Raw genomic sequence first — 576,716 nt, 5'->3', positions numbered from 1 at the left:
GGAGCCTGCAGCCCTTGCCTAAGGGGTGAAAGAAAGGCGTGTGAAAGAAAGTGCCATTTCTGTCTTTGCTTTCCCAAATGTTATCTCCTTGAGTCCTGTAACTCAGCTCTGCCTCATTCCAAAGCCTGTGTCCTTTCTTTAGTGCCACGCCATGTGCATCATTCACTCATTTGGTTCGTTTAACCGTAATGTACAAGACGGTCTACTTTTCACATGGCGTTCAACATACACACACACAGACACACTCATCCACACATCTTTCGACTTCAGCCGTCTATAGTATCATAGTGACACTGACACTGGAGCGAGTCTTTCTCAGTAGCTCGTTTGGGACAAGAGCTGAAGTTTACTGGCCAAGGGAGGGCTTCCGGGCTCCCAGCTGCACACTCCCAAAGAAGATGATTAGTTCTTTGCATATGGTGTGGCCACGAATTTCCCTGTAAGATGTTAACCTCGCTTAACCTAAGTGGCATTCGAGGTCGATGCCATCCAGCACTGTCAGGTGCTAATTTATGGTGCAACGTGTGATCATACATTATCTTGGCTCTAATGAGAAAACTGAATTTGGATAAGAATACTACATTTTATCAGCAGGTGCCATCATAGTGGTAGAAGACAGGGGGCGATCTATTTCTTCCCCCCCCCCCCGCCCCCACCTCCCAAGGACAGTAACGGGAAATAGCTTTTATCTTACCTGTTTTATGAGTTTGCTAGGGCTGCTGTGACAAATTACCGTAAAGCGGGTGGCTTAAACAATAGCAATTTATTGTCTCGGAGTTCTGGAGGCTAAAAGTCCAAGATCCGGGTGTTAGTCAAATTGCTTCCTTCTGAGAGCTGTGAGGGAGAAGCTTCCACCCTTCCCTTCTAGCTTCAGGTGGTTTGTATCTTTTATATTCCTTCACTTTCCTGCCTTTCTCTTCACATGCCATTCTGTGTTCATGACTGTCTCCAAATTTCCCCTTTTGATAAAGAAACCAGTCATATTGGATCAGAACCAACACTAATGACCTCATGTTTCATGATTACTTCTAGCTCCAAGTAGGTTACATTCTCACGTGGGGGGGCGGGTGGTTAGGACTTCTACATATGAATTGAGGAGGGGGGGACACAATACAACTCATAACACTTGCCAAGCTGGACTGATTTGAAAGATCCACAGCCTGGAGTGCTGTGTGGAGAAAGAAGGGTTCCCTGATGATGCCTGGGAGACTCAGAATAGAGGAGAGTGCTTGGTTAGAGACGACCACCACAAGACAGAGTTGTTTTGATGTATGTGACAATGATAACCATCACACCTGAAAGGGGGGAGTGGGGATTTTCACATGGTAAGTTAATCAAACCTTCATAACTTGTTCATCTGTAATTGGAGGTGACCATTATTCTGGCTACACAACAAATATAAGCTTATTTCATTGACTCCTGGACGATACCACAGAGGTATAAAACCAGGTTCACGAAGAAGAAAGAAAGAATGTCTCTTGGTGTGGGGGTATAAAATGGGCTTTGGAAAGGCACATGTACCCATGAATCTTGCCTTTGCTATTTACGAGTTCTACAACTTTTGGGAAATGATTTTACCTCTTGGAGCCTCACCCATGAAGGAAGACTGGCACGAGAGAGCCAATTCAATGACAACTGAAAGCTCTTAGCGTGCTGGCTGCTGACTCAAAAGTCCACGGGTGGTTAAACCGCTCATTTCACCCCACTTAATACCACCGGCTCCACACAGTAGGTGTGACAAACTTCTCTGATTGCATTTCTTTGTCTGTCTCTCTGTCCCCTGCATTAGAAAACACATACATATAACCCGATACCTAACCAATAACAGAGGCTCAAAAATTACAGGTGCAAAATAAATGAACTTGGGAGATATTTGCAATAGCAATGTCCCTACCCCTTAAGCCACGCAATTGTAACAGAGCAATTAAAAAAGGCACAGCTCACAGAAGAAGTTAACGTATAACTTCTTTTTTTTTTCTTTTTTTTTTTTTTTTTTCAGTCTTGTAATGGCCACGATGTACAAGCCTAGGAGGGCAACAGGAAGTAAAGGAAAAGTCAGCAGGATAAATGACGCACAAGGGAAGAAACTGTCACTGAATAAATGGAAGTTGGCTTGACGGAGAGCAGATCTGACCGAGAGCTATGGCTCTGCCTGAAGGAATGATCCAGGACCCGCTGCACGTGAGTCCAGTGCAACTGAAAAGGCATGAGGGCAGGTCGGGAAAAAGCAAGCTCGTTCCAGAACTGAACACACTGATTAGTATTTCCCCGGCACGTTTTCCAGCGACCGGGTGGACACGAGCTGGGCACCTGCTTACAACGGTGCACAGGAAACTTTCAAATGTATTCAGTCTGGGAATGTGTCTTCCTTGTCCGGCATCAGAAGGAGAAGGGCTTTGACAGCAAAGGTGAGAGAGCGGGGAAGATTCAGCACAGCCTCACCAGCCGGGAGGATCTGGGACTGGCAGAGCCCCAACTCTTCAATCACATAAGCCCTGGTAGACTCTTCCTTTACTCAAATGCGCGGATAATGCCCCTGATTTATGACACATCCCCTCTCCTGAATGTGGAGAGGAAAGGGGCGCTTGGACGTCGGATGGGGGAATCCAGCCAAAACATCTCTTCACCGCCCCTTGATTTCCCTTGTGTTTTTCTCCGGGTCACGGCGAGTGACACCCTGGATGTTTAGGGCAGAGGCTGCTGCAGAAGGTCAGGTTTTTAATTTCGCAGTGTTCAGCCTGAGCGCTTGGCTGTGTAAACTCTGACTAAATACACTGTACGTTGTTACCGTTGAAAATCTATTGCTCACGGACGCACGACAGCGGACAATTCCCGTGTAAATTTCCTCTAGCTTGAAGTGCTGAAACCCTGGCCCCGTTTATCAAAAACACAGCTGCCTTCCTTGGGGTTTCGGGAGGCTCATAACAGTTTTTTTCTTTATGAACTTGTGAGAACACCCTGAGGAAAACAGCTGCGTTATTGCAGAGATGAAGAATCTCAGATGAGTGTGAAGTATTGTAATTTAAATAAGAGCGCTCTTTTCAGGCCTTTTCACTTTAAGATCATTTCATTATTTGATTTCCCCCTAAATAAGTTATCCAGGAAAATAAGAGAGCAATTACTCTAGGGACGGCAGGCACTGTAGCAGGCAAATTAAGGGTTTTAATTGAGAATATCTAATGTTGTACTACATGATTAATAGCGATGTGATACCAGTATTTACATATGTGAAATATTTACCATAGTCACTGTGTTCTATTGAAATAGGAAGCCAAAAGCAAGCGAAAAATAACAGATTTTGTTGATTTGTTTTTTGTTTTTTTTGTTTTTTTTTTTCTTGAACTGCACTGTCTATTGCAAGCTGCTCACTCATCGTAAACGGTAGTGATTTTTCTCAGGCTACTGTTTGTAAACCATACACATTTTACACATGAATATAAACATACCACTGTTCGCAGAATAAACCATAGAAAAAGAAAGGAGACTTGACGTTTGAAAAGTTTTAAAGAAGAAATTTCACCTGAAATTGAGTTGTCTGCTGAACGTGCCTTCCCCCGACCCAAAAAACTTAGTGGATCTGCCTATCCGTGTCTAAAAAGGGTGCTCTGAAAATGGTATATCTATTTTTTATGTTGCATGTCTTTTTTCTAATTAGAGATTTAAGTGCTGGTCCTTATACCTGGGATCTTAATGAGCTGATTCATACCCTCAATTTTTTATCCAGTAAATATTGGGGCATAAATGTGAGAAACCCAGCTTCAAGGGGTCCAATTTTAGTTGTGTGTTTTTTCATATAACTAAAAAATCAGGCAGGGATATGGCTTGAGAAATTTTGAATCCAGTTCTCAGAACTTGATATTTAATCACTCCCTAATTGTCTTTCCCAGCCTTTCTCTGTCTCTGTCTCTCTCCCTCTTGCTTTTAATCCTTCCATTTTTTTTTTTTGCCTTGGAGTCTTGTCTCCTCTGCAAACAAATTCTTCCAAGCGACTGTACGAAAAAAGCCACAAGTAACCTCGGCAGACACTGTTTTGTTTTGTTTTGGTTTTTAATCATAAAGGAAGAGAACCAGCCTCTTTCGTAGCTTTTATATGTCAAACATCTGACGAGTCTGATTGGGGGAGATGCCAGCTCCACAGCGATCACCGTGTCCAGGAAGCAGGGTTATTCTGCTTGGCCGGGTCCCTGCATGAGTCTTCACCAGGGGCTGGGGGAGGAGTGGCGAGGAAGAATCGCGGCTTCTTAAACTATATACAATGGGGGAAAGAAGGATCCAGAAATAAAGGAAGAAGTGGTACTGGAGAGAAAAAAGGCTGTTTGCTTTTGTTTTGATGATGTGATTATAAAGAAGGGGAGAGGGAAAAATAGAATGAAAAGAAGAAGAAGGAGGAAGACAAGAAGGAGGAGGAAGAAGGGGAGAAAAAGGAGGAGGAAGACATAAAAAGGAGGAAGAGGAATGGTTGACATATTACCAGTCTATCTAATCGACAGAAACACATCTCAAAAGCAGGTTTTTAAAAGAAAAAGAAATTGAATATTGAACAATCTGTTGTGAGTTACTAAAGCCTGGCATGCGTTTGCCTGATGGGGCATTTTTAGCTCCTGGTGCAATCATGGAATGAGCGCTATACTTCAGAGGGACTGAAAGTTTTTATTCTGATTTATTTGCACTTATACAAATACAACTCTATGTAATCCTATATTGTAAATAGTGTCATTCTCCACTTACAGAGAAGAAAACTGAAGTCCAGAAAGATCAAGTAAGCAATTTCATAGTCTAATGTGCCACATGTACATTGTTAACAATCAGCTCCCCCAAGAAGAACAAGATAACAAATAAATCAAAAGACCAAACAAAGAAACAGAACACTTCCCAGGGACCTTCTTAGTATCTTTTGGATCCAACACATATTAAAGAAATCACCTATATCTTTAATCACAGTGCTTTGATATTGCAGTAACCTCATTCAGCTTTTGAACTCCTTTATCCGAATTGTTTTCCATGAGGCTCCATTCTCTATTTTCTGTTCCATAAAGTACAAAAGTTCTTCTCTTAAACTACAAAGAGAACCCTGATGCTCCGCCACCCCAAACATTAGCCCCATGTTCAGGAAATCTTATGACTTCTGCAACAACAAGGCCCCAAAACATGCATATATAAAAATTTAATTTAAAAATGTTAGCATTTAAATCTGAGTAAGAATCAATTATTGCAGATCAGGAAGCTAAAACTCAGAGATAAACTGACTTGCCAAAGATTGCCCATGTACTTAGTTGAACTGTCTGACCAAGAGCCTAGGTCTCCTGACTCCCTGTCTGAGGCTATTTTCACTGTGACGTATTCATGCCTAGAAAATAGTGTATGAGGGGCGCCTGGATGGCTCAGTCACTTGAGCGTCCAACCTCGGCTCAGGTCAAGATCTCACGGTTCGTGAGTTCAAGCCCTGCGTCGGGCTGTGCGCTGACAGCTCGGAGCCTGGAGCCTGCTTCGGATTCTTCTGTGTCTCCCTGTCTCTCTGCCCCTCCCTTACTCGTGCTCTGTCTCTCTCTCAAAAATAAATAAACATTAAAAAAAATTAAGACAGTAGTGTCTGAAGCATTTTTGCATAGTTCAAACACTAATAATAAAATGAGCAATCATGTATCTACCACCTATGTTAACAAACAGCCCCCTTGATTACATTTTCCACACTATACCCCAAAGGTAACCATTTTGGTTACCTGAACTTTGATTATTCGCTAGCATCATAGTTTTACCATCTATATGACTCTCCCAACAATGTATTATTAACCTTGTTTTTGGAGAATAGGTATGTATGTCTACACATAGACATAGCCTGTATATTTCATTTAATGTTCTCCCTAGTCAGTGAGTGTCCTTGTAAGTGAAATTCCATGTTGCCAGTGCTGTTTGGGAAGACATGATACCAACATCTTTGTAAGATCTGTCCAGCTTTCCTCACCTTCCTTCCAGTCTTTCCCACCATTTCTCAGCATTAGCCTATGTCCTAGCCAGAGTGAAACTTCCACACATTTGTTTGTTCCTTTGAGAACAGTCACTTCTTCACTGGCATCTTTGATGGTCATTTGAAGCTCAGTGCTAATGTCCCTAGGCAGTAAGAACGGCTCCGGAGTGGCAAATGGGTGAATCAGGAGAAAGGTGGCATTTGTACAGATTCTAATACTTGGTTAGAATTAGGCATGTATAAGTTTTTATGTGTATTATCATTAACCCACCTCTTATCTCTTCTGCTAGACAGAATAAAATGGTCCAAGATATGGACACTCTCTGAAACACCGACAGCTGAGTCATGAACTTCTGGGTACAGACGGGGTAGCTAGTTCTGGTAGGTGGATGAAGATGTTGAGAGCCAGTTTGACTTGTGAACCTCTCCTAGACCCTATGGTATACCCGAGTCAAAGGCTTCAGGCCCTATGAACGTAAAATATACTCGAGCTGTCAACTGATCTTTTCCCTCACCTCTGTGACTATTCGATTTTTAGGTAAGAACATGGATGCCCAGAACAAGAACTACATATCCCAGCTTCCCTTGCAAAACACGTGCCATGTGACCATGTTGAGACAATTACAAGTGAGTACAAATAAGATGTAAGACTTCTGCAACACGTCCTTAAAAACAAGGTGCGTGTCCTCCGTTTATCTTTTCCTTCTTCCAATGGCTAAAATCCAGATGTGCTCTGGCCAAGGATGAGGGGCATTTTAAAGGAGCTTGGAATTCTGTGGACTGCTTCAGCAGAGCTTCCCGACTAGCCTGGATTTTAAGGAGAATAGTAAATTAATTTTTATCCTACTTAACTCATTGCTAATGTGGTCTTTCTCACAGTGCCAAATCTTTTATCCTAGCTAATGCAGGCCCTCCGAGACTGAGCCACAGATCACTTTTCCTGAAACAAAAGCCTGTGATTACATGCATGTAAGTGTAGGGCTACTCTTGGGGCCTCCATTTACTGCAGTGTCTGTAATGTGACATTGTCACCCTGGAGTTTTGAGGAAAGGGGCCTCTTTATCCCCCAGCCAGTTCCAGAAGGACTAATTTTCACATCATGGATATTGGGTGTTACATTACAAAAAGCCATTTAAAAAATAAACAGTGACCTTTGTGCTGTAATTCCTTTGGTTTGAAGTTATTAAGAACTCATTTATGATTAGAACAAATCCAACTAACTAGGGGAAAGCCACTAATGAATAGGATGCTAAATTCACTGACTGTGAAGATTGTATTTGGGTGGATAACCACAGCCGTGATATGGAGGTTTTATTTTATAATTACATCTAACTTCTTTTTTTTTTTTCTCAACGTTTTTATTTATTTTTGGGACAGAGAGAGACAGAGCATGAATGGGGGAGGGGCAGAGAGAGAGGGAGACACAGAATCGGAAACAGGCTCCAGGCTCTGAGCCATCAGCCCAGAGCCCGACGCGGGGCTCGAACTCACGGACCGCGAGATCGTGACCTGGCTGAAGTCGGACGCTTAACCGACTGCACCACCCAGGCGCCCCACATCTAACTTCTTTAAGACTAAAGTAATTTCAGACCGTCCCTCCTCACCCTTCCTCACGTCTTTTCCCTCAATTTGCGTACCTAGTTTAGGGGTTAGCACACACCTGATTTCTATCCATTCCGTCCTATTACCCGCATCTGGGAGGGGGGCTTGGGATATGCATCTGGGGTATAAGGAGAGAAAAAAGGAAAAAAAAAAAAAAAACCACATATTTCCTTGTCACCTGTGGTGACTTGGGATGGAAAGAAGGCTCTCTCCTCTTCAAGGCAAGATTGCAAGAAGGCCTGATCTTTAAAGGAGACAAGCAGCCGTTGGCCCTAAGCCAGGAAAGCCTCAGATTATGCCCCAAACCCATATCGCCACCCAGCCACACCCAACTTGGATGTGATTAGTCACGTCTACAGTAAGTTGGGTATAATGTAGTATGAAGGAATTTTCCCAAAGCCCTTTAAGCCAGCTTTTGCTCCTTATATCTATTAAATATAAAACTCCTGCTACATTAGGTGGGTTTTCACCCTCATCCTTGACCTGAATATCATCTCAAATATAACAAGGCCCAGAGCAAATGACCCTGTGCTGAGAGTGTGGTGAGAATAACAGCTTATATTTGTTGAGGGTTCCAGTGTGCCAGGCAGTTGACATACATCATTTCCGCTAATCCTCAGAATGACCCGCTAAGATAGACATTATTTTCCAGTTAGTAAGGGAGAACCTGAGGCTGAGAGAAGGTAAGTAATTTTAAGTAACTTTCCTAAAGGCATGCACCTGACTACCGGAAGAGCCTATGGTTGATACTGAGAGTCAGATGTCAACAAATAAGCCATTAAACACTATTCTGTCTACTGTCGTTCATTCGTTTTCATATAGCCAAGGCTTATAGAGGGCCCATATATACTCATATGGGCCCATATATACTCATATATACATATGTGTATTCTACTAAGCTCTTTTACATATTCATTCATTTAATTATGTTAGCAACCCTAACTATGACTTGCCCTCTTTACAGATGAGGAAACTGAGCAGAGAGAAGTTGTATAGTGTTATTAGAGTTAGCTTTATGATAAATAACTAACATCTTCCCAAGGTATCTGGGCAACTGTCATAGACCCTGGCCATCCCAACATCCTGCTCACTCTTGCTTAAATCTTAGCTGGTCATCCTCTCTATAGTGTGTCTGACATCTTAGTTCTGACCCTTCTTGGGTGGACAATGAATTAAACATTAGTCCTGCACAGCTAGCAGCAAGTTCTTACTTCTACTGTCCATCCAGTCTTCGTCAAACTCCCTAAGGCTTTTCAGGACCAACCACAACCACTTCCCCTATATCATGTCACCCTCTGATCTAACATCACCATCTTTCCTGAGATAGCCTTTTATCTTTAAAAAAAAAAAAAAAAAAAAAGCATACAATGAATTTTTCAAGTGTGTTACTGCCAACACGGGACTTAAAACAGGAGGTAGTTTAAATATTAGAAAAAAGCATGAATTGAAACTTGTCAGGATGTCCCAAAACTTGAGAAGGAAAAGATAAAGCCAGGCCAAGACAAGACAATTTTAAAGAATAAAGAAAGTAAACACAGGGACTATAAGATATCAAAAGTCACAAGATTATCAACAATGAAATAAACAGAGAAACCACTGGCAGAAGACAGAGACCGGGCCCATGCCCACATGTTTATGGGGACTTGATACATGACAAAATTATGTTCTCTACATACTGAGAGGAACAGCTGGTCAAAACTCATAGTAGCCACCTTGGATACCTATATTACATCAGACACAAAATTAAATCCAAATTGGCCAAGTCCTGCATATAAAAAGTAAATCTTTAACACTTTTATAAGAAAAAGAAGAGACTATTTTTATGAAGCTGAAAAATGAAAAAAAAAAAAAAAATCCTAAGGAAGATACTAAGTGCAAACCCTGAAAAAGAAAATTATAGATCTGGCTGCATTGAAGTTGAAAACTTCTATCAACAAAGCAAAAAGACAAGGACAACCTGATTAGTTATTTGCAACCCACATAAATAAAGGACTAGTAATAAGAACATTCAAAGAGCTCCCACAAATCAAAATGAAAAATCAATAGTCAAATGGAAATTTGGGAAATATTTATGATTCAACAGGTCACAGAGGAGAAAATAAGAATGGGACTCAATATAAGAAAATAGCTCAGTTCCACTATGACCAAGGAAATAAAAATTAAACAAAAATGAATTCTATCTCATACTCATTAACATGGCAAAAACTTAAAAGTGCATGTTCTTTTTTTTTTTTAAATTTTTTTTTCAACGTTTATTTATTTTGGGGACAGAGAGAGACAGAGCATGAACGGGGGAGGGGCAGAGAGAGAGGGAGACACAGAATCGGAAACAGGCTCCAGGCTCTGAGCCATCAGCCCAGAGCCCGACGCGGGGCTCGAACTCACGGACCGCGAGATCGTGACCTGGCTGAAGTCGGCCGCTTAACCGACTGCGCCACCCAGGCGCCCCTAAAAGTGCATGTTCTAAGTGCAGCAGGAATTTGTGAAAATGGGAAGCATTGTCAGTGGAGATATGAATTGAAATTACTATTTTGAGAACTATTTACCAATATTTAGTAACACGTGGATCTGTAACCAAGCATCTTGTGATTCCCTCCTAAGATATATATTCTGGAGAAATATTTGTCATACACTTGAGGAAATACATGCAGATTTTTTCTATAGCATTAAGTAGAATAATAGAGAACAAATAACAACAACATAAATGTCTGTCAATAGGAGAATGGAGAAATAGACTATTACATTCACACAATGGAATAATACAGAACAGTAGAGATAAATGAATGAAAGCCACAGGCATCCACTGGAACTAATCTTGAAACAAAATACTTAGTGAAGATGTAAATTGCAGAATACTACATTCCTTTTTTAAAAAAATTCAAGGTATCAAAAATAATACTGTATACTATTTTTAGGAACATGTATACATATAAGCATACTAATACCTGCATGGAAAGGTACATGCTAACTTCAGGATAGTAGTTATTCTTGCAGAGGGAAGAGAGAAGAATGTCTTGGAAGGATAAAATGTGGTGTTAAGTCTGTTGGTCTTTACAGAAAGAAGCAAAGACATACCACCACCCCCCCGCCCCGGGGGGCTCAGGCGGTTAAGCGACCGACTTCGGCTCAGGTCATGATCTCGCGGTCCGTGAGTTCGAGCCCTGCATCGGGCTCTGTGCTGACAGCTCAGACCCTGGAGCCTGTTTCAGATTCTGTGTCTCCCTCTCTCTGACCCTCCCCTGTTCATGCTCTGTCTCTCCCTGTCTCAAAAATAAATAAAACGTTAAAAAAAAAAAAAAAAAAAGAAGCAAAGACAGTAAATGACATTTCTTAAAATTAGGGTTGCTGATAATGACGTCATATATATGCATACATATGATGTATATAATATATATGTGCATATATATGAAATATTCTATGGGTAGGCTTTCGGGTCAGCAACTCCTGTTGCATCTCAAGCAAATCTCAAGAATGACCTCAGCTCTTTCTTCTTTCATAATATATATTTCAAAGGGTTGTTCTAAAGATTAAATTTAAAATACACATATATAGCATAAAATATATACAGTGTATTAGTCTAATACCTGGCAGAGAGTAGACATCAATAAAACACTACTAGTTTTATTTCTTCAATAAATATCTACATCTTGTGTATTGCCAAGGTTGTAAAAATAAATTATCTGAAGTCAAGCATAACGTTTTATCAATATCTTTAACATCATGTGGAATGGAATTGAATGGTGTTCTTTTGACAATTTATAGATATGATTCCAAAGTGGCCTGAAGCAGTTCTCATCTGGAAATTCCTTTAAAAAGTTTTCTGGGGCAGTGATAGCCGATAAAACTTTACGCGATGATGGAAATGTTTTCTGCGCCGCTCAATAAATAGCCACTAGCCACCAACGGGCTATTCAGCCCTTGAAATGTGACTACCGTGACTGAGAAACGGAATTTTTCATCTTATTTGATTTTGATTAATTTAATTTTAAATAGCCACGTTTGACTAGTGCCTACCATATAGGACAGCTCAGGTCTAAAATAATGAAATGTATTTTTCAACTAGAACTTACTGGACATCTACTGTATATGTGTTGGACCATGTCGGAGACACACAAGGCAGCTCGTGCCTTCAAATTTATGACCCGTGAAAGGAAAATCGTGGGACATGAGACATTTCAATGACAAGAGGCAGCAGTGATTGAACTTCTAGGTATGGCGAATATTTGTGAGATCACCCTGGGCACCTGCCATAAGGGAAGGCTGCCCGGCTAGGGCAGGCTGCAGTCAGGACAGAAGGGATAGACACAGTAGTAGAGGACAGTGAGGGACAGACACTCTTGACACAGTTACAGTTGCGACAGAACAGAGGCTAGAATCGACTGAGCTGCTGGAGAGGTTTTTAGCAAGAAACAGACAATGGTGAATGAAGTTGGATTTAATATGACTTCCCTTGGTCTGTCCACATCTCCGGCTTCGTTTCCTTCTACCAATTGCCCCAAACCTCCCTTCCAGCAGCTCTGAGCTATATTTAGTTCACCTGCATGTTCCCACTGGCGCTACCCTGTCTGCTCAGGGCTACTGCTTAAGTGACTTCTGCTTATCCTTTAAGACTCAACTCGAGCATTGCTGTGTTCTCTGAGAAGCCTCTCCTGATCTCCCGCTCCCACCGGAGGCATATTAGATGCCTCATCTGTGTTCCCAAAAGACCCCATGCATCTTTTTAGCATCGCTCTTATGACCTGCTCTTATAATTAAGTCCATCCTCTTACTGATCAAGAGCTCCTTGGAAGCAGAAATTACATCACATTTATTTTTTTTTTTACCTCCAGTTCTTATTATATTCCTCATGAATAAATGAATGACTTTCTCATAGAAGAAATGAAGCTACCCTAAAGATTTTTGAACATGGGCAAATGTGGCATGAATGTGGTATGATCTTTGTAGTACTTTAGGCAGCATGATTTGATCATCAGATTCAGTCTGGATATATCTGCCCAAGACAAAGCATCGTCTTTTGGAACCAACAATGACCAGGTCACAGAGATATTTTGAAAAATATTAACATGCATTTCCATTTCTAATTCTTAGATGGCCTTCTCTAGCATGACCTTCTCCTAGACGATCCATATGGCTTGGTCTTCAGCTGCCCTCAGGGGTCGTTCAAGTGTCACATTTAAAGTGAATCCCAGAATTCCATCTCCCGCACTTGCTGTCCCCTCTGACTTCATTTTTCCTTCACACCACATAGCGTCACTTCATGTGCTTCTTTTTCTTATTCATTCATTTTATTACCTTCCACTAGAACAACAGCTCTTGGGAAGCAGGAGTTTTATCTGTTTCTTTTGCAATGGCATCTCTAGCACCTAGAAGAGTATCTGTCTGATACTGTGTGTGTGTGTGTGTGTGTGTGTGTGTGTGTGTGTCAAGGGGAGTGTATTTGAATTGTTACAATTGCAAGAGAAAGAAACAGCTAATTCTCTGTGTCTGGTATTCAGAATAAGATTTTACAGCATGACGGTAGTCTCTGAATCCAGGCTTTGTTGAGAAATATTTATCTAAAGGTTAAAGCATTTTTGCATATCGAGAACCAAACCTAGGGTGCCTGGATGGCTCTGTCTATTCAGTGTTCGACTTCAGTTCAGGTCATGATCTCACAGTTTGTGGGTTTGAGCCCCACATCGGGCTCTGTGCTCACAGCTCAGAGCCAGGAGCCTGCTTTGGGTTCTGTGTCTCCCTCTATCTCTGCCCCTCCCCTGCTCACACTCTGTGTGTGTGTCTCTCTCTCAAAAATAAATAAACATTAAAAAATATATAAAAAAAGAACCAAACCTGAAGGACTCAGATCTTGAAGTGTCTTTTATGGTTTATCAAAGATGCCTCTTTCATCCTTGACAACCAGGACATAGGCTTGTCCGTCAAGAATAGAAGAATGTGCTATGAAGCAAAGATATATCAGCTAGTCTTTTACAGTTCCTGGGACTAAGGCAGTAGTGAGGCAAGAGGGTCTTCTCTCTCCAGATTTGGACTCAGAGATGAGTAGGTATTTTAGGTAAGCAGATGACAAGTTCAAGAGTAAAGCATTCCAGAAAAGATGCTATGGCAGATTACCACTGCATCAGCTCAGTGAGTAAGTGACAGAGGCTGTGCCATCACAAATAATTAACAATCCCAGCATGGTAACCAGAGGAATGGCTGGTATGACACTTTCTTGGACCTCTCTTGGTTCTGGTATGGGGCAGGCAGGACGTAGAATTTCTTGTTGGTTTGTGAAAGATACAAGGCAGTTGAGTTAAGAAAAAATAGCCCCCTCTGATGGTGAGGAGAGAGGGGACTCCATATCACAACTGGGCCAGGGGTAGAAGAGGACCACAAAGAACCAGAAGAGGTCAATTTGCAGAGAAGGGCTCCCAAACCCAACAGGGCAAGAGCAAACACATCACAACTTCTGGAAGACACCAGGTAAAGAAGGATGTCACTCAAAGAGCAGAGGAGCCATGGGTTTCTGCTTGGACCTTAGAACCCCACCATTCTTCCATTTCATGGTCATGTAAGCCACTTTGGGGGGGTCTTAGGGAGTAAATTGTGTAAATAGGGAGACTTAGCATTTTTACCGATTGGCTGAGAAACCTAAAGAGATAGTTTTGATTATTGCATCAGACTCAGATAACCAAACTGTCATTTCCCCACAACTCAGCAGGAGAGTAAGAAAAGCAGATCAGTTACAGATGCAATGGAGAAACTGCATCTTCCTTGCACATCTGAGCAGACTGTGAGTATGGACCCAACAAAAACAGCCGGTGCACACAGCCAGAGCTCCATGATTTCACTAGTAGGCCAAATCCAGAAAATGTTCACAAAGTTGGGTTCTTATTGGCCACTGGCGCACCCCCTAGGCATACCACCACATTGTGACACAACTGTTCTGCTTCATTCTAATAATGCATAAGCAAAGCTCTTGAGACAGTTTCCTTGGGCATTTTAGAATAGCACACTATGATTCACATTTACATTCCATTATCTGATTCACCAGCAGCTTCTCCAAATATGATCTTATTTCATTTTTACAGAACATCCTGTGGTTGTCATCAACCCCATTTGACAGATAAAGAAGCTGATCCACAGGCTTCTACATTGCAGGGCTATGTGTCTGGAATTCAGACTGTATAGATTCCCCAGACTCTCCCATGCTGTGTTAGTTAACAGCTGTTCCCATTTCAGAAACTGGGGGGTTTCTCCCAATTCCTCACAAAGAATTTTTCTCCAGCTACTGATCTGGGAATCTCTCATTCAGTCCTACTGAGCCCCCAGTCAAGTGGGCAGGTACCAGCATGCCCCGCCCCTAGCAGGTGCAGTCAAATGAATGGCAGCATTGACTGCCACTTAATGAGTCGCCCCATGCTGGCATAGTTACACATTCTGGTTTGAATTTTTAATTCTATCTCATAAAATAGTGCCATAAATCATCCTGCACTCCATTTAGAGTTGCATTTTCCAAAACCATCTCTGAAGTAATTAAGGAGAAACTACACAGGACTTTAAATCAGTTCTCCAAGATATGGAAGAGCAATGAAAATTCTACAGCTCACTTTCCCTTTCTTCTATGTCTCACATCAATCCATTCTGGCTGTGACAAACTATCATCCCCAAACCTTCATTCACAAAATATTTATGAGCCATTTGTGAACCTTTAGCCACTGAGAAGTATAATGCTGCATGACAAAAATGAGTTATAGGAAAGTGTGCAGTCTTACTTTAATATAATCCATCCGGCCCCAGGTCCACAGATTAATATCCCAAACCTGATTCCAATATGAGATCCAGACCAAATGTGACATTCTAAAATCTCATGGCTGTGCCCAGAGACCCCACAACCTAACCTAATTCACCTATTGCCTACATTTTCAAAATCAAATAAATACATAAATAACAAGTAAGTCCAAAAGAGATTTCTCCAGCTCCGGGGAGTATTTTTATGGCATATACAAAGCAAAGCAATTTGAATGTTTCCCAAACATGCAGGTGCTAAATACTCGTGCTTGGCAGGAATAATTATTTGCTGTATTCCCTGGATCTTCTATTTTGCTGAATTTAACTTGTTTTCAATACTTAGATGGAGTAAAAATATAAAAGTACACCAAAACATTAGAAAAAACTGTGACAGTAAATGAGAGATTTACCACAGCGCTTGTTATGGGTATTGTTTAGGCAGCATAAAATTGAAAACTCGAAAGAGAGTATCTATCCTGATTCTCTCCTTCCCACTCTGCAGCTGGTAGAAATATGTGAAGCTGAAAGAATGGATTTTTCAATGAGGGTGGGAGCAGAGTCTCCATGAACTGCACTGGAGACAAGTCAATGCCATTCTTGAGAAAGGAAGTTATTTGTGACTTCTTCATAGTCTCTGGTCACCAACAAAGGCTCTGGAATGATGACAAAAGTAGGTGTTTCTGGAAAAAGATCACACACAGCCCTGGGGGTGCCAAGGAAGTCAAAGGAGTGATGTGGGATGGTGCCATCCAGGGTGGAGATGGAAATATCTCCTTGAGACTGAAATTCGCAAGCCTAGCTGCCCAATAGAATCACCTGTGGCGTTTTAAAAACCACCAACACCAGAGCCCAACTCATGATGGATTGTATCAGAACCTCTGCAAATGGGGCCCTGGCCCAGCTAGTTGCAACATACTCTCCAGATGAGCCTAATGCTTTGGCTGGGCTGAGAACCACTGAGTTGTAGTTGACCCTGTTGGTCAATTGCCATTGACGATTGACTGCTCGTGGGCCCCTGGTATAGATGAGAAGTTTCAAACCTGAAGCTTGAAGGCTTTATTTAGAATACATATGTGCCAATTGGGGCATATATTATATTTCAAATCCAAAAACGTATTTTTAATACAGGATATTTCACATAAAGTCACTCCTTTGAAAAAGGAGTACTAGCATTCTATCTGGCACATTCAGCTGGATCTGAGTGGTACCTGCCCTCTTACACAAAGCAGGTTCTTTCCAATAGCCCCCATCACCTCCTTTCACATATCATAACAGACCACCTCTTTCACTAATATTACCTGCATGGCTTTTATAGCTTTTTTTATTCCTTATGGCCACCAGCACAGATATATAAAACTGTTATGGATCATAGTCCCAAGATTCATTTTTTTTTAAATAAGGAAGTGGAGGCCCAGATAATTCAAACTGCTTCTTAGTTCTATTATTTCTTAAGCTCTGTCATACTTTCACAAATTCCCATTTACCTAAGCCAAACTTCCAGTGAAATTTGTTTTTGCAGATTGGTCTATTAATATTTAATGATGTTTCTCTTTGAATTTTAAAGTAGTAATTAAATGGAACTGTTCAGAAAGAGCATATTAATTCCAATTTTTTAAATATGAAAGAGAATAAATCTTGCTCAAAACAAAAGCACAGTAAAAAGTGAACATTAATTCTGTAGGGTGAGCCTGAGTATCTTTTATTAAATATTCATTTCAGCAATGAGAAACATACTGGGAAAACAGCTACTATAGAAACACAAAATATACACTAATAAGAAATATTTCCATTTTCTAAATGTCTTAACACCTTGACTGGCACGTTTTAATGTCCGACTTAATTTATATGTGCTTATATTCTAATATATTATAGATTCATCCCAGATAAAGTGTTTGGGTTTTTTTTAATCTTCCTAGTCTCCAATAGTATCTAGCACAGAGCTTAATGTATAATTAGTATCCAGTAACTATTGGGAAATATATAATAAAATATCTAAAAGAGATCCCAGAAGTATAAGAAAGCAATGTTCACAGCAAAGAAACTATTGCTAGATAGGGAAACCATATGGTACTGGCCATGTTCTCTGCATATAATTCAATAGTTAAACAATAGTGAGCTTAAAAGCCCCAGAACATCAGTACTGTAGTGAGGACAATACTGTGAAAGCATCTAGAGAAGAAAACACAATGGTCTGTTCTACCCACTGTCATTCATCCATGGCTTCCATAATAAACTATCACACTCCAGGCACTGCAACCAGAAAGAAAGATCTCATTTAACTGTTACAACATCAAGTTTCACTGTTCCTGCTTTACAGATGAGGAAAATTTTGGTCTAGGAGTTAAACAATTTCCTCACATTCATACAACCAGTAAGCAGTATAGCACAGAACTTTTCAAACTTCTCACATCACCTGGGGATCGCATTAAAATGCAGATTCTGATTCAGTAGTCTTGAGATGGGTCCTGAGATGCTGAATTTCTGACACAGCCCCCATTATGCTGAAACTGCTAGGCCATTTTCACCATTTAACACGAAGAGGAAAGCCAGAACTGAAGGATGAGAGCCTGGGTTCTTTGAAGTTTTCCTAACACAATGAAATTATATAATGGTTGCTCAAAGCTGCTACATAATTCAAACACTCTCTCCCATTTTGCCTTAGAGTTTACAAGATCCTATCACACTATACAGCTTCACATCTCCTTCCCTTCACTCAGCAACCGTTGCTCATTTTCCCAGCTGAAAGGGATTTGGGATTCCAGGCCCAACATCTTAGAATAGATTTCCTTGTATAGAGAAAGGGAAGTCTATATATATATATTTGTATTTACACACACACACACACACACACACACACACACACACACACTATTTCCCTAGAGAAACCTGACTAATACACTGAGTAAAGGGCCAGTAGTCATGGAGAGCCTAGTATATTGGAAGAAATTCAGGTGGAGTCCAGTCCTGCTGGGGTCTAGAACGATATGTGGGTAAAGGGAAGTTGTAAGGCTGGAAAGCTAAGTAGGACAGACCAGGTAGAATGAGATATAGCTTACCTAAAGGCTCTGTGGCTCAACTCCGCCATTTGCTCCTACTTCCCATGGAACGGAAAGAAGAAAGAAAAAAGCTTATCCAAGATAATGAGCCAAATGTCGGAAATATAAGACAATAAGGGAATGGTTTTTATTGATTTTATTAATCACTCATCCTGGTCAGGAACAGAAGCATACATCTTGTTTTCATTCATTCATTTAATAAATATATATCAAGTGCCTATCATGGGCATCATTCTGACTGCAAAGGAAAAACCAGAGAATCAAGTCCCTGTCTTCAAGGATGGTGGTGAGGAAAGAAACGCAGATAATAAACAAGTAGACAATACTATATAATCTTATTTCTAAGGAGGAAAATAAAGCAGAACATTTGGACAAGGAGTGCTCAGGTGTGTGTATGACTTCATGGAGGGTGTCACGGAAGGTCTCAGTGATGTGGAGAGAGTTGAGCAAGGTCCTTTAGGAGGGGGCACACTGGGTATGTTCAAGGAGCAGAAAGAAAGTCAGAGAGTCCAGGGTAGAGTGAGAAGGGAGAATGGAAAAATGTAAGACCTGGAGATGACAGAGGTCCAACCATGGAGAGCCTTGTGGGCCGGTGGGAGGATCTGGACTTTTACACTAAAAGAGAGGAGAAGCTCCTGGAGGGTATTAAGCAGAAGAAGGACATAATCTGGATTATCTGGATGCTAACAAAATTACTCTGGCTGTTGTGTGGAGAATGAATTATAAGGGAGCAGAGTGTGCAAACAAGAACAGTCTTAAGGAGGTTACTACAATAATCCCCACGAGACATGATGGTGGATGGGACAGATGTGGTAATGGTAGAAATGATGAGAATGGGTTAAATCCTGGATATATGTATTTCAAATTGTTTTCACTGTGGTAAAATATACATACCATTCTGTTTCTCATTTTAATCATTTGTAAGCATACAATTGAGTTGCATTAAATACAATCACAATGTTGTATAACCATCACCACTATCTATACCCAAAACTTTTCCATCATTCCCAAAGATCTGGACCCATTAAGAAAGAACTCTCTCATTTCGGTTCCCCCCCAACCATGCCCTGTTAACCACCATTGTACTTTCTGTCTCCATGAATTTTCCTTTTCTGGGAATCTCACATAAGTGGAATCATACTTGCCCTTCTGGTTTATTTCACTAATCATAATGTTTTCAAGGTCTGTCCATGTTGTAGCATGTATCAAAACTGCATTACTTGTATGGTTAGATAATATACCATCTTATGTATATTCCACACTTGTAATCTATTTCTTTTTTGTTGATAAACACTAGGATTGTTTCACCTTTTGACTATTTTCAATAGTGATGCTATAAACATTATAAACTGGCATCCAAATATCTGTTCAAGTCCCTGATGTCAATTACTTTGAATGTATACCTAGGAGTGGAATAGTTGCATCTTAAGGTAGTTCTATTTTTAACCCGTTGAGAAACTGCCAAACTGTTTTCCACAGCAGTTCCACCATTTTACATGCCCACCAGCATACACAAAGGTTGTAGCTTCTCCACACTGGAGACAGAGATAGATAGATAGATAGAGATATCGAGATACAGATACAGATATAGATGATGATATAGATATAGATATAGATATAGATATAGATATAGATATAGATATAGATATGGATAGATATGGATATAGATAATATAGATATAAATACAGATAGATGATATAGATATAGATATTTATATACTGACTCAATAGGATGTTTTTATCTATTGAATGTGGGATGTTAGAGACATAGTCTTAAAATAACAAAAATCTACATCACTCCAAGATTTTTAACAGGAGCTTCCAGGGGCCAAGTTTGGGGTGGGGGGATATCAAGCATTTGACTTTGAATAGGTAAGGGTTTAGAAAGCCTATTAAACAACTAAGGGGAATAACAAGTGAACAAGTAGAGAAAGTCTGGAATTCAATGGCAATACTATCTCTAATCTAGGCATAGTATTTACAGTCATGCACTGGGAGGAGATGATCAAAGAAGAGAGTGAGCATGTGGGAAGGAGAGAAGGTCTGTATGAGTCAGCATACCAACGCAAAACAGATGGCGTGTTCAACTTTAGGATACATTGAAAAAGGGTTATTTACACAGGAATAGATTTAAAAAGAGTGGGAAGGTGGAGGGCAATCACCAAGTACACTGTGTCCCTCAGGGCCAGCAGCAGCACAGCCACTACACCCGTGAAAAGGTCTGCATGGCAACCAATGCAGTTCTTGGCCTAACCTCATGAGAAGAGCACCGGGAGACAGGGAATCCGGTGTAAACTCACAAAGAGGGAGCCAGGGGCCTCTAGGGCCAGACCCACTTTCCTTTCTTCCTCCAGTCTCCTACAAAATCCCCATAGACCCAATCCAACCGGAAACAAGAGGCACCGCATTAATTTGCTAGGGCTACTGGGACAGTGTAACACAGACTGGCTTTAAGAAAACAACTATTTATTGTCTAACAGTTCTGGAAGCTAGAAGTCCGAGATCAAGAGCTTCTAAGCCTGGTTCTTTCTAAGAGCTGAGAGAGAGAATCCACTCTTTGCCTCTTGCTTAGCTTCTGGTGGTTGCTGGCAATTTGGGTATGCTTTGGCCTGTAGATGCATTACCCTGATCTCTGCCTTCGTGTTCAGGTGGTTTTCTCCCTCTGGGCATGTCTATGTCTAAATTTCCCCTTTCTCTAAGGACCTTAGTCACACTGGATTAGGAGTCCACCCCACCCTAGAGTGACTTCATTTTCACTACTTACATCTGCAGTAACCCTATTTCTAAGTAAGCTAATATTCTGAGATACTGCGGGTTAAGACATTAATGTATGGATTTGATGGGGACACAATTCAACTCATAACTGGTACTGTAGACTATGTAATCTAGAAAGGTCAGCCTCCCAGAGCACAGAGCTGGTTGGAGAGGGGGGTAGTGGAGACAGTATCTGAAGAAGCAAATGGAAGATTTCTCCCAGCACAAAGCTAAGGGGTATTTCAGTATTTGGTGATCTACGATGTGAGAAGGATCTGAAAGGAGACAGAAAACAAGGAACCTGGGAGACAGAAGAAAAGTCAGAACGAGATGCCCCAGCAAGTGAAGAAAGTGGTTTAAAGAGTGATCATGGTGTCATACATGGCCGGTGAGTGAAGTAAGATGATTTTAACATTATCACTTCTTCGAGGGACTCCAAGGTGGAGACGACTCTAAGACTCCTGCCAACGTCAGGTTGCACAGACCATGCTCTAGGGACTTTTTATCTGCCGGAAAAGCCTGTGCTTGGAATAATTTTCCAGTATCCCAAGACCCACGTTTTGAAGAACACTGTTTGCTTCGACTGGACCATAAGCACCCATTGATGAGTTAGAGCAGCTAATACTACTCTAGTGCTATATTAAACACAGTCTAAGCAGGGGTAGATTAACTATTAATCTTTCCACTGCAATTTGGCTCACTGCCACAATACCTCTGAAATGAAAAATAAATGATGTGGTATTAAGGATTGTCAACTAATATATAATCCCAAAGGGTTAATTCTGCACTAAGCCTACTTGAATTTTTTTTTAAAGAATATAACTAAACCATAAAGAACAAAGAGGCATGTTCATGAAGAACTCTTGCTGACCCCAAAGGAAAGAATGCCCCAACCATTCTGCCTTCTCACAGGCAGGGGAAGGGAGCAGGACTCATGAGACGGAGAACAGCCCTCTTCAGGGTCCTTGACTAAAGGTCACTGACTGACATTGTTGGCAGTTAAACTGAATGAATCAAGGCAGGTGGAGAAGTTTCTACCAGACACTGTTCTGTGCCCTCATGAGACCACTGATAGAGCAGGGCCAGTCTGGGGGGTTGGTGAATGGGCCACATTTTCCCAACGTGCTGCGGGGCTTTGGTGGACAGGCCCCAGGCAGCTTAGGGTCACTGTTCTGGGCAAACGGCCAAAACTAGAACATATTCAACTGATGGAGAGGGCCACAAACAGAGTCAGCAGGCAGCCTGAGGGCAAATACAGACGTCATGGCATCGGGTCAGAGAGAGTGTAGAGACAAGAAGGCCACAGGGCACACACGCTATGAGGTCTGGCCCTCTGAGGGTCACCAAGGGGGTGGATGTGCAGGCCAGAGGGCAGGCAGCAACAGCAGGAAGTCAACTCAACAGACCCAGGTGTGGAGGTCAAGCACAAGGCCCTCAGGAAATTTCAGAGCGCAGTAAGGGACTAGGATTCTGCAGTCAAGACTCTAGTAAATGGAAACACATGCTCTTGTCAAGGAGGTGACCGCTGCAGCAGTTTCCTGACCTCGCTTTCTGGTCTTTTCTATGCTGAGAGTGGTGTCAAATGCCAGTTCCAGATGGCCTCTTCTGAGGCCTGCAGGTGGGAACCGGCAACTGGCAGCCAGCTGAGGTGGGGTGTGCAACAGCTGAGGAGAGGCAGAGGTTCTCCTGCAGGGAAAGCAGTGGTGAGGGATGCTTCAGTGCTGCCAACCCAAACCCCGATTCCTGCCTCTCCCTTCTTGCTTGTACTATTATAATCAACGTCATTTAACTATCATTAATTCATTGAATGTTTTCTGCACAATGCAACGTACTTGCATTCATTGTCTCATTTAATACTCTAAGAATGAGGTAGATGCTTTGATTGCTGTTTGACAGATAAAGGAACTTGAGTTAAAGAATGTGAGATCCTCACCCCAAATGACACAACTGGTAAAAGGATTAGAGTTCATTTTGTGTTACTCCAGACCAGGGTTAGCTTCACGAAGGCATACGTGAAGGCTTAATATCTCCGCTGTCACCATCTCAAACATTTTAATAATTTTTGACAAAAGCCCCCATTTTCATTTCGCATCCAGGGGCCTGGCAATCTCTGTAGCTGGTGCTACACAGACCCTGTGTTGTTTACTTCACCTCACTGCCCTCCCACTACGACCTACTCCCATCTATTCATAAAATTGTGGACAGTTGATTTTCCCAGGCAATTTAAAACCATTTCATCCATTGTTGACTTTTTCCTGAAGGAAAATGGGAGAAGATATTGGCTGGAGCCAGGGGTTGACTTCAGTTTTGCATAAGCAGTTTGGAAAGCTAAAGGCATTGCATAGGTGGAAGAAATTATGAATGTGATCTTCACCAAAGGTTCTTGCACTTCAGGATGTGTTTACCTGACATCTCTACAAATGTTTAAAAATTAACGGCATTCAGCCAACCCTGGATGCTTTGCCTGCATGACTAGGAAAGAATTTTAGCTTAAACAGGGAAGCAAATGCATCCAATAACCCTATCAAAATGGGTATCGTTTCCTCTCTTTTTTTTCCTCCATGTTGGACCACCTCCTCAGCACCCCCAGCGTAAAACCCTCAAGGTCAGAGCTAATCCTTCTCCCAGCCAGCACTGGCCCCAAGAAAGAACATTAATTTGCTGACCCGGGCCACCCTGTCATGCAGACATCCTCTGCCTTTCTCCCACACTGCTGTTTATCAGGACTCAGATGAAGCTCTCTCTGAGCAAGGACACAGAGCCGTGTATATGAAATTAAGTATGACTCCAGGAGCAGGGTCACTTGAGAGCTGCAAACTAACTTTTCATCTTCTTTATCAAGTTGGTTAAGAGTGCCAACTTCAGCAATTCCTGCTTGAACCAAAAACACTTATTGTCTAGGAAATAAGTCACTGGCTGCAGACATGGTAACAGCAGAAGATAGCTTCTTACATGGATTGCAATGGCTTCTTAGCACTGGCATCTACGTCTGTCCGTTGTTGATGCGAGTCCAACGAAACTCCTCTCTCTGCCTAAAGTCACGGAAAGTAGATTGGTGCTCAGCCTTCTCTCACCTACCTGTTTCCCAAAATATTAAAAAAAGGCCGTTCTAATTCATTCAGCATATCAGACTAAGAGTATTTGTTGAGTGCTGAGTCAGCTCTTACAGAAAATTGGGGTATTCATCTCTCATGACCAGTATGGACTAAGCAAGGATGAGAGGAAATGTGTATTGAGTCATGAAGCTACCGATTCAAAACAAAACAAAAACTCTTACTGTTGTTGTAACGTATTATTCTTATTGTAGGAAGGATCCACGCAAAATATCTTCATTTGGCTCCTGTCCACGTACACCTAATGAAGCAGAAGACAGAGGCAATTATTGAGCTTATTTGTGACATAAATTCATTCACCTGAGCTACCCCGTGGCAGGGAAAGGGACATCTGTGTAAAGAAAGAAGTAGTGTCTCTTCTAAATTAATCAGCTGATCCTGAGTTTATTCTTCTCATTTGCTTTGTTCCTTTTTTGTAGCCATTTTCTTTTTTTTTTTTTTAATTTTTTTTAAACGTTTTATTTATTTTTGAGACAGAGACAGAGCATGAACGGGGGAGGGGCAGAGAGAGAAGGAGACACAGAATCGGAAGCAGGCTCCAGGCTCTGAACCATCAGCCCAGAGCCCGACGCGGGGCTGAAACTCACGGACCGCGAGATCGTGACCTGAGCTGAAGTCGGACGCTTAGCCGCCTGAGCCACCCAGGCGCCTCTTTTGTAGCCATTTTCAATGGAGCTAATTTATTTAGAGCAGTTTTAGATTTATTGAAAAATTAAGATTGTTCAGAAAGTTCTTATCTATTCTCACACATAGTTGCTTCTATTACCAACATCTTACATTGGTACGATGCATCTGTTACAGTCAATGAACCAATACTGACACATTATCATTGGCTAAAGTCCACACCTTAGTTTTTACCAATGGACTGAAGTCCATTGCCTTAGTTTTTTTACGTAACATCCTTGTCGATTCCAGGATCTCATCCAGGAGACCACATTACATTTAATCCTAGGCTCCTCTTGTCTATGACAGTTTCTCACACTTCCCTTGCTTTTGATGACCTTAACAGTTTGGGGGAGTACTGGTCAGATATTTTGTAGGATGTCCTGCTATTGGAATTTGTCTGTTTTTTTTTCATGATTAGACTTGAGTTATGAATTTCAGGGAGGAAGATTGCAGAAGTAAAGTGCCGTCTTCACCATATCACATTAGAGGGGCACACTGTCAGTATGGTTTATCACTGTTAATGTTGACCTTGGTCACTTGGCTAAAGTAGTATTCGTCAGGTTTCTCTACTGTAAAGTTATTCTGTTGTTCCCCTCCCTTTCCATATTCTGTGGAACTAAGTTTCTATGAAGAGCCCACCCTTAAAGAGTGGTGAGTTATGCCCCCTACTCCTTTACAGTGGAGTGTTTACCTAAATTCTTACACTCAGAAGAGCTGTCTCTTTTACTCCATTAGTTAATTAATTAATTAACTGATATCAATATAAACTTGCATATTTCTCTTACACTTTGAGTTGTAATCTGTTACCACTTTAATGATTTTGGGGGTCAAATTTTTCCAGCTTCTGGCCACTGGGAGCTCTTTCAGTTGGCTCTTGTGCCCCTCTGACATACTCCAATTGAGTGTGTGTGTGTGTGTGTGTGTGTGTGCACGTGTGTCTTAGCACTTACTTATTTTCACGCACTGCAAGATGCTTCAGACTCATCTTGTATATGTCCTGCCCCTGTCTTAGAATCAGTCATTCTTCCAAGGAGCCCTGACTCCCTTTTGAAAGACCATTTCCATCTTTCATAATATTAGAAATCAACATCTGGGTGTGCTCATTGATACTGGGCTATTTTTTCTTTCTGCCTCCTTAGTTGATCAAGCAAATATATGTGTACATATTAATCTGTGTATACACACATATCTATAGATATTTCTGTTTAGAACCTTCTGTAACTATATTAGCCATTTGTTTTTCTTGTGTTCAGACAAATGAAGAAAATGATTTGCAAAACTCCTCCCATCCCAACACAAGGCTTAAAACACCTGAAAATCATATTTGGAGCTAGCACCTCCTTCTGTCAGGCAGTGGTATGACAATCCCTTTGAAGAGCTTCCAGTCTCGTGCAGAAAAGAGATTTATATGCACATAATTTCAATAAAATGCAGCAACTTAATAATCTCATGTGAAAAGCACAGATTGCTTTAAAAAAAAGTACACAGGAAGCCACGTGGAAGAGGATGCTACCTATGAATACATGTAACATGAGGTTAAGGAGACTGGACTTCATTCTGTAGGTGAATGGAGAAAATTATAACATGTAATGCAAGACTAAGTCCGCAGAAACCCAAGGCAAGAAGACCATTTCCAGTTTCCTGGGCACTAAAGCATCAAGACCTAATGGAAAAGAGAAATAGAGGCTAAAAATCGTGAAGTCTTTTTCCCAGTATAGTGTTGGTGTGCACGCTGTAGGAATAAAGAGGATGACTCTGGTATGTGATGGTAGTTATTTCTTTAGCACTTACTATGTGCAAGTGCTATCTCACTTAACACTAGGAGATAAGAATTTTGATTAATACCACTGAGCAGATAAATAAGTCACATGGATGAAAGGTACAGCATAGAAAATATAGTCAAAGATACTGTAATAGCATTATATGGTGACAGCTGGTAGGTACACTTGTGGTGAGCATAACATAACATATAGAGCTGTGAAATCACTACGTTGTACACCCAAAATTAGTATAGCATTGTGTGTCAACCCTACTTCCAAAAAAAAAAAAAAAAAGTAGCACAAAAAAAGAAAGAAAGGCTTAGAAAACGTTGGTTGTTTTTCTTTTGTTTTTTGTTTGTTTTTCTTTCTCTTTTTTTTACTTTTCATTTCTAAGAAAAAAATAATAATATACTGATGCAGGCCTGGTGGTTACATCTAGATTAAAGAACAATAGCTTTTGGAGAGCAATAAACAGAACAAAGACAGGAGTCTCTTCCCCTTGAAATCAGTTCCAAAAAAATGCCTCCATAAAATGTTTGAGCTAAACCATTTCCATCTTTCATAATGAGGGGAAATGGGCAAATAAATCAGTTGGGAGTCTGCAGCCCAGTCCTCAGAGGTGATATCTCAGCCTGGTCTCTCCCTCCTCTGCTTGCTGGGATTTATGATCCCATCATTCATCATGTGTCCCTTCAGTGGAATTCTGGGTAAGATTCAGTAAAGCCACTGGGGGTTCAGAACTACAGTCCCACTACTTTGTGCCCACAATATTAGGATGAAACAAGGAAACGTCACGCAGAGGCATAAAAAATCCAATCAACTTCATCAGCGCTTCGTGGTGTAAGAGGATCGAATGTTCAGAAAATATCTGCTGTTTGGGATTTTGCTTTTACCTGGAACTGTGTGGCATCTTACAAACCTCTTCAGAAAGACTAGCATTACTCTCTTCTTCAACTAATTGTGTTACTTGGTGAATTCACAAGGACTGGGTTTGAGCTCAGTCAGTCTGAACAGCCATAAGTAGAAGGAAGAATATAAAACACTTTTAGAATGCAGACTATAAACCTAGGTGCAAGGAATGTATATTCACTAATAAAACCAGTTTCGGCTGGCTAAGCATGTGCCTCCTTTGTGATTAATAAAAGCAGAAATGCAATCTCTCCGCCTGCATAGTATAGAGCTCCCTATGTAGAAGGACGGCTTGCGGGTTTCAAACTTGCCTCACATTTATTTATATGTATTTTAAGCCTCACCACATTCCCCACCCCCTAGAAAAGAATTTAAGATGGATATAACTCCTATAATTCCTGTCTGAGGCCACCATGATAAAGCAGGCCTGCTTCCCTTGACAAGTGAATTCTTACCGCACAGGGTGGCTGTAAGAAATGTGTGCAGGGCTTTGTGCGCTAATCATATACAAATGTTGAGTAATTTAAATCACCACTTATTTTAAATTAGCATGTTCTTAACCTCAGTATAAGGAAAGGGTGCTAAGGACTGTGGGAAAGAGATGTTCTCTTGATAAGAGAGCAATAGGGTGACCGGAGAAAGTGAACAAATTAAATGCTTCACCATTTGAACACAAACCAAACCAGGGATATCCAGTAAAATTCCCAAACACTACTTTGGGTCAAATATTTTAAGATGATTTCTTTCTTCCTTTCTTCCTTTCTTCCTTTCTTTCTTCTTTCTTTCTTTCTTCTTTCTTTCTTTCTTCCTTTCTTCCTTTCTTTCTTCCTTTCTTTCTTTCTTCTTTCTTTCTTTCTTCCTTTCTTCCTTTCTTTCTTCTTTCTTTCTTTCTTTCTTTCTTTCTTTCTTTCTTTCTTCTTTTCTTCCTTTCTTCCTTTCCTCCCTTTCTCTCTGTCTTTAATTTTCATGCAGTCATAATTAATGCAACGGGGCCATAAAGCAAGGTCAGGGTCAGAAATCTAGCTAAGCAAGTTCAAGGTCAGAAACGTAGATATAGGTTCTGCCACACCTTCTAACCTGACTGGCCCTGATTTAATAAGGCCCAAAGTCACATCCTCCCCTGCACCCAACTTGCAATTGGCTGCTTTAAGAGACAAGGCAATTAGTGGTAGAGAATGGTGAGAGAAATACTGCATTCCAGACACATCTGGGGAAGAGGAAAGGTCTTCCATTCCAGGATGTAGCCAGACAGAGGGGTGCCCACCAAAGTGAAAAATGAAAAACAGTCGTGATTTATAGGCTTGCAGTAAACTCATTTGAAAAGTTAAGGCATGCCATCCGAAAAAGCTTTGTATTGCCTCATCTCTTAAGGTAAGATGGGAATTTTAGAAGAAAAGTTTCTGGCAGCTTCCACTGAACTCAATCATAAGGTGTTTCATAATTCCGTGTCAGTCAATTGCGCAACTGAGCAGCTTTTATTTTCCTCAAACACATAAGGCACCTAACTCTGCCCTCTGATACGTTTCTCTGCTCTGCAGCTAGCATGAAAAATTAAGTGTAGAGCTGGATCCTAGAACCTTACAATTGCTGGTAAGAGGACTTCTCAGAGAAGAACTTGGGCCACGCGTCTACTTCAGATGATGGATTTCAATATTCTAGTCTGTGATGTTTTTATCTATATTCTCTCTCTCTCATGTCAACATATTCTGAAATATCAGCGCTCTAAGGGAATGCCAATTGCATCACTAAAATGGCATAGGGCTTTACTTGGCTCTCTTACAGTTACATATTTGTTAACAATGTTCAGGGCCATATGGATCGACTGACAGTGGATGCTGTTGGTTCATTTCCCAGGTATGAGAAAAAGAAGGAAGGACCTGTTGCTGTCTTCTACTGTATTGTTTCCCAAATCATAACCTACTTTTCGTTTCTCACCGCCACCGCCGCCCTCACTTTTGTGCACTGCTGTAAGGAAGGCTGTACATTGGATCAGTCCTTAAGCATCAGAACTGGCTCAAGATCTCCGTGTTTCCTTCCCACCTCTGGATGAAGCCATAATCATTGAGAATAGACCCTGCCTTGCCACACAGGAAATTCCTTCCTAGTGTCTGCTTTTTTGATTAGCCAAATCTGACGGCCATTCTAGACCCATTGCCACAGGTCAGGTAATTTGTTTTCGGTCTGCCTCTTCCAAGCTTAAGCACTGCCACCAGCTGTCATTTGCCTCACATTCTGAGGCTTCAAGCCAGCCTTTTTCCACTCAGATGTCTAGCACCAGCTTTCTGACTCCCAGGATGAGTCAGAGATTTTATGGAAATATGGTCACAAATGACAGATATCCCTGCAACATGGTCAAGCAGAGTGGGAAATATATTGACTAGTATAATCCACAATTAGAATGCCAACCAGTGGAAAAACAAAGTGTAGCTGGACCCAGGATCAAATGTGACCTAAATTTTAACTCCACCTCTTTCCATCTCTTGTTTCTGATTGCTCTGGCTGTCAAGTTCAGTCTCTTTCACACTATTTCTCATTTTAATTTTTTTCATGTTGACTTATTTTGAGAGAGAGAGAGAACAGGGGAGGGGCAGAGAGAGAGGGAGAGAGAAAATCCTAAGCAGGTTCCATGCTATTATTCCAGATCCCAATGCAGGGCTTGATCTCATGAACTGTGAGATCATGACCTGAGCCAAAATCAGGAGTTGGATGCTTAACCAACCGTGCCACTCAGGCGCCCCTTCCTTCTCTATTTTATAGGGAGCATGACAGCACACGGCATCTGAGTTTTGTATCTTATGGCTTCTGCCACTTAATGGGATTTGTTCCAACACTACAGACCCCAAGTTCAGAAATCTTTGTGAAACGATTCATTGGTGTAACCAGATTTTATACTACTCATATAATTTATTGTAGAGGAGAAAAAAGTGCCCAAGGTAGAAGAGAAATTCATATTGACAGCCATAATGTAGACACATTTTTTCTCCACAGTAGAGCTCAGATATTAAAGACTAGTGCTTTGTTCCTAGGGAAAAAAATTCCAGAGGTACCTGATGAAATCAGCGAAACTTGGAAGAGTATAACCATTTAAGAAACCCTCTTATTCTCTAGGAAAAAAAAAAAAATCTTTACCTCCTGATACTTGGTTTATAAAATAACAATCTTCACCCTATAGCTAGGACATATAGAGTTTTGGAAGCTTGCCGCAGTTGGAAATTATTACTTAGAGGTAAAATTTCAATTTGGATTCTTAAAACGGTATATAAAATAACCTTTAGTCTCAGGATAACCATATATAAGGAAGAGAGTTATGATGAATTGTACTTGTTCCAATGGTTTGGGTAGAAAAAGACCAAAGTACAACTGAAAGAAGGTTAAATAAAAAGGAAGGAATTTATTGTATTTGTTTTGTTTTAAATAATGGAGTGCTTTATGGAACTCAAGATCAGGAATGTGTGGGTCTCTTTGAAATATGGTGACTTTCATTGTAGCCATGTAGATGGGTCTAAGGGGAAATGCCGTGTAGACAATGTCACGGGTAGCAACTAAACCAGTTCAATTTAGCCAATCTTTTTATTAAGTAGCTTTTTTTTTAATGTGCACAGCATTTCACCCCTCAACTTTTCATGCTTGTCAATCTACATGTTCTATCATAACACTTAAATGAATTAAGTCTTTTAAAATTAAATTTGGTGTATCACTAAAAAAATACACGGATACATATTAAGTTTGATTTGCAGCTCACTCTGCTATCATGCAACAAAATGGTGAGTAATAAAAATGTTGAATGAGCACATCTCTTCCCACAATTTTTAGTAACTATCAATTACATTCACTAAAAAGAGAGGTCTAGAGTTCACAAAAATATGTAGTATTCAATAATGGAGCTGTCCCCACATAATATGGATAAAATGGTTGTATCATTTTAAGTCAACTTAGGCTATGTTGAGGAAAAACTCTGAGTCTCCCCAGTCAAAAGATTTAAGTAAGTTCATACACGACACATCCAATGAGACCAGTCTGGATACCATTTCCTGAGCATATCCCTGCTCTCACTGCCTCAAGGTCTTGGCTCAAATTGTTGGCTCAGGGTAAAATGTCTTCCTTTCCCTCAAATAGATAGACCTATCTGTTTAGGTCTTCTATATTGCCTTCAAAATTCAACTAAAATTCTGTCTCCTCTGGAAACCCCACAACCTTCAAATCCCCCAGAGTAAAGTATTCTTTTCCTTGCACTTGCTTAACAAGATGTGTGTACATGTTTTGGTTTTGGTTTGGTTTTGTCTTGTTTTTTTGTCTTTTCAGAGTCAGCCTTGCATCATATTGTGTGTGTGTGTGTGTGTGTGTGTGTGTGTGTGTGTGTACACACATGTGTGGATAGATGGATGGATAGATAGATGATAGATGATAAATAGATAGATAGATAGATAGACACATGATAGTCTCCACTAGATTTTGAGCTTCTAGAATAGAACTGCCATAACTTTTTTCCCCCTATCTATTTCTTTAATCATTAAGTATTTCTGAGTGTCCATATTCAAAGTTAGGCATTGTGGAGCTATTAAGACAAAGCAGACTGTATTTGATTCTCTAAGAATATACAATGTAAGAAATAAAAGACAGGCAGAAAATCAATCTAGTACAAGGTAAACATAAGTGACTTAGAGACATAAAGATGAAATGTAAGAGAGTTCTGTGAACATGGAGATCATTTCAACATTGACAGAGAGAAGGGGCTGAGAAGGAGCCTCTAGAAAACGAGAAAAGACTTTGTGGAACAAGACAGGTTTTGGAAGTGTCCACTGAGGATGGGTAGGATGTGGATGTGGGGGTGTGTACATTCCCCAATGAAGGGAAGCAGCATGAGTAAAAGCAGAAGCAGGGAGTGCAGAAAGGTGGATTCAAGGGGACCATGAGATGCCACAAAGAAACAGAGAGAAACTGTTGGAATGGAAACCCATGTCATCTTGAGCAATATGGACAGCATCTTCTCATTAATCTGGACCCACCAAAGAAGTGGACAAAAGCAGAAGAGTCTGCGTGTGTGTTGGGGGACGTCCATCAGGCTGCATCAAGAATATAAGCAAAAACTGATGAGGTCCAAGCTTGAAGTAGATACGATGGGACTGGAGTTCTTCCACGGAGACTTGACAAGGCTTGGCTTTTGGTTGCACCCAGAGGGCCAGGGAGGAGAATAAGGGGGTCCTCAAGAGAGAGGGGGATGGTGCTGCCATTGACTAACGCAAGGAACATATGAGGGTTGAACAGATTGGATGGTGGCAAAACATGATTCCAGTAGAAATGTCAAGGAAATGTTTTTCTCTTTACATCTGCTTCCCAATTCAGCATCTGACAAAGTCATATAAAAATGAGTTAATAAATGTTTACTGAATTGATATGAATTTATAATAAACATTAAAACTCTATGGTAACAGTGGTGGAAATAAAATATTGTAGAGACATCATAAAACTTACGCTTGTCATCAAGGTAGACAATCATGCCATTTTATAGACTATTCCCTGGCCATGTCCAGCTACCATCATGGAAAATTCTCATCAGCTGGAAAGCAAATGATTCTCTAGGTGGCTACCATAGGTAAAGCACTTAGGTATTTTTTAAATTATATCTTATAACATCGCCCAACTCTATTTCACTAAAGAGGTAATGGAGTTTGGTTATCCAAGAACTTTCAGATAGCAGGTAACAGCAAATCCCGCCCCAGGCACTGTTCCAAGCCCTTCACAAATATTACACCTTTTACTCCCTGTAACTCCTGTGGCTGGTATTATTATCTTCTCCATTTGAGGTATGAGGAAACCCCGGCATAGGAAGTTCAGTAGTTAGAGCAAGGTCACACAGCAAGCAAAAGTCAGATCCAGGACTTGAACCCAAGTGGGCTGGTGCTAGAATTCATGAGCTCAACGGTCACCTTACATACATACGTGCAGCCTCTGCATACTTGAGTGGCGTAGTGTGGTTGGGAATCAAGTCTAGCCGGTGCCAGAGCTCATGTTTTCCCTTCCACTTTTTCTCAGAGAAAAGTTCGCTGAAGCTTCCCTCCAAGAAGGAAAGAAAAAAGTGTTATTGAATGATTGGCCCAGGATCAGATGGAAATGAATAGTGACACCCATTACTCATGATTCCTAACACCAATTTAGGTTCATGTTGCCTTGCTACCAAAGAGTTAACCCTGTACAGGCTATAATTACGCATTTTAGGAATATCTTTCAAAAAATATAGGTGTGTACTTTAGTTATTTATGTTATAGGAAACATTGTACTTAAAAATCTTTGGGGGCAGAGGTGAATACTTGATAAATATAATTAGTGACTTTCTGTGGTTTTTACAAATCAAACTCCTATGATAAATTTCTCAAAAAAAGGTAATTTTGCTTATCCACATTCAGATTTCTAGGTGCAGCATATTATCATGAATCCCCCAATCATCCTTTAGAAACACTACAATATAGGGTTTTATTGTAGCTGTCTTTTGAGGTTGCAAATTGTTAACATCTGTCTCTTAGTATTTTTTTCCCACAATACTCTAAATACTCTAATCTCTGGTTATCCTACTAATAACTATAATTTTCTAGTCAGCTGCTATCTCTCAAGGTAGTTTAAAGGTCATTTTTTGCAATACATAAAGAAGCTTGTGAAGAAAGTGGACGTGATTTATTTTTTAGCAAGTTGAACTCCTGTTTGGATTTGGTTTTGTATCCAAGAAGAAAGAGTCTCTGTCTAGCGATTTTGCTTCAATCTCTTATTTAGTCCCAGCATGATTAATCTGGTCTCTTTCATTACATTTTACTTCTGCTACCTGATGTTATTCCTAATAGGGAAACAGATATTATTTTCAGAAACATAATTAAAAGATACATTTATATTGTACTTTTTATATTCAAAGTGCTGGTTAATCCATATGTTATCCCTACAAGATAAAAGCATGCTGCACTTTCCCCTAGAGAGACATGTTCCTGAAAACTCTCTTAATCAAGATTTGGAGAATTACATCCACTTCATTTTCTGCAGCACCACGGATGCTGCAGAAATTACAAAACTTGAATATATTTGTGTAAAATGCACACATTTTCATTTATTGAAGGTGCCGATCAAAATATATAAGAGCTGCATACACGTAAGCTATAGTGAACAGATGGTGAGTTATTTGGTTTTTGTTTGTTTGTTTTGCCTTGTCTGCATGCATTTCTTTCTCGTGATGGGGAAAAAAGCCTGGATTTCCTTTGGGTAAAATTAATATTTACTCAGCACGTTACCTACAGCTCCAGAGCATGACCATTAGATAGCTATAGTGACCCATTCAGGGACAAACATGTGACCCACCCTTAGCCAATGAGACGCCAAATGAGGAGTCTGCAAGAGCTCTTTTGGAAAGAAATATTCATCTTATTCCCAGTTGTGTTGCTCACCTGGTAGGATACCAGTATGGACTTGGCCATGTTAAAATGGCTACCATGGGGAAAAAGTCAGTCTGAAAGAATAGTCAAAGCAGGCAGAAATTAGATGTAAGAAACAAGGAGACACAGTATCCTGATGCCATGCCTGAATCTAGCCCCACCCTATGATTACATGAAATGGGTTCTTTCCACTTAAAAATGAGTGGCACCCAATTAGTACAGAAGCACAATCGAGGTCTCTAGATATTAATAAAACTCCAATTTTATTGTAGCAGATAGTAAGTATGAAGGGAATTTTAATGGAACATTCTAAATGAAAATAACTGAGCAGGATTAAGTAAGAAAGGCTTCAGGCAAAGCATTATGAATGATGCTTTGACTAGAGCAAATAGTTATGAGGTGGTAGCTAATATCTCAGCATATGTTTGTATAAGGGTTTGTTACAGATTGACTTGTGTACCCTCAGAATTTATATATATTATATGTATATTTATATATATTATTTTTTATATTATAATATAAATAGATACACCATATGTGTAATTATATTATAGATTATGATATATATTATATGTTTATAATATATATAATACATTAAGTACCTAAGAAGGTAACCTTGCTTGGAAATAGAGTTGTTGCAGATTTAATCACTTAAATGGGTTCATACTGGAGTAGGGTGGGCCCCCTAGTCTAAGATGACTATTGTCCTCATAAGAAAAAGATATTTGGACAGAGACACATCCAGGAAGAACAGCACGTGGAGATAAATGCAGAGATGAGACAATGCTTCTACAAGCCAGGGGATGTCCAGGATTACCAGCAAAGCACCACAGCGTGAAACAGATTGTCCCTCAGAACCCTCAGAGAGAAACAGCCCTACTGACCCTTTGATCTTGGAGGTATAGCCCCTTGAACTATGGGACAACAAATTTATGTCTGTTAAGCCACCCAGTTGGTAAAGTACTTTGTTACAGCTGCCCTAGCAAACTAATACAAAGACTAAGAATAATTACAGATGAAGACAAAAACACATTCCATGGGATAGAAAAGAGTCAAATGAAATAGGCATTGACCAAAGTAAACTGACATTTGCTTTGAAGGTTCATAGTTTAAGGACTAAATTAGGATGACGATTTCATAATGGAGGTAAAAAATATATATATGAGAAATAATATAAGAGGAAAACTTGAAAATTTATAGAGAATGGATTATCGGCATGTAGGTTTGGATGAAAACTATTTTGTTTTTTGTTCCTTGTTTTTTTGAGGACTTCAAAACTATGTGATTGGAAAATTAGAGACTGATAAGGACATTTCCCATGAGAGAGTTGGGAAAGAATTGTGATATGGAGTGAGAAATTCTAATATAGCCTGAGTCATACCACACTTTTAGCTTGTCATCATCTGGTAGACTTTTCAACCAAGGGAAACAATGTCATACCAATAGTGGGACAGGTGACATTTTGTGTGTCCTGATGTGATGCTCTTAGTAAAACAAAATTCACCTATTGGTATTTTTCCAAAATTATTTAACCTGCATCAAGTTGTGAGGAAACAATCCAACAAATACAAACTCTTGAATGTTTTACCAAACCTGGTCTTCTCAAAACATATTAATTTCATAAAAGTCAAAGAGAGTTGGTGGAACTGATCTAGATTAGACGAGTACACAGAGATATGACAGCTAGAGGAGTATGTGATCCTTGAGTAGATCCTGAATCAGAAACAAACAAGCAGGAAAATAATAACAAAAACAAACAAACAAAAAAACCACAGGGCTAAACAACTTATTGGGATCATTTGAATATGGACCCTATATTAGATTAACATTAGATCAGAGTTACATTTTTTTTTAATTTTTTTAACGTGTATTTATTTTTTAGACAGAGAGAGACAGAGCATGAATGGGGGAAGGGCAGAGAGAGAGGGAGACACAGAATCTTAAGCAGGCTCCAGGATCTGAGCCATCAGCCCAGAGCCCGATGCGGGGCTCAAACTCACGGACCGTGAGATCGTGACCTGAGCTGAAGTCGGATGCTTAACCGACTGAGCCACCTAGGCGCCCCTTACATTTTTTGAATGTGGTCACACCATCATGGTGAGTTTATTTTACTCTTTCAACTTTTCTGTAGGTTTGGTATTGGGGAGGAGGCACTTAAAGCAGCTGGCCTGTGATCCATTTTTCTTTCCATTAATAAGGGATGTGATCCCAAGAAAAGAGAAAAGATGGGTGACCTGGTTTTATCTCCACATATACATTCTGATGACTGGAAATCTTGATAAATATGATACTCATATTTTCAAAAGAGAGAGTCCAAATCTACGGAACCTTCTTAGCTTTGGTTTGGGGTCGCTTAAGGTAAACACATCTCGGATCTATGGATTTATGGGGCTTGGATCCCTAGAAAATGTCATGTCACGTAGGTGACCATCTGGGGTACAAAACTGAGATGTTTCATAACCAAAGTGCTGTCTGCTGTGTGAGCGAACCTGTGTACCTTAGTTAGAGACCTCATCTCATCAGGGTCAAAGTGCATGTGTGTGAGGGAATAAAGGAGTCAGGGAATCACCCTCAGCCTTCCACATCTGTCCCACACTTCATCTGTGACTTTCAGTTGTTAGTCTCTGAAATTATTAGGATAGGTTGGTTCTGGAGAGGATCCTTAGTTGTGAAACTCTGTTTTGACAATCTGATCCTTTGTATGAGCTCAGCTATTTTTCAAGTTAAAAAGTTCTTCAGAGAGCACAGGATGTCAGTTTTAAAATTTTTCACATATAAGATTTAGATTAGATCTGCAAATGATGGCAGAGGTTGGCCTCTTAAAAAAGTAGACTATGATTTTTGGGGTGCCTGGGTGGCGCAGTCGGTTGGGTGTCCGACTTCAGCCAGGTCACGATCTCGCGGTCCGTGAGTTCGAGCCCCGCGTCAGGCTCTGGGCTGATGGCTCAGAGCCTGGAGCCTGTTTCCGATTCTGTGTCTCCCTCTCTCTCTGCCCCTCCCCCGTTCATGCTCTGTCTCTCCCTGTCCCAAAAATGAATAAACGTTGAAAAAAAAAAAGTTAAAAAAAAATTAAAAAAAAAGTAGACTATGATTTTTTAATATAATTTATTATCAAATTGGTTTACATACAGTACCCAGTGCTCATCCCAACAAGTGCCCTCCTCAATGCCCATCACCCACTTTCCCCTCTCCCCCAACCCCCATCAACCCTCAGTTTGTTCTCAGTATTTAAGAGTTTCTTATGGTTTGCCTCCCTGCCTGTCTGTAACTTTTTTCCCCTTCCCCTCCCCCATGATCTTCTGTTAGGTTTCTCAAGATCCACCATGTTTAGAGTAGTATTAGGTTCACAGCAAAATTAAGCAGAATATACAGAGATTCCCTGTATCTCCCTGCCCCCACACATGCATAGCTTCCCTCATTCTCAGTATCACTCACTGGAATGGCCCACTTGTTACAACTGATGAACCTACATTGACCTATCATTATCACCCAAATTCCATACTTTACATTACCGTTCACTCTTGGTGTTGTGTGTTCTACGGGTTTGGATAAATGTATAATGATAGGTATCCACCATTATGGTATCATACAGAGTAGTTTCACTGCCCTAAAATCCTCTGTGCTCCTCCTGTTCACCCCACCCTTTCCCTTCTAACTCTTGACAATCACTTATTTTTTAACTGTCTCCATAATTACGCCTTTTCCAAAATGTCATAGAGTTGGAATCATATGGTATGTAGGCTTTTCAGATTGGCGTCTTTCACTTAGTAATGTGCACTTAACTTTCTTCCATGTCTTTTTCGGAGCTTGATAGCTCATTTCTTTTTAGCACTGAAAATATTTCATTGTCTAGATAGATCACAGTTTATCTATCCATCCACCTACTGAAGGACATCTTGGTTAGGCTGGGCTTTTAACGTGTGTATCACTGATACTATGGCCAACTCTCACCAGTGTTGCTGTTTGTCCTGGTAACAGAAGCCATGAAGATACGAGCAACAAGGCCCAGGGTTTAGTCACCAGCTTCTGAGGGTCAGGAATCCGTGATGCAGCTGCAAAAGCCTCTTGGTCCCTGACAGGCCTCCTCTGGAGTCTCAGTGGAGTCTCCTCCAGCTTTCCTAACCGTCTTCTGGCCCTCAATTGCCTGCATCAAATCCCTTTCTGTTCAAAATATCTAAAGTGATTTCTGTTTCCTGCACTGAACTCTGAGTGATGTAATTACTAAACCAAATACAGTGAAAATTTGTTCCTCCATGTTCTGCAAAACAGCAAATATTTCTGATAAATTTTAACTTGATAAATGAGTAGTATGCAATAGACTAGTATGTGATGCTGAATGTCACATGATCACAACTGAGCCAATGGTTCTCTCTCTCTCTCTCTCTCTCTCTCTCTCTGTCTGTCTCCGCAGGATTGTGGGTGATCATCTCTTATGCTCAGATGCTCAGTTTCAGGCTTCAGTGTTTGGCAGAAATTGGTGATTTTTCAAAACGTTGGAAGATGCCCACAACTGGCACTCGTGTATTTTTTGTCACTACAAACCACCTCTGGACAGTCTTTTGCTTTTCCATACAAGAGTGAGCTCAGGAATGCTTTGCTTCATTCTAGTCAGGCTGCCTGCAGATATAGAAACTTTTCTCTGCTGCCTTATTGTCAGTTACATTAAAGACAGTATATGACAAGAGTTCATTAATACTGGACTGTGGTCAACATTGCACACATGTATACAATGGCCCCCATGCAGAAAAAGATCGCATTGAGCCAATAGATCGCAGTGATTCTGTTAGTGATAGTGAAAGTCGTCCTACCCAATAACCCTCCTCTCTCTTGTCTCCCTCATAACAGCCATGAAGGTTTGCAAAGGTAAGTGCAGGTTTATTTTTCTTTATATTTTGTATTTTCTCTATTATCTTGTATTATATTTTGTAATATGTTACATTCTATTTTGTACATGAATATTTGGGGATTGTGGAGCAAATCATCCGAGCTTCCATTATTTCTTATGGGGAAATTCACTTTGATACACAAGTGCTTTGGATTGCAAGCATGTTTCCAGAACGAATTATGCTCACAAACCAAAGTTTTACTGGAATTTTTCATTTGGAGATGTTTTTTTCTCAGCTTCTGGGTTTGTATACATCAACATTTTGTCTATCTCTAAGATCTTTAAAAATTTAAAATAAAAACAATAGACATATCATTTGACCAGGCAAAAAAGTAAAAAATAAAACAATAAAAAAACCACAGGGACAACCTGTCATGTTTTAGAATGTATAGGCTTTATTTAATGTATATATCTTTTAAGATAACTGTCCATGCAATTGCCAGGTTTTTTTTTCCCCTCTGCATGCACGTTCAAGTATCTGAATTCTTATTAAGAAATATAACAAATGCACTGAATTTTTTTTCTGGATGCAAAAATGGTTTGAAGATTATTTGAATCTATTTTTTTTTTTTTTGATCAGCAGATATCATGGCAAACTAATCCAGAATCTAAAATTGTTAATGCCATATGTGTCATTGATTTCCATCTTGCCAATTAAATAAAGGTTACCGCCTGGGCGCTTCAAAGATTGCCTCTCTCCCTGGGCACTATCACAGTGATTCAGCTCAGCCAGGACACTCTCTCTGGCAGTCCCCAAGTTCCCTCCGCAGGAATGAAAGGCAGAACGGCTTCTGGGAAAGTCTTCACTTAGGGAATGGCAGGATTGCTGCTAACCAGAACTCCAATTTGCTGACCTTTCCTTGCTCATTAAAAAGGCTCATCTTTTCTGTTTTCCCCAAGAGACAAGAATTAATTCAACAAGCATTTATGAAGCACCCACGAGGGGCCAGGCGTTGAGCCAGACTCTAGGGATGCTAAGAAAAATAAAAGATGCGAAGCTACGTTCCTGTCCCCCATAAGGTCTGACTTTGATTAGATGGTTACGTATCTAGCTTTAATGTCATGTGATTGGTTCTTTGAATTAAGTGCTCTTGGGTAGCAAGGAGGCAGGAAGAGTCCAATCTCACTGAAAGGAGGGAAAGAACTGATTAGCCAAGTAGAGAAGGAGGTGACATTCGAACTCAGTTGTGAAGAATAAACAGGGCTTATCCAGGCCAGAGAGATGGAAGGATGAAAGAATTCCAAGGAAAATAAATCCAGCATAAGCCAAGGCAAGAAGGCAAAAGAGGGCCAGCCTTGGTTAGGAAACCACCAAGAGGGCAGCTCAGAACATGTGAGGGTGAATTTTCTTCACCCACTTTACTCTGGGTGTTTCTGTGAGAGGCTTTTTGGATGCGATTAACGCTTAATTTAGTAGACTGAGTAAAGCAGATTCCTTTCCTAATGTGGGCGGGCCTCATCCAATCAGTTGAAGACCTGAGTAGAACAAAAAGGCGAAGCTGCCCCTAAATAAGAGAAAACCCCTGCCTGACTGCCTTTGAGCGAGGACATCGTTTTAGGGTTTTTGGACTCAAAACTGAAACATTTGCTCTTCCTGGTTCTCAAAGCATCCAGACTAGAACTACACCATTGGGTCTTCAGGGCTTGCCAACGGCACATCTTGGGACTTGTCAGCCTCCATAGTCTCATGAGGCAGTTCTACACACACACACACACACACACACACACACACACAGTGTGTTGGTTCTGTTCTCTAGAGAATTCTGGCTAATACAGCAAGGGAGGTATAAGATGAGGTTGGAACAATAAACAGAACAATAACGTAAAGAATCTGGCAGCCTGTTCCATGTATGTTAGAAACAGCGGAAGTTTCTTTCCAGTATCGTAATCGTCATTGTTGACAATTTTGCCATCTATTTCTTGGGTGGACAAGACACCCTTCTGAGTGCTCTACAGGTATCAACTCATGTATTTCGGACAGCCCATTTCTGAGGGACACACTATCTGGATCCCCTGTCTCCAGAGGCAAACATGAGACACACAGAAGTAACCTGCCCTGAGCCTCCTGGCTGATGAGTGGCAAAGCCCGGGGTGGAACCCAGTCACATCTCTGGAGTCTGCACTCTGTTACTGCTTTGGTGATGCTCTGATCTCAAACTTAATTCCATAGGTAGCGTTGATCACAGGGATACAGATCAAGTTTGCCATCTTTCTAGATGATAGTGTTGGTAAAACAGAGAGCAGGTCAGAGAATGGGAAGGACAGAATACTGCAGAAATTTGAGCTGAGACATGGTGATGTGGTAAGGGTCTGGCCTAGACCAGAAGTGCTGGGAGCGGAGAAGCCTGTCTCAAAACAGCGTCGCCAGGATTTGGTAACTTATGGGATGTTGACAGTGAGAAAAAAGAGGTAAGAATCAGAGTGGTCAGGAATCGCTGCATGGTTACCTGAGCTGGCAAGCATGTCCAGGGAGGGGAGAAGACAGCCGAAGGTGATTTAGAATGGAAATTGAGACATCCACAGATAGAAATTTGGATTTCAGTTCAGAAGAGAGATCAGGAATAGAGAAATCTGGCAGTCGTATTAGTTTTCCTAGGCCTGTCCTGACAGAGTATCACCAACTTGGTGTCTTAAAGCAATAGAAATGTATTCTTTCACTGTTCTGCAGACCAGAAGTCCAAAATCAAGGCATGGACAGAGCCACACTCCTTGGGAGGCTCCTGTGTATATGGGTTGAACCCCCTCTATTTCTTTTTCCCCCCTCTATCTCTTTTTTAAAGAACATCAGTGATGGCATTTGGGGGGCATGTAAATAACCCAGGATTATCTCTTTCAGTATTCTTTGTTGTTTTTTTTTTGACATTTATTCATCTTTGAGAGACAGAGAGTGAGTGGGGGAGGAGCAGAGAGAGGGAGACACAGAATCTGAGGCAGGCTCTGGGCTCTGAGCTGTGTCAGCACAGAGCCCCATGCGGGACTCGAACTCACTGACTTCAAGATCGTGACCTGAGACGAAGTCAGACGCTTAACCAACTGAGCCACCCAGGCGCCCCCTCCTTATCTCAGTATTCTTAATCATATTTGCAAAGATCCGTTTTCCGGGTTAAGTAACATCTATAGGTCCCAGGGATTAGGACCTGGTAAATTGGGGTGGCTAGTTTCTAGCCTCCAGCAGGAGTCATCCGGATGTGGAAGGTTAGAGGGGAGGTGACTCCCAAGGGTGAGCGATAACAGGAAGCCACCCTGGGAGAGGGGAGGCAGCACCCCACCCCCACCCCCGCTTCAAGTCCCACTTTGCCCCAGCTCCCGAGCACCCCCACCAAGTGGCCTCAGAGCTTCAGACCTCGTGTTCTCCCCTGTCAAATGAGGCAGCTCGACTACTTGATTTTTCTCTCAAGAAGAAAATGTTAAGTGTGCATTTCATCTAAATAAGTGTGCGGAGTCATTTGGAGCCATGGCAGTTTCAAAATAATATTACTTTACCTCAATAACAGTATTAAAATGAGAGGATAAATCCAAAATTGTCCTTAATCCTTTCATTTGACCAAATCAATGTTTTTATTTGTATGACATTTTGGAGTCCTTGAGCACATATTCAATTTTTACACATTGGCCACACTTTTATAGGTAGAATTTTATCATCTGTTTTCGTTATTTAAAATGTCACCGTGATGATTTTTCCATTCTGCTAGCATCCCTTTTCTTCTAATCCCCCACGTTCCCTCCTTGCCCACGCTGCTACATTGTGCAGTTAAAAGAGATGCTTTCTGTATGAGTGGGGCCCCTGACGCTGTGCAGCGCCAGACCTAGGGACAACAATGGGAGGCCACCTCCTGGAATGACGCAGACTTGCACCCCAAGGGCCCACCTCTGCACCAATGCTAAACCCTTCCCGTTAAAGGTTCTTTTCTGTTCCAGGGCACCTGGGTGGCTCAGTCAGTTCAGCAGTCAACTCTTGATTTCAGCTCAGGTCATGATCTCACAGGTGGTGGGATCGAGACTCGTGTCCGATTCCCCATCTATTTGTCCTTCCCTCTCTCTCTCTCTTCTCTCTCTCTCTCAAAATAAAAAAATAAACGCTTCTTTTTAAAAGGTTTTTTTTTCTTTTCCAAAGTAGAAGTCTAATTCCTACCCAGGTGAAAATTCATCCGAATGCAAATACTTGAAGTAACATCTCAGAAAGCTTTCATTTTAGATGATGCTTGAGACGATACTTTAGAGAGTTAAGATATGTCCTATATTGAACTTGGTGAGATTTTCACTTAGGTGACACCTCCACTATCGCTGCTCAAAAAATTAAATCCCATTCAAGCATACCTGCTACAAGCTATATTGACACCATTTTCCAGGGCATAAAATAACCGCTACGACCAACTCCCAACGTCAGTCATATCTACCCTGCGTGGAAGTGTGGAGCATAATGTGAGACTGCCCCACTTTTCTGCAATAAATAGCAATCTGAATATAGCTGCAAAACTTCTGAGCCATTCTTGGAAATGTATTTATTCTATTTGGTCTTTGCTTTTTTCTTTTTTCTTTTTTTTTTTTTTTCAGGAGGACTCTTCCCTTAAATAACCTCACAGTCCACAGGCACATGCTTATATACACACATTCTCTCTCACACACACACACACACACATACACACACATACACATCCCATGGGGAAAAAAATTTGCTTGAACTACCAAAGTCTGTTATAATCAATTTTTTTTCAGTACGTATTAAATTTTGAAATTGCACCAAAGAGCACAAAACTAAAAGAATCAATCATCCTTTCCCATGTCCTTCCAGGACAAAATTAGCTCGAAATGGTCATTCTTGTTTCTTTCCTCTGGAAGAGAAAAATAGGTAGCATACAGGTGAGAGTTAAAGTCTAGGATATCAAACACCTGCTATGGGGGAGTAAGGTTCTGAGCGTGGGGATTTAGTGATATTAAAGGGGTTACAGTTCACACAGGTGTGCAGAGAGCGGTGAAGACTGTGTGTAGCTCAGCACCCCATCACACCAGACACACTTTGGCTCATGGCTGCAATTAGCTGCCATTATGCTTCTTTGTTCTCTCTGGAGGAAGCTGCTGGATGTGTGTGCTTGGGCAAGTTATTTCACCTGTCAGAGCCTCAGTTCCTGCATCTGTTGGTGAAGATGAACGAATAGTGCCTTCCTTAAACAGATGCTGACAGGTTCGAATCAAATGATGCATGTGAAATAGAGGCCAGTGCCTGGTGCATAGTAAGTGTTCAATAAATCTTAGCTGCATTATCCAGCCCCTCGTTTTGTGGAATGGTTTAGTCACCCATCCTAGTCATGCCATTTGGCCAGGGATTCCCTGGGGACAGTTTGTGTGAATCCCCATCAGTCTTTCCATCTCCCTGCTCTGACCTCCAGCCTCACCATGTTGTAGCCCCGTGAAAATTCCACAGCCACCCAGTGGGCCATGTTGTAATACACAAGCCTTTGGGACTGGAAGTCCAGTTACAGCCCAGCATCAGTTGGCGAATTTACTTATTCACTTGAGTGTTAAACATGAAATCCTGGAGGACACAGAGTACCAAACAGTGGTAGGTACTGGCCTCCCAGTGAGTTAAATGAAACCAACACACTTGAACCTCCAGATTGGCCTGTGATTGAAAAAAAGGTTGGCACCATGTGGTTTGCCAGCTTTCCAAATGACACCGTGACCTTTTGGTTTTCATTTTCTATTTATCTGTTATTGAATATCTTTGGAAACTGTGATGCCAACACAACAGAACTCCGTGGCAGATTTTCATTTCATCGCAAAAGGGATCAAATGATAGGAATCAAAGCTGTGAAAATGTCTTACTTGAAATTACTTAAACAATAAATTTAAAAAAAAATAATCTCTGTCATCTGAGAACTCGTTGCTGGAAAGGTCCTTAAATCCTCGAATGCAATGATTTATTTTCTCAAATGGAGGAATTGAGATCTAGAAAAGTCAAAGAGTTTCACCCAGGAAGCCTCTTAAAATTACCCATCTGTGGGTAATTCTTTTGGGGATTTGATTATATGACTCATTATCTACAATGATTCATTTAGCTACATAATTGATCAAGTTAACTATATAATCTATGCAACTGACCAATCTTTACCAAATGAGAATTAGGCTTTACACTACATAATTCTCTATGGTTTTGATATGTCATCTAAATCATTATTCATACCAATACTCTGATAAAGGTATTATAACACACCTCTATTAAGATAACTATGGGGCACCTGAGTGGCTCAGTTGGTTAAGCAGCTGACTCTTGATTTAGGCTCAGGTCATGATCTCACCGGTTCATGAGTTCAAGCCCCACATTGGGCTCTGCACTGACAGTGCAGAGCCTGCTTGGGATTTTCTCTCCCTCTCTGTCCTTCCCCACTCTTTCTACTCTCTCTCTCTCTCTCTCTCTCTGAAAATAAATAAACTTAAAAAGAAAGTTAAGTCTGCATAGTGACAGGTGTTAAATAGACTCATTGTGGTCATTTCACAACATATAAAATATTGAATCATTCCACTTACACTGGAAACTAATATAATGTTGTATGTCAACCGTGCCTCAATTAAAATAATAAACTTCTACCTTTTTTGAGAAAAAGATGAGAAATTCAGACATGGAAACTGTCGTTCGTTTACCACCGGCTCCATAGCTGGCAAGTGGCAGAGTTGAAACTTGAACCCAAGTGTTTTGGTACTCTGTTCCATGCTCCTCCTAAGGAAATTTCTCTAAGAATAAAGAATAACTTGTCACAGGGAATTATTTTATTGCCTAAGAACTAGACCAACTGGAAATGGAGCACGTTTTGGAAACATGTGGTGGAGGCAGGGCCACCGGGGATAAAGAAAGGATTTAGATGGATTTAATCATAAAATAAAGGCTTTAACTACTTACCAATATTGTTGCAACTTAGGCCTGAATATGCAAAAGTTTGGTAGGAGAAAGGTATTTGATTTGGTTTCCTGGGATTCAACCCTATGTTCCCAAACTAGCCCCTATGTATAAAGAAACATCTGAAGCTCAAACCAATCATAAAAGCTCCCTAAACCCCACCCCCCCCCGCAAAAATATTTTCAGTGGGCCCAAGAATTCCATCCTTACTTGTCCTGAAGTATCATTATCTTTTACAGGAGCCAAAAATACAAATATAAAGGAGGAAAACCTTTTTTAGGAGAATAGCTAAACACTGATAGTGTCATTTCCTCAAATGACACTTACTTTTATTTAAAAAAATTTTTTTTAACATTTATTTATTTTTGAGAGACAGAGAGAGACAGAACATGAGCAGGGGAGGGGGAGAGAGAGACAGGGAGACACAGAATCTGAAGCAGGCTCCAGGCTCTGAGCTGTTTGTTAGCACAGAGCCTGGCGTGGGGCTTGAACTCATGAACTGTGAGACCATGACCTGAGCCAAAGTTGGACGCTCAACCGACTGAGCCACCCAGGTGCCCCTCAAATGACACTTACTTTTAAGTAACAATGCCATAAGAAGTAGATTGAATGCACGCTTTTTGGGGGGAATATTAAGTTCCAGTACAGAATTAAATTCACTGTGTGTGCCTAGAAAACTGGCAGAGCTCCTCCCCCTTTCGTATTAACACATCATTTTAGACACAGCTTTAAAAAGATGCATAATTGTCCCTAGCTGCCACCCTACAATCTACATAATATTCTTGTCTATATGACAGCCCTTTTTTTTTAATCTAGAGAGATGTTCACTCTTTTATATTTTAATTAAGTTGGTTAGTTTAACCAACTGTATATACAAAAAGGTAATGACCAAGGATTTAGCCCTGACACCATCTCTATTCTATGGCTGGAGACTATAAACCAGTCAGTCTGACTGGGGTGTAACTAGCCACATGGGAACAGGTAAGAAAGCGAGGATAGCTGAGGGCCTTCTCCTCTCCCCTCCCCTCCCCCCTGGAACACCTGTATTAGAATAATTTCCAGTTCACATTCACAGGGCAATTCTTGGAGGAGGCTCGTTCTTCTCACTGGATTATGCACTCAATCCTAGGCAAATACTCTTGGAATGTCACCTTGAGTCCCAGGAGGCAAGGGAATGTGGCACTGGATGGAAAGAGGAGAAGATGAGGGCAAAACCTCCTTTATTATTCACTGTCTGGTGAATGGAGATTACAGAACACGATGGAAGCAGTTGGGTAGAAGTGTGCATGTCTGTGTGCGTGTGTGTGCATTTGTATATGGTTGTGAGTCCATGGTTGTGTCTGTGCATCTGCTAATCATCATAGCCTTAAAGAAAGAATCCAATACAATCTACCTCTGTATTTACAAATCCATTGATCTATAATATGCGTGCGTGTGTGTGTATGTGTGTGTGTGAAAGAGTGTATTCCTCTCAAAATACTCCGTAGTCCACTAGAGCAGATATAGACTATTTCCTTAACCTAGGGATGGAAATGCAGTATCCTAAACTACCTCTTTAACTGTTTCAGGACTGAGCTCCCTTTTTATCACACAGAGTCCCTTTCTCAAGGTGTTATTGTGTGACTAGCACCCATGACAATACCGATTTCCTAGTAAACAGGTTTCCAATCTGAGTGCATGGAGGTAGATCTTAAAAAGAAAGGCAAAAACTTCACATCTGCTTTCAGACTTAACAGGGATAGTCTCCCGATGACAGTAACAATAAATAACAATTTACCAAGGGTCTGTCACGTGCTAGGAGCATGTCGGACCTTGACATACGTTATCTCTCATCCTAAAAACAGTTCTGCAAGTCAGACGTTACCAACCCTATTTGGTAGATGAGGATAAGAACTCGTTGAGGTTAAGTGATTTATTCATGGTCACACAGAAAGGACCTGGGAATTGAACTGAGGTCTCTCGAGGTCCAAGCCCATGTGTTTCCTTTAGGCAGGGTCTCCACCTCTTACCAACATCCCCTGGAGGCTACTTTTTATCCATTTGTTATTATTTGTCTTCAATTTCACAAGAAACACATGGAAATCGTGGAGAAGCTAGAAGATATAGATTAACAAAAACCAAAAAAGAGAAAGAAATATAATTAATATATTATGTAATATATAATATATTTATATTATATATATTTATATAGCATATAATTAGTTGAATCCCCGATAAATTATCACCATTAACTTATTGGAGTATATTCCTTCAGTTTTTTCGTACCTCTATGTCTATCTATACAGATGTCTATGTCTTACTTCTATATCAATATATTCATACCTATAAAGATATCTAAAAATGTCCATATAATAGTATCTACAGAGCTATCTACATACTCTATATTTGGTGCCATCTAATCTAGTTTAATATTCCATATTGGGGTGGGGGGGCCGCTTGGGTGGTTCGGTCAGTTAAGTGTCCGGCCCTTGATTTCAGTTCAGGTCATGATCTCATGGTTCGTGAGATCGAGCATCACATCAGGCTCTGCACTAACAGCATGGGACCTGCTTGGGATTCTCTCCTTCTCTCTCTGATCCTCCCTTGCTTGTGTTCTCTCTCTCTCTCTCTCTCTCTCTCTCTTTCTCTCTCTCAAAATAAATAAACATTAAAAAATATTCTGTGTTATCTCTCTCTGTCTGTCAAAATTAAAAATATTCCATATTAGGAATACATTTTTAAACACATATTGGAAAGATATTATAAATATGCTTTGTGGATTTTTTATTGGTTTTTTTTTTGTACATAAACGCTAAACAAAGTGTATTCTTTTGGTAGCTGGATATCACCTGTGTTATACTAATTTGGTGTATAAATGTCAGTTTGAATCACCTGGTGTGTTGCAATATATAAGGTCCCATTTATCAGGGATCATAGGAATAATTACCAGGACTGCACAGAGTAACCTAGTATGGATGCAATATGATGTACTTTACCAATTTCTTGTTGTTGGATATTTAAATAGTTCCCAATTTTTTTTACTATCACTAACAATGTTGTGATGAATATCACATGATTATATATATATATATATATATATATATATATATACACACACACACAATCTTGTGCATTTCTAAAAGTCTTTAAAATATTTTTAGAATAAAATTTTACAGGAGTAGTTACTTGACCTAATACTCTTAAATATATATGAAAAATTTGCATATTATGTTATTGAATTGCAGTATAATTGCAATCCAATAATACTTTATCGCTTTACTCTTTTACAGGTCAACGTGAATGAAACATTTTCACACTAGCGATAGTGGCCAAGTAACTGGAGCTGCATACGCCCCATATCCATGCCAGCGCAAGGGACGTTATTCGTCTTAGTTTTTGAAGTCCAAAGAAACAACAACAAAAAGGTATGTCGTTGCAATTTGTATTTCTCTGATTATTAGGGAGGCTCACCGCTTTTCATATACATAGGGGTATACTCATCACATTTCACTGTGTGTGCATAAATTGCCCAAGAGCTATTTTTAGGTAAGATCTCAAAAATCAGCTCCAAACTATCTGCTAATCACTTGTGTGAGAACACTACCTCTCAGTGAGTCATTCAACCACCATTCATTGAGTGCTCTCCAGGACTGATATTCACATGAGCATGCTGATTACAGTCTTCTGACTGGTGGCTCTCCATGTTGAACGGTGACATATTGTAACTATCACCTGGTACTTACCAGATGCTAGGTTCCATTCTGACGCTGGGATACCTACAAACGTGTGCATAACCTGTATGGTATCTGTAGTCCATATACTAAGGGCAAAATAAGGCTTACTATCCTTCCAGCTCACTTAGAGACACAGCACTTAAACATGAGCAACAATTAAAAGCAAAGGTTATACTGAGTTTTATACTAATTAATTACTTAGATATTAATTTTATTATAAGAATATGGATACACCGATGGATCCAGGCAGAACGCCGCCCCCAGGTCTGCCACACTTTCCATTTTTCCTGTTCTTTACCTGCGGCCTGAAATGCCGCATTTTCTTTCCCTGGATATGAGTCTTCCCTAATGAGTTTTTGGGTGGCATATTATGCCACCCCCAGTCCTGCTGGCGGCGGCGGAGGACATGGCATCTCCAATCTGCTCACTTCTTCCAGGCGTCCTAATTGGAAGTCCTGCCTAGAACACATGGCCAGAGCAAGGAGCCAAGAGAAGAACAAAGGACACTGCTCACATGTGTTCCTTCCCAATCTGGTCCAGGCTTTCCGGCCGAGCAGAGAGTCGGCAGTGCAACCTGCTAAATGGCGAAGGGTCCGGGGCAACGAGTGGGCACATCCCCGGCGAGCCGTGGGCCAGCAAGAAGAATGATTCGTTAGGTTGATTTTAAAAAGGAACTGAAATGGAGATTGGGAGGTTAGATAAAATGGAAGAGGAAAAATTATAACACAGGAAAATCCACATTTCTGGACCTCTCTAGAATTAAAAATGCCAAAAGAAGTGAAGGCTTTCCTTTTCTTAACATTTAAAAAATAGGGGCGCCTGGGTGTCTCAGTTGGTTAAGCATCCGACTTCTGCTCAGATCATGAACTTGCAGTTCACCAGCTGGAGCCCCGTGTCAGGCTCTGTGCTGACAGCTCAGAGCCTGGAGTCTGCTTCAGTTTCTGTGTCTCCGTCTCTCTCTGCCCCTCCCCTGCTCGCACTTTGTCTCTGTGTCTGTCTCTGAAAAATAAATAAAGATAAAAACAATTAAAAATTAATCTATTGAGGACACATTATGCCAATATTATGGAGAGAACATTGAGGTAGAAATGGATAGACTTGGATTTTAAGCGAAGCTCTAACGCAAACTATGTGGTTTCAACTCACAAACTCAGTTCTGTAGTACAAATCCTACTCAGCACCTTAGATGTGTCACTGACTCTTCCGAGACCAGGACAACAGAAGTTGGTGAGACATAATGTAAGATTTGGGGTAGGAATCTTTTCACGTAATTACTGAAGAATAAATTGGTCAAACATCTTGCCAGCAGATGATCCACATGTAAAAGACTGGTAGGTTAGGAGTGCAATAGAAGTCTACTTGCGAATGCTTTGTGAAGAGGCAGGCTTTTTCCAAAGTGATCAATGCATACAAGTTTTGTTCCATATTGACTTCGAGTTTGGACTCCAAAATCTTCATGGTCCTCATGAAAGACCCGGCTTTGCACAACCTCTAGTCAAAGCACATGTGCATAGGCATGCAGACCCAAGTCACACGTAATTTTCAAAAAGCAAAAGAAAAGAAAACATTGAAAAGCCAGAGGAAATATCTGAAATTCTTGGAGCCAGATTTTTTGGGAATGCATGATTTTGTAGATTTTAGAAGGACAAGGTAATACAAGTTCCCTATATTATGTAACATCCTCACAAGAACCTCGCAATTAAACACGTTCTTATCTTTGCAGTAAAACATGCGAGTGTCCACTCTACTTGAGATAAACAAAAATCATACATATCCTCACATCAGTACAGGTCACCTTTTACCAAATAAGTTTCAGTGACTGAGTTACAAAAAAAAAAAATGGTTTCAACTGTTAGAGCTTTTTAGATTTCTGAATTGTGAATGAACTGGCTAATGAACTGTGTATCTCCAGACACTTTTCCTTTATTCAATTCTTCTAGTGATTAGGATCTTAACTACATTATGACATAATTATCTTCGCCTATAAATATTTATTGATTGCTAATTGAAGAAGATAGAGCACTTATTTAAGATGACAAAGCTTTTCTCGTTAGCTGCTTATACCCTATAGACAGTGCAGAAATTTGAAATGCTATATGACTAGACCATAATAAAAGTTCTAGTCCTAGATTATAAAGTTATAATGGTTTTGTTTTAATGTGAGTTCAGGTTTTGGGGGGTTTTTGTTTGTTTTAGGGGTGGATTTTTTGGAGGAAACATTAATTTGTTGCCTAATTTCTATTCTTTCATCTCAACACTGCTTCTCCTCCTCCCCTGCCTTCTCCTGCCTCAGCTCTGTCATCATTTCCTTAAGGCAGGCTTCCTTGCCTGTACAAAATAGGTACACTTGTCCTAGTAAAAGTTTTCATGCACCATATACATCTCCTCCGTTGAAAATATGCAATTGTTTTGTGGTTTTCAAAAATTAACATCTTGCTCCCCACTAGACCATAAGTTCCCTAAGGCAGAGACTATGTCTGAGTTTTTGCCCTGCCATTATTTCCTCAGCAATTAGAAAAGTGTTAAGCACAGAGTAGGTACCAAGTAATACATATTGGATGGATAGGTGAATGGATGGATGAATGGGTGCATGGATAAATGGTTGGATGGATGAATGGATGGGTGGGTGGGTGGGTGGATGGGTGAATGGGTGGATGGATGGATGGATGGATGGATGATTGATCTAATATAGGGGGATCCTTAGGGTCAAGTTCAGATTAAAGTGAAAATGAAGCTTTGTCTCCTTTTGTATAAAGTAGGAATAGGAGAATAAATACTTATTGGAGGGGAAATTCCAAGACAAAATTTACAGCAGTATTTACATCCAGCACCACAGTTGAGGTCTCCAGATGTGCTTATGTTATGTAGAATGATTTGGAAATCTTGACCTCTAGCTTGTGACAAAGGAGTTTAGAAACTCTGAAAAAGAAGAGGATCCACAAATTCAAACCTTAAAATAAAAATAGGATTAATGCAGAAATAGCCTCTTTACTCTCGGGTGCATTTTTATTTTGATGAAAACTGTAGGAAAACCGAGCTTGGGAAGAAATTCTTTGCAAGTGATGATAAGTGAAGATGTAGCCCAAATGAATTCATTCAACGGCTCTAAAAGGTGGCAATTTCCTAAAAGGACAAAAATCTTTTCTTCAGAAAGATTTTCTTTTCTTTCTCTCCTAGCCAATATCTTAAAAATAATTAAATGCATGCAAATAAGAAAAGGAAACCAATGAACTTCTAACTAATAGGAGTCATCCTGAGGGTACGAATAAAAAGAAACAGAGAAGAGGACGGGATGGAATCCATTAAACTCTCCAAATATCTAAAACCTGCCAGCAATAGCAAAAATGAAAATGAAACCTTACCTTTTTGAAGTCCTTCCATTACTAATGGGAAGGTAAGAAGACTGGTTCTCCCTGCCTTAGGAAATAAAGACTTAACAGATGTCTTTATTGTAGACTCTGCTGTTCTAAAGGAAAGGAAGATGGATAGCTCTTCCTTTGCCCTTTTGTCATGTCACATCCAAGTTCTGTCACCTAAACCTGATGCACAATTAAACAATTGGCTAGGGTGTTGTCTTGACAGATTATTTGCCATGCTGGAAACGAAGAGGTATTTGCTGCGCCATTCACCTCTCTTGCTGGAAATGTTCCTAATGAGCAACATTACCAGCAGGAATTAGTCTTGTGTTTGGGGACCTCTCTCTAAATGGGGAAAAAAAAGTCAAGTTTAAAGCCAAACTATACAAATTAAGGGAATAAAAAAAAAAGGATTCTGAAATGAAAGAATGGCACAGAAAGGAGGCTAAATGCCTTTGTCCTTTATCTGAAAATAATTTCAAATTCATCAGATCAGTCTAAAGCCCATTAGTGAACAATATGTTTCTTACTAATATTTGAACTCATTTGTTGATTTTGATATTTGAAGGCATTTTATTTTGTACCTATAGTTTGAAACTTCAATTCAAAGCAACCACCTCCAAAAGATGATACTCCTTTGATGTGATAAAGGACTTCATCAACACATATTAATGAGGGCTTAAAGCTTGGAAGAAATAACGTTTGCTTACCCTACGCCCAACTTCAGCAGAGGTGATAGTGTCATTTGATGATTCCTACTTCATTCTATGTCGAAACATGTGCATGGTATGGAGGCAGTTATTATTTCAAATGATCCTGTGGATTTTCATCACCATTGTAAAGAGCTGCCAAAGAAAATTTTGCACATGTACTGGTGCATAGGCATGCGATGGTGCAACCGTATCTATATACACATGGGGATGTTATGTGTACAAATCAGGATGCCCATGCATTTGTGCGCCTATGGATTTTATGAAAACGTGAATGTGTAGATATTATCCAAAGGTGTTTATGCATGTAGTTTTGGCTCATCCTTTAAAATCAAGAGAGTGTCTGCTGTTCAGCTTTTCTTTTCTCACAAAGACAAGGGGAGAAAGGACTACGTAAATTTTACAAATATAGTTTTAAAACTTTACGGTGCACACAACTGATCTGGATTACTAGTTAAATACTCTGATTTCTAAGGCCTAGGATTCTGCATTGCAACAATTCCTTCATGGTTCAAATGTCTTGTTATGTACTACAAAATACCTTGGCTTAGTGGCCAAGCCAATTTTGGGCAAAGTTACAATCAGGGTTCTTTGCCACTAGAAAAAAGGGGTGACAAACCCCCATCCACTGCCTGTTTTGGTTCCGTCTGAGAGCTAAGAATGGTTTTTACATTTTTAAATGATTGAAAAAAAATAATAGGAGAATAATATTTTATGGCACGTGAAAATGAAATGAAACTCAAGGTTCAGTGTCCATAATAACGTTTTATTGGAACGTAGTCATTTAGGTATCTTCTGTGGCTGTTTACATGTTACGACACCAGCGATGAGTAGTTGCAACAGAAACCATATGGCCCACAAAGCATAAAATATTTATTCTTTATTCTCTGACCCTTTGCCAAAAATGGTGCTGACCTCTGCCCAAGAGCCCCACCCCTATTCGGTGGCTTTTAAATCTATCCAGGACATACTTGTCCCTGAAGGAGGACCTGACATACACCTCTTCATCTTCACTAGTTTTACCATTGTAAGTCTTGGATCTTCTCATGAAATTCAAAAATTACCCACTATTTAAAAAGAAAAAAAACTAAAGCTCAATGAAGTCTTGGGAGAAAATAGGAAATCTCCACTGGTGTCCTTGAATTAATATGATGAGAATCCTATAATACTCCAGGCACAAAATAATACAATGTGAGTGGGTGCTCTATGGTATAGGCATCTCCTCATCCCCAGTGTTATTCAAGGAAAGTTAGGGATTTCCAGACTGTCAGGAAGGTTGCCGAGAAGAACTCATGATCCCTTGAAGTATTGATTTCCGAATTTGTTCAAAACTCAAAATCAGTGATTTGTTGATTCTAAATAATTCTCTAGTCTGCTAGATGAGTCTGTAGAGGTATCCTCCCCCATGGCTTCTACAGTGAGATACATCTGAAGAACTCTTCCAAGTGTGATCCTAAAACAACATTCATAGAAAACAGGAAGGAAATCTGAGGCTCGGGATCCTTCTTTCATAACAACCACAATGGCAATTACAGTGATCTTCGTGTGATCGTTTCCTTAATGTCTACTTCTTTCCAGGCTTTCTTAATTAGGATCCCTCATCTGAATCACAGAACCCAGAAAGTGTATTGCAAATTATTTTCTCAATTACCCCCAAGAAATTTGACCTTAGACAAGTGTGGGAGCTGGTTATTTAGTTAATGTCAGGCTGTTATTTGTACCTCTGAAGTCTGCAGGGCAAGTAATCAGCCAAGGGAGATGGATACGAACTGGGAAGAGCAAGGTCAAACTAGAACTTAATAAGACTGACCTGTAACTCACCTTGTCTGTCGCCATTCCCAAGTCTTAAACCTTGAGGAGGGGGTGTCATGAAGGCAGAACTGACTTCATGTGCATGAGGCCTATGTAATCACTCAGGGGCTCCTCCTTAGAAAGATCTCATGCTTGGTTTAATGTTCTGCTGGTACCATCTTGAAATTGTTAATATTTGAAGCAGGGGCCCCGTGTTTTCATTTTACACTGGACCTTAGAAATTATGTATCCCGTTGTGCCTGCTGGAGAGGCTGGTGCTCCTTATCGTGCACTGGATCAGGAGCTGAAGAAACAGAAGCAGAAGATCCAGCAGGAGACCCTGAGAGGCCAGCTGATGCCCCGTGACAACCAGACGAGCCAGCAGGTAATGGCAACATGTGTGAGCTGCTGTAGTGCCTCATGAATAGCACTGAGCTCCCCAGTGAACAGGAAGATGGCCACTCCTTCATTTACACCATCCAGGTCTCCCCCAAAATGCCTCCAGTGGACCAACACTAAGAACTATGCAGGGAAAGGAATTGTTGAAAATGTAGTATGAGCTTATTTAAGGCAGCACACACTAAACACTCACCATACAAGCCATCGTATGGAAAAACCATTTCGGGTAAATCCAGTAGGGTGTAAGCAAAGCAGAATGGAAAGATCCACAAGACTCGAGTTCAAAGCCCAGATCCATCGCTCACTGAACACAACCTTAGACAAGTTATTTCATCTTCGGGGTTCAATTTCCTCACGGATAAAATAAAGGTAACAATACGAACTTGAAAAATCACTGAGAGATTTTGATAAAACCTCCTTACTATGCTTCCACCATTATAAACAAACAAACAAATAAATAAATAAATAAGCAAACAAACACCTGCATGCATGCATACATACATACATACATATATCATCTGAAACTTTCTGCATTCCTGAGTAAAACACATAGACAAGCAAGCAATTTAAAAGAATGACCTCCGATACTTGGTTGAGGGGACTGGGGCTCTTTTTTTTTTTTCCCATTGTGTTGTCCAGTGGCAGGACCTCCCCAAACCTCCCCTGGAAAACCCCAAGTGACAGAAGAAAGTAAATTTACTCCTTCGGGGGCTTCTCGCTACAAGTACAACATTCTGTTGTCTCATTTTTTCTTGAAAAATCCATGGGATGTGTGTCTTCTCTTCTGTAATAGGGCTGTATTTGCTAGAGGCTCAACATCACTCATCATCAGGGAAATACAAATCAAAACCACGATGAGATATCACCTCGTACCTGTCAGGATGGCTACCATTAACAACTCAGCAGACTACAGATGTTGGTGAGGATGGGGAGAAAGGAGAACACTTTTGCACTATTGGTGGGAACGAAAACTGGTGCAGCCACTCTGGAGAACAGTATGGAGGTTCCTCAAAAAATTAAAGCTGGAGCTACCCTATGACCCAGCAATTGCACTACGAGGTATCTATCCAAAGGAGACAAAAATACCGATTTGAAGGGGCACGTGCACCCCAATGCTTCTAACAGCACTACCAACAATAGTCAAATTGTGGAAAGAGCTTAAATATCCATAAATATCCTAAATATCCTAAATACCAACTGATAAATGGATAAAGAAGATGTGGTATGTAGATATGCAATGGAATATTACATCGGCAGTCAAAAAGAACGAAATCTTGCCATTTGCAACAACATGGATGGAACTAAAGCATATTATGCTAAGCAAAATAAGTCAGTCAGAGAAAGATAAATATCATATGATCTCACTCATATGTGAACATATGGGGAAGGGAAGGAAAAATAAGATAAAAACAGAGAGGAGGCAAACCACGAGACTCTAAAATACAGAGAACAAACTGAGAGCTGCTGACAGGGTGTTGGCTGGGGGGATGGGCTAAATGGGTGATGAACATTAAGGAAGACACTTGTTGGAATGAGTACTGGGTGTTATATGTAAGTGATGAATCACTAAATTCTACTCCTGAAATCATTATTACACTATATGTTAACTACCTTGGATTTAAATAAAATAAAAAAAAATAATAATACTAAAAAAGAGATGATAGCCATCATCCTCCTGAAATGCTTACTTCTCTGTGCTTAGTACACTGTTAACTGCCCATAAATAATTATTATGAATTTCAAAAAAATGTAAACATAACACCTTGTGTTACTTATGAGTGAAATCACTTAATTCCTCCCCTTAAATCCCCAAGCACAGTTGATGTTACAAAATGATACAACCTTCCACTTGGCAATGATGATGATTATGATGAGGGTGAAGAACGGCCAACTCTACTGAATACTTGGTATGTATCAGATACTACACTAAACATTCTAAATGGATTATCTAATTTCATCTTCATAACATCTTCATTTTGTTAAGTGGAAATCAGGAAACTAAGGCTCAGAGAAGTTGGGTAGCTCTTCTAAGATCAAAAGACTGGGGTCACAAATGGTGCATGGGATCACAAGCCCGGGATCTCAAGTCTACATTTGTAATCACTATTCAATATCGTCTCCCCGAAAGGACTCAGCGCCAAGTTTAAGAAGCCCAGTAGAGTGATCTAACTAAAATGCAATCTGCAATATTTACGTGAAGGAAAGCTGCCCCGCAAATAATTACTTAAAATACACATGCAGCAAATTTGAGAATCTGAAGCTTAGTAAATTGGTACTCTTCAAAGCATTATGAAAATGGCGGGTAGGAAGGTGAGAAAGAAAAAGGAAGAGAGGGAAGATGAGATGAAGGAAAAGAGAAAAGGAGAGATGAGAGAAATTCACTATGAATTTACAATGAGCATGTTAATTAAATTCGATAGGTGTGCCTTTCCTCAGTTGCAGAGTACAGGTCAGGCTAACAAGTAATTGCATCAAAATCCAGTATATATTGGTGGAAAAAAAAAAAAAAAAAAGAGGTAACCACTCCCATATACCCAGGGAATGAGAAGTACAGAAATTCTGGAGGGCAGATTTCTGGAGCCTTGATTCTAGCTCCAGAAACCGACAAGGCTAAAGCGAGAATACGAAGAACCGCTTTGGGCCTAACACCCTCAACAAGTAAGTGTGCCTCCTCCTAGAAGTCCTAGAAGATCCCAGGAGCCAGAACCAATGAATTCTGACCTATTCTAGTAGCAGGAATTACAGCAACTTCCTTCAGCATAATTTAGGTACTGACTCGTCACTTTTCCAGTGCACAGATCCTGGAGCCCGGAAAGCTAGGATAGTATTTTTAAAAGTAAAATGATCTGCTTGTAATTCTCATAACACCCAACACAGTGCCTTGCTCATAGAAAGCATGTTCAGTAAGTATATGTTAATCAGCAGACGATTACACTTCTGACACAAACAATTGAGGGAGGCAAAAACTACTCCAAACCAAAACTATGCTTAAAAACATTTCAAATGTAATAAATAAAAAAGTGGTTAGAAGCTTTTGCATTATGAGAAAAGATGTTTTTAGTGTAAAAGATAGTTTGCCAAGCATTCCAGGTTTATTTTAATTCAAAAACAGGATTAGGCTTTAAAAACATGATTTTTTTTTTTTCCTGATTTTTTTTTCCTTGCTGTTCTGAACATCCCCAGGGGGGTAGGAACTGTTCGCTGTCATCTTCCTGTCTCTACTCAGTGTGTTTTATCAGTGTGACTCAGACAGAGAATGTCCTTTTAGAGATGGGATTACTTTGGTCTAAAAAGAGAAAATCTGCAAAAGTGTGACGTTTCTGACTGACTTGGAAGGATTTTTTTTTTCTTCTTTTCTTAAATTAACAATTAGTGACTCTGCATGTAGTTTTTATTTTTTATTTATTTATTTATTTTTATTTATTTATTTATTTTAGTGTACTTTTTCTCATTTGGTTATGCTGGGCCCAACAATTCTTCATGATTTTGTTGTTTGTACTGAACCCCTTTGGCCCACCATTTTCGTTTGTTTGTTTTTGTTTCTTTGTTTTGTTTCATTTATTTATGTTGAGAGAGAGACAGAGAGAGCGAGCGGGGGGAGGGGTGGAGAGAGAGAGGGAGAAAGACAATCCCAACCAGGCTCCTCATTCTCAATGCAGGGCTCCAACACACGAACTGTGAGATCATGACCTGAGCCTAAACCAAGAGTCGGTTGCTTAACCGACTGAGCCACCAGGCATGTAGGCACGCAGGCCCATCATTTTTAGTGTAACTGCCAACCATCTTTCTTGATTCTGTAACACTCAGCGACGATACTCCACGTAAGACTGAGCTCCACAGTGGAAAGTTAGCATGAATAAATATTACAGATATCCTGATATGCTCTGCTGTACTAATATTTTCCCTAGACGAAGGAACATCCTTGCCACATTGGTCAACGGTAGTCACGTAAAGTGGCTTTGGTTGGATTCTGCCCTGTGTAATTTGACTACCCCACAAAAGCACTTCTTTATGCACTGTTCACTTTATTTTGAATGTTCTTGTTCCATTTCCCAGGATCCTGATTTTGCTGTCCTTTACCTCACAGCTTAAATGCCGCCAGTCCCATGAATCTTAGATACCTCCTTTGCCAGATTGGCCCAGTATGTGGTAGCTGGCATCATTAAAACTATATTACCGATGCGGATGTCTGCTTTGATTGCCCTGGAACAGAATTCTGAAACATTAGCCTAGGTATGTGGGGCCTTCCCATGTCCTCCTTTGAGCGTCCCCCTCTTACCATCTCCTGCCACCCATGGATGAGACCCATTCTGACTTTGTCTTCGCGGGAAGGCGAACTGTCAGATGTCTGGGTGCCACTGGCCAGGCCTCTGAGAGCAGTGCTTTGCCACTTTTAACCTCCATGTGAATGTATCACCCACGCTAGAGGTTTGAGCAATGAATAATGCTGCTTTCATTTCATTTCTCTGTCGTTCAGAGTCCTCATATTCAGTCCCCGGCCAGTGACCAAAACTGACTCTTGCTAAGTGATCAAAGGTACCCTGAGGAGAAAATCCACAACTAAGATTTGAATGTCAGGTTAATAAACCTGCCGAGGATTATTTTTTAAATTCCATCGAGATGATGCAAGTTTGCCAACTAGAACCCACTTATAGTTATAGTCTTATCAAATATATTTTTCATAACGGAAATTACACGGTCGTTAGGCCACTACCTGAAATATTAATCCATTGTCATTTCATATGGGAAACATGAATGAAAATGTACGGAGACATTTCAGTTCTTTTCGTTAAAAAAAAGGAAAGTTATAGCGTGAACAGTTCTTAATGGCAAGGCTAACAATGATAAAATTCAATTTTATGGAACACCTTTTAATGAAATCAGATTGCTTTCTCCCCCCCCAAAAAAAAAAAAAAAAAACAAGTATTTGTTTGAATAACATCTTTCTGTAATAGAAAAAGTTTAAAAGAAAAAAAAGCCCAAATTAATTACAAAATACACCCAAGTTTGGGGGGAAGGACAGGTAGAAGTAGAGGAAAAAGGAAAAAATAACCACAAAGGAGCATTAGCTCTAAAATCCAAGCACACAGATCTCCAGCTATTTCATCTTGCCTTTATTCTCCATTTTCCACGTGGCCCTCAACATTACGCAACCACAGAAATCATTTTTTGGCACAAGTCATAACTAGTTGGCTCAAAAGTATTTCTAATCGATATAAATTTCACTGAACTTTTTAACATGTTTTTACTTAAACCCTTTTGAAAAATAGATCAGTATAATTTGTTAAGTTGTGCATAGAAATACAATCTATAAGACATATTAAAACGTTGATTTCAGGGATTCTATTTTGTGTGCTAGGTTTTAAGTTCTGTGTTAATGAAGAAATTTCGTGTATCCTTCCACCGCTAAGAAAGTTTATGGCAAGTATTCATGGTTAAAATCATTTATCTACTCCCTGGATTATTTTGAGAAGCCTTGGGTTGTACTCTTGAACTAGTTATTAAACAATGCAACATCTTTAAATACTTAGTCATGGATAAACTGAATAGTTCTATCAACATCACCACTATAAATGTAACTTCCAAAACTATAACTAAATTTTTTTCTTTTTTTTTAAATGTTCAGTTTTTATTTTTGACAGAGAGAGAGACAGAGTATGAGTGAGGGAGGGGCAGAGAGAAAGCAGGAGACACAGAATCTGAAACAGGCTCCAGGCTCCGAGCTGTCAGCACAGAGCCCGACGCGGGGCTCGAACTCATGAACTGCGAGATCATGACTTGGACCGAAGTTGGACAATTAACCAACTGAGCCACCCAGGTGCCCCTAAAATTTATTTTTAAATATGCCCTTAAGTGTAGGCTTCTTCTTATTTTCCCCTTTCTGTTAACATTGTCAAGAAAAATCTGTTTATTTGGATTCCGAGTGGGAGACCGTGAGCTTTCAGACTGACCACAACCACATTTGATGTCCTCAATCCCTAGCCTAGCCCACTCGTTCAGACTAGAGTAGGTGTCAATAAATGTTCTCAGTTAAAAATAAAGATTGACGGCATATTATATTGTGTGTCTGTTAGTTAAGATAAAATAACTGTACGGGATGATAAATTTATATTATTTCTGAAACAACTTGGTGCTCTCATTTTCAACTTCAGCAAAGACCGAGATGTATAACAGCAAACCGGTGTTTTTTTCGCTTGCAGGGCAATCAGAATTGATGCTCATTGGAAAGTGGCTAAAGAATGGAGGGACTATTTCTATTGGAAACCGATGCCCCTTAAGAAAATAACGCAGCAATGTATAAAGCTAGATATTCTGCCAGCCGACTCAAATTCCCTTAAACTTCACACTCATACGAGAAAGGCCTGATTGAACAGTCCAGAGGAGGCTGCAAATTCTGTCCCCCGGCACCAAGTTGTAAAGGCACTCACTTTACATGTTTTCAGATGGTTACCTTCAGTGAGAGGAGAGAATGATAACATAATGTCCTGCTTTGGCAAGAAAAATGCCTGGCTGCAAATGTTGGAGGTAGAAAATTCTCCCTGTGTAAGAGGCATGGTTACATAACATTCCTGAAACAGATGAGCCATGAATTCCAATGAAAGCTTCATTCTTTCAGAATGCCATAAGTACTAGAAGTTAATTTATGGACTCGCCTGAAATGCAGATGCTCAATCTGAGTCCTCTGACAGCCTTGCTATTTTAAAAGCGAGTTAGATCCCAGTGTTCTTGAAGACGGAGAGGCAGCAGAGAACCCCCTTCCCTGACTGATCAAGATTCCACGTGAGTGGAGACACCGCTTTACTGGTTATTGAGTCTAATGAGTAAATTTGCAAACCTCCCACTTTGAATGCATTGTATCCATTTATTTTCTACAAATGAAGCAATCTGGCAAAAGGCTTTCTAATTTAGCCTCATTTTTTACACATTCGTAGACAAAGCAAGGAAAAACAATCTTTGAAAACTGACTGATGGATTTTTTTTTTTTTTTCTTCTCTTTTTGGCAGGAAGGTAAGTAGTGTAGTGCAGGGGGTTCTTTGCGAGGTTTCTCTGCCCGTTGACAATTATTTAACAAAGACACTCCTAATCTGCATTTCATATCTTTATGCTATTGACATCCATAGGAGCTGTCTAGCAGTTTGAGACTGGCTTTTATCTTTTCTTAGTATTTGGAGTCTAAACTGGACAATGACAGCCGTCCCAGCCTCACTGAAGCTCATCAAACTGTCTCATTCACAGTGATGACTGAGTTGGATTAAACCCAAGGACTCGGCCGCTGGTATTAACCCATCAGACGGCGCAGCCCCTCAGCCACTTTAATCATTAGGGTGGGATTAATAGGCTTGCTCTGCCACAGGCTCCATGCCTAGGAAATCACGCCAGGAGAATGTGGACGCTTCAACGGGCCGAGCTTTAATCACACCAGGCAAAACATGACAGTTTGGAAATTAACTCAGGAGGATAAACTTGGAAAGGAGATTAAAATAGCCTGGGTGTTTATCAACAGATTGTACACTATTAGCCAAGCAGATTTCCCAAACTCCTAGCGAGAACCCCTGTGGCTGGTGCCCTCCATGTTCTTTCTTTGGAAATAAACAATGAAGAGTTTACACAGGCACATCAAAAGTAAGGCAGGTAAGTAGCTAATAGGGTTATAGGTAACAATCGTACACATTTCAGGGGGAACAAACACTCAGATAAAGACAGCACTGGCAGGTTCTCCAACAGAATTTAAAATACTTTCTGCTCCAAGTCTGCACATGTCCAAATAAATCACGATGCACTTGAGCTCCGCTGGACTACTTTTTTTTTTTCCTTCCCCCCTCTTCCTGGCTGTAATAAGCATGCTTGATTGTCAGGCCCTGCTGTTCTTAGGGCCAAACCAAAAATACGATATGAACTTCTTTCAAAGATGCAGCCACCAAAGCAATAGAAGAATGCAAATAAATCAATTCTGCATGCTTAAACCCATCCCCTTTTCATGCAAGCCTGGCGATAGAGAGGGCTTCTTTTCCCCGGCTCTGCCTTATCATTTTGAGGTATGAAAAATAGATTGTGTCACAGTAATGAAGCACAGGAAAAGGGAGCTTGTTATAAGCTGATTACAGTTCAGATTGAAGGGCTGGTTCTCATTAGCTATTTTAGATTGGACAGCATCCTTGAGCTCTAGTAATTACTGAAAGTAATTTTTGAAAGGGAGAGTGGGGCAGCCGGTGCCAAGAGAGGACTCAAACAGTTGCATGGGGATAGGGGCGAGGGGTGGGAGGAGAGACCCACAGCCTGCCAGGTTGTTATTTACCCCAACGCGAGGGCAAAACGAAGCAGCTGGGCCTGGCTACTTTCTTGTTAGGCTCTCCCGCAATGAGAGCGGGCTTTCCATGGAGGAATGAATACGGCATAAGCAGTAAGAGGCCCTATTGAAAGTTCAAGTGGGCAGGGTGACTCCCCAGAGCTATGCCATCAACACACAGAAGCTCAGTTTTCATCCCATAATACACGTGTTGAAGGCAGGTTTCATGGCCAGTCACAGAAGCAGACTTAAAAAGCAGACGTTAAATGATGGTCAAGGTAAAATGACCTATTTTCTTGCTTCATTAAGTGGATTTGAGAACTTGACCATTTCCCTGGTCCGAATAGGATAAAATATGCAACTTTCCCATCCCTGAAGGTATGCTGAGCAAATCTAGGCATGTGTTGTTCTAAATGCATATTTTCAATCCAGGATTGTCTTTGATACAAGATAGAATGTGGCGGTGGGGGCGGGGGGGGGGTGTAGGGAGGAAATATGCTGTGTGTGTGTGTGTGTGTGTGTGTGTGTGTGTGTGTGTGTTTCTTGACTTAGGGAGACCTGCAATTTGGAGGTTTGGCTTCTAGCTCTAGACCTGCCACTAAGTAGACCTCTTGAAACCCTAATAAATCATTTAACCCCTCAATGTGTCTGGGAAATAAAAGTAGCAACTTCAATGTTTCCTAACGTCCCTTAAAATGATTGACTTCTCTGATTCCAATTATTGTGTCTTTGACCTAATTTATTGGGACTGAGATAAAGAATACAGAAAGAAAAAAGTTCTTTTCTTTTAAACCAATGAACAAATTCTGCACCAGACTGAGATGAAACTTTCTTACTCCCCAGCACAGGAGATCTGAGTTGCACTTCGAAGGGAAAATAAGAAACGTTTACTGAGACTCTAATATGTGGAAGGCTTTTGATGCGCCGATCCCCCGATAACCCTATGGCAGGCAGGTAGAGACTTTGAGCTCTAAAAATGCCATGTTACATGCCCATGGTGACACAGCTCACAAGTCGAGAGACGCCAAGCATGTGCTGGCCACTCGCACGCACAAAATGGCCATGAAATAGGGGCACTGAGTCACGGTGAATGGCAGGAGGAATGGATAGCCACTTTCGTGGAGTTATTTGAGCAGTATCCGAAGGCTCCTTTTCTCTAAATGTCTTTTAAACTCTCAGAATGTTGCTACATTCCCTCCACTAAAGCCTTTCCTCTGGGTTAACAAATGCACCGTCACTAGAAAGCCCTGATTAAAATACAAATGTGTTACCTGGGAGGAATAAATTCATTAAGCCATTAGTAAAAATTAACAGCTTTATAAAATTAACAGCCTGGATGTATCTGATTAGCCAGCTGTCATTCAGTGGAAAGTAGATATTAAGGGGAGGATATGAAGTTGAAGTTTCTCCTTAGGCGAGGAGATCCAGGAAAGTCTGGGATTCGGAACACTGCCGCAAGGGACAGGTCCAAGCGCGTGTTCCTGTTAAGGTTCTTGAGCAGCTATACAGCAGCGGGGCACGAGGGACCTCGGACTGACTTGTCGGGCTGGCAAGGAACAGGTGGGGAATGGAAGATGAAAAACAGAGGGAGGGGGGCGCCTGGGTGACTTAGTCGGTTAAGGGTCCAACTTCGACTCAGGTCACCATCTGACAGTTCGTGAGTTCGAGCCCCACATCGGGCTCTGTGCTAACAGCTGGAAGCCTGGAGCCTGCTTCGAAATTTTGTGTCTCCCTCTCTCTCTGCTTCTCCTCTGCTCACATTCTGTCTCTCTCTCAAAAATAAATAAACAGCTAAAAACATTTTAAAAACAGAAGGAGAGATTTCAGTGGTGGGGGGGATGTGGTGGGGAGCGGACTGTGACGGGGGTGGGGGTACAGTGGGGGGGGCCACCATGTCACATTTTATCATTGGACTCTTGCCACAGATGAGAAAACAGCGCTCAAGATTCAACGTTTTTACATGCATCATTATTATTAGAGGATTTAAAAGATTATTTAGTGACTTTCAAATTGAAGTAACTGAAAACTACCCCCACATCCAAACCTTTGAAATAGGGAAGGCCCACTTTTACCCATGTTTGAAGAATGGATTCAGATGTTAAGGAAGAAAGAAAAAAGCGTAAGAGGGAAAGAAGGAAGGGAGCAAGGAAGGAAGGAAGGAAGGAAGCAAGGGGGAGGAGGGAGGAGGGAAGGAAGGACAAGGAAGAGATTGAAAAGAAAGTGAAAATCAATGATCTAATTCAGCAATTGGCAAACTTTCTCTCTGAAGAGCCAGATAGTAAATATTTTGGCATCTGCAGGCCACCAGTCTCTGTGGCCTGTGCCACTACATAATCCTGCATATACAAATGGATATGGCCGTGCCCCAATAAAACTTTATTTACAAACCCTGGCAATGGTTGGCCCCTGATTCCAGGCCAAGTTCTCTAGGGCCTTACAGCTGAAGAAAGCGAGGCCACAAATAGTCAAGAAATTGCCCAAAGCTACTCAGGCCTTCTTCTTCAAAGTCAGTATTTTTTCTATACAATCTCAATACAGACTTAGTTGTGTTTAAAGGATTAGTTACACACTGAAAGGTGTTCACAGACTTGCAACTGGAGGTCTGAGTTCAGGCTGTCACTCGAGAGGAAGGTCAATCTGAACGTAAACTTTGGAGTTGCCACCCAAAGGTGAGAGGTTGAGTGCTGGAGGAAGCCACTGAGGAAAAGCAAGGAGGGAGGCCTGAACTGAGATACACGTGGGGAACGCCTAGTTCGAGAGCTTTTCTCTCTCAGTGTGTCTTTTACTTTCATTCTGTCTTTCCCCTCACGTGTGTGGATGTGTGGTTGTCCTGGAAAACGAGCCTCACCTAGACAAATGCAGCAGCCCGCTGACTGGCCTCCCCAGACCCTCTCAGCCCCTTGTTTCCCCCACAAGCACGGTCATCTCCTGTCAATGCTTCGCTGGCTTCCCGTTACAGTTAGCATAGCTTCAGCATGGCCTCCAAGTGCTGCTACTGATGCCCCTCCTTGCGTCCCTGGCCTCCTCTACCCAATTGTCCTTTCTCTCTACCCTCCGGTGACACAGGCTTTCAGTAACCCAACTGAGGCCTGCTTCCGTTCTCCACAAGACTGTTAAACTGCGTCCCTGGAGATAAAGCTCTCCACACCTACTGGCTGGCCCACCTCCTCGGGTTCATCTCAGTCTGGTACATTCTTCAGAACTCAAGACAAAGGAGGGATCCCAGGGCCTCACTCCCCGGTTCCTCAGGCTAAGCCATTCCTCACTGGGATACATCACACAGCAACCAAGAACACCGCCAAGACTTGAAATCACATGTGCTTTAGCATGATTATTTCTTTTGGGGCCTCCCATGAGACTGAAAGTTCCAGAAAGGCAAAGACCATGTTTGTTTTTCCTAATCCCGAATTCAATACGGGGTCTGACCTAAAGGAGGCAAACGAAAAACCATTTGTTAATTAAATAAATAACCGCCCCTCCCCTCACCCCCATCAGCTTATCCTCTGAATGCTGTCGAAAACCGCTTCACCAAGCTCTGAGCTAATTATAAAATACATTTTAAAATGCATCCTCCCTTCTTAATATCAAGGTGGATAGTATATAAAAGTAAACAGAAATATGATGATATGCTTCAGGCAAAATCGCCTTAAAGGCTTCTCTGTCATTTTTCATACAGTAGCAACAAAAACAAGAAGACAAAATTTAGCTTCTTGACATATTCCCAAGCTACTACAAAAAATTATATTGCCTGAGAGAGTTCACCTTTTTTTTTTTCCTCTTCCTTACATGTCACTAGATGTTTCCTGGGAGAATTCAAATTCCTATGCACAAAAGCACTTTTTTACGGTGGAGTCTCTTGACGTGTACAAGAACACACAAAGCCAAAGTCCGAAATTGATCAGTGAACCTCAAACCAGACTCTTCTCCACCAACAGCCCCTGGAGCTATGGCCCAATCAGCCTTACTCCACCTTTTGCCCTGTCGGAAGTCAGGTCCTGAAGCTGTGTCTTAAATATCTGTGCCTGTTGGAACTTTCTACAGAGATCACTAGATGGAATTACTGTTCGGCATTGCCCAAGTGTACAGCTTGGCTTTATGAGTTTATGTAGCATGTCTTGATATGATTAATTTTAGTAACTGCCTTTTCTAAACACCTACACCTGAAATTAAAATACTAAAGATAGGACATACTGAAGTCACCCCCCAGTGAGCAGATGGGGCCCATCGTACACAACCACGGACAGTATGAAGCAACAGATTGTGTGCATCTTTTCACAAAGCCTCAAATTAGAAATTCCATAGCATCATGAATTTCAAGATGAAGTCTGTTTTCCTGAGGAGATTTCTGTGCTGACCCGATGCCAGCCTCCAAGCCTCCATTTCTAATGGGGCACTTTGCAAATAAAAAGTGTTTTACAATATATTTAATTAGTGATTGCTCACAACCATTCTAGCAATTTGGATGACTGTTATTTGTATTTTATGATTGTATTAACTTGCTCAAAACATGCCCTGGACAATTTCTTAGTGCCTGATTTCATCCCGGCTCCACGAGGCCAGAGACAGTGAGCAAGAGGAGGGACCGGTCTACAGCAATGCATCCCACTTCTTCCTCGGACCACACCGCCCCACCACAGTATTTGCAGTGGGCCAGGCATCTGGATGCCCTTTGGCATTTGCAAGGGAGGGATGCATGCGATCTCTGCTTTGGCCACCTGCTAATTGCATCGATTAGCAAGCAGATGGCAGTCTAAGGGCACCTGTCCAGGAGCCTCTGTTCTGGCAAAGGAGGAGACGCACCTAGGCCAGCAGAGAATGGGGAACTTGCTGAATGGGCTGGAAACCTCGGTTTCAGGGAGTAGCCTCTCTTAGTGCATGACTCAGCAGTCCTTGTGCAGGCGTCTCGAGTTGAGAGACAACCGGAGGATCTAGAACACTTGCCAAGACATAGGAACGTGGCATTTTTATTCACTGGAATGGTATTCAGAAGTTAAAAGCAATGAATTAAGTGTACATGAGACAACATGGAAAATCTTGGAAACAAACTGTTGACCACAAATACAACTTAGAGAATGACATAGATAGCTCGATACCATTTGTGTAAAAGATGCCATAGGCACACACATGACAACCATAATATTTTCCTTATAGGTGAATACGCATGTAAACTATGAAAAGTGATTTTCGTGCACAGCAGTTTGGATTCCTTCAGGAAACATTTAGAACTGTTCTAAGGGGAAAAGGGATAAATATCTTAGGAAACCTATTTTGTCCTGGTAGTTTGAGAAGGGGTCAGCTGGCCAAATCTACCTTTTGTTTGGGACATATATATCCAAATAGATATAAAAACATAACTATATATATATATATATATATATATATATATATACCGTATTTATTAGATGTAGTATATACTTCTATGGCACACTTATATAATTATTTTAAGAGCTAAAAGGGTATACACTAAACTCATCAGAGTGATTGCATCTGGGAAGGATTCAAATTGATGGTCAAAGAGGTCTATATAATTAATGACCGATGAAATCATGAAAACAAAAAGAATAAAATAAAATAAAATAAAATAAAATAAAATAATAATTGTAGCTGACACGTAATGACGCCTTATTACAAGCCAGGTACTCTCCTAAATGTTTCGCATGTTTTAAATTCATTTAACCATTCCACAACCCCGTCAGATAAACACTATCATTTTACCTATTTGTGGAAGAGGTGATCAAGGCCCAGGGGGTAAGTTTTCTGCCCCAGAGTAGACAAATAGCCAGTGGAAGAACCAAGATTAAGACCCAGGGAGACTGCTTCAAGCCCTGTGTTTAATTACTATGATCAGAATGGCCCCTAAAACTCTCATCTGACTTTTCAGAAACTCTGCCAGAAATCCCAGGAGAGAGATCCTTCCATCATCTGAGTGAGAGTTGCTGGAATATGTGCATCTTGACTCTACTTCTGGTGACAGACCAGAGGCCATTCACAGAAAGTTCCTCTCAACCTACGGCACCCATGTAGAAAGTCAGAATCCGAGCACAGCACCGCAAACAAGGCCGAGATAGACCAGCCTCCTAATATCAAGGAGGCACTAGCCTCTCCTTAAATAACTGATCAAGGTTCATGGACTATTGAATGTTTTCCAGATCAAAATAATAATAATAATAATAAAATTAAAATAGTACTTTCTTTCTTCTTTCAATGTATTTCAAAATTGACTCTAAGGCACCTGGGTGGCTCAGTCAGTTAAGTGTCCCAGCTTTTGATTTTGGCTTGGGACATGATGTCATAGTTCATAAGATTGGCCTCCCATATGGATCTGCACTAACAGCACAGAGCCTCCTTGGGACTCTCCCTCTACCTCTCTGTCCCACTCTCTCTCTCTCTCTCAAAGTAAATAAACATTTTTTTTTTTTTTAATGTGCTGGTAGCTGAGACTTTCTGTATCACTGGGTTCTCTACGTGAACCCAAGTCAGCCAGACATTCTTTAAAAAAAAAAACAAAACTTAACTCTAAAGATACTGACTTGACTTGTGTGTGTGTGTGTGCGTGTGTGTGTGTGTTTTCTTTCTCAAAGTGAAATTTGAAACTGGTAAGATTCAGAGGTATAAATTTGATTGGTAATTTAAACTGCAGTTATCTGACTCAAAGATGTAAATAACATAGGATTTCTTTTTTTCCTTCTTTCTTTCTGTGGACAGGTTGCAGATCAAAAATCACCTAGCTGCCAACCATGCCAGATACGGATCTATTTTTGCCCCTCCCCAAACTCCAAAACACTGACATAACTCAACTTTTTTTCTTTTTTTTTTTTCTTTAATTTTTTTTCTTCCAACGTTTATTTATTTTTGGGACAGAGAGAGACAGAGCATGAACGGGGGAGGGGCAGAGAGAGAGGGAGACACAGAATCGGAAACAGGCTCCAGGCTCTGAGCCATCAGCCCAGAGCCTGACGCGGGGCTTGAACTCACGGACCGCGAGATCGTGACCTGGCTGAAGTCGGACGCTTAACCGACTGCGCCACCCAGGCGCCCCAACTTTTTTTCTTTTTAATAATCAAATCCACAAAAAGAGAGAGAGAGAGAATAGGACAAATAACCACAGTAGGATGAGAGACTGTATTAAAGGTTTGGAGGAACAAAAGCAGATATAGGAGAAGAAACCATGGCTTGGAAAGGAAAATGCCAAGGAGTGTTCACCCTGCTAAGGATGCACGGTTTCAACCAGAGGCTTACAAAGTCTGGTTGTAAGTCTGCATGGGTTTGGAACCATGGGACCCCTCTCCTGAGGGGTTTGCAAAGCAAGGTCCCCACAGATCCCAGTGATCTAACTGTGGTAGAAATAGAACCTAAGAGGCTCAAGATCCAGCACTGTGAGAGTGGGGTGGGGTGGAGGGTAATATACACATCAAAACGGGAGACAAAAATGCTGGATGGTGCGAATTCTCAGGTTCAACATCCCCAGGCATGAATTTTCCTGTGGAAAAATGGAAGGGCCCCTGGACAAAGATCTCCAAGAAGTGGAGTGTAGGATGTGCTGGTGCATCGATGCCTGCAGCCTCCTGACACTCCAGCGGCCGACGAGCTCCACCCAGGCATAGAGATCTCTCTGTAAACTTTTAGCCTCATACTTTGATGTGAACAGAAACCAAGGGCGATCAGACATTTGTGAAAAGCCTCTGATCTGACATAGGGAGACTAAATCAAATAAACAAGTATATGCACAAAACACAAGGCACTACTGAAAGGAGCCAGAATGGTGCAGGAAGCCAAAGAAAACTGAAAATGTAAACAAACATGCCCAGAGAGATAAAAGAAAGCACCGCACCCGTAAAACACAAACTGCTAAGAAGAAGGGCCAATCTGCGAAGAAGCAACAGTACTTGGAAGTTAAAAATAAAATAGCCAAAAGAAAATGTTTGCTAGAAAAGTTAGAAGTGAAGGGGGCCTGGGTGGCTCAGTAGGTTAAGCGTCTAACTTCAGCTCAGGTCAAGATCTCTCCGTTCCTGAGTTCAAGCCCCGCCTCAGGCTCTGTGCTGACAGCGCAGAGCCTGGAATCTGGTTCAGATTCTGTGTCTCCTTCTCTCTCTCTGCCTCTCCCCTGCTCTCACTCTCTCTCTCAAAAATAAATAAACGTTAAACATTAAAATAAACAAATAAAAGTTAGAAGTTAAGATTTCCAGAGTAAATGGCGAACACTGGGAGGGAACTCTCATGGAAAATGGAAGTGAAGTGTTGACGTGTTTTAAACTCATTCTGATGCATAAATGACAGGGATGTTGAAGGATCTGAAGCTCTGTACCCAGTAGAGCCGCTCCTCACATCCCAAACCCTTCTGCCTCTCTGACCAGCCCCATTCAGACGTCCAACAAAAGGCAACCAGAAGGTATCGGCCAAACAGGGGCACTATTTGACCGTGCAAGGAAGCTGCGGAAAATTGTCTCATGACAACAGCATAAATTAAGACTGTTCTGGGCAACTAACATGCTGTTCCATCTTAAATTTGCTTGTTCTGAAATCTTACTCCCCTTTGTCAATAGAAAGCCCACAGCAGTGACCGCCCCCATTTCTAACGCACCCCACGTCCAGTCTGTCAGTTAATCCTACCAGCCTGACCTTCAAAATAGTTCCCAAGCCCCACCATTCCTCACCCTCAGTAAATGGCACCCTACTGCTTCCTCTCCATCCTGCCCTCCTCCTTCTAGTCTCATTCCAGCCACAGAGAGGTTCTTCCTCAATCTAGGTCTCATCCTGGACCTTGTCACTCCCCAGCTCAAAACCCTCCAAGGCTCCCACTTCCCAGGGTGAAAGCCAAAGTCTCTGTACCATCTGTGGTCATGCACAGCTGTGTCCCCTCCTCCCACATGGTCAACTGCTCCCCCCTGCTTGCTCTGCTTCCTTGTGTTCTTGTTTCTAGAACACATCCTTAGCGCTCCCATCCAAGGAGCTTTGCCTTTTGTGTTTTCTCAACCTGTGGGCTTCACCCTCAGATATCCTTAGGAGTCAGTCTGTGTATGTGTTCAGATTCAAACATCACATTCTTAATTTGAATGTTTTCCCTGGAACGCTATCGCGTCTTATATGATTCATCTATTTATTTTGCTCGTTGTGTTCCTCCCCCGACGAAATGTCAGCTCTACGGGGACAGCAAATTTTTGACTATTTTGTTCACTGCTGGGTACCTGCAACTAGAACTGAACCTCATTAAAAATTCATTGAATGAATAAAATAAGAATCTAAACAATATTATTTAAAATATGAAGTTAATAGTAGAGGACACAGCCGGAAGAGTTGAAGGTGGTTGCTAATGTTGGGGAGGATGAGGGGAGGGCAGGGGAGGGCTGTCTTTATCATAAGCATTCTAGTATTAGCTGACTTTAAAAAACCCTTTGTTAGTTTGCTTTTTTAAAAGTAAATTAACCTCATGGACAAAGGTGGAGTAAGTCCTGGCGGCCCAAACTTCTGGACTTTGTGTCAGCCATGCTAAGATGGCCTCTTCAATTTCTCACAATGCCCTGAATCCACTGAGGCACGCACCCCCCCCTCCCCCCCATCCCTCACACCTATAGCAGTAATATGATGTGAGTCTTCTTCCCTGACCTGCCTAACCTGCCTTAGTGTTTCCACCACAGACAAAGCTCTCTGGACCCAAACTACGAGTTTTCTGGAGCTGCCACAACAAAGCTCCACAGACAGGGTGGCTTAAACAACAGAAATTTATTTTCTTGCTGGTCCCAAAGGCTGGAAACCTGAGATCAAAGTTTCGGCAAGGTTGTTTTTCTCCTGAGGCCTCTCTCTTTGGCTTGTCGATGGCCACCTTGTTCCTACGTCTTCATGTGGTTTTTTTCCTCTGTAGCTGTGTTCTGATCTCCTCTTCTTATAGAGACACCAGTTATATTGGATTAGGTCCCACCCATTTGAGGAGCCTTCATTTTACCATAATTACCTCTTTGAAGTCCCTACCTCCAAATCCAGTCACATCCTGAGGTACTGGGGGTTGGGGCTTTACCATATGTATTTCATCCCCTGTAAACACTGAGCATTGAACTCCTCCAAGGTTCACAGTGCAGAGAGATAAAGAGAAGAAAGAGTGCAGCATAAGATTTCCTAGGGATTTCTTTTGTCTCAAAATGTGCTGAACCTACCAGAACCCCTAAAAGAGACAGAGAAAGAATACATTGTTGCTAATTAGGAAATGTTCCTCCAGCGACCTGGAAACACTCTTGCTGAGAACTTCTGATCTAGAGGAGAATAAAGGAAATATTATCCGTGCAGGATTTCTGACAAGATGAAAAATCCAATTTGCATGTTAAAATGATCACCCCTCTTGGGTGATAAGGCAGGCCCTGGGCCGCAGAGGAGGTAAATCTGTAATCAATTGAATGTAACCGCCTGGGTGCCACCTTATTGTGTGGCTTTTATTATTTGTAATTTTTGCAACTAACCCCTGGCCGAATAGCAGGTCTTCAAAATAAAAGTTCACGGAGGGCCTAGGCATTTAATTTCCTCCCCACCCTTTTGTTCACACCGAATCTTCCCCTCGGGCCATTTGGTTGGGTGCAGAACCAGGAAAGGCCAGTGAAATGGCATCCCCATACAGAACAGAGAACGAGGACAGACGTAGGGGTGGGAAATAATGAAAATCAAACTTGCCCCCCCCCCCAAAAATGGCTTTTCAGTATATTGAAAAGAGGATTGAATCCACCACGGACCTAGAAATCCCCTCATCAAATCCAATCTTGATTTTTACCTATGAACTGATTAGTCCCACCTGTCACTCAGCCGTTTTATCTTGCAGGTTCAGCGAAGGAGCAATTTCGCTGTGGTTTGTCAATTTGGTGTCAGTCCACTGAGACCAGAATAGCGTTCAAGGTGGTAAGAATGAAAAAGAGAGCCACTTAAACGCATTTGCTATCGCTCTTGGAAAATATTTAAATCACGTTTTTTAAACGCGGCAACATTTTCGAGAAATCCTAGGTTACCCTACAGCAACAATGCAAAGGTAATTATGAAGTCCCGGCACTGACACCTAATTACCCTTTTAGTGTTATAGACCCTCAAACAAGGGAAAACTGGATTTGAAAATATAGGTAACTTTAAGAGTCCAGAGCCAAAAGAGGAATATATCTTTGTTGTCCTTAAGTATCCTGAGAGCGAAGCAAATTTGGAAAGATTCTGCCTGAGCAAATAAATCACTTTGGAAAAAAAAAAGGAAAGAATGGTTTTATGTTTTTCATTAGTATTGTACCTTTGAAAATATTCTTTCACGTCTCACTTACATTTTATCATAATATTTTTCTCTTGTTTGTTCTGCTGATACTGATTATCTTGATTTATGAACACAGCCAGAGAAGTTGGACAAGCCAAATACCTTTCCATATTAAAGACACTAAGTATGTAAAACCACTGGGTGAGGAAAATAGATTTTCCCAACCAAAGCACTGATTATAGTTTTGGTTTCATAAAACAGTAAGGAATATATGACCTCCCAGTTATCCTCTGTTGATGAGAGATATAATCAACATTGTTTTTTTTTTTTCTTGTCTCCAGCGGAGCATTTATAAATGGTCCCCCTATTTAAAATAAGTTATTATAAAATGAGAAATATTTATAGAACATTCCATTAGGAGAGAAAGTTATACCCATAACATTAAAGTTTGTTTTTTCTTGTATCGCGTAGGGCTATCTCAAGTCCAATGTCTTCCTTATGTTTTTCAGATATGGTGTGCTCTTCACACATGGATCTCTACATAATGCTCCCGGCTAAATCCATTTGTCAATGAAATAGAAAGTAGTTGTTCAAAATGTTATCACTTGCCGTTCGCTGGTGTAACCGAATATTCAGCCTCAAATTTAGAAGAGTATATTCTATTGACATGAATTCTCCCCCTTGGAAAGGTCGTTTGGAGGAAGAGACGTATCCGATTTTTAATTTGAAGTCGTGCAAAACGATTCACTATTAATCACTCACCTTTTTAAGCCATGACTACGTGCCAAGCACCCAGCATTGGTTGTACTTTACTAGACTTCATCATCGCCCCATTTTACAGTTGAGAAGCTGAGTGTAAACATTAAGAATGCTTTGGCTAAAAAGAGGAGAAAACTTGACTAATCTGGCGGACCAAATATATTTTATTTTTCTTCACAAAACTAAGAGTGAGGCCATGATGTGGTCTAGAGCTGGTCCACTCGCTCAATAATGGCATACGGAACCTGGTATCTTTCCATCCCAGCGTCCTCGGCATGCTGGAAGGCTGCTCCAGAGTTGCTTACGTGATGGCAGGTGCGGGACTTGGCATCACATTTTCTGTTTGTATCAGTCAAGGCTTCTCAGGAAAACAGAAGACTGTAGGTATTTTAAACTGCAAAGGGATTTCCGTGAAGGGAATTTAGCGTTTACGGGGTTGTTGGGAGGACAGCCTGGAAGCATGGAGGTCTCCGTATTTCACTGCTGGTTCTGAGTCCGCAGCCAGCTTACGGGTTAGGAAGCTGTAGGAACACCGAGAGTAACAGATCGTGATTGCAATGCTCAGCATCAAAGCAGGTGATTCGAAAGAAAATAAGCGAAAGTCTGTGCCCTGCTGGAGTCCGTGTATCTAGTCACTGCTGTCAAAGGACCAATAAAATGGCTTCTGCTTCTCTTCTGTTTTCCAAATCTTCTGCGAGTACTGACTCCACACTGTAACTCTGATTGCAGGAATTCTGAGAGAGGTAAATCCCGGGTTTCCAGGCCTTGCAATGTAAGAAGGGCGCGAAAGGAAGAAAACGGTATTGAGTTGCCAATGGACGATCTAGCAGAAGGCCCCGAGGAGCAGGAAGGGCAAAGAGAATCCACCAAGACCTCCAATCCCTTTTACCAGGAAGGCAAAAGCTTCTGCTTATAGTTCATTGTCCAGGATGGGGTCACCTTCTGCCCTTTGGCTGCAAAGGAAGCAAGGAGAACATGCATTTAGCTGTTCTCACTCTGTGCTAGAGGTAAGAAAGGATCTCATGAACAACACTAAGAGATGGAAGATGGAGATGATACACATATGATTTTTCAATTAAAAAAGAAAGCAAAATCAGGCGTTGCAACAGAGAACCGGCAAATACCTAAATGTCCACTGCAGGAGAGGAAGTCCACAATGGACACGATAGCATTTGAAAGAAATCCTCAGTGTCATAAACAATCAGAATATTGTGAATTTAAATTCAGATATGTTGTAGTAAGCGTAGAAACTTGCATAGTTATTTTAGGTGGCAGTCTCACAGCACTTAGTTCAAGTAAGTATGGATTTCCCTTTCGACTCAGTAATTCTGCTCTCCGTGAAATTATCAAGCAGGTTCACAGGTGAACAGGTAGGAATATGGTCGTTAGAGGTCTATTAATGATAGAGGACGTTGGAGGCCATGGATAGGTAAAATGTGGTGGAGGAACACCACAGCAGGCTGGGAAGCAGTTAGAAGTAACACAAATTGGTCCATCACATACAGCACCAAGTAAAAAAATCAGTGAGAGGCAGAATGAAATCTATAATCCAATACCATTTGTAAACATTAAAATAACACGCAAGCAATAAACACAATATACATTTCATGATAATACATCAGAATGAATGCCCATGGTGAGGAAATAGGAAAGGAAGTGGAGACGATAAATAAATACATAAATAAATAAACAAACACACGCACACACACACACACATACATATAGGAAAAGGGTCTTGCTTGGACCCATCGTGATAATGCGCATTGAACTAAGGGCAATATGATTGATTTAACCCTAGGAAAATTAGACTAAAGAAAAAGACCAAAAAGTCAACTGATTTAGAAAAATAAATTGTGTATGTGAGCATGTGTGTCTTACAAACACAAACACCCACCAATGCCTTCATAGTAATGCATCACCAAAGGGGTTCTAATGCTGCATAGGTTCTGAAGGTTGTCTGTAAACAAATCTGTCTTGGGACTCCTTTAGAAGATGAGTCCCATTCCCAATAGTATGCCAGTAAACATGGGAGACTTGTTGTAATCCACCATGGAGTAGCTCCTAGGTCTGTGGGTGACAGATTAACACAATGAAAGACCAATGGACCAGGAGACAGAAGACACAAACACTCTGTGGGCCACATCCTCCTTTTAATTGGAAATAATTAAGTGGCTCTTGTCCTTCCCCTTCCCCTTCCCCTTCCCCTTCCCCTTCCCTTTCCCCTTCCCCTTCCCCTCCTCCTCCTCCTCCTCCTCCCCCTCCTCCTCTTCCTCCTCCCTCCCCTTCTTCTTCTTCTTCTTCTTCTTTTTCTTCTTCTTCCTCTTTTTAGTGTTCTTTTTATCAGGTTATGAGTGAAGTATTCAAAACTCCAAGGGGCGTCCATAAGTCACAAGGAGTTTTTTACAAAGTTCTTTTAATATTCTGAGAATGTGTTAAGAAATAATCAAATATTACCTACATAGCTTTCTCAGCTCTTTGCCTGTGAGGATTCCTTCTTTTTGTTTCAAAAGACTCAACAGTGAAGTTTCCCCCTTGTCCTCAGCAGGAGAAGAAAGGGAAAACTGTCAATTTCTGTGGACCAGCCACCTCACCACTTCCCCGGGGGTCAGCAGAAATGGACTCCTTCTTGTATTCCAGGGGTGATTGGCAGGGATGACATCCAAGAACAATTTTTTTTTCTCAGTTTGGATCCTGGAAGGTGGGTGTCCTATCTTCTCAAACAGAAATTTTCAATGAAGCCAGCATGCGTAATTTATCATGACACAAGACAAGATAGAAACGTTTTGCTGAACATGCCCTGCCTTTCTCTCCTCCCCTTCCTGATACATACAGGGCATCCCTGGAGAATCAGAGGCCAATCCTGGTGGCACACTCTTTCCTGGTGGCAATTTATCAAGCTCATCTTTTTCCCAGATGACAGAATGATTGCCACCTGACAAAGGGGCAGCCGCAGCAGGATTTTCCAAAGGTATCCTAGCAAATCCTCAAAACGCAGTGCCTGTACAATTTTGGACAAGCCACTTAATATCCTTAGATGTCCATTTACTCTAAAAAAGATTGAAATATTTCCAATCACAAAGAGCTGCTGTGAGACTTAACTCAGGCACCTGGGACAGAAAGTCTAGCAGACTATAGCATTTGTACGCCTGGAGCACTTGCTTCTGAGCCAATCCAGCCTTCACTTTCCCAGGCTGGACTAGTGTGGAAAATATATTTCCAAATCAAATTTAAAAAAAATAAAATAAAATGATAACACGGAAAAAAAAATAATAAAGCAAAAAAAAAAAAAAAAAGAAAGAAAGAAAGAAAGAAAGAAAATGTATTCCCTTGGAAAAAGAGGACATAAACCCACCCGAATAGAAGTTGTATACACACCCAGAAATTAAGATATGCTGTATTTTATGACAGTCTGATGGTACTTGAGGGTAATTTTGACTCTTCATGATGTTTGCCCATGTCCTGAATTCAGGACCTAACTCCTAGTTAACGGACGTTAACATCACTAGAGTATCAGTAGTCACGAGAATGGGCTCGGAGTCTGATGGCCTGGGCTAGAATCATAATTCCACACCATCCTGTGGACTCTCAGGCAAGTCATTTAACCTCTCTGAGCCTGAGGCCCATCATGCACAAAAGTGATTAACACAGTGCCTCATGACTTACACTCAATAACTATTAGCTGATGCTGCTACTACTGCTACAGTTACTATCGTGACTGCTCCTTTGTTATTGTTCACTGACTTGTAGCCATACTAAAATGACTCCCAACAGACTCTCGGGATCTCTGATCATGTCTCCCCGCAAGCACGTCGCTTTTCTGTTCCAGCTTGTCATCAGTAGCTAGTTTTCCCAAGTTCGGTAAGTACGAGAAATTTTACAATCAAAAGAATTGTTCTCTAAATACTCTGGCCTGTGCATTGAATTGGAAGACATCGCTGTCACTTCAGAAGGGAATAACAAAGAGTAAAACCCTCCCGTGTCCTCGTTTTCACTTTGATGCGCCGCAAATAAAAAATGAGCTGACACTCCTAAAATATGAAGACACCATATTGTTGTCACTCTGAATCCTGGCACATCTGATCCCCCTCATGCTGCTCGGGCTGTGGGAGCCTTTGAAGTTAGAAAATACCATTGCCTGATCTCCCAGCACTGATAATTAAGACATAGTGTGGCAAATCAAACCAGACATGCCACCTACTATCTACATTCCCTTCCCAAGGGGGAGAGGGAGGGGAAAAGAAGAAGGAGGAGGAGGGAAGCAGGCTTATAGTTGTGATTCATAAATCAATTGGTTCTGCCTTTCGGTAGGAAAAGACCAGCAACTTCTATATTACAACTCAATCCCATCTTGCATCCCCAAATCAATTTTTCTTTCTTTTTTTTTTTTATGGTTGACGATCTTTGAGTTTCTTTTCCTTAAGACTAATTTTTCTTCTAAGAAGGGAGAGGAATGCCATCTCTTAAAAAAAAAATCTTATCATTTGTCTTCCTGTGGGAGAAAATGGATGCATTTTTATGTCGTTCTTCTTTGTCATAAGCAATTGCTGTTGTGTCATAAATTTAAAACAGGTTGTGCTTCTGAAGCCCTGTTCAAATCTGAGCAGGGGGCATGTGGGATATAAAGGTTTATTAGTATAAATGGATAAATAATGAATGTTGAGTCCCGGGAATCTTGTGTTCCAGCTAGTTGGCTCCAATAACATGTCATAATATATTAAAAAAAAATTCAACCAGGCAATATCTTCACAAAGATAAATTGATGTAAACTCTAATTGGAAAGGCATAGAAAGCATATTGCCATGTTCATTTCTTGACAATAAATAATTTGGGTCTACAAATGCAACTGTGATTTATTTGTAAGTATATCATAATCATCAAAATGGGTGACAGACTTTTTTGAAAACTCACTGTTGAATACATTCAGAATTAAAACCTGTTAACTCCGTGGAAGATCTGCCTGAACATTATCTTAAGTGATATTTCCCTGTTGTTCTCCTTCTGGTCTCTGACCTTTCTCTTTCTACTGCAATGTCATTTAAATGGAAAGATTCACCACAAATTGCACAGTGCTACAAAAAAAGACTGCGAATGATCTTTAGAGTCAAAGGATATTCTAACTTGATAAATAAAATTAAATCCCACCTTCCAATTTCCATAGAAATTTTTCAAGAATGTCAAGATCACTGTTTTCAAATTTCAGATTACTCAGATTATGGAACGACTGACTGTCAAAATTGAAAAAGAAGTACATTTTAAAACTAGGTAGTAGGGGCACCTGGGTGGCTCAGTAGGTTGAGCATCTGACTTTCGGCTCGGGTCATGATCTCACGGTTTTTGAGTCTGAGCCCCACGTTAGGCTCTGTGTTGACAGCTCAGAGCCTGGAGCCTGCTTCGGATTCTGTGTCTCCCTCTTTCTCTCTCCCTTCCTTGCTCTCTGTCTCTGTCTCTGTCTGTCTCTCTCTCCAAAATAAATAAACGCTAAAAAATATTAAAAACAAAACTAGGTAGTAGGCATTCATTGGGCCAGATTAAGAAATGAGCTCATTGTTTTCTTAATTTGTTTGTGCAGGGCCTAGGATTGACAAAAGAGAAAAAAAAACAAAAAACAAAAAAACAACAACAACAACAACAACAACAAAAAACTCCTGCGACATAAAATGGGAAATCCTTCAGAGTCTTGAGATGCTGTTTTGAGCAAGGGAAAAGAAGAATGGGTAGGCGTGGGTGAGACAGGAGGGAGAAAGGGAAGCAATGTAGGAATTAATAAGCTCCCAGGAGTCGACATGTATGAAGACAAAAGCAGGAAGCTAACATGTGGCCTCACTGGTTTGTGGGTCATGAAATACTGGACTGTGTTTAACCATGAGAGGGAGATGGCTGAAGAACTCCAGACTTTAAATGGATTCCAGACCTTCATTTTTATTTAGTAAAGGAGGGCATGTCAGAGATGGCTCTAGGGACACCTTAACCCAGAAAAGTCAGACGGTGGTGGCGGGCATGGACCTCCTACCACATGGGGGCGGGGGGGGGGGGTTGCGAGAGTGACTTAAAGACCAAGCCAGGTATGGAAAGTACATTTATTGTCACCGCTGCCACTATTTTTCACTTTGTGTTGTTCTAGCCTCTTAAAGCGTATCATTTAGAAGCACACGCGCATATATATGTACTTATATATACATATATGTGTAATCTCTTTGGATCTTTCGAGAAGTCTCCAAAGATGGCGTCATTATTCCCAACCCCATTCGAAGTGACCTGGGGACCTGAGCGTTAAGTGATATGCCAGAGATGACACGGGCCCCAGTGGCCGACCTTGAAACAGATCCCAGTCCTCTGGGGTCCGTTCCCGTCCTTTCAGACAGACTGCACAGCCTTTGAAAAAACTGTCAGTCATTAGAGAAGAAGCACTTGGTTGGGTGGAAGGAATCTGGAGAAATTAGGGGAAATGAAACAACGTCTTCGACAGTCACTTAGATCGTGTGGTCTGTGCCAGGCCGTCTTGGGCTTCATATAAACACTGACTCATCAATGCTCATAACTGTGCAAGGTAGGTGCTGCTTATAATTGCATTTTGAAAAGGTAAAAACTGAGGCCCAAACAGGTTGAACAACCTGCCCCAGGACCTGACAACTTGGCTAGAGTCCATGGTTTTAACCAGAGAGGTTTGCTGCCTCTATGGGTAATGGGTTGGTTGTTGGAAGGGTTAAATGAAGTAAGTGCTTTTAGTAGAGCCCTTGGAAAATGGTGTTTAGAAGAACTGAAGAACACAGTCAACTGCACAGGATGGAAGTTGAACACGGTACGAGGGGGGATGTTAAAGAGCGTCCCTCACCCAGGAGTCTTCCTGGATGGGTTGGCCTCCATCCATGTCTTTTCTACATAGACTTTGAGCTTCGGTTGGGGTTGGCACAGTCCGGACCAAAATCAGATTGCCTCTGCGCTCTTTTCCCTCTTAATTCCCAGCCCATCCTTACTTTAGCCCAAATCTAGAGCTAGTTTTCCTGGTGCCTTGAACCAATGTCACAGCTTAAACTTTACCAAGTTGCCAGCCTCTGAAAATACAGAGATGAAGAGACTCCAGCCTCACCCCTCAAGCAACGGAACCCCCTCGAAAGTGACGACAGACATATAAACCAGTAATAGCCACACGTACACGAAGGCAAAAAATAAAAGTTCCCCCAAGGAGCAGAAGGAACACATCAGAGGAATGTTGCTTTTGTCTTGGGCAGACTTCCCAAGGAGGTGAACGGAAAACTTGGAAGGCAAAGAAGATAGGTGTGGAGCTGAGCATCTTGCAGAGTGTGGTGTGCTTTGGGAAACATGCATCACTTGTCATTGTTTGAAAATAAGTTTGAGTGGGAGGCATGAAGAAACAGGAAGCGTGAGGGGGTGTGAGGAGGCTGGGCAGGTGTCTGTCATGAAGGCTGTTTGCACCATGTGAAGCCTCAGAGGAAAGGGGGAGAAATCATTAAGGAGATCGGATCTGCATTTTAGAATATAATTCTCATGAAAGTATGGATGGAAAACTTGAGGAGGAATAAATGGGATGCAGGAGTGTGTTTCCAGGTGAGAAATGTTGACGTCCTGACCTAAGACAGTGTTGGTGGGGGGTGAGGAAAACAGAAGATGGGTTTGCAACTGATACTGGAAGACAGATTAAAAGGAATAAGGGAGTGACGTAGATCCCTGGCATGACTTTGTTAGTGGGGCCACTGAGGCAGGTGGCAAATGCAAGAGGGAGAGAAGGTTTGGAGACAAAGGAGAAGTGATGGTAAGACTTCTGGCCAGGCTGAATTTCCAGTGCCTGTGAGGCATCCAAGAAGAGATGTCTAATGGGCAGTGGAAAATATGAGTACATGATAGGCATTCAAAAAAAGTTTTTTCTTATGCATTTATTCCCCCTGAGATGACAGATGACCTTTGTTTTGGGTGTATTCACCCTACTGGAATACGCAGGATCCTGGAGATTCTTTTCTGCGTATATCACTGCTCACGCCATCGGGTCCATCCTGGATGAAGTTAGATTCTGAACGAATTTGGCCAATGGTAGGACATTGGAAGACGGAAGCAAAGAGAAGTTGGATGATCAGTTTTCTTGCTCACTCCCTGCAGTGTTGCTGTAGACTGGTATCTTTCAACCTGATGCCACAGTCCCTGTTAGATGACTCTTCCCTAAGCGCATTCTCTCCGTCTGTTCCCGTCTCTGTCTCTGTCTCTGACTCTCTGTGTCTGTATCTCTCTCCCTTCTTGTTCCCTTAGGCCTAGTTGTGGTAACCTCATTTTTAAACCCCTTGGATAACTCGACTCTTACCCTGGGCCTTCTCTACACCTTGATCACACTATTATTTAAAAAAAGAAAAAAGAAAAAAAAACCCTTTATTAAACTCTTTTCAAATACTCTACTTTGACTGCACCACCTTTGTCTTGCCAAACTGGCTGATAAACTTGGCTTTAAGGCATCACACTCTCCTAGTTTCCCTCTTACTTCACTGTCCATCTTACTATCTTTTGCTGGTTTCATCTCATCTTCACAACGTTTGAATTTTATTTTTTGATTTTTAAAATTTTTTTAACGTTTATTTATTTTTGGAGAGACAGACAGAGCATGAGCAAGGGAGGGGCAGAGAGAGAGGGAGGCACAGAATCCAAAGCAGGCTCCAGGCTCCAGGTTCTGAGCTGTCAGCACAGAGCCCGACGCGGGGCTCCAACTCATGAACCATGAGATCGTGACCTGAGCCGGAGTTAGAAGCTTAACCGACTGAGCCACCTAGGCACCCCTTCACAACATTTAAATTTTAGAGTGCCCTGGAACTCACTTCTCAGCTTGGTCTTTTTTCCGTGTACCCTCCGGGCCTGGAATGGTCTCGTTCAAATAATGTTAAATACCATCTATGTGGTAACCGCCAAATACGTTTCCAGCCCTAACCTTTCCCACTAAATTCCAGACTCAACAATCCACTTGAAAGGCTGATAGGCAAATCAAACTTAATTTGTCCAAATCATATCCTGCGCCCACCCCCGCCCCACCCCCAAATCCCTTCTCAATGACCCTGGTCATTCCCATCTCAACAGTGGTACCACCGTCTATGTAATTACTCAGGCCAAAACCTCCTTGGTCTCCTCTTTGCTGCCTGCCCTGCAAACAATCCAAGTAGCAAGTGCTGTCTATTCTGCCTGGGGTTATAGCCTGAAACCGCCAACTTCTCACCCCTGCAGCACCGGTGTCCTAGCCCACACCACCTTTGTCTGTCACCTAGCTACCTCACGACCTCGCGTCTGGCCTCTATGCCTCCACTTTCACTCCTTGGGAAGCCAGAGTGGATCTTCTTTAAGCACAAATCACAGCACCATCACTCACTCGTTCACATACCTTCAAAGACTTCGTTTCACAAGCCAAATGAAACCCACACATTTTCCTGTGATTCCAGAGCTCTCTGTCCTCTGGCCTTTGTCTTGCTCTCCAAGGACTTTGTCCTTTTTCAGCCCCTCTGACCGTCTTACTACCCAATACAGTACCTATTAGCTACATGTACCTGCTGAGCACTTGAAATTGGCTAGGGAGACTAAGGAAATGAATCTATTCTATTTAATTGTCCTGAATTTAAATTTAAATTTAAATTTAAAAATAGGCATGAATTTCATTATCAGAAAACAGTTGGGTATGTTTGGATAACATGGAGACATGAACCTACTTTATCAATTATAAACTTTATGAAATCAAAATGCAGATCAGTTATTTCCAATAAAACTCAGCTTCTGAGTTGAGACCTGCTTTAGGTCGAAAACAGCCACCAGACTTTGAAAACTTATGTGAGAAGGAGAATGAAAACTATTGCATGCAGAGTTTCTAAACTGATGACATGTTTAAATGTAAAATATTAAGATCAATTTCACTTTGTAGTTTTTATTTTTACTTTTTAATTTTATGTTTCTTTTTTTATTGTGGTTACTAAAAACTGTTGAATTATATATGTGGCGCTCATCATATTTCCACGGGCGGCACCGCTCTAAGACATCAAACTCAGTTCTGCCTCCAGGGTCTTTATATTTGTTATTCCCTCTGTCTAGAAATGCCTTTTCAGCCTCCCACTTCTGCACTGGCTCATCATCCCTCATCTGCAATTTTTGTTTGAGATCTCTGTTCAAATATCAACTACTCACACGGCCTTTTTCCGACGACACCGTCCAAAATAGCCTTCACCGTGTCTCTCTCACCCTGTTTTAATTTGTCTACATAGCACTCATCACCACATCTATTTGCTCATCCTCTGAGTCCTGTACTAGAAAGAGAGCCTCATAAGGGCAGGTATTTTTTTTTCTTGTTCAGTGTCGTATTCCCAGGGCCTAAAAAAGAGAGTACACATGGGCACTCAAAGCTCACTCAATGAATGAAATAAACCGCTGACACAGCTGTGGCAGAGCGTGAACAATTTCTTGGGTATGATCCTCTATGACGCTTACCCAAATTCAGCCTTGCAACATCTTCACCGCGTTGGAACTTAAGTGAGCATGAAATATTTATCTCATGAGAATCTAGGACCCTGAGATGCCGATGTAAACAGGACAGCTGCTCAGGGCCAGCATCAGGTAATGGCAGAGGACGTGTGCGCGACAGAGGCCACTCTCCACACATCCCTTTGACAGACACAGCCAAGAGCCACAATTCTGTACCTAACACCGATGAATCGTTCATTTTTAGGGATGCTATTCTTTTTCATTTATTCTCTTTCAAGGCAGGGATTCCAAAGGTGTCTGAAAGCTTTCAGAAGGGAAAATAATATGTGAAACTTAGAAACTTGAAGGCTTCCACAATGTCTTTCCTTGAGCTTGAACTGGTTTGTGACACAGCCACGATTCCAAGCACACATTATTCCTTCAACTTTCAAGAGTCAGTAGCAGATAATTCTAAGAAGGAAGGAAATTAGAGGAGCATAAACATATTCTAGGCAATCTCCAATGTAAAATATGTAGAAGGCTTATCGTCTGTAGGTTGCACTGTGAATTTTCTACTTAGATTTTCAACAGAAGTATCATTTCAGGTACTGAGACAATCCTCTTTTTCTAAATGTGAAATTGGATATATATACACATATATACATACATACACATAGAGCATGGAAGCCAGGGAATTTAAAATTTTCCTCTCAAATAGCATCATTTTGCACCTCCTAAACAATAAAGACTGAGCTAACAATAGCATCCCCATAAATGTCAAAAAACACGCTTTCACTCACAGTTTAGAAATTTCAAAGTTGAAGGTAAGGTGAATGCGTCAACATGGAAAAGTGGAAATAGGGTACATTTTTATCTCGCCTTCCAGAAGTTGCATCACTTTCTGTAATTGCAAGGTTATCATCATCAACAACTGCCACAGGTATGTTTTTTTAAGATTTTATTCTTGGGGCGCCTGGGTGACTCAGTCGGTTAAGACACTGACTTCGGCTCAGGTCATGAGCTCACGGTTTGTGGGTCTGAGCCCTGCATCAGGCTCTGTGCTGAAGGCTTCCTCTGAGCCAGGAGCCTTCTTTGGATTCTGTGCCTCCTTCTCCCTGCCCCTCCCCCCGGGTGCTCTGTCTCACTCGGTCTCTCAAAAATAAATACATGTAAAAAAATTTTTTTTAATAACAAATTAAAAAAAAAGATTTTATTTTAAGTAATCTCTACACCCAACATGGGGCTCAAACTCAACGCCAAAATCAAGAGTCACGTGCTCTACCGACTGAAGCAGCCAGGTTCAGTTAAATTGTTAAACGTTTTTGGTAGACCCAGGCAATCAATCTTCAGCGATAGGAGGAAAAGAGGGGAGGGTACAAGATATTCCTCTAGAAGGTCACAAAAGTGAGAGTGTGCGTGAGGACAGCTGCCAGCCTGACTGATGGCCAGAGTCTAAAACCATGTCTGAATGCCTATTGCCTTCCTCGTTGTGGACATGTGGGTAATGAGCCCACGATGGGGGGGGAGAGGGGAGGATCATGTCAACCATCTTTATTTGTCCCCATTCTGCCAGGCGTGGTGTTGCTGGCTTCTTTTCCTCATCCACTTCCTAATCAGCCAGGAGTTAACAAAGTGGATTAAACTTGTATGTGGCTAAGCAGAAAAATCTATTTTAAGTCAGGTTTTGGGCGGATATTTTGTCTGCAAATCTCTGAACATTAGAGCCTTATATTTGTGACCTTTGTCTGAAGACCTCAGTCACATGCAGGCTCCCTATTATATTAGAAGTGGGTTTGGTGAATTTCAGGTGGGAGAGGTCAGCATGTTACCATTTACCCCAGTTTTCAGGCCTGTGGGGTTAGCAGGATCACAGAAGATATACTCCTGGAAGTCAGCTCACCGAGACTTGTCATGGTGTTTAGCAGGGACAACACCAGTTTCGGGTTCAAGTTATGTTAGGCACAGGCCGCCAGTCTATGGAACATCCCTGAACTGTCTCATATCCTCTTGAAAACTGTACATTCTAGGGGTCTGCTCTCACTTGGTACAAACGTTCAGGAACATGAAGTACATTCAATCTCGAAACACTGGTAGATGCATCAATTTGCAGGATTCTGGCATGCTTCAGATTCCAGTCCCTTCTAGATAGTCTTTCCAACCAAAAGGCCATTTATTTGAAAAGGAGAAAGGAAAAAAAAAAAAAAAGAGGACAAAAATATTCAAAAGTGTGTTTTGATCCCTCAAGCCTCATTTTCATTTTTTTTCATTCTTTTCTCCCTGGAAATTGCTTTAACACTCATTTTCCATGATCACTCTGCTCCCATACTATGAGATCCTAAGCTGGGATGTGTACCTTATACAGGAACTGATATTACAGAGGTTAAATGTGACAACAGTTTCCACAAGAAAATACACATAACTGTTCCCTATGCCGGTGATTCATTTCAATTCTGATATCAAAAAAATTTTTACTTTACAGCTCCGGCTGTCAAATGCATGGGCGGGTCTTTCCCTAAATTTAAAATCCAGTCAGGGGAATGAAGGAGATAACACCTCTTTTATTACAATTTGGGAAAACAATAAAAAAAAATCATTTCGGATATGGAAAATATCCCATGAAGCACTAGGGCATATGTCATTCTGTGCTTGGAAAACGGCAGCCAATATATTCCGAGACACAGATGTCAGCCAAATACAGTTAAAGCTATGATGCCTTCACGGTCACCAGCAAGTTTACAGATACTCAGTTGAATCAGCAAACCACAAATAAAGAAGCACAGAGAAAACCTAATTGCCTGGAAGAGAATGTTCCACTTGCTTTGTCATTAGCTGCTTGAAACTCTCTACGAGTACAGCTTATCTGAAATCCAAATTCTAGAAGAGAGATCAGACACATACTGAAACCAGAGCCAAAGTTTGTGTCTGTCTTCTACGCACACACTTCAATCAGGGCAGCCAGGACTCCAAGAAAACGCACAGGTACAAAGCAAACGTATCGGTGCTTTGCAGTTCATTTCAGAGAGCTGTCCTTCAAAATAGAGAGGTCTGGTTCAAGGTTACTCAAACTTTAATGTGCATGTGAATCACCTGGGATCTTGACAAAAACGTAAAGTGCTGATTCAGTAGGTCTGGGCAGAGCCTGAGAAATTGCATTTCTAACCAGTTCCCAGATGATGCCCATGCTGCTGGTCCAGGAGTAGCGTATTTGTAAGTGGGAGCTCACCAGGGTAATAATTTCTCTTGGAAATCAGAATACCTGTTGCAATTTTCACTCCTCCAGTAATTCACTGTATGTTCTTAGGGAGTTATCTGACCTATCAGTGCCTCTGCTTCTCATCTGTGAAGAAGACGTACTAAGGTTAAAGAGATCATGTTAATACAAAATCCTTTTTTTTTTTTTTTTCTTTTTCCTTTCAGAGAGAGCACGCATGTGAGCGGGGGAGAGGAAGAGAATCTCCAGCAAGCTCCATGGCTAGCTCAGAGGCTCGATCCCTTGACCCTGGGATCATGACCTGAGCCAAAATCGACAGTTGGATGCTCAAATGACTAAGCCACCCAGGCACCCGTTAATGTGAAATCTTGAAGAGAGTTAAAGATGTTTTGTGAACAGGTTGGCTGAACAAACATGTTTGGATGAGATCCATCTGAAAAGATCCATCAGAGGAGGAAGGAAAGGAGCCTCAAAGGCTGAGAATCAGAAGTAAACAGGGGCACCATGGGTGCCTCAGTCGGTTGAGCCTCCCACTTTGGTTCAGGTCATGATCTCAGGGTCTGTGAGTTGGAGCCCCGCGTCGGGCTCTGTGCTGACAGCTCAGAGCCTGGAGCCTGTTTCAGATTCCGTGTCTCCCTCTCTCTCTCTGCCCCTCCCCTACTCATGCTCTCTCTCTCTCTCTCTCTGTCAAAAATAAATAGACATTAAAAAAAAAGAAGTAAACAAACTACAGGTCCTACCGAAAGGAAGAAGCTTCTAAAGAAAGTATAAATAGGGGCACCTGGTTGGCTCAGTCAGTTAAGTGTCCAATTTCATTCAGCTCAGGTCATGACCTTGCAGTTCATTGGTTCAGGCCCTGCGTCAGGCTCTTTCCTGACAGCTCAGAGCCTGGAGCCTGTTTGGGATTCTGTGTCTCCCTCTCTCTTTGCCCCTCCCTGTTCTCACTCTGTATCTCTCTCTCTCTCTCTCAAAAATAAATACACATCGGGGCGCCTGGGTGGCGCAGTCGGTTAAGCGTCCGACTTCAGCCAGGTCGCGATCTCGCGGTCCGTGAGTTCGAGCCCCGGGTCAGGCTCTGGGCTGATGGCTCAGAGCCTGGAGCCTGTTTCCGATTCTGTGTCTCCCTCTCTCTCTGCCCCTCCCCCGTTCATACTCTGTCTCTCTCTGTCCCAAAAATAAATAAAACGTTGAAAAAAAAATTAAAAAAAAAAAAAAAATAAATACACATCAAAAAAAGTAATTAAAAAAAAGAAAGTATAGGTAAAAGAAAAAAAAAAAAAAAAAAGCAAAGTGCCACAAAAAGAAGCCATGGGAGGAAAGTCAGACTTCAGGACAGAGGAATAGAGGAGATTGTGGGACTACTATATTCTTTAATATCTGAAGACCGATGACCATAGCCATTTACAAATGGCAGATCCTTGGAAAGAGGTGGGAGAAAAGATGATGCAGGGTATACAGAAAAAAGGAAAGATAGAGGTGCCTGGGTGGCTTAGTCAGTTGGGCCCCTGACCCTTGATATCCTCTGAGGTCATGACCTCAGCGTCATGAGTTCAAGCCCCGCGTGAAGCTCTGCGCTGACAGCGCGGAGCCTGCTTGGGATTCTCTCTCTTTCTCTGCCCCTTCCCCGCTCACGCACACATGCGCACACTCTCTCTATCTCTCTCAAAGTAAATAAATAAACATTAAAAAGAAATAAAAAGAAAAGAGAAGAGAGCCTTGGATAAAATACAACAACAGATTATTTATAGTCGATAATAAAAGAAACAAATGTAGTCACCTCTTTCCCCAAATGCTGGGTGAATTTTTAGTGCAATTTTTTTTCCCTTGGCCTTTTGATATTTTTTTTAAGCACCTGGGACACACATAAGTAGCACAATGACTGGAAAGTCATTGCTCAGCCGCAGACTTGAGATGGAGCCTGTTGCCAAGAATTTCCAAACGCACAAAAGGTTAACATCGAGGCTCTCTGCGTTGGGCCCTTCCAAGAAAGACCATTTTGTATTTTTATACTCAAACCCTCCCTGTGACGGGAGCCCCTAGCCGAAAACTGGGGGACAGAAAAGATGGAGAAAAAAAACCAACACTTTTTATTTATTCTCTTTATAAGTCACCAATGAATTGAGCTACTCTATCAGCAAAGCTGGAAAATCCTGCCTGTCCGGATTGTCACTTATATCAGTAGCATTCTTGACCTTCTCCAAGGCTAGAACTACTGATGATTAACTTCCGGGAATACGCATAGTAACTATTTCAGACCCGTGAACTCTCACGCCTTCTCAATGTCAGCAGACACCCACATCAAGCAAATATCTTCTCAGAAGGCTGTAAGATTACATTTCATTTTTGGAAGTGACCATTCCAGCTACCAAATGGTAAGACTCTCTCTGAGCCTGCCAAGGACCCTGGCTGACTTCCTTCCAGATAAAGGCACTATCTGCATAAGACTAGCATTGCCCGTGTATCAGCAGTTTCTGCACCAGAGACTGTATCTGAAATCTAACTGCCAATTTCCACACATCTGCAGAGGGAAACAAAGGGTCACATTTCAAAGGCTTCCAACCCAAGGAGACCCAGTTAGAGCATCTGCAACACAATCAGTTGTACGACAGGGCAGGGGAGGTGTGGTATGACTCACAAATACAGACAGCAGTCCGGGAAGAGTATCCTGGCCGTCTAAATTTACCAAGATCCACTCAAGATTCTACTGCAGGACTCACAGGGTTTTTTCTCTCTGACAACCAAACCCAAGAGGTTTGCCAAAATAGAATTCTAGTGTAGGGGGAAAGAAGCTAAAGAATTCTGCATTAATAACACCTTTACCCACAGGCGGAACATATTTTCATCTGCACACATCACGAACCGGAGATCTTAGGTTATTAAAGGTGAAAGAGGCTAATAGTCTTTGGGATGGCTCTCTTGGGATGCCTATTTGCATAATGAAGTTAATACAGGGCATCCCAACTCAGCATTTCTTTGGGATCAGGTACTTGTAGTCACTCACAATATTTTAAATTCGCTAACTAAATTACGTTGCAGAAGAACCGTTGGTAGCTAATCTCAAAACCATGTCTACAAATAATTCATGACCAGATCTACCAATGAAGAAGAAGCCTAATTGGTAAAGATGTATGGTGTAATTGATCTGTCTTTTGGAAAATATCAAATTAATGCCTGCCTAAAGGTCACCATTGATAAAGATTTAAGTACCGCCGAAGTCGTCTGCATAATCTAACCTCAGAATTGAGGCCCCTGCCCTGCTTTGGATTCCTAAAGCCCAGACACCTAGATCAGGGAGCTCTTTCTGCCTGGTGCTATTCTGTATCCAGGGAAAGAAAACCAAAACTTTCAGCCAGGGTCTCATTTTCACAGTGAGTCATTGCACAGCCATTATACTTAAAATTATGGAACTCAAACTGCAGGAAAAAGTTTAGCATGAAAGATTAGGTTGGAGTACATTGATAACTTTGTTTTAAAAGAGAGAGATGGGGTTCATCTACCACAAAGGAAGAATTTAATATGTGTGGTTCATTCATTGGATATCTTTCTCTGTTGTTTTGACTATAAATGGTCTTACTTTAAAGAGCAGCTCGTTGGGGCGCCTGGGTGGCGCAGTCGGTTAAGCATCTGACTTCAGCCAGGTCACGATCTCGCGGTCTGGGAGTTCAAGCCCCGCGTCAGGCTCTGGGCTGATGGCTCAGAGCCTGGAGCCTGTTTCCAATTCTGTGTCTCCCTCTCTCTCTGCCCCTCCCCCGTTCATGCTCTGTCTCTCTCTGTCCCAAAAATAAATAAACGTTGAAAAAAAAAATTTTTTTTTAAATAAATAAATAAATAAAGAGCAGCTCGTGTTGGGGGCTTGAACAGGTAGAGTGCAGAGGATTTTTAGGGCAGTGAAAATATTCTGTACGATAATGTAATGATATCCGTCATAACACATTTGTCCAAAACCATAGAATGTACAACACCAAAGGTGAACCCGAAGGTAAACTATAGATTTGGAGAGATAATGATGTGTCAGTATAGTTTCCTCAGTGGAAACAAATGTACCACTCTGGTGGGGGTTGCTGATAAAGGGGGAGACTGTGCATGTGGGGGGGGGGGGGCCAAGGAGTATTTGGGAAATCTCTGTGTCTGTCTCCCTCTCAATTTAGCTATGACCCTAAAACTGCCCTAAGAGTCTATAAATAAATAAACCCAAGCCTTCACAAATAGTAACAGTAATGAAAATTAATATTGACTGATTATTTCTTATGTGCCAGGGACTCAGCTAAGTGCTTTACATGGATTAATTCACTTCTTTCTCACAGCCTCTCTGTATCATGGGTGCTAATAATATACCCATTTTTATAGATCATCACAGAAATGGTAAATAATTTGCCAATGATCCCACAACCAGTAAGTGGCTGAGCTGGGATTCACGCCCAGTCACTGAATTCGTGCCTCTGTTGGGAGGTCAGGCTGCAAAAGCAGTGCTTTGATTCTCTTAGTGCTTTGCTTTTTCTATGTGTGCTTGCTATGTTGAAATTGGTATGTGCTTATATCCACATCTATGTATCTCCTCTCTGTAAATATACATGTATTGGGTATGTATGTAGTGCCATTTAATGTGTTAGGAGGTAAGCGTAAGATCAATAAAGAAGGCCTTCTTCCCCAGGGATTTCTGCGTCTCCTCGGATATTCCTTGAAATCCTTAGATCACAACATTTGCTGCTATCCCACCAGTTGTTAACTTGTGAAGAGAGTCATGTTAACTCTTTATCTGTTAAGGCTAAATTTAGCTTCTTTTTCCTTCACGAATAACCTTCTAATCCAAACCACCTCATCTTTTGACTCATAAATTAATGAATTTCCAGAACCAGGCAGAGATAAGCAGCTGCAGGATGCCATGCTAAGTTTTAGGTGAAGACAAGGAAAGCCAGATCGGTGCTGCAGAGAAGAGAAAAAGGGTGTATGAAAATGGGGAGGTTTTGGAGAGCTGGTCACCAGAGAAGGAAAGTGTTTAGAAAGGGGGAAGGAAACTTAGAATAAGTGTGGTCCACCTAGTGGTGGAGCTGCTTAGAATCTGAACTGAAGGAACTTGACGGGCCGAGATGTAATAGGTTAAAAGATTAGAGGTTGTCTCCTTCCCCTTGAGTGGGCTGCACTTTGTGCCTCACTTCCAATGAGTAGAGCATATGCGGAGGGAAAAATAGTAACTTTGCGGTGGAAAGACCTGGCAAACACCACCTTAGCAAAAGGATTAAGCTCAACATCACCTGTGATAAACCATGTTGATAGTGTGCAGCCTCGATATGATGTGATGAGAAGGGCACTTCACCTCTGTGATATTTTCCCTGAAAACCCACAACCTAGTCTCATCATGAGAAAAAATGTCAGGTAAACCCAAATTGGGTAACATACAACAAAACGCTTGACCAGCAGTCTTCCAAACTGTCAAGATCGTGAAAAATAAGAAGACTTTGATTTTCGTCACAGATCAAAGGAGACTAAGATGCCATGACTGAATGCAGTGTGGAACCACAGATAAGATCTTGATGTGGAAAAGGGACAAAGTTAGTGGCTAGACTGGTGAAATCCAAATAAAGTCTACATTGTGAATCGCAGTGTACCAATGTTAATTTCTTAGTTTTGTCAAAAAGCACTTTGGTTATGTAAGATGTTCATATTAAAGAATAATGGGATGAAGACGTCGGGAACTCTCCGTGCTTTCTTTGCAACACTTTTTTGTTTGTTTTCTATAGTTTATACTTATCCCCAAATAAAAAGTTAACTTAAAACTAATTGTGGGTTACGGCTTCATCTCATTAAAACAAGCTTCAGAACATAAGATTTTATTTCTTTTTTTTAATGTTCGTTTATTTATTTTGAGAGAGAGAGAGCACAGGCAGAGGAGGGGTAGAGACAGAGAGGGAGAAAGAGAATCCCAAGCAGACTCCACACTGTCAGTGCAGAGCCCAACACGGGGCTCGATCCCAGGAGCCATGAGATCATTACCTGAGCTGAAATCAAAAACCAGACACTCGACCGAGCCACCCATGCACCCCACAGAGCCTAAGTTTTTTTTCCAAAGGATTTAAAGCATTTAAGAAGATATGTAAGTTTTTAGGGTGTAAGGAAAATGGGGGAAAATGCAGACATCAAGGGGCTGTGCCTTAACCGCACACTGTGTTCAAAAAGCTTAGTGATTACTGGCTATGTAGAGGCTTTATGATAAACAGAAATAAGGCACATAATCAACAAAGTTAAAGGCCATGAATAAAAGTAGGCAGATAGGAAGAGACAAAGGGAAAATCATTTCAGGGTGAAGGCGCCATGTCAACCGTGTTACTTTTGTCGGCAAATTAGGCCAATGCTCTAGAGAGTCATGAAGTGTAAATGAGGCAAGAGTTACATAAGTTAAAAATGCATGTACATAAATTAAACCTGTACGGTCAGGAGAATGAAGATAGGAAGAGCAAGGCATGGATTAGGGGCCAACTCTGGGCACTAATGAGCAAGAATGAAAGTATGAAAGCCAGGGACCTCAATGTTGGTCATTGGTAAGCTCCTCAGATTTCAGGATGGCCAAAGAGGAACAAGGGAGGAGATACTTTACAAAGTTGTTTCAAGCCTGTTTCCTCCAGATGTGACATAAGGAGGCTGGATTATTAACAACTCTTGCCTTTATAACTTTGTCTCCTTCCCTCCTCTTTAACAGCCTAGAGTGGAGAATGAGGCTATAGATCCCAAGTGATGGGGATCCCGACTCTGCTACTAACTGGGGTTTTGAGATCAGCAAATTCTCTTTATCTCTATGTATCTCAATTGCTCCAAGTGAAAAATGAAGAGGTTATACCTGATCAAAAGTCTCTTCCAGGTTGTAAACATCATGTGATACGAATTGGTGAACTACTTTTGGCAAACAATCCCAGAATTTACAATCCTTGTTTATGATATCCAATGATGCATAGGTAAGAATGGTTGGAGTCCACACTGATATAACTGGGCCCTGTGTGAACTTTGCCTCTGTCAACCCAGTGAGGGTTCCATCATTTTGTTAGCGTTTGGGGATATAAGCATCAAGACCATGCCGCTACATCTAAGATTTGCCGTGCTGGTTACTTCAGGCCTTTAAAAGAATGTCATAAAACTTATCTTCCTCTCTCATTGCTTCAGTTTGGGTTCCAGAACACAAAGTATAGGCAATTGGTATAGATGTAACATGAATTCCCCAATGAAAAGAGAGATACAAATTAACTGGAGGTATTAATGATCATTTCATAGTCTCTAAATACTATGGAAACGTTAAAGGTAAACTCTTTGCATTAGATGTTCTCTCATGGGGGAAGAAAGCAAGAAAGAGGGGCTGGGGAGAGAAAAAAAAATAAGGGAGTGTGGTTTTAAGAAGGAAAGAAGAGTCTGTAGAATAGCCAGAAACAGCATCTGAAAGCTTGGAAAAATGAAATTTGCCAAAAAGAAAAACACACAACAACAACAAAAACAAACAAACAAAAAAAAACAAGAAAATAACCTGATTATATTAGAATTGAAAAGTTGTCAACCATCTTAGGTTTAAAATGGGCAGGAAAGGGCACCTGGGGAGAATTAAGAGAACGATAAAATGACCAACTCAGCCCAGTGGGCCCAGAACTTTCCCAGTTTGGGCATTGAAAGTTCTGCATTTTGGGAAATCCTCCCAGTCTTGGACAAATGGGGATGTTGGGTCACCCTAGAAAAAACTATATTCAAATATTGCGTTGTTTTATTTTAAGATGATTCTCACATAGAAATGGTTGGATTTTTCTCTTTATATTTAGTTAAAGGCCAATTAGTTTTATTCTAAATTTATTTTATGCTATGTAGAAACTGTGGAAACTCCCAGGAGTACAGAGTATGGATATATACACATATGCATATACATAAGGACATGCATACACATATAGATATACATATTTCTTATTCTTAAGAAAATGTATCTCTACCTTGTTCATCACCACCTGGCATTGCATAGGCCAGAAACTCACTTAGACTTGGGACCCATCTAATCTTATGACTGGGTCTAGTTTTTAACAAGAAAAGGTACAAAATGCTTTGAAAACTTAAAAGCAGCCCATGCTACTACTGATCTGTTCAAATATAAATACCGCCAGAGCTAAACTATTTTTTCAGTAATCTAAGTTGTTTGACAGGTACAATCAGATGTGATAAGGACGCTTCCTTTTATATATGAAGACAAGACCTACATTAAAACACAGATGTGGCAAAGTGTTAAGAACAATAAACTGGGTGATTTACACTATGTCCATAATATGAAGAGTGAGAAAGGCTTAAATCTACAAATTGAGATGAATAACATATTATTAACAAATAGTGCCAAAGCACATATCCTTGACTCCCACTTAAGATCATGCTCTATTCTTCCCCTTTTCTCTCTGTCTCTCTCTCTCTCTCTTTCTTTTTTAGTAGCACTTTCTTTGCAAAATATAATATGTATATAACCAAAAAAAAAAAAAAAGATCATCCTCTGCATCAAGAAAAATGACTTTCAAATTGGAAAATGTGGATAATGAGCACAGCTATCAGATAACCGGAGTTCAAGGTGCTAGAAGATATCTAAAAAAAACCTCTTTGCTCAAAATAAATTAGAAGTCGTAAGACTCAAATAAGTTATACACCAGGCCATTTGGAGAAAAAGCAAAACAAAACAAACAAAAACCACTTAATTTGCCATGAAAACAAGGTATCCCAGTAGATGATATATGGACACATACACCAATGTTTCAAAATAGACAAATTAAGTTATAAACTAGGAAGTACATCAATCTCAGCTTGCTATTGACCCAGCCCATATTCTGGAATACAGATGAAATCAAGGAACCAATATGAACAATCAACCAGTCGTGCCAAACTAATTTTCATTAAAAAAAAAAAAAAAAAAAAAAAAAAGGAAAAAACGAAATCTTATCAGGGAAGTCAAGGAAACACCATACAAAGAATCTATTTTGATTTCAGCCAGTTTAAAATTTCTTTGTGGTTTGTTTCACAGCGTTTTCCTCTATATCCTTAGAAACAGAAATTTTCTCTCTCTCTCTCTCTGTCTCTGTCTCTCTCTCTCTCTCTCTGTTGATCGATGGATGAATGACAGATCGTTAGGGTGTGGCAACTGATATCACCTACTTTTTTTTCTTAATTACTATAGGTCAAGAGATAGCCTTATCGAGTTGTAGAAGATAGACATCTGGTGATGAAATCACTTTTGAAAAAGAACTTGACAAACTAGAATTAATGATTGCATTGATTTCTATGAAAGTTGCACTCCGTGCCTCTGAAAACAACTTCATCCAGGGAAATGCAGATGATGCCTGATATGACCACAAGATTGTTTACAAAAATGATTGGGAACTTGGATTGATATCAATCTCTTTATGAACCAACGATGTGGCATGGTTTATGAACAACGTTTATGAACGACGATGTGGCAAAAATAGCTACTGCCTGCTAGGCTTGCACCAGTTAGAAGTATCCTGTTTGGAACAAAGAAGGCAGTGTTCTTGCCGTGACAGTCCTTGGTTTAATCTTTGCCACCACATTTTAAGAGAAGGGCTGATTAACTGAGGCTTATCTAGAACAGGGAGACCAGAACTGTGGAGAGTCCAGAAAGTGGGTTATAGCAGTAATTATTGAAGGAAAGAAAGATAACTGGGAACAGAGAACAGTGGAGGCATGATCATTATATTTTAAATATTTGAAGTTCCATCTTAAAGAAAAGGCATTGAATTGACTCAACAAAGATCCAGAAGACAAAAGTCAGATCAATAGGTTGAAAATTTGAATAGGCAAAATGAAGCTCACTGCAAGAAAAAAACTTTCTAGTAGTAATTATAGCTTTTTAATAATAAAAAAAATGAAATACCAGTATTGCCAAGGGTATAAAAACATGAATATTTTCATATAATTGAAATGGGGATGGAAATTGGATCATTGTTTCTGGAAAGGCAATTTGGCAACGTATTTCAAAAGATTTAAAAGCCTATATCATTTAATACAGAAATTCCACTTATAGACACTTACCTACATAATTAGAAATGCTGAAAAAAGTTTATAAAAAAATTAATGGCAGCATTTTTTATAATAATGAACACTTTGAAATGAACTATAGCCATAAGAAACATATATTGCATATGTATATACATACATATGCTATATATATTACATATATAAAATGGAATACTAAGTTGCTATTTTGAACTTTTTAATGTTTTATTCATTTTGAGACAGACAGAGACAGAGAACATGAGCAGGGGAGGGGCAGAGAGAGAGAGGGAGAGAGAATCCGAAGCAGGCCCTGGGCTCTCAGCACAGAGCGCAATGTGGGGCTTGAACCCACAAACCGTGAGATCATGACCTGAGCCGAAGTTGCCTTATCACAGCTTAGGCACCCCACCAAGCTGTTCATTTAAAAGACGTAATAGAAAAATATTTTGTAGAAGCAAATATTCATTATACATTTTAGTTGAGATAAGACAGTTCAATCTTTTCGACATAGAAAAATTAAAAAAAAATTAAATCCACTAAAATACTAATATTGCTACCTGTAAGATGAAGAACAATTTTCCTTCTGTGTGTTTTACTGTTTTTTTTCCAATGTCTAAAATGAAAATATAGACGTTTTGCGATCAGAAACAAACAAAAGACGACGAAGGCACAGAACATGTGTTCTCATATCCCCAATACCTGCTTCACAGTCGGAAAGCTACACATTTTTTTGAATAAATGAATAAATTAATTAAACGTTATAAATATTTTATGGAGTGAACTCTCTAAAAGAGTTAATAGCTTCCCATTACTGGAAATGTTCAAGCAGGGGCTGGATGACTCTCAGTATATTTAGAGGGCATTCTTACTTTGATTTAGAGCCGTGGTTCCTAAAAAGAGACACCTGGGAAACCTAAAATGTTTCCCCATTTCATGAAATACAAATCTCCAGTCCCCATCCCAGCTTCACTGGATCAGAATCTTCAGGGGTTGTTAGAATTTGCCTGGGTTTCAGCAGGTGGACTTTGGAGATTGTTTCCATGCCTCTGGACACCAAACTGTGCTCCTAAGCTGAGGACCAAGGCAGAATGCTATAGAGGTTACTCAGGGCCTTCTAGTCGGCTGTTCACTGGCCTGAAACAGTCTCCCCGCTGAGAGGCAGAGATCACTCCCTCACTTCTTCCACGACTTCATTCAGATGTCACCTCCTCAGACAAGCTCTCCATGACTCCCACAAGTTGTAGCCCTTTCCAAAGGCTCCCACCCATGTACACCTGCTCTGGTCTTTGCCTCAGCATCTAAACCAATTTCTACAATAGAATCCACTTGTCATATTTATTATTTACGGTCTGTCTCCCCCTACCAGAAAGGAAGCTCCATGAAAAAAGGAATTTTTCTTCTCTATTTTTGTCCCTTTAAGTATCCCAGAATAGTGCCTGGCACATAGTAAGTATTCAACGACTGTAAGTGAACAAAGAGAATGAATGGAAGACTATCTAAGGTTCTAGTCGAAGAGGCTTGGCTGCTGCTTTGTGAGAAGTGATGTCTTGGGTGAATCTATTCCGGAGGTCAGCAAACTTTTTCTAGAAAGGGCCAGATAGAAATATTTTCAGCTTTGTGGGTCATATCCTCTGTTGCACCTACTCACCTCAGCCATTGTAACACAAAGGGAGCCAGAGACAATACATAAATAAATGAGTATGGTTACGTCCCAGACCTGGCCCTCGGGCCATAGTTTGCTGACCCCTTGCTTTATTTACATTTCTGGAAACTTCATCAAGTCAGAATTCTACAAAGGAATTGCTTATCTGGCTTTGCCAACTCTTAAGTCCAAAGCCCCTTGATCTAAAGGATGGGGATCTTGGGGGAGACGTGTCTTTTTGCTGAGACCAGAAGGGGTTCTTCAGCTGGGTCTTTATAAAGACATCAAAAGATTTTGTTGATGATGGCAAATTCCACACACCATGGGAAACAGATGAAGCTTTGTGTAATTAAAGAGTACAGTGGATTTTGCTACGAACTTCCAATTTTTCCTCACTAGTTACAGAGGTAAACATCCTAGCTGACATTTTGTGGTGCTGCCTGCCCTCCACAGCCTATATTTTTTGCCTCATATCTTGGGCTTCTTCTTCTTCTATTACTTTGAGGTCACAACGTCTCAAACCAACCTTTGAAAAATGATTTTGCCTCAGTGAGTTTCTACAGAGACTTTTAATTCCCTTCAATATGCCCTACTCATTATAGGTACATAAGGCCGCAGCACTCTGTGGGGAATCATCTCAGGGATTCTATCATTCCCCATGGAGCTCTGCGGGTTCAGCATTTTCTACACAGAATAGAAAGATGAGGAGGGGACATGTGGCAGGGGACATAGTTTAAACTATAGCATGAAGAGCATCTCTCTGCTTTGCCTGATCTTGAAAACACTCCCCCCATGCAAAACAAAATTCAAAAATGAAAAAATAAAAACACCACCCCATTTGGAAGGAATGTTCTGGTGTACTGTAGGACACAGACTCCTTGCAGAGAGTAGCACAGAATGCTGCTGTTACATTGCCTTACACCCAATACCAACATGGCACCCATCTCTTTGGACCAACCAAACTGAAATATTTAGGTCAGTCTTCATTTCAAATATCACACTCCATTATCAGAACAAATCTACTGATTTTGTCACAGAAAATATTGTTCTTGTTATTGTGGAGCCAAAATGAAGAACAGCAGACCTCAGAAAAACACATTCCTATTTTCTGCAAAATGCCAACATTGTCCACTCAGAATGTCCTCCAATTTCTCTTAAAGACTTTGATTTAAAGCTTATACATGCCAAAGACATTTCTCTTAGATGTTGTTTTTTAGAACCTATGGGACTATTTTTTGTCTTCATTCTCTGCAAAAAAAAAAAAAAAATCAACATGTGGTGTCTTTTTTCATAGGCCATTTAACTTCTTCAACGCAGGATCATTTTGTGAGCATTTCTGTCTCTTCTGGAGCACTCAGCTCTGGGCCCTGGCTCAAGGAAAATTCTGCTGTCCTTCCGCATCCCCACAGTGGGCACTGGCCTGAACCTGGGCCCTGTCTCTGGCTCTGTACCCTTGCTCAATCCTCCCCAAGGGAGAAGTGGCTGATCTTGCTGGTGTTGGTCTGACCACCACTGAGCTCCTTCACTGGTATCCAAGGTCACTGCTCCACACAGCCCCTCTCCTCTGCTTCCTTTCCACCTATGATAAACCCAAAGGCACAGGACGAGTGTGATATCATGAAATATATAGTTGGTCTTTGTCCCTTATTCTGGCACAGGGCTCCTGAAATCCTAGGCATTTCCTAAGTGATGAAAGTAAACGTATATTTTGTTATGCTAATGAGGTGACTTTTGGACCCTATCTAAAGATGGAGGCTGGCTACCAGAGGTATCAGCTTTGTGACTAGAGGGTTAGAACCTTAAGTCCCACTCCCAGACCTCTAGGGTTTTGGGTGGGAGAAGGGTTGGAGATGGAGTTCAGTCAATGGCCAATGATTTAATCAGTCGGGCCTATGTAATGAAGCCTCCATAAAAACCTACAAGTATGGAGTTCATAGAGCTTCTAGGTTGGGGACCAGAACACTTTCACATGCCGCTGTGCTAGACCCAATCCATGGGGACAGAAGCACCTTTGTTTGGGACCCTCACCTCTTCATCCGGCTGTCAAAACATGTCTTTTTATATCCTTTGTAATAAGCCAGTAATCTGGTGAGTAGTTTCCCAAGGTCTGTGAGCCACTCTAGCAAATTCATTGAACCCAAGGAGGGAGTCATGGGAACTCTGATTTATAGCCAGTTGGTCAGAAGCATAGGTAACAACCTGGACTTCCTATTGGCATCTGAAACGGAGGGCATTTTTCTAAGACTGAGCCTTTAACTTGTGGAATTTAATGTTATCTCTGAATAAATGGTGTCTGACATTAGTTGAATTGTAGGACACTCGGCCGGTATCCAAGAATTGCTTGGTGGTGCAGGAAAAAAAACCCCACAAATCAGAATTGGGGTCCAAATTGTAGCCAGCCTCACAACGTCTCTGCTATTCCATGGTTTCTGCTGGTTATTGAGTGGGTAAGTGAAGAGAAGCCTTCAGTATAGAGCCAGGTCCCAAAGTATAGATCAGGCAGACATCAGTGGATTCTCCTTCACATCAGTTCTTTGTGTGAAGCCTTCTCTGTTCAGAACCCTAAAGGAGAGCTCCCTAACCTCCAACACCTTAAATAATAGTATTGAATGAATGAAAGTTTTAGTTGCCCGAATCCCTACCTCTTAGCTTGTTCCCCAACTGTTATTCATTAGAAAATACTGCACAGACTTTAAACTGACAGGGTACTCTTACTGACTATCGAGTCAACACAATCAAATATGTCTTCTGTCTTATGTGTGTTCTTTTACTTGCTCTTCTAAAGACTCATTAATTAATTAATGTCAGAGTAGGTATTAATTTGTCTAAGTACTATATCCATATGTTGACTTGTCTCCTAAGCATATGGAATCATTTATCTAGTTTTGAGAAATATTATACATATTTCTGTGGTGATAAATTGGAATATATTCAGCCAATTCATTTCCCTTCCTGTTTTCTTCAGGTAAGACTGATATAGGAAAGCAAATAGCCTTTTATCCCTATTAGATAGCAGCATTTTATACCTATTCATAGAGGACCTAAAAATACCCCCAAATAATACTTGTAATTGCAGGCAAAGGAACTCTATTAGTACATATTTCTTGTACACACACACACACACACACACACACTGTAGGCATTCATGATAGAATACACGTGAATACTACTGCTGACATCAAAAACTCCAATTACCCCAGGATTTGAGTGCTGACTGGGTCCTGATTTATTTTAAGCACATTAGGCAGTATAATGAGTAAAACAAATACTTTGAGGATCAGATTTAAATGGAGAAATGTAAAGGAATTCAGGTGTAAGTCTGATTTCCATGGTTATTTCTTCAATTGTGGTAAAGTCTTGGCTGCCACCAGCATCAATTAATGGTCTAGATTTCCAACAAAAACAAGGAGTCCTGCTCAGAATGGATTTACAGAAAATGTGGTCAATCTGATCCAAAGCTACCAAATTGGCACATTTACTAGACGTAAATGGAGCAGACCATACTTCACAAGACAATGATGACAAAAGAATCTGGTGCATAGAAAATTATTGTCTTGGGGGGGTGAGGAAAGAAAAATAACTTTATTGGCCATTACTTGTCCAACTGGCTATAATAACCCACATGCCCATTGTGCCTAACAGTTTAAAATATGTCTTCATAAGCATCATCTTATAAAGTCTCACAACAACCCTGTGAAGCTGATATGCTTGTTTTAGCAGATGAATAGATGGAGCTCTGAACAATTAAATAACTTCCTCTAATGTCACATAGAAACGGTTCAGACAAACGACCGTACAAAGGGCTGAAACTACTAAATAAATAAATAAATAAATAAATAAATAAATAAATAAATAAAAACAACCATTCATTGTAAACCTCCAGAGTGCAGCACTGTGTCTTTCTTTGTGACCCAAGTAGAAAACCTCATTCACCGGCAGCATTTTCCTTATTGGGGGTGAACCATTGGTGGCCTGTGGGATACGGCAGACCGTGAGGTGATGGAGGGGACTCTATGGACAGGACACTCTTGGATAACAAGTGTTAACACATACTTCCTTGAAGCCCACTGGTAATGAATTCATCTGCAGCCGGTTCTGAGACATATATAACACATTCCTCCTTGGGTTTCCAGGGACTCAAGGATGTGATTTCAACAAAGCAAAACAATCTTACTCATAAATCACTGATATTGTTCAATTCTGAATCTTGCCCCTTTCCTCACTTCTCTCCATTTCTAGACACATACGTCTAAGGCATGAGAACAAAGCAAATTCCAAAAAAATATCCAAGCCATATCTTACAATTAAAAAGTGCAGTTTTGAACTTGAATAGAAAGATCCACTGTACAAGTTATTCTTAGAACACCAAGCCGCTCAAAGACCTAGTAGCCAGTTTCCTTGGGATTACAGCACTTCAGAGGTGGACTTATGGAACCATATATGTTCAAGTTGGAAGGGGATACAGGCCCTCTAATCCACCCTCTGATTTCCCCAATGAAGAAGTCCCAGGGACAAGAAGTAGTGATTCATAGATGATGCAATGAATTAAAGTCTGGGCAAAACTTAAAAACAAAACCTTCCTGACCTCTGTCTAGGGTTTCTCTGCTATGATTTCATAGTAAGAAGGTAAGAAGTAAGATTTGTTGGCTCTAAGCTACATGGATGTTTTCCCCTTCCTGTGAACATGAGCCAAAAAATTTCTTTTCACCTCTTACTTCTGAACTTTCTCAGGAGAAAATAAACTAGTCAAAGTAAAGGCAAGGAGGGAAGTATATACATATTTTGCAAGCTCCGTCTTGGGCATTAAATTGTTTTATATTGAGGTCAAGCCTCTTTAAATGTGATCCTACCCAGCACTAGAATCTTGGCGTACTGGAGACATGAGGACATGAGTTGCCCAATTAGCCCCTATATGATATTGGGGATCAAATAAAAATGGTGAGTGGTAAGGGCATTGGTATAAGCAAGGAGTGACTTGGGGGGGGTGGTCTAATTTGAAAAGTTTGTTTGAAGGCACAAGACGAGTTATAATATGGTAATACCAGTATAATGTACTAAAGAAACAAAGCTAGGGATTTCATTAATTCTATCTCAAGAAGTTCGAGAAAGTGTGCCAGGGGGTGGCTAACTAACGTTTGTGATAGTCCTTGAAATATGAATATCCATGAAGAGAGAAACAATGGTAGAAGGAACACCACAAAAAGAAAAGAAAGCAGAAAACGATGTCTCAGTGGGAAACAGCGAATAGCCTCGTATGACTAAGAAATCAAGTTCTACTGCAGAAAGTGAAAGGAGAGAGTGAAAGTGCAGGGCTAGGCCAGACTAGGAAGTGTGTGAAACACCACGCTAAGAAATAATGAAGTTTGGAAGAATTATATGGGCAGATCTGTGTTTCTAAACTAATGAAGGCACAGTGTAATGAGTAGTTCAAAAGTTATGGAAACAAAGTACACTGAGATTATGGGCAAGAGAGTGGTTAATTCCAATTCAGTATCTAATTCTTGGCAGAAACTGAAATCCAAGATGCAATAAAAAACTGCTCTTACTGCTAGGCATAACATTCTAATTTGGTCAGCTTGCAATGCTGAAAGTAGAGGGCAGGTCACCAGATTGATGAAAAGTAAACATTGGCCTTTTCTGGGGTACTTCCCAGTAGTACTGGACTATACGTGCCCATGGCTGCCATCCAGTCACTGGAAGTCCCTTGGAAACTCACAAGGCGCATGTCTAGGATAAAATTGGAATTCTCTAAGCACCACAGAAGACCTTTGAATTTTTCAAGATGACCTGAAACTGAATGAACTGACTTGGTTTTCTCCACTTGAGTAGAAGCCCTGCCCCCTCTCTCAGGACCCACATAGACCCTCAATGGCAATGGCAACACTCCAAATAACTGGGGAACTGATTCATTTGGGCAGAATGAGTATTTGCTGCTCTAAAATTATTGACCTGTGATGATCTTACTTGTGATTCTCCATTTTGCGACAAAGAAGCATTTATCTGACTCACTGAAATCAAAGTCAAAGACTTAACTTGATGTAATTCTGTTCTTACCTTTTGTATCTGTACCCTTACACACAAAACGGAATTCTTCACCTTTACGGTTTGTGTGTCAGAATATAAGCCTACGAGATTGATACTACTGACTGGATTAGAATTCAGTTCAAACACTTACACTATGTTTTATTTGACAGTTTAATTAATAAACAAAACAGATGTTTTGATTGAACAGGATCAACTTTAACGTCTTTGATGTTTAATGTTTGATTAATTCAATTACCTCCTGTCGATATCCTTCAGTGACTCTGGAAAAGAACAGAGTGAATGTCGGTTGCAACTCATTTTTGTGATAGGATTGAAATTTCCTGTGTCAGTTTTTTTTTTTCCTTGAAAATATAGATGTCCCTGTTCTCATGGCTTCAGCTGTTAATACTTATTCCCCTACTAGGAAGTGTATTATGATACCCCTAAGGGATCTCTCACATTTAGCCTGAGATGACCTCATGAATCACTGGGAACTAATTTGTAACTATACAATACAAATACATCTACTGCAGACATAGAAACGCTTATTTTGCCTTACAAGGTCAAACGTGAACTGGATGTTCCATATAAATTACAAAATGGCTGCAGAAATGATATTGCCACTTTCAGTTCACATCACTAATGGCATTAATATTGTTTTGAGAAATATATTGTGTCTATATTTCTGTTGGCATCAATAGTACATTTTGGTTTGGATGAATCAATCACTACAGTACATATGCATGTGGATTTCTTTAAATCAATTTTGTTTCCATGAAACCTGTCAAGGATTCTGCACATTTTCTCATTTTGTATCTCGCAGGCACTATTTCTTTCGGGGTGAGCTTCAATTATGTATATCTTGAATTACATTTAATTGCAACTTGGCGTTCGATCATAGAGAACGACCCAGCACAAGTGACTTGAAGATTCCATAGGGACTTGCGTGTTTGCCGTTGGTCTGAAAATTTAGACAATTCAGCTATGAAGGTCTTTTGGACCCTTCTGGTGTCTGTCTTTGGACAACATTTAGCACATTTCCATGCATACTGGTTTGTGGGAAATACAGAAGTGTGTTCTCCCATCAGGCCACAGGGCAGTTCTCCAGCTGTCACAATGTGGCACGCCTGACGATCGTTGTCTGCCTGAAGTGCCAACGCATGTCTGCTTTATCTCCAATCCATCTCAGTATAAATGGACGCTTGCAAGGCCTTGAGACCATACGAGCCACCTTAGGTGGAATAATAATTATTCTTGTAGCAGCAGCTAGCCTATTTCATGGACATATTGGGTTGGCAGAAAAGTGACTCCATTTTAAGAGTGTGTAGCATTAGATAAAGCCCAAGTCCCTGTGGTCTTATCTGATGGTTTAGTTTGTTTTTTCAAAAGTGTGGTGCCCAGAAGTATTGGTGCTCTATTTTAAGCAGACCAAGAGTTTAACGGGAAGGTGGTGACAAGCAGCTGAAAGGTTATCACTAGACACTACAGAGCATCTAACTGAATTGAAAGTTTGCACCACACAACTGCACCTGGCGTAAATAAGGTTATTGTCTCAGAGGATTCCAGAACAGAACGCCAGCTCTGCTTTCCCGAGGTTATGCATCTATTGTAATCAGGAAGCTGATAGTGAAATCTCTCTTACCATATATTTTTTTTTTTCTTTTTTGAGCATAAACATAGCACTCACCCTTGGAATTTGGGCACTAAACTGAGAACACATAGCACAGACTGGAAGAAAGGAGAGATGGCGATTCTCTGAAGCAATATTCTGGTGGTGGTCAGCCGCTATGGGAGTGGAGGCTAATAAATAAAACATAAAATGTATGATCGAGTTTGTCTTTAAATACATTCCTGGGCATCAGGTGAAACCAATAGGCCTAGTAGATAGAGGAAGATTAAAAAGTCCCAGGGGAGCCTCATCAAGGATTATCAATGGAAGTTGCATGGAAAACTTACTTCTATTACATAAAAAGAAACTGAACCAGGGAAACTGAAACAAATAAAAAATGAGTGGTGGAACTTCATTTCCTAATTGGTCTTTCTGCTTTGATTGTCTCTGCTCCAATTCCTCCTCCTTACCATTCCCAAAGTTAGCTCCCTGAAACAGAGCTGAACGTATTACTATCTTCTATAAAATTCATTGACTCATAACTTGAGATTCAAAACTCTCCACTATTTGTCTCCAATCTACTGTGCCAACCTTATCTCCCTCTCTGCTCCAATAAAACCAGTCTTCACACTTCTCCCTTATACAGCTGTAACTTCCTGTTCAAATCTCTCCCCCTTCGAAAACCCCCATTGCTTCTGCTCCACATGGAGAGATTGAAGAAAGCAGAGAATGTGTATACATTCTGGACGATGTCTATGAGCCTTATTGGGTGCAAAACACTGGGCTAAAAGATTTACTTCCCTCATCTTATTTAATATTGACAGCAACCCTATGGGGAAGTCTATTTTATACACAGGAAAAGTACAGTACAGAGAGTGTAACTAACTGGTCCAAGGTCACACCGCTGGTAAATGATGGAGCTGAAGTCAGATTATCTTAATTCAAGAGCCTGTGTTCTGAATCTCTTTCGATGAACTGGATTACATCTATTCTTGTAAGCTTAGCTTTCCACCAACAGGCACAATTTTAGAAACAACAGATCAAATAATCATCCACAAAATGCGGTTAAACCAAAGCCTCAGTAGGTAATATAATGACTAGTATAAAATGGTTTAAAGAGGGAGAAAAAGGGGAGCACCTGGGTGGCTCAGTCGGTTAAGCGTCAGACTTCAGCTCAGATCATGATTCCACGGTTCGTGGGTTCGAGCCCCGTGTCGGGCTCTGTGTTGACAGCTCAGAGCCTGGAGCCTGCTTCAGATTCTGTGTCTCCCCCTCTCTCTGCCCCTCCCCTGCTCGTGCTCTGTCTCTGTCTCTCTCTCTCTCAAAAATAAATAAATGTAAGAATAAAAACATCTTTTAGAAAAAGAGGCAGAAAAAGATATTATCAAGAAACGGAACGAAATGCTGACTTCAGAGAAAATAAATGTAACTAAAAGGAAGTACACTCTCCTCAACAAATCCAAATTGGTGGAGAGCAGATACTGTCCTGTGGGAAAGACATTGGAAGGAAGGGACAATTTACCTCAACTGGACTCACGACTAGCAGCACCGGTTCTGGAAGAAGCGGGGGGAAGGTGGTAGGTGAGGCTTCACAGTTAGATGCAGGGAAAGCCAAGTTCCAATTTAAGATTTGAACTATTTACTAAACCTACATCCTATTAGGTCTTGAGCAAGCAAGGTAGATCCAAAGTGAAGGGTTGCCATGCTGCAGACTTATTATGTAAAATAAAATCAAAACAGACAAGTTGAGCACGAGCAGAAATCTCGAAAAACATGGCAATACCAACACAAAAAGTCCAGGTAACAAATGACACGAGGCAGGTGACATGCGGCCCCTGAATTGAGAGGGATGACCTGGGAAGCAAGCATTGGCTTCTGGAAAAAGGACTGGAGTCAAGCGGAGAAGAATGCATAGAACTTGAGTAAAGAGAGAAAAGTGAGAGGAATTTCTTTATGAGACGTTGAAGAGGAGCCAGGATCACATAGGGTTAGGGCTGTCACCGTATTTCCCAAACGCCACTACGCAGAGACTTTTTTCCATGGACCTCCTACATGCCATGTTCTTTAGGAGGCAGGTGTATTACTACTCCCATGTGACAGCTAAGAAAACTACGGCTTGGATGAGAAAGAAATCACCCAATGGCGTGTAGATACAAAATGGTAGGCCTTGTATTCTAAAGCAAGCACTCTGACCTCCAGGTTTATGCTCTAAATGCATCACCATTACTACATGGCATGAAGCATTCCTGTTTAACTTCTTTTTTTTTTTCAAAGCCTTTTGAACCATAACATGTCCGGCTTCTTTCTCATCATTTCCTGTCCTTTCTCTTTGATTTAATAAACCTTCTATTCAATCAGCTTTCTGCATGAAAACTGTGCAGCGAGAGGGCCCTAGCTCGCTGCTGTGTTGGCTTGGGACTTGGGTCTCAGGTCTCTTCTTAGCTGACAAGCCTTCCATCCTGATTTACTTACTAAGCAACATCCTACAAATTTGAGAAATATCATGCTGGAGAAGGACCTGATTTTCACTCACATGGCGGATCAGCAGAGACAAGATTTTTTCTTCTCCTGGCCCCTTCCCACTAACTTCCATGCCCTCTGACTAAAACAAAATGCAAAATATCCTTGGTTCCTATTTAGATTGTAATATTCCTACCCTAAGTACTATAATCCTATTTCATCTTCCTGCCAGAAAGCTTCTTGACTTAGCTAAAGAAAATACCTATGGTGTTGTCTTACCTATTTTGGGGGTAGGTATGTTATATTTCACCATTTACAAGCTGTATCTATAGTATAAAAATACCCCTTTGTGCTGACCAAGTGGGTACGCTTTTGAAAGTCCTTCCAGGAAAATGCTGACCCTTAGGCAATCTAACACCACGCTGATAATATTGGGGGCTTAAAGAACAAAGACCTTGTGAATCCCAAGGTTGATGAAAAATATGTGTAGAAACAAGATCAGTGCCATCCCATGGAGTATGCACTTGGCATTTGCATTACACATCTGAAATGAATAATAATTCAGAAAAGGTTTTGTTTTTGTTTTTGTTTTTGTTATTTTTTGTTTTTTGGTTTTTGGTTTTTTTTGTTTGTTTGTTTTGTTTTCCAGGAGAGGCTGGAAGTTTCAGGCAGCAATGGAAGAGAGTGAATTTCTGTAATAATTTTGCCTCTGACCCTGCCAGGTAACTCCTGAGGGTAAAACTCAGTGGCGGTCACCAAAAGACAGATGAATGTCTTCATGGAGGCAGGTCATGAGGGGAGACTGTTGAAACTGCAGTCTGAGAGGAGAGAACCCAGGGTTTCCCCAGCCCTACCTGCCTGCCCCAAACTTATCCCTACGCTGTATGCTCCTTCAGCAACCGCCTTAAGGTTTCTTTCCTTCCCTGAATCTTGACCTGGTTGGGTAATTTGGGGGAAAAAAAAAACACCCCAATCCGCTTCATAATTGATTCCCAATTGATGGAAGCTGCTGCCTTTCTGCATTTGCCCAACACGTTACTAAAAAATCAAGCAGTGAATTTCTCAAGGCCTGCCAAAAGAATGATTAAGTTGGTGAGCCTTCTGAGTTTCTCTTTCCTGTTGACAGCTGGTTTTCTTAAACAAGTTAGTACCTGCTGAGGTGGGTTGGGCTTTATCTGATCCACCCGAGCTGATGTCTTTAAAAACACACAAAACAGCCCCACGCTTTGATTATTTGTAAACCATCACCATGTAGTTAAATAGGTGCTCCGTGAGTAAATAAAGGAAGGAATTGCCGCTCTGTGCAAGGAGCATGAAATACAACTTGCTAAGTTGCGGTCTGTTTTTCCCCGGCAAGACACACGGTGTAATTTTTTTCCTTTTGATTACATGATGTCAGCGCATACTCCATCGCTCCTGTATAAACTGACACTTGACAGGCCTATTTCAATGTATTCCGAGCCTGCACCAGCACAGTTATTGTTTCGGAGCTTCTAAGAGCAGTCCCAGAATGGGAGTGAGTTGGTTTGATTACCAGGCTGGAAAGCTTTGAAGGAGCCAGAGCTGTTCGCTTTGCATAAGCCTCCACATCAAAAGCCTGCACTTAATTGCCTTTAGAAATGTCCCACCTTCAGGGGAAGTAACCAGGGTTCTTAATGGTTTCAAAAGAGAAATATGTATTCAATCACCGTGGATCCAGAGCATAACGGACACATGCTGGTTTCAACAGATCACATTTCCAAATATGAAATTGATAGAGATGAGTCTGTGACAAAGAGACCTCCGTTCCTGCCCAAGGGTTTGAGAGGGCTTTTAAGAAATGTAAGAGTCTTAATGCTGTTGGATCCCAGGTACCTTTTTTGTTACCGTCTATGAGGAATGTGTGTGTGTGTGTGTGTGTGTGTGAGAGAGAGAGAGAGAGAGAGAGAGAAGTAGTGGAAGGGGTTGGGAGAATGGCCGAGAAGAAAAGGCTTAGCCACTGTGAAAAAGCAGGATTTCTTTATTAAAGAGCTCTATTCTGAGTTCGGATCTTTTTGTCTCTCTGCTTAGCAATACGATCTCTTCTTCCCAGGCAATACCCATGCCTGGTGATCCCCAGGGCAGATAACTACTACTCTGAGAATCCAGTCTGTTTGGAAGTTCACGAAATGCGCCCTTCAGTGTCAGAATGAGAGCATGCTCTGGAACATATCCCTACAAGAAGTGAATGGAACCACTTTATGGTTATTTACTGCCCCAAAACTGCAAAATTGTTTCTTGTTAAGTTGACCTTTTTCCAGGACAGGACCTTACAGAGCAAATATTTACATTCCAGCGACCAGCTGTCAGACCAGAAGGGAGAGCACAGCCCTCCGTGGCCGAAGAGTGTCTGGGTCATCTTCCTAAGAGGAGGAGTGTGGTTTTGGCCGGCTGACAGCTTGTCCACGCAACCACTTGATGAGACCAAGCGAACTACAGAGACTCAAGTAAGGCCGCAGCTCCTAAGCACTCTTCACGTGGCGTGGGTGAGCCGAGTGCCAACTTCAGGGCTAGTCACATTCACACTTAACTCCATATTCCCTTGCCGACTCTGTGATGTTGATCAAGTCAACAGCTGCCAATTGAGATTGCAAATACTGGTAGGGCAGTTATGAGGATCCCATGATATCCCATGGCTGTCTGCACCACACAACTGTCCCCACCTAGGGAATTCACACCTGGGAGTAATCGTGTTTACATCACAGAGGTCGCCTTATCAGGGAGACTCCGTTGGGGACAACACCTTGAATTCCTGTTAACAACCTCCAGTCATCAGCAGACAGCAATCTCTTGCTTCTACCCACTCTAGGTTCTAGGGAAAACCTCACTACCTCCCTCGGAAAGTCAGCCCCGCCTGCACAAATGACACAGCCCCGCCTGCACAAATTTCTTCTAGAAATTATCAGGGCAACCCACGAGAACCCACATTCCTTTCCCCCGGAACATTAGCACACCCAGAAGGCGGTTTGCCATGAAGGGAGTAAAGCTTAAGTTTCAGGGCCCTTTCATTGCAATGGCCCGTTCCAATGCCTTATCCCCAACATGGAATTTATAATATTTATATTATTTTCCTGCAAGAGGGCCTCTCAAACGTGTAAGTCCTGGACCCTCAAAATATGTATCTGTCCCTGGGCTCACCGTAACAATAGCGTCTTCATTATTGTCCAGAAGTGGAAAACAGGAGATACAACAGGGATATGATCTGAGCTTCTGAGCTCCAGCCCCGAGCTTCTGCTGAAGACACATGTTGGGGCACCTGGGTGGCTCAGTCAGTTGTGTCCGATTCTTGATTTGGGCTCAGGTCATGATCTCAGGATTTGTGAGATCAAGCCCCGCATCGGGCTCTGCGCAGGCAGCACGGAGCCTCCTTGGGATCCTCTCTCTCTCCCTCTCTCTGCCCCTCCCCCTCTCATGTGCTCCTCCCCCTAAAAAACAAAAACAAAAACAAAAACAAAAGACGCATGCCTTCAGCAGGCACCATTTCCACGCTGGCCAATCTGTCTCCTCTGCCCAGCACTGTACTCCCTAGCCAAACTAAGAATAAGCAAGCTAGGGATTCTGAAACCCCACATCTTACCAATAACCACAACGAAGAGCCTCCTATTTTTGTCAGGATAAGTGGTAGATCATTTTCATTGAAGTATAAATATGAAATTTTGCCCCAGACTAAAGCAAACCCTGATAATTACACAGTTGCAAATTAGGGTGTTAACAAAAAAGGTCTAAATTATCCCCTTCCAGCATTTAATGAATTCAGCCACTTAATGAATTCCCAAAATGCACTGCCTTTCCAACCATTCCACTTTTCCCCTTGCAACAGTGAAATTGAGTAGCTGTTGGAAAAAAAAAAAAAAAAAAAAAAAAAGAGTGATTCCCATGCCATCCTTACAGAATACTGTTTACTTGCCAAAGAGAAAAATTGAAGAGAGAGAGGGGCTAAATTGTCTTTGATCAGTGGGAATTAGTTGCAAATGCTCGATAAAAATAAAAGCTGGATTTGACTCTTAGCATGTTTAGGACTTTAATGATGCAATCGCCCAAATTTAGAATTTATAAGGTTACTTTGTTCAAGCTCCTTCAGCTCCGTTCCCATGTAAATGTTTGCTCTCAGGGCAAAAGACATGAAGCATCTGGATGGAATCTATTCTGGCTTCAGGAAGACAAAATGCCAACCCTGTAGAAAAACTGTCCATCTTTAAATTAAATTCAAATCTGAGTGGCTTGCACCCTAACCAAAGTCTGTTTCTCTACATCTTTATAAGCTACATGATTTAAGTCATCTGTGTGCTGGGTTGTTTCCCCCTATTCTTCACAATCTTTTGGAGTAAATGTGGTGCTTGTTAACATGAGGAATTGATAGTTTGTTGCCATTTTCCATGGTCTTGACATTTGGGAACATTTGCAATCAATAAAGGCAGACACAAGGAAACAAATTTGATAACTGTTTTTAAGGAATAAAGATAGACTATTAAGACAGGATTCAAAAGAAGTTCACTTGCCCCAAATCTAATAAATCTATAGCTTGAAATTTTTGATTAACTATCTGTCACGTTCACCCAACCTCCTTCTGCGTATTTAGGAGAGTTTCTTCTCACTCTTGCTTGCCCACGTTACACACACAATATCATACTTTTCAGGGACCAGTAACAAATCTATTCACTAATTTTCATTAATCCCATTTGCCACTTAGAAATGACGGTCAGCCAGTCCTCAGCAAAATCATAACAGACTCAGAGCCTGGTTTATAAGCCACCATATTGCTTTTCTTTTTTTCTTTTCTTTTTTTTTTTTTTTATATATTTATTTTATTTTTGAAAGGGAGAGAGAGAGCGAGAGAGAGAGACAGAATCCGGAGCAGGCTCCAGGCTGTGAGCTGTCAGCACAGAGCCCCATGCAGAGCCACCTAGGTACCCCAACCATCTTTCTTTTCTTTATGCCAGTTGTCTTTCATTTCTTCACTAGTGGAAATGCTGGATTCTTCTTTTGCCATATGGTTACCCAGAGCTGCAGAGTCTGCTGCATTGACAATATCTCCTCTCTCAGCCATGTCCTCATGCCTCTCTACTCGACATCTCTGTCTCTGTCCAATGTCTGACCTCAAAAAGTCATAACCTAAAACGGGCTTTTCATCTACACTCAGCTTTGCTGGTGGAACTGGTTTATCCCAGCTCTGTATCCTTACGGAAAAATCCCCAGTCAGCATTTAATGATGGATTCCAGAGCACCATGGTGATCGTCTCAGAGAAAGTTTTTGTTTTGTGTTGTTTTGTTTCCTTTCGGGGCCTCAGGAATAATGCTGTAGCCCAAAGAAGTGATTCCAAGGTGGAAATGCCAAATAACAATAGGCAGAAGGGTACAAATGCAGGTTCTTGGAGCAACAAATTGTTGGCACTTCCCACATCATACTCCCCAGAGACTCCTTGTGTCCAAACTTCTCACAGTTATTAGGACCACAAACATATGATATTATTTCTTAGAATAGAATTTTCCAAATAATTCTTTACGGTACCCATCATTCTTCAGGGTCAAGAATCTTGAGGAGCAGTGCCAGAAGCCTAAAGAGGAAGAAGATAGAAAGTTGCAGGGTGGGGCTCTGAGCAGCCCACCCCGAGATTACTCTGGAAGGAATTACACTTCTACCTTACTTACAATTGGGGAGGTGGTCATATAATTCATTTGCCAAGAAGTATCCTCATAACGACCACCTAGATTATCCCACTAAGCTAAGCTAATGAAATTAACAAAAAAATAGAAGGAAAACTTGATTTCTCCCTCCCTCTCTCTCTAGTCAGTATAGCCCTTCTGATTTTACCCATTGTGCGTTGGTTCTAGAAGTGGACTTATACTAGAGAGCTAGTCTTCCTTCTCCAGGCTAAGAGGGGCAGGGCTATGAAAATTCTTTACATGCAAGGCATTCCTGTTCTCCAGAAAGCTGCAGGAACTGTGGTGTCAGCTGTAGATGTATTTAACCATACTCCTTAGCTTGGGATAGAAAAATCAGACACACAGACCAATTAGAACATCAAATGTTAAAATTTAACCAGGATAGACATGGAATGATTCTGATCATCATAGGGTGTATGCTGGCCTCAAAAAGGCAGAAGTATCATTTTAAAATCAATTTTTAAAACTAATCCTCGTAGGGTTGATGGGGGGTGGGAGGGAGGGGAGGGGAGTTGATGGGTATTGAAGAGGGCATCTTTTGGGATGAGCACTGGGTGTTGTATGGAAACCAATTTGACAATAAATTTCATATATTAAAAAAAAAAAAAACTAATCCTCGTAGAGGTCCTGTGAGGTTATTGTTGCCCCTATGGCATCCAGAGAAGTGAAAACAGCTTTCACGTGGTGTCTCTAGTGCTCACACAAAGTGGAGTCTACATGGCATAACCTAGATCATTGTTCGCTATATTTATCCTCAGCTTACTTTTGAATATAGAAACCAAAGAAAGAAGGAAGTCAACTGACAATATTGGTGTCTAAGTTCCCAGGGTTAGATGTCATCGTTAAATTTGAAAGTAACCTGGGGCGCCTGGGTGGCTCAGTCAATAAAGCGTCTGACTCTTGGTGTCGGCTCAGGTCGTGATCCCACGGTTTCATGAGTTCAAGCCCATAAGTTCGAGCCGCCTGTCGGGCTCTGTGCTGGCAGCACGGAGCCCTCTTGGGATTTTCTCTCCCCCTCTCTCTCTTCCCCTCCCCCGCTCACACTGTCTCTGTCTCTCTCAAAAATAAATAAAAACTTAAAAAAAAAAAAAAGTAAACATAGCCTGACTCTACGTGATCCATATTTAAAGAGCCGCAAACCCGATTTTCTCAGTTGTGAAACTTTGAAACACGGAGGCAGAGTAGATCAAGATAAAGCTGTGCTATAGCTGCTTCTGTGGTAGAGAACCTTCGTTCCATTCCCGTTTGTGTGGGTGAAACACACTCTGGAACATGTTTCTTAGCACATTCTGCCTACTCCCCATCCTTGCCTCCTTCTTTAGGAAATAGACTCTTTTAGTGGCCCCTAATGTGATGAGAAGGCAGGCTTGGGTATGTGCGTTACTTCCCAGTATTAGGCAACACACGAAGAAAATGTAGAAAATGTTTTAAAGAAGCTGTAGCATCTCTACACAGACAATCAAATACAGCGAATTACCATTTAGCCGGCTTGCAGACAATTACAGAAACAGAAACCAAAAGCATTTTGCACATTTTGCATTCTTTTTTGAGAGACAAATGACAAGTAAACAAGCTGTCATCAGGGATGTATTCAATGTCTGGAGAAAGCCTCAAGCTCTACGGCAATCCAGCCCCATCTTCTGAGTCGTCCGGCTTCTTTACTATTCTAGGATGAGTCTGTGTTCAGAGTCCTGGACCTCAGGTTCTTATAGACCTCACATTTATGCCTTCGGATGCAGAACAATTTTAGTGTTCATTTTTTTTTTAAGTGTTTCAAATCTGGAAGTCCACACAGGGAAGCGTAGGTGACTATAACCTTCCTTTATGTATATGTTGCTCTCTGTCATGGGTTAATGCCATCAACCGAGTATCTAAGTGCTAAGTTTTTCCCTTCCTACAGAAGGATCTGCTGGAAGCATTGGGAGGCATGTGATTGGGAACCTCTCTCCTTCCTAGAATCCCCAGTGGCAGAGGGTCATTACCCACAGAGAAATCCTGGCGTTTAGGGGGAGGGGACAAATGCTGGCCAAGCTCTGGGTATCCTGGGACCGACCACACCTTACCTATCAGAACTCTTTCAGTCTCCCTTCTCTAGACTTCTCTCCTGGTGGGTGGAGCTCTTTAATAGGCGTTCAACTCTCATTTTCAAGAGGGAGAGCTGGGTTTCCATTTCTAACAATCATATTCTTCTTTCTTTATGATAAAACGATGGTGTTTTCCTGAAATTAACGTATGACTTTAACTTTGTTTGGAATTACATTTTAAATGTCACAGTTTTTCCCTTACTTCATCCAGTTCTTCCTTTAACTGGAAGGGATTAGTCACTGACACCCATGTAGGATAGAAGCAAGTAACAGGGGTATACTTCCAAAGACCTCTTCCAAGCGCATCTAAAAGTTTCTTTTACTAGCCGTCACAGGCTGGGTTACCTGGGAAACAGACTGAGACTTGCATGCAGAAGGCTCATCAGGGAGGAAGGAATAGCACTGGTGAGGAGGGCCGTGGGATGCAAGACCAGCACTGGGAAAAGAACTATGATCTGGTTGCAGGACAGACCTCAGCCATCCCTATGAGGAGCTCTGGAGGTGGAGTGGCCCTTCAGAATTGTTCCATCTAAGGCAGAGGTCCTGGTGTTTGGACCCTTCCCATCAACCAATCTATGGATGTGAGCTGCCTCCACGGAGGGAGCGTAACCTTGGACAAAGCAACTTCCCTTAAATGAAGAACAATTTCTGAAGAGGGTCTCAGCTGTGCGCCATGAATGGCTAAACTTCCTGCCAGCTGGGGAAGGAGTCCTCTGTCCTGAAGGGGAATCCAGATGGCATAACACAGCACCCACTATATTTACTCTTTGCATGTCATCGGCCTCTTATAGAGAGCTCATCCCCTCTGAAAAGGACTTTCCCAGATTAGGTTGTTCTCTTTTCCTACACAAATTTACAAGTGAAAGGCTAATGAGACAAACTATACACCCCACGCTGAAGCTGTTTTTTAAATGCAACTGGTACTACTCCTTACTTGACCACCCATTCCAGATTTCTGTTATCCTTGAGTAGTACCTCTTTTGGTCTTGGTAACTGACCTGGTGCGGTAACCAAGACTCTCATCCTTGAGGAGCCTGAGCTCCTGTTAACATGCCCTTCTCATGCCTTTGTCCAAATACCATCAAAATGGGTAAAGGTGTGTCAAGTTCATGCCCCAGGGGGTTGTCCAGCACCAAAAAATTTTTCCCGGCCCTTACTGTATAACAGTAGTTCGACCTTTTCCAGATGATCACCAAGGCTGGTGACTCTGTTCCTTGCCTAATGGTCCTTGTGCCCAAGGACCTCAAAGTGATTCATAGGCAGCCATAGTGTAAAGTTTCATGGGATGCTCACTGTCCCTGGTGGAACTGCTCCCCTTTCATAACTCAAGAATTCCAAAACCTACAAAGCCTAGAGTTGTAAAGCAACAAATTCCCCAAGGGATCGCTTACTGAGTGTGGTGGTAGCAAGGCCACTCTGACTTCCACCCCTTGGGTCCTAGACCAAATATTCCTCATCTTTGGGACACAGCACTATATAACAGTCAATGATTCAGAGTGTATATTGCAGCCTAAAGGAGAGTTCCCTTTCCCTTGTAGAGAATCATCTCCAATCTGGTACCTATCTCGGCCATCAAAAGATCATTTAATCACTGTATAAGGTCATCAGTTTTGGAGGGCCATAGTTTATAATAGGATCAACGGATTTCATGGTCATGTGCTTACTGCCACATTTCTTTCACTACAGAGCAGGTGTCTTGGCCTGATGCAAGGTTATGCAAGATTCCATGCCACTGGATCTGTCTAACCCTTAATGGTGCTGTCTGAAACCCTCTGGGCAGAAAGGCAAACCCATACCCAAAATACCAATCTATTTCCAACAAAATAAATATCTGCCATTTCCAGAGCGGAAGAGGTTAATCTAATCAAATTCTTTCCAAGTAACTTGTTATTTTCCTCAAGGAATGATGCTTCTTCCCAAGATCCCTTGTCTCCAATCTCTCCCTTTCTGGCTCTGGACCAATTAGCCAAGAATGACAAATGCTCTTTCCCACGACATATATCTCTAATACCATAAAATCTGCATATACTTTGATCACAAGCTAGACCTGCTGCAGTTCCTTGTCCTGACTGCTCACAACTGGTAGCTTTTCGTTTTGTTTGGTCAATCAGAAAACATGGTAAGAAACCAAAGTGGAAGTTCTTCAAACTACCAATCACCCATTTAGAAGCCAAAGGTAAATGACTCCCCGATCATGGATCCAGAAGACCTGTGAGCCAGAAAACCTGAGTCAAAATTCCCTTTATTACTTGGTTTTCACATGTCCCTCCCCTATCCTGTCAACTCAGAATCTATGCCCGAAAGTCATCAAAATATCTTAGCATTTTTCTACTCTCATTATATGAGGTTTGAATAAGCGGTTATAGTTGTCTTTGGGAAGACTTAGAGTAACCATTACTAAACATACTTGCCATGGTGTTATAAGGTTCTTCTCTGTGAGGACCCAACATCTCCCTCTTTTTAATGGGTCCTGGATGTAGGAGCTGCCTCAGTTTGGAGAACTGGTCAACAGACCATGACTTCTGACTGGAGCAGTTGTCTGCTCTCTGCCGATGCTCCGTTCTTGTTTTCTTTTGTTCACAAATTGGGCAGTACCCTTGCTGGCTGACCATGTATCTTGCCCCAGAGAACACCAACTTATATTCACCATCTCCATAGCTCAAGTCAGGCCTCCTAGTTTCACTTGACTCTGGCCCCTCATTATAATAAATACACTCACTTTGCTTCTGACAGGTAAGCACCTTCAGCTGCATCTATTTTTATAGAACCATATCCATATTGTTATCAGGGAGCCCAGTTCTGTAACATTCCTAAATCAGTGTTGGTCTACAAAGGACAGCCCCCGAAGAATGCGATTGCCCTTCTCATTAGGACCTTGCTTATTGTTTTAGTAATTGAAGTGTCCTGAGGCTCTCCCATTGAATATGATCAATTAGTGGGGTTTTGGCTATATGTAGTAACTCCGTTAGAGTGGGTCCAATTACCTGAGGCTTTTGATCTCTTCCTCCACACAAAAGTTCTGGCACTTCTACTTTACTTACCGTGGGCCAACACGTTTCCACGCTTTTAAGGGCCAACCCAGTGTTAGATTAGCAGCATCTCTGGAGACCTTGCCAGTATTAAATCCTGGATCACAGGAGCATGTTCGCATGGCGATCAACTCGGTCTTCTTTAACTTTAAATTCTTTCATCCTTGATCCAACACCCTTGAGATCCAGTTCTATCTATGTTCTTTCGAGCAGTGTGTTCACGCTCTCTCTGGGTATCTTAGTTTGGGCTGCCATAACAAAATTCCACAGACTGTGCAGCTTAAATAGCAGAAATGTATTTTCTCACTCTTCTGGAGGCTAGAAAGTTCAAGACCAGGTGCCAGCAAGTTCAGTTTCAGGTGAGAGCTCTCTTCCTGGTTTGCAGATGGCTGCCTTCTCGCTGTATCCCCACATGGTGGAGATAAAGATCCCTGGCTTTGTTTCCTTCTGAGGGCACCACTCCCCCCATCAGAGCAGGGGCCACCCTCATGACCTCGTTTAACATTTTTTACCTCCTCAAGGCCCTATCTCCAAAAACATTCACATTAGCGGTTAAGGTTTCAACATACGGATTTTAGGGAGACTCATTCAGTGTGCAACACTGTGTTCTTGCCCAAGGATTAAATACAGCATTCGGGAAAGTGTTGCCCTATCAATGACTGTTATTCAAATTTATGTTCTAGTCCTGCTGTAACATAGTATAAAACATATTTGCTCTTTGTGTCTGGTTCCTAGCACAGAGCTCCTAAAGCCCTTGTAATTTCTGAGTGATAGGAATATCTTTGGTTATTAATGAACAACCCTTTTTGAAGACACCCGAATTTATGCTAATAAGGTGACTTAGGGTGGGACTCCCAGAGAGCCTCAACATGGGGCTGTTCCCCAGACTGACCAAATGACTAAAGGGATAGAACTCTCAGCCCCACCCACTGACCTCCGGGAAGAAGAGGGTGTGGGGGCTGATGATTAAGCTCTATAAAATCTCTTGAACATGAGATTTAATGAGCTTCTGGGTTGATGAACACTTTGGGTTGCTGGGAGGGTGACGTGCCCAGAGAAGGCATGAAAGCTTCACTCATTCCTTCCAGCCCCATACCTTGCCCCATGCATCTCTTTCGTTTGGCTGTTGCTGAGTTGTATCCTTTTACAGAAAACTGGTAAATGTAAGTTAATGTTTCCCCAAGGTCTGTGAACCATTTTAGCAAATTATCAAACCCAATAGGGGGTTTTGGGAACCTCCAGTTTATAGCTGGTCAGTTAGAAGTGCAGACAGCAACTAGAACTTACGATTGACATCTTAAAGGGGGAGCATCTGATGGAACTGAGCCATTAACCTGTGGGCTCTGTTAACTCTAGATTGTTAGTGTGAGAATTGAGTTAAATTCGTTAGGACACCCAATGTCTGCTGAGAAATGGAGAATTGCTTGGCATGAGAAAAACTCCACACGTCTGGTGCCAGAAATATTGAGAGTAGAGGAGAAACATAGAGTTTCCCTTCTACTAATTTTCTTCACCAATGCAGTGCTATGCATTCTTTCCTGGTCCTGCCAGTGTGTTTTAACTAGTTCCTACAGCTCCTTGGAGTATAGACCCTTTCCCCTTTGGCAGGCTCAGCATGTTTCCAGCTGGCTTATGTAGTTATTGGTCAGATAGCCAGAAGAGGAAGTAAAATAAGGGGTTGCTTATTATCTTGCAGACAGAACCCTCTGTATCATACTCAGGCAAGTGGGGAGAACTAGCCTTTACCAAAGAGGAATGGTCCACTTTTACAAGCCCACCGTATTAATAGGAAATCTGAGATTTTTTAAATATGTCAACTTAGATGTATTCATTCTGAGTCACACTCCTTCAAATCAGAGCACTGAGGCTGATGTAGGGCAGCCACAGCTTAGAAGCCAAACTTCTCTGGATCTCTGCTACTCTTAGAATAGCTGCTGAGCCTAATATTCAGGTTTTAATGCCCTTGGCTACAGGAGATGAGACTCTTTATGTGTAGCCAAGAAAGTGGTTATGGGTTGACTTGTGTCCCCTCAAAATTCATGTACTGAAGTCCTAAACCCCTGTTTCTCAGAATATGACTGAACTTGGAGATAGGATCTTTAAAGAGGTAATTAAGTTAAAGTGAGATCATTAGAGTGGGCCTTAATCCATTATGACTGCTGCTCTTACAAGAAGAGGAAATTTGGACACAGACTTGTGTAGAGAGAGAATGCCGTCTGAGTAGCCATTTACCTGTCAAGGAGAGAGGCCAGGAACAATCCTTACCTCACCGAAGGGATCCACTCTTCCTGCCAACACCTTGATTTTGGACATCTGGCCTTTAGAACTGTGAGAAAATAAAATTCTGTTGTTTAAGCTATCCAGTCTGTGGGACTTTGTTATAGTCCCCCTAGCAAACTAATACAGAGGTCCTATGGTTTTCTCATTTCACCTTCTATTTGCCATTAATCATTTTTAGCCTTTAATCATCCCTCTCCAATGCATCAGTGGCCCCCAGCAACAGTCATCCAATACCATAATCCCTATAATTACTATTTTCCCTAAACCTTACAAATGCAATTGCCCCTGTTGGTGAGTGACCAAGCTCCAAAATCCCATTTCACAGTCTTCCGAGGACTACTTCTGTTGTCAACTGCCATACATCAAGCTCAACAGGAAAAAAAAATTATAAAATTCTAAGATTTTTGCATGCGGGAAGTTGATCCCTTCGGTGAGGCAAGGATTGTTCCTGGTCTCTCTCCTTGACATGTAGATGGCTACTCAGATGGCATTCTCTCTCTAGACAAGTGGTCTTGGGATGCACACCTGTGAGACGTGAGGAAAGACAAGGGGGCAGAGAAAAAAAAAAGTTGAACTGTGATGCCGTTACAGAAGGAACTTCTAAATTGAAGAGTTGCCTTAATTAAGACAAAGAAACCAGACCTTTGTATGCCTGCATTGACCAGGCATCGGACACATGTTCCAAAGAGAAGTGTAACCTTGAAAGAAGCAGCTTCATTCAGTCAAGGGTACTTCCTGGGGAGTGAATCAACTGTGATCAATCAGTGGCTCTTGTCCTGGGGTGGGAGTGGGGGCTCTGGGTGCTTACTTAGTGGCGCATTACTGTATCCATCCAACTAACTCATGGGTCAATCCATTCTTCGTATCCCATCTCCAAACAAAAATTCTCCATTCCACTGTGCTTTCACATAATAGAGTTTTATGGATCTTAAAAAATGCTTGATGGTCCTGGGTATTAGGATCACAAAGGCCTGTGCTTTCTTCTAGGAAAAGGAAAGGAAATACCACTACCTAAGGAGTCTACTCCTACCTAAGAAGACACACTGCCAACTCCAAGCTTCTAAAGATGGTCATTGGGAATCTTGCTACAGGAGACAGAGGTGGGAGTGGGGTATGGGCAGGAAGGAAAGAAGGAGGAGGAGACTTAAATTTTCTTTGTGTCATACCACTATCTCTGTATAAATTATCATGGGGAGACACGGCACCACATTTCTGATTTTCTTTCAATAATATTGTAATGTGCCTAGAAGATTGGTATTTTGAACCGTTGTCTGGCTTACCCATCCTATCCTAGATCTGGATTCTCCCACATAGGGAGTGGTTGTTCTGTTGAGTTTGGCTTCTGATTTCTGACACTTCCTATACCTAGTGTTACTTACTTTTTTTCCTTTACCATAGACATCAAGAAAGCAACAAGGAGGGGTACCTGGGTGGCTCAGTCAGTTAAGCGTCCGACTTCGGCTCAGGTCACAATCTCGTGGCTAGTGAGTTCGAGCCCTGGATAGGGCTCTGTGCTGAAAGCTCAGAGCCTGGAGCCTGCTTCAGATTCTGTGTCTCCCTCTCTCTCTCTCTTTCTCTCTCTCTCTCTGACCCCCCCCCCCCCCCGCCGCTCATGCTCTGTCTCTCAAAAATAAATAAACATTAAAAAAATTTAAGAAAGCAACAAGTAGAAGTGAACAATATCAAAGCTTGTTTCTACTTTTAAGAATTTAGAGGGATCAGGGTTTTTTTAAGCACTCTACATTTTTACTTCATTCCCAAGACAGGACACAATTCTCTTAATACTTAATAGAATTAGCATACTCTCCCCAATTCTATTCCCCAAAGTTATTTCAAGATAAAGTCACTCATTTCTTCCAAGACTTGACAATACGCTAAATCTCTTCACATTGCATACCTTTCTTAGACGTAAAAGAATATAGAAAAATTAAAATCCAGTCATGGTGCTGGAATCCCAAAGTCTGCTAGCCCTTGACCCAGTTCCGTTATTTTTTAATTCATTTTTAACTCAGTTTACCTCTAGTAAACGCCATGTTAAGTCTGTCTCAATATTTCAATTCTTCTGAAGAATTAGAATTTATTATATATATTTCAATAGGAAAAAAATGTAACACAAATACTTGCAATAGATTCCTAGACCCTAGAATGAGGGTCCATTTTAATAATTTAAGTAGAAACACTAAGAAGTGCATAATTTTTAATAGGCTAAAGATAATTGACTCATATTATAAACATTATATTTTTATGTCTTTGTGTTCCTAATAGCATAGGCTTAGTGTAAAAATAGTTCATTCCAGCCCTTTTGGAGGCTGTGGCAAAGTACAAAATGTTTCTTACAGTTATTCATTTGATCCATAATTTGTCAGGCGAAATATTTTATCCTATCTATTAGTGTGGGAAGCAAAGATTATCTTTTTAAAGTCATGTTGAAAATGTGTTTCTTCTTCTGAAATGGTACACATATCACTATGAAATAAAACTGCACCAAGTACAATAGGATGCCCTGGATTATTTCATCCAACATTTAATACCAACACTGTGCCAGGCACTGAGGGGAAAGACATACAAAGGTGTCAATAACTCATTTGCTGACTTCCAGAAGTTCACCATCTAGTGCAGGGAAAAGGTACACTTGACTTTACAGGGGAGTGACTGATAGACATTAATAGTTTTAACCTTGAACCTCTGGACAAGGACCAAAAAAAGTAAATACTATTACTACATCTTAAAGATCTTCTCATTTAAGTTTCCAACCGGTCCTACAAGCCAACCCGAGAAATAGGCATCGTTCTTTTTATTAAGTTTACCCGAGATCATGTAGCTCGTAAGTGAATTAAATGCAATTCTGTCTCCAAAACATCTGTTCTTTCTATTATACCAGTGGTTGGCAAACTGAAACCCATGGCTCAAGCATGGTTTGCTGCCTGGTTTTATAAACAAAGTTTTATTGGAATTCAGCCATGCCTTTTTTTTTTTTTTTTACATATTGTTTGTGGCTGCTTTCCCTCCACAACAGCAGAGATTATATCACCTCAAAAGCTGAAAATATTTATTATCTGGCCCTTTACAGAACATGTTTGTCAGCCCCTATGGTACACCATACCTCTGGTTCTCAATCAGAGGCAATGTTGCTCCCAAGGATGCCTTTGGCAATGTCCGGGGACATTTCGGTTGTCTCAATTTGGTACTAATGACATCCTATTGGGCGGCTGCCACGGAAGCCACTAAACATTCTTCAATGCACACAACAATCTTCCACAACAAAGAATTAATTATTTGGCCCAAAATGTCAGTGGTACTGAGGTTGAGAAACACTGTCATCCCAATTCCTCTATTTAATGAAATTCCCATAGTCCCATTAAATAGCTTAATGAAATGTACAATTTTAATTCTGAGAGACTGTCTAAACATTTGCATTTTTTAAATGTTTGGACATTTGAACAAGTTTAATTACCTGCGACACCATCCATATGGAAATATGTGGTAAACAGATGGAAACAAGGTTCATAAACTTAGGAGACAGGCAGGCATTTTTAGGCCACTTCAGGTTTAGACATCGAGTATTTGCATTTTTAATATATGTTATTGTGTCAGAGAGTACAATCGACTAGAATTTCAAAATATGTTTTTCTTCCAAAAAGTAAATCTGTAGGCTATATGTTTGATGTTATTGTGTTATGCGAATATAATTCATAAAATAGGGGTGCCTGGGTGACTCAGTCGGTTAAGCCTCTGATTTTGGCTCGGGTCATGATTTCCCAATTCGCGAGTTTGAGCCCCGCGTCGGGCTCTGTGCTGACAGCTCAGAGCCTGAAACCTGCTTCAGATTCTGTGTCTTCCTCTCTCTCTTCCTCCCCTGCTCACTCTCTCTCTCTCACACACACACACACACTCTCTCTCTCTCTCAAAAAAAAACATTAAAATTATTAAAATTGAATTTCCTTATTAAAAAATCCATAAAATAGACCATCTAAAGACTTCTGTGTAAAGATGGCTGATTGAACATAATCATCTACTTTTACACACTCTCAAAAGCCAACTAAATGACAGCCATCTTTTTTGGAAGATATAATCCTACAAGAATGGGGATGATGGCAGGGGAGATTGTCGCAATTCTTTGGAAGCCGGGGGAGCAAATGGAACAGTGTGGTAAATGTTAGCAGACCAAAAAACAAAAGCAAAACTTAAAATAGCTGTGAGAAAAGCCGAGAACCAACCTGATTTTCACCAAAGAATTCTCTAAAGCCTCGGGAATGGGCAAGTTCCCCTGGAAAAAGGGCTGAACCTAATGCAGAAGGTAAGAGACTTGGTTGAAAGGTTGCTCAGGGAGCAATCACAGGCTGAGATCCCGTGCTTCGTTCCAGGTAAATGGGTCCCCGTGTCTCTCCCTCTGCAGACGGAGAAGCAGAGGTTCTTTGGAAGGGGCTACACCAAACTATCGCTAGCAAGACTTCCAATAACCACCCTTCCTTCTTCTTCAGAGGAGTGTTAGCCTTATCTTTTTTTTCTTAATATTTATTTCTTTATTTTTGAGAAAGAGAGCACAAGTGGGGGAGGAACAGAGAGAGAGGGAGGCACAGAATCGGAAGCAGTCTCCAGGTTGCGGGTCGTCAGTACAGGACCTGATGTGGGGCTCCCACCCACAAACTGTGAGGTCATGACCTGAGCCTAAGTCAGATGCTTAACCGACTGAGCCACCCAGGCACCCCTCACCTTATCTTTTAGAGGCACACAATTGGAAGGGCTCCAGAAGGCCTGGACGAGTTTGATCTCCAACTTCACACCTGTGCATATGGACCATAGAGTGACCACTTCTCCCTGAGAGTGTTAAAATTTCCACCAGTGAGGGGCACAGACTTCATTAGCATAACATACAATGTGTAGGCGGTTTGCTTAAGACACAAGCTTGGCCTTATGCGCACCTCCACATACTCTGACAAAACTCCCCTTTCTGAATATTTATCCTAACCCTAATAAAAGAAACCAACTCATCCATATTTGGGGAGTCCTGGCTTTGGAAATTATTCCCTGCAATCTCCTTATTGGCTGCAAATAAAGTTTCCTTTGTGTGACAACTCTAACTGTTGTAGTCTCTCCCTGTAATTCACCCAAGAGCAAACTCACATTAGTTCAGTTACAAGACCATGATCAGGAGGGAAATTCTGAACTGAGAACAAGGGTGTCAAAGGAACAGATGCATACAGGATGCTGACATCTCACCCACAACTCCATACGTCAATCCCACTCACCCTTCAGAATGCTGGTAAAGATAAGAAAAAAACATGACAAACAATAGATATGAACAGACATATTTTTTATTAATTCAAGGCAAAAGAGGTTTTGAGAAACTTTAAATTTGAAAAGAGAAACTAAAAAGTCACTGGAATGTTTGCAAGATAAAGTTGAAGAAATCTCCCAGCATATAGAGCAAAGGAAAAAAGACACACAAGTAATAAGCAAATTAAAAGACAAGTTTAGAAGATTCAGTATGTGAACATTAAGGCTTCCAGAGAGAGAAAACACAAAACTGGGGGGGGGGGGACAGGAATCAGCAATAAAATAACCCAAGGGTACTGAATTCTGAGCACAATGGATGATAGGACCACCAAAGCACAGAGCCCTACATTTCAGACTGGGATAAAGAGATGCTCCAGAAAGCCTCCAGGAAGGGTGCACACAACAATCAAGTTGCGTGAGGGTCAGAAATGTTTTTTAGATTTCTCATCAGCTAGAAATGAGTAGATAGAATCATGCCTTCAGGACTACAAAGGAAAACTGTTCCCAACCTTGAATTCCATACAAAAGCAAATTCTTATCAATTGTTATAATATTTTCAGACATCACAAGGTTCCAAAAAAAAACTCTATCCCCTCCAAAAAGCCCTCTCTTTGGAAGCACCTTTTCTTTAATGAAACAAGATAGAAACCCAAGAAAGTGGAAGGCAGGTTATCTTAGCCTGGTTCAGCTAGAAAGCAGAACTTGAGGCAAACAGTGTGCTATTAGGAAGTGTGGTCCTAGGAGCGGGAATGAGTGGTGTGGGAAACAAATTAGGGAAAGATCCAGAGGTATTTCTCAGGACATCTACCCAAGAGAAGAAATGGCAAAGTATTTGTTACTTTGTTCCTGCCCAATATGGGTCAAAGTTTCTGCTAGGGTGACAATTCTATTGCCCATGTAAGGGGCACATACATGAGAACCGAGTGGTTACTGAGGTGGCAGAGAAGCTCAAGACCAAAAGCCATTGGTCTCATAATGAATTAAAGACTCTTAAAGAAAAAAACAAGGGAGATTAATTAATTAATTAATTTACAATCAGGATAGTGAACAATCATTCAAAGAGCATACGTGGGTAGGTGCAGGGCAAAGTAACTGGGATTTTCTGTCACTACCTCCAAAGCGTGTCCTTATTCATCCCTAAAACCTTTTAAGTACCTATGAGGCACCAGACACTGAGGATCAAAGATACAGATGCCTGGTCTTCAGCCTTCCTGCTGCCTCATTCTCTGCAGCTCTTACCACAATTGCAATTTTATATTTATTGATATAGCTCTTTGTTTATTACCAGGGATGGCATCTGTCTTTACCCACGACTATATTTCCTGTATCCAGCAAGGTACTTGAAATACAGTAGTGGACAATTCATATTTAGTTAATGGATGAACAGATGAATGACTAAACTAGAAGATAAATGGTCAGCAGTGAACTTGGGTCAGATGGACAATGGGTAGGATTGGGAGAGTGCCAGTCAAACTACTTCCCATATTTCTCATCTCCAGCTCTTTCCTGAAATGGTTTTCTACTTATTCCAAAAGTCATTCTGTGTTCCCTATGGCTAAGTGATTAGCTCTGGGGAGTAGTGACCATGTATCAACCTACTGAATCCCTCAAAGTACCTATCCGAAGACTGGGCAGAGACCAGACACAAAACTCATCGCCTACTCCATGATGAGTGCAGCCAATGCTTCGACCATTGTAGGTAAGAGATAAGGGTGTTAATGACTTCCCTCTGACCCTCTACACCCTCTGACCTCAGAAGAAAACCTTAAAAAGAGGAAAGATCTAAAACTAATTCTGCCACACTTATTGAGAAAGGATGCGGGATATGAAGAACTCTCCTAAATTCATTAATTCACTCATCCATCTCTGTGAACCCAATAAATACCTATTGAGCACCTAGGACTGTAATGTCAAGCACTATCTATGAGGTAGTCAGGACTGGAGTTGTGTATTTTCACAATACTATAACAAAGCAGATGGGTAATATTGTACTTAGAAGAACATCTATTGAGAGGAGTTAAGATGGCAGAGCAACATGGAGCCTCTTAGCTTGTCTTGTCCCTGAAACGCAGCTAGGTAAGCACCAAACCATTTTGAACACCTAGGAAATTGATCTGAGGATTAATTCAACAATCTGCATAACTTGAGCCACAAAACTTGGCAGGTATGCAGTGCGGAGAGGTGAACTGGGGGAGAGAAAAGCCACGGAGGGTAGGGAGCTGTTTTTGCAGAGAGAGGACAAAGAGAGAGGGGGAGAGTGCAGCAAATTGAGATTGTGCAATAAACGCAATCCCTGGAAAGTAGCTGGAGAGAAAGAGAGAAAAAGCATGAAAACACTTGCAGGGGACGGAACAAGAAATCTGTTCCCCAAAACCATTAATGGGGAGAAAGGAGAAGGTTTCAATACAACCAGGATTCTATAAACAGTGGAGCGCAGTCTGACATTTCAGAGCTCAGTGCCTGGCGGTGTTCTGGTAAGGAAGGAGGGCAAATCCCCAAGAGCAGGCATCAGGGTCTGAGGGGGTCCGTGTGCCATATGGGGAGAAGTGATTCTCCTGCTCGGAGTGCATTTGGTAAAGGCCATAGGTCTGCCCACAGGCAGTGGTCCCAGTGGACCCAGGAGAGCAGCCACATTTGCTGGCATTGGGACAAAGTCGCCAGAGTGCAGCAAAACCTGGTGCCAGCTGTGTGTTGTGATTTGCCATGATCTCTGAACCTCTGCTGCTGCGCCACCACACAAACATTTTCTGGGTCAAGCCAGCACTGAGCCGTTGCTCACCAAGACTCTCCCCCCGCCCCCAGAGAGTCCACACTGGCCCAAGCCACAGGGGTATCTGAAGTGTGGGGTTTTGAAACACAACCCTATCTGAGATAAAACTCTAGGGGAAGGAGACCCCTGGAAGGTAGCCAGCCTGAACACAGAATGGAAGCAGGGAGTGGACAGAGGCCTGAGACAAAGGAAGGGTGCTTGATCCTGTATCTGTGAGAGCACAACTGTGTCAGAGACTAGGGAGATGGGTGAAGCCATTTCCATCTTTCCCACACATGAATGTGCAACCACACCTATCCACACCAGTAAGCTAAGCGGCACCACCTAGTGGAGAACGGAGCCCTGACACCAAGCCTTTCTCAACTGCACCCTCCAAGCACATCCCCTAGAAGGCCAGCACAAGTCACTCCACCTGCTTAGTGTTTAGACTATCAAAGAGCTTCAAAGTTTCAGTTCCAGGGGAAACCAGATATAACTTCATTCAGGTTTCATTCTGTTTGCTGATTCATTTATTTGTCCATTTTCTTTGTTTCTGTTTTTGCTTACATTGCTTTCTTTTTTCTTCATTTTTTTGATACAGAAAGAGAACATTTTGTGTTTTTTTACTTTGTTTTTTATTTTTTAAATTTTTTATTCTATTTCATTTTCTTCATTTTATTTTATTTTATCCTATTATATATGTGTTTTAAGTTTTAAATTTTTTCTTACCATTATTTTTCTTTTCTTTCCACTTTTTCTCTATTCTATCAAGCTTCTTTCAACAAGCAGACCAAAACACAATTAGGATCTAGCTGCCTTTATTTGTTTTGGGGTTTTTTTAAGCTTTTTAGTTTGTTTTTATTTTATTAATTTTTTCTTCCTCCCAAATGACAAAATGAAAGAATTCACCCCAAAAGAATGAACAGGAAGAAATTACAGCCAAGGGCTTAATCAACACAGATATAAGCAAATATAGACAGATGATAGATAGATAGATACAGATACAGATGGATACAGATGATATAGATATAGATATAGATGATATAGATATAGATACAGATATATACAGATATAAGTCTGAACTAGAATTTAGAAGCATGATAATAAGAATACTAGCTGGGGTTGAAAAAAAGCATAGAATCTCTTTCTGCATAAATACAAGAAATAAAGTCCAGTCAGGATGAAATTAAAAATTCTATAACCAAGATGCAATCTCGAATGGATGTCATGACAGCAAGGATGGACAAAGAGCAGTGAATCAGTGAAATAAAAGATAAAATTATGGAGAATAATGAAGCAGAAAAAAAGAGAAACAAAGGCAAAAGATCACAATACAAGACTTAAAGAACTCAGTGACTTATTAAAAAGGAATAACATCTGAATTATAGGAGTCCCAAAAGATGAAGAGAAAAAGGGACAGAAGGTTTATATGAGCAACTTATAATGGATTTCCTAATCTGGGGAAGGACACAGACACCAAAGTCCAAGAAGCACAGAGAATTCCCACTGAATTGAACAAAAACCAACAATCACCAACGCATATCATAGTCAAATTCACAAAATACACAGACAAGGAAAGAGTTGTGAAAGCAGCAAGGGAAAAAAAAGTCCTTAACCTATAAGGGAAGATAGATCAGGTCTGCGGCAGACCTAACCACAGAAACTTGGCAGGCCAGAAAGGAGTGGCAGGACATATTCAACGTGCTAAGTCAGAAAAATATGCAGCTAAGAATTCTTTATCCAGCAAGGCTATCATTGAAAATAGAAGGAGAGATAGAGTTTCCCAGAGAAATGAAAACTAAAGGAGTTCATGAGCACTAAACCAGCCCTGCAAGAAATTTTAAGGGGGACTCTTTGAGTGGAGAAAAGACAAAACAAAAAGACCCAAAGCAACAAAGACTAAAAAGGACCAGAGAACATCACCAGAAAGACCAACTCTGCAGGTAACACAATGGCACTAAATTCGTATCTTTCAGTGATCACTCTAAATGTCAATGGACTAAATCCTCCATTCAAAAGATGCAGGGTATCAGAATGGATAAGAAAACAAGATCCATCTATATGCTGCTTACAAGAGACTCATTTTAAACCTAAAGACACTTGTAGATTGAAAGTAAGGGGATGGAGAACCATCTATCACATTAATGGTCATCAAAAAACAAACTGGAGTAGCCATACTTATATCAGATAAACCAGATTTTAAAGACTGTAACAAAAGATGAAGAAGGGCATTATATCATAATTAAGCATTCTGTCCACCAAGAATATCTAACAATTGTAAATATTTATGCCCCCAACACAAAACTCCCAAATATATAAATCAAGTAACCACAAACATAAAGAGACTCATTGATAATAATACCATAATAGTAGGGGACTTCCACACCCCACTTATAGCAACGGACAATTCATCTAAGCAGAAAATCAACAAGTAAACAATGGCTCTGAATGACACACTGGACCGGATGGACTTAACAGATATATTCAGAACATTTTATCCTAAAGCAGCAGAAGACACTTTCTTCTCAAGTGTACATGGAACATTCTCCAGAATAGATCACATACTGGGTCACAAATCAGCCTTCAACAAGTACAAAAAGATCGAGATCATACCTAGCATATTTTCAGACCACAACGTTATGAAACTCAAAATCAACCACAAGAAAAGATTTGGAAATACCATGAATACTTGGAAATTAAAGAACATCCTACTAAAAAATGAATGGGTTAACCAAGAAATTAAAAAGGAAATTAAAAAGTACATGGAAGCCAACAAAAATGATAACACCACAAAACCCAAACCTCGGGGATGCAGCAAAGGCAGTCATAAGAGGGAAGTATATAGCAATCAGGCCTTCCTAAAGAAGGAAGAAAGGTCACAGGTACACAACCTAACCTTACACCTACAAGAGCTGGAAAAAGAACAGCAAAACCAGCAGAAGGGAAATATTAAAGATTAGAGCAAAAATCAATGATGTCACAATAAAAAACAAACAAACAAACAAACAGTAGAAGAGATCAATGAAATCAGGAGCTGGTTTTTTGAAAGAATTAACAAAATTGATAACACCCCCCCATCCAGACTGATAAAAAACTAAAAGGAAAAGGTCCCCCCAAATAAAATAATGAATAAAAGAGGAGACATCACAAATAATATGGCAGAAATACAAACAATAATAAAGAATATTATGAACAATTATATGCCAACAAATTGGGCAATCTGGAAGAAATGGACAAATTCCTAGAAACATATAAAATACTAAAACTGAAACAGGAAGAAATAGAAAATTTGAACAGATCCATAACCAGTAAAGAAATTGAATCAGTAGGGGCGCCTGGGTGGCGCAGTCGGTTAAGCGTCCGACTTCAGCCAGGTCACGATCTCGCGGTCCGGGAGTTCGAGCCCCGCGTCAGGCTCTGGGCTGATGGCTCAGAGCCTGGAGCCTGTTTCCGATTCTGTGTCTCCCTCTCTCTCTGCCCCTCCCCCGTTCATGCTCTGTCTCTCTCTGTCCCAAAAATAAATAAACGTTGAAAAAAAAAATTAAAAAAAAAAAAAAAAAAAGAAATTGAATCAGTAATCAAAAATCTCCCAACAAACAAGAGTCCAGGGCCAGATGGTTTTCCAGAATTCTACCAAATACTTAAAGAAGAGTTAACACCTATTCTTTTGAAGCTGTTCCAGAAAAATAGAAATGGAAGGGAAACTTCTACAAGACCGGCATTACCGTGATTCCAAAACCAGACAAAGACTCCACTAAAAAGAACTACAGACCAATTTCCCTGATGAACATGGATGCAAAAATTCTCAACAAGATACTAGCAAACCAGATCCAAGAATACATTAGAAGATCAAGTGGGATTTATTCCTGGGATTCAGAGCTGGATCAGTATCCATAAATTAATCAATGTGGCACATCACATGAATAAAGGGAAGGATAAGAACCACAAGATTCTTCCAGTAGATGCAGAAAAAGCATTTGACAAAATACAGCATCCTTTCTTTATAAAAAACCCTCAAGAAAGTAGGGATAGAAGAATCATACCTCAAGATAATAAAGGCCATTTGTGAAAGACCCACAGTTAATATCATCCTCAATGGGGAAAAACTGAGAGCTTTCCTCCTAAGGTCAGGAACACGACAAGGATGTCCACTCTCACCACTGTTATTCAACATAGTGTTGGAAGCCCTAACTTCAGCATTAGACAATACAAAGAAATAAAAGGTTATCTAAATTGGCCAGGAGTTAGTCAAACTTTCACTCTTCATAGACGAAATGATACTCCATGTGGAAAACCCAAAAGACTTCACAAAAAAAAAAAAAAAAAAAAAAAAAAAAACCTGCTAGAACTGATACACGAATTCAACAAAGTCGCGGTATATAAAATCAACGTGCAGAAATCAGTTGCACTTCTATACACCAAAATGAAGCAGCAGAAAGAGAAAACAAGGAATTTATCCCATTTACGATTGCACCTAAAACCATAAAATACCTAGGAATAAACTTAACCAAAGACATGAAAGATCTGTATGCTGAAACTATAGAAAATTTATGAAAGAAATTGAAGAAGACACAACAAATAGAAAAACATTCCCTGCTCATGGGTTGAAAGAACAAGTATTGTTAACATGTTGACACTACCAAAGCAATCTACATATTCGATGAAATCTCTATCAAAATAATGTTATCATTCTTCACAGAGCTAGAACAAACAATCCTAAAATTTGTACGGAACCAAATAAGACCCCAAATAGCCAAAACAATCCTGAAAAAGAAAACCAGAGCTGGAGACATCATAATTCTGGACTTCAAGCCGCATTACAAAGCTGTAATCATCTAGACAATATGGTACTGTCACAAAGACGCAAAGATCAACGGAACAGAATAGAGAACCCAGAAATGGACTGGCAAACATACGGCCAACTAATCTTTGACAAAGCAGGAAAGAATATACGATGCAAAAGAAGACAGTGTCTTCAGCAAATGGTGTTGGGGAAAACTCGATGGCAACATGCATAAGAATGAACCTGGACCACCTTCTTACACCATACACAAAAATAAACCCGAAATGGATGAAAGACATAAACGTAGACAGGAAGCCACCAAAATCCTAGAGTAGAAAATAGGCAACAACCTCTTTGACCTCGGCTATAGCAACTTCTTATTTGACATGTCTCCAGAGGCAAGGGAAACAAGCAAAAATGAACTATTGCTACTTCATCAAGGTACAAATCTTCTACACAGTGAAGGAAACAATCAGCAAAACTAAAAGGCAACTGATGGAATGGGAGAAGATATTTACAAATCACATATCGGATAAAGGGTTAAAGATAAAGGGTCAAAAGTTATCAAACTCAACCCCAAAAAAACAAATAATCCAAGGAAGAAATGGGCAAAAGACATGAATAGACACTTCTCCAAAGAAGACATCCAGATGGCTAACAGACACATAACTCATCATTACATTAACAACACATTATGCTTCACATAACTCATCATTAGGGAAATACAAATCAAAACCACAATGAGATACCACTTCACACCTGTCAGAATGGCTAAAATTAGCAACTCAGGGAACAACAGATGTTGGTGAGGATGTGGATAAAGAGGAAACTTTTGCACTGCTGGTGGGAATGCAAACTGGTCAGCCACCCTGGAAAGCAGTATGGAAGTTTCAAAAATTTAAAAATAGAACTATCCTATGACCCAGCAATTTCACTACTAGGTATTTATCCAAAGGATGCAGCTGAAGGGGTACATGCACTCCAATGTTTACAGCAATGCTATGGACAATAGAATAATAGAACATTGACAATAGAAAGAGTCCAAATGTCCATCAACTGATGAATGGATAAAGATGTGGTATATATATATATATATATATATATATATATATATATATATATATAGTGGAATATATATATATAGTGGAATATATATATATATATATATATATATATATATATATGATGGATTATTACTCAGGGATCAAAAAGAATGAAATCTTGCCATTTGCAACAACATGGATGGAACTAAAGTGTATTATGCTTTGCAAAATAAGTCAGTCAGAGTAAGACAAATATCACATGATTTCACTCATATGTGGAATTTAAGAAATAAAACAGATGAACATAAAGGAAGGGAAGAAAAAATAATATAGAAACGGAGGAGACAAACCACAAGCAACTTAAATACAGAGAACAAACTGAGGGTTGCTGGCAGGGTATTGGTGGGGGGATGGGCTAAATGGGTGAGGGGCATTAAGGAGGACATTTGTTGGGATGAGCAACAAATGTTGGGTGTTATATGTAAGTGATGAATCTATAAATTACATCACTTGTAATGTTAAAATTACATCACTTGTAATTGTTAAAATGTTGGGTGTTATATGTAAGTGATGAATCTATAAATTCTATTCCTGAAATCATTATTACACTATATGTTAACTAACTTGGATTTAAATTAAAAAAAAAATAAAAATAAAAAGAAAAAAAGATTCATAAATACAGAGTACAAACTGGTAGATGCTAGAAGGAATGAGTGGGGGGATAAATGAAATATGTACATTCAAGGGATTAAGAGGTACAATCTATCATTATAAAATAGTCATGGGGATGAAATGTAAAGCATAGGGAATATAATTAATAACATTGTAATAATGCTATATAGTGACAGATAGTAACTACACTTATGGTGAGCACTGTGTAATGTATAGAGTTGTCAAATTACTATGTTGTACACCTGAAACTAATATGCTATTGTATGTCAATTATACTTCAATTAAAAAAAATAAAATTAAAAAACTTTTTAAATATTAAAAAATTAAAAAATTAGGCCAAAAAATAATATCTATTAACAATAAAAGGATTCATCAAGAAGGAATTTTCTCCCATATTTATTTCCCCTCCAAAAAATTTTATTTATTTATTTAATCAGGTCACCAATACACATAGTCTCTACAGAAAGGTTTTCATTTGCAGTATTTATTTATTTATTTATTTAATCTATCTTTTAAGATTGCCCAACAAAAAAAAATCTGGCGTGTCTTGCATGTAACTTGGCATCCATGCACAACTGACTAGCATCTGTTGAACAACGGGCAGAATTGCTTTTTAAGTCTATCCTCTTTTCTCCAGTAATATAAAAATATAAAAAAGTAGGTAATCATTGGAAGGATTTTGTTTCTGCTGTGACTTGCTGTCATGAAGTTTCATGAGCTGAGAGCACATGACGTTTCTCTCACAACACGTAGGAATTGCCAGAGATATTTCTACTATCTGTAATTTTTCAACAAGCATTTATTGAGCAACTACTACGAATCAAATGTACTAGATTTTGGAAAGACAAAAAATGGAAAAAAAAACATCCCCCACCCCCCTCTTTAAGAGCTTCCTCTCCAAGACAAAAGATTGACAGGTAAACAATTACCATGGAAGGTTATCAGAGATATATAAGATGTAGGGGTAAGTTCTATACTGAAGTGTCTACTCTGGTCTGAAGTGGTCACTGAAATGGGTCTTAAAGGATAAGTAGGACTTCCCAGAAGAAGAAAAAGTCTGGATGGAAAGAGATTTCAAGCAGCAAAACTAGTATATGCAAAAGCCCAAAGTTTAACTGAAAACTTTGGCTATTACCAAATATGTGTAAGGAGAGTGGAAATGGAGTTAATAATGCTGGGAAGGAAAGTTACAGCCAAATATGGAAGAGTTTCTTTTACCTGAAAAGCAGTTTGGGACCGCATGCAGAACTTATAGCAATCTTCCTTTTGTCAAAAAAAAATACCTTGAAGTCCAACTCTCAAATAATTACTGTATTATAATGTTACCATTTCTTTATAATTGTTCTAAAAGAAAAGATACTAGAGTGAATTACTTAGTTCCTCTCTAATAATTACTTTAAAAGCCAAAGTGATTCAAATCTTGAGAACACAGATGACATTATCTATGGTCTTAACTCATGTGATCATATTACAGTTGAATTATTAGGAAAAAAAATTCACTTAAGAAGGGATAAGACAAAGTGTCGTTTATATATTCACCACTGGGGACTTACATAGTTGTCATACTGAGTTTCAATTGTAAGTTTTAACAAAAACTTCTGTTCTTCATGTACTTGAAAATGTAATGTAGGTTTCTGAAGCAGACGAACAGGAACAAGTGTGGGTGGTAACACATTGCCATTCTTTCCCAGACCCCTCAAAGTCAGGAGCTTCCTCCATTGAAAGGTCATCCCACTCCACTCATGATACTGAAAAACAATCACTTTTAATTAAAATTTTTTAATTACTGCTCTACAAAAGACACTCGTAAGACAATTAAAAGACAAGCCACACACTGTGACAAAATATTTTCAAAAGATACATCTGATAAAGGACAATTATTCAGAATATATGAACAACCTTTAAAACTCAACAGTAAGAAAATGAACAACTGGATTTAAATGTAGGCAAAAGATCTCAATAGACAGCTCATTGAAGAAGATAGATGACAAACATATGAAAAAATGTTCAACATTATGTGTCATTAAGGAACTGCAAATTAAAATAACAATGAGATATCACTACGTACCTATTAGAATGGCCCAAATCTGAAATACTGACAACACAAAATGCTGATGAGGGTGGGGAGCAACAGGAACTCTCACGTATTGCAGCTGGGAATGCAAAATGGTACGGCCACTTTGGAAGACAGTTTGGCAGTTTCTTCCAAAACTAAAATAGTCTTACCACAAAATCCAGAAATAAAATTCCTAGATATTTCCTTGATTGTGCTGAAAACATGGCCACACAGAAACATGCACATGCTTTCTTCATCACTACCCTGAACTGGAGGCAAAATGTCCCTCAGTAGGTGAACGGAAAAACAAGCTGTGCTACATTTTTACAATGGAATATTATTCAGCAATAAAAACCATGAGCTATCAAGCCATAAAAAGACCTGGTGGAACCACAATGCATATTGCCAAACAAATGAAGCCAGTCCGAAAAGGCTACGTGCTGTATAATTCTAACCACATGACATTCCGGAAAAGGCAAAACTTCAGAGGCAGTACAAAGATTAGTGGTTGTCACAGGTTTGGGAAAGGTGAGGGATGCATAGGTGGAACACAGGGAATTTTTAAGGTGCTGGAACTACTGTGCGTGATACCATGATGGTGGATACATGACATTGTACTTTGCTTAAGAAATAGCTAATAATAATAATAATCTATCAATGTTGACTTACCAATTGTAACATATGTGCCACATTAATGCAAGATGTTAATGATAGAGGAAACTATGGGGGGGGTGGTTATGGGAGTTCTCTGGGCTATTTGCTCAGTTCTTCTATAAAGCTGAATCTGTTATAAAAAATTAAGTCTATTGATTTTTCTAATGTTTATTTATTTATTTTGAGAGAGAGTGAGTGTGCCTGCATGAGAGGGAGGGGCAGAAAGAGAGGAAGAGAGAGAAAATCCAAAGCAGACCCATGCTATCAGCATGGAGCCTGATTCAGAGCTTGATCCCATAAACCATGAGATCATAACCTGAGCCAAAACTGAGTCAGATGCTCAAATGACTGCCACCCAGGCACCCCTCTATTGCTTTTTTTAAAGGCTATAGGAACTAAAAGAATGATCTAACAAAAAATTATTTTTAGCTCCAACACAACTCCAAGATAACTCTTTACTATGAAGTAGAATTTGGCCTAAAGATAGTTTGAATCAGGTCTTGAAAGCCCACCTTGAAGGTCCCCAATCCCTACAAGAAGACTGAGAGGACATAGCAAAGAAGGTTGTAGACTGCTGGACCCATTGCCAAATATGAGTCCCTCTTACATGCTGGTGATTATACTATATTAGTTTTCTATGATTATGTAACAAATTACCACAAAGGTAGTGACTGAAAACCACACACATTTACTGTGTTACAGTTTCTGTGGGTCAGAATTCAGGCTTGACATGAGTGGGTCCTCTGTTCAGGGTCTTATAGGCTACAGTCAAGATGCCAGTTGGGCTGCGTTTCATCTGAAGTCTTGACAGGGGAAGAATCTGCTTCCAAGATTGGTCAATTGTCACAGGACTGAAGGCCCTGGCTGGTTGCTGGCTACTGGCTGGAGGCCACTTCGGGTCCTAGAAGGAGTCCCATGCTTGTTGCATGGCTTTCTCAACATGACCATTTATTCCACCAAGCCAGCCAGGAGAATCTCCTTCCTTGCAGTCTGCCAAAATGGAGTCATGTAGCACCATTTAATAACAGGAGTGATATTCCATCACCTTTGTCATACTCTATTGAAGTATGGAGTACTTGAAGTATTGTATCATTGTATTGTACATTGAAGAATGTAGCACCATTTAATAACAGGAGTGATATTCCATCACCTTTGTCATACTCTATTGAAGTATGAAGTACAGAACAGGGTCTGTCTGCCACACGTACTAACTGGAAAACAAAACCAAAACACATTAGAACTCACAGCCTTGAGGAGGAACTTCAGATCTATGAAAAACAGTATTCGCCCCCTTGGCTACAGTTTTTACTGAGTGGATGGGATCTCTCAGTCTGCACCCTCAGGTTTTACTGAAGCATAATGAATATGCAAAGTATGCGAGTGTTTGCATTTGCAAGCAAAACCACAGGCTTACTATTTTTATTCTTTTCATTGAAGGATAATAAAAGCATCAAGCACGTGTGTATCCCTTATTATGTGTCAGACACTGTTCTATGGCTCAATTAATCATTATTTAAATAATATATTTATCGTCCTTATTTTATAAAATTTAATGGAAGCGCAGAGCAATTTGGGGGCCAGTAAGTGATAGCACCAGGATTTAAACCAGGGAGGCCACCGTGTCCTTTCGTTATTTATGGATGATGGGAAATAATAAAGTGAAAGATGGAAGAAACCCTCTGAAAGGTCACAGCATTTGAAAAGGTCACAAAATTTGAAAAGGAAAAAAAAAAAGTTATCAGAAAATTATTGTTCTATTGCATCTAAAGCCCACTCTCCCCAGTACAACTCTTTACCATCTGGTTCATTCACAGATTTTAATGAATGTTACCAGATCAAATTTTAGAGTGCTATAGTCCATCTGCTATAACTGGGGCTGTGGAAATATAACTTTTGCATTCTGCTAGTCAATAACCAAGACTTAATGACCAATTCCTGCCTCTAATATACGAGTCATAATCATTGCTGTCTCCGTGACAACACAACTAATTTTATAAAGACAGAGATTGGCAGCGTATATGCAGATCTGTATATAGTAAATTTCTGACATGTGAATTTACTAAGTATGTGATACTAGAAGGCCTGGTACTGGATGTAAATGTGATGGGAGGAATCAAAATGAATATGGATTCTTTCTGCCCCCACGGAGTTTATAATCCAGTTGGAGAGGCAGCCGTATAACAAATATAATGAAAGACAGAACAAAATAAGCACTACTAATAGACAAATAAACAATATGGCATGGGAGCCCAGAGGAAGCAGGGATGGGTATTTCAGAATGAGTCAGATGTCAAACCCGCTCCCAATCCTTACCTAACTGAGACCTTCTCTATGATCTAAAACTGCAAACTTTTAAGAGTTCTGTCGTCAACTTAGACACCAAAGAAAAAAAGCACCAGGGAGGCCACGAAAACCATTGGCAATCAGTTGCTGGAGCCACAGGAAGAAAGACCACAGAACACTCCTTTCACTGGATTTGTTTGTTTGGAATCCCGAACAAGGATTCCTGACACCAAGAGATTTCCTTCTTCATGTTGAAAACTGGGGAAAAAGGAGAGAAGACTAGCATTTCAAGGGGAAAGAAAATGAGTCAGAGTTCACAAAGTTTTCAGTTTAATATAACAACCATAATAGGTCCAGATTTCTGGGATAAATTTTACCCTGTGTTCCAACAGTAAGATTGCCACATTTATATAAATTAAAAGAACTAATTAATTTGCAAATACTCTTTGCCCCTCAAAAATGCAGCAGGCATTTAGAAAAATGCTTAATGTGTGTAAGAAACCCCTGGAAATCTTGTTATAATGCAGATTCTGAGTCAGTAGGTCTGAGGTGGGAGGTTCTGAATTTTTCATGGATTCCCAGGCAATGCTGATGTTAGTGATTCATGGACCACACTTTGAGTAGCAGGGATTTAAAGAAAACCTTAAGTATATCTATGGGCACCAACTGTTCACTATAAAGGTATGATTGTGGCCCAGCTTGCAGACCAAATGACTACAGGATGGATTAGGAAGATGGGAAGAATTTTAAAAGTAGGTTTCAATTGGTGACTTACATACAGAGGACTATGCTCTGATCCATTGCATGACATAAAATATCTTTATATGATTTAAAACATTCTTCAAGAAATATGTATACATTTGTGTTCACTTTTTCAGCATATTTCAAAAACTATTTAGTTTTAATTCTATCTGTGCTAATATGAACCTTCACCATCAGTGCTTTAATATTAAAATAAAAATCCTAGTTCTTGGTTTAATCAGAGCAGATCCAGATTCTGAGGAGTGCGGAATCTTAGAAAAAATTTGGAGAACTCTTCAAGAAAAGGAATATCCAATTGTGAACACAAACTTAGGTATGAAAGTGAATGTTTATTTAGAAAAAAAATAATGTTCAAGGCCTCCCCAAAGTCATTGGCCATGAGGAGACATGTCATGAAAGGAATGTCAGAGTGGATGGGGACAGTGGTCTATATTTTAACTGTAGTTAAAACATCCTTCACTCACTTTACACTCCTAGGGTCTTGGACAGGCCCTGAAGCTGAAGCATTAATAGCTTCACAGTAAATTTGTCCCTGGTTTGAACTTAATCCTTGATTGGCTAGATTATGTCTATTAATATGTTTTCAAGATAAGAAAATTGGCAACATAATCATGGATCTCAAATATTTAAGTAACGAAGAAAGAAAAATGCTATTTTTCCTAAGAAATATACAGAGAAAACATATTGAAAAATATAATAATTTATATTATCTTTTTAAAATGTATTATGTTGCCTATCACAGACAACCTCTGATTTAAAAGTGGTTCCTGGGGCGCCTGAGTGGCGCAGTCGGTTAAGCGTCCGACTTCAGCCAGGTCACGATCTCGCGGTCCGTGAGTTCGAGCCCCGCGTCAGGCTCTGGGCTGATGGCTCAGAGCCTGGAGCCTGTTTCCGATTCTGTGTCTCCCTCTCTCTCTGCCCCTCCCCCGTTCATGCTCTGTCTCTCTCTGTCCCAAAAATAAATAAACGTTGAAAAAAATAAATAAATAAAAGTGGTTCCTTTCTGGAAAGCCAGCTGTTTAGAACTCAGAACAGTGCATCTGTTACATAATTAGTTTCTCAGGGAAGCCCACGAAAAGTCTGCTTATTCTACAACATGTGTTCCATAATAATATTGGATGTAAATCTATATTAACAATTTTCTGATACCACAATCTATGAGAATTTCTCTGCTCTGGAATGTTCAGAATGCTTCCAATGGGATAGGGGGTTTCCAGGTGCCTGGAGACATCCCAACCCTCATGTTCCCTGCAAAGAAGGGATAGCAACCACTCTGGCCCAAGTCCGTAGCAGCAGCAATCCCAGACGAAGGCAAGGAAGAAAGTAAAGGATAGGTAGTGAGACCTTCCTGAATCTCCCTCAGATTATCCTCAGTTCAAGCTCAACTCCCCAAGTGTCCTTCTCTTTAAGAACGTCCCAGAATGCAGTCTGTCTCTTTCCCATCTCGTCATCAACGACTTCCAGCTCAGGCCCCCTTGCTTCTGTGGCCAATGGGAGGCAAGACATCTGTTGCCAGCATCTCTCTGTTTTGCTCATTTGCGGCATATTAGCAATCTTTGCAATTTTCAAATGTGGTAGTTCTGGAACTTGCAAAGGAAAAGGATTCGAAGGGGAAGTCTCTTTCCCATGCGCAGAGACCCTGGGTAGGGTATATAAGGACAGCAGTAAGGTTTTTCTCATTTTATAAGAAAAAGGCAGTCTTAGACCTAGCTTGCCAGGTATATAATCATCGATGTAAAGGCCAGGTGCTAGGATGGGCATGGATAGGGTTTCTCAAATATGAGCATAAGGGATGAACTGATAGGATAGGACCAGGAAAGCTACTGAGAATGCTAAGCATAGGGGTGGGGTAGTGATAGCAAAGGGGAAGAAGGGTCCTGCCCCACCCCCCCGCCCTTCCTTAGCTCCTCACCTCTAACCAGTTCTACCACCCTGGACACTTCCAGATCCTTGCGGATCAGCATGGGGAAGAGGTGGAGAATGAGGGTCAAGAGAAGGGTAACAGAAAGCCCTCCAGGGTATCAACAATAGAAATCAGAAACAGGGAACAGACAAAGCAGTAGCAACAGAAAAGAAGAGGAGTCTTTGCAACTACGTAATGAAGGAGGCTTTCACCAGCGGCTAGTCCAGCTTTGGGAACGTAGATGGCAATTGTGTAGAAAGCCACATCAGACAAGGCTGGAGCAAGAAAGTTGGAAGGATAAGCCCCTCCTCCTTAACATGAGGTTCAGAATGCCCTTGTAAATATTTCTTTTTCCCCATGAAGTATGATGCCTTTGACATCTTTATCTTCTCTCCTGACTCAATCCCCTTGTGCATAGAACGAGACGTTACTACCTTCCACAAACACAATTGCCCAGTTACATAAAGTTCTTGACTCCCGGTCAGATTCCAGTCTGAGGAAAACTTTTGCCAAGAAGACGAGTGTCCAAACAGCCTTGGTCTACCAAGCAAGATGTGTTTGTGTTTTTAGAGAACACCAAGTGAGAACCCCAGGGAAAGCGCAATCCTCACAGGCTCTAGAACTCACACCCTGACCCCGTGATCCAACACCTTGGTTTCATTTCCTGTGCACCCTCCTACTCACTTTAATTAAGGGAAAGCAATTTCTCAACTTTTATTAAAAGATAAACTTGATGTGTTTCCCAGAACTATAGTTGTGTCAATTAAATTCTCTTTCATTGCAGGCTACTTAGGTGTGTAGCCAGTAAGTCACATGACCTAAGTATCCCTTTCACTGCCTCCATGTTTCCATCATAGCACACATAGACACGAAACACAAACACATGTTTCCAAAACCCAAGGCTCTCTGGCTTCAGGGTGAGGAAATTATTATTATTTTTGTTTAATTTTGTGTCCTTGCCACCTCCAAACACACACCCTACCCTACACAACTCTGTAAATTCCTTTTCTTCCTCCGATTCCATCTTCCTGCCCAAATGCCCACCAACAAAGTCTCCAGGCCCAGAAAGTATAGTGAAAGTTCCTCCTCCATCCAGGAATCCTGGGAAGGACCACAATCCCAGAGCCATGCCTCGTTACCATGTCACCTGCACCAGTGAGGTCTTGACCCCATTTGTGCAGCAATACTGGGATTTCATTCAATAGTCTAGTAACAGTCCTGAGAGGATATGCTGTTGCCCTTGCTTCTGGTGTCAATATGCTGGTCTTGAGTCCCTCTGGTGTCAGCGTCAGCTGTCCCCAGAGGGACCATAATAACCACAGTATCCAAGAGGCTGCATGTACCTTTTGACTTCTTCTCCATCTTGGTATCACCCATAGTTACATCAAGAAGCTCTAAGTAGCAACGCCACCCCCACCCCCACCCCGGCTCCCCAAGTTACGGATTTCTTCTGCTTTTTTTTTTTCATATATCTCACTTTGCAGGGCCCAAGCACAGACGTGCAGCACAGAACCGCCTAAAGACAATTTCAACCAGAGAAACAATGCTTTCGTTATTGATCTGTTTGTTCATTTGGCACTTACTAAGAGCCCACGATCTGCCCACCCCAGTTCCTTGCACCGAATTTACAGAGGTGTACAGGACAAGACCCTGCCTGCAGACCTGTTAATCTGGTGGCAACACAGCTGAATAATGACGGCAGCGTGAAGAGTGTTAGGGTCAGGGAGAGCCAGAGGCAGGTGAAGGTCCAGCATGGGGCTATGAGCAGGGCTCTGAACTCTGGCCCTATCATTCACTAGCTCTGTGGTCCGGATAATTTACTTAATCTCCCTGTACCTCAGTTTTCTCATCTGAAAAATTCTACTGACATCTGGACTTTTGGAAGTAGTGACTAGGGTAAAAATGCATAAGAATCAATTCTGTTTTACTAACTTTGTGAAGTGACTTTAGCTAATCTACTTATAACAGTATACTTTTAACTGCTACTATAAATACATTAGCAAGTAATTATTATTAATGTGTTATTTTCAAAATATGTAGGATTACCTTTAGTTGCTGGAAATCATGAAAAACAAAGTATTATAAAATAAGCATTAAAACCATAACCCTATTTGAGAGGTGATTAGATATGCAGGAAAAAGAATATTATCTTTAAAAAAATGATACACGCCCCCCAGGAAAGCTTAGTGTAAAGAGAGTCTGTCTGACCTCAGCCCTCTGTTATTTCTACATGGTAACAAGGACTCTGATAGGTTTGAGACAGTGGCTGGAGAATATTCAACCTGATCTTTTTGTTTTGTGCATATCAACACAACTGTTTGCTAGCCTGCTTTTTTGGCTGTCCAGACAGCTGCGGTCCTATTGGGTAGACCTAGGAGGTCTGTGATGACAAAGTAATTACAACTCCTGTAACAGCAGAAATACATGTTTTATAGCAACTCATTTACTCCACACCAGTGATTTATTACATTTGTATGTGCACACATTTAAGTTTGCCATGACACGATGATGCTCAGTAATTAATTTGCCAACATAGTTTTGTGTAATGTAATCCAGCCATGCTAAACACACCACATTTAATAAAGGAAAGCGCTTAGACAGAACTCTGTTCTGCAAAGCCATTTGGTGTGATGGTGAAACGTCAGAAAACCAAAGCAGAAATGTGAAGCAGGAAGCTGAAATCTAAAACAGTGCTACAAATCCCAAAGAGCCCGCCTGTTGGAGCCGTGAAGACTTCCCACCCCAAATGTCAGTGTTCTTGCGTTACATAAAACTGAGTGGCCTCCTGGGAACCTGAAGAGAAATAAAGGAACGTGATTTCTTGTTCTTTCAGCTGACCTACAAATTCATACACGAACTATTAGAGGAGATCACTTGGAATGGAGACATTTGAAGTTCTGGGAGTGCTTCTATTTTGAGCTTCGCTTCTCAGAAGTGACATCATTGTTGGTAGAGCTTATCTCTCCGTGAGAGCTGACAGTTGCCATCTCAGTTCATGAGTGAAATTATTTTTGTTTAGTTTGTTTAGAAAGAAAAAGGGATTCCCATTTTTGTCTTTCTAAATAATACTAGTGATACGCTCTTTTGAGTGGAACATCTCAGAGCAGACCATTTTTCCTCCCTGTAATTAATTGCTGCTGAATTTTTTGTTACCTAGATAAGTTCTTTTTTTTTTTTAATGATATTTGAGATCAAAAAGAATCAGATCACTGTCTGCATATGAAACAAATAGTTGCAGGGATGATAATCTAAAATAGTGCTGCCTGGGGGCACTTGCGTGGCTCCGTCGGTTGAGTACCCGACTTCGGCTCAGGTATGATCGGCTTATGGGTTCGAGCCCCACTTTGAGGTCTGTGCTGACAGCTCGGAGCCTGGAGCCTGCTTCAGATCCCGTGTCTCCCTCTCTTTCTGCCCCTCCCCTGCTCACGCTCTGTCTCTCTCACTCTGGAAAATAAATACTTAAATAAATAAATAAATAAATAAATAAATAAATGAAATAGTGCTGCCTGAATATCCCCTCATGGTTAAAAGTGCTTCAGATAAAGATAGACAGATGCTCACCTCTTCTTCCACACCGTCCACCTACACACACAGTCCCTACACATTTCATCCCACCCTCTGTCCACACGTCCTCCCTCTGCATGTGCGGAAAATGACCTGCCATCCCTTCCAATATTTGGTACCTATTTCACCAGGGTTGTCCAGAGACTAGCTTCTGTAAATTAGTCTGGGAAAAGAGCAGCAAATTCCACCTCCTTACGAATGCCATTGCATATCTCCTAGAGAAGTCTTTCGTGATTTATGTCCCTCCCCTGCCCTTATTGACTTCTCTTGTCCTTTGCTAATTGGAATTCCTTCTTGTGTTGATCCAAAAATACTTGTTTTCTGTATTCATTGCCTCCAAATCACTCTGCACATTCTTCAAAAGGCCACATGTCCAGTGTCCCATCTATAATGCTGACCAAGATACTCCCACCCTTCATTACGCCATACCGTCACGGCAGAAATCTAAAATCTGGAAAGGTATGCAGATTCTGACATTCCACTGCTGCCAAAAACATGCTTTTGTAATCAGAAAAAATGTCAAATAGCAGGTAAATATGTTTACAGCCACAAATTTGAGACTTAAAGGTGTTGGGAGAGTGTCATTGTAAAGATATTGGTGTGTTTCCAGTCCTTATTTCTGAAGGAGGTGGATAAACACATCACGTTGTCAAGTTCCTACACCAACTAAATACAGCCCCATGCAATGAATAAGAATTGCAACCATTCTTCAATGACATTTAGAAGCATTTTGTATACTTAAAATACTCAATCTTTCCACCTAGAAATATGTCCCTATGTTTATTTGTTTGAGTTAAGTCCCTCAGAGAAATTCTATCATTTTCTGAATAAAATTGAAAAGTTCCCATACTCTTCAAAATCTTTTTTCTAAGCATTTTTATATCTTTGCTCTTGTGAATGGAATCCCGTCTTCCTATTTTCCACACAGGTTATGGCTGGTGTATTTGAGAGATATTATGCTTTGTCTATTAATTTTCTACTGAACTGTAATTAGTCCTAATGGTTCTACAGTCAAGCCCACATCTTTGCCAGGTGAGAATAAAGAGGGAGACATGAATGCAAAACAACTCAAAATGCAAGAGAAGACAGAAGCAAAGAAAAGATAACATTCAAGATGTTGGGAGGGCCTCCTTGGTCTATGTGTACGTATAGATAGAGACAAGGAGAAGTTGAATGATATTTTTGGCCTTCTGTTTTGGCACGTCTTTGGATGCCTAGCTTGCATTGCTAGTGTATGCCACGTAATAAGTTCCCAATTAATGTTTGTTAAAAGAATGAATATAAATTATAAAGCAGAATTTGAATAAATGAGAAGTCATATCCACCTTGTATTCACAAAAGCACTAGCTTCCTCTGTATACAAAAGAGCGATGATGGGGAATCTACCCCCATAAAAGGCAAAAGAATGCTGAATTGCTCAAACAGGGGCACTAATCCATGAATTCTGTTTGGTGCTGACAGATCTGGGATCTTAAATGGTGACATACATCAATCATGGACTCAAAGGTAAGTAAAATTCACATTTTGAATCAAGAATTTCAACAGAAACGAATCTGCCAAGGAGGTGTGTTCTGGGATGAGTGGTTACTAGGAAATGGGGTAAAGGTCTTTGACATGATCACAGCAGCAGCGGGACACAGAGTAGGCACCACTCAGGGCAGAGCCCACTCCCCTTATTTTAGGTGAAAGGCTAATCAAACTAGCCTTTTAAAGATCAGGGTGGCTGGGTGGCTCAGTCGGTTAAACGTCCAACTCTCAATCTTGGCTCAGGTCATGATCTCACCTTTTGTGAGTTTGAGCCCCGCATCAGCTTCTGCGCTGACAGGGAAGAGTCCACTTGGGATTCTCTCTCTCCCTCTCTCTCTGCCCCTCCCCCTCTCGTGTTTTCCTTCCCCCCCACCTCTCATAAATAAATAATAGGCATTTAAAAAATATATAGTGAAAACTACTAATTTGTTAACATAAAACTACATTCCTCTGGGTGAGGGTTACACCTTAAATGGCACTATGAGCATTTTCAGGTATTTTAAGATAATAAGTAAACATGGGTTGAAAAGATACAATTATTATGATCAGTCATTAATTTAATTAAGCCACTCTAGTCTGTTCATTCTACAGAAGTTTGTCGCCCAAGGAAGTAAAGTTTTTAATAAACTCTTGGCTGTTAATCCTTCTAAATACCATAAGAAAGTGAAAACCTCTCAAATTCAACCAAAATATTTTGTTTTCTTGGGAAAACTTCCCAATTCCTAGGTTCATTAAGCTTGTTCATTTCTGGGCAATCTGTGCCCGCATGCGCACACAGGTGTGCATGCGTGTGTGTGTGTGTGTGTGTGTGTGCGCGCACGTGTGTGTGTGTGTTTCGCAAGCTCAAAGAAAAGTCTCCATGAACCTGTTTCAAATTAATTTGTGCATCAATCTTTGCAGGAAGATTTCTTTATTTGATAAAAGAAGAGTGGGGGAAAGACATCATATTGACTTAAAAGTTTTGACTAATTTCTAACTGTGCCTGAGGAGTTTCCACTCTGTCATCCAATCAACAAAGGATTTGTGACTCTTTTCAGTGTGCCTGAGATTACACAGACAAATTACTTAAGAGCCCAAGGAGATTATCTCTAATTGGCATAAAAAGGATTTGGCATTAAAAACAAAACTCTCTGAAACTCTGACAGCATTTGGTGCCCAAAGGGTAAGGCAGTGCCCCATGTGGAAACACTGGAAATAAATACATCAGCTATGATAGGTGGCCTTTTGAGGTCTTATTTAGGGTTGAGATTTACTTTGCTTTCACTGCTACACAGCACCGTGTCATACTTGCTGAATGAGGGCAAATGATAGACACATCTTGGCAGTCCCCCATCGTAATGCTTGCCTTTGTTATAGCTAATTAATTCTCATTATTTATGAAATACAAATACCAATGCCCACTGCAAGACAATATGAAATACTTGTTGTTTGGATAATGAAGAGGCCACAGATTAAAGACATTTGGGGAGGCAGGGAGAGGGGCAGAGAGATGAGGTTCACACTAGCAGATAGGTAGGAATATGTAGCAGTGAATTTCACCAAGTATTTAGCTAATGCTTATAATCACAAGTCACTGGATTAGGTAATGGGCTGCTATCAGAATCACTGTTCTCAATGGGTTTAAAATCCCAAGAAGAAAATAGGATAGGCTTGTCATAAAACTGAATAAAATCACATGGAAAATGTAATAGAAAAATCCTACGACAAAATTAACAAAGTTGGGTAAGCCATTAGAAATCATTTAATGCAGGGGCGCCTGGGTGGCTCAGTCGGTTGAGCGTCCGACTTCAGCCAGGTCACGATCTCGCGGTCCGTGAGTTTGAGTCTCGCTTCGGGCTCTGGGCTGATGGCTCGGAGCTTGGAGCCTGCTTCCGATTCTGTGTCTCCCTCTCTCTCTGCCCCTCCCCCGTTCATGCTCTGTCTCTCTCTGTCCCAAAAATAAATAAATGTTAAAAAAAATTTTTTTTAAAAAGAAATCATTTAATGCAAATCATTTGTTTTGTGGTTGAGGAAACTGAGGCCCAGAAAGACAAAGTGTCTTACTTATGGCCACATGGACAGCCAGCTAGTCTGGGCAAGAACACGGATTTTAAATTTTTTTTTTTTATGTTTATTTATTTTTGACAGAGAGAGAGAGACAGAGCATGAGTGGGGGAGGGGCAGAGAGAGAGAGGGAGACACAGAATCTGAAACAGGCTCCAGGCTCTGAGCTGTCAGCATAGAGCCTGATGCGGGGCTCGAACTCACAGACCGCAAGATCATGACCTGAGCGAAGTCAGACGCTCAACCGACTGAGCCACCCAGGCTCCCCAAGAACACAGACTTTATATTCTTACCAGTATACCACACTGCCTTACAGGACATACGTACTAGCAAATAATAATATAAAAGATAAGTATATGAGTTTAGGAGAGAGAGTAATGTCTATAACAGTGTGCTCAGAAAGAATTACTGAAGGGATAACTTTAAATATATAAAAGGCAAGCAAGTAAACAACAAAAATCAGACCTTGAAGAAAAGGTCCACCTTCAAAGAGCAAAATGGAAGGAAAGGGAGTGGGCCAGGGGAAGAACATGAGAATGGGCTTAGATGTGAGGGACAGAGCCATGCTTAGGACACAGTGGAGACTCGAGAGAAAGGGGGAACAGGGTTAAAGGAGCCCCATGTAAGGGCAGTGGGAGTGAAAAGATGCAGCAAACATCTCCCCCTTCGAATCCTCCAGGGCAAACTTTGGTTTTGGAATTCTCTGTTGAGGCCAATGGTGCTCAATCAATCCAGTCCCCTCATTAGGCCCTACACACCCACGTTCCTTCCTAAACTTTTGCCTTTGCTCATGCAGATCTTTCCTTTAAGTTCAAGGGCAGATAGAAAGCCTTAAAGCCTTAAAGTGTCCCGGATCCTAGGACCCACATAAGGCTCTGTTTCCTGAACCATGTTGAGTACTGGCTGAACTACAATCATATAGACTGTAAGCTTTTAACAGATAGATGTCATATCTTGCACTTACTGTGTGTCGTTGTGCATGGTCACAGCAATAGTAGGCATGCTGTGGGCCCTTAATTGCTTCTTGGCCAAATAATGAAAAAAAGCAGCTTTTCCAACGGACCTGTTCTCAAGTCCTTGTCGCATACTCACAGGTTGTCACCTTAGCAGCAAAATGATGATGGTGATGATGATAATGGTCAGGATGAGGACGCCAGTGGTGGTAGTGGTGGTGGTGACAGTAATCACACTAATGACAATAGCAGCTAACATTTCTTGGGGACTTTCAATACGTCAGACACTCTTTAGAGCACTAACATGTATAACTCCATTTAACACTTGACAGAATCTTGAGATGCATACTGTTATAATCACCACGTTACAGTAGAAGAAAATTAGGCACCAAATTCTGATCACAAAAAAAGCCCCCCAAAACTTCTATGCAGAAAGTTCCCTTTCATGGCTGTGACATATAGACTGGTGTTTATTTTAAATTCTGATTTCCATAAGATAATTGGGGTTAAATATTCTTTTCTTTAAAGAGTACTCCAGGGGCACCTGGGTGGCTCAGTCGGTTAAGCATCTGACTGACTTCAGCTCAAGTCATGATCTCACGTTTTCCTGAGTTCGAGCCCTGCATCGGGCTCTGTGCTGACAGCTGGGAGCCTGAAGCCTGCTTCGGATTCTGTGTCTCCCTCTCTCTGTTCCTCCCCCGCTCGCACTCTGTCTCTCTCTCTCTCTCTCTCTCTCAAAATAAATAAAGATGAAAATAAAAAGAGTATTCCATGCATACATTGTTTCTCTCCTTCCACATGAAGCAGGTAGAATAGTTAAAAAACGTTAACCACCCATAAGGCAGGAATATGAGCCTTTAACTATAGATTTTTGACTCTCAGCTCTGTGCGGAAGGGCATCCTATTAGATTATGGCTCTGTCTTATCCCTCACCACCACTCTTGCCCCTAGAGTAGGAAGAGTAATGTATCTTACCGGAAGGTTTAGGAGAAGGATCTGAGCATGTGTGGTTCGGCGCCTTCCTCTTTCTTTTCATAACAGCGCATCTGGAAACTTGGATCACCTCTTCCAACCTCAGTTTAACAGAGTGGACCCAGCTGACGAGCTGGAGGAGAGCCACAGTTGGAGGTGTGTAATTCTAAAGTTCAGTATTAAGTAGTACAGTGTTGCCACATACCCAAACCAAGATTTCAACAGCTCCGCTGGATACGCAACTGACATTTTGGTCCCTATGTGCTAGACTCCTTGTATAGCTCTCATTGGTTCTGAAATTGCTCATGGCAGATGGGTGCTTCCTAAAAACTGAGCCATGAACCAAAAGATGTCTCTACATAGAAGAGAATTTGCAATAAGAATGCAAACTTAAACTTAAGTACAAAGCTTTAATTCTGTATTTAGCGCATAATTTTGCTAAGCGATATTTTATTTAATCCTTGAATTCCAGGAATGGGACTACCCTCGAATCTATTACATCAAATGCTTTCATACAAATTATATCGTTGAAGAAACAGTTTGGACTCTCTGGCAATGTATCCACACCTGTTGGTACAGTTCTTTCTTTCCCAGTAGGATGTGTGTACCACTAAGAAGATTATACCAGATAAATACTTTGGTTTGTTTGTTTGTTTTTAAAGCGTATTTATTTATTTTGAGAAAGAGAGAGCGCAAGCGAGCAGGGGAGGGACAGAAAGATGGGGAAAGAGAATCCCAAGCAGGCTCTGCACTGTCAGCGCATCAGCATGGGGGCGGGGGTGGGGGGGAGGGGGAGTGTGCTCAAAATCACAAACCCTGAAATCATGACCTGAGCCAAAAATGAAAAGTCAGAAGTTTAACCAACTGAGTCACCCATTCACCCCACAAATACTTATCAGCAACATGAAATGACAAACCTAACCTAAGAAAAGACTCTCTCTTAACGAGTAAATGTCATTCTCAAATGTTTCTGTATTAAGAGATCACACTAGAATTTACTATAATAGTACCTATTATAATGTTATGCTATGTCAACCATACCTATATCGCCACAGTTAAGGGGGCGATTTTTTTAATTTGTTTTTTTAATAAAAAAATGATAATTCCTAGTTCTTTCATTTAAGAGAGACATTAGCAAAATGTAACAATGTTATGTTTGGGGATTCTTTTAACATTTTTAAGCCCCAGACTGGCAAGAACAAAGAATCACTTTGCTAACTAATGTATTAAATATGTTGTCTATTTATATAGTAATTGTTTGATGGAAAATTCATCTCTTTTGTTCCTTCTTATCTTTTCTTTCCTCTTGTCCATGCAGTATATTTATGAATTATGCATGTGAACATAATTAAAAGTAACAATTGGTGAATTGTACTCCATGGACATTGTTCCATGTTTCAAGTCTTATTTAGACTGAATCAAATTTATGCAAAGAGAAGAGCTTATAATTAAATTCATAGCCATCTTTCCTGGGAAGGTTTCTTTTATGTAAAATGCATTGCTTGCTAGAGGCTGTTTTTCTGACCAAAGGCTTTGCTTGGCATCTTTAAAAAAAAAAAATCAGCGGATAATTGAACAGCGCCCCCCATCCCTTTCTCCAGATGAAAGTTTCATGTAACTGGTTATCCATCATCCTTGATCCTCTACAGTTTGGTTAGTCTGAAGACCATGTAGAACTTCTAAGAATCCACTCCCACTGTGGTTCTGCTATTTGCAAATGAGGAACAGATACAATATGGCAAATGGTCGAATGAGATCAATTCTTAAAATGTTCTCCTTTGATTACTCTCAGGAGCTCCCGCAGTCACTTTTCATCTTTTGTTTGCTTGTTTGTTTTCATGTTTTAGTACAAGAATCCTGGAAAAGGAAAGAGACAACCGAGACCCTTAGAAAGACCATCCACAGGAATATTTTATTCTATAAGGAAAGAAAAAAAAATAAAAAGGATTACTGCAAACATTAGCCCGACTCCACACTTCGTTCTTCCCCATTCACATTTCTCAAAGTATTCTTTCTTTAGGAAAATACTTTTTATTAAGTGATTCTGTTATTTTAAGCTACGATCCAAACCCCCAGTTTAGTGTCGCAAGCACACTTACCGAGAATCATCTACACTCCACCATCTATTAAAGCTGGGAATATTCCTCGCAGAGCCTGTCCCCATATTTTACTAGCACATACCTGGATAGTCTTTCTCTGTGTTGACCTAGGTCATCCTTAGCAATTTCCTTCTCTACCCTTATTATTTTCCTGAAACAGAAAATCCCTCTGTAAAGATACCACATGATGAATTTGTAGGAAGGAACTGACTATTCCCTTTCACTGTCAACAAACAATCATTTCTGATTCAAAGTCAATTTCTCTGCAGTGTGACAATGTCATGGGATGGATAGGACTGAAGAAACGTCAGATTTGCTCTTAGGCTCAGGGGAGAGTGTGAGGTGCAAGCACTATAGCTTGGCCTGCTGTTTTTAAACGTAGTTTGATATTCTCTTCCCTTCCTCCCTCTGCTCTTCTCTTCTCCCATGACTTGAAAAATGTCACATTTAAAAGCTTTGGCTGGCCCACGGTGTCACCCCCTGATCCATCATCATCTTCTCAGCTCATCTTTCTCTCTATTAAATAGAAGATATGTATATTGCTAGATGAAATGGGAGAAACCTAGGCCTGATGAACAGCTTCCTGTTGTCATTATTACCGGGTAGGATATGATTGGAGGGAGTTCAGCCATGATCTAGTGTTATTGCCTTCTGTTGTGCTGACTGGAAACAATCACTCCTAACCACATACTGTACAGTTTATTTTTAAGAATTAAACTGTTAATTAAAGAGACAGATAATGAAGACAGGAAGCATGCACCGAAAGGTGGTGACAGATGTCACAGGCTGCAGGTGCTAACGTCTGTTGAGAAGATACATGAATTTCTTAAATTATCTCATATCTCCAAATAGTTGAATGAAGTCAATTATTGTAGATCTTGGGGGACAGAATCAGTTGTTTGAAACAAGCACTGCCTCTATTTACAACAGAACCCCCTTGGAGATGGGAAAGGCAGCAATTTTCCACCAGATTCTGGAGCGTGGCCATATTGTGGCCCTCTGAAATGTCCCAACAAGTTCAGGAGATGACCTTAGGAGATACCCAAACATGGCATTAAATACTCTGAATCACATAGTGAGAAAAACGTTATTTTATTTTTAGTCTTTCTTCTTATATCCAAGAGTCAGCGACGGGTAGTTGGAGTATTTCTTTAACATCACCCATCATGGGCTAATTTTCCTTTTTCATAGAGAGAAAAGACTCTGAACCTTCTGATAGTACCTGGATACAATTTAGGAATATCAGTTTACATTTATTTGCTTTGTCATTATCTTCCATTTATTATAAGCAAAACTTATTTCATTTGTGGTAATCATATGAAGTTTCCTTTTCAAATAAACTAGTTTAAGAGAAGGGAGGAAAGAAAGCAGAAAGAGAAGGAGAGAAAGAAAGAAAGAGAGAGAAAGAGAGAAAGAAAGAAAGAAAGAAAGAAAGAAAGAAAGAAAGAAAAAGAAAGAGAGATGTCAATTTAAATAAATATATAGGTAGTAGTAGACATGATATGCACATATAACAAAATAACTGAAGAAGAAAAGACCTAATGTGAGCACGTGGAAAAAAATTGTTAAGGTTTTATACAAATGACTGACGTTTGGCAAAGGCTGGTCTAGCAGGGATTTGTGTCAAAAACCACACAAAGGACTCAAGTAAGTCCCAAGTGCAACGATAAAGATATCAGAGAAAAATATGGAAATGAAATCGGTATTAAGCCTACAAGGAAAAATCGCCTGATGTTTCAAGAGCTATTTGTAGAGTGTTTAAGACCTGTTGTTTATTAATGACATTGGTTTTCTTTATTCCAAAGAAAAAAGAAAGAACAAAAGGTGTTCAACAAAAGTAAAACAGGAGTTAACAAAATTTGATCCCTTGCCTCTCATACACTCTATTCAAAGTGTCTCATCCTGAAACTTACAAAAACAAGTGAATTTTGACTGGAAATAGAAGGTCTAAAGTCAGGGATTTATTTTCAGTTCATTGAACACTTGGTAGAGAGATGGATAAGGCCGTCTGATAGAAAGGACTAGAGCCTGCTTTGAAAGACCCTGATCTGGGGCGCCTGGGTGGCTCAGTCGGTTGAGCATCCGACTTCGCTCAGGTCACGATCTCACTGTCTGTGAGTTCGAGCCCCGCATCAGGCTCTGTGCTGACAGCTCAGAGCCTGGAGCCTGCTTCGGATTCTGTGTCTCCCTCTCTCTCTGGCCCTCCCCCGTTCATGCTCTGTCTCTCTCTGTCTCAAAAATAAATAAATGTTAAAAAAAAAAATTTAAAAAAAAAAAAAAAAGAAAAGAAAGACCCTGATCTGGGGAAGAGGATTTTCTCTTCTTTTTTGGAGCCATCACCACCCTAGGCTCTCCAGCCTCTAAGACCTCAGAGGTTGTGTTAACCGCTGTATCTCCAGGGTCTAATTCATGTCTTGCCTATAGCGGGCACTCAGAAGTCTTGAATGAGGGAACAAATGAATGAACAAAGGCACTGGGTCTCTATATAGGACCCATTCGAGTGAAATGTAATGAGAGGAAAGAAAAAAGCACTTCCTCCCTCAGAAAAGAGTAACCAAACTCCTGAAGTCGACAATTTGTTTTTTCTTCCCACTGTTAACCTTAAAAGTGAAGGTCATAATCAATGCAGTTCAGCCGTCCGCTTTACACTCAGTGCACGAGTTTTGTTCATCTCTCTGTGAAGCTGAAAAGATTATAATGAAAATGCCCAAAGAAAGAAGGGAGGGACAATTGTAAATAGTTTTCTCTGACAACTGGTATCAGCATTTTCTCATAGCCTTGCATTTATTCAGACGAACATGACAAATGTATTACAATGAATAGATAAGATCTTTCTGTCTGGATATGGCATAAAAATAAAACAATACTGTACTGATTTTTCTCTCTGAGTATTGTCTTCCTCGTACAATTGCTGAACATTGGCAGAGCTGTTAACACCATTGATAGGAAACAAAGCAAAACTTGGGAGAGACTCTGCAGCCCGGGGCTTGTGAATGTCTGGGATTTACAGCTCAGCTTGATAACGCTGTCAGACTCTTTTGGCTTCAATATCCTGCCAGCTACCATGGGGGCTTTTTTCTCTTCATGAAAGCGCACCTTTCCCTGAAGGTCACACATTTACAGTTTCTTAAAGAGATCCCTACTGGTCATGGGACTCCTTTAGGTTTGAGGAGCCTCCTGGGTGATTTGAAGTATGGCTTCTTGCATGCTGCCCTGCAGCCCCCAGGAATGGAGCTAAAAACCAGAGAAATGGACTGTTCCGAATTGAAAGGACCCCCGGCATTCCACCACGGAGTCCCTTCTACCTTCTTCCCAGAGCCCCCCGGTCTAGCTGCCACTGAAAACTTCTCACCAGCTTTCGGGAAGACATCAACCCACCTTCGTGAAAGTTTTATGCATGCTTAAATATATCCTAAGCAGGCATGAGGGCAATTAAATCAGGTCTGTATCATACAGCACTCTGGATAGATAACCAACTTAAAATATTCCCCAGCCTGTGCCCTACATTTGAGTTTTTAATATGAGCACGGTAACTTTTCCCATTCTGGAAGTGATCGGCAAGAGTCCAATCATCCCCCACTGCTCCCCAAACCACTGGCAGGAGGGAGCTTCATTTCCTGATGAATCATCCAAACCGACCCTGGAGAGCTTTCCAGGCCAAATGAGCCAAGGCCAAGTTCTCAGCGCTCGGTGCCTGCAATCATTCACATCATGAAAAAGGAAGTGAGAGCCTTGTTCTGTGGATGATTTGGGGATGTGCTTCCGTTACCTTTCTCCTGGTTTTCCTTGGTCTCTTGTTTTATCCTCTTTGGCCCATCGTGCAAGGAGACTGCAACTTTTAAGCCCTGCGATATCTTTTCAAAGGAGCCTGAGTAAGAGGACTCTTCAGGGATGGTGACCTGGCTGAGATACCCACGGAAAATCACCCAATATTGCAAGATTCCCATCAGAGGCAGCAGAGTCTCCTGAGAAGAACACAGGCATTGGAATCAAACAGATGCGGATGTGATTCCAAGCTTTCCTCACCTTAGCTACACAGCATACTTTGGAACTCTATTTTCTCATTCGTAAGTGGGAAGAAGGGACATGATGTACATAAAGTATCTCGTATATAGATGCCAACTGTGATCATGGTACTGTCTCAGTCCTTATCCGTGAGAAAGAATATATTTTGAAGTATATTTTGTCCTACTCTGTTTCCAAACTTTCTTCTGCTTGATTCTGCCTTGAACATACAAGGTTTTTCTAGCTTTTCAATTAATTCCCCTGGAATTAAAGTTTATGAGAACAAGTCATTCTTTTCCTAATTGCTGTGTTACCAGCTACTAGACCATTACTTCGCACACAGTTGTAGCTCAAACTAGCTGTTGGTAGGTCCACTTAATACTCAACGTTTTGAGCAATACTAAGAACACAAACACTGTTCCTTCAGATAGAATCAGAATTCCTTCCCAGAATCCCAGAGGTTCACATTTGAGACTGCTGATCTCTTTAAGGCTGTGTCCGCTATCTCCAACCAGATTGGAGTCTTTGGACAGCAAGAATGTCTCGCGTTTCTTTAGTTACCTCCTGGCCAGCACATCAGACACAGCCAGGATAGGTTAATATTGACCCTGACAAATTCTTCTTATAAGAAACTGCTGTGGCTTTGGGAGATATCTCCTCCAAGTCTTATTTCTGCCAAGGCACTTGGTTTTTCTTATTTGCAATTAATTACAGACTCTACATTGTCATTCTAACCTCTCCGCTTATTGGATACTATAAAAAATTTCCAATTCAGTCGATACACACACACACACACACACACACACCCATAAAACTAAAATGGACTTTTTAATTGGGATTCCTTTTAAAAAGGCAAATAGTAGTCTACTTTTTACTCCCTGTTTAGTTTTTTTGGAGTTACTATCAGTATTTTTATTTTTTGCAAGGTGTATCAATTATCCTCACGATAGAAGATGCATCCTGAAGAAACGTCAGAGCTTCTGAAAACTCCACTCCCATCCTTCTGACTTCATCGGGAGACTTCTGAGGAATCAGAATTGCTATTTAAAGTGTACATACTCCCATAATTCATCTTTCTCCTACTGCTGCAGAGTAAAGCTGTGATGATCAATCACTTAGAGATGAATCCACCTTTTCCCTCCTTGACTGAATATGAGGAAATAGCAATGAGCATGCATCAAATATCGACTACAGAGATAAGAACTGTGTTCTGTGGGGGGAAAAAATGCTTTTTCAGTATTATGCTCATGACATATTTAGGACATCTATTTTATCATTTTTTTGGCCATACAAATCCCCTTCTAAAACAAGCTTGGAATATCAAGGAATGATTTTATGTATCTATCACATAAGTGTATCTGGATAATCAATTCATACCCATTTCCCATGGCTTTTGAGACAGTCTCTCATGTGAAGGAGTCAGCATTTCCAACATCTTTCTTCCCATAGGGATGAATATGAAGCCAGAAGAATCTTGTCAGAATATCCGCAGGTTTCTTCCACACATTTCCTTTCCTACCCTAGCCCCTTTCAAACCTAATTCAAGGACAAACACACATTCCTCAGAAACATGTGGAGGACACACAGCAAGGATACTGCTTTGAATGGAAGTTTCCGTTGGATAGACCAAAGGGGCAATTGTTCTTACCACCCTTAAGAAGTGTTCTCATTCCTCTTCTATGGCTGGAAAAGAAAAAGCTTCTGCTGTATTTCACTTCGATAAAGGACAGTTTCAACTCACAAAAGGCAAGTGGGACCAGGACAGGATAAAGTAAGAGTGACCCACTAACATAGTGTCAGAAATTGGCAAACTCTTTTCAAAAATCAAAAACTCAAAGTTAATAGCGGTTATATTCAAATAAAAGTCTGTAGAGCACTTCTGCTTCTGGACAAAATTAAAAAGAAGGGATTGACTTTATCTCCCACCTGAAACTAGTAAGGAAACTGGACAAAATATATGAAATAATGTTCTTCAAGACCCTGAGTATTAGCCAACAAAGGATAGCAATTCCTGAGAAACAGGATACAAATAAAGTGAGCCCTAAGACTGCCTTAGCTCACTGCCTTAAAGAGTTTCCAGGCTGTGGTATAGAGAAGGAGAACCCAAGTGATCCCAGGAGACTCTCTAAGTTGAGAGAACGGAGCTGAGAGTTTCGGGACACCAATGTTGCCAGCATTCACATGCTAGAGAAGAGAGAGTTGCAGAGAGAGAACTCTGGAGATCTGCAAAGGATTCTCCTTGGCAATTCAGAAAAGTAATGATCAGTGCAGTACACATGAAAAGCTACCAAAAGTCAGGGAAAGAACCACTTAAAACAATCAGAAGTAATGGTACCCTGTGTTCATAAAAGCCTGGGAACAGTCCGTTTTCACCAGCCAGCCTGGAAACCCCATAGTTCACAGATCATTGCATAGAGTACCCAGGAGATTTTTTGGCTCTGTAGGGGGAATAATTAGTCCCAGACTAAATAATACACTTGCACTACCTAGCAAGTCTAAAATGCAAGAATCAAACTATTACCAAGTAACTTACCTGTGCCCCATAACAAAGTTGAAAAACAATTATAAGTAGGGGCACCTGGGTGGCTCAGTCGGCTGAGCGTCCCACTGCATCTCAGGTCATGATCTCACAGCTCATGAGTCTGAGCCCCGCGACGGGCTCTGTGCTGACAGCTCGGAGCCTGGAGCCTGAAGCCTGCTTCAGATTCTGTGTCTCCCTCTCTCTCTGCCCCTAACCCACTCATATTCTGTCTCTGTCTCTCTCAAAAATAAATAAACATTAAAAAAAATTATAAGTACACGAAAGTATCCAGCATGCAGCAAGGTAAAATTCGCAGTATCATCATCCAATAAAAAATAAATAAAATAAAAATAAAGAAAGTAAAACAGACCAGGCACACAAAGAAGCAGGAAAAACAAGGCCCACGATAGAAGAAAAATTAACCAAAACAAAGCCCAAATAATAAGGATGTTAAAGTAGCGGACAAGCCCTTCTGAGGAAGCCAAGGCTTGTGTTGGGGTGAGGCCCTCCTTTCATCCAGCGACTTGGAACCAGTGCCCGCTCAGCACACCCAACACCGCGCCAACACCGCAATCTCCATATCTGAGCTCGCCTGCATCTACTTGACCCTCATCCTGCATGACATGAGGTGATGGTCCTGGAGGATAAGATCAATGCCCTCATTAAAGCAGCGGGTGTAAATGTTGAAACTTTCTGGCAGGTCGGGCTTGTTTGCATAGGCCCTGGCCAATGTCAACATGGGGAGCCATATGCAGTATAGGGGTTGGTGGACCCACCCCAGCAGCTGGTTCTGCATCAGCAGAAGGTCCTTCCCCCTCCACCACTGCTGCCCCAACTGAGGAGAAGAAAGTGGAAACAAAGAAAGAAGAATCAGAGGAGTCTGATGATGGATGACATGAGCTTTGTTCTTTTTGACTAAATCTCTTCCATAACCTGTTCAATAGAAAACTGAACTCTTAAAAAAAAATTAGCAGACAAGGATGTTAAAATAGCTATTATAACAATATGTCTCATGTTCCAAAAAGTAAGCAGAAAAAGGGAGATTTTTTTTAAAGATCCAAATTGAACTTCCAGAGGTGAAAATTACAATGCCTGAGATGAAAAATATACTGGATGAGATTTATGGCAGACTGGATATTGAAGAAGAGATTAGTGACTTAGAAGACACATCAATAGGGAAAAAAAAAGTTTAATAAAACAAAGAAAAAAACAATTTTCATTTTTTAATGTTTATTTATTCTCTCTTTGAGAGAGAGAGTGAGACAGGGCATGAGCAGAGGAGGGTCAGATAGAGAGGGAGACACAGAATCCAAAACAGGATCCAGGCTCCAAGCTGTCAGCACAGAGCCTGATGCAGAGCTCAAACTCACAAATGGTGAGATCATGACCTGAGCTGAAGTCGGATACTTACCCAACTGATCCACCCAGGTGCCTCAAGAAAAAGACAATTTTTGAAATAAATAACCTTTCAATGAACTTGGGACAATTTTTAAGCAATCCATCTAATATATGTTTAACTGGATTCATTGAAGGAAAAGAGAGATACATGGGGATAGAATAAATACTTGAATGAGTAATAGCCAAAATTTCCTCAAATATGAAAATATAAACCCACAGATCCAAGAAGCTCAATAAACTCTAAGTACAAAAACATGAAGAAAACTGTGCTAAGATACATAATATTTAAGTTGCTCAAGCCAAATGATAAAGAAAAAAAATTTAAAACCAACTAGGGAAAAGAGACACATTACATGCAGGGAACAAATATGAGAATGAGAGCAGATTTCTTATTAAACATAATTGGGGAGATAATGGAGAAACATCCTTAAAACAATGAAAGGAAATGTCAGTCTAGAATCCTATATCCAGCAATATCATGTTTCAAAAATCAAAGTAAAATAAAAATATTTCCAGAGGTAGCTGGATGGCTCATTCAGTTGAGTGTCCAACTTTGGCTCAGGTCATGATCTCATGGTTCATGAGTTCGAGCCCCACATCGGGCTTGTTGCTGTGAGCACAGGGCCTGCTTTGGATCCTCAGTCTCCCTCTCTTCCATTCCCCTGACCCAGCTCTCTCTCTCTCTCTCAAAAATAAACAAACATTTAAAACAAAAAGTAAAGAAGCTTTGGGATGAAAATGGCTCCCTTAACCTAAATATATATATGTGTGTATATATATGTGTGTGTGTGTGTGTGTGTGTATATGTATATATACACATATATATATATATACATATATATGTGTGTATATATATATATATATATATATATATATTTCCAGACATACAGAAGCTGAAAGAATTCATCTGTAGCAGACCTTTGATATAGGAAATATTAAGTGAAGGGGTGCCTGTGTGGTTCAGTGGGTTAAGCATTCAACTCTTGGTTTTGGTTCAGGTCATGATCTCATGGTTTATAAGTCTGAACCCTGCATCAGGCTCCACTCTGATAGCAGAGAGCCTACTTGGGATTCTCTCTCTCTTACTGTCTCTCTGTCCCTTCTCTGCTCACTTGCTCCCTCAAAATAAATAAAGTTTAAAAAAATAAATAAAGAAATATTAAAGGAAGTCCTCCAGGAAGAAGCTAAGGTATACCAGGTGGAAATATGGATCTACACAAAGAAAGAGAAATGGAAATGGTAAAGGCATGGGTAAACATATAAAAATTGTTTCTTCATACTTCAAATCTCTTTACGAGATAATTGAATTTTTAACCAAAAATTATAAAAATGTAGTGTCACATATAGAAAGAAAATATATGACAACAAAAACATAAAGACCAAGAATAGAAGAATGAAAGTACAGTTAACCCTTGAGCTTCATGGGTTCACTTATACATAGATTTTTTTTACAAATACAGGACAGTACTATAAATATATTTTCTCTTCCTTATGATTTTCTTAACAACATTTTCTTTTCTCTAGCTTAATTTATTGTAAGAATACAGCATATAATACATATAATATACAAAATATGTGCTAATTGGTTATTTATATTATCAGTAAGTCATCTGGCCAACAGTAGGTTATTAGTAGTTAAGTTCTTGAGGAGTCAAAAGTTATACACAGATTTTCAACTGCATGGGAGGTTGGCATCCCGAACCCCTGTGCTGTTCAAGGGTCAACAGTATATGAATGTAAGGTTTTCATACTCTATGTGAAATGGCTTAATATAAGTTGAAGTTTGACTGTGATAAGATGTATACTATAAACCAAGGAGGCCTCTAAAATAACAAAACAAGGATTATAGCTAATAATTATAACTGAAAAGATGAATCACATCATAAAAACCTCAATAATTCAAAAGAAGGCAGAAAAAAGGAACAAGGAAAAGGTGATAAAAATGGAAAATCAAAACAAAGATCATAAACTTAACCTTTGCCATATTAAAAATCACATTAAATGTAAATGACCTAAATGAACCAAACAAAAGGAAGAGATTTTCAGATCTGATAGGAAAGAAAGACCCTACTAAACACCACCTACTAAAAAAAGACTCTAATAAACATAAGAAACACATAAAATATAAATATAAATAAGTTAAAGGTAAAAGGATAAAAACAGATATACCATGTGTACATGAATCAAAAGAAATCTGGAGTGCCTATATTAATACAAGGCAAAGGAGATTTCAGAACAAAGTATGTGATTATGAATAAAGGTCACTTGATAATGATAAAGATGTCAATTCATAGATAAAAGAACTCCAAAGTTTTTCAACTAATAATGGAGCTTCAAAATACATGAATTAAAAATTGAGATTTCAAGGGCTTCAGTTAGCACAGTCAGTTGAGCATCTGATTCTTGATGTCAGCTCAGGTCATGATCCCAGGGTTGTGGGACTGAGCCCCATGTCCAGCTGTGTGCTGAGTGTGGCACTTGCTTAAGATTTTCTCTCTCTCCCTCTGCCCCTCTCCTCTGCTTGTTTTCCCTCTCTCTCCCTATCTCCCTCTCTCTCCATCTCAAAAAAAAAAAAGAAAGAAAACCCTGAGATATCTAAAATAAGAAATAGACAAATGCATAGGGTAATAAAAGATTTCAATACTATTCTTTCAGTGTAAGTACATAGAAATCAGTAATGATATAGAAGACTTGGACAAACTATCAGCCAACTTGACCTAATTGACATTTATGTAATATTTCACCTAACAACAACACAATGCATTCTTTTCAAGTGAACATGGGACATTTACCAAGACAGACCATATACTGGGCCATAAAGCAAGGCTCAATAAACTAAAAAAGATTCAAGGAATACAAAATATGTTTTCTGACCATGATGAAATTAAACCAGAATTCAATAACAGACAGATATCCGGAAAATCCCCAAAATATTTAGAAACAAAATAACATACTTCTAATAACCTGTAAGTCACAGAGGAAATCAAAGGGAAGTTAGAAAGTATTTTAAGTGAATGAAATAAAAACATAACATATCAAAATTTGTGGGATTATGCTACAATAGTACATGGAGAAAATTTTAGAGCACCAAACACCTATATGAGAAAAAAATAAAGGTCTGAAATAAATCAAAACTTCAACCTTCACCCTAAGACACTAGGAAAAAAAAGAGCAAATTAAAGCTAAAGTAAACAAAAATAATAAGAAAAAATAATGAAGAACAGAAAGATAATGAAAAGAACAGTAAACAGAAAAACTAAATAGAGAAAACCAACAAAATCTAAAGCTGATATTTTGAGAAGACCAACAAAATTGATAAACCTCTGGCCAAACTAATCACAAAAATGAATCAGGAATAAGAGAAATGACCGTCATTACAGATTCTATTCAAATTAAGAAGATACTAAAGAAATACTATGAATAACTCTATAACAATAAATGTGACACTTAGATAAAATGGACACATTTTTAAAACACAGAATTACAAACACTCAAATAAGGAAAAATAGCATGAGTACCACTATATCTATTTTAAAAACCAAGCCTGAAGTTGAAAACCTGTCCACATAGGAAACCAATAAATTTATACAAATAATAAATTAATAGGATAATACATTATGACCAAGTGAAATTTATTCCAAGGAATGAAAGGTTGGTATAACATTTAAAAGTCAGTTAATGTAACTCATCAGATTAACAAGCTGAAGAATAAATACAAGTATGCTGTCTCAGAAAAAGCATTTAAAATCCAATAGTATTCATACTTATTGGTGAAATATTGATTGTTTTCTTCTCAAGATCAAGAACAAGGCAAGGATATCTACTCTCATCACTTCCACTAACATTGTACTAGAGGCTTTAGACGGTGCAAGAAAGTAAGAAAAATAAATGGACAGCATCCAGATTGGAAAGAAAGAAGTAAAATGACTTTATTCACAGATGACATGATCATCTATATAGGAAATCTGATGGAATGCACACGCACCCGCGCTCGCGCACACACACACACACACACACACACCCCAAAAGCTACTAGAACTAATAAGAAGCTAATAAAAACTATTAAAACTAATTCAATGTGACAAAGCTACAAGATATTCTACAAATATAGAAAATCAATAGCATTCCTTTATGCAAGTAATAAAAAAAATTAGAAGTTGAAATAAACAAAGACAATACCATTTATAATGCTATCAAAAATATGAAATTCTAAGGGACAAATCTGACAAAAGATGCACAAGGTCTATATATTGAAAACTACAAGCATTGCTGAGTAAAAGTAAAGATAACATAAATAAATGGGAAAATATTCCACATTCCTGAATCAAAAGATTAAATATTATTAAGATATTCATTCTCCTCAATTTAATCTGTAGATTCAAAGCAATCTCAGCCATGTCACAGGCTTTCGGAAGGTCTTGACAATTTGATCCTAAAATCCAAATGGAAATTCTAAGAACTATAATTAACAAAAATAAATCTGAAAGTAATAAGTAAAGTTAAAAAGATAACTCTTCCCAATTCAAGACTGGTTTTAATGCTACAGTAATTAAGATAATGTGGCATTGGCATAAAGATAGAGAACTAACGGAAAAAAGAGAAACAATACACAGTTGAAAAATATATCTCCCTGTATATGAACAACTAATTAGCAGCAAAAGCACAAGGGCAACTCAGAAAGAGTATTTTTCAACAAATGGTGTTGAAATAATTGGATGATACATGCCAAAAAATGAACTTTAACCAATACCTCACACCATATATAAAAATTAAACTCAAGATGAATCCTAGACTGAACATAAAGCCTCAAAGTGTGAACCCTTTAGAAACCCAAAGTAGAAAATCTTTATAACCTTGAATTAAGCAAAGATTTTTTTAGAATTAACACAAAAAGCATGACCCGTGGCCCAGTCTAACACATAAAATTAATCATCGCACTGGCCTTCAGCAATCTCCCTCCCCCACATGAAGGCCTTAAGAGATCTAAATACATTGTGGTTGTATTTGAACTCTGAACCCAATACTGAGAACCCAGGAAGAAGAATTGCCCTGCACAGGCTGAACGGAGGCACAGGACCAAGGAATAACCTGACCAGCTGCCTCTGCCCCTTTCTCAGTAATATGACCTTGATACAATCAGATAGTTACTCATCTCATTACACTCACCCCACAGCAGCCCTCCTGTTTTTCTTTGAATTTGTTTTATTTCTATGGGTTTTATAAACATGCAGCAATTGTCAACTCTAATGTCTGTCACCGATCAATAGGAACTCATTGATACTCATGTATTTACTAGAAGGTCAATGAAACAAATGCATTACTAGTACATAATAATACACTCTGCGATATACGCTTGAACGGAGTGTGGGCAAGAGAGAGCTTACTAAATGTTACTGGGTGTTCCACTTTTCTATATTCCCAGTGCCTGCTATTTGTTAATATTTTCTCTCTAAAAGTTGCCCAGCCCTCCACCGCTTTTCTTCTTGTCTTCAAAGTCCTAGATCTGCAGGGTTGACAGAAGGGGCACCAAGGCTCTGTTACCAGTGTCTCCCAGCTGACTGCCTTGGCTTTGTCTGCAAATTACTCACTCTACTTTCTATACTGCAGAAACCACACAAAAAACTATCCATGTGTTTAGAAACATTAAGTAAAGGCAATTATAGGGAGAATGAAATATAAGGAACATTCTCGAACAATTACGACCACAGTGGTTTTATCTACTCTTCATTACAAATTGTTTCTTAACCACATCTCTGGTTCTCAGACCAAATGGATTATAGCCAACCCCAGATTCGTAATGTACAATCCTTGGCCTCAATCACCTGTCTTCCCCTGCGTGGGCTTGTTTTTGTCATGCTCACAGTTCTGGACAATTCTCCTTCTCAGGGGGAAGGCAGGGCTCCTAGTTGAGTGTTCAATACAAACACAGAGGTCCAGATTCCTGGGTGCCCATGCAAACCAGATATAAAGGCCTTCCTCATGTTGGTTACTTGTGGGAGACTGCCCCTCATTCCTGTTCTTAGCCTGGCAGGTCACCCGCCTTCCCACAACAACTAAGTGCATTAGTAGTAAGCATCATTTTCGCGTTCCTGTTGTCTGCCATTTCACCTTTAGCTTAATGAGTACTAATCACTCTTGGTTTATGCCCACCAGCTCACCAATGGAGGGATGTTCTGATGTGCCCAGGGACGTTTTTCCTCCTTTTTGTATGTTAAAGTGCACTATCCTTATAAAATCACCTCGGAAAACTACTTGGCTCTACGCACACAGCTAAATATCCGCATGTCGCAATTGCTAGGTATAGATCCATCAAAAATGCTCATCAAAAGAACCAACAAAAAAAGTTTATAGTTATAAACACTATTTTCACTGTTATTCTATACTTCAATGAATCATTTGCATAAATTTATACAAATTAGTGATAATACATTTGATTGATGGCACTATATCAGATATACTGATATCAAAACACATGTCATTCTCATAAAGGAAAGAAGGTTGAGGGTCACAGGCGGCCTTTTCTAAATGGCACTTATTAATTTGTTTTTACAAAGGAACCCTGGAATCCAGCCTCGAAGAGGATAAAAAAGGCTTTCTCAAGATTAACCACCTATATGTTAGTAGAGTTAGACTAGAAACCAAACCCCATGACTCATTCTAGCATTCTTGGACCACATGATGTTTCTTTGGATAAGAAAACATCTTGAAGTTCTCTATAAAATAGCTTTTAAGGTTTTTAAACACAATTTGTTATTCTTCCACTGAGGATATAAAAATTCAAAATATTTTGCATAATGACAAAGCCCTTGGTTGCGATACTTCCAGACTGTGGGTGTTTCCATGCCCCAGACATCTAGGCTGCCTACAGAGAAAAGTGGTCAGACCTGGTTGGGAAATCTAAGGTTTCCATCCATTCACCACTCTTCACGCATACAAGCTCTTTCTCACTCTCTGTTCGCTATCTGCATTGTATATATCAATCACCTGAATATATTCACACATTCAACGTGGTCTTTCAATACAATTAGCATCTGCCTACTAGGTACCAAGCAACATTTCCATCATTTTGTTCTAACCATAGTGTTGGATTTGCCCCAAAACTTCCTTATAAGCAAAAGATGATTAATTTGCAAGACTGCTGACAGAAATCACTGAAATGATCAGCCTTGTTTCCTATCCCAAGAGTTCATCTTTTCCACAGATAAATCTACATCACTCCACATAGAGGCTAGAGCCAGACATAGTCTGACTGGGATGGGGATGGGGGTAGAAGAGATAAAGATGAGTAGTCTTAAAATGTAACATTCGGGGCGCCTGGGTGGCGCAGTCGGTTAAGCGTCCGACTTCGGCCAGGTCACGATCTCGCGGTCCGTGAGTTCGAGCCCCGCGTCGGGCTCTGGGCTGATGGCTCAGAGCCTGGAGCCTGTTTCCGATTCTGTGTCTCCCTCTCTCTCTGCCCCTCCCCCGTTCATGCTCTGTCTCTCTCTGTCCCAAAAATAAATAAACGTTGAAAAAAAAATTAAAAAAAAAAAAATCTAACATTCAACATTTAGTATGCCATATCGGTCCTACTGACCTCTCTCTAAAGCCTTACTTCATATTTTTTAGCCATAAAATCTTGAATAAGTTGCTTAATATCTCTAAGCCTCAATTTTTTTAGCTGTAAAATGGAGGTGATAATAACCCCTTCCTCATGTGACTCTTGAAAACATTCAGTGAAAAATTGTATGTAAATCAATTATTACTACACATGGAAATGAGTGAGAATCACTCAAATGTAGCTATTATTATCATAATCATTATTATCCTTACTTTTATAACCCTATTGTCTTGGCTATTGGTTTATTAACTTACTTAGGGAAGATTTTTCCCAGAAGCGAACTCTGAGCCAAGGATTCAAAGGCAAACGATTTATTAAGCAACTTTTCCTAGAAGAAACCAGGCCTGTGTTACGGGGACAGAATAAGACCGAGAAAGAAGTCAAAGAATGGTGTAATTTCAGGTGAAGTCCCACTTCAGCCTTATCTCAGAAGGATCTGTGAAACATAAAGTATACCTCAGAATCTGTCCCATCTCAAGGCAAAGTCTCTGGGCTTTTTGTACTCATGCACCTGTCTGTCCTTGGTTAAGAGGCAAGAGGGTTGTGTAACTGCCCTTAGGAGGTGTGCCTTAGGATAACATCAGGCTCTCCACTGGGGTGAAGCAACTCCAAGAGCATAAGGTAAATCCTCTGAAGGTTTTTGCAGAAGAGCACAGGTCCAGAAAACTGGTAAAGGAGATTAGAGAGTCTGTGAGCAAGCCAACACCAGTGCCCGCTACAACTTCCTATGATTGAACTTGTGTAATCTGTTGCCTACTTTCCATATCTCCACACTCAATATCTGCCGATGTGAGCTCTCTAAACACCTGACCACAGTTTACCTATTTTTAGCCCCATTTGGCTTGAGATCCAGATGTGTCTTCCGGCCTAGACCTCAGCATGCCAGTGTCCATGAGAATGGTTCCCAGCCTGCCAAGTTGAAGACACCCAGATCTACCCAACCTTGCTAATCCACAGGGCCTACCCCAGCCAGGATCTATTTCCGCTCTTCTTTCAACTTGGAAGAGGGAAAACGGCATCACATGTCTCAGTTTTGAAGTGCAGAATTCTTCGAGTTACCTAGAACTCCTCTTAGAGTCAATTTATTTATATTAGCTCTGTATTTTATATGTAAATGTACATAACTATATTTTACTTATTAAGTAGAAATGTGGCTTAGTGTGAGAACAAGAGAAATAACAGGAATAAAAGAATTGAGAACTAAATACCAGTATTTGTAAAACCTGGGAAATTAAGTGAATACACTAGGAGGAAGCGTGCAATATCAAATTTGGCACATACAAACAATGAAAAATGAATCAAACCTATATAAAAAAATCAATTCTCCTCCCCATAATTTATGTCAGTATTTTACATATAATAAAATCCTCTCTAAGCAAATAACTGATAAAGCAATAAAGCTGTCAGATGCAATAAACGGACCGTTTGCCGGGACTATCTAGAAACACTGCCATTCAGAGACAGATACCCTGTTATATTAAGCTACATGAAGAAAACATTTATCTATTGTGTGATAAACCTGACAAGTGCCTAAATCAGCTGCCTAAGAAGGCTCTCTGGTAATGCACCTCTACAAAGGCTGATATTTAATTATATCACCCTGAGTGTGAGATATAATTGTGCCTATTATGTGATAGGAGCAGAAAAGGGGGAGTAGAAATTAACTTCCATTGAAGAACAAAGTAATTATCCATTATTGAAGATAAGGTAGGACATCTTCATTGTATTTTAAGGCTGGATTCATTCATCAGTGTTTCTGTTACTGTCTCTATATCTACATGACCTAAAAAGAAGGTCAACCCAGCATTGAGAATGCTATCCCCAGGAGAAACATTCTGACATCTGGAAACATACACCGGCATGACTTCCAAATACCTCAACCTCAAGATGTTATCCTCATCCTGGCTATTCATCCTGTGTTCACCACCTCCATGGCGACAGCTGCCCAAGCTACAGTACTTGGAATTATTCTTAGCTGTTCCTTCATCCCTTATATCTATTTGGATGCCAATCCTTATCCATTCTATGTTCCAAACCCCTGTCAGCCCTGAGCCCTCTTCTCCATTCTGCTTCCATTGTCTTTTTTTTTTTTAGGTTCTGGCCATTTCTTGCCAAGCCTATTGTATTTGCCTCTTGCCAGTTCTCACTAACCCCATCCTGTTGGCTCCCCAGGTTACTGGCAGAACACCGATTGTCAAGGTAAACTTCTAGAACGTAGATCTAGTCATGTATGTCACTCATCTGCCTTAAAAATGGTCTAAGTTTGGGGCGCCTGGGTGGCTCAGTCAGTTAAGTGTCTGACCGGTTCAGGTCATGATCTCACGGTTGGTGAGTTCAAGCCCCACCTCGGGCTCTGCATTGACAGCTCAGAGCCTGAAGCCTGATTCAGATTCTGTGTCTCCTTCTCTCTCTGCCCCTCCCCTCTCGGGCTCCCTCTCTCTCTCTCTCTCTCTCCCTCTCTCTCTCTCTCTCTCTCTCTCTGTCTCAAAAATAAATAAACATTTTTTTAATGGCCTAAGTTTAACAGCAGGAAGTTCAGAAGAAGCAGCCAGACAGAAAGAACTTAGAGAAGACAGACAGAAAGAACACTTAGAGAAAGTTTTAAAAATATGTCGTGGGGCACTTGGGTGGCTCAGTCAGTTGGGGTCTGACTCTTGATTTTGGCTTAAATCATGATTTCACAGTTCATGGGATGGAGCCCTGCAAGGGCTCCTCACAGACAGCTCAGAGCCTGCTTAAGACTTTCTCTCTCCCTCTCTCTCTCTCTCTCTCTGCCCCTCCCCTGCTCATATACTCTCTCACTCTCAAAAATAAATAAATAAAAACTTTAAAAAACATTTAAAAAAATATGTCATGTTTAGGGATGCACACTTGGGTGGTGTATTAGTGCCCTATCACTCCTTGAACAGATTAGCAGAAACTTGGTGGCTTAAAACAACACAAGTTTATTATCCTACAGTTCTGGAGCTCAGAAGTCTGAAAACGATCTTACTGAGCTAAAATCAAGGTGTCAGTAGAGCTGGGTTTTTTCTGGAAGCACTAGGGAAGGATTTGTTCTTTCTTTTCCCAACATTCAGAGACTGCCTGTATTCCTTTGATTGTGGCCCCCTTCCAGTAATCAGATCACTCCAACCTCTACTTCTGTCCTTGCATCTGATTCCCTGACTGTCCTACTTCCTGCCTTCACTTATAAGAACACTTGGGATCTTACCTGGGAACACCCAGGTAATCCAAGATAGTCTATCTCAAGATCCTTACTTGAATCACATCTGCAAAGTCCCTTCTGCCATGTAAGGTCACCTTTTTTACAGGTTCTGAATATTAGGGCATGAACTCCCTAAAATGGGCAGGGTGGGAGGGCCTTACTCTGACCACCATAGGTGATAAACCCCAGGTAATTATGAAGCAACTCAAGGAAGCAAAGACTACGAAAGTCAAAACAGAGTGTACCTCAATGAGGGAGGGAGGAAGGGGTTGCAGTTAAAAAGAAGGCTGCGGAAGCAGGCTTCTTGGGGGGGGGTGGAAATTTTCTGTTTCCTCAACAAGGTAGTGGTTTTGTGAGTATTCACTTTAAAGAATGTTTTAAGCCATACATTTACATTTTATGCCTTTTTAATATAAGTATTTATTTCACGTTAAAAAAAAATGATTGTGAAACCTGCCTGAAAGTCTGTATTATATTCTTCTGGATAGCCGGTCCACCCAAAACAACCTTAGCTTCTCTTGCCAGCCTCATCTCTAAGCACTCCCTGAACCTCCTTCTGGTTTCCCTCCCCTCCCTCAACTCACATTCTACCTTCCAGCTTCACTGACCACACAATGCTCTTTTATGCCTTTGTGTATTTGGACACAAAATTCTCTCTGCTTGTTCTGGTTTTAGCCGGTTTACTTGGTGAACATTATCATATTCATTAAGCCGAGGCGAAATAGTACATCCCGTGTTCAGCCCTCTGTGACTAATGTGCCCCCTCTCTTCCAAAGACAATCAGCTGGCCCAGCCTCTATGCTACCACCACATTTGGTTCATAATCCATCACAGCACCAGCCATGTCTATGGTGAATTGATATTTATGTCTCTATTTTCCCAGAAAATCTCCAAACAACTTTAGAGCATCTATCTCTTAGCATAGTGTTTGGCATACTATCTATACTTAATAAATGTGCTTTAAAAAAAAAAAAAAGTATGATCCATTCCACAGTATGAAAAAAGCTATAGGATAGGGCTGGGACAGACAGAAGTTGATAACATGGAGAGAATCACATTCTAGGCCCACCAAGTTGTATGCAAGGCATTACAGTTTTGAAAACAGGCTTAAATTCACAGGATACAGACACTTTACACGGAGTTGCTGATTCACAGTAATGTTCTATAAAGTCACTGGGAATACTGAACCCATTGTTCCTATAAAGAGAAGCTCCAGAATACTATAATTGAGACTTTCAGACAGGTTTTTAAAATATTTTTTGGGGGGGCGCCTGGGTGGCGCAGTCGGTTGGGCGTCCGACTTCAGCCAGGTCACGATCTCGCGGTCCGTGAGTTCGAGCCCCGCGTCAGGCTCTGGGCTGATGGCTCAGAGCCTGGAGCCTGTTTCCGATTCTGTGTCTCCCTCTCTCTCTGCCCCTCCCCCGTTCATGCTCTGTCTCTCTCTGTCCCAAAAATAAAATAAATAAACGTTGAAAAAAAAATTAAAAAAATAAAATAAAATAAAATATTTTTGGTGTGAAATAAACACCTGTATTAAAAATGTATAAGGCATCCAAATCAGAAAAGAAGTAAAACTGCCTCTACTTGCAGATGACATGATATTACTTATAGAAAACCTTAAAAAAAAAAAAAAAGTTGTTAGAACTACCAAACCAATTCAGCAAATGTGCAAGACACAAATCAATATACAAAGATCAGGGGCGCCTGGGTGGTGCAGTTGGTTAAGCGTCCGACTTCAGCCAGGTCACGATCTCGCGGTCCGGGAGTTCCAGCCCCGCGTCAGGCTCTGGGCTGATGGCTCAGAGCCTGGAGCCCGTTTCCGATTCTGTGTCTCCCTCTCTCTCTGCCCCTCCCCTGTTCATGCTCTGTCTCTCTCTGTCCCCAAAAAATAAATAAACGTTGAAAAAAAAAATTAAAAAAAAATATACAAAGATCAGTTGGACTTCTATACACTAATAACTATCAGGAAGAGAAATTAAGAAAAACAATCCCATTTACAGTTGCATTGAAAAGAATAAAAAATATCTAGGAATAAATTTAATCAATGAGGTGAAAGTCCTGCAGACTGAAAACCATAAGACATAAATGAAAGAAACTCAAGAAGACACAAAGACATTGGAATAATTAACGTTTTTAAAATGTCCATACCCCCCCCAAGCAATCCATGGATCCAATGCAATCCCTATTAAAATCCCAATGGCATTTTTTTACAGAAGTAAAACAAAACAATCCTAAAACTTCTTATGGAGCCGCAAAAGACCCCAATAGCCAACCTGGGGGCATCACACTGCCTGATTTCAAACTATATTACAAAGCCGTAGTAATCAAAACAGTATGGCACTCGCATAAAAACAGACACATAGGTCAGTGGAATGAAGAGCCCAGGAATAAACCCACACATAAATGGTCAATTAATTTGCAACAAAGAAGCCACGAATATGCACTGGGGGGAAAAGCAGTCTCTTCAATAAATGGCGCTGGAAAACTGGGGAGCCATATGCAAAAAGGTATCCATACCTTATACCATACACAAAAATCAACTTAAAGTGGATTAAATACGTAATGCCTGAAACTACAGCACATCCCAGAAGAAAACATAGGCAATAAGCCTCTTGGCATCAATCTTATCAATGATTTTCCTTCTAATGTGACACCAAAAGCAAAGGCAACAAAAGCAAAAATAAACAAGTGTGACCCAAAAAGCTCCTGCAGAGCAAAGGAAATCATTCTCAAAAGTAAAAAGCAACCTACAGAATGCTAGAAAATAGTTTTGCCAATAATTTATCAGGTAAGGGGTTAATATCCAAAATATACAAAAAACTCATACAAATCAATAAGAAAAACACAAACAATATGATTTAAAAATGGCCAAAGGGTCTGAATAAACATCTCCCCAAAGACATATAAATGGCCAAGTACCTGAAAAGGCGTTCAACATCACGAATCATCAGGGAAATACAAATCAAAACCACAATGTCACCTCACATCTGTTAGAATGTCTATTATCAAAAAGATAAGAGGTAACAGGTATTGGCAAGGATGTGGAGAAAAATAAACCCTGTACACTGTTGGTGGGAATGTGAATTCGTGCAGCCACTATGGAAAATAGCATAGGGGTTCTGGAAAAAATTAAAAATAGAACTGCTACATGATCTAACAATTCCACTTCTGAATATTTATCCAAAAGATACAAAAACACTAAGTCAAAAATACACCTGCATGAACCCCGTGTTCACAGAAGCACTATTTACAATAGCCAAGACATGGAAACAACTTAAGTAACATTAAGTGTCCACTGATGGATATATGGATAAGGATTATGTAATACACACATGTACACACAGATAGATATGTATAGAGAGATACCTAGAAATATATCTATTTGTGTACCTACGTGGTAAAATATTACTTAGCCATGAAAAAGTAGGAAATCTTACCATGTGAACCTTGAGTACATTATGCTAAGTGAAAGAAGTCAGATAGAGAAAGACAAATACCGCATAATCTCATTTATATGTGAAACATAAATACGGAAACAAAAATCACATATAGAACAGATTGGTGGTTGCCAGAGGCAGGGGATGGTGGGTAGGCAAAATAGGTAAAGGGGGTCAAAAGGTACAAACTTCCACTTATAAAATAAAAAAGTCCTGGGGATGCAATATGCAGCATGGTGACTGAAGTTAATAACACTATATTGCATATTTGAAAGTTGCTAAGACAGGGGCACCTGGGTGGCTCAGCCAGTTGAGCGCTGGATTTTGGCTCAGTCATGATCTCGAGGTACGTGAGTTCGAGCCCCGCGTTGGGCTCTGTGCTGACAGCTCAGAGCCTGGAGCCTGCATTGGATTCTGTGTCTCCCTCTCTCTCTGCCCCTTCCCCACTTGTGCTCTCTCTTTCTCTCTCAAGAATAAATAAACATTAAAAAACTAAAAAAAAAATAAAATAAAAATAAAATTGCTAAGACAGTAAATCTTAAAAGTTCTCATCACAAAAAATATGTAATTCCGTGTGGTGATAAATGCTAACTAGACTGATTACAGTGATCATTTAGCAATATATACACATATTGAGTCATTATGACTTTCACCTGAAACTCATACAATGTTATATATGATTGTAAAAAAAAAAAAAAGAAAGAAAGATGCAAGGCTTGTGATCTCTATCATATGCCTCATTGATTTCACCAATCTGGAAAAAAAATGCATACAACGGTATAGAACCACTGATCCCGGGGGAAATACAGGGTTAGGTCCCCTGTGAACCTCTACTGGCAACATTTTTGTCAGCCAATCAATACATAACCTTGTTCTGGGTGTGTTTCTGTTTAAAGATACCATACTTAATATATATTGTTGATTCATTAACCTTGAACTCACAGCCGATAGCACTATAACTCATGCCTGAATAAAACTTGCCTAATGAACATATTTTCTTCATAAAGTGCATCATAGCCTTCCTGTGCTGAGATTAGCTAACCCTTCAGCACTATGGTTGGGAGCTATTTGCAACAGCAAAATCATCAACAAAAAACACAAAAATGAAAAAAAAAAAAAAAAAAAAAGAAAGAAAGAAATGTGGCACTAAATATGCCCCAAAAGGACATTTGTTTACGGTGTGAGAACTGAAACAAGAAGGCAGAGTGTCTGGTCACCTTGTTCATTATCAACTGGGAATATGCACATCTGGAGACTAAATTTTTTGCCACTCAGCAAGTGTCCACATCCACAAATGACCACTAACATGCAGCTGAGTATTGATTTGGAAATTACAAATTTTACCAAGCAGGTGGATTTGCAAATACAGAATCCACAAAGAGTGAGGACTGACTGTACAGTATTTTAATTTTACTACCCTCCCCAGTACTTAAGAGTGGAAACTAAGACTGAGTATTGACTAACCTAAAAATCTCATTGCAGGTACTTGTGAGAGGCGGGGCCAATGCCTCTGCTCTGCCCCCTGCAGGCTGGCTGTAGTCCTGCAAGGTGGCTTTTGGAGAATGAGTCTTTAGGGTCTATGGGTACGTAGACTGTGATTTTTATGGTTTCTTTTGTTCAGTCATTCTCTGGCCTCATAGAATATTTAGCTTGCTTGACTCTTAATTTTTTGAAGTTTATTTTTTTTTAGTAATCTCTACACTCAATGTGGGGCTCCAGCTCACCACCTTGAGATCAAGAGTTGCCTACTCTTCCCACGGAGCCAGCCAGGCACCCTAACTTGCTTGACTCTTAACAGAATTCTACTGGAACATCGTCATGGCAGTAACCTTCCTTTGCTGGTTTTTAGTTTTCGTTCACGCCATTAATAGATTATTTAAAGGAACTACTCTTTCTTACTCACCATAAGATGTTCCAAAAAGATAAATGTAATTTAAAAATATTCACAAACCTGACACTTGAGAGTTTATTAATCATTCTTCATTATTAATTAATAGATCCTCAGTTAAGATTTATTATTCTTCTTCAGTGGAGTCTATTGACTTTATTGAACTCAGATCTTTAAAAAATATAAAAGTTTAGGCGCACCTGGGTGGCTCAGTCAGTTGAGCGTCCAACTTCAGCTCAGGTCATGATCTCACTGTTCCTGAGTTAGAGGCCTGCATCGGGCTCTGTGCTGACCGCTCAGAGCCTGGAGCCTGCTTCAGATTCTGTGTCTCCCTCTCTCTCTGCCCCGCCCCCACTCATGTTCTGTCTGTCTGTCTGTCTCTCCCTCTCTCTCTCGCAAAAATAGACATTAAAATTTTTTTAATTATATAAGTTAGTGCTTTCTTTGAGCTTATCTCACACTTCCGGGGAGAGAGGAACCCCGGAAAAGGGATTCAGCTAGTGCACAGAAACCACTCTGTATGAATTGCTAGCACACAAAACATGGAAGCCCGCGAGACTCCTATGTGCATGTCTCCAGCTCTGGCCCACTTTTCATGTAGCCACAGATCAATGGGAATTAAGCAATTTCATTATTGATTTATGATGCAAAAAATGTTTTCCATAATATATATTCCAGCATAAGTGTTCATCATCAGCAAAATGTTCCTAACTACTCATTTTAGGAAATGTAACAGTCGTAAGCCAAGATAACCACAGATCACAACTCCCGCCTAAGTAATCATTTGACCAGAAGATCCCGGTTTGGACTCAATTTCCAATAAATATTATGCTGTCAACCTCTCTTTATTAATGTTCTCTTGAATGTGATTATGATTATGATCTTCATATGATCAAATTCTAGAATTACACATAACGGCAACCAAATAATTCTGTAATGACTACTGAGAACAAGGTTGTTCCAAGATGTTGAAATAAAGTTGAATGTACATCAGCTCCATCCATCCTCAAACCTCTCTCATGTTTCATCTTAGTCGCTTCTTTCACTTCTGAAGGAATAGAAATGAAAAGGGAAATAACTATTTAGCAGCTAGTGAGTGAAGCACTGGGCTTAAATCTTGACATTTTTACAGCAAGTTTTTCCTTGTATTACTATTAAGTTATATTTATCATTAGCTCTGCTTCACCTTGGGTAATCCCTCAGAAGTCAACCAATAAGACAACAGGTCAATATGTTACTTCATTTCTGTGAGAATGAAAACCAAATGGCTTCATCTTCTGCACTTGACCCTCACCAAGTAAAAATGCCCCCTGCCCTCTCTGATTGATTCAAGAATTTGAAAGCAATCTTACATTGTTCTGGTGAGTCAGTATCTGAGTTTTTACAATTCGATTATAATTCTAGAAATGATAAACATCCTTTTATTCTAGATGCTGGTGTAGGTTAAGAAAATATTTATGTAATCAGCAACAAGCACAGAGAATACAAGAAGTCATTAATGACAAGTTATTTTATGTGAGGGATTGCAGGAGGGTCAGACTCAGAGCTTAGGCAAAAGTATTTTCCTGTAACTTTTCTCCAAATGAGCACATTAAAGTCAGAGAAGGAACAATGCTTTCACCATAATTCATGGTTTTCTGAAAGCTAAATGACCTTTTTAAAAGATTCTTGGCCTCAAGATGTGATAAAAATGGAAGGGATATGAATACCTACAATGCAGTAATGAATTGTAAATGGCTTAGTAATCCACTTCCAGTGTTCACAGATCCTGTCCCCAAAGCATCTCTTCATATATATAAACCATCCAACAATAGCTCCTTCTACTGGTATCTGAATTCCATATCAAATTGAAAAATTATTCTGGTTACTTAAAAAAAAAAAAAAGCCTTTCCTAGAATGATCTTGATACATTTCTTTGCTGTTTACTATAGCGAATTTAAAATTCATTCTAACATTTCAAACAGTATGTTATAGATCAAAATAAATACATTATATTAGTCAGGCTGCTCCATTAACTTCACATTTTAAGAAAAAATACCGAACACTGCCGTCTTTTCCCTCTTTCCTATCAGAAGTATCTGATGGTCTCATATATATTGTTCAGAGTGGGGAATCTACACCCTTCCAGCTCATAAGATATTGTGTGCCACTTGCACTCTGGAGCCCTATTCCACAACAAACACATTCAAGGGATCAAACCCATACTGGAAGAGGTACAGAACTCAGCAGTATTCTAGGGCTTGAACTTCAAGCCTCACTGCCAAAAAAAGGGGGGCGGGGAATAGTACAATAGGAAGGGGCTTTTAACCAGGGGGCCTGGGCTTTCATTCAGGGACTTTTAAGTTCTTCATCCCTGTCTCTCTCCAGTTATTGCAATCATTGAATGAAATTACCTTGAGACGTTTTTACACGTAACCCAATTATATCTGGATCTCAGGAGGCCAGGCCTGGGTAACAACATTATATAATGCTCCCCTGGTGACTCAGTATTGAGGATTACTGAGTTAAAGTATCTCTCTTGCTGTTTTTCTTGTAGAAGTTTGATCCACAAATACACAGTCATGGCACAGGGTGTAGTTAGAAGGGAAGCTCTTCCTAAGCAGTCGCTAAGACACGGGAAATGCCCTTCAGGAACAACGGCTGAGTCTGTGAAGAGAACCCTGAAGAACCCTTGTGCCAATGGGCAACAGTGGGGGTGGCCACCTGCCGGCTGGGATGCCTGTGGCCCAGACAACTTTTGGTCTGCTAGGGGCAGCATTGTAATAACGGACAAGATACATTAGACAGCAAGAAGCCACCTGATTCAACAATGACTCTTCATAGCAACAACTGAAGCAAGGATGGGGAAAAACAGGGCCCCACTAATGCCCTGATCAAACGCCTGTTTCCTTCTCAAATTGGCATTTGGGGACAGATCAGACATCTTTTGAACTAAGTAAACCTTTCTTGAGCAACTCAAAAGGTGAAGCCGGGATGAGGAGAAGAAGTGATAAACCCAAGAGAGATACTGGATTTCCTCTCAATTAACACTTTTTAAAAAATTCACTCTATAACATTATATATTACATAATCTGAGAATTATTATGTATAGTTTTATGATACGCAATCTCAAAAAAAGTGAGAAAGGAAAGCGTTGTTCCTTCTCTGACTTCTATCCCTAAATGATACAAAGAACATCTCTGTAGATCTTCCATTTAAGAAAACATATTGTTGGGCCTTTGGGTTATAAAAAGAAAAGCCCCAAAGCATCAGTTGGATGATAAATGGGTGAGACTAAAAGAAAGATGTTGGTCTACATTGTGTTCCACCTTATGATTGCCTTACGATTTATTCATCTGTTCCTTACCAAGGGATATTTCTGCTGTTTCTAATGTTTTGCCATTAAATATAATATAAATATATCTATTACAAATATACATAAATATACATAAGTTCTTCATATGTGTGTGTGTGTGTGTGTGTGTGTATGCATATGTGTTAGTATTTCTGTAGACTAAATCCCAGCAAGGGAGATTTCAGTGTTATAGGACAGTGATTCTTAATTTTAATAGGTCTAAATCATCTTGTTAAAATGCAGATTCTGATTCAACACATCCAGGATGTGGCCTGAAATTCTGCATTTCTACCAAGTTCTCAGGATACCAATGCGGCTAAGTTTATAGAATATATACTTTCTTTAATTTTGATAGTTATCAACATGAGGACGAGAGGTAAATATTAAAAGTAAAAAGTAGAAGAATGAAGAACAATGTTTTTGAATTCCGTACACTGACGTCTTCCTGGAATTTGTTTTAATGCAGAGATTACTTTAGCAATTAAAAAAGTGGAAATTTAACACAAGCAATCAGTTGGTTTTAATAAATTAGCAAGTAATAACCAGGTGGGTCTCTCCCATTCTCTCTAAGACAGATGAGTTTTCCAATATTGCTGCAAAATTTCTAGAGATGCCTATTTTTTGGTTTTCCTGCCTCTACTTTTAACTGACCTCTTCAGATATTTTTCCAACCACCTGTCTAGTGGCCCCACAGCTTCCACCTCTTTGTAAAATGCAAATATCTCAGAAGGTCATGGGTTTGGGGGAGGGTGAATAATGGAATTTCCTGATCCAGACAATGCAACTGCTTACAGGACATCTGAGAGTCAGGTATGCCATGAAGTAACCCCAGGATGGCCAACTCCATTTTTTTTTTAAACCCTTTTGTGACCTAGCCTGCAGAAAGTAGGTCCAAGAGAATTCCAGATGTTAAATTCATCTTAGGTAACTGACGAACCTTTATTACATGTTAACTTTTTTTTTTTTTGGGGGGGGGGGTAAATCTTTTTCTATGAGTTTTTTGTTATTGTTGCAGTTTTTATAAACCAGAGAAGTTTCAGATAGTTGAGAAAGGTCTCACTCAATAGGTAGGTAAAAGTAGCATCTGATTTTTAGAAGGAAACATCTCCAAGAAATAGAAGAACCTAACTAGGGATTTTGATATATTTGAAATCATTTTGATATCATAGAAAATCTGGGCATGCTTTAAAGACCATGCCAACAGAGAAGTGTAGAGGTCACCATCTAATTTGATGATCTAATTAATGCACTGACTGGCATTAGATGAGAATAATTCCAACTGGTTTTTCATTTAGACTCATCATATTGTTTCTGAAAACTTGGAAACCTGCCACTCAAAACTATCTTTGCCTGCTCATTCATCAGTCAGTCCAAGTGAATGATGCAATTGTGCCTCCAGTCCCTACCAAGCAAAATGAGAGGTGAAGTTGTCTATGCCTGAACCCGCAGCAATGTAAAGTCTGAGAGTAACTTTTATTTCAACATAGGCTGGCATTTTATTGGTTGAAACTCGGAAGACCCCAAGGAGTGTCAACGTTCATAAGCTACAAACTACAGCATAGATGTTTATTGGACCTATAGATCACACTTCAGATCTTTTGCACAGACAACACCCCAGCATTTCTTTGGGCTGAGAATCAGAATCACTTTCCTGGCTATAAAGACACACTTACTGAAGCAAAAGCAGGGTAGATTTGTCATTATAAACAGAAGATAGCAAATGCTAAAACAGAGGCGTGTGTGTGTGTGTGTTACAAGTATTTGAAATGTCTTGCAGGCATTTTAAACCTAAAGTAATCAGAGCAGAGTTTACCTATTGTTTCTCCTCAGTCTTTCTAAATAATGCCGGGTAACAAACTGGTATCAGAACCCAGGGAGGGGTATAATAGCACTAGTCAGTAAGGTGCCATTATGATGCGTATCACGAGTTGATCGAGACTGACTTTTGGTTCAGTGGCCTTAGTGAGACAGTCTTAAGTATTCATATACCATGTGCTACCCTATTTTATTCTTATTTCTACCCTCTCATCACTCTGGCAATGTGATCACAGTTGAATAATTATTCCATAAAAGAATTATAAACAGCAACCTTTCCAGATTCACTGGGAGACTCTGAAATTGGAAATTGGGTTTCAACCAAAGATGTATGCTGGAGTAGCTGCAATAAACTGAAACCATTAGGGCTATTTGCAAACTAAGTGGATGTGTCTTTGTTAAAATTTGATGTTTATTTTTAATATGGTTGCCTGCCCTTCTCTATTTGAACAGCTCATTACACCTTAAATATAAACCACATGCGCACTAGAGCATTTATGTAATTTTCTGGGGCAAAGAATTTGGGCCGTGATCCAACGTTAAAATATATTACTTTAATATTTATTTGCATCTGTTTGGTATTGTCATGATCCATAGAAGACCGAATTATTTTGCTTTCCTTTAGAAAAAATTAAAAGAGAAGAAAACTCTCTGTTTACAGACTACTAGCCAAGTGGATTTGAAAAGCTTCATTTAAGATTCAGTTCCTCTTTGCAGACATTAGTATCATAAGCATTGATGAAGAATAATGTAATGAATGATGAGTTTTGAACAATACTATGGCTGATTTGGTAAAGCTATGTTTTTGGCTTAAACAATAGGATGTTTGATCAAATCAACCACAGGGAAGGAAATGGTATTGCAAGAGATGAGTTTCTAATTGAGATAGACAATAAACTGTGCATCAGAAACAGCTGCAGGGAAATGGATCCATTGCATTTTTACATGTTAATATGCTGAATTTCCACATTAGACGGTCACAATTTTGAGTTCTAGCACATCCAGGTGCCTTTACATCTGTGCAGTATATTTAGGAAGGAAGAAAAATCAGATGGAAAATATGTTATATTCATAGCATTCACTAGTTTGGTTTTTTCCTTATTAATTTCATTACCATTATAAGCTATGGAGACGAGAACAGCTCTTTTGGCAACGACACTATTTATAAATCCAGATATCATGGTCCTCTCCTTTTTCCATGCAAAAGGACATGTTCAGTGGGAGATATCTACATTTAACTTTAGACAGTATGTTAAAAGAAGCCAGGCAACCATCATTATTTCTTTGCAGAAGGTACTTGTATTAAGCTAGATAATGCTGGGTAATCGACCCCAAATCTCAGTGACTTCACACTGGAAAGGTTTATATATTGCTGATATGAATGTCTGTGTTCCCCCAGAATCCATATGTTGAGGCCCTAACCCCCAGTGTGACGTGATGTTGGGGAGGTAACTCGGTCGTGATGATGGAGCCCCCATCACTAGGATCACTGCCCTTATAAGAAGAGACACAGGAAAAGTGATCTCTCTCAGTCAAGTGAAGGTGCAGTGAGAAGATGGCCATCTGCAAACCAGGAGAGAACCCTCACCAGGCACCAGATCTGCCTAGCACTTGACCTTGAATTTACCAGCCTTCAGAACTGTGAGCAATAATTTTTTATTGTTGTTTAAGCCACCCAGTCTATGATATTTGTTATAGCAGCTTGAACTAAGACAATTGCTCACACAATGCACTCATCAGAGGTTGGTAGGAGGCCTTGGTCCACATTCACCAAGGGCCCTGGTTTGAGGACATGTATTATCTTACAATGTCACCATGTCAACACATGATGTTTAGCATTGTCACATCAAGGAAAGAGAGCACAGAGAACTCATCTTTAGTTCTTTAAATCTACAATGAAAAAGATTACTTTCACTCACAGGACATTGGCCAGCACTGATCATATGACAACATACCGACTACAGGAGAGGCCAGAAAATGGAAGAGAGCAACCGAATATCTAATCAATATTATTGTCACTATCATAGTGCTTTTTTCATCTGTGATTAGAGGGCGAAAAAGCCCAAATTAATTATCACCTTAACAGGATATATTGTGTTGGGAGCCAATGTCTTCTCTTTACACAGTACCAAATATTGTGTATCTATTAAATCCAGTTTTTAATTTGCTGTGAAGCCATTGTAATTTACCCTGATGTAAATTTACATATCATTCACCAAAAAAAAAAAAATTGACTATTTTTTCTACTGGATAACTCCCTTGGATTTTGTGGTTTATTTCTTTTCTTCAAATTTCTTTTAAGTATATATCCAGTGAGCCTCTTGGTACAGAAAGAGACAAATCATAAAATTAGTGAAAGCATTGACAATTTCTGTGAACGGCCTCCAAAGACACAGGACTTATTATGAGCCATCTTCCTAACATGAAATAATACATTCATTGATATCATTCATTCAATAACACATTCATTTTTTATTCATTCAATAATTCATTCATTCATTCAATAATACATTCATTGATATCCCACTTCGGAAATAAATAATTAAACTCATTCTCTTTATACAGAGCTAAAAATAAGGTTTAAGCCAGCCTTTATCAGCGGGCTTGGTGGCAATGGATCAACAAATCCCAAAGGCAAGTTTACTACACGTGGATCTTAGGAAAAACCCGAGCACCAGTGACAATTTGAGAAATTTAGACTGAAACGGGGTGGAAAGAAAAAGCATGTGACTGTCTGAAATGTGCCCATGGAAAGGAAGTGAGAAATAGACCAGTATAACTAAAAGTATTAGCTTTTGCTCAAAAATTTTCCTTAAATAGAAAAAAAAATGAAATGTGGATTAATGGGGGAACTTATATTAAAACAGAATGAATAAAGAGAGGAAAGGAGGTGTTGATCCATAGATCAGAGATACACATGTGATAGCTTAAACTATGAATGTCCAAAAAATAAATAAATAAATAAATAAATAAATAAATAAATAAAATATGAATGTCCATGCTCATCTACATAGGAAAGAGGAATTTTGAGTAAGAATTTTGTTTCCATACCACTTCTTTGGGCAAATGACTAGTTGTTTTAAGGGAAAGGATTTCCTTGTCTTCAAAAATGTTTTAGTGCCATAGAGAAAATGTAAATTATGTTTAAATTTCCATAACCTCTACATTTTATGGCAGAGACCCAGATCCTATTCACAGTTTTCTGTTTCAGCACCTGTTATCAAATCATAACATTTTAGTTAAACTGGCAAATAAATGATCCTCTCTCACAATGAGAGTGTAAATGAATTCTGGTTTAGAATCATTTCACTAATTATTTTTCCATACTGTGGACATTAATAGCTGCTTAGTCCTCTGACATGACCTAAATACACACATCCATATCTTCATGCAGTATATTAAAGTAAATTGTGTGTATTTCTAACTCTGCCACTGGCACTTACGTTTTTAAAGGGCAAGGTCAATCTTATTCTTCTCTAGATTGGTTCAGCATGTATTAGTGCACCTTGAATAAAGATTGCCTTCAATAATTGCTTATCAAGTGCATTGTACACATAGTCCAAAACTGAGTAAGGATTTGTTTGATTGATGTACCATGGCTGAGGTTTGGTTCAGAATCTCTTGGTGAAAGAGGACTTTCTGTTCATCTTTAGTAAGAAAAAAAAATGTCTGAAGCCAAAGATCATTAAGCAAATTTTGGAATTTTATTGGGAACTATTCCTTAGAGATTTCTCAGTAAAATGGGGATATAATGCCTGCCTTCCCAGATTAACATAGTCATTAAATGTTATTTTAAAAATTCATAGCTCAGGGCCTGATTCTCTATGCATTCTCCATAAAGAAAGATAATGTCTAACAAGAGAAAATGTTTTCCTCACCAAAAGATACAAAAGTCACCAAGCCTTAGGGAAAATGGCCATAAAGCGGTCCCTAAAGAGAAGTAATCACTAAAAAAAAATGCTAAAGTTCAGGAATCTAAATTTCAACAATTCTGAACTATCTAAACAAAATTAAGAAAGAATAAGAGCCAACCACACCACCTGCTAAGAAACTTAGAAATGAGAAGACCAGTTAGAAGGCTTTCCAAAAATCCAGACCAGAGCTGGTGATCACATGGAGCACGGGTATCACAGTGAACTTGTGACAAGTGAGTGGACTCAAGATATCCTGGAAGGTATACCCAAGAGTATATCTGAATGACTGGAATGTAGGATGTAAGAAGAAGTAGGAAGGTGAGGCATTTAACTTATTAATGAAGTTACCATTCACTCGGATGGAAAGACTCTAAGGAAAGTAGGCTTGCAGAAAAAAACAGTAATTTAGTTGGAATATGTTAAATGTAAGAGGTCAGATGCCTAGGAGAGATGTTCACCCAAGCATAGATGTGCAGTAGGCAAAATCACTAGGGTACGCTTTACAAAATTATCATTTTAACCACAGTAACCCTAAAAGGGTACCGACTATTCAGGTGAACAAAAGTTCAGTGAAATAAAACAATTTTATCCCCATTTATCTGGGAATCAGAAAACTAGACCTTGATCTCCTCATGAGCCGTGAATTTCACCAGGTAATTCCCCCATCCTTTCAAAAAAACAAAACAAAAACAAAAACAAAAACAAAACAAAAACAAACCCTGGGCCTCCATTTTCCCATCTGTGGTTCTGTGAAATCTGTCCTTTGAGGCTCCCTTCTAGAGCTGTGCTGCCCAAAACATCTCTTGAACACTTGAAACGTGACTAACAGAACTGATGTACTGAACTTCTTAATCTTTTAAAATTTTAATTAATTAAAGTTCTATAGTCACCTCAGGCTAGTGGCTACCATACCATATGGCACAGGTATAGAATCATTGCGGAAATTTCTAGTGAACGATGTTGTTCTAGACACCGTGTGTTCAGAATGTGGGAAACAGCTTTTACCTCCTGGGCAGATGCTGACTATGCTTTCTAAGGAAATGGTATCACTAGGTTAAACTGAATATATATATATATATATGTCTGTTACAGATACTCTACAAAGGAGAGTATGTTACATACATGTTATATATATATGTTACAGATATATATATATATATATATATATATATATATATATATCTGTTACAGATACTCTACGAAGGAAAGCACTGACAGTTAAATTAAGACAAACAAAGCTAAAATCTTTATATGTGATGATGGCTTGAACAAGAACAAGAGACTGTAAAGTGAATGGGCTTCTGAAGGTCATTAACATCCAAAGACCAAAAGGCTCTGCTTTCCACAAAAACTATGAGGTGAAAATTTAGGAAAGCAATATTACTAAAAGTGGTATAATTTTTTAAAAGAACGAGACAGAAAAAAAAAAGAACTCCCCAGAGAAAAACAAATGTTTCTATATAGTATTTCTTTACCAAAAAAAAAAAAAAAAGGGGGTCTATGCTCATACCATTAACTTCAACATAATTATAATATCTTTTGGCTTCTAGGTGAAATTTTAGAAAATATCTAGCAAGAATATAGCTTTGAAGTTTTTTATTTTAAGTTCTTTGGTACAATTTGGTCATTTTGATAGTTGTCAATCTATTAGTAAGTACTTTAATGTACATGCATCAACAAAAATGCAACTAGAAGCACAAATGTTTGCAAAACCACAATTGAAGAATGAATCATATTTTTGACCTCCTAGAAAACAGATAATAAATAAATATATATCTTAATCTGATATACATGCATACGTGAATCTCTATAATCCCTTCTCCAGCCACATTTCTCTCCTTCCTTCCCAAGAAGTAACCACCATCTTGACTTGGTGTTTATCATTTCCAGTCATGCTTTTAACTTTTACTATATATGTATCTATAAACAAAGACAGAATTCTTCAAGTGGGCCAAGGCCCATAATGTGCTCCTTGGATGACTAGATTCTTAACTGGGAGAGAGTTTACATGCCTATAAAACATGGATGTTTCCCAAAACCAGATGAGTTCTGAGACATGTTTCCAAGTAGCCTACTGAGCCAGGGATTGTAAAGTCTGTCTCTGGAGGAAACAGCAAATGTGTGTTTATTTAAACTCACATATGAAGATCATTCTGAGGTAGAGCGGAGGGATGGAAGGACATAGTTTCAAGCAAGGAATACCATGGCTGTCTCCACAAGCAAAACAAATCAAAGAACTGAGGAAACCATCCGGTCACTCAAAGGTTGTCTAGAGGCAAACCTGTAGCGTGGCTCAGTCCTTTCTTTGGGCACCCAGACCCTCTAACAAGGACCTCGTTCTCTCTTTTCCACCTCATCCCCACCTCCCCTCATGGATTCAGTCTTAGCTCAAGAGCTCAGGGCCCCTTGGTTCTCTTCCTCATCTCTGAAAAGCTCCAATAAATCATCCACTTATTCCATCAGGTCCCCCAGAAGTAGATACTGAGATAAAAATGTCCGTGCAAGTGTCCTACTAAGGAAGTACTCCCAGGAGAAAGAATTAAAGGTGTGGGGAAAGCAGGACAGGAACAAGGAAGAAGCTTGCTGCCATGGAAGAATTCTGGAGACTCACCTACTCCTCAGAATCATCCAGATCCTACTTGAAACTGGGAGTTGGCCTTTCAAAGTCCCACCCCTGGCTGTGATTGGCAGAGGGTCACCTGGAAGAAGGATGGGAGTAGGACCTCAAAACTCAGGCAGTTCTAGCTCTCTGCACACCCAAGGGGGCAACGTGGCTCCTGAAGGTTCTGGTTTGGGTCATTGGAAGCAAAGACCAGGGAAGGAAAGCAATATAAAGGGTAAAAGTGACCCAAGGAAGTCAGGGAAGAGCCCTAGCAATGTCCACCACACAATCCCTGATAGAGCTGATGGATCATTGCATTTATTAGCGATCAAGTCCTTGGGCTAATGGGGTGAATTTAGAATTTCAGGAATCAGCATTTTAAGTTGAAATATCTTTTAACATCTGTACTTCCAAAAAGCCTCCCAAATTAAACTATCACAATAACCTTAAACAGCTAGTGAGTATGTCCACCTTTGACTGAAAACCCACTGTGAGCTAGATAGCTTAGGCAAAAACATTTTTGACTCTTTTTTACATATACCTGTATGTGGTTTCACTTTATTTCTCAAGCCAGTATTTGTCCAATTTTATCGTGAACTAAATTTGGTGTTACACTTGACTCTGTACTTTGGAGCCATTTCCCCATGACATAACAGTAAACATACAGTCCCATTCCCCTGCCTCAGTAGATCTCACATGACAAGAGGGCAGCTCAGATCAGTCTCCCTTTAATATTCTTCACGTTACAATAAATTCAGCCTCCCTGTAGCAGCAAGAGTCCAGTGACCTAGTAATATGCAAGTTCAACCTGTGTAAAGAATAAACCCCCCTAGGAAAGCCAGTGTTCTAGGGAAGGGATCTCAGATAATAAAAATGAGTTGGTAGAATGAGGCCCTCACTCACTTACCATCTGTGGGGTTGTGTGGGCTGGCAGCTTTGGGCAATTGTGAAATAAGGTGAAGTCAAGTGGGAGGGCCACAGCAATGAAGCTGCAACCGGACCATTCTGGGAATTGTTTGTGCAAATTCACAAACTGGATTAGTACCGGATGGGCACTTTCAGCATACATAAGTAAATTGGCATGCTGTGACTGAGTGCTATCTTACAGAAATGGTATATGTCTACCCCATAAGAGATATTTTGTCACTAACCCAATAAATACTTTATGTTATGCCAGGGAAAAATGTCCCTCCAAGGGCTTGGAGTAGAAGTACTTCTTAGTCATAATTCTGTCTACAGTCAGTCCCAAATATGCTCAGCATGGTTGTAGCATTGTGTCCTGAACTGAACTAGAAAGAGGCTAGAGGCAAGTGCATCTAAGTAGTATAAATAATACTGTAGCTAGGTGGAGGAGAGGGAACGGAGAGTTGAAAAACAAGTTTAGCATCTTCAGTTCTACTGCCCTGTTCTTTATTCCACATTCTGAAACATATTTAGTCTTTATTGTTTTTAATTTTTAATTGAGTCTTTTTGAACATTTAAAGTGCACAGAAAATTAAATAACAGATAGGTAGGTACTCACCATCACTGTTAAATCAGTGTCTCTGTTCCTTGTTTATGGTGTAATTTATTAGAACTATTGGTTAAAATGTAATCTAATTTTTGGGGCGCCTGGGTGGCGCAGTCGGTTAAGCGTCCGACTTCAGCCAGGTCACGATCTCGCGGTCCGTGAGTTCGAGCCCCGCGTCAGGCTCTGGGCTGATGGCTCAGAGCCTGGAGCCTGTTTCCGATTCTGTGTCTCCCTCTCTCTCTGCCCCTCCCCCGTTCATGCTCTGTCTCTCTCTGTCCTAAAAATAAATAAACGTTGAAAAAAAAAATTTAAAAAAAAGGAATCTAATTTTTAATGGTGTTTGAATGTTTTTTGAATGTTAAGAAAGCCTTCCCTATCACAATGTTATAAAAATACTTTCCTGTATATCCTTCTAAATGCTTAACAGTTTTTCTTCTCACATTTTGGTGTTTAATCCATTTGGAATTTATTTCTGTATGTTAGAAAGGGATCTAACGTTATGTTTTCAATATGGGTGGCATTTTTTTTTTTTTTTTTGAGAATAGGCTATTCTTCCTCCGCTGATTTTCCATGCCACCCTTGTCTATCCCCTATCCCATGTATGAGTAAATCTGTTACTGGGTTCTCTTCTTCTGTTCCTAATGCGTTGTTAGATTTAGTCATAGGCACATATTTTGTTGTTGCAATTTTTAGTGGCACCTTCTTTTTAATTTACATTGTCTACTTTGTTGTTGTTGACACATAGAATACCATTATTTCTTAGATTGATCACGTAGCCAGCAACCTTATCGAACACTTTCACCGGTCTATTCATTTGTAGAACATCCTTGATATCCTTTACAAATAATAATATTAAAAGTGAAAAACAATAACTCTGTTTCTTCTCCAATACTTACCTATTTTACTTTTCTTATCTTATCACACTGCCGAGAACTTATCAGTTAATATAGATTAGAAAGAATGATAATGAGGACACTTTTCTTGACTTTAATAGGATACTAGTAACAATTCACCACTAACAATTGTATTAGTTACAGATATTTGAAAGGTGCCCTTAACCAAGTTAAGAAGTTTCACTCTTACTCATAACTTACTAAGAGTATTTTTCAAATAAATTCAGATTAAATTTTATCAGATGTTCTTTTAAATTCATATATTGGAATAATCATAAAGTTTTTCTCCTTTAAAGTGTTATTGTGTTGTATTATAACAATAGATCTTGAAATTGAAATCTCCTTGTATTCATTACATAAAATCTTCTTTATTGTGATGATTAATTTTTTATATACACTGATAAATTTAATTCACCAGATTTTATTTATTATTTTTGCATGTATAGTCTCAATAAGATAGGTCTCTAATTTTTCTTGTACTGTTCTTGACAGGTTTTGTAATAAAGTAAAATGCCTTCTTAAATAAGTTGGGGAGTTTTTCCTCTTTCTGTTTTATGAGTTTGTGCAATTATTGCTTTCCTTGACATTTTTGTAAAAAAAAAAAAAAAAAATCACCTGAAAATCACTGGGCCTAATGGGATTAGGTCTAAAATTGTACTATCAATTTTATTTTCACATTTTCTTATTTCCAAATGTTCATTTACACATTATTTAGAAGTGTGTTGTTTTTCTTTTATTTCCAAATACACAGGAAAGAGGATTGATTTTCTATTTCTCTCTTTAGTACTATTTTTGTTTCATGTGATCAGAGTCAATGGCCTATGAAATGGTTTTTTGATATTTGTGATCTAGTATGTGATCGATTTTCATAAGAGTTCTATATGTGATTCTGAAGAACGTACATTCTTAAATACAGAATATCAAGTTCCATGTACATTACCCACTACATCAAGCCTGTTAACTGATTTGTTTAAAATTTCTGTATATTTTCCTAAATGGCACTGGCCAAACATATCAGTCCTGAATTTTTTTCTAATGTACTAAAATCATGTGTACTAAAGTATTTGTCAAATTCTACTGATGGTTCTGCTGACTTTTGGACTATATACCAACCTCAAGCATCTGAACAGGTTCACATACGTAAAATTCACCACTGCTGACAACTACATAAATATTCCCCTTTCTACCTGTGAACTCAACTATATATTTGTAATATTTTTTAGTATTTTACCTGGGGCACCTGGGTGGCTCAGTCAGTTAAGCAGCCCGCTCTTGATTTCAGCTCAGGTCATGATCTTGTGGTTTGTGAGACTGAGCCCCACCTAGGGCTCTGTGTTGACCATGCAGAGACTGCCTGGTATTCTCTCTCTCCTCCTCTCTCTGCCCTTCCCTCTCTCTCTCTTTTTCTCTTTGTCTCCCAAAATAAATAAGTAAACTTAAAAAGTAGTTTAAAAATATTTTTTACCTAACTTTTCTAAGTGGTTATACTAAAAGATTTTTTACGATTTTTTGTTTGTTTGAATTTGCCATACTTCCAGAAGTACAACGTAACTGGAAGGAAGGAAGGAAGGAAGGAAGGAAGGAAGGAAGGAAGGAAGGAAGGAACAGAGGGAGGGGGGGAGGGAGGGAGAGAGGAAGGAAGGACATTCCTAGAGATAGCAGGTTTCTGTATATTTCTCTGGGTTCTCCTTGTCTAGGTATTTTAAAAATTCCAGTGTCAGCCTATAGTGGAGAGAATACATCTGAGAGTAGGGAGACTATACTAGAATAGTGAGCTACACATAGGACTAGTGGGGGAACAGTTCCTTCTATACAGTAAGAGCAACTAGACTACAGGCACAGTGTTTTTGATGTAGCACATCTCTGGGACCATCTCGTATACATTCTAACCTAATTAGTTCATATTTGAAGCTTTCAAAGAAAGAACACTCTTAAGAGACTTCCGCTGGGTTTTTCTTTTCACGTGCACTAATTATTATACCTACAATCGCACAATCAACCTCTTGGGTTGCGAGGAAAAACAAGGGTGGGAGTGATTAATTGCAAAGGCAAGTGGCCCATTGCTTGTGCAATCAGCAGACCTCCAGCATCTCAAATTTGGTGCCCGGCTATAGCATAAATATTACAAGCGGCACAGGCTCTCCTTTTAAAACTGACTTCATACATGCGCTTGCAATTTTCTCAAGCTCTTCAACCCTTTGCAACACTCTTCTAAAAAGCACAACTAAAAACAGGAAATAAAAAAAGGATTACTCTCACTGGCAAACTTAATGATTTTATTCCTTCCACTTTCCAAGTTGTTCCCATTGGGTCCTCCAAACCAGAAGCTTTAAAATGAAAATGAACTGGTAATAGATAAAGTTTGCATCTAGTTGTAATATTTTAATGCTATCATGCAATTCAATTACATCTTTCAAGCAAGTAAGAGCTGTTTTCAGCGTCGTTTGCTGAATTTATCGTACCAAATCTAAAATGGAAAACAGTAGTTAGCTGTAAGCACTGAGTTAATGGTGTTCTTTCTATTCTAAATCTAATGAGGCTCAAACCCTCACAATGAGAAAAAATTAAACAACAATATTTATTTAGATGATGAGTCTGGTTCTCTGACCCATATGGTGATGTACACCAATGTTGTAAAGTAGATATTTTCCAGATGGACGTTAAAGCCCCAGCCCCAGTCAGTCCAGCAGTGGAAATGACAAATCGAGAAGGCAAGTCTGGTTTCTTTTTAAACTGACCCCCATAGTACTTAGCTTAGTTAAAGCAGTTTTGACCTCCTCTAAAAGAACCATTAGAAGATACCTTTCAAAAAGACGACACACCATGACAGCATTTAATTTGGTTCTAAAAATTAGTGTGATTAGACAGAACATTTGCATACAAGCCTGACTTCTCCTACATGACTCTGAGAAAGAACTAAGCTTCACCATGAAGACTCAGTTTCTCCGTCTGCAAAACGGAGATAGTAATCCATAACCTCACTCTCCGGAAAGGACAAATGCTTTGTAACTATCAAGTGCCAGAAAGAGTAAGTTATTATTTTCGTTATTTATGGAGATTGTTTAATACCGAAACAAATTGTGGATTGTTATGAGACCGTGCCTCAGTTAGATCTGTGGCTGCATGTTTATGATGAACTTTTGGCCTACGACTTGCCTTGACTCTTTGGTTAACGATTCCAACAGCCGCATGTGAAGGGTCCTCCTTTGAGTGGTATGTGGGTGTGTTTTCCTCATGTTTCCTGCAGATGTTTCGACTGAGTGTCAAAGTCAGGCCTCCTGGCGCCAGTCATGTGGGAATAAGCTGTCATTTTACATGACCCAAGATCTAATCCACTCCCCTTCCTTTTCCTACACAACTTCAATTTCCAGGTAAAGTTCAGAGTTTCATTTAGAATGAAGTGGCTTGCCCAAGGGCAAAAAGGTATTAAATAGCTCACCAAGGATCCCACTCATCAATCCTGTCTTATTGTGGGGCCAATATTTTCTTTGAGCTAGAAGGCATCCTTAATTTCATATTGTCTCCAGCAGTTTCACGAGATCAAATTCATCAAACATATCCCAAATGATTAGGGCTGACAGTTCGAATGTTACTTTTAAGAAATCAATGTCCAAAGTAACTTCATTTTAAGATAAAATTGCAATATTTATTCAACTTTCTGTCCTTTTCATTTTACTACCACACACATAAAGCCTATAAGCCCTAGCATTAGAAACAAAAATCCCTTAATAAACTAAGTGAGACTAAGGAATTAATGCCTTTTAAGGGATGTTTTTAAACTGGTCACATAAAGAGATTAACTCCAAAGAGAAGAGCCACTGGTATTGCAGGATCAGTTGTCATAAGAAGAAGGATCATCCTACTGTCCCCTGGAATCACACCAGGTGGAACAGGAAGCCTCTATTTACTGTGCCACCAGTAACTGGGTCCAAGATAAATCCAACAACCTACTAAGTGCTCCTTCTCTGTTTGTGCTTGTCAAAGTGCATGTCTTGTGTCGACACAGGCTTTGGGAAATCACACGAAATGGTGCAGAAATAATATGATGAATTCATTCTCATATTCTCACCTCTATATTCTACTTTTAGCCCATATACACTAGCTTATAAACAGTCCAGCATGGGATAAGTCTGTTTTCATCGTTTTTGTAAGGTAATCTACTAAATCAGTGATCCTGTCCCCACTCCCTACAAAAATTCATGCTCTGAGAAATCCAAAAGAGTTTATGGCTGTTAATCCCATGGCTTTGTTTGCCCTTTGATATTTCTGTAGTGATTCTCCTTCTGCTAATGGGAAAATTACCCATTTTATTGTGCTTACTGCTATATGATCAATTTACAGAATCAGTCTCTAACCAAGTACATCATATTTTAGTCATTTCCTCCAAAGCTCACGTGCTTTCAACATAATAAGATGGTACATAAAGAGAGAATAAATTTTATTTTATTTTTTTTAGTTCCTATATCACGAGGCAAAAATACACTAAAGGTAAAGAGATGTTTACCTTATTGCTTTTATGTAGGAGGCTGACTGAAGTTAAGTTTGATATGTTTTGAGGAAGGTAGACACCAAATGACCTGTTCCATGTCCCCCACAACCCAGCATGCTCAGTAAGCACTGATTTGAGGTAAAAGCTCAATCATATGGAGGATAGAATATTCAAGGAGGAAATGGTGGTCCTTCTTCTCTGGGAGGGACCAATGGAGAGGGCATGTGGTTAAGCTGAAGTTCAACACAGACCAACACCAACGAGCAAGGGATCCTCTCTAAAGGTAACTGGGAAAAGCATGTCCTCGGTGGTTGTGAGTGGAGGCATCTGGCTTGGTCAGATGAAAACTTGGTCATTATCAAAGTCCAAGAGGAGGGCTGCAAGGGATTTTCAGAGACCATATCCGGGGCAAACAAGAAACACATGAGAGAAGATTAGACTTCCTAGTATTCTGTGATCTGGGGTTTCTAGAGAAAATGACAGAAAGGAACCCCATCAGCAACAGCAGTATTCGTGTTGTCCAGAGTCAGTGGGAGAAAGAGTTAATCTGGAGAGCCAGGTATACTGAAATGCAGTTTAAGGAGGACTCCATGAGCTAGACGAAAAAGAGAACTGACTGAAAGTTTTCCAAAAATTCTCTTTGGATTATCTCTTAGTTTATTCCAAGTCTCTTTTTGTTTTTCAGCAGCTGTCTCAATTCCCTCTCTTCCAGAATTTGTGTGGCTCCTCCTTTGTTGACTCCCTTTCTCCAGCCATTTCCTCTGCTCTCCTCTTCTTCACAATCTCCTAGCACATCTCCATTCTTTATATAGAAAACTGAGTTTATCCCAGTTAATTCTCTTAAACTTACTACATTTGCAGTCTCATTAAAAAAAAAAATGCTTGTGTAAGCTTGCACTTTTCTCAGCAAAATGAAATACCAACTAGTTAGTCAAAACCTACAGTCTCTCAATTATACTTTCAGGAACTTCAATTTATTCTGCTATAGTACCTTTTTAAGACACTTTCTTTCATTTATTCATTCACTCACTCATTGGTCTCTCAAAAACTTACTTGATGGATATTAAGGCTTTATTTTCAGAGAAACTGTGTTAGATGCTAAAAGAAATGACCAAGACACAGACCCTATCTTCAAAAGGTCACAGTCCTTTGGGGAAGACAGACATCTAAATAAATTCCAGCTGAGTGTAACGTAAATATGCACAGAATCGTATGGAAGCATCGTAGAAAAAGCAATGATTTGACTGAACAGACAGGGGAGGTTTCAAAGCAAAAAGTATATTCGAGATGATTGCTGAGGAATGAATAGAAGAAAAAATAATGCCAAGTGATAATTATTAAGCCCATCAATTATGCTAAGCCCTTTCCATGGGTCATTTTATTTAATTCTTATAATAGCCCCAATGTGGTAGATGTTTTTATTGTCTTCATCTACAAGACGATGGAACAGGCTCATTTGAAAGGTGAGTAACTTTCCCCAAAGGGATGTTAGACAGGGAGGCACATGCATACAGGGCACTGTGTTTCAAAACAGCAGGAAGAATTAAGGAAATGATCAGTAGTTTGATGTGCTTAAGATGCAATAGGGGGAAAGTCCTATGGGAAAAAGTCCAAGAAAATGAGACAAGGTCTATATCTAGAGTTTGAAATAAAGCTATTGGGCAGCATGGAATACTTACAGAATTTTCCAATTCTTTCCCCATAATGTTTATGGCTTAGAGAAGAGATGGAGAGATGGATTTTGCTACTTCCTAGGTCCTTCCCTGCTTCCTCTTTGTTCAGCTAATTAATTGCCATTATAGGATGTGAAGGATGAAGCATAGAGACCCTCCCTCTCTGGGGTAAATGTGTTTGACTTAAGCTATAGTAGCTCTTACTTGGGTAACTCAAGACTGTCCATGGCTGAAAGAGCATATAATTCTGACATTAAGGAGAGATTATGGTCACAAGGGTGACTTCTGATGTAGGAAAAGTTCTCTACTTCCTATATGCTGTTCAAAAAGAAGTTCTGTTGAATGGGGATTATAGTGTAACCTGGTTCTAGGAAGCTCTCTTCTCTAAGGTCATTTGTGATATTCCTAAGTAAGGACAAGCCTCCCAATATCCGGAAGCATAGTTCAACCCTTCCCATGCACAATAGACTCCCCAGTGCAGCCAGTCAAGTGCTGGGTGGAGGGGGCACTTCATCTTCCTGGTGTACCTTGGCTTTGACTTACCAAAGGCTTTTCGTAGGTTTTTGCCCCAAGTGAGATATTTAGATGCCCAAATACTCCAGCAGAAGGAGACATTTAGGTATACCCAAAAAATACCATAGACTCTTGTCTATAATAATGAATAAAAAAGATGTAAATTGAAATAATGTTTAGTTAATAATATTAAGCCTTCTGAAGGCCCTCCTTCAAATCTGCGATGGAACTGATTTGTGGTATGAGAGAAGAATGGCTGAGGTTAAAACAAGGCCAACAGAAGCAAACAAGTGCTCTGCCAGGTGGAATGTTGAGTGTGACAAGAGGTCCAATATTCTCAGAATTCAAAGGAGAGACTTCCTCTCTTTACTGAACAGTTTTCTCCAGAACTTGATAATAAATAGAAAAGAGCTATTTGGACATCACTTCTGCTTCCTCTCCACAAATGGGAGGTGTAAAGGTGAAACAAAGTAGATGAATAACCCACACATTGAAAAGTGTTGAGCTGACGACATTCCTGCTTCCCAATGTATGCGGACAAATAAATGTGTTGTCACATTCACATCACGATATCTCTGCATCTATGAACAATTTGTATTTTACTGGCTCATGTCTCATCAGCTAACAAACAGCTCATCCCAGAAAAAAAGAATCCTAACAATAAGATTTTCTAGGAATTCCCATGGGTTGGCAAAGGTAAGTTTAAAAAAAAAAAAAAAAAAAAAAAAAAAAAAAAAACCCTGTCAATCATCTTATGCTGGCCATTTTTTTTCCTCTTCTGCTCAGCTTCCTCCCCTTGAGTCCTTGCTCAGAAATCGTATAACTAATAAGCCAAGACTCAAATTCAATTTTGTCTAACTCTGAACCTAATACTCTTAACCAGACTGGATTCTCATTATCTATTCCCAGGAAGGAATGGATCTTGCTCAAATTAGTGTATTTCTAACAATAATGATCCAGAAGCCTGTGACCATATCCTTATGAGTTTCTAGACTTTAATTTGAATATTCTACTGCTCAACTTGGAAAAGAAAGTAAAAGACCAAAACACCATTTCATTCACTCACCCATGTATTTTATTTATTTATTCATTCATTTAATTTGTTTCACTAATTCTTTCCTATTTTTCATTTATTGAACATATATTTGTTGTATATTGATGAACCAGATACTGCTTAAAGCTGATCCTATAGTGGGAAATGGAACAGCTTAGCTCCCCGCATATCCCTGACCTACAATAGAACAGAACTCAATGTTTTCCAGAAAGCTTCCTTTCCTCAATCTGTCCTGCAGATCACCAGATTCATGTTGCCTCTCAGCACCAAAATCATCAGTGATTTGAAAAAGACAGCACAATTCTCCTCCTTATCTTCCAAGAGCCCTGGCGTGATTCTAATCGAACTAGTTATCTCTAAGGCTATTACTAAAATCAAATCACTTTAAACATGATGCAGTAGAAAGCCCACTGGACAAGGAGAAAAGAGAAAGATAGATTTGAATCTCATCTCTGCCACTATTAACTCTGGAAACTTCAACAAATAAGTTAATTTCTTTGAGTCCCAGTTACCTCATGTATTAAATTGAAGAGGGAATAGATTGAGTTTCAACATATTTAAGAATTATTCTTTGAACACCTAATATGTATCTGAATTCCACTAGGCATTTCCCCATATTACAATATATATTTTATTTAAACTTCACTTTAATAATGAGCAAACTGAAGGCAAATGATGTTGGCTTGAATAAAGTTACACAGCTACTAATTGCATAGATTTGGCTTGAACACAGATGGCCTGATTCCACTTTAAAACCTGACCAGATGACCATAAAGGACCCTTCCAGCTTGAAAATTCTATTCCTGCTACCTCTGCAGTTTTAGCTCTGCTTCTTTCTACTCAGAGCCAATTCTTTAGTCAAAGTTGACTTCTGTTTTCCAAACATGCTTTCCTTTGCATATGGAGCCCTTTTCTCCCTTTTAAAAAGTCTCTATGCCATTGAGCAACATAAACTTCTCTTTTATCCCTTACTACTGATAGGCTTCTACTCATATCTTATTATTCATGAGTTCTAAGATATTTCCTATTAAACCATACCGTAGGTAGCATGTGTGAAAATTAACCATTAATTATCAAAATACCCAAGGTGTTTTATATCAAGCGATATATTCAATGCCCCATTATAAGCAAGCATAACAAAAGTCTAAGGGTCTGTAATATTAGGGGTGAATGGTGATAGAGATTTCTCAGATAAACCTGACAAGAACAAAGACATTCCAAGTAAACACATCAGAGGATTTACACCTGTCCCCACCCCTGGCATCAGAAATCAGAACATCAAGGATATAAAAACGTTGTGACATGCCAGATGGCTGGGCCATCGAAAAGGGGATTTCACAGTTTATGTGAGACCCATATGCTGAGAACTAACTATTCCCTTAACAAATACTGATAGAAAATAAGGCAAAAATCTCAAATTTGTTGAGAGTAGCTCAATTCCACAGCATCCTATCTCTGTTTCAGTGGAACTTACCCTTGAATAGTTCCAAATTCCTAAAGGTATAGTGGGAGGATAGGGAAAGGAGTGGTAGAAGGGAAAAACTATACCATCTCATCTTTTATGGCTGCTGTTCAACCTTCATGAGATTGTTTTAAAAGCCCACTTGTCACAAATGCATCATTTATGTGAATCCACACAGGCTGAAGAGGAAACTAGAAACCAGAGATGGTGCTAAGAGCTCCAAGTCTCCTCCTTCTGTTCTAGACTTAGCCAAAGCCCTTTTGGAAAGGGAAGCCTAAAAATCTCTATTTTGTCAAGATCCATCTCAGACACCCACTGTTCCATGAAGTATGTCTTGATTATTGAACATTACATGGCACTGATCATCCTTACAATTCCTTTCTTTCACCACCACCCTGACCCCTTACACATTATGTCTATCTTTCTCTTTAGTCCTAATGTACTATGGCTACTTTCATGTCTGTGAACTCAGGGGCCTAGTGAAGTCCCTATTCTTTGGTCCATGTGTTTGTCAAGACACTGGCTTCCTCTGACTTGAATCCCTTATGTGGTCTGGTGTGACCTTTCAGGATCCATGTCCATTTACAAAACAGAATCACTTAGAAACTCTCCCAGGAGTTCTTTGACTATTTTCCACCCTTAAATCTGTAGGCTTCTCACATGAATTCAGAGTTAGTCTCTCCATAGTCTCCTTGCTCTGAAATGCACAATAAGACTAGGAATAACCAATCTACACTGCTTCTTGGGTTTGGCATTAACAATTTGAAGCTAGACATTCACAGTGCTTCAGAGCATTCGCGGAACTCAGTTTCATTGTATTTTAAATGCCATCAGTATTGTTCTGCCCATGGATGCCTAACAGACTGGTAGAGTCTCTTTTCTCTGTAATTAGATATTTATCTCAGCTTTATCCCCACCAGTCAGATCCTGCAAGCACACAGAGTATGAATTCCCTGGCATCCGTGAGGACCGGTTCAAGTTCCCATTAAAATAGTCTCTTGTTTGTGGATGAAACCTCCAAACACTATCATTTGCCAATGTCAAATACCACGCATCTGTTGTAGGCTCTTACCCAGGTCACAGTAACTAAATGTCAATTACATAACTATAGAAGCTCACCTGGGCTAATATAAATTTCAAATCACCAAAATCAAAATACCTTGCCCATACACTAAGTCCATGGCCAAAAGTCATACATCTTGACCCATCAAAAGTCAGGCCACAAGTATAATTTGCTCTCTCAAATTTCATTACTTTGTTTTGATTTCTTAATGCTACTGGCCCATGCAAAAAAAAAAAAAAAAAATGAAGGATTTTAAAATCACTAACTGGAGACTATACTTCTGCGGCGTGCCATTGAGCACTAGAAGACCTATGCAGGACAATGCAACCCAAAGTGATTGCTCTATGGATAGGGGTGGGCTCCTAGGAAGAAAGGCAGAGTCAAGCCAGTTATTCTTTCTAAATTTATTAATCAATAAGCTCCCCACATTCACTGACGGGGAGCTAATAACATGGTAAAGAGAAGCCAGGAGATAAACTTGAACATGGAAGAAGAGGTCATGAGTGGCAGCAGACCATTTTTCCCTTCACAACTATTCATCCCTAGCAGCACCTAGCAAAGAACTTCTCATTTAATGGACGCTCAACATATATGTCATTATTGGCATGAAACTGAACTGGAAAGAAACCTAGGTGTTTTTCCCTTTCTGTTTTACCACGACCCTCACAGAAAATCTTTATTAATGTGAAAAAAAGCAAGCCCATCTGAAATGCGCATTAACTCCTCCATCCCACCAGCTCACAGGGTTAGTTAAGGGATGAGGTATTTTATTGACTCTAAGAGGTTTAATTAGAGAGTCCTTTAAAATTAAGTTCACACTCAGTCATTTCTCACGCGGGCTCAGGACATGTTTCCAACCAGCTGTTTTAACCCGTTGTCCCCACGTGAACTAGAAGGAAATACCAGAAGAGGCTTTCATTTTGGAAAGATCACTGTGCTGATTTTCCAGGTGGCTGTCCCAAGGCTTAGCCAAGGCCAGGCTTCCCTCATATCTGCATAATTGCAGAATGTGAAACTGTAAAATATAACACAAACCATCCAAGATTATGCTGTCATTGCTCAACTTTAAAAAATCTGAAGTCTAGAGAGAACAAGTGATATTTCAGTCACCCTCAACATCTGCAATGGCAATACCCAGGCTAGAAGCCAGGTTATGTGACCCTGTGAACAGAAATCCCACTGCTCTGATGTCTTCTTCATAGTCGCCAAGGGCTGCCATTTTGGTTGCTCTGTCCTCGTGGATGCAATGTCATACACAAGGAAAAATGTGAACATGAGCTGAAACAATTACGATCCCACTAAAATCGCCTTGCATGTTTCTCTTAGGGCCAGGGATAGGGAGGTGCAGACGTTCTTTGTCTAAAGCTGCTTGACCTCTAGTTGATTGAAAGCAACATCTGGTCTCCAGGCTTCCAGCGGTGTTTCTCCTATCGAGAGGTAGCCAATTGCAGACAGATGTGACATTTCCTCAACACGTTGTGTTGACATCACTGACATATACCTTATTTGAACAATGGCAGCCAAGCTTCTCAACACCTTTAAATCCGAAGCACTTCCAGCCCAAGATGGCAGAAGAACTATTCTCTGCAAAGACTTTTCCACAGAGAGATACAGAATGAGTCCAGATCCCATGCTGACCATCCCCCATATTTTTTCTGCTCCATATCCTGTCATTTAAGCTTCAAATTGCTCCCTTTCATACAATAAATGTGAGTCACAGAACACAGAACTAGTCATGAACAGGTATGTGGCCTACAAAAACCAATGAAAACATCTTAAATTTCAGCCACCCAAAAAGCCCCCAGATGGAACAGTCTCTCTTACAGCTGTCACAGGGTGACTTCACTCTTAGTACATTCCCTGAGCCTCTCCCTAATCTGTCCTACCTATCTTACTGTACCTTGCTGCCTTATAGTTCATAAGGGAGACAGGCAGATTCTATTACCTCCAACTTCCCAAAGAGGAAAAATTAGTCCAGAAAGGGAATGTAGCTGGCCGGACATCACTTAAGTAGTGTGTGACTAAATCAGGATTAGAACTAGGGAACTGATTCTAACTCCTATGTTTATTCTAAGGGCTCAAAGAGAAAAGGCACACAGACACTCAAGAGTTACTAATGTGCCAAGAAACTGCTGCTATTATTATTATTATTATCAATTTATATTGTACGTATTATTAATCACAGCAACGTCAATCTCTATCATCTTTCCTCAGAAAAGTGTCTGAAATAGTTCTTACTTGGTGAATCACGCGAAATCAAGGACGTTGCTTAGATTTCTTTCTAGGTCATTTCTCCATTTTAACTTTCCTCATTTCCCACTTTTACCTATACATTGCATTTATTGAGAGCTTAGTAGATGCCAGGCGTTACATGAATTAATTCATTTGATTTTCCACATGAGATGGAAGTTAGCATTATCCTCGTTTTACAGACGAGGAAAATCATGCACACCTAGTAAGAAATAGAAACAGGATTTGAACTCAGACAGGTGCCAGAACCCATCCCAGGAGTCACTGGGCTATACTCCCTCGAGGTACATGCTAAAAGTCTTCATGTTTATATGGTTAGATTTGGTAGTTGTTTAACTAAGGAAAACGTTACCTAACTTAGGAAGTTGTTCCAAAGAGGAATGCATGCCTATGTTTATTCCATGCATTTATTTTAACTTAAAAAATCAATTTTTAGTAACTCATTGTTCTCAAGTCTTTCAAAACCATGCAGCTTAGTCTTTCAAACACCAAGTTATTTTTTTGATAGGGGCCCTGTTGGTCCACACAATTATAACACAACGATCATAAAAAGATTTTTCCAGGAAACACAACTGGCCCTTGGTAAACATACAAATAAAGTTTGAGCATTCAGCAGATGATGGGTTTCACTGACTATGTTTGCAAGAAAGAACAGAAAACATCAGTTAGACCAGTAAGTTGAGTAAACAAGGGTTATTTGATGTATAACCCTCTGTTGTATCTAATGCTAATATGCTATTAGACATGTTATTACGTGGCATATCTAAGTGGCACATCATATCTAAAATCTGTTATTTCTAAATGAAAATTATTAAAACAATGACTCATACAAGTGCCCTTAACTATTGGTTTACATAGGAAACGTTACATTAATTCAGCCAAGAAGTAGATCAAAGGAACAGCACAAGAGGTTTAGGAACTGGCTAGCTACAGAAAGAGAAGAAAGGAGACAAAAATTTCTGAGTTTTCATGTCTGGGTGCCTGGAAAAATGAACTACAGAATGGGGCTAAGAACATGTGATAAGGCTACAACGGGATTGTCAGACTATGTAATGCATGTTATTAAGAAGTTAGCAGAGGGGCGCCTGGGTGGCTCAGTCAGTTAAGTGCCAGACTTCAGCTCAGGTCATGATCTCACAGTTTGCAGGCTGGAGCCCCGCATCGGGCTCTGTGCTGACAGCGTGGAGCCTGGAGCCTGCTTCAGATTCTGTGTCTCCCTCTCTCTCTCTCTGTCCCTCCCCCACTCACGCTCTGTCTCTCTCTCTCAAAAATAAATAAACATTAAAAAATTTTAAAAAGAAATTAACGGAATATCTAAGCGTAAATATTTACCAGGGCATTGGAATTGAGTATTGAATCTTGAGACCAAAGTCAAGGATGGAAAGCCTTGCTGGAACTAAAACTTTGGGTAAGTTCTCCAAAGAACAGAGAAGAGAGGGGCGCCTGGGTGGCTCAGTCAGTTAAGCACCCAACTCTTGATTTTGGCCCACATCATGACCTCATGGTCATGAGATCCATTGCCCTGTTGGGCTCCACGCTGGGTGTGGAGGCTGCTTAAGATTTTCTCTCCCTTAGGGTGCCTGGGAGGCTCAGTCGGTGAAGCATCTGACTCTTGATATCGGCTCAGGGTTTGATCTCACAGTTCTTGAGATGGAGCCCTGCATCAGGCTCTGTGCTGAGAGAGCGGAGCCTGCTTAGAATTTTCTCTCCCTCTCTCGCTCTGCCCCTTCCCCTGCTCTCTCTCTCTCAAAATAAATGAATAAACATTTTTTTTTAATTCTCTCTCCCTCTTCCTCTGTCCCTCCCCTGCTTGCACGCATGCACTTTCTCTCTCTCAAAAAAAAAAAAAAAAAAAAAAGGAGAGAGACAGAGACAGAGGAGAAAAGAGAGAACAGATGTCTGAAACAACAGCAGAATCATCACAAAGCATCAACAAGTATAAGTTTGAGGTCTGGAGGAATGCAGTGGAGGGGTGTTCCCCCACTTCCTCCTCAAGGCAGTCAGCTCTCCTTCAAGAACCTTCAATACAAAATGATGCCATCTTCTTTGAATAGTTTTAATGCCAAGCTAACTCTAGAAAGGTCCTTGTTCTTTCTTCTCTAGAATCTTCCTTCTATGATAACTCCAAGACTTTGAGGAATGCCTATTCAACCCAAGGGATCCACTTTGGGTAGTAGTATTTGAGAAAAGAATGCTAAACAACAACAACAAAACTGCTTTGCCATCCAAGAATTCCAATTATCTCTAAACGTCACAGGGATAGACTTAAAGAGTTCATGTATGAAGAAGAATCCAGCTTGCCTAATAGTAGAGGCAAGAAGACAAGACAAATTGGTGTCGATGGGATTGAAAAGAGACAAGTGCCAAAGGATACAGGTGCCTTATAGTGTTGCCATTGTACATGGCCAACTGGCCTCCACAGGTGATGAACTATGGGTGTGTTCATGCATTGACAGTGAAACCTGTTAACCCAGAAAGCTGGTCCATCCCTTTCTAGAAAAGAGACATGCTTATAGTCCAAGGGTCGCTACAAGGTCCTGCAGTAGCATTCCCTGCACCCAGGAGCAGAAAAACAATCACCCTTCCCAGCAGTTACACACCATACCCAAGTCCCCTTCTTCCCCTTGGCCTTGTGTTCCACTGTTTCTATGTTTTAATCATGTGCTTGCACCTACACACACATACTCTCAGCTGGGTCCTTCTGCTGGGCTATATGCCCCACCTCCACACCCAAGCCCTAGAGCAGAGCAAGTCCCCTGCATCTCAGTCCCCAAGTTAACTTCAATTCCTGCCTCTGAATGAGGGATTTGCCTTCAGACAAACAACCCATTCTCAGTTTTCTTATTTCCAGCTGCCTGTGCTTCTGGCTAGAGAACAGTAGATCTAATAGCTCACTGGGAATATGTTGAGTATGTTACCCTTCCCCCTAAAACATTATTGTGGTTTAGTACCATGCATCAAAACTTTGGACAGATAAGAGAAAACAAACAAACAAATTAATATTTAATGGTGGAATCATACACTCTATTTTTTCATAGAGATTTTCCTAGCAAACCTCAAGCCTATTTTTTCATAGAGATCTTTTCAGCAAACCTCAAAGCCCTCCAGTTAGCTGGTCATCTGTTGTTTACTTCAGCCTTTTTTGTTCTTGCTCTGCACTTTTCAATTTTTGCACTTCTGCTAAGTGAGAAGCCTAACAGGATTCCAGCACTGGAGTAAAGAAACCACATATGTTCCCCAGAGGCTGCAACTTTGGCGGGACTCATTGACCATCCATAAATTCACTGACAGTCAATGTCCCTGAGATATCTCAGGGTCCCACAAATTGGTAGTGCCTCTGAATCAGACATCATGTTTTCAGATTTTAAATTTTAGCACCATTTCTCCTTAGAGGTGTTACTTTTTTTGGTAGGTAGTAACTTAAAAAGATCACAACTTTCATTTTAAAATAATATTTTTCACTATACTCATTTTGGAAAATTAGGAAGCAATTAAAAATAATTTAAAATTATTGACAACTTCACTCCTACTAGAAGTGGTTGCCATTAACATCTAGCTATATTCACTTAATGGGTTTTCTCCCGCTAGTTTTTATTTAACCATTTTTTCACATAGTTGTGATCATGTTTCAATGATACATATGACTTCTTTGACATACATTTCATTGGAAAACACTTACCACCTTGTTAGAAATGTACCAACACTATTTTGGTGGTGGCATGATATTCCTGTATGAAGATTTGTCATTGTGTGTATACCATTCCCTATTGTAAGTCACTCAGAGAGTTTCAGTTCTTATATTATATATATCACTGTCATTACCAACTTGGAGATAAATGTTCAGTCACACTTGCTAGCTGCTTGATTTCAGGCAAGTTACTTGAACTATGTGTAAGTCATCTGTTCCTTCATCTATAAAATGGGGACAACAATACTCTTCAATCTAGGGTGGCTTAGAGGATAAAGCTCCTATATGCAAAGTTTTTAGAATAATTCTAGAACCCAGTATGCAACATAAAAGTTTTGATGCAGAAATAAGTAAATTTCAGCTTTTATTATTTGGAGAGGCCAATTGAACACAAGTCATCAGGAAGTGTTCTCAACCTTGTGCTAGGAGTGATGAGGAAGAAAAGGAGATAAACTCTCAAAAACTTATGCTTCCTTCTCACGTCTAGTGAAGCATTTGATGATTCTACACAGAGCACATAACAGGTGACATTTCTACACCCAAACACAAAATGTACACATGAATTAATCTCTTCAGAAAGAGACGTTCTTCCCTGTACAAAGCAATAGCTAAATAACTGGATGATTAGTGTCTATAATGAGAGGATAAAATTTTACCCTTTAGGTCGTTATAGAAAAATTCTTGTCTATTCCCAAAACATTTTTTTCCCACTGAGGATTTTATAAGCTTTTATTATTTTGTTTTACATATGCTTACGAGTTATGTTATATATGTCTTGGTTGAAAAAATATACATTTTTTAAATAGGAAAAAAAAACCCACCTAAAATCTAATGAGGTATAAGTAAACACAAATATCATTTTGGGGTACTATCTTTTCAGTGTATATTCAAACTCCTTTCCCATTTGTGCCTGACAAATATGGTTTCTATTCAATACTACATTCACTTAGAAATATAGTTTCCTTCTCAATATTATAGCATTTTTTCTTTCCCTAATGTAAGTGTCTTTCCATATAGATAAATGCACATCTATACTATTTTGTGAAAATCCATTTTATGAGTGCACCATAACTGACTTAAGAGAACCCCAGTTATTGCACAGTTATAAACTTTTTGCTATTATAAACAAGACTGTAATAAACATCTTGAGATAATATCTTTGTATACTTATCCAGTTCTTTCCTTCAGGATAAACTCCTCAAAACAGAATTGTTGATCCAATCATATGTATATTTCAAGACTTTTGCCAAATTGCTACCCAGGGTATAAACTCCCACCAGCAGAGTTTGAGAGTGGCTGGGGTTTGTTGTTGTTGTTGTTGTTTGTTTTGTTTTGTTTTGTTTTTTACATCTTTGTCAACACTGAGAGGTTTCATTGCAATTTTCGCCAATGTGATAACTAAAATGAAGTATTTCATAAATATATTAGCATTTCTCTGATTGCTAATAAAGTTTAAGCTTCTAAAACATATTTTATTTGCAAAAGGTTTATCAGATAGAGAGTCTGGGAGTAAGGGGTTAAGACTCACTGTAGTAGTTCTTAAAGTTATTTGTGTTTATGGACCTCTCGGGATCTGATCAAAACTGTTGGGTGGGGCACACACACTGACAAAATTCTGTACATAATTTCATTAGTCTCTTCTAATCTATCTATATAGACTTAACAATGTCCGCAGAGGTGTCTGCCTTAGATTGGTATTAAATGAGAAACCACAAATTCATCATGCTTCCGCCCTACTTCACTGGCACGTGTCCAGCCAGCTTCTGTTTTCAAGTAGCAGTATACAGAATTAGAACTAATGCTACCAACACCTTCTGAAGCCAAGCTATATTTAAACGAAGTCTCAACAGTAAGCAAACTGGAAATCTCCAGTTCTGGTAATGGATGGTTTCGGTAGATGAACCATTTTTCTTCAAGGCATTGGAGGCTGTGAGGTCCAAGAGGGGAGTTCAGGACACCAGCAAAGGAGTGCTGAGGTTGAGTCATTAATCCATGGAGAAGTCACATACAGCTCCAAGAGCTATTAGGCCTTAAAATTTTTATAAAGCTTGTGGGAGGGAAATGAGTACAGGTGATCTCCTCTGAGAAAAGCTGCTGAAAAATAGCCAATCTCAAAGAACTGCATTAGGGGATAATCATTTAACTCTTCTTTGAGATTTTTCCTTTGACAATAGGCTTTATTATAGGTCTCCTCTAAACAGTACCTAAGAGCATTTAAAAATAATTCCATCTTCAAAAATGTGATTTACCACCCACTTATTGTGTAAAATGTCTTGTTCTTCTGATCCTAAAGATGTTCTATGCCAATAAACTATTTTAATGCATCATCTGTGGCTCCTTGGGAGACCACAATGCTTGATAGATAGCAAGAGTAATCCACTGTGTTATTACAGAGGCTGTACTCAGAAGGATAATCAATAGATCGGTGTCAACCTGAGGAACAGAGGGGGAGCATCACTAGTGGATTTCTTCTTGACTTTGACTTGAGAATATTGGTATTCCATGTTTCTGCCAGTGATCTGCATGATGGAACAGTTAGCACAGCATCAAGCTTTGCAGGTGACACAAATCTAGAGTGGCTGGCATTTTGCATTGGAAGATTAAATGTCCCTGTGTATTTGAAGAGTGTTCAGAAATAAAGAGAATCGAACGTGAAAAGGATAAGTGAAGGGGAATTTCACCAGAGAGAAGCAATGTGAGTAACCGACAGAAGAAACACAAAGGTGAAAGGCCCTACGTGTCTTGAAAAAGCACAGCAAACACAAGCATCAAGAATCAGATTGAAAGATATGATGACTGCACACCAACAACTGTGTTTCAATTTTAAAAATATACCATTCATTTATTAATTCAATAATATTTATTAAGTATCTGGAGTGCCTGGGTAGTTCAGTGGGTTAACCATCTGACTCTTGATCTCAACTCAGGCCTTGAACTCAGGGTTGTGAATTCAAGCCCCACCCTGGGCTCCACACTGGGTGTGAAACCTACTTTAAGCCTATATATATATATATATATATATATATATATATATATATATATATATATCAAGTATCTCCTCTCTCTCTCTCTCTCTCTCTCTCTCTCTATATATATATATATATATATATATATATGTATGTATATCTCAAGTATCTACTCTGTGCCAGCTCCTATGATGCTGCAATACCTAAATTTAGGCACGATTATCCTGTCTTTCCAACAGATCGTTTTTAATTATGGGATATGTTTTCCTAGGAGTGAAAATCCAGGAAGTGTCTTCTCATTTTGGAGGAAGCATGAAGATTTTGGAAGATGGTTGAGGGAGAATCACAGAACAGAGCTTAAAAGGTAAGACCACTGGGCACCCAGGTGGCTCAGTCGGTTGAGCATCCAACTTCGGCTCAGGTCATGACCTCACAGTTCGCGAGTTTGAGCCCCACATTTAAAAAAATTATAAATTTTAATTTAAAAAATTATAAACATTAAAAAAATTATAAATAAATAAACAAACAAATAAATAAATGGTAAGACCTCAATTGAAAAGACAAAGAAACGGGGGGTTTTCAGCCTCAAGAGTGATGTAATGGAGGTAACCAGCTACTTTCCATTGACTTAGAGTAGGAATTCTTTAAATTGGGTCTAACTACTGCATAATGGTATAAATAAAGACAATGCTGGGGATAGCCACAGTTAAAATAGGATTTAGATGTATAGTATGGGAATCTCCTTTGTAAAACTCTGAAAATGCAATAATCCCTTTCAGCCAGGGCCCCCACTGAATTAAGGATATGGTTCATGGCCTCCCATATCCCTTCTAATTGATTCTGTCTGGAAGAGCTCTAATTCATGAATGCTTTTCAGACTCACAAATTGGAAATTAGCCCATCACCTGGAAAAGAGTAAACATTTTTTGGACTTATTCAACTCTTAGGCATTTATCTCCTTATTCAATTATAGTTTATCTCAGCCACTGCCTTTGCGGTCCTAAAATTATAATTGATATGTGGGAAAGGGGATCCTGAATTGAAGTATTACAATTGTTGCATTTTCGAGTTTATGGATATTTCTCATTATATAGATACAACTTCATTCTGTAACTTCTCTTCTTCATCTTTCCTAACTATTTATTTCTGGTAAGTATTTTCTTTAAAAATTTTTTTTAATGTTTTTATTTATTTTTGAGACAGAGCGTGAGTGGGAGAGGGGCAGAGAGAGAGGGAGACACAGATTCCAAAGCAGGCTCCAGACTCTGAGCTGTCAGCACAGAGCCCGACGTGGGGCTCAAAGTTGTGAACTGTGAGATCATGACCTCAGCTGAAGTCAGACACCTAACCGACTGAGGCACCCAGGCACCCCTCTGGTAGCTATTTTCTAATTTAAAAGCAATATATATTCACTAAGTATTTATACATTTATTTAGAGAATCTAGGGAACTCAGGTCAGCAAAAGAAAAAAAGTAAAAATTGCCCCGAACCCTACTGCTCAAAGATATCCACGACTCACATTTGCATGTCACCCGGCCCACGGTTTGAGTATGTATGCTTTCCCCCTGCGACACACACTTTCACACGTAGGACCGTTCCCATGAGCTTACCTAGATTCAGACAGCTGAACTGCAACATACAACACAAACCAAAACAGAACAAAATAGCCTTTGATTTATTCACAATTCCCATAGTCACTGCATCCATTTCTCGAACTTGTGGCACGGCAACAACATAAGATAGTGGGTGGAAATGTAGCATAGTGGTTGTGAGCCTGGCGTATGCTTCCTGAGTTCCAATCTGCCCTGTTGGCTGGAGTGATCTTGACCAGGACAGTTCACGTCTAAGTCTGTTTCCTTATCATAAGAAGAGCTGATGAGATTGCCCACCTCGGGAGCTCAATGGGAGAATTACATGAATATTCATTAAGCAGGCCCAATAGGACACCTGCTACACAGAAGGGGGGAGTGTTGGTACTTATTGCTATTGTTATCGTTGTTGTCATTGTTGTTATCACAGCATCCATGTGAGAACCACTGTTGTGCATGTGTATGTACGTAGCCTCCCTTTTTTGGAAGTTAAATTATACTGATCCTCTGTCCATATTAATAAATGCTATTCTAATCCATAACTTGTACATGTCTGCAGAATGGTCCGCTATTTGCATTTATTACCATTCTTGAACAATTCCCTACATAAGGACATTTAGGTTTCTTGCAACTTTTCAATTGTTGTAACTAGTGACATGAAACCAAAGGATTGTGGAGTTTGCAAAAGTTCTAAGCGCTGGACCCGTGTTGCTGAGATGCCCTCTGGAAAGTCTGGGTCACCTGACAGTCCCCCCAGCAGTATACATGCTTCTCACTACTGAAAGCCCTGTGTACCTGCACTTAAGCCTCAGGATGATAATGAAAAATTCAGCTCTTCCTCTGTTTATTAGCATCCACCTGGCTGGTATTGCAAACTCAAGATTCACAAATCTGATAGACACCTTCTGACTTCCCGCTTCCCAGTATTAACAACTCCTTCAGTGTGAATGCCTAATATATATCTGGTGATTTGCTCTTTCCACTCTCCTGCCTTCTGTACCGAACAAATTGCAAAATCCTGGGACTTTTCCACCTTGCTGCTATATTAATCCAGTCATGCCCATCTGCCCTTAAACTCCTCCGGAGTGTCTATACTAGCTGTGGAATAAAGCCTAGACTGCTTAACCCAGCATTTAACATCATTCCGAGTCTGTCCATATCTTGCCTTTCCAGGGCTCTGGTCCCCCTGCTCCTTCTTGACCCAAAGAAAACTTTGCCCCTACCAAGCCTTAAGTATCTTTCTATCTAGAGCAGTATCCACCCGTGTGGTGGTTAGCTTATATGGCTCCTTTGTTTATACGATCTCCTTGGGATATTCTTTCCTCTCTCTGTTTTTCAAGATTCATTTCAGTGTCGTTTTCTGCATGAACCATCCCTTAGCTCCTAGCCCCAAACATCTCTTTCCTGTAAATTCTCGTATTTTCCCACTTGTTTGGAGAAGTGTGGTAGACCATATAATGATCCCCCCCAAAAGACATCCTCATTCTTTTTCCCAGAACCTCTGAATATGTCATATGATGTGGCAAGGGGGAATTAAGTTTGCAGATGAAACTCTGGTTGCTAATCAGCTGACTTTAAGATAAGGAAAGTTTCCTGGATTATCTGGTGGGCCCAAGGTAATCCCAAGAGACTTTAAATGCTGAAGAGGGAGGAAGGAAGTCAGTGTCAGAGCAAAGCAATATGAGAAAAACTTGATTGGCCATTGCTGGCTTTGAAGCTGGAAGGAGAACGCTAGCCAAGGACTGAATGTAGGTAGCCTCTGAAAGCTGGAAAGGAAAGGAAACAGATTCTCCCCTTGAGCCTCCAGAAAGGAATACACCTTTGCTGACATCTTGATTTTAGCTCACTGAGACCCATTTTGGACTTCTGGCCTCCAGAAATGTAAGATAATAAATTTGTGTTGTTTTAAGACATTAAGTGTGTGGTAATTTGCTCTAGCTGCAATAAAAAACTAATATAAGAGGCATGACAGTGTGGTGGAAATAGTTTAGATTTGGGGTAAATACACCTAGATCTGTATCCCAGGTCTACCACTGACTAACAGTGGGATGCTGGACGCTGTTGTACCCAAGGTTTTTTTTAATCCATAAAATGTAGGGAAATATGTTTACATCATGGGGTTCTTGTAAGAATTAAATTATAATTTTTTGTTTTTAAAGACCAAGATAATGAGTCTGGCACATAATAGACACTCACTAAATCTTTAACAATCAGTCCCTCTATTGCTTTGCTACGGCCTTTAACATATTCATTCTTTAGTCATTGCTATCTGAGAACTTGTCTTATCTTTGCCCATATATTGAGGGTTGTGAATGTGGATATTTTTTACTTTTTTAAACCAGGTTCTAAACACATAGTAAGCCAGACAAAGGGAGGGAAGGAAGGAAGGAAGGAAAGAGGAAAAGAAAGGGAAGGAAGAAACAAACTTGAATAAACTTATCCATTTTCAGGCAGTATTTTTTATTGTATCATTCTAAAATACTCTGCAAATCTGAGTATAAAAGAAAAAAATGTTTCATAATATTCTTTCCAGGAGAAGAGAAATAAAAGTAAATATGTTTTGTTGTGTAGTATAATTAAATTTTAGCTTTTTATGAATGTTCTCCATCAATCAAGGATACATTTCTAACTTGTAAATAGCTTATGATGATGAAAACAAACAGCAAAAACAGGCCACAAATTGATACAAATAATTTTCTCTCTAAGGTGTTGATTGAACAAAATGGAACCTCATTGAGATCCAATTAAGAAGAACTCACCAGGAAGCCATAAATGACCCAATGTATCTTATGGGTTTGCAAAAATAGCTCACAGAGTGAAAGAAACTGTTGTTGCTTTCATGTTTGCTCAAAGTACTGTTTTAAAAATTATCTTAGAAATCAGTTGCATATTAACATAAAGGAAGGAAAGATGAAGTAAGGAAAGAGGGTAACATTTCATTTGCGCTGCTCTATCCCAAGACCGTGCTGAGTGCTTTCCCATGCATCTCATTTAATTAAGAAAGTTTGAGGTTTCAGCCTGTGGACTCCTAAGTAATCCACTGGGTTGTAAATGAAGGGTCATGAGAACGTGCTCACAATGAACTGGCCTCACAACGATGAAATAGAGACTTAAGCCCCGAGTGAAGGGAATTCAGCTCTTGTTGAATTAATGAAATATTTTTAGCCCAGCAGGATTGGTTTTTTAATCTTTTATTCTGGAATGCATCAAACTCAATTTCCTGAGGCGTAACCTTCCAGCTTAATTTTCAAGGAAACAAGTTAGAAAAAAAAAAATGGTAGCTTCCCTTTTGAAAAAGAAACAGATCCGCCCTGACCAACCAGGATGCGTGGTGCACTTTGAAAGTGGCAGGTGTGGTTCCTCTTCCCCCACCTGATTTCTCACAGGCACAGAGACAACTTGTTTATCATCATCACCAAGCATCCATTGGGCCTCTGGTGGAATGGAGAGTTAGGCAAACAGAATTCCACAGACACAGATCTCTGTCCTCCTCACCTCCTTAAATCAGGCAAAATTAGCCCTCTTTGACTGCAGATTTTCCAAGGATTCTGCCGGTGCCTGGTACAGCAGCTTGTTACTCTGAGAAAACTGTGCTCAAATCACAAATCAGGAGAACAGATTGTCAGGCTGCCAAAAACGTATCATTCTTTGCTTTGTTGTTGTTGTTAAGTATTGTGCCTAAGCAAAAACTGTTTTCTCGAATGTGGGTTTAATAAAACTAACTATCAAGAATGTCTTTTTTCTCTTATTTCATGTTTAATCTCAGTACAAAAATAAGCAACTTGATGCAATGGCTAGAACTGGCCTTTCAGGAAGAAAAGTTACCAATCATCTCCCCATGACTTCATACGAGTATCAATGTACAGATTTCAGTATTATTTATTCAGCCCCAATTGCTCACTACTGGCCACCTTGCCATTCAGCATCTCGTTTAGGACTCAAAATAATCCTAACAAGCAATTACTCTTATTGCCTTTATAGACGAAGACATCAAGATGTAGAAAGGCTAAGAAACACACCCAGACACACAGCTGGTTGGGGCTGGTCATGACTGGAACCTAGTCCTTCTGATTTAAGTCCTTTGCTCTTCCGCCATCATTTAATGCTTCCTTATATCTGCTTTATCTGCAGATAAAATGTGCTGATTCTATGACTGAAACCCTACCGGACTCACTTAGAGCTAATTTTAACAGAATGAGACCAAGCTCATCTCCAAAACACTCCTTGAGTAGACTGAAAATTCCAAGCAGTTGGACCTAGTAAAGATAAAAGTTATTAATTTGTCACATCTCTGTATGGATACATGTGCTAATAGTAATTCTCTTTTCTTGTTGAAGTCACTCAAAGGGGGGAAAAAAGCATCAAATAGAATGAAGAAGAAACCAACTAATGGAAGCATAGTATATGTTCATTTCCTTAGTGTTTTACCTTGGGTAGAGAAATTACCAATTGTTTCTGTACTGTAGAGAGTGTGTAATATTGGTGAAACACATTAAAGGCTTTGGGGATTCTGGCTCCAGCATTTATTTGCTGTGAGAATCAGGCAAGTTATGCAGTCTCATAAGATCTCAGTTTCCTCATCTCAAAAATGTTAGTTTTAACATCTCTAAATGTTAGCTCCTATAGTCATTTGAAGCATGAATGATATATCGTAGAAGTTTAGCACAAGTGTAGGACAAATGGTAAGCACTAAAAAAATAGTCACAAAAATCTTATTTTTGGGCTTTTTGTCTCCAGAATGTGCACAGAAAATACTAAACTCGGACTCCTATCAACTGGGTATTCAATCACTGCAGCATCATTCCCTGATTTCAACAAATTATTCACAGGCAAAGAAATTCCGATGAAAATTACAATCAATATTGAACATTTGCTGTCTTTCCAAAGAGTGTTAAGGGGGAAGGAGCTACAACAGCTCCCTGTCACGCTGGGGGTCCACTTCAACTTCGACTTCCATCTTTATGGAAGGTAATCAATGGAAAAGTTTTGGGGGATTCTTCCCCCATGGAAAAACAGAAAGAGGAATTTCCACGGAAATGGGTTTTCTGGCATTTCTATCATAAGAAAATGACATCTGAGATTTTTTATATTCCAGATAGAAAATTCCATGATAAATGGAAATTAGAAAGTGAGGATTTCTTGATTCTATCCCTGAATCCCAATTTCACAGTACTAGCCACTACGCCATATGACATCTCACTTAGTTCTCTCAGGCATGTTCCCATTGCTCCAGCACCGCGACAAATAAAGAAATGCCAACAGTGCAGCACCCGCCATTGCCACATGCTCATTAGGACCTGTGAACAGGAATCTGGAAATAATGAAAAATGCTGATGCTAGGTTTGGGGCTTAGGTGATCATGATTTCCAGGCTTCCACCCTCAAAGTAACATTCTCTTGCTGCTAGGGCATGAGAAAATCCAGTCCAAACAGCGTATTCACAAAGGCAGAGGGCACGCAAACCACGTCTGCTAAACTCAGATGGCTTCACCACTCCCCTGAAAAGGAAACACACCTACGGTCAAGAAATCTCAGTCCAAGAATGGTTTTCCACATTTCCTATGGGAATCCAGAGGAAGTTTCTTTACAAAACTCATATTATTTTTGCTAAATCCGGGGAAATTTGGCATGTCATCTGATAGGGATTGAAGGTAAGCCGCCTAGCACTACATATGCTGAATGCTTTTATTCCCTGGCAGAATTTTTGTGTTAATGATTCTAGGAGCTCCACTTCGTGGAGTTTCCCTGCTTCTTCTAAGACTGTTCATCACCAGGCCACCAAAGAGCAAACACTTCGATGATGCCACAGATCAACATAACCACCATGTTTTGTGGGACTCTCTACCGAGAAGTATATTTTGGAGTAAGAACATCTACCAACAGACCAGGAAAAACAGACAGTGAACTTATCTTCCTTTATAACACATTACATAAGCACAAAAGGTATTTCATTAACCAAAACTCCCTGTGCTGTTCCTTTTAAGGTTCTCTAGAGCCAGACAGTCTGCTTTTTCATTCTTGGGTCTTACCTAATAATTCCACATCCCAGGTGCTCTTGATGGCAAAGAATGCATTTTCCTATGACCAGTTTGGGAGTGAATCATATTAGCCAAGTCTTTACTGATTCGGACTAGGGAAACCTTCCATGTGGCCCAGAAAAAAAAAAAAACTATGCTTCTGGAAAATTGATAAACAGCAAAATTCAATCATACAGTTTCCACAATGTTTTCATATCTTGATTACCTATACACATATAACATATATATGTGATACATTATATAGATAATATTCCTACATCATAATCTCAAGTAGAGAGAAAAAGGGGGAGGGAAAGGGAGGGAAGGAGGAAGGGAAGGAAGAAGGAACAGAGAAAATTTAAATGTTTAAATGATGGTACAAACATGCATTCAAATCAGGATGTCTGGGCAGTTCAGTTGGTTAAGCACCCAACTCTGGATTTTGGCTCAGGTCACGATCTCATCGTTCATGAATTTGGGCCACACATCAGGCTCTGCACTGACAGCATGGAGCCTGGTTGTGATTCTCTTTCTCCCTCTCTCTATGCCCTTCCCCCCCCCATTTGTGCATTCTCTTTTTCTCTCTCTCAAGATAAACATTTTTTAAAAAACATACTCAAATCTCAACTCAAATAACTAAGTATTCTGTGGTCACTGAATATATATTAAATTAATGAATGAGTAAATGGGTGAAAAGTTTCAAACTATGATCAGCAATATTAGTAGCAGTTGTAGAAGCCAAAATAATAACCAACACCCTTTTTTTTAAGAGAGAGAGAGAGAGAGAGCATGTGCACACACACGTGCATTAGCATCAAGCCTAATGTGGGGCTCGATCCCACAACCCTGGGATCATGACCTGAGCCCTAATGAAGAGTTAGTCACTTAACCAACTGAGCTACCCAGGCACTTCTAACCAACACTTTTTTAGTGTGTGCATTAGCCAGGCACTCTTCCAAGCACCTTACATCTATTAACTCATTTAATCTCAGTAACCCTAGGAGATTGAGTACTATTTTCATCTCTATTTTACAAATAAGAAAACTAAGAAACAGATTTTAAGTAACTTGCCCAGGACTACATGACCAGCGAGTAGCAGAGCCAGGATTTGGACCCCAGGCAGTCTAGTTCCAGAGCCCATGTTCCAACTCTAATGGACTAAAACAAAAGAATAAAAGCACTGGTGTGCCTGGGTGGCTCAGTCGATTGAACTTCTGACTTCTTCCCGGGTCATGATCTCATGGTCTGTGAGTTTCATCCCCATATTGGGCTCTGTGCTGACAGCTTAGAGCCTGGAGCCTGCTTCAGATTCTGTGACTGCCTCTCTCTCCTCCTCCCTGACTCGCACTCTCTTTCTCAAAAATAATAAATAAATATTTAAAAAAATAGAAAAGAATAAAAGCATTGGAATTCCATATGCACAATAATTTTCCAAGGGTGGTGTAATCTATGATCAATACTTTTACTTCAATAGTATCCAAATTCTTTTGACCTAACTGTTTCACCATATGCATTCTTGGTTTCATGCCAAGGCAGTTTCCCTTTGTGGATACAGGTTGTCCTTATTTTCATTTGGAAGAAGAGAAGAAGACAAACAAACAAACAAACAAAACCTTGAGTCTCCACATTTATTGAAATATAAGCCTGCATTCCAGTCTAACTGGGCCAACTTAGGACACATTACTCAACCCTAGACCAAAACAGCCAGTAAGAGAGTGATACAAACTAAGAGTCAAATGATCCATCTGTGACAGAATGACATTCGAGAGTCAACCAGATCATCCACTATAGTCTTTTGCTTTAGAAATGTCTCCTCTCTGGTTGAATAGTCCAGAGAGACCAATTTTTCTACTTTGCCTTCAGAATAATAAGCCATAATGACTTCATCATAAACTTTATGAATTAGAACATCTCTAGGTTAGCCTCCAGTTCTAGCATTCTATGATCTTATTAATTCATTCAATTTCCACTAACATTTCTCAGAGGGTAAAATATCCCTAGAGAAATATTTTTATACCAATAGTTTTCTAATAAAGTACAATTAATTTTGTATCATTTACCATATTGGTGACTTAGAAGGAAAAACATAATGAGATAAAGAGAAACATGAGGCATTGACTTTCCTCTCTTCTGCTGTCCTAGGAGCAGATATTTTCCATCATACCCTATGACTTACCCATTTTTTTTTCCATATGATAAGCGCAGGAATGGCCTACAGGCAGGCCCGATGTGTGGCCTGCTAACAGGTACTATGCCTGAAAAACTGATCTTTGATTCAGTTGGTCTTACAGAGAACACACAGGAAGTTTCCAGTTGTTTTGGACTATGAGCTGGCACTCAAGCAGGCTGAGTCTCCATATCATCAGCAAAGGATATGGGAATACAACTGCACCCCAGTAATGGAAAGGGAGCATGCCTCACCAGTGTAAGTCTAAATCCATGCAGATGGTAAAAACAGCTGCTCTATACTCCTGCAGAGACCTAGGACCTGGGAAGCCTTCACCTGGGAGCACACCTGATTGTCTCCTGCTTTTGTAACAATCTTCAGTTTCCATATCCTTTGCCATTAAGGAAACATTGTATTCAATAACTGTGTCTATTGGCCTCTTATCATCAATCACATCACTGTCCCATGGAGACACTCATGCAGTTACACAGGAAATTGAACAACAGCAGTTTGAGAGTCAATCATTTTCTGCAGTTTCTTATGTATTGAACCTACAAATGGATGAAAAGCTATTTTTCTGAGGTTTCCTATATGGTTCTGCTGGCATCCGGGAACACCCTGAAATGATTGAAGAGATTCACTTATATTAACTGTCCAATGGGTTGATGAGAATTCCTCTGCCTTGGCAGTCAGAGTAATTCTCTACTGAGTTGAATTCTTTAGAACCTACTCAAAAGAGTAGTTCACAGACCAGTAGCAGCCACTGATATCCAGTATCCACAGATCTATCCCAGACCTATTGATTCAGTATCTGAATTTTAGCAAGACCCTCAAGTGTCTCCTATGTACATTAAAGTTTGGGCACTTACACTGCTTTTAAGGACTGCCTTCTTTGGCTTACAACAATTAACTCCCTCCCGTTATGTCATTAAATAGGAAAAGCATGATAGGTCACACAAGTATCCACTTATAAAAACCCTGCCCTGAGGGGCACCTCAGTGGCTGAGTCGGTTAAGCATCTGACTCTGGATTTTGGCTCAGGTAGTGATCTCACGGTACGTGGGTTCAGCCCCATGTCGGGCTCCAAGCCAACAGTACAGAACCTGTTTGGGATTCTCTCTCTTTCTCTCTCTCTCTCTTTCTCTCTCTCTCTCTCTTTCTCTCTCTGCCCCTCCCCAACTCTTTCTCGCTCTCCCTCTCTCTCTCAAAATAAATAAATAAACTTAAAAAAATCCATCCCTGGGGGAACTATATCTTCAGAATAATGTAGTGAATGAGACAGATATACACAAATGATAAACCCCATAAGATCATGTGGTACCTCTAGGATTCTAGGTATTTCCACCTTAGAAACCATTGATGTAATTATTATATGAACAACAAATTACCAGAACTCAAGTCTAAAATGTTTTCTTAAAAAACTACGTGAAAAACAAGGTAATCTAACCAATTTAAATGGAACTGTTTCCTTAAAGTACAGATACTTCAGAAGATATCACTGCCATTCTCAAACTTGTGAAGTCTGGTCACTTGTGAAGTCTAGATGGGACAAACTGTCTATAAAAGACAAAAAAACAGAAAAAAAAAAAAAACATAAAAAGAAGATGTGACCAGTAGGCAAATTTCAGCTTCATTTACAGAAGTCCTTGATAGTAAGAACTATCCATGGTATTGAATATGCAGCTCTGAACATTGTTATCTAGACTGCATTTAGAATAAAATCCAGCTTTTGACCATGGCCTACATGTCAAGCTTCTGCATCTCTAACTATTCTGCCTCCTTGTTCACTGTATTTGCCTTCCCTCACCCTAGCTCTGTTCTTTCTCTAAACAATTTCCTTTGGTAATTGGGATCAACTATGCCAGCCAGTAGGATATTCCATTCTTTGTTAAAATGGCCAGCTTCAACCCTTAACTCAGTGAAACAAATGCTATATCCCCATGTGGAAGCATTCCTCTCTTGAGAATAAAAGCCATCAAACTTGCAGATTTCAACATTCTAAGGATGGAAAGTTAAAATTCTTCAAGAAGGTTATCAAGAATAATAGTGAGAAGAACCATTCCTGCCATATATTGATCACTGATTCTAACCTCTAAGACAGAACCCCAATGTGTTGTCACTCAATGGAAAATTAACTCTATCTTCAATTGGTCATTCTACCATTCTACCAGGCCAGTTGCTTCTGGGTAATGGAGTATGTGATAAGGCTTTGAGAGTGGAGCTAATATCCTCTTTTCCTACCAGAATGGACCTCACTCCACAGCGGACTAGGCCCATGTGGCCGAGTACCTCTATTCCACTTATACCTTTGGCAACTGGAGAAATAATCACAACAGGGCCCTTGACCCACTTGGCCAATTATGAAATACACTTGGGGCAAAATTTCGTTTATTCCTTGAAACCACAAACCTTCAATTGACTCATGGGCCATTAAATTGTTTTGGGTTTCCAGGAATTAGCATCGATTCAGAAACAGTGTCTTAAGAACCTGTTGTCTGAGTATTTCCCTTTCTCTTTATTTCCCTCTCTCCTTCCCCTTTCCCATAGTCACTCTGGTAAGTAGAAGAATTAAGTGAGTATTTGAGAACAATAATACAAACTTACAAACTCCCTTGTCTCCTTTATTTTTATTTATAGCACTCATCAGTACCTGAAATTACATCTGTATTTATTTGATTATTTGGTTATTGTTTATCTTATTCCTGATTAAAATATAAGCTCCATGAGGACTGAATATTGTCTTCATCACTGTATCCCCAGAGCTTAGAGCAGTGGCTGGTGCTTAATCAGTACTTAATAAATATTTGTTTAATGAATGAACATCTCTGGAAGGCAGTTTGGCCATGTGTATCAAAAGCTTTAAAAATATGTAAAGCCTATGGCCTAGAAATTTAACCTCTGGAAATTTATCCTTAAAAAATACTTAGATATGAATAACATGGAGTATTTAAAGAACCATTTGTTTAAAGTATAAAATTTGAAGGAAAAAAAAAAGGAAATAACCTAAACATAAAATTGGAGATTATTCATTCACTCACTCAACAAATACTTCAACTAATACTTACTAAATACTAGGTATGAAGCTAAGTGAAAAGGACCCAACAGTTAACAAGACCAACATGACCCTCCAAGAAGCCCAAACAGATAGATATCAAGAGACTATTTTATTTTTTTATTTTTGTAATGAAGCAAACAATTGAATGTGAACTTATAGATACTCCACTAATAATAGCAATAATAATGAGGATACTTTACATTTGCATAGCACTTCTAACTTTTCAAAGTAATTCTCCAGCCATTATGTTTCTTAAAATTAGGTCATATTAAACTGCACTTGAACTTCATTATTAGATCTTTTCTGTGAAGAGAGTTGAGAGATTGTTGGCCTTTTTACATTAATTATGGACATATAAGGTGAATTAATCAAATTCCACTGTATTTGCTATTAGGGGCAATTGTGGGGGGGGGGAAGCCATTCTCTGCAGGGTCTGGAGTCGGATGCAGCAGAGAAGATTATGCAAAAACAAAAGTTCTTAAAATGATTTTAGTTTTAAATAAACCCTAAACCCATTGTCTTGATGAAGCATCATTAATAGCCTGCAAGAATACCACTATTTTGTAGAATCAAGTTAATTAGCAAAGGTCAATTTATAGTGAAGCTTCAGGGGGCCTCACTAGCATAGGCCCAGCCAAGGCTCTAGGAGGAGACTCAATAAAGTATTCCATGGCCATATATTTTTGTAAAATTGACCCCCCAAAATTTACCTCCATAAGTTTAGACTCTTTCCATCAAACTTTCCCTCTTTCACATTTTTCTTTTGTCAGGTCATGCTACAGCGGCCACGGGGAGGCCTCTCAATGGGGTATGCAGGGTCCCAGGCAAATATTTTTGTGGGGCCCTTGTCTATCTAAACAATTTTGTTAAAACACATTATAAAATCCATGGGTGTATGTGAGATATAGTTAGCAATTAGAGCAAGGATTGGTGGGGCCAATACAGAGCCCCACACCCGAAGCTCAAGCTTAATAGTTAACAGTGGACCATCAGAAGCAAAGTGCTTCAAACTCATCCTGTGTCGTATGTGAGTGACAGTTACCTTAAGTCAGTCTGTTGACAGTTCGCTGATGTCCCCTATCACAAGATGCTACATAACAAATGCCACACTGGCTAGTGAGTGAAACCCACTCACCAAGTGACTCTGAAACTGCATCTCACAGATCTCTGGGGAATCTCATCAACCCTGTATCTAAGGAGGATGGTTAGAGAGCATCCTAAGGGTTCGAATGAGGACCAATGAGGACCCATGCAGGCCGAAGTCCCATGGCAGGATGCCCTGTCCCAATGGTGTTACCAATCCCAGCCAATTTCAGGACCCAGAGAGAAACTTAGACAAATTTGTGCCTTGAGGCACAGAGTCCAGGGTAGAGGCTTTGCTCCCTGGAGTTTAAGTGTAATACTGATCACAGGCATTTTAAATATGTAGTTAAGTGGATATTGATTTAAATGATATATTTAGAAAGTTTAATGAAGTATATTTATTTGGCTTGCCATTGTTTCCAGGTATAATTAAATTACTGCTAGCCATCCCAATGCAGAAATAGCTTCCAGGAAATACTACTGCCACTCTTAGTTACTGTGCCATCTCACCCAGAATCATGATGCAAAGGTCAAAGCCAGAGTTGGGTCATGATGTGACCCTTGGCCAGAGAAATATAGGTAGCAGGGAGGGGTCAGAAACAAAGTTTGAAAGTAGGGAGTCAGGGGCCACCCGGATGGCACAGTCAGTTAAGCGTCTCTTGATCTAGGCTCAGGTCGTGATCTCATGGTTTGTGAGTTCAACCCCTCATCAGCCTCAGCACTGATGGCGCGGAGCCTGCTTGGGATTCTGTCTCTCCTTCTCTCTGTCCCTCCCCCACTTGTGCACTTGTGCTCTTTCTTTCTCTCTTTCAAAATAAATAATAGAAAAAATAAATTTAAAAATTAAAAAAAAAGAAAGTAGGGAGCCAGAAGCGGTCCGTGGACAAAATTTTTCAGTCCTTACAGTTCATGTAAGAAGAGAATATATAGAAATTTTTCTTAAATTTGACAATAATCTTAGTAATTTACATAAAATTTGCAGTTACAAAGTGTGAGACCAAAGAAGCTTCTAAATCATTAATATTAAACATGTCATAAAAGAAAGTGGATTATCTTTCCATTTTCTATACCGGAAATGTTACAAAATCATTTTCACAGGATAATAACAAGAAGGCCAAAAAGCATGCAGCCAAAAATGTAGGAAAATGTATTATAGAGGTATGTTAGTCAGTTTACTAATAGATCTATCATGTTTCTGGATTTTGTGATTTCTATGGCAGTCAGCTTTTAAAATTTGTAACTTGATTTTGGGGCTCCTGGGTGGCTCAGTTCGTTGAGCGTCTGACTTCGGCTCAGGTCATGATCTCCCAGTCTGTGGGTCCGAGCCCCGTGTCGGGCTCTGTGCTGACAGCTTGCTCAGAGCCTGGAGCCTGCTTCTGATTCTGTGTCTCCCTCTCTCTCTGCCCCTCACCCGCTCATTCTCTCTCTCTCTGTCAAAAATGAATAAACATTAAAATTTGTAACTTGATTTTATCTCTCATGTAAGTAAATACTTACATATCTAATTTTGTATTCATTGTTTTTAAAAAGTTTCCCAGAATTGCATAAGCTTCCAGCTCACAAAACCTAGATCTATCCCTGTTTATAGAGTTACAGGTTACATACTTCAAAATAGCTGACTTGTCAATTGAACTTTGCCACTGGTTATTAAAAAAAACAAAAACAAACAAAAACAAAAAACAAAAAAAAAAAAACCGTGGATTTGTAAGTCCCTCTGGGTAGGAACTATTGACTCCCCAAAAGGAGCCATTCACACTTTGAATCAAATAAATGCATATATTCTTATCAAATGAGACTTTCACCAGCTATAAACATGCACATAAGTAATCCCTAACCTCTTCATTCTGACTGTTAGAAGACAGGATCATATCGTGCCTGACAAAGTTCCTGTTGCTGAGAATTCATTTAATTCCTAAGCAAGGCTTACATTAATTTCATCTTTGTTTTCCTACCAGCTCCTACTTTCATGCATTCTCTTGGGAGACGTTCCTAAAGCATCGAGGACTGTTACGGCCAGCTGTGCGGGGCTGGGCTAAGGGCCAATACGTGTAAATATGTGGAAGGCCACTGGGTCAGCAGATCCTGGCCGGGTTCTGCTCAGGCTGAATCCTCTGAGGGGCGGTTCTACACTTCATCGCTGGGGAAACTGACTCCCACAGCCACATATGCTATATATGACCCCAAACACACCACCGTGGAATTTGAGCGCTCGAGTTTAGGGTGGTCACTTTCAATGCAGCAGATGGAAAGGAGAGCAGGATCCCAGTGGGAGATAGAAGAAAAGCTGGAACACTTTAGAGCTAATCTGATATAATCTGATTTTAAAGCAGTTTCCATGGGACATGGCAGGAGTAAGACAAGGTGCATCCTGTTACAGTCAATACGTAGGGAAAGGATTTCAACCCTCAACTCACTCTAAATTTAGCTTCCACAGTGAAACACGCTGTGATTCTCTGAATTTGTGCTGGTCCGCGTAATTAACGTGAACTGCCGTAACAGAGAGAAACAAAGTCCCAGGGGCTTCGCAAAATACAAATTTATTTCCAACCTACACAAAGTCCAGTTTGGATGTCTGAGTGACTGTCCTCCAAACAGTGATGCAGGCTGCCTCCGTCATATGGCTCTGACATCTCTCTGCCTTGGTGGCAGACACGTGGAATAGGGAAGGCCAAGAAAATAAAGGACGGTGCAACTTTGACGTATGCCAAGACTGGAAGTGGAGCTGATCACTTCTGTCTGCAGTGCACTGGCCAGGACTCAATCATCTAGATTCACTTAGCTGAAGAACAGACTGGGAAATATCACTTACCAGGGTGCAAAGAAATGAACGGAAATAGGGTAGGTGTACTGGTAGTGTCATCAAAAACCAGCTAAACAAACCTTCAGGGGATTTGGTTTTTAAAGTTTTTGTTTGGTTGGTTGGTTGGTTGATTGACTGATTTTTTTGAGAGTGAGAGCAGGGTAGAGGGGCGGAGAGAGAGAGTGAGAATCTTAACCAGGCCCCACGCCCAGCACAGAGCCCAACACGGGGCTCGATCCCACGACTGTGAGATCATGACCTCAGCCGAAATCAAGAGTCTGATGCTTAACCAACTGAGTCACCCAGGAGCCCCTAAACCTTGAGTTTTGTTTTTTTTTTTTAATTTTTTTTCAACGTTTATTTATTTTTGGGACAGAGAGAGACAGAGCATGAACGGGGGAGGGGCAGAGAGAGAGGGAGACACAGAATCGGAAACAGGCTCCAGGCTCTGAGCCATCAGCCCAGAGCCTGACGCGGGGCTCGAACTCACGGACCGCGAGATCGTGACCTGGCTGAAGTCGGACGCTTAACCGACTGCGCCACCCACGCGCCCCAACCTTGAGTTTTAATATCAGTTCTCCATACATCAAAAAACACACCTGCAGGGCACCTGAGTGGCTCAGTCGGTTGAGCATCCAGCTCTTGATTTTGGCTCAGGTCATGATGCCCCCGTCGTGAGATCAAGCCCCACATCCAACTCTGCACTGACAGCATGGAACCTGTTGGGATTCTCTCTCTCTCCCTATGTCTCTGCCCCTCCCCTGCTCTCTCTCTCAAAATAAATAAACCTTAAAAAATATTTTAATAAAATTTAAAAAAAAACAAAAAAAAAACACATCTGCATGCTGAGAAAACTTCAAACATTTGCACTTGCTACTGGCAATCATATATTTGACTGTATGCTTTAGATTAATATGGAAAGGTTAGAATCTGACCTGTCTGATTCTTCTTGTGTTTGAGCAAATCGACTGAACATGTCTTTTATTTGGTGCTAGGCTGGCATTTGCTACGTAGATTGAAGCTGAGAGAGTAAATATTGAAAAGCCAGAAATGTCCTCGTTCATCAATCGACCATCTCTTCCAGGCCTCCCGATTAGCTCATTGCCACTCTCTGGCCCCTAATATATTTTATTTCAGGACAACCACTATCCCAGAGTTTTGCAAGGCACTTGCAGTTAATTTGATAAACTAATGTGAACTGAGGAGTTAGGTTGGTTAATAATGGCCTCAAATATTATCACCTCCCTGTTCTGATCTGCAATTTTCAATGCCTTAATCAATGCTTAAGCGTTTTGAGTATTTCTTTAGTTATGTTTCAGTGAAGATCAGCTTCATAAGGTGTTGGTAGGGCATAAATGGGTAACATTGCTCTTTTAGCTAAGTTTTGACATCGTCAAGTGGCTATGTGATATAGCTCTTCTTCTTAGAGATTCATAATGTACATGAGAATATTACAGGTCCTAGGAGATGCGACGAAGACATCAGTTTTCTTTGTTTATTCCAGTTTTTTCAGCCACGGAATTGATTTTTGTCTGTTTCTTTCCTGGTTTGAGTTGTACTGTTTCTTTGTCGTTTACTTTTCCTTTTCTTTTTTTTTTTCATAATTCATACACAAATCACGATATATTTCTAATGATGAGATTTAAAGCCTGACAAAAGGCCAGTAAGGGTAACAATTGAGGCAGGGGGTTTTCTCATGGCCTCATGAGCCATACTCACTATGTGGGGCTGTGACTGGTTTCAGCTTCTCGTTCTTTCCATGGCCCAATCTCACGTGCATTTGTTGAGCTCCTGATTCTGTGTTTTATCAGTCAAAATCAGTGTATCCCCAGTAATAGGTTAAAAAATACATGAATCTAAATAATCAGTCCCCTTGTGGGAATTCCAGTCTCTCTCCCATTTAAATTAAAGAAAATTCACACACAGCATCACTCTTTTCTTTCGTCTGTTCCATATTAAAAAAAAAAAAAAACCTTAAATGAAAATTTTAATTTTCCTACTTTAGGCTTTGCACTTCAAGAGAAAAGAACTTTATTCTCTCAGAGGGAAGGACTTCTAGAAAAAAATAAACCAAATAAACCCAATAAGCCCCCTACCAGCAGTCTCCGACTCTTCCAGCTTTTACCCACTGGGGAAAAAAAAATAAACTTTCCATTTGACTCTCCCTTGCTGACAGTCTCTTCCAACTGCATCACAAATTGAACTTTAAAATAAATAAATGAATACAACTAGCTGCTATGGGATGGGAAATGCAAAGACAGACGAGTAGGACATTTAGGAGGCAGGAAGCCTCAGTATCCACCGTCCTGAAAACATCCAAGTCAGTGTTTTTGACGTGACCTTAGTACAAACGGGCAAATAAGGTGTTTTTTTTTTTTAAATAATAGTGACCGATGACCACATGAAAATAAACCCTTAAGGCTTTGTGTAGACAGTTCACCCAAACTAGAGTGTAAGAAGAAATTTAGGGCAACCTTGACCAACTCTCTCCCATTTCCATCTCCTACTAAGAATCCACAAAAATCAGCCATTAAGAGAACAAAAGCATCAACCTGGTTGTTGGAGTTATTGAAATGACTGGAAAGGGTCACCTGTATGCTGATGAGTGGTAGTTCCTCACCGGAAGATGCCTCTCACCCATCACACATGGTGCCTCCAGCCAGATGAGGTTTGCAAAGAATGCTGGGTGCCTCTCCCCCATGCCTGTCTGTTCAGTCAAGGTATGCAAATATATCTCTTCTTTCTAAATGACCTGCAAACTCTTTGGCAACTGGAAGCACTTTTTACATTACTTCATATCCCTCACAATGTTTGGAATACCACTCCAGACTTCGCAGACATTTCAGTGGGGACATGGTAGAGATCATGGGTCACAAGCCATAACTTGCAGGGTTTTGTGTTATTATTTATTAAACATGTAACCTAAAGCAAGTCGCACCTTCTCTGAGCCTCCGTTTCTTCATCAGTATAGTTAACATAATAATAATTTAAAAACTAGTGCCTCCATCACAAGGCACGGGATGCAGAGTTGAGGGTGGGCAGTGAACAGCACTCATATGGGACTTGAGAACCTCCCCCCTCATTACAACTTCAGCAACCCTGATTTCATCTATTTACATACTAGAATACCATGTAAAATGGAATTTTCTTTAAAGAGCGAAATGTGATGCTTAGGAATATTTGAAAAACATTACTGTGTGAAAATGTGCCTAAGAAATTGTAAAGTAGTGCAACCACTTTTACAGCATTGCATTGAGGTATAATTTGCACAAGGGAAACGTACCCATCTCAAGTGTTCACTCAGTGACTTTTTTACGTAGGCCTATATGTGTCGCTACCACCCCGATAAAGCTAGAAAACATTTGCTTCACCCAGAAATTTCCTCCATTCCATTCTCCGTTCATTATGCCCCTCCCACACACAAAGACCTGCCCCAGACAACTACTGATCTGATTTCTGTCAGTTTCCATTACTTCCGCCCATTTTAGAGCTTCATCTAAATGGAATCACATGGCATGTACTGGCTTCTCTTCTCTCAACATAACACCTATGGGACTCATCCATATTTTTATAGACAATTGAATTAATTTTTCCCTTTGTTGCATAGGTTTCCATTGTACGACTGTATCACAGTTTGTGAATCCATTCTCTGGAGCCGTTGTTTCCAGTTTGGAGCTACTATGAATAAAGCTGCTATCAATATTTGTGTGTAAGCCCCTCTGTGGTCATCTGCTTTTATGTCTCTTGGATAAATACTTAGGAGTGGAACAGCTAGGTTACAGTGTAAGTGCATGTTTAACTTTACAGTAAACTGTCAATCAATTTCCCCAGTTGGTTCTACCGTGTTATATTCCTACCAGCTGAGTCTGAGTTTCAGTTGTTCCCTAGCATCAGTATTTTACGTTTTCACAGTTCAGTCAGTTCAAAATATCTCACTGTGGCTTTAATGTGCACTAGCTTGATGTTAAATACCTGTTTAAATGCATATTTGCCACTCTAGTATCTTTTTTATAGAGGTGCCTATATATGGTTTGTCTAATTTTTTAAATTGGATGATCTGTCTTTTTATGATATTCTTGTAAGGGTTCCTTATATTCCAAATAACAGTCTTCTGTTATATGGATGTATTGTGATGGTGAGTGTTTTCTCCTTCTCTGTGGCTTTTCACTTTTTTAATAGTGAAATCTGCTCCTTGAAGAGCAGAAAGTTTTTAATTTTTATGAAGTCTCACTTGAAAAGTCTTTGCCTCTCTTAAAAATGTTCTCTTCTTTCTTCTAGAAGCTTTACAAATTTAGCTTCCAGGGGCGCCTGGGTGGCTTGGTCAGTTAAGCGTCTGACTGTGGCTCAGGTCATGATCTCACAGTTAGTGAGTTTGAGCCCCGTGTCGGACTCTCCACTGTCAGTGCAAAGCCCACTTTGGATCCTCTGTCCCCTTCTCTCTGCCTCTCTTTCTCCCTCTCTCTCTCTCTGTCTCTCTCTCTCTCTTACAAAAAAAAAAAAAAGAAAAAAAAAACAAATTTAGCTTCTTCCACATTTTGGAGTATCATGAAAAGTGTATATTTTTATTCATTAATTTCTTAGTTGATCATCAGTGAAATGTTCAAGGTTGTGAAATACCACAGATAACTTGATTTAAGACTTAGAATCTCGATTTAGATATCAACAAAGAGGGTCTTAATTATAATCTCATTGTGTTTTCTACCCAAACAAGACATAAATGAACTTAAAGTCAAACCCTTTGACAGTGAAAAAAGGGAACCATCCTTAATGAAGCCAAGACAAGTGGCAGAAACCAGGACTGTTTCTGGCCAACTCAGACATGCCATCACTCTAAACTCAAGTCTTCTGGCTCCACGTTAAGGATCATACTTGGATATTTCCCAATAACAGTGACTCAGTTAACAAAGGTCTACTTCTGTAGCATATCTTTATTTACTGCAACTACTAAAACAGTATTGAGGTGTCAAAAACAGTTGACTGAACTTGTCAGGGTTATCTCTCAGGAGAGGGCCACGGGGCATCAGATGTTTCAAAATCAAGACTTATAACTTTTGCATCCTTCAAGACTGACCACTGAGATGGAACAAAGAAATTTTCAACCCTGGTGTTCTATAACTCCTTTGGGGAGCTCTCCTAAAAAGATATATTGTTTTTGCTCCAGTTTGCATCACCATTTGGTTTAATTATTATTCGTAATTGGGAAATAATTAGATAAAATGATGATGTAAACCCCAGTGGAAAATAGACATCTCTTAAGAACTCTAATGTTTTCTGTCACTTAAAAGGAAGGGGATATGACTTACTGGAGGAAAAAACTAATTAGAAAAGCAGACACATCTTCTCCCTGTCCTCATATTTCAGGCATGCTGGCAAGTGCTCAAAAATGATCAGAGAGTGGCCTATTTCTCAAGGACCCCAGGAGAGCATGATAATTTAAATCATCATCTCAGGAAAGCGCCTTGAGCACTTGTCTTTGCCGTTTTATGATCTTCAGTCAGGAGACAGAGTTTGGCTCTCCAGACTGGCATGGCCACGCAAAATATGGGCTGAAGGAAAACCGAGGTCGCACCCACACCAAAGTGAACACAGGCCAGTTAGAATCCCTGCCAAGAGAAACACATTTGAGCCAAGTGAGGAGACAGAAATGTTTAAAACAATGCTGTCCCCCAGCAAAATGAAAACAAGACTTTTATCCCGGGACACAAATCAGCTTTCAGAAAAGTTTGACAACACAAGGGAGATGAGAGCGAAGTGATTAGATGTTCAGATGTGGGCCTAGCAACTTCAAAACCCTCAGTAAATCTAAAACTCTCTGTTTGGAATTAGGTTCCTTCTATTTAAATTTGGATTAACAATAACAAAAACAAAAATCAGTTAACTTCTCAAGAAAAAAAATTTTTTTCACAGAAAAAGCCAATTTTATAAAAATGACATCTCGACGAAAGTCTTATTGAAACAGCCCACTTTGAAAATGTAAATGTTTATTAATAAACCATAATGGGGTCACTAGAAGGTGAAAAATAGGAAGGTTTGAAAAGAGACAACTAGGATTGCAAATATACTAGAATGCTCTGAACGCTTGCTCCCAGCTGGTCCAGTTTGACTTCCACCCTTTGATGATTAGACAAAAAGTCAATCTGGCTCTCTGGGACTCAGTTCTTGGCTATAAACCAGAACATTTGTTCATGGTCTTAGATTAGCCTCTCTCTAGCAAAAAGGAGGAATGTCCATGTACCCAGGCACAGATATTAATACCAAATTCATGAGTTCTAAGAACTTCAAATACAGCCTGACTCTGAATAGATGTCCTATTTTCTTCACTTTCCCCTCATTCCTTCACTTATGAAAACAACGACTCCCCAAACTTGTTCCAAGTCTCCTCAGAACCTTCTGCTATATAGGATGTGGGCACACTTGAAACTTCACTTTGAAAACTGTTCAAAAATGGGTACTAAATAACCATTAAATAAAGGGCCCTGTGCTTGGTAGTAGGACCAATGGTCCAATCAACGAGGATTGTGGAGCAGATAAGCTACTGTGCGGAAATGTTTTTTTTTGTTGTTGTTGTTGTTTTATTTTATTTATTTATTTTTTTTTTTTTTTTGAGGAGGTGTGATTCTAGCTGAGTGTTGGAGGGGTACCTAGGTGGCGGTGAAGAAGGGCATTCTCGCCAAAGGCACCTACATATTCACAAAACCAACATGCATGAGAGGGCAAGAAAGGAGTATGGTCAGAGCAAGGTACGAGTGCAGTGGAGACTTTGAGGTAGGAATGCAGGGAGCCCAGGGCACCAGATTGTGAGGTGCTTTAGGCATCACATAGTGCGTGAGCTTTCACTGAATGGAGATGCCTCTTAGGAAAATCAAAGAACTGTCACATCGCAGCGAGCACAAGTCCTGCCCTACGAGAATACCCCAGTAGATCATCCATGACTGTTGGGCTTTTGAAGAAAAGATTAGTGCGAGTGTGTTGGGGAGGAGGGAATGCAGCTCGATCATTATTGGGAGCTTTATGTGAATGGTGAAGAGTCAAATCAAAATGTGTGGACCAGATTTTCCCAATTTGTTCAGGCTTATAGGTGAGATCAGGGGTCATTTTTTAACAAGGGGAAGAATTTTTAACAAGAATCCTTGCTTCTTCTTCACATTACCTAATTGACCTCTATAGTAATCACTCTTGATTGATGTGACATTGAAATCCATGATCCATTTCTCTTCCCACCAGTTGTATGCTAAAACAATGGCTTCCTTCAAAAAAAAAAAAAAAAAAAAAAAAAAAAGCCCTGATTGGTAGTGTTTGCCAATGTGCATGGTGTAAATTCTCCACCCTGGCCAAATTCAAGCTTTCAACATGCGGGACTTGTTCCAAGGTGAGTGGGAAAGTAGAGTTGGAGAGAGTGCACAAAATCCACCCTTGCAAGAGGGGAGGATTCAGCTGTAGCACCAACTGTAGCACCAACACCATTGCAGCAACTCCTAAATTTACCATCTTTGAAATGTGTCTTATATCCCATCTCCTTGCATTCCATCGCCTTGAGCATCCCAGTTAACTTGCCTGCGTTCCTATGAGATTTCCCGGGTTCCTCCCTCTCCTCCTAGGAAACATACATCTATGAGTCTGGAAACAAGAAGGGCGTATCGACCCATTCATTCTCTCCTTGCACATCTTTACTGGTCCCAAGAAGGACGGGAAATGAAAAGTAAATCAATTTAAATTCATCATCTCCTTCTAAAGTAACAGTAAAATCTCTTGTCTAGCTAACAGTGGGTTAAAATCATTAGGCTCAAAACAGAAAATAGTGTGTTGTCTTTTATATAACACACCAGATGCAATAAATTGACTCAAAAAGTCACATTTTGAAAATCTTCTTCATAAAAATTCTGTTTACTATTTTGTATGTTTCTGCTATTCAGTATAGAATGTCTGGAAATAAATTAGTACAATATTTGGGGTCTTGTTTCCTCTTCAGTATTCCTCTTATAATTAATGTCATGGATTCTTTCAAAATCAAGATAAAAAATATTTTAGGAGTGTTTTTGTTCTTTCTTTGTTGAAACAAGATTTAATGTTTATTATCATAATTTTGATTGCTATTGCACCACCTCAAGTGCTGTATTTTGTACTTTGTGAGCTATCATTTGGCTCACATTCATGATTTGTGCATTAATACCATTCAAGGTTATGCAATAACAATCAGAAATTATGATAATAAACATTGAAGCACATTTCAACAAAATATGATAAACTCGTGTGAAGGGTTTTTTTTTTTTAATCTTTTCATTAACAAAGCATCTTATGCTTCAGTGACACTTTAATTACCAAGAAATTACCCAAGAAAATATGTAATTATTTCTAGTAATTGACAGTGACTCTATATGTAACACTTCTTTATGTTAAAATAATTGCTAAAATGTGACCTTTTTCCCCCAGACATGTGGCTTAATTGATTGCATTCTGTTTTTCAGATAAAAAGGTAATAAAAATACCATCGCGAAAGTACATAAGTAACTCCAGTTCAGTCGAGGACTGTTTTAGTGACCTCAAAAACAATTTTTCATAATGACCAGCATTAATGAAATTATCTTGATAAATTTGGGGGTAATTATTTTAATTTCTCAATTTACCCCAATGTACTATAACATTCTCTTTCCCAGAAAGAGAATGTTTCTGGGCTTTGCCCGTCATTCCAAAAGTCTCATGTACATTGCAAAGAAGAACATTCCCTAAGTGGCTATTCGAAAGATCAAACTCCTTTGCTTATGTAGGAACATTCATTAAAAGAAAAAGAAAAAGCTCCCCTCTTAAAAACTAAAGCCACTCTTGGGAGAAAATCACTTTGATCCCTTCTAGCTTTAAAATTTCAATACTTATGATTCTATAAAATCTACCCATAACTTGGACACACTCTTTAAATGAAAAAACCAATAGTTAAAAGTGTCCATCTCTCTGCTTCCTGTTTTTTCACCTGACAGTTTGGTCTAGTGAGAGCCTTAACTCGCGGACCAGATTCACAGCCCCTTCCACAAACCTCTGATTTATTATTTTCCCTCTGCTCTTTTCCTTCCCTTAGGACAAAGCATCTACCAGATAAGCCTTTGTCATCACACACTGTCCCTTTTGAAACTGACCAACATGGTGAATTTTTGTCACCAACAATAACACATACTACCATGACCAAAACAATAACATAACATCAATGTAGCTTAATTTGAACAAAAATCAATACAGATTTCCACACAAAAGAGAGGGACTGAAATTTTTTAAAGCCTGGGCATTGTAGAACACAGACATCCTCTTGTACGTTTCTATTCTCCTTGCAAAAATCACCTTCAGGGTCTTTCTTCTACTGAAATTTTAGGAGAATGCATAAAAAGTCTAAAACTACAGTAATAAAAGCCTGACATTTCTGCTATGCGATCTCTGGGAGGAGTGGCCTGAGAAGAGAGTCTGGGAATTCTGGACGCCTAAAGATTTCGTAAAGCCACTTTTTGCGGGATGGTGGGAAGGAGTAATGGATAACATAAACAGTGGGTCCTCAGGTCCCTCAGGTGTTACTCACCCAGAACCTCTCTGAATTTATCTGCTGCATATTTTTGGCTTTTCTGGTTGGTTATACTTTGAAGAAAGCCTTCAATTTCTCTCAGTTTGTAGATGAAAAAATGGTGCTTTTGTGAGTACAACTGATTTGCCCTGAGTCGAATGCATGATCAACGGCAATGCTAGGTCTACAATAGAACATAAATGACTCTCAGTCCAGTGCTCCTTTTTCTAGAAGGTATCTCTCTCCTGATAAAGTGCTCTAGTGTTTTGATTAATAGTCCACGGGCTGATCTTTAGAGGTCTTACCATGTTTCCTCAGAGAGATAAACTCCGCCAGGGAGAGATCTAAGGCAACAAGCATCATTGAACAAAAATATTGGCCCTGAATCAGGACTCAGCTTAATGTAATATGCCGGAGCATGTAATATAATCCTCTCTCTCTTCATCCAGGCTCCAGACAATTAGCCAGCCATGCCCTTGGGAGGCTGTTACTCAGCATATGGATGCCTGGATACAGAGTCGGGCTTACCGCTCGTTATGTAGACACTCACTATTTATTGGCTGAAATCTTCAGCGTGACCTCTTCAGAACAGTGGATTTAACAAGGACCACAACAATGCCTCTTGCTTTCAGTTCACATTCTAGTCCCATGTCCTATATATTCTGGATGGTTCCTTCCCTCCTCCCCCTTTGGCTGCAGATTTCATCTTCAATAGAATGGGAAGCCTGAAAGCATAGTGCTTTCGGAATAACTTTTCCTGTGTTTGTTTTCCACTTGTCTTGATAAATTTTAAGTTTGACAGCAAGAAAAGGCTTTCTATTTTTCTATGAGCCAGAGAAGGTCTCATCACTCAACAAATCCCGTGAGCTTTTTACTTTCTCTGCGCCGTGTCCTTCTTCTGACCTTAAACTTTCTCACTGCCTGAAAAGAAAGCTTTCCACGAGAACTCACAAAGCCCTACAAGCTGAGTGTGACGAGACAGCAATGAACAGGGCAGATTATCGTCGGAGGAAACAACAAACTTCCTTATCAAAAATCCTTTGTTTAACAAAAAAACCCAGGAGCCTACCGCAAGCTAACTGACTTGCTCCCTTACCTCCAGCAGCTTATGATTTCGTAGGAACACAGAACAGTGGCACTCACAGAACCAAATGATTTTATTTCTCTTTGCATTAGACCTATCCTCCCCTCGTTTCTACATGGAAGGATTCTCCACTGCCTTCAGCCCAGCTTCAAGGAGAACCTATCAGCTGGAGCAGAAACACTGTATCCCTCCTGCTCCTTCTAGTTGGAAGTCTATTTGGGACCCTAAGAGAAGCAAAAGAGGAAAGAGGTGAAGACCGACACCAAGGAGGAGAAAACCAACCTGTTCTGAACAAACACCCAGTGGTTGGCAAGCTTCTCCTGAGCTGTTGGTTGAGTAGGAGGGTCCTGTCTGCTGTTAACTCACTCAGCGACAACAGGGAGGGTGCTTACCTTGCTGAGTGCAATTTCCTCATTTTAAAACAGGACCAAAAACTGCATGTCCCTTCATGGAATACTTGTGACATTTAAGCAAGGTAAGGAATGTCAACCGATTGACCCAAGGCTGGCCCAAGTGTGATGTTCAGAAAATGTCACTGATTAATTTTCAGTGTCCTTTACTCTTCTTAACAAACCTGTGAAGCAAATATTATTCCCATTGCGCAGATGAGCAAGATGAGGCATAGAATGTAAAGGAGTTTGTACAAGACCACCTAAGCTTTGCTGTTCATAGCACCTTAGCAGCCTCTACAGTGAATTTCAGACTCACAGGATTTTCTGATATATGAGCAGAGAATTGATTTTGTTACACCCAAATCTACCTTTGGGTGGTGGAATCTAATTCTACTCTTGGCGGGAGGGGACGGCTCAGCCCAGGCATCAAAGAGAAACGTACTCCTTCTAAGAAGATGGTGTTCTTCCCTGAACCGCTGACAATGGGCTTTTCCACCCAAGTGTGGGAGCACTCCCCCACCCATGCTGTAAGATTCCAAACCCAACTGTGGAGGGAGTCACCAGACTGTAATTGTTTTGTGTTTAATTTTACACCTACTGTGAACAGAGTCAAGGTTCCGGGCGGTGTACTTCAAATAACACCCAAGTTATTGTTCCAGATATTGTGGGTCAGTTATTTCAGTCAGGCAAGGATAGGCTGCAATATTTAAGTCCCAGGTTCATTGTAAACAAAGAAAATCCATCAAAACCGGAATATCTCAGGAGAAATCCTTTCCAGGCTTTCATTACTGACTGCAAAGGATAAAAATCTTTCAGCTTGCTGATGGCTTGATGTCCCCATACACATTTACAGTGAGGTGATTGTTTTATTCGGATAAAGGGTTATACCTCCTCTGAAGCAAACCCATCGAAACAGTGGTTGTTAAATATGCGTGTGGATCTTCAAAGCCCTTCGTTGTCACCCGGCTTGGCATCCATACCCAATGCCATGCTAGACAGAGGAAATGTGGTTAAAATATCACTTCCAGATGTTTGAGCTCATGGCTACTGGGTGGATGTTTTATCAAGCAAAGGTTTCCATTTTAAAAGCTCTAAGGTAGAAGGTCCGAGACTTTGCTTCCTTCCAGTATCACAAACTCAGCACAGAGCCTTAGATTAATGGCCTAACCTTCCTGTGCCTCTCTTTAGGCATCTGTAAAGTGGGAATACTAACTACCCTTCTTACTTCCCAAGATTTATATTTGGGTTCTCCAGAAAAATAGAACTAATACACACACACACACACACACACACACACACACACACACAGATTTAAGGAATTGGCTCACACACTTGTGGGGATTAGCAAATCTTAAATCTGTAGGGCAGGCTGGCAGTCTGGAAATTGAGGTAAAAGTTGATGTTGCAATCTCGAGTCCAAATTCCACAAGGCAGCAGCCTAGGGACTCAGGCAAGATTTCTATGTTACAGTCCTGAGGCAGAATTTCTTCACCACTGGGAAGCCTCAATTACTGTTTTTAAGGCCTTCAACTGATTGAATGAGGCCCCCCCTGATTACAGAGACGAATCTGCTTTACTTCGGGTCAATTGATTTTAAATTAATCATATCTACAAATACCTTCACAGCAACATCTAAACTAGTGTTTGACCAAACAACTGGGCATCGTGACATGATCAAGTTGGCCCATAAAATTGACCATCACAGGGCAATCTTCAAGTTCACATCAAATGAGGTCATACATAGGAAAGGAATTTCAAAGACATGAAACGCTGCACAAATATTAGGTTTTAAATAAACATCGAACTCCTGTGTTACGTGAGGTTTGAGGAATGTAGAGATGAATAAATCAAAAGACCAGTCCTCAAAAAGCTTACCATCTATTAACCAGATTTAACCTATTTGAGATGCTAGGATTAAATGCATGAGAAATGAAATGCTATTTTTTGCTATTTATGCAAAAAATAATGTGTAAAGACACAGGAGCCTGTGAGTCAGAGAGGTGGCAAAGCGCCAACGGATCGCCTGGAGTCTTTTTGAAAGGAATCCCTTCCCCAGAAAGGCCTTCTCAGTCACTTACCCTACCCTCATCCCAATTATGCTCCCCCCTCACTCTCTCTTATGACACTTCACTTTCGTTTTTCTTTGCGGCATATTGCAATACGTGATGATTAATTTCTTTGCATGTTGCACTGTTTAATAGTGTTCTTACCCAAACTGAAATTCCATGAGAGCAAGGAGATCGGATTTGTTCTTGTGACCATTACCTCCCTAACATTTAACACGGTCCTTAACTGGTGATGGGTGTGCAAATTATAGTCTGCGAAGGTTTGAATAAATGAATATACGTATCACTGGGTTTTCTTTGCAACAGACTGTTTCCAATTTTTCAGGAAGAAAAATGGAAAATTATACCATAAACAATCATATACGTACCACCTAAATTCAATAATTGTTAATATTTTTGCCATTATTTGAAAGATGTCTCTCTCTCTCTCTCGCTCTTTCTTTATCCCTTTAGTTTTATTGCTAAATCATTTGAAAGTGGCTGATGTCATACCACTTTATCCCTTGAATATTTTAGTACACATCTCTTAAAAAAACAAACAAAAAAAAGGTGTATGTCCTATGCAAACTCAATTACCATTACCCAGCCTAAATAAACTAACAATAATTCCCTACTCTTCTCCATTTCCAGACCATATTCAAGTTTCCCCAGCTGGCATTTAAAGCTCTCTTATTTTTATTAACCATTATGGAATCAAATTTCTGGAAACACTTCCCAACACATATACCCATCCTGCACTCCCTCCACCCATACACAGCTTTTTAAAATTTTTTTTACTTTGAGTTTCTTAAAGAACCAATACAATTAATTGTCTTGTATAACATCCTGCATTCTGGATTTGTCTGCTTGTTCCCTGATGGTGTCATTCAACTTGTTCTTCCAGCCTCTGTATATTCTAGAAAACTAGAAGTTAAGCCTAAAGGCTTGATTCGATTCAGCTTGAACATGTTTTCTGAGAATAACTGATAAGCAACGTCTCTTACTTCATACTGCATCCTATTGAGAGGCATGCACGTCAGCATGTCCACCATTTGGGGGCGCCAAGAGTCATCACGTGATCACGATGGTGACCACCGGACCAGTTTCCTATACTGGCGCACTGTCCCCTTTGTATGAGGGGACATTCAAGCAAGTTTTTGAAAATTATTGGTAATTGCAATTCCAGTTAAATTCCTTTATCTGGCCCTTAACACTACTCAAAAAGCTCAGTGACTTACAAAACTTCCTGATCCCTTTTCTTCCGAGGTGGGGGCGGGGCAGTAACTACATGGGGAGCGGTTCCTCAATTACCTTTGCAGAAAATGTTGCTGAGCTTAAACTCAAGTCTTCATGAATTTTAAAATAAAAGCACCCCTCCATATATTTTAAAAGACAGCGTTTTGCACAAATCTTTGACTGTAGCATTTTTCATTCAGCATTAATTACATATATCAACATTTCATCCTTCCTGTAAACTGATATTATTTATTCAACTCACAAGAAAAGATACGATTAATCTTTATGATTCATTGTTTCTCCTGCAAAGAACTAAAGCCTACAGAGTTGAATTTTTTTCCCCTGCTGGGGCTGTATAATTGGGTTAAATCAGTGCTGTTCAAATCAGAGTACTGCTGGGGGTGTGTGGCAGTGTGCTGGGGGTACTCAATAAACAGGGGGCCTCTTTCTGAGGCATAATTTTTTCCTAATGGTAAGTAATGTAAAACAGCTTTATATACCAAAATAAACTTATATATGTGCATACACACACACACACACACACACACACACACACACACATTACAGAATAAAATGCAAAAATTCACTTGAATTTAAAGATAGAACATAAGGCCACTTTAAGTGAGCCACCAGCCGATACCCTGTTTACACCTTGCTCCCCCAGCCACGGCCTCCTCACATACCACCTGCCCTCAGATGATCACTCTCCTCCGCTCCTTCAAATTCCGGATGAGTTTGGTACAATTGCCAGCAAAAAGTTTAAATCGGCAAAGGCAAACTTTGCCTGAAAAATGTGTCTAAGTTTTCCAACAGCCAGTCCCTCCACCACCACCCTCTGTCAGATATCCGTAAGCAGGGGCACTGGAGATCGGGGTTATGGGATCCCACCCATTAAAACAAAATTTTTTTTTTTTTTTTTTTGAGTAGGGTTGACACACAGTGTTACATGCAGGTGTCCGGCACGGCGATTTGACAAGTGTGTACATTATGCTGTGCTCACGGTGGAGCTACCTAATCTGTCCGCACGCGACACTATTAGGATATCATTAACTATATTCCCTATGCTGTGCCTCTTATTCCGGTGCTTACTCGGTCCATCGCTGGAAGCCTGGACCCCGCACTCGCCTTCCCCTATTTTTAATGATACAAGCCAGTAAACACCACTTACCGTTCTGTGCCTCCATGCTCAGGCAGGGCTCCCGTCAAGAGAAGTCCCCGTCCTCCTCTTTCCTACTGAGTGGGGTATAGGTACCAGTATTTACCAGATTCGAAGGGAAACCGAGAAATTTTTAAATATTGAAGTGTTAATTAAATAATTAAACGATAACAATAAATTCATTATACGTTAAATATAATTTATACGCTATATATAAATATACGTTCTATATAAATAATATCTATATTACTCGGGGCGCCTGGGTGGCTCAGTCGGTGAAGCGTCTGCTGGGGCTCAGGTCAGGATCTCGCAGGTTGTGAGGTTGAGCCCCACCCATGTCAGGCTTGGTGCTGACAGCTCAAAGCCTGGAGCCTGCTTCTGATTCTCTCTCTCCCTTTCTCTCTGTTCCTTCCCCGTTCACGCTCTGTCTCTTTCTCTCAAAAACTTATTTGTTTTAAAAAAATTCAATAATATATATATTACTTAAAAATAACTATTTTGTCCAAAAGAAAACATATATTGAATGACAAGATAGTGTTGTTTTACATGTTTTTAAGTCTCTCTAATATTTGGCTTAATAAAGGGCAAGGGCAGGAAGAATCTCGTATCTGCTTCTGCACCCAATCTCTGGCAACAGCACACATCGTGTGGCCTCCAGAAACTCTACGATATATGTATACTCATGAAAGAAGGAGAGTGGAAAAGGCAAATAGCATCTTAGTATCGCCATGAAAAGAGTTTTGACCTCACGCACCCCTGAAAAGTTTGTAAGGACCTCCAGAGTGGGTCTCTGGACCACACTTTGACACCCACTGTGTGTGACATTTCTTCTCTTTAGAATTCTCTTCCCCCTTTATTTTTTTTCTATTACAATTGAACCCATCCATCAAAGTTCAAATTTTCACTTCTTTATGATCTTCCTCTATCTCTAGTAAGAACTCCTTCCTCTTTTGTGCCTCTAGAGCACTTTGTGTCTTGACTTACACTTAAAATACTCAATTACTTGGCCAATAATTTCTGAGTGCCTACTTTGTTCTAGATATGGACAGTTTTTGCCTTTTCTCTGCCATCTTTTCCCCCACCTACTCCTCCCACATTAAGATTGACCTTCAGCTCTGTCCTCCTCAAGCTCACAACCAAAGCAATCTATTAGTGGTAGGATTTTTAGGCACACTGGTATATTGGTAAGATTTTTTAATTCTCTGAGGACATTTCCATAGCTCTCAAATTACACCACATAAGCCATCTGATTCTGCCATTAGTTAAGATCTCTACTATATTTAAACCACACTAAAATAGGTCCAGTTCTGTTTAGTACACAAAAAAAGTAAGAGTAATTCATCTGATAAATGTTTATGAGCATAAATTGAACCACTCTAGCCCTTGTCTGATACACCATGAATATTCAATTTGACAAATATGTATTACAGAAGTTGTCAGAGAGTCTGAATCCCAGTTGAGTGGAATGGCCCCCTAGTCCCATGTTTCTATAATGCTAAGCCTCCAATGAATGTTAAGTATTTGAGTAAGGAGACCCACGTCCAATGCCCACAGTTGTAATGATGTGTGTAACTTGGGGCACAACAGTGAACATTTCTGCAACTCAGTTTCTTCCACTAGAGTTGAATCTCCTTGAAGCCAGAAACTGTCTTTTGTTTGTTCGTTTATTTTGAAAGAGACAGAGGGAGAGGGATGGGGGAGAGAGAGGGAAAGAGAGAATCCCAGTCTCTGCACTGTCAGTGCAGAGTCTGACTCAGGGCTTGATCTCACGAACCATGAGATCATGATCTGAGTCAAGGTCAAGAGTCAGACGCTTAACCCACTGAGCCACTCAGATGCCCCAGAAACCGTGTCTTTTTAACCTCTGCACAGAACGATGTCTGGCACATAGCAAGTGCCCCATAACTTTTTTGTTGAACAAATGGCTCCATGGTAAGAATTACGTTAGAAAGTCCTTCTCGGTTAGAAGGTCACCAAACACAGTGTCCCCGTGTCATAACCACTCACTAAATATTTGAGCACACATGAATAAACAATTGAACAGCCTGTAATCTATGATTCTGCTGTGAGCAAGACATTGCCCTGGGCACCACGGAGTCACAGCAATGACAAATACATGGCCCCTGCCCTCACGGAACTCAAAATTTAACCTAATATTACCTGTTAAGATAAACAGCCACAGAGCAAACCGAACACCCTACATTCGTGATTCTTTATCTGACTTGGAACTCCAGGATATTTGAAATTCCACCTCTGACTGGCAAAATCACTTTTTATTTCTGCTTCTAATAGACACATAACTAAAGGCAAGGGCTAATGGGATGTCACAGCAGTGTCACCACAGCCCCTTAATTGATTTGAAGGTGCTGGCGTAACTATTCAAGGAAAAACGATGTTCTCGCTGATGGGAGATAGAGAATGTACAATTTGCATCTCATCAGAAAAAAAAAATTCTTGGTTTCCTCTACAAAGCACTAATGTTCTCAATACTGCTGACTGTGCTATTTTGAGAAATAGCCAGCATGCCCCCAGCATAGTTAGAGAGTAAGAGGAAATATTGCCTCCCCAGGTGTCAAATTTCCTTTCTCTAATGGAAGGATGTGTGGGACAGCATTTCAAACATAGTCACAGAGGAAAAAGGAGGCTGACAAGTAAGATGGATGAATGAGAGGGAAAACATGTGTTGAGAAGGAAGCTGTCAGGATTAGCTACCATTTGTGCATCAGTAGTGTCCTAATTAAAAATGCCCATCATAAGAGCCTTTGGGGAGAAAAGAAACAAAGGAAACCCGCATCTCTGCCATATGAGGGATCTCAGAGAAAAGGCAAGACTCTAGGACTCCCCACTGGACTGCAGTATTCCCACTGGTGGCTGTGTTTTGGCATCTAGGAAATTAACTGCTTCTATAACTCAACCCAGGAAATCCGCATCTTCATCAAGGTTGCTTCTGCTTTTAAAGGATATAACAAATTGAGCTAACATAAAGAAGTTGGAGACATTGGGGGTGTGACTACGCAATGTGGGGCTCAGTCCTTCCAGCTTCTCATTCATAATGATTTCCTTCTTTCCCATAATTGGAGTCCTGAGCCTTCTGTGTTTACAGTGACATTAGTCAATTCCCTAGATGCACTAGGCCAAATTAAATAAAAGACTGCAGGGAAATTTATCTATAGAACATGAATCTTTAATGAGCCTTCATCCTATAACTCTTATAGTGGAGAGAGACTTGAAGAAACAGATTCTAGTCACCCGTGAAGGCTGGCTGGAACTGAACAGATAAATGCGCATCCCTGATCCTCTTTTGCTTCACGGATAACAAAAAGGGGCTGGATTCGATAACCACTGAGGTCATTTCCATCCTGACTCTCAGACTATCATTCTTCTTGCACTTCCATCTTCCATCCGAAGGAGTAGTTAGGGGCCATTGTTAATATGTGGTAGCCTTGTGGTGGTGGGAGAGGAATGGTAATAGTTAAGAATATGGGCTCACCTATTAGATGGCCCAGGTTCGATCCCTTTTGTGTACTTACTAGCTGGGTAACTTTGGTCAAATTACCCAAGCTCTCTGTGTCTCACTTTTTTCATCTGCAAAATGGGGTTGATAACAGTACCTGTATCTCCTACAGTTTCTAAGATGAAATAACCTTCACAAAACATTCGTTATAGTACTTGCCACATAGTGAAAAGGCAACAAATGTTTTCTGATGTAACGTTTATTACGCGTCCAGTTGTGGAGACGATACTGTCTGCAGAACCCACCACACAGGTAGCCAGAGGCAGACTTGCTGAAGTTGAGTGATTTTCTGGAGGTCTGAAGGAGACCCTTTGCTTACAAAACAAGTAAATGTTATTTGCCAATGTTCAAGTTTCTTGTACAGTGTAAAAGGAGCGCGAAATACATCAGTTTGAATTCATAGTCTATTGTAAATAACTTTAACTCACCAACTTACTGAAAATATACTTATTTAAATTTTCTTTAATGTTTATTTATTTTGAGGGAGAAAGAGACAAGGTGTGAGCAGAGGAAGGGCAGAGAGAGAGGGAGACACAGAACCCAAAGCAGACTTCAGGCTCCGAGCTGTCCGCACAGAGCCCGACACGGGGCTCGAACTCACAAACCGTGAGATCATGACCTGAGCCGAAGTCGGACGCCTAACCAGCTGAGCCACGCAGGCGCCCCTGAGAATATACTTATTTAAAAGGGTACTTAATGGAAGAAAAAAGGAGAACAAAAGGATAAAGGATAGAGCCCAGGAAATACAGAGGAACAAAAGACAAGCTTCTATTACCGTATGCTATTGCTAGGTTTCCATCCCACTTCAATGTCTATATATGGTTCAGATTTTACTGGTATTTATATAAGAAACTTCTTCAAAATGGTTCAGAAGGAATGCAAATGTAGATTTAATTTGGGGAGGCTATATGCAGCCTATATATATATGATGTGGTCCTGTCCAAAAGTATGGTTTGATTAAGACAGGTCCCCCCCTTCTCCCATTGGCAACAGCCACTCTTGGAGCTTTGTTTTGTTTTGTTTTGTTTTGTTTTGTTTTGCATATTCCAGGCATTTCTGGTACTAAATACAACGGAGCCATTCATAGAGTGTCCCTGAGGGTTTGACTCCTCCAGGGGCCCTATTATAACCCTGGGAACATTGAGCCAAAACCTAAGTCTCAAGAAAGACCTTAAAACTGACCAGAATGCATATTGGACACAGATGTCTCCAGAATTTGGCACTATCAACCCCCACACACAGATTTCAGCCAAACTCAAGCCAGAATATATTCAGCAGTCCAGTGAATTATATGGCCACTTGACTTCTGGCTCCCCATTGGAAATAACTTGATGAAATGTACCTGAGAGGCATGAAGTTCTGCAGGGAAAGGACTAGATAAAGATTACAACCTCAGTGAGTAAAAAACACACTACATTAGTATTTTTCAATTAGCAGAAAGAACTCGTCAGTCATACTGAACCATAGTATTTCTTTATGTATTTTACTGATGCAAAAACATCATAACATAACCTAGGATTATACAGCAAACCAGATAAGAGCAAAGGAGGAAGAAAGGAAAGGATAAATGTAACAAGTAAGGACAGATGCCTGGTTCTAAAATTAATCCAAATGAAAAGTAAGCAATCCAAGAAAAAGCAAAACCTATCTACAGTCTGGGGAGATTTTGTGTGCCTTTGGATGTCGGTTTCATTCAGATGTCATTGCTTGACTTTTCTGTCGTCTTATTGACTAAATCAGGTCAACCACACAACCAATCAATTGTTTAAAAATACGCTAATGACCCCTTTCAGGGATAGAGATGATATGTTCTGGAAAACAACAGTTTTAGCTATGCTGCACGATACGATATATTCTACAAAGTGGTCATTCGGTAAGAATGTATTGAGTGGTTTCATTACCCTGATAATAAAAAAATAGGCCAATAAATATTCCAATTACCAGCCTTTAAATCAAAAGTTACATATGAAATCTGCCACATAAATGAATTTAAGTATTATTTGAAGATGTTCAGTTTTTTTAAGTAGGCTTCACACACAGCATGGAGCCCAATGCAGGGCTTAAACTGACAAACCTGAGATCAAGACCTGAGCTGAGATCAAGAGTGGACACTTAAGTGACTGAGTCACCCAGGCGCCCAGAGGATGTTCATTTTTAAGAATAAAATAAAGAAAAAGGAAAGAAACAACCAATAATTTTTAAGGAACACCTGCAGCTTTTCGCTTACTGAACAGTACACACAAGAAGAAGAAACATTACACATCACTGTCTTCAAAATGATTGAGCCTTTATCATTTCTATTAAATGATATATAAGAGCAATGATAAGAGAAGACTTACCTCTCTTCATGTTATCTATGAAGAATAATGAGAGCCTGCGCTGCTAAATTGGTTACTTTTAATCAATGCTTCATCATTTAGGATAAAGAGAATGTGCTTCTCCTTTCACTAATATTAAATGAGGAGAAATTTTCTATATCCTATGGTACAAAGGAATCGCCAGCACAACTTGACCTGTTTTCATGAAATCAATATTTAAAACCTTCTGCTGAAATTTAACAGATGCCAAATATACAAGCAAACAGGAGTATTTATTAAAAAAATAGTAATAAACTCTTAGCAGATTAAATAGCAGAGGATTTCAGGTGGTTTTATTATTATTATTATTTCATAGTTTACATGGTACTCAAAAGTCAACATCAAAATGCAGTGACTGCTAAAAACAAAATAGAGCACAAGAAGTTCTTCAAGTAAATTCTTTCAAGCTTGAAAGAAATTCTGCTTAAAGGAGTAAGGGCATTGAGGGCAATCCATGAGAAAATGAAAAAAAGATGAAGCAAAATGAAATAGAAAAGAAAATGGGGATTATTAAAATAGAATTAGATAGAAAATGACAAGTTTGGAAAACAGGCAAAGATCCAACATACACATAATTGGTGTTTGACGACATTAGAAAATCTGAACTGGAAATAACTTTTTTTCAAAGATCTAAGAGAAGAAAATATTCCTGAAATAAAACAGGACAGAACCAAAATCTGTAGATTGAAAGACTACATGATGTTCCCAAAAGGGAAGATACTGAATGATCAATGAGGACTTGCCCTGATTAAGTTACCAGACTCTTGTGGACATCAGGTCAAAAGCATCAAGTCAACTATGAATATCAAAAATTATCAGGTTGACCTCAGGTGTTCTTATAGCCACATTCAATACTAGAAGACAGTGGTAGACTGTGTAAAAAGTTCTGAGATAAAGGAAATGTGGTCCAATAATTTTATACTTGGCCAAGACATCATGAAACTAGAAAGGTCAAAGATATAAATCCTCATATATTCCAAAATTTGGGTAATGCAGCACTCATGGACACGGCATGCGAAAAATAATTACTTGAAGGTAACCCCCAGCCAGTTAAGCCATAAATGGAGAATCAAGAGTGAAAAGACTCATCTTGAGAACTGAATAAGTTTAAATACAGAATGAAGGCTCAGTAACTGTAAGCAGAGCATATTAACAGTATAAACCACGACAATGTACATAAACTATACCTAAAAAATTTAAACAATAAAGAAGAAGGCAGGAAAATAGTAAAAACATGCTAATCCCCTCTTCAGAGTTGGGGTCAAAAGATACAACTTAAAGTAGATAAAGCACAGGCTTAAGTATAATATATTAAGGAACAAAACAACCTCTAGAGAAAGTAGGAGTAAATATATAAATTTGACCAGTTAGGTTGTGAAAGGGAATGAAAGAAGATGGGAAGAATTATAAATATTAGTTTTCTCATCTATTGTAGATAATAAATGATATTTAAAGAAAATAAATTAATAGAAGTTGTAAAATATTTTTTAAATCATAGAAAAAAATCAACATAAAAAGTGAAATAAAAACACTACAGGGAAAGAGTATGAAATGTAAAAAAAAAAAAAAATGAAGCATTAAAAATAAAAATCCCAGAAATGTAATTTGTGATAACAAAAGATAAGAACATAAATGGCCATCAAAAACAAACTGGTTAATGGGGCTCCTGGGTGGCTCATTTGGTTAAGCATCCAACTCTTGATCTCAGCCCAGGTCATGATCTCACAGTGGTGACTTTGAGCCCTGCTTGAGGCTCTGTGCTGGCACCATGGAGCCCGCTTGGGATTCACCCTCTCTCCTTCTGTCTCTGCCCCTCCTCCACTCGTGTTGTCTCTGCCTCTCTCAAAATAAATAAGTAAACTTAAAAAAAATGAACTGGTTAAATAAATGGGAACATCCATATCATGGAATACACAACATTTGAAAAATGAGACAGAGTTTTTGTAGAAACAATCTCCAAGGTGTGATAAAGGAAGAAAAGCAAGGTATCAAATAGTGTGCACTGGATTTTTCCATTTGTGTAAATATAAAAGATATTCAGTGTAAACACACACACTCGCATTCACACTCAAATACTTGTTTAGGCAGGAACGTCTTGCAGAAGAAAATATTATAGGTGATACTTCTTTCTTGGTTGGAAGACTAGTATTGTAGAGTTGAAGAAGACTTACTTGTTTTTGTATTTCATTTTGTACGTTTATTAGTACTCTCTAAATGTTTATTTTTGAGAGAGAGAGAGAGAGAGAGACAGAGCACAAGCATGGGAGGGGCAGAGAGAGAGAGGGAGACACAGAATCTGAAGCAAGCTCCAGGCTCTGAGCTGTCAGCACAGAGCCTGACCCAGGGCTCAAACTCATGAACCACGGAGATCATGACCTGAGCACAAGTCGGACACTTAACTGAATGAGTCACCCAGGCACCCCCATTTATTAGTACTTTGACAAAAATAAAATAAAACCCGTTCAAGAAAACAATATGTACATTCACACACATATATACATATAACTACATATCTCTTAGAGTCAAATAGATGCGTGAATGTATATGTCTGTATAATTAAGGAAGTATCACAAACCAAAATAAGAAACAACAGATTAGCCAACAAATTTTACCAAGAGAATAAGAAAAAAAATTTAGATGTCTTAACCTTTTATCAAAGTAAATTCCAGATGCATAAAAGAGATAAATGTAAAACATTAAACAAAAGTAGAAAAGACTGTAAAGTAATATTTCATTGATGATCATTTGGGGAAGGATTTTCTAGACAACAGAAAGGTGACAGTCAAAGAGGTTAAAATGCTGAATATTTCAAGAGCCCTTTTAAGGGGTGTCTGGGTGGCTCAATTGATTGAGCGTCCGACTCTTGGTTTTGGCTCAGGTCATGATCTCACAGTTCATGAGGTCAAGCCCCACATCAAGCTCTGCGGTGGCAGCATGGAGCCTGATTCTCTCTCTCCCTCTCTCTCTGCCCCTCCTGCTCTTTCTCTCTCTCTCTCTCAAAATAAATAAATAAACTTAAAAAAAAAAAAAAAAAAAGGCCCTTACAAACCTATAGGAAAAACTGAGTTCATCTCAAAAAAAAAAAAAAAAAAAATATATATATATATATATATATATATATATATATATATATCAGGAGATATATGTATATCTGTATATATACATATATCATGAGAATAAAAATAAATATATCTTTATATTTTTATTGAGTACCAGCTCATTGTGCTCAACTTGTGAGAGGTTAGAGATGGGCCAAGAGCTCTCACAGAACTTATAATCTAGTGGATAACATTCTAGAATTAGATGGATTGTCATCTAATAATTCAATTGTCAAAACTGATAGACAGTTGATTTAAAGCCAGCTGTTACTCAGTACCAATCAGAATGCATTTTATAACTATATCAATGGCTATAACCATATGGATGCATCCCTCAGTCTATGGTACATGCTAAGCCACAGAAGTGCATTTTCTCATTCAGTCCCCATAATGCCAGGAGATTGCTGTTAGTTTTCCCACTTTGCAAATGGGAAAACTGAGGGGCTTCAAGAGATTAGGCGATTTATCCACATTCACAATTTGGAACAAGGCTGAGGCACGATGTAAGTCCTCCCCAACATCAAAATCCACGCAGCAAAGAGACGACATTTGCAAAGAGCAAAACTGGTCAGAAACATATAAATATGCCAGGTCAAATAATGTGCTTCATAGAAACAAGCTATCTCTACATAAAATGGCTGCTTTTGCAGCATCGACAAAATTAATTTACGGTTTGTTTTAACTTTCTGCGAAATATTTTTACTTAAACGTGTGTGCGTGTGTGTGTGTGTGTGTGCGTGTGTGTGTTCATCTTTGTTGGTCTCATTTTGCCTCTGATAAGTCATTACCGCTGCAATTTGACTAAATGAAATGACTGCCCTTGAACTCTCTATATTCCAAGGCAGTAGAGCAGGAAGAAACATATGGCTCCTGTGCCCTAGCAGCACAATTTTAGGCCTCCTCAAGAATTACGTGGCCATGGTGGTGATTTGCTACCAACAATGTTGTGACTCCTAATTCAAAGCAGTAGATTCAGGGCCTTCAAATACAAACCTGTGGGTCAGCCAGGCATTGTCTCTCGTATTCAGATCAGTCCAGTTCTTCAGCACACAGCATCTGCGTTTCCCTTCACACGACCACTGCACTCAGGAGAATTTGGACCAACTCAGCATGCAAGGACAATAGGACAGGCATTTGCTCTCGAAATAGCACACAGCAGGATTACTAGAACAACTGACTCTGTATGAAGAGAAAGGAAGAGCGTGTGTGTGCACGCACATGCGTGCACGCTCTCCGGGCGCAAAACAGGAAACTGTTCGTTTTATGATCAGCAACAAGACCCGGTATCCAGTGCTCGACCGAGTGATGACTTTTTTTGCCGTTGCAAATGTGGGAGTTTGCAAAATAAAATTTCCTCAACATCACCGGAATTTCTTCTCGGCTACAATCTAAGTGCCCACAATTCTCATGGCTCAAAGTCTGACATCTCGTCTCGGTTTGTTGAATTTATTTTTTCTGGACAGCTTTGCTGTAGTAATTGATTTTTATTGTGTGAGGCTAGTCTACATTCTAGCAAATTTGCAGTTGATTATCCTAAGTGCATTCAGAACTAGTTTCCAGAGACGGTTTGTGTGACCTTGTAGAAGCAAGTATAGGACAATGATTTTTCTTTGCAAACTCACTAAACCTTTTATTGTACATGTATGGGGGAAAGAAAGCTTACTTAGGGATTATAAACTAAGCTCTGTCATGAAAACAATATGGGGTCCTACTCTGGATAATGCTATTAAACATAGGAGCGGCTTCCCTCTTTCTTGGACATGCTGCACTCACAGCCCTTGAATCCTGATAGAAAGTGTACTACTCTTACTTTTCATTATGACATATATATATGTGGCTTTGTAGAATGTATTTTGGCTTTAGAAATGGCCCCTTCTCATCACTGCTGTTGTTAGGCCTTTATTGAGTTCTGTTGTACCAAAAGACGGTGGGTACCTTGCTGTCACGAAAAGGTTGCTGGTTAGGATTCCATAATGACTGCCAAGCTTCCTCCTTCCTCGCCCTGTCCCATTACTAACTGTTCAACTCAGTCTCTTAGATCGGGATGTTACATTACAACCAAAGGCAGTTGCTTTCCCACAGGCACGTTCTCATGGGCTATGACAAGAAAACACAGAAGGCAGATGACACACACCCTGTTTTAAAGTAAGGAAGGGAGTGTCAATACTAATAATATTCAAACGTCACAAAACATTAGAAAGGACAGATCGCTGAAGACAGCAATTAGGAAATTGCAAATAGTGTCCCTCATCCCCTCAAACTCTATAGCCCTTGACCTTGAATATGGAGGTCATCTTCATGTTACTTAAAATTCCTGTGAGTCTCTCTCTCCCACAGGATATATGCCAAGAGGCTTCACCTGGCACACGAGGGCATCTGTGACCCTGGCTCAACCCTGTGTCTTTCATCACTCTTTGTCCCTTTGTGCACTTAAGTGAAGTAAGCTCTTCGGGGATCTCAAGTTGTTTCCACTTCTGGACCTTTGCTTGGGTTCTCCCATCTGCCTAGAATCCCCTTCCCCTGGTTAACATCCCATCCTGTAATATTTGTCCTCCCAGAAGACTCCCTCTCCTCTCTGCTCCCATAGTGCCCTGCACATGAGTCTCTCATTCTAGTTAGGTTAACTTATTATCCCCTGTTTATTTGTGTGTTTCCCTGGAGCACTATGAGGCTCCTGAAATGTGGGGCTTTGTCTTATTCATCTACCTATTCTGAAGCCTGCATAGCCTCTGGCACATACTGGGAACTACATAAATATAGGTTGAATAAGTGAATTACCTTGAAAGGCTAGGGAAGCAAAACTGAAACATATACAAATTAACCTGATTCTTTCTTTGCTCTGTTACTTTGAGCAAGTTACTTTTCCACGGAAGTCCTGATTTCCTCACCAACCTCGTAGAGCTGGTGTGACAATGAAATAAGAAAATGCCTATGATTTCACTCATATGTGGAATTTAAGAAACACAACAGATGAACATAGGGGAAGGGAAGGAAAAATAAGATAAAAACACAGAGGGAGGCAAACCATAAGAAACTTAAATACAGAGAACAAAGTGAAGGTTGCTGCAGGGGAGGTGGGTAGGGGGATGGGTTAAATGGGTGAAGGCCATTAAGAAGGGCACTTTTAGGGATGAGCACTAGAAGCCACATGGAAGAGATAAATTGTGGGTTCTACTCCTGACCAAGACTACACTGTGTGTTAACTAAATTGAATTGAATTTACTGTATGTTAACTAAATTTAAATTGAATTTAAATAAATAAAAATAAATAAATATCAGTAACAAATCATTAAAAAAGAAGAGAAAATGCCTAGGAAGTTGCTTAGTCAAGTTCTTAACATATAATAAGAATTAAATGAATGTTAGGTATTATTATTAACTGAACAGTTAAAGTGAAGTCAATCCTTTGACATCTAATATCCATAATTTTTCAGAGCTAAATGTCCAGAATTATTTGGTGTTTGGTTTTTGAGGGCTCTGTCGTGTTATATCACTTTTTTTCCCCCAAATTATTCTGCTTCTCACTCAATTTTCCTCCTCTCTGTGTGGGAAGAAATAGCCGGTAATTCAGGTGCCCGGTAATTCAGGGTGGGTAACTCAAACTTGTGTTGAGTCAGCAGGGACTCCAATTTAGAACCACATCAGCAGACATCATCCTCTGTAAATATTTCAAAAGTTGATGGACATGGCTGTTTTCACTATTCCAAATTACCATATGTGTCCATCACTCAAATCTGTTTCCATTCACAAACAAGCTTCATGATGTTCTTGAAAGAAAGAAACCAAATCCAAATTTCTCCATCCATCACTTGTAGCCATTCTCATTACCATCAAGGTTTGGCAGGGGAAGGGAGGTTTATAAATTGGTGACGGGAGTAAATTCTGCATAATCCCATAGGTCAGCAATGCCTTAAAGCATATTTAAAAACTAAAGGTCAAATCTCCAAAAGTCAAAAGTTATTTTCCAAGGGCAACAATCTTATTTTATTTCTTTTAAGACCACAAACATGCTGATTTCCCTAAAGGTCTTAGAGATTTGCTTGTACTTTTCGTAGAACTGGGAAATAAACTTGGCTTTGCACTCAGCTAATGGAAGACCACCCCGGTGCTTGAGTCTGGGCGGTCTCCTCCTGGTACCACAAATATGCCATGCTCATTTCCATCTTCTTGCTTTTGCACACACCCTCCCCATCCTCTGTAATAACCTACAACTCTCTGGTTCAAATCATGGCTCCATTGTTCCTTAGCTCTGAGTCCTTGGAAAATTGACTTCACTTTCCCTAAACCTCAATTCCCTCATGTCTAAAATGGGGATAAAAATAGTATCCATCCCTGAGAGTTGTTATAATAAAGGTAGACATTGATTTAATTGTTAGACCCATTTCTTGTTTTCTTTAATTTTATTTTTTATTTTTTAAAACTTCCATCCAAATTAGTTAGCATATGGTACAACGATTTCAGGAGTAGATTCCTTAGTGCCCCTTGCCCATTTAGCCCATCCCCCCCTCCCACAACCCCTCTAGTAACCCTCAGTTTGTTCTCCATATTTATGAGTCTCTTCTGTTTTGTCCCCCTCTCTGTTTTTATACTGTTTTGTCTCTTAAAGTCCTCATAGGCGTGAAGTCATATGATATTTGTCTTTCTCTGACTGACTCATTTCACTTCGCATCATACCCTCCAGTTCCATCCACATAGTTGCACAAGGCAAGATTTCATTCTTTTTGACTGCCAAGTAATACTCCATTATACATACATACCACATCTTCTTTATCCATTCATCTACTGATGGACATTTGGGCTCTTTCCATACTTTGGCTATTGTTGATAGTGCTGCTATAAACATGGGGGTGCACGTGTGCCTTCAAAACAGCACACCTGTATCCCTTGGATAAATGCCTAGTAGTGCAATCACTGGGTCGTAGGGTGGCTCTCTTTTTAGTTTTTTGAGGAACCGCCATACTGTTTTCCAGAGTTAGCCCCATTTCTGGCCCTAGATGCCATTTACTTCATGACAAAGTGATATTGTTGCTGCTGTTATTCAGTCTAACCTACGTATCAGTAATGGCCCAGTTCGTCCTCTATCTTTCCCACATAGTTTCTTCCTTTACTGTTCTTTCTCTTACATGGGTTGCACTCTTCATTCTATGTATGTTTAAAATATATTTGTATTTATGGGCGCCTGGGTGGCACAGTCGGTTAAGCGTCCGACTTCAGCCAGGTCACGATCTCGCGGTCCATGAGTTCGAGCCCCGAGTCAGGCTCTGGGCTGATGGCTTGGAGCCTGGAGCCTGTTTCCGATTCTGTGTCTCCCTCTCTCTCTGCCCCTCCCCCGTTCATGCTCTGTCTCTCTCTGTCCCAAAAATAAATAAAAAACGTTGAAAAAAATATATATTTGTATTTAAAATATATTAGGCATATTTTAAAATATCAATATATTATATATATCACTCTTCATTCTATGGTTAACACATATATAGCACATGATTATATATAATAAATATAACACTCGATGTTATGTATCATATAATAGTGTATAATATACAGACATGTACCATAGTGTGTGTTTGTACATATATACACGCATATATTCTTGGCATGCAGCGTAGGTACGAAACAGTCATGAAAGCATAAATGTGTTAAACTAAATATTCTTCAAAAATATATACTTAAAGGAAGTTAAAGACAATATTCAGATTTCTTTCAGTGCGGACCCTAAGAATATACAATGTCAAAAACCTCAGAAGGCAGGTACATCAGAGTTGGAACAGCACTAGAAATAAGCTGATGAAGGTCATATGACTCAGTGAAGAGTAGATCTAAGATCTTATCACCAGGAAAGAAGATTTAGGAGTGTTTTAAAGATAAGACCATTACAATACCATTTTGTGAAATCAGCAATGACTATTTACTTGTTCCTCTAATGATATTTCCGATAGCATTCAAATACCTACAAAATAATTTTATTTGGCCCAAAGAGATCATGGCTTCCCGAGAAAATTGCTTGACAATTATAGAGAAAGCAGAGCAATTCATATAACCCAGAGAACAATCCACTTTATTTTCTGAATTATGTGCTAATAGTAGGCCTGGAAATGTCCAAACTTATCAAAAACCAGTCTTGAATATGGATGAGAAGCCATACCTCAAGACCTAGTGAGGGGATTTCAGACATCTGCACACAAGGAAAGAGAGGCTGAACTGCCAGATGACTGAGGGTCATCCAAGTATGTTTCAAATGCAAAAACACATAAATAAGGTTCTCCTCTAATGTTTCCCACACTTTGCTAATAATCAGAATCAATAAGCACATTTTTTAAGAGTACAGATTACCAAGCAGCCTCTCAGCCCTGCTTATTCAGAATCGCCGTGGATAAGGTACAGTCTGAGAAAACATAGTATTAACAATATCGCCAAGTTGAGTTTGAAGATGAGTTGGATCTAGGGATATACTCTTTTGTCCTAGAAAAGAATCATTCCCTCTTTAGCCTGGGATTTCTGGGTCCCAGAAAGAAAACCAAGGCGCTGCCCATACTACAGAGAAAGGCACCCGGAAACCTGGAAGAATGAGAGGAGACTTTGGTAGGAACTGTCCCAACTTTCCCTCCTGCCATTTGAGACTCAGGAGCTAACAGGAAGTAGGGACTCCAAGGAAATCCGGGTGGTCCCCAGCATCGGTGTTAATTACATTACTCTATTGCCAGGTGTTTTCCCGAGGGAGAAGGCCTCTGCATGGTTGCTGACAAACCTGGGGGTCTTTCAGCCTGCTCTCTTGTCATTTTGCCTGCATCAAGAGGAAGTTCAAGGCAATGTAAATAATGTATATCTTTTCTTAAAAGTCAGTGTAAATATTTCATAGGTTGTACAGTAAATAATAAATACTTCTGGAAAAAAAAACAATATAAATATTTGATCATTTACAGAGCAACTCTTAAGCCTGGAACTACATATGAATGTTCCCCCAAAAATCCAATAAATCCTAAACTACATACAAATGGTTCAAAAGTGACCTGAACATGGTCATGGGCACAGTTTTGTTTTGCTTTGTTTTGGTTTTTTTAATTGCTATGTTTGTTTCTTAGCCAGGGGAGTGTTAAATCAAAATGTCCCCGTCTATAACAGCCTGCTTGTGAATCATCTGAAATTTTGGTAACTCCCAAGCTCTTGTGCCTTCTGATAATACTTGGCGTGCATCTTGACATCATATAATGCTCTCTGCCTCTCAGAGAAATGTAGGGGTACCCTGCTGCGCAGCTGCTGCCCTTAATGCAAAGAGTTTCCAATCCTACAAAGGTGGCCCCCACAGAAAGCCTGGATAATAAGCGTCAAATGCCTCCTGCACACCGAGCAGGTAAAATTTTCTTACACCCACAGTGGATCAAATCTTTGAGTAGGAAGCTTCAACCAGATAAAAAAAATTTCAGATTATCAAGGATGTGCTTTATATCATCCTGCCTGCAGACCTCCAGTCCATAATCTGTTTCTTTTCACATCTCTCTGCTCTTCTAGAATTATATGGCAATCCAGTCCCCATGACCCACACGAGTTCATCTTGTGTTCTCCATTTCTGTTTTGTCCTACCGGATATGCCCTTAGAGACTCAGTCCCAGACCTGCTGTCTTGGGCAATCATTCTTGCTGAATCTTGCACATTCTTGTATAGCAGCATCTGTCCCAGAGAATTAAAATACTTGTTTATGTTACATATTCACCATTGTATCCCAGAATCTAGAAGAGTGCCTGACACAGTCAACTCTATAAATATTTGTTGAATGAATGAATGAATGAATGAATGCATTTATATCTGTCTACCCTAGTGATCAGAGACATTGTTTTTACTCATAGTGCCTTCAGAACATGGTACAGTGCCTTACATAAGGTAAAGATATGTTCAGTGGATAAATAGGTACTCAGTACTCAGTAAAGATATGTTGAGTGGATAAATAGACCTTAGCAGGGAATGTGTCTTTGTGTGGTGAAAGCATATGCAGGGTATGAAACAGAAAGAGGGAGAACAGAGAAGAAATGGGGGAGGAGGTGCCAAACTTTAGTCCCACTCTCCTCTTCCTTGGGGAAGGTGAATAAGTACATACTTTAACGAAGGTTTCTAAGGGGGATGAAGAACATATTTTTTTCAAAAATAAATCCCTCTTAAATTAAAAGGAAATGTTCCTGGTTACACCCATGTAGTATTTATAGGGAACATACCTCCAAGAAGCTCGAAGCATAACCAAAGTTAGCACATTAAATTTTGCACCAAACTACCACTGTGTGGTTGATGGAAGCCATTTATTCATTTCATTGTCCCCTTGGAGGAAACAAAACAAAATTAAAGGAAAAGAGCTAATAACTTGCCCAGAAGCACACAACGATGCAGCACTGGAGCCAGATTCCTCTCCACAGCTCTTGAGAGCACATAGCTCTCAAGGTTTAAACGGGTAAGTCTGGCATTAAGAGCCTCCAACTGACTATAACCCACCAGTAAACAAAAGCTCGTGGAATGTAAGCACCACCTAGAACTTGACAGTGAGAACCGTGCAGAGAAAAACAAGATAAAGTCCCTGTCCTCATGGGAAGAATCTAATGGAAGATTTAAGACAACACAAACACCCAGGACACACTTAAATCCCAATTCATAGCATTAAATGGCGGGGGTCACTGAATGGAAGAAACAATGTCTCATTCAGGGTTCTCTGGCTGTAGGCATCAGTGAGGGAAGCAGCAAAGAAATACACGGTAAGCATATGGAGAGCCAGAGGATAGAAAAGAAGGGTTTCATACTCAGGAAATTCCAAAGTATCTTAGTAAAAGGAATTCTTTGAAAGCCTAACCCAGCCGCTATTGCTGGAATGAACAGACGATTGCCAACCATTTCTTTCCGTCTCTCCATGATTCTGTTCAAGATTCAAAGTCCCAATAGAGAGAGCCCAAGAGGCTGAGTTAGAGTAATGCCGTCTGTCCTCTTGGTTGTACTGGGGCAATAATAGGAAAGATCTGGTGGGAGAAACCCATGAGGGAGAAACCCTTTCAGCCTCTCATGTAGGAGGGCAGAATCCTTTGATTTGTCATTCTTCTGTGACTTCACCCAAAGAGTAATCTCCCAAAAGGACACTGAGGTGTTACCAGTAAGGAGGAATTATGAAGAGCTGCCAGAAAATGGCAAATGCACTTTGTCAACAATTCCTGTGAAATAAATTCAGCAGAAATCCCTGGACATGAGTCAGCAAATAAATATGGAGGACGTAGGCAGGATTTGAGATTGGTCGGTTCTGGCAAAGGTGCTGATAATGGTCATGTTAAACTAGCTCTCTGGATGGCATGGAGTAGTATGTTAAAAGATCTGTGCAGCATACGGAATTGTTCAAACATGTCCTACTGTGTGTGAATAAAAAAAATAGTTTTCAGTTAGACTTAGTAAGGACTGGCATAAAGGAAGAATTCAGGTTCATGGTTATTTAACTAGTTGTAATAAAGCACTATATTCAATTTTCTTTTAGAGAGTACTCCCTTTTTTGAGGCACAATTGATGTACAACATTATGTTAGTTTCAAGTGTTCAGCATGGTGATTCAATATTTGTATATATTGCAAAATGATCACTTTGAGAAGACTAGTGAACATCTGTCAACATGCATAGGTACAGAATTCTTTTTCTTGTGATGAGAACTTTTAAGATTTACTGTTTTAGCAATTTTCAAATATGTTACATTCAATTTTGATATTTCTCAGGCAAGAGGAAAAATTCCTTTTAGAGCACTTGACTACAGTTTAAATCATGTGTCATAGCAATAATGCTTTACATGTACCTAATACTTAAATATCTCCCAATTTTTTCACAAATGTTAAGGCAATTGAGTCTCTCAAAACCTCTATGTCATACCTACAGCCTCTGTTTCCATTCTCATTTTACAGAAAAGAACCAAAGACAGAGAGGTAAATGACTTTCCCAAGATAATAGTCAGGGTCATCTAGCCGCTCTGTGCATTTTTTTTTAATGTGTATTTATTTATTTTCAGAGAGAGAGAGAGAGAGAGCAGGGGAGGGGCAGAGAGAGAGGGAGACAGAGAATCTCAAACAGGCTCCACACCATCCTCTGATGGTATGGAGCCTGACACGGGGCTCAAACCCATGAACCATGAGATCATGACCTGAGCCAAAATCAAGAGTGGGATGCTTAACCAACTAAGCCACCCAGGCACCCATCTGTACATTTCTTGTCCAAGTCATGTTTAATAAAGAGGCAGTAAAATACTGCACCCCTGTATAAACATTAGTAACCTACATTTCCTATCTTTCAGACAAAATCAAATAACCCAATAAAAATGTCTACTTTTTTAAGGATAATGATGACATTCTTCTGGTTAAAAATGATAATAATCGCAGCTCTTCTGAGGCAAGAAAAAGCCATGGGGAGAACGTTTCACTGGTAACAAATGTATACTCAGCACTTGGTGCAAACTCTCCTCCACCACAAGCCAGGGCCCATGGCCGTGGACCTTGGAAAAGCCATAAGAGTTGGTCTGGTTAGAGAAATGGGGAAGAAGCAGGACTAGCATGTGATCAGAGTTTGAGGAGAAAGGAATTAAAAGGATTTCATTCAAGGCAAAGCTGGGGACTACAAGTGAGCAGGCTATGGAACCCTCAGCCGGAAGAAGCAGAAAAGGAGGGAAGAAAGCAGAGAATAACAAGGCAAGAGCCAGAGGTCCCAAGCAGAATAGTGGGGAAGAGGGTACTGAAGGGGGAGGAGCTCCAAGGAGGCTTGCTCACCCCGGGGTGTGACACAAATGCTAACTAAGGCGGCTGAGCCAGCTCCCTGATCTGCATGAAAGGAAAACATCAGAAAGCCCAAGAAATAATCTCCCTCCAAAGAACTCCTGCTCAAGCTAGAAAGATAAAACATAAAAATCTGAAAAAACAGCCAATAGCACAGGGACAGGAAACCAACACCAATCAGAAGAAGTTCGTATGAGACAAGGAGCTCAGGGAAGGAAAGGGCCTGTTCCCAGCGAGGGCAGCCTCTGCAAATTTCACCAAGGAATGACACAGACCTCAAGAAATGTGCCTGTAGCTTCCATGTCTTGCCAATTTGCTTTGAGATGTAATGCAGACTTCTATTTCACTTTTCAGTTTCTCAGTCTTGGAGAGTGTAACCTTTGCTCCCTTTATTTATTTTTTCTCTTCCTATACTGGATGATTTCTCTGAAAGCCAGCCAAAGTCCCAGATCAGTATGCCTTTTGTTTTATCTAATATCAACAGATTTATGTTAGGTGTATCTGCTCTGTGCTTTGCACTGACAAAGTGCTGGATTTAATGAATACAGACAGAAATTGATAAGGCATGGGTCCCTGTCCTCAAGAAACTCCGTTGTTCAGGAAATACAGACATGTAAACAAATTCTTAGAAAGCGTGGTGGGAAAGTCTATGAAAGGAATCAGCATTAAAGTTAAGAGCAATGAGTTGTAGTGTTAGAAGAAAGGACTTTTTTTTTTTTCCATTCATGTATTCAACAAACATTTTGAGTGCTTCCCAGGTGTTGAGCACTGTGGTGAACATTGGGAATCACTAGTTAATATGTCATAGTCCATCCTTTGAAACAGCTTAAATTGTAAGTTGAGGAAGAGGTCCATCTGAATGAGAACCAAGAGGAAATGTTTCGGTCAACCTGAGACCCTAGCACCAAAAGGATGACATGTTGTTGCAGGATGAACCTAATTTGGTGATGGAGAACTTAGGGATTAGTTTCTATGCCAAAATATGAACCATTTTCACTATCCCTCCCAAACTACACATGGTCTTTTCTCAAACTCTTAAGGATTTCCCATAAGCAATCCTAAATGTCCATTACTTGAGTAAAACACCCTGTATTATTAACCAAGAGAAATACTCATCACAGCAGGAAGAGTCTCTACATGAGCAGAGATGGAATCCAATTCAAGATGATATCAACCCTGACCTATACCACCCATATGTGCTCTGGGACAGGCAAGGAGGGAGCTCGGAGCCAATGCCCTGATGGAACCAACATGAGGGTCTACAGCTCCCTTTTCTGGAAACTATTCCAGGTTCTCAGCCTATATCAGACTCACGGGGGTTTCTGAAGAACGAAAAAACTGCCACTCTGATTCACCTTTGACCATTGGCACCTACCTGTCTGAGTCCATCCAAGCTGCTCTTAAAGAAAAGAATAATAATAATAACACAGTCTGGGTAGCTTATCAACAAGAGAAACTTATTTCTCACAGTTCTGGAGGCTGGTAAATTCAACCTCGAGACACTAGCATGGTTGTGTTCAGGCGAAGGCCCTCTTCCTGTTTCATGGCTGGAGCTTCTTTCTCTGTCTTCATATGGTGGAACAGACTAGGCATCTTGGTGTATCTTATAAGGACACCCCACCTTCATGAGCTAATCACCCCCAAAGTCCCCACCTAATCTCATCACCTTTGCGGATTCAGATTTTAGCACATGACTTTGGAGGGGACACAAACATTCAGACCATAGCACAAGGTTGTTGGAAGGATTAACGAGTTAATAAATTACAGAGTTGAGAACTGCTTTCTACATAGGAAGCATCATGTAAGTAATAGTATGCAGTAGTCTCTCCAAATATGCCATGCGATTGTTTCACACACCTACGGTCAAGGAGAGAATGGGGAAATCAGTTAACTGGTCTTGAGACACAGAGAGTGTGCAATTAGCTGGAAAATTCTAATTTTTAAAAACTCAAAATGACATTAACCTCCCTGCTTATAAAACTAGTGTGAGCAGGCCTTCCTCGTTTTATACGATGGCAGATTCCACGTGTGTAGAGTTCATGCACATGTGTGTGTCTGTGTGCATTAGTGCGCATGTGTGTGTGAATGTTGACTATTTAAAACAGGCCTGTAGACAACCACAAAAACAGGCTTCGTGTACTTTTTACAACATTATAGGCAGTTTTCTGTTTTCTCCAGAAAGCATTTCATGTAACTCATCTTATGATTTCCTCTTCCATTCTAATCTTCAGTTGGCCTTCTAGGTCTCCCTCTTCTTCTAAATCTCTAAAATGGAGATGATATTTTAGACACGTCTTCTGATATATTTCCCTTTTCAAGAATCTGATTCCCTCCTTACAATTATCTTATTGTTATTGCCAAAAAAAAAGAGGAGGGCATAAACCCTCAGGGAAAGTAAAAGCTATGACATGGGCGGTTCCTGTCAGATACGAAGGAAAAATACAAATCTCTCCCAAACTGGGGAGAAGATCCTGAGAGGAGAGAGAAAGGGAAAGGCAAGAGTTCAGACCTAGGTGAGGTGCTTTGCTCTGTCTCCCACTTTGGAGTGGGGAGAAATTGGTGGAAGCTCCCAGACTGCATTGGGTAACCGCTACTGGGAAGGGGGTCTGTATGTTTTTCAGGCACACACTATAAAAAGTACCATCTTCTTTGAGAAAATAAGATACAGGCGTGAAGCCAAGTAGGTCAGGTGGGTATCCAGGCAGTTCTCTGTGGCAGATTGTGGCATCTGGGAGCACAGAGATCCCAGCAAGCCCTGTTGAGGAGGACTGGTGAGCCAAGATGGGATTACTGACAGCCTACCATGGCGTGGACCATGGTTCTCAGTAACACAGGTCAACATAGTGCCCCAAAACCAAGTGAGTCCAGCCATTCTCAGGAGGCATTAGAATAGGATGCCAGTGACCAGAGGGAACAAAGGACCTCTCGGGGGAATCCAGCAAGGACCCAACAGTAACACCATCCCCAGCCCCCACCCCCATGCCCTATGCAAAGTTCTTGCACTATGTGCCATTGGGAAGAAGAAGAGGGAGAAGAGATCTCTTTTTTTTTTTTTTTAACATTTATTTATTTTTGAGACAGAGAGAGACAGAGCATGAACGGGGGAGGGGCAGAGAGAGAGGGAGACACAGAATCGGAAGCAGGCTCCAGGCTCTGAGCCATCAGCCCAGAGCCTGATGCGGGGCTCGAACTCACAGACCGCGAGATTGTGACCTGAGCTGAAGTCGGACACTCAACCGACTGAGCCACCCAGGCGCCCCAGAAGAGATCTCTTAAAAGGAAGAAAACTGACTCCAATTTGGAATTTAAACTTTCAAATAACTACCTGAAAGAAATGATTAGAAATGCCATAGATTGAGGCATCCTTCACTGACGAGATTGAGGTCCTAATTCTACCATCAACAAAACTGAGGACTAGACCAACTATGGAAAACAAAGTTCCATTTTCTTACATATCTAGTTCAAAGACCACAAATAGATAGCTTATAGTTGGTGGTGACAGAGTATCTGAGGCAGCCAGTTTTACTGATGGTCTATCCCATTCCTTGTCCACATAAATCTTGTTTTTCATTTAAAAAACAGAGTAGTATCCAGAGAATGTTATTATTTCAGAAATGATTACTCTTGTAAGAAAAGAATCAGTATGTTCTTCTCAACGAAAACAAAATACTGCTAAATATGTAGAATAGATAATGTTGGCTTCTCACGGGAAGTGAAACTTCTCTTCCAACAACGGGTGATCCCCACTGCCTTCGAGAAAGAATTTTTTTTCTTTTGGCATCCTTACAAATAAAAAGAAAATCCACTATATACGAGACAGCACAGGCTCTATTCCCAGCTTATGAAAAGAAGGCAAGTGCCTCATGTAAGTATTATGGCCAAAGAAGACCAGGAAGAGAACAGGATTACAGGATCAAAAATTAAAATGCCTGTAAAACTCAAGAGGATAAAATAGGTCTTACAAGACAATTCTGGTTACAAAGCGGTATATAAGAGATCCCCATTCCTTTACTAGACAAAGACTACATCTCTACCAACTCTGTTTCTCACTCCTCAAAATTTTTCCAAATCCCAGAGATTTTGGCCTAGGCTGGGAATAAGTCTGCTCTACCGCAACTCTAATGATGGAGCAAAACTAAATAATCTATTGACCTCAGGTCCGCACAAAAACCTGAAATTGCCATTACAAAAAAGAGCAAACGTAGGGTGCCTGGGTGACTCAGTCGGTTAAGCCTCTGACTTCGGCTCAGGTCATGATCTCACGGTTTGTGAGTCTGAGCCCCATGTCGGGCTCTGTGCTGACAGTTCAGAGCCTGCAGCCTGCCTCGGATTCTGTGTCTCCGTCTCTCTCTGTGCCTCCCCAGCTCGCTCTCTCTCTCTCTCTCAAAGATAAATAAGCATTAAAAAAAAAAAGAGCAAATGCATGATCAAAATGATTTTCCCCCAATAATGGAAAATACACAAAACAAAGTAAAACAGAGGGACTGTTTTACAGTTCCAAAAGCAAGGGACAATTTTTTTTATGATACTTCTTAATTCTGATGAGGTTTCAGGGATGCTAGTATTCTCCCTTCTGGTGGCCTGCAATCTTTTGGTAAGCACTATGGAGATACATAACCAGAGCCACAGAGATAGCCTCAGTCTGTGAACAGCAACACTATTATCCAAATTCTGAGAAGTAACCTAAAAAAAGAATTCAGAAAAAGCAAATAGCCACATGCATGAAGATATCTACTGCAGTCTTGTCTCTCCCGCCAAACCAAACAAACAAAAAAACTCAAAAACTGGAAGCCACTAGATGTCCACCATCGGCTTATGATACATTAACATAATGTATTTGGCCTCCTTGAAATCACATATAATACAAACCACCTGAAAATACGGGCCTACTTTTATTATATAATGTTAAGTGGAAAAATAGGATACCAAGCAGTACCTACCTTCTGTCCCAAATGGGCTGAAAATGTTCATTTGCAAAACAAAAATAATGAAAATAGTTTCATTCTGGGAGTAAGGTTTGGTTTGTTTCTTGTTTCAAAACTCCTTGATTTTATTTTTGTGATCTTAACAAACTATTCTGTTTCTTCAAATGTGTATTTTTCAGGGAAGCCTTTTCAAGAGGCAATGTGGCTCTGATATAAATCCAGATGGCAAAATTACAATGTATTTAAAGAATTCTCTTTCAATGTCAACAATTTAGAGATTAAAAAATACAAGGAATGAGCACCGGGTGTTGTATGGAAGTGTTGAATCACGATATTGTGTGCCCGAAACTAATATTACACTGTGTGTTAACTAAGTGGAATTTAAATAAAAACGTAAAAAAATAAAAATAAAAAAATAAAGGGAAGTAAAAAGACTGGAATGGGGAATAGTGTCTGGGGAAGCCTGTCTCACAAGTAAACGTTTCTTCAACAAGGAGAAAAATGACACAGGGAATCCAGAAGAAAGAATGTTTTTCAAATTTTACTGCAACTTTTTCCTTTCTGAAGGTTTCTCTCTGTTAACTGAGGAAGGTGAGAGATTAAAACCACAACAACAAAAAATTAAAAACCTCTCTTTGGCTAGCTGCTCTCCAGAGCTAACTGCCAAATCTGAGCAGAAAAGAACAGTGCAGCTTTGACAAGTTAGCAACTAAATGAGATTCTCACACCTAAGAAATGCATGCCCCACCAAAAGTACCCACAGGAGCTTTTAAAATCAAAGCTAAAAGTGACTTGTGGGAAGCCATGCGTTGGACAGAGCCCAGCATTTGAAGGTTAAAGTGTTTTCTAAGGAGAGAATGGAAACCAAATTCAATTAAGTAGAGATGCATAGTACATTGAATTTAGTGCTCAAAGGTGCATTATACTTGGAGGTTGTACTTCTTCAGTCAGCATGGTAAAGCAGAAAAGGCACAGAACCAGGCATGTGGAGATTGGGTTTGGTGCTGATCCTGGCTTCCTTTCTTAGGGAGGAAAAATCACATCCCTTTCTGTTGTATTGTTGCCATTTCAACCTGAAAACTGAAGAACTTTAGTTAGATTGCTCAGGTCTGCTCAAGGAACAGGGTCATCCTGATTGGCTGCCTACGACGCAGGTACTCAATGTATAAGAGGCCGCAGGCAGATCAAGTCAAGAAGTGTGTTGTCATTAAATGAATATTTCAGGGAGATAGAGTGTCCACTGCTGATGCCTCCCAGCCAAAAACCACCAGAGATACACCGATATGCAACAAAGTTAGGTGTGTTGGCTCATTGCAGTGAGAGAGACACCTCACTATGGAGAACCATGGGATGGACATCTCAGTGAGAGGGGTTTAGGATGAGCCGGTATGAAGATTTGAACTTACGCATAATTTTAAGGAAGGCTCAAGGAAGCATGGTTTTGCTTTGAATCGGGTGCTGCTGGAAAGCAGGAACAATTCTATCATTGAGTATCTTCATAATTGTTTTTTTCCTAGTAGACAGAAGGGTCAGAGTGAAACTAAAGCTATAATTGGTAAAGGAGCAGTCACTCATGTTAGCCCAGAAAGGGGACTGTTTGGCCACTTTGATTTGGACAGCGTTCTTGTTTTTGTCACTCTGCAGACATGTTTAGAGCAGTGGTTTTGTTTTTGTTTTGCCCCACCCAAGAAGGAGAGAGTCAGAGGGTGCTATTTTCTGGTACCGATATTTTGTGAAATTGCTGATGTCCGACAAAACTCCCTGGTCTAGCTGTTAGAGCCAGAGAGCTCCAAGCTGACAGCAGTCAGGGGCTACACTTTGCTTTCTCACCATGCAGAAAATAATTAACTCTAGGGAGAAGTAATTAGCTCAGAAGCCAGAAAGGGAAGCCCTAGGCTGGAAGCTATTGAAAGGTAGAGAGTCAATCCATAAAGCTAAAGCTCTAAGAAAATGAGTCAGAAAACAAGTAAAAGGTATTGACTTGGAGTGGGGGGAAGAGACATATGAGCAAGTGACACAAGATAGCTGTAGAACTAACTCCTGGAATGTGGAGCTTCCGCAAGGCTGTTCCTTTCATGCACAGGGCCATCAAGGTCATTGCTAGGGCAGATTTTTAAAAGGAGTAAGTTAGACCAGACATAGTAATATCTCAAGTATTTCCCAAATCTGCAGTTTTATGAAACCTTGCTCCAAATGGCATTTTATCTTAAACACAAAACCGATTTGTGTTTGAAATAACAACTATTGGTCTAATAGTTTCTTTTATTAAAAATGAACTTAAGGGGTACCTGGGTGGCTCAGTCAGTTGAGTGTCTGACTTTGACTTAGGTCATGATCTCACCATTTGTGGTTTGGGCCCCGTGCCGGGCTCTGGGCTCACAGCTCAGAGCCCGGAGCCTGCTTCCGATTCTGTGTCTCCCTCTCTCTCTGGCCCTCCCCTGCTCACACTCTGTCTCACTCTCTCTCTCTCAAAAATAAATAAACATTTAAAAAAAATTTTTTTAATGAAATTAAGCCATTAGATAATATGCCCTATTCAATCTATCAATAATCTATGCATGGATCCAAGGACTACCCGGGGATTACCATTTACCTTTTGAAAGCTATCAAAAATATAGTCAGAATATTGATAAGTTTATACAGGGAGAAATATGCATTTCAGATTATATGAAACAAACCTTTGTGGTTTCAGAGAGTGAGTCCCATGTCTCAAATATTGTGTCTGCTCATATCAGAGCATGTACTCTGATTTTTTTTCAAATGTCCCTATATCAAAAAAAAAAAAAAAAAAAAAAAAAAAACAACATCTTGCCAATGCAAGATCAATGCAGGATCAATTCAGTGGTGCTAACATCCACAGTCCATAATGGTTAATTGATTCCACATTCTAGTAAGCATCTGGAAGTTAGAATTTTGGATAATGCTAAACATGTTTAAACAGCACATGCTGAGGCACAAACCATCTCCATCCTACATATCTGGATCTCCTGGAGTGGACACTTAGGCAAGATGGGTATTAGATACCACACACGGCCACCAGTAGCCAAGGAAGCCCCCCAAACAATTTTTGGAAGTTGCAGTAGCATTCATGGGCTGCAGAATGACAAAATAGCGGTTCTGGTGTTAGTTCCAGTAATTGACTTTGCAGCATCGGAGGCAGGGCACCCCCTGCGGAGGGCATCAATAACTTGGTTCCTCAAGGGGAAGTCTTGCTGGTGCCTGGGTGGATCTGTGACCTTTGGCAGATGGAGTAGTATCTGAATATACCAAATCAGGAAAATGAAAACAATAAAAGAAAGGCAATTTGCTAAATGAAATCTACATGAACTGAACTGCCTGCAACCCTTCATCAGAACCTACAAGGATCACCGAGGAGGTTTTTAACCACCTCCATGCCTTCAACAGATTCTGCAATACACTATCCTTTGTAACTCCCTTTCTTTGAAAATATGCACTGCAAAGAGTAAATAGAAACCTGTTTAGTCCCCACCCTTTTCAGGCCTTTGTTCCTGGTCTCTGCTTAGGAAGTGTGTGTGTGTGTGTGTGTGTGTGTGTGTGTGTGTGTGTGTGCGCGCGCGCGCACGCACAGATGGTCCCCAACTTTATGATGGCTCGACTTACAGTTTTTCAACTCTACTATGGTGCAAAAGTGATATGCATTCAGTAGATACCTACTTCAAACATTGAATTTTGCTCTTTTCCCAGCCTGGTGATATGCCATAGGATCCTCTCTCGATGCTGGGCAGCCCACCGCAGCCCCCAGGCAGCCATGCATCATGAGGGTAAACAACAGACACCACTTGCAACCATTCTGTACCCATACAAACATTCTGTTCTTCGTTTTCAGCACAGTATCCAATACATTACATGAGACAGTCAACACTATTATTAAATAGGCTTTGTGTTGGATGGTTTTGGCCAACTGTAGGCTAACGTAACTGTTTCTAAGCACATTTAAGGTGGGCTAGGCTAAGCTGTTTGGTAATTTAAGTGTATTACATGCATTTTGACTTAAGATATTTTCAGCTATGGTGGTTTTATTGGGATGCAGCCATATCGTAAGTTGAGGAAGATCTCTATACATATGTATGTGTGTGTGTGAATATATTTATGTATACGTATATAGATATAGATAGATATACATATAGATATAATTTTACACCCTTTCACCGATACAAATCTCTTAACAAAAGGCAAAAGACTACTTTTCCCTCTCAGGGAAAACTTCTGTTAAGGAATGTTCTGAACACAGTTTTAGTGGAAAAAACAAATCATGCAATTTTGAACTGGCGTGACTTGCTTTGGATTCAGGATTCATTACTGTTATTTGTAACTCAGAAAGAAGCCCAAGATTCATTCTGTCTCCACAGTCCCCAGTAATGGGAATAGTGAACTTTCTATAAAAATTACCAAATACATAGCAGCTTTCAGAGGGTTGATGTGGGACTCTTGGAAGATAAGGTTCTCTACACTGCATGTTCACACAAAATCATATGTATCCAAGGGTGTGTTCCCTTTTAAATTAGGGTGTAAATTTCCTCCACTGAGAGGCCCACATGAGCCTCTGTTTAAGGCAGTGGTTCTCACACTTTGTTGCAGACTAGACTCACCAGAAGACTATTTAAAAATCTTGATGTGAGGCTCCACCCCAGACCATTTAAATCAGAATTTCTGCTCGTTGACCCAGGAATCAGGACCTTTTAAAGCTCCCCAGATAATTCTAATGTGCCACCATATTTGAAACCCACTGGTTTAGGGTAAAGGAAAAGAAAATACTAAGGTCAGTAAACATTTCATTATTGTGATTTGGTTGGAACGGGGCCAAACTAACCCCCAATTACATTTTAGAGTCAGCCACTCCCCAAAATTGGGGAGGAGATAGTTTGAATAGAGGTCCCATTTACTGCCACAATTTGCTTGTGCAGGATGCCATAGTCAGCCATGCAGTGGAGCAGGGTTGAATGAGTCTTTTGCACCAGGCCTAAAATAAAGAACATGCTGAGAGAAAATGCAGGAGGGGTCCCTCTGTAGCTCTCTGAAAATTATTTCAACCTCCTTAGACTACTGCTAATCAAGGTCCATAAAACCTCCTTTGGGGTATGAGACAGAGTCCAAGATTAGGAAACTCTTCTCCAGGTTTCCTGGATTCCCTCAACCGTTCACCTACCTTTGCCACCTCTGTTTGCGTGCTTTCCTTGGGTAGCAAAGTCACCTGGGAGCAAAGCCGCAGCGACAAATAAACTTTCCGACTTCAGAGAACCAGGTGGGTGGATGCAGCCAGGATACAGAAACGGGCAGTGAAACCAAAAGAGCTATTTTGCCATATACTCCATCCAGCTGGTAAGATTCAATTCAATGTTATATATTCTGGGGGCACCTGGGTGGCTCAGTCGGTTGAGCATCTGACACTTGATTTCAGCTCAGGTCATGATCCCAGGGTTATGGGGTTGAGCCCCACGTCAGGCTCCACACTCTGAGCATGGAGCCTGCTTACGATTCTCTCTCTCCTCTCTTTCTCTCTCTCTCAAAAAAAAAAAGTTGTATATTCTGCTCAGTGTTAAATTTATCCACACAATCAAAGGAAAGTTACCAACAGCATTTGCTTTAAAACTTGTTATTTAGTAACAATCCCCAAATCTGTAGAATCTTATGTAAGCCTATTTACTATCTCTATATCTCTCAGTTTCTCTGATTCCTCTCTTCCTGTTTGGATGCTAGAAGCACTGTGAATTACTCAGAACACTTTATATTTAATAATAAACATCTGGTGACTAGATGAATAACAATAACTCTTAACAGTATGGTACTTACTATGGGCCAGGCACTGTTCTAAGAACTTCGTGTCTATTAACTCATTTAAACTTCATTAAGCCCTATGATGTCAGTACGCGCATGAAGCTCAATCCACAAGTCAGGAGGCTGGAGCACAGAGAAGTTACATGATTTGATCAGTCACAGAGCTAAAAGGAAATCACAGAGCTAGGAGAGCAGGGATCCCATGCCAGGCCAGCTGGCTCCAGCAGCTGTTTCTTTGTGAAGAGGGAGTGAATAATGAAGCCTACTCCTTGCCATTGAGTGTGCCTTCCTTTAGACCACACACTTTCCCATTTGTTGCGTTTGTTCCCACCCAAAATTATTTTTAAGGCATCCATGATGCCATACAGAAATACAGCACATTGCCTCTAACTATCCTGTTCCAGCATAAGCACAGAACGTATTTTACAAAGCCATTCCTCCGGCGATGGAGACCCAGGCTGCTTCCGACTCTCGCCATCACCATCAGCGAGCAGGAAGCATCCTCGTATTTACCTCGTGAGCTTTTCCAAGAGTTTCTGGGATGTCTAATCAGGAGTGAAACATCTGTGGGGTAAGGTAATCGCACAGATTACTAATCGATGTCAGTTTACTCTTCGGGAACATTAAACCAGTTTATACTCCCGCCAGTGATGCACGAATAAGAAGAGCGCTGTGCCGGGTCTGTGACCCAGCAAAACTGAAAACCTAAACACAATTTAGAGTCTCTTAGTCTCTAATTGCCACGCTGCTACTTCAACCCCTTTTTAGGTTGAGCCAACTTTCTTAAGAATTGTTGAAATTATTTTTATTCTCACTAAAAATGGATTGATTATGTATCACACAGGCTGGTTAATACCACACTCCAAATCCCAGTTATGACTTTAAGTATGATTTCATTCTGTGCAGAACTCATTATATGTAAAAGCTATCGTGTGCATTTTTGTTTTCTGTATAAAAATGACTCAAACTTAATATGCAGGTTAAAATATACCTACCCCTACCAATTGGGGACAAATATACCCCTTGGCAATAGTGCTCTGCTCAAGGAACCACCTTAAGAAATGTCAGTCCTACTGAAAAGTATGCTGGAGTTTTAAAAGTTCGTGGGGGTGGGGCAGGGGAGAAGGAAGAATAAGGAGAAATTATACCCAACGTTCAAACCACCAAGAATGTGCTGGCTAGATTCAGACTGTTGGCAGGAAAAGGTTCTTATAATTTCTTTCCCCTAATTTAGCCTAGCTGGATAATTACATTTAGAAAAATAAGAGAGTAACCACAGATGTGTATGTAATGGAATAAAAAAAAATGTACATATTTTGCTCATGGAGATAAGAGGGGCAATAGAAGAATCTCATTATCAATTTTAGAACAAAAGTTGCATTCACTCCAACTAAAAGAACAATTGAAATCAGCCAGGAAGACACAAAATGCCAGTCGTATCCACTTGTCACCCCAGAAGCTAGGATGATAGTCGTGCACCCACTCTCTCGAGACACCATTTCTAAGGAATAGATCGGCTTCAACAGGTGTGGGTAGTCTTTCTATCCAAAACTAGTTTTACCCAAGGAGTTCAGAACTCTGTTTTGAGCAGTAGCGTTAGCTAAAACCTCAGCTCTCCATAAACAGTCATAACGGTCTGGAAAGGCAGCATGCTGGAATCCTGGGAAAGTTGCTTAACTCCTCCATCTGGAGGTTCTAGAGGGCAGTCTGTTTCATTGCCTTTCCAGCTTCCGGGGCCACCTGTCCACCTTGGCTCATGGCCTCTTTCCACAATCACATCACTCTGACCTTTGCTTCTAGAATCACATCTCCTCCTGGGACTCTGCTCCTCCTGTCCCCTTCTTGCACTCATGAGGACCTCTGTGATGACATTAGGCCCACCCAGATGATTCAGAATAATTTCCCCCATCTGAGAATCCTTAATCATATCTGCTAAATCTCCCCTTGCCACATACCCAGAGGTTCTTGGGATTAAGGCATGGGCACCTTTGGGGGCTGCCATTCTGCCAGCCACATTAGTTGTATGAGATTTGGCAAAACGCGATATTGATGGATCTCACTCTCCTTATCTGTCAAAAGGCAATTTTTGGTTAGTTTAAGGATTAAATCAAATAATGACCATAGAGGGGCACCTGGGTGGCTCAGTTGGTTAAGTGTCTGAATTCCACCCAGGTCGTGATCTCACAGTTTGTGGGTTCCAGCTGATGGTGAGGAGCCTGCTTGGGATTCTCTCTCTCTCTCTCTCTGTCTCTCTCTCTCTCCCTCCCTCCTTCTCTGCCCCTCCCCCACTCACGCTTTCTCTCTCTCTCTCAAAAATAAATAAATTAATCTTAAAAAAAAAATGACCATGGAGTACTCAGCAAAGGGCCCAGCTCGCACAGCCAACGTTCAATAATTGCAACCCATAATAACACTAAGAACAAAAATAAAACAAACAGCAAGAATGATGCAGGGGGCCTGAGGAGGTCGTAATTCAAATTGTCATTTCTCCATTGCCTGTGTTTGAAAGACATGTTTATAATCATACTGAAACAATATGCCACTTGATTTTTTTAAACCAATGATCAGAACAGCTAATGTCATAACACAGAATTACTTAGAACATTAGTAATAGATTAAAAAGAGTGTCTAACAGAATTAAATGAACCACATCTTTTGAAAAAAAGTCAAAATTATGTAATAGACAGTAGATAACAAACTTAAAATTGCACATTTCCAATGACCTGGATAGTAAACATATTCAAGGGATATGGGCAAAGGCTCAGCTATACGGATTGTAACAGTATTGTTTTTAAAAGGAAAAAGTGTGAAAGTCAAATTGTTTACTGTAGGAAACTGTCTTGATAAATTAAAGCTATATTTGTTTTTGAAAGAAAAAAAAGGAAGAAAAAGAGAGAAGAAACATACCAAATGTTAAAGGTGCTGAATTATGATAAATTGTAGGTAACGTTTCATTTTTCTTTCCATTCACTTAGCTTTATGTTCTAAATTGTCTCCTACAGCTTTTTATTGTGTAATAAGCCAAATCCAGTCTCCTTTGTTGGTCTGGAGTTTGTCGGTTTTACACAGCAACATGAAACGAGCAGGTTGAGTTAGGACTTTTTCTAAAACAGGCCTGCCTGCAGAGCAGTCAGAATCTGAAGTTCTAGAATCTGAAGAGTCCGGCAAAAGATAGAACTTTCCCAGTTCTCAGGAGTCCAGGAGCTACGTTAAGCCAGACATAAAAGCAAGCAGCAGCCAGAGAAAGGCTGAAACAGTACCGGATAATCAAAAGGGCTAAAACAATTTTTGAATCCTGAGTTGGGTACATATAGAGCTTGAGTCAGTTGGAGGCATCTAAAATGAAGAAGTCTCTGAATAAAATCCTTGATTACCTATTCTATGCCGTTGTTGATATTAGCATTCCTCCTCCACACCTGTATTTACATGTATAAACCATACGTGCCTTCTATCGCAGCAAAAGCACTGACCAGAGACTGTAACAGTGCCGTGGTAAACAAGAACACCGTGGATAAAGGACAAACTTTTCTGATGTCATAGTCCAACAAAAGCCCTGCAAATACTATAATCCTCATGCAGCACCTCAAGTAAGCCCACCTGTGCCCTAGACTTGCTATTCCATTAATTAACTATGTGACCTTGAGCAGATCAATTATCTCTCAGAATTTACTTCCAGAGAAGATCAAACTAGAATTAATGGTTTTCTAACTATTATTCTTGGAAACAGCAGGGGGATGAAACAAGGGATGAATGAAAAAACTCCCAACCCCCCCCCCCCACCTCTGGCTTAAAACCAGAGCAATTATAATTTTATCTCTTTTATTCATTTACATTTCCTCTTAAGATTTTGTTTAAAGAAAGAGTTCCACTGCCTTTTTGAAACAATTTGAAAACTCATTGACTGATGACTTCTAATTTATTTCCAAATTATAGCCATCTACCTAGAAGGACCTCAGGTGGTAGCCAAAGTCAGGAAACAAAAGATTCAGGAACCAGATGCCTAAAGCTTGGGCGTTGTCATATAACAAGGCCAAATGCAAGTTTGCACATACTGGGCAGCTAGGAAGCCAGTGAATCTGGTTCTCTGTTCTGTCTTCCCACTTTTCCAAATGGACTCCTAACACCCACATGTCTTAAGTGCTGGATTGCAGTTATATAGGCCTGGTCAAATGGGGCAAATTTGAGATTGCAGCTGCATTCTACCCTCAAAGCTTTAAATGGAAAGAAAAGGACTGGAGCACATATATTTTTTTCATTTCATTGCCGCTTCTAATTTAGTTCATTACCTAGAGCACGGGGAAGAAAGAGCCAAAGAATGGCAAGAAAGGGTTTAAATTTGCTTAGGTATATTGATGAGAAGAAAAGCCAGCACTCACTCCTTATTAGTCTTCTTCTCCGCCCTCTGAAAGCCTATCCACCTAACTCCCCCTCAATCCTGGATATTAACAATAATGGCTTCTACTTACCTAGCACCATCAATGGGCCACGTGCAGTACTCAGATGCCCTCCATACATAATCTCATTTGATCCTCACCATAGTCCTGTTAGATATTATTGACCCATTTTAAAGATGTTGAAAGCAAGACTCAAGAAATTTCATAACTTTCTCAGGATCTCAGAACTAATTAGAGAAGGGTATGGAGGGGAAAAGAGAAGAGTGTGTGACTCAAATCTTGACAGACCTGGCTGCAAAGCTTTTTTTTTTTTTAAACAATATGTACTATAGACTTTATTCCATAAGCCACTTGGTGTGCAAGACTAAAGAATCCACACTGTACTCAAATAACTAGTATTCTGTTCCCACTAGCCAATTATTCTTTATAACAAACAAATTTTGAATAATAACAGAGCACATAATTTCTTTATTCAAAACGTCTTCTGAAGGTCATGGCTTTTAGCAGAAGTAACTATTTTCTATTTTGGTCTGGTTTTAATTAGGGTAATAGTCTGATTGAACATAGATATTTATGACGTTTATTAAAAGCTTTTATTACTAATTTTTCCCAGAAAAAAATTCTAATGGAGATGTATTGGAGAATTTCCATAAAATTAATGTCCAGACTTAATGGATGTCTAAGGTATTATTATTAACGAGAATGTTCCATATACTAGGATCCTTTGATTAGAGATTAGATACAGTTAGATCAGAACTTATTTAAAGCTGGATACATGCCAAAGTATCCAGAAATTCAATTTAAACACATTCTAGAGGCTAATGCTTTATTTAGGGTATGTCTTTATGATGCCAAATGAAAAGCTGCAGTTACAAAAAATCAATTGATTTGGTCAGCTGCTGGATGATCTAAAGACCACATCACGCTCGGTTTGACTCCCGCTGATACCTACATGAAGCCAGTCAATTGAATCAAGATGAATTTTCCATCTGTAGAAATTGACTGCCACCCATCCAGAAGGACATTCTTTTTTTTTTTTTTCTGTAAGTTTTATTTATTTACTTTGAGACAGAGAGAGCTGGGAAGGGGCAGAGAGACAGAGAGAGAGAATCCCAAGCAGGCTCCACACTGCCAGTGGAGAGCCAGATGGGGCTTGAACTCATGAACCCTGAGATCATGACCTCAGCCGAAGACGCATAACCGACTAAGCCACCCAGGCACTCCCAGAAGGACATTCTTAATGGACCAGCAGCCCTAGTCTCACACAATCCTTGATTAACCCAGTCTGGACTGATGGGCTCAGTGAGATTTTCTGTCTTTCCCAAGACCTCAAAATCTACAATTGTGATTCTCAGCAATGTGGGGAAATCCCAAGTCTCCAGTTCCCACCCTGCACAAAGCATATCAAAAACCCCTGGGGGTGGAGACATCTTTATGCTACATCTTCTACCAACACTGAGATCCTGAGAGGTCATCCCCCATTCCCCAATTGAGAATCCCCCATTTAGAGTTGGCTTTAATGTGGTTGTAGAAAGCATCATGTGGGTGTGTTAGCATCGGTCCACTCTACGGAGTCCTAAACCACTCCTAAGCAACTAAAACAGCTTGAAAGTGTCTGGAAACGTCAGTGAAAGGGAGGACCTCAGTATTTCTGACCTAATTAGGAATAGGATTTAATTTCAGTCCACTTACTACCTGCAGGGAATTGTCTGGGTTGGTGGGCACTGGGTCAGCCATCTCTAGCAAAGCAGAGGACAAGCCACCATATGTCAGAATGATTCTGCTTTTGTTAAACTTTCCCTGAAGGCTCTCATTGTTCAAACTCTGATTTCTTCTTATCTTCATAGACCCAAATCAGAAGCCGCAAACCAGTGACCCACAGACAGATTTTGTTTGACTCACAAAGTAATGTCCCAAACAATATTTAAAACAAATTAAAAGGAAAAACTGAATTAGGTGTTAGCTTTCAAAAATTGTGAGAATTCATGGAAAATGTGGATCTCCAGCTTCTCTGCAAAATTCAGAATATATGATACCAATGAGCACATATTCCTCAAGGCAGCATCAATGCTCAGTTTTTAAAGTCTCCACCCCTTTCAATTGTCCCTGGATGCTGGGGTCAAGTTTTTCTTACACTGAGCTTACTTGACTTGTTACTGTTACCCATCAGGCCCCTGTAAGCATTTAGTTTTTCAACTCCACATTGAAAAAGCTGGTTGTAACCCTCTTCTCCAAAATCTTCCTTCATAAGCGAGAAAGTGAAGATTCAGGGAAGGGAACTAATTTGCCCCAAGTCACCCATCGTGTTAGTAGCAGAGCTGGAAGTAGATTCCAGGTCTTCCCTTAATCCATCAATTTCATCTCCAAATGAAATCAACCCAACCAACATTTTAGCCATTAATACCAATGTCTTGTACCCTTAGTATAAGCCTGGCACAGTGCTAACCTTCTTTTAGATGTAATCTCACTCCAGTCTCATAACAACACTATGCATCAGGTGTTCATGTCAATCCTGTTTTACAGGTAAGGACAATGAGACTTGGAGAGATTAAGAAAGCAGCCCAGGGGCGCCTGGGTGGCGCAGTCGGTTAAGCGTCCAACTTCAGCCAGGTCACGATCTCGCGGTCCGTGAGTTCGAGCCCCGCGTCGGGCTCTGGGCTGATGGCTCAGAGCCTGGAGCCTGTTTCCGATTCTGTGTCTCCCTCTCTCTCTGCCCCTCCCCCGTTCATGCTCTGTCTCTCTCTGTCCCAAAAATAAATAAACGTTGAAAAAAAAAATTTTTAAAAAGAAAGCAGCCCAATGTCACATAGCGAGGGGTAGACCAATGGTTGAAAGTCTACAGCTCAGTTGCTTAACTGCCATACAGACGGCCTCACCTTTCGTGATGCTCTGATTCACTGGTTCATCTGACAAATGTGTGAGCCCTTATTATGAGCCCTGCACAGTTCTAGTGGCTAGGGATACAGCAGTGAAAATCCAAAGTGACTGCCTTCAGGGAGCTTATGATCCATGGTAACTCGCAGGTGTCATTGACTGCCTGTATCATGATTCATCATTTCAATTCATGCCATCTTACATTGCCACATAAATTTTATATCTATAAAATGTTTCCACCTGTACATTCCACTAGGTTCACGAATTTTGCTCTCTTATGTTGCCCACAACATCATCTAGAACAGGGGTTGGCTCCTTGTAGGTGTTGGATAAGTATCATTGATCCTAATTTAAGTGAACACAGAACAGAAAGGACAATATGTGAAGAGACCCAATACATGGGTCTTCATGTATACATACAAAGGACAATACACGAAGAGATTGGGTTGGAAACCCAGATGCACTCCTACGGTTCCTGTCAGCTCCTCTGTAAGGAAGAACTTGCCTGGGTGACCCATAATACTTGCTCAAGTACCTACATATTCATAGGCCTCTCTTCCAATTTCTCTAGCGGTCTTCTCCATTGCTGCAGAATCTTGTAATTTGGTCTATAAAATAAAAATAAAAACTGTCTCTATGCCTCACAGAAGCCAATTCTGCTCTTTCAATGGGAAATGCAGATCCCTTCCCCTTAGGCCTACATCCAGTCAATGTGCTGGTCGATACAAATAGACACCAGTTCAAAGCAACTGGAAGGACCCATGCACAGTTTTATTAGAAGAGGGTGCCTGATTCCATCCTAACCAGAAGGGAGCTCTTCTTCTGCACAGGAAGTGGAAAAAGTTCCAACACCCTCCTTGTGATGAGACCATCTGATCACTGGTGGAAAGAAATTCCCTAGGCCCCCAGCTGACAGCTACTGTCACCGCCCCCTGCCCCCCAGGCAATAGCTAAGCCTGCAGACTGTAGGTGCCCTGACCAATAGCCAGGTTGGCGTGGGAGCCAAAGCAGGATACACAGAAGGAGGGGGCAAGATGTTTCTTTACTCAAGTCACAATCGCCTATACCATCCATGAATTTCCTCACCCAACTGAAACATCCCTGCACTACGACTGCATGAACATGCAAAGTGTATCAGGAAAAGAAACCACAAACTGGCTACCTGGCTTGGAAAAGACTCCAAGAAACAGCTCATCTTCTAAATCATTGATGTATTAAGTCATCAAATATCCATTCAAAAGCAAAGGAGTGAGCAGCTAGTATGCTCCAGGCACATGTGTATCCCCTAAACACCCCCAAGTTCTTTGATAAATTTGCATGGACCTGTTATCTTTTCAGTTAATATTTTTAAGCTTTCTAAAAATGTTTACCCAAGTAGAAAGAGCTTAGGCCTCAGGATTATATAGGCCTATATTTTATTTCAATTTGAATGTTTTTTTTTCTTCAACCATTCTCGAGCCCTGTGACAGTTATTCACTATGAATCTCTGTAAGGTTCCACTTCTTTAAGCAACCCTGTAGGGTGGTGGAATTATAACTTCACATGTTAGCCTTGTCCTACGATTCAGTTAGATCACATGCAAAGAGCCTACATGATGTTTTAGACCCAGGAAAGCACTCAATGAATGGATTTTAATCTTTGGTTTTAATCTATCACGTTACTAAACATTATTTTTTTAATTGGCTTCTCCCCCCCAGAAAAAGAAAGGGCCAGCCATATTTCCTTTAAATAAGTATACTAATAAAGGATTGGTAACCACCTGTTCCACTGAAGGCAGAATATTTGTGAGGCCCCAATAGAAGCTATGTAAAACCTGTATGCAGAGGAAGGATGTTTGGTTCTACTTCCTATTTTATGGGTTAACAGTTACATATTAGAGAAAAGAATACAATTGTAACATAAAGAAGCACTTGAAGCAGAAAAATACTTAAAAGCAAAAGTAAGGGGGAAATAATCTAAAGACTTCAAGAGTGTATCATTAAAATATGGAAGTAGTGAAGAAAAGGAGATATGTGGACACACACACACACACACATACACACACACACACACAGATACACACACACACACATTCATAATGTGTGTGTGTGTCTGTAAAAGGAATAGGAATTAAAAAATGTAATAAAGATACATCAGATCTAGGAGAATGGCAACATAAAGAGAACAAGAGATAAACCATCAAGAACCAGATTAACAAAGTATAAAGACTATAAAAACAGGGTCTTTAATTTCCACTATTAGCAACAACAAAAACAAAACCAAAACCATGTACACAAATGTGGGAAATAAAAACCTAATTTAAAGTCATAGCTTGAGTCCTATCAAGGAGAACTTAAAATACATTTTCAAGATAAAAAATAAACTTTTAAAATAAGTTTCTTAAAAGAAACAACAAATCACACACTTATTTCAGATTTGATTTGATGGTATAATAGTGCATGTGATGAGATGAGATGAGATAAAATCCCTCTTCTAATCCTCTATTTCTACCAGCTTTCAAATTTCTGTGCAAAATTAAATTCAACTATCAATTCCCCTACTTGTTCAGCATTTTGTGGAATGGCTGGAATACATGTGTAAAATGCAAATGAAAATAGGTTCAGTATCTTTAAATTATTCAGACACAAATGTATTTTCCATTATTCAAAACAATTTCCTGTTGCCTTTTCTATAACATGTAGATTTAAATGTGGTATTCAGAGTGTCTTCAATTTGAATTAAAAAACAGTATCTGCCTTTTTTCCATACAAAAAAGCAGGTGCTGATATGACAACATATCTGATAAGGAGCGTCATGGCTTAAATTCCCTGAGGTAGCCCTCTGGGTGTTCTAAAGATGACTGAATTTCTTTAAAGCCTTTATTAGAAAATATTTTTGCTTTTCTTTTAGGTTATTTTGGTTGCGAGTAACAGAAACCGAATGTGTTTAGAAGATGAAGCAATACCTCAAAAATTCCAAAGAAGACTTGAACAAACAAGACTAAGAAAAGTCTGGAAACAGTAATACTCCAGGGACCAACTATAGGACTTCAGAAATGCTCTCTCTAAAAAATATATCCTCAGTGATATTAGGCTCATGGGGGCAAGAATTGATTCCTGGGGGAAGGGGCAAAAGATAATCTCACTCTTTTATGTATAAGGCACAGGTATATACATACAGTACATACACAGATATATAGTATAACTGTGATATTAAAATTTCATGGATGTGGGAGACATTAGGAAGAAAATATATGAAAAGAAGGCTCTTTAAAGGTTGAGAAACATCGCTCTAGTACATCTGTCATTATGGATCCTGAGCTCAAAACATTTCCACTTCCATGATTCTATTTCCCATTCTAAGTTCTTAAGATCCTAAGTGGGTTAATCAGCCATAGATAAGAAGTCAGGGTCATATATTAGAGATATCACTGTTGGGGCCCCACTCCAAAGGCAATTCAAAAAGAAGACAGAATTGGAGGAGTTGTCCATTCTCCTGTCTTCTTTACTAAGGCTTAACTCCTACTATATACTGAATGTTTATGTCCCTCAAACCTCATATGATGAAATCTAATCCCCAATGTGATGGTGTTTGGAGGTCAGGCCTTTGGGAGGTGATTAGGTCATGAGGGTGGACCCCTCATGAGTGACGTTAGTGCCCTTATACAGTGAGGAGATCAGAGTTTTCCCCTTCCACTATGTGAGGGCACAGCAAGAAGATGGCTGCCTACCAACCAGGAAATGGGTCCTCACCAGACACTGAATCTGCCTTGAACTTGGACTTGGACCTTGATCTTGGACTTCCCAGCCTCCATAACTGTTAGGGATAAACTTCTATAGTTTATGAGCCTCCCGGTCTACAGTATTTTATTATAGCAGCCTGAATGGACTAAGACAAATTAGGACTGAGAATTTGGGAGCTGCTGTAATGAATTCCTAGAAATGTGGAAATAGCTTTGCAAGTGAGTAACGGGTAGAGGCTGGGAGAGTTTTGAGGTACCTGCCAGGAAGAGACCACATTGCCATGAATGGCCTAAGGGACTTTGTTTCAGGCGCCTAGCCAGGATCCCTCTCTTTCATGAAGTCTTCCCCAGCACACAGTGACTTATTCGTTTTCCAATTTCCCAAGACTCACCATCAGGGTCACTCATCTGCCCTTTGCCATACATACATTTTATTACTTAATTTTGCAAATCCTATGACCCCAGTGAACTAACAGTGATGAATGTGTTTTATAAAGCTCATCCAGAAAGAATCACTCCAAGTGAAGATCTTTGGTCAAGAATTTAGGTTCCCTTGGGGCACCTGGGTGGCTCAGTTGGTTAAGCATCCGGACTCTTGATATCTGCTCAGGTTGCGATCTCGCAATCACGGGATGGAGCCCCACGTCTGGCTCTGTGCTGAGCATGGAGACTGCTTAGGATTCTCTCTCTCCCTCTCTCTGCCCCTCCCCTGCTCAATCTCTCCCTCCCTCTCTCTCTCTCTCTCAAAAACAAATAAATAAACTCAAAAAAAAATGTTTTAAATTTAGGATCCCTTAAGAGATTGTAACAGTCACTGCATACTTTGTCTCTTCAAAAGTGAGTCTCTTTCTCCGATTCAGATAGTGATACCCAGTGTATCCAGGGAAACACCTTAACTTGGGATTTTAAAAAGAAAACCAAAAACACACCTTAAAAGGACAATTTGTATTGATTTAATTTACGTACTGGAATGAACGGTGTACAATTTAGGATAAAGGTAAATTAAATATCACTAACCACTGTAATAATGAGTTTCCAATAGTAAGTTCCAAGTTTATCCAAGTAATTTAGACTTGTGTCATGCGTGTCCTAGGCCAGCTATGGACTCCTGCCAGTGTTGTCCATCAGGGTCCTTAGTCCCACTTGCCAACACAAAAACCCAGCCTTAGTTTACACAGTTATTCATAGTTCACTGAAATACAGCCCATTCATCAACTGGCTACTTACCACCAAGAAAATTGCTTCTTGCTCTGTTTGCAGGGCCTCGAAGTTTGCTGCGTCTCTCCAACTGACTTTTGATTCTTTTGCCCTGTGCTTCTTATTCTGCCTCCCCACAGGCATCAAAGAGTGAACTTTTATTTTGTGGCTTAGCATAAAGAATAACTTGTACATTGGGATCCAAGCAGGGGAACAAAAAATTACCTTGTGAAACAAAAGATCATAATATTTTCTGTGCAGTTTGAGTGAATGTTGAGGGCTTTTTAAAAAAAGTTTTAATGTTAATTGACTTTTGAGACAGAGAAAGAACGTGGGCAGGGGAGGGGCAGGGAGAGAGGGAGACACAGAATCCGAAGCAGGTTCCAGGCTCTGAACTATCAGCACAGAGCCCAACATGGGGCTGGAACCCAGCGGACCATGCTATCATGACCTGAGCCAAAGTCAGACGCTTCACCGACTGAGCCTCCCAGGCGCTGCCCCTGAACGTTGAGAACTTTAACGCTAGCCATTTCTCCTTCTTCTCAAAACAGCCCTGTTTTTCCTTTGGGAGTTCCCCCTTCCCTAATCTTATTTTATGTGCCCTGGGTAGGGCTCACCCCTAGACTAAAGCACACAGACACAAACTAATCTGCACATTCCTTTCCCCCTGCCTCGACAATTGAAGGGAGAGCCACATCATCAAATGCAGTCAGTTTAAAGAGCATCATAGGCCTTTCACTGTGTGACCCCAACCGTGTAAGGTGCTAGCACATAGCACACTCTTGATGAGTGTTAGTTCTCCTTCTTTCCTACGTTCTCAATGCTTAAGGAACAGGAAAATTGATTTGCTTTTGTGCATACTTGAAAACTTTTGTATGGCAGTTCAACATACATGAAAAGAGTGCACAGACCTTACCTGATTCAGTATGGCTCACTGAGTATTTTCAAAGTAAACATGCCCACAGGACAATCATCCAAGATACAGAACAATGAGGAGCCTAGCAGCCCCCCGGTACCCCTTCTGAGTCGTTATGCCTTCCCAGAGAAGAATGCTCTTCTGGCTTCAGTCGCCATAGATTTTTACCTGACTCTGCCTGATTTTGAACATTGCAGAAATGGAGCCATACCCGTATCATGTGTCCTTCTTTGTGTCGCATTTTTACTCAACATTTTGTCTGACATGTGTAGCTGCAGTTCATTCCTACGTTTAATGTATAGTTATATATATAGCTGTATAATATTCTAGTGTGTGTGTATATTATACATATATATATACATGTAAATGTGTGTCTAAATGTATATATGTGAGATAGATATAGATATAAATATAGATATAGATGATATAGATAGAGATATCACAATTTATGTATCTATCTTATTGTTGATAGAAACTTGTTGTTTCTAGTTTGGGACTATTAAAAATAATACTGCCATGGGGCCCCTGGGTGGCTCAGTCAGTTTAACCTGACCCTTCATCTCAGCTCAGGTCACGATCTCAGGATCGTGGAACACATTTGTGGAACACATTTTCATATACACATTGACCTTTGGGTACTCTCTTTTGTAAAATACCTGCTCAAGTCTTTTGTCACTATTTTAATTGTGTCTGTCTTTTAAGATTGATTTTTGAGGGGGGCCTGGGTGGCTCAGTCGGTTAAGAGTCCGACTTCTGCTCAGGTCATGGTCTCGCAGTTTGTGGGTTCAAGCCCCCCATCAGGCTCTGTGCTAACAGCTCAGAGTCTGGAGCCTGCTTCAGATTCTGTGTCTCCTCTCTCTGCCCCTCCCCTGCTCATGCTCTCTCTCTGTCTCTTAATAATAAATAAACATTTTAAGAAAAGTTTTTTTAAGATGAAATTGATTTTTGGGGCACCTGGGAGGACCAGTCGGTTAGGCATCTGACTCTTGATTTGGGCTCAGGTCATGATCTCATGGTTTGTGACTTTGAGCCCTGCGTTGGGCTCTGTGCTGATAGCACAGAGCTTTCTTGGGATTTTCTCTCTCTCCATCTATCTCTACCCCTCCCCTGTACTCTCACTCACTCACTCACAAAATAAGCGAATACTCTTAAAAAACTAAAATTGATTTTTAAAAGTTGCAACGGGGGCTCCTGGCTGGTTCAGTCAGTTAAGATTCCAATTCTTGGTTTCGGCTCAGGACATGATCTCACCGTTCGCAGGTTCGAGCCCCACATCCTACTCTGCTCTGCCAGTGCAGACCTTGCTTGGGATATTCTCTCTCTCTCTCTCTCTCTATCTCTCTCTCTCCCTCCCTCCCTCCCTCTCTCTCCCCCGCCCCTGCTCATGCTCTCTCTCTCTCTCTTCCCCTCCCCTGCTCATGCTCTCTCTCTCAAAATAAACTTAAAAATAATAGTAATAAAAGTTGCAAAGGACTGAATTGTGGCCCCCCCCCTCAAAATTTATATGTTGAAACCATAATCCCCATGTGGCTGTTTTGAAGACCAGGCCTTTCAGAAGGTGATTCAAGTTAAATGAGATCATTAGGGTGGAGGGTGGAAGGTGCTATCAAACTGGTTTTGTTTGGGGGGTGGGGGGGTACAAAATGAAAACAAGAGGCACTGAAGTTCTCTCTACCAGTGAGGACACACTGAGAAGGTGTCTTGTCTGCAAGCCCGAAAGAGAGTGCTCACCGGGGCTGAACTTTGGTGCGGAACTTTCCAGCCTCCAGAACTAGGACAAAACAAATGTCTATATTTGTTACAGCAGCCTGAGCAGACTAAGACAAGAGCTGTTTAGTTTGGGGGGATGTGTGCCCTTCTTGCTTATTTGTGCTGCAAATCGTTTGTACCCTGTGACTTGCCTTTTCACTCCCTTAATAGTGTTTTTGAGGGGCGCCTGGGTGGCGCAGTCGGTTGAGCGTCCGACTTCAGCCAGGTCACGATCTCGCGGTCCGTGAGTTCGAGCCCCGCGTCGGGCTCTGGGCTGATGGCTCAGAGCCTGGAGCCTATTTCCGATTCTGTGTCTCCCTCTCTCGCTGCCCCTCCCCCGTTCATGCTCTGTCTCTCTCTGTCCCAAAAATAAATAAACGTTGAAAAAAAAAATTAAAAAAAAAATAGTGTTTTTGATGATCAGTTCTTAATTTTCATGTAGAACATTATAAATCCGATTTATGGTGAGTGCTTTTGGTGTTCTGTTGAGGGTATTTTGCCTATCCCAAGATCACGAAGACATTCACAAATGGTACCTTCTAGAAACTTTATATTTTTTTATCTTTTACATTTAGATCAGTGACCCTCTGAATTTGATATTTTATGTACAGTGTGAAGTAGGGGTAAAAAATTCATTCCCCCCCCCCCAGTGGTTAATCTATTGAACCAATAGAACCTTTATTGAAAAGGTCTTCCTTTCCCACTGCAGTGCAGTAGCGATTATATCAAAAATCAGGTGACCACATACATGAGAGTCTGTTTTGGAACTTTTTACTCTGTGTATTCTGTTCTTTGCTCTATCCTTATGCCAATATAACATCATTTTTTTTTTTTAATTTTGAGAGAGACAGAGAGATTGTGAGCAGGGAAGGGACAGAGAGAGAAGGAGAGAGAATCCCAAGCAGGTTCCATGCTGTCAGTTCAGAACCCAATGCAAGGCTCAAACTAATGAACCATGAGATCATGGACCTGAGCTGAAACCAAGAGTCAGACACTTGGCCAACTGAGCCACCAAGGCATCCCAGCCAATATCAAATCATTTTAATTCATTCTCTTTTATAATAAAATTTGATATCTGGGACTGTAAATCTTCAGTGTGTTATTCTTCAAGATAACTTGTCTCATTTTGTCCTTTTGAGTTCCATATAAATTTTAGACATAACTTGTCAATTTCCATCAAAAGAAAAACCTGCTAAAGTGTTTTTACTGACACTACTTTGAATCTATAAATCAACTAAAATTGTTATAATTTTAAGTCTTTCAATCCATAAAAAAGTTATGTCCCTCCATTTATTTAGGTCGTCTATTTCTTTCAGTAATCATCTATGCGTTCCTTCAGTAAGGTCACACATATCTTGCATTACGTTTTGTTACATGTTGGATGGCTTTTACGCTAAAATGGTGTCACTTTAGAGTGACATTCTACTCTTTGTTGCTGCCTTGTAGAAATAATTTAACATTGACATTACATTGGATGACTTGGCACAATTAATTGATGGCAATAGTTTACATATAGATTCTTTCAAATATTCTATAAACTGAAACACATTCTCTTCAGCACACACATTTTCATCCCTTCCATTACCATCTTTGTATCTTTTCATTCCTTCCTTGCCTCACTGCACCGTCCCAGCCCTCCAGCACAATGAAGAAGAAAAGCAATAATAGTAATTATCCTTACTTCATTTCCTATCTCAGAGAAAAAGCATTTAACATTCTGCCATTAAATAGTATGTTTCCTGTAGATTTTCCCTAGATATACTTGAGATTAAAAAATTTTCCTTCTGTTCCTAGGTTGCTAAGAGTTTTATTTTAAATCATAAACGAGTGTTGAATTTTGTAAAACTGACATGATGATATTCTCTTTTTCTTTTTTTCTATTAAAATGATGAATCACTTGGGTTGACTTTCCAACCAACGTAAGCTAGTCTTTTACATTCTTGGAATAAATTCCATTTAGTGTTTGTGTATCATCAGAGATATATAGTAGGTAGACAGATAGATAGGTATATATTCACTCTATTTGGTTATTTTAATTTTGGGGGGTGGGGGGATTTCTTCACTGATGTTCACAAAGAAAGTTGATTTCAAATTTGGATTTTTAAAATTTATTTGTATATTTTTTATAAAGTTTTTTTTTAATTTATTTTGAGAGAGAGAGCAGAGGAGGGGCAGAGAGAGAGGGACGGAGAGAACCCCAAACAAGCTTTGCACTGCCAGCTCAGAGCCCGACACGGGGCTCAAACTCATGAACAGTGAGATCATGACCAAGAGTCATGGAATCGAAACCAAGAGTCAGACGCTTAACCAGCTGAGCCATCCACCATTTATTAGATAAAGTTTAATGTATACTTATTTATGTATTTATCAACTTTTGGCATAAAAAATTATGCCATCTCATGAAACAAGTTGGGAATGCTCCCGCTAAGGTATAAATTCTTCCTCAGATACCTGAAGTCATCTGAGATGACAGTTTTGTGTGTGTGTGTGTGGAGAATTTTAATTACATATCCAATTTTTAAAATTAAAATAGGAAATTCAGATTAGATTTCTCTTCTTTCAGTATTGTTTGTTCTTCCAGGAATTTGTCTGTTTCTTCTAAAGTTTCAAATATATTTGAAACTTATATTGGATTAGGTTGTTCATAATTCCCTCTTATGATATGTTTAAAATCTGTTAAGATCATGGGGCGCCTGGGTGGCTCAGTCGGTTAAGCAGCCGACTTCGGCTCAGGTCATGATCTCGCGATCCGTGAGTTCGAGCCCCACGTAGGGCTCTGTGCTGACAGCTCAGAGCCTGGAGCCTGTTTCAGATTCTGTGTCTCCCTCTCTCTGACCCTCCCCTGTTCATGCTCTGTCTCTCCCTGTCTCAAAAATAAATAAATAAATAAATAAAAAACGTTAAAAAATTTTTTAAAAAATCTGTTAAGATCACGAGGATGTCTCCGTTTTTCCTTCCTGATATTGGTAATTTGTGTTTTCTGTCTTTATTGGTTTCTTAGGAGTTTCTCAGTTTCATTAGCATATTCAAAGAACCAACTTTCAGTTGGTCTTTTCCCTGTTGAGTATTGTTTTTTTCTCATGAATTTCTGATCTTATCCTTATTATTTCCTTTCTATTCCTGACTATCCTTTTAATTTGTTTTTTTAAATATTCCTGAGATATAAGATAAGACTTCCAACCAACTGGAAGTTAAATAAAAACTTGAAAAAATAAAAATAATTTTTTTTCAACGTTTATTTATTTTTGGGACAGAGAGAGACAGAGCATGAACAGGGGAGGGGCAGAGAGAGAGGGAGACACAGAATCGGAAACAGGCTCCAGGCTCTGAGCCATCAGCCCAGAGCCCCACGTGGGGCTCGAACTCACGGACCGCGAGATCGTGACCTGGTTGAAGTCAGACGCTTAACCGACTGCGTCACCCAGGCGCCCCAAAATAAATTTTTAAAAAAAGGTAAGACCTTTGTTTTCAGCCTTTCCTCTTTTCAGACGTGTTCATGTAAGGCCACATACTTTCCCCAAAGCACTTTTTCAATTTTATCCCACAAGTTTTAGCATGTTTTATTTTCATTATCACTCAGTGAAAAATGTTTTTAATTTTTATTGTGATTTCTTCTTTGACCCACTGGTTGTTTAGAAGGGTTTCCTAGTTACCTTTTTGCATTTATTTCTAAAGTTTTTTTTAATCTTTATTCATTTTTGAGAGAGAGACAGAGTGTGAGCAGGGGAGGAGCAGAGAGAGAGGGAGACACAGAATCCGAAGCAGGCTCCAGGTCCGAGCTGTCAGCACAGAGCCCAACACGGGGCTCAAACTCACAAACCGTGAGATCATGACCTGAGCTGAAGTTTGACACTCAACCGACTGAGCCACCCAGGCGCCCCTGCATTTATTTCTAAACTAACTCCACTGGAAACGAGAACCCTCTTGCACTGTTGGTGGGAATGCAAACTGGCGCAGCCGCTCTGGAAAACAGTGTGGAGGTTCCTCAAAAAATTAAAAATAGATCTACCCTATGACCCAGCAATAGCACTGCTAGGAATTTACCCAAGGGATACAGGAGTGCTGATACATAGGGGCACTTGTACCCCAATGTTTATAGCAGCACTTTCAACAATAGCCAAATTGTGGAAAGAGCCTAAATGTCCATCAACTGATGAATGGATAAAGAAATTGTGGTTTATATGCACAATGGAATACTACGTGGCAATGAGAAAGAATGAAATCTGGCCTTTTGTAGCAATGTGGATGGAACTGGAGAGTGTTATGCTAAGTGAAATAAGTCATCCAGAGAAAGAGAGATACCATATGTTTTCACTCCTATGTGGATCCTGAGAAACTTAACAGAAGACCATGGGGGAGGGGAAGGAAAAAAAAAAAAAAGGTTAGAGAGGGAGGGAGCCAAAACATAAGTCTCTTAAAAAACTGAGAACTGAGGGTTGATGGGGGGTGGGAGGGAGGGGAGGGTGGGTGAGGGGTTTTGAGGAGGGCACCTGTTGGGATGAGCACTGGGTGTTGTATGGAAACCAATTTGACAATAAATTTCATATTAAATAAATAAATAAAAATTAAAAAAGATTATTTGTTCTAATAAAAACTGAATTATTGTACAGATTTAAAAAATAAATGAATAATAAATAAATAAATACATTTAATGTTAAAAAAATTTTTTAAATAAACTAACTCCACTATGGTTGGAAAATATGCTACCCATGGTACCAATCTCTTGGAATTTTTGAGACTTGTTTTATGACTCAGTGTATGGGTCAATACCATTGAATAGATGTTCCATGTACACTGGAAAGAAATTCGTATTAGACAAGTGTTAAGTGTAGCATTTTATATATTTCAATTAGGTCAAGTTGGTATATACTATTGGTCAACTCTTATATACTCACATATCTTTTTATCTGCATATTTAACAGTCGTGTTACAATAAGTCATATTAGCATAACTGCTTATTCTAACAGTGTTGGCTGCTTATTATAACAAATCCAATCACGAATGTAGATCTGTCAATATCTCCTTTTACTTCAGCTAGGTTGTTTTTTTTTTTATCATGTTTGAAGTTATGGTGCTAGGTTAGTACTGTAAGTATGTTGAAGTGTTCCCTTAAACGTTAGCCAAGGTTCTCATTTATCTGTAGTAATACTTCTTACCTCCATATCTATTTTGTCTGATATTAGCACAGATATACCAGCTTACTTTTGATTAGTGTTGGTACAGTATCTGTTCCGCCATTATTTTACTTTCAACCTGCGTCCTCATATTTAAAGTCTGGCTCTTGTGGGCAGGATGTAATAGAGCCCGGTAGATGAGTGCCAGGAGGTAAAAGTAAGTTTATTTAAAGACAATTTTTAAAAAGCTACATTTCCTGCACACCTGAGCTTATGAAATAAGATCTGTACTCACTGTACCTACACGGAGGTGTGTGTGTGTGTGTGTGTGTGTGTGTGTGTGTGTGGTGAGTACCTGGCCCATGAACAAGGAGCTTGGGACCAATTATACTAGCAAAGTGGTTAAGAGCACAGACTCCTTCCTGGCTCTTTGAGCTTCTTGCCAGCAGTGGCCAGGACAGCTGTTTCACAACCTACTTACTAAAACTAGAGAAAGTTGTAGCTCTGAGTGGTATGAAGGTGGGGGAGGTGGCGATGGGGAAGAGAGATGAATTTCTCTGAAACTAGAAAAATCTGTTTACCTAAAACAACGTGCACACAGCAGCAAAGAAATCTATCTAGAAGGGACAAGTGGCCTGATAACCAGTTTCTTAATGGGAAAAAGTGGTTATCCCCCAGGCATGCAGAATTTCTCATTTATAAATCTCATGTTAGAGTTAACACTCAAGGGGATTCCATTTATAGTTAGTTATTACAGTGTGAAGAGTGCAGCCTGGAATTAAACTCTGAATTTGTCTTACATTGTCCACACCATTTGTAGGGTGACCAAACGCTTTGAGATAAATGATGCAACAATGTTCAGAAAACCTTTCTTCCTCAAGATGGGATTTGGTGTAGAAACCACTGGAAAGTGAAAATTGTTGGGTCACATCCCACTTAGTTCAAATGACCTAGAGAGAGCCACAGAGTTAAGAGTGGTAGGGTGACACTTTTTTTTTTTAATTCCTGCATGATAACAACAACAACAACAAGACTAGACCTATCCATATAGAGGGTTTATTTTTCTAAATATTACACCAAGAAATATTTGAATATGTCCATGCAGCTGTATGGTTAAATGTTATAACCTCTGAAGTCAAGAAATTCAAATTTATAGTTGCCACATTAAGCATAGATGTTAAAGCATTAAAGTTAACACCATATACAGTCATATAAAATATTGCATGTGCAAAGGGGCTGAGTTACGTTCATACTGGGAACCATAATTTAGAATTTCCTGACTTCTGAACATGTAACACATCATAGTAATTGATCTAGCTCCTTGGAGCTAATATAAAATATCTTGTTAACATGTTTTCTATCCAATTCTTTCATCATTTACCTTTTGGCCCTTAGAGAAACAATTCATCATGCTCAAATGTTTTTACACACCTGCACTAAGCTAATACAGCAATGGAAAAGCCAATGCAATCAGGATTAAGGAAAAATTTGTAAATCATGCAGGAATATTAGTGTGGATACAGTCTGGATCATGCAGGATGACACTGTGCCTTGGGGTTTAGAGTTTTCTTTGTCTTGTCACAAGCCCAGCCTATGATTGAGGATTCTCCTCTGCAGTCAGCAAACCTGACTCTCCAGGTCACATGTGAGAAATTCAGAACTGTTAATAATAGAATTATTGGTTTTTGGGAGAAGTTGAAATAAGAACACAATTATCCATACCTAAAGTTTTTAATGAATATGCATAGTTGGTACTGGGGATGGTTTTCAGTACAAGTATGTGTGAGTCACCACTTTCATCTTTCGACATTCTGTTCCTCCCTCATTTGACCTTGCTCAGAATTTCCTTCTTGGAGTTTTCAACCACAATTCAGTGGTGGCTACCAGCACCTGATTGGAGGAAAACAAGGGCATACCAGCAGGCGGACTTGTTCAATGGAACCTGTTTGCAACTAAAAACAGGGGGCTGTGTGTATTTCCTAAATCTCCATGGACCAAAAGCATGCGTATGGACTTCTAGTACCTCTTTCCAAAAAGGAATCTGTGCTTCCCTGACATAGAAGAGAAGGGGACTTCCTCTGCCCCTCCCAGAATTCCCCTCTTTGTCCAGAAGCTACTCCCTAAGACAGCCGTGGGGCCATCCCACAAGCACATATTGGCTGCATCTTCGGATTGCCAAAACATCTGGAGTGAAAAATGCATTTAATCATTCAGATTATTTTCCCCTGAAGCAATGCCAAACATCTGTCTAACTAGAAACAGCTGTGTATTCGTTTGGGGCTGCCATCACAAAATACCATTGACTGGGTGGCTTAAACAACAGAAATTTACTATGTCATAGTTCCAGAGACTGGAAGTCCTAGATCTGAGTGCCAGGATGCTTGGGTTCTAGTGAGAACCATCTTCCTGGCTTGCACATGGCCTTCTTCTCGCTGTATGTTCACATGGCAGAAAGGGGGTGGTGGGGAAGGGAGAGAGAAAAGAGCATGTGTGTGTGCTTTCTGGTGTCTCTTTTTACAAGAGCACTGATCACATCATGAGGGTCCCACCCTCATGTCTTCATCTAAAGCTCTGATTACCATCTAAAGACCCCAGCTCTCATACCATTACATTGGGGATTAGGGCTGATAAAATTTGAGGAAACACAATTCAGTCACAGCAAGCTTCATCTCCAGCATTAAGTAGGCCAGACCTTTGGTGCCCATGGGGGATGTTCTAGAGAAAAGTTCTATGAATCAGAGCGCCAGCGACTGCACAGCCCCAGACCCCCTGATTCCCTCGTGGTCCTCATTGTTGCTAACCATGCCCTCCCATTGGCCTCCCTCTGAGGGGGGCACACCAGGGTGATACCCATGTTGACACCACAGGCCTTGTGCATTTGAGAGCCTGCCCTGGGCTCAGCATATATCCAGACTGGCTGAGCCAGGATGAGGTGCGTGAGATACTTCCTGCCACTCAGGTGGCAGAGACTTGGGAAACTGGTAGCTTGAAATTCCACAGAAAAGGCAGGATCACATGACTAGACACCATTTATAGTTGCATCATTTGAGCAACAAACCACCTCAGAACTTTCAAAAGTCACTGGCTTAAATCTGAACGTTTATCATTGCTCAGCTGGGCAGTTTAGCTGGCCTAGGGCAGACATGGCTGACTTCTGGGCTTGCTCACATGTCTGCGGTCAGGTAGCAGGTGGGCTACAGGGCTGGTAGCCTAGGATAGCCTCAGTCACAGATCTGACAGCTGTCTAGCGGTCATCTGGGATGACTGTGGTCACTGGACCATGTAGTTTTCCATCTTTGCAGCTAGCCCAGCCTATTTTCAAGATGCTTCCAAGAAAAAGAGAAAGCCCTCAAGCCTGAGACTTCGGCCACCTAGATTGGTCAAAGCCAGTCATAGGGGCAACCCAAATGCAAGGGATATGAAATTGGATTCCACTTCTTGCTAAAAGGAGCAACAAAGTTGCATAGTATGTAGTATGGATACAGAAAGGGGTGAAAAACTGTGGCCACTTTTGTAACCTACTGCAGGAGGAAAACCTGGGAAATAGTTGTTGCTTAAGAGTGAACAAGCTTGGGGCGGCTGGGTGGCTTGGTCGGTTGAGTGTCTGACTTCGGCTCAGGTCATGATCTCACAGTCCGTGAGTTCGAGCCCCGCATCGGGCTCTGTGCTGACAGCTCAGAGCCTGGAGCCTGTTTCAGATTCTGTGTCTCCCTCTCTCTCTGCCCCTCCCCTGTTCATGCTCTGTCTGTCTCAAAAATAAATAAACGTTAAAAAAAATTTTTTTAATAAATAAATAAATAAATAAATAAAGAGTGAACGAGTTTTAGACAATCATACACTTCTTCCTCTCCACTCACTGCCTTTTCCTCACTAGGAAATGAATGTGGAATTTCAAGTAGTGAAAAAGAAGACAGGAGTCTAGGAGAGCAAGAACTGGAAGGACAATGTTTCTATTGTTATCAACAAGCTGTGTCATCTTTAACCAATCACTTTCCTCCTTTGAGTCTCTGATTTTTCATCCTGAAAAGAAGTACAATAGACTCTTTAATCTTAAGGCATCTTATCCCTTGGAGGTCTGATATTCAAATTAGATTATTCCCTGTAGACCTTTCCAAGTAGAGACCTACCTAAAGCATGTGCTGGAGGTGTAGACATGTGTTTTCTCTGGACCCTGGAATCATGCCTCATTCGGAGTAGCACTGAAAAAATCCTTGGATTCATTAATCTTCATGTGCTTTTGCCACTGAGATTCTGTGATTCAAACAACAAGACCTCTTCTTCTTGAAGTTTATTTATTTATTTTTAGAGAGAGAGAGAGAAAGCGCAAGTGGGGGAGGGGCAGAGAGAGAGGGAGAGAGAATCCCAAGCCGGATCCACACTGTCAGCACGGAGCCCGAATCGTGGCTCGAACCCACAAACCGGGAGATCATTGACCTGAGCCGAAGTTGGACGCTTATCCGACTGAGCCACCTAGTGCCCTGACACAACTAGATCTTAAAGGCAACCCAGACTGGGAGATTTGATGGATATGATTTTCTTATGTATCTTTCCAACATAGGTCCACACCAGCAGGAAAGAGTCTCTCTATCCTCACAGCCTATATAATGGAAGATGAGTTCCCAAGAAGAAGGGGTGACCCATGGCCGTCTTGCTCTCTTCTCATGAGCTTGGATGTGCTCCTTCAAAGCTGGATGTGTCTCCGTTTACTTTCCTCCAACTAGTGAAAAACCTTCTGGCAGACAAGTGACACACTGTTCAGAGTGTAATTATGAAACTAAATTTGCAAATGAGAGAGGTATGTGAGAAATACAATCCTCTCAGTTGAAAGTATCAGTATTTGCTTAAGACGTTTGCCCAAGCAGGGATTATGCATACCTTATCCTTCATAAAAAAGCCTAAAATTCTTCACATTGGTTCCATAATTTGCTAAAGCCTTGAATTCTCTAATCCTCACTACTGTAACTAACACATAGTATGTGCTCATTAAATACTTTATGAAATTAAGTCTATTTGTGGGGGGAAAAAGAAATTTACTTAGCATATTAAGGTTGTATTTGCATGTTGCCAAAACGTCTGGTTGAAAAATGAAAACTCCAGTCATTTGGATGCCAAAGTATGCCACACATCCAGACATCTGGGACACATTTGGAGCATTTTTCTTTCCCCCTGAATGTTTCGGTGTCCTGTAAAGGCAAGCCTCAGGAAATGGCTGTGGGTGTTTGAGGTGAGGGGAGTGTGCAGTGTGGGAGGTAGGATTCTGAAAGTGACTTCCAGAAGGGGGTGTGATGGTAAAGTCACTCTGAAAATTGGTTCACTCTTCTACGTTGATTGTCATGTAAATTTGTACTATTTTTTTTCCCTCACAATAAGGCTATTAACAGCCAGAGTCACCACCATCTATCTCCATTGCCCTTTATTCGACAATCTCATGCCAATAACTCCACAGGACCTGAAGTTTAGGAAAATCATCCTATAGCAATTCAATGGAATGGCACTCATCTGTTACAAACAGAAAGCATGAGGGACTTGAAGCCACATGGAAAAATATTTAATACGTGGCTAACTAGAAAAAACAGAAGATAAAATGTCCTATACATTAACAATACAAACAGCTGAAGTACAGAGCAGTGATGAATATCATCTCGTAGGAATACGCCTTGGTCCGGCCGTGATTCCATCCTGTCTTACTGACAGGTACTGACCTCTTTCCACCAGCACTGAAGCCCCATGTGTGGGCAGTTTATCTGGTTCATGTATCGCTCCTTTAAAACCAAGATGTTTATTAATTCAGTTATTCGATACTGATCATGGGCTTGCTCCCAGCCAGGCACTAGCTCATAACGTCCGCCTTTGTAGGAGTCTCACAGCCTAATGGGGTAGGGAGATATGTCAATAAATAATTGTTACATATTAATTTGATATTTTATCTTCTTGTTTTGGACTTTTGAAAAATAATTTGACAAAACTGTGGCAGGTCTTTTCAGCAGTCTTGGGTGGCCTGCAATGTGTGTGGTGGTCAATTCTAATCCCCCCGTGGCAGGCAAGGCAGCAGGGAACATCAGAAATGACAGGGCAGCAATGGACTAAAGAGATAGGACTCCTTGTTTCCTAAGGGATAGCTCTTTTGGCTACATGAAAATGATTCCTTGCCACTCAAAACCATCAAAGGAAGAAAGACTTTTCAAAGCCACGTATCTTTCAACAGGTGTATTTTTAAAAATTATAAATACCAGAAGTTGATTCCACTCTCCCCCTAAGCCCATATCTGAATCTTCTGGATTCTTTCATTGTTACATCCCAAACTGACCAATTTTTTTTCCTCAATTTGTAATTGACATAAGAAAACTGGATTGATAGGCTTGTTCCTTGTCCAAATTAAATGGTATATGTCTTCCAAAGTAATACAAAATAATTCTATTAATTACATTGTTTTCCCGATATAATAAAAAAATTATTAGGATACACTGCCCCACCTTGGTGTCCATCCTTTCATTGTTCCCTACCAAAGTTATAGAGGACTCAGCAACCCAAGATTTACACTTAGGGAGCCCACTGCCAACTACATTTGGAGACTCTGGGGTCCCCATGGATGAAGGTGGCAGGCAATTAATGAGAATTGGCTCCAAAGTGCCATCAGGTATAAAAGCTGTGCATAAACATGAGAGTCACATGTCTCCAGATGTCACTGATAATTGAGCTTATTCCTGAATGTTGAAGAGTCATGACCAAAAACTTCAAGGTGTTCAACATTCAAGGAATGTCCTTCAGCGAGGCCCCTCCTCTCCTCCACCTTATTTTTAAAAATACTTTTATATAAGCTAGGTCTATTTAAATTAACTATCAAAGGCCGCCAAAAGAGGTAAGCTTGAAGAGTGTGTGGATGAATGAATGCTGGAGCTGTAGGAAAGGGTGGCAACAGTCTTATAGGGCTGAATTTCCACATGAGCCCAAATTTTATTCATTACTAGCTGTCCTGGTCTAACTCCTTCTCCCTTCTTGATAGTTGCCTGGCTGAGTCAGGGGCCCCCAAAAGACAAGACCCAGATAATCAACTCGATTTGTCATATCCCAAGTTGACTTGGATGATAGCTAAATGATAGTCACTAATGAATAATGAATTTTTCAAGTGGTAGATTTTTCCCCATTTTAGAAAAAATGATGTGACAAGAGCGTAGCTGTTTGAGGAATAGAAAAGTCATTTAAGGACAAAAAGAAGGTAAAAAGAACTTATGAATAATCAATACATTATGGGTAGAAAAAAAAATTGGCACTTTTCAAAGTGGAAAGCAAAATAGTATTGAAGAAAACTAGATTTTCCATAACTTCAATAGCACTTCATTTTCCAAATATGTATTCTTTTAAATGATTAAGGTTCTTAACAATCCAGAATAAAAGAAGCAAGGAGTAAAAGAAAATAAATCTTTCCAAATGCAAAATTTGCAATATTGAAACTAGCCAACAAAAACACAGGATCACTTGGAACCAGCTCTTGGCCATAATTAAATTAGAATGTGTTTAAATTCTTAATGGCATGGTATTTTACACTGAGTTTGAAATATACACCTAAACACTCCAGCCATCATGAGTTATTAATATAAAGTGCCCAATAACTGGAGAAGTATTGCAGCATATTATCACTCCTCCCTGGCTAATGAAACCAATCATCCTCTCTAGTGTTTTAGCCACACGAACCAGAATCACTCTCCTTGTAGCTTGAAAGCTTTCAGAAAGCATCGAAGCAGCTAAAAGGCAGTCTTTTTGCCTGATGAAACAACCTTGAAATAAATGTTAGGTTGTTTTTCCTGAAATGTGTGTGTGTGTTCTTTTTAAGCTTTCTACCTGTCCGCTTCTCTGCATGGAGTAAAAATCCATTTGGAGCCCAAGAGACACAAACAGCATGACCACAGTTTACTAATTGTTATCTGGAAGCCTCTGTATGAGAGGAAGATCAGTTTAGAAAGCTAAATCTGCCTGTTGAGTTATTGAGTTTATTTTGATAATGATTTGCTGAAGTAGATGTATTAAATCACCCTCGGTAATAGGTTATGGAAGCCTGTTGAATTCAAACTGGTAAGAAATAGTGTAGGCATGAAGCAGCTGTACGATTAAAATTTTAATTAAAATTAGGGCTGGCTAAACTCTTAAAGTAGCCGGATTCATGGGCCTGCATTGGGGCTCAGGGCTTTGGCAAGAACTGTGGTCTCTCCTCTCTAGACATTTTGGCATGGACCCAGGGCAGTTATGCCCAATGTGTTTCAGTGTGCTCTACCCATTGGACTAATGATCCTCCTAATCATTAGGCCTGGCCCTGTAAAGCAATCTTCATAAAAATAGGTGCCAAGGAGTGACAGAGTCAGAATGGACAAAATATTGCCAATCCTGTAAGAATGGGGGATGGCTAGCAGCTTTCTCACCATGGGGAAAAGCTGAATTGATCTTAGAAGCCTCTCACAAGCTTTGTCAACTAATAGAGAAGAAGGGTCATTATCTAAGGAGGAGGATTTAGGATCCAGAATGGAATTTCATGCCACATAAACATTTTTGAGATAATAAATAGGAATGCAATTTGATTGATCAAAGACTTGCTAATGACCAAACCCAGACCATGGCTAGATTTTGTCCAAGACCCCCTTGGGAAGCCCAGAGACTGACAGAAGAGGGGGGAAGCAGAAGCCTGTTGGGGGGGGAGGGGTGACACAGGGGAGTCAGAAGATGAGGTGAGCCATGTTCAGAGAGTCCCCAGGTTAAAACAGAAGGACCTGGTTGACCGCCAGATTTTAGGGATGAGCACAGAGCTAAAAGTACAAGGCCAAACTGAGAAATCTGAAGCTAGATGGGAAAGAACCAAGCAGATATGGAGGAGCTAAGTAAATAACAGAAATGAGCAAGTTCAAGGCAATTGCTGTCATTGGAGCTGCAGGTTAAAGTCTGCAAGAGCAGACTTTATGTTAGCTAACTTGACAATAAATTATATTAAAAAAAAAAAACAACCAAAATTAGAATAACTTGTATTAAAGGTTATATTAACTATAACTTGTATTGAGATAACACCAACCCATTGCTATTGTGTATTTTCTGCAAAAGCTGATTAAATTTATTTTTTTTTAGAAAGTAATGAACTTACAGAGTGAATCTAGTTGAAATAACAGATTTGTTTTTAGTGTTGTGAATAGCAGAATTTTTCATTCAATTTTGTTGTTGTTTAGAAGTTCATGGGAAATGAAAACAAATAAAAATTTTAAATAAAAACAAGTCTCAGGGTCTCTGGGTGGCTCAGTCAGTTAAGCATCCAACTCCAGCTCAGGTCATCATCTCACGGTTCACGAGTTCGAGCCCGACATCAGGCTCTGTGATGACACCTCAGAGCATGGAGCCTGCTTTGGATTCTGTCTCCCTCTCTCTCTGCCCTTTCCCTGCGATTTCTCTGTCTCTGTCTCTGTCTCTCTCTCGCAAAAATAAATAAAACATTTAAAAAATTTTGTTAAGTCTCATTTCCATTGGATGTCAGCGGCTCAGGCTTGGTTAGGTCAGGCTCCTTTAAAGGTATAGGGATGGGTAGAAGATTTATATTAATTTTTGAAGGGTTCCTGTCACAATAAAATAACCATTACTCCTACTTATTGAGCATTACTCCATGTTGGATATTATTTTAGGGTCTTTTATTTATATTAGAATAAATATTAATAACAACAATAGTGAAAACTACCATTAATCGAGCATTTATATGTGTCCAGAACTGTGCCAAATGCTCTAAATACATTCTTGTTATTTACTCCTGAAACGTCTCTGCAATGTTGCCATTGGTTTATTATTTTTATGTTACATATGGGGAAACTGAGGCTCAGAGAAGTTAAGGAACTTGTCCAAGTTCACATAAGTTGGAATAGTGGAGCCAGAATTTGAATATTTTTTTGTCTGAATATAAAACTCAGGCTGTTTCCCAAGGTTGAGTGATAGTGTAGGCAACAGGGACAGGAAGACTGATAGATACGATACAGAATGTGACAGTGACAACCTATTAAGCTCAACAGTTTTGAGGTTATAAAGGCATTTACCCTTATAACCATTCATTGTTCCAAGTGATCCATTAATACAATAACTATTTGGACACTTAGGATTGCAAACGATAATCATGAACAAGAAGAAGAAAGAGGAGGAGGAAGAGATAATGATGATGATGATGGCAGGACCACGATGATGAAGATTATGATGATACCAATGATTAAAGAAGTTAAAACCATCTTTATGTTCAGACAGAGCTATATGGTCACCTATGGGGCACACTTTAAATGGTACCTCCAATGCCTTCCCACCTATTTCCACTTAATAATATGTAAAATCCCTCCAAAGTTGTCACAGAACTTTCTTTCCATGGTTAGAGACAACGTTTAAAGATAGCCCTAAGACAGGTAGCTGTCCTAAATTTACCTGAAGGTATATAAAATAGCAAAAACCATCTCTGAGAAATGCTTTGGATACAGACAGAATGATAACAAGGATAAAGGAGTGGGATAGAAGTAGAATGATCCAAGGTAAGGAAGGAAATAGCCATTCAGTTCATGAGCACTTATTGAGCAATTCTATGACTCAAGCATTTAAGGGCTATTCCCCATTTTCAAGTGTGGAAACTGAGGCTCAGAGAGGTCAAAAAATTAATAGCGGTCCAGCCAATGTCTGAATCCAAAGCCAGTTTTCTTTTTGTTCAGCCTAGGGTGGTGAAAGCCAAAGGCCTCAGAGACTTCAAAAGTAAATAGATGAAACTCTCTGATGAAACAGCAAGACCGTATCATGTATGGATCTCTCCAACACCACAGGCCTTGGACCAACACCAAGGTCCAAAAACAACTCTCTGGCTTCAGAATTTGATTCCTGAAGCTGCCGGTGGCCATTCCTAGTTCTGATCACGGAATTCGCATAAGGGATAGAGGGTTTTTTCCTGGGTTGGGACACATAAACTCATAAATTATCATACAGAAAGTCATAAATATGCATGTTGGTCTCCAAGTTTTGTAACCAGTCCAACTCAAATTTGCATGAGACGCTTTAATAACAAAATGTCAATTGAATTCCATACAGTGATAAATCTCTCCTCCACCAAAAGAAAGAAAAACCCAACTGCTACCTGTGAGTGTGCAGGGAGCCAGGGGGCCAGGCCGTGCCCACAGGAGGATTACTGACGTTTCCCTATCCTTCACCGACCTGGGCCACTTCCTTCACTGACCCTCTCTTCCTCACAACCTCCTCTTTTGATGTGCTCAAGCTGTGTCTAGGGAGAGACACGCTAATCCCTTCTGAACAACTTGTGGCTTGGTCCCTCAACTGAAATCCCTTGAGGAAGCGATGCCTCCAACCATTGCAGCTACAAAATGTACGTGGAACTTGACTTTCGCAATTAGACAGCACAGAGAAAGTGGAGAAAGCACATAACTGCGAAATACAGAGTACCAACAATAGCTCACGTCTGATTTTATTGCATTTTTCCCCAAAATTTACCTAAGTAAAGAGAAGTTAAAATATTGCTCTTAAAGAAAGAGGGCACAGATCCCATGAATATTAACAAGAGGTAACCAGGTGGTCTCACAAAGGCTTAGTGAATGTGCTAAACAATCCTTTGAGGAGGTATTTAAGTCATCACAGTTGGCACTAATTATAAAAGGAAACCATGTCTTTTTCTTTCTTTAAGACTTCGGAGAAATGCAACCATTTCAGCACATGCCAGAAATAAGTTAACTAGATCCTGACTTTCATTACCATGCCTCATTCCCCAAACACAGATTTCGTCTTAGAAACTGTTATGAGCTCAATTGTGTTCCCTCCAAAATTTATACGCTGAAGTCTTAACCCCTAATACCTCAGAAGGTGACTGTATTTAAATATATGGTCTTTAAAGAGGCAAAGAAGCTAACACGAGGTCATTGGGGTGGACTCTAGTCCCACATGACTCGTGTCTTATAGGAAGAGGAGATTAGGACACAAAACTGCACAGAGGAAAGGCTGTGTGAAGACATTTGAGAGAAGATGGCCATCTACAAGCCAAGGAAAGAAGCCTCCAATAGAAGCAATCCTACTGACACTTTGGTCTCAGATTTCTAGCTTCCAGAATTGTGAGAAAATACATTCCTGTTGTTTAAACCACCTCATCTGCAGTACTTTGCTATGAGTTTGCAGTCCCAGCAAACTCATACAGAATCCAGAACTGTAGATGTTTGGTATGGATAAATCTAGGACAGTTCAGCTGAAATAAATCTGCAATACGCTTGCTTGCTTCCCATGATTATTTCCATTCAACCCTCAAAGCCAACGAAAGAAAGAGCACTGCCATCCTAGAACTGGGTGAAATAACATCTCTCCCAAAGTCCTGAGACTCCAGGGACAAGATGGAATTAGGTGGGTAAAGAGTTTGTGTGTTTGCCCTAGTACCTAACAAATTCTACTAGTCATAATGAAATAATGAGTCTTTCTCCCCCGACCAATGCAGCAGCCTCCTTAGTGGTTACCCACCCCTCCATCCTTTCCCCTCCAATCCATTCTCAGAGTAGTAAAGTGATCTTATCAACATTCAGAAATTCTCTGGTTTAAAAGCCTCCAATGCTTTTGCATGGCGCCTGGAATAAAATCCAAACTCCTTAGTGTGGCCTAGAGAGCCCTCCAGGATCCAGCCCATGCTGTCTCTCCACCTCGAGCCTGAGGCACTTTCCACCTTGCACACACACCTCCTAGCATTTTCTGCTCTTTGAACAGGCTAAGCTCTTTCCTGCTCCAGGAATAGCATGCCTTGGCCATGACTACCTCAAAGAGACATTCGCCAACCACCCTTCTAAAATACCTGTCATTCTTCATCCGACCCATGCTTAATTTCTCACCAGCAAGGATTATAATTTGTACGTATTTCATTTACTCTTCTGTGTACTTTCTTTATCTATAACCAGGAGGTCAAGGACTCTGTGCTTGGTTTAACACCATTATAGTTCCATGGTTGGATGAATGAATGGATAAGAAACACAGTGGGAGAAAGCACTTCATAAGCTCTAAGGCGATATATACATGCAAAGTATAATTAGTAGATTTGAAAGCCTATTGAAGCAGAACCTGTGTCTTCTTTTCTTCCCATACCTCATTCCCTCAGTTAAAGGTAAGTGAATTAAGTCATCGTTATCTGAAAATGATGTGATGCATGAACTATCATATCCAATAACTTATTATTTATAGCCACGTATGGGCTCTAAAATAATTTCATGTATTTTATCTCATGTAATCTTCGCCACTTCCTTGGGAGTAGGTGTTGTTACTCCCATTTTACTGAAGGGGAAACTGAGGCTGGGGTGCTAAGGAAACTGTTCTAGCCTACACAGACAATAGGTGGTAGGACCAAGACTCTCACTAGCCCACTGAGATCATCTCCACCAAATTCCTTAGTAATTATGCTCCTGGGCCAATGGCGACCAATGACAGATGCAGGTAGGAAGACCCAGGCTCATGTAAAAAGAGATTGCTCTGCAGGTTCATTTGGCAGCAGGGAAAAGACTCTGAGAATGAGCTTTTTTTTGAGCCACTAAGGAAAGGTTTTCCTTTGTACTGTTTTTCCCTTTAACATATCACTTCTAGAACCTGAGTATATTTTGCTATTACAGTCACAAGTATTCCGGTCTTCATTCTATTTCGAGGCAAATTTCTCCAGAAACTATTTTGCTCTTTATAATATAGTATTAGAGGCGCCTGGCTGGCTCAGTCAGTTAAGTGTCGACTTCTGCTCAAGTCATGATCTCACAATTTGTGAGTTCGAACCCTGCATGGGGCTCTGTGCTGACAGCTCAGAGCCTGGAGCCTGCTTCGGATTCCTTCCCTCTCTCTCTCTCTCTACCCCTCCCCTACTCACACTCACACTCTTTCTTTCTCTTAAAAAATAAATAAACAGGGGCGCCTGGGTGGTGCAGTCGGTTAAGCGTCCGACTTCAGCCAGGTCACGATCTCGCGGTCCGTGAGTTCGAGCCCCGCGTCGGGCTCTGGGCTGATGGCTCAGAGCCTGGAGCCTGTTTCTGATTCTGTGTCTCCCTCTCTCTCTGCCCCTCCCTCGTTCATGCTCTGTCTCTCTCTGTCCCAAAAATAAATAAACGTTAAAAAAAAAATTAAAAAAAAAAATAAATAAATAAACATTAAGAAAAAAATTAACATATTATACAGTTGACAGATGAAAAATTATATTATTATATCTTCTGGGGTTAGCTTTTCCATATACTGAATTCGGTATTTTTTTTCCCAGTTCTGTGAATATTATTTTACTCACTAAACATAAACATGTATATAATGCTGTTATTATCAAACCAACATTCATAACATTATATTCTCTCTTATAATGACACTTACAAAATAATTTTGCTAAGAAAATGGATTCTGTGGTCAAAGTTGAAAGACATGAGAAAAATACATATGACTCAAATAATGGTCAGGGTTAATATCTCAAGTATAAAAAAATTCCAAATGAATAGGGAAAAAGTTCAATGTAAAAATGAGCCCCCCAAGGGGTGTCTGGGTGGCTCAATCAGTTAATTATCTGACTTTGGCTCAGGTCATGATCTCCTATCAGACTCTATGCTGACGGCTCAGAACCCGGAGCCTGCTTCAGATTCTGTGTCTCCCTCTCTCTCTCTGCCCCGCCCCCCACTCGCACTCTGTCTCTGTCTCTCAAAACTGAATAAACACTAAAAAAATTTTAATAAAAAATGAGCCCCCAAAATACGAATAAGAGTTCACAAAACATAGGAAATTATATAGTTAACAAACAACAATGACACAATATCATTAACACTTTAATGCACATTACGGCAGTAGCTGCCAAAAATATTGGTAGAAACTTTAAAAGCTAAGGACAACCTTATAAGCCAAAATATTTTGAGCTGTCAATTAGTACAATCATTTTGGAGGGTAATTTTACAACATCCATTTAAATTTAAAATGAGTACTGATGTCTTCCATTTCTAGGACTACATCTTCTTGAAATACTAGCATAATTTTATGTCAGTGTAATAGAAAATTGTATTCAAATAATTTTAGTTCAACACATAAATGCCACTTGCACCCACGTACTTGATATTAGGTCCCTGGCCCATACTGGACACAAGTTTTCATTTGGAAGATGTGCTCAATAAGAACTGAGGAAAGGCTCTCTCATAAGCTGTTATTGATTGGGATTGAAAAGATACTCCAACTGACAAAGCCCTAAGAACATTCAAAGAAACTGTTACCATGTTCGTCAGGAATGCTGTCCTCCCCTTAAAACACAGTATAATGGGAAAAAATAGCCAATCTGGAGTCAGTCATACGTGAGTTCTAATTCTTTTTTTTTTTTTTTTCGTGAGTTCTCATTTCTATTCTGATGCTTGCCAGCTATGAGACTTTAGCTTTCTAAGCCTAGGTTTCCATATTCACTAGATACATGTAAAAAACTAAGATCTTAAAAAAACTCAGATCGCAGTTGTCTGTTGGTTGGAGAAAAATAAATAATAGCTGTATATCACCCAGCAAATTCACAGCACATATGACACGCTCAACAAATACTAGTCCCCATCTGCTCCTGCAATCTATAGGTCAAGGCTCCGTGTAGAAAGGAAGAGAAAGCTAGGAGCAGACAACTCTTTACCGTTCTAGGATTCATTACTAATTCATCTTCCTATATTTGCTCAGCACCTGTTATGAGGATGCAGCTCTTGATTCTATAGGTGCAAATATACAACACACATATCCTGTCATGCAGACTGGGACAAGAGATTTCCTCATAAACACCTATGGAGAAAACAACTGACTCTTCTTTTTTTTAGCAAGAATAATAACTGAAAATGGCCTAATTGATGAGAAGAATACTGAGAGTTTAATATGTGCCAGGCTCTATTTATTCTGTTCACCTTATGTGGATTATCCCATTCAATCTTTTCAAACTTGTAATGCAGGTTTTAATATTGCGGGTCTTACTGGTAAGAGGTCTTAGTGACCCAAAGGTTTAGATATAATTGACATGTATTGGGCCCCAGTTCAGAGCAAGCAATGCTAAAATGTATTCCCCTGGTTCTATAAAGATGGATACAAATCAGTATGATTCAGGAGGAATGCTTCATCAAGAAAAATAAAAACTATTACTTGAATTTGAACAGTTCATCATAACGTGAATGACACCTGACTTACATCAGAGTCTGCCCAACAGGATAGCCAATTCAAAATCTCCGTAAAAGAGACGCACATGTTTCATGGATCCTTTTCATGGACCATGGGCCAATATCCTGGTCCAGAATAGATCATCTGTTCATTCAATAAGTTCTTGTGATTAACTCCTGTGAGCCAGGTACTATTCTGAACACTGAGAATATGGCAGTGAACTAAACAACAACAACAACAACAACAAAAAAATATATATATATACACATATATATACATATATATACATACATATATATATACATATATATACATATATATATACACACATATATATATATATATTTGCATGGATGTAGAGACTACTAAACAAACAAGTAAGCACAATACGCACTTCCATTGATGAAAAGTGCTATGCAGAAAAATACAGCAGGGGCAGGGAATTAGGAACTCTGACTGGAACAGGGAAGAGGGGGGCAAAGCAGGTCTACCCGTTGCCCATAACCTCAAGAGCTCGGGAAGGTCACTCTAATTCTCCAGGGGAGTAAATGCACCAAAGCATTCTGCCTGAGGAAAAATAAACAGAAATGGAATAGACATAATGAAGAAACAAATAGGTATATTACTACAACAGTAGTACAAAATTTTTCTATGTAAAATAGTAGTACAAAATTGTACAATTTGCACAATACTATACAAATAGGTATATAACTGTTTTTATGCCAGGTTTTGGTGTAAGGTTCTGATTAGTACTGTAAACACATTAATATTGTATGAGTTATCTGCCTTGTAAAGTGTTTAAAATATTTACAGGAATATGACAAATTAGACTTATAATTTTAATTAAATATGTAGAAATATTATATTTAACCAGTAATCACTGTGTACATGGTTTCAAAACTGGCATTTGTTAAATTCATGCCTTTTTATTCATTCGTTGTATACACAGTATATAAAGAGAGAAATGTGTAGCTTTTAAATTTTTTTAAGTACTCATTGATAGATAAATTCGTAAGATTAACAAAATGAGCATGAAAAATGTGAAAAGAGAACTGAGTCTTTCTCTCTATGAACCAAAGTCCCTCAAACATATGACACATGAGAAAACTGAGGCCTGGTGAAGATGAGTGACCCACCCTTGTTCACAGTCCATGGCTTGTGAGTAACGAAATCACTGAAGGTTTGACTATGACCATGACATCAATAGTCTCCCCAAAATTACATTAAATGTTTAATGTGTATAGCATAGGACCTGGCACAGAGTGGGCACTTGATATATCTTTCCTCCTGACCCCAGTTTAAATCAAACTGTAATCAGGGTAATCCATAATACCACCCAAAACTCACACACACACATGCACACGCACACACGTGCACCTTATTCAAACAGCCATGAGGTAGCCCCAAGAAAGAACCTCCCTCTGTTCCTTTCCCTCCCAGCTTTTATGAACTCAGACCTCTCGGAATACAAATACAAACACTCACCTGATTTGCTGTAGTCATTTCACCCATTAAAATGAACTGAGTGGGCAACTCATCAATGGCTTGGTGGCTGTGGTGGGCAGTGGGAAAGATGCCCCTCGATGAACCACACCTCCCTCTATTCATAACCTTGGGTAATCACCTCCTATGGAACCTGGCCCATTCCCGTGACTCACTCACAACCAACAGAATGAGGAGAACTGATCCCACAGGACTTTGAAAGACAAATTAGAAAAAGCCTAAAGGTATATACCTACACCTGGTCTCCTGGAGCACTGGCTCTGGGAGAAAACCAACCACCACATGAGAAGTCTGATTACCCTGAGATGCCGGTGCTTTGAGGAAGTCTAAGCTAACCATGGAGACAGAGATGGCCCAACAGCCCCCACCACGTGCTCCAGGCTGAGAGCTGGCAGTATGTGTGATAAAGCCCTTAGGTGCCTCCAGCCTCAGCCACCATCTGCCTATAACCGCATGAGGGTCCCCAACGAGCAAAAATTGCCCAGCTGAGCCCATCAAGCCCCAGAACTGTGGGGTCATGAAAAATCATTGTAAACCAGTGCATTTTGGACTGTTGTTTCTTTTTCTAAAAAATTTTTTATACTGCAATGGATACACAGTGATCACCCTGCAAGCTTTCCATTTGCCATTTCTCAATGTATTTTTTAGTTAATAAACACTGTGTTTTCCTAGATATTAACTACCCATCCATAATGTCCAGTCAGCATGCACTTTTCCTCCTCCATCCATATTCAGAATAGTAATAATATACACTTTATCTAATATTTCAAATTACCACCTATCATAACACCCAGACAAAGAATATGTTCTTTCTCCTCTTCCAGGAAATGGTTGAAAAATGAACTTAATCATGAACATTTTCCAAGCAACATTCTACTCCAGAACTCACGGGAGTTATAAAATAACCCGAAACTAAGAGGGTGAAATGGCTCACCTTTTAAATTCTTTATATCTTGAAGTCTTTGATTTAAATCATTATTAAAAAAAAAAAAATCAAATCACACAGTGCTCTTAATAAAGCATTATTATTTCAGGAAAAAGGCTAAAACTTTCCAAATGCAAATGTTTAGCTGGAGTGGAGTCTTAAAAGATTCCAGGACATTCGTAAAGACAGGGGTTGCTTTGCTATTGCAAGTCTAGGTTACAACATCACTGGAACCAAATTCCTGTCAGATTAGTCTCTACTCAAAATGAATGTTTGTAATTATGAAATGAAATAAGTTTTAATTTGAATTGCCTAAAAAGGGGAAACCAAATATTGTGTAATTACAGGAGAAGAAATTTGAGATGGAAAACAAGATAGTGTTATTTACAAGCAAAAAGGCTTTTATGGGATTATGGGGCTTTAATGTGCATATTTGTAGGATTTGGGTGGCAGAATTTGGAACTCAAATATTTTTCATCAGCATTTATTTACAGTCTGCATGCGAGAAATGGAATCCCAGACACATCTGATATTGGGCTTATTTAAACCTTTTATATCCCCACTAAATCTGAAAAGACTCCAATGTTAGCCACACATAATGGAAGTAATCGTGGAGTGTGTGATAAAATAAGTATTTGAAAACCACATGCAACTTTTAGGCTCAAATCCAGAACTGTAAAATCCACCTAGAGACATAATGAGCCTGACTCTCCTTGGAGAGGGAAAAGAGCGAGGAGGAAAGTGTTCCCTTATTTTCCCCGCACAGCTCCTGGCCCCTGAATGCAGTCCACAAATGGCCTGTAACTGCTTTACTGCAAAGGTGCCCACAAGCACCATTTTGCTTCTCTGTAGGGCGACCATTTCTTATCCTCCCCAAAACTGTGACTTCGGAGACTTTCTGTCTGTAGCTTACATTTCCCCTGTCCCCTTCTGAAGCCCCACTGCTCCCACCCCAGGTCTGTCTCAGTTATTGTCCCCACAGCCTGCACCATTCAGGCTTGGTAGCCCCAAACTTTACTCCTCGACTTTTTCTGGGATAAAGCCTTCAAACTGAGGATTTCCTTCCTCTGGCAGGGACAAACTAATTCACACGATCGCACCCTTCCCAGAGATGGATTCCCATGCCTCCTTACAAGGTATGGCAAAGACAGTTCACAGTTTGCCAGATGTTTTTGTTCCTCTTCCTACACTGCACTAATGTGACTGCAATGTGGTTGCCCAGGCAGGCACTCTATTTCCCAGACTCCCTTGTGGTCAGGTATGGCCCCGTGAACGAGTTCTGGCCGATGAAACAGAGCCAGAAGTGGTAAGTGCTACTGTAAGTCTGACTCATGAACATCTTCCATACAGCTCCTCTCCACGCTCTTTTCCCCAGTCAGCTGGATGGAAGGGAGATGACCCCTGGGGTGATTTGGCAAATCTCCAACAATCTGGGTCCCTGAAGGACTTAATGGAAGACAGCCAGCCACCGTGGGCACATAGTTGCCCTTCAAATGTGGTTAAAGAGAAAGTCATACACAAGTTGGGTCTCTCTCTTTTTTTTTTAATTTTTTTTTCAACGTTTATTTATTTTTGGGACAGAGAGAGACAGAGCATGAACGGGGGAGGGGCAGAGAGAGAGGGAGACACAGAATCGGAAACAGGCTCCAGGCTCTGAGCCATCAGCCCAGAGCCTGACGCGGGGCTCGAACTCACGGACCGCGAGATCGTGACCTGGCTGAAGTCGGACGCTTAACCGACTGCGCCACCCAGGCGCCCCAGGTCTCTCTCTTTTTAACTGCGGTCATACTATCCTAAACACTACTTAATCCAAAGGAATCATTCTCTAATGACAGAGAGACAACATTGGGCAGATCTGGGAGGGTGAAAGAAATTTCCCAATTCCCTGAAAATTGCCTTGTTTAAAAGTCACCCACAAAAAGAACTGTTTTAGTTGACCTCCGGCAAGGGTTTGCCATTAATCAGTCACTTGTAGACTCTGTCCCCTGGCTGCCCTCCTGCCCAAAGACCTTCTTCAACCTAGTCATTACTGAGCCTTAGATATTTTCAACAAGTTTTCCCAGCATATCAATTTAGAAAATCACTGATCAATGAAAATCTTCTGTGCCATGATCTCTTCATTTTTCATTCACTCATTCAAACACTTACTCAACACCCCAAATACCACGGACTGTGCTAGTCATTGACTGAACACAGACAGCTTCCTGTCCACTGGTGCTAGGAAGTAAAGGAATGGTCATGGGAACAGGTAAGAATTGTAAAATAATAATCTAGGTAACTATAATTATCGTTATAGCTAAATTTATCAAACCCATGTTATATGCTGTTCAGAACCCGACATTGTTTATGTTACGTAATCATCCCAACCCTATCCTCATATTACAGATCAAGGGACCAAGGTTAGGAGACATTAAGTGACATACTGAAATGACACAAATAACTACCCTCAAGGTGGAGATTTAAACCAAATTCTGTCTGATTCCAAAGTCATTTACCAAGTGTGTGACTTTGGGCAAATGAGTTAAACACTTTAGCTCTCCCTCTCTAATCTAAAATGCCATCTCAGTCCCAAAGAAGTAATTTGTACTAAGAGTTAAAATCCGGGACAGAGAAGTTTACACCCTCATTATGTGTAAAAATCTGGCCTCTTCAACAATTTTCTTGCTTCTGAAATGTCAGTGGAGGGTGGAGGGAGCTTAAATAAATATTTACGGTACTCATATTATGAAAGGATTTTCCAGATGGTGTGTCTTAAAATGCTGATTGCCTTCACACAAACTAAGACACCCCCCTTTTGCCCCCAGTGAAGCTACCTCAGACCTCATCTTCACGAGTGGAAACAGTTGTGATAAGGTGACCAACGATTATCAGATGACACCAGGGATTCCCGTTCCGGGTGCCTACGTGGGTGTGACTGTGGCTTCTGGAAGAGCCCAGGGGAGAGCGCTTCCCGCCTGAGTTTCTGGGCCGCGAGACGTACCGCATGACGAGCCCACTCCAAGCCCGGCTTTGCTGCCAAAAGCACACTCGACCAAATCCCCGCACTCCGGGTGCTTATTCAGGCTCAGCCACGGACTGATAGCCGAGCATCCCCTGGAGAACTGAGAAATACACATTTGGAAGACACTTGGAGTCTGTGCTGAGAAAGCAGTGCAGGGAAGCCTGCAGGGCAATCGGGGAACGAGGCCGATCGGGTGCCTCGTGGATCGAGGACTAAGGTGTGCTTGGGATCTTCATTTCCCAGGCTGCATCAGTTTTACATGGAGCTTAATCAGAGCTAACCCTGGGAGGTGGGTATCATTATCAGTCACGTTTCCAGTCAAGGACACTGAGGTTTAGAGAGGTCCAAGAACTTGGCCGACATCACACAGTAGGAAGGAGCAAAGGAAAAGCAAAGTCTCACTCGTAACAACTTTCAACCCAGCTCGGCCGAGGAGAAACAAAACAAAACAAATATATATTTGTTTATATATTAATTATATAATTAATTATATAATTATAATATATAATTATATATAAATATATATATTATATATATAATTATATATTATTAATTATATATAATTATATATTAATATATAAATTCCTTTTCATGAGCACACTCCACGTTCCTTGCACAGCAGTGGCTGTTGCAGGATCGTATTACAAACGGGTTCTTATTCAGTTATTCTCCTTTCTCCTTCTGACCATCTCTGGGAGCTGAGGCTGACTTCCCCTGAGGAAATAGAAGTTGGAGGTGATGCTATGTGGTCGTCAAAATCTGAGTGTCCCCAGATGACTACTAGGGTACTGAGAGCCTCCAGGGGTCACCCTGTCCTCCAACCTAGGATAGCCTGTTGCATCCTCAGCCAGGCACCTGTAGCCAGGAGCCAATGCCCTCCACCTATCAGAGGAGAGTGACTACATCAGGTAAATTGAGGCTCAAGTAGATTTTGTCCAAAGGAAAGTGGGGGAGTGGAAGAGAATCTCCATGTGGAGATCTCCATGTAGAAGCCAATCAGCCCATGATCCCACTGACCTGAATCCAACCTACCTGGCCAAGAGAGAATAAAACCAGCAGGTCTTAGAGAGGCTTAAGCCAAGCATTCTCAGCTGGGAGCAGTTTTGTTCCCAAAGGAACACTTGGCAACGTCTGGAGGCATTTTTGGTTGTCACTACCTAGTTGGGAGGAGCATGTTGTGAGTAGAGGTCAAGGACGCTGCTAAATATCCCACAAAGCACAAGCCAACCCCACAACAAAAATTGCTGTTGTGACCAATGCTGAGACACTGGCCTAAGTCAGTCACTCCCTGGGATGCTCTATACCTGGAAACCCTCAGTTCCATCTCCCCCTATACAATGAGGAGTTTTCAGTAGCCCTTCAGACTTCTGTAGGCTAAAAGGATTAAAGCTTGGATATGCAGTTATCTCCATGGGAGGGGCTATGGAGGAGCAATCAGAGGGGACAAGGGACAGAATGGATCCTGATACTACAGGCGCTAAGGAGCTTGGCTTTGGACAGACTGTCTTCTGTACCCTCAATTCCCTCCTCCCTTTCCTAGCTTCCCCTTTCCCATCATTCTGACATTCCAGACACCCAAAGTCCTGTGGTCCTTCATCCTTGCAAACGTGTTCCCGGGAAAGGATCCAATATTAGTTTTTCCTAACGTAGAGTGAAAGTAAATTATCATGATCCCTGTCTCAGGAATATTGGCATTTTAAGCCACATTGTCAACTGTGTAATGTGAGCCCTTCTTTTTTACCTTTTCTTTTTTCTTTTTAATTGGGGAGGCATAATTAGCTTATATAATACAGTATGAGTCAATGGTAAGTAGGTAGGGAAAATCTAGGGTTCAGGGCTAGCCTGTAGCAAAGGGTTCCTTACTGATAGCCTGGAAGTCACATCACGGAAGGCAACAGTAATGAGGATAGTAATGGCCACCTATATTTACTGGACACTTGCTATGGACAGGCACCGCTCTAATTGCTTTACCTGTATCAACTCATTTAATCTTTATAGCAGTCCATTGAGGTAGTTACTACCACTATCTTTATTTTATAAATGAGGAACTGAGACACAGAGGGCCTAAAAAGAACTCAGTTAAAGCCCATTAGCAACTGAAGAAGTAGGAGTCAAACCCAAACAGCCTGACTGCAGAGGAGAGCATGGGCTCTTAGCCACCCGTGCTCCCCTGTCTCCTGTGCTATAAAAAGAGCTCCAACCAGGAGGCATGGACCCCACACCGCACTAGAAGCATGTGTGGGGAAGGCAAGCTGCACTCAGGGTTATAGGCTCCTTCTTGACGAAGAGATCATTTTAAACCCAGCAATCACAGAGTTCCCTGCAATCCCTGACTTTCAGTGATTCTTATGGTCCAGATACAAAATTTGAAAATAAGTAGACTTCATCTTACCTTCGGTGCCATTTCTACTGAGTAACATGGTTGGGTATATAGCACTCTCTTAAAGAAATCTAACAACAACAACTTTGTCCAACGGGATTCTCCTGCCTTCCCTGAGAATTATCCCCTTGCTCCAGGATTGGCTCAGCCACCAGAGCAAAATCCCAATTCCCTTATTTGATGGATCTCTTTTGGGTAAAAGGAAGGAAAGCAGAGTAATACACATCAAGGTGTGAGCGAATGATGAGCTCCAGAACCTTCTCTTTCTGGAATGTCGAGCAAAGAATTGTCAAGGCAATGGAAAAAGTGAAGATAGTTGTTTATCTCCTAAATCAGCACTCCTAAATCAGCAGGAGAGAATCTCTCTTCTTTCCAGGTCTAAAATTGGTTATACTGAGCTAGCTTAATATTTCCTCTGTATGTCAGCATATTTAGCCAAGAGGTGGGCTCAAAATCAGTGCTCAAAAAGTACTTACTGGTTTATTAAGAAAATAAGGTCTCTGTGTGCCTCAAGTTCTATATTAATAATTTAATCTCCATTGAAATAAAGTTAAAATTTGAGTTTAGCTCTTAAAAAATACATCTTTACCACCTAACAAGTCAGGGATTTATCAGAAGGTTCCTACATGCTCTGACATGACATCTTCCTAGAGAAGTTAATGACACATTGCCAATATTTTGCTTCTCAAAGTACCAAAGCATTTATTAGGAATACGAATCACTGGCTCCAACCCAGAAACTTCTGAAACAGACTCTACATTTTGACAAGACCTTCTGATGATTTGTTTGCATGTTAAAGAATTTGTTTAAATACTAAAGATTGCTTTGCATTTTTTACTCAATTTGGACCTAGAGGCAAGAATTAAATACACACATACACACACAGAGGCATTATCTCTGCTCTTTAGGATTTTGCAGTCTAGTGAAGGATGGATATATAAAAATATGGTACGATAATGATGGCACTGTAATGATGATAAATTCTGGAGTGAGAGAAGGGTAGGAGAAATGCCTGGGCTTGCTAGGGGACTCAGAGAAAGTTTGGGAACGAAAAGAGAATAGTCAAGATCCTTTCAGCTTTCAGTTTCAAGGCAGAAAACTATTCCAGAGAGTGTCAAGCAAGTGACATAAGTTGCCTATCACCAGGAATAGAAGACTTCTGTCCACTGCATCTTGGTGCTGGAGTTGCCAGGAAAACACACATCAGTCAAGCACTGGATGGAACGATGCTTTATGTACACAGAAAAGGGAGAGAGTGAGATCAGTTCTAATAGTGGGCATCAGTTCCCCCATGGCCAGCAGGTCCCTCCTGGCAGACGCAGGGCAACTGGCCTACACGTATGCTTCCTGTGCTGCAGGAGAAGGACTCAGCCCCCTCCACAAAGAGAATAGAAACAGTAGGGTTGGCCAGCTGCCATTTGACACACATGCTTCTGCAGAACGAGAAGCACACACTGAATCTGAAACAGGAAAAGTGATACGCCCAGAATAGGCCACAAGGACTCTATCTCTTGGCAAGAAAATGTGTCAGGCCCCGAACTCGTTCTTACACAACCAAATGGGGGTCAAAAGACTGCCTCCATGAGTGCATGACTCTACCTTTTCCAACAAAGAGGCTTAAACCAAAAAAAGGAATATACAGTTTTATGTAACTCAACAGTCTAGGAGGATCTGGCTTCAGGCGTAGCTGTATCCAGGTGCCGAAATCATGTCCTCAGAGACCCAACTTTTTCCATTTCCCATACTTTTCTCTGCTTTGGCTTCCTTCTTAGATAAGTTTCCTTTAGACATTTATCGGGAATGTTTAGACTTACATTAACTTTCCAGGATTCCCAGAAGAAATTCTTTTACCAATTAATCTTAGAAACTTCCACTGGCCTGCCTTCTCATGTGACCATCTCTAAATCAATTGCTACGGCCGACAGATCTGGACTTGAATTCTATTATTAGCTTGCTTAGTGTGTGTGAACTTCAGTATCCTCCTCTATAACATGGCAGACAGTAATGCCTACTTTGTAATGGTAAATGCAGTGAATATTCACTGACTGGTAACTATGATCGCTGTCATCGTTTGGGGGTCTATATTCCTAAAGAAGTTGGCTTACCTTTTCAATATGGGGAACTTCTATTTTTGTTTTCTAAGCACTCTTCCTTGGTTACACATTTGTGAAGCCCAACACTAGAAACACCTATATCTGCCCAACAGAATTCCTGAAAAAGAAAAACTGTTATCACACCAGCTGGCCTAGTGTGAGTGAGGAGAGTCACCAGAAGAAAACCAACAAGGCAATTTAGATTCTAGACAGATTTCAGACGACAATTTTCTTTAAAAGAATAAAAATTTAAAGCCCCAGGGCCATAAAGATTTAAAACATCATTTGTCTGGGACTTCCATCGGAACTTTAGATTCTGATTTGAATCCTTACCCTACTCCATGTGAGAAGGTTTACACAGAAATCTTTCTACTTTGAAGTCAGAATCTCAATTTCTGTCGCTCCCTCTAATTTCTGCACCTTGCTTTCATTTCTCCATTACGTCCCCTTGATGGCATTTCCACATGGGGCTTTCACAGCATACGCACCCCCACAAAGGTCCTCTCTGGGCTCTTTTGAATGAGGCTTGGATAGAAAAATGGCTGTAACATGATATGCTTTGGTCAGCTGGAGTAGCAGAATGGTGGACTCAGTCCTTGTAAATATAAATCAATTCAGAACACATCCTGTAGAAAGGAATAACACAAGTGTCCAGGGGCATGACTGGCCAGAGGCCCCTATCAACTCAAGTAGGGCTGTGGTCAAGCCAGGGACTCCACACACAAAGGATCTGATGGCAAACGATCTTGTCGGCAGTAGGCAGTAACCATCCATATGAAGTTAAACCTCCCTCCCGTTAGACTCAGAAACACCTGTCAATGAATGGTAATGTGTTTGAATTGAACCTATTATTTCTGAGCAATTGATGGGAGTCTCAATTACTTTTTTTCAGGGACAGATCAAGGAAAAACTGCAACCAAAAGGTTATCCACAGAATACACACCAACACTTTAAGAAAACAGAAAAGCTCCATGACAAATACAGCCAACCTACTGGAGGTAGGTTTCCTTCTGGGGGGGGGGGGGGGGAAACCCAAGAGGGAAGCAGGGGAGGCAGAGAAAGAGGTAGGGGTGGGGAGAGCAGGAAGAGACTATTCCCACCAGCAGCATCACCTATTGTTTGAATCATTAGAACCTCTGTCTCCTCCCTTGCTCCCATCTTTTCACCTTAAAAGAAAGTGCTTTCTGTAGGATTAGACTAAGTTTCCTATTTAACAGAAGGAAAAAGGAAAAACAAAGGAGAGACACCAAATGCATAACAATGACGCCCTTCAAACTGCTGAGCTTTGAGGTCTGGCCTTTGCTCTGTGCTTGTAGCAATCTCTCAATAACTGATTAAAGGATTAACCATCCAATTTGTTCAAAAGAACAACAAGATTTATATACTTATAAGGTCCTGGAAGACATACACCTGAATTAGCATAACAATAACCCACACCAGAGGAGTCAGACAGAAAAGTAATTCACATTTAGAGTTGGAATTTTAAAACTATAAAGTAGAAAATAGTCTACCTTGCCACCAGCTCTAACAGGATTAAGGAGCACGTGTTGGTTTTATTTGTACTTCTTGAGCAAACAGGCCTAATTAGAAATGAAAATCTTGCATCAATCAAACGTAGGTTAACGACCCGACAGATCTACACACGTTTTAGCTGGAGGTCTTAAAGGGATACCATCTGATTCTAACAGGCATGAAAAGGGGTGAGTGAGTTCCCAGCCGCAACAGAGCAGAGAGGACCTTCCGTGCTGCCACACTCCGAAGAAGAAGGGAGAGGCTGGACAGGATGTCCTTCCGGACGGTGAGCACATTCTGGGCGGCTGGGACTAGAGAAAGGACGGAATCGGAATCGCAGGCTTTCGTTATTGAGTGTGCCCCCCACCCCACCCCCAACCAACTGCGCAAAACTGTTTACTCAAAAGGACCAGAATTGCATTCCCTGTGTCAGTACAAGGGAAACAAGCCTTTTCGGGAAGGTCAGATGACCGGGTTCGGGATGGGAAATGGTGTGCTGGCCCCAGAAGGAGTCTTCCTGAGCAAGCCCATGCAGGGGGCTGTGCCCCTGGGAACAGGCAGTGGCTTGAGGCTGATCTGTCTGCCCAAGTCTGATAGTTCTCAGAGGGGGGACTGGCCTCTGGCTGCTGATTCTAATCCCTGAGCAGGGTTTTGTAAGGAACGTGAAAAAAGAAGAGAGGAATTAGGATATTACTCTAAGAGAGTAGAACACACACTGAAAACCATACTCAGAAGCAAACAAAGGCAAATTACTAACCTGAGTCTGGTTTTATCAGGTTTGTCTCTTTCCTCAGGGCTGGAAGATATTTTGCCCATTGTCCCCACTCTTCCTCCATCTTTTTAGCCAAGAAAGTGACTTAACCAGTCCTTAATTTGATCTTAACTTTTGACTCCTCAAAAACGTCTCTGCGTGATTTCATCACGTCCTCTCCCTTCCAAATGTTCCCCGAAGGCCCTCAGTTCCTTCAGAATCCAAGCTCGCATTCTCCATTTAGCTACTCCAAAATCATTGCCCCCACCTGCGCTTCCCCCTTCTCTCCCCGAACCCACTCCCACGGCTTTGCTACACAGCCTTCCCTCTTCCAGAGCCTGCTTCAAGTTCACCTTCACAAAGAAGACTTTCCAGAAATTTCTGCCACCCCCTACTCACAGAGACTTTAACCAACTACCCTGAGCAGCTGCCCATTCATCTGACACTGGGTTGGGTTGTGCTGTTTTACTGATTGTGTCTTTATTCATGCTTATCCTGTGCCTCATCATGGGGTGCCCTCCCCCCCCCCCCCCCACACACACATCCCAATAGCTCTTTACTATGCTCTTAACTGCCTCAGTACTCAGTACTGAGCACTGCCAGTGCTATAAATGCCCTGCTTGTCTGTCTGGGCCCAAGTGGGATAGATCAGGGACACACAGACACAAGCTAATTCGATTAACAACAAGCTCAACACACAATGAAGCTCATCATCTAATTCCAGACACTAATCCATATGTGAGGAGTGAGCCCAAGTGGCTTGAGTTTTTGCTGTTGTTCCTGGTTTGGTTCTGATGGAGATGTGCACACCGTGTTGTTACATCACATCACTTCTTGATTTTTTTTTTTTTTAACTCCAGTTAAGTCTTCTTTCTGTGCTATCAAGACACAGGCCTATTCATCATAGGAATCCCCAGTTTCTGAAACCAGGATGCAGGGGCACAGTCTGACAAGGGAATTTTTCCTATTTGTAAATTCACATGAGAATATCCTAATGATATAAAGTTACGTCCTCGGGGCACCTGGGTGGCTCAGTCGGTTGGGCGGCCAACTACAGCTCAGGTCATGATCTCGAAGGCTGTGAGTTCAAGCCCCGCGCCGGGCTCTGTCCTGAGTGCTCAGAGCCTGGAGCCTGCTTCGGATTCTGTGTCTCCCTCTCTCTCTGCCCCTTCCCTGCTTGCTCTCAGTTTCTCTCTCTCTCTCTCTCTCTCAAATAATAAACAATAAAAAATGTATATAAATAAATAAAGTTACATCCTCTATTTTTTTATATTAAGCAAATCACCTATCATCTTCGTAGACAACAAGAAAAATTACATTAACTTGAGAATTTAGGAAAATCAAGACCATGTCATCATCACAGGTAGAACAAAGAAAATCCTATTCAATTCCTATAATTCTTTCAGAGCCAGAAGCCACGGTCATCTAGAAAATAAGCCCAGTGAATGGGTAATCAGATTCTGACATTAGCAAATGAGGCACTCATCGATTCGTTTATTCTGGGTCTCTGACCCAACTCCTTTGCAGCAGAAGAAACACAGGAGTGTGTGAATTTTTCAAAATGAGTTCCTGGAGTGCTGATGCATAGGGGAACTTGTACCCCAATGTTTATAGGAGCACTTTCAACAGTAGCCAAATTGTGGAAAGAGCCTAAATGTCCATCAACTGATGAATGGATAAAGAAATTGTGGTTTACACACTCAGATATCACCTCACACCAGTCAGAGTGGCCAAAATGAACAAATCAGGAGACTCTAGATGCTGGAGAGGATGTGGAGAAATGGGAACCCTCTTACACTGTTGGTGGGAATGCAAATTGGTGCAGCCACTCTGGAAAACAGTGTGGAGGTTCCTCAAAAAATTAAAAATAGACCTACCCTATGACCCAGCAATAGTACTGTTAGGAATTTACCCAAGGGATACAGAAGTACTGATGCATAGGGGCACTTGTACCCCAATGTTTATAGCAGCACTTTCAACAATAGCCAAATTATGGAAAGAGCCTAAATGTCCATCCACTGATGAATGGATAAAAAAATTGTGGTTTATATACACAATGGAGTACTACGTGGCAATGAGAAAGAATGAAATATGGCCATTTGTAGCAACATGGATGGAACTGGAGAGTGTTATGCTAGGTGAAATAAGCCATACAGAGAAAGACAGATACCATATGGTTTCACTCTTACGTGGATCCTGAGAAACTTAACAGAAACCCATGGGGGAGGGGAAGGAAAAAAAAAGTTAGAGAGAGAGGGAGCCAAAGCATAAGAGACTCTTAAAAACTGAGAATAAACTGAGGGTTGAGGGGGGTGGGAGGGAGGGGAAAGTGGGTGATGGGCATTGAGGAGGGCACCTGTTGGGATGAGCACTGGGTGTTGTATGGAAACCAATTTGACAATAAATTTCATATAAAAATAAATAAATAAATAAATAAATAAATAAAGAGTTCCTGGCACCCCACCAGAACTAACCCAAATACCAAGGAGGATTTGGACTCAGGGTGGACCAGAGCCAGCTGTGGAGACAACCAGAATCAAATTCAGAGCTTCAATGAATGGGAAATAAACACAGGCTCCCAGGGTGGGAGGAGATTGGGGGTGGGGAGGATAGGAAGAGATAATTTAGACAAGAGAGGTTGTGCCCAGCTAGCAACTCTCATTCTCAGAGATGCCAGAACATCACTGGGGGCTTTACAATATAAAAATAGCCAAAACTGATCCTTTTTGTGTGTGTTGATCAAAGTGATTTCCCAGTAGGGCAGCTTTGAAAAGCATCACAAAAGCGAAAAAGATTTTCAAGTCCACCTCCTCCTCCTCCTTCTCATGTTCCCCAGCCTCTTGGTAACCAGTTATCAAACTCATACAGCAACCTCAATCTCAAGAGTTAACTCTATGGAAATCTTTTCTGTTAACACTTGTCTCAGACACAAATGGATGGTGGTAAGCCACTTGGTTTTTATAAGGCAGTGAAAGAGGGTTCCAAAGAAACATTCGTGCTTTACAATATGAAACCGTTTTTCTGATTATTTTCCACTAAAGGGAGGGAAGAGATTAATTGGCATGAAGCAGTTTCCAAGGTCGGCTCAGTGACTTCTCACTGATGGGCAAACCATATTCCCGGCATCATAGAATTTTAAAGCTAGACAGGGCATTGATGATCACCTCACCAACTTCCACATTTTCCAGATGAGGAACCAAAATCAGAGATGATCAGCAATTTCCACAAGGTGACATTGTGTTATAGGCAAAGCCAGGATGAAAATAAAGGTCTCCAGTTTCAACAAATATATTCAGCTGCATCCCGCTGCCTTCTTGTGAGCTGAGAAGCCATCCTGGCATAATCATCTCTTGGGAAAATACAATGGCCATTGGCTTAAAGAATACAGGCTGGCTGCAGGCTACCTGGGTCTTACAAAAGCCCCACCAACATCTATATGCCTGGTTAGATTAATAGTTGGTCTATTCATGACGACACAAGTGTTTTTTACTATCCAAAGTTACTCATTTCTGCCAAGAATATAAGCAGATTCATTATTATTCTAAACATTAATATTATGAAAGAACCCACCTATGGATCTCCCCCCCACCCGCCAAAACCCTCACCAGCTTCTAGAGAGTCATTGACTTAATCCAAGCCTCTACTGGACAAAGAAGCTACCTGGAGAAAGCATGCATGTTAAGTGAGGCATTCAAAATCAAGTTTTTACAAACACTGATCAACTCAAAAAAGAAAAGAAAAAAAAAAAAATGTCTCCAAAATCATCTGAAGGCTTGTGACTCTCGAGCCAAATGTACAACATTTGTAAAATAATTTTTCAAATTTTAAATAATTCAGCCTATTACAAAAGAGCAGCTTCATTATTCAAGTAAAAGTATGCAACTCTGAAGAGCTATAGCTACAAGGCATTCAGCTCTTCAGTTTCTTGAAGGTTCTAGCTTTACTGTGCTTACTGGTACAGTCCTGCACCTCACACACATTTCCTGACCCAGGATAAGGAACAGCTGTCACTTAACCCCGCACTAAATGTTGGTGGCAAATGCTGAAATTTTAGGGCTGTCCCTTTCATGATGCAAAAAGCTGCTCACTGTTATACTCAAAATACCCTTCGTTGACATGGAGAATGCAGTGAGGTCATTCCCTTATGGCTCCATGCGGTTCCCTGTAGCACATGGTCTCTGGTTCCCTTCTCCCGGTCCAATTTCCCTGTAGCCCTGTCTTCCCCTCTACTTTTATTTTTTGGATAAAGGGGTGATGAAGGGAAAGTTATGAAGGAGAAGACCTGACACACAGAATATGTTGGGTGAAGATTTATTAAATTGAAGGCAATGTAGTGGTGTTTGCATTAATTTATTTGGGGCCTGGTGATTGCATTCCTCACTTACCATTCTATTACTGCTTCTCTGGGCTTCTGTAGGACTATCCCAAGAAATTATTTCCCAGTTGTTCACATTCTACAAATCCAGATTGTAGGATAGAGGGAGAAAGGAGAAGAAAATGAGAGAAAAAGGAATCGGGCTAGATAAAACAGAAGTGGGGAGAAAGAAGATGTACATTAGGAAAAGGATGGACCAGAACTCAAGTTGCCTGCCTGTAAATTATGATTCAACTAACTACTTGAGACTCGGTTCCCTTATCTTTAAAAATGGAGAGGCACCTGGGTGGCTCAGGTGGTTAAGTGTCCAACTCTTGACTTCAGCTCAGGTCATGATCTCACGGTTCGAGTTTGAGCCACACATCCAGGCTCTGTGCTGACAGTGTCGAGCCTTCTTAGTATTCTGCTTCCCTCTCCCTCTGCCCCTCCCCTGCTTGCTCTCTATCTCTGTCAGAAAATAAATAAAAATAAACTTTAAAAAATAGGAATAAAAAAATAAAAATGGAGAACATGGCATTTAACAGTGCTACTGTGGAGGACAAATGGTATAGTTTCTACATATGCGTTTTAAATACCATTAAACACTACCAAACATAAGGAACAGTAGTTATAGTGGCAAAATGGTTAAGAACACGGTCAAACTTCCGGGTTCATCTAATCCTAGCTTTGCGTCTTATTAGGTTTATGGCTTTGGACAAATATGTTAACCTATCTGAATCTGAGTACCCTCATCTCTAAAAATGGGAATAATTATAGTAGCCACTTCTCACAGCGTTGTTTTCAAAAACAAAATGAGATAATCCATAAATCTAGCACCGTGCTTAGAAATACGTATAAAGTATTCAAAACTGTTATCCATTTTTGCCATTGTTATTATTGTACTAGCCTAAGAAGAAACATTTGCAGAGTGTTTATCACGTGCCTGGTTTTAGATGTTTTATCCATATAAATATAAATGCACACCCGCACAACACATACACACACACTCACACACACACACACACACACACACACACACACACACATATATTATTGACCCTTGAATAACGTGGGGGTCACCAACTCCCTGTGAGTCAAAAATCTACATATAACTCTTGACTCCTCCCAAATTTAGCTACTAATAGTCCGAAGCCTTACCAATAGTATAAAGTTGATTAACACATATTTTGTATATATGTCTTATATACATATTCTTACAATAAAGAAAGCTAGAGAAAATAAAATGTTAAGAAAACCATAAGAGAAAATACATTATTGTATTATACTGAAAAAAATCCATGTATAAGTGAACCCCCACAATTCAAACTCATGTTGAAAAAATATTTATTATTGTTATATATTTATTTATATTTATATATAATATATACTTAGATATAAGTTATTATTATTATATTTATATAATATATTTTTACTTAATGGCAGAAGAGAATTATAATGATTTCTTGGGTATGGAGTTATGGCATCAGATGCTCCCCAATCTAGAACTGCCAGTCCTAACTCCACCCTCTAATGCCGGTTCATAGCTTCATATAAGACATGTATTTTCCTCTCACAAAATGTCCCCTCGCCCCTCCCCCCACCCCGTCAAAATCATGCTTCTTTCTTTCCAGGCTAGGGGGGAAAGAGCGCTGGAGGAAAAAGGGCGCTGGAAGCCTGGCCACCTTCCCTTGAGAGGCTCCAACAGCTTTGCTGTGTTTTCCAGCACCAACAACTCACTCTCTGATTCTCCAGACACAACTGGCTGTGCAACAATTCAATTCAGCCCTGCCGCCAAGCACCTGGAGTTAGCACCAGATCCCACAAGTTAAAGGAGCTCAGTCCCACAGACTGCCCTTACTTCAAATGCCAGTCTCAAGTCCTGGACCACCTCTACTTCTGACCAATTGCTGCAAATTGAGGGTCCCCCAAACCCCTTCTTCAGGTTTCAAAATTTGCTAGAACAGCTCACAGAACTCAGGAAAATACTCATATGTTTTCTGGTGTATCATAAGGGGGTGCAACTCAGGAATAGTAAAATGCAAGAGATGAATAGAGCCAGCTATGGGGTAAGGATGCCTGGAGCTTCCATGCCCTCTCTGGGCATGTGACCCTCCAAGCATCTTAATGTATTCATCAGCCCAGAAATCAAAATAGTGACCGAACATACAACCAAGTACCGATGGGAGAGACCAAAGCAGCAACCCAAAATGTGTTCCCACAAAACACCATCCCGTAGAAGCTCTCCAAAAAGATATGATATAGAATTGAGAAATACCACATGCTGTACAGGCCTTATAGACACTCATATTAACATATTAAAGGCTCTGAAAAGTAATTTGTGTAACTTACCCACAGACTCCCAGACTCCGTTGACCACCACGCAATCCTTATTTCTGCATTAACACCTTTGAAGAGAACACAGTTTGGAAAATGTTAAACCGGCAGACATCTCTACCCCGCCAGGTAACACACACCCTCTTCTAAAAGTCTTTATGCACACTGTGGAACATAAAATAGTCAATCTGATGCTATTTCGGGACCAAAATGATGGAGATGAAGTAGCCATCGTACCCAAGTAGAGGAACTGTCTCAGGGACACATCGCCTTGCAGAAAACTACATCATGAGGTGGTCATAATTGTCGCTCACCAAATATTTCAGGCTAATAGTAGGATTACGCTTCCCTGTCCTCTTAATAGTAGGCTTAGTCACATGACTTGCTCTGGCCAATGAGATGAGTGGAAGCGCCCATGTGACTCTTCCACCAAGAAGTTTTAAAAGCTAGTTTTTAAGTGACACCATGCTTTTCCCTTTAGTAAGGTGATTGTGTAGCCCTGTATTGAGATGTAACCTCCATCAACCTGGTCCCTACAGATTATGACAAGGAGAACACCTTTTATGTTTCAGGATAAACATGTAGCCAGAGAGAGAAATGTCATTTCGGTACTATGTCATTATAAGCCAGTGAGATTTAGGTGCCGTCTGTTATCACAGCCTAACCTATTCTAATACATACTGTCAATCTGACTACCTCCTCTCTTCCATTTTTACCTGGCCCTCACTCAGTGCCTATTCCTCTCCATTCCCACTCTTAGTCTGAGATTCCACCACTATCCGTGAACTGAGTTCACCCAAATCAAAGCCGTTCTTCATAAGAATGTGCATAAGAGAATCTTTCAATACCCAGAAACTCCCCACTCGCCCTTCAATGCTTCTCCCACCGTGTAGGGAGAATTAGCCTCAATAGTTTAGAAAGATTCATGCCTCATTTTATTGAAAAGGGAAATCAGTGCATTCCCTTTGTAGATGGTGTGACTGAATAATTCATTGAAAGCTTCATTATCTATAATTGTGATAACACACACTTTAAAATAAAGTATTGCACATATCAAATATCTCTGATACATTTCTGAGCAAATATGTGCACATATGTAATCAGCTGTGGTAATCAACTGCACATCAACAAAGAATCAGAGTGTTTTAGGGGCGTAAAGATGCTGTTACAGTGAACAATCATTTGGCAGTGTGGCTTATTTTAATAGACACATCACTTTAAAATAAGTCTTCGCCATCTGCTGCAGCCTCTAATTACAAATGCAACAAGAACATAATTCACAATTGCATCATTAAAAAGTAAGACATAAGGGATTTAATGCATGCCTGTGTCCTTTTTTAATGCAGCAGACGTCTGTTCATCTTTTCTTGTGTTTCAGGCACAAAACTGGCAGTAAGAGGTTCTCTGTTCCGTATTGAAATTTCCCACAGTAGAGAGATTCAGGGGACAACAGGAAATCCATGTAAGGGTGCTTAGTCATCAAAAATATTCATAGGCTATCATCCTATGGATATTAGGTTGACTTGTCAGCATTGTGTTCCCTATGCAAGAAAAAAACTGTCTCCAAACAATTTACAAATGAAGAGAAGAAAAAGGTCTATTCAGCAAGAAGTACAGATAAGGCCATTGCATCTTACCAACATAAATAGCTTGGAAATTCACCGCTAGTTTAGGTGTCTATAATAAACTAACCTTTTAGCAGCCCACTTTCCAAATGTTGTGCAAAACTAGCTTGATGAGCCAATCTTCCGCTAGACACAAAATTAATATAAGAATATATAAGTACTAAAGCATCTTGTTTAAGGTCAATTCTCTATTTTCTCCTGCAGATCAAATATTAATTACCGAAAGACTACTGAATAAAAGAGTTGCCATGGCATGAAATGTCAATTTCAAGTTTGAATTTGCAAAAGTGATACTTGGCCTGAAATGAGGATAGCACCACCAGATGGATGATGTCATGGTTATAACCTTGAGGTCTAAAGAGCAATGAGGTATAAATGTTATCAAATAACAATTCTAGTCTACTCAATTATGCCTTTAAAAATAAAATCATGATCATTATACCAAATCAATGTCATACCTTTATTTTAAAAAGCATAAAAATGAACACCCATCTTTATTACTAATCATTATAAGAAACTCAAGAGAACCACGCAGAAAGATAGAACAAACAATAGTCATATGGTTTCCTTTAGTAATTCCTAATCTTCAACAAATAGCACTAATAGCTTAATACGGTCCTAGTAGAACTTCTTGTCTACCAGCATCATCACCACAATAGTTGCTATTTTTTAAATAAGATATGTGACTATTTTTTAAGGTAAGCAGAGAGAAAAATATTCATTGCCTTCCTGCAATGGTACCATAACATGTACAAAGCTTCATGATTTCCCCAGGTAGTCTGTTTCATATAATACCAACAGGGGTACATATGCCATTCTCCTGTACTCCTTGTATTTGAAATACAAGACAAATATTCTTACCACAAAGTTATATTAAAGAAATATGAAGAATGAAACTGGGCCACTATCTTACACCACACACAAAAATTAACTCAAAATGGATTAAAGGGCTGAATGTAAGACCTGAAACCATAAAACACCTAGAAGAAAACATAGGGAGTAAGCTCCCTGACATCAGTCTTGGTAGTGATTTTTTGGATTTGACACCAAGAGCGAAGACAACAAAATCAATCATAAACATGTGAGACTATATCAAACTAAGGAGCTTCTGCACGGCAAAGGAAACCATTAACAAAATGAAAAAGCAACCTACTGAGGAAATATTTGCAAATCATATATCTGATAAGGGCTTAATATCCAAAATACAGAAAGAATTTGTACAACTCAGTAACAAAAAAAAAAAAAAAAAAAAAAACAAATAATCTGATTTGTATGTTGGCCATACAGGTGGCCAACTGGTATATGAGAAGATGTCTAACATCACTACTCATCAGGGAAATGACGATCAAAACCACACTGTGAGATCACCTTCCACCTGTTAGAATGGCTATTATCAAAAAGATGAGAACTGACAAATGCTGGCGAGGGTGCATATAAAAGGAACCCTTGTGCATTGCCGGTGGGAATGTAAATTGGTGCAGTCACTACGGAAAACACCATGGAGGGGCCTCAAAAAATTAAAAATAGAACTACCATATGATCCAGTAATTCCACTTCTGAGTAATTATCCAAAGAAAATGAAAATACTAACTTGGAAAGATATATGCCCACCCATGTTCACTGCAACATTATTTACAATGGCCAAGATATGGGAGCAACATAAATCTCAACAACAGATAAATGGAGAAAGAAAATGTGATAAATGCTCACACACACACACACACACACACACACACACACGCACGCACACACAATGGAATATTATTCAGCCATAAAAAGCATGAAATCTTGTCATTTGCAATAACATGGATGAATCTTAAGGGCATTATGCTAAGTGAAATAAGTCAGAGTAAGACAAACACTGTATGATCTCATTTGTACGTGCAACCTAATAATAATGATAATAATAATTTTAAAAAATTAAAAAACCAAACTCATAGATACACAGAACAGATTAGTGGTTTCCAGAGGCAGAGGGTAGGGGGTGGGCAAAGTGGGTAAGGGGAGCCAAAGGGTGCAAACTTCCAGTTAGAAAATGAATGAGTCATGGGGATATAATGCAGAACAGGGCAATTATAATTGACAATGCTGTATTGCATATTTGAAAGTTGCTAAGAGAGCAGACCTTAAAATCTCTCATCACATGAGAAAAAATTCTATAACTCTGTACGGTAGAAAAATAAATAAATAAAAGATTTTTAAAAAGAAATATGCTGGGGCATCTGAGTCGCTCAGTCGGTTAAGCATCCGACTCTTGATCTCGGCTAAGGTCATGATCTCATGGTTCATAAGTTTGAGCCCCATGTCAGGCTCTGTGCTGATGGGGTGGAGCCTGCTTGGGATTCTGTCTCTCCTTCTCTCTGCCCCTCTCCTACTTGTCTTTCTCTCTCTCTCTCTCTCTCTCTCTCTCTCTCTCAAAATAAATAAATAAACTTAAAAAAAAATTTTACAGAAATATGCTACATCATCTATTTCTAACAATAAACCAAGAGTAGCTTAGAATTTCTGGTGCTTAGGTCTGAAAAATCCTTTAACACCACCCATTTTCTGAAAGGTTACCTTGGGATGCATTCACTGGTATATTTCCCAATATTTGAACATATGCAATGACTTGGGAACAATCCAGAATCCCCTTTCAAGTCCTCTTTAATCAAAACACCCTTCCACTTACTTGATAATTCTTGCTTGTTTCTTTTTGGATGCCACGGTCCCTTACTTACAGTTACTGCTTTTCACATGATGCCCCCACACTGGGAGCAGAGAGTAAGAGTAACTCTCCCATTCATCAAAGGAGTGGCAACCTCAACCTACTGTTGACAACCACCATCTTGTTTCCAAGATGGCTTTTCCCACCCTGATTAGAGCTACTTCCTGTCCTCTGGAAGACCTTCCTTCCCTGTCTCCCATTCCACCTTTATGACACAACCTTTATTACAGGGATGTAGTCCTAGGAATCTTTCTTTGATCACATATAAGGCTCGCATCAAAGATTCTTTGCATACAAGGCCTGAATGTTTTCTCTCATAGAACCAAAAGTTAAATTTTTGCTATCACAATGAATCATTTTTACTTCCCCAATCCTTAGGTTTTTCCCCGTATAGAGTGAAAACTTCCATTATTCCAAACTGAAAACAATGATCCTCAGTCATCACAATAATGATTTTGGCAAGAATTCCACATACATAAAACTAATTCCTAAAAATTTCATTAAAAATTCATAAAACTAATTTAAAAAACTGTAAGTTTGAATACTGAGATATAAAGTGACTTCTCAACAAGGCCTTATTTTATTTTCTAAATAGCATAGTTCCACTTTCTTACCAAAGAGCAAAATAGAATTTAAAAAGTCATAGAATCATAGAAATATGGGGCTAAAGGAATATTCTAGAGAGTAAAAACTCTTCATTGATCTTCGAGTCTTCTGTCAGAAAAGAATGTAGGAAAGCCACCTCAGAATGATAGCTTTCTGATACATCTTATTCTAGAAACTTCTTCCCCCCCCCCCCATACACACACACCCCTACACTCTACTTTCCTACCTCTCTCCCCTCACCACCTCCCTTCCTGGAAATGCATTCCAGGCCTTCCAAGTCACCTGTAGACAGGAAGTTCTTTCTAAACTCCCTGCTGTATTCTCATACCTTTTTATTATTATTATTATTATTATTATTATTGGAAAAGAACAGCTGTCCATTCTTCAGCACAAGAAATTATCTTTCCTCTACATGGAGATTTATTGAATGAGCTCCTGCAGCCATATCTTCCCCTGATTAAATAATGTAAATGCTTTTACCTTGTCGCTATTTTTACTTCACTGATATTATTTGGTCAGTATCAATCCTTTTCCTTAGAAATTTTAAATCAGGTTGGTTATTTTTTTTCAGTCACATCCAATTTTAACAGCTATGCTTCTGCCATTTTGAGTTTTCTTTATTTCCACAAAGTTCAATTTGCCCAGATCAAATTTTGCACGTCTAAATTTTGTCAAGAAGATTTAATTTTGCCATCAATTTTTTGTAACCAATAACAAATCCTACCACAGGCCGTTTCAGTTGTTGTCAGTATTATTTTGTTGTGATCAGTTCCACTAGTAATAGCCATTATGAATTTGATAAAAGAGAGTTTGTATTTGTTTCTCAGCTAACCCATGAGAAAATTATCAGCAGTTTTTGAGAGACAGAAATAAAGGCAAAAAGCAGGATATAAAAAAGAGAGAGAAGACAAGAGGAGACACCTATAAGGAGGTCGGAACAAAGATCCACACTGAGTGAAACCAAGAGAGAAGCTATACCAATTTTACTGTATGAATAGCTCAGCTCCCAAATGCAAGGTATTGTCGAAATGTTCTTGGGCCAAGGTCTCGCCACAGCTTGTTCAGTCATCCAATTGTTCATTCATTCACGAAATACATGTGGGACACTCAGCTCGCAACATGCCAGGTACAGTGTGCTGTATGCAGGACAGCCCCGCCTACTTTCGTGGGCAAGAAGACAATATATATGTGACAAATAAATCAATAAGATAGATGCCCACTGACATCAGTGCTTTGAAGGGATAGGATGATAAGGCAGAGTCAATGGGCAGAAAATCCTCTCAGGGGAAGTGAGATTGGAGTTGCAACCTGTAGGGTAGGAAATACAGAACTGGAAGTAAGCACTGTGAACAGATGAAGCTGAAAGTGTAAGCACGCTGAGGCAAGGAAGGGTGTGGGCACTTATGGAACAGAAAGGAGATGGGAGTGTTTGCAGACTAGTGAGCAAGTGAAATTTTCCAAACTAAGAGATTACCCCCTGACAAGTATAAATGGGTAAACAATCAAAAGCTTATTTCGATAAAATTAAAATCTAAGTGTTTGAGATAAATATTAGAATGCTGAGGTCAGAAACATTAATTCCACTGCTTCATTTTCCACCAAACTAGTTTTCAATTCACCTTAAGTACTCGAAACCATAAATATTTGTATATATACATGTGTAGGTATGTGTGCGCAAGTCATATTTCATATTAACAAGTCTAAGATTACATTTTTTAATCTGTTTGAGGGATAACTGGAGGTCTGCTCTGGCTCAAAGTCCCTGAAATATAATTTTCCCTGTTGGTTTAACCCAGTATGCAAAGCCCTGAGGAATATTTTAGCAACAAAGACCTTCCCCCCATCAAACACAGGAAGAAAACTAACTTCATTTCCTCCTGTTCCTTCCTGCCACAAATCTACCTTCATATCAGAAGATAAACTGACCCCCAAACACAGGTGTAATTCAATATTCTATTTCAAATGCCATCTGATTTGAAACCCAAGTAATTAACAGCTCACTAGAGACGCTATTGAAATAAAACCAACTTTGATCCTATTCCCAATTCCCTTGCCAAATGGATGGGCAGCTCAAACCCCTCTGCTCTGGCATTAATTGAAATGAACGACTCTATCAGAAGAATGTTGTAGGAAGGAGAACAGGCTACAAGGAGGGTGTGTGTTTCAGCCTGATTACTAGAGGAGCTAATTTGAGTGTTGGGGTGGGATAAATATTGACACGCGCTCTCTGGCATCTTGGAGGAACAGAGGCATATGAGGCATGATGCATCTTAACTACAAGGAATAAACCTCTGATTCTCTCAGTACACCCATGAGAAGGATTATATTTTATTCCTAATATGTTGATATACAAAGAATGGCCTTCTGGTCCAATGGGTGACTAGACACAAACTAACTGTACATAGCAGGATAGTTTTCAGAAATCTGTTCTTTTTTGTTGTTGTTGTTCCAGTGCTCTTATTACCCACAGTGGCTTACATGGCATAATCCAAACACAGATTTATTTACAGAAATCATTTGGATGAGGCCAAAGTGTCCCTGATGATTTATTTTAAAATAGATAAACTTGGAGACACAATGGCCACTGGAACTTTTACTTTCTGGCAGGCCATGTGTTATTGACCCTAGACCGTTTTCCTTCCAGCTCTGCTCCGAAGCACTGTTCCAAGGTACCATCCAGTTATGGCACCAGGATGAGTCAGGAGACTAGTTTTCAATCCCAGCGCTGCCACTTTCTACTCCATGACTTTGCACAAGCTTCAGTGTCTTCTCTGAGCCTCACTTTCTTGTACTACAAATGGACATAATAAAACCTACCCCCAAAGCTGTTGTAAGGGTGAATTGAAATTCTTAAAAAATGTTACGTGTGTGTAAACAGTAAAGTTCCACATGAGTGTAATACATAATCATTATCAATTACTGTTTATTAAATATCTACAAATGGCCAAGTAGTAAGTAGATCCTCACAAACATTTTCTCCAATCCCCACACAATCTAAAGAATAAGAATTAGCCCCACTTCCCAGAGAAGACCATGGATGGGCAGAGAGGAAAAATATTTTGCGTGAGGTTTAGGCAGAAAAAGAATCCTTGTCAGTGATGACAGACTATTCTCAGAGATTATACCAACAAAAGATAAGCTGAGTTGGATAGATCTTCTACCTTCCAATATTTTTAAGTCCCTGGAAATCACCTATAAAGGTTGCATGTATGTGATCACAATGTGTATATACAAAATAATTACATATCTGTAATAAATACATTAAGTTGCCCATCACACATAAACAAAGTAAAGTCAGTACACAGAGAATAAAAAGTCATTGAGTAACCTGGAGTCTCCCCATATTCCATAGAGCCCATAGGGCCCAATTAAGTAAAATCATTATGTGCCAAGGTGGAAAAGGTAAGCCTCTGGGGCTGTAAATTTCTCTAACATGTCAAAGGTACAGCAACTCCTGGGTGAGGTATGGTACCTTCCCATCTGCTGGGGATAGTCATTAATTTCCAAATGGCTGTAGTCCTTTCTAGGCTAGGTAACAACACAATTGAATTGGGTGATGACTTCTGCCCAGTTGTTTGCAACTGGGCCCTGTAGAGTTTAACAACCTGTTATACTTTCTCCTTCAGAATTCTCAAGGTCTAAGTGAGATTATATTGAGAAAGAAAATGGAAAGCGCAAATAAATTGTATCATTCGAGAAGATGCATCTGTAGATATCCAGACTCTCCATGTAATTCCATTAAATATTGACCACCTGTACCAGTCAGGAAAGAGCAGCCTAGATGGGGAAACAAACCCTAAAATCTGAGTGGCTGAATGCAGCAAAAGTTTATTTCCTACTTATGCAAAGTTCTCTTCCGTTTGGAGCAATTCTCCAGGCCAAATTTATTCTTCTTGCTTTTCTTCTTATACTCTTTTCTCCCTGTGGTTCTGCCATCTCAACATTACCACAGTCATCAAAGCAGAGAAGGAAAAGCTAGAGGGTCACACAGACCTTTTCACTGGCTCGGCCTAGAAGTGACACATGTCACTTTTGTTCATTTCCTTGGGACGACCTAGTCAGTTAGCCCCGCCTCCCTGCAAGGGGCAAGGAAGTCTCCTGTTAATGCGACCCAAGGAGGAAGGGAGAACCCGTGGGTGCACTGCCACCACATCTTTCCACATGCAAAGGCACTGTGGCGTGCGCTGGGATTCAAGAATAAATTAGACGCACTCCTTGCCCAGCGAGGAATGACACAGTTTACCATAAAACAAAGCACACTGTGATTTGTACTGAAATGCAACAATAAATACAGGGTGCAGAAAAAGGAATAATTAATTACAAAAGGGAACGACTAGCAGCAAATAGCCCAACAATGGAGCAGGAAGGAGAACACAGCACACAGGATGCAGCAGGAGACTAAAAGAATCCCCTTGCTCCCATGCTAGTGACAGTGAGTGATCTGGGATGAATATCCGAAAGATTGCAATGGCACGGGACTCCTAGCCTTCATATGCAATCCACTGAAGAAATATCACGATGGCTTTTGTAACGCAAACTCTCTATCTCTGATTTTCCAGGACTTCTAAAATGAGATTGATAGAGCGTATCTTTCTCACTCAACTAAAACCGTGGTTCTCCCTGGAAAAGCTACCTCCACGTCAAGAGAACACTGGCCGAGGAGGCTGAGGATGAATTGCTACTCCTCGTCCAACCGGCAGCCACGTGGTTGCTGCCTGTGTGGTTCTTGAGCACCTGTAGTTTTGTACATGTGGGAGCTGCTCGGGAACCTGCACACGAAGACATACAAGAGTCTTGGATTTCCACAAGACTATCCTTACACCCTAGACCTTGAAGGTGAAATACTGTGAAGGCTCAAGGCTGTGGCTGCTGATCCAAAGTCTTCCAGGCTTAATTTCCAGCTTTTGATTAAAATGTTTCCCAGATTTTCCTTCTCTCCATGGAAAATTCCTCTAGATTCCTGGTTACGTGCCTTAAAGGAACCTCCCTATTCTCACAAGCACAGAACTGGCCACCCAGTGCCAGAGTCACTCTGGGCTATCCAGGGCTTCCCTCCTGACAGCCGCCTGCCTGTGGACAACATCAATGACCTCAACAACTACCTGCCTTCAAGTTGGACCTTAACTCCGCGGGTTCATATAAAACCCAGCTCCACTCATTTCCCCAAATTCCTTAGGAAGTTGTTGTTCACAGTATGTCTTTTCAGAGAATACTAAAGGGTTCATAATGGCCACCACATTTGTGACCCATCCCAGACACCAGGACAGAGCAGAGAGGGGTGCAGGCCATGATCACCACAAAGTACAGAGTCTTATGCCCCCAAAGCATCACTCTGAAACAGCACAATTGGTATAGTGTAGGGAACGCTTGGCAGAGTGAGCAAAGCCTGGGCTTAGGCAGGTCACTTAGCTTCTCTGGACCTCAGTGGTTGAGCTCCAAGCTCAGTTTCCTCAGTTAGGATCACATGAGACAAACGTCCACATCTGAGTCCTGATATCCTATGATAAAATCAAAGAGTGGAAAGAATAGGAGTTCCTACATTTCTGGTGAATGGTTTATAGGATCCTATTTATGGGCCTAAAAGTCAGATGATCAAATGAGATGAAACATGCCCTAGATGAAACCAGCTGGAAACAGAAACACAACATCTTCTGTACAAAATAGCAAAAAGAGTAGCTTCCATTGCTGAAGCATCATACCCTTTCAAAGCACTTTTGAGAGCGTGTATCTCATTTAATCTGCTTTATTCATCCAGATAGCTGAGGAAATTGATTGGAACCCATACTTCGTTCTTGCCAGGTGCCGTGTGCTTTAGAGCAAGAAAATTTTTATGTTAAAACTTGGATATTTGCTTCCACTCTAGATTTCTGCTAGGCTCCGACCTGTAATCTCGACCTCTGTTTTTTCTTGCTCATAGAAAACATTCTGAAGAGGCTCATCCAAGACAGACTAGCTCAACATGAGACGCTGCCCTTCAGAGTCTCCCCATCCTCAACCATTAGAAAGTGGGGATCTCCCTGAGCAAAAGCTTCCTGAGCATGTGTAAGGCAGATATCCAAGGGAAGTTGACATGTTTCCCCCTGAGGCCTGGGCTTCCCCTGGAAGCTGAAGAGGGAGATGCGTATTCTGGAAGGAAACAAGCAAAACCCATTGAGACATCAAATTCCCAACAACCCCAGGCCCCTAAGAAAAGGTTTTCCAGGGGCGCCTGGGTGGCACAGTCGGTTAAGCGTCCGACTTCAGCCAGGTCACGATCTCGCGGTCCGTGAGTTCGAGCCCCGCGTCGGACTCTGGGCTGATGGCTCAGAGCCTGGAGCCTGTTTCCGATTCTGTGTCTCCCTCTCTCTCTGCCCCTCCCCCGTTCATGCTCTGTCTCTCTCTGTCCCAAAAATAAATAAACGTTGAAAAAAAAATTTAAAAAAAAAAAAAAAAAAGAAAAGGTTTTCCATTTTATACTGGGTGAAACGCAGGCTTCCCTGGGGGTTCTTCATTTGTGGCCTCATCCTCCTCAGTCAGGTTCCTGCATTTCCCTCCCTCACCTTCTGTCCCTCCCCCTCTCCCTTTTCTTCTTTCTTCCTCTCCTTCTACTGCCATCCTCTCTAGGTCTTCTTCCAGTTGCTTTTTCCTCCTTTCCTTTTCTCCCACAAGAAGCTGATCAGCCTGTATTTTAAGCCTAGGTGGCATTAATGAGAAAATCAGAATTAAATGCTTAGAAAACAATATAATTTGCAACAGGAGCATTTACCTCCCGTGGATTTCTCTTGTTTATTCCTTCTTAACCAGATTCAGCTAGTGGATTATCCATTTTTTTCACAGTTTTTTCCTTTGTAGGCATGTACTTAAAGGTTTGTGTGTGATGCCTTGAACATTTAATTATTTGTTGCTGCCCACCCTGTATTTATCTATTTATTTTTTTCCAGATAATTCCACAGGATTCTCAGTAATTCGCTAGTTGGAATTCTTCTGGCATTAATGAATATCCAGGCGTCCCTGTTTTGATAGAATCATCTTTTGCCCATGTGAAAAAAATTGGTGAACTCTCTAAAATGTCTTCTGAATCCCCTTTATGATCTGCTCTTAGGCAGTTATCTCTTGTCCTTTGATGTATCTGGAAAGGAAGCTGAGTAAAAAGGATATTATTATTATTGTTTTCAGATATCTTTTGGCATGAAGAATCTTCTTTTGTTTTCAATTAACTGTTCTGAGATTATTTTTCAAAATCATCCATAAAAAAAGGCAGAGGATCCTAGTATGTCTCAGTAATCCTTTTCATCATGTGTCTGTGACATCTCAGCAGTTCTGTGATAGATCAGTAAGCCTGTGAGAGCTAGCACATCTTCGTCAAGTGTTGAACTTGAACTTTGTAACACTTTCCTAGCCTCGTTGTCCCCGGAGTTTGGAGATGTCTAGATACATACAGCACCTGTAACAAGCTACATCATCTGACCTCATGGCCGAGGGCAATGGCAATTCTCATGGCGCAAAGTCAAAGTCCAGGATATGCAAGCTCTGAGATGATTCATAATGACCCTAATTTCTAACACAGAAACTTCAACCGTACAGTTATTTGTCAGGTGTATGTATGTGTATGTGTGTGCATGTGTGTGCATGTGTGTGCACACATGTATGTGGTATAAAGGTTCATGTGTTGCAAAGAAGGAAACAGGTATCCCAATTTCTCCCAAGGGAGAACTTTTAATCATGGCCATAATAACCAGGAGAACTTCAAGTGTCTACCTATCAACACTAAGTTTTCTGAAATTATACAATCTGTACCAATAATTCTGAATGCATCAAACCAGTAAATACATATTGACAAATTTTAAGTAAATGTCCGTGCTAACTCAGTCAATAGTTTTCACCTGTCCCACTGGTACAGACATAAAGGTTTTCATTTTGAAACAATATGAAGATTTTGAATGCAGCATTTTCTACCTTCCCGAACTGCCATTTTATAGTAAGAAAACAAAAACAAAAACAAACAAATAAACAGCTCCCTAGCAGAGTGGATTTTATTTTGTGTTACAGTCCTAGATGTTTCTATCTCTGAAGTATGGCACCTTAACAAGAACAGTGCCTTGTATTTAGGCCACTTCCATCCACAGACTATTTTCATATTTATTACCTCATTTCTGATTCATACAACAACTCCATAGAGCGGGTACTGTCACTTCCTTCATTTCACAGATGCTTAATCTGAGAGCTGGAAAACATAGGGAACATACCCAGGAACCCAGACTAGTTAGAGCAAAGCTGGTATTCCACCCAGTATGACTTGGAATCCTGCTCCTTCCTCTCTCCACCCCTCCCCTCACCTTCAATGATATAATGCAACCACGATTCTGGCAACAAGGGTGATAAGTGGGAGCCCTCACACTTCAGGTCATTTTGAAGGGCTCACTTCTTTGCATTCCTCTTCAATGGCTACCAAAAATGGCCACATATGCAAAAAATGAACCAGCACATAACAGCAGTTCTTGAACCATCTGGAAGATGATGACAGAACTTGGGAGATAGGGTGAAAAGAAGCTGCCCTCTGTTCACCCCCTAGTCCTCCCTACCATGATTCACATTTCTGTTATGAACCTAAGGTCTGACCCTGAGCCTTCCACAGAGAAGACAACTAATCTTCCCAAAGCATAGTCATAAATCTGTAGAAGTCAAAGATCAGCAGGGAAAACAAAGATTTTGACCACTAAATTATTAAATGATCATGACTGACTAGCTCCCCACATTCCTAGAACGGTAGAGGAGATCTATTTCCCCCTGCTCTTTACCCAGTATCTCAAAGGAAACAGTCAACACAACCCGGTAATTTACCATCCATGTGTATATCTCTCAAAATAGGAGACACAGAAAGAAAAGACACGAGCAAGAAAATGAAGAAGCAACTGTTGACAGCTGCATATGGAAAGAAAGATAAAAAGGAATTGAGGGAAAGGAAAGCCATGTCCTGAAAGACTGGGGGGATGACAAAAGAATATTAGGGTGTGGGTAGAGATGACAGGTTACTTGTCTCTGGGGTTGAGGTGTAAATGAACCTTCCTACCACCTTTTCCTCACTGTCTGCTTCAGAGCTGCCTGGAATTTTCCACAGGCAGGATGAACCCCAGAGTCATTCTCCTTTTCTCTGAAGCATGGCTTTCCCAAGAACCTAGGACTTCATAGCACTCACGTTGGCAAATAAGGCAGTGATTGGTACTTAATATCAGGTGTATATAGGAATCTGAACCTGTCTGGTTGCAAGCGAGAGAAAGCCAACTCAAATCCAGCTGAAATGTAATGGGAACACATAACAAGGGGAGTCCAGAAGAGGAGCTGGCTACATGAAATGATGGAATATGGGCACACAGACGTTTTCATTAGCTACCGTTTACTTTTGAGTGTTCTCTCCCTCTCTCTTTCCCTCTCTCTCCCACTCCACCACTGCTTCTCAACATGTTTTGCCCTCATTCTCTCCTTACAGCATGTTCCTTCCATGACCATGAATGGGCCCAGAGAATACTGGGGAATGATGTTGGATAACTCGAGACTCGTACCATCTCAGCCAGCAACCTGAGAGGGGAAAGAGAGTGTACCAACATATAAAATACCATGAAAAAAATCCCCATTGACTTGGTTAGAGTCTCAAACCCAACTCTGGACCAATCACCCTAACCAAGAGGATGGGGTACTAATATTAACCAGACATGGGTCACATGACCACCTCTGGGTGCTGTGGTTACTGCAGTTGTCTACCCAACCAGAATCAAAAAAAATGGGGGGGGGGGGCTTCCCTCCAACTATCCCAGGGAATAGGGGAATCACGATATCAGAATAAGGGTTAGATGAAGAAATCCAGATAAAAACAACATCCTGTACAAGGCACAGCCAAAATGTGGGTCATCCTGATTTTCCAATTCATGCTTGCCTTTGAATACTCAAGGACCAGAAAACTCATGTGGCTTGAGCATGCACTGCGTTCTGTGTGACCCATTTTTTCCGCTGCCCATTAAAGAAAATTGAAAACATTCTCCAATTAGGCTTCTGAAACCTAAAAGTTACCAAATTTTGATAAATCCATGTAACTCAGATTATTGTCTAGTCTGCAACTCTTCATAAACATACTACATGGATGGTAGGGAAAACTCTTGGTCTACCATTTAAGATGAATCTTTTTGTTTAGAAAACATAAGAGAGGCCTCATAATTCAGGACGTGTTCTCATTCCTCACTACAGTGCAAACAGATCAAACCAAAAGCACAGCCGGGGGTTGAGTAGACAGAGAGAGAGTGAGAGAGGAGTTGCTTTCCTTGATCATGTTCTTCTTAGGTTGTATCCTGAAATAATTGTAAAGGTAATAAGTTAGCTGCAAGACTGTAATGAAAATAAAGTCAGAGAGTTAAGGCAAGGCCCTAAGACATAGAAAGAAAATCATCAAAGGATGGCATTGATTTTATATACTGTTCTCTGGGGAAGCAAGAGCTCAGGCCTCTTGCCCCTGGCCTGGCCCCACGTTGCCTCCTCTGCCTTGATAAGAAACTATTTATTCCTCTGAACTGAGCCTTTGTTGGTGCCAGAAAGGTGAAATGGAGCATTAAGGCCATTATGTGGACGCTGGAGAGAGAATACACATAGAAAAGAAAATCTAAGAAAAGTTCTATTCATTTGAATTAACTGAGATAACATTTATTTTTTGTTCAGATTGATCCTGTAATTGTTTCTAGTTTTTTCCCCCATGAGGTATGTAGAGATATAACCTCAAGGGTTAGTCCATTTACAACAAGAAAGAACTCGGCGTGGCTGAAACGCCCTGTTTCGTTCATCCATGCAGGTCATACAATTGATTCTCTCGCAGAGACCAACCATATGGATTGATTTAGCAGCATTTCACCTGCTGCCTAGAGACATGGCTTGAGTCATCCTGTATAAATTACTTAACTCTCCGCCACAAAAAGGAAAAAAAAAATGTTTTCTTGCACAGCAGCAGCAATTAACGTTCAACATGTTTATGGAGTTGAATAATATACAGCCCAGCACCAACCTATGTATGCAATACCATTATCTTGAGGGAGAAACTGAGTTGGTGTCATCCACATTCAAGACACGGATGATTGATTCATCAATAACTGAGCGTGGCCTTATTACAGCAAACAAATTAGACACCGTGGAATATATTGCCATATAGACAGGTCTTCCTTCTCTTCAAATATATGTCATAATTAATAGTGGTGACCTTTTGGCAACACTGAAAAACAGCTTGCAATTAACAGGCTCTCTCTTCTTTCAGTGTCTGCACGTATAAGTGGTTGTTCAAGGCTTGGCCCAGCTCAGTGGAGTGGAGCAAGTTCTAGACGATATCTTCCCAGGAAAGTGCTGGTCAGTAAAGTCAATCACTTCTTCCTCTTTCTCGGGTTCATTCCAGAGTAACACAGAAAGAAAAGCAGTGACTTGCCAGCAAGCAGTTCTTGAGTCACTCTCTCCCAGGCATTGTTCTAGGTGCTGGGGACCGAGCAAAGAACAAGACGGAAGGAACCCCTTCCTCACTGCTGGGAGTAGAGAATAACAACAGGCATGGAAACAAATAAATAAATACTTTTAAAATTCTGGTATGTGGCATGCTGAGGATAAAATAGGGTGCTCTTGAATCTCTGTATTTTTAAATGACAAATAGAGATTTTAACAAGAGGATATAGTTTGCGTACTCAGCATCCACATGATTAAATAACCACCAACGTAAGCAAGATTCTGTAGCTTCTATATTTCCTCTTCCCTGAATTTTAAAAATATAATGCCCGTTCTGAACAGGGATAGGTATTGTTTGCAATTTGATAATTTTAAAAGATTTAGCTCTTTTTTTTTTTTTTTTTTTTTTTCAACGTTTATTCATTTTTGGGACAGAGAGAGACAGAGCATGAACGGGGTAGGGGCAGAGAGAGAGGGAGACACAGAATCAGAAGCAGGCTCCAGGCTCTGAGCCATCAGCCCAGAGCCTGATGCGGGGCTTGAACTCACGGACCGCGAGATCGTGACCTGGCTGAAGTCGGACGCCTAACCGACTGCGCCACCCAGGCGCCCCAAGATTTAGCTCTTTTGAAATACTTGTTGTGGAGGAGTGCCCGGGTGGCTCAGTCTGTTAAGCATCCAACTCTTGGTTTCGACTCAGCTCATGGTCTCACGGTTTGTGGATCTCAGGCCCTGCATCGGGCTCTGTGCTGAGCATGGAGACTGCTTGGGATTCTCTCTCTTGCCCTCTGTCTCCCATTCTCTCTGCCCCTCTCCTACTTGCTCTCTCCCCCTCAAAATAAATAAACATTTTTGCAAGTTTGAAATCATTATTGTGGAATTCCAAAACAGTCCAGATTCATCAAAATAAGATAGATTGTCCAATACTAAAAAGAAATAGATATTATTTTATATTTTCAAAATACTAGTCATAATGTGAAAACCAAAGTGTCAGGACACATCAGAATCACAGGAATAACATACTATATCAATACAGGCTGAACTATTCGTGGAATAGAAGTTCAGCTCAACATTTTGTTCTCTTAAAATTTTTTATCTCTGCGGTATGGTACAATGATGTCTATACAGGCAAGTTGAAGTCACATTTGATGCAATTATCCATTAACAAATACTTGAGGCAAAAGTCCTTCCCACATTTTCTGGAACCCTCCTTCAATTTTTCACTCTAGTTTGTGACATAACCTGGCCCCATTTGTACACAGAGTATGAACATCCTAACCAAGCCTTGTGGCTCTCGATCCCTTTGTGGTAGGAAACTGGGAGAGTTGGGTTGGTTATGGAATGAGTCTCTGGCATAGGTAATTAATCTGCACTGATTTGCTCTTTTCTGGCTCTCATAACAATGCCACTCTGTGAATCCCAATGTCCTTCTTGAGTCACAGGAGAGGAGAGGTATGCACTGGCAATGGCTAACAGCCCTGGGCACATTCGTGACACTCATGGTGATGTGGTTGGCATGTCACTTTCATCTCATGTGTACATTACAGCCAGAGAAAAGTCATGAACAACCTCACTAAGGAAATACTAAGTCAAAGGATTAAATGATGACATACATGGTAATTCTTTCTACCTCTGACTGCTTTGCAGAATGAGGTGTTTCCACAGGCCTGCTCACCCTCAGATCCCTTCGCCACCCTTCCCTGCCCTGCTCTGTATGGCAAGGAAGCTGCCCTCCGCTGGTTGCCTCGCTAGGCTGACTGCCAGCCAAATGCAGCCAATGAAAGCAGATGGCAGGAGAATGAATGTAGGCCAGAGGGCAGGGAAAAGCCACCACATCTCTCTTTCTGTCTACATTCTGGGTATCATATCTGGCAGTAGAGGGTCCAGCTTTCCCTAGCTTGGCTCCAGCTTCTGGAGGCCTCCACCCTATGGGTGTGGCAACTCCAGCTCCTTCCTAGAATGGTAGCAACCTCCTGCGGTTGGCTATTCTCTGACCTGCCTCAATGTCCCCTGTTCAGCTTCTCACCTCTTCCACCATCCAACATCTTCATTAATACAATGAATACCCTGTATTAAAATTCTTCTGCTTTTGATAATCAGAACAGTGTCCGTCTGTTTTGTTTGTATACTAATTGATACAGACAGTTTGCAAGGAAAATGCAGTTCGGTTCATACTGAGCACCTACTGTATACCAAGCATTGTGCTATGCACCAGGGAGGCCGTGATGCATAAAATATCACATCTGGGGCGCCTGGGTGGCGCAGTCGGTTAAGCGTCCGACTTCAGCCAGGTCACGATCTCGCAGTCCGTGAGTTCAAGCCCCGCGTCGGGCTCTGGGCTGATGGCTCAGAGCCTGGAGCCTGTTTCCAATTCTGTGTCTCCCTCTCTCTCTGCCCCTCCCCCGTTCATACTCTGTCTCTCTCTGTCCCAAAAATAAATAAACGTTGAAAAAAAAAATTTAAAAAAAAAAAAAAAAGAAAAAGAAAATATCACATCTGCCACTGAGGATGTCTGAGTCTAGCAAACAGGTCATTTCACAATTGTATGGCCAGCATTATGCCAGGGCTAGGCTAGGGGACTTTGGAAACTCTGAGACTGGCTTCTTAGCTGGATCTGGGACTCAGAGAAGGCTTCCTAAAGAGGATGATGGTTGAGCTGAAGCGGAAGGATGAAAGTTAGCCAGGTGAACAGCTGTTGGAATGGTCTTTAAGGCAGAGGGGGTAGCATAAGTAACTGCATCAAAGCATTAAATCGAATGGGGTTGGTATCAGGTTGGAGACAGATAGAACAGGTAGAGAAAGGAGGCAGGGTGGTATCATTAGACCTCAGGGTATGAGGCCAGAGAATAAGAAAGGAGGTCAGAGATGTAAGGCAGGTAAAAAGCTTGAATTCTCTTCAATGCACAATTAAGAGTAATTAATGATTTTTTAAATCAGCGGAACAGCACGGTCACATTTACAACCTATAATTTCAATGAGTCACTTGGGCCACACTGTGGAAGATGGTAGCTTCTAAAAGAAGCCAAATAGAGGAAGGAAACAAAAAAGTTACTTAAGCCAGATTATGCTAATAATTCAATTCAGCCTGCCAGCACGGAGTGCCTGGGGACCAGCTACAGTGCTGGGACAAGAGGGGTGTGAGATTGTGTCCCTACATTGTGTGCTCCTTCAGAGTTTACCAGGTTTTACCAATTTTAAACACATCTTGGGGAACCTGGGTGGCTCAGTCGGTTACGCAATTGACTTTGGCTCAGGTCACGATCTCACGGTTCGTGAGGTCTAGCCCCGCATTGGGCTCTGTGCTGAGAGTCAGAGCCTGCTTGGGATTCTCTCTCTCTATCTCTGCACCATACTGGATGGATTCTTCACCATTAGGACTAACTCAGCCCTTCAGAGGTCTTTGTGGTTTTCCGTTAAACCTCCCTCTTGCTGATACTAATCCCTTCTTATGGCAAAATACTAATAATGCATTGGGATGCTAACTCCCCATCTCAATGGGGGTTGAAAGAGAAAGCAACAATTGGACTGAGGAAACAGAAAACCCAACACCACCACAACTATAATCCCCTTTGGAAAAGCCTGCCTCTCAATTCACTCCCTTTCCTTTCCTAGGATAGCGACTCCCAAGCCAGGAACAAAGCTCTTGGTACACTCAGCACCTCCTGAGGTTAGAGCCAGTGATTTACAGACTTCCTTCCACCCCTAACCATTCCCACCATAATAGGGATTCAATCAGCAGCCCATGATTCTGCCCACATGGAAGTGTCACCTTTGGGCTTTCATGTGCATGCATTCAGCCTTTGTCATGAATAAACTCCCTATCATCACAGGTGAGGTGGAAGTTGGGACAGTTCTAGAACAGTATCTCTTGCCTCTCTTGCCTCTGGACCACATATGCCATGAGGATACTGATGCAAGTAACGCTCCAGTCGACTATAAGCTCTGTAAGTACTGAGATCTTTTCTATCTTGTCTACTACTACATCCCCAGAATCTAGTACATTCCCTGGCACATAAGAGGCACTTATTGGGTAATAGCTAAAATTTATTGAGCATGTACTATGCACCAAGGCACTGTTCTAAGCATTTTATACACATAAAAACTCATTTAATCATCAAAGCGATCCTATGAGTTAAGAAGTATTGTCTGCCTTTTAAGGGACAGGTTGAAAGCACAGAACAGCTGTGTAATTTGCCTTCTGACATGTGAATCGCAAGCAAAGAACTTGGGACTTAAACCAAGGCAGTCTGGTCAAAGAGCTAAGAGTCCCAACCCATAGGATGCACTGCCTTTTGTTGACCAAGTGACCGGGCACCCTAGTCTACAAGGGGAGACTCTGCTTCCTTCCTGCCTTCGAGTCTACCCACCCGTGAGTCAAACACCACATTCTATCCAGGGGATAGTCCAGCTTCAAAGGAATTTTACTCTTCTGCTTTGCCAGTGTTTCTCCCCCTTGGGAGTAAAAAGACTTCAGTAGCCCAGGCAGCTTTACTTTTTCTCCTATGAACTTACAGTTCGCTCTGTCTCCAGGTCCCCTGGTTATACACAGTGGCCATAAGTTTCCTGAAACAGCAGAATACTGAATGTGCATTTATCACTTTGAGCAAAGCCAGCATCTTCTTTCAAGGTGGCCATGCATTTCACAAGTCTCTTGGTGATAATGTTTGGGCTGGATTCTGATAGGAAAAAAAAAAATCCCTTTGGATGTGAAATTTCCCCCTCTTCAAATATCTGTTCTTATTTCTCATCAGGAAAACGGGCGGTGCAGGGGGATAAATGTTCTCAGCTTGGGCTGAATTTACACTGTAAGTTTCTTATCTCAGTAGTGCTGTGGTCTTTCAATGCGTGTGTGTCTTTTATAATGGTTACCCAGGTGATTTTAGTCTCTCCAGAACATTCACCTTCTGATCCAGTTTTAAAAGAGATGATACCAGTAAAAAGCTGCTTTAAACTTGAAAGCAGACCCTCGACACTCAGAGGAAATGCTTATGAGGAAGAAAGATGATTCTGACCTATATAGGAACATTTCGCACTAAAGTGGTTATTACTCTTCAAAACCCCTGCAAATAGCCAAGTTTTTCAGAATTGAAGAGAAAATTCAGAGTTATCATTCTTACTGAAGACTGGACACTTCCCTTTGTTTTCTAACAAAGTAAATACTGCATCAGCCAGTATATAACCTGTGGTATATAACCACAGTTTGATCTCATATGTTCTCTGTGCCAAGAGCCAGCCAGCCAGTGCCTAAATAACCCAGTTGGATATTTTCCTAGACCATTCAGCTGTAGAACGATAGATACACAGAGCAGGACAGGATCACTCAAGGAGAGCCACACTTACTTCACCTCCAAGATTTCTCTTTTCCCCACTATCCCCATCCACTCTACCAGCAGTTAACAGCCCTACCACCAAAACACCACCACCACTTCTCTCCATCTCCATACCTGCCCTCCAACCCCAGCCCCTCTCATCTCTCTCATGGACCATTGTAGAAACTTCTAACTTGTGGTCTCTCTGGTTCTATTCTTTGCCTTTTTAACAGTTTTTTTTTTTTTGAAGATATAATTCACATTCCATAAAATTCTCCCACTGAAAGTATATAATTCAATGGCAGTAGGTATATTCATAGAGTTCCGCAGCCATAACCACAATCTAATTTTAGAACATTTTCATCACCTCCAAAAGAAATCCTGTACCCATTTGAAGTCACTCCTACCTTTCCAATCCAAGGTAATCCTTAATCTACTTTCTGGCTTTGCTACATGTGGAATCACACAACATGTGGTCTTTTGTGACTGGATTCTTCAACACACCATAATGTCTTGAAGGTTCATCCAAGTTGTAGCATGCATCAGTACCTGATTCCTTTGTATTGTTCGGTGATGTTCTATTGTACGGATGCGTCACATTTTGTTCATCTGTTCACAAGTCTGTGAGCATTTAGCTTGTTGTCACTTTTTGGCAACTATGAATAATGTTGCAATGGACATTTGTGTGCAAGTTTTTGTGTAGACATAAACTTTCATTTATCTTGAGTAGCTATCTAGAATGGAAATGCGAGGTCACATGGCAACTCTGTTTGACATTTTGAGGAACCACCAAACTCTTTTTCCAAGGAGGCTGCATCAATTTATATTCCCAATCAGCAGTGTAGGAGGTTTCCAATTTCTCCTCACTCTTGATGACCCTTGCTATTCTCTGTCATTTTGATTATAGCCATCCTAGTGTGAAGCAGTATCTTACTATGATTTTGATCTGTGTTTTCCTTGTGGCTAGTGATGTAGGACATCTTTTCATGTGCTTATTGATCATTTGTATACCTCTTTTGAAGAAATATCTATTCAAATCCTTTGCCCATTTTTAAATTGGGTCGTTTGTCGGGTTGATACTGAGTTGTAAGTGTTCTCTCTAAATCTGGATGCTCATCCTTCACCAGATATATGATTTGCAAATATTTTCTCCCATTCTTTGGGTTGCCTGTTCACCTTCTGGTGGCATCATTTGCAATATACAAGTTTTTAATCTTGATGAAATCTAGTTTATTTTTTTTTTTTTTGCCACTTGTAATTTTGGTGTCATATTTAAAAAATCATTGCCTTGTAAAAGGTCATGAAAATTTGCTCTTATGCTTTCTCCTGTTTCATAGTTTTAGCTCTTATGTTGAGGTCTCTGATCCATTTCCAGTTAATTTTCATTCATCGTGAGTGGTGTGTGAGGTAGGGGTCCAACTTCATTTTTCTTAAACATATGGGTATGTAGTTGTCTCAACTTTGTCAACATGGCCATTCTTTCCCCCGTTGAATGATTTCATCACCCTTGATGGAAATCAATTGACAGCAAATATAGGGGTTTATGTTTGGACCCTAAGTCCTATAATCTATACATCTATCCTTATTCCAGCACCACACTGTCTTACTATTATAGCTTTGTAGTAAGCTTTAATGTTAGGAAGTATGAATCTTCCAACTTGATTCTTCTATTTGCTGCTTCCATTCTTGTCGCTCCATAGGAATTGTTACATTCACCACTAGATCTTGTTATTTAATGTGTTAATAAGACACTTTTTTTTGTTTATCCGCTTCTATTTTTAATTAACTGAAATTATTATTTTATTGAAATATAACTAACGTTCAGTGTTATATTCGTTTCAGGTATACATTATAATGATTCAACAATTCTATACATTACCCAGTGTTCATCACAATGAGGAAATGCACAGCAAAACACATATATTTTTCTATAACAATTTTAAGATGTATTGTGATAACTGTATTCTAGTATCATTGTTACCTTTTGTAATTTTACTTACGCCCAGAATTTTGTGGCATTTTTTTGCACATGAAACACTTTCCTTCAAGTAAATTTTCATTCCACCACCGTAATCATTTTCTTCCCTGATGAAACCCTCCAATTATTTCCAGAGTACAATCGACACTCCTGCCCTAACCCTGCTTACTTCGCCAGCCCATTTACTTCCTCTTTCCCAGTACCCTCTACCCAGGCCTCTCATACCCGAGGGCTTTTGCTCTAGCTCCTCCCTCAGCCTGGAACCTTCTTCCTCTTGATCACTGAAGAGTAGATCTGCCTATCAGCCAGGTCTCAGCTCCAGTCCACATTCCTTATGTGTGACGTCAATCCCTTTGGCAGGTAAGGTCTATGGATAACTTCTCAGAAAAATGCTTTTAAATATCTAAAATAACATACATGAGGTTATAAAGAAAATCAACATCAGCTAGGGTGCAGCTATCAAAATATTAAAGAAACAAACATTAGCTTCTTTATTTCTGTATTAAATAATAAGATCCAGTTGTTTGTCTCATAATTATGATTTTAAGGGAATAAGGGGTATAAGAGACATTTCAAGATACTCATAAACATCATAATATAAAAATATCTGTGATGTCCATTGGTGACACGTCACAGGCATTGCTAATATTGTTGTAGCTTGTTGCCTGTCATTGTAATTGAATATAATGCTATATTTCTATTAAAGATTAGGAAAAACGAAGAGTCATTTTGACCATAAAATTCAAAGGTACCCTGAATTCCTTCGTGGCTTAAAATTCCAGTAAGTATGGGGTGGAGCTGAGAATCTGATTTTTTTTTAACATTTATTTTATTTTATTTTATTTTATTTTATTTTGAGAGACAGAGAGAGACACACAGAATCTGAAACAGGCTCCAGGCTCTGAGCTGTCAGCACAGAGGCTGATGTGGGACTCAAACCCACAAACCATGAGATCGTGAGCTGAGCTGAAGTTAGACCCTTAACCGACTGAGCCACCCAGACACCCCACTGGGAATCTGCCTTTTTAACAAGTTTCCCAAGTGATTCTATTTTACAGTACTATGGTCAACATTGAGAGAAAGAGTGATTTAAGGGGTGTCTCATGAGGAGTAATTTCTCTTCTGCTAAGATCCCCCTCATCCCATCAAAGGTCCATCAATGCTATCGTGGACTTGGACTCAAGGATTTTCCAAGGGAGCCACATTAAAAAGCAGTTCTCTCTAAGTATCTTTTGTTGACACCTGAGAGGGGGAGCTAAGCCATGGAAAATCAGAGTAAGGCATCAACCATCTGCCCAGAAGTCCTACGGACCTCAAAGACCTCATTGTCCTGTTTACAGAGGAGCTGCCATACCATAGTCAGCAAAGGTACATGCTTCAGGACTAAGAGAATTCAAGAACAAATTACAGAATTGGGAAATTAGCAAAAAGCTTACATTTGTTTTTACTGCCTATTTGTATTTATTTGCTATTCCATACCTCTGTCCCATGGGGTTTTTTTTGTTTTTTTCTTTCCTCAAAATCCATTCCTTTCAAAAAATAATTAAGTCAGTTGGAGAAGTGGCGGGCAGGGGGGTGGGTGGGAATGCATGGGCTCAAACTACAAAAAGAAAATCTAAAATTAATGCAAATCCAAAATGCAAATCTAAAATCTAAATGCAAAACGTAAAATTAATGTGTGGCTCAATTAAAAGTCTACAAAGGTAAAAAGCACTACGCTAGTCAACTGCAACTAAAAATAAATTACCTAAATTGAAAACAAAATGAAATCCCCCAAAGGGAATGTGCTAAAGGATAACAAGGTCTTCAAATGTCTCTGATACCCAGAGCCATCCCCCACCCCTAGCACTATCCCCCTGCAAGCCTGGAAGCAGTGTGCAAACGGGGACCAGGTCTGTAGCTTAAGGAAACCTCAAAACTCAAAAACCTCAAAAAGATCTGAGAAGCTACACCCTTCCTCCCGCCCAGTATCAGTGGACTCTGCCTCCCTCACCCTTGGAACACTGCCCAGTCTCCTCCAATCTCTCTAAAATGCCAATTTGTGACTAGCCAGGGGGCACAGCCTCAAATACCTACAGGGATCTGAAGGATTATTTGATTCCTGAAGCAATTCTGGCACAGTATCTTGGGCCTAGGTACTTTTTTTTAATGTTTATTCATTTTGAGAAAGAGACAAAGAGGGTGAGCAGGGGAGGGGCAGAGAGAGAGAGAATCCCAAGCAGGCTCTGCACTGTCAGCACACAGCCCAGTGTAGGGCTCAGTCCCACAAACTGTAGGATCATGACCTGAGCCAAAATCAAGAGTTGGACGCTTAACCAACCGAGCCACCTCTGTACTTTTAAAGGGCCTATGGTAATATCTGAAAAATGAGGAGGGGGATACATATAATATATATTATATTATTTCGTATGGATTATATATTGTATATACATATTATCTATATACATATATGCTTCAAAATATGAAGACAAACAATGAAATTACAGTAAAACCTTGGATTGTGAGTAACTTGTTCTGCAAATGTTCTGCAAGACAAGCAAACATTTCTAATAAATTTTAACTTGATAAACGAGCGATGTCTTGCAATACAAGTCGTCCATGATGCTGAATGTCACATGATCACAACTGAGCCAGTGGTTCTCGAAATTCGCTTTGATATATGAGCGCTTTGGCTTACAAGTATGTTTCTGGAACAAATTATGCTTGCAAACCAAGGTTTTACTGTATTTCCAAAAGAAAAATTATAAAATTCTTACCAAATCCTTTATGGACAAACAAATCTGTATTTAATGTGGCCTGCAGGTTAAATGTGCCTGATATGATATGAAACGGGACCTCTGAAAGGAAGAATGCCTAGAGCCCATGAAATTATTAAAACCCTTTGAACCAGGTAGGAAATAACATGAATGGATGCAGGTATAGAGAAAGAAGTCCGGCCGCAGATGCCTGAACCCCCCCTCCCCACATCAGATATGGGGATGTGGCAAGCATGGGCCCTTTGTGAAAGGGGAACACGTGACTTAGCTCTAGCTAGCTGGTGTCTCTTGGAAAAGGGGCTCAGCATTTCCAGATACTCCAATTTCTAAGGAAAGTCAGGCGTGCGGATTCTTAGGTAAAACCTCCCATTTCGAAACGTCAACAATTGATTCAAGGTTTTAATAAACACTCTTTGGGCCACAAGCAAAGTAGACCACACTGGCTGTGCAGACACGGATTCAGAATGGTAATTTGAAATAAAACAGATTGTTTTTTTCAAAACAGAAGACATTCCCCTCCCAGGTAGCAAGGTCTCCAACACAGGGCGCGGGAGGGGTTGGGCGGGGGATGTGGGGATGCTCAGAAGAGCGCACTGTAAATGACTTCAGCCTATATTTATAGGTCTGGAATTAGGTTCGGTGTGAATATTATAAAATTATTTGAAGAATAATTAGTTCGATAATGAGTCTGCAGGTGAGAAGCAGCTGTTTTGCTCCTGGGCTTGGGGTCACTGTCTCTACTGTGTGAAGAGTCAGCAGTAATTAGAAGAACCCGCGGTGCCAAACTAAATTAAAATTTTTCAAACCGTTACTCACTGTATGATATAATTTTGTTTCATGTTCCCAGGATGAGGAAACTCGAATTAAGTCTCTATTCATTACAAAAATAGGCTAACTAATTTGAGGCTATGAACTATCTGTTTGTCGATGATATTGAATGGTTTCTATCTACCATAACAGATCATTCCGCACTAAAATACATCGCAGTTGATTATATGCCAATGGTTTATTTAACAACACTCACTTGTACTGAACTCCGAAAATGTAATGGGTCTCCGTGGACCCTCCTGCCTGCTATTTTCCTGAAAATAAAATATTGATGTAATTGGATTTCCCACCCACATTGATCCTCAAACACACAGATGGGGTCAGTTTAAGCAAAAACTGAGAAATGAAGAAATTGTGATAATCAGTGAATACAGTTATTTCAGGACACTTGGGGTGAGTTTAATTAAACTCCCCTGAAATCCACAGAAACTTTTGGATGGTGTTCTCATAAATCCTAGGGATTGTTGTAGAATCGCAGGTAAAGGCCAAGCATTAAAAAAAAAAAAAAAAAATCTACAAATGAACATTTAAAAGGAAAGAGAAGAAACCTTCCAAAAGATTTCACAGACCATATCCCTGTGATACCAGACCAACTGGTTGGTTCAGTCAATTTAATGAGGAAAATGCTACAAAACCAGCTGTTCAGCATCTTTTAAGGAAAACACAAAACAGTTTATTAATTGAATCTTTCACTTTTCAACTTGGTATTTTGCTATTGTATAGACATAGCTTTAATCACACCCTGCAAGCAGCCAATTTCACTGATGTGACTGTGTAAGCAAGACCACAGGGTTGAGCTTTTAATAAGATGGGCTTACTCTAAATGAAAGCTCTTTTGGTCTTTCCCTTTTAGGTTTTCTCTGTTTTCTTTAGTCATCAACCTCTGGACTAATCTTGTTAATAGAATGATTTTGCCTGATTTTTTTTTAAATGTCTTCTCTGATCCAATCCAACTTGAGCAATTGAAATGCTTTCTTTTATCGGCATTCAAAAGGTAGCATTAGCAACAGCAACAATGAAAAGGCTCAAATCCTTACTGAATTTTCCCATCATCCCTAAAACAAGATAAACAACTCCCTGGAGTATTGAAGTGCTCAGCATCTAGGCAATTAAATAATTTTTGTCTTGAACGTAGACCGAACTTCCCACAAGAAGGGGATTTGTCAAAGGGCACCACCCAAAGGTTATTTCGAGATCTGGCAGTTTTTTACCATTAAAGAAAACAAGAATGGCTTCCCTTCCCAATCTTTAGCCCCCTTGTGTATACCTACAAACATTCACCCTGGAGTTGACTTTCCTAAAGTGATGTGAACAGTGGCTTGTAAATTCGGTCAGATTTTAATTACATTGGAGATCCCGATAGTTCCAGAAACTTTGTTGTGAACCTTTTTGTAAATGGGTTAACACCTCAATTTATCTTTTCTGCGAATTTGCATTAAGTTTCCTTTAAGTGACATATATGTTAAAAAGCATTTTCGCCTCCCCCCAGCAGATGAAATGTGATCGAAAAAGGAAAGCCCATAGTCAGAAGAACCGGGTCTTAATGTAGCTCTTTTTCTGGCCTCCTCTGTAACCTTGGAAAAATTGCTGAACCTCTCTGGATCTCCTCATCGGAGGAGAAGATGATGATCATTTCTACTTTCCAGAGTCTTCAAATAATTAGATAAGATTCTTTTAAAGTGCAAGGGTGTTTTGTAGACTATTATAGACTACTAATCCTGTACAACCTGCTTGTTAATAATAATTGCAGTCGATGTGTGAAAGAGAATAGTATAAGGTGGTCATCAAAGTGACCATAGGGAGACTCACATTGCCAACACGGTTCTTCAAAGCCCACTGGGAACGACATTCTTGGTAGGACGGGATCTGCCAAAGGTCACTCTCCTGACCGTCGCTGTTCCCTTAAAATGTCTTATCAAAAACCAGGTCAGCTGGAAACTCACTCTGAAAATGCAGCAAGTCCCTGGATATGCACATAGCCACAGACCTCTGGCATACTATTAAATTAGCAAACGAAGGAGTCTCTTGTGTTTCCCGGGGCAAATGAAGGAAAATCTAGCTTCATGTTTATAACATTTTAGTAGTTCATTTCTGTTTCTCCGGGGATTCCTATGCACATTTTCTATAGTAAAGAAGTAACCGGTACATTTTTGGGATTTTATTTTTCCCTCCTGATCAATGGAGAAACATGAGTGCAGGGGGCAGGTAGGCATCCAAATGGCAACAAGGGTAGATGAAGAAGTTTATACAAATTAGTACGCCAAGAGTCTAATATTAGTATTAACAGGCAAGCCAAATTTATTCCTCCAATTGTATTCTTTAAAAAAATGTACCAACACCTTGTAAATGTCTGAATCAAGGCTGTGTAAGGGCATTTTTTCTGAAGCCACTTAATGGGGGAACAATGACTAGTAAAAGAAGTCTAAAATTAGTTTCTTTTACCAGGCCTCCCCAAGAAGTGGTAAAACCGAACACATGGGAGGTCTCCACCCTGCTCGCTTCTCCACACCCCTGAAACATGGAACCTGTAGGGAATTACTTAACACGTTTGTCTCTTTTCTCCACAATCAAAAAGAAGGGCTGTGCTTAAGGTCCCAAGGCGAAAAAATGCAAAAGGTCAATTGCATGTTTTAATCCAATTGCATGTAAAACCTAATGTTTTACCATTAAGGTAAAATGCCTTAGATCACAGAATGAAGATTATCACAGAATCAAAGGATCTTAGCAGGTGCTGGAAGGACATTTGAATAAACCACTAGAGTTCTGGTGATGTTACTGTCTTTTGCTTTTGAGAGGGTCAATCCCCCTGGGCCTAATCATTCTAAAGTCAATAACAACACTCAATCCACGAACCCTCCACGTCTGAGGACTCCAAATGTCCTAATATGAGTGAGACTCAACTTGACCAAAATCCTGTTACCAATGAAGAACCTGACCTCGTGGCCACATTTATGTTGTACTATCCACCACTACCATTACTCCCATGGTGCCTTTTACTACTCTCTCAACCAGAACAAACAAGACCCTGCATCTGTAAAGGCTTTTATGGTTTGTAAACTACCTACAGATCCACTATCAGACAGGGCAGGTAGTATTCATTATTTTCAGAGGAAGAAATCATTTCTGAGGAGTCAAGTAATATCTTCATGGCTTATACCACAATTAAGTGGTGGAACCTAGTCTAGAATTCTTCCAGAGAGGGATTCCAAGAACCAATTAAACCATAAGGCCTTTTAAGTCTCTGAAACTATGGGATTCCATTACTTTTATAGAGTACCCCAAAATGTATTCCCATAATGTCTAGCATAATCTGGCAAGTAGTGTACATTCAGTTAATACTCTTTGGATTACTTGGACTGTTCCCCAGAGGCTTCACACACCCAAGAAGTAAACAATTTCACCCCATCCCCCTCCTTCCCTTTGATGATTCAGAGTCTAATTTGGTAGAGACCCAAGACTCTCCTCACAAACAGCTCCATTCAGTGACTGAAACAGCCAACATCCCCGCCCAAGACCAAGGCAACAGATGCCCTATTTAGAAGGTGTATAGCTGTTACTATGGCTCAGAGAATCCAACCATCCTCTTCATCTCCCCAGCCCAGCTTTCCCACCCCTCGCCCCCATTGACTGCTTTTCCTGTTTCAGACCTGCTGCATCAACTCTCCCACTTTGCTTTGGCCCTTGGCTTGGCCAACACTGTCTGCCCATTCACTGATTTTGGCCCCTCCCCTTGTCCCTAGTGCACCAAAGCCTTGGCATCCTGTGTGGCCAGAAGGAAATATGGAAAAAGCAGGGCTCCCTCTGCTGACATCAATCACAGTATCATTTGATGTCCTTATTTCAAGAACCATGTCTACATACCTTCCAAAGCTCAAGAATGCATTCCAGATGCCTCCAAAATGGAGGCTACCATAGCACTTAGTGAGAAGCTGACAACTTGGTACACACTTTAAGGACAGTGGGCTCTAAGTGCACAGCCCACACCCAGCACTTTGAGTCAGGCCTGAGGCCCTAGAGCCTAAGGAACTGGGAGTGCATAACTGGCCACAGATTTAATTCATTAAGGTCTCCCTAAAATTCTGGACTTCAAATTAATTTCAATTGGATTTTTAAGCACCAGAAGTACCATTCTCCCCCAGCTCTACACGCCTGACTTCACATCGTTCTGGTCTCCATTCGTATGTCAAATCCTCAGAGAAGAATCCCCTACCCACTGTCAATAACTACGGAAGAAGAAGCCTGATTTCTCTTCCATTATTCTCTATCCCATCACCAGGATTATTTGCTTCCCAGCACTGACAACTCACTAATTTTTTTTTTGTTTGTTTCTCTTTTTATTATCTATCTCCCCCAACGAGAATGGAAGCCCCATTGGGGCAAGACCTTTGTCTATCTCATCCCTAACCACTAGAAGAGCTCCTGGCATAGAGGAGGCTTTCAATAAATGTTTGTTTTGATTGGTAAATAAATAAATAAATACATCGGCTGTGAATAAATGAATCTACCACTCCTAGTGTTCTTCTATGTGCCAAGCACTGCATTAAGCACTTTGCATACATTGTATGCACACACGGTGATTTCCAAAAAAATTCATTTTTGTTCAGACAAAGCCTGAGGAAACCCCATATATGCCCCAGAAATCAAAACATAAACAAAAAGGCCAAAGGAAACAGTTGCAGGTGTCCAGCCACTTCTTCCCCTTTGGGGTCTCATATCTCACTTTATTCTCTTACCAATTCTGTTGGATATGAATGATCATCTGTCCCACTTTCTAGATTGGAAAACTGAGGCTTGGGAACATAAAGTGGCCTGTCCACATTCATATAAACTAATGAGTCACAGGACAAGGTTATTAACCAATTCTGCCTGACTTCAACCATATCTCTCTCACTAAACCATAATTCTAAAGAGCCTGCACATTCTCTGAAATCCTGGGAGAACTCTCCAGAATAAGTTAACATTACATTGGTATTTTCAGAGCTTATTTGAATAAGGTTGGAATAGCTTATTGTAGTGTTTAATAATTAATTGCTCTAGGTATATGAAGAATGACTTTTTCTTAATGAAAAATTTCAAGATGATATTATAATGTTAATATTCTCAGAAAGTACTCTCATGTGACATAGACCTCAATGTTAATGGGAGAAAGTATATTCATATTTTTTCACAGGTAATTCTTGAAAGCCAAAGTATTTAAGAATCTTCATTGAGACAAAATTCTATTATATGAGAAGTAGCTGCTTGGCAGTTTCTAAGAATTTAATAAATCTCTCCAGGAATATGTTAGTTTCAAAAGAAAAGTTCAAAAGGCTCATGAATACTCCCTGTTTTCTTGTATTTGCATTACAAATAAAGAACCTTTTCTGCTGGCTGTGAGAAGCCAGAGAAAACCAGAATGTTCCTTTGGCATTATTTGGTGAGTGGTATTGCGTTACCATTTTTTTCCTTTTAATATGCGAAGCCCACGGATTTCACGGTGCAGATTCACAGCTACAGAACGCTTGTTAAAAGGTCTGTGGAATATCGCTTTCCCCAAGACACTATCTCGGAACGGTCTGGATTTCAGATGATTTGAGTGAGAAAAGATGGCGGCCACAAAGAGGCCTACGAATGGCTGCCTTGGAGGACCTGCCTTGGGCACCTTACACTCTTCCGCATTCTACTCTTACTTTAGACCATGCGTTCCACATTCTGAGTGTGTGTATGTGTATGTGTATCAAAATATAGATGACATAAAATTGATCAATTAGGGGCGCGTGGGTGGCTTAAGCATCCAACTTTGGCTCAAGTCATGATCTCACATGTCTTGAGTTTGAGCCCTTCATCGGCCTCTGTGCTGACAGCTCAGAGCCTGGAGCCCCTCCCCCACTCACTCTCTCTCTCTCTTTCTCTCTCTCTCTCTCTCTCTCAAAATAAATAAATAATTTTTTTTTAAATTATCATTTAAAGCATTTTTAGGGATACAGTTCAGCGGCAATAAGTACATTCACCTTGTTATGCATCCATCCCTAATATCTGTCTCCAGAACTTTCCATCATCCCAAACTGAAACTCTGCACCCATTAAACAACAACTGCCCATTTCCCTCCCCCTCCCCAACTATAAACCGCTGTCCTACTTTCTATCTCTAGGAATTTGGCTGCTCCAGGGGCCTCATACACGTGGAATCATGCAACATTTGTCCTTCTGTCATTCCACATTCTTGGTGCATTTTACCTTTATTTTCTTCAAAATGAGGGACATTTTCTAGTGTCCAAGTGAGGTGACACAGTCCTGCAGCAGGACTCAGGGGATGCTTTCAGAATGTTGTGATTTTTTTTAAGAGCTGGTTTAAACACTCAGTAGTAATGGTGCTAATGAATCTGCAACATTTTGTCAAGCAAATTATCAAGATCATATCACGTGCCCTTCCCTTCATTAAAGAGAACGTGGGGGCAATTAAACTCCACCCTCAAGGATGGAGGAGTAACAGGTGGCACAGGTCATCTTACAGACGTGCCTAGGACTCAGGAACTGCAGCCACAGACTCCCAGGGGAAGGAAACAAAAGGAGTAAAAATTCTTAGTCCAACAGTCTGTTGTGAGTTTTTGTAACTTTGTTCATGATTTTTATCTTTGTAGCCTTGTCTTTCCCTGGTGATGGTTAGCTGGGGGGGGGGGGACAAACAAAACCAAAGACGAAAAGAATCCTCTGGGTATGCGGTGGAAGTAAGGCTTGAAGGAAAATCTCGGGAAGCAGCCAAGGACGGAAAGAGCCCATGTGAGTCCCTTCCTCTTCGTAGCTGGTCTGCGGAAATACTACCCCAGAAAGACAAGTATGTGTTGGCCACTGTGGAGAAGACGCAAGCAGGTAGCATCCAGAGAAGAAGGTATCCAGGAGGCAGCCCCGCCCTGGCCCACCACCTCTAGAGACATCCTTAGACCTCCCTTTACTAGACCCCAAACTGGCTTCCACCACTTGCCAGGCCTGGCACAACCCAACCAGAGTATTCCTTTCCCAAAAGAAAGACTTCCTAGTTTGCTTTTTATACATTTCAAATAAGGGTCATGTTCTTGACAAAAATGATAACCCCTGCCTCTCTACCTCATGCGATTCTTACACAGCTTTAGGCGTCCATATATATTTTCAGGTTCTCTAACTCATATTGAGAAATAGGAAAAATTAGTTAACTTTAGAGCAGGGCAGTAAATAAAATAATTTAGACCAGAGGGGACCCATTATGAAAAATAAATTAATTTCTTCAAAGTTCAAATAATTAAATTAGTTCAGGTTTATACTTAGCGAAAGCCTAAATGGAGAGTTGGAGCAATTTTTCAAATTTTTGGATTTTAAAATAAGTCCCAGCCACAAAATACCCAAAGGTAAATTTCTTTTCCTTTAATTATTAGATTAATTGTATTGACCCTTCATTTACCATGTTGGTAAAGACCTGGTTTAAAGCCAGATCCATGTACAGAAGCAAACACTGCTAACCTATCATCCCACCACCCTCTTTCTAAACAAGAGTGCCTGGTTAGCTTGAGAAGACTATCACTCAAGTCCATGAAAAATCAGGCACTTTCTAAAGAGCCACAATTTTCCATTCCTTCAACACAGAGAGATGGCCAGTGGTAGAATTAAGCAGACTGAAGTTGCCAACAACCATGTCACCTTGTAGTTGTAAAAGTCCTGTTGCTTACAATTTATAAACAGATTCCCAGCTTGACCCTACTTAGGGTCTACAAATGTAACTTAATGACATCATTAGACTCTTGCAACTGGCCACATACATGAACCCAAAGAAGAGTGCCAACAATTTTCCCACTACTGGTCTTTCTGGTTATATGTGTCTGGGCATTTCTCTAGCCTGCCTGATCCTCCCTTGTGAAGTTTTAAAATAAATCATCCCCAATGGCTGGAAACTCAGAAAGTACAACTGACCAGCACATATTTTGCTGCCATTCAAACCCAGCTGGTACTCCAGCCACTATTTCTGTTCATGGAGCCACCAGAGACTAAATGGAATATTTCCATCCCCTGCCAAGAATACATGCCAGTATTTACTAGTACTTATGCAAAATAATTTCCCAGAGTCACTTTTCAAAAGCTGAATGCTCAGTTGACTTATAAAAGTCTAAAATGGATTAATAGGAAAGAAATAGACAGTCCCAGATGCGCAAGTTATCAATTTTATGCGCCAGATGAATAAGACTTACATATTTCAGCTAAGTTGGAATTACAATAACCCATGTCTCTCAAGAGAAATGGTGGCTGCCGTAAAAATGAAGATGTGCTTTGTTCTACTTGCGTAACAGGAAGTAGTCTTAGCCTTATTAAAATGATTGGCACGAAGGCTTAAAGATGCTGGCTCACCAAGTGATTTGTCACCAGTTTTAAGTCATTCCTAACCTGACCTTGGGTGGCTAAACGATGTAAGCTGAACTTCGTATTCATTCATTCATTTAATAATTTGTTCCGCCAACATTTATTGAGCACTTACTATATGCAAAGCATTGAACCAGGGCCTTTGAATTGAAAAATAAGGAAGAAAGTGCTTTTTCTCACAAGGAACTCTGAATCTAGCAAAGACTCCTCACTATCCTCATAATGTCTTACCTTTGTATCAGTCAGGGTCTGAGGTTGTAAGCAACAGAAGCCTCTCTAGCTTGCCTACAAAGAGGAAAATCTTAGAAAGGCTGAGGGGCCGCTTTGTAAGGACAAGGCAAAGAACAGGTCTCAGCAGGGACAGGCACCAGACTCCTCATGGGTTTCTCTGTAGTATGAAAAGGTTCTCTGACTATTTGCAGTTTCGATTTTTTTATTATTTTTTTTAAAGTTTATTTATTTATTTTGAGAGCAACAGAGACACTTTAAGTGCGGGAAAGGCAGAGAGACAGGGAGAGAGACAGAATCCCAAGCAGGCTCCGTGCTGCCAGCGCAGAGCCCAATGTGGGGCTCAAACTCACGTAACGCAGAGATCATGACCTGAGCCGAAACCAAACGTCGGATGTCTAACCAACTGAGCCACCGAGGCACCCCTGCAGTTTGGACTTTAATTAGCTTACATTGTATCACATATCCACCCCTTTACTGGGTAAGGGTAGATGCATTTACTGATAGACTCATCACGATCATTTCCGGGAGAGAAGCAGTTTCCCAAAGCAAATCCAGGTGCGCTTTCTAGAACAGGGGATGCATTCTGGGCAAGCAGAAAAGCCTTGCATTAGCCTTTATCCCTCTCATTTTCCAAGGCACACTTTTCCCGTGCCAAGACCACTTACTCCATGACCTGAAGTTTAACTTCACCCTAGGTTGTCAAAGATGCCCAGTTGAACGGCTCAGAAAATCACTATTAATTCAGCCTTGCCTCAAGTCCCACTCGGCCCTTGACCCTGACGGTAATCACTGGGCTCTGCATGGTTGCTGAGGACCTGAGTGCCAGGGACCACGCATCCATCACCTGTGCATCCCACGGACCCAGCACAGGACCCGCTGCAGACATACTCAAGAATTGCCTCGTGGAGGATGTGTTTCCAGCACAGGGTCCCGTTTTCTTTCTCTGTGTTGCCGCTCCTGCCCTGATAACCTGCCAAGTATTTTAATCTCTATCACACAAAGGCCCAGCCTCGCAGGTCTGGTCTCCACATTCTTTCCACCTGAAAACGATAGCTCTGCACTTGAATCTGGGCAGTAAAACGGGTGGTTAAGAAGCAACACTTCTGGGATGTCGGGGCGGCTCAGTGGGTTAAGCGTGTGACCACTTGGTTTCGGCTCAGGTCACGATCTCACGGTTCGTAGGTTCAAGCCCCATGTCACGCTCTGTGCTGACAGTGCGGCCCTGCTTGGGATTCTCTCTTCCTCTCTCCCTGCCCCTCCCTCCCTGCCCCTGCTTATGCTCTCTTTCTCTCAAAATAAATAAAGTTAAAATTTTTTTTTAAAAAAGGCAATACTTCTGCATCAGAAAAAGACCAAATTAAACCCAGACTCTTTCACTTACTATGTGATCTTGAATAAACTGTACCTGGCTGAATAAACCTCAGATCGACGTCTGTAAAGTGGGTACAATATTTACCTCATTAGGCTTTTATGGGGATTAAATGAGATGAGGTATTTAAGAATTATATCACACAGTGCCTGCCAGATAGCAAAATGCTTAATAAATCTCCTCTTGATCCTCCAATCAAAAGAGTTTCTGAATTGTACTTATTAATATCATATTCTTGCTACTTGTTTCTCTAGATTTCAACCCCGTGCTTATATTGACCTCTGAGTCTCGACTTCTCCCATGCTTCAACTTTCCACTTCTTATGCTATGGATGTTCAGACTGTCCACAGCTGGCTGTGGCCTGCACCCCCAGCCCCGCATTCTCGGGGTTCACCTGAGCCCCTTCACCACAGCCTCCTGGGCACAGGCTTAAACTCCCCCTCACAGCCTGGCAGGCACGACCAAGGGACTTGGCCCTTCCAGTTTACTCATCCTCATTATTACAGTTGTGAAAACACTTGGTCTGCTTCCAGAGAACCAACTCTCCCAGGGCTGTTTAATATTCACCCGATTGTTAAGCAATTTCTAGTTTTGTTTTGCTGTGATTATTTGGATAAATCCTTAGTTACTTAAATCAAGGGATGGCTTTTTGCCCTTTTTAGCAAATAGTTGATCTAAACATATTGATCAACTTTCATATGCCAGGCACGAGAGGAAGCAATGCATAAAGCACAGGGCTGCTCCCACAAAGAGGTGACACCAAGACAGAAGAACAACAGAGATGTCATTGTGCCTCATTCCCTTCTATGTTAATTAGCAAGCAATGATGATACAGATATCCTAAAAGAAAGTTCTAAACAGTGGGTAATAAAGATATAGCTTAGGTTGGGTTTTAGAATACTGTCTGGCAATTACATTTGCAGAGAAAGTGCACCAATCGTAAGCATAGAGCGCAACGAATTTTCTCCTCCAGCAACCAGATCTAGAAATAGAACGCTGCCAGAATACTACTCATTCTCTCTCTTTCTCCCTCGTACCTACCCTCCATCCCTCGGAGCCACTGGCTTGACTGTGGGTGGATTCACACAGTATGCATTTTTGATTGGTTTCTTCCATTCTTCATTAGAGTTGAAAGACCCATCCATGAGGCTGCATGCAACTTTGGCCTGTTCATTCTTACTAATAAATAGTACTACTTTGAATGAATATTTTACACTTTATTTATGCATTCTCTCTATATGGACATCTCTGTTGTTTCCAGTTTGCAGTATTATGAATAATGTTGCTACGAATATTCCAGCACGTGTCTTTTGGTTTACCTGTACACTCCTCTCTGTTGAGTTTATACCCAGGAGTTGGATGGCAAGGTCACAGCATATGCTGTATTTAACTTTAATAGAAATTTCCTAAAGGTTTTCTTCTGCATGTGTTGTTTTTGTTTTTGTTTTTGAATATGCTGCCATTCTAGAGAAACCGCAGTTCGTTTGTAGAGGACCGATTCAGCACCCTTCCCGGTGTTTGTTCTTTGTACTCAAGGGAGACCATTTTCATTACCTGCTAGGCAGGTGCACAAAGCCAGCACCAAATCAAGAGCTTGTACACCACCACCACCCCCCCCCACCCCTGGATCCTAGGGTATGGTTTGCCCCTGGGGGCTCAGGAACTTCCTGGAGGCAAGTGGGGATTTAGTCAGAGAAAGAGAGTGGGAGGGGTAAGGTGTAAAGTAGGCTCAGGACACCAGAACACAAAATCCAAAAACAAGCCTTCGAGGCATGAGAACAGCCTGGGCAGATACACTCAGGAACTGAGAGTGAGCAAGTAAGAGGCAGCCACAGAATGGCTCGTGGGAAGGCAGCTGGGCAAAACGCCCGAGTCCAGGACACCTGCCCACCAACAGCTGCCTCACCTCTGTCTTCTGCAGTGTAGTCGTGGGTTGGGGAGCAGACAACGAGAAGGGGGATGAAGCAGACATTCCTAATTTCCTGGCTCACTACTTTCTCAAAGTGATCATTAAAAGATCAGACCTGGTGGCTGAACTGCCAAAACCCCCCTCGTTGTTAAACCTTTGAAACCTCCACCGCTACTGGCGTAACCCATTTGGAAAGCAACATCGCAATACATAACGAGCCATGAGATACTTACTCCCCTTAAGGCAGTAATCCACTTCTGAACATTTCTTTTAAGGCTCTTTAAATTTTTTTTTTACCGTTTATTTGTTTTTGAGAGAGAGACAGAGTGAGAGCTAGGGAGGGGCAGAGAGAGAGGGAGCCACAGAATCCGAAGCAGGCTCTAGGCTCCCTAGCTGTCAGCATAGAGCCCAATGCAGGTCTCAAACTCATGAACCGTGAGATCATGACCTATGCCGAAGTCAGACGCTTAACCGACTGAGCCACCCAGGTGCCCCTTGAGGCTATTTTAAAGCTGTATCATTTTTTACAGGAAAAAGAATATCAAATGCATTAACCCACACGTCATAGATACATCTACATAGCTTTGGAAAGGTGGGGGCAACCCCAATGTCCAGTGGTGGTGGACAGTGTAGTAGGTTGACACGTCATAAGATCATCAAAACTAATTAACATTAAGCTCTGTGCAAATCTGTTTAAACTAAAGATCTCAGGAGACAAAATTGTACGGACGTTAAGATCACCATGAAATAAGTATGAGTGTGGAAGCAGACAAAAACTTAAAAGGATTAAGGGCAATCGCTAACACTGCATGCTTCCCGCCCCTCGGTACCATTCTGAGTGTTTCATACAAGTGAACGCATCCCCCGAGAACCTTGTGAGGTCAGGAGTAGCACCAACTCCGCTCGGCAGATAAGGAAAGTAAGCCACGAAGAGCTAAAAGTAAACTGTCCAAGTTAGCAAGGGCCGGAGCTCAGGTGTTTCGTCTTACGCCATTACTGTGAAAATAGGAGTCATATTAGGGAGTGGCTCTATTAGATTTCCCCATCTTTGTAGGGGAGATCTTTTAATATCTTAATAACTAAGTCGGAGAGGACAAACTTCTGTTGAGCATCCATATGTCTCTTGCGTAAAGCTAATTTTTTTCAGAGGCTTCCTTTTACTAAATGGTGGTAAGAGTCTCATGCCATCGGGACTATTTTCTTTATTTCCGAGACTGAGAAGTAACGGTTATCTAATTAATTATGAAAACCTCAACTACAAACAAAAGAAAGCAAACTCTGTAATTTTCCGAAAATCAACACAGGAAGTAGAAACGCCACAGAGAAAAACATCGCGGGTGAGAGCAAAGTCAAGCACCACCCACTGTGAGTAAAGCCACCACGGGGAGTCCACTGCAAAGAATGCCTGCTTTCTGCTGGAATCTGGCCAAATTGTAGAAAAAGTCCAGAGCATTAAACTAAGCAGCATCGGTAAGTTACCTAGAGGCTCTGAAATGACCAGGCAAAGGGCAACAAATGACTAATTGGGAATTTTTGGTTTTTCCTTGAGGTCATTGTGAGTCAGGGCACCAAAGGACCAGGGATCACTGAGAACGGGAGCTCCCTCAGGGCACAGATGATGGAAAGATTCTTTGATACAAATTTGAAAACCTTTGGTCTTGAAATTAGTCTGAGACAGGAGAGATGGCCTTAGTGCTGGCTCAGCAAGAGTTTTCCAGGTTTAGAATTGGGGATTACAGGGATGACATACTTCAGGGAGTGTCAAAATTATTGAGATAAATATACATATACATATATACATGTCTACATGCATATATACATGTGCAGATATGCATATCCGTGCACACATCTATACGCACGTATACATATTCGTATATGCACATTTTGACACACATATAGAAATAGATTGTGGATGTTAAAGTAGCTGGAGTTATAAAGCACAAAGAACACCCCCTTTCACATAGGTTGCTGAGACCACCAAACCTCAGACACACATCCTTGTAATAAGAGGAGAGACCTAGGAGTCTCAGCACCAAGCTGCCTCACGTCTATCTTCTATTCTAATGTGTCACTTCAGAAGAAAACCAAAGCAAAAGTAACTTTAACCCAGGTCTAAGGTGAAGTTTTCGTCTGTTCTCAAAACCAAACCTGCCTCTAGCTTCTGTAACTCAGGGTCCTCAGCCAGCCTCCTTAACTCCCCTGAAACGCCCAGTTGGCTTCCCCAGGGCCACAGCAGAGACCGGCGCACATTTAAAATCCAAGCACATGAGAGCTGGAAAAGAGATTATTTCATCCAACTCTCTTGTTTTGCAATAAGAAACCTGAGACTCTGGGAATTACAGCCCTTCTTCAAGATCATAGGCGATTCCCCAGGGAGCCCAAACGAGGAGCACTGTATCTGGAGCACAGTGGGCACTCTCCTATGTCTCAGTTGACCAGGTGGGCGGGCAACATATGCGAGGTAAAGACGGAGAGTCACGGCAGAGTCAATGCAACCGATTTGCTAGAGAGGACCAAAGAAAAAAGGCAGCTGATCTGGTTACCTGGTGTCGACATAGCCCAGAGGCAGTCAGAATATAAAATCCTACAGGCAGACCTGGAATGTATAAATCAGAACAATTGGGTATAATAATTCGGCTATCAACTGTTAGCCCAACAGAAAGACATTTCCTTGGGAGGAAAGGGGAATAGAAAGAGAGCTTTGTTATACGTTGCACTCAAACCTGGTGAAAACATCAAAATAATCTCATTAAAGAGTAACACACTTACTCAAGACAGACAAAAAGAGTTCACAGCAGTCTTAAAAATCTGTTTCAGGAATTTCACTTAATCCTCCCCTTCAGTAGACTTGTTTTTATTCAAATTTGCCTGTAGGTTAATACTTACATCATTGTGCTTGAAGCAAGGGCCTATCCCTGCAAACACGTATTTAAATAAATGTTCCTTCCACAACCTACAAGAACCAGTCAGTATTGGATCATATGTTTCTAGTTCATCTAGTGCAAACCTTTCTGAAAACCTCTCAAAGCAGAGGTGACCTGTCTTAGTTTTTAATAAAGCCGGAGTCTCATTTAGACTAGGAGGTGATGAACAAGGTCACCTTTAACACCAAAGAAACATTTACCTAAACCAACAGCGTCCGGAGGATGCAATTTAAAAAAATGAATAGTTAATGAGCCTGCCAAATTATATGCACCCCTTCCCAGAGCAAATCCTACTAAATGATGAGTGATGGAGTTTTCCATGGTTGAATCTCTTTTTTAATTGAGTAAATAAGTGAAGGTAAGAATTAAAGCATAAAATTAAAGCATAAAAATAAAGGAAATAGGTGGGGAGAGGGGAGGATTTAGGCATTCAGTAAAAGAGTAGGAAGATTTATTTGTTTGCTTTTTTAAATGTTTGTATTTCCTTGTCATTTAAAATTGTATGTGTGTGTGTGTGTGTGTGTGCATGCGCGCGCGTGAGCACGAGCTTATGTGTTGCATACAAAAGAAGGTGTAATACAAGCCTTGGAATCACATCTCTTTTGCCTAGGACCCTGCACCCTCCACATTCATTCCTTCACCCTTCTACCAAGAAAAAGAAATGTACTTCTCCTGTCCACTAGGAACGGTGGCCTGCATTCCTATCCCAATTCTTCTCTCCTCCTTGCACCCTGGATTTCTGTTCAACAAGGTTGACCAGTTGGCCTAGAGAGTGAAGTAGACAGGAAGGTGTGCTAGTCCCAAGCCTGGGCCTTAGGATGCCTTTCAAGTTTCTGCTTGCCGTCTTGTACCTCTGTTGCCACCGTGTGAAGAACCTGCCCAGACTGGCCTGCTGGTCTAAGAGGAAGAAGAGGGATACAAAGAGCAGAACAAATCTGTCTAAGCCCATCTTAGAGCAACCAAGCAAGCGAGCCAACATCAGCACACCCGCCCGGCCAAGCCCAGCTGCCCCCCAGCTGATCTGCAGGCCCTTGAGTAATAATAATACTAGAATAAAAATAACATATTAAGTATTACAGCTATAATAATAACACAATAAAAGCTGTTGTTTTCATCCCCCTGAGCTTTAGGATGGCTTATTACACAGCAACAGCCAAAAGATATACTAGATTTGCTCAGAAATCCAACAAACAAGAGCTCTGATCCCAACTCATTTCAAGCGTTTCGGGAAGACATTTCCCTGTCAACGTGTTACTTCTCCCATTTGTAAACAAAAGCTAATACTACCTTCTTCCAAGGCGCTACTAGGATTAAATGGCAATACGTTTCTTACTCTAGAAAACTCACACTGCTGAACACAAAGGATTATGCCTTGATACACTGAAATATAAAAGAAAGAGAGAGAGTGAGTGAGTTGGAACATAAGGAAAAAAGGGAGGGAGGGAGACAGGAAGGGAGGGAGGGAGAGAAAACCCTCCTCTCTAGAGGTCACTGTACGACTTGAAAGGACACCTGTTAAAGCAGTGATTAAACACATACCCAGATAGTAACTGAGGCATTCGCTAAAACTCATGAAGGTGCCACCCGATTTTAAATAATCCAGATGATTCATTTGCGTGCGAAGATATAAACTAAAGATATAGCTTAATGTCCCCAGGAAGTGGCTCTCTGGAAACTGGAACAGTGACATCTGCTAAATGAAGCCCAAATTTCTTTTCTTCCAGGCTTTCATGGAAGTCTGCCTCAAGGAACAACACCCATAATATTCCTCCCCTGGAATGTGAGCAACAACCTCAGACCACAGGCCAGTGAATCACAGGGGCGGCAGCGCCCTCCTTGTCCGGGTGCGACAGGCACACCAGCGACTCCCCACACTTCACGCGTTACGTTACGCGAGTGCAGTCGAGCTGAATCGTTGACTAATTACTAACTTGCCCTGCCCTGCACCTAAAGCACCCAAATTGCCGATGAGATAACTGTTGGCCAGGTCCACGCTACTAAGAGAAATCATACTTCTGCTAAGCGGCCGTCACCTGGACGTTTAATTGCCGAGAGAAAGCTCCATCAGGAAGAATTGTGTGTGCTCCATTTGACACATCCAAGTACAGACAGAGACAAGGTCGGACGTGCCTTTATCGATCAGATATTGGCACCACCACGTCAAGGTGGTAACTAGGAGGGTGAGAAGTTTGGGGGTGGGGTGGCCAGGGGAAGATACAGCACAGGTGCACAGACATGCTCAGTGGACAATTTGTAAGCAGACAGGAAGTCTCCACCTGTCCACCACCGTCACTGCCCACTTCTGAGTCCTTCCGTTTGGTTACTCTTATGCTTAGACATGTAACAGTTCCTCTCTCCCTCCCACACAGAAGGTAACCTCCCCCCAAGCCTGGAGCTGATAAAACAAACAGGCGACATCTTCATTGGACACTCATCCATATGCCAATGGTGCTAGGGTAAAGAGCAATGTCACGTGGTCCACATCTTTTCCCCTAGTCCCATTAAGCATTCCCTTTGTAACAATCTAGCAACCAGGAGAACCTCGTTGCTCCTAATAGCGACCAGATTCCCAGATAGAAAAACATGAGCCATAGTCCTGGGCAGTTTACCTAGTCTGGGTCGATGGAAACGCATCACGTATTGGAGCTGAAAGGAGAGGCATGTGTTACTGGCACGAGGGAAAAAAGGGCATTCGTTCCCCAGGTATTCTCATGTCGTTAATGGAGGGAGGCTGGCTCCTTCCCAGGCAATAGCACGGTTGCTCTTGGATCCATAACATTCACTCCCTTTGGTTAACTAACTCCTCTTTTCCAAGGTAAATCCTCTCACCTTCTTAGGAGGGAGGATAGCCCAACATAATAGCAATTCATGGCTTACTATGAGTGTAATAAAAGGATTTCTGTTCAATAGAAAAAGATGAAGGGTGAAAGAATGACCATTGGTTTTGTTCGAGAAAAAGGCCAGTTTGGAATTGCAGCCAATGCTGGAGTGGAAGGGAACTTTCAAGTATGGACTCCAGACTTTCAGAAGCATCTGTGACCTACACACTAAAAGTGCCAGGGATGGGACTAGGAGAGGAAGGGACAGCAAAGTCCGAGAAGGAAGCATGGAAGGGACGGAGCCTCCACGGTGGGTTGTAGAGCCTAGATCTTCTCCCCAGTGGTAAGTTCTGGAACGGTCATGAATGTGCTCTACCATCCAGGAGAGATCTAAAGCACGTAGTGCCCTTGCAGCTGCCTCCCTGTAACCTACTTTTACCATCCAAATAATGTCATTTTCTATGCATGCCATGATGCAAAAAAAAAAAAGGTTAGGAAGCATTGCTGTATAGCCCAATGATATAACAGAGTAAGTGGTCTTTTTTTTTTTAATGTTTATTTATTTTTTGAGAGAGAGAGAAAGAGTGTGAGCAGGGGAGGGGCAGAGAGAGAGAGAGGGAGACACAGAATCCGAAGCAGGCTCCAGGCTCTGAACTGTCAGCACAGAGCCCGATGCAGGGCTCGAACCCACAAGCTGTGAGATCATGATCTGAGCCAAAGTCAGACGCTTAATTGACTGAGCCACCCAGGCGCCCCAGTGGTCTTTTTTTTTTTTTTAATTTTGTTTTTCAACGTTTATTTATTTTCGGGACAGAGAGAGACAGAGCATGAACGGGGGAGGGGCAGAGAGAGAGGGAAACACAGAATCGGAAACAGGCTCCAGGCTCTGAGCCATCAGCCCAGAGCCTGACGCAGGGCTTGAACTCACGGACCGCGAGATCGTGACCTGGCTGAAGTCGGACGCTTAACCGACTGCGCCACCCAGGCGCCCCAGTGGTCTTTTTTAAAATGTCAAGTTTTGAGGCATCTAGGTGGCTCAGTTCGTTAAGCATCCGACTCTTGGTTTCAGCTCAGGTCATGATCACAGTTCCTGAGTTCAAGCCCTGCATCAGGCTCTACGTTGGCAGCGCAGAGCCTGCTTGGGATTCTCTCTATCCCTCTGTCTCTCTGCCCATCCCCTACTCATGCTGTGTCTGTCTCTCTCAAATAAATAAATTTTTAAAAGTAAATAAATAAATAAAATGTTGATTTTTACTACAACTGATGACTTCTGGGTGTTTCCTGAAGCCAGGAAATCTGGATGGTCATCCCAGCTCTCTACGCCCCTATGTGTGCCCCCATACTCTCATCTATAAAATGAGAGGACTGTACTTCACGGTCTTTAAAGTTTCTTCTGACTCAAGATCTCAGCTGACTCCCTGACCTGCGTATTCTAGGACTCCCATCCACTGTCCATCTACTTGATCTTCGGACTCAGCTGAAACGTCACTCTCACAGAGACCCTCTCAGACACGGACTGGTTTAAAGTCCTTTGCTACACAATGCTCCCCTTTGCAAAGCCTCATTGTACTCGCGATTACTTTATTCATTCATTCATTCATGCATGCATGCATGCATGCATGTAATAAATATTTGTTGCAGAAGGGTCTATCATGGTTAGAGCGTGGTTTTAAGAGTTGAACTGATGGATTTAAACCCCAGTGCCATTGCTTACTGTCTATGTGATCTCGAATAAGTCACTTAGCCTCCTTGTGCCTCACTTTCCCTCGGTGACCAAGTGAAATGAATAATCATGTCTACATCTCAGAGCTGTTGCAAGGATCGAGTTAAGGCTTGTAAAGCACAGTGCCTGGCCTGAAGTAAGCACTCAGTAAATTAGCAGTGATGATATTTTCATGATGATTTCCTTATATCATACAGTACAAGGTGTCTATCCAATGCCATTCTCCCTGTTAGGTTGTAATTCACATTTGCTTCTTCACCACCTGAATCTCCAGCGTCTCACACAAGGTCTGACATATAATCATGTACTTGAGGTGCAAAATATTGGTTGAGCGAATTAACGAACACAAGTAGCTCACTTTGTTTCCAGCCCCATCAATTTCTCTCCATGCTAATTTTCACAGTTAAAATTTTCTGCCTCTTCAGCTTAAACTGAAGCTTGCTTTGTTCTCAGCCTTTGGGGAGAGCAAGACCAAACGTACCTTTCTCTGTTCACAAGAGAAATATTACCATTTGGGGAAGTTGCATGAATACCTTTCCCCAAACTTCTTTCTCCCGGCTCCCCAATCTAATTGCCATTTGAGGAATAACAGTTTGGGTAGCCAAGTATCATTCCCAACAAAAGAGGAAAACTCAAAAATTTATGTATTAGATTTCCAGATGTGGACAACTCTTGTTTTTGCCTAAATGGTGCTGACAATTTATGGTTGTCTTTGGAAAATCATTTGATAATGATCCAACTATCTAGAACCTCTTTATTTTATGCCTGTTAAAAGAAAAGAAAGTTATTACCCAGGAAAATTTCCAGACTGCCATAAAAGAAAAGTGATCACTGCCAAGAACCATCTGCCATAAAACCTCCCCTAACAGCTTCTTACCTTTATGTATCTGTAAAGCACCCTTTTTAGAAATGAGGCAAGACCATCAATCAATTCTTTTAAGGCTAATTGCAAATGTTTAATACAGAAATTAAATATTACAAAATGTGAAATAAGGTGTGTGGCATTCTTGAATTAAACACAGGCATCTCCCAGAGAGGAACGCAAGCATGGAGGCCTTAGACCCACCGGGGCCACTCGCGGGTCACCTGGCCCCTCAGTGTCCACATCGGCTGCAGAGGATGACGGTGGCAGTCCCATTGGCCTTAAAGGGCTTGTATGAGAATCAAATGAGGCAACAACAGTAAGAGCACTGTGAAAAAGTAAACATGGCATAAAAATAAAACATGTAACCATTCTTAATGAGAGAAACAAAAACAAAACAAATGTGTGGCCGGTGCCATGTTGATATGGCATTCAAAGCTATTCTAATGAAGATACAATAGGGGCCCCTGGGTGGCTAAGTTAATTAAGCGTTGGATTTCCGCTCAGGTCATAATCTCATGGCTCATGAGTTCAAGCCCCGCATCAGACTCCCTACTGTCAGCACAGAGCCCACTTTGGATCCTCTGTTCCCCTCTGTCTCTGCCCTTCCCTACATGCACACCCACATTCTCTCTCTCTCTCTCTCTCTCTCTCTCTCTCAAAAATAAATAAACATTTTTTTAAAAGATGCAATAAAGTAAGGGGGTTGGGTTCTAGATCAGTGGTTCCCAAATCTGGCTAAGCATCTGACTCCCTAAGGGTTAATAATACAGAGGTCTAAGTCCTACCATAGACCTAATCTAATAAATCAGAATTTCCAGAGACCTACGGAATTAGAATTTGTGCATTGGACCTGGGAATCTGTATTTTAGCACACTTCCCAGAAGATGCTGACAAATGGGGAGATTGAGGAAATGCTAGCCTGGATGATATCTAAACTTTTCTGTGGCAGGGGGAAAAGGAAAACCAGTTATCTTCTTTGTTCATATCTGCCACCAGAACTAATGATTCCTGCGTCAAATTCTACTCTGTATATTTCTCTGCCTGACCCCTCCCAGTGCTCATCAATCAGAGGGACAGATTAGAGGCTGCCCCTAACACCAGCATCACCTCCTTCCATCCACAGCAAGGATAAAAGGGAAAATACCAGTGCAAGCAGGGAAAGATGCCCTCCCCCTCCATCTGCCGGCACCCATGGAGTGACCAATGCTGGCTCCCACCTGACTATGAGTGCCCTGAAAACTGGAGCACTTTGTGTCATGTCCATTATTTCAAAGAATCAAATGGAAACTGAACATTTATCCAGAATAACTGTGCTGTTGCATATCCCTCCCTCCTTTCTTCCCTTTCTTCCTTTACCATTTATCTGTGGCATACCTATTATGCGCCGGACCCTGTGCTAAATGCTAGGGATGCCCTGCCAAGGCAGATGCAGCCCACAGCCTGTGGGGAGATCCAGTGTGATGACCCCCACCCCCAAGATGATGCCGTGAAGGAAGGGAACTCAGCTGTAGAGCTCATAACAAAGGAATCTGACCCTGTCTGGAAACTGACCCACGAGATACAAAGATGAAGCACAGAAAGAAGCTTCTATAGGGGTCCTATTGGACTAAGGCCAAGGCGGCCATCCTAGAGAATGAAGGAAGAGTGGATAACGTGAGGTGACACTACAGACACAGATCAATGTCTGTAGGTCATGCATTTAACATTTTGGACTTTATTACCCAAGCAGTGGGAAGGCATTGTAAGGGTTTTAAGTCATGCAAGAGGGGAGCTCACTAGAGCCTCTGATTACAGGGTATAGATCAGGAGACACTTAGGAGGCAACTAAGGGAACCCATGTGGCTACACCACGATGGTGACTGAGGGCATGGGGAGAAATGGACATTTCTTTTTTTTTTTTAGCTGTTTTTTAAGTTTTTTTATTTATTTTGAGAGACACAGAGACAGCGTGAGTGGGGAGGGGCAGAGAGAGGGAGACAGAATTCCAAGCAGGCTCCACGCTGTCAGTGCAGAGCCCAATGCAGGCCTCGAACCCATGAAACCGTGAGATCATGACCTGAGCCGAGACGGAGATTCAGACACTTAACCAACTGAGACACCCAGGCGCCCCTTGAAATGGACATTTCAATGGTTAAAACTAACAAGGGTTGAATTCGATTTTTCTGAGAAATTTTTTTTTAAACCATAATTTGTTCAATTTGGCTGGAGAGCAGGGCAATAAGTGGGAGGAATAATCAGAGGTGTCCCTGAAGGAAGAATTTTGAGAAATTGTGATCTGAGCCAACTTCTTATTAAAGATGAAGAAGCTAAGGGGCACCTGGGTGGCTCAGTCAGTTGAGCGTCCAATTTTGGCTCAGGTCGGGATTTCATGGTTCAGGAGTTCGAGCGCTGCATCGGACTCCGTGTGGACAGCTCAGAACCTGGAACCTGCTTCAGATTGTGTCTTCCTCTCTCTCTCTCTGCCCTCCCCCACTCACACTCACTCGCTCTCTCGCTCTCGCTCTCTCTCTCTCAAAAATACACATAAAAAAAAAATCAGAGATTAAAAAAAAAAAAAAGATGAAGAAGTCCTGACCCAGAGATCACTAAGCAATTTGTTTAAGATCACATGTTAGTAGGGTCTCCGAGAGAGGACTAGAATATTGTCTTCCGCAGGATCAGTCCAGGTGATAATCAAGGCAGAGAAATTAAACCAGCTGAGGCCAGGTTCAGAGTCAAGCATATACAAGCCTCTGCAAAGCTGCCGGAGAGAAGGGAAATGCGTTCCGCAGCCCTCAGGCTGTGGGCTGGCTGGGAACTGATAAAGCCTTGTGCTATGGCACACCACCACGAGAACAAAGAGCGTGTGCACATAGGAGCCAATGGCACCATCTCAAGATACTGGGACTACACCTCTCCCCCTTTCCTCCAGCCACAGAGCCAAACAGCATCATGTCCAGGACAAACGCAAGTCAACCACACCTTGCTTACACCACCCCCGTGACTCAGGCTGCACCTCCGCCCCTCCCTGGACCCCTCACACCTACTTTCCCAGATGTGTTCCCTGGGCTGATGGAGCACAGCTGGATGCACAAAGCCCTCACCCTGCACAAGCTCCGGGGGTTTTGCAGACATTTACACGTATGGAGGCAAGAGGCTTCTCCCGGTGTGCATTGCCCTCACCCTCAGCCAAAGAGATGAGCCCAGCCAAAGAACTCGGAGACTCTACGTGACATCTGAAACAACTTGCCCCTCATAGGGATTGATATAGCGGCTGCTACAAGATTAATTGTATTTTTCCTGGAACAAAGCTGGAAATCACTCAAAGGGCAATAAATGCTGAAATCTGTCTATGCTCTGCCAAAATTTCAGACAAAAAACCAATAAGGCAATTTTTACCTTACGTGCTTGAATGGATTTTTTTTTTTTTTTTAAACAGATCCATGCTGAATGCACTGGCCTGGATCAGCCCAGGAGCGCAAAAGAGACTGCTCACTTTTAGGAGGTGAGTAAATTCTCCTGGGTCAGCTCTCCTTCAAATCACATATTGGCTATGCCACCCAAGGGAGTCCGCAGCCCACATCTCCTTATTAAATTCCATACAGAAATAATGGCCTGCCAACTATGTGGACAAAACAGAGCAGTTCCTAAGGTCACTTCTTGGAGTAGAGAAGCCAAGAATGTGAAGTTTATGGTAGCAAGGCAAAAGAACCTGGTAGCCACAGCTACTCCTGGGTTTTCAAAACATTGCAAAGATTAATATTGCAAAATCTCAGCCTGGAACCAGACCAAAGCGCTTCAGGGCTCCCTCTGGGTTAAGTAGGTGGTGATAATAAGCTGTGTCTTATACGTGTAAAGCAATTTATAGGCTCTAAAGAATTTTCATACATTATCGCATTTGTCCTCCCAACAACCCCGTGAGTTGGGTATTATTATTCATTTCGCTTGACAGGTGAGGAATATCACTGGCTTCTAGAAAGGTGCTTAGAGTGATCAGACATGTATGTGAAGACCGATACAGGTCACAACTTGTTTACAAATCATTAAAATGTTACATCAGTCAGGAATTGGATAGCAGGAATTGGATAGCAAACTCAAAGTAGAGTAAGTTTAGAAAGTTTAACACGCGGTTATTTACAAAAGTGTGAGACAACTGTGGAAAGTACACAAGGGGTAGATTAGCCCTCTGGGACCAGTAAGCACAGGGCTGTTACATTCCTATGCTGAAGGGCTACCGAGGAGAGGCAGAATCAGGAAAGAACCCACCTAAGGGGGGCGCTATGACCTCCAGTCAAAGCAGGGAGTGAGTCAGGAAAATAGATAATCCGATTGCCTGGGTCCCAAATTGGCCAAAACCAAGCAGAAGTCAGAGGGAAGCAGGTCGATTAGTTTACTACACAAGTGAGCCTCCTGGAGCAGAAAAAAGGCCAGGAAAAGTAAGGAATGAGTCGAACGGAAGATATCTTCAAAAAGTTATTTAAAACTAAAAACCCATCTGCATGCTCAACACTTAAGAATAGTTAAATATATTATGGTTCATACCAACAACAGAGTATTTGTGCAGCCATTAAAAATCATTTTCATTCTCAAACAACAATGCTAACAGCAATATAATGAAACTCAAAAGAGATATAATGAAAACTCAAAAAGCCAGACTTTTTTAAAAAGAAGAATTACACCTATAATATGGTTCAAGCATATTTAGATATGCTTGAAATAAAGAAAGGCAAAGGAAAGACACAGAAAAGTAATCATCTCTGGGTATTATTTCTGGGTCGTACAATTAGTTGTTCCTATTTCTTTCATTGCGCGTTTCTCTATTTTTTTCCAAACGTTCTATAGTGAATATATCATTGTAATCTGGAAAAGATACACATTAACTGAAAGCAGATTATCTTAAATCCTTAGAAATTCTGAAAAATAAAAAGTGAAAAACCTTGGCTCTCGCTAACACTCAATATAAGGGAAGACAGAAAGAAAAAAATCTACTCCTCTGTTGATCTCAAATTAGATGTGGAGTATCCTCAGGATAGCTTGAAGTCAGGTGTTTGTTTGTCTTATAACATATCTCCATAACAATCCTGTGACAAAAGGGTCATCCCTTCATTCTACAAACAAGATGACAGATGACGTAGGCTTAGAAAAATCGTATCACCTCGCAAAGTCACACCGCTGGTGAGTGACAGAACCACAATTGGAGCCAGACTGCTTGATTCCAAGGTTGATGCTGTTCCAAGGAGCTGGGCGACATTCCTAACAGGGGCTGCTGTGGTCCAAGAGTCCTGTCTCACGTAACCTCTCCTTGAACAGTATGATTCCCAGGGATCGTAGCAGACCATCTCTCAAACATTTCTTGGGCATCCTGAGCTAACAGAAATTCCATAAATCACAAAAGAACAAATCCTATGGGGCATCTGGGTGACTCAGCCGGTTAAGCATCCAACTTCTGCTCAGGTCATGATCTCACAGTCAGTGAGTTCGAGCCCCGCATCAGGCTCTGTGCTGACAGCTCCGGGCCTGGAGCCTGCTTTGGATTCTGTGTCTCCCTCTGTCTGTGGCCCTCCCCTGCTCGCACTCTCTCTCTCTCTCTCTCTCTCTCTCTCTCTCAAAAATAAATAAACATTAAAAAAAAAAAAACAAAACAAGTTGTGATCTGGCGTTCCATTCATCAAATCCTCATCTACAGAACAAGGAGTTTGGTGATCTCAGTGTTCCCTCCAACATTCCCCCATTATGAATAATAATGATCATACAGAAAGAGATTTGTTGAACACTGACTGTGTGCCAAGCACACCTCATCCTATTCTCACAGCCTTCTGAAGCAAGTCCATCACCGTCTCTGTCTTACGCAGGGAGACAGGGAGTCCTGGAGAATTTGAGTAACTTGTCCGAGATCAGAGGGTTAAGTGCGGACAGAGATGTGAACACAGATTTGTCTGACCACAAAAACTCAGTCCCTTGGAGCTTCTTAATTAGACGAGGAGATGGGCCAGACTTATTTGATAAAGTCACAGGATAATAAATCAGCCATACTTATTAGTACTTAAGAATAACGTCTCCCACTGGGCTTCGATGCTGCTCAAAATCCTACCACAGGGACCCCATTCTATTGTGTGCCCCCTTCCCCAGTGTGAGATGCTGTTCCTTGATGCTGGAAAATGTGGTCCCCCTACACGCCAAGAAGAGGAAGGGCACAGGTCTCGGTGGGTGGTAGCAGTTTCTGCCACAGAAACGTGGCTCTTCCTCTGAATCATCAGAGCTCATTCCCAGGTTGCAGAAGGAGCAGCGTTGCGCAGAATAGTCCGGAACTTTAGCCTCTGGTTACTCGCCTGATTCTGTTCCCGGCACCACTAAGGAACAGCCCCACAACGAGGCTGGTCTCCACCTAGTTGCCTCGGGCGGCGGATTACGAAACAAGACATTACAACTTCCAAAGGAGCTCCAGCTACAAAACTCCCTCGGTGCTGTCGCTCGTCTTTTCCGGAGTTGGCGAGAAGTAACCAGGCGCTGTGCTTTCTGCCGTCACACGGGGAGTCTACATCCTGGGGAACGGCAGCAAGGCTCACTCACCCCAGCTCGCCTTCCTGCTTCACGCGCCCAACCCTGCGCTCCGACTCCAGAGCCAGAGTTTGCTTTTCTCCCCACAAGGGCCTCTGGACATTAAGATTCCATTTCACAGTGGGGTGAAAAGATAAGATGTATCTTAATTTTCCTGGTGTTCTGCCTACCTAGCTTATTTAGGTTTCCGGCCTGCTGAGAAGGAATTGCACCTAGCTTAATGACCGGTTCAGCACTTAACCTGTTGCTGACACTTGAATGTGCTCTAACCCTGGTTAAAATTCAGGGACCACATTTAGGCTGGCAGCCTGGGGGTAAGAGACGCTCTCTGGCCCTCTGTCATTACTGAATTTCCGGCCCAGCCAAGTCGAGAAAATAGGAGTTGTAATGAGATTAAGTCTGAACTTAGAAAATGTCATTTCGGGAATTCCAATGACTGGTTTTAATGCTTTTTGGCATGGGTGAGGCCCCATATTTCTAGCCTGACACCCAAGCTTTGCGGTTCCTCCAGCTTCCAGGAGCTTGGTGCTTCTCTGCTGCCTACCTTCTACAAATTATTAGAAATTAATTTGACTTGGTTCAGCATTATCTGACAATTGCACTGACCCCCCCGTGAACCTTCCTGGCTAATTTACATCCCCGCCATGCGGCTTAATGCCTCCAAAGCCGGCACACATTATTTTAAGCTCCTGCCAATTATAATTTTTTAATACAGTCTGAAAATCATGCTGTTACTTAGCAACAAAGGTCACTCCAATAAATAATAATATCTTGCAAGCCTATTGATACCCTCGATTCTTTTTCATGGGGCTTGAGAGCTCATGGTGAGACCTTTCCCAGCCGCTGCTGACATTTGAACTGTTGATAAGTGTCTGATACCCGCAGCTCCTTCATTACACGCAGGCGCAGCACCTCTGCCCTTTTAACCCTCCTCCTCCTCACTTTCAGCCCTCTCGGCCACTGAAGACGTGGGCCTGACTGAGCACCTCTCCTTGACACCTGGGGCTGCAGGGAGAAAACTGGCGAATGTACACATCTGAAGGGCAACTGAATTCAGACACATCAGCTGAAAGTCCCAGGAACCTTTCATTTCAGAAGTCGAGGGTTGAATATTGCCAAAGATCTAGAAGGCTTTGACTTTTTTCTCCCTGTAGACCTTTTTCTCCCCATCTTCCCCTGGAAAATGACCTTAGCTGCAGGCATGTTGCACGGGCAGATCTTTGGTAGGTAATTCCTGCAGTAATCAGGGTTTAGGGATTCCAGAGCACAGCTGGACCCCAGACGTAACCCCAGAGGCATCCCCATTGGCATCTCCCAGGCTTCTAGAACACTCCTGTCTTCCTTTGTCTATTGGAGTGAAGGTCCTCTTTCTCCCAGGGCACTGGGGGACAGTGGGGGGGGGGCAAATGTCACTTAGGGAAGCTCATCATACAGGGTTATTTAAAAGATGTAAAGTCCCGTGTATATAAGGAAATCTTCCTTTGGGGCACTTAGAAAAGATCAAGCCTATCCCCATGAAGTCTGGGAGACTTTCTAGAGAAGGAGAAGCCCTAACACCCTCTCTGGATGCTCTCCACGGCCCAAGAGCAAACTGCCCAACTTAGGTCATCCTAGAGGTTGGACTCAGACAAAGAGCACTAGCTCCTGGCCCACTCTTCATCAGGAGCCAGACTAGGATTCTCTCCATAGAGTTTAACCCGTCTGACACCTCAGAGGTGCCTAGACAAAAGGGGAGTGGTCTTAACACCACTGCTTCATGTTGTACATTCCATAGAAAACAAGCCTGGTTTTATTAGTTAACATTGATTCTCTGCCAAGTGCTGTGCCAAACACTTTAAATATGTTAACTATTTAATCTCAGGACGCAGCGACGAAGATTCTTCCCTTGCTGAAACTTCCGTCAGCCTCCTCTCAGCTCCTCTTTGAGACTAGGAGTCGACCTTGGGCTTCCATGCCCATCTTTGCTGAGTTCAGTTTTAGCAAGACTCCTGCCAAGCCTGTTTAGAGAGGATTCCTTACCCCTGATATCTCAGCATCCTTGACTTCTGAACAAATTCCTCACCCCCCATCCTTGATATCTGATCACACCAGATTGCCTTCAACAAGAATCCCCTTAAGTTGGTTTAGCAAGAATTTCCTGCCCTTGATGTCTTCTCTTAGCAATTTTCCATCCACTGACCACCTCATCCTGTTCTTTGACTGTAAATCCCCAGCTGTCTTTGCTGTATTCAGAGTTGATCCCCATGTCTCTCCTTGATTGCCATTTCCTTATAGAAACACTCCTGAAATGTCTTCCTTCTCATTTTAACAAAAGTCAGAATAATTTGTCTTTCTTGAACAACAGGTACCAGAATTATTCCCATCTAGAAAATCAGGAGAGAAGGTACAAAAGAGAACTCTGTGTTATTTGCCTAGCATGTATCAGAGAGAAGATTTGAAGACAAGAGAGTCTCACTTCAAAACTCCATGCATTTAACCATTTCCCTTAAATGACATGATGCTACAAAGTTACTCTCATCCCTTCACTAGTGATAACACTTATTTTAAGGGCCACCAAATCAGACTGGACTAGAAAATCTTCAGTGGTCCTGTCTTCCACAGATAAGCTATAAAACAAAAGTATAAGAGACCCTTCCCTTTTAGTCTTCTTATTCTAGATGAAGTCCAACAAAATGGACCAGCTCCTTGGCCAGTTTTCCTATGGTTGGCAAGTTCCAGATTAGTAGCATAACTCACTGAACACTGTCCATTTGCAAGGTGCTCTGATAGCCACCAGAAGAAACAGAAACGTAGATATATAAGATAGCCTGACTATGACCTAAAACTTCTGTGCTATGGTTAGGAAACATCCTCACAGGGTAAAGAACCTAACTGAGCAGGATATTAATATAATTTAACTTTATCTTTCCTATAATCACCACTTCACTTCAGTGTTTACTCTCCATACCAGCCCTTTTTCACATCCAGATAGACGATTAATGGTCTACAGAAAATGGACCCAGTTTGTATCATTTCAACAAGCCATAGCAGGCGGGGGTCTCCTACTCACCTCCAGCCCCAAGCCTGATAACCCCAGTATGTGTGGAGACCTAAAGGCATTGGTGCCAGTCCAGGATGTTCCATTGTACTGGGGGATTTTCCTCCATTAATTTGTTTGAATTAAAAATCATTCAAGATTCTGTCCCTAAGCCAGTGTAGCCTGGAGCCTCTAAAAGAGCAGCTGTAAAAACCTGCTCTCCGTCCTAGGACTTCTGGAGCACATCACTCAGAATGAAGGTACAGCCCCAGAGCCCTCCAGCTCACCCTCTGGCAGGAAATTGCTTCCTGCAGTTATCCATGGGACAAAGGCCAGCCACACGATCAGGAACCATAAAGAGGCCAAAAGGCAAGCAGCCATCCTCTCAGATCAAATTCATTTTGGTATCTCTGCTTCCCAGTTCCGTGTCTCTCCCTGCCCTACTATATCCCCAAGTCCTATTTACCTTGATTTCTGAAATTTGTTCATTTCATCATGCCTAGATGGTTTGCATTTCTTCTTAGCTTCTCCTTGACCACTGGTATACGAGAGCTATCTTAAAATGGTATCTCCATATTTTCAGCTGGTCCAGTCTTTCATGCATTCACCAAATATCTATGGGGAGCTATTTGGTATCAGACTGTGCAAGATATTAAAGATACAGATGAATAAGATACCACCGTGTACCAGAGGAAGTCAGGGTCAAGTAAAGGAGACAGACATGTAAATTAATCCTGTGATGCATGCAGTGAGTTTGGTCAATGCTCAGAAATAGCACAGAGGAAGATGAAATTGAATGGAACAGAGACGTCGACACAGCAGTGGAGGGCGAGATAAATGTACTAGATCCTAAGGACCATAGTGGAGGATGTATTCCAAAAAGAGGGACTGGTACAATCAAAGCCAAATGGACATAAAAGGGCCAGCTGAGTTTAGGAACTCACACTAAGTTCTTCACTGTCAAAGTGTGGTATGCGAAGTATAAAACACAAAAGAAGGGGAGCGTAAACAAACCTCAGGGGTCAGATCTTGGAGGGTCTTGGATGACCCACTGGGGACTTTATTTAGCAAAATTGATAGTCTACCATTTTTTTTTTTTCAACGTTTATTTATTTTTGGGACAGAGAGAGACAGAGCATGAACGGGGGAGGGGCAGAGAGAGAGGGAGACACAGAATCGGAAACAGGCTCCAGGCTCTGAGCCATCAGCCCAGAGCCCGACGCAGGGCTCGAACTCACGGACTGCGAGATCGTGACCTGGCTGAAGTCGGACGCTTAACCGACTGCGCCACCCAGGCGCCCCAATAGTCTACCATTTTTAAGGTTTACTGTGGGCCAGGCCCTGCACAATGCGCTTCTCATGCATTACCTCATCTAATCCTTATCAGACCCTCACGAGGTAGGTGTTAGGCTGAGCCATATTAAATTTACCAACACTTTGCCTTTTACCACTCACCAATGCTCCATGGGCATGGAAATCTCATGGTTCAGCCTAACACTGTTATTATTTTCACCATTTAAGAGTTGGAGAAATTAAAGCACCTTAATTTTTTGTCTAGGCTCATATGACTAGTCAGTGGAGGAGTGAAGATTCAAATTCATACACTCTCATAAGTGATGCCAGAGGAGGGATACAGTTTTAGAAAAGGGACTAGAAAGCCTCAAGCAAGTGAGAGTGTACCATGTGGCTGTCTAGGGCAGAGCCCTCTGGAAAGAGGTTAAAGTAATTGCAAATTTCCTGAAGCGAAAGTGTGCCTGGCATGTTCGAGAAACCCAAGTAGGCCAGTGTGGCTGGAGAGGAGAACAGGGCAAGGAGGAGAGAGGTAGGTGACGATGTTTGAGTATTTAATATGGAGCAAGATCATGTTGGGCTTTACAGGACTTTGACTCTGACTCTGAATGACATGGAAAACTATGTGACATGTTTTAACAAGATCATGTGGGCTGTAGGGTTGGGATTAGACTGCAGAGGGGCAAGAGCGAAAGCAAGAAGGCCACCTAGGAGGCAGAAGGTTATGGCGATTTGGACCAAGGTGGTGGCAGTTGAGGGGAAGGAGACATCAGGACATGCTGATGGCCTACATGAGAAGAGTCAGAGAGAGAGAAGGAGAGAGAGTCAAGGATAGTGCCAAAATTTTAGAAGAAGGAGGCTGCATTAATAAAGATGAAGAAGCTTCTGGTAGAGCTGGTTACAGGAGATTGTTAGAAGCTCAGGTTTAGAAATGTCAAGTTTGAGGTGCCCATTGGACCAACTGGAGTTAATCAAGTAGGCCTGTAGTTCAGGCAAGAGGTCCACGCTGGAGGATATATTTGGAAGCCATCAGCAGACAGATGGTTTCAAAGCCATGTGACTGGATAAGATCCCCAAGGGAGTGAGTAGGGACAGAACAGAGAAATGATCCAGGACTGATCCACGGGGCCCCCCAGTTTCCCATCTGCCCGGTGCTGCCGGTCAAGGCCGCCCAGGCCTCAGTACAGCTATTAACTGTGTGTGAACTACCAGGGCAGTTCATCACCACTGGCCACTGAATTATCCCAACATCAGAATGTTTTTATTGAGTTAAGAGGAAAGCTTCATTGCCTGAATTATGTAACCGCACACTCTCTGTAATCAGAGAATTCCCCAAGAGTAGGAATAATCTTATTTATTTTTGAGATCACGGCAGTTACCATGAAAATAATTAAATTTCTGAAAATTCTGGTACTTTTCATGTAATTTCCTAAAATTATCCATTGAGGATCATCAATAAAAGGACTTTTTTTTTTTTTTTTTTTCCTCCCTGCTGGGAGCCTAAAAGGAATTGGTATTTGTGCCTCCCCAAACCAAACTTACCCTCTTTAATTACATCTGTAAGCCAATGAATTAACAAGGCCAGTAGCTCCTAAGCGCACATGAAACTCCCTTATTAAATGCTGATATAAAGGCAAATATTCATCAACAGGCTTTCAAATGGCAGCCCAAGTCCAGAGAACATCATATAATCAGTGGTGAAACCCTATTTCTAAAATTTGCTCCTTGCCTCCCAGTTGTTATGAAGTTTTCTAGCCCACACAAAAATTGGTTCCCGGATACACAGGTCACTTTCGTGATCCTCACTTCACTCACACACACTTTCATTTCCTTTTCCATTTATAATACTCTGCTCTAAGCGGCATTTTCTCTTCCGAATCTGTTGTAAAAGAAATTATGACATTTCACTGAACACAGAGTCAAACATCTATATGAACGCGCAGATACGTGTAATACAAGTATAAATGAGTTCCAGATGTTTTCAGAAAAAAATAAGGGTCTACTAGAGCAAGAGGGCATCCGATATTAATCACACGCACATGAATTTTACTTAATGGCCTGCCAGTGGCTTTGATTTTTGAGAAAATTAACATTTCAGTCTATGTAAATAAGCCTTGCCTTTGAAAGAAACAGAAGGAAAATGACGTTTTGCCTTTCCTGCCACAGAACGTCCTCCTTCTGGTTTGTACACATCAGCGGAGGTCAAGGGAAAAGTCTCTGTCTTCCGACATTCACCCTTCTCTTGACCTTGATTAATATCTGGAACAGCTGACAAACCATGCCTTGACCATCCAAGTTTTAATCCATAGCGAAAGGAAAACATTTGCCTGATTTCTGCATTTCTGCACAATGCAACGTGCCTTTTGCATTCATTTTAAGCAGATACACAATCAGAAGTGCCACAAAGTCCGCTCAGGTAGGTGGTCCTTTGCCTGAGGATCCCCAGAAAATAACGCATATGTTGAGCTTTTATTTGATATTCCAGAAGCTTTAATGCACCATTATGTGATCACACTGCCTTTTACACATGTTAAGATGTATGTTACACTTTCAAATATGAGCACTTTTGCAAACCAACCCCCACCCCCAAGACAAGGGGGAAGAAAGACTTTGATGATTCTCTGGAACTGCCCTAATGTGGCACGATCACTCCCGCTGTGATCTTCAGAAAGTCATAAAGCCCAAGAAATTCAGCCTTGTTGTCACCCTTTTACCTAAGAAATAGACTCCAGAACAGAATCAAAATTACTTCTTTCTGAGAAATTATGGATGTTTGTAATACATCATTTTAGCAGGACAAACTTTTGAGGTCATTTATATATATATTTTATAAATAATATATAATAACATAATATATATAATATTTATATAATATATATTATACAATATAATATATATAAAACTATGTCTATGTTGGAAGTCTTTTGATGTGTGGTCTTGACACCAATCGGTATTGCCAGAGGAATTGTCTCAGCCAATGTCAGGATCCTCACGGGGCCCCATAGCGTGGCGTCAGCCACAGCCTTTCTCGGCCATATGTCAGCTGTTGGAGAATCCTGACATCTGCTTCTGAAGCACTCCACCTTACCACGTGTACGACCAATGAAATTCACCAATCCCCTATCAAGCAGCACTTCCCTCATCCAGACATGGGATAAGACAAGCCAAATTCCCAAAACAGGAGGAAGATTAAATTAGCCACGGCACATCCAATATACAAAAAACTGGAGTCAGGATGAAGAATGAGGGAGACCTGGGGCACCTGGGTGGCTCGGTCAGTTAAGCAGCTGACTTCCGCTCAGGTTATTATGTCATAGTTCGTGGGTTCAAGCCCCGCATTGAGCTCTATGCTGACAACTCAGAGACTGGAGCCTGCTTCAGATTCTGAGTTTCTCTCTCTTTCTCTCCTTCTCCCCCACTTTCTCTCTCTCTCTCTCTCTCTCTCTCTCTCCCTCTCCCTCTCCCTCTCAAAAATAAATAAATGAATATTTGTGTTAAATGAGGGAGATCTATAGCACAAGAACAGACAGATCAATGGAACAGAATAGAGAAACCAGAAATGGACCCACAAACTATGGCCAACTAATCTTTGACAAAGCAGGAAAGAATATCCAATGGAATAAAGACAGTCTCTTCAGCAAGCGGTGCTGGGAAAACTGGACAGCGACATGCAGAAAAATGAACCTGGACCACTTTCTTACACCATACACAAAAATAAACTCAACATGGATGAAAGACCTAAATGTAAGACAGGAAGCCATCAAAATTCTCAAGGAGAAAGCAGGCAAAAACCTCTTTGATCTTGCCCACAGCAACTTCTTACTCAACTCGTCTCCGGAGGCAAGGGTAACAAAAGCAAAAATGAACTACTGGGACCTCATCAAAATAAAGAGCTTCTGCACAGCGAAGGAAACAATCAGCAAAACTAAAAGGCAACCAACAGAATGGGACAGGATGTTTGCAAATGACATATCAGATAAAGGGTTAGTATCCAAAATCTATAAAGAACTTATCAAACTCAACACCCAAAAAACAAATAATCCAGTGAAGAAATGGGCAAAAGACATGAATAGACACTTCTCCAAAGAAGACCTCCAGATGGCCAACTGACACATTAAAAACTGCTCAACATCACTCATCATCAGGGAAATACAAATCAAAACCACAATGAGATACTACCTTACACCTGTCAGAATGGCTAACATTAACAACTCAGGCAACAACAGATGTTGGCGAGGATGCGGAGAAAGAGGATCTCTTTTGCATTGTTGGTGGGAATGCAAGCTGGTGCAGCCACTCTGGAAAACAGGATGAAGGTTCCTCAGAAAACTAAAAATAGAACTACCCTATGACCCAGCAGTTGAACTACTAGGCATTTATCCAAGGGATACAGGTGTGCTGTTTCGAAGGGACACATGCGCCCCCATGTTTATAGCAGCACTATCAACAATAGCAGAAGTATGGAAAGAACCCAAATGTCCATCGATGGATGAATGGGTAAAGAAGATGTGGTGTATATATATATATATATATATATATATATATATATATATATATAATGGAGTATTACTCGGCAATCAAAAAGAATGCAATCTTGCCATTTGCAACTACGTGGATGGAACTGGAGGGTATTATGCTAAGTGAAATTAGTCAGTCAGAGAAAGACAAAAATCGTATGACTTCACTCCTATGAGGATTTTAAGAGACAAAACAGATGAACATAAGGGAAGGGAAACAAAAATAATATAAAAACAGGGAGGGGGACAAAACAGAAGAGACTTACAAATATGGAGAACAAACTGAGGGTTGCTGGAGGGGTTGTGGGGAGGGGGATGGGCTAAATGGGTAAGGGGCACTAAGGAATCCACTCCTAAAATCACTGTTTCACTATACGCTAATTTGGATGTAAATTTTTAAAAATAAAAAATAAAATTTCAAAAAATGAGGGAGATCTATTGGTACTGGCCTGGAAAGTTTTCCAAGACATACTGACATACTATAAAAAGAAAAGAGCAAATCACAAAACCAAAACCTCCAAATACTCCCATTTTAGGTAAAAACCATATTATTCTATGTAGAAAAGTAAATTATAAACTCATCACATGTTTTTGTATAAATATATGGGGATATATGAACACCTGAGTGTATTCATGCACACACACACACACACACACGTACATGTGACATACCTACCCGTGCTTGGAGATATATCTGAAAGGACTCATCATATTGGAAAACAGTAATTATTTCCAGGGAGGGGAGTGTGGTCAGGGTGGTTTAAGCAGGTAAATTTTCGGGGGTGCCTGGGTGGCTCAGTTAAGTCTCTGACTTTGGCTCAGGTCATGATCTCACAGTTCATGGGTTCGAGCCCCATGTTGGGCTCTATGCTGACAGTGTAGGGCCTAGAACCTGCTTGATATTCTGTGTCTCCCTCTCTCTCTGCCCCTCCCCAACTCATGCTCTGTCTCTCAAAAATGAATACGCATTTTTAAAAATTTTTAAACTGGTGAATTTTCTCTTTATTCTGTGTTCTTAGGCACTCTGGATTGTTTTTTTAGAGTAAGAATGCATTTACATATTATTTGCTTAACTTAAAACACAAATAAATAAGCTTAAGTTGATTCATTCATTTGTTCATATATTCATTCACTTAAGACTCCACAAGTACTGTGGCCAAAAGTTAGTTGTTTTCTCCACTGGTCATTCCTCCCTTGCCCCTGGCTAACTTGACCCTGGCTTTTTAAGGATGCAGTGTGATTTTCCCCCCTTCCTTACAGCTCCAAATAGCCAGGGGGTACATTCTAGCCAACGAGACATGAATGGAAGTGCCATGGGGGGAGGGAGGAGGTAAACCTCTCGTGCCAGCCTTGAAGGGTCAGGAGGTCTGGAACCGCAGCAGCCATGTTGCCAACATGAGGTGTCAGGTATGAGAGAAAGGCTAAGAGAATTGCAGAGAAGCAAGGCCAGATGTTCTTGAGCCACTAAATCAACAGCAGCAGCTGCCTAACTCCAAAATTCTTGTTTTATTAAGAAATATAAACCCTATTCGTTTAAGCTACTGTAAATTGAGGTTTTTGTTACTAACAGCTAAATGCATTCTTAATCAATGTAAGTGCCTAATGATGTACTGAGCAGAGTCAAAATAGAGAAGTTGATTTTACAAGAGAGAGGAGGAATTAGCAGCAGCATCAAATGCCTGAGATTACAGAGCCAGATGAGATCTAAAAACGTAAATAATAAGAATAGGGATAAAATAGCAGTGCCCCAATTTCCTCATAAGGGATGTTGAGTCAATAAAAATACAAGTCTATGTGTGAAAGTAGGTTGTAAATGCAGTAAAGATGTACAAATATAAGGGCTGATTTTTTTTTTTTACATATGTGATCAAGGCATGCCATGAACAGTGGCTAAAATCTCACATTCTGATGTCAGACCACAGAGCTTGAAATCCTGACACACCACCCATACAACCTATGAGTCAGGAAAATTATTTCTTTTCTCTGCCCCTCACTTTCCTAATATGTAAAACTGAATCATAATAATAATTACCTGCGTAGAATCAGTGTAAGGATTAAATGAAATAATGTTTTAGGCTTAGCACACGGTGGCCTTCAGGATGAGTCAGTCATTGTTGTTGTATGACTTAAAGGGCATTCAAAGGCCCTGAGGTGCCAAAACGTAACTCCCACTGCCTCCCCACGAGTCAGAGAAAGTCCTACAATAGTTACTGTCTGGCTTAAGGCCTCAGAGACCACTGTTTTAAAAGAAATGTAGGGCTCATCCGAGTAAGGTTAAACTTTGATATTCCAAAACTATTTATAGGGCAGCTATGACAAGCAAGCAACGCACTGAGGAAGAAAAAAGAACACGAAAGATATGCTCTGTGCTCTCAGGGAACTTGAAGAGATAAGACACACATGCGAGGAAAGTGAAAGAGTATACAAGAGATGACAACAGCTCAGTGCTATACAAGAAATGTCACAAGGCAGTGTGTGATTAATTGCCGAACAGCAATGCAGAGAAGGATGAGGACCGTCCAAAGGCCAGAGATGGTTGTGTGGGAATGATCTGGAACTGCTTCCAGGAGAACAGGGAATCTGCTTCAAGGATGGATGGCTTTTGATAAGCCGGGAGGAGCAGAGAGGCATGCCAGGAGGAGAGTGGAACATGATCCAAATCATAGTCTGAGCTTCAACTCAACTCAACTCCAGTCCATTCATTCCCCCAAATATTAAGACAGCTCCTCCTGTGTGCACTGAGCCCCAGTGCTCAGTGAGGTTAGAGGCTGCTCACAGGTCTCAGGGCTGTACTCAGATATCCACGACGCAAAGCCCAGCAATCACCAGTGTAGAAAGCAACCAAGTGCTTTGTGAACTCAGCCAAAAAGCAGGCTTCTCTTGGATGGGCTAGAAAAGGGGGCTTCTGTCAGGTGGGGTAGGAAGGAGGAAGTAGACTTCTGATGGTCTTTGGAAGTAAGCAGGCTCTTGGAGAAGGAAGAAAGGCTCTAGAGAAGAGAACTTCACAAGCCTAGTCCCAATTGCGAAAAAAGACTTGCGCTTACCTGAAGACAAAATAATCCAGTTTTGCTGTAGTAAAGAGAAAAACGAGACATACAGGTGAACAGATAAATTGAAGATGGCTGATGCCAGGTGAAGTGTTTGCCTTGACTGAGTAAAGAGTGGAGAATCACTGCACGATCTTCCCCAGGGGAGTGGAAGCATTGGCTGCTATATATTTAGAGAATAAATATTACACTGTGGGTGGGCCGGCATGGAGAGGAGAGAGGCATTGAAATAGAACAGTAAGTAGTAATGAAGCCTGCACCTAGGGTAATGGCAGCAGAAATGAACGCAGGAGGCAGGTGTGAGCAACATCTTGGAAAGAAGATTCTATGAGGCCAGAGGGCTGATGGAACACAAGGGCAAGAAGGGGAAAGATGTAAAGGTCAGTCCAAGGTGTAAAGTTTAGGTGACCAGGAGAGAAGACATCATTTGTTTGTTCATGTTGGGTTAGAAGGGCCCACAGGCTATGCAAATTGGCAGTACATTAGGCAGTCAGAGCCATACCTAATTCTCTGGGGATGGGGGTGCAGAAATGTCCCATCTGTGTGGAGGAAGACAAGCAGGGGGAGGAATAGGGAAGACTTCACCGAACTGAGAGCTGAAATTTTCCTTTGGGAAGTTACACTGGAGTTTGCAGGAGCACCAGGACTCTGTACAGAACATGAGGAAGACTAAGAACTAATAACTCAAGAACTAGGGAAGGTTGACCAAGAGGAACTAGAAGAAGCAGGGCAGTCAATTGGCTCAACATAGGTTGTGTGAAGGTCATCAAAGGATATCGGGGCCAAGGATCAAGCCAAAACTGGTGCACAGAGGTAGTTTGAAGTATCTGGCGTGTTTCTGTGGGAACCAATGTTCTGATAGGGGACACAGAAATTCCAGGGTAAAGAGAGAAGGCATCCTCATTCTCATGCCTGAAATCTTCAAGAATCTACACGTGAAGACCAAGCTGACTTTGAAACTCTGCAAGGTATGTGTAGGGGAAGAGAAGGTGAAAGGAGAGACAGAGATTAGCCTTGGGATGTCCTCAGAAATCAGACCCTGTGGCATTGGTCGGAACTTTATATAGCTTATGTCCTAATTTCCGCCTCTGTGTCACCTCTTCTCTGGGGAGTCTGAATCTGACTCTTCTTCAGAATAAACATGGGAGTCACCAAATTCAGGGGTGCAATACAGAGAAATAATGGCGTACAATTTATTAAAGTCCCATGCCCATTTATTGACCACTCAGCATGTGTGAATCATGGGCTCTATGAACCAAAGATAGACCGGACACTGAGTGTTACAACCACCCGCAGCTGCCTAACAGACCAAATGTGGCAGATACCAACCAGCATTCTACTCTGCTCATGATTCTGTGGGTCAAAGGATTCAGGGAGAACACAAAGAAGTGGCTCAACTATCTGGGGAGGACAGGAGGAGCTTGACCAGGACCACATGTTGGTGGCAGAGGTTCCAGCTATCCATTATATCCCTTGGTTCAAATGACTTCCTCATAAAATGGTGGCCTTAGGGTAGTTAGACTTCTTACATGACCAGCCATGGATCCAGAGAAACAGAGAAATGGATAAAGCAGAACCCCTCAGATCTCATGAAGGCCAGGCCCTACATGGTCTAGCATCACTTTAGCACATTCTGTTGGTCAAAGCATTGACATCTGTGTAAAGGGAGGGAAAAAAACTGAAGGCTGTTATCTGGTAGACAAGCTACCATGCAGAGCTTGCCTATGTGGTGATTAGGCTTGGAGGTCTCTGAGGGCAAGGCCCATGTCTGGTTTGCTGTTACACACTCCAATGTGTTACATTTCATGACACGTAACGGGGGCAATAAATATTTAGGAAATTAGCTAACAAAACACGTCCAACAAGACTCCTTACCCAAGCTTAGCCCTCAGCAAAACATGTATGTGCCCTCAGAGAGATGGACTTCTAAAGAACACTATGGAAATATGGGCAGGAAAACTGGTTGAATTCTCTAATCTGGTATTCATAGGCCATATTTATCAGAAAATAACCAAACTGCCACATCATGAGCCTAGATGTGATCCTGATACCCGCCTACAATTCTACCACTGCAACACAATAAAACAAAAGGGCTGTTACCATTAACTTAACAATAAGTTATCCCCCTCACCTCCCAGATCCAGTGAGAGCCAGCCCTAAGCAGATAGAAGTTCTCCCTTATACCAGGGCTTACCCAGCCTTTCAGAGCCAAAGGAACCTCCCAGTCAGAAGACCCTTGGCCCCATTTCACCATTATAAATAGAAAGTGCACGCTTCCTATTTCAGAATGGAGACAGACAGACCATTAAGGAAAAGCAAACGTCCAGCATCTCATCACAGATTTCCCCCTTTGTCTTCATGGTGTAAACTCCCTCGGACCTGGAGGTCGGGGGATGGTCTGGGTTGCCCGGTCATGTCTTTGGTGCACATATGATGGCCTTAATGCATGTCAAGATCTCTCAGGAAATAAAAGCCAACATCCCTGAGCCCTCAGTATGGGTCAAACACCGTGTAAATCTCTGCATATAAATGACCTTCGTGAAGTAACATTTTTGTGCTCATTTCACAGATGAGAAACTGAGGTTGAAAGGAATGAAGAAAGTTGCTCAACTCACAAAGCTGGCAGACCACAGAGGTACCATTTAAACGAAGGCAATCTGAATTCAAAGTCTGTCTTCTTTAACCACACAAGACCACCCCTTTCTCCTCCCTGAGCTGGTTGGTGGCTGAGATCACTCATGAACCGAGGGTCAGCTGGGCACTTGGAATCAGAGCTGATTTCAGGAAGTTGAACTCACGATGAGTCCAGCCACCTGGTCTGTGAGATCCCACAGAGGCCCCTGGGCTTCTCTGGCTTTCGCTGTGGTCTAACTAACACTCTCTGAGGCGGCACCGCTAACAATCAAACCCTCTATTTAGCGGAGCGGATACATAACAATGTTCCTGAAGGCTCCTGTGGAAGAACATGTCCTCCGTGCAAGTTAACCTCCACGTGAGAAGGGAAAATTCAGCTCCCTGCCAAAAAGTCTGCCCTGGCTACACTTCCATCGCCGTACTCAAACAAATCCACCATTGGCTTTTTCTTTCTACCTTGTCAGGAAGCCAAGAGTGGCATTTCAAAGGACACGTTTACCCCCCAGCAATTTCTCCCTTCTACCACCATGTGCTTTCCTCTCATAAAATCAGACCAGACAATGAAGCTGTAAGCCCAGCTGGTAAGATTGATGTCCTAGGTCTCCTCCCTCCCTCCCTCCGGTGGCTACAGCTCAGGATCTGTGCGCTGTGAACAATAAACACTTAAAGGGAAATGCTTCAAGATAGAGATCATCACAATTTAATAAGAACAACAACAAAGAGTAAGAGGCTTTAATTGATACAACAGAGAGGTGAACTTGAGGGAACATATGGCACACAAATAATGAACTGGACACAACTGCAAGGAAAAATCTCAACCTCGGGTTTCTGGAAAGCTCTATCTTACTGCTCACCAACATCTGGAGCACATACACCGGGAATGGACTGTCCCTGCGAAATGTAACCAAACAAATCAACTGCTCTGCTCCTTTTTCCAAACACTTTCATTTTTACAATGAACGGGAAGTCTATGGCAACCACCGTTAGACAATTTACGATTAAAAAATCAGCAGGTAGACAGATTTGAGAAAATGAAACGGAGTTTCATATATTCTGCAATCCCACCATCTCTGCCAAAAATGAACTGCTGAAATAAATCCCAGAAGTTTTATATTCTACCGCCTTTTGTTTTTCTCATCCCTACATGGGACTATAAGGATGAGACTTCACTGAGACTTAACACAAGCTGATTTCACCAGACTTGAGGTTGGCAATATCAGGAGAACCCATCTGTAACTTTCTCAATCCCTGTCTTTTCTATGACAATTGGCAGATAACCCTTCCATTCCCTAAATTCCAAAAGTGAGAAATAACAGAGTTGATGTGTGTGTTAATCACCAAAATAAAGTTACAAACATTGTAGCCCGTCTAGTGGTGGAGTGCCATTTGCCGACCAAAAACAGGATCTACTGACTGCTTAAAATTAAAAAAAAAAAATGCCCCCCATTTTAATTATTCCTTCAATTTCCCTGTAGAACTTATACATATCCTTGTTTTCAGAGAGTGAGCCTCACTATATTCACCCATAAAATGAAACTGTTGGATTAGATTATCTCCCAACCACCTCCCTCATTCAAATAAATTCTATGATTTTAAATACACACACACACACACTCAATTTGTATATTAAAAAATATGCATATATATATATATATATATATGTATACATATAGATAGGTGACATGTGGATGGATGGGTAGATGATAGATAGATAGATAGATAGATAGATAGATAGATGATAGATAGATATGCATATGCTAACATGTCCTGATAATTTTAAAATAAAAAATGTATTTCCCCTGTGTCTGACATGCATGTATTCTCTCTCAGTCTCAGCCTCTGAATCTGAAAGAAAGTAAAGACTTGGAATCATGGGTGGAAAATGGGTTTCAACTTGCTTGCCAAATCTTATCCTTTGCCAGGATCATTATGTTGAAAAGCATCGGTGAAGCTATGCTTGGGCTCAGCATAAAAGAGTGCTTATATTTATAATGAGTATTTATATATAGTGAGCATTTATTATGAGTAATTATAATAAGTTATAATATGAGGCAGATCATAGATGATATTTCTATGGCTCTCAATGAGCCTATTAAAGTCTAAATCCTATTCCCTTTGTGGGAAAGTTATTGTTAGGACAAAAGAGAAGTTTAGGGTCTACCCATTGGCATTTCACAGCCAAAGAAACAGAGGTCCAAAGAGATGAAATTATTTGCCTGGGATCAAAATTTGAACCCCAGTATTCTGAGTCTATATCCATTATACTACACCACACCACCTTCCTTAAATTGGAGGAAGCTCTATGTAATGTAGTGTCTACCTGTGGTTGATGAATCCATCAAAATCCAGCCAGGAAGTAGGAACCTCTCTTCGCTAGGCGTTTTAAACAGAGTAAACTTCATGGAGGTATTAGTTACACCGATAACTGAAGAGCCAAAAAGCAAAACAAATGAAGCAACCTACGGATTAATAGCAACAGAAACTTGCTATCATTCTGGGACAGAAAGAACACAGGGAGGGGGTGATGCTCCCAGAAACCATTTCAGAGGCTACCTGGCAAGAGCTAGAACTATGGAGGGAGAAATTGTGGGGAGCTAGAACCGTTGAAGAGATGCCAGCACTGATAAAACATGAAGGCAGAGAGGGAGAGAAATACCCTGGCTTCTCCCCACCCCTCTCCCTCTAGTGTTCTACAAGCATCTCCACAGACCACACCTACTCAGAAGCCAGTCAACAAGAGAGACTGAGAGGGACACCTGGGTGGCTCAGTCAGTTGAGTGTCAACTCTTATTTTCAGCTCAGGTCATGATCCCAGGGTAATGGGATCAAGCCCCACATCGGGCTCCATACTGAGCATGGAGCCTGTTTGAGATTCTCTCTGTCTCTCTCTCTTTCTCCGTCTCTCCCCCTGCCCCTCACCCACACTCATGCTTGCTCTCTCTCTCTAAAATAAAATTAAATAAATAAAAGAGAGAGCCTGAGACACATAGCTGCAGAGTTGTAAGTAATGACAGGCAAAGAATAAATAATACGTAAACAAATAGATAAATATAGATATGATTTCAGTCCATGAGATAAAACTAAAAGGTGACTACATCCATATCTTAAGGACATGCCCATTTTTTTCTAGTCTATTAACTTATTCCTATTAATATAAAAAAGTATCTCCTTTCTCCCAAATGGAGTAGGAAAAGATCTTTTCTCCATATCTGAGTTGACTCTAGACTCCTGGTCAAGGGCAGAAACTAGGATACACAAGTTTTGATGGAATTTTTCCCTGAAGCCAAACTAAAAACAATCTCCTATCCAGATCACTGTAAGTCTTGTGTGAAGGTTCATGACCTTGAGAAGAAAAGGAAATTACCAGAGAGGGAGGCCCAGGAGAATTAGCTCTCATCAGAGACTCATAAGTTCAATGAGGATCTCTAAAGCTATCGACTAAAGATAGTTCTGTACCTAAAGGACCCTGACTTCAGAGTCTATGACAGTTGACTCCCAAACCATGGTCCTGGCTCTCTACAGCAGAACCATGTTGAGACTCTTGTTAAAGATCAAACTCAAAACCCTACACTAGACCCATAGAATCCCTAAATGGAGAGACAGAACTTGATTATGCATCTTGGGTAGAGTCTCTGAGATATTTGAAGAATAAGTCTCTAAAATATTTGATAGCGAAGGAAAAACTGGGCATTAACAAGAAATTCAGGATGTGACCGCCTTTCCCAGGTGAGTTTGTGATACATGTCACATGTCATATAAAGACACACGTCATTGATAGCTGCCAAGGGTGTATATCACCCTGTCTGCCAACCCACAAGAAGGCCTACTCACTGTTGAGATCTGTTCCATCTCTGGACCATGTACTTACGGCTGTCTTTTCTCTTTTCCCCTTTCCTGGAGAAAAGTCTGGACCCTGACAGTTTAGGACATTTACTTCCCTTCCCCACTGCAGTCCTCCCCAGTTCTCTGTCATGTTTAGCTCCCCAAGAGATCCTCTTCCCCAAAGTGGGGGCCCCCACGCTGCCAGCCCCTCTTATTTACCATGTCATTCTGAAGTGGCAGCGGAAGTGGCTGTTAGAGACACAGCTGCCCCAGCTGTGAGTCTGGGAGGCTTGCCCGCCACAGGTGCTGGGGGCTCTGTCCCTCCGGGGTTCACTGGAACTGAAAGGCCCTAAGGGCTGGTGCCATGTTTCAACTGACCGGGGAGGCAAATACTCTCCACCCCCCCCCCCCGCCCCCACAGGTAAAACCTTCAGGATTCCCTTCCTCAGATGTACAGCTTCCAAGTCTTCCCCTCCGTGGGGGAGGGGTCTGGGCACAGCATTGTTATTTGTGCCTCGTATAACAGTGTTTCTTTTCCTTTAAACAATCTACAGGGGCCACCTTCCCAGGGATGAAAGATGAAAAGACAGTGAGATTACCTGCCAGGAACATTTAGACCTTAATGATTTTCACGTGAGCGCTCCCAGAGACGCCATACAGCAACCGGGACATAGGACGCTGTTCTAATAAAATTAAAATTACTAAAATAAACTGCCAGGCATCTGGAAAGCACCGAGAACACAACATATTATGTAAACTGACATCCAAATATTGTACACCTACGTGGCCCTTGAATTACAACAAAGCCATGATGCATGCTAAAGCCTTAGTTTTTTAATTTTAATATCCTTGTAAGTAGATTTTAATCACTAGGTAGCCAAGTCATACTCAATATCAATTTCCTTTATGTTGTCCAGTCTTTCTCTGTGTCTAATTCCCAAATTCGCATTTACATATGCTCTAGGGCAGCATATACAAAACAAGGACTATTCAAATGAAAAGTAAAGATGTTTAGAAATAGTCAAAACATAGGGGCACCTGGGTGGCCCAATCACCTGAGCATCCAGTTTTGGCTCAGGTCATGATCTCACGGTTCATGAGTTCAAGCCCCCCAACGGGCTATCAGTAGGAGCCTGCTTCAGATCCTCTGCCCCCCTCTCTCTCTGCTCCTCCCCTGCTTGCACACTCTCTCTCTCTCTCTCTCAAAAATAAATAAACATCAAAAAAAAAAAAAGAAATATCCAAATAATATATTCACCTACTTCTTTTTACATCTAGCTACGTTGGAGTCCATTAAAAACAGACTTAAGATAGGATTAAAAATATAAATGTGAACACTCTGTAACTTTATGGAAATCATGATCTATATACATCACTCTTTCAAAAAAATACAGTAGTCTCCCCTCCTCCTTATCTGCAGTTTCACTTCCCACTCTTCCAGTTACCCACAGTCACCCATAGTCTGGAAGCAGATGATCCTCCTTCTGGCATAAGGTCAGAAGGTCAATAGTAGCCTAATGCTACATCATAGTGCCTACATCATTCACCTCACCTTGTCTGGTCACCCAGGCATTTATTTCTCATACCATTATCAGAAGAAGGGTAAATGCAGTACAATAAGGTATTTTGCAAGAGAGACCATATTCACATAATTTTTATCACAATATATTATTATAATTATTCTACTTTACTATTAGTTATTGTTGTTAACCTCTCACTGTGCCTACTTTATAAATGAAACTTTTTCATAGGCACCGATGTATGTATAGGAAGAAACATAGTCTACATAGGGCTTGGTACTATCTGTTGTTTCAGGCCTCTACAGGGGGTCTTGGAATGTATCCCCCGCAAATAAGGGGGAGGGGGTGCTGCTGTATTAAACACCAAATGGCATTCCGTTCAATCATGAATATTGATAATATAATATTTATTTTAAATATAATGTATTCATCAGTACTCATCCAAAAGTAAAATTAAACTCATCAGGATCAGAATAACTGTTTGGTTTTGCAAAAGTCAAGGACCCTCATTCTGTGGCTTAATGACTTCTTGTTTGTGTTCTGTTTGCATAAATTATCTATCAAGTGCAGCCATTACACCGGATGCAGTATGGCACTTGCGGAGGAATGAGAGCCGCGTCAGGACCCTCATTAAAGGGAAATGTGATTGGAATGGAGTCATCATTCCGTGCCTGGCAAGGTCCTTCTGTCTCCGTTCTTATCCCTTTGCACCAATTTTATCTGAAGTCAGAACTGGGCTCGTGGACCTGGATTTTTAAACACAACGGATGCAATCAAACAATAGATGTTGTAAGAGACAGCCGCTGTGCCTGTAGCCAAATGTGATAAAGAAAGGGAAGAAAAACAGCATAATGGGTTTCAAGGCAATCAGATGAGTCTCTGAGAATGCAGGTGGCGGGTAATGCTCTCTCCATTCATCGAACAGTTTATGTACCACAAAAAAAATCCCTTTTCTCACTATCTACAGACATTCTCTCCACCTCATGGTGCTACTCCCCAATAAACTGGGTATGGATAGGACCCAAGTCATGCTGCGTGTAATTCTAATTAAGCCAGACAGGCAAAAATAATGGCATCCCCGTTCCACATAGCATAATCATCGTGCTCCAGTCTGGACACATCCTGCGGCTATTCCAACGTAATTGTGTTACTTAACTCGGGAAAACCTCTGAGAATGTTGCTTTCTAGAAAGAGACAATGCAACATGAGGTAGAGCACCAGAAAAGCCACATAATAGGAAGAGAGGAACTTCCCAACAGAATGATAAGATGTTGTGTTTCTGAGATGTGCAGAGCTGAGCATATGTTGTACTGGAATAAAAAATGCAGGTGAGCCCAAGGGAACTGGGAAACACAACCGCCTCTTATTGCCATCTTAAATAAAATTGCCTGTGTGCCTAGCGACAGTTCTGGTTTGCTTCATATTCAGCTCTGAAACAAGAAATTGGAGAGCATTATCAAATGATGATCATCACCGAAAACTAGCCTTAGCTAAACCTGCCCTCAAGGCTGGGACACTATTACCAGTAGCTTAAGCCTGTCACAACTGTTACACGCAAGACAGCATATCCGCACAAGATCCACGCAGCTGGGGCTCAGAGTCAGGCTCTAACTGGCTGAGACGGGTCTTTAGCGCTCTAAACTGATACCCAAAATGGCTGAGATGTGATGTGCTTAGTTATAAAGTACGTCCTCGGGCCTGGTAATACCTCATAATACAACCTTATAGATAGGTTCAGGTACGTGAAAGGACACCGGACACATAGGCGACAGGAAACAGCTGTGCTCCATTTACACAGAGGACAGGAAAAGGGGGAATGAAGTTTAAATTACAATGAGCAGGTGTGGCAGGTGTAAAAAGACAGCAACGAGGACAACCAAGTTATTAAAGCAGGGAAACATTATTGGGTGGTACAAGGAGAATGCATAAGAAAGAGACATTAAAATATTGAATGTCAACACACATATACATGCTAAAATGACATGTTGCTTGGAGCAATCAGCCCCTACATCAAAAATTTTCTCATTGACCATTATCTCGAACACCCTGAAGTTGCCATTTTCGTAGACCACACATGGTCAAATATCAGCAATGTCAAAGGCTTCCATCCAGGACTTCCGCCTTTAGTCAGAACCTTGAACAGCACCTAATGCGTATCAGGCAAGCCATAAATATTTGTAAAGTGGGTGAATGAATAAATGAATTTTTCAAAGATTTAAAATGAGAATGTTTAACTGAATGAGCAAGAGTTTTCTAGTTTGTTTTGCATATGGGACACTCTTTTTATGTAAGTTTCTTTTTGTCATCTACATTGATTATTCTTCTATCCAAGAGATCTCCTTTTAGGCGATCACTGAAGTTATGCTCACCCATGTCACCCATGTCACCATGCTGGTACCACCTTCCTTACTCTTTTAGGTCACCAGTAATGATGGTTCATAAAAATAATCAAGTTTGTACTCTTTTTTTTTTTAAAGCCTTGGGGTATTGATTCAAAAAATAGATACCAGAAGAGCCAATCATGTTTGCTTTTGAATCTTTGTGCTGGTTTAAAAATGCTGAAGACAAATTTCCATCTTCACTGAGGAAATCGGAATCGGTTTTTGGTATATCAAGCTGGTCTGAGACACATGTTAATTCCTTAACATATTAACATGTGCCAACTCACTCCTTCAGCTGCACAAGGTAAAACCCTTGCAGGGATCTTTAATTTTGTTTTTTATTTTGCTCACCCTTCACATCCGGTATATCAGCCAATCTTGAAGGGCTGCCTACAGAGTACGCCCAGAATGCAGCCCCCCCTCCCCACATCTTCTGCTACTCACCCTCACCCACACCTCCAATCTTCTCCAAGGCCAAGCCATGATTCTCTCTCATTAGATGGTTGCAAGAGCTCCTACCTGGTCTCCCGGCTTCTCTCCTTGCTTCCATATACCCTACTTTGTATAGAACGCATAAAGTATCGCCTCAAAAGCTTGCATGAACTCCCTTCTCACTGAAAGTAAAAGCCAAATCCTTAGAAAGATCTAAGAAGCACCATCTGTATCCCCGTACCTCCCTTGTTGATTTCCTGCACACTCCGCTCCTACCACACTGGCCTCCTCCGGATAGTTGCCCACATCTCACCCTCGCCATGAGGTCTCCCACAGCCATCCCGTCTACGATGACAACCACCCCCAGCTAGATCTCCACATCTCCCTTCTCCACTTATTTTCCCCTTAGCCTTCATGGTAGTTTTAAAATATATCGGCAAACTTTAATATTCCTCTCTTCCGAAGATGGGGCCTAATCCCCTTCATTGTGACGATGAGCCTTACTTAGGAACTCACTTTTGACAAATAGAATGTGGAAGAAGTGCTAGGAAGTGGCTTCTAAGACTGGGTCACAAAAAGACACTGTGGTTTTCTCCTTGTACATTCCCTCACTCTTGGCTCACCTGCCCCAGGTTTGGAAGTCATCTGCCATGTTGTGAGGCCACTCAAGCAACTCTCTGGAGAGGACCACGCAGAGAAGATCTGGCGCCTCCTGCTTATAGCCATAGACCTGAACCATCATGGTAGGATCTGCAGGCCCCAGCCAAGCCTGCAACTTACTACAGCCCCAGCCACTATCTTAACCACAATCTCATGAGAGATCCTTATCCAGAAATATCCAACCAAGCTGCTTCCAGATTCCTGACCCTCAAAAACTGAGATAAAAAAAAAAAAATCCTCTATGTTTGGGGGTAATTTGTTACATAGCAATAGATAACCAATTCACCTCTTAACACATTTAATCATATTATATAGTGTATTGTATTATCCTGTTTATCGACTGTCTCCCCCAAGGAATGTTAAGTTCTGTGAGAACAGAGATATGCCCAATTTTTTTTCATTACTATGATCATTTCACCAAAAACAATTAAATGGATTAACCTTTTACTTTTAATAATGAATGAGGTGGATATACAAGACGCTCATACATCAGTGTATCAGCAAAAAATGCAACACTCAGACATATACTTAGAGTGGTAGAGCTTAGAGTTTATACCACCTGGGTAAAGAATGATTACACTTGGTTATAAAACAGACACCTACTACAGCTGCATTGCAGGAATAATGACCACAAAGAGGCTCTTATTTTCCTCCTGAATACTTAAGATGTATCCTCACAGAAAAACAACTCACCTAGTAGATAATTTGTGAGTTGTTAGTCCTTCATCCAAGCAGACAACAAAACCATCAGCAGACCTTCCTACAACCACAAATGCCCAGATTCCATATCCCAAGGTACCGATTCAGGAAATCTAGGGTAAGCCTTGGTGTCTGCCTTAGACTGAATGTTTGTGTCCCCCCACTCCCCACCCCTGCAAAATCATAGGTTGAAACTTAATCCCTGACGTGACGATATCTGGAAGGGGGGGCTCCTTTGGGAGGTGATTAGATTATGAGGGCGGAGTCTTCATGGATGGAACTAGTGACCCTATAAAAGAAACCCCAGAGCATTTCTCACCCCTTCCACACCATGTGCTGACATAGTGAGAAGATGGCCATCTATGAATAGAGAGGTGGGCCGTCAGCAGACAGCGAATCTGCCAGCACCTTGATCTTGGACTTCCCAGCCCCCAAAACTGTGAGAAATATATTTTGATTGTTTATAAGCCATCCACTCTACGGTATTTTTGTTCTAGCAATCCAAATTTTGTGTCTTCAGCTGCAAAAGAGTTCTCTAGATTATTCTGATATATAACCAAGAGTAAGAACTCCTTCACTGGATGGTAAATAAGTAGAGAAGATAAATCCACAGTCAATGGAAGCTCTTCACATCAATTGAGCAACTCTCAATTCCCCCCTTTACGTTCATTCATTCATTCATTTATTAAGTATGCATTAAGCCTTTGGGTGCTGTGCTAGAATCTGGGGAAATGTAGAGCCTGGTGCAACTCACAGTCTGGTGAGAGCAGACCCTCAGCCAATGAGACCTCCAACCCAGAAAGCCTGTCATTAACATCCACCCCCTGCCTTTCCCAACGTTCTTGCCTTTTCCACGTACACTTCGGGCTGGAGATACATTGGGCACACATCATCAAAGAAGCATTGGCTGGGTGGCAACCGACTGCAAGGTGGGGGATGAGGTCATCTACAGAGAACATATAAAATGCAGAGATTCCCTGGAGCTAAGAGAAAAGCCAAACGGTATCCAATCCTTTTGTTAAAGATGCGGCATCTTCGAGTAAGAGGAGTGACCAAGCCTCACATCTCTGTGTGATGTGGATGATGCCAGGCTTATTCAGACCTGTGAACTTAACAGTCTGAAACATGAGGTTCACCAAACAAGGGATGCCTCTGTCCTGATATCCCTAATAATCTACTTAAACTCTTGGACCAGCGGAACAGTGCACAGCTAGGAGGTGCCTAGACGATGGTTCCGGCCCTGGTCTCTTACAAACTCTGGAGTCTCAGAAAATAATTTCAGTTGCTTAAGGGTCTCTGTTTCCTCATATATTAAGTAATAGTATGGGAATAGTCTTTAAAGTTTTTCTTCTTGTTCAGCCCTAACGTTTTGTTAAAAATTAAATATGTGGGGCACCTGGGTGGCTCAGTCAGTTAAGCATCTGAATTCAGCTCAGGTCATGATCTCACAGTTCATGAGTTCAAGCCCTGCATCAGGCTCTGTGCTGACGCTGTGAAGCTTGCTTAGGATTCTCTCTCTCTATTCCTTCCCCACTCACACTCTATCTCTATCTCAAAAATATTTTTAAAAACTGAAACACGTGAATGTGTGTCCATGTGTAACAATCCATTGCCCAATATGGGTCTCCAACAAATGGCGAGCACTGAGTATAAGAGAGATATTGCAACTTGATTTCATTTTATTTTTTGGCAAGGAATGTAAACACTGGCAGGCATATGCTAATTTCCTGAGTAGTAGCTGACCGTGTTATCCTTCATTCGGAAAGTATCTCAATACCAATTGGATGAGATAGAACAAATATCCCTGGGCATCCTAGCAGTACCAGAGAACTGTCGGAGCCTCACATCAGGCCCCCGAGTTCACCCATGCTTTGCCGTGCCTAGGGCTTCCAGGCGACCGACAACATTGAGAGTTTACCCTCCACCTGGCTTCACCCGTTCATCCTGGTCCCGGGAGGGAGTCTGAAGACTACAGACCCACACCGACAGTCCGACACAGCAGCCCTTCGCCTTTAGGTGTGGCATTGGCGAGAACATGATCGATGCTGCGGCAGGTGGTGAGCCGACTGCCCCAGGAAGTCGTAACTCCTTGCTCCCTCTGCCAATTAATTCCCAAGAAGGAATCATTGTAAAGAGAGATTTCCAGCCCTTAGCTCCACTCCTTCTTGGGAAAAAGAATCGGAGATTCAGAAAAACAAGCAAGGTTTCTCGGCCTCGGCAACGGTGGCATTTCAGCTGGATGATCCTCTGGTGTGGAGCTGCCCTGTGCCTTGTGGGGTGTTCAGCAGCATCCCTGGCCTCTACCCACAAGATGCCAGTAACTCCCCCTCAACAGTTGTGACAACCAGAAATGTTTCTGGCCATTCCCAAATGTTCCCCAAATTGCCCCCATTGAGAACCACTACTCAAAGAATGTCTCCCCCAAAGGTCCCAGACGGCCAAGCTGGCTGAGGACAACATCGCCCACCTTCCACAGTGATGCTTCAGTCAACACTCCCTGCATGAAGTATGTTGTTTATGCGGTTTTACAGAACAACAAAACCTCTACGAGCAACTCCACCTGCTCCGTTCCGAAATCCTACGTCTAGATATTGAAAGCTCCAGCTGACAGTCGGCCCTTGGATGAACCCACAGTACAAGGTCAACCTTATGCCTCCAGCCTCCGCTCCTCACCCCAGCCACTCTGGCTGGAACCTCCGTGTGGCTCCAAAGAACAGCCTATATGTGGAAGCCAGCCCTTGTAAAAGAGGGGGAAAAGGAGGCAGGCTAGCATTCAGAGTACTCAGCCTGGACCTCCATCTACATCATTTACTAGCTGTGTGACCTGGAGCATATCACTTAAGCCATCTGAGGCTGCTTACCCATCTGCAAAATGGGAAGAATACTCTCTGCCTTGCCCTTCTCAGTGCATCATTGTGGAGCTCAAATACGAAGCACGTGACATCTGTAGAGCGATCTGCAATGGTTAGGAATCAAGTGCTTCTTGTTCTCTCTGGGTATTATCACTGTTATCACACATCCCATCTCCGTGTTAACACATTTCACTAGAAACTTGAGGAAATGCTAAAAAAACAACAACCACAAAACAAATACAGTCTTTTTTCAGTGCTAACTTGAACAGAAGTCCTCTCTGCTTAATTTCACCAAGACTGTGACACATTGCCACGCAATTTACTTGCAAAAGATTGTCCATCAATTCCAACAAATGGCAACAAATATTTATTTAAAGCCTACTATGTACTTCCAGTGAACAAAACAGAGCGGGATCCCTGCCCTCAAAAGGCTTGTTTTTAAATGGGAGGAGGTTGTGAAATATAAACAAAAAAGAAACAAAAGGACATAACAAGAAAGTAAACTCCACAGTATGTTCGAAGCTGATCGGTGCTGCAGAGGAGAGGCAAGCAGAGGGAATGTTGTCAGTGTGTGTATCAGGGTGGGGACAGCCTGGCTGAGAGGCGAGATGTAGGAGCAGTCACCCATGCAGCTATCAGGGAAGAGCATCCCGGGCGCAGGGAACAGCCAATGCAAAGGCCCGCTGGCTGGAGTACACCCAGTGTGTTCAAACGTCAACAAGCAGGGACCATTGTGATGGAAGTTGGGCAAGCAAGTGGGAAAGAAGTAGGAAATTCTCTCAGAACGGTTGGAGAGCAGAGCTGAGGTATTTGCAAACATGGAGGGAGCTCTGCTCCAAGCCAGTGCTGTGCTAGGCACTGGGGATCCATAGCCAGCAACTCAGCCCTGCACCCAGAGCTGTCAAACCGCCAAGGGGGGGGGGGGTGCTAGCAGGGGAGAGGGACAAAAGGTTCTGAGAGTTTAAATTCTTGACCTCAGTAAGGACTAGTTTAGAAGAAATGAAGGGGTCAGCAGCCCGTGTCTTAGCTCTTTTTTTTTTTATTAATTAATTTATTTATAAGAAAGGGGGAGAGCGCAAGCAGGGGAGGGGCAGAGAAAGAGAGACGGACACAAAATCCAAAGCAGGCTGCAGGCTCTGAGCTGTCCGCACGGAGCCTAACCCCGGGCTCGAACCCACAAACGGTGAGATCATGATTTGAGCTGAAGTCAGACCCTTAACCGACTGAGTCACCCAGGCACCCCCTCCTAACTCTTCTTTTAAATTCACATTGCTCAAGCATCTCAGATGCTCTGTATGCCGACATCCCCAGCACCCCCAGGAACAGGTGAACTCTTCTGTAATGGGACACCTGGTGACCCACTAAGAAAGAGGAATGTTCACCTTAGGTCATTTCCCATGTTCTCCAGCAGATGCTCAGCCCAGTAAAGACAAATGCTGAGGGGTCCAGCTCAAGGAGAACAAGAGGCCATAATGCCAAGTTCACCTTCATGGTGTGAGCCCACTCACTGCTACCAACCCCACCCCCAGCAGGATCCGAAAGGAGACAGTGCTTCCCACTAATGGGGTGCCATCAGCTCACCCCCCGGACACCTCATGTCTCCTCACCTCCCTAGAACCCCCAGGGGCAAGCCAAGCATCTTGGACTATGGCATCCATACTGGATGCAGCAAGTAAACCTTGCCTGTTGTTTCCCCAGTTATTTGCGCGAACGGCACTGGCAGGAGCACACAGTTTGCTTTGTGCCCAAGGGAAAGGCAGTCTAAAGCAGCGGGGGATGTGTCTCTCCCAATAAAAATTAATGGAACAAAAGCCCCCTGTGTGGCGCATGAGGTTCATCTCCCAGGGAGCTTTCACATCCTTGTTCTCTCACCAAGCCCGCCTTCCGGGCCCCCTGTCCCCTGGGTGTCTTCAGTATAGGTCAAAGGCCCATCCTTAAAGGAAAAGGGGCCAGGGGTAGATCAGATGGGAGGTTCGCACACACCCGTCACACTCATGCACATTTGCCCGTGCGCATACATGTAGACACGGAGGCACAAGCTCTTACACACACGTGCACCTTCTCAGCTTCTCTTTTTAACAAGGGAAATCGTTGGGAACCTGGGTGGCTCAGTCAGTTGAGCGTCTGACTCTTGATTTCAGCTCAGGCCATTATCTCAGGGTCTGTGAGCTCGAGCCCCGCGTCGGGCTGACAGCACAGAGCCCGCTTGAGATCCTCTGTCCCCTTCTCTCTCTCTGCCCCTCCCCCACTCGTGCTCTCTCAAAAATACACATTTCTAAAAACTTTCTTAAAAAGCGAAATCATTGACAAACTGACACAAGGAAAAAAATTTCATGAGGGCAGCAGGAGGGAATTATATGGAAAGACGTGTAGAAGACCGTTCAGGGTTTGCAAAAAAGTTAAGATCATCTGGGTTCCTTATTTTTTGTTCGTTTGGCTGTTTGGCCTTGTTTTTCACCCACAAGCAGCCCTCCGCACGCACATTTTGTTGTAAAAGATTCGGGAGAGTATGCTCGTGCACAGAACCTAGTGTACAAGAAGGCACGTGGCCGTGCTGGAGTATTTCTATTGTCAACTTGGCTCCTCTGGGAACCCTAAATCCCAGAGTCCCTTCTCTGTGCGGTTCTGGGTTGCTGTTGGCTGAAAGCGAGGTCACACGATATCTGTGAAGCCAAAGCGAGCAGCAGCCGTGATGCTCTGAAGGTCATGTTGGAAGAAGGCAATGAGAGACAGAGCAGAGGCACTGGCCGGCGCCCGTCTGTCACTGTTCTCCTCTCCATGTCCAGCCCGCCTTCCCACCTGCCTCCAGCTGAGCAGTACGTAACCTCCCGATGCCTCGTTGCAAACTCACAGAGAGCTCCACAGGAACAGTCAATAACCTCCCAAGCTCCCCCTCTGCAATCCCGCCCCAGCTGCTAGATGCGCCAGCTTCCAGAACCTTCAACTCCCCTTTGCAGACCTGTTCCTGCTCGGCTCCTTCCCCCAGTTGTATAAGGAGCAATTCCTGCAATAAATTGCCTTATTCTGTGATTCTCTGCGTTTCTGCTTCCCCGATTCACTGGCTGTCACAGTTGTCAACAGCGTGGCATACATTGTCCTTTTTCTACACAAAGGTACATACCCACATACAGCTCAGCTTTGTTCCCCTCTTTTTTCCTACATGCCATCGTCTCATTGAGAATTCTGTGAGCACACGTATACATCAAGCTCATTCTTTGATTCGGCATTGGTAAACATTTAAGTTTTATCCAGTTTCCTACCATGACCAAAAACAAAAACAAAAAAAATGCTACCATGGCATTTTTAGATATGCCTCTCCACACATATTATGCAAACCTTCTTTAGGGTAGACTCCTAGACTGGAATAATGACTATATCTTTAATTGCTATAGTTCTTAGCAAATTGCCTTCCAAAAGACTCATTTCTCCAAAATGCTCTTGCCCTGCCCGCAACTTTACCCTTCTTCACTGGACAGGGCCCTGCACTCTGGTTTTCCTAGAGATCCACGGCCCAACAGTGCTCTGCCTGGAAGGCAGAGGGAAGCGGACATTTCAAACCAGGGACGTGGAAATTTACAAAGCAAGAAGTAAAGCTATGGAAAGCATCATGCCTGGAAGAAACACACACTTAACTGGGTAAAGACGAAAAGAAGAAAAGGAGAACTGGCATGCATGAAGGATGAGATTAATACTAAGAGAAGAAAATTCTTCCTTTTGTATGTTTCACAGAGTCTCCAATTCCCCCCAAATAACTGCCCAGGCGTGCATCCACTGGTAGACATTTATGCGCACACACACACACACACACACACACTTCAGAATCTTCTGAAGCTTGAAACTCCTTGAAATATTTTCTTCCCCCAAATAAAGCTGAGGTGCAAATGACAATCCTTACCAATAAATAGTAGTTATGAGTGAGGAACTTTGCTTAATATCAAACACGTCTCATGTCATCTGAGATGGGTATTATCCCCATTTTATAGACAAGAAAACTGAGGTTCAGAAAAGTGAACCCAAACAACTAGTGAGTTGGCAGGTAAGGACTTGATCCCGCTCTATGTAACCAACCTTTAGCCACTGCCCTGTCTGCCCAGGGGAAGGTGACAAAGCCCCTCCATTTCCTAGTAAGACAGTATGGTAAGGTGGTCAGGTAGACTTCTCCTGCTATGCGCTGTCCCGAGAGCAGTGTTTCCTCAAGGAAAAGGTACTGGGTGTTGGAAAAGACCAGCTGGAGAGAAGAGAAGGTGGAGAAAGATCCTGAGGATATAAATACTGCCTATGCCAGTGAAAGGAGAGAGAACTAGATCAGCTCAAAGGAACGGGGAAGGTAGCTTTTCCAGTCAGGGTAATGCCTCCTGATGCTGGTGTTAGAAGAGTGTGGCAAGGGGCGCCTGGGTGACTCAGTCGGTTGAGCATCCGACTGCAGCTCAGGTCATGATCTCACGGTTTGTGGGTTCAAGCCCCACCTCGGGCTCTGTGCTGACAGCTCAGAGCCTGGAGCCGGCTTCAGATTCCACACCTCTCTCTCTGTCTCTCTCTCTCTCTCTCTCTCTCTCAAAAACAAATGAATAAACATTAAAAAAAATTTTTTTTAAGAGTGTGGCAAGACACTGGAAGTGCTGAAAAGGAGTCCTCTCCATGGTCCCCTTCCTCCTCAAGCTTTCCTGCTGCTCCAGTGTCCGTGGGCTTGCTCTGCAACGGGTGATTTCCACACCGTGAAATAAATTAATCCTGCAGTTAGATGATATCGGGCCCAATGACCTTGGATTGAGGAGGTCGGGAAGGCGCACAGAGAGTGACGCATGAGCAAGTACTGGTTCGGGGGCAGGGCAGGTTGTGGGATTGCCGGAGACACAGGTGCTAGAACGGTGACCTGGGAGAGAGCTTCGTAAGGAAGGGCTAAGGATGCAGCCAGAGGGCTCAGGGAAAATAGAGCACACGCGTGCTTAACCGGAGGCCCGTCGGTTGCTGTCCTGGCCCTGACAGGGCCGGATAAAGACGTGCTGGGTGTGCAGAGGATCCCTCGTCTCCACAGAGCCTCTGGCCACGGTACTAAGTGCAGAGTTGAAGGCGGCAAGGGGGTCTGGGTCTGACGGAACGGAGAACGTTCGGGATGGTGCTGTGTATTATACTGAAAGCTTGAAAGCCACCTAAATAGAACGACTTACAGAGAACTCAGTACTGGAATAGCACTGGGTGGAATATTATACAGCCACGAAGCATGATAATTATGACGACTAAGTGGCAATATGGAGAGTTATCATAATGTGAAAACATCTACCGATGATGACAAACGTGCTTTTTATTCATGTGGCTAAACACTGGGAATGCAGATCTCAACATAGCAGCAGCTGTAATGAGGGGGTTGTAGGCTCATGGGGTGATTTTCACTCACTGCTTCGTACATTTCTGTTGATATGCTAGTTTTACAGTGATGTAGAAAGGTGAGGAAGGAGAGAGGTCTGGCTGCGTGCTGAGGCATCTGTGACGAACCGAGGTCACCCAAGTGACCCATGTGGGCCCAAGTGAGGGTGACATCCAGACCCCCAAACACACACAACAGGAACACATAATACCCACCATCCACACATGCCACGCACAGACATACCCTGCACACAATATACACATATGCAAGATACACACACACCCCACAGAGCACACTCGTGTGCTTTTATTTCCATGTGCATTTCACACGGGCATCCGCTGATATAAGAGTTTGCCCTCAGAGACTCCGGTTGGCCTGGGAGCAGGGAGGTACGTCTCTCCCTCTCTTTTGTCCTCATAGAAAACTACAGTCTGCTCTCCACGCAGAGCATGTCGTGAGCCAAATGGAAGCCCTAAACCAGTCCCCACGCCACAGATTCTGTTTACGTGACAGCAGATACTTCCAGAAGAGTCCAGCCTTCATCCAGGCCAATCAGGAGAACATTCCCTCTTGTTTCTCTTGCACGGACTGGCTCTTGCAGCTTTATTTGCTTCAAGAAGGCCCAGCGACACACAGGAAGTCAGCCCAGAATGGTAGTCTCCTTTACAGAGCTGGTATCAGCCCTGCCGGAGCCTTCCAGCATTCAGCATTAGGCACGGTACGTTGCGTGTAGATAAATCAAATTAACGTACGCTGTCACTGCCCGCTTGAGCAGCTGTATTCTTTGTGTTAAATTTCATAGTTAAAATGATACACTTTTTCATTACTAAATTGCAGCTCCACTGGGCGACTGCACCAGTTACCTGCCAAAATTAAGCTCTGTGATGCCAGCCCTGTCGCAAAATGGCAAATGCAAATTGGATCGACGCAAAGTGACTGAGGAGTTGCCAACGCCACCAAAATAAAACACTGATGTGGATTCACATCTTTGAACCAAGAGTCCGTATAAACTCAGTATCATCGGTAAATACATGCCTGGCTCAGTTGGTTAGAGCAGAGGTCTGTGAAGGCCAAGATTAATGATGAATGTGCAGCTTAATGAGTATGGGTGGCTCATGGTCAAGGAGTCTCCCATTTCTTGCATGTGGATGCCCTGATGATGCGTGTTGAGTACCTACTACATACCGTGTTCTTTATGGGTATTCTATACGTCAGTTTCCAAAAAAGTCATCATCAGTATTATTGGCCCCAGGATACCTGTGAGGAAATGGAGACCAGACTCAGGAAGACTGTGATGTAGCGACACAAGTAATAAATGACATGACCAGGACTCAAACCAGGATCTGACTGACTCCACAATCTCCCGTTCCTTCCTCTTTGTCAAGCCGGTGTTGGGTAGCACAGAGCAGATCCAACTGGAAAAAGCAAAATCACTCAAAGCACATGCTTTGCTGTTGATGGATTAATCGTGGCGTCTCCCTGCAGAACATACATCATGGTTATTCTTAGCACACTGAGTGCCTGCCCTTAGGACCCCAGACATCCCTTTCCCTGTCACGTGGGCTACACGCAGTCCAGGCACAAGACCCAAGCTTGCAAAGAGGCAAGGTTTCCAAATCCACTGCCCCACCAGGCCCAGGTGTCAAGAATATCCGTGTCTTCCGCGAGCCTGACGCTTACCAGTCCCACCGGCACGTCCCCTTCAGCTCTTGGCAAGATTCAGGTAGGGCTTCCAGGTCTCTGTAAACACCTCCACCCCACCCGGCCCGTGCCAGTCCGAACAGGCTTTCATCTGTCCCACAGCGGGTGTGCTCTCTGTCTCCTACCTGGGCCCGCCTGCTGCATTTCACAGCTCCTTGATCTGCCTAATTCTTGAGCCCCAACTCATGTTGCAATAGCACATAGAATGCTGTGCCGTTAAAGAGTGTTGACACGACGAAAGAAAGGAAAGGCAATCAAATCTACACGGAGCCTGCCGAGCACAGAACTCTATTCTTATGAGGGCAGCACACATTTAAGTGTCCGGGGCCAAGGACTGTAAATCTCTCTATATGCATGCAAAGTGTAGGCAGCTACAGAAAAACCACTATGGGTAGCGACGCCCCGGATTGGATGGTCCTAGCTAGAGTGATTACCCAAATATTTTGGTAGGCCACGGAGTAAAAGAATTATGAGTTTTGGACCGGAGATTCATTTCTCTGCCAAATAGCCATTTTCCTGCAGGGTAGCAGCACATACTTTCCACTCCAGATAGATCAGTGTTGCAATTAAGATGCTCAGCGGAGCGGGCCATTTCAAGTGCGCCCTCGATGGGTGTCCACACCTTGTGGGGGAAGGTGGGTGTCGTTTGGGAAGGCTCAGGCTCAGACCCTCAGCATGGTGAGTCCGTAGGGTGAGCAGGCTCTGAAGGTTGACGCAGTTTGTCCCTATGGCAGCTGTTTGTGGAACTCGATTGATAAGCTCAATGTAGGCTTTATCTCAGCAGAAAAAGCACAAGCTTTGGGAACCACCCGATAGGGGTGCAGTTTGGGGCAAGTCACTTCATGCGAGTGATGACCATTCATGAGTTCAAGGCAGGGTGACGTGGTGTCACAGAGCACGGACGCTGGAGCCCACGGGTACCCTAATCCCAGATGTGCCATTATTATCCATCTGACCAAAGGCAAGTTACATAACCTCTCTTTGCCTGAGTTCCCTCATCTGCAAAATGGATTTCAAAGCAGTAGCCGTGTTTCCTTTTGGGGTGATGAAAATGTTTTAAAACTAGATAGAACAGTGGTGGCACCACATTGTGAATACAAGAAATGCCATTGAATCGTTTGCTCTAAAATGGCCAATTTTAGGGGCGCCTGGGTGGCGCAGTCGGTTAAGCGTCCGACTTCAGCCAGGTCACGATCTCGCGGTCTGTGAGTTCGAGCCCCGCGTCGGGCTCTGGGCTGATGGCTCAGAGCCTGGAGCCTGTTTCCGATTCTGTGTCTCCCTCTCTCTCTGCCCCTCCCCTGTTCATGCTCTGTCTCTCTCTGTCCCAAAAATAAATAAACGTTGGAAAAAATAAAAAAATAAAATAAAATAAAATAAAATAAAATAAAATAAAATGGCCAATTTTAGGCCAGGTCCATTTCAATTCAATAAAATACATTTGCTTTTAAATTTCATGTTTGTTGATTTTCGAAAGAGAGAAACAGAGTCAAGTGGGAGAGGGGCAGAGAGGGAGGGAGACGCAGTATCTAAAGCAGGCTCTAGGCTCTGAGCTGCCAGTGCAGAGCCTGGCGTGGGGCTTGAACCCACTAACCGTGAGATCACGACCTGAGTCAAAGTTGGGCGCTGAACTGACTGAGCCACTCAGGTGCCCCAACACATTTTGTTTTCAACTAGCACCTGCATCAAAAGAGTATTGTAAGGATTTAAATTTAATGCTATGCATAAAGTCCCTAGGACAGGGCCGTGTAAGCACTGGTTCTTACGCTCCAGGAAGTATGCTAAGCAATGCACATACTTTTTTTTTTTAATGTTTATTTATTTTTGAGTGAGAGAGACAGCACGCACGTGTGCAAGCTGGGTAAGAAAAGAGAGAGAGGAGAGACAGAGGATCTCAGCGCTGACAACAGAGAGCCTGATGCAGGGCTCAAACCCACCAACCGTGAGATCATGACCTGAGCTGAAATCTGAAGCTTAACCAACAGTGCCCCAGTAATTTACACACATTAAACCTTCACAACCCCCACAAGGCAGGTACTGCTATTATTCCCATTCTGTGGATGAGGAAACTAACACGTGGAGGAAGAACGTGTCATTCCAATTATTATGGCTTTGTAGCAAATTACCCCAAACTTGACACTTACTAGCTTGTGGATTTTGGTACTCAGAGATGAGAATAGGACATAACAAGTTCTTTTTGTCTCTGCCTCCACCGAAAGACCCGAAGGCTGGCATCTGGAATCATCTGATGTCTTGTTCACACTCACATCTGGCATTTGATGCTTACTGTCAGTTGGGAGCCTCAGTGTCCCTTCACAGGGACCTCTCCATGCGGTCTCTCTTTGAGGGCTTCCTCACGGCATGGTGGCCGGCTTCCCAGGGCAACGGTCCCCAGCATTACCTCCACCACCTTGGGTTCTCAGAAGCAGTCCTAAAGTCTTGCACAGTTTCAAGAGGAGGGAACACCCCCCTCCTACCCTTTGATCCATAATGGTAAGATTCTAGAAGAGCTGTGAGGGGGGCTATATATTACTATATATTACTGGACAGTGCAGTTTGCCACAGTACCTTCTTTTTTTGTTAAGTTTATTTATTTAGAGATAGAGACCGTGTGAGTGGGGGAAGGGCAGAGAGATTAGGAGAGAGAGAATCACAAGCAGGCTCCATGCTGCTGGTGCAGAGCCCGATGCGTGGCTTGAACTCACAAAACTGTGAGATCATAACGTGAGCCAAAACCAAGAGTCAGACACTTAACTGCCTGAGCCACCCCAGGGCCCCCGCTCCGGTACCTTCTCAAGACCAGGTAGGCAAGTCAGGGGTGCAGCTCAGGGTGGCAGTTCTCATCCACTGTGTGCTGAGCCGCAGGGTTTCATCCGTCAGAGACAATAAAGTCTCCTATCAGCAGAAAGCTATCAAGATAAGTTGACATATTGGAGCCTTTGTTTCCCAATCCTTGAAATGGTGTTAATAAAGTTCTTACCTCTTTGGGTTGTTATGAGGATTGACTTACTGTTAGCAAGTAAGAGTGATAAGCAGACCGGAATATTCATGTCAACTGGTTGGTACGCCCTCTTCCCCAATATAAAAGTCTACCTGGGAAACCAACCTCAGATCAGAAGTTTCTCTGCTTGGGAGTATCTGTAAGGACTGCCTGCTCACCCACATTTAGACATATCGAGAAGAGCGGAACTTCCTGCTTTGCCCATTCTCCGTAGACAGGACGCTGACAAACGGCCACTCTCTCATCCCCTTCTTTCCTTTCAACCTAGTTATATCATCATGTGGCAATTAATTTAATTACTGCCTATCTTAAATTAAGGATGGTGCAATCGTGTCTTCCCAGCAAGATTTTCAGAAATGCCCTAGTCAGCAGCAAATTTTTAAAACTTCTCTTAGGGAAGATTAATTTCCAGGAAGACACATAAGCAGCTCACCTCTCCCATTTCAGGTTAACCTTTGTTAGTTGCCCCTCCAGCAACGAATGCTTCCGGTCTTGCTTCTTAATTCTGGAAGCTGTACGTCCCTTGGGCCCTGCCGCTCATGGACAGGCGACACGGCACTCAAGTCAGATCACTAAACAAAGCAATTGAGTCACCGCCACCCGTAGTAATAACACATTCTGACAAAAACATGAAAGATAGTGTATCTCTGCCTTAACTCATGTGGGTATCAGTAGAGGGGAAGAAAGTAAATTCTTTTAAAATACAGACAGAATCTTTTATCAATGAAAAACTGTCATCGGGCTTTCTTATCTCTTTGTGCAATGACAGCGGGATTTATCTTTCTTAGAAGCAAGCCTCCAAATGAATATCATGCCTGTTTCGCCAAGGTGAGTAGTTTGTCATTGTTGGGCAAGTAGACATGTTTTACATAGATGTTGTGGAGCCCACATGCCATTTGTCATAAATCCCCATGCCCTCTAAGGTGTCCTGAAGCCTTGAGCGTTAGTCCGTTTCTCTCAGAAACACGAGACTCCCATATGCTTGAAGCTTGTTCTGCGGACCCCAGATGAGCAAAATTCTCATGATGCAACCTCTGTGTTCGGCCATCTTAGCTCCACGAGAGGTGCTTCCCTAACAGCGGAGGAAAGCACAACTAGAAACCATTGGATAGAACGTTGGGTTCCATTGGACAGAACAATCGAATCCGGAGTCAACACTAGAAGGAACCTTTCCTCCAGCAAAGAGGACTCTGCCCTTAGCACACCTTCCCAGGCACCAGCAAGCAATGGTTCCTTCTTTCCATTCTTGGGTCTCTAAAAATGCTTTTATTTTTCTGTAAATGCAGCTTTAGGTTTTCTCCAAGGGGTTTGCACCCTTGGTGATAGTAGAAGAGTTAGCAGCACCAGGATAAGAACAATGTTAGCTCCCACTTATTGAGCACTTCCTGTGTGCCAAGCAGCATTCTGAGCAGATGATGTGTCCCCAGCTCGTGAAGCTTCCTAACAGCCTCTGAGGCAGTGTTACACTTGTCTCCATTTTACAGTTGGGGAAATCAAGGCACAGTGGCCTCCACGGCACATAGCTAGCAAGCAGCAGTGCCGGGATGTGATGCCAGGTAAACTGGTTCCAAAACCTTCAAACTCAACCACTTCCTTGTCTTGCCTAAGAAGTTCCAAGAAATTCCAACGTCACCCCATCATTACATGACTATTTTCTAAACGTCCCAGAAAGGTTACACCCCGATGCTAAGGACTTCTCCGGAGACCTCCATGGTGTCTCCTCTCTTTTTCTCAGAGTGGGAGCCATGATCCCTACTGAGACCAGAGTGAAAAGAAAAAAAAAAAAACTCTGGATCACAGGGAAAACTTCCCCCATGCAGGCCAAGTCATAAGGTCCTCAAAGGACAACCTTTCTACCTGAGAAATCTTGGAAGTTCCACCCGTTGGGATTTGAGGATAACCTAAGTCGGAAAGAGAATTTATTCAGAGAATACTAAGAGACTTATGAAACTGAAGGAAGATGTAACCTCAAACTTAGGAAGGACAGAGACCCAAAGGCAGTCTCTTTGGGGCAGTTCCATGGGGACAACTGAGATCTTGTCATAATCTGCCCTGGAATGGCTCATGACCCAAGGTGAATTCCCAGAATGGGGTATCTGGTCAGCTTACCATTAGCTGACACGTTTATTAGAGGGGGTTGGTTGTTAATTCTGACTCAGGGGCTCAGTGGCCCACGCTTTGAGAGATATCATAGCTCACCTTATTTTTAAGTGCATTTCGTAAACTTTGAAACAATTCTGTACAAAGGCAAGCTGTCACTGAAAGCTTCAACCCTGGAAGGGTCTTAGGACATGCATTGTTATCCATTCTACAGATCAAGACTCTGAGACCTAAAAGGTTCATTAAGTATTTCCAAGGGACACCCCAGTTAGAATTGAACCTCAGGTCTTCTTACTCCTGGATGCTGCTTTCTATCCCTGGGGGTGTCCTCTCTAGAGCTAATTGTGGACCCTGGGTACTTTTTCTCTCTCAGTGATTTGGCATCGCGAGACTTTGTTTGCCTTCTTTCTCTCCCCACCCAACACACACAGGCATGCTGGCAAACACATTCATTCGCTAGCCCACTTCCTGCGAGGGAAAGAGCTAATCTGCACAGCGCAAGGACCCCCTCTGTAGGAAAGGAGAACAGAACCACCGAGTACGTATGCTGGAACTTTGTCCCTGGTGACCGACCCCGGGGCTGCAGGACCTGCTGTCTCTTGGCAGAGACATCAGGAAACACAATTGCCAGTCTTCACACTCTGGACCACAAACAGGCTCTCCCCCGCTCACAGTTGTGTCTGTTTTCCTGGAGCAGGACTGGGGGAGGGAGAGATTTTATTAGATGCAGGGTGAGGGGCTCAGTGAACACTTGAGTGGTTCTCAGTCAGGCATGAACTCGTGTGCAGCTGAGGATTCTGGCATGGTGGTGGGGAGGGGGGCAGGCAGGGCTCTCTCCCTTTCACATCTGGGAGAGCACCTGGCTGCACCCTCCAAACGGCAATGCCAAAGGGAGAATCAGCACTGATGAGGACCCCATCAGTAATGTTCACTTATGCTAATGGCGTCAAGGCTTATTCCATCATCACTAGCGGAGCAGACGGGTCTGAGACAAGTTGAAGTCATAAAACACACTTAAAATCGCTCTGTCTTGAAATAGGCAAGGGAGGAGAATTTATTATTATTGTTCCTCAGTCCCAAAAAAAGAGAGTAAAAATGAATGAAGGTCACCGTTCCCTTTACAGCTGATCGACTTACCTTTCTCTTTGTTCCTGTGCCTACATAGTAAATCGAAGTTGGAAACAGAGGTGCATACTAGATGATTTTCTGTTGTTACTTTCATTTTCCCCAAGAGGAGAAGGGACAGTCCATTTAAAACAACTGAGCTATTATATCACAGTGCTTCTTGTTTAAAATTCAAACGTCATCGAAAATGTGCTCCAGCGCTACTAAACGTAACGGGAATTGTGAGAACCACGTTATCTCAAAAGTAATAATCCCAAATAGACATGATATTCCGTGCTTTAGAGTCTTCCAAAATGTATGTATAGGTAAGATTTTAACGTATATGCATAAATATTATATACATGTATACAATACACACATATACTACATACTATATAGCGTATGTGTATATATGTTTCACTATATATTATACATACGTAAAACACTTGACCCTCACACAGACTTTGGAATGGAGACGGGTGAAACTGACATTCGGTTTGAATGACTTATACCAAAACATATAGCTAGAAATGACAGAGCCATTCAACTTGGTTTTCTGACTTCAAGACCCATGTTCTTTCCCCTGTGACTCTTCTTTTTTTTTTTTTTTCATATGAAGAGGTCTCAAAAAATTATCCTGTGCTCATCTAAATGAGGCGTGTGTACCTAAGTCTCCTGATAGCACCTACCCCATGCTGTCACCAGTCTACAACCAAACGTCTCTACAATAAAACAGCATGTAAACAAACCAAATTGGTATAGATCCCTCAGGAGCAGGAAGTTCAGGGTCAATAGCTCTGGAAACCTGGATAAATATTTAAAACAACAGAGACATTTTCCCTTTGGGAAGGTGCTTAGCATCCAGAGCAGTGAGAGGCATGCAGGAATGTGTAGGGATAAGAGCACAGCCTCCTTCCAGTAGTGACCTTGGGGACCAGCCTGATTCAGGGGTATGTGTGCATGGAGAAAGGGGTCTTCTGGCCTCCTCCCGCATCCCACATCCTCCCACTGGCTACACCCGGGTCTATCCCTCATTCTAAAGAAGTCACATTCCCTTCTGTCTAAAGGGAGTTGTGAGAGTATATGACGTCCATGTTAATGTGCAATGAGCATCGCTCTGAGCCCACACGTGTTCTCACAGAACTGCAGTCTTCCCTCAAAACCTCCCTTGAGGGGTGCCTTGGTGGCTCAGTTGGCTAAACATCCAGCTCTTGACCTCAGCTCAGCTCATGGTCTCACAGTTCACGGTTCATGGGTTAGAGCCCGGCATCGGGCTCTGTGCTGATGGTGTGGAACCTGCTTGTGATACTCTCTCTCTCTCCCTTTCTTTCTGCCCCTAACCCACTTGCTCTCTCTCTCTCAAAATAAATAAACTTTACAAAATTTTTTTAAAAAAGCAGTAACTCCCTCAGTTATTTAGAGGAGGCCTGGACGCTGTTCCCTGTCCCCCATGCTTCCGAACAATTCTCTGAGGAGTTTCTTTTTCCACAGCTCCCTGTCGTTTAGTACTCTCAGAGGGTTTTGGTGGGGCTGAGCACCTCTCCAGGGGTCTACTGGTACCCACCTGGGGACCCTCAGTACCAGAGCTACCTGGAGACTTGGGAGTAGTTAAAAGAAAAAAGACTTATGCCCAATTCTGTGTCCCTCTGTCACCTGGGTCCTAAAATGACCCTATGAGGTGCTGAGAGTTTCACAAAGTCTTTAGGACCCATCTCTCCTAGCTCCACGCTCAGGCTAAGCAGAGAGATACCTTCTCATCTCTCATCTCTCAGAGATCTCCCTCTCGAAAAGAAGATCCCCTGCCTCCACTTTGAGCCCAGTGCCCACCTGTCCTGATAATTCATGTCAGCCGATACTTGCCTGGGCACTGGGCCACCAGATCTGCAACTAAAATGTAGGTCAGGTAACGCTACTCTTTCAGGCATAGATGCTCTGAGAAATAAGAGAAGCCAAGATAGAGAGACCTAGAGTATTCCTGGAGGGCTTCCAGGAGGAGGTAGTGCTTCTGATGCTTAAAGACGTGAAAACTCAGACAAAACATAAAATAGAACATTTCAGGCCCAGGAATCACTTGATCCTGATTTGTTCACAGGAGATCAATTAAACCCACGCCCTAAAGCCATCTCACGCGTGAGCAGGCAGAATCAAACCACAAAAAACAGAAGAGAAAAATAAAACTTCACTCCTGGACCTTTCCCACGCTGACCAGCTTTCTCTCTCCTCACCTTAGGTGTTTTCCTTCTCTAAGTACAATTCCGTTTCCCTCCAAATTTGTTGAATCCGTTTTCTGACCGGGCAAGGCCTCTCCTCTCAGAAGAACCAGAAACACACTAAGTCTGATATAATACACCTCATTTCCCTTGGGATGCCCATTGCCCTGCTTTTGATACAAACTCTGAATGGCGGAGTCGGGGCAGAGGGAAGACGCCTTGGAATATAAAACCCAAGAAAGCCTCCCCTTTGGATGGCTGAAGCATCCACCCCCCAAATCCTCCAATGATTGGCCATCTCGGCCAATGGAGTGTCAACAATCCAGGGAGACAGGAGACAAGGCAGAGTCCTAGCATTTTAACTGCAGTGTGGATCAGTGCTCCAGAGCCCGAGGTTTCAAAATAGGCCTTTTCTGTGGGCCCCAAACCCACATTCTTACATATTAAAGCTTCCAATGGCTTTAATGTGAGTTCCATGCATGTAAGGGTTGCAAGATTGGACCCTGTGGGAGTGTAAAGTGACAACATAATAGAGAAAAATAGCTTTAGCAGGCAACAGTGACAGCTGGGCGGGCACTCAAAAAAAGGGGAAAGGCCTCAGTTTAGACAAATTACTGAATGAAATGATCACATGAAAAGCCCTTTTTACAGCTGCCACTAAGAAATCCAGAAAATATAAAACATGTGAAAAAGTAAATAAAGGAATTTCTGAACCTTTTTTCCCCCATTAAAGGTGTGGTAAATGGTTAAAATGCCCTGAAAAGATCTTTGGTGTTCTGAGTCATGGGCCCAAATGGAAAAACGTGGCTATTTGGGTTTTTCACATCAATTACTATACAACCAATAAAACATAAACAATGAAAGGGCTCCGAAAACTCTGGAAAATTCCAAAGCCTATTTCAGAGTCTCTATGATTTTACTCAGATCCTCTCATTTCCATGACTTTTGACATCTCATTACCCTGCATTATATACTTTTACACACTCGTTTTCCATCGTCTATAAAAATGACTTAATGCATCCTCAGAACGATGTCAGTGATCTAATTGTTGAGTTCTATCAGCCACTTAAAAATAAAACAGACATTTCCTTAATAGAAATCCTTGGGGTGATAGAAAAATAGAAGGAACCCCATGTTGGCAAAAAAAAAAAAAAAAAAAAAAAAATTTAAAATATAAGAGGCAGCATGATGTAGCAGGGCAGAGACACCCAAGTGGGAGTTAAGAGATCTGGTTTCTGCTATTAATTCTGCCGCTAATATGCTGTGTGATTTGGGGCTAGTATTAACCCTCTTCGGGCCTTGGTTGCCAGATCTATAAAATGAAGGAGTTTGAAAGGATGCTCTCAAGGCCCCTTCATGCGCTGACAGGCTATGATTTTGAAAGCTTCCTCAGGGGAAGATCCTTCAGAACATGTGTTCATGACCTAGCCATTTTCAAATTTAGAAACAAAAACATTTTTAAATGCTCCCTATTTCTCTGTCTATATACCAAATTGCAGCATTGAGAGGGGCCCAAAAGGGCCAAATAATATAGTGATGTTCTCCTGGGTAGAGCCCAATTTTACAAAGTAACTCCCAAGACCATTCCAGACTAAGTCCAAAGACATTTTCAGAGAACTTCAAAGCACCCTTCCAGAGGATTTTGGGAATGTCTTAGTTTTGTAGGATGGGAACACCTAATCCAAGGGCCCCTACAATACATGTTCAGCTTCCAAGAACCAAACAAGACCTAGCAGAGAAATGCCCCGCTAGCCTGGGTCTACTAGCCAGAAACTTACACTGCTGGAAAAGAAGAAACTAAGACAAGTTATTAACATATGCATATTTAGACTGTGATAACACAGATTTACAAGAAATACATTATTCAACAGTAGGAGCATCTTGTAAGTTGTCTTTTAATGTTACTTATTTGAGAAAGAGAGAGAGAGAGAGTGCCTGTGAGCAAGGGGTGGAGGGGTGGAGAGAGAATCCCAAGCAAGCTCCTCACCGTCAGCACAGATCCCTGTGAAGGGCTCGAACTCACAAGTAATGAGATCATGACCTGAACCCAAACAACCGCTGGACGCTTAATCGACTGACCCCTACAGGCCTTCTCATTTTGTAAGTTCTAAGCAGTCCCTGAGTTGAAGAAACGGAAGAGAAAGAGGGAAGGGCATGGCCAGGCATAGACACTTATGTCACCACTCTTTTTCTCTAGGGTCTAGCCTAGTGGTTCTCAACTCAGGCTGCACATTGGAATTATATGGGAAGCATTAAAAAAAAAAAAAAAAAAAAAAAAAAAAAATACTGGTGCCTGGATCCCAATCCCATCCTCAGAGATTTTGATCTAATTGCTGTGGGGTGCCACCTGGGCATTGGGGTTCTAAAAGCCAGCGCCCCCTCCAGGTAATTCGGTTGAACAGTCAACTTTAAGAATCCCGCTCTAGCTCCTCTAATGCAGAGGTTCTCAAACTTGACCATGCATTAGAACCACCTGGGGGGCCTAGGAGACTGTGATTGAAAGATCTCACCTCCGGAGTTTCCAAGTAGCTGCAGGGTGAGGCCCCAAACTGCACTTCTAATGTGTTCCCAGGTAACGCTGATAGCAAAAGTCTGGGGTCCACACTTCACAAAATCCTGTTCTGATCTGTCTGGTGCGTAAGGATGTAAGCACTTCTTACACAGGTCGCCTTCTTCTTGCCCTTTGATCTTCTCCCAAACCACTCAACTGTGGCCAAGACAGGTGCGTTGCTAGGGCCAACTTCTAAATTCAAGACCCAGATGCGTCTAAGGACCGGCAGAGAATCTTTGGGTTGGTCTCCGTTGGCTGCCTTTTCCACTTTTGGGTGAGACAAAGTAAAGAAGTTCACCTCCAGCGAACAGCATTGCATTATAATGCTATAAATGTTAAGTAAGAACTCCTTAGTCTGTAGAGTCAAAAGAGTTAACCCCATTGGTCCTGGTTGGCCTCTAAAAAACCAAGTCGGACATCCGAGAAAGTAACTAGCCAACTAGGGGCATAACCAGAAAGAAAGGAGGAAATAAAAATTCATAAACACATTGGCTATTCCTTAAGGAGTTAATAAAAGAATAGGACAAAGGGAATTGATATCTCCACCTGCCCTTGCCATGCCTAGCATCTGTTGAAGGTCTTCAACCACAGCCAATGAGCAGGCTGAATTCTAGAGATCTGGCATTCAAAAGTAATGGCCTGGGAGTCAGGAGATGGTGTGGGAAGAAACAGTAGTACTGGACGCATGGCCCTTGGGCAGTGGATGAGGAGGTAGTGGTTGACTGGAGGCCTGGGATCTCTTCATTGTGAAATCTTTACCTGCCTGACTATGAAGGATGACTACCCCTATCTTCTTCCATGGCCTATGTTAACCTTTGTGTTAATAATTAAGAACAGTCCAGACGGACTTGTGGCTTCTTTCTAATCACTTGAGGTCCAGCTCACTCCATCTGTGTGGTTCTTTCTCCTACAGTAGACTGAATATGTGCCCCATCTAAGCCAACTCCCACATCTACCCAAGTCAAAGCAAATTCAGTGCCACCTGCAGAAAGGATTTGGCTTCAATACTACCTCACGAGCCTCCCTGGAGATAGCGGCGACAGGTGCAAAGCTGATAGTTCAATTCTTCTTCCTTGTGCCGTATCTCCACATGCTTTTTCATCCATCTGGCAATCAGCCCCTGGGAAGGGCAGCAGCCACCAGCAGAGAACTTTCCTCTGAGAGGCAACATATCTTCCAGGAGAATGTCACACTCATTGAATAAGTCACTATCCAAAGGAGCCGAACTGGGGAGGGGATTCCAGGCACAAGGTGGCAGGCAGGATGGACCTGGGGTTTGGAGCGGAGCTGGAGTCCTTCTCTGAGCCAGTGAGGGTAACCACTCCTCCAGGTGCTGGGTGCTGATCCTCCATGGGGGTGAAGGGGTCCTGGGGGGTAGCTGTTAAGAGTGCCAATCTGATGTAAATAGGAGTCAGACTTCTCCCAAGACTTGTCCACAAAGATTGTACCTTAACTCTAGCATATGTGGATTCATTTTCCTTTTTACTTTCTGCTTGGAACTCTTTGGGAAATGTCCTCTTAAGCAGAGATACTCAGCTGGCACCCAGGAAACCAGGATGAGAAAGTGACAAGCAAACACATTTTGGATGGTAATAGGAAGCATGAAGATTTTTAAATCTGTGTCATCTCTATCACTGGAGACTGGAGGTGTTTGAGGCAGGGAGTGGATGGTAGAGGACACTCAGGACAAAGAATCCAGGAGAGAGTGGCAGCACATAAAGAGCACATGCCAGTGATGTGGTAGAAGCTATGGGGGGTGGGAGGACGTACCAGGTACCAACAGGTATCACAACTCCATGATATGAGGTCAGGCACTGACTCTCTCAGAGTCTCAAAGATCCTGAGCCCAGGCACTGAGCCCCTAGCCAGAAGAGGAAGGAGAGAGAGGAGAAGGAGTAAAGAAAGTGACAGAGGGAGAAGAGAGAGGAGAATTAGAAATAAAATATGTACGAGAAAATCCCAATTTTTAACATTCAGATGCATTCATTACTGAGGAGAGATTTAATATAGTGTAATATGATAATTGCACAGTGAGAACAAACACCAAAACCACCAATTAGACTTATAAATAGCTTCTTTGAGCTGAAGACCAAAAGCCCAGCAACCTTTCCATGTCCCACCCTCATCACTGACTTTTGTCACTAGTCAAGCACGCTGACATGATTACTGTCTAATAAGGGCGGCAGTGGGAGTGGTGTTTCAGCTTCCTTGAATTGCTTTGCCCACAAACACATGGAAAGCACACTTTCCTGCTCAGTTCTGCACACATCATGAAGACACATTCACAAACATGGCTAAGCCAATAACAGGCATGTAGGTGAGATATGCCCAGTCCTGATGCTGTCTTCCTCCCCCCTCTCCCACCTCTACTAACCCTTCAGAGGAGAGACAAACCCCGGTCCTGGTGCTAACCTGCTTCCCCACTCCCACAAAGAGCCTGAGATATAAGCTCCCATACTGGTCATTTATTTTTAGAAGTGATCCCAGGCAAAAGGGATTGAAGAGTAAAACTGGGAAGGAAGGAAGGAAGGAAGGAAGGAAGGAAGGAAGGAAGGAAGGAAGGAAGAAAGGAAGGAAGGATGAAAGGAAGGAAGGAAGGAAGGAAGGAAGGAAGGATGAAAGGAAGGAAGGAAGGATGAAAGGAAGGAAGGAAGGAAGGAAGGAAGGAAGGAAGGATGAAAGGAAGGAAGGTAACTACAAGGGCATATCCTTGGGTAGGGCCCCACTATGGACACTGGGGCTCACTCCATATAAAACATGCCTCACAGGGGGCGCCTGGGTGGCGCAGTCGGTTAAGCGTCCGACTTCAGCCAGGTCACGATCTCGCGGTCCGTGAGTTCGAGCCCCGCATCAGGCTCTGGGCTGATGGCTCAGAGCCTGGAGCCTGTTTCCGATTCTGTGTCTCCCTCTCTCTCTGCCCCTCCCCCGTTCATGCTCTGTCTCTCTCTGTCCCCTAAAAAAATAAATAAACGTTGAAAAAAAAAAATTTAAAAAAAATAAAAAAAAAATAAAAATAAAAAAAATAAAACATGCCTCACAGATGTCCACCTGAGGGATAGTACTTGTCCATCAGCTCCTGTCCTCCACTGGCAAGGATCTCGTCATTAGACAATGTATTAGTCCATTTGGACTACTAGAAGAGAATACCATTAATTGTGTGGTTTATGATCAACAGGGATTTATTTCCCCCAGTTCTGGAAGCTGGGAAGACCAAAATCAAAGTGCTGGCAGGTTTGGTGTCTGCGGCTGTCTGCTGGTGACCCACTTCCTGGGTCACAGACAGCTGTCTTTTCATCGTGTCCTCACATGGCCAAAGGGACGAGGGATCTGTCTGGGGCCTCTTTTGCAAGGGCACCAATTCCATGCATGAGGTCTCTACCCTCATGATCTAATCACCTCCCAAGGGCTCACCTCCTAATATCATCACTTTGGGGATTCGTTTTTCAACATATGAAGTGGGGGGACACAAACCTTCAGACCAGAGCAGACGGGAACTTTCTCGCAATTCCAGGCTGTGCTGGATGCCAGGCGTGCTCCTGCAGTTCCCCACATCTCAGAATCAGGAAAGCTCCAGAGAAGCAAGTGAGGAATATACCGTGTTGCTAGGCAAGGCACTATCAAGGCACACCTGCATGAAGCAGGTGCCATGATGCGCGGAGAGGATGGGAGCCAAGGCAGCCGAGTGCCCAATACTTTTCTTCACACCTCAGTGCAAGGATAAGCCAATATTTTGCTTCTCCCAAACATCTGTGTCTTTTTTTGTTGATTGCTGGTGTCAATTTATCCATCAGCAATCAAGTCGAATGTATTTAGAAGGTAAAGAAAACCTCTCTAACAGGCAACAGACATCAGGTTGCCTCTACTTTGGCTTTGCTTATAGATCTAATGTCAATATGTAACCAAAGTTCTGGAGTCATCAGGGTGGAGCAGTAGAGCCCCAAGAACCACCCAATCAGACGAAGGATGACATCAGGGTCTCGTGTGGGGATGGCCCCAGCTTACACCATCCACATTTGGGCACATGAATCCCATAACTCAAGTTTATTGTCATTGTTGTTGTCTTCAAGCCCAATAACACATGAATTTGAGTGAAGAAGTTCTGCTGATCATGAAATTCTTATTAGCTGCAACAGAAAAAACAAATCTCCATTCCAAAGCAGGAGGAAAAGCCACCCACCTTCAGGGGGATTACGATATTCACTGGTGCAAACTTCAACTCAGTCTTCCTCACTCTTGACTCTTCTTGACTTTGGAGAGCCTTCAGTCCCAGACTAACCCTGGTGGAGCTCTAAAACAGTCCAAGGACATGGGCCTCTGATAAAATAATTCGAGGTATGTCAATTGTTTTACAAAGTTCATATGAAATATAGCCCAATAATCACTATATACTTTGCATGGACTTGTCTTCCATCTCGACTGACATTTCCACACCTCAGATTCCAATCAGCTCATATCCAGTTTGCTCCAGTCATTCTTACACTGGTCCCTCTGGCTGCACTCTCTCCCACATCAGCCCAGCCACAACAGGCCATTTAGTGCTCCAGAACACCTGGATTGCGTCATTCCCAAGTGCCTTGGATTATGTCATTTCCAAGTTCAAATAACACTTGGTATTCCCTACTGCAGAGAAAGTAGAAAAGTGCCTTAGCCTGCTATTCAAGACCTGAACCTGACTTTCCAAGCTCATTTCAATTAACTCCCCTACATAAATGCTATGGGTTAGCCTGTAAGAACTACACATACATGACTGACTGCTTGGAGCCCAGACCATCCTAAGTCATCACCAGAGTCCTCATTCCAGAGGCAACCTCAGATCCTTCACTCCTGAAATGAATATGGGGAGCCCCATATCTAGCCCTCACTTCCTATCCCAGCCTCATGGCTATGAACACACTCCTCTCTATAAATACTTATCGACTACTTTTGCTGTGCCACGTCCTAGAGATACAAACGAACAAGACATAGTACCTGACCTCAAGGAGCTCCGTGTCCAGTGGAAGAACTGTGTAAACAAGTAATTACAAAACAATGTGATGTTACCTTCTAGAAGAGGGACAGACAACTCTGGAGAGTGGGGGAGAGTGATCAGAGAAGAGAGAAGTCTTTATCTAAATCCTGAAAAAGGAGAAGGAATTTTGCAAGTACAAAGAGAAGGAGGGCATTCCAAGTGGTGGAGCCACATGAGCGAGAAGACAAAGGCCTGATAAAGCGAGGTGTATTTGGGGAGCTGCAAAGGGGAAGCATGGAGAGGTGAGCTCAAAGGGAGAGAGGCCTTTTGGGTCTTGGACTCCTGGTTAGGGGTCTGGTCTTGATTCCAAAAGTAGCAGGAGCACCGCCGAGTTAGAGGGGAGGGCTACAAACAAACTTGTATTTTAGAAATTTCATGCTCGTAACATGGACGGTGAACATCCAAAGGAGACAGAGGGGGATGAGAGGGACAGAGGAATCAGATGAGTGAGGAAATTATTGGGACAATTTAGGTGAGAGATAGCAGGCTGCCAACCAGAGCAACAGCTGGGGGAATGGCAGGAGGAGAATGTCCTTGGACACTGCTAAGTGATGGCCAGCTTTTATAGCACAACTAGACAATGTGGACAACTTACCAAGTGTGTTATGTGTTAACCAGTGTTTTGCAGTCAAGGTTAGACACTTAACCCCACCCAAACCCTGTGTCCATGAGAAAGTATACCGCCTTCTAAACAAGCCTTTTACAAATGAACATTTAAACCCAGCCTGTTCTTGGGGTGCCTGGGTGGCTCAGTCAGTTAAGCGGCCGACTTCGGCTCAGGTCATGGTCTCGCGGTTCATGAGTTCGAGCCCCGCGTCGGGCTCTGTGCTGACATCTCAGAGCCTGGAGCCTGTTTCAGATTCTGTGTCTCCCTCTCTCTGACCCTCCCCCGTTCATGCTCTGCCTCTCTCTGTCTCAAAAATAAATAAACATTAAAAAAATAATAAAATAAATAAAATAAAATAAACCCAGCCTGTTCTTAAAGAAGGCACTGTTTGTATTAATCGGGTTACAGTCCTCCGTGCCAAGAAAACACATATTTCTTCCAACTTACATTACACTTTTGTTTACTGGAACCATGATTGGCACATCTTTATGTTGTAAAACACAGCTGGATTTTCAATTTTGTTTTTTAGCAAATACAACTTAAATTTATTAAAATTTAGCAGTTTTAGCAAATACAATTAATTTATTCCTGACAATTCTAGAAAAAAACAAAAACTCAAGAAAATTTTTCTGAATAGCCTTTAACAGATTGCAAACCATGAGCAGTGACCGGAAAAGGAGAAGGTGGTGACAGGGGATGTGTTTCCCTATTGGAAACCATGGAGAAGAAGAGAGTAAGTATTTCCCTCATTACCATTAAACTCTTTGGAGAGGACGGGGAGGAAATAGGACAGCCCAAGATGTAACAACAATGGGGAAATGCTTAGAATTCAAGCTCCCTGAAGGTAAAAATGATGCTTAGCCCCCAATGCTTAGCACTGTGCCTGGCATGCTTTAGGTCCTCAGTAAATGCATGCTGGGAAGAAGGGAGAGGAGAGGAGGAAAAACAAGGAAGGAGGGAGAGATGGAAGGAAGGTGGCGGGGGAAGAATAAAGGAGAGAGAAGGAGGGGAAGAGGAGGAAGGAAGGATTCACTGTTGTCAAAGAAGAGAACTTTAGGAACCCAGTGACTCTGCCCCATGCCACATACCCTCTGTCCACTCCAACCCTTGCCTTGGATCAAAGAAAAGAACAACACACAGGAAGAAAGACAAAGGATTGAAGAAGCTGAAAGTGTATCTGACTGCCCTTAGCCACACCTGCCTGAGAGATTCACCGATTACGTGATGGGTTCCTGCTTCTGAACAGGTAAGTCTTTTGCAAACATCACACGGCTGTCCCCTCTCCTGCAATGCTCTTCTGCCAGGTCACAACTCAAATCTGACCCCCTTAGAATGACTTTGACCAACCCCATATGTACAGTAGACCTCCAAGTACTACTACTTCTCCCTTTTTACAGCGCCGATCACTCCCCAAAATTGTCTTGTTTATGTGTTTACTGGTTTATTGTCTATTGCCTCCCAGTAGAATGTAGGTTCCAATAAAGCAAAGATCTTGTTTGCAGACTTCACTGCATATCTCCTAGCCAACAACATCTCCTGGCACATTGTATGTCCTTAATGACTATTTTGATGAATGAATATCTAAACAAAGAGATGAGGACACATAGCGGTAAGGATGGATCTGAAAAGTCTAGTGCTTGGTGAAAAAAGCACAAGAAACGGAATGAGATATGTAACAAAATTCCGTTTACCTATGTTAGAAATACAGACATGGCAAGGCATTGATACATTTCGCATAGCGTTAAAATCGTTGACAATGTTGGGGAAGGCAGCTATTGAGGTGTTGGAATAAAAGGAACCACATCCATACAAGCAAGCAAAGAAGAAAGAGGCCACCATGGGCCCATTATAATCATAACCATGAACTGAGATATAGGAAAAAAGAAGGGAGGAAATCAGGGGTACCTAATACCAGACCCACTCTAGATTATTATTTTTCATAGATAGATAGATTTCATAGATAATATAACCAAAAATAGATCATGTAACTGTGTGATAAACTGCATGGTCCCTGGTATGGATTCAGTTCTTCTCTACTGATATGTGGTTGTCATGATGAAGCACCACCTTCCAGGCTCTGCAAAGCAGACAGATACAGAATGCTTGGACACGTTGGGAACTGAAATCAAGATTCTGGTGCCCAGGGAAACCACCCTCCTTACAGATGAGCAGAATCACTTCCTGCATAGTTACGCACACACTAAAGTTCCCATCCTTGGCTCTGAGTGTTCAGGAACTTCCTCAAAACTCCTCTTCGTTATTTATCAAACTATTTCATTCGGTTAGGTTATATGATTCCTAGGAGCACAAAACCAAAGCGGCACCACAGGGCCCCGGTGACCCACATTAAGAAGCAGATGACAGCCAACAACGAGGCAGGGTGGACAAGTCGGACACAAGTCCCCACAAGCCTCAGCTGGCTGCACAGTATAGACACAAATAACCCTCGAGACTCAAAGAAGGTTAGAACCAGATGAAACTTCTGGTGGGGGAGACCAAACTTTTGCCCCTCCTGGGTCATACGGTCCTGGAGAAACTTGCATTCGAAGTGAGTAAATAGCAGAGCAGGGTTCAGGACTCTGTTCCTGTGACTCCCTTTCCAGTGCTCATTCCTGGGGACCTAGGTCATCACTGTGTTTCCACACAGTCCAACTGATGATATGCAGGAGACAAACCAGCTCATCAAGAGGTTTGTCTCAGCCTTAGCATAAGACTGCAAGGTGCATGCTCTATCTTTGGGATAGATTCATTTCTTTCACTGGAAACCCTCTGGTTTTTTTCACCAACTCTCTGAAGTTCTGAACATGCAATATTTTTACTAGTAATAGATACTGGCTTACGCACAATGACGCTCAAAAGACATTTCTTTCATGCACTACACTTTTCTTCCTGACTATATTGACAACTGGTAAATATATATAAACATCTACAAAAATGCACAGACCTTCAAATTTCCACATTTAGAAACAGTGCGGCCAGGACTGTTTTTTACAGTAACCCTTGCACTATGCTCTCCACCATCCCTACTCTGATGCAGAAAGAAGAGGAGGGAGAAACGGAAACTGTGCTCTTAAGATAACTTACTGGTGACCTCTGGTAAATGACAGCCAAGCAAAACTTCAAGGAACTTGTTACTTAGAGCTTGAATTTCAAGCAAACATCTTCCTGCATTTCTAATGAAAAACGGATCTTTCCCCCTGCTTTTGAAGTGCTCTTTGGGAATTGTTTGAGTGTTCTTTGCAATCTTTTATACCCAGCCTAAGGACTCTGACAAACTCTCTCTTTCCCTTCAAAGGCTTGTTAACTATGTGATGAATACACCTGTCACTCCCAATTCCAACCTGACTTTCTGTTGTGATGGCTGTAGAATTTGGTATCTATGGCAACTTTTCAGTGGCTCAACATCGATTAAAAAAAGGATTGGCTTATCAGGGTTGCTTGGGTGATTGATGGAAATGATCAGGTGCTCAAAATAATCATGACAGATAAAGTCTTTTAATTAGCTACCATTTGCAAGATTCCGAAATTTTAGATTTTGTTCCCTTTTTTGTTATTATTTCCAGACACAGTGACTGAAATTGAATTCTACTGAAATAGTTACAAGTTGATTGGGACTTTCTTGATGAAGGAAACTTCAGTCAATCCACGTATCTTATTTAGAAGCCAAATGGCACACCTTGTTCTAGAAAATCCACTCCTTGATTTTACTAATATCTCAAGGTTGGAGACTAATTCACATGTTTTTGTTTTTGTTTTTGTTTCTGAAACATCAGGCTCAATACTAAGAAAATCTGAGTTTCTTCTGGTTTTAGGTTCAGAGCATTTGCAAATTAATTATACAGCTTTTCATTCTAAAGCTTCCTCAAGTATGTAAAACCAGGAAAGACAATGCTGTAGAGAAAAAGTATCATCTTGAGCCAGACTTTCCCACTGAAGTGTAAATGCCTTATTTTTTAATAGAACACCTCAAATCGATGTCTTCAAAAGTGTAATGATATGCCAATGACAGCATACAAGATCATTTTGTGGAGTCCACAAACTTTTTCAATAGCCAGATATTTATTTTAATATGAAATTGCTGTAATTCCATCATTTTTTACCTAAAAAACACAATGGTGACAAATTCAGATGCTTTAAGCTAACATATTTTTTTTTATGTAACTATTTATTTCCTAGGGCTGCCATAGCAAAATACTGCAAACTGGTTGGCTTAAAGCAATGAAGATTTGTTATGTCACAGTTCTGGATGCTAGAAATTTGAAATTGTGTCAGCAGGGCCATGCTCCCTCCGAAACCTGTAGGGAAAGCTTTTGCTTCTTTTTCCTGGCTTCTCGTATTTGCTGATTATCTTTGGCATTCCTTGGCTCGCAGCTGCCTTCGTCACCACACGGTGTTCTCCTGGAGCCCCTGGCTTCACATGGCCATCTTCTTATAAGGACACCAGTTATACTGGATTAGAGGCCCACCCTACTCCGGTATGACCTCATCTTAACTAACTACATCGGCAAAGACCCTATTTCCAAACAAGATCACATTCTGATTTACTGGGAGTTAGGACTTTAACATAAGGATTTTGGAGGGACACGATTTAACCTATAACAATAACTAACACGTTGAGTCTGTGATTTCAAAGACAAGATTGCTGAGGTGGCGGCTAAAATGCGTACTTTTTAAGTTAAAGTTGATTTAAAGAAAACTAATAAGGATAGTATATGAACATGGCAAATGGTGTAAGCATTGTACACCAAAAGACTGAAATTGGAGGGGGAGGTTAATAATAAAACTGGCCACAAATTCTTCCCTTCCCTGTTCCCGCATCCCTATACAATGTGTCATTGTGGAGACTTCCATCAAGAGGGCAGTCTATTTCTCTACTCCTTGAGTCTGGCCAGCCCTGGGGTTTGCATTGGCCAAAGAGGCATTAACCAATATGCCATAAGCAGAAGCTTGAATATGCATGCTCATTGGGCATACCTTCTTGCCCAGGCTACCATGCCGAAAGGTGACAGACCACATGAAGTAGAACTAAGGCAATCAACTAATGGTCAACTAGCCCCTAGGGTGACCCAACTGCTGACAGCAGACACATGACCTGAGCCCTAGACCGGCTGGCCAATCTCCATGTTTAAATCAGCAGAACCACCCACCTGAGCCCAGCCCAAATTTCCAACATGCAGGATCATGAGTGAAAAAAAAAAAAAAAAAAAATGGTAGCCATTTATAACTACCACCGACACATCCTCATTAATTTTCTATTTATTTTGACCAGTGATTACAACAGTTTCCCAGATTTTCTGGGGACTTTTTTCATCAAAGTTGCTCTTAGGGTCCCAGAAATATTGGTTCAGGGCTGAAGCAAACACTAAGATTACTCGGAAGAGGGTAGGAGGGCTAGACAAGAAAGGCATCTTACAGTATTTCACTTTGAAGTCCATTTACTTCCCTCCCCACTCTCTGATTGGTGCATAAACTCAACCAAAAATGGCCTTAGAAGCAGAGACAAAGGATCCAGGTCCCCACCAGTATCCCTTGTTTTCCTGCAGGATGCTGTCTGGTCAGCGGTTTCAGAGAGTCAAAAGAGATTTCCATAAACCGTAACAGCCATTATTGGAGACCAAACTGGGAGCCTTTATCATCACCCTTCCCAGAATCCACCATGAGGGAATTCTATCTTTCAGACCAACTCTCAGCAGCATGATGGAAAAAGAATTAGACTCGAAATTGGGACTCCTGAAACATTTTCCCCTAATTGGGTTTCTCATTGCAGCCAGAGCAATCATTCCAAAAAACAAAGCTGACCATGCTAACCCCTGTTTTAAAACCTTCCACTGCTTTCCATGCTTTTAGAGTAACAACTAGATCCCTCAATGTGGCCTGTATAGCTGTATTAGTCAGCTTGCACAACCGTAACAAAACATCACAGACTTAGTGGCTTAAACAAGAGAAATTCATTTTCTCATGCTTTGGACGCTAGACGTCCAAGATTCAGGTATTGACACAAGGTTGATTTCACCTTGGCTTGCAGACAGCTGACTTCTCTGTGTGTCCTCACATGAGCTTTCCTCATGCACACACATCCCTGGTGTTTCTCTTACAATGAGGTCCTAATGGATTAGGGCCCTGTCTTTGTGACCTCATTAAACATTAGTTTATTTCCTAAAAGGCCCTACCTCCACATATAGTCACATTGGGGGGTAGAGATTCCAATATGAATTTGGGGGAACTCCTTAAACATTAGTTTATTTCCTGAAAGGCTCTACCTCCACATATAGTCACATTGGGGGTTAGAGATTCCAATATGAATTTGGGGGAACTCCTTAAACGTTAGTTTACTTCCTGAAAGGCCCTATCTCCACATATAGTCACACTGGGGGTTAGAGATTCAAATATGAATTGGGGAGCGCTCAAGTCAGTCTTAAAAATGGTCTTGGTTGGCCTGTCCTGTGCTCACCCCTCCAAAGCTTTCTCAGGCCACTAACTAGTCCCTACTTCTACCCTCCAGCTACTCTGGTTTTCTTCCTTATTGAACTGTTCCAGTCTCCTAGCCGTTGTGATTTTATTTTTCTCCACATGATGCCCTGTCCTCCTAAGCACATAAGCTCCAAGAGAGCAAAGAAGGATTGTGTCTGTTTTTCCTCAACAGTTTATCCCCAAACTCAGTACTTGGCTTTAGTAAATCCTCAATAAAAGAATGCAGAATGAATGAAAAGTTGATTAAAGGGCTTAATCTTTATGATAGCCACATAGGTCAACATGACTTGGAGACATGAAAATGATGCTTATCCATGCAATCAATACCTGTTCAGCACCCAATGTGTGCTAAATCCTGAGAACACAAAAATAAATAAGATAGGTAGGTGTCAAACCAATCTCTTTGCAAGGCTAAATTCTCTTACTGAACCATAGTCCCTGTTCCCATTATATTCGATCTCCAGTCTACTTTGGCCTGGGTGTAAACAGCCACTGAAATTTTTCAAGCTATGTGATACTTACTTATCATTGCTATTTACATTCATTGCACATATATCATTTGAAAGTCTTAATGCTAGAAATAAAAATCGCCCTACATCATTAAAAGTTTAAAAGGCGATTGTCATGCTTTCAGAGATGGAGCCTGATTACAGTCCCAGGGAAATTACTCTCAATAAATTCTTAATGGTTTTATGGGTAGCTAAAGAGAGAAAATACAGGTAAAGATTTTAAGATATATAAATAACTGAAAGATGCGTACTAATTTTAAAAGTCATTCTCCAGGACTAACGTGACTATTAGATAAAGCACACATTTCTTCATAATGTTGTAATATAAACTGAATTAAGAGGAAGTAGAAATAAAGCACTTGTATCATATACACACCAATGCTTCTAAATGTCTTGGAAAACCTAATAAATTTAATAAGGGCAGAATTTAGGAGATTTCATGAAAACTTGACTTTGTAAATCCTCTTAAATCCAAAACTTGTAGCTACTATTTGATGTTTGCCTGAGATCTACCAGACTCTGTTCGGAGCTTTACAGATATTATTCTAATCCTCCCAATCACCATACAGAGTAGGAACCACCATTCCCATTTTACAGAAGGGAACATTTCAGACAGGAACGCTTAACACACAGTTAGTAGCAAAGCCAGGTCTCAAACTCCAGCCAGGCTAATCTCAGAATCCATGTTCTTTGCATTGTCCCATGCTGATTCAAAGCAGTCAAGAATAGGTTCTGGCTGACTCCCTTTGTGGAAAATCTGGGATATAAAAGAGGAAATTAAATGAATTAAAGTAGATTTTTGTCTCTATTTTGAGACTGGAAATGTGATTTTTAAATGCCTTCTAGACCTCAGGGAGAGAAAGCAAAAGTCTTCAGGCCCTTCATCCGTCTCTACGAAGAAATTTAATCTCCCCTATAAGAGCATTCTTAGCTTAGACAGGGAGCAATCCAAATAGAGCCACATGCAAGACCAGACTCTTCCCGGAGGAGAGTTGGGGACTGAGCCCTCTCTGATGTGACGTCACAAAGGGTGAGGAAATGCTGCAAATCTTCCTCCAATCTTTTCTCCAACAGAACCTGGGATTTCCATCATAGGAGAGTTATTCTTTTTGGTTAAGCTGTTTCCCCCAGGAATCTTCTTTTTAAATGCTGGACATCACTAATCATCAGAGAAATGCAAATTAAAACCACAATGAGGTATCACTTTACACCTGTCAGAATGGCTAAAATCAAAAACATAAGAACTAACAAATGTTGGTGAGGATGGGGAGAAAAAGGAACACTTCTGTACTGTTAGTGGGAATGCAAACGGGTGCAGCCACTGTGGAAGACAGTATGAAGGTTCCTCAAAAAATTAAAAATAGAATTACCCAAAGGAAATGAATTTGAAAAGATATACACACCTTTATGTTCACTGCAGCATTGTTTACAATAGCCAAGATAAGAGAGCAACCCAAGTGTCCAACAATAAATCAATAGATGGATAAAGAAGATGTGGTGTGTGGGTGGATGAATAGATGATAGATAGATAGATAGATAGAGAGAGAGAGAGAGAGAGATACAACAGAATATTAGCCATAAAAAGAATGAAATCTTGCCTTTTGCAATAACACAGAGAGACCTACAAGGCATAAGGCTAAGTGAAATAAGTCACACAAAGAAAAACAAATACCATACAATTTCATTCTTATGTGGAATTTAAGAAACAAAACAGGGATGGGTAAAATAGATAATGGGGATTGTAAATATACTTGTCTTGATGAGCATGGAGCATGGAGCTCATTTATACAAATGTATAAATTGTTGAATCATCATATTGCATACCTAAAACTATATCACATGTTTGTTAATTATAAATAAAAATATTTATATTTATATGAATACCTATATACAACTTTTTATTTAATTAATATTTAAAAATAAATGCTTAGGATCCTAGTAGGATAATTAGATCATTTTTTTAAATTAAAAAAAAAATTTTTTTAACGTTTATTTATTTTTGAGACAGAGAGAGACAGAGTATGAACAGGGGAGGGGCAGAGAGAGAGGGAGACACAGAATCCCAAGCAGGCTCCAGGCTCTGAGCCATCAGCCCAGAGCCTGACGTGGGGCTCGAACTCATGGACCGCGAGATCGTGACCTGAGTTGAAGTCGGACGCCTAACCGACTGAGCCACCCAGGCGCCCCAATTAGATCATTTTTAATACCCTGGCTCATTTGGTTTATTTGAGAACAGTTAGCCAATCACCTACCAGTCTTCAAAGGAAGTAGACCAAGACAAGTAAGTCCAGAGTATGGAACCCCCTTACAAGGGAAGGTATCAGAAGGGTGACTGGTCTTCTCTTCCTTACAGAGTTGTTAGGAACCAACCACAGCTATGATGCAAGTAGATTGTCTCGTTTTAGTCCCAGGAAAGGTTCTGTGTTTTGATGTTCCCATCTCTAAAATGGGGATAAGGATATTAACTACCTGATAGGGTTGCTTTGAGATGAAATGATTCAACCAAGTACCAGCCATTGCTCTGAGCACTGAGTACACTGCTGAGAACCTTCCTGGCACACAGCAATCACTCAATATAGGTAAGTGTTTGGACCTCTCCAGACTTTAGTTTTCTCACCTGCAAATCAAGGGGAGTGATGTTCTATATTGCAAGTGCCTGGCTTTCCTTGATTCATCCAACAAATATTTAATGAGTGCCTACTCTGCGCCAGCCACGAGACCGGCATGGGGACTCTGATACACTTGTTTCTTGCATTCAGTGAGCTTATACTTTAGAGGAAGAGGCAAACTTTCCTGACAATTATCAACAATCAGTGATGATCACTGGAAAAACACTTAACTACAATTGTTACAAGTGCTTTGGAGGAAAAGCACTGGACCGGTAGACGTTCAGGAAGGTCTTTGTGAAGAAGGGACACTCAAAGGGACTTCAGGATGAGCAGATTTGGCAGATGAGTCACAGTGAAAGAGCAGCCCAGGCAGAGGAAGCACTGTGGGTGAAGCACATTCAAGTGAAGCCCTGGGATCACTAAAAGAATTGCTGTTTCTGAGATCATGCATGTGTTGGCCTCTGCTGTGAATAGAGGCAACTGTGGCCAACTCATGGGGGGTAGACAGCCTTGGGTCACTCCCCGGCCACGCAGCAAGAGGCCACATGGCTTGTAGATGCCGCAGAAGTGAGCCAGCCAAATGTCTTTGGGAACATCTGTTCTCCATGGCTTTCATCCAGCCCCTGCACATTCCTAAGGGAGTCCTGGCACCTCCAGAACAGTCTCCCCCCCCACCCCACCCCACCCCCCCGCCAACTTCCCTTCCCTTTTCCCCCTCTGATCCTCTGCTCTTTTCTATTCCTTCTTTGGGTTCTTCTCTCATAATAGTAAATAAATGTGAATAGCAAATTTTAAGGGGTTTCTTGTCAGATTGGCAGAAGTTTAAAAGACTAACAATATCAAATGCTGGAATGGATGCCAGGAAATGCAACATCATCATTCATTTAGGGAATGTGTAACTTAGCGATGCCTTTTTGAAAAACAATTTGGCAGCATCTATCAAAATTTTAAGTTCACATGCCTTTTAACTGAGCAATTCCACTTCTAGGAATCGAGCTTTAAAAAAATACTTGCCTAGATGCACAAAAGGAGGATGTTAAAAGTTGTTTGGAGGGGCGCCTGGGTGGCTCAGTCGGTTAGGCGTCCGACTTTGGCTCAGGTCATGATCTCACGGTCCGTGAGTTCAAGCCCCGTGTCGGGCTCTGTGCTGACAGCTCAGAGCCTGGAGCCTGTTTCAGATTCTGTGTCTCCCTCTCTCTCTGCCCCTCCCCTGTTCATGCTCTGTCTCTCTCTGTCTCAAAAATAAATAAATGTTAAAAAAAAAAACAAAATTAAAAAAAAAAAGTTGTTCGGAGCTATTGATCATGAATCATAGTGAAACACTGTAAGTTTCAATGTCCATCAATTCAGGAGCACTTCAAATAAATTATGGTATATCTATATTATGGAATACTATGATGCCAGTAGAAGAAAGAATTCAACCCTAAGTGATTTCCAAGACATGTTGTGACATGGAAAGAACAAATTACAGAATAGTTAGAATACTGTGTACTCTTTGATTTTTTTTTAAGAAACATGCATATATGGAGGAATTTAAGCATGGAAATGCATAGAAGGAAACTGGAAGTTCTCATCACTCTACTGGCAGCAGATATCTCCAGGGAGAGAAGTAGTGGTCACCTGGGGGGTAAAAGGGAAGCATTCATGATCCTCTAGGAATATGACACCCCTAGAGCAGTCAAATTCCCAGAAACAGAAAGCAGAAGAGTAGTCACCAGGGCTACCAGGAGGAGGGAATGAGAAGGTAACATTTACCGGGTGCAGAGTTTCTGTTGGGGAAGATGAAAAAGTCTAGAGATGGATAATGGTGATGGTCGCAGAACAATGAGAATGTACTAATGGCATAGAACTGTACACTTAAAAATGGTTAAAATGGTAAATTTTATGTTATGTATATTTTACCACATTATCTGGGGCATCTGAGGTCAAGGGAAGACTCTTGCTTATAGTAATGACACTTAATGCCAGGGGGTCACCCAGGGAGTAACATATAGACCTCCCACCCAACAGATTCCATAATCGGAATGTTAACAAGATATTTACAGGCTGAGCTTAAGTCCAAACTCCCAACCTCAAGACCCTTTGAAAGGGTCTCCTTCAACAATCCAAACTTCTAAATGCCCTATGTCAAATGGTGTGAATTGAGGGACAGACCCATAACTGTCATTTAAGCAAAGAAACAAAAAATAAAGGGAAGAAAGGTCGCAATGATTTAGCTCAGTTCTTAAGTCCTCCAACTTGGAACCAACCGCTAAGTGAGTGCTCCAGCCTTTTATGGGATGTATTTGCATTTATAGTGTGCTGAGCCATGGCTGGTTTTCTCTCTGAGCTGGCTTCTTGGAGACGAAACCCATAATGACATCAAGTCATGAGACGCAAATACGACTAGAATTAAACTACTCTGTGCCCAAACACATCATGTTTGGCATCTGCATATCATTACTCAGAGCCCATTGAACCAAGCAGAGGGACAACACTGATTATACTGAGCCAGACCACTTTGCAGAGGAACCAAATAAACACAAACAAACCCAAGTCTCGTAACATTTCACTGCTCTTCCACAGGCATCTGTCAGAATAAAGGAGAGATGTTTATGCTAGGGCAGGAAGTCCAGGTCAAAGGTGGAGGGAGAAAGGCTCCAGTGCTTAAGAAGAACCCAGGGCAGGAAGGCAAATGTCATTGATAGAAAGTCCATCATTGCCACAGGTAACCAAATATTCTTAGCCTTTGATTTTTACAGGCTGGTGATTTATGAATCATGACAAAACAGAAGGGGCATACCTTGAGCTAATGCCCATTTAGATGAGGGGATAAAACCCTGGTGTTTACTCTGGGCACTGCTAATATCTCAAATGAATACGAACCCAAGATGTTTATTGAAAACGAGAATGATGCCATTTTCCACTGTGTCTCATGTCATCTGAATGCCCTTGCACTTGACAACTACAATTGCAAGGCAGGAATTTATTTAGTCTCCAGGAAGTTGTGAAAGTCTAAGTTAGCAAATTCAAGCTACCCGACCACCCCTTTAAAAATAGAGAACAAAACAGTGATGAAGAAGCAAAAATCAACATTTGGCAGAGAATGGGGGGGGGGGGGGCGGGAGGCTGGATAAACTTTGTTAAAAGCCTGATGTTGCCTTCCCAATGTGACAAAGCAGAAGGAAAACTACAGTTTTCTAGTGAAAATACAGGCTGATTTTGGCTGGAGGGCTGACCCCCAGAAGTAGTTGAAGGAATGTGGATGAATCTTAGTACTTGGAGTTGGAGGGGACGTAGTGTGTCCCTTCCCTCAGTCACACTCACTGCAAGAATGCCCTTCTGCCCTGCTGGGGCCTCAGAGTTCACGCCTTCACATCCTGGGGCCCTTCCCCTGACAGCTGAGATGAAATCCTCTCCTTGGGGCTGGCCTCCACTGCTGCTGGTGCCCTGCACCTCCTGACCCTACACCGTTCCTCCCTAGTCCCTGTTCCCACCCCCCGAATGGCTCTCACTTCCATGTGTCTCAGGAACTCCTCCAGGTAAAACATCATCAGGTCCTTAAGGGAAGCGATTTTTCCAAGCACTAGACCTCTGCCCCTGATATCCTGGTCAACATTTCCACCCTTTTGGGCCCAAGAGTTTCTTTGAAGCAAGAACTTGATAAAGTAAGTGGTTCCCACACCCCCATGAAACCACTCTATGCTAGTGTTAATGATCAACGACCCTCAGTGCGTAGGAAAGCAAAGTGCCTACTGCAGACTTTGAACAGAAGGGTTGAAGCAGACAGGGAGAGAATAACAGAGTATTGGGCCAGAAGGGAGAAGCAGGGAAAAGTAACACATAGAAAAGAAGAGGGAGGAATAAGAAGAAACATCTTAGCTTCAATCACAATTTTACCCAAGGTGAATAGCGTGGATGTATGTGCGCCTGTGCGTGCACACACACACACACACACACACACACACACACGTGCACACACACATGCATACACAGCCCCCACACCATAGGTAGCCCCGACAAGCAGCCAAATAGCTCAATGCACCACCTGATCATTTATGGATCCTGCATTTTCTCCATTTTAACAGCTTAATCACTTAACCATCATCTTCTCTCCATGTGGACTTCTAGACGGTGTTCGGTTAAAGAACTTCAATCTCTTTACAAGCAACCCAATAAAGATAAGTGGAAATATCAAAATTCTCAGTGAACTAAAACCTCAGGCTGCAGAGATTCGTCACATATAATACTTTCTAATGGTGACCAGGAGCCAGATGGAATAACCTAATAAAAGTTAAAACCAGGGGCAGGCAGAGCTATAATGCATATGGTCAAGTGAGCTGTTCTGATGTGGAAATTTCCTTTGCAGAACTGAATAGGTTCTGTAGGCATTTTCCAGACTTTAATCTCCTCAGTTGATTTTTCGATTCTAAGTCTCCACCATCATGCCCTCCCTAACCACAAATCTGTCCCACAGCCATCAAATCTGGTAATTTTGTCAAGTTTTTTGTTTTAAGGTTATAAGGGGGAAAAGTAGAGCCCTCTTCTGACCGCAAATGTCAAAATCAATTCATTTATTTACCTTTTGTCTAATATAATTAAAATAGGAGCCATTTTTCCTTTGCATGCTGATGAGTCCTGTAACTATCACATCATTTCAACTGCTTTTCTCATATTTGATTATATTGCACTAAGGAGCACAATGCCCCCTCTTAAGCGAGTGGAGATAAGGAGAATGAAAGATGTACTGAAAAGAGGAGTAGGAGGAAGTGTGACCCAGATTACTCAGTCATCTCCTCTGGTATGAAAAAATTATGAACATGCTTCAATTGCAGCTCAACTTTACAAAGTGCTTTCATGCAACGACCTTGAGTCTTACAGTACACAGCAGGGCAAGCAGGGAAGCGGTTATCCCCATTTTACACGCAAGAAAATGGAGGCTCAGAAGAGTCGAAGAATTTGTCCCATGTCATGGTGACTTACAGACCCAAAACACAGAGTCCAGGCTGAATTTGGGTCCCATCTGTCACTCTTTCAAAAGCTATGAGAAGATCTGACTGTCTGGGGCTTTCTTGCAAAATTGCATATCCTGGGCCATTATAGGAATCCTGGCTATGGAAACTCTCCCAACTGTGCCTCTCTTCCACCTTTGGATCCCTTGCCTACCCGTTATGAACACCAACACCGTCAATACACATTGAAGATTTCTGCTCATGCTCCCCTCTGCTCCCTCTTCAGCCAGCCCTCAGATGGGCTAGTAACCTGATAAATCAGTTCCCACTAAAGCATTCTCAGTAGAGTCCAAGGTAAGCGCCTTGCCAAGGTCCACAACTAGTTCATGGCAGCCCCGGGATTTAAACCCCAAACAGTATAATTCCAGTTCTTGTCATAGGCATGGCAAAGTAAACATTCCCAGAAATCCCTGATGACACCACTTGGACAGTTCCATTCTGTACACAGACAGTCTGTTTCAGCCCAAATTCTTCAAAAATATGCATCTAAGGGAAATTAACCTTCACCCAATACATAAAGAGTATTGAAAGAGTTTTCCAGATTATTCTATGAAAGCTTCTGATTAGCTTAACATTTAGTTAAGCACAGATACATGCCAAGCCCTGGTACATGGCTACAACTGGACGATGATGATGATGGTGATGATGGTGATGTGACAGAGATGTCAATTGCCACTTCCTGAGCTTTACTCCAGGTCACGCACTGTGGGAATCCTCTTATTAACAGTATCTTATTTATTCCTCATTAACTCCAGGAGATATATGATATTATTCCCACCACAGATGAGAAGACCAGGGCCTGTAGTGACTCACAAATTTACCCACGGTTTCATAGGGGTCCAGCCAGGATTCAATTCCTGTCTCCCTGGTTAAAGCCTTAGACTCTCAACTGCAGTGTGATCATTAAAATGGGCCTCGGCAACGAGAAAAACTCAAATGTTTGAGACTGGTTGGGATAAAACACAGATATGCGAGCACTTACTTCAAAACCCAAGCCTATACGGTGATGCTGGATCCTGGCAAACAAACAGACACTGAAAACGAGCTCCTTTTCAAAGCAGTTTCTGTTCTGGGGCCAATTCTAAATACCATTTAACCAGACTTTCTCTGCGTATTTTTGGAACTTTCTCAGGCATAACAGGAATGAAAACACTCATCCACTGGAGGGGGAAATGGAGATGAAGTGTGGAAGAAACGCTTAGCAAGCAGTGCTGGCACAGGGGTAGGGAAGAGAGAAGGGGAGCTGGGCCCCTCCTCTCATTTGGGGCGGAGTAGAACCCACCCCATCGGACTTAGCCATTTCCCTGGAATCCTTCTCTAGCTTTCTGTCCAAATCTTTCTTAATCCTTCTCTTCTTTCCTCTCGCCTTTCCTCTCTGTCCTTTCCCCTTCTCCTTTTTCCCTTCCAATCCATGGATTGGAAGGGACACAGACAGAAGGGTACCCAGAAGAAAGACAGTAGAATGTATAAAATCAGGTTAGAGTGCATCTCAGTTCCTTTGCTCCTCCCAGCCAAAGTCTTTACTCATCAAATAATAAGGCAATGGGAGAGGATAGAAAGTCCACTGGCCTGAGAACTCGTAGCTCTGGGTTCTAATCCTACCCAACTTTGAGTATCTCTGTCATTGGCTGTAAAATGGGAGAAACAGAATCATCTTTCAAGTTCCTTCTCAACTATGAACCCTAGAATTTCTGTAGCTGGAAAAAGTATTACAAAATAATTAGTGTTACAAGAATGTTACAAAATTATACTAATACAGAATAGCAATAATAATAATAGAATTACAAAATAATTGGTTCATTCACTGATGAAAGGACTCCTAAGTGAGACCCAAAGACACTTAGCTAGCCTCCTCCAAAGGAATTAGTGATTCAGGACTGGTTTAATTTGACCATTATAAAATCAGGCTAAATAATTCAGCTCTTCCAAAGTGGATCTTTTTGTCCTGATAACCCACTTTAAACTAATGAATCTGATAATTGCCCAACTTCTGCTCTGTCAGGGACACACCCAAAGATGATGATATTTCCTAATTTCAGAAGGATTTCCAAGCAACAAATGTGAATCATCTTTTCCATTCAGTTTGCTTTGGCTTTACATTATTTCCACACTAATGTGGATTTTGTCAGACTTCTCAGGCAAAGAGATGTAGAAAGACAAATCAGAATAAAGTTTAAGCGCTAGCTGTTTCTTTTCTTTTCCATCCATCTTCAAGGTGAACACTTCTCTTCACGGGAAGGACAGGTCCTCTTGATTTTAGGAGCTTATCAACAGCCCTGGGGCAAAGTTACAATCTGCTAACAAAGAACTATTGTAATCAAAGGAATCCAACAGAAAGGTTTCTATTGCTGCTTGCCTGGGAAAGAAAGTTTTTCTTTCCCTAACTAGTTATTAAAGTACTTATGTTTAAATCAGGGATATTTCAGTGACATCAGAATATGGACCAACCCTAAGCCTTTGTGAAAACTTAAATTACTGCTTGAAAATGTTCTGTTAACTTTCAATTTTCTTGTATTTTCCATTTTTTTTTAAATACCTTGCTACATTTTCTTAGTGGCTTGTCTTGATTCAGTTAGCCAAAGGAGCTTTTTTTCCTTTTTTTTTTTTTTTTTTTTTTTAAGAAAGAACATAGGAACAATGATATTCTTTGAACTTAGTTGAAGGTAGCTATTTAGAATTTGCCAAATTAGATGGACTGAGCATTTCAGTTCTATTGAGTGCACTCATCTGATAAGTCTTTGATGCATATCTCTATCGGCTTGTGGTAAGAGAAAAATTAAAGGCAGGTGGGGAAAGCAAAGCCGTGCGCCTAAGAGGCAAATCTAGAACATGTTATAACATTGTTATTATTGGCTGGGGTCAGGGCTCTGCATCTTTCCTCTGCATCAGGAGTTGGGGTTTGTTTGGCGACACAGAGGGAGGCCCCTTATTGGATTCATATTGGCTGACAGCGGGAGGGAAAAAAAAAAAAAAAAAAACAGCTGGAACTGCTGCTACAAGGCGGGAAAAGAGTGTATCCTGGTGGCCGGAAAGAAAAGCAGCCAAGGCGGGAAGGTGTGGCTCATGACTTTGGAAGGTGGTGACTTTCTGGCTTTTCTCTGTATGTTTTAACATCGTGCACCTTCAGAAAAGGTCATTATTATTGGTGTTTAAGATAACATCCAACTTTGGTAGATTGTTTTTCTACTATTTGGGAGATATTCATAAACTTGGATTCCAAGACTAGAAGGTAAGTTTAGAAATTCCAAATGTGTGGGGGCACCTGGGTAGCTCAGTCGGTTAAGCATCAGCCTTCGACTCAGGTCATGATATCATGGCTTGTGGGTTCGAGCCCCGCATCCGGCTCTCTGCTGTCAGCACAAAACCCGCTTAGGATCCTCTGTCTCCCTCTCTCTCTCTGCCCCTACCCCCCTCAAACATAAATAAAATATTTTTTAAAAAAGGAAAGAAATTCCAAATGTGATAAAAATCAGTTTATACCAAAAAGGCAACTCCTTGCTCTGTCCTCATGTTTCCTCCCTTTCTCCTCATCCCTTCCCAGAAACGATGGTCGGAGAAAAGGGAGGGGAGGCCAGTTTAGACAGCCAGTGTCCTTCCTCCTCTCAGTCGCCAATGCCAAGAGGGACCATCAGCTACACTGGCTACCTTGAATTTTCCATCCTCTGTATATGAAATCTCCTTCATCTTACTCTTTAAATTTATCCGTTTTCCTTGTCAGCAGGTTTTACCACTCAGAGAAAACATGGTAAGAGCTCAAACTCAACTCACTCCCTGAGATTCAGACACACCTGAGTCTCCTAGGGAGCGAGGTTTGATTCTCTGCCAAAGTCAAGGTACAATACTTCTGCACAGGAAAAGGGTAAAGGGAATTTGTTTCTCATACCCCATGTCTGCACTATTTGTGCACAAACTTTGGTAAACACCTAAGGACAAAACAAAACAGACAGTATGTGTCAGAACCCCGAATAACGTACTAACAAAGCCCCGCTAGCTTTCTGGAAGTAACTACCTTTTATTTGCTGAGTCCTTCTCATAAAAGCATTTGCAGGATGCATTAGCAAACCCCCCAGAGTGCTGGAGGCTGCCCAGGGGATGTTCTGTTGGGAACAGCCCAGGACACAGCCATGGTAGATTTGTAGATGGGACCACTCGGCTGTGAGCAATGTGGTACCACTGAGTAGCCTCTAGTGCCCAGAAACTTGATGTTGAGTGACCTCGGTGGCGTGAATGCCAAACTGAGACTCACCGTGTGGAATCCTGAGAACTCTCCCCTGCTGTATCCCCACACTACATTTGACATTTGCTGCCACTCGGGCACCAGGAAGCCACAGAAGCTCACATGGGATAAAGACGAGGAGCTGCTGCACATGAACATCCCTTACCGGAAGAAACTCCGCCTTTCTCCCTGGTCACATGCAACCCTTGGGATCCAAGCTCCATTTTCATGATACCTCGCATATCCCGCTCTTTTGTTTTCCTTCCAAGCAACGGCCATACTAATAAAGGCTAACCTTCATTGCATGCTTACCTCGTACCAGGGGCTTAACTCAATTAACCCTGTTGTGATCCTCATTTTAATGATGAGGAAATTGAGACTGGAGAATTAGCAAGCTGCCCAAGATCACAAAGCTAGAAAATAAGGATTTGAAGGCAGACTTTGAACTGCCCGAACTTACACCCTTAAACCGTTACATTATCCTTCCTCTGTTGTCGGGATATTGATCACATCAGGTTGACCTTGATACTCATTTGAAGTCTGAGTAAAAATGAGGGAAGAAAGGGGAGCCAGGATGGCCCTGGCTAGAGCCTTTGAGAACACAGGGTAACAGAGAAATCACTGCCCGCATCACATACCTTCCCTTGGCGTGGGACCTCTGCAGATCATCGACATCATAATGACCTGGGAAGCTTGTTCAACAGCCTTCCTCCTGGGCTCCTCCCACAACCTGCTCAATCCGACTGCTAAGGCTGCTAAGGAGGTCCAAGGACCTCCGTGCTCAGTAAGCTCCCCAGGTGACTTTTCTATACACTAGCATCTGAGAACCGCATACTTACAGAACCACAAAATTCCTCTCAAATGATCTACGGAATAATATCTTCTGGCACTAGCTTTTGGGGGGGAGGTGGTTAAGGGAGGGATTGAAGAGGTATTTTTCCATGTCGGTCCAATGAAGCATAGATCTAGCGGCAACAAACACATTTCAAATGGAATTCATCGTCTGTTCCCTAACAAAACATTTTTAGGAAAGGAAAAGAAAACACACGCACACACACACACCCGAAAAAACTGAGAGTTGGGGGGAAATTCAGTCGTTTACTCTAAGGATTTTTGGTTTGATGTGGTTTCTGCTGGTTTGATTTTGTTTCATTTGTGCATTTTGTTTTGAGTTGTTTTTTTCCGCCCTTGAAAGTTTTTTTATGTTTTAGCCTGCAGGGCCCACGTTTTTTAAAATATTCCTGCCTTGCAAATCTGAGAAAACCTGGGGCTGGTGATCCCACCGGAGTGCTGCCAGGATTCATTCTGGGGAGCTGCCCACAAGGTCTCCATGCCTAATGGGAGACAGGGTGGTGACATGACCACTGGTGAATAAACAGGTATGATCAGTCTCCTGGAGAAGGACTGTGTTTTAGAAATATTGCCATGGGAACATAGACTTCCAGATATGGCAAGAATTTTAAACATTATCCAGTGGAGCCATCGACTGTTAACAGACTGGAGACATGAGCCAGCACCAAGAACCCAGATTAGGGGTTCCTCGTCCCGGTGCAGGTTCTGGAAAGATCCCACCAGTATTCCCTGAAGGTATTCCTTCAGGTATTCCTTGATTCCACCAGTATTCCTTCACAATTTTATTTTCTTTCTGCCTCACCTTTCCATCCGTGCTATTGTTAACAGTTATTTTTAAATCAACTCCTGTTTTCACTCAAATTTATTCAAGAAGCAAACTTTGAATCAGTGCTATGAATGGAAGATCATATCAGCACCTAGGAAAAAAGAACCCAACCCTTCCCGTCTGACCTCCCTGAAATTTAGGGACCAGGAGGATTTAGATAAGGAGGGACACTCTTGCTAAACGGTAGCACGATACATCACCTGCCTGGGGCTCTAAGCCTGGGGCCTGCTCTCTCTTTGTCAAAGGAGTAGATGGGCAAGTGTCAGGGAGCTTCTAGAGTCAAACTATTGGTCAGCTGAGACTTGTCTTGTTCGTCTGAGGATTAAAAGGAGAACTGAAAAGGGAGCATAATTTACAATGTAATTTAAAACCCACCCTATCTACCACTGTCTCCAGTCCACCAGTGGGAATGTTCTTTGGATAAGGATGCCCATGCTTCAGTTAAGGCCATGTTCCAGGTCCCACTGTCCCAGGCTACATCTTGGGCACTTATCCCCCTTGGCTGTTTCTGTGCTGCACAGAGACACTAGACCCTGTCACACGACGGAATTGGCAACCGTCACTCCTTTCCAGCCAGAAGCATGACTAAAGAGGCAGTTTGCTCATTTCTTTTCTTTCCCTGATGGTGGCTATCACATTCCAAAGCAATGAAATGTACACAAGTGAGAGGCCTTAAATGATTCCTGTGCTCAAACATGTCTCCTGCTACTTACAAAACAAAGTACAGAGATCCCTTAGTCCAACATGGAAGGCCCTCTACTGCACGATCCCAATATTCTTTTCACAGAATCAAAGTCCTTCAGAGCTTGAAAGGGGTAAGTGAGAGCCCTTCCATTCCAGTGGAGTCTCTAGCCAGCCCTCAGGACTTCCAGAATTGACCAGAGATCATGGCTCTCAGCCTCGCTGCTCATCAGAATCACCTGGGCACTCCTGGCTGAGCCCGGGACCCACTGAACTTGAATCTCTGGGGGTGGAACCAAGACATCGCTAGATTTGAAAGTTTCCTGAGTGATTCTAATGTGGAGCCCAGAGAACAACTACCTCTTACCTATGGAAACATGTTCTCCAGGGCTGGGATCTGGAAATCTGTATTCTAAATAAACATGCAGGAGGGGCGCCTGGGTGGCGCAGTCGGTTGGGCGTCCAACTTCAGCCAGGTCACGATCTCGAGGTCCGTGAGTTCGAGCCCTGCGTCAGGCTCTGGGCTGATGGCTCAGAGCCTGGAGCCTGTTTCCGATTCTGTGTCTCCCTCTCTCTCTGCCCCTCCCCCGTTCATGCTCTGTCTCTCTCTGTCCCAAAAATAAAATAAATAAACGTTGAAAAAAAAATAATAAATAAATAAATAAACAAATAAATAAACATGCAGGAGATTATAATGTGAAACCCATTTTGAGAACAGGAGTAGTCCAACTTTCGTAGCCTATCGATTAAGAAACCGAAGCCCCAAGTTGCTAAATCACAGCCTCTACCAAAAACTCGTTAAGCGGCAGAACTGAAAGCAGCGTCCGGGGCCAGATTCACTGCCCCATGTTCTCGCCCTGATGCGCGGGGGCTAACCTTTTCTCCAGCTTTCATATACACCTTCTCCTCCAGCCAGGCCCATCTGTCCACTGGCCCCTAAGTACCTCCTGGCTTTTGTCACATTGGCACCGCTGCTTGGGCCTGGAATAGTCACGCTATTTCTTCCAGTTTAACGAAGTCCTGGTTTGGTTTGCTTTAAGACTATTCCCACATCCTGCATAGGCTTTCTTAGCCACCACTCCAACACACGCCACCTCTCCCTTCTCTCCACCCCTGTAGCATTTACAGTCACAGTTTAGCATTGAGTTATTCTGAAATGACACAGGAAAGAAATTCCCAGAGGGCAGAGACCATGGCTTATGTTCTTCTCATATACGCCCAGTGCACTCAAAATGAGCACTCAACAAATGCTCCTCCATTCCCAGACAGCAAACCTCAAGACTCACTCAAGTATACCTTGTTGAAAATCACCTTTTGGGACCCTTTCAAGAATCTGTTGCAAGAGGGGAAAAAAATCACTTTCTGTGTCTCTCTTTTATTTGTATTATTATTATTATTATTTCATTTTTTTAGTGGCCTTGAGTTTGTGTCATTTGCAATCAAGTGGCAGTGAACTTGATGCCAGAATACCTAACTTTCCAAGACCAGCGTGACACAGGCATAGATATTATGCAAGTCTTCTCTTGTGTGCTGTCTTTCAGCAAATGTCAGTGGCCTTTCAGAATAACGGACAGTCCCGCAGCACCTGCGTAAGTCCTGCTAGAACCCACTGGCTCTTAGAAATAAGCACAAAATCCCCCTAATGCCTCAGGGAATAGAGGGAAACACACATATGGCGGTTCTCGCCATTTACCTCTTTGGCACTTGGGCTCAGTTGACGTCTTCAAATCAAAAAACACCAAAGCTTCCAACCCAAGTTCAGCTTTAAGATTTCTCATCAAGAAAACTCTCTGGTTTCTAATTGGTTTTATTAGAGCTTTACTAAGCTGTGTGGATATATTTTTTGTGCAAGTAAGTGGCAAAGGTATACATTGCCTTATTTGTGGTCAACGCTGAGGATCTCATGCGGGTAGAAGTGGAAATTGATACATTTGCAATTGTCTATCAGTTTCTCAAAGAAACCGATGGTAACCGTAGTTACCATGTAATCAGGCAATTCCCCTTTTAGGTGTATACCCAAGAGAAATGCAAACATACACCCACACAGAAACTTATATGTATAAGTTTTAAATACTCATAGCAGCATTATTCCGAAGAGCCAAAAGTGGAACCGACCTAAGTGTGTATCAATGAATCAATAAAAAAAAACCGTGGTATACCCATACAATGGAACACTATTCGACTATACAAAGGAATGAAGTGTTGACACACACAACATTCTGGACAAACCTGGAATACATTATGCTGTGTGATAGAAGCCAGTCACAAAAGACTACACAGTGTACAAGTCCATTCATACGAGATAGGCTCATCTAGAGACACAGAAGTAGATCAGTTGCCTAGCAGGAGAGAGGGGCTGGGAGAAACAGGGCACGACTGCTAATTGGTACAGGGTGTCTTTTTCAAGAGGCGAAAATGGTCTAAAATCGATTGCAGTGATGGTTGCACATCTAAATAAACTAAAAAACCATTGAATTACACACGTTAAGTGGGCAAGTTGTAAGGTATGTGAGTTATATCCTAATAAAGCCATTACATTAAAAAATATATATATTTAATGTGGAGGGTTCCAATCCCTCTGTATCTCTGTTAGTTACTAGCTGTGTAATCTTGAGCAACTCATTTAACCTCTCTAAACCTGTTTCCTCATCTGTAAAATGGGTCCCAGTTATTGTAAAAATTAAAGTAATCCATATGGAGGGGTTAAGCTTATAGTAAGCCCTCAGTAAATGTTAGCTATGTTTGCTATTATTTCCTAACTCCTAGAGAAGACTCTTAATCTGAGATCCTCCTGCGTGAGCCCCAATTGAATTCTGTATAAGCCACAGAAATGACATAAGAAAAGGGACTCCATGTTTCCGATTCTGTGTCTCCCTCTCTCTCTGCCCCTCCCCCGTTCATGCTCTGTCTCTCTCTGTCCCAAAAATAAATAAACGTTGAAAAAAAAAAATTTAAAAAAAAGAAAAGGGACTCCAAAATAAGAGGAAATCTCCCCTAGAATCATTCTCTCCCTCTGTATTTCAACCAGATCCCACTATCTCCTCACCCCCAAACCCCACCAACCATGTGAAACAGGACTTCAGAGACCTTTCCCCCCACCCTCTGCCTAATTACCACCCAGAGGACTGCTCGTTCAGTTGCTGCTAGAACTTCAGGAGGCTTGGAAGAACTAACCAAGAGAAGAAGTGTGTTCAGTTACAGCAACGGGTAGAAGGCAATGAAAGAAGGCTAACCTGCCGGGTACACCTCACACATCTTCACAGGCTCAGAAAAATTCCATTCTGAAGGGCACTGAAGCTATTACTACCTGAAGCAACCAGCCAGTGAGAAATTCTACGCTGGGTCTCAGCTCAGCCAGCTTTGAAAAATATTACTGTTGAAAAATATCACCACGTAATTCAACCCTCCTCTCCTGCCTTCCCTCCTCTCTGAAGTCTTTCTGACCATTCCAGTCCCCAGTGATCACTCCCACCACTGAATTCCTATAGGATTAATGTGAAAACATAGAAAATCATCTAGGGCTGAGGCTGCCACATTACTGACTGCTCAAAAACCGTCTCCCAGCCGTCACTGGCGCTGGTCCCAAGGCTCCCACCAAACTCCGCCCTGTGTTGTCATTTATCTTGTGACGTAGCCACGTCCCATCTCCCCAGCCCATCTATGAGCCAGGGAGAACAGGGGACCCTATGATTTACATCCTCACTTCCCAGTGTCCTGAGTTCCTCTGTAATGAGGTGGTCAATAAACATTTAAGAGCATAACTCCCATCCCCTCTTTTCTTGCAGAATAATGTCTGTGAATATGTGGAAGAAAGTAGCACTGTAAAGATTATTCACCAGAAAGACCTAGTTCGCCATTTAGACTTCCAATCAAAGCCATATGAATAGATTGGAGGATTGAGCTTTAAAACAGCAGGAGTAGAACAAAGTTGTGCTTAATAAAGGGCAAGATGTACTCAAGGAAAGTTGATAGCTAACCTAGTTGACCCAGTCCTCCCCCAGCCTGCATCCAGCCGCTATTATGAATCCAGAGCTGATTCTCTGAGGAATCAGGGTAGCGAGCATTATAGAGGAACAGCCAAAGATAGGTTGTGGAGTCTGAGGGAAGCAGTCTGCATCACAGTCCTACTTGGTTCCAGTTGAGCATGTTAACAGAGCGACCCTGATCTTCAGTTCCCTTGCCTGGCACTTGTGGGATAATGAAACTGACAGCTTAGTACCATTATGAGGTGAAAGGCACAATGCTCAGTTGATGGAAATTATAATTACTACAGTGCCTTAACCAGGAAATGTTGGAGGTGCCAGGATACCGGAATATACTGTACCTTGCCCCAATCCTTCCTCAGTCACTTACTAAGCTGAGTTATCTTGGGTAACTTAGAACTTCCTTACCTGTGAAGCACTTAGTGCCTGTGCCAAAGACCACTAGCTTTTCATCAAATATTCCAGTCCCTCTTGTTTTTCCAGGGTACTCAGGTAGGCTGCCTGTGCGAGTCATCCTTGAACTCAAGGATGCCCGTGAGACTCCTTAATATATGTCTATATATCAGCTTTTGATAAAGATTAAACAAAATCATACATATACAACTCCTGAGTCATAATAGCTCATTAGTGGTTAATTCCTTTCCATTCATAGCTCTGCTAGCTACCACCTGAAAATACACCAATAAAACATTTTTTTTTTTTTTTTGGCTTTAGAGTGAGAGTTTTCTAGGAATATTTAAAAGTACAGACTGAGGGTGGGGGGCACCAGGGTGGTTCAGTCAGTTAAGCGTCTGACTTTTTGTTTCAGCTCAGGTCATGATTTCTCCATTTGTGGGTTCAAGCCCCACATGAGGTTCCACTTGGGATTCTCCCTTTGCCCCTCCTCCACTCGTTCCCCCTCCAAAAAAATAAATAAACTTAAAAATAAAATAAAATATAAAATAAAATAAAATAAAATAAAATAATAAAATGTAACCCTGACCAGAGGCTACCAGCAAAACTCTCTTCCACATCTGAGCACATCCTACCCACAGTTGGGCACAGCCAGAGATGGGGACGGCCCATGGAGTGAGGGGAGCTAGATGAGGGGGCCAGCCGGAGGATGGAAGGATGGGGTTAACAAATGGGTGAGAGAGAAGCCAGGGGTAAGGCCAGCATCATGAACACAGAACATGACTTCGTAAGGCAGGAAATCATCATCAGTTATTCCAGGCAAAAACAATGACAAAGATTTGCAGAAAAGTACGGTATCAGTTGGTATCAGTCACTGCTATTTAATGAGAGATGAACTTAAAATAGACTGGGCTGACATTTCTGGGAGGTGGGGACTAAGGCCAAACGTTCCTTTTGGACACAACTGAGAAGTGCCTCGGGGCCTAGCTCCTGCTCTGGGCACCCCCGGGCTGCTGCCATGGTCTGTGTGTGGATGCGCTGAGTGGCCCTGGCCAGGGTGGCACCCAGACACATGGGCACACCAGGCATCCCAAGAATCCAGAGTCACTTCTGACTGATATTCTTTCCATCCAGCATCATGGGTAAGAGGCGGCATTGGAAAGAGATGTTTTATTTTCAAAATTCCATTGGGAGGCGCTGTCTTCTCTGGCTACCTGTAATGATCCGAATTACGTGGGGCACTATTTCCAATGTCTCCAGTGATGTCTTAACGCTTAGCTGTTGCCCGGTGAGCCTGCCCCTTAACTGGGCCCTTCTGAGTGACCTCCTCATTTTAATCCATCCTTCCTCTTTCTCACTGGAAATGCACCTCCTTTCAGGACAAGGCGCCTTTTACATCTCTCTCTCCATGGCTGATGCTTCAACACAACCAAGTGTGGAATCACAGCCCACGCTTCTAATGACTCGTTTTGAGAAAGGAGGAACGAGAAGGCAGAGAGAGGAGAAATATTTCCAACAGAAGGGTCTATCAAGTGAATACACAGGCTCAGGAGAACAGTGGAGAAATTAGGTACTCAAGTGAGGAAACGACAAGGAAGTGTTTTCCTGATGAGGCGGCTGCCCCTGCGAGCTTCCTTCGGCGTGTCTGGGGATTTTACTTCACTTCTACTGCTCAGCCTTCCTGCCAGACATTTTCTTTCTCAGATATCATGTGAGCGAACATACGTGTGGATACGTGTGCACACACGAGAGTGTTGGTAGTTTGTAGAACTCAATTTCATTTTCCTGGACTGTGCAAACCATGAGTCCATGTGACAGGGTTTCCATTTCAAGGCCAAATTATGCTGAGAGAATGAAAAAAAAATATATATGCATTTTTTTCAGGGGTTTACATCTATCTGATACAAAGTCCTGAGATGGTAAAAAACCATTGTAGAGAAAAGCACTTTCGTGAACAGAACACAAAGATCAGTGAGATAGAGAAAAACAACCTTAATTTAGAAAGCTCACCATGGCTAGACCTCTTCTGTAATTTATAATAATTTGAGTCTCTCTCTGTGGTCTCTCAATATTGCAAAACTAAATGGGACTGAAAATATACATATAATTAATAAAATTTCATTCTTTACCCTTCTGCTCCCTCAAAAAAAAAAAAAATAAATTACCTGACCTTCAAAACATGTCTGCATCTCACTTCGTTAAGGGTCGCTTTTGTGTTTTCTTTTGGTGGAAGACGGATGGTGTAGCCCAAGCTGTCACTCAAAGTCTCTGGGTTAAAAGGTCTCCATTTATTTACCTTGGGTGCTCATATTAACTAGTTAAATGGCTGAATAGCAGTCAATGACTGAGAAAAACAGATATCTGAGAAGTAAAACATTTGGTCCTTGAAAAATTACAGAAGTTCTTTGGTGGGGTTTATTATTCCCTAATTATTGACTAAGCATAAGAAGTTGTATATTTTCCTAGCTTTGAAAATAATAAATCATGCGAATCTCCACACATCATTCTAAATAGCTGGTAGAAATCGCTCTGCACACCTACCAAAAACACAGGCTTCGAGGAGCTTTTATTGTCCAACTACTGACATCCTAGAGATGTCAAAGTCTGACATCGTACCCGCGCTCCCCTCAAGCACATGCGCATGGGGCAATAGTACAGCCATGATGGAGGTGAGTCATGGGGACTCTATGGATGGGGGAGGAGCTTCCGACACGTTAACGAGGCCAGAATCCACTCTTTAAAAGCAAATTCACCAGCTGCTATCCCAGCATGGGTTGCCTCCCCAACTTCCTCACATCTGTCACTAATACCACCGGTGTCTCAAACAAGAAATCTGTCATCATCAGCCCCTCTCTGGCCTTTCAGCCCCTCTATGCAACCTGTGACCAAGCCTGTCATCCCTACTCAGAGCCTCTCTCAATGCACCTCTTCTCTTCCACAGGGAATAATTCCTTAAGTCTCCACTAGCACAAGGCAATGCTGTTGCCAGGATAGCTCGCACCGACACCCCAACCTTCACCACCTACCAACACACTTCTGGTCTGCCCTCAAGGACAAGGGCTGTTGGCAAAGGATTTGCTCCAGAGGCAAATGGGCAGGAACACGGCCCTACCAACACCTTGATTGTTTACTTCTGGCCTCCAGAGCTGAGGGAATAAATTTCTGTTGTTTTAAGCCACCCAGTTTGTGATACTTTGTTGCCACAGCCGCAGAAGCCAATACAAGGGCAGAGAGAACTATCCAGATAATTAACAGCTCGCCTAAAGTAAGTAACTGAGGCTACAATTCGCTTGAAAGGCTAAATCAGTTCCATATCTACTTTGTTCTCTCTTTTCCTTCGGATATGTATAGGGATATGCAATAGCCCCCATGCAATTAATGATAATGATGATCACTATTTTTACCATTTTACCCACCATTTGTTAGGTGACAAGCTCTGGTGACATCCACAGATTATTCCATTCTGTTTTCTATCCGGCAGCCACCATTTTCAACCCTACCTCTCCAAGATCTTAGCCTGTAACAAAGGCAACCTAAAAATAAATTCAGTGTATTCCTCCGGAGGTTTATATAACCGTTTTCACTAGCAGCATCTAACCTACGCAAATTCTGCTTTTCTGTCCGTGTATTTCTCATACCAGTACCAGGGGTTCCAGTAAGTCCCCGGACGTGCATTTTTCAGTCGGAGTTTCTGTTCTTGCCTTTGGTCCCCACTGAGGGAACATGGGTGTCTCCTCCAGGGACAGCCCAGCCCCAGGATCACATGCCGTTTGGGGGTCTTCTTTCCTAATAGAGTCCTGGTGCTCCACACCAAGCAATCACCTTCTTTTCTAGGACCTCTCTCTCAAAAAAAAAAAAAAAAAAAAAAAAAAAGATCCGAGGAGACATCTGATAAAGAAAGCCCACACCGTCCTGGTTTGTTGCCTGGCCACTTCTGCAAATGGCACTGTTGTGGCAGGAAATTTCAAACAGATGCCCCTCGACCCTCAGTGCCCCCAAGGTGACTGATTGTAAGGTCAGCACGTGGACCCTTCATTTGGGCAGAGCCAAAGCCAGGGTGTTTTAATTGGTGGCGTCGTCTGTTACAGCTGCAATCCATTAGGGGCAAATGCTTTTCAAAGAAAGCTTTTCTTCTGCCCTTGTTCTTGTTGCTGTTACCCTGCCTGGACACTTGCAGGGGGGAATGCAAACTTATTACCAGTGTCAGGTAAGCGAACAAAATCTCTTTTATGATTCAATGACAATAGGATATTGCAGTTATATCAGTCAGGAAGAATGAGACATCCAGGGAACTTCCAGGAGGAGGCAGAGGTAGAAATCTATGCTAATCGCAAACGTGATCTTTAATGCCAGACTTCGAAACAAGGATTCCCACCCGCCCCCCGACCCCCGCTTTTTTTCCTCCTAAATTTACTAACAGAATTACCGGACAACAAGAGCACCACGCTTGTTTTTTTCTACATCAGTTTCTCCTCGGGTGAGAGAGAGACTTTGGTGGGCTAGTTTATAACAAACATACCAGAACTGTACAGCTAAACAAGTCTGCTACCTTCCAAGAATTTATGTTGGGAGATGCAACCCTCATTGCAGCAATGCCAGAATTTTATTCAAAAATGTCTTGGCACTTGTCTCTGGAGAATGGCTTCAGAACCAGTTGGTTCTGAACCAGTCACATGAAAAGCAGTGACAGTGCCTCACATGCAACCACAGTTTGGGGGCCAAAAACAGCATTGTCCCGTTGGTCGTTCCTTATACTTACTACCCCAGTGGTTCTCAACCAGGGGGGATTTTGCCACCCTGGGAACCTTTGTCAATGTCTGGAGACATATTTGGTTGTCACACTTGGGGAGAAGGGTGCTCCTGGCATCCTGTGGGTAGAGGCCAGGGATGCTGCTAAACCTCCTACAGTGCACAGGGCAGACCCCACAACAAAGAATGATCCAGCCCCTACGTCAAATGTCAACAGTGCTGCAACTGAGAAACCCTGGTGGCAAATCCTCCCTTGGAAGATGCAGGTGTTAATCAATCCTGGGCCTTCTGATAGCAGATTTAACAGTTAAACCGCATTTTGAACAAAAGCACCGTCGTCAGAAAAAAGGTTCGGTTTCCCCAAAGGAGAATTTAGAGGAGAAACCACCCATTTGATCTCTCTGCTCACTGTCTTTCTTATCAAAAATGTCACATGCGCTCAGGGGTATCTTTCTGAGATACTTCAATTACATTGTCTCCCAGGCTGGAGGTTTTCAGATGCCTTTTTATTTGAAGCTGCTAAATCTTTTCTCAAAATGATATTGTAGTTATCTGGAACCTAATATAAGAAAAAAAATTGTAGAGGTACTCTACTTGCAGAAAGGGTAAAAAGCGGGGGGCGGGGGGGGGGGCTGGAACATTCCAGGTACAGCACCAGCCTTAGTCATCACCACCCCTCCCTTCCCTCCCGTCCGCTAGGACTCTAAGAGAGTTACTATGAAAACCACCATCCAGGAGCTGAGTTGTGAACAGGGCATAACTGTATGGACCAGGACACCTCACATGCTTGTACGCTGATCCAACAAGACAGTCTGACCCTTTGACCCCAAAATATATCCCCTCGAAATGTTTCTGTCACGTCGACTTATCTACCAGCTTCTGAAAACAGCAGGATTGACTTGATGATTTCTATTATAACTAATTAGAAAATCACTTATGTGAATAATACATAAGTATAATTTATAAGCGGTGGAAGTAACCACAAAGCAGGTGATTTTATTTAAAAAAAAATCTATCATTTCATCATGCCTTAGGCACTTCTCTGCCCTCCTGACACCCACCTTCAGTGTGCAGAAAATAATGCCTTGCTTACAAAGCAAAAATTAGAAACTTTTATTCTAATTTGCCATTTGGAGTCTAGGAAATCTGATGGCTTAAGGCCAAGATTGCATTCTACACTCCTAATTGTATGGGATGCTCATCTTTCTTCCAAATAGTCAAAAGCTGCATCAGCTGAAATGATGTATCTAAAATTGTAAAAAGAGTTTGGATTTAAACGCCAAAACATCAATAAAGAAATGCATAGAGAAAAATCATTCCCAAGTACACCACAAGCCCCATCCAGCTGGGAAGTTCTCAAAAATGCTACTTTCCACTGGAGAAAAAAAGGCCCCAATTCTGCCTATGGCAACCAGCCTACAGGATAGCTCCCAATGACCCCCATCTCTGGGTATTCACACTCTTGTGTAGTCCCCTCTCACGCGGTACCAGGGCTGAGTCGGCATGACCAATAACATATGGCAGAAGTGATGATTTGTCACTTCTGAGGAAACTGGCTGCCATGTTGTGAGCTGTCTTATGGAGAGGTCCACATGGCAAGGGACTGAGGGAGGTCTCTAGCCGGCAGCCAGTGAGGAAATGAGGAGCTCAGTTTAGGAGTCTGCAAAGAACCGAGGCCTGCCAACAACCGTGTGAATGGGCTTGAAACAGACCCTTCAGCTGAGGCTGTATCCCCAGTCAGTAACTTGACAGCCCGTAAGGCACCACGAGCCAAAACCATACAACAAAGCCACTAGTGGATTCATGGCCCTCGGAAACTTTGCGAGATACTAAATGTTTGTTATTTTGAGCTGCTAAGTTTTGGGGTATTTTGTTATACAGCCTTAACCATATCCTCAGCCCCAAGAGGCACCAATCACAAAGACTGAGGTTCATAAGACACCTGAAGGGGAGGTCAAAGGCATGAAACGGATCGGGGAACTCCAACTCTGAGCATAAATCAGAGGGCAGAAGTCTAGCTGAGATTCCAGTTATCATCACAGAAAGGGATAAAGAGGACAGTGGTAGAAAGTGACTGTGAGTTTCTAGAACCAGCTTTGTTAGTTTTATCTTCTATTTCCATGAAGTGATCAATACATAACACAAAAGGGGTCTGTGGACTTTTCACTGAGCCAACAAAAAAGAATGAATGGAGAAAATGGACTTCTACTCTATAGCCAAGTTTTGAGGGCTGGAGGAATCCTAGGGCAAAGAAAAAGCTGAAGCTCTGGGACCTCGTGCATGAAAGGAAAAAGAGAACTATGGACACAATAGAGCCTAGAATGGGAGCTGAGGGATTAACTCATTGAATCATTCATTAAATAACTTTAAATGAGCAACTAGTATATTCTAGACAGTGTGCCAGAAATGGTAATAACTGCACAATATCATGATAAGTAGTTAGATAGAGGTATGCATTGAATACCACAGAAACCAAGTGAAAACACATCTAAATCATAAATGGGGGAGAGAGATCAGACAAGGCTTTCCAGAGTAAATGGGATTTGATGTGAGTTGTGATGAACTAATTAACTAGAAGAACACTCAGAGAAAAGCATCCATGGCATGTAACACATACAAAGGCACAGAAATGATCAACATTGTGGTATCCTGGGAGAACTGCAGACAATATAGTATACTTGGAGGGACAAATATATTCAGGAGGGTTGTATAAAATGAAGATAAAGAGGTAACGGGGACAAAATCATGAAGGCACTTATGGATGAAAGCTGGAAACTGACCTCTATGGCTAACCACTGAAAAATTTTCAATACGCGTTACTAGGATACATCACCGATCAAGAAAAATGTTATCCTATCCTATCTTTCCTTGTTCCCAGGGTTAATAACGCTGCACTGATAGTTCTGAAGGGAAAAAAAAAAATGCATTAATGAGGGGCACCTGGTTGGTTCAGTCGGTTAAGAGTCCGACTCTTGGTTTCAGCTCAGGTCATGATCTCACGGTTCGTGAGTTTGAGCCCTGCGTCGGGCTCTGCACTGGCAGCTCGGAGCCTGCTTGGGCTTCTCTCTCTTTCCCTCTCTCTCTGCCCCTCCCCTGCTCACATGCTATCTCCGTATCTTTCAAAATAAATAAATAAACTTTAAAAAAATTTTAATGCTTTAACGAATTGGTGTCATAGTAGATTCCTTTAGCAGTTCTGTGGGGGAATGGATGGGTAAGGGAAGGGGGAGGTAGATAAAGAGTTTCCCAAATGCATTTCCAAAGACATCTTCACATTCCATCCTCCCCACCGGCCTCACCCTGCCTTCATATTTGCCAAACATATTTGGAAAAATTCTACTTCTAGGATAACAGTTGTGTAAGCCCCAAGCAAGAATTTTCCAAACCTAACCTTCTAAGCTCCTTTTCTCTTTTCTCTATGGCAAGAAGGACTTACTAAATGTCAGAATTGAGTAAGACCCAGGAGATTATCCATTCTGCTCTGTGCATGTTACAAACATGGAAGCTGAGGCCCAGAGAAGGGAAGGACTCCCTCCAAGTTCTCAAGGCTGGTTGCGACAGAACCAGCTGGACCTCAAGTCTCCCAGTTTCCACGTCGGTGATTTTGCCACCACATCTCACTAATACCATCATCCTTCAACTATGTATGCTTCAGCAGCCTACAAGAGCAGCGTGCAAAAAAAAAAAAAAAAAATAGCTCAGAGCATGGCAGAGATTTTAGCCTCAACTGAAATGCCAATGGCTTCATTCGGCAGCTGTCCTGGTCCCCGCTAAGCTGTTTTCCCTACTCAATTAGACAGAGCACTGGGGGAAGATCAGGCAGAGAAATTCTCTAGGGTCCCATCTGTTAATAAAAGCCACTGTCAGATTTTCCACAGTATGACGAATGATCAAAGATGTCTTCCCCCTTTCTTTATCACCTTCTTCTTTCAAGGCAACATTAGCCCAAATTACAAGTAAGAAATAGTACAATCTATTTTAAAAATGGAAACTAAACAGTCAAAAGGGAACGGATAGGCCTAATCACTTAGCTTCAAATTCTGATGCCAAGAAGCATCCATTTTTCAAGAGGGAAGAGTATCTCATTTGGGACAATTCTAGCAAATTGTGTGAGCTCCGTGTCGGTTTAGTCCCTCCCAGCCATGTTTCAATTGCCTGCTGTTGAACATACGTGCAGGGTCTGAGGTCCTTCAGGCCCTGGATGCATCAGTGACTGGCAAATTAACAGCCTGTGTCTATATTGACATTCGTGTTCTCAACTTAATGGTTAATTTATTTAATGAACAGCTTCTGTCCTCATTAAGAAGGAAAGATGTCAAAAGTATATTGGACTGAGCAGTACGACAAATAGGTGATGAGGTTCTTTCCTTGCTCCCAGGGTTAATTGTTTGCATCTCATTTATTTCATAAATATCTGCTTTGAGTACCTACTATGTGAGTGACTGGTCCCAGGCTAGGTCTGCAGCTTCCAGCCAAAAGGCTCTCCTTCCACCTAAAAGAGCTCAAGCTCAATGGGTAGGTCATATAAGCCAGTTCACAGGGACCCAACAATGAGATGAATGCCCTGAAGCTCTTTGGGTCAAGCGAAGATGGTTGAATCCAGCCACTCGGTTGAGGACTGAAATATGAACCCAAGCACAAATCTATGCATTTGCTGAGTGCTGGTAGATATTAGCCCCTCTATTATCGGACAATAACAGAGGCCAAAAAAAAAGTCTACACAACAAGGATAGAACCAAGAATTCCCATCCCAAATAATAGAGGCAAAACTCTGTTAAGCATAGAGAGAACCAACAGTTATCTCCTAGCGAGATTTTGCAACACTAAAATCAAGACAAAATTGCTCTTGCTTCCTCCTTTGTGCTGACAGAGCATGCTCTCAGCTGCTCCAGTGCTGGTTGCTTTCTGCCTTTTACCACAGCTATCTGCAGATATGTCGATCTCCCTACCCCATAGTAAGTTTATGAGAATCCTCAGTCCCTGATGCGTAAGCTACTACCTAGGTATGCTGATCTCTAAATTAATTAGTTGCCTTGAAGTGAAATCCCAAAATAAGGGATGTTTTCTTATCATGAGTACCCCCCCACCCCTCACTTAAGACCATAAGTATGAAAAGAAGTGGTTAAAAATGCAGATCCTGGGGGCGCCTGGGTGGCTCAGTCAGTTAAGCATCCAACTTTGGCTCAGGTCATGATCTCACAGCTCATGGGTTCGAGCCTCGTGTCAGGCTCTGTGCTGACAGCTCAGAGCCTAGAGCCTGCTTTGAATTCTGTGTTTCCCTCTCTCTCTGCCCCTCACCCACTCACTCCTCTCTCTTTCTCTCTCTCTCTCTCTCTCTCTCTCTCTCAAAAATAAATAAATATTTTTAAAAAATGTTAATGCAGATCCTGGAGCCCCACTGTCTGTTTTTAGATCTTTGCTGGCACTCAACTAGCTGTGTAACCTTGGGACAAATTCCTAACCCACACTGTGCACCAGTTTCATCATCTATAAAATGAGCATAGAAATGATACTTCCTAGCATTGTTGTGAGGTTTGCTACATGTATTAATATATGGAAAAGATTTCAGGAGAAAAAAAACAGAGTGAGGAAATTTTGCCAAATTTGTCCTACCCGGGGGCAAAAAAATAAAAGAGATGTCCTAGGAAAACTGCTTCCTATTATAAGTGGATTTGCCATTTCCAGAAAGTTACCCATTTTGGGGTATGAGCCACATGGCAGGTAAGTTTCAGTCCCATGCTTTAAAAGGTTTTCTCTTAACTTCCCTGTATTAAAGAGAAATCCTAACAAAGACCAAGCAGTTGCTGTATAGCTCAATCATTCATACCTGTGAAAAGTGAGAATTGAAGGAAAACCAACAGCCTCAATAATATTTTGAGTCTCTCGTTAGGCTACTCTCGACATTTTAAAATCGGTATTGTGAGGGCGCCTGGGTGGCTCAGTCAGTTAAGCGGCCGACTTCGGCTCAGGTCATGATCTCACAGTCCATGAGTTCGAGCCCCGCGTCGGGCTCTGTGCTGACCGCTCAGAGCCTGGAGCCTGTTTCAGATTCTGTGTCTCCCTCTCTCTCTGACCCTCCCCCGTTCATGCTCTGTCTTTCTCTGTCTCAAAAAATAAATAAATGTTAAAAAAAATTTAAAAAAAATAATAATAAAATAGGTATTGCGTGGGGCCACCTGAGTGGCTCAGTCGGTTGAGCCTCGGACTCGTGATTGCAGCTCAGGTCATGATCCCAGGGTCAAGCCCCTTGCTGGGCTCAGTGCTGAGCATGGAGCCTGCTTATGAGTCTCTCTCTCCCTCTCCCTCTTTCCCCCCTCCCCCTCTAAAATAAAAAGAAATTTTTTAAAAAAAATAGGTATTGCATGGAGGAGACCGTGAACCCATGGAAGTAGAAACAGTATCTTTTTATCTTTGCTGGTACATCACCCAGTACAGTGTCAGACACACAGAAGATACTCAAGAAACGTTTCATAAATGAATAGCTCATTTTACTTTGGGTCACATCTTCTATATATTTCCTTGATATAAACAAAGCTATGAATTACATTGATTGTGTGTGTGTGTGTCTAATTCCTCTGCCTTTTATCAAAGTCTGTATAGAAAGAGAACAAAAGGTTCCAAAGAGACCATAATGGACATTGTGGATTGAGCTGTAGGCCCAAGTCTACCTATGAACAGAAGCAGCTTTCCGGGCACAACTTTGCCCCTGGGTAGGACAAAGAACTGAACATTTTATTTTCTAATTTCCTGCAATGATTTCAGAGCCCAAACTTAGGAATTGTGCGCCTAACATTTATAACTATTTCTAGCCCACTTGGCACTGGTAATTCCAAATAAAATGCATCAGGGAGCAAATGACCCTAATCTCGTCTACAATGACATAACACCCACAGGACAGATCTAAAGCAACATGGTTATAGCAAACTTATCCTCCCTTATAACCAAGACCCTCCTTGCTTCTTCATGCCTTAGCTTAAAGATGTGGAAAACTCCCTTCTCATTCTTTCTGTAGTCGCTGTTGGTGGAAAAGAGGAAAATGCATGAGATCACTTTTCTTTATACAAGTAACAAAAACTCACCCAAATCTTTTTCACTTTGGTTGAATTCTCTGGCTTCCTCCTGGGTGTTATCTTTGATAACCCAGGTGCTACAAAAGACTGTTAATTAGGTATGCAGAGTGGGTCAAGTATGTTCCCAAACTGTATTAATTTGGGAAGGGGGAAATTTGGGAAGAATTCTAAGTGACAAAACACCATATGTAGTTGAACCCATGAACACAAGGTTGGAATAGGTTTAAAGAGATACTGTTTACAATTTTTTCCTTCTTCCTAAAATTTAGGAGTAAGAAAGGAATTTTAGCAAAAAGCTAGAGAAAAGTTTAATTTTAGGCCATTTTAGTTGACCAGAAAGCCTACACTTTTGTCTAGATTACAAGAGGGAGAGAACTCCCTTACTTGAAGAAAGCAATTAAGAGAAAGGGGTATTAAGAGTGGTCCTGTGAGAAATAGAAAATGAAAAATAAAGTCCTTGCAGGTTTAACATCAAGACCACGACTTTAGCTTAGTTATGCTAAAGAACACATGACAGATGTTGATGAGAGTCCTGTATTTTCTCTGAAGTTAATTTTCTTCAGTTGTATTGCCCTTTTTAAAATAAATAGATCATATTTTTTTGTCCAGTGTTCTAGCTCAGAAACTCCCACTGATGTCACCAGAGAAACTCCCTTACCTAGGCTGCTCAGAACATATATAACTCTACTGCCACCTGATGGCAACATGTGGAAATTGCAGGGGCAGATCTTTCAACCCAAAACTCTTCCAAGACTTTAAATCTACAGAACAAAGACAGTTTTGTAATTTCACAGAGATTACAGTTTTGACTAACACAAATGCACATGAGAAAATGTCATGAAAAAAAAAACTGAGTAAAAGCATAAAGGAGGCAAAAGATTCCAGTCTTGGTAAAATTACCAATAAAAACAATCTCTGCTACACTGTTACCATGTTAACTCTTATGCTTTTTTCTCCTATGGCAGAAATATTTCCAGGGTATTGGAACAATTCCTTGAATAGTGGTTTAGACAATTGCATTGGTCAGTTTAATAGTACAAATGCTGTAAGAAAGAAACCCAAAATGATAAGGACCAGGATATGGATACTTGATAATATTAAGAATTATTATCAATTTTCTTAGGTCTGTAACAGTATGTTGGGGGCTGTTTTTTTTTAAGTCCTTAAATTTCTGAGAGGAATAAGGAGATGGGGGGGGGGGCGTGTGTAATCAGGTAGATCACCAAGGGCTGGTGTGGTTGTTTCAAGATTATCAGGGATCTCTTGTTGATCAGTCTCATGGTCCAAGAGAGCACAGCCACCACCAGTGTTATCTCTACGCCCATTGCATGTATTACTTCTACCCACTTCCCATTGCCCTACATTCTAGTCACCTGGCCACCTCTAAAGGTCAACTGGGAAATGTAGTATTTAAGTACGTGATTGTGTATTCAACTAAAAATGCTATTATGATGCAATTCTATTATAAAGATGAAAGGAAAGCTGGTAGACTCCACATTAACTTGATTCTCTCCTTTAATCTACTCTAAATGCTTTTAAATATGGGTTGCTTTGAAGAAAGACTAGGAAACTGTCTCAAAATAAAAGGGGCTAAGGAGATAGGACAACTGCATGCCAAGCATGATATGAAATTTTATCTTGCTATAAAGAACATCACTGGGACAACTGACAAAATAGGAATATGGCTTATAGATCAAATAATGGTATTGTGTTAATATTCTTTTTCTGCTTTTGATAACTGTACTACGGTTATGTAAGGGAACGCCCTTATTACTAACAAACACACACTGAAGAATATATGGGTAAAGAGGCATCAGGTCTGCAACTTTTTTAAAACAGTCGAGAGGGGGAGACAGGGAGGGAGAAATGGAGAGGGAAAGCAGAAGAGAGAAAACAAAATTGGTAAAATATTCCCATTTGGGGACACAGGATGAAAGGGATCTGGGCAGACTTTTGTACTGTTCTTGCAACTTTACTCGAAGTCTGAGATTATGTCAAGATAAAAAGTTAAAAACAGCACTGCCTTAGCTCTAACTGAAACTAACTCATTAGATTTTTTTTTGATGCAGTTCATTTGTAGGTTAGCCATTATATAACACTTTGGTTGAATTCAATTTCCAGAAAATTGGTAGACTTAGTTTCTGTATGTGATTTAATTTAAGTCTTTTTCCCCCCAGATATTAAAATAAACAGAGCTAAAATGGAGATATTATTTGCAGCATGACACATGGTAAGAAGAGGCCACCTTCATGCACAGTTATAGATCTCCACGCGACATAGCCAGGGATCCAAAGGAAGCAGCAAGGAGTCTTCCTGGCCCAGGATCAGGTGAAGACCCTCTGTATCAGCCTCTCCCTCTGCTAGCATTAGGAGAGACCCCAAATTCCTGTCCATCTATGCTCAGGCATACATCACCAAGACAGCAACAAGCTGTGAGTTTCTATTTCGGGAACACTGCAGAACCTCAGGTCCTCCTGGATCTTAACCCAAATTCTGCATCCAAAGTCTTATACCTTACCCTTGTCAGAGCAGACAAAGCCAGATCAGTACCCAAGTGCTCCTGAGTAGCACACCAGCATCCAGTATTACAGAAAGCCAACCTCTCCACGCGGTCACTCTCCAAACAGTAAAAACCCTAAGACATCTGGTCCCGCAAATCTCCTGGAGAAACACGCCTCGCACTGGATCTATCACAAGCAGGCTGCTGTGGCTCTTCCCCTGTTCCTAATGGTGACATCCACCTATTTTCTTGTGGGGCAGAGAATGTCATTCAAACAGAAACATATCTAATTCTGGAATTCCAACAGTCAGCACTGGTCCTTGTCTAGGCTCAGCTACGTTTCCACCTCTTTTTAAGCACCAAACAGCCACATAGATGCTTAGCTTGTCACATGCCCATCTGAGCCTCCACCCTCACCCCAGTGGTTTTAATAGTTCCTATTAGCACTTCCCAAAGTGGGCACATCGAAGGAAGAACCAGGGGCCACGAGTGAGTGGAGACCCTGCCCTGCCTGTGAGCCAACATCCAGCTGTGTTTTGTCATCGCAGGGAGAATCCCATCAGGCTTTGGGCAGCAAGAAGCACTGTTTTTGTTGAAGTCACTTAGAAACAGGGCCCTGGAAGGTGGGGGCGGCTTTCTGCCCCTTTATGCCTACCTGTACTCAAAGGGGAGAGCAAACTTATTAATTAAATGTTTTAATATTTACAGCTAATAACAATGCCCTGGATTTGCCAAGCAACATTCACACCTCCTGCACCCTTGGATTTGAAAAACACTTATTTCCAAATGCAGGTTTCCACAAATTGGGATTTTACTGATAGAGATGTTCAGATTCTTTAGATGTTGGTTTATTGGGTTGTTTGCTTGTTTGGTTGCTTTTTTTTAATGTTTATTTTTAAGAGAGCGAGAAAGAGAGACAGAGCATGAGCAGGGGTGGGGCAGAGAGAGAGGGGACACAGAATCTGAAGCAGGCTCCAGGCTCTGAGCTATCAGCACAGAGCCTGATGTGGGGCTCAAACCCATGAACCACGAGATCGTGACCTGAGTTGAAGTCAGAGGCTTTACCGACTGAGCCACCCAGGTGCCTGTTGTTTGGTTGATTTTTAACTGGAAAAGCCTTCTTAGGGATAAATTAAAGAGTATTTCTTCCTCAGTTGTCTCCATCTTTTTTTGTTTGTTTGTTTGAAGAGAGAGAGAGAGAGCATGAGTGGGGGAAAGGGGCAGAGGGAGAGCGAGAGAGAACCTTAAGCAGGCTCTACACTCAGTGCAAAGCCCTAGAAGGAGCTCGATCTCACAACCCTGGGATCATGACCTGAGCTGAAATCAAGAGTGGGACACTCAATCGACTGAGCCACCTCGGCGGCCCATCCTCAGTTGCCTCCTTAAAGAGCCAGGCAGCTAGATTCAGCATCACCATAGACCCATGCTCTAAAAAATAGTAAATCATCTTGGAAGAACAAAGAGAACCTTTCATGTTCTAACCCTGAAAGTAGATGATTTCTACTTGCTATAGATCCTATTGTTCTGCTTTCATGGGCTTCACGATTCCTATAATGACTCATAACAGCTGCAGCAAAAGCGACCGCATAGATTCTACTTGACCTTCCAAGCCCTCAGAAGCCAACACTCCATGCCAGGCCCCTGTTTTAATGAAACAGACTATTTCAAGCTGTTCTGATCATAAGCTACAACCCGTTGGAGGCTGTGGCTATTTCCTTACCACTAAACTTGCCTCTGGACCTGTCCATGGCCCTTTTCCCTGCATGACCGCTGATCTGACGAGAAACAAACAAAAACTGCCTTGGAGAAAAGCATGTGTTCCATTTCCTGACCTTGGCAGTTCTACTTTCTGCAGGACTCTTGGCACCACCATTGAGCACATCTTTTCCCTCCACTGTAAATTTGTTGAAAAGGAGAAGAAAAGTTGCAGAAACAATGGAAACGTTGCATGTAAACAGCCTCTGAAATCAGTGAAGACAGAGAATTACTCCGGCTCCTCCTCCCTTTTTCCTCCTTCACAGAAGCTGCCAATAACCCTGGCCTGATTCTAACACATATAGGGACTGACTCTACCTCTACGTTTGAAGGGCATAATACCGCTCGTCCCTACAACCCGGTGGTGAAGGGTTTAGAAACTGGCACACCCACACTGCCGCATACTTCCATTAAGACTGGCATATTCTCGGGGCGCCTGGGTGACTCAGTCGGTTAAGCGTCCGACTTCAGCTCAGGTCACGATCTCGCGGTCCGTGAGTTCCAGCCCCGCGTCGGGCTCTGGGCTGATGGCTCAGAGCCTGGAGCCTGCTTGGGATTCTGTGTCTCCCTCTCTCTCTGCCCCTCCCCCGTTCATGCTCTGTCTCTCTCTGTCTCAAAAATAAATTTAAAAAACGTTAAAAAATTAAAAAAAAAAAAGATTGGCATATTCTCATGCACGCGGAGAATGGTTCACGGGTGAGGCTGTGGTTTGCATAGCCTTCAGCTAAGTGCCTTTCACAGCCACACAGAAAACTGACATATTGGGTGTGGAGTGGCCAGTCTGCACAAAGTCAACCCTCCGTGGCTGACTTTTCACTTGGGCGCATAGTTCGCACCTCAAGCAAAACACACAGCAGCCTGCCTAGCAAGCTATGATGTCACCATAGGGGCCAAGTAATCAATCCTTTCTGGTACCATTTAGTATTTACCCGACATTTACCTGTGTAGCCTGGTGATTAATCCCAAGGACTCTGGTTTGAATCCCAGCTCTGCCAATGACTCGCCGTGTGACCTGGAGCAAAATACTTCATTTACTTCTTTGCACGTCAATTTTTCCATCTGTAAAAGGAAACTACTTCATGAACTTGGGAGAACTCACTGAGTTAATACCCGGAGAGTGTTTAGAACAAACGCCTGGCACTTAGTAAACTCTCAATAAATGTCAACTTTGTCATGATGAGCTAATCTTAATAACTATTAACTGTTTTTATAAATTTTGGCCCTGGAAGAACCTGAATGAAGGGTCATTCATTGGGGGCTAATACCATGGGCCATCCCAAATGGAGAAGGGCTTGGATCAATAATAACAGGCTGGGGAAAGGGCTAATTCCAAACGCCACCTTTGAGCCTCTCCTTTGACCTCAGTCTCCTGGGTCCCTGTCTCCATTCTCACTTTGCTAAATTCTCACCTTTTGTACGCACTTCTCTTAAATGCCTCTACAGGCCGTAGGGCTTAGGGCTTCATGGTCAGCACTGCTTAGCCTCACAAGACTGAGATTTCTGATCCCTGAACAGTGCACAAAACGGGTTTTACAGAGGTGTGCTGTTCACACCCCAAGTGTTCGTCTGCTTCTCCTCACTGCCACGTAGACGGTGTAGGGTCAGTGCAAAATACGCCAAAGGCAAATTCTGCCGATGTGATGAGTTGATAGTTTGAAAACAAAAATGCTTGCAAGGTCAATTTAAAGTTGCTTTTGGGTTTTTGAAACAAATCATTATTATCTCATCCGCTATTTTGCCACCTCGTGGAGCTATGCAGGAGCAATAAGATGGAACTGGAAAGAGTGGCTTCTCCTGACACTTCTACCACTCGTTAATCACGTGACCTTCGACAAGTGAATTTCAGGATTCTCCTCTGGCTAAAATGCAGACAGAAATGTCTGAGTTTATCTTATTGGGTGTTGTAACGGCCCAGTGAGATGATATATATACGACAGCGTTTTGAAAATTGTAAAATGCTTTAGCCATACAAAATGATATATTATTTATGACATACCTTATAACAAAGAAAGCATCTAACAAAGAGTCAAAGGCTGGAATGAATTTTAGTTCCAAATTTGCTACAAACTGACCCTCTACATTTGGACAAATAACTATCCCTCCCTGGCCCTCAGTTTGTAAAATAAGAGGATGGGACTACATGAGCTCTAGACTCCCTCTGCCTTCAACAATCTATGAGTTCAAGCCAAACAGAAAGAAGAAAATCAATGAAAGTAAAATGGATATGTTCTTTCAAAAAATGATAAAAACTGAATTTAATAATAATAAAGAAAATGAAAAAAAGTCAGTAGTGGCCATGAAGGGCTGACCAGGACAGACACATGACATCATGACGCTCCTTCTCCCCACTCAGACATGCCCTTATAGACTGCTGTGCCATTAACAACGAATCACTCTCGCAATGCATTGTCTTAACAAGGATATTTTTTTAAGTTTATTCATTTATTTTTGAGATGGAGAGAGAGAGAAAGAGAGAGCATGGGGGAGGGGCAGAGAGAGAGAATCCCAAGCAGGCTCTGCTATGAGCACAGAGCCCAATGAGGGGCTTGAACTCACAAACCATGAGCTCATGACCTGAGCCAAGATCAAGAGTCAGACGCTTAACCGACTGAGCCACCCAGGCGCCCCCAGTTTTGTGTTTCTTAAAAGATTCCTAAGATTACTCTGCACAAAACCTCTTTGTGTCAAATTCTTTCTTGTACCACGTTTACCGGTGAGGTTGATAGCTGTTCATTTCTACATGTATAAACACATACATTGTCTCCTACATACCAAGCATTTGCTCACAGTTCTGTCTTTAAATTTCCTTTTCATTGAACGATAGGCATAAATTCAACCTTCAGCTGTCTATTTTAATAGTAATTGTAACAATTAACCCATAACTGTTTTCATCGCTAACATAATTATTAAATAATAACTTGTATGTTCGTTAACATAATAAGTCTCATTAATTGCATGCTGTCTCACAATGAAATTAATCTATGAAGATCGGGAAGAAAACATAGGATGTAAGCAGAATTAGAGAACCTCCCTGGAGCTGGCGGGGCTGATTTTCAAAACATTAGGCTTCAAAAGATGGTGGCAGTGTGTTGGGTTCAGGGGAGATGCAGTGTGAAATAGTAACATCAGGGCAATGAAGATACAAAAATAAAGATCTCATGAAAGACTTTGAAAGATACCATGTTAGAGAAATAATACTAACAAAAGATGTTAGAAATGATGATAAAAATCAAGGCTTTGATCTTCAGAATGAAACCAATGAATGAGAGAAACTTCCCTTCCTCCCAGCCACTAAGGTTCCAGGCTCCATAAAACCATGGTTTACTGGTAACTCCCTGGTGCTGATACTCTGTGTCCTTAGGTTCAATCAGTAACGTTTCTATGTATTCACCTAAAACTATTTTTCCTTCCACCTTCACCTTCATCCATTAATTTACTTCCCTGTTCAGCCTGCCACAATCCGCATTTTCCAATCCAACGCCTCTGCTTTCTTAACCCACTGTGCCACTCTCTCTTGGGCTTTTGCTCTTCCTTTCCCTGCCTCTCAGCAGCCATGTTGGCATCAGTAACACACATTGTTAATTTGTTGCTTTGTCACTTTGGTGATGGACTGAACTTGCCACTTGTGCCTTATTTGCACCCTGAAACTTAGTTGTTATTTTTTAAGATTCCTGTGTCTCTTAAGAAAGTCCATAGTTGTATGCTCTGAGGGATGGTGGGCGTGGGGTTAAATATGATGGGACCCTGAGTCCCCACATGACCACGACCACACACATCCTTGAGAGATACCAGTGGGTCTTCATAGCGCATAGAAGTTCCAAAATCTTTAGGATGTCTTTAAGAGCTCTCCACTCTTCATTCCAAAACTAACTTATCTCCACCTCTACCACCTATTTAGGATGGTCAATTTGTTCTCCTGAAAGTAGACAGTGATTAAATTGACAGCGTAGACTATTTTTTTTTCAGTGTATACCATTTTAATAATTATGGGGTTTTTTTTTTAATTTCTGGAACATTTATTTCTATTTCATTCTTCTTCCAATCTGTTGGTCCTTTTGAATGGTCTTTGTTCCTTACTCATACTTTTGATTTACTGTTTTGTTTCTAAGTTTTTTACGTTTATTTATTATTGAGAGAGAGAGAGAGAGAGAGAGAATGAGTGGGAGAGGGGCAGAGAGAGAAGGAGACAGAATCTGAATCAGGCTGCAGGCTCTGAGCTGTCAGCACAGAGCCCGACGCGGGGCTCAAACTCACAAACCATAACATCATGACCTGAGCCGCGGTCGGATGCCTAACAGACTGAGCCACCCAGGCGCCCCTACTCTTTGATTTCTTTAAACTGATACAACAAGACAACTTTATCATCTGTATGCAGCAATTCCTTTATTCTGAGGTCTCAATGGGATGACTTCTGCCACTTGTTTGTTCTGACTCTCATTCGTGATGCCTTAGTTCCTCATGTGCTTTGCTATTTGTACATCTGTTGTTGTATGAGTTCGTGTCCGTTGGAGTTTTCTGTGCGGGGATTACATATAATTCTGAGTAGTGCTGAGTAGTTCATTCTTCCAGAGGGGACATAGCTTTTCTGCTGCCAGACACCTGTGGGCACCACCAACTTGAAACCCCTTGAAACCCAATTCTTGGTGTCTTCACACCTTGCACAGGGTGTGAGTCTGCACCCCAAGTCTGCATAAGAGCCAGATTGGCTGTGAATTCCCAGGGGACAATTTCTTCCTTACTCTGAACTAAGCAAGATTCTTTGTTGTCTGCTTTTGTGTGCCTTTTTGTTCTAAGTCACCCTCTTAGAAAAGGTGTTGTTGTCCAAGAGTCCCAGTGTTGGCAGTGGGGGACCGGGATGCACAATTCAACTTTTTACCTTACACTGGCCCGAGACTTTGTGCCCTGTTCCCCCAAGTGATCACCAGGGATCATAAGACTCCCTTAAGGCAAATGCCAGGTGCCACACACTCTCAGCTCTCTGGGTTTACTTTTCTACCTTGTTTATAGTCTCTGAAAACGACCCTTTCTTTCAAGTTCAGCCATGCATTTAGGGTGGTTTATTCTAGTTCAAGCAGAATTTTTGGCTATTTTGCAGCAAAACTTGAAGACATTAGATTCACGTTGTTGCAAGAAATGGCAGATCTGCAATTTAAAAAAAAAAATTTAACACTGTTTCTTGCACTCAGCCTTGTATAACTGTAGTAATTTTGCTTCTCAGACAAACAACTAACCATTCTGTTCATTCTGAGATGAACCTAGCCATTCAGCCCATCAGCAGTACATACCCTAGAACCAAGGACCTCTGATTCTCATTTCATTCCTGTGGGCCAGGATCACAAGCTTTCCCTGCAACATGCCAGATGGTATATATTTCTGGTTTTGCAGGCCATACGGTTTATCACAACTACTCAATTCTGCCATTGCAGCAGTAAAATGGCCAAAGACAACACATAAACACGTGAGCATGGGTGTAGTCCAATAAAACCTTATCTTTGGGCACTGGAATTTGAATTTTGTATTATTTTCACATCATGAAATAATTTAATTTTTTAATTTTTTTCAACCAGTTAAGAATGCGAAAACCCTTCTTAGGTCATGGGCCACACAAAAACAGGTGGCAGGCTGGCTTTGGCTCACGGACCCTAGTTTGCTGACCCCTGCCCTGGACCATGGTTCTCAAATGGGGTACACATCAGAATCCTCTGCGCAATGTTTTAAAAAAAACAGAGATGCTCAGCCCTGACCTCAAACCTACAGAATGATAATTTCTGGTGGTGGGTCTTAAGGTTGTATATCTTTTAAAGTTCCATAATTGATTCTGATAAGCACCCCTCATTCAGAAAGAGTGACCTAAATTCTTTTCTTTCTAGAGCTTGAGGGGGCTCCCCACATGACAGTCTATTGTGCACAACTAGCCCATTTTTTTTTGACTCTGAAGCAAGTCATATAATTGCCTCATCCAAATAACTTGCCACAATATAAAACTAAATATGTAAATAAAAGTGATTAATCCCAATGGTTTTTGGTATATTTCTTATGACAAATACCTACAACGTGCAAGTAAAAAAATGATATATGAAATACAATACATCACACATCAAAAAGAAGAGGGATTCAATCAACAAAATAGGTTTGCAGTTTGGAAGCAAGAACAATGTATATCCATATCTCACACCACACACCAAAATAAATACCAGATGCACTAAAGAGTAAAACATAAGAGAATTAAGCCATAGAAAGAAACTAAGAGGCAATTGAATTGAATATTTACCAAACCTCTAGGGTGAAGAGGAATGTCTAACTTTAAAGGTTTAGAAAAAAGTCACAAAGAGAAGCTACCTGGATTTAACTGCATAAAAATCTCAGGCCTGCATGTATACTAAGATAAAATAACTGAAATAAAGAGATAAACTGAGACATTTGCATCGTTAAGGAAGAACAGAGCTAGTTGACAAAATACAGAAAAAAAGAGTCTAAGTTGTAATCAACAGAAATGCAATTTAATCCAGAATACCATTCTGATCTATCACATTAGCCAGGGGGTTCCAAAATGAAGCAGGACTCGTGCAGGCTCAACAAAGCATACGCAGAGTCTGGAATAGCAGAAAAACACAAATCTAGGTAAGGGTTTCAAACCAAATTTCTCCTCTTGCTAGGTGTGTACCCTCTCCAAAAAACTGGAAACAGCCTATGGGTCTAAAAGAGAGGACTAGTTAAGCAAACTATAACATATTCACTTAATAACAGATTATGAGGCCATTAAAGATTATGTTTACAAATACCATAAAATAACACGGATAATGGTTACAATATATTAGGTGAAAAAGGCAGGATATAAAATTGTGTAAATATTGTGGTTACAATTACGTAAATCTTAAATAAAATGATTCATAAGGGGGAAAAGGTGAGAAGAAATGCACAAAGACATTAATAATGTTTGTGTGGGTGGGAAATGCTGGTGACTTTTTTCAGGTTGTATTTATAAGATTGCATTATATATTTACAATTTTAGGGAAATGGCCTTTTAAAAAGAGAAATTGTTGTTTGAAAACTGGAGTGTGGCAGACAAGTCGGCAGGAAATGGTCAAGTTTGTGTACTCTATTCGGAAATCTTACCATAAAAATACCGATTAACGTGAATAGTTCACGTGGCAAAATCCCAATGCACAAAGCCGAGAATTAAATTTTAACTCTGCCCTGTGTTTTCTTTACACTTGTTGTATCATTAAGACTATAAAGTAAATAGCTACTGTTCTCACAGATAACTAAGTGAGGCCTAATTGTGTGGTTTTAGTCTCAATTAAAATTGCTGAAAATGTGAAAGCCTTTCTAAACAATCTCACAGATAGATAACACTTTCACACACAGGCTTCCATTGGGAACTTTAAGATTTTCTTAGCTTTCTGGAAGTCTCTGTGCACAGATCTTAAGAGCTTTAGCTACTTTTGTGACACTTACATTCACCCTTCGGCTTTGTCTGACCTTGATACTATTTCCCTGTTTGTTAAAGGACATTTGAATTTCAAGACAATATGCAATTCTTTAAATGACAATGGCAGGCAATTTAAGCATCTAACTCGCATCTGCCACAAGCCTTTTGTCTTCAATCAAGTTCCAAAGTATGTGTTCCAATTCACGGTTTCTATGAGGAATTGGCGAATCACAGACAAGCTCTCCCCCCAAAATGGCTCCATGGACTACCCCCCCCCCAACCTCCCATCAGTGCTTTTGAACCTGTGTGCTAGGATGGAAGAGAAGCATTTGCCCAAATGCAAAAAGCAGCATTTTTAATAGAAGCGCACACGTCTGGCTCGCTTGTTCCTGCTGCCAAGACCAGAAAGAACCCTCCTGGTAATCTCTGCCTTCGAGATTTCTTTTCTCCGGGTGGCCAAGATGGAAAGTGCCTTCAGTGCAGACTGATAAATACAGTGTGACAAATCTCATCTCAAGTCACAGCCAGCTCTTCCTGGAGACCTTGTTTTAGGGCTTTGCAAAGGGAAGGACCGTCCATTACAGCCGGGCATTTATGCCTTCAAAATGCTCATTTCTTCTTATGAGACAATAAAATACTTCCTGCAGCAACAGCAGGTGAGCACAGAAAGCGTCTTAAATATCTGACCTGAAGTGCTAAAGATGCTTAATAATCTTTAAAGTTACCAACAATATTGTTTCCTCCCGTAACCAGGATGTTGTAAAATGTCCTAATTAGTCTTTATGATAATGCCGACACCTCCACAGCACATAAAAAGGACTTTTAATTTTTAAAAGGACAACTCTGGTTGGTTTGATTTTTATCTCTAATTGGCCTATAATGTCTATTCCTCTGGCACTCCAGACAGGCAAACATTAATTTAACAAGCAACTCGTACACCATGGGAGACCAGGGAATCTAGTGCAGCGGGGAGAAAGGGTCCAGGATTCTGGACACATAATTGGCTCCATTCTCTTTTACCTCCTGGAAGGTGCTAAACAAGCTTTTCTGATGCTCAAAGGTGTCCCCTCTAAGGCAGCTGCTTCCTGAGGGCTCCCTGCCCTCAGCCAGTCCCTGCTGAGGCACAGCCAGAACTCGGCAAATCCCAGAGACCTGTCGAGTGAGTACTTCGGAAGAAGCCCCACAGGAAGCCCAGGAGTAGTCTGGTGGACAGAGCTGAGAAACTGAGGCCAGGAGAGCATAGGCCAGTTCCTCCTTCTGCACCCAGGCCTCTCTGGTCCTAGACTGGCCATTCATCCTCCATGGACCTGCTTCCCTGACTATAAAAGGAAAAGAATGTTCTAAAATAATCTCCAAAATCGTTTCTAGTTTTCATATGGCACAGCTCTGCCAGTGGCATGGGTAATGATCTCAGGTTCCCTGCCAGCTGGTAATGCAATACTGGCTTAGGCCACTGGGACCCATCAGCTCTCTTCCTGCAACATCCGATCCAACGCTAAGCACTCTGTCGCCACCCGGCTTCCCAGAACGCTCCAGATCCACACAGAAGCCAAGTGCAGCTTGAATGCACTCTATGATCATTCCTCCCAGCTTCTCCCTAAAGACATATATTTTAGGGGCGCCTGTGTGGTTCGGTTGGTTAAGCGTCCAACTCTTGATTTCAGCTCAGGTTGTGATCTCATGGTCGTGAGATCAGGCCCTGAGTCAGGCTCCATACTAGGCATGGAATCTGCTTAAGATTCTCTCTCTTCCTCTGCCCCACTGCGCCCCTCAAAAAAAATTTTAATATATATTTTAGATGTCTGGAGATTTAGCTGAATGATTCTGATTATCTCACTTCCAAAGTGGGAAGCGATACCTGTGACTCCTCCTGAACTAAAGAAGCATCACCAATGCTCTAAAGGAGAGGAAAGGCTTTCTCTGTGCAATAAAATTGGCTTTTCCAAGTCATTCATCCGCATTTATCTAAGGGTTCAATATGTGTCTGGGAGCCCCAAGTATCCCTGTTGCAATGGAGATGTGGTGTGGGGACACCACATATTGACCCCAGATGATTCTTGTTGCTGACTAATGAGACTCCATTGGCTACACCGCCTCCAACACACCCCTTTTCATGTCCCATTCTCCTCAATGAGCTGCTGGCAAAGAAAGCAGGAGCTGAATTGAATAACATTGCTGTTGAAAAGCTTTTTTCTTCCAAAAGCAAGAAACCCACGACCATCTTTTATTTATATTTCCAATACTTCAATTTGGAGTCATAGGAGTAATGGCGCTGCCTGTTCCCTAGCTACCCTTTCTCGTCATGGCGCCATCGCCAGGCATCACGCACAGCTCATCAGCAAATCCAGTGGGCGGGGTGCGGGGGAGTCGGGGGGAGACACAGGAGCAAGGCTGTGGAAGTTGTTGTTCTATTCACACACTGGCTACTAGAAATGAAATGCGCTCCTCAACATGGATGTTGTGCTACTGAGAGAGTGCTTCTCCTGTCGGTCTTCCTGAGTATCTGTTAAATCAATCATGCTGTTAAACGCATTAACACCACACACATACGTATTTTTTAATTCCAGTACCATGAGGTCTGAAACAAAACACAAATAATGTAAAGAAATTTGGAGCCAAAATTTCACTCAAACCTCAATGAGGCCTCCACTCAACTTTTCATCTGTTCTTCTCCATTGACATTTCCCCCTCATTCTCTTGGCCCGATCACTAATTAATTACAGGGTAAGAGGAAGAGAGAAATCTGCACGAGAGTAGTGGTCAAGATGAAAACTTTCATTTGTGCAACTTTGGATGACACTCCAGCTTAACCTTTTCCCACTGCAAGTTACATTTTTTTTTTCTTTTTGCCTTTTTCAGGCCATATGGTACCCATCAATCCCAGCTTTAAATTCACTTCCTTTTGTTCTGTACAGGATCGGATCTAATCACTACTTTAAAATAGAATTTAGTATGTTGATTTGACTTCCCCTCACCCACAGGGTTGGAGAGAAGTAATATTTCCCATACAGAAATGTGGATGTTTTAAAGTGGTAGAATTATTGTAGTCTTCCATGAAAAGAAATCAAATTATGAGCCATTTGTGAGGTTATATGGGAATCCTTAAATTGTGAAAAACCAATTTACATAACCACCATCCACCGTCCTTGAAGTCACCTTGAAGAGGGTTGCAAGGAATTGATGTTCATTTTACCTCCTGGTTCAGGGGGTTGGCAAAGCACACTGGATAGATCAGGGGTCTGGAGGATCACAGACCTGGGTCCACGTCCCACCTCCACCTTTCAGTGTGTGTGTGATCATCTCAGATCCTTCAGCCTCAACTTTCTCACTCATAAAATGGGAATAATAATATCTTGTAGCATTTCTGTGAGAGTTATAAAGACATAAGTAAACAGGGATGTATGTTATACTTAGCACAAAATAGAATCAAGAAGGGATGCTATTATTGTTATTATTATTATTATTAAAAGTAAAAGAATACTAATCTAAGAAAGAAATGATGTTGAGAACTTATGGAAGAGCTGGATTGTGGTGCAAAAAATCTTTATAAGGAAACCTCACGTTAAACTAATGTGAAATCTGCCCAACAGAGTTGTCACTGAGAATTGAAAAATGAACTAGTCTACAAATTCCTGTGTCATCATTAGGAGACAGACAAAAAACACACAGCCCCCATTGGCATACCTCTCTGAAGACACTGAGCTTATGTCTAAACACCCATGACAAGACTACATAATGCTTCTTGGGGCACAAAGTCCCTTAGCAACCTTCAGAATATGCCATATGAATGGCCAGCCCACGGCTGGATCTGAATGTCCCATTTGTCTTCTTGAGAAGTATCATGAACATGGTCTGATGACAAGATGTGTCGAGACTGGCTCACCAACAACAAGTCCCGGAAAGAGGTCTGTCATACAGACAAAAACAAAACAGAGCTAAGTGGGAAAACAACCTTGCAGGGAAAGACCTCTGCAGAATAGAGGCATCTCAGGGCCTTTCCTGATAAGGTAATAAAAGGACAATTTACGGAGTGACTCTGATTGGCAGTAAGATGAGATGCTCCAAAGTTCCACTGATGTCATCTTCAGTGATGCAGATTTAGCAATAAGTGGACCGAAATCAAGGCTGGGGGCAGGGACTGTTGCTGGGGATGTGAACTGTCTGATGAGAAGCAGACCACCTGTGCTGCAGAAGTTTGACACGCCCAAATCAAGGGTCAGGAACACCTACAAACATGAAGAAGCCTGAAGTGTCACCCCATTCGTGTGATGCCTGCCTCACTTCCGAACTATGGAATTGCATGGCAGGACCAGATGGAAGGGTGCTTTTTCCCCCTGGATAGTATTGCAATTGGGATCCTTCTATCAAACTGTACTATAAAAGTATAACATGAATTCTCCAACTGAATAATAGCAACCAATAAAGTCAGTGATTTTTATGGATCAAGCTTTTAATACAAGCCACATTTAAGTGCATATAAAAAGAGTAAATAATATCTATTTTATCAAACACAGCTTTTTTTTTTTTTTTATTTAGCCTTATTCTTGGGATTTGTTTAGAATTCTTTCCAAATCACCCAGAATTGTAATTACTTCCAAGCCAAAGCCTCCTTGGGATTGATTTGGACTTTAAGCCCACATAGAATCAAAAACCTATATTGCTTTTCCCAACTGCCAGCTGTGGTCATTTCAGCCTAGGAAATTGTGATTCTCCTCTTTTACAACTTAATTTTGAAATAACTTCTCACAACTTTCAGCCATGTTTTCTCAGAGTTCTCTTCTGTCCATGAAAAGGAAACAACAAAGTTACACCGTAAGTTTCTACCAAACTTCCGTGGGGATATTTCCATCTGAAGGATGTGTTTTCCCATTTCACTCTTAAAAGAGGGGTGGGAAGACCACTCTCTCACTTCATCTTACCTTCACCCGCACCCCTTCCTCACCCATTTTGGTTCCTTTTCTATCTGGGCTCTTATTTAAAGCATTTTGCATATAGTAGTACTTCTCTCGGGAATGGGTTAGCAATCTTCCACTTTTTAAGCTACACAATATGATCTGCTCTTCCAGGAGATCAGTAGTGGATATACTGGATGGCCTCCTTAACCCATTTCTCCTTCTTTTCCATCCTATCAGAACCCCGATTCACTCAGGTGTCCTCATGACTCAGAGCAAGGCGACCCCACCCCCCAACTCCAGGGGTAGATCCTGATTTGTTCTTACCTAAACACAGTAATTCTGTTTTCCTTGCCAAGTATTGGTCTACCCAATTCTGGCCAAGGAGACATGAGATGAGGTCGACTGGGGGCTTCAAAGGAGACACTGGAAGAAGTGGGTTCTTTTGTCCCTTGGGAGATTTCCATGTCCTGTTTTCAAAACCTAGAACTGCTACCGCCATCTTATTAACAACAGGGGGATGGCATCAACAAAGAGGAGGGAAGAGTCAAAAAAAGTCACAGAGAAGTCAAACCTCAGCCTCAGTGAACTAAACTTGGAGCCTACCTCACCTCTAGACTCTGCCTACGTGATATATTAAATTTTTTAATGGTCACTCCAGATCAAATGGGGATTCTTCTGTTACTTGCAGCTGAAAACATCCTAATAGACACAAGATTCTTGCAGCAAATAGACAAGTTTAACAAATGCATGAGATTTTAGAGCATGGATTTAACTTGGCCATGTGACTCTCTCCTTCACTTGTCCGAACACACAAACAGATTTCTGTCAGCATCATCTGCAGTGTGATGGGAGACATATAGGTAGAAGTGTTTAGTTTGCATTAAACTCTTAACATTGCAACTACACGCCATGTTTGGTGGCTTTAGCAGAGTAATCTGTATAACTGGCCTGTCATAGAATTGGAAATGAGTTTCAGGTTTTTTAGTTTTTTTTCTTTTAAGCAAATTGGCATAGCTTGAAGTCCCAGAGGCTAAAAAAAAGTCCAAAGAGATAAACCTAGAAGCTAAAATAATGATTTCCAAGGGAAGGAGACCATGGAGCAAAAGTATCTCTTGTTCCATGCCAGTATATTAGAGGTGAGTACCTATATAAAAATCACAGAGTGTTGGGGAAAAGAAGGTCATTTTCTTAGGATATAAGACTCATGGAAAAATACTTGTTGGAACTAGGAATTAGATTCAGTTACAGCCACGTTGCCTAGACAATCCTATTTGTCACTCATCTCTGACCCTTTCCACAAAGCCATCTGAATCCTCTGAGGCTCTGGAACCAACTCCGTATACATTCCCGCTAAGTATAATTAGCATTTGGGTAGAATTTATGGTTTTCTAAACACCTTCACTTTCATAATCTCTCTTGATCCTCCCCATATCCCTCTACGATAAAAATTATTGCGCTCAATTTATTGATGTATAAAAGTGAGGGGGAAAGAACTTAAATAAGTTGCCCAAGGTCATATAGCTAGTAAATGGAAGAGCTGAGAACGGAGGTCTTCTAATTTCAAGTTCAAATTTTCCATTTTGCTCTGGCCCTCCCCTCCTCCCCATTCCTGTAGGCTGTAACAAATTTGAAGTTATGCTACTGATCAGCAGCAATTGGTTTGAAATAAGAAATCTTTGTATTCAAATATAAACATGAATATTTGAAAATTGCTAATTTGGGCCAAATGTTGGGCTTAAAATGACTGCCAACCTCTTTTGTGTGCTCAAACCCCCTTAAACCATTTGTTCTCATATAACATTTAGCCTAAGATGTAATACACAATACACATCTAGTGTTTCCCATGTACAATGTCTTCCAGCTTCTAATTCATTTTAGGCCATCAAAAGAGAACATAAAATAACTCCAGAGCTCTAGACTTTTGCAATTACCTTGTGGAGAGGGAAAGGGAAGAGTGGGAAGAGTTTTTACAACTGAGAAAATCCAGATTTCTTATTAGTCATGGTCTAAAAATGACAACCCCCTGCCTATCCAACAGACCTCCCTCCACCCCACCCCCCAACCCACAAGCTGCAGCTGGCAGAGTCTGCTGCAGACCACATTTCTCTGCCTGGCAATCCATCTACAGACTTTAGCGGAGAACCCATTTTTGCACAAGCTGGACTGGTCCCCATGGCCTCTGGGGCAGAGTACCACCCAGAAGGGCTGGAATGAAGCACGCGAGAATGCCCAGCTGTAGTTCCAGCCCCAGGCCATGGCATCTGGCCACCCATAGGCCACCGGGAAGTGGAGCCAACACCAAGGCCCCTCCTTACCCACAAGCCTTCCTCTACCAAGAGCTTACAAGTGAGCTTAATGAAGTTGCCCTGAATACTCCCCCACGCTACCCACCCCCAGCAGCCTTTGTTTATCCAGCTTGACCGCAGTCAGGAGAGTCTGGTGAATGAGGTGAGAAAGGTTACCCTCCCACCAGAGCTGGCAGAAAGTGGAGCAGCCATACCTTACAGTTCAGAAGGAAAGGCATGTGTGATTTATGAGATTCAAGGAGGGGTCCTTGCCCCCTGATGTATTTCTTCAACAACTGTTCAGCTACCGGAATACATAGGGTACAACTCTGGTTAAAAATAAAACCTGAAATAAAGTCAGCCCAGGATACCTTTGATGAGGAATCCCTCTTCCTCTTTCTCCTCCTTTACTCTGAACTCCTTATACCATGGCCCTCATGTTACACACCGTTACAAGAAGGCACAGTCCAAGGTCTCTCTGCATCCCCCAGCTCTACCTCCCTTGTTTCCAAACCAACGCATTTTCCCTTAGGCATATAATAATGATTGCTTGAGAATTTAAACCCCCAACAGAGGCCTGTGCTCCAGATGCAAATAGCTCAGAGCAAAATGGTTAAAATATTTTTATGCTCTTTTCCCAGGAGGACAGATACATTCCATCCAGTCAAGGTTCTAGGTTACGTGTACAAGTGTCAAAGAATTGGTTTGAGTTTATGTTTCCATTTCTATGGTATCTTAAATTGGGATCCTTGGAAACAGACTAGGAGATGGAAAGTTGCCCCACCGGAGGCTTAGGAGGGAGTGCTCTCAAGATCTAAGGAGGTGAAGAAAGCAAAACTGGGCAGAGGAAAACACTGACCCACAATGTGGTTGCAGCGGAGGCTTTCAGGCAATCCAGGGAGAAACTCTAAAGCTGGATGGCCTGTAAGACTCGCCCCACATTCAGAGGAGAGGCCAGACCTTTTAACTCTTTTAGCAGCCAGTTTGGGGCCTTCCATTGTCCTCTAGGAGGGTATGCATAGCTCCTGTGAGGAGGCAGTTCTCTGTGGCTGAGAGCAATTCCTCTTGAGGACCAAGCTGTAAGCCATTAGCAGCCAATATTCCCAGGAGCTAGGGAGAGTTGTATCAGCTCTGAAGAGAGATCTGGATGGAGCACAACAGTATTCACTGTGGTCCACCCTTTATGCACTTGTTTTTACAGTAAGTCCACTCAATCAAAGAAACAGTTTTTCTACTATTCTGGCTGACCTTGTCTCCAGAAGAAACTTATAGGACAAAGACTTGTACAAAGAATAACCTTGCTACTACAATTGATCTCAAGGCTGAATTTGATCATCATCACTCTCCTCTTCCACTACAAGTATTCTAGATTCCCTTCACTCTTGACTAGAACCTCTGCTGGTCTCAATGGTATATCTGGTGGGATGAGTCAGACACGTATCTCTGAGGGCTCTGCGCTCTAGGTTCACATGTCAGTTTGGGGCAATGCCTGTTGCACTTCCCTATGTGCCATTAAAATTGGGTCAGGTGTCCCAGTGGATCATCTAGGAGTCAAACATTTTCTTCCCTGTTGTCTTTATACACCAGTAGCTTTATGTCTTCCTCAAATGAGAGGCAATTACTGTTAATGGTATGTAACTCCTTTCCTTGCCTGCTGGCCTCCTAGCATTAGAAACCCAAACTGACCAGGTGGCAGCCACACTTCAATGGGATACTATGCCTCATTGGGGAAGTATTTTTCCTCTGGAAACCAGGATCTTTAGACTCACAGAACCACAAATTGTGGGAAAGAAAAGTGGTAATTCCCCAAGTGGGTCACTCCTACTTTTACCTCCCTGGTTTCCAAACCCATGTATTCTGCCTACTAAAGAATACCATAGAATGGGGCACTGGGTGACTCAGTCGGTTAAGCATCTGACTCTTGGTTTTGGCTCAGGTCATGATCTCACAGTTCGTGAGTTCGAGCCCCACATCAGGCTCTGTGCTGACAGCACGGGGTCTGCTTGGGATTCTCTGTCTCCCTCTCTCTCTGCCTCTCCCTTGCTCACTCTCTATCTCTCTCTCAAAATAAATAACTAAACTTACAAAAAAAAAAAAAAAGAATACCATAGAATGGTCATTGATCGAAGGTATATATCTTAAATGGAGGGTGGTGCCCCATCTCTGTTGTATGTTATCTTCAAGCTGGCATCTAAAAGGCCTCTTTGATAGACCATTTCATCACTCTATCATTCTCTATAATGCATGAAATGATAATACTAATGTATCCCATAGCCTGGGCCCACTGTTATATCTCCTTGTGCTGTAAAATGGTTCCCCTGGTCCAAGACAATGCTATGTAGGGTCTATGTCAGTAGATTAAACATTCTGTAAGTTATGAAATAGTAGTACTTGCTAAGGGCCCGAAAGTAAGAAAGGCAAACTCATAACTAGAGCATGTGTTAATTCCAATCAAGATGAATGGTTGCCTCTTTCAAGGTAGAAGTTGTCCAATGTATTCAACTTGCCACCAAGGGTCTGATTGGTTTCCTCAACAGGTTTTGCCATATTAAAGGCTCAACTTTGGTCTCTGTTGCTAGCCAGTTGGACATTTGGCAGTGGAAGTGGTTAGATCAGCTTTAGTGAGTGAAAGCCCATGCTATGGCACCTATGCATTGCCCTAATTCTTATACCACAGCTATTCTTTCTTCATCCATTGTGCCATCACTGAGATGGCCCATGACAGAGATGGACTGATGTCACCTGCCTGAGTCATTGGCAGGTGTTGTTTTGTGTGCCCTTTTTGGCAGATATCCTCTTGTGAGAATGTACCTGCAATACAAAATTCATGCCCATTGCCATAGATTCATCTAGACCTCATTGTCCCTGGTCTTCAAATCTTCCTCTTCCGAAGACTCTGACACATGCAGCAAGGCCATGAATCTATGTAAGGCCCCCACAGAGGGCCACTTAACTTACCATACCAAGTGTACCACCTAGAACTTTGTCCACTAGAGTCCCAGTGGGGGCCATGAGACAGAAAGACATGGATCCTAATGGTACTGGAATCTTGTTTGTACCTACTGGTTGGTGAAATCTGGGCAAATCCAAGGTACTTTGGTACAAGTCTGAGCCAATATCTTTCTCACGGATATTTTCATTTTCAGCCTAATGTCTAATTATGAATGAAAGGAGTTTCTTTCCCACTACAATAAAATGTTAAATACCCGATGGACATAGGAGAAATCATCTTTAGATTACAGGACATTTTTCAGGGTACGTGGGATCGTATCTTTATAGACTTAGATCAAAACCACTAGACAAGCATCAAGAGGCCTGCTGATCACAGCCAACCATTAATCACCTTAACAAGTAAGTAAAGACATGCAACCTTCTTACTAAGTCATTTAATGTCTTCAAGATTTGGCCACTTTAGGTGTAAAACGGGAGTTAATGCAGATGTGGTAGAAAGCCTTGGACTAGGACTGGGCATGATCCTGGCTCTGCCAAATCCCTGTGTGATCTTGCCCATGTACTTCACCATGCTGGCCTCAATTCACAATCTATAAATGAGAGATTGGATATGATATCCTCTCGGATTTCCTTCCAGTTCAAATAGTCAATATTTGTGTCTATCCTCAACCTTAGAGCAGACAGGTTCAACCTTTCCTAAGAACGGAGTCAATTTTTATTCCAACAACTTTCTTATGGAAAGTTTCAGGTATAAAGAGAATCAGCTTGTAAAACAGATGACTGAGCATTTCTCAAAATAAACATTTGCCAAAGCTAAGTGAGACAGGGGATTGCCTGGAGTTATGAGCTTGAAATGCAGCATTAAAACTCTTAATAGACTTGGAGATTCATTTGGAGATTTAGTATTTATTAATATCCCCACTGATTCTATTTTCCACTCCAAATTCAATGCAAATGCTATTTTTACCAGCATCTTTATTACATTCATTGAATGGCATGAAGGCATCTTGTAGAATTACACAGAAATGTCCTGAAGTTGCTTTTGGAAATTGCTATTTTTATTCTGTAGAGTTAATTGAACTTGCTGCTATATATCTAATTTATGTAAAGCACAAAGACAGCAAGTTGTTAAACAAAAGTGTATTTGGTGCATAATATTAGGAATCACTCCCTCTAATGTTATGGAATATAGGCTATCAAAATGATCTTTCTCTCCTAAATGTAATAGCTGAACTTTATTTATAGTTCCATATTATATATATTAAGAGCTATGTAAGCCAATAAATATGGTGGAATGCAGCAATTTTCTCTATTGGTATTGGCAGATAAAGTTACTTAAGTCAATATTTTGGTAATTTAAGCATTGATAACTGGCTCTTGAATATATTAATGATGATCCATTTCACTACACATCATGATCTGGATCAATTTGTCTATACCCTCTTTATATAGATCTAACTGGCTCAACTTCCATTCACAGATGTAAAGTACCATCAGTACACATTACTTTTTAGTACTGCTTCCTTCAAATATTGATTTTTAATTTTTTTGTCAAACAGAATGTGTGCTCTCATTTTGTGCTACCAGGATACACACAGACACACAGATACACACACACACACACACACACACACACACACACACACACATCTAGCTTAGAGCCATCACATCGTATGTCATTTCCCTAATAATGTAGAAGCTGATACGCATGAACATCAATATTTTTTAAGTTATTTTTGTTTCAAGAAACAGAAGCTAGCTCTGGCTTGCTTAAGTTAAAGAGGGGAGAAAAGACATTTATTGAAAGGATCCCAGGTTATTACACAGAATTAAAAGTAGAGTTGAGGGGCGCCTGGGTGGCGCAGTCGGTTAAGCTTCCGACTTCAGCCAGGTCACGATCTCGCGGTCCGTGAGTTCGAGCCCCACGTCAGGCTCTGGGCTGATGGCTCAGAGCCTGAAGCCTGTTTCCAATTCTGTGTCTCCCTCTCTCTCTGCCCCTCCCCCGTTCATGCTCTGTCTCTCTCTGTCCCAAAAATAAATAAACGTTGAAAAAAAAATTTATAAAAAAAAAGGAGAGTTGAATAAACTCATAAAGCAAAGAAGCCAGAGAACCTCCTGACCCTCAGCAGAAGATAAATAACTGATATATGTTCAATATTTACTTGCATATGGCACTGTTCTATATATTTTAAAGGTGTATTCTCATTTATCCCTGAAAATAGTATCATGAGGTAGGTTCTACATCTCCAATTTAAAGGTGAAGAAGCTAAGGAAAGAGAGGTAACTTTCCCAAAGTCATAGAGCTAATGAGTGGTAAAGCCAAGACTCTATGCTACCTTTTTTCTACATGTTGCCTTTTCTACAGCACGACAACAAGATATCTCAGCTCCATCAACTGCCCAGCTGCCATTCTCCCTGTGTCACTGTTTCAGGATTCACATTCATGGGAAGAAGACTCCCCACAACCACCCGCTACTTCCCACCAACTGCCACCATCAGGGAAGGAGGGCCACGCTATTTGATCATGGCCCATAGGGACAAGCCCCATGTATCCCATGGCCCTAGAGAAAGAGAAATCCTTGTAAGTCAAGAAACCCAACCAAAGTACATCTATTGAGTCATAGCAGTTTGAAGACCACGGAGCCTGGCTCCGGAAGACCTGGGTCCTAATCCCTGCTCTGGTACCAATTATATGACCTTGGCAAAGCTGAATCAACTGGGGCTCCAGTTAATTCAGTCATAACATTAAACAACTGGATTACACTTACCCTATTCTTTCCGCCCCGAAAATTACTTTACATTTAACAAAAATACAGGTTCACCCTCTTAGCCAGCACCTGCTTCAGGCACCACATGCTTGAAAATTCTAAGCTTCATAGATTCCTTTTCTCCAAAGCAGGCCTCCAAAAGTCTTTATGAAATCGTTCACAAGAGCCTCTCACCTTTGGGGACATTTCCATGCCTTCTTCATTCAGATGTCATCAAGGCCAGAAGAGTGGTATCTAGATTCTGTAGCTCCATTGTCCACCTGCTTATCACTCCTAGTGTATTATGCAGCCTCCTCCCCCCAGGCAGAGATGTCCTAGCAGAATTCTGGCCTGAACACCAACGAGGTACACTGCCTCCTTGTCTGTACCTAGTAGCCCCAAGTGATCATCTTGAAATCAACATCTTGTTCCTTTTTCTCTATCTCATCAGAAAAGGAATGTCCAACTTCAAGGGCAACGCAAAGGCACCTGAGAGATTTAATGAGGCTGTCAGGTGTTATGGACTGCATTTTCCACCCCAAAATTCATATGCTGAAGCCCTAGCCCCCAATGCAGTAGTATTTGGAGGTGGAAGCCTTTGGGAGGTGCTTAGGTTTAGATGAGGTCATAAGGGAAGAGCCTCCATGATGGAATTAGTGCCCTTATAGGCACATAAAGAGACCAGAATTATCTCCCTTTGTCCCATGTGAAGACATACCATCTGCAAACCAGGAAGAAGGCTCTCACCAGAAACTGAATCAGCTGGCATCTTGATCTTGGACTTCCCAGCCTCCAAAACTGTGAGAAATTAACTTCTGTTGTTTAAGCCACCCTGTCTGTGGTATTTCGTTCTAGCAGCCGGAGCTGATTAAGCCTGAAGGTGAACTGCTAAAACCTATGGATTCTAGACTTGAACACCTAAATGAAAGTGTGAGTCCTAACTCCCAATCTTTTAGTCCCACCTAACCAATTAAATTATCAAATATATCAGGAGACAATAGATGCTGGCAAGGATGTGGAGAAACGGAAACCCTCTTGCACTGTTGGTGGGAGTGCAAACTGGTGCAGCTGCTCTGGAAACCAGTGTGGGGTTCCTCAAAAAATTAAAAATAGAATTACCCTATGACCCAGCAATAGCACTACTAGGAATTCATCCAAAGGATACAGGAGTGCTGATTCATAGGGACACATGTACCCCAAAGTTTATAGCAGCACTTTTAACAATAGCCAAATTATGGAAAGAGCCTAAATGTCCATCAACTGATGAATGGATAGAGAAGATGTGATTTATACTTACAATGGAATACTATTTGGCAATGAGAAAGAATGAAATCATCCCATTTGCAGCAACGTGGATGGAACTGGAGGGTATTATGCTAAGTGAAATAAGTCAGGCAGAGAAAGACAGATATCGTATGTTTTCCCTCATATGTGGAACTTGAGAATCTTAACAGAAGACCATGAGGGAGGGGAAGGGGGAAAAATAGTTACAAACAGAGAGGGAGGGAGGCAAACTATAAGAGACTCTTAAATACAAAGAACAAACTGAGGGTTGATGGGGGGTGGGGGACAGGGGAAAATGGGTGATGGGCATGGAGGAGGGCACTGTTGGGATGAGCACTGGGTGTTGTATATGAGCGATGAACCACGCAAATCGACCCCTTAAACCAAGAGCGCAGTTGATACACGGTATGTTAGTCAATTTGACAACAAATTATATTAAAAATAAATAAATAAATAAATAAATAAATAAATAAATAATCAAGTATAAAGTCACTCCAAATATACAGCAATCCACTATTCCCCAAGAAAAGATATTTTTTTCATTCTTAGCATGAATACATACCTTTGTAGGAATTGTTGTTGTAGCAAACAGAACAGTAGCCACCAAAGATTCCAGGTCCTAATCCCTAAAAACTGCAACTATAACTTTGTATGGTGAAGATTCTGCAGACGTGATTAAGTTAAGGATCTCAGAATGGGAGTGCTTATCTGAATTATCTGACTGATTATTATTGCCTTAAATGCCCTCACAAGTGTTCTAATAAGAGAGGTGGAGGGAGAGCTGACACACATGCAGAGGAGAAGGCAACATAATGAAGGAGCAGAGAGAGATTTGAAGATGTTGGCCTTGAAAACTGGAGTGATGTGGCCAAAAACCAAGGAATGCCAGCAGCCACCAGAAGCTGGAAGAGGCAAGGAATGGATTCTCCTCTAGAGCATCTGGAGAGAGCATCGCCTCATCAGCACCTATCAGCGATACTGATTTTGAACTTCTGGGCTCCAGAACCATGAGAGCATAAATTTCTGCTGTTTTAGGCCACCAAGTTTGTGTTAGTTACAGCAGCCACAGGAAACAAATACAGTACCTACTCACTTCCTCCCCTTTACTTCAATGAGAAGGGAATATGTCCCTGCCCATCGATGCAGGGCATGGCCATGAGACTTGCTGACACCCCAACGCAAATGGAAAGTGCATTTCTGCCCTTGGCTTTGGGCTCAGCCACGCGACTTGCTTTGGCCAATGGCATGTTAGTAGATACGATGCAAGTAGAGACTAGAGAGGTGCCTACATGGTTGGGCTTGTCTTCTTATGTTTCTGCCATCTCCAGGGAAAAACATTCCCTGAGGAGCCTGCTGGTCACAGAAGAATGAAAGCCCTGGTCACCAACTTAAACAAAGCCTGCAGCCCACAGCTCAGCCCAAACAACTCAGACTGGCTCAGCTCAACCCCAGGCAACCTGCACATACAGGAGTGATGAATATCTGCTTCTTGTTTAATCCCACTGAGAATGTATGGCTGCTTGTTATATAGGGATGAAGTTGAGATCATCAGGCCTGGTTATAGTTCATTTATTAATTTAGTTACACATATACTTTACGACTTACATTATACAACATAACACATGACAACAGTGCTTCTTGCATTCTCACACTCCTTGAAACAATTGTGTTAAGTGTTCACAATTTACACAGAGGTGTCTTTGTGTTATGGCTTCCCAGAGCACACCATCTTCATTTCCATCCAAGTTGTGTAAGGAGTTAGACTGTTCTATTCTGCATTGGAAATTTCATTTCAATACGCAAGTACCCAATCTCATAACAGAAGAGAAATTTTGGTGGCTTTTTTTCCTTCTTCACAAGTCCTCTCATGTAACTTCTATTGCTTTTTAAAGGGTCTTTAGGGGCGCATGGGTGGCGCAGTCGGTTAAGCGTCCGACTTCAGCCAGGTCACGATCTCGCGGTCCGTGAGTTCGAGCCCCGCGTCAGGCTCTGGGCTGATGGCTCAGAGCCTGGAGCCCGTTTCCGATTCTGTGTCTCCCTCTCTCTCTGCCCCTCCCCGTTCATGCTCTGTCTCTCTCTGTCCCAAAATAAATAAACCGAAAAAAAAAATTTTTTTAAATAAATAAATAAAATAAAGGGTCTTTAAAAGAATGGTTTATAGTGATATCCAATGATTGTCATGATGAGGCCATAACCTCAGGATCAATTACTAAATTGTGTAAAAAATTTTTGCCTTCTTTTTTTTTTTTTTTTTTTTTTTTTTTTTTAGTATTAATCAAAGGCATTTCAAGCCGTTCTCTACCAGTGAGTGACATGGTCTTTCCTGTTACCTAGTGAGTTTACCACAAAGCTCAGCTGCAGATGCCTAGTGGTGTTTTTTTCGGTCAACCTTATTTGTGAAATTTGCAAAAGGAAGATATTTTAACTGCAGTGTGTTAAGATCACTATACCTTTCCATTCTTATTCTCCATTAGGCTCTCCCCTTGTGCCAGGTGTTTTGGAGAGGCCACAGGCATTTTGGAGACGTGGCTGAGGGAAAGTTAAGTCAGGATGCCTTTAGTACGACCTCAGTGTACCTATTTTGTATTTCGGTGGCCCACAGTCACTTCTGTGTACAGTGAAGTTATTGTTAGCTGTCCCAGGGTAGGAACAGCCTTTAGGAACACCCCTACTGCCCATAATATCAACTCACCTGACACCAGGGCCAGCGCCAAAGTCCTATCTAGACACTCACAGGTCCTACAGCACCCAGTGTGGAAGTTTGTGGGTAGTGGAAGAGAAACCTTATTTGAAATGTGTGGAACCAGAAGTCAGTCTGTGGACAATTCTTCCAATCATCAGAGATTTAAAATTGTACGTAGAATATTTGGTTCTCATTAATGCCTAATAAGAACAGAAGTTCCTTCTTATTGGGGAAATATACTCAATAATGCGGCATAGGCAATTATAAATGCACTATTGATTTTTTTTGCTTTTTGATGGGAAACATGTGAAATAAATTTATCAAAATTCTTGGAGCTATTGAGGAAAACCCATAGCAGTACCACAACCTCAGTACATCATCTCTAACAGCTCAATTACAAATGAAACTCACTAGTGGTTTTCTCAAATCGGACAGCCAACCTGAAGGCAAACGACATTACCAAGAACGAATTAGGAAGTTCAAAGGAACTTTTCTAAATTATTTATAATTTTTTAAATGCCAGAAAACTGGATTATCTTTATATCCTCGTTGTGAACAACGATACCATAAAATCATTGTCATATGAAAACAGATTTTTTTTTTTCTGGATTTCATAGTGCTTGTGATATTTATTGGCTTTTTAAAGATAGATGATTTTTTTCCTTCATTCTAAATCACTTCACCTTTGAGCACATTTCGTACCCTTTCTCTTTAAAGTGAGTTCCTGGAAATTGACTTCCAAAAAACTGATAAAACTCTGAGTGATAATCATAATGGCATTTGAGTCTGGTATAAGTGGATATAGCTCTCTGCACCCACCAACCCCCTGGTAGGGCCCCACTGTGCTGCCCTATGTCTATGATGCTGTGCTGCCCTATGTCTATGATGCTGTGGAGCATCATAGACACGCTCCACCACCGGCTCTCCATTCTCTTTTTGTTACTCCTATGCATCACAGACCCAGAAGCCTCACAGTGGGACTGTCTAAAACAGAGGGGCAGAAGAAAAGGAGGATGGCAAAATTTATTAAGCTGCCACTGCCAGGGTCCGAGTCCAGGATCCTCCCTTTGCTAGGCTGTAGGATCGTGGGTAAGTTTCTTAACTTCCGGGAATAATTATAGCACGTCTCTCAAGAAGCCATTGTATTAAATCAGCTCATTCATATAAAGTGTTTAGATCAATACCTAGTACATGGTGATAAACTCAATAAAGGTAGGTTCTTATTCTATCATTGTAGCTCTTAGGCCCACCTGCCAGCCCCCTGTGCTGAGTACCAGCACCTCACTTAGTTCTCAGCCAGCCTTATAATTGCCGTGTTGCAAAGGACAAAATGAGTTTCATAGAGTTTCAAAATTTGCTCAAAATCTTATAACGTAACTAGTGTGAATGATAGAGGGAAAATTCAAATCCATGAATGGCTAAGTCCACCCCACCTCTTCCTAGTATATCCCAAAACTCAAAAAGGGATTTTGTTCTCACTTCACACAAATGGAAAAGATGGATTATGTCAAGGCTATAAACTGACGGTTGGGTGGTGAAAGGGCACTTTTATTTGTTTTAAGTAAACAGAAAACCAAAAATATTGAAGAAAATTTATACATATACAACACTTGTAATTTCATACTCTTTACAAATCTAGAATAATTTGATTTAGGGGCATAAAAACACATTTTATGTGAATTGACTTGCTCTTGAAATTGGTCTGTTATATTAAATTAAAAGCATTTTTATTCAGACAATCGTGACAAATTTCCCAATTGTGCTACTTTTGAGGGCTTTTTTTTTTTCATTTTTGTTACAAATGGAGCTACAAGCTGCTGAACTTTAAGGAATCCAGCATCAATTCATTTCTTTTTCTTTTTTCTTTTTCTTTTTCTTTTCTTTTTTTTTTTTTTTTTTTTTTTTTGCCAGTTTATAAGGAGGCAAACTGTTGAGAACAGAAAATGCAACCACACTATAAAAAAACAAAGAGCTATTATGTTATCTGGAGTTGGTTTTCTTTACAGTGAGGGGTAGAGACAAAAAGCATTCATTTGCAGAAAAGGAATTAAGAAAGAGAAAGGAAAAGCCCTTACTTCTGTGCCTCCCAATGGGGTAAGCACAATGTCTGCCATGGAGAATACCATTGCCTGGTAAATTTCTAGCAATCTGTACTTTTTGTGATTTTTTTAAAAGAATATATTTTTAATTTTTTTTAATGTTTATTTTTCAGAGACAGAGAGAGAGAGAGAGAGAGAGAGAGAGAGAGATGTGAGTGGGGGAGGGGCAGAGAGAGAGGAGACACAGACTCGGAAGCAGGCTCCAGGCTCCGATCTGTCAGCACAGAGCCCGACATGGGGCTCGAACCCATGAACCACGAGATTATGCCCTCAGCCAAAGTCAGACACTTCACTGACTGAGCCCAGGAGCCCCTAAAAGAATTTTTTGTCATCTTCCCAGAATTCTGAAATCCTTAATAATTCCCATAGTAAACTATGGTAAGATATTGAAGAAGAGTACTCTAGGTAGAAAGAATGGCAAGACCATTCAGGTACAAAGAAAGGCAAAGGCCTTCAGTTGGGTCCCATGACTGAAATACTTGAACTTGAAAGAGACAGAGGACAGGGTTGCCAGAAGAAAAACTGTAGGAGATGAAGGTGGACAGGTTGGTGTAAGGCCAGAGTAGGTATGTTGGCTTTTATTCCAAGATGCAAATTATTAAAGATGTTTGACTTGGGAAGTGACATGACAATTAAAATGTTGGGGAGTAGACCGCAGGAAGATAAAAAATAACATATTTTCATCATAGTCATATATTGCTCCCCTCCAAGGAGTTTTATAAGCCTATAAGCCTGGGCCAGAGGCTGCACTGAATGTCCCAGGGGAAAACATCATGTCCCTAGGTGGAGTTCATTCAGCCCACATAGGGTGCTAAAAACCCCTATTTAGCATAGGGTGCTAAATGGGGTACAACCCCATTGAATGTACTGCCAATATTAAAATGGAGAGATTTCACATTAAGTCTGGAATTCTGGATTTTCTTTAAAAACCAGAACATCTGGCAATTCTGGGCCTGTCTTCCCCATTAACAACAATCAGCAGGCACTGCCCTGCTTAAACAGAGCAAGCATTCTGTGGGCACCACAGGCTGGACCATTCCCTCAGCAAAGCCAAGCTCTAGCTGTCACTTATCATCACTCTTCAGCTCTTGCACTTCTTATAGCAGAGTAGGGGTTTTTGAATATTTGGTCTTGGAACCCTTTCATCCTCCTAAAATTCATTAAGCACTCAAAGAGCTTCTGTGTCTGTGCATTATATCTATAAATAGTTACTTTATTAAAAATTAAAACTGAGAAAGTATTAAAATATAGTCTTTTCACATTAACATCAATAACATATTTTTATGAAAAACTATTTTTCCAAAAAAAAAGATTATGAAAAAAATGGCATTGTTTTATATTTTTTAAAATCTTTAAATATCTGGTTTAATAGAATCAACTGGATTCTCATATCTGTTATGCATTTAATCTATCGTGATATGTTGTTTTGGTTAAAACAAATGAAGAAAATCCAGCATTGCATAATTGTATAAGTAGGTGGAAAATGGAGAAGTGTTTTCACAGCCTTATCAGATAATTACAGATATTCTTCTTTGATACTATGCTAAAACTCAGCAAGTGGTAATTTCTTTAAGGTTAGTTGCAGTGTGGAACCTGAAACCATATCAAGGAGCTCATACTCTGTTACATTAAAACCCACTGGCCTGTCTTACACTTTGAATGTATCTTCTATCCATGCAAGACTATAACATCATGCATTGGTCATTTAGAAAGTATTGGTTCACTGAGTTATCTTTGCAAACCTTCAAAATATTGACACATTTTATTGTATAACATCAAGACAGAGAGAGAGAGAGAGAGAAGAAAGAAAGAAAGAAAGAAAGAAAGAAAGAAAGAAAGAATCATTGTTTTCAATGTGACCTCATCAGAAAAATCTTTAAAATATTATGATGCTATCAGACTCACAATGACAAATATGAGTCTTCCTAAATTCTAATATAGCTTGAAAGCTCCAACATCATCACAGGCAGCAAACTCTGGCAATTGTTTTCCTTGAAGTGACAGGCTAACTTCATTTATTTTTGAGAAAATGTCTGCAAGATACACAAGTTTGAATAACCATAGTTTGAAAACAATGGTGTTCCATGAAAAAAAAAAAAAAAAAAAATGGCTAGTTCAGCCTGCAACTCAAAACAATTGCCCAGATGTTTTTCCTTAAGGCAGCCACCATACTTCATTGTGCAGAAAGGCTTTACATGTACTTCTGATCTTGAATACTTAAAAGATGTGGATAGCGGTGCTGGGTGGCTCAGTTTGCTGAGCGTCTGACTTCAGTTCAGGTCATGATCTCACAGTTCATGAGTTTGAGCCCTGCATCGGGCTCACTGCTATCAGCATGGAGCCCACTTCAGATGCTCTGCCCCCCTCTCTCTCTGCCCCTCCCCAGCTCTCTCTCTCTCTGTCTCTCTCAAACATTAAAAAAATAATATACATTAAAAAAATAATAATAATAAGATAGGTATTCAATAAGAGGTAAGGTCTAATAAAATAATTTTATTCTATTCAACAACTGAAACTTATTAAAATAATAAGTACTTCATAATTCACAAAATTAATCATTAATAAAAAGTAATTAATAATTTTAATTTAATAAAATTAAGAAAATAATCGATAATTTTAATAAAATTAAGATTAATGTTTCATCATGTGCATTTTTAAGTGAAACCTTTTTTTTTCAGGTGCTTCTATGGCAGTGAACAGTGCAATAACTCATAGAATGGTTTGGTGCCACTGCCTTGATTCATGTGGGGTCACCATTACTTTTGCACCATCAGAGCAAATATCAATACAGTGAAAAAAGCAAGTAATGCCTTGTACTTCATAAAAATAGTTTCGGCCTCCTGGACCTCCTGAAAAACATCTCAGGTACCCCCGGGGTCCATGAATCACATCCGAGAACTGCTGTAATAGAGAAATACTGCTCTGTGTCCATTTCTGTATCAAAAGCAGGAAAACAAAAGATGGTCTTGGAAGGTGACATGTTTTAAGAAATTGGAAGTGAGCACCCATCCCTAGTTTAAGGTTCCTGCCTGGTCCCTATAGCCACCTGCGTCTGCAATAATGGTCTAAACATGTTACAATGACCACCACCACCCCATTTACCTACCCTATTTTCCCACCCTAGAGGGACCACACTTCAAGTTGTCAACAGCCCTTCACACCTGGTGTGTACGAACGATGGGAGTGGAGCTCTGATGACCCAAAGCAGATACATTTTGGAAGATGAGGGGGAGTTTCTGGGAGCACCAAACACAAGACTTCTCCTAGTTTCCATATTTTGCCTCGAAACCAATGAGAAGGGGAATGACTGCTCATTTTTACGAAGCTGCTATTTATTTATTTATTTATTTATTTATTTATTTATTTATTTAACATTTATGAAGTCACTACTATGCAATGTACTTAATCCTCCCACCAGCCCTGGAAGTTCATTTGTATCAACTTCATTTCACTCCGCCTCTAAGAGTCCATGCACTGCAAAAGGAAGAGGCGTTTAAACCCAGGGCTTAGCAACTCCCGAGTCCTCCCACTTCAGTCTGAAAATCCTCGCATTTGTAACTGGCATTCAAAATGGCAATGCGTTTTTTAATTATGTACCACTGGTTTCTAGTGATGGTGATAATATAAACGAGAGATCAAAGACAACAGTAAACGGTGCTGATAATAGAGATTAATGTCCTAGTTGCCATATGTGTCATGATAAAAATAATAACAATGATAATGATTATCATTTATTTAATCCACCATATTGGCGTCTCAGGCCCAATTCTAGCTTTGGGAGACAGGCAGTGATGAGAAACACAGGGTCTCCGCGTGCCAGCCCTAGTGTAAGCTTTGTTTACAAATTTTATATAGTTCAGTTCAACAACCCTGTTAGGTAGGTAGGTATTATCATCGCTTCTATTATATGAAGAAAGGAAGGCTCAAAGAAGTTATTTGTGTTGCCCAAGACCACATCACTAATGAGGGCAGGAGTCAGAATACAATCCCAGGACTGTTTGCCTTCAAAACACTAGTTGAATCAATTCAAGCTGAGCACCAAAATTATGCCCACCTACTCCCTGTGGTGCAAAACTTCCTGCTCTGTAGACAAGAGTGGGTGAGTGCTGTTAGGCTGTGCCAGGCACAAGGCAAATCTGAGTCTATGTCTTGGAAAACCAATTAATTGGAGTAGGGTAAGCAGGAAGTGCTCAAAGATGAAGAAATAACTCACATCCAAAATAAGGATATTAAGGGAGAATGGAAGGTCTGGGCTCCAGAATCTTCCTCCTGGAGAGCTGGTTAAACAAGTAAATTCTCTTTTCTTTTTTTTTTAAGTTGATTTATTTTGAGCGAGAGAGAGCACGCACGCAAGTGGGGAAGAGAGAGAAAGGGCTCCACACCACCGGTGCATAGCCCAATGTAGGGCTTGAATCCACAAACCGTGGGATCACGACCTGAGCCGAAGTTGGATGCTTACCTGACTGAGCCACCCAGATGCCCCTAAATTCTCATTTCTAACACCAACTCCCCTGGGAGTGGTAAGTGTTAGTTCTCTTTTTTGTGAGTATTAAATCAAAACAATGACTAGTTCAAGTAGCTACACAGAAGAAATTCAACTGATCAGGGCAATAAAAAAGGGAGAAATGAATTGCAGCTTTGGCTATTTGGGAAAGAATATCAAGAAAGAAAACTATGGTGATGCTAGGTGTTTTTATATACCATCTTACTTAACCTTCTCAATGCTCTGTGAGGTAGGTTTTATTAACCCTCTTTTCAGATGAGGAAACTGAAGCCAAGAGAGAATAAGCGACCCACCCAGGTCTATGGATTCCAAAGCTTATCCTCTCTCCTCTAGACCAGGGTTGGCAAACTATACAGCCCACGGGCCAAACCCCGTCCACTACCTGATTTTTTTTTTTTTTTAAGTTTATTTATTTTTGAGACAGAGAGAGACAGAGCATGAACGGGGGAGGGGCAGAGAGAGAGGGAGACACAGAATCGGAAGCAGGCTCCAGGCTCTGAGCCATCAGCCCAGAGCCCGATGCGGGGCTCAAACTCACGGACCGTGAGATTGTGACCTGAGCTGAAGTCGGACGCTTAACCGACTGAGCCACCCAGGCGCCCCCCACTACCTGCTTTTATAAATAAAGTTTTATTGGAACACAGCTATGCCTATTCCTTTACATATTTTCGGTGGCTTCTTTCATGTTCTCCAACAGCCTAGCCGAATAATTATGACAGAGACTACATGGCCTACAAAACCAGAAATATTTTATATCTAGCCCTTTGCAGAAAAAGTTTGCCGACCTCTGCTCTAGAGTAGTTTTCTCAGCAGCTGTGCCTGTTTCCTCCAACTAAATCTTATCAGGACCTCCGATATACATACGAAACAGACACAAGCCAAACATTGTTAATACTGCATCTTATAAATTCAAGTTTATGTAACACTTACTAATCGGAAATTCAATCAATAAGATGTGAAATAGTTCTGAGTAACACAAAATTGCAAAATAGCAAGTTTTTAGAGCTTCATTGCAGTCCCAAAGCAACAAGGGCCTACTATTCATACTTCACTTATCTTCTCTCAAGAGGCTAGCTTACCCTGACCCAGAAGCTTGAAGAGGAGCCCCAGGAAGCATTTGCTTTCCAAGCCAAATCTTCAACAATAGCAGCATCTCTACACATAGCCATAAAATACAGACACACAGTGAACAAGAAATAAATATTCACTGAATGACCAGAGGAAAGCATTTTCCCACTGTGACACAGTTATACTTTCATTTACTGCACAATGCAATTTTCTTTTTTATTGGACACATTTTATTCTAACAATAGACACACATAAGAAAGAATACCTTTGCAACTTTTGGTGTAAGGACAAGGCCCTTTTTTTTTTTTTTTTTTTTTTTTTTGAGCATACACCAACTATTTGGAGTTCCAAATTACTCACTTTTCTTTTTTTATTTTAATTTTTTTAATGTTTATTTATTTTTGAGAGAGACAGAGGGCGAGCGGGACAGGGACAGAGAGAGAGAATCTGAAGCAGGCTCCAGGCTCTAAGCTGTCAGCACAGAGCCCGATGCAGGGCTCGAAACCCAGGACCACAAGATCATGACCTGAGTCGAAGTTGGATGCCTAACCGAGCCACCCAGGCGCCCCTAAATTACTCATTTTTCATCTAAAGCACTATGATTTGTAAAACTAATGGAAGGAGCTGTGATTAATCCAGTGGGTCAGATAAGTCTAGGTGAGTTAAGATGTCTATTGCAAAAGTATTCAAAAGTTCAAGTTCTTGGCTCCATTTATCATGCTCACATTTTTTCCCTTTTCACTAATTTCCACTTTTCTTTTATTAGTTGCTTATATTTTTATTTTGGTTTAGTTTTGAGGGAATACTTTTTCTAGGTTCCTGAAGCTGAAGGCTTGTATCTTAGGTTGGGTTCCCCAGAAGCAGAGCCTGCAAAGGGGATTCTTGTAAAACTGGTTTGTAATAAACTAGATGTGATCACAAGAGCCTGTAAGGAGTGAGGTAGCAGGAAGGGAATGAAAATAATCTAACCTCACTCCGCCTACTCTCATGGGGAGCTCCATAGCATGAATCAAGCATGAATTGTGCCATAGCCTGTCCTTACTTGTGGCAAGGATGCAGGACGTAGGTGCCCCAACATGACAGTGCAGTCCCCGCCCCCTTATCTGGAGGCAGATAGTCCTCCCCTGACAAATATGGGTCCGGAGGGATACATTCCGTGCAAGACCCCAGCAGGTGCCGGAAACTACAGAGAGCACCGAACCCTGTATATATTATATTTTCTTACACACACATACTTATGATAAAGTTTGACTTATAAACTAGGCACAGTAAGAGATTAACAACAACAACTAATAATAAAATAGAATAATTACACTATAATAAAAGCTATGTGACCGTGGTCTTTCTTTCTCTCAAAATATCATACTATACAGTTGTCACCCCTCTTCCCGTGATGATGCGAGATGATAAAATGCCTACGCTGTGAGATGAACGGAGGCGAATGACTTAGGCATTGCAATTTTAATTCTGGAAGCATCACAGGTTGCTTAGAGAATGCGCTTAGCGCCAGCTGGGCCCTGTGTGTCATACAACGTGACTAAGGTTCACAGGCCTTTGGCTTCAGGGAGTTTATCATCTGTAAGGGATACGGACACGCCAGAGAGAGGCATGCCTGGGTCTAAGTGAGCGAGACCACACATGCCATAATCATGAGCTTATTTCTATGACTTGATGTAAACCCGGACACTCATATGATGGCAGCAAGAAAGTAGGAGAGAGCAAAAAATGGTAAATAGAGAAGACAGATGAGGAGACGCCAAAGCTGATTTTTACTTTGCATTTTTTTCCCTTTGGACTAAAGAGCATAGAAAAAAATACCACCAGCAAATGCCTACTATGTAGCACACTCTTCTAGCTTAATCTCGCACATTATCGCCCTTAACCTTCATAACCACCCTTTGCAGCAGGAATTAGTTTCGATATTCTCTAAATGAGAAACCTGAATCTCAGGTCACTAATAAATTGCGGGACCAGAATTCAAAGCACATCTTTTTTTTTAACCATACAACCTCAATTTTTTTTTTCCATTGCTGTATGTGGTGTGCCTCCAGGGCTTTGGGATGCACAGATTTAAGTTGGGTAACAGAAGCAGCTAGGAAAGTTCCACACCTTAGCCTGAACTAATTTAGATAAATCTCTCGGCAAAGCAAATCCAATCACACCCCATTCAGTCCTGACTCACCGTTAAACTAGGGTCAACTGATCCCTCCTTGTCCTCCAGGAGCATAAAGGAAAGAGGACAAAGGACAGAAGCAGAGCCTGTGATGGGGACTCTTACAAAACTGGTTTGTTACAGAAGTGCTCCCAAGAACCTGTAAAGGTGAGGTAGCAGGGAGGGAATGGAAAAAGTCTAACCTCACTCCGCCCACTCCAGTGGGGAGCTCTGTAGCATAAACCAAGCATGAATTTCACCATAGCCTGTCCTAACTTGTGGCAAGGGTACAGGACCCACATGCTAGCATTTACCCAGATGGACTGACTGGTGTGTGTAAACATGGTAAAATTTTAATATCTTTAGTGGGCTTTTCTTTTCTTCCTTTCTGAGTACACCACTTTCGCCCTGGTCCACCTTTGCAACCATCGGCAAGGAGGGAGATTAGAATTGATCCGTGAAGGAATGCAAACGCAAAAGCAAATCCAAAATCATTTACAACTTCTGTTGTTGAGAAATAATATTATGCCACAACCTAATGTCCTGAATGATGTTCATCCTTATATCTGCCCCTAACATAACACAAATTAATTCAGGAAGACCCAATTCACTGGGTTCTGTCACAGTAGAGAATCGTCACTTTGGGTTGTGTGTGTTGCATGTTGCACACAGGAGACACGTCTGACTGGGTGACCACGTTGTGGATCTCATAGTTTCATTTATCCAGTAAAACTAGGCCCGGTGTTACAATCAAGGGTCTTGTTATAGCATAATCAATACCTGGCAATTTCTGATAGGTGGAAAATAAAATACCTTGACAGAGGGCAACCTTTCGCTAATTTTCACAAAGGCGCCCTCATGCTAGTAGCATCCCAGTGTAAAGAAAATTCCCTTTCTCCATATACTTGGACTTTGTATGAGTCACAGCTGCAAAGACGCCATGTAACAAACAACTCAAAAAAATTTCAGTGACTAACAACAGCAGGGCTGCCATTGTAGATCACAGAGCAAAAGAAGAAAGAAAAAACAATGATTTATTTTTTCATGGCTCTGCAGAGTTTGCTGTGCTCCGCTGGACTCAGCTGGACTTGGACCAATTTACCATCAAGAATGCAGGTCAGGTTTAGTTCTGTTCTATGTGTCACTCATTCTGAGACCCAGGCAAAATCAGCTATAGCTACCTAAAGCACGTTTTTCTCATGGCAGACAGCAAGGGCTCAAGAAGTTAAGCCACAGCACACCAGTGAATTTAAGACCTCCGAACATGTCCCATTCACTCATCTCCTATAGACCAAAGCAAGCCTCACAACCAAGTACATCACAGGGGTCGGAAAATATCCTCCTCCCACTGAGGTGAGAGAGGGAGAGTGAACTTCTGCTAAATAGTAACACAGCCTGACACAGACTTACTCTATGGCACTCTGCAGCATTAGGAGGATACGTTGTAGAGAGATCACACCACTAGTACAGCTTAGGGAATATTAGAAACTATTTTCATATTGAGATGAGCTATCTCCCACACACCACTGGTTTCTACACACCGGGTTTGGTCCACTGTTTAAAAGAAGTCGGTCCACTTATCTTTCACCTTTTTGTAGATTGGTGTAATAGATCACAGTTAACAAACCAAACACTGTCTATAAAGGATCTGAGATGGGGCGCCTGGGTGGCGCAGTCGGTTAAGCGTCTGACTTCAGCCAGGTCACGATCTCGCGGCCCGTGAGTTCGAGCCCCGCGTCAGGCTCTGGGCTGACGGCTCAGAGCCTGGAGCCTGTTTCCGATTCTGTGTCTCCCTCTCTCTCTGCCCCTCCCCCGTTCATGCTCTGTCTCTCTCTGTCCCAAAAATAAATAAACGTTGAAAAAAAAAAAAATTTAAAAAAAAAAAAAAAAAGGATCTGAGAGTACATTTTTTAAATTTCTTTAACTTTTTTTTTATTTTTGAGACAGACAGAGAGAGAGAGAGAGAATGAGCAGGGGCGAGGCAGAGACAGGGAGACGCAGAATCCGAAGCAGGCTCCAGGCTCTGAGCTGTAAGCACAGAGCCCAATGCAGGGCTCAAACTCGTGAATCATGAGACATGACCTGAGCTGAAGTTAGATGCTTAACTGACTGAGTCACCCAGGCGCCTCTGAGAGTAAATTTTTTGGACTTTGCAGCTACATGGTCTCTGTTGCAACTACTCATTTCTGCTACTGTAGTGCAAAAGCAGCCATTAGCAATACTTAAACAAATGGATATAGGTGTGTTCCAATAAAATCTTGTTCACATATAAATAAAAATGTCACTATTTGCAGATGACATGATATTATATATAGGAAATCCTAAAGGCTCCACCAGAAAACTGTTAGAACTAATGAACAAATTCAGTAAAGATGCAAGATGCAAAATCAATACACAAAAATCTGTTAGAAAACAATGATTACCTATAGAAGAGTGAAGAGAATTGAATTGAGGACAAAGATGGAAGATGGATTTCTTTGAATATAACTTATTTTGTAGATTTAATCTTGGAACCATGTAAATATTTTACATCATTATCATTAGAAGATGAAATTAAGGAAATAAAGCAATTGCCAAGAATCGGGAAAAAAAAGTCTGTGGCATTTCTTTACACTCATAATAAATTATAAGAAAGAGAAATTAAGAAAACAGTCCCACTTACAACTGCATAAAAAAGAATAAAATTCCTAGGAAGAAAGAGGTGAAAGACCTGCATATTGAAAACTACAAGACATTAATGAAAGAAATTGAAAAAGACACAAATAAATGGAAAGATACCCCGTGCTCATGGATTGGAAGAATTAATATTGTTAAAATGTCCATTCTACTCAAAGCAATCCACAGATTTAATGCAATCCTTATCAAAATTCTAAAGGGATTTCTCATAGAACTGGGACAAACAATCCTAAAATTTGTAAGGAACCACAAAAGACCCCAAATAGCCAAATAAATCTTGAGAAAGAACAAAGCTGGAGGCACCACACTCCCTAATTTCAAACCACATTACAAAGCTAGAGTAATTAAAACTGTATGGTATTGGCATAAAAACAAACATAGATCAATAGGACAGGATAGAGAGCTCAGAAATAAACCAACACATATATGGTCAGTTAATTTATGACAAAGGAACCAAGAACATACAATTGGAAAAGGGTAATCTCTTCAATAAATAGTGTTGGGCAAATTGGACACCCACATGTAAAAGACTGAAACTGGACCACCATCTTACAACATACAAAAATATTAACTCAAAAGAGATTAAAGACTTAAACATAAGACAGAAACATAAAACTCCGAGAAGAAAACATAATGGGTAAGCTTCTTGACATAGGTCTTGGTAATGATTTTTTAAATCTGATACCAGAAGCAAAAGCAACAAAAGCAAAAATAAACAAGTAAGACTATTCCAACTAAAAAGCTTCTGCATGGTAAAGGAAACCATCAACAAATTGAAAAGGCAACCTACGGAATGAGAGAAAATAATTAAAATCATGTATCTGATAAAGAGCTAATATTCAAAATAGACAAAGAACTCATACAACTCAATAGCTAAAAAATAATCTGATTAAAAACTGGGCAGAGGATCTGAATTTTTCCAAAGAAGACATACAGATGGCCAACAGATGCACAAAAAGATGCTCAACGTCATTAATCACCAAGGAGATGCAAATTAAAATCACAATGACATATCACCTCATTCCTGTTAGAAGGGCTATTACCAAAAAGACAAGAAATAACAAGTGTTGGCAAAGATGTGAATAAAAAGGAATGTCAGTGGGAATATAAAATGGTGCAGCCACTGTGGAAGACCCTTCAAAAAATTAAAAATAGAACTACCCTATGATCTAGCAATTCCACTTCTGGGTATTTACCCAAAGAAAATGAAAACACAAATTTGAAAACATACACGCACCCGTATGTTCATTGCAGCATTATTTACAATAGCCACGATATGGAAACAACCTAAGTGTACATTAACAGAGAAATGGATAAAGAAATTTTGGTAGATGGTAGATAGATAGATAGATAGATAGATAGATAGATATGCCATAGAAAAAGGTTGAATTTTTGCCATTTGCAACAACATGAACAGACCTCAAGGACATTATGCTAAGTGAAATCAGTCAGACAGAGAAAGATACATACTGTATGATCTCTCTTATATGAGGTATTTTAAAAAAGAATCTCATAGATACAGAACACAGATTGGTGGTTACAAGAGGTGGAGGATAGAGGTAGGAGAAAAGGGTGAGCTCCTTTTTTTAGTTTAAATAAATTGAATAAGAATTGTCTAAAAATGGGGCGCCTGGGTGGCGCAGTCGGTTAAGCGTCCGACTTCAGCCAGGTCACGATCTCGCGGTCCGTGAGTTCGAGCCCCGCGTCAGGCTCTGGGCTGATGGCTCAGAGCCTGAAGCCTGTTTCCGATTCTGAGTCTCCCTCTCTCTCTGCCCCTCCCCCATTCGTGCTCTGTCTCTCTCTGTCCCAAAAATAAATAAACGTTGAAAAAAAAAATTTTTTTTAAAAATTAAAAAAAAAAAAAAAAAGAATTGTCTAAAAATGAAAAACTTAAAACTTAAGTATTTCAGAGTAGTAAATATTAGTAGTAAAGGAGGTAGTGGAGCCAGATTTGGTCTGTGAGTCATAATCTTCCAGCTTCTGTGATAAAATTATAACGGATATGTCTCTTGTTTTGGTTACCCATAGCTATAGGACATACCGCCCCAATTCTTAAGCATAAAGTAACAATTATTTTTTTACCTCTCATGATTCTGTGCGTTGATGGATGATTCTTCTGCTCCATGTGATGTTGGCTGCATCTGCAGGCATCAGGGTTATCAACTGGGATGGAACATTCCAGATGGTTCATTCATCTGTCTGGCATACTGGCAGCACTGGTCAGGAAGCTAGACTCAGCTGGAACATGCCAAGAGCTGAGTCCCAGCTTCTATGCCTCTCCTCTTCTCATTACATAGCAACTCAGGACTCCCCAAAGTACAAAAGGGGAAACTACTTTGCCTTTTCAAAGTGTAGACCGGCACTGTCATTTCTGCCACATTCTGTTGGTAAAGAACCTCATCCCTCATCTGTCATCTATGACTAAGTCATCTGTACCCCATGGAGACCTGTGTCAGAATGTCACCTTTCTTACTTGTGGACCTTAAGATGAGATGAGATTATTTTTAATGCTTCACATTGAAACGGCTACGCAGATTTCTCATCCTATAAGGCAACAGCAAAATATCTTGCTCCAAGGACTTCTCTACCCAGAAAAATGGTGCCTCTGTCCAGTCACAGGTGAAATTGGTAAAGGTAAGTTGGTGGAAAAGGCAGAGGGTACCTATGCCCAATCGGGTCTGGCGTGGCTTGAGACATTCTGGGCAGCTCCTACTAGACTGAGTGTAGGTGGGTCTCTTCTACCAAGAGACCCAGCTCTACCCAAACATCTGGCCTCAGGTGCCATAGGGGGAGCCTGACACCACAGGGCTTGCAAGTGGCAAGAGGTGGGGGTGAACAAAAGCAGACAGCTCCCTGAGGCCCGGACACAATACAACTTTCACAAATATAACACCCCCTGAGGATAAGCCCCCTCACTCTCAGTCCCGAAAAATTATAATTTTGGGTTTTATAATGGAGCTGCTACCCTCCTAAGGCCCAACGTGATTCTGATCATGGTAGGGGCACTCACCAAAATGGTAAACGTCCCCTGCACTGGCCCTGTGCTGCCGCTATCAGTCCATCCATTCTCTACCTCTCAGTCTTTGCCATCTGCCCCTCCCCCAAACTCACAGGCCCTTCTTAAAGTCACCGTAAGTCCTGCAAATGACCATGTTGACTTTTGCCACAAGCTATACTTTCTGTGCACGTTCACCTTATCTACCACTCTCTCTGCTAGCCTGACCTGCCCGCATCTGTGCTCTCCCCTACACCTCCTCTTCTTCCTGGCCTCTAGCCCAAGACAAGAAGTCAGAGATGGTAATCAAGGAAATACCAGATTATCACAGATACCCTTTCCAGCTCCACTACCTGCAACCACGCAAAGGAGATGACCCAGAAGAGAAATCAAAGTAATCAGGCCTTTGGTGTGAATATCCCAGAATATCCCTCTGTTCTTTCACTGAATGCAGTGAGGGCTGCCCTGTTCCAGCCCATATCGTATGGAAGGCCTAGGAAATGGGGGATGGGGGACAGCTTCCATCCAGATCCTATACCTTTAATCCAGCCAGAAACACCCACACACTATCCACCTTCAGGACCATAAATCTGAGCTGTCAACACCCCAACAGAGCTCAAGGCAGTCATCCTATAACCTACTCACCCTAATCCTTTTCTAATCTGCTCTTTGTCTGGTTACCGACTCTTGGTTCTCTCTCCCATTTATAGTCCTGTTGGATTGACAGATGCGTGTATTCTCCTGCTCTCTTGCCTCTCCGTCAAAGGCCCTGTCTTGGTCTTGCTCACCAGCTCTCATGTTTTCTACTTTCAGTATAAAATCCCCCAGAGTGCCTGTGAGGATCCTAGTCAGCTCAGTCACTGGGGCTTTTATGGGGAGGGGGGCAGGGATCCACAAAGATCAGTCCTTTTTTATCCTTAGTGCATGGCCCAGATCAGGGGCTCATGAACAGTTGTTGAATGACTGAATGATATGTAAAGACCTTGACCTCATAAGCGATTGTCCCATCAAACCCAGACAACTGGCCCACAATGAGCTATTTCCGAATGAGTCTGTGCAAAGTGCTGGCGAAAAGTGATACCCAGTGGAAGATGAGCCAGACTGAACTACTTAAGGAAACAAAGCATCTTTGAGACATGAAATTAATTAACTGCTTCCAAAGGGACCAGAAAGTAGGAGGTTAGGAGGGGGTGGGAAATTTTACATAAATTTCCAAAGGACAAGGGACTTCGTAGTGAACCGAGAATTTCAAGCTCTACATTCAAAACACTGCCTTCCAACATCATGGCTTAGCTGTGTGTGATAGGCACTCAAAATCAGGATTTGGTTATGTACAAAGGAAAGCTCTGAAAGAGAAAAAACAATAAATTAAATGCATAAATCCGGAGGATTTGGGGCTTCTTAGAAGTTACTGCACAATATTCTCTGAGGGTGATTTTAGACTAGACCTTGACAGGGTGAGATTGTGAATATAAAAGTGAGCTTTTGTCAATCAGAAGGCACTTCTGCAGAAATAAGTTTCTAGAGACTAACCAAAGGGAATTTCAAAGATCTAGTTTACATTCTCTGTGTCTTTGGGCCCATTTCCTTGGGATTTAAGAACCCATCAGGATTTTGAGATCTTGAAACAGCCATATAAAACACTGCTTAGTGTGAATCTCACGGTATTTGGTGCCCCCAATCACGGACATTTTATTTCGGTCTGTTCTCTTACCAAATTCCATTACCCAGGCCTCCAGCCTTTGCAAGGTTTTGCCAGTTTCCTAGACAGAAGGGAACAACAGCTATATCTGCCCACCATGAGTGTCAGAAACACAGAAGGGAGTGGAGACATGTCAATGGATGAAGAGGTTCTGAATCCAGGACGTTCCAACCCCAGAAAGGAAAAATATCTTTGAGGTCACATAAAAGTGGTCCTATAACCAGGAAAGGGGGTTATTCCACAAGTACTTTAGCTAAAAAAAAAAAAAAATTGATACCTTCTGTTTATTGAGAACTGTGAAAAACTTTATATACCTGATCTTAATTCTGCCATTTTGATCATGAAGATAGTTCAACCCCACTTTTGAGCCAAATGGTATTTTGATCCTGCCGTATCCAAAATTTCACAATCAATACACCAAAACAGCTATAGTTTCCTTGGTCATGGGGAGTGGAGAGGGTGTATTCTCTCTGATTCTCTTGCTCTGTCATTGTGTGTGTTTGTGTGTGTGTGTATGTATCTGCATTTTCTGTTTGTTCTCTCTCTTCGTCTGTGTGTGGTGTCTTTCTCTTTCTGTGTTTCTCGGGCTCCCTCTCTCTTTGTGTGACTGCTCTGCAAATCCCCCAATTTTTCTAAATTGTATCTATACCTTTGTATTTTTCTGTCATTGCATATATGTGTTTGTGTATATTGCTTCCTCTCTCTCTCTCTTTCTCTCTCTGCCTTTCACTCCGTCTCCCTTTCTTAATCTTTTTCCTTGTCCTCGTTTCTCTGCCTCTTTTTGAATCTGATCCAAATGAAAATAATTTCATTAAAAATAGAAAAAATATCACAAAGTACTCACTGTGTGAGCTAGAATATTTTTCAAGAAACCAAACTGAATTAATGGAATTGCTTAAGAAAAAAATGCACGTCTAACAAAAACCGAGTGATATTGGTATGATTCTATTAAAACTCTTTTATTCACAATGTAAGATAGCAAGGTCAAATATTCTGGGCCCCAAAATCATGAGGCCACAAGCACCTGCAGCCTGCCTCCTCCATTCCAGCAGCTCCCTGGACTGTGATTGGCTCCAGGCATGGTGAAAGAGGACTTCTTAGAGAACAAAGGGTCAAGGCAGATACCAAAGGTCGGGGGTCAACCCCGCCTTGCCCATTTCCAGCTGGCCTCAGGACATGGCAAGCACCAACACTGGTAGCTGCTAAAATCCAAGCCCTTTGCTCAGAGCTCTAGATGGCACTGCCCAGGTAAGAACATTGGTCTCCTCTTGTCTTCTTGCTTGTATTGAAAGCCAACAGAGAAAGAGAAGCAGTCCCAAAAACTTGGATCACACTTAGCTCTTTTAAGAAAGCCCACCATACCCGCTTCTTCCTTTGCTCCCTGTTTCTCCAGGCTCCCTTCACCCAGCAACTCCTTTCCATACTTAGATATGCACGTACACATGCACACACACAGATGACAAGGTTTCTTTCTGCCTTTCCATCCTTCCGGTGGTAGATAATAATTGCTAATATTTACTCAAAGCCAACTATGTGGCAAACACTATTTTAAACACCTTCCATGTCTTATTTCATCTACTTCTCACAACATTTTATGCAAGTGCTATTATTATCTCTAATACCCGAGATAAGGAAACTGAGACATAGACAACTTAAGTAACTTACTAAAATGCATACAATCAGCAAGGGGAAAAGCCAAGATTCCCACCGCAGAGCCTATACCGCAAACACTATATTGGATTGCCTAAAGCTAACTGTTGATGATTAGCAGATATTAGTAGAGAAAGCTATGTGCCCTCTTTATTCTCTAATGAGCTCCCAGGACCCCAACAGATAACAAGCTTCTCAAGATCAAACAGTTTTAGAATGCTGAGCAGCACAGAAAATTTGGGGTCACTTTGAAGGGGGACTAACTACTTTGAGTACTGTGGGGGGAAAATCACATTTCCCCTGACTTTTTATTTAGAGAATAATCAAGAAAATGTTTCCCCTTTCTCTCTCACTGAATACAATTTATCTTTATCAAACCAGAAAAGAATGTAGCTCCAGCTGGAAGTTTTTCACAAAGCCTTGGGAGATGAAAGGTACAGTAATAGATACACAAAGCAGTTGCTTTTTATCTGTGAAGAGCTGGTTTCATATGGTCCTTTCATAAGAGTGAAAAATAAGACATTGTGTTTATGTGGAGCATACATTTGTCTGCGTCACAAAAAAAAAAAAAAGTATGACTGTCTACCGGGACAACCTAAATCCTTCACTGTTTGTATTTGGTCTGGCCCAGGTGCTCCATAATAGTGGAAAACCTGCTTTTTAAGCACCTGAAGTATAGACCAAGTGGCCAATTTAGGCTCAAAGCAACCGCATTTGTTATCTGTCCTAAACAGGAGCCCAACCCATACTTTTTACTCAGCTAAAGAAAGGGAACACTGAAAATTTCGTAAACAGGACAATTGATGGTACCTGGCTTTGTGTCAAGCAAAAGCCAGCCTCTGCATTGAAAAGTCGTGACCTTGAAAAGCTGGTTAAAATGGATGATGCGTGGGCTGCTGGCTGGAGAGCCAGCCGAGAAGTAGGTCAGCGAAGTTACAGGCTGGCTTCTGTCACTCCCAGACAGAGCCTGTGCAGCTCAGAGGGGGAAAAAAAAAAAAAAAAAAAAAAAAAAATCTTCTCAGACAGAATAAGACACTGTGTGTGGTTCCAGACAGCATGTCGTATTGAGAAAACCATCACCACTGAATGAAATCATCAAGGGGGAGCTGTCAGCCCCTGCCCCATCCAGGAGACTATTTTCTGCTCATTTAATTAATTAGGGGTTGCCCTGTTTTGTTTTGTTTTGTTTTGTTTTGTTTGTTGTTTCCAACCACAGAAATAAACTTTGTTGTTCACGCCCCTGTAGACCTCACCACACTGTCACTTCTTACAGGCTGCCTGCCAGGCTTGGCAGGGCTGACAGACAAGAGGAGCTAATGAGGAGGCCGGGATATCAAAGGGATGTTGGACTTCGTGATGAAAGTCAAGCTCAGGACCATTCCCCTCATTCACCGTCCCCACTACCTCCTTTGCTCTGAGAGGCGCTATAATGCATCGCCCAGGGACACAGCTTCCGAATCCAACTGCCTGGTTTTTAATCCCCTAGGCTCACTCATTAGCTGTGTGAACTCGGACACATATCCTAACCTTTTTATTTCTTGATTTTTTTCATCTTCAGGATAGGAGTAGCAATTGTACATACCTCATGCACACGCGTCAGAATGCCAGGAGGGAGAAGTTCACTCAAATTTGGATAATCCCAGGAGGTCTTAGTAAAAGAACTAGCTACAAAGGAGTATGGAGGATGTAGCAAAACCACAAGAGAGGGGGCAGTGCCCCAAGGCCAACAACAGTGGATGTCATTGTCATGCCCAGGCCTGAAAGGACACCGGGACAAACGTGGCTATCCACACCCAAAGAAAGCCAGAGCTCTGTGAAGACAGGTGCCTGGTGTGAGTCATGACCTTCAGTGCAAAGATGCAGCCAGCTCATAGCAACCTGACAGCAAAGGAGATGCACAAATAAATGCACTGACCTCACTCTACTCCCTCCCTCAGGGTCTCCATTCTTCCCGTTGGTTAAAACCGAAAGAGACAGGATGGCACGGGGACCCCCTGACGCATTGCAGGGGCAAACGGAAGCCCCTGAGCACCAAGAATTCTAGAGCCTGGCACAGAGCCTGTACCACACATTCAGGATATAGTAACAGCTTACTTCGTATCCCTAGTTACTTGTTCTTGGATACACCATGTACTGTGTAACTTGGACAACAGAGTGGGAACCGAAACCATTGCTCCTTTCCCATCCTGCCTCAGGGATTCTCCCAGGTTCCTAATGGTCACACAGCTCACACTCTTTGGGTCCTAAAAGGAAGGAAAACCTCACAATGAGGGGGTAGGGAGAGTTGGGCCCACAGTCCTTCAGCACCCTGCTAGCCTTGGTGACCCCAGCCTCCCTCAGCATCCACCCACCCAGTTACCAAAATCATTTTTTTTTCTTTTGCCAAAAGGTACTTTTATCAACACTTTACACGTACATCCAACATATGGAATAATTAAGATGAGGCAGTTCTAGGTAAAGTAGGGTCAGACCACTGGGCTGGCCTCTCAGTGGAAGCCAAGGGCTGCATAGAACACTATTCCAAGATACCTGACCCTTAGCACCCCTCAGATGTTCCTCACAATGTTCTCGGTCCCTCTCCTGGGTCTCCCCTTCCCAGGGGTCTGAACCACAAGTCCTCAACTAATCAACTACTATCAACCAGGAGATTATGGAGCCTAAGCAATAATAATAGACTCTTACCAGGGCGCCTGGGTGGCTCAGTCGGTTAGGTGATCAACTTCAGCTCAGGTCATGATCTCGCCATACCCAAGTTCAAGCCCTCCATCAGACTCTGTGCTGACAGCTCAGAGCCTGGAGCCTCCTTCAGATCCTGTATCTCCCTCTCTCTCTGCCCATCCCCTCTCTTGCGCTCTGTCTCTCTCTCTCAAAAATAAACAATAAAAAAATTTTTTTAATAATGGACCTTTACTGTTACAGAGTGCTTAATTGATTTCACACACATTATATTATGGTATCCCAAGAAATCAGCTTCTGTTTCCCCAAGTTTACACCAAACTGAGGAGCACAACCAGGCCTGGAAACTTTTTTATTTTTTACTTTTTTTTTGTTTTTGGTTTTTTTTAACTTCTAGACCACTAGCCCCATACTAATAGCTACCCAGAGACCACAAGCTGGAGACCAGCAGATTTGGTTAGGTTGTCATAAATGATATTTTTAAGCTATTATTACATTTATTAGTTGCCAACATCTTCTTTTCTTCTCAATACTATTTAAAATCACTGTCTCTATTTGCTTGTGTGATGTCTTCCTCCTCCCCTCGAACGCTGGGCCAGCTCCCCAAGTAGAAGGCCCACACCTATCTGCTGTGTGGCCATATCCTGATGTCTAGACCATCTGACATGCAACACGAACATAGTCCTTATTTGCTGAATGAAAAGCTGAATCTCTCAGTCCCATTCTGTTAGGTTATTTACCCTAACTAGGTTTCAAGGCTCCCAAAGGCTAAAAATAACCAGGTTTTGACTCAGCAGCTGGCAAATGTCCAGATTACTTTTAGCTGCTAAGGTTAGGGAGGAAAAGTGGGCCAGACCTAGCTTGGACAAACTTCCTGGCACGACATCCTTGCTCAGCAAACGCTACAGACTCATGTGTAACGGATATTGACGAAGGCTGGCTCTCCTTCTCATTTTCCCAGGAGTCTCAAGCCTCAACAGCCTACAGTTTCTAGAAGTTTATGATTCTTTCCCACGAGACTATGAGCCCCTAAGGAACAAGGACTCTGCCTTACTCATCTTTGTTTCCCTAGGAATTAAAAGTACACCTGGACCAGGCAAGACCCCAAATAATGATTTGATGAATGTTTGTGAATGATTAGCAATGCAAGCCTATGCACCAGAATATGGAATCATGGAATTTTATAACCAGAGGGATTTCAGCTACTGTCTAAAACCACTCTGCCCAGGGCCACCTGGCTGGCTTAGCTGGTAGAGCATTTGACTCTTGATCTCGGGGTGGTAAATTCAAGCCCCATGTTGGGCATACAGCCTACATATATGAAATATTTTAAAAAGTAAAAATCAAACTGCTCTGTCCGACGTGTTATCCACCAGCTACGTGTGGCCACTGAAATTAAATAAACTTAAAAATGTATTCCACAGCCACACCTTTTCTAGGGCTCCAAAGCCACATATGGCTAGCGGCTACCATATTGGACACTGCTGAAATAGAATGTTTCCATCATCATAGAAAACACTTTCAGACAGCGCTGGAAAGGGTCTCATGTTATAGTGAGAGAATTGAGTCTCAGAGAAAGAAAGTAATTTCCCCTGAGTCACTCCGTGTGTGAGAAACAGAGATGCAACCAAAACGCTAAGTCTCCTGGTTACTGCTCTGTGTTTGTCCACCATTACGCTGGATTCACATACTGTGAGTGCCTCACATACAAGAGCCACAAAATGCCCTCCTTTTTGAAGCCAGCACAGCTTTGGAGAGCCAGTAAGAAATCCTAGATGCACATGTAGAAAACAAATGGTAGACCCAGCAAACAAATGAAGGGAAACCATAGCTTCCCACAGAAAGCTAGAGGCCAAAAGATCTGAAGTATGCCCAAATGTGGGTTGTCTTTTTATTTAGAGCTTTTTCAAATTGTTTTCATTTCCATGTTGGAGGTTAATACCCAAGATGGACTCTTTTTTTTGAAGCGTCCCTTTTGATTTTAATTTCTTAAAGTCCTCATCTGAACTCTGCTTTTTTGTTTATGTTATACCCATCCCACAATTTCTCTCTCTTTGCAGGTAACTTGATCCTTGAAAATGTACAGAATCCACCCACACCCACTGCTTTTCATTAAACATCAACTCGTCCTTTCAACGGGGTCTTTGAGGATTTTCCATCACCTTCTCTAACTGGATGCGTTGTTTTTTTCCTGAAATTACATCAAATTAAGTTCTCAAAAATGTATTCCTTTTCTTAATCTTTAAATAGCTGGGAACGAATGTTGGCAAAATCTCAAGAAAACCTATAAAAGGAAAGAGGCCAGCTTCATCCACTTCTCTCTCTACCAGAAGCGGGGCACGCTCCCTATCAGGGCCTGCATGGACAGATGGACCCAAATGAGGCGCATACACCCCAGCGTGCGTGCAGGCTCCACATCTAAAAGAAGTCAACACAGAAATAGGACATCCACATCTTTGTTTTGATTAAAGCGACGCTGTGAGAAGCCGGACGCAGAGGAACGAGTATTGGCCTGGGCTGTAGGTGCAAACGTTTGCCATGAGGAGACAGAGCTACACATTAGTGACAATTGAGGCCCCAGGAGCCAGGGTGGTCAACGGCGAGCCCGGATGCTGTTCGTTCAAGCTCCCAAAGATCCAGGGAGGGTGCAAAAGACTTCAGAGTCTGCAGAGAGGACCCTCCTGATGGACACATGGAGTAGGGACAGAGAGTATCTAAAAAAAATTCCACTGATGAATCATATTTTTTTCCTGGTATGTCTCCTACAGTTTCTGAAGATTTCATTATCCTCATAAGTGAAATTCTTAAAATTGCTGAAAGAAGGTGCTTATTGAAACCTATAGCTCCCCTTCCCTTGGCAGGCTTTGATTTGAAACATTCAAAACACATCCAACAGCCTCTTCTTCCCTGAAGACAGGGGCTTTAATGTTTAAAAAAAAAAAAAAAAAAGAAAGAAAGAAAGAAAGAAAGGAAAGAAAAGAAAAAAACAGGTCCCCTTACACCAGCCAGCTCCCTCCTCTTAAAGAAAAACGTTACCTAAAAAGTAAGGTATTGAAACTAAAATATAGTAGCAACCTTTAAAATCTGAGTCCTGCTCTTTGTTCCTAATGAACAAAGAAACACAATTCTCATAACCCAGAGCTGTGCGTGCACACAATTTCAGAACAAGGACTGGAGTTGTAATCTAGGCCAACCTCTTTAAACTGCAAACAAGGAAACTGAGGCCCAGAGAGGTTAAAGAATTTTTACAGGTAGCAGCTGGGCTGAGCCAACCCTGGGGCCAGGTGTCCAGAGTCTTGATCTTTTTTGCACAAAAGGAAAAAGAAAAAAATCATTCTATTACTTAGAGCAAGGAGAGGTGTGTTTAAAGGTAGGGAATTAACAGGGCTCCTTAACCCTGCCAGTTCAGCTGCGGATACGGACAAGGAGGGTCCGCTCTAGACAAAAATACAAACCGACTGGAGAAGCAGCACAAAGTATACCGGTAAGTGCATCAACCCCTTGTGTTATGTGACTGATGGAAAGCAATCCCTGCCCACCTCACAGAAACGAAAGTAACGCCAGGCATGGAAAGCACTCTGATATCGTACGGTGTTATGAAAACAGAAGTGATCAGGAATCAAGTGGATTTTGCATGAGGGTGAGGAGCTGGCAGCCTCTCCTGGGGAGATCCCTTTGTGCCTTTGTAATGGTTGCATCTAGAGGCAGTACCCTTCCTCCCTTGTCCATCCGTGAGGGACAGCTATGGTGGGGGACAGGATGGCATTGATCATGAGGAGCGCAATCACCCTCTTCCTCTCCCCGCCCACACTCCTCCCCATAGTAGAAAAGGGTGCAAGACCACACTGCCGGGGGGGCTGTTGGCTAAGCGTCTGACTCTTGATTTCCGTGAAGGTCATGATCTTATGGTTTGTGAGATCAAGCTAGCCGCGCAGAGCCCACTTTGGGATCTCTCTCCTAATCTCCCTGCCCCTCCCTCCTCTCTCTCTCTCTCTTTCAAAATAAATAAATAAACATTTTTTGAAACTGTTTTGTCTTTTTGAATTGCCTTTAGTAGTGGAGAGTGTTCATATTTTACCGTTTCCATGTGCCCCAGTTTGGGTACACCTTTACTTTCCACACCTACACCTGAGGTTCATCTTTAGAGGGTTGCCCTTGGGCCACTGGAGCACTCCCGGCACACTGGTAGCCAGGAGTGCCTGGGAATTTACCTCCCCTGGAAGGTCCTTGATCAACGATGGACAGAGGCAAAGGTTGGCAAGCCCAGCTCCCTGGGACAATGGCCAGAGTAACTTATACTCCAGAATGCCTCTGCCAATCTGAGCTAAGCCACCTCTGGGTGCCTTTTGCCTGAGAACATTCCCTTGTTTGCCCCTTCATCCCCTTCTAAAACCTGGAAGTATTTCCTTAGTAAGTCCCTCATGGGCAAATTCTCTTGACATCTACTTCTAAGAACCAGACCTAGAACTTCCTTCTCTCCTGTTCCTTTCGTAGCTGGTCCCAGGTTTACCTTTTGTTTGGGAGGAAGTGCTCCCCTGCCTAGGCCTTAAGAGGGCAGCTCTTCTCCAGAGATTTGAGCATACACTTTGTCTCTTGTGTTTCCTTGGAGAGCTTTTCCACCCAGGCTTATTAGAAAAGTGCTCTAATCCGGGCACCTGGTGGCTCAGTCGGTTGAGCATCCGACTTCGGCTCAGGTCACAATCTCACGGTTTGTGAGTTCAAGCCCGCATCAGGCTCTGTGCTGGCAGCTCAGAACCTGGAGCCTGCTTTGGACTCTGTGTCTCCCTCTCTCTCTGTCCCACACCCACTCACACTCTGTCTTTCTCAAAAATAAATCAACATTAAAAAAGAAAGAAAAGATAAGTGCTCTAATCAATGATTAATGTCTGCCATAGGGTAGGAAGGAGCCAGAGAGGATGGGTTGACCCATGTATGAAGTATTTGCCATCCCTATCCTCCAGGAGAGGGCCCAAGGGGAGGGGTCTGTTTTTATTCCAAGCCTTCAGTTGGCCATTAGCTTACCCCAAAGGAGTCTGGATGAGTCCGTGTAATCCAGCTCCCTGAGACCACCCAGAGTTTATTATCCAGCTAGTAATGGAGTGTCCCTCTACAGATGCCCCTTGGAAATTGTGGCAGCAGTGGGGAACTGAGGGAGGATATGGTATGAGGAGTTCCTTAGCCCATCTCATCTTGACTACTAAGGGTTAGACTAAGTGGGCTGGAGAGTGGAGAAGGAAGATCCTGAAAGAGCTGTTCTGCTGCAGGTGAACTCTGACACCATCAGCTCAACTTGAGGTTGGACAAATTTGAAGATGTGCATGTATTGTACAAACACAGAGGCTGGTAGCAGGCTTAGGGCATGTTTGAACATCAACCTGCAGGCAAGCAGGAAATGTTGAAAAGCGTAATCCATACAACAAATTGGTATCAGGAATCTGGAAATAGAGTTCAAGTCCTGGAAGTCAGAGACATGGGACATTACCAGAATGGCACTGGGCACCTTCTAAGCAGACTCCTTTCATCCTCTTCTTCAGTGTTATTGAGGGATAACAGACACACAGTAAAGTACACACATTTGAAGTGAATAAATGTTTACATATGTAACATTATTCCCATGATTCCAGAAGCCTTTCCCATCCCATGCCTCTTCCTGGTCCATCTCCCTCCCCAGAGGTAACCACAATTCTCAAGTCTATCAACACAGCCCAGCTTTGCTGTTCTTGAACTTCATATAAGTGGAATCCTGTGGTATGGCTTCTTTGTGTCTGTTTTCTTTTGCTGCACATTAAACATTTGTGAGATTCATTCATGTTGCATATAAGCAGTCGATTCTTTTATGTTGCCATGCACTATTCCACTGTATGAGAATATCCAGTTTACCTGTCCATTTGGGTAGTTTCCAGTATTTTGCTTTGATGAATGAAGCTATGGACATTCTTGTACGTGCGTTTTGGTAGACATGTGCACTCACTTCCCTTGGTGGAAGACCTGAGAATGGAATTGCCAGGTCATAGGAGAGGTATGTTTGCCTCTAGAACGTTTGTCAAGTGATTTTCTAAAGTGAGCTATTTCTCATCTAGGATTGATCTAGGTGCCCCAAATGTGGTCATCTGTCCATGGCATCTTGAAGGTGCTACTATGTAGGCCCAGACACACAGAAAGTCAAAGCTACCCCGTGGGCACTTATACACATAGATGGCCAGAGCTAGATAAGGACTACAGTAAGCAGGCCTCTACCATGGAACCCTATGAGAAATGACAGCCACAGGACTCCAACACGTCACTGGCTCAGCAGCGGCTCTGCCCCAGAGCCTCTCCTTGAGGTGGAACTTCCAGATATTTCTCTAGATCAAAGTCTAGCCAAGTACTTGTCTCACCCAGAGTCACTGAGGAAGCCAAAATACCCACTGAGCTTAGAGAAAGGAGGCTGTGAGGCTAGAACGAAACAGAAAACAATGCCCATAGCATACAGTATGCAGATCTATGTAAATCAAATATAAAAGCCAGAATGCAAACCTTCAAGCGATAATGTTCTCCAGCTGTCACATATGACAATCTCCATTCCAGAGACTGCTGGGGCACTGGGGAACCAGCAGGCAGCATAGTTCAGCAAGAAGGGTATGGTTTTCCTCTTTCCTTTAATCTGGGAGCATGAGTTCACTGGGTCCCCAGGGATCCATAAAATATGGAAGTCTGTTGTTGTTGTTTTTTTTTAACCGGTTGTCCATTTTTATTCAAGTCAATGAGGCACAGCTTCTTCCGGCTGGTCTTCAGCTTCAGTCAGATGTCAGTGTCCACGGCATTTGCAGCAGACATAGGAAGGGCGGAGGTGGCCGTCCTGAGAATCTGCCTGGGGTGTGACAGTATTTGATGCAGAATAGGTAGCCTGACTTGCACCCCCATAGCTATTTATCTGATGACCTTGAGCAAGGAACTTCCTCTCCGGGAGCCTGAATTTCCCCATCTGCAGCAGGAGCAGATTGGACTAGGATCACTTCTAAGATCTCTTTCAAGGTCTAGAGCTGTCTGGGCCTGTGATTCTCCACGAGGTCCCTTCAATCTAATTGTCAATCAGCGTGAGTCAGCGGCCAAACTCAAATGAACCCATTCCCATGTAGAGCAATTAGAGCCAGGCCATTTCTGCCACACATCCAAGATGATAGAAAGCCCGACCCAGATTCTGTGCTGTATAATTGAGCATTAAGACACAACAAGGGCTCCGTGGCGGCATAATAATGCATGCCTGGCTGATTTATTAAGCATCCGACTCAGAAATGCATTGTCCCGCAATGCCTGGTAGTTTAGGCAGCGCTCCATGAAAAACACTTGCGGCGCAGGCAGTTTGTGTTCAGATTCTGTTACATCCCCACAACTTCCAACTTCCCCATCCCTCCACTGAAGCCTTCACCTCCCTTTCCATCCTGTTCCGAAGCTTGGCTGCCCCTGGCTCGATCACACCTCGCTGCGCAGGCAGTTCTGCACAGTCTGTGGCGCCCCCTGTCGGCACCGGGATTTTGTCAGACACAACAGCTTTGCAACGTCAGGCTCCAAGCTGAGCAAAGGGAGTTAATGTCACCATTGCTGTAACTCGGGAAACCTTAGCAATGATGCCAGTCAGAAGATGAATACTGAGAGAGAAACAGAGGCAGACACCGCCAAACATGTCCCCTTGCCCAGCCTAATTTCTTCCAGAGCACTTATCTCTACCTGCCACATTCATACTTGCTTTCACTGCGCTCACGGTCTCTCTTCCCCAGCTAGACTTAAAGTCCAATGATAGAAGGCTTTGTCTGCTTTGTTCTTTAGTGAATTCCAGCACCTAGAGTATTGCCTGGAATTAAGAACGCGCTCAGTAATATTTGCCAAAGAAATCACGTATTTGTTCCATAAATAAATATTGCAGCTGATAGCAAGGGCTATTGAGGAAAATAAAGCAGAGTCAAGAATGTGAGGTGCTAAGAAAATGAGAAGGTCGCTATTGCAGACAGAGTGGCCAGAGAGGGCTCTCTGGCAATGACACTGAAGCAGAAACCTGAAGGAAATGAGAAAGGAGGCACTCAGATACATAGGGGAAGAATGTTCTGGATAGCACAGCCAGTACAAGGCCCCAAACAAAGGCTTGGAGCATTTGTAGATATCAGCGGGGCTGAAGCAGAGGACAAGAGAAAATAGTAAAGGCCAAGAGGTAGCAGAGGCCAGTCACCTGGGGTAGAGGTCACCAAACCACAGGCTGTGGGTCACAGCCAACCTGTTGCCTATTTCTGGAAACAAAGTTTTGTTGGGACATAATCACACATATTTATTTACATATTGTCAGTGGTTGCTTTCATGCTCACAGAGTTGAGTAGCTGCCACAGAGACCAACAGCCCCCAAAGCCAAAACTATTTATTACCTGTCCCTTTGCAGAAAAAGCTTACTGGCCCCTGCCCTTGATCATTAGAGGCCACCGTAAGGACTTTGGCTTTTCTCTGAGGAGCATGACAAACCATTAGGGGACTTTGAGCAGAAGAGTAACATGATCAGACTCACAATTTAAAAGGATCAGGATGGGGCACCTGGGTGGCTCAGTTGGTTGGGCGTCTGACTTCAGCTCAGGTCATGATCTCACAGCTCATGAGTTCGAGCCCCGCGTCGGGCTCTGTGCCAACAACTCAGAGCCTGGAGCCCGCTTCAGATTCTGTGTCTCCCTCTCTCTCTGCCCCTCCCCTGCTCATGCTCTGTCTCTCTCTGTCTCAGAAATAAATAAAAACATCAAAAAAATTTGTTTTAAATAAAAGGATCAGGGTGGCTGCTGAGTAAAGAATAAATTGTAGGGGTGGAAGCAGGGAAATCAATTAGGAGGTGAGAAATAAAGACAGTGTGGACTGAAAATGTCACCAGATTAGAAAATGCATAACACCTAGCACTTCCCACATCGCAGGGTAAGCTGGGTGTGCTTCGCCCTGATCCACATGGGCCCTTCAACATCTGGGTTTACGTGGGGGTGCTAGGGAGTAGTCAGGAAAAATAGGCAATTTTTTCCAAGGCAAGAGTGAAACCACAGCAATGATGGTAAAGGTTGCAATGAGCTAATAATATCCTTTCCCAGTGACCCCCTGTTGGCTCCATATTCTGGGCTTGGGCTGGAGTCCAGGCAAGATCCTGGTTCACTTACTGGCGGTAGAAGCTTCTCGGGCTGGGGCTATTCTCTTATTGGCTGTGCCTGGCTCGCCTCACTAAGGCAGACCTCGAATGGTTTGGGGGAATGGGGTTATAGGTCAGACAGACAATCCTTAGAGCCACGGCTGTTGACCAGAGATTCAGGAAGTCAAACGCTAGAGAAGATAGTGGTGCCAACAAAAGATGATCAGAAAGAAGGTGTAAGGGTCTTGGTACCAACCACCAAGACTGGGGAGAGGATTTCCCTTCCCACCATCTCCCTCTGCACACAAAACACACAGGCTGCCCTTTAAACGAAAAATGTTTCCTCGCTGTTCTTTTAATTAGTCTTCTGCCACACGTGGGAGTCTGAGAGCAGCTCAGTGAGATTATGGGGGAGTCCGAGAAGTCTTTCTCAGCAAGAAGAAGAAGAGGAGTGTGGGAGTCTCGACCGCCCCAGGCTTGAACTTCATAACTATAATATTTGCCGTGTGACCTAAGGCAAGTTGCTTAGCCCCTCTGTGCAATAAAGGGGAAAAGAAAGCAGAGTTGCTCTGAGAATTGCAAATAACATATTAGAAAACCCTGACCCGTATCAGCAACTATTATTGAAAAGAATTATGTGATAGAAAAATTAAGCTTTTTTTATCAGCTGTGTAATCCCGGGAAAGAGAAATAACCTATCTGAGCTTCATAGTTTCCTTGCCTATAAAATGAAGAGAGCACCACCTATATGATAGGAGTATGTATTAAATCCACTCAGAGCAAATAGCAGATATAAGGCACTTAGTAGAATTTTGGCCTAGAGCACACACTCCAGGCAGCCCAGATACCTTTGTTATTTGTGAAACATTCTGAAGCTCTAACGTCAAGATCTTCAACAAAAGGGTAAGAGAGATAAACTGATAAAGCAACCAAGAGACTTCAGGTCCACAGCCGGCTAAGGCCAAAGATGAGCAAACACCAAGTGGCCAGGACTGGTGGAGAGGTAAGGGTGCCCACCCAGCACAGAGTGGCCATGCCCTACTGAATCACGGTCAACCCAGGATACGACTGGCTCCAATAGGCTTAGGTTCTGGATTGGTTCTTCCTTTTCCTACAAATCCAGGATGGGGGGGGGGGGGGGGAGGGAGAATACAAGGATTCCCTGGGGTATGGAGGAGAAGGGAAGATTCTCGTTCTTTATTTACCCCTCCTACCTCAAGCCTCCTCAAAACACCACTGACAGATAAGTGTTGGCAAGCTCAGGGCATTGCAAGGAACAACACAACATACTGTCTGTGAATGGAAAAATATTATGGAATGAAGACTAGAAAGCATCCGTGAGGTCAGCTGGGATTGTAGCAAAACAGTGAACAAGTAACCCTCTCTGAGACTGTTTCTTCATCTGTAAAAATGGGGATAAATAGTGTATATTGACTTCATATGTTTGAATTGTGAGTTTAGGTCGTTTGAGAATAAGGAATCCATTAATCAAGATCTTCTCTGTCCAGTGCATCACAGGTCCCATCTCAGAGACAGGAAATTGAGAGGGAATGGGAAGGGGGTATCATTAGATAGACTCCCAGACTTCCATGTGGCCATGGAATCCATGCAGCTACCCAGGCTCATGACCCCCAACTCTAGTATCAGGTCTCGTTGCCCCATCATCACAGGGAGATTACTCAAGTGATGCACTATGTACATTTCCAACTAGGTCAATGTGTGGCCCTCTGGGGACGCTGAACTATTCCAGTGCAACCTGAAAGGATGGTCTAGTTGGACCTAGTGGGTGCTCTAAGGAGATGTGGGCTCACGAAGAACACTAGTGATGAGTGACACAGGGGTGATAAGCAAGCTCAGACTTCCTACTTCTGGCCTTGCCACCAGCTCCCAGCTAAGCTCTGAACCCCAGATGGGCCTGGAATTAGCACAGAGTCTGCTGAGCCCTCTACTCCTTACAGAATGTATCAAAGGCACTCACCACAGTGCTTATGGAGCACGTAACAGGGCTCCATAAATGTCTGCTTGTTCAATGAGTGAATGAATGAATGAATGAATGAATGGAGAAATAAATGTTGAAGTTCCAAATCTTTATGGTTAATTCTTATACCTCAACTAATGCCCTTGTCTTGAAAATGACACTTTACCATCCAAGCTTTAGACTATGAGGCCAAAGGGACAGACGTAACCTGGGATCAACCTAACCTTCTCTCTTCTCCATAAAATGATAATGGAGTTCTGAAAGTTTTCAGAAGCTTCCACAGGCCCATTTGAAGTCAAAGAGGAGAACACTGCTTGCTGGGGTGGAGGAGGTAATGCTTTGATTCTCATGCCAGCAAGGTCTTGAATAGTGCACAGCCTGTTCGATGCATTCCTCTGCAGAGCCTCCCTCACTGCTGAGCTTGGGCCTATAGTACTAACAGACATGGCAAGCGACAGCAGCAAGAGGAACAGTTAACATTTCATGAGTACTTACCACATGTGTGGCTCCATGCTGAATGCCTCTCATCATCCTCAGGAAGTCTCCAAAACATCTCTTAATTTAAGCTGGGAAGGATCATTAGAATACTGTTTAGTAAATATTCATTTCCCATCTCCCCCATAGCAGGAATATATTTCCCACTCTGTGGACGTAGGGCTTGGTCACGTAAGTTGCTTTGGCCAATGGAGTGACAGCACAAGTGACAGCGTTTGAGTTACAAACCCAAAGAGGGTCACAAGTTTCCGCTCACCAGCCAAGAAGCTTCAGAACTCCACCATGAGTAGCCACTGTCCGAGCCTGAGCCCCAGAATAATCTGCATGAAGCAGACTACAAGCTGGGTCTGAGGCTCATGCTTCAACAATCTGGAAAAGCACTCCCCTAGTTGACCAGCGGTATGTGAGTGAGAAATATTACTGGTTGCCCCTGAGATTTTATGGTTGTTTTCTATGCAACAATAACAGATACTCTGAATACTTAATTTTATAGATGGGGAAGCCAAGGTTCAGAGAAGCTAAGTAACTTACCTGAGGTCAGCGAGCATGTCAATGGCAGAACTAGGGCAGAACCCAGTTCTTCCAGATGAACTGAGACCAAGTTGTGGATTATTATATTGTCCTGTCTCCTACTTGCTACCTGAAGAGGTACATTTTATGTCAAGCTATATGAAGAGAATAGCCAGAGCAATAAAAAGTAAACAAGAAATCTCTGAGCTTACTCAGATATCAAGAGCAAGCAAATCCAGAGAGGTCTGCCCTGCTCTCCTCATGAGAATGTTTGTCCCTCTGTACACCAGGAGTCTGCCCATGCCAGCTGTCTTTCTCTAGGTCAGGGCCCAAGGCCATGAGGGGACTCCACAAAGGCCCCCAAAAGCCAGGAACAAGCACAGATCTCCCCACCATGGTAGCAGTACAACTAGCTCCCCCAACCGAAACTCTGAGCCCACGTTCAGCAGAATAATTTCAAGAGACTCCAGGAGACTCCCAGTCTTCAGATTGCAGGGGTAAAGAATGACTTGAACATTCTGGAACAAATTTTTTTAAAAAAAAAAAATGTCAGGAAAAGAGATGATCCAATCCAGCTACATTTCTGGTTTTTATGAGTATTTTTGTCCTTACTCAGAATGACTTCTTATATACAAAATGACATTTTCAATTCACAGAAATATATTCTTCCCCCTCCCCAATTCACTTAGAAGTACACCGTTCTCTCCTAATGGGCACTAGGATATCATTATCTCAGTCAGAGCTTCCTTTTTCTTTCAAGAATGGAAAATTAGTGAGGAAATGAACAAAGCAGTTGTTCATTAAATGCAATTCCCCCAAAAGGGCATGGAAACCTAGGGGATCCCTCTGACAAAGTTACCCAGAACACCAATAAAGCCCTAAACCATAGAGTGAACTGAGACCATAACAGGCTCAGTCTGACACATACACACATAGGGAATGCCAGGACTCAGCTCTGCCGGGCTTCCCTCCCTGGCTCATATTTCCTTCCAGCTCTAGATAACTCTTTAACTTAAGATACAGCAGCGCACTGGGCTCTTAGAAATCCACGGTATCACCCAAGGATCAAGTGTGGCTGCACATAACAACAAAACCCACTTAACAGTGATGAGGATAAAATGGTGCTTACTTTTGCTCATGAAAGAAGTCTAGAAGTAGATGTTTCCTGGCATTATTTGGTAGCTAAGTGCACCGGGGCAAAGTCTCTGCAATTTTCTTGGCTTCTCCTGCATGGTAATAAGATGGCTGCTCCAGCTTGAGACATTTCATAGGCAGAAAGGAGGAGAGTGGGGATGGAAGGAGGGAGGAACAATGCCTATATTAAGAAAGCAAAATCTTCCCAGAAATCCCCATCAGACTTCTCCTTACACGTCATTAGCAAGAACTGTATCACATGGACACCTAGCTGCAGGGAAACTGGGAAATATGACTTTGTAGACGAGCACATTGGGAGCCCCTACAAATTAACACTTGAGGAAGAAGGGGTGCAAGGTTATTCTGAGGCAGCTGGCAGTCACTGACAAACTCAGCAGCAAAATTTTCAGGGTTGACATCAGACTTGGTTGTGCCATCCAGATCCGATCTGAGGGACAGCTTCAAATTCACCCAATAATCAGGACCTCTGTTTCCTCCTTCACTCAGAGGCATTATTTCCCAAACACTAAAGAGGTACAGTGGATAGAAGACAATTAATGCAAAGCAACACTTTTGATTTGAACATCTAGACTCTGCTGTTGACAGGGAGATCAGAAGGAAAGGCGGCCTTGGGATTTTCCTTTTGAGATGACATTTGTTTTTAATAGCAAATGACTTTCATGTCCGGAGTAAGCCACTAATAGAATTAACCAAATGAAAGCAACAAAAATAAAAGTCTGAGCATATGACCCTAACATCTGTCAGAAAAAGGTAATCAGACAAATTGGGGTCCCATGTGACAGATTTTTCTGGATTATCTGGAGGAGGTTTTCAGAAGCCAAGTAAATTACCTTGGTGCAGCTGCCCTATATCCCCCTCCATTAATACTTTGATGCAGCAGGATAAGGATTTCAAAATGTAAATGACTGTAAATGGATAATGACTAATGCAACCATGCAAAGGAAGTACTACCCTGAGCAGAAGGTAGGAATTCACTGGGCGCCAGCAACACTTTCTCCTGTGTAAGAAAACCAGCATTTGCATCACAACAGAATTAGGAAAAGAAATGAGGGAATGTCGACTCTGAGTGTATCTGGGTATCTTCACTCCTAGAAGACGGTTTCACTGACAGAAGATAGAGATGTTTGTCACACCCCAAATAAAATGAACCCACAGGGAATTCTTTGGTGAATGTTAACTTCCCCCACGAAGACTGAATTTCTGCATTTTTATGAACTTTGAAAAAGATCCCGTCTGGTAGATTTGCTCTGCCGCCCCAGGTCTGAGCCAGAGTGGCCCAAAGGGAACGAGGTGGCCTTGGTGCCTCCTTTGTTGATGGGAAGAAACCCAAGACCAGGCTGCACTCCTACCATCTATATAGGCCCAGCTCTCAGCCACGCAGGTGTTTCTGTTCAGTACCTTATTTTAAGGGGATGCACGAGGTTGTTTTTTAATCCCTAGCCTTCCTATTCTATCGGTTTCTCTGCTTCACATCTCATTTAAGGTGTAACATAGGTGGAATATTACTACCAACAGAAGTGAACAGGCAAGATGCCTTCATTTCCTAGGGCTACCCTAACAAAGTCCCACCAACTGGGCGGCTTAGAACTAGAGAAAGTTATTCTTTCTCAGTTCCAGAAGATAGAAGGTGGAAATCAATGCTGGGACACACTCTCTTTGAAGGCTCAAGGGAAGAATCCTTTCTTGTCTCTTCCTACTTTCTGGTAGTTGCCAGCAATCCTTGCCATTCCCTGATTTGTGGCAGTATAATCCTAATCTCTGCCTCCATCTGTATGGCTATCTCCCCTCTGGGTGTCTCTGTGTCAAAATCTCTCTTTCTATGCGGATACTATTCACTGGATTTAGGGACTACCCTAACCTAGTATGGCCTTGTCTTAACTTGATTACATCTGCAAAGACTCTATTTCCAAATAAGGTCACATCCATTGGTACTGGGAGTTAAGATTTCAATGTACCTTTGTAGCTAAAGGGGGTACAATTCAATCCAGAACACAGATAGTCCAAAAAAAAATTTTTTTAATTAATGACCTTTGTCAGTTCTGTGGGTTAACTTGAATTCTTCTGCTTTCATGAGAGGATACAGACAAAATAAGCTGATGACACAATATCTCCCTAAAACCTTACTCATCATTTTTTTTATGATTAAACACAGCAATCTTGAAGAAGGCAGCAAATTGCTCTGGAAATAGACCGCACACATCTAAACTTTAGCATCATCTTTGTCACTAGCTAACTATGAAGCCTGGGTAAAGTCATGTCACCTCTCTGGACCTTCAGCTGTTAAACTTAAAAGGTGAAACTTAGACTGAATCAGAGTTTCCTAAAGTACGGAATATATGTCATTAGACGTAAGACTGGATGGCCGAACTCAAATTCAACCCTGAAAAAATTGTACTGGAAAATTTTGTGCTATCAGCTGCATGGCACAAATCTTACTTTGGGATCGAAGTTAATTTGTGCTCAATAACAAACCACCCTGAAATGCTTTCATGGCACAAGACAACAACCGTTTATTAGTACTCTCACACCTATGGGTCTACTGGCTCTGCTAAGCTGGGCCAGGATCGGGTGACCCAGGCTGAGCTCGTTATTGCGGTTGGAGCCAGCAAATTGATTAGGGTTAGCTAATCACATGCCCTGTCACTAGTTGGTTGTTGGCTGGGGTGATGGGGTGGCTGGGTCATGTGACTCTCATCATCCAGCAGGCTAGCCCAGGCTTGTTCATATGTTGGTCAAAGGTTCCAAGAATAGTAAGAGGGAAAGCCCCAATGTGCAAGTACGTATCAAGCCCCTGGTAGCATGACATTTGCTATTGTCTGATGGCCAAAGCAAAGTACATGGCCAAAACCAGACTCAGCGTGGGCGGGGACTATCCAAGAATGTAGCTATAAGGCACAAACAAATTCAGGTACAATAACCCTTCACAGCCTTAATATGTTCTTAAAATCTCTCCAGCACTTGCTAATCTCTCCTGTTAGTGAAAAAACAAAAACAAAAAAAAAAACTAGAACTCTGGTTAGGAGAATCAGTATTTAGTTAGAATTTAATAACATTATTTCATTTTTGTGTATGTATTTTATGGTTATCTTGTATTTATGTCACATGGGTTTTCAATTATAGTACTAATACAGAGTCTCCTTTTTAAATAAATTTGTGGTTTTTCCAAGTGAGTTACTTTCGGGAAAATGAGTTAACAATGACACAGTTGGTACATATTTATTGCAAAATCATGACACAAAGTGACTGAAATTTGGGAAACAGTGTACTGAATGATGTCCAAGTTCCCTGCACCTGCTCTATAATCATGAAAATGGGGGAAAAGGCCATGTCTCCAGAAACATGGCAGAAGTTTGAGACTAGCATGTCACCCACCAGTCATTAAAAAGCCCCACTGATATTAAAGGACTTGGTTTTTCACAGAGCTTGCAGCACTGAATTGAATAAAGATGAACCAGTTGGGACCAATTCTAATAGGTTGCACACATGGTCATGAAGCACATACTCATCCACCATCCCACACAGAGTCACAGTGGTATTGACATGCCAGTACGTTTCAACCATGGCCCTAAATGTAACAGGATGAATGCCATTGTGAACCGAATGCTGGTATCCCCCTAAAATTCATATGTTGAAGCCCTCACTGTCAATGTGATGGTCATAGGAGGTAGGGCATTTAGAAGGTAATTAGGTTTAGGTGAGGTCATAAGAGTGAAGCCCCAGTGATGGAGGTGGTACCCTTATAAGATGAGGAAGAGACACCAAAGCCCCTTGTCTCTCTGCCACATGAGGACACAAGATCACAGATGACATCTACATGCCAGGAAGAAGGTCCTCACTGGGAACCAAATCAGTTAGCACCTTGATCTTAGACTCTCCGACTTCCAGAACTTCCAGAATGTCTGTTGTTTCAGCCACCCAGTGTATGATATTTTGTTTTAGAAGCCCAAGCTGACTAATATAAACATATTTATTGTGAGCCCTTCATAGTTGACATTTGGGAAGCCATACACTTAGTTCTGAGAGATTTCTGTAATTTCACTTGACAATAGCCTTTGGGTTCCATTTGCAAATCAATTTTGTTACTTTATATGACTTAGTGGGTTTTTTGGGGTTTTTGGTCTTTATGTCTTAGTGTTTTCACATCATTTGATTCCCCACTTTAACCTTTGAATTGCCTCTTAAATGATTTTTGGCAATTGGGAAAAGAGCACAAAGGTTGATAACCATTGGACCTCAGATTCTGACACACCACCATAAAAGGAGTTATAGGAAAGTTTAAGTCATAATATTGGCAATGACTTAGGAATAACATACAGATTCACAAGGTGATAATTTGAAGAGAATGGCATTCATTTGGATCATTTCTACATGTTCCTTCAGGACAAATCCAGGACACTGCCATGTCCATTCACAAACATACACAACAAATCAGATCTGCAAAGTCACCCATGCAAATGCCCACATATGTATTCTATCCCACAGGGAGTATCTTTTGTTTCCCAAATGTGCTGAAGTTCATCCAAGAAATAAGACACTTGACCCCAACCCAGAGAGCAAAAGAAGTAAACCTATTCCTGGACCCAGAATTCTAACTTTCAGAACACAAAGCACATCTGTCATGTGGTCCAGGTAGATACTTTCTAGTAATGCACTCCATACACAGGTAGCCACACACGGAGAATTTTTAAGATACTTTTAAAATACACAGCCTATATACACAGTCAGTTCATAAGTTGTACATACAACCTCAGTCCCAACATGCAGATTCCTTAAGAATACTCGTTTCTCCCTTCCATGTATAATGTGGAGTTGAACTTGGAGAATATAATGCCAATTCAATAGCACCAAAGATTTTCCCTTCCTAAATATAAGAGAAAAGAATAATCACAAAAATCTAGCCAAAGATCAACTGCTGTAGCTTAGACCTATGACAATAAAATAACTATTTTGGCGTGAGGTCCTAGATAAATAAAAGATGGAAAAATAAAGTCATAGATGCCTTTTACGTCAAGTCAACTAAGTGCCCAGATAGCCCCAAATCCACAGATCAAGGCCCAACACAATCAAATTGAAATCACGGTCAGGTCTGGGATTTGATTCTACCCTACACACAAACCAATAAGTTAGCTGGTTACTATTTCATGGGTGCTTGCAGAAAACATGAGACACTCAGGTCAGAGACAGAAGACTTTATTACTCATGGTGCAGCAAGAAGCATGAGCACCAGCACGTGTACCAATTCCCCTTGCCATCAAGTCCCATTGGAGGAATGCTGTCAGCCCAGATGGATGCTGTGCACACAATGGGTTTGCAATACAGACGAGGAACACTGAGCCTAAGGCCCATGATATTCTTCTGGTAAGCAGTAAACAAACCTGTTTTTTATTCCAAAGAGAGACGTTACCATACCCCTCAAGTCTGTTCACAGTAAACATAATAATCCTGAGAAACAGTCCAGATGAAGAAGAGTCGAAGCTTTGCATTCTTGGCATGTGCACCAAAAAAGTACAGAGCCCATGGCAGATTGCCTCTCTCAACAATAAGGAGTTCTTAATTGTTAAGCGAGCTGGCTATATGCAGGAAGAACAAGGCTATAGCAGGTGTAGTCATCCTGAGACATAATGTAGCATCTACCTACCTTAATGAAGAATCTAAATCCAGCTGAGCATGTGTGTGTGCATTTATATTTTTCTCAGATGTGTTTCTGAAAACTCGTGAGCAAACCATATTTGTAAACCAAGTCATCTTTTAAAGATTCTGGAAGAAAACCCCATAAATGAATCCTTTTACAATGGAAATATTCATCCCTTAGTTTATCCATTTATAAACTCATGGGGTTATAAATACTGGATTTTCTTAAAGCAAGCCATACCCATACTGGTACAACCCTGCCATTTGTAATAAGCCGTGGTGAATTATAAAAAGCAAATCTTTCAAGCGTGTCTGATTTGACCACACCCATATAAATAGTCATTGACCAAATAGATCCCATCCCAATTTTAAAACTACATCTGTTTTCTTCTTTAAAATTTCCCCATAACTATTTTTATATGCCTCAATTCCCGGGTCAAGCCAGATGCTGCTGCTTTGGGTGGATAATCTTATTTGTTGGGATTCAAAGCTGGGTTACTAAAGCCTTCTGCATACACTCAATCTGTCTAACACTCAGCAGGGTTGGAGTGGAAGACCTTCAGATTTGGATTCTTTTTTAGTCTCTTTTCTTACATATTCTTGACAGAGGCTTCTTCCCACTGGTTCCCCTCTTCTTACCAAGAATATGTTGTTGCTCCCTTACTGATAGAAATTTGGAAATTCAACCACTATTGCTCAGAGCAATGTGACAAACCTACAGGGCTTTCCAGCAAGAAAAATGTCTACTTTTCCCTTGATTAGATTACATTTCAGAAACGTATGAACCACAGTCAGCAGCAGTGAAGTCAGGTCAAAGTTGACATAAAATATGATTTCTCTGCCATCCAAGAAAACCCTGATAAGAAAGAATTTGTAGTACCTGCCAATGCTTCTTAATAGTTCTCTAGGAATCCATACAACAGAGCTGAGAACATGGATGATACACCCCCCCCCCAAACAAAAAAGTTGCTGAAAATAAGAATATACCCTATTGGCATAATCTAATACCAAGTCTTATACTGGTATAGCACTTTCTGAATAAAATATTTCACATGCATGCTTTCTTTCTTTCTTTTTTTTTTTTGAGAAAGAGAAAGAGGGTGCAGGTGAATGAAGGGTAGAGGGAGTAAGAGGGAGGGTGGGAGAGAGAGAGAGGGAGACAGAGAGAGAGAGAAAATCCCATGAGGGCACATGCATGCTTTCATTAGATGCTCGCCATAATCCCATGAGGAAGGGTGGGCAGACACTTGGATCAAAAATAAATCAAAAAACTGATTTTCTTTCATGGTACCTAAACTGACCCCTAGTCCTTTGTTCTTTCCAATACCTCTGGCTTCACACTTGGGCACTGGAAGGTGGCCAGGATTGGTTGTTACCACCTATGTCTGGAGATGGAACCAAAATGACCGATATATATAGTTCACAGTCCTCTCTACAGTAAATACATAGATGATCATTCAAGTGGCTACCACCAAAGGAGGTATAAGAAGAAAGTCAAAATTGTAGGCATATCACTACCTGACAGGACTCAAGATACATTGGCTAACGTCAATTGTTCATTGCCTCACCCAGTAGGGTTTCATAGCCACCATGCCTACAATTTTGCTTCAAGTTTCAATCCAGTATTTTCTTTCAAACATCCTAATTTGTTGGCTCTTTTGACATTTTGATAACAAAACTCTGGGGGAGCCTTCCCAAACTCTATTAGGTGCCTGAAAACTATAAACTCCATAAAGAAGTACAGATTTCGAGCTATAGTTAGTGGGGGCAGAGGTCACAGTAGCTTCCAGTTTATAGGAAAGGATGGGAGGAATGCGGGTAGGACCAGGTGACTCTGGAAACACCATGTGATATTGTAGAGAGAGCTAAACCTTAGGCATTAAATAGAATTGTTTAAGTAACTATGAGTAAGTTATTTAGCATCTCTCAGCCTCAGTCTCGTCATCTGGAAAACTGATCCAGTAATATTTATGTCAGATGACTGTCAGGAGTATTAATAGTGATTGAATACGTGTGATATATAATGGGATTTGTTGTTATTGTTATTGTTATTGTTTTGGTGTATGGGTGTGTAGTCCTTGAGGGAATAAACCATATATTACTCATTGTTGTATCTTCAACATTTAGTGTTTAGCACAGTGTATGGAGCTCTCAATATGGTAAACAGGCCTCGTAGTGAAGCCATTGTTTGAGACAGAGAAGCAGTAAGTGCTATATAAGATTTGATCAAGTGAACATGGTAGGTAGTGTGGGGTGAGGATAAACTTAGTCTCATGAAAGATGAGGCAAAACATTAGGACCTCAAGCTCAAAGCTGATGTCCTGACTCGAGTGCAGGGATTAGCAAACCTTTTCTGTAAAAGGCCAGATAATAAATACGTTAAGCTTCATAGGCCATCCGGGATCTGTCACAATTACCCAACTCTGCCACTGTAGAGTGAAAGCAGCCACAGACGATAAGTACGTGAATGAACATGGCTGTGTTCCAATAAGATTTTGACTACAGACACTAAATTTTGAATTTAATATCATTTTCACATGTCACAAAATATTATCCTTCTTTTAATTTTTTTCAATCATTAAAAAATGTAAAAACTATTCTTAGCTCATGGGCTGTACAAAAACAGGTGGCGGGCTGGACTTCACCCATGCGCCATAGTTGGCTGACTCTTGCGCTAGTGAACTGACTCAAGGATGCCATGACTACACACTCACCCTCCCTAGCTGAATCCTCAAAACGCCTCCATCTTTGCTTCCTGTAAGTTCCCTATGGCTGCTATAACAAATTACCACAAACTGAGTGACTTAAAACAACACAAATTTGCCCTCTTAAAATTCTGGCAGTCAGAGGTCATACTAGGCTAAAAAATCAAGATGTCAGCAGGAATGGTTACTTCTGGAAGATGTGGATGAAAATCCTTTCCTTGCTTCCTCCAACCTTCAGAGGCTGCTGGTACTTGTAGCCACATCAATTTCTGCTTCCACTTCACATATCCTTCTCTGTCTGGCCCTCCTGCCTCCCTCTTATAAAGACCTTTGTCATTACATTGGGCCACCTGGATAATTCAAGATCATCCCTCCATCTCAAAATCCATTCATAATCACATCTTCAAAGTCCCTTTTTCCATGCAAGGTAACATATTCACAGATTCCTGGAATTAGAATGTAGACACTTTGGCGGGGGTGGGGGTCGGGGGGGCTCATATTCAGCCCACTACAATCTTGTTTGCGCTTTCACAGCATCAAAGCACAAAAGAGAAGGTGCCACCACTTAACACATAGACCCATGACCACACAAACAGTGTTCTCCCTTCCCTCTCTTTCCCCACAGAACAAGGGAAAGCTGGGGTCAACATTTTTTCAACTTCTCCCCTCTAATCTCATCCTATGAATCATGACCATTAAATTAGACACTACCCCAGTAAGTAATGTAAATGAAAATAACTTCTATATCTTAGAAAACCCTCTCAATACTGGCCCTGTTTTCCTCTGAGTTATTTTTAAAGTTACACAAATTTTTCTCAAAGGCATACCAGAGATTTGCTTTCAGCTTCTTATCTATGCACAGCACAGACAATTGCATTATACCTAAGAGAATTAATGTGATTTAATTATATTATATTTGGTGGTAGTTTAATATCAAACTTCTTTTGTACAAGAAATTATTTCTTGGTGAAGTTAAGCTCACTTATTATGCTCATTCTTTATTCATTAAACTCATTAAGATCAGTGGGAATTGCTTATAAATAACTATACTATTGACTTGAAACATAGCAGATAAGTGAGGATATTCTAAGAGTGTGAGAGCATAATGCTTCTTAGTTATTTTCTTGGGAATTCATGTATTGGGAATCTATGTGTAGCATACTTTCCCAAGAATAGATGAAACACCATTTAAAAGTTCTCTCTTCTCTCGCAAAGGGGAGATGGACAATAAATGGACAACTGTCTTTCTTAGGAATCTCTTAAAAGGATCTAAAATCAGAGCCCCCATATAAGATTACACAGGTTGTTCACTGCACAAGAGCATCCACCAACGAGGGAAGTGGGGCTGAAATCTGGCTCATTCTCTGCTTTCAAGCCACATATCCTGGCACGGGGCTATCAGAAGGGGGAGGGAGCCTTTTCTTAATTCACACCAAGTGACTGTATGCCCACAAACCCATGCAGACCCATTTAAGAGGGGGTGCCTTTTTCTGCTTTGCAAAGACACCTCATGGACCAGCAGAGGACTTGGCTGAAATCCACTTGGGCTACCTTAATCAAGAAAGGGATATTTATTGCAAGGTTATAGGTATATTTCTTGGGACCCAAGAGCAAGGGGTACAGTAGCTATTATGTAGGATTAGAACAAAAAAACAGAAAGCTGTCAGGAGAGAGAGGCAATAACTAAATAAATCAATATTTACTGGCACATGTAGTCCTCACAACAACCTTGCTAGAGCAGAATAATTAATCTCATTCTATAGATGCAGCCTCTTGCCAAAGGTCACCCAGCCAGTAAGTGACAGAACTTTCAAATTTAGGCACATCTGTCTGCAATGTCCTTGTGCTGTCCACTACTTCACACAGTCTCTCCCATTCTCAACATGTCGTTGGTGTTCTTACAGCTACTCACTGATATTTCCCCCTCTCTTGCTTCCAAGCACACAGGAGAAATGCATTTCCCCTTGAAGTTAAATGTGCATGTGTGATTTGCTTTGGCCAATGAAATATAAGAAGTGACATGTGTCGCTTCCGCTTGGAAGCCTGTAAGAGCCAGCGTGTGACTTGCCCTCCCCTCTCCCCACCAAGGTGACCAGAGACATTCTAGGTGACGGTGGTTCTGTCAGCTTGCCTCCGTGAGAAAGGACAATGTGGAACAGAGTCCTCTGCCAGTCTGCAATGAACTTATAACTCAAGTGAAAAGGAAGCTTGGACTAATTTAAGCCACTTAATTTGGCTTAAATTGGGGCTTATTTGTTACTGCAGCATAACCTTGTCTATCCTGCCTGGCATAGCTGTCAGGGGCTTTTCCTCTACTTCTAGCATCTGGTAAATCTCCTCACTTGTGAACCACACAGGCTCTTCCCCTTTTCCTACTTGCCCCAAATCTTGCCACCTTTTACAGGCCAGCTAAAATCTCACCTACCCAAAAAAAAAAAAACAAAAAAAAAAACAAAAAACAAAAAACAAAAAACTTTCCTTAACTCCTCCAGCTGACATTAATCCTTACTGTTTATAATCATTATTGTATTCACTATCAACATCCTATAAATTAGAACCCAGCTCCATTGCACATAACGCATTATGTCTCATGTATGCTGTTGTAAATTGTTTCTTTCTTTAGGACAATGTCTTAACTCTCCAATGAAATGATCGGTTTTTTGTGGGCAGAAATCATGTTATATATATCTGCATGCCTCCCACACAGTACTTATGACATCACACTGTCCCCAAAGAAATACATTGAGGAGGGTGGGGGAGGACAAGACAAAGGGAACAGCAGGTCTAACTGCTTCTCCCTCTGTGTACCTACAGATTTGAACAGTGGAACATTCCTCCATATAGAGGGAGGAAAGAGTTAAATTGTAGTAGACTATATCCTGAGACAGCTAACATCTTTGGAGGTTATACTTCTCGTTAATATAAAAGAGTTAATTATACATCTTGGAGATTCTATTCACGCCAAATCTTCTTTTAGGGTTAAGTCATGCATGATCCATTTGTATTCAGGCATTAGCCCTGACAGTGTCTTGTTCTGTTGGGCCATCTTATGCACCTGCCCTAAGGATCCACAGGGGCTTTAGGAAGCTGTTCTTGTCGTGAAACATTTTACCGAGAAGATGACCTACACTGCAAAATACTTTATATAACCAAAGGCAGGGCATAAATATTTTATAGCAGAGAGTCCATGAAAACACATCTTCATTTCTGTAATGCGCTATCTCAGAACATATCACTGGGGGAACAGGACTTGCCTGAAAGATTCAACAACTCCAATTTGCCATAGCTCATTAGGATGCCCCAGAGAACAAGCACAACAAATAATTCTAGATCCCTGCTGCTCGTGGGCTAGTTAATGTGGACTGACCACACAACAGCAAACCTCGTCACCTCATGAAAAAGCCACCTCGTGTGTACAAAGTGCATTTAACAAGGAATCAGACAATGTCGGCTGGAAGGAGCCCTCGAGACATATTTTTTCTACAGGTGGGGAAAGAAGGTTGAGAGAGATGACGTGAGCTGGATTTAGACTCAACCTTAATCCTTCACTGTTCCTGTCATAACCACAAAATAAAAACCCGTGGGTAAAGTGAACAGAGAGAGCACATCCGCTGATTAGACCTACATGCCAGCTTTGAAGTAAAGTATCATGTCACCATCCGGGCTTTTCAGTAAGTGGTGCTGTGTGTGCATATCTGTGAATAACTTCACATTTCTCATTAATAATATGTTTCCATAAATACCAAACCTCCCTGGAATCCCTCTCTTGGCATTCATAAGTTAAAGTCTCCCACCATTAATTCTTCAATAAGAAAATTATTTCCTGGTAAGTGATGAATTAGAGGCTGCAGCTTCCATTCAGCTGTCACGTTATTTTTCCCTCCTTCACTGATCGCCGACTTTGTTCAAAATTGGTCATACCCACCCAGATCTCTTGAGCCAAGACATCACTACCTTGTGTAATTAAATTCTGAAATAAATAGCAAGGCCTTGATGCAAAAGTGACCTTTCTGATTCAGAAAGTCCTTCAAAATTTCAACAGGACAAATAGAAAATTCTTACTTTTGAGTTGCTCACAGGGCCAACAATAGCTTTGTAATCCCTTTGTCAAGCCCAAGCATACAAGGAAAGGATTCACTTTTTTACTTACTATCAGAGGTTTCTTTTATGCTTCTTCACCAAGCACTGCAGATTTGAGGAAATCACTGTCTAACCCTGTTTTTAAATGTTCCTTTCAAATGTGGTTTGAATTGTTCAGAGAAGCGAGAAAGGGGTGGCCCCTTTAGAGGCAAGCCTAGGCAGAAGGCCATTAAAAGGAAATCTGAAATCATGGAGCATCTCAGCAATACTGTTGCTGGCTGGCTTTGGAAGGAGGAGTGATCTAGTGATAAATAAGTAGCTGCCTGAGAAATCCTAATTTAGAAAAAATAAGTCAAGCATTCAGCTGAAAGTGTTGTTGCGCCAGTAATCACCCATCCGGTGCAGGCTCTCCTAAATTCCACTCGAAGACTGTAATGGCAATGAAGAACGCCAAAATTCCCAGCAGCCAAACCTAATGTAAAGGCCAATCGAATTCCAGAATCCAGAAAGAAGCTCCAGTATGTAGTCAACGAGACTAAACCAGACACCCAGATTTCTTTTAGTCCCGGATGCAGGATTCATCTCCACGAAACAAGAGTCTTCAGAGATTAGAAACCGCCTGCCTGAAAAGGTATAGGGTTAATACTTCCTACTTTCTCCCCATTCTGGAAATCAAGGGTATGTATCAACCAGAAAACTGCGGAGGTGCCGCTCCTTCGCGGAGCCACATTGCAGCCTTCCTAAAACTTTCTATGTTCTCTTCAAAAACAATGACTTTCTTATCCCCTTCAAAAACAGCGACTTTCTTATCATCCCCCTCATATGAATATCTAAGAGGTATCTGTAAAGCATTGCATCCTGGGAAGTGTAGTCTCCACAGGCACTGTAATGCTTTGTGGGAAGGGTAGGCAGAGGCAAGAGGAACCTGTGTGGAGCATTCTGGGAATTGTAGTCTTTTTGTGCCCTCCATTGTTTAAAAGTACCAGTGAACCTGGCAAAGAATCTCTGCAGCTGAGTTCCCTGCTAGATGAGGGATTTGCGCTCAGAGTTGTACCTTTTAATACGCCTCTACTCTGAAGAAGTGAAGAGTGTTAACCATCTGCCAGATGGACAGAGAAAAAAGGCCAAAAGCAGGTAAATCAACTAACACTGTCATTTGGCAAACTCTGAGCCTGTGTAGATCTTGCCTCATTCCAAGAGGAAAGGCAATAAATATCACAGGGTCTATGGGGAAATACAGCCAGACAAGAGAAAGGGGATAACATCTTGAAGACTAAGAGATAGAATGTAGTTCTGAAAATATTTTGCTGAGGAAGATAGAAGAAAAGAAAAAATGAAACTCAAAAGTATACAAGAGAAAGCCTCTGTTAGAAAAAACAACTTGCAAAGAAGACAGCAGAACGGTATAACAAGAAAGACAAGATGAGCAAAGATGGCAGGAAACCAAAAACAATAATATTCACGGTGACAGTGATAAAGAGCAGAAATAATAAAATAAATGAGGTCAAGTAGGTGAATCACGGGGTTAACTTGAGATGCTTTCTCAGAATGCAGTGGACAGAGATGAAAACAATGAGTTAATATAAAAGAAAAAATGGAAAAGGAAAAATAAGGAATGAAAAGTAAAGATAGGGACAGTGGTTCTGAAGAAAATGCTGAAGTGAAACAAAAGCAGTAATAAAAGATAAAGGGACATTCCACAGGGGTCCTGTGCCCTGCTTTAATGAAACTACCTTTTTTGCGCGCGCGCACACACACACACACACACACACACACACACAAAGATAAGGGTAAACTACCTTAGGCTGAAGAAATATAAATATGCTGTATTCCTTTTGAAAGGATTCATCATGAACCAGGAAAAAAAAAATCAGTGAAGAGACTTCACCTAGATTAATTTCTGCAATTTTTACAAAGTGTATGAATAAAGAAAACACCTTTCAAACATTCAAATGGGAAACAATAAGTTAACTATGAAAGAAAAAATAATTGAGTCAGTCTCAGACTTCTCTTCTGTAACATTAATTGCCAAAAATAATTAAGCACAATCTGCAGAGTTCTAAGGGGAAAAGCCCATTTGTCTTTTATGCATAAATACAACACAAAATGATTCTCAGATATGGAAAATCTAAGTGTATATATTATGTATCAACCTTTCCTTTAAAAAATAAGTCACTTTGTGTATTTCAATCAACCCAGAGATTAAACAAAATTAAGATTTTAGGAATGAAGTGGTCAAGATATCAAAGAAGTGATGATACACACTAAAACAAATTAACTATAGAGATAAATCTAAATAATTGTAAATCTGGCTATAAGCCAAATACAAATGTCAAAATTTATTCTTGAATGCAAAATTATATAATCTTTTAAAGTGGATTATAATTCTTGGGATTTAAAACCCAGATCATATAAACAAAGTTGGATAAGAGAGAGAAGAGAATGTAAAATTGTGTTCAATTTCAAATCTTATTTGGAAGTGATTCAAAGATACTGGTTTGGCTGGATTTTCACACTTAGAGACTTATGGAAGAAAAAAATGTCCTTAAAGAACTTAAAATTAACTCACTAATAGAATGTGAAAGAGTACATACACCTGGAAAAGATAAAGCAATGCACTTCATATACAGTGGTCACTGGAAACAATCAGGATACCTATCCGTAGGATGTTAAGTAAATTATTATTATAGAAATACATGAGGGAATAAAATGTCACATCACAGAATATTTTGTCTAAAAATGCCAAAAATATTGGAGGTAGAGGAGAAATTTCAACACGCTTGTGCCCTATAATCCCAATTTAGAAAAAACATAAGGAGCGCCTGGGTGGCTCAGTAGGTTAAGCCTCCGATTTCGGCTCAGGTCATGATCTCAGGGTTTGTGAGTTCAAGCCCCATGTCAGGTTATGTGCTGACAGAGCCTGGAGCCTGCTTGGGTTTCTGTCTCCCTCTCTCTCTGCCCTTCCCCTGCTCATGCTCTGTCTCTCTATCAAAAATAAATAAACCTAAAAAAAATTTTTTTAAACATAATATTTCATACATTATGTATTTTAAAGCATAAAAAAATACAAGCATAGAAAAAAAAAAAAGGACCAAAAACTTATACACCATCAGGTTAACAGTGATTATCTCTGGGTTGATAATAAGATTTTAATTTTCTTCTATTTGCTTTTCCATTTTCTTCTATTTGCTTGGCATATAGATGCCAAAAGGCACTTAAATAAATTATAAACTAAGCTCATGCTGTATCAGGGGTCAGCAATTTTTTCCTGTAAAGGACCAAATGGTAAATAGTTGAGGCTTTGCAGGGCATACTACCTCTGTCACAACAACTCAGCTCTGACATTGTACTGCAAAAGCCAGCCAGGCGATATGTAAACAAATGAGCATGGCTGTGTCCCAATAAAACTTTATTTACAAAAACAGGCTGGATTTGGGGCCATAGCTTCCCAGTCCCTATTGTATGGCAACATCTGACGTTGAAGACTTAGAAATTATTTAAGCACATTATTTTTCTCTATTCTATAATTGTTTAGGACAAATCTGTCTAGATCAGTACTGTCCAACAGAAGTTTCTGTGATCATGGAAATGTTCTCTGTCTATGTCATCTCATACAGTAGCCATTAGTCACAAGTGGTGTTGAAATGTGCCTGTTGCAAATGAGGAAATTGATTTTTTAATTTTATTTTATTTTAATTAAGTTAACCTTAAATAGCCACATGTAGACCATATTGGACAGGACTTGTCAAGAGCACATGTTATTGTCTGCGCTTTCCATCTTCCACACCTAGGAAGGGTACAACTATTTATCTCTCTAATTTCTTGCCAGACAATATAATCTCAGACTCACTGCTTCTCAGTTCTTAACAGAACTCCTTTGTAAGGAATGAGCATCATAAGGATTATCTGAAGGGCACTTACTTCTCTGTGGAATTACTCATATTTTCAACCCTGTTCACTCAGCTCCTACTATGTACCGACACTATGCCAGGCTCTGGGCAAACACTGGCAAGGAAAACAGACAAGGGCTACCCTCACAGTTTGTTCTACAAATCATTTAAAGATACTGAAAAATATAAAACACTACAAATGAGCAAAAATATCAAAACAGGACAAACGAACAAAAATGGTCTGGCTTCTATCTCTAAATACAATGTCTGTGGGGCGCCTGGGTGGCGCAGTCGGTTAAGTGTCCGACTTCAGCCAGGTCACGATCTCGCGGTCCGTGAGTTCGAGCCCCGCGTCGGGCTCTGGGCTGATGGCTCAGAGCCTGGAGCCTGCTTCCGATTCTGTGTCTCCCTCTCTCTCTGCCCCTCCCCCGTTCATGCTCTGTCTCTCTCTGTCCCAAAAAAATAAATAAACGTTGAAAAAAAAAATTAAAAAAAAAAATACAATGTCTGTAAAATATATCCATGCGGCATAAGTCTGCAATTTGTTGATTTTTATTGCTGTGTAGTATGAACAAAAATGAGTAAGAGACCTAAACATATACTGCTTCTAGGGGAAACAACTTAAATATAAGAATAGTAAGAGGTTGGAAGTAAAAGAATCTTGATTTCAGCTCAGGTCATGGTCTCACAATGTGTGAGATTGAGCCCCCCATGAGATTGAGCCCCATGTTGGGCTCTGCACTGACACCAAGAAGCCTGCTTGAAATTTTGCCTCTCCTTCTCTCTCTCTGCCCCTCCCCCACTCACACTCTCTCTTTCTCTCTCTCTCCCTCAAAAATAAATAAACATTAAAAAATAAAAAGAACCCAGAGGAGAAATTTCTATCCTGAAAAGCTAGATTTTGGCAGATTAACAGAAGCATATTTTTATGTTAAGGAAACAGAATCTTTTCTTAAATATAATTTACATGATAATTAAAATTAAGTATAAAAGAAATGCAAATAAAATAAATAACAAATGATAATAATAAAGTATAAAATAAATGCAAAAGGGTATAGTTTGATGAGTTTTACAGATGGATATCCCTATGTAACCACCACCCCAATTGGGATTTAGAACAAGAGTTGGCAAACTATGGCCTGTGGGCCACATCTGGCCTGGTGCCTGTTTTTGAGTAGCCAACAAACAAAGAATGGTTTTTATATTTTCATATGGCTTAAAAAATTTTTTTTTGAAAGAATAATATTTCTTGACATGTAAAATACATATGAAATTCAAATTTCAATGTCCACAAATAAAATTTTATTGGAGCACAGGCATGCTTGTTCATTTACATATTGTCTGTGGCTGCTTTCGTGCTACAATGGCAAAGCCCATAGTTGTAGCTCAGACCATATGGGAAAAGCCTGAAATGTCTATTATCTGATCCTTAACAGAAAAAGTTTGCTGACCCCTGATGTAGAACATGACCATCCCACCAGAAAATTCTCTCATGCCCCTTTGCAGTACATTCCCCACACTCTATACCCATTCTGCAACAACTGATCTGATTTTTATCACTATAGACTTAATTTACTTGTTCTAGAACCTCCTGTAAATGAAATCGTATGAAATGTGTGGGTTTTGGTTTTTTGGGGTTTTTTTTTTTTATTTGGTCTCTATCTCTAAATATAATGTCTGTAAAACATATCCATGTGGCATGAGTCTGCAATTTGTTGACTTTTTTGCTGTGTAGTATTTCATCATGTGAATATATCACACTTTATCTATTCACTCAGTGACACCAGTTCTGAGCTTCCATGAATAAAGTTGCTGCTACCATTCGTGTAAAGTCTTTTGTGTTCAAGTCAGGTACAAGCCTTTTAGCTAAACACTTAGTGAAATTAGTAGGTTATTAGATACGTGCATGTTTAACCTCATAAAACACTGCCAAACTTTTTGACTCTCCCCAACAATACATCAGAGTTCCCATTGTATTACATCCCTACCAGCGCTTGGTGTTGTTAGTCTTTTTAATTTAAATGAACCTAGAGGGCATAACTTGATATCTTATTGTGATTTTCATTTGCATTTCCCTGGTGACCGGTGATATGGAGCATCTTTCAATATGTTTATTAGCCACTTATGCATTTTCTTTTGTGAAATATCCAGATATTTCCAGTCCAACATTAATAACTATTCCTATTTTCCTACTTGCTTTGGCTGGTTGGAAGCTTAGAACTCAAGGAGAGGCCAAAATATAGCAACTATACAGAACATCCTGACATTTCATCATCCGTTTTTTTCCCTTATGTTCTTTTGCTCCCATTTTCTTCACCTACTTAATTTTTGATCCTGTGTTTCTCACTTTCTTTATCATGACTCAAGTCCTATTTTGGAATGAGGTAGGGTGACAGGCAAAAAGAAATATGAAACTGGTTGGCTTCCCTATTCTGTGCCAAGCACTGTGCTGGGCACTGGGAAGACAGAGAGAGATGTGTCCCTGTCCTCCAGGAACTCATGGGCAGAGAAACCAGTAACTCGAAGATCAGGCAACAAGTGCAGCCCTGGAGGGTTGCCCTGAAGGACAGTGGGCAACATGGGAGGTGAGGGGACAGGGAACCTTTGGGAGGTTTTTCTTGACTGAGTGTTGATTGAAGAATGAGTCAGTATGGCTCACACAGAGGAGCCCTAGGGATGTGGTGGGGGTGTGTATGCAAGAGAGGATATTTTAGAACGAAGGGATGTTTCACGCAAGACTGCATGATGTTTTCCGAGAATGTACAGAATTTAACACAGCTGCAACAAGAAATAGGGAAAGTCAGGGAAGTGAAGGGCAGTCATTTGACACCTTCTAACATCTCAAAGACCAACGCAAGTCACATGGCCGAAACCAAAGTCAAGGGCAGGGAAACATCACTCATCTTTGGTGGCAGGACCTGCAAAGTCACATTGTAAAGGATGTGGCCATTGAGAGGGTGAAGAATTGGAACAATCCATGGAGTCTAACACAGCAATATTCCACAGAAGAAGTGATATGTACCTAAAGTGAAAATCTGGACAAGCAGCTGGATCAGATGAACGGGATTTCTGAACGACACTTGGGAGTGCACAGCAGCCTGGGTGCTATGACTTCACACCTCTGAGACACTTCAGGGAAATACAGAATAGCGCAGAAGATTTGGACTGCCCAGAAATCCATCTCTAAATAGCTACCACTCAGGTACTACCAACCACAGAGCGACAGTTCAGTGAACTGGAGCCTCATCTAACAAACTGAAATGAACCAAAAATGGCAGATATCACACCATTCTCTAGATTGGATTTTTGCATTTAGAACTAAAACAGAGATTCTGCCTTAAAAATCCATGTCAGCAGTGATTCCATTGCCCAATTATCACTGAACGTGTGATTATAACCATCGGATAATTAAACTATAATGGCACGAATGCGATTGCATTGTTAAAAAATATTCCTGAGCACCATGTTCACCCCAGTACTAGTTAACTGCGATGCTAATGTCTTGGCACATGTGACTAATAATGAAATGAGTTATAACTGTGTGTTTGGATCACATTACATTGCTTCAAGTGAATCATAATATTTTATAGCTTAATGGAGAATCTGGCTTATAGTAATACAGGAAAAATAAATCTCAGCCAATCATCATCCATTTAAAAAAAAAATCTATATTCAGCAGCCGACAAGATTTTAACCATCGATAACAATTACCCTGAAACCTTTCTGACACAATAGGTAGATATTTAATATCAATAACGTAAAATACACCCTCACTAATGGAGATATATTAAGATATTGATTAGTTATGCAAGAAAGTTTATGCTTATTCCAGTCCCACTAGTAATTATGAGCAGGCTATTGACTACTTCTTGAACCACGTCTTTTAGTCCATTTCCCTTTCTCTACCCAAGAGTACACTTGGCTGGCAGATGATCAGAACAAACAGACATTCCTAGAAAATGTGAACCATATGTGAAACCCAGAGCAGAGAGTGTTTCCTGAATGCCTACTAGGTGCACTTTACTGTGTTGCCAAGACCACAGAGCTAAAAGGCACGGCCCCTTTGCTCAAGATGCTTACAGTCTAGTGGTGGAGACACAGGACCACAGAGCACATGGTGGGGAAAGATGGGCTCCGGGACATGCCCAGAAGCAGCTGAGGTGGGGAATTGGACAAGCAACTAATGACTGTAACATAAGGCAGAGGAAGCAGAAGCAGGGCTGGGAGGAAGCAGGAGAGCTGGAACACTGCCTTGAGAGTGAGGCCTTTTCAACAATTTCCTCACATTAATATGTAGACATGACAATTGCTAGGACTCAGGGGCAAGGAGAAATATTAAAGGAAGTAATGAGAAAGTAGGACCTAGAGTTGTAAACAAAGAAAGACTGGAGGCTGCCCCACAGGTCCCTACCCCGACCACAGGGCCCAGGTCAGTCTGTCAACGGACACACCAGCTTTCTGAGGCTTGGAAGGAGAAAGTTCTTCCAAAAGAATGGCTAAGGAAATCTGGCGGTGAGAGGGCAGAGACCCTTGTGGAGGTATGGCATTTGGGAACTAAGTAATTTTAGAATGATGCAAGAAACAAACGTATTTCTCGTGGTGTTTCAATTGCTATGGATGATTTCAAATTCTCTCTCTCTCTCTCTCTTTCACTTCCCTCTCCATCTCTATCTCTGTTGGACTCTTGCCCACCTCTTAGTTTCCATGCCTACCCCTAGAGGGAATGGTCCTTGTCCCTACACTGGTCCTGGATCCTTTTTCCTGCATTTGTGACGAGCACAGTGCTGTTGTGACCAAGAGCCAGAGCCACCACCTTGCAGCCCCAAACATCCTATCAAACAGCTATTCTGGACCAAATTGCTATTTCCCTTTGGTCAGCAGGAATCCCAAAGGTGAGGGGCAGTTGGGTCTTCCAAGAATGAAGCTCATTAGCAATGCAAAGCAACACGAAAACATTCTTTTAGCGTTAAAGACATGCACCAATTCCCCAGGCAGTGGGAAATGGCAAAGACCGATGGTTTGATTTTTTTTGTAGAAACATTTTTTTTACAAAATAGAAGACTCCCATTTTTTCACATTCCCTTGAATGGTACAGAGGTAAATGGAGTGAGAGAGAGAACACCCTTTTAAAATATGATCTGTTTTCCTGTGTGCAGGCTGTTTAGAATGCCAATGCCTGGAGGCTATAGGGGAATTCGGGTGAGAGAATTTCCTTCCTTCCAAATTAGAAAACAAAAGAACTAGACCTCAAGGCCATTTCTGCCTTGAAACTCTTCCTTAACATGGTGTTTCACAATTACAATACAACGATTAACAAAGAATGATTTTCTTTCAACCTGGAGTAGAAATGAAACACAGACACCCTGCTGGCCACTCCTGGTGGCAAAGTTGCTACAAAGCAAATAACAAAGCATCAGAACTGACTCTGGTTTTCTTATCAGAGCCAGCCAACAAGTGTATATACAACAGTTTGTATAAAGCTTATTTTCCACCTCAATGCCAAGGGAGGAGGGCCTCCACCTCGCTACAGGGCTTAGTATAGCTTTCCCTACACACAAGGTGATGCCAATTAGGAAAAGGTAACCAAACCCTTTAAAGCTCATCAGAGCCCCTTAACGGCCTCTACCTAAAATTGTCATAACTTGGGGCAAATGATAATGGAGCTCCCACCCAAAGTTTCACAAAGCTCTTCTAACGCACGCACGTCCACAACCTTGGAGATTCTGTCTTCTTCAACTGGCTGGTGAACTCTTCAGAGCTGGGCACATACCACTCATCATTCTATTCTCATCTCCTGCTGTAGGCCCTGCCTACTGGTCAGCAACTCCGATGTGTTTATTAAATAAATCATGTAGAATTTGTCAGTTGCCCAAGATCACACTGCTGATTTGTAACAAAATCAATCCAAGTCTTCCAGTGGCTAACCCCCCTGTGTTTTTCACGACACCTTGAAAGGGATTAAGCTGATTAATAATGGCTTCCATTAAAGGCACCTGTGCGGCTCAGTTGGTTAAGCTTCTGACCTGGCCTCAGGTCACCATCCCCTAGTTCGTGGGTTCAAGCCCCACATCAGGCTCTCTGCTGTCAGCGCAGAGCCTGCTTTGGTCCTCTGTCTCCCTCTCTCTCTGCCCCTCCCCAACGCATGCGCACGCATGTTCTCTCTCTCTCTCTAACATAAGTAAATATTAAAATATAATAATAATATTATTAATAACAATAATAATAATGGCTTCCATTTATCGAGGTTTTCTTGTGGGTCATGTCCCCTAGCCCAGGGCTATGCATACATTATTAACTTAATCTTTGTTACAACCCTAGAAGATACAGTCCCCATTGTACAAATGCCCAACCAAAGGCCCTGATGTGGACACAAAGGCAGAAGGAATGGCTGATAAGATTAAATTTCCTATAACCTGCAGCTCATTGACAAAGACTTGAGGCGGGAAGAGTAGAACAGTCCACCAGGAACTCCTGACTGTCTTAATGTTAATGCTTTGCTAGAAGGAAAAACAACCTTAGCTTGACAATAGCCTTCAGGATCCCGTGAGTCTTCTTTAGCATATGAAAGTCCTCGTAGAAATTTCCCTCCACTTTACCTCCCCCAACTCCCAAGTATGTAATCAGTCTCTCCTCACAATCTCCAAACAGCTCTTCCTGCCCATGGGTCCTGTCCCCATGCTTTAATAAAACCACCATTTTGTACCAAAGACATCTCAAGAATTCTTTCTCTGCCATCGGCTCCTAACCCACCACCACTCCAAAAACGCATCAGGCCCCATCTGTCTTGTTAGAAATTAGGCCATCAACCCAATCAAAGGAGGGACGTGGAAACTCAGAACTCGGTGAAGTGAAGCCTTAATCAACATTCTTGCAAGAGCAGGTGTCTGATGGACAGGCACACTCAGATCGGTTACAACAGACAATTTATCTCCTAGCATGCAAGTCCCTCTCCTTGTTCCTCATTGGCTGAGGACTTCAGAGGTTACAGCCTTACCCGGATGTCGCCTATGCCCATGTAAGGCAAAAAGTAGTCTGATTGGAACAAATGTACATTCCCTGAGGTGAAGCAGACTTTCAGTCCCTCCTCCCTCTGTTCTTTGGCACACACTCATTGCAAAGCCCTCAAAAATGAACCCGCAAAAAGGAGAGGGGAAGAAGCACCAGGAAGTGAAGTGTCTAAGGGTTTGGGACTCCACTTGGGGGGTGGGGGGGTAGTACATATTTCCAATAGGTTGTAAACCTATCGTTAATTAGCACAGCTTTTACTTGATATTTCTGAAAATGAATCATCTCTCTTACTCCTCACATGTCTGAAGTCACAATGCAAGGTGGCAAAGCTGGCTGGGATACACCAGCCTGGCCCCACATCCCATGCTTTCCCCACCCTGAGATCCCTCCTCCCTAAACAAAAGAAACCAAACACATTTGTAGGCGTGAGTCCTGAATGGCAGAAGACCACGAAATGATAAAATAAGTTGTTGATGCATTTTTTGGAAGGTGTAAAAATCTGTTTCCTCTTGGTGAGAATTTTATGAAAAAATCCGAATCAAGTTAAAAGTAGGATGGGAGAAGGAAAAAAAAAAGAGTTTGGAGATGCTGTGCTCCTATTTAAATCCTATTAAGGCACAAACTGAAGTCCTTTAGGGACACGCACAAGGAGAGTTGCATTAGGAAAAACCCAAAGGATTCTGGGAGTGGTTGCCTGCTATGTGCCTTCGTCCTGTGAGATTAGCCATTTAAGAGGCTCATAAAAATAAGTAAACAAACTTTCAAAAGGCTGGACCTACATCTTTCCTCCAAAAAGCCAACAAGGAGCTCCTGCTAAGAAATTGTCACAAACATACAAAGAATCATGTTACTACCACAGGAGTCTTTTACCTACAGCCTGGAAATGTGATCTTTTCTGTTCAAATGTGGTTGAAATTTGTTGGGGCTGGAAAATAGATTATTCTTTCCTTAAAAGGGCAAACTGACTGCTTTGTGGCTAGCGCAAACAGGTTTTATCTTGGCTGATTTAAACTCCACTTGTGTCGGGTTAGACCCAAACAATGTGTCTGCTCTGACTCCCCCTATCTTATCTAGACAGCTGGATCGTGTGGACTTTTGTGATTTGAGCACCCGGACACAGAATACTGGTCTTGAGGTTAAAGAACCGCAAGCAAAAAAAGAACCACAATCAAATTAGAATCTTACAGACTCCAACATCATGGACCGTTGGAGGAAAACAAAACCAGGGATGATTCAGCCCAATGTCCTCATTTTGAGGAGGAAACAGGCCAGAGGGAAGTGGCTTGTGTCCTTATAAACCATTCAAGGCGGGGCGCCTGGGTGGCGCAGTTGGTTAAAGCGTCCGACTTCAGCCAGGTCACGATCTCGCGGTCCGTGAGTTCGAGCCCCGCGTCGGGCTCTGGGCTGATGGCTCAGAGCCTGGAGCCTGTTTCCGATTCTGTGTCTCCCTCTCTCTCTGACCCTCCCCCGTTCATGCTCTGTCTCTCTCTGTCCCAAAAATAAATAAACGTTGAAAAAAAAATTTTTTTTTTTTTAAAATAAACCATTCAAGGAAAGGGGTCATTTTATACCAATGTCTTGAGCTCACAAGGTGCCAACCCAGTTGAAGTGCCTTATTGGTTATTGGTTATTAAATTAGTTGCAAATATTTAAAAATTAAGAAGTTCAGTATGGTAGTTCTTAAACATAGAATGAACATATGGTCCAGTAATGCCACTTCTGGGTTTATACACATGATGTAGAAACTATATATATATTGGTGCCTGTCCCTGGTTCCTGGCATACAGCTCTTAAAAAATCATTGTAATTTCCTAAGTGATAAGAGCACTAGGAACATCTTTTTTCTACTCTGTAGCCTTTGACTTGGTTCCTGACACAGAGCTACTACCCTTGGAATTTCCTGGGTGATAGAAATGCCTTTTGTTCTAATGAGGCAACTCTTAGTGGGCTCCTGGAGAGCTTCAGGATGGGGGCTGGTCATGAGAAAGACCAAGATTAGAAGCTTGGAACTTTCAGCCCCACACCCATTACATCCTCTAGGAAGGGGAGAGGAACTGGAGACTGTGTTAGAGGTTGTTCAAGACTACTTGATGAAGCCTCCAAGATTCCCAAAAGTATGGGATTTAGAGAGCTTCCAGATTGGCGAGCATATCTGCATGCCACCCCAACTCCATGGGGACAGAAGTTCCTATGCTCAAGGTGCCTCTGGACCTCGCCTTATGTATCTCTTCCTTTGGGTGTTCATTTGCATCCTGTTTCATACGCTTTATAAGGAACCAGTAAACATAAAAGTTTCCTGAGCTCTGTGAGTTGTTCTAGCAAATGATCAAACTTGGGAGGGATTCGCGGGAACCTCTGATTTATAGCTGCTTGATCAGAAGTACAAGGAACAATGTGAAACCTGCAACTGTGTCTGGGAGAAGCGTTGGGACAGTCTCCTGCAACCGAGCACTTAACCTGCAGGGTCTGTGCTAACTCCAGGTCTAGTCAGAAAATGTCATTGAATTGTGGGACACCCAGCCCATGTCACAGAACATCGCTTGTGTGGGGGAGAAACCTAGACAACTGGTGTCAGACGTGAAGTGAAGGAGTGTGCAAGTGGTAGTACTATGAATATAAAGGAAAACAGTAGTGATTTTTCCTAGAAGATACCCAATGGAACTGAAAGCCATGTCACTTAGGTATACGTATATCCATCTCTGTAAGACTATTATTCACAATAGCCCAAAGGTAGAGCAACCCAAGTGTCCCTCAATAGATGAACAGATGAACAAAATGTGCTCTATACATACAATGGCATACTATTCAGCCTTGAAAAGAAAGGAACCCCTGGCATATGCTACAACATGGATAAACCTTGAAGACCTAGCTAAGGAAATAAGCCAATCACAAAAGGACAAATAGTGTGTGATTCCACTTACATGAGGATCTAAGAGTAGTCATATTTATAGACACAAAAGGTAGAATGGTGGTTGCCAGGGGCAGGGGTGGGAGGGAAATCGGCAGTTATTGTTTGGTGGGTGTGGAATTTCATTTTGAAGAGATGAAAACAGTTTTGGGGGTGGATGGTGATGATGGTTACAAAATTTCCACATAAATATCCTGACCGGTGTCTTTTGAAAAAATAAAAGACCTGGCAATGCTGGGCCCACATTCCTACAGAGATCAGAGCAGCCCTCTGCTCCGGTCAGACAGAGCACTCTCTCAGAGTGGCCACCTCCCTCCCACTGTCCCCATCTACCTTACCAGCTGGGCTCCTGAGGCTACTGGTTCCCAAACTAGGCTGCACATTCGAATCAAACGGAGATCTTTCAAAAAATACCCCATACCCAGGCTCTACCCCAGATAATGAGTCAGAATCTCCAAAAAGTAAGGCCAAGACCTACTCGTCATTTTTTTTTTTTTTTAATTTTTTTTTTTTCAATGTTTATTTATTTTTGGGACAGAGAGAGACAGAGCATGAATGGGGGAGGGGCAGAGAGAGAGGGAGACGCAGAATCGGAAACAGGCTCCAGGCTCTGAGCCATCAGCCCAGAGCCTGACGCGGGGCTCGAACTCCCGGACCGGGAGATCGTGACCTGGCTGAAGTCGGACGCTCAACCGACTGCGCCACCCAGGCGCCCCCTACTCGTCATTTTTTAAGAGCTTTCCAGGTGATTCTAACGTGCAGCCAGAACTAAGCACCACCAGCCCAGAGTTCTGGTTCCCAGGCTTGGCTGCGCAAACCACTGATGTTTCTTCCCGTAAGTTCTAACTTAATTATTGTGGGACATGGCTGAATATTAGGATCTTGTTAAAGTTCATTAGGTGGTTGACTATACAGCAAAGATTAAGAACCACTGTTATAGGCATTTGAGTTCATTTCCCCATAGAAACACAGCACTTGCTTTATCTTTGCCCCTCTACCCTGCCAAATTAAATACAAAAATAATATATATATGATTATTATTACTCTATGTCATATATATGTACACTGCATACATACATACATATAAAAACATAAACATGTATATATATGAGTTCTGTGAGATTACCCAATTTAAGCGGCTCATCAAATAAGTAGACGAGTCACGGTGCATGCGCCCAGGCCCATGTACACACTCCATCATCACGTTACCCTCCATGACTGACTCCAGATTCACCCCATAGACCAAAGACAAACCATCAGCAAGACCCGGAGAACAGCGCTCACAGTGGACTTCTGCAATTAATGATTTGAGTAATTCTAGCCTCTTTGGAATTGGAGACAAAAAATGACTATTTCTTGAGCATCCGTCGCACCTGTGCACTTTCCCTAGCTATCTCACTTACTCTTCCCAGGCACACTGGAGGAGACCCCTTCCAGATGAGGTAAGCGTGAAGACCTACACGGTGAATACTTTGAAGGGAACGCCACTCCTTTGAATTTGTAAGTTCTGGAATTTTTCTTAAAATCAGCCATAATCTTTTACAATCACACCTTGTATGTTCCCAAAATGTTCTGTTAAATAGGATTTTTGTAATGTGCTTCTCATTTTAAAGTCACTAAGGGAATTTGGTATTTGCAGGGAACACTTCAGAGAACCTTTTTGTAAAACAAATAACCCTTTAGTACTATGAACACTAAGCTCTTAATGCAGCTGTTTTGTGAGTTAGGTGTTACAACTGCAGAGCTGGTTTTCTTACGGGATACTAAATCTGTTTCCAATGTATATTCCGGAGAGTATGTGTGTAAATTAGAGGATGTTTAAGAAAATAAGTGTTCTTGGTAGAAGCAATACGCTTCCAAATTCTACCTTCCAAAATAATAATAGTAATGCTAAAGAAGTCTGACGTTTCTTTCTTCTCCCAGTTTTCCAGGTGCAAAACTTGTCACACCTTCTTCTCAAAAGAATGTCTGAATTGAATAGAATGTAAGATCACATCTCTCCCTCTTACCTAAATGGTCTTTCTATAATCAATCAATTTTCTGTCATTGCGGCAGATGGGCTGATGGGCTGCTGGGAGGCTGGAGTGATTTGGTAGGCTAAAATAACAACATGGACCATCCCACACTTAACTGATTATTCTGTACTCCACTGTTAGTATCACAAGAGAAACCTAAACTGGGCTGAAAGTGGTCCAGTTGGTTGTACCACAGGCAGAGAAATAGATTGAGGCACAGAACTTTAGAACAGAATGTTCCCTCTAAAAGAGAACTGAAAAGTAATTTATTCTACAAGTTAGCAACCAACTACAGCTATTATAGCCTCAGGCCCTAACGAAGATAACCTCTCAGGAGCTCCTGGTAAAAGAAGGGGATGGAATATAGAATCAACCCCTGCCACCAAGCTAAAACATAGAAGTCGCACTTAAAGTATGGGCAGTCTTCATTCAGAGACTGACTTCTAAATGTCCAGAACTCAAAACTTTACAGGTGGTGGTTACATTCCCTAGACAGCCTACAAGTGTTTATTTAATCCTTAATGCCCTTGAAGAGGAGCACAGAGACTAGTTTTGCTAAGGTCTGGATCCTAGGATAAGGAAGGTGACATGCGATCCTGGGGCAATAGGAGGAAGTGAAGAAGGTAGATGTAGTGAAGGTATAGGAGGTTCAGGTGGAGAGAGATATGTTGGCCTGAACCAAAATTCTGCAGTCATAAAGTCTTACGTTTGGCATTTCTCTACCTTAGTTCCTGAACTGCATTCCTAGTTTTTCCCGAAGTTACCACTCAGACCTCCCCACCAAGGGCTAAAATTTCACTTTGATCTGCTTAAATCAGAGCTCCATTGGGAATGAAGTTCATACCAAACTAACACTCCTGTAGATAACAACTATAGGCTCTTGACAAAATATAAAAACTAACCATAAGGCCCTAGAGAGCAACTAAAGCAGGGAGAAAGCAGAAGACAGTGGGAGGTGTCTCACTGAGAAGAGCCTTGAGTGCTTTGATAGTTTTCTGCCTCAGGACCCAGTCATGGCTAAGCAAGGCAGCTAAAACTGGGATTGAAAACAGGCAGTCTACCAACTTGAAGAATGAGTAGACAAAATTTGGAGTGACCACAGCAGCTGAACAGTGGAGGGGGAAATTCTGAAAAGGAGGGAGCAAAAGAGAAGGAGCCCTGAATTTTGTACATCTGCCCAAATCTCTGGCTCATCACTGAATTACATGTGTGCAGGGCAGGCTCCAAGAAGCCCAGCTAAGGCTAGAAGAACTGAACAGATATTTCATCTCCTGCCTATCTCAGAGGAAAGAGAGTTTGGAGTCTGAGTCCACCAAATGCTGCTAACACAAAAAGTCGAATACTCTTCAGAGGAACATAACAGAATTCAGAGCCTCTACAGCATATTACTTACAAAATGTATCTAGAATACAACCCATAATTAGTAGTTATGTGATAATATAGGAAAATATGAACTATATGAATAGAAAAGTCGATCAATAGTGACTGACCCCAAGATGATCCAAATATTAGAATTAGTAGATAAGGATTTTAAAGCAGTTTTTATAACTATGCTCAATAATGGAATGGAAAATGGTTTATAATGAATGAACAAGTAGGTAATTTCAGTAAAGAAATAGAAACATTTTTTTTAGAAACATAGAAATTCTTGCACTGAAAAATGCAATTTCTGAAATGAAAAATTCACTAAATGCATTTAATAGAAGACAGGAGATAACAGGATAAAGAGCCAGTGAACTTGAAGATAAGTGAATAGAAATAATCCATTCTGAAAAACAGAGGAGGAAAATGTGATTGAAAAAAAAGGCCAATATCAAAAAGCCTAACATATGTGTAACTGGAGTTCTAAAAGGAAAGAAGAGGGAAAAATGGGGTTAAAAACAGAATTTGAAGCTATAATGACCAAAAATCTCACAGACTTGGAGAAAGACATCAATTTTCAGATTCAAGATGTCCAGTGAACTTAAGCAGGGTAAATACAAAGATAAACACACATAGGCATTACAGTCAAACTGATAAAGAAAATATCTCGAGTATAGCCAGAGAAAAACAAGACCTGACCTACAGAGCAACAATAATACAAATTACCATTGATTTCTGATCAGAAAAAATGTATGCCAAAAGATGGTGCAACACCTTTAAAGAGCAGAAAGAGAAAAATATGTCCACTCAGAATCCATACAACAGAAATATCCTGTAAAAATGAAAGCAAAATAGACATTTTCAGATATATAAGAACTAAGAGAGTCCATTGCCAGCACGTCTGCACTACAGTAGTGTTAAAGGAAATTATTCAGACAAAAAGAAATGACACCAAATCGCAACCTGAATCTTCAGGAAGGAATTAATAGTACCATAAGTGGTAAATATATGTGTAAAAAATATATATTTCCTTCTTAATCTATGTAAGATACTTGAGGCAAAAATATAGCATCCCATTTATTGTGGGGTTTATACAATGTACATGCAGCACATATAACAACTCCAGCATAAATACTACAAAGTGAGAGTAAGTACACCAAAATTGTGCAAGTTTCTTCCCTTTCTTTTTTCTTGTCTTTTCTTTTCTTTTTTCTTTCTTTTTCTTTTTCTTTTTCCTTTTTTTTTTTTTGGAAAAATAGTACAATTTTAGCTCCAATTAAATAGGTCATGAAAAACTAAGGATATATATTGTAATCCCTAACACCTACCCAAAGTACAAAACTGTAGCCATTCTTACTCAAAAAAAAAAAAAAAAAGTGTAAGTCCCCAGAAAGAGTGCCACAAAACTGTTCACAGCAGCTTCATTCATAAGAGCCAAAACGTGGAAATATTCCAGGTGCACATTAACACAGCACTAGCTAAGCAACCTGTGATGAGTTCGGACCATGGATACATGCAACACTACTGAACAATAAAAGAGAAGAACTACTGTTACATGCAGCATGGATGAGTCTCAAAAACATTATCTGAGTAAAGTTCTAGAAGAGACTAAATTTAACCATAATGGGAAAAAAATGAAACATTAGGATGGGACAATGTTTGACTGAGAAAGAGAATGAAGGAACTTTCTGGAGAGGCGGTAATGTTATGTATCTCAATGGCAGCTTGTGTTACACACATGTATGTGTTTGTCAAAGTGCATTGATGACATATTAAGATGCATATTGTGCATTTCACAATATGTAAATTTACCTCAGAAAATAAATTGCACCATAAATAAATATTGAACTCTAGTTAACGACGTGTGTGTTTGTAGCGGGAGGTTTACTGGTGTCTTCAGCTTTTTTTGAATGCATCCAAAGAAAGAAAGAGAGAGAGAGAGAGAGAGAGAGAGAGAGAAGAAACTAGGAAAGAAAGATGAATTGATGGATGGCTATCCGCTAGAGGGGTGAATAGATGGATAGATGAGTGATAAAGCAAAATGCTAATCTCAGAACATAGGTAGTAGTTTGTGGCAAGCTAAATAATGGGGCCCCCAAAATGTGCACATTCTAATCCCATGAAGCTGTGAAGATGTTATGTTACCTGACAATGGGGACTTTGCAGATGTGATTAAGATTCTTGAGGTGGGAAGATTATCCTAGATTATCCAGGCAGGTCCATTGTAATCAGAGTCCTTAAAGAAGGAGGCAGTAAATTCAAAGGCAGAAAAGGTGATGTGACCACAAAAGCAGAAGTCATAGAATGTGGCCATAGCCAAACAGTATACACATCCCCTAGAAGCTGGAAAAAGCAAGGAATAAATCCTTCCCTAGAACACAACCCTGCTGGCACCTTGATTTTATTTTATTTAAAAAAAAAAAAAGAAAGAAAGAAAGAAAAAAAATTTAACATTTATTTTTGAGAAAGAGGGAGAAAAAAAAAAAAAAAAAGCAACAGAGCAGGACAGGGGCAGAGAGAGAGGGAGACACAGAATCTGAACAGGCTCCAGGCTCTGAGCTGTCAGCACAGAGCCCCACGCAGGGCTCAAGCCCATGAACCACAAGATCATGACTTGAGCCAGAGTCGGATGCTTAATTGACAGAGCAACCCAGGTGCCCCTGGCACCTTGATTTTAACTTTACAAGACTCATTTCAGAGTATGTAATTTTACCAGAACTGTAAAATAATACATTGATGTTCTTTTAAGCCACTATGTTTGTGCTCATTTGTTACAGCAGCAACAGGAAACTCATACATAGATACATGGCTATTCATTGCACAATTCTTTCAACTTTTCTGTATATTTGGGAATGTTCGTAATAAAATTTTGAAATTAAAAAACAAAGAAAGAAAACAAAACAAAACTCTCCTTGACCAATGGTAGGAATTAGGTAAAAGGCAAAGAAACTAAACTTTTTTTATAAAAATATCTGATTGACTAACAACCTCTCAACCCTCCCAAAGTTTTTTAAAGGTTTTAAATAAAACCCCTGTTTTGGGGCACTTGGGTGGCTCATTTGGTGGATGTCTGACTCTTGATCTCAGCCCAGGTCTTGATCTCAGGGTTGTGAGTTCAGAACCCAAGCTGGGCCTTCAGCTGGGCCCCATACTGGGCATGAAGCCTACTTAAAATTAACACATTTTTTTTAAAAACCTGTTTGTCATTAGAACCCATAATTTTCTGGATTGTTAAAATTAAATTAATTTGGGGGGGAGGGGTAAAGTGAAATTTTCTGGAAAATATGGAAGAAAAGTTTTTTTGTAAACAATCCACCACATGGAGAAGTCACTCTGGCCTGGTAGCTCTCCTGGATCCCATTCCCTACCATATTAAGCTTGTTCATTTTTTCCTCTGCTTGTGAACCTATGTGTTCTCCAGAATACTCAAGGTTTATTATTATTGTTTATTGTTTTTCTTCCTTGGAAGAATCTAGGAATGGAAGAGAGAAAGTAGGACACAGGTAGGGATAGGCAGTAACTACTTAAATAATTGGATCGATTATATATATTTGAGTGCTTATGAGTCAGGGACCCACTATGTTAGAGAAAGCCGTGTTATTCTTTACTTTACCTAGATAACAATAGGTTTTGGTCCTTTTTAGGGAAATTTTGATCACCCGAGTCTGGAAGTTAGCCTTCCTTGCATCCTTCTAAAACTGCAAACTGCCTTGGGGCGCCTGGGTGGCTCAGTTGGTTAAGCGTCCGACTTCAGCTCAGGTCATGATCTCACCGGTTTGTGGGTTTGAGCCCCGCATCGGGCTCTGTGCTGACAGCTCAGAGCCTGGAGCCTGCTTCGGATTCTCTGTCTCCCTCTCCCTCTCTCTGCCCCTCCCCCACTCGTGCTCTGTCTCTCTCTGCCTCTCAAAAATAAGTAAATGTTAAAACAAAAAGTTTTAAAACTGCAAACTGCCTTTGTTTTGGGGGTTTTGTTTGTTTTAAAGTTTATTTATTTATTTTGAGAAAGAGAAAGAGCATGCTTGAGTCAGGGAGGGGAAGAGAGGGAGAGAGAGAGAATCCCAAGCAGGCCCCATGCTATCAGCTCAGAGTCCGACTCAAGGCTCAATCTCCCCAACCGCGAGATCATGACCTGAGCCGAAATCAAGAGTGGGATGCTTAACCAACTGAGCCACCCAGGCGCCCCTAAAAGTGCAAACTGCCTTTGAAAAGAACAGTATAAATTCATACCAAATAGAAAACAAAAAGCAGGCAAACCTTGAAGTTGATTTTAAAATTTATGGTTTCAAAATGGCAAACAAAAGCTTCAACAAAAATTTTAAACCAAGTTTATAGCTCTAGCCATGGGTAAAAATAGAACTGAGTCATGCATAGGAGAACTTATACACAGCCTCTACAGAGTTGTGTTCTCAAGAAGGGAAAGATCTGATTTCTCTAAATCTGTTTTTCAAGCAAAATGAATAAAATATCTCAAATATTTTATCGTAAGTGCCAAACATGGCAGATGGCATTTGCATGGAGATTATATAATCACATTGAAAACCAACCATAAAGTTCTAAGAATATATACAGAGTGAAAATCCCTCCACCTCATCTTCTCACAGAGCAGAGCAGCTCTCCTGCAGGGAAGGCCCATAGCCTCTAAACAGTTGACAGAAATGCAAAAAGGGGAGAATTCCATTTCTCTGGCTCAATACTCAACTTGAATCAAGGGTTCAGTCAGTGCCAGTGCTTTCTCATTATCACAAATACCCGAAACCCAGTGATTTGAGCCCAAAATAGCCATTGTTTGGTTTTGGTTTTGGTTTTGAAGTAGGCTTCACACCCTGCTGCCGAGCCCCACGTGGGGCTCGGATTCACAATCCTGAGATCAAGACCTGAGAGGAGATCAAGAGTTGAAAGCTTAATGAAGGGAGCCACCTAGGCACCCCAAAATAGCCACTGAATTCAAGAAGGATCTACTTCGTAGATTCTTGCATAATATTGTCATGAAACACCCAAATTTTCAATTCAATTCAGTATTTTTTGAGCACCAATGAATGTCTTCACCAATCACTTTATGTTTTGATTAGTGCTCGGCTTTAGTTAAGTCCCAATATATGTCTTGATAAATGAATTTATGAAAGAGTGAAGTTATGTTTTAAGATATGGTCTTATTTTCTTTTTCAACGTTTATTTTTTTTATTTTTGGGACAGAGAGAGACAGAGCATGAACGGGGGAGGGGCAGAGAGAGAGGGAGACACAGAAGCGGAAACAGGCTCCAGGCTCTGAGCCATCAGCCCAGAGCCTGACGCGGGGCTCGAACTCACGGACCGCGAGATCGTGACCTGGCTGAAGTCGGACGCTTAACCGACTGCGCCACCCAGGCGCCCCGGTCTTATTTTCTAATGGAACATGAGGAAAAGTCTTTTTCCCTCAACTAGACCACAAGCTGCTTCTTTTCTGACAAGGATCCAACCTTCCCTCCATGGCACCTAACCACCTAAAAGTGGCCCATTGAACCCCTTTTTAAAATTAAATCAGCTTTATGGGCTGTAATTAACATAAAGTAAAATCCACCAATTTTAAGGGTACAATTAAGTGAGTCTTAACAAACATTTACAATTATTGTAACCACCACTACAATTATGATTAAGAAAATTGCCATCATCCAAAAAGTTTTTTCCTGCTTCTTTGCAATCAGTTCTGTCTCTCTACTCCCTGGCCACCATCTATCACTATTGTTTTAACTTTTCTAGAATTGCATATAAATTGAATCATAGAGTAGGTAGTCTTTTCTGTCTGGCATCTTTCAGTTACTATAATGCATTTGAGTTTTACCCATGTTATTGTGTATCAGTAGTCCTTTCATTTTTATTTTTGAGTCATATTCCATTATATGAATGTATCACAATAGGTGAGTATTTGGGCTGTTTTCAGTTTGGAAGAGTTTGAATAAGGAAGCAATGAATTTGCAGGCTAAGTCTTTGTATGGACGTATGTTTCCTATCCTCTTGACTAAACTCTGAGGAGTGGAATTTCTGGATCATACAGTAAGTGCGTATTCTACTTTATAATAAATTGCCAAATTTTCTTCCAAGGAGGCATTCCCCCCTCCAGAAAAAAAAACCACACACACACACACACACACACACACACACACACACGCGCGCGAAGAGGTATTTCCAACAGCAGTGTATGAGAATTCCAGTGTTCCACATCCTCATTAATACTTAGTATAGTCTTTTTAATTTTAGCCACTCTGATGAATATATAGTATTATCTCATTGTGCAGTTTGAATTTGTATTTCTCTATTGGCTAATGTCATTGGGCACCTCTTCATGTGTTTGACAAATCAATCCTGATCCATAGGTTTTATGTGGTCTATTCCTAACAACAGAATCAAAAGAATCAAATATTTTCTCCCCAGAAATAGTCCAGAGTCATAAATCCAGAGCTAGGCAGAGTCTGGAATGAACTGGCTCAAGATGAGACCACACCTAGAAAAGATACATACCTTTAAAAGATCCACATTTTAGAAAAATCTTTCAAAGCTGAAACTGAATAGCTAAAGGCCAAGTTAATTGTCTGCCTTTTCTTCCTTAGGGGAGGGAGGAAAAAAAATAAGAAAAATAATCATCTCACAAATGGAAAGATCTGGAAATGATACAGCAATTTCTTCTCAAACAGACACCCCCACATAGTATATCACTAACTATCAGATGGCCATATGAGATCTGACGGCTTCAGAACACTAAATTTGCCTCTCAAAAGAACCAAATGTTAAACTACACCACACATGTCTTACAGCATTCAATTTTCTCTTCATCTTATTCTTTTTAGGTGGGATTCAAAACACCCACCAGGGATATATTTTTTTAGAGAAAGAGAACGTTGTTTTGGTAGAAAATATGTTCAACTCCTAATCATTTGTCAAGGTTTTCTTTTTTTTTTTTTTTCATATGAGATGTAACTTTCCATCTACTTTAAGTACAGTAAATTACTCATATTCAGGACATCAAAAAGTGTCACCCCTTTACTTAGGAAAAGAATAAAATCAGTCTACACAATTATCCTCTCCATCACTAACAGTCTTGAAAAAAGTCTTAGGGAACGTGTCTCTATAATTCTTCCAAATTCTCTACTAGAAACTGGCATCAGCCCTGAGAGTCTCTCCTCCCAAGTTTCCATCTTTGTTCCAATTGAGTACTCAGACATCTGCTCTCCAGCCTCTAAGTTGGAGAATCAAGCTCAATAAATTGGACTTTTTTTTTTTTTAAGTAGAAAGTCTCTTCAGAAGTAATTTCTATAATAACTTGATTTTTGTCATCAGAAAAGGAGAGCAAAAGAAAAAAGACGCGAGGCAATAATCTATTTACAGCTGAGATTCACTGATTTGCATCACCCTCTCTTCTGTAAACTTAACTTGCACTCTTATCTGATTAGAGATCAGGAACTTAGTTGGCCAGCCCACATTTTGACCTTTCAGGTACAGGCATAAGACCATGATGAAATGAACAAGAGCCTTTCCTTCAGGGACCCTAGATGGATCCATCCTCTCTTATAAACCATGAGGGACAGTAGTTACATCTGCATCCAAGTAGATTTTTGTTCCCATCTTTAGAATATGGAGAATACTCCATTTTCATAAATACTCAATACTTGACTTATTTCTTTGACAAGCATATTTTCCAGTGTAAGATATGCCGCTTTAAATCCAAATATAAATTTAAATGCCTGAGATTTGGCCAAGAAACAGATTGAGGATCAAATGAGAACATCATGGTATTTCACACACTTATGTGTTAATTACTCCAACTAGGATTGATTCCCCAAAGATGTGTTGCTTGACATCCATCAATCAGTCCTTTTGTGGAAACCAGTTATCTAATCAGTTGCAAAACTCAGAAAGATTGATAAACACACTTATGGTTTGGCCCTTCCTCCATTTTGTCACCAAAGTCCTTTGCCATAATCCATCTCTATATCCAGCCTCAAGATCACTTAATTCTGAATAGCTGCCCACAGTGCCACCCCCAATGTACTCCAAGACCACAGCCTCCACACCATTTGTGAGCCAACCTTTGATCCCTTCATCTCTGCAGTCAGCAGCAGCAGAAGAACAGTCCAGTCCACTTCCGTAGATGGACCCTGTTATGAAAGGCTCGGTCTCCCTGAAACCCCTTTACACTGCTGAAAACAGCATTCCTGCAGTTCCTAGCACCATCCTAAGTAGAGGCACTGAGGTCTCTTTAAAAATATTCACCACACATGGTAATTATTTA

At 41.2% G+C, this 576,716-nt stretch overlaps 1 long non-coding RNA gene across 1 annotated transcript; it reads right to left on the bottom strand.

The window, feature by feature from the left end:
* Positions 1-158,290: 158,290 nt before the first annotated feature.
* Positions 158,291-537,432, bottom strand: LOC123599524. Its single transcript, XR_006713177.1, has 4 exons — positions 537,190-537,432; positions 480,733-480,851; positions 333,695-333,750; positions 158,291-158,631 (listed from the first exon to the last, which is right to left on the bottom strand). It is a non-coding gene; the product is annotated as an uncharacterized LOC123599524 (long non-coding RNA).
* Between the last annotated feature and the right edge of the window lie 39,284 nt (positions 537,433-576,716).

This window comes from Leopardus geoffroyi, chromosome C1 (assembly GCF_018350155.1).
Source record: "Leopardus geoffroyi isolate Oge1 chromosome C1, O.geoffroyi_Oge1_pat1.0, whole genome shotgun sequence".
In the NCBI taxonomy this organism is placed as follows: Eukaryota; Metazoa; Chordata; class Mammalia; order Carnivora; family Felidae; genus Leopardus; species Leopardus geoffroyi.
This window is presented reverse-complemented; position numbering and strand designations above follow the sequence as displayed.